The sequence below is a fragment of the Homo sapiens genome, chromosome 18 (assembly GCF_000001405.40).
Source record: "Homo sapiens chromosome 18, GRCh38.p14 Primary Assembly".
NCBI lineage: Eukaryota > Metazoa > Chordata > Mammalia > Primates > Hominidae > Homo > Homo sapiens.
Genome location: NC_000018.10, coordinates 68589460 through 69107885, shown reverse-complemented (window position 1 = coordinate 69107885; position 518426 = coordinate 68589460). Strand labels below are relative to the sequence as shown.

At 35.3% G+C, this 518426-nt stretch overlaps 2 protein-coding genes and 4 pseudogenes across 18 annotated transcripts, besides 8 other annotated features; 3 read left to right on the top strand and 3 right to left on the bottom strand.

Annotated features, from left to right (window-relative positions):
- The first annotated feature begins 28613 nt into the window (after positions 1–28613).
- Positions 28614–28716, top strand: LOC124904376 (uncharacterized; annotated as a pseudogene).
- Positions 28717–49764: 21048 nt separating this feature from the next.
- Positions 49765–392670, bottom strand: CCDC102B (coiled-coil domain containing 102B). Of its 8 annotated transcripts, XM_047437804.1 has the most exons (12): positions 392525–392670; positions 391292–391358; positions 373120–373152; positions 284470–284520; positions 270517–271137; positions 268960–269180; positions 261465–261573; positions 233101–233217; positions 210458–210667; positions 96782–96952; positions 53753–53856; positions 49766–50515 (listed from the first exon to the last, which is right to left on the bottom strand). In XM_047437804.1, the coding sequence occupies exons 5-12, from the start codon at positions 271120–271122 to the stop codon at positions 50470–50472; spliced, it is 1584 nt and encodes a 527-aa protein (XP_047293760.1). In that variant the 5' UTR covers positions 271123–271137; positions 284470–284520; positions 373120–373152; positions 391292–391358; positions 392525–392670; the 3' UTR covers positions 49766–50469. The 8 variants fall into 8 exon arrangements, with proteins under 8 accessions (XP_047293763.1, XP_047293760.1, XP_016881462.1 ...); XM_017025973.2 differs by lacking the exon at positions 284470–284520; XM_047437805.1 differs by lacking the exons at positions 373120–373152; positions 391292–391358; positions 392525–392670 and adding an exon at positions 309434–309615.
- Positions 69052–69221: an enhancer, noted in NCBI's record as "experimental_49336 CRE fragment used in MPRA reporter constructs". NCBI's record gives its function as "activates a minimal promoter by MPRAs in K562 erythroleukemia cells, with activity observed for the non-introgressed 18:66705987 variant allele {active_cell/tissue: K562}" and the evidence as "EXISTENCE:reporter gene assay evidence [ECO:0000049][PMID:34662402]".
- Positions 69302–69471: an enhancer, noted in NCBI's record as "experimental_49334 CRE fragment used in MPRA reporter constructs". NCBI's record gives its function as "activates a minimal promoter by MPRAs in K562 erythroleukemia cells, with activity observed for the non-introgressed 18:66705737 variant allele {active_cell/tissue: K562}" and the evidence as "EXISTENCE:reporter gene assay evidence [ECO:0000049][PMID:34662402]".
- On the top strand, positions 114514–115167 carry LOC100418959 (aminoacylase 1 pseudogene; annotated as a pseudogene).
- SDHCP1 (SDHC pseudogene 1) lies at positions 239728–241393 on the bottom strand (annotated as a pseudogene).
- Positions 248847–248952, bottom strand: RNU6-39P (RNA, U6 small nuclear 39, pseudogene; annotated as a pseudogene).
- Positions 316651–317287: an enhancer, noted in NCBI's record as "H3K27ac-H3K4me1 hESC enhancer chr18:66457836-66458472 (GRCh37/hg19 assembly coordinates)". NCBI's record gives its function as "activates a minimal SCP1, AML or CMV promoter by ChIP-STARR-seq in naive H9 embryonic stem cells {active_cell/tissue: H9 hESC(naive)}" and the evidence as "EXISTENCE:reporter gene assay evidence [ECO:0000049][PMID:30033119]".
- Positions 317288–317925: an enhancer, noted in NCBI's record as "H3K27ac-H3K4me1 hESC enhancer chr18:66457198-66457835 (GRCh37/hg19 assembly coordinates)". NCBI's record gives its function as "activates a minimal SCP1, AML or CMV promoter by ChIP-STARR-seq in naive and primed H9 embryonic stem cells {active_cell/tissue: H9 hESC(naive and primed)}" and the evidence as "EXISTENCE:reporter gene assay evidence [ECO:0000049][PMID:30033119]".
- Positions 384789–384888: an enhancer, noted in NCBI's record as "active region_13474". NCBI's record gives its function as "activates an Ori minimal core promoter by ATAC-STARR-seq in GM12878 lymphoblastoid cells {active_cell/tissue: GM12878}" and the evidence as "EXISTENCE:reporter gene assay evidence [ECO:0000049][PMID:35858748]".
- Positions 392451–392520: an enhancer, noted in NCBI's record as "active region_13473". NCBI's record gives its function as "activates an Ori minimal core promoter by ATAC-STARR-seq in GM12878 lymphoblastoid cells {active_cell/tissue: GM12878}" and the evidence as "EXISTENCE:reporter gene assay evidence [ECO:0000049][PMID:35858748]".
- Positions 392721–392850: a silencer, noted in NCBI's record as "silent region_9537". NCBI's record gives its function as "represses an Ori minimal core promoter by ATAC-STARR-seq in GM12878 lymphoblastoid cells {active_cell/tissue: GM12878}" and the evidence as "EXISTENCE:reporter gene assay evidence [ECO:0000049][PMID:35858748]".
- TMX3 (thioredoxin related transmembrane protein 3) lies at positions 392778–434198 on the top strand. 10 transcript variants are annotated; one of them, NM_001350517.2, is made up of 17 exons: positions 392778–392950; positions 393986–394040; positions 396483–396522; positions 397742–397865; positions 406096–406141; positions 406219–406270; positions 407401–407481; positions 409855–409954; positions 410583–410660; positions 416525–416591; positions 420121–420219; positions 423401–423458; positions 423643–423696; positions 424905–424961; positions 426776–426905; positions 428355–428423; positions 430693–434198. In NM_001350517.2, exons 8-17 carry the CDS (start codon positions 409886–409888, stop codon positions 430951–430953), a joined length of 942 nt encoding a protein of 313 aa, NP_001337446.1. In that variant the 5' UTR covers positions 392778–392950; positions 393986–394040; positions 396483–396522; positions 397742–397865; positions 406096–406141; positions 406219–406270; positions 407401–407481; positions 409855–409885; the 3' UTR covers positions 430954–434198. The 10 variants fall into 10 exon arrangements, 9 of the variants coding, with proteins under 9 accessions (NP_001337446.1, NP_061895.3, NP_001337444.1 ...); NM_019022.5 differs by lacking the exon at positions 406219–406270; XR_935227.3 differs by lacking the exons at positions 406219–406270; positions 428355–428423; positions 430693–434198 and adding an exon at positions 426341–426593 and having other exon boundaries at positions 426776–426868.
- Positions 393031–393130: a silencer, noted in NCBI's record as "silent region_9536". NCBI's record gives its function as "represses an Ori minimal core promoter by ATAC-STARR-seq in GM12878 lymphoblastoid cells {active_cell/tissue: GM12878}" and the evidence as "EXISTENCE:reporter gene assay evidence [ECO:0000049][PMID:35858748]".

The window sequence follows — 518426 nt, the reverse complement described above, 5'->3', positions numbered from 1 at the left end:
AACTGAATAAACTTAAGAACTGAGGTAAAGTTTTCATTTCTTAAGCTTTCATTTTTCCAGTGGTGAATGTAGAGAGAGCTCTGTGTTTTTATGTTTGGGAACATGAGGGAATCAGTTCTACTTGATTGTTTATGAAGCTGAGATTGTTTACTGGTTTCGAGGGTTTTAGCAGGGAATTAACACAGGTATATAAATGAAGAAAATGTAGCTGTATTGCTTGATAGCTTCATAGCTTGATAACCATTATGGGATGCTCTGATACATCATTCAGTAAAATGATAGAAAAAGCAGTCAAGTTCAGAAATGATCTGTTATGACCCCATGAAACGAACAGATGGCAGGTATTCTGTGAATTAACACTGATGCTTCTGAAAGTTGACAATGACTGCTTAGTTTAGGGTTTTGAAGTAAACAATAATCTAATTGCCAGAAATGCTTGCCCATTGCAATGGGAGGATAAAGTGCAATGGGACAGAGCAACTTCATTTTCACAAACAGCTGCAGACACTAATCAAACCAAACAGGGCCAATTAAAATTGGGAAAGAATAGAACAATGACAAAGCAAACAAACAAATAAACAAAAAAACAAAAAAACAGATTTAGCCAGGTAACAACTGATGAAACAATGGCCTCCGTCCAAGGTAAAGATAGGCAAAGATACCACATACACCAGGAGAATGGGAGATGAGACACTACTTTTATCATTACTAAGCGAAATATATTAAGCGGTTGTCTAAAATTGGAAATGTCTTTCAAAAAAAGCATTATACTCATTGCAGAATAAATTTCGAGGATTCAAAAATAATTACAATTAGTTAAAGCTAGAATTCCATAAGCATTAATTTAATGATGTTTTCAGAAGACTTTATAATGATGGAAGGGAAAACCTTTAGAAGAATCATACAGATAAGTCTAAAATCTTCAACCAGATATTAGAATAAATTCTCCATTCTTGGATTCCCTGGAACTGTGCTGTTCCAAATATGGTCTGCAGACTGATGCTGGTCCTTCAACAACATAAGGATTTTATGCCAGAATATAAAGAAACTGCATATAATGCAACTAAATATAGTGTTTACTTCAGCTTTTGTTTTATAACATGGAAATACTTTATTGATGAAGTGTGTTAAATTACATTTTAGAAGATTCATATCTTGCAGCAGAAAAAAATCACAGAATTTAGCACCTCTAAAATGTATCCCCCTTATAAATGATAGTGATAATACTAATGTATAATGTTCATAATAAAATATAGTCTTTCTCTTGAAATAGATTCATTAATACTTTAGATACTACAGTTTTACTTATTAAGAGGACTCATTTCAAGGACCTTCTTTTATGTTGTAAGCAAACAAAACAATTATTTGTTGGGCCCAGCGCGGTGATTCTTGTCTGTAACCCCAACACTTTGGGAGACTGAGGTGGGTGGATGACTTGAGGTCAGCAATTCCAGACCAGCCTGGCCAACAAGGAGAAACCCCTTCTCCACAAAATATGCAAAAATTAGCTGGGTGTGGTCGTGCATACCTGTAATCCCAACTACTTGGGAAGCTGAGGTGAGAGAACTGCCTGAACCTGGGAGGCAGAGGTTGCAGTGCCATTGCACTCCAGCACTACTGCACTCCAGCACTACTACACTCCAGCGCCACTGCACTCCAGCGCCACCGCACTCCAGCGCCACTGCACTCCAGCAGTACTACACTCCAGTGCCACCACACTCCAGCACTACTACACTCCAGCACTACTACACTCCAGTGCCACTGCACTCCAGCGCCACTGCACTCCAGTGCCACTGCACTCCAGCACTACTACACTCCAGCACCACCACACTCCAGCACTACTACACTCCAGCACTACTACACTCCAGCGCCACTGCACTCCACTGCCACCACACTCCAGCACTACTACACTCCAGCACTACTACACTCCAGTGCCACTGCACTCCAGCACCACTGCACTTCAGCCTGGGCAACATAGTGAGTGAGATTCCATCCAAAAAAAAAATAAAAGATCAGTAGTTGGAGATAATATGTACTGAGTGTATCAGGCAAAGTCAAGTCAAGAGACAAAACACCCCAGTGTCTAAACAGATAATTCAAAAATTCTAAACTTTTATGCAATACAGAAATAAAAATAATAGATTTTTAGGCAGTAAAAGAGCAAATGAAAGAAAATTCTGATATCTAATGCATTTAAACTTATAGGAAAATTCACTATATAGTTTCATAATTACCTGTGTTTCAGATGTTTTTAATTCCAAAGGTAAGCATTATTATAAAATAAATATTTAATTCATCAGAGAAAACCAAGCTGGCACTATTTTAAGTACTGTCTCAAGGATAAAACTTAGTAGTTACCTTATTCACAATTTTTGAGATATTCTATTTACCATACATTCAGCTTCACATTTAATACATGTCAGCTCCCATCCTTTCAATTATTCTTCCATATGCACTTTGCTTAGTTGAAAAATCCTAATAAGTAAATGATTACAGCAGATCATTCTGTATTTCACAATGAAAGTCATTGTATGAATAACTCCCCATATATTCAAAAATAATCCATGACATTTTATCTCAGTCCTTTTACTTTTTAGTCACCCTAAATTTTGTACTGGAGCAGATTATTTATTTATAAATAGACAAATTTTTATATATGTACTAAAAAAAACCACTATCAAGCCATATAAAATGGGTTTTCTATAAGATTTTTGACAGAAATATGCATCATGTTTAATTGGTCTTTCAGATTAGAAATTACCAAGTAAAACTTCTGTATATTAATGAAGTAGAAAACTATCATTTAAATTAAGCAGTCATCGATTATTACCATGTAGATGTAATATCTACTCCTTAACTCATAAATGTGTTGAATTAAAATCAGTTACTAATTAATACACAATGTGGAATTCATTCCCATGGTATCATTTAAACCACACCTAAGAATGGTAACCACAGTTTCATAGTAAAAACAAGAACATGTGGGATATCTTTCTTTCTACAAACCACACGCCCAAGGCTCAGTCTTTGTTCAAGCCTCAGTTAAATTATTTACTGCTCCTGATCCTTGTCAGAGTATAGCAGTTTTGACAATTTACCATTCCCCTCATGCTTCATATATGTTATTTAAAACTTCTTCAGAGTAGCATAGGCTCTTGTCATGAGACTAGATTGTAAGCCTTTTAAGGCTAGGGATAATGTTTAAAATCTCATTGTCCCTCAAGGACCTATGGCCGGCCAGTGTAGTTCATGCATAGTAAGCATCACAGAGGAAGGGCTTGGACCATCCACCATATAGCTAAGCTGCAAGCTCAGGACCAACAGACCTTTTGATTTTGTCATACTAACATTGAGAGACATTGCATGATGGGAAACACTATAATGATCATAAACAAATGAATACTTTTCAGTCTACACCCATAGTAATCAAAATGTAGCCACAGTCATTATAATAAATGCACTGCAAAAGGAGGGAACATGTTGAGTGTCACTAGTCATGATTATTACATGCTATTTGAAGAATAGCAGTAGAAAAGCATAGTTAATTATCTCTGTATAATCAAGGCAAAGAGCTTCTGTGTTAAGTAATGAACTCTGAGCATCTAACCTTTTCCAGAAACATTCTCACGGCGTAAAGATTCCATCAAAGCATTGCTTTATGCAAGAATCTGTTTTCTTTTCTAAACACAACAGAACTTAGAGGAACATTTTGAACTGTGTTTTGATGTAGGCGCTATATAAACAAGAAGATGAAAGCAATGTGTTATTTTTATTTTTTACAAAAAAAAAACACATAAGAACAAGTATACTTATGTTAGATATTGAAAATCTAAACTGAACAACAAGCAAAATACATCTAAAACATGAATTGGCACCCTCCATAGCATGGATAGTGCTTTACCAAGAAATGTTCTGGTATCAGTGCACTGTGGTTTTACTTGCAGCCATGGCAGTGACTGAGTTACCTAGCACATCTTGAGCCTTCTGTTCCAAGTTTAGAAACTTGGAAAATATTGTATAAACTTATGGTTTTAGATATTTTCAGATAAAATATTTGGGGATCGGAAAACAGGGGTCCTCTTCAGTTTATACTATGCAGCTTCAGTCTTTGTACTATTTACGGTGACAACATCCATCAAGTGCAGTCTTACTTAAAAAAAAATAAAAACATAAAAAACAAACCTGATACCTCTCTCAGGTACGTGTGACATGCCTGTGGAAGGCGTATCGTTCATAAAATGAACCGTATCTCCTCGCCAAATACTCTGGCCTCTATTCTTGGCTCCTGTACTTCCATCTGAATGTTGGAAATACTACAGATATTGCCATTGCCATTTCTAACAATAAAGTCATTACATATGTTACCATTCTCCAAATACAACATGCTCCACTTTTAATGTCTATGTCTATAGCTAGACACTCACACATGCACACACACAAGTAGTGTAATTGTAAAGCAGGTGGGTTATCTGTAATGCAGCCTTCTCCCTCACTGTTTCCCCCACTGTCTGTCAATTCAGTAGTAATAGAGTTCAGGGGATTTTAAGTCCTAAATATCATCTGAATCCAATTTCCAGAAACTAGCTGTCTCTTACCTAGAATCTTGTCATTGTCTTGTGAGTGGCATCCTGATTTAAGTTCCTCCTACCTTAATTGAGCCCTCACACTGCTGCTACTTCTGATCTCACCCAGCACAAGTCTGATTGTGTAAACCCTATGCTCATAAACCATCACTGTATCTGTTGGAATCCAAGCAAAAAACAGTGATGACTCAGAAAGGCTTAACTGAAAACAATTCAGTAAACGTAGTATTGATTGAGAGAACCAAGAAGAAATGAGTAAGTAAGGATCTAACATTATCTAAAAGCCACCCACAGACTTCAAAGGCTATGGGAGGAATTGGCTTTAGTGGAGTCTGCCAAAGTGGGGTTTCGGCAGATGACCTGCTTGGCAGGAGCAGTAGAAAACATTCTCCCACCATCAGAAGAATCAAAGCTAAACAGGAAGAGAGAAGAGGGATCAGTACCTTAGTCTTTCTCTCTTCCACCCTCTGATCTACTACTGATGTCTCCCTTTGTTCAAACCTGACAACTATTCAGAATATAAGAGGACAAGTATTGTATAGTCCACAGAGGTGAGCCTCACAGCCCAACAGTCATAGCGGAGAAGGGCAGAAACATTATTTGAAGTCTGATGCAGAATATCCAGCCTAATCACCTGTAACAGTATTCCCCAAATCTTGTTCTGGGGTTTGACGGCATCAAGGTACATTATTTGGAAAACTTTTAAAAATAAAATAAATTCCCAGTTTGCTGTGGAGTCTAGTAATCCAAATTTTAAATCTCCCTAAGTGAACATGTTTCAAAGCCTGGTTTAGAGACCCACTCACCTTGCAGGTAAACTACAACCTTTAATATGGCACTTTGAAAATGGCCTTGGCCTTTCTCTTCAATCCCATGGGTCACATGTCTTGATTTAAGTCTGATTTAAATTCCTCCTTGCATAATTGGCAGCACCCAACATAATTGGCATTGATCGTGGCCACATACCCTGGATGGTTCATGCTTTACTGTGTCATAATATCTTTACCTAAGCTATGTCTTTCTTTAAAATGCTGTCCTATTTTTTCCTTGTTTTTAGTCTTTAGACCTTTTACTTCATCCATTTCTGTGTTGCTCTGTGCCCCAGGAGACTGATGTCTGTGAAATGCATCAAAATCATTTGCCTTCTATTTCTGGATGTATTTCGTCCTCGTTGGTATAAATATACATATTTGTTCTTTTAGCCATGAACTATTCTTTAGTTTGAAGCATTTCCTATATTCCTGCACTTCACGTATTCACTTTCTCACACTGAAGATTGATTTTTGTTTTCATGTTTATCTCCAAAATAAATTGTAAGTTCTCTAAAAGTAGCATTTATGCCATATTATTCATTGTCTCTCTTTTAAGTATCACAGTACCTAGCATGTAGTACAGCTTAGTGCAAGAAGAGTGTGGGAATGGAGAGTATATAAGCTATGTGAACTGTGGCTTCCTGAAGTCAGGTGAAAGATAATAAATCATAAAACTGCAATTTATGATATTAAAAGCCTTTTCTTTTTCCCTTCCAGATATGTGCAGGTTAAACAAAAGCCAAGAGTGATTTGTAAGGGCTTGGAGTGTCTGGTTATTTCTGGAGTCAAGGAATATTACTTGAGCTGACTTTTCCTTTCAAATACTGGAACTTAAACAAAATATCTTTCATCATATGGAAAAACATATACCACGATTAATTACAAATACCACTATGAATAACAAAACGATGATGTATTAGTCTATTCTCATGCTGCTATGAAGAAATACATGAGACTGGGTAGTTTATAAGGAAAGAAGTTTAGTTGACTCAGAGTTATGCATGGCTGGGGAGGCCTCGGGAAACTTACAATCATGGTGGAAGGGGAAGAAAACATGTCCTTCTTCACATGGCAGCAGGAGAGAGAAATGCTGAGCAAAAGGAGAAAAGCCCCTTATAAAACCATCAGCTCTCCTGAGAACTCACTCACTATCATGAGAACAGCATGAGGGAACTGCCCCCATGTTTGAATTACCTACCACTGGGTTCTTCCCATGACATAAGGGGAATATGAGAACTACAATTCAAGATGATATTTGGGTGGGGACACACCCCAACCATATCAGATGATGATTGATATTAATTTTCCCAGTTGTGCTAACCAAGCTTTAGTTTCATTCTAATATTATAAAGTAAGACATTAAAGAACTTTTCATGTAATATTTGTGTCACTCTGTATACTTTCTGTATGAATTGATCTCATGAAATCTGACTCCCAATGATAGTTGTCAAAAGTAAGAAAGCAACATGTCAATTTCTTATTGTGTCAACCTGTTCACCATTTTACTTGGTAAATCAGCTCTTAATTGTCAGTGTATTTCAGAGAGTGACAATTTTTGTCATTCCTATAAATTCTTGAAATACTTAGTTTGGTCCTTAGATGAATTAGAAATACAACAAAACTATATCTTACAAAATTTGAGACTGTGATGGGCAGAATATCAAGTTGGCCTCTGTGACCTGCGTTCCCTTGTTTGCAAATGTAATTAAGTACCAATCATTGACTTTGAATTAATTGAAAGAGAGATTATCCACGTGTGCCCAACCTAGTTGCACAAGGCTTTTAAAAGCAGAGAGTTTTCCTTAGCTGGTGGCACATTTCAGCACCTGGACACATAAAAATGATTCAGTGCATCACTGCTGGCTTAAAGATGGAGTTGAGGGAAAAAAAAAAGCAACAACTGGGGACTTGTCTTAAGATCAGAGACTGAATTCTGCCAACAACAAAAACGAGCCTCAAAGAAAATTTTCCCCATCTGCATAAATCAGCCTGGTTGGCCCTTTGATTTCAGTGTTGTGATATCCTGAGCCATGCTGTGTCCAGCCTTCTGCCCTATAGCATGCGAGCTAAAAATAGAGTGTTATTTTAAGACGCTAAATTTGTGGTAATTTGTTACACAGCAATAGAAGTCTAATATGCAAACCCCTCAATTATACAAATATGACACAATGTTAATAACTGATAATTTAGTTTTTTCTGTGTCTTAGGGATAAGATCAAGCCTTTTGTTGCACATTCTCAAATTTAATCTTCACAACAATTCCATGAATTAGATATTTGAACAAATGAAAATAAAATACTGAATTAATCACGTCTTCATAGAAAAATCCATTCGCATAAAGATTCAACTGAAAAAAATACAAAAAGCTAGACAAAATTGTACCAAAAGGGTGTAGACAAACATGAATTTTATGTATTACATATTGTTAGTACCAGTAATGTGTAACAAAACAGAATATTACTGAACATGATCCCACAATAATATTTTTACATTTTCTAAAAATAATTTGCATAAGAGATACCATAATAAATATATAACTTTAAACACTAAATTCTAACCTTGAGCTGTTCAGTCTCAAATCTTATTATTGCATGTTGAATCAATAATAGATAACATCAGAAGTGATACTTTTCCAAGATTAGCAACTTTTATTATTTATGCTCTCTTGAAGGACCTCAATTACACTGAAACTATTTTTTCCCAATCATAAACCTAGCACATCCTAAGACAGCATATATTTTTATATTTTTAGGGTACAATAAAAACTTAAAGTTGAAGAAATGTGTTAGAGGTTTAATTCGCCTAAAATATAGGTATAGGTAAATAAGATAAGTTTGATATATTGTTTGATTTCTGTCATGCTAAACATTTCTGAAATCATTTGAGCCAGAAGTTATTGATAAAGGAAGCAAACATCAAAAATAATATTGTTGTTCCACTAAGTAAGCTAAAATTAAATGTAGCAGGGAAGACATCCAGCCACATAAGAATTATCTTCCATTTTTTCTTCCATGATCTTTATCTTGTCCTCGTTGGGACCAAAGCCTCGAAACTGAATAACATTTTGTAAACAAATCACATCGATTATGTGAGGACAAATTTTTTGTCAATATTAAAGATATAAAAGAGCTATATGGAAAAATGTTTACTTAGAAACTCTCTTAGTCTATTTTTTGTTGTTAGCAGAACCCCAGAGACTGGGTAATTTATAAAGAAAATACATTGATTTCTTAGCATTCTGAATGTTATAGAGTCCAGGATCAAGGGGCTGGCATCTATGGAGGGGCCATCTTGCTGTGCCATGATATGGTAGAGGGTATCACATGGTGAGAGAGCAAAAGCGTGCACGTCCACTCAAGTCCCCCTTCCTCCTCTTACAAAGCCATCAGTCCCATCATGGGAGCTCCACTCTGATGAGCTTATCTAGCTCTAGTTACTGTGCAAAGGCCCCACTTCCAAATACTGTCCATATATGAACTTAGGGATTACATTTTTAATGTAAGAAACCTTGGGGACACATTCAAATCACAGGAGGAATATTATATACATTTCAAATCAGAGGTGCAAATGTGTGCTTAATGGGTATTGTAATTTTCTGGGCTTGATAAGATATATAATGTAGAAACTATAAAGAACTGGCAAAAATATCTTTTCCTACTTTGGGATGTATGGAAACACGATAATAAGTTCAAAAAATTGAATATTTGCAATATTTCTCCATCCCTTCATATGTATAGTTTTATTCTAAAAAGAATTTAATGTGAATTCATATAGTTCATCTTTAGATACAAATATTAGTTTCTATTATATTCAGCATGGTTTGTTTGCCAAAAATTATGCTTCATATATTAACTGTGAAAATAATATTGTTTAAGCTATAATTAAAATTTGAGCAATGTAATTTAATTTCATAGAAATATAAATATAGTATTATCCTACATGTGACAAAGTACTGAACTTTAAAGGATTTAGCAGCTCTTAGTATAAGAAAAATAAGAAAACATCTTTAAAAATATAAGGCATCATTAATATTGAAATCCTACTTTTTTCTCATTATTAAAAAAAGAAAATAAAAATCTAAGAAAAATAACCCTCAAATCATTAATTACATCTTCTGCCACATACACCCATATGTGTAATATTTTGTGAACTCCTGTTGACTTCTGCTCCTTAGATTTAGTTTTTCATGCTTCTATAAGAGAGGTGATATTTAAATATAAATAATAAAATTCCTTAATGTTATATTATACTTCACTTGTTAATTTAAATTTTGTCCAAATATTAATTATAAATCCCATATTATATTGAGTCCCATATTAATTATAAATCATACAGTGTGTGATGATTCTTACCTCATGCTTCCTACAAACTGAAAGTGATTTTGTTTAATTAAGACTCCAGGAAGGAGCATTCTCTATAGCTGAGCAGCTTGTACAGTCGTGGGCAAGGAGAGAGAATGGGAATGGAAAAGCTGTGGTGTTGGCTTTGGTCCTTGGTCCAACAAGTAGATCACGATAGCTTGTCTGCTCCCCAGGAAATCTGCACACTGACAGATAATGTTACCCTCCAGCCTCATCCCACTGACCAGCCTTGGACACCCAGGACACATCACTTCTGTCACCCAAAAGCAAGAAAGTAGGAAAGTCAGCTTTTTTCCACTTATTTTCTTCCTTGTCATTCCTCATTCTTCTCTCTCCCTCTCTACTTATTATCTGTTCCCTTCCTTTCTCTCTCTTTCTAGGAAAGCTAAAGAATCTGATCAATGTTGACTAGAGTCATACGATCCTTCTTCTTCATCTGCAACACCATCATTGTCTTTCCCTTCATACACTGGTTCTCAAACTTGTGCTTAAATTAGGCCATGCAAGATATTGTCAAAACACAAATGCTAGGCTCCGCCTCCAGAGTTTCTGATTCAGTCAGTCTGGGGTGGGCCCTAAGAATTTGCATTTCTAATAAGTTACAAGGTGACAATGCACATGCTGATGCAGCTGATCAGAGGACAACTCTTTGGAAACCACTGCCTGTGTATATATATATATGTAGTACAGATAGTGCAGCAGCTAATGCTTACACAAAAGTTTCTTTATGCCAGGTATTCCCCCATACGCTATACATTTATGAACACGTTCACTCCTCACAACAATAACATAGGAATGATTAGTATCCCTATTTACATATGGAGAAACTAAGTCACAGAAAAATCAACTAAGTTGTCCAGGTGATTAAACTAACCTGTGGCAGGGCAGTCTGCCTCCAATTTGGTAGGTAGCCACTCAACTCCACTGTCTCCACAATCTTTAATGAAAAATGTTAAGCCATGAAGCAAATTTGAATTCCTATAATAGGCTGTCATGGAAAAATTGGAAATTTCACCCTTTTATGTGAAATATATTAGACAAGGAATTCAGAAGGGACCACTGAATGGGTAATATACTTCATGTAGTAAGCCAGTAAAAATATTAAATTGGTTTCAATATTAAGAAATTTTCACCTTAATTTTATGTATTTTCACATATTGACCTAACTTTTCTGATACCTGAAACAACTATAGTTAAAATATAAATTCTAAGTATGAAAGAGCTATGTTGTCGATTAACTTTTTGGAAGGTATTCTCTTGTTTGATGTTGTTATTGTTTTTATTGTTACTTTATATTATTTTATATAAGTATTATTATGTATTTACTATTTTATCCTGTATCATTGTTATTTATAATACTTTAATATTATCCTTTATTTGCTGAGTTCCTTAAATTTGCAATTTCTTATTTCTGAAAATATTTTTGTTAAAATTGCAATGATTTCTAATAACTTTAGAATTTTTTCTGAATTGCTTAAAGGCATAAAAATTTATATAAATATCATTTTAAGATATGATTTCTGATAAATATCTGAATTTAAACACTTGTATTTCTTCCTAAGAAAATTATCATTTCAGTCTTTTGTAAAAGGACTTTTTACAAAATGTTTATCAAATTATCAAAAGATACATGCAATGGTTGAATCACTTTAAAATTATTTGCTTGAAATTCAGTCACCACTGTTGGTGTAACTGTGTTGAATAGAAAGTTATATCACATCCAAATGTGAAAGAAAACCAAATGTTATTTATTTTTTATCATCAAAAAAATCAAAACTATGATCCCATTTTTCTAATAGTGCTGTTCTAGATACTAATACAGATTGTATTCACAAACATCCTGTGTGTAACCAAAACCAAAAAATTTTAGGCCCTCACTATTCTCTGAATACCTTTATTACATTTTACTGAAAGTTTAAGGTTACATATCTTCTTCCACTGGAATGTAAGCTTCAAAAGGGTTAGATTGAAACTAATTGTGATTTATTCACAATATCAATGTTCCTTGCAGAGTAAGTGTCAATAATTTTTTTTAACTGCCTTGCATTTTTTATCCAAACTGCAGAGTCTCATGTTAATTACAAAATATTGAGCAGGACATCAAAATACAGATTTTATTGTTTATTTAATTACTTGTTAATTTGTATTTAATGGGGTAATTTTGCTGTATATAATGTGTACTGTCTAATAGGTGTAAATTATAAGAGATGCTGAAGTGAGTTATTTTCTTAGTGCCATAAATCTGTCCATTTTAATTTCTAAATGGAAATGAATGACTGACTCTATTGAAATCAACATTTAACAAATATCTTTTAAAGAAGAAGATTCTAGGCACTATAGATTTAACTATAAATTTATTTTTTGTTTAGCCTCAGTTTTACCAATTTGCTTTTGTTTTTATCATTTATTCTGGTTGGGAGAATAGAATTAATATATATTTGGCAAACTATGAAAATATATTAAAAAAGCACTGACAACATTTTGCTTTAAATATTAGGAGATAAGAATAAGAAACATAAGAAGACTGCACAAGTTTTAATAATGTTCAAAAATTAGATTTCCTGCTCATTTCCAGCTCCATATATTTTAAAAAACAAGTTTGTAGCCAAATTGTGATTCTGAGTCAAGCAAATACTGCAGCAGAAAGGTCATTTTGCAGAAATAATAGTATTTTAACTTTCTCCTCTCTGGGTGAGTTAATGCCATGATGCAGATGCCTTCCCTATTTAGATAAGAGAAGATAAAGGGAATTGTATTGTAATTTTAATATTTCCTTTGTCACTTTGAATAAAATCCATTAATGCCAGGGCTTTTACAGAGCAGTCCGATGTGAACAGAGAATACAGCCAGGTTATTAACCAAATGTAATTGCCTGGTGATAACAGATTCGTTGAGTCTCTATTTGACGCTTATTTAACTTCAAAAAGGCTATCAATTAGGACACCACATTTCAAGCAAGTGGGAAAATTATGCATGGACACTTTCAACAAAAAGGTGACACGTTAATAAAACAGTGCGTATCATTTTTAGAATACCAAATTCCTACTTTAGTATTGTATAAAAAGGAAAGAACTTAATACATTTTTTTGGTCCCCTGGTGTCAAAAGGCATGAGGTGACTGATATGCCCAAACCTCAAATGCTACGTAGTACACATATCCAGAGACAAGTGTCCCTGATCCTGGCAATCTGTCCCAACAATTCGGATGGTGCCTGTCAAATACAACTCTGTGTGCCTGTGTGTGTATGTCCCACATGTTCCTAGCAATGAAATGAGCTAATTAGAACATTGGAAGATAAAAATATTGTTAACTGCTTTTATAAGTTGAATACTTAATTTTGCATTGAGACGGAGTCTCGCTCTGTCGCCCAAGCTGCAGTGCTGTGGCACGATCTTGGCTGACTGCAACCGCCACCTCCCAGGTTCAAGCAATTATCTGCCTCAGCCTCCTGAGTAGCTGGGATTACAGGCACCCGCCACCACGCTGGCTAATTTTTGTATTTTTAGTAGAGATGAGGTTTCACCATCTTGGTTAGGCTGGTCTTGAACTCCTGACCTTGTGATCCACCCGCCTTGGCCTCCCAAAGTGCTGGGATTACAGGCATGAGCCACCGCACCTGGCCAGTTTTGCATTCTTCAATCCAGAGGCGTTTGTATCCAAATATATGATTCATACTTGGATTATTGGTGGGAGAGGGAATTCCCATTGGAGGGGTAGCAGTGATAATGGGAGAACGCTGACTTTGACAGAAAGAAGCCTGAACTCAAACCCCAGGATGTATAAAATGACTTTGTTTTTAGATGACAGTTTTGAAGGCTTCTTGTGCGAGGCACCCCTCTGAACACATAATAGATTTTATCTCATGAGGTTAGGCAATCATTTGATCTTTTTAAGCATGTGTTTCCCCAGGTATAAATTGATGTATAACAGTATATTAAGGGGAAAATTATCATGCATCCTACTCGACATTGTTCCTCCTCTTTAAACGTTTCTTCCTTTCATGAAATAAGAGATTTAATCTGATCAGTCTCATGTGAACCAAAATTTCACATGAACCAAATTCCATATTTAATTGAGACACTATGCTTTTAGAGATCAGTGGATGATCATGATTTCTCATGCACTTGTGCCATCTCTTCCATTTATTATCTCTTTCTTATGGGCCAGGCATTGTAACTAGTATTGGATAAACTGTGATGGACAAAACAATGTGGTTCTCGTTCCCACGCATCTTGGAGTCTCTTTGTCTCTTTCTCCCATCCAGCCAGATTAGTAAATTGACTCCTGAACTGTTCCTTTGGGAGAGACTTCACCAGTCATCTTTCTTCTCTCCAACACATTTAATAGAAGAAGCTGAAGGCCACTTTATCATGTGTTCTTTTTACTGTACATGGGGCCAGATCATGAAAAACAAACCTCAGAATCCTTACCTTTGGTGTGGTTTTGTTTTGACAAACATAAAGGAATACCTTAATATATGTTTTATGCTTGAAATTGGCACACTTTTCTCAAGCAATAACATTAAATGGACAATGATTTCTAAGCATTTGTGAGAAGTTTTATTTCAAAATCATGTTATGTTACAGTTATTTCTTTTTGAAATCTAATTTCAGATTGGTATATTATTTTCATTTTCTTTCCAGGAAAGATAATAGGGACTCGGCTGCATTTTTGCAGCCTTACAGCTTTATATCTGAACAAAAAGGAAAGTGGTTTCTGGTGATAGCTAGAAAATTACTCCATAATCCTGTGCGGAAGTGTTTTCAAATCAGAAAGGAGAACTGACAATAAACACTATAACATTTTACAACCAGGTAAGGCAGAGCTGTAAACCCACCTATTTTCAGAGGAAGTATCTCTCCTTCTCTTCCCGCAATCCTCTGGAGAGATGCCCAGCCCAAACATAGAAGCAGAATAGCCTATGATGTACACCTTCTGCTTCCAATTTCCTATCCACCCAACCACATGCCTTACAATTTCCTTGAGGCCACACTGAAACTATCTCTTGTCCTACTATCATGCCCTGTGCAGCATTATCCTCAGGAGTTTGCTAATGGTCCCCATCTTTTTGTTTATTCAAAACTGTTTTTTGTTTGTTTGTTTTGTTTTTTGAGATGGAGTCTCGCTCTGTCGCCTGGGCTGCAGTGCAGTGGTGAGACGTTGGCTCACTGCAACCTCCACCTTGCCTCCCGGGTCCCAGTTCAAGCAATTCTCCTGCCTCAGCCTCCGGAGTAGCTGGGATTACAGGCACGTGCCACCACGCCAAGCTAATTTTTGTATTTTTAGTAGAGATGGGGTTTCACCATGTTGGCCAGGCTAGTCTTGAACTCCTGATCTCATGATCTGCCTGCCTCAGCCTCCCAAAGTGCTGGGATTACAGGCGTGAGCCACCACGCCTGGCCTGTTCAAAACTTCTTGACTCAAGTGCAGACGCAAGCTCACCTTCTCACATAAATTCTTTCTGAACTTGTTCATTGCATGTTGTATCATTCTGTCTCTAAATTCCTGTAACACACATTCCGTATATTTGACATGCAATTGTCTGTTGTTCTGTGGTGTCTCTTCTAATTTTGTCTCGTGTTTGCTGTGTTGTTATTGTATACATCGGTATATCATCTCCCATATACTATAAAGAAAAATCCTTGAATTCTTCAAATAAGTGCTTAGAATATAGTGTGGTATTATTTATCGTAATTTTGAACTAGTCATCCCAGGCAACATATTTCCAAGTCTTTCGATAAAATGTCCTCATTATTTGTGTTTTGAATATTAGAGTCAGAGACAAGCTCACATAGGCAAATTGGGACAAAATTGATGCAAACTTTTTCACTGTACATTAATATAAGTCCATAAATGTTAATGTTAATTGAAAGGAGACAGTGGGCCAAATTATTCCTCATTTTTAAGATGAGGCATCTGAAGCTTAACATATCACTTCTCCAAGTCATAAAAGCAAAGAGGAAGTCAGGACTTAAATGCAGGTCAGATTTATTTCAAACTATTTGCCTCTCTTTGAAAATAGTTTTTTAGCGAATAAATGTGTTGATTAGTAAAACATATGGCATAAAGTTTCCAGCGAACACTTCAATCCACTAAGCCATTTACCTCAAAATTATTACATTGCATGACATGAAAAAATATCTGACATAGCATCTAAAATGCAAGATAATTTTTACAATATTGGTTTTACTTACTGAATAGTGACATAGAGAACTATTATTAACTCAGTTTTGTAGATGAGGAAACCAAGTAAGCAAACCTTCAAAGAAGGTGCCTACTTTGACTTCTCAGCCCGAGGTCTTTCCATGATGCTACTTGCTCTTTCTAAAAAATGCATGTAGTTCCTCTGTCTCAAATGTCTTTCTCCAGTCGTGATCACCTAATTATTGCCTCTTGCTATTGTTTTAATTAGTCTACTCCAAAATTCAGGTACTTCCAATGTGATAATATTACGAGGTGAAGCTTTTAGGCAGTGATTAAGCTATGAGGGCTTTTCCGTCATGAATGGGATCAGGTGCCCTTATAAAAAGTACTTGACGAGAGATTTTGACCCTCTCATCCTTCCACCTTCTCCCACGTGAGGAAACAAGGCTCTTTGCCTCTGGAGGATGAGGTTTCATCTTGGAAACAGAGAGACCAGATCCTCACTAGCCAGTGCCTTGATCTTGGGTTTCCCAGCTTCTAGAACTATGAGACATAAATTTCTGTACTTTATAAATTATGCAGTCTGTTCTGTTATGGTGGCACAAACTGGCTGTGACACCTCCTCATTCCAAAGAAGACCAACCAGCTATCACTTTTATTATGTAGTTTTTCCTGAACATTTTCTCTGCAAGGAACAATTTCATTTATTTTTGTATTTCCAGCATGTAGTAATTTCTTAATGAACTCTTTAGCTTAAAACTTATTTTGAAATTTCAGTGCATTTATTTAAAGTTCACATTCCTTTTTTCTAATTGTTATGTATTTATTTTTGTGGAAAAATCTTTCTTAATCACAACTTCTAAATTTGGGTTAAGGCTCTTATTTCCCTTTAAACATTATTAACATTTTTTTCAGGAATATTTTTCCTTAGAGGGAAAAAAAAAACACCAGCAGAAGTTGGCATCACACTAAGTAGGCTGACACAGCAAAAATATACCTGGTAAACTCAAATCATTTTCTTTTATATGTGTAGGTTTTCTTCTGTGGAAGGCCATAATAGGTCACATGGTAGCTAGCGACCAAATACTTATGCTAATTAGATATTACTTCCTTAGTGTCTTATATCAACAATGTTGATTCTATTGTAGATATAGAAGTCTTACATATCTTTCATATATATATATATATATATATATAATGTAAGTAAGCCTTCTATTTTATGTATCTCTCTATATGAATTCTTCCATCTGTAGAATTAAAAAATAAATTAACACAAATGATTCAATGGTTTGGCTAAATAGTCATAGGTAGTTGATTTTAAAATAGAAATACTGTTTTATAAATATGGAATTAAATTCAATAAGAGACCATGGATACTTTAAAATACATTTATATGGCCTAGTTTTAAAGTAAAAACCTTTAAGAACATTAGTCGTCGTAACCACATAAAACAATCAAATATTTTTACCAGCTCTTGACTGAGATATAAAAGCAGTTTTTGTCCTCAAAATAACCAATGGCAAAGGAAAGTGTTTTCAGTTAATATAATGTCCTAGCAATTATGCTAAATATTATATATTTTACCTATTTCACTATCAAAATAATTTGATGTAGACGTGATATTCATATTATAGTGAAGCAAATGCTAAAACTAACAACTTCCCCAAAGTCACATGTCTTGTAAGTAATATACCAAGTGTGTACTCTCAAATCTATGCTTACTGCATGTTCTAAATGTAGTAGAGATTATTGATACAATTAAGAGATCATTGGAATAATCTTTACTGTTTTTATTATTATCATTTAGAGTTGATGAACACAAAGACTGTAATTCTATCAGGTTTATTTTTTGGAAATATGACCTTTTGAATGTTTCCATGTAATGCAAATATAACACCATTCCTCACATTTTAATTATTTATCTGATGGAGGAAGAACAAATGAAGTTAAAGATGTCTTGATTAAGAATACTAGTAAGAGTGCTGAAAGTAATATTGTGCAGCTTATAAAATAAGAAGCTAGGTGAAATCCCAGGCTCAATTTTACAAATAACTTATTCATAATACATTTTAACATTTCCAAGCAGAAGTGAGTATAAAATAGTGGCTTAAAAATATTAAGTTTTTCAAACGTACAGGGTTTTTTTTGTTGTTGATGTTTTTGTGTTTTCTTGGTGTGTGTTTGTGTGTTGATAACATTAAGAAGGACGTCACATTAGCACAGAAAATAGCAAGTTACTCTTTGCCATAGGGAAGACAAGAGAGGATTTGTATCTGGCCAGTGTGAAAGAATGTTGGTATATATTTTACTATCATACTACTGAAGAAAATAATATCAACTGATCAGATTTGAAATAAGCAAGCCAATCACTGGTTTATGTTCTTTAAAAATGTTAATGCTTTAAATACTAAAGTTATTTATAGTTTCTATAAATAATAATTAAAAATTTCTCGTTGGGAAAAAAATATATTGATTTCCAGAATGTTTTCTGTAACAAAACATATAAATTGATTTTAAACTGAGTATGATTTAATATTTTTTGCTAAGTTCTTATTTTATGCAATGTCCTTTGTTAAAACCTTACCTTTAAACAAATAACATATAAAAATGACATGAAATGTGAAATTTCAAAAATAAAAATAAACGTGATATAAATACAAAACACCAAGAAATAATGCAAAGGATAATGTTATTTATTAAAAAGTATTAATCCTAAACATAAAGTCTCTGCTCTTTATATTGTAATACTTAAAATTTCAAGCCATCAAATTATTACGCAATCTTAGTTTTGAAAGACTGTATGAATTTTGTATGTGTAAATGTTGAATGTAAGTTTTGTAGGTTTCAAAGTACTATAAAAAGCAAAATCATAGGTAAGAACCTGAGCCTAATTTTTTAACTTGAGTATCAGATCTATGCCAGGAGATTTGCAATAATTAAATAATATCCTGAATCAAAAGGGGATTTTCTTATTTCAGCAGTTACAATGTCACAGAGGCAACTGTTCTGTACACAAAATTGAGCATCAGACTTCCCACTATTCTCTTTCAAATACGGTGAAGTCTTTATATTGGAGTTCAGAATTATAGGTGACAAAGTGGACAGAAAAGGGTCTGTGGAGTATGGTAGACATGGACTTGAAAGACAAGACCACAATGTTCCAATCATGTGAAAATGAACAAATTCCAGAACATCTAAGAACCTTGATTTTCTCATCTACATAATAGTGATAATAACACCACCCCATGAAACCCACTGAGCACAGTGGACAGCATATGAAAGCAGTTAATTAAGGCTGGCTATTTTTAAACATCTGCTACCAAGTGGCATTGTTACCTGATGAGCCATCTTGATGGAGGCACACCTCCTATCTATGGCAGGTATCAAATGCATACCAAAGACTAACTTGGTCACCAGGCTTAATTCTTAGCATGAAACTCATTTTTTAAGCCTTGCTGTATAGATATTTTTTCTAGAAGAATTTTATAAGTATATAGTGAGCTTTATGTTCATATTTGGCAGTATACATGGACATAACATCCAAAATCAGCTATGGGTTGGCTGAGCTCAGCATCCTGCTATCCCATAGGAAGGTAGAGGAATGAAAGCCATATTTACATATTGGTTAAACGTTATACATATATGCAACCAAACACATTCAACTGTATTCCTCTTTTAAAGCAAAATATGAGCAGGTTTAAAATCATTCAAATATTGTATAAACATGATATGCCATATGAAATTGTATAGGATATCTGCATTTCCAAACTGATAAAAAGGCTATAATAATTTAAAAATAAAAGAACCATGGTACCCTATATAATGTAGGCTAGAAAATGATAAAATCATAACAATAAAGTTAATTATTGAGACAATAATATAAATCATTAAACATACAGATAGAAAAACTCTCACTAACTGATAATAACTTTATCTAAATGCTTAGCTTATCTAAAATGAGGAAAATATTTGCACAGAAGAGCAACATTACTTGACACTCATAATCTACAAGCAGTTAAGCTGAGAGGCTAGTAACGCCATAGAACAGAGAATAACAGAGCCAGGTGACAATCAGAAAATGCAGCCTTTAAGTTTTTACTATTCCACTTTCAAACTTTGAAGGGTGAGTCGTATAGCTGAAGGTATCATCTAAAGTAAGAAAAATAAAAATGATTATTAATTAGTATAAGAAGCCAACAATATTAGTAATTAGGTAGACAGAAATATCATGCTTTTCTTTATGGACATCATAAATCAAGTTAATGTAATTTTACTGTAGCTTTAGCTTATATGTGCTCACAGATAAAAAAAAATCTATTATTCCCAGGTAGAAAGTATTCTCAGATGGAATCTTGCACAAATAACCCTAAGGATATTGCTAAATACATTAATTCATAATAATATATTTTGTAGATTAATATGCCTAACTTTGGATTTTAGCTCTTTCTGTAATCATATGTCATATCAAAACATAATCTTCTTGTATATACAAACCGATTACTTGAACTTTCAAATGCATCATAAAGACAGGAGTAAAGTTATTAGTCAGAAGTGGGGCCTGGGGCCCTCCAGCAAATTTATGGTAGATTAAAACGGAGCCACTTTGCTAGAAGAAATGCAAACACAATTACTAAGCTACACATTTAGCATCTCTATTTTAGATGTCAAGTGACGTACCAGTTTGATTTCACCTAAGCCTTCACTGACATTGTACAGTCTTTTTGATATCACTCTTACATGCTAATACTACAATCTGAAAGTCCAAGAAGAAAAAGGAAATTGGGGATTTAGGAAGGATACAGATGTGGGACTCAAAGATCTTCCAGAATGAAAAGGAAAAGGGATTGGGATATAATTTGTGACAGCCAGTTTTTTTGTTTGTTTGTTTTGTTTCTCTAGGATAGAAATCAATAAAAAACAATGAAAAGAAAAAATAATATAATCTAATAATGCCAATATTTTGCCCATTTTTATCTATGGGCAAACAGTAAATGTTTTCACCTTCAATGGAAGAAACATTTATTCAGATGTCATAAGGATTTAAAAATAACTAAATAGCATCTTTTGAAACACTTAACAGTGTTTAAGTCCTTCTGATAAGACTATATAATTTACGAAAGGAAAATAAAACTAAGAAAGGCTTAAGTAGTAACTAACATGATTGATTCTGGAAGGCAAAGTAAGTGACTTTATAAAACTTATGAATAGTATATTGTGTTCTAATGGGATGTCCACAAACTATTCCTGTCCTTGTTTTGATACTGGATATTTGGATTCTTTACTTTTTATAGTTCTCTCTCTTCCCCTCCCCTGCCTTCCTCCCTTTTCTGAAAAATAATTTCTGCACGCTCAGTCATGACACAATATAATTTCCTTGCAGACGGGAGCTTGTCTTCTAAAGAAATTAAACACATTGAGCAGACTTTCAACTATAATAAAAAAAACTATCAGAAGTCTAACTGCAATAATATACCTAAGAAAACAGACAAAGCATATATTTCTAGTTCTTTTCCAGCTTAGCATATAAGTGTTGGGAATAGTTTCTCGCTTCATGATTCTAAATATAAGCACCAATTCCCCTTACAGAAGAAGAAACATATTAAGAAAAAAATTAGACCTCACTTTAAAAAAATTTAGTGGTGGACATCTTACCACTCCTGCAATGAATGTTTTACCTCCACTGAAGTATGTAAATGCTTTCAGGGATTTGAAAATAATTATTTCAGTAAAGGAATGTAGAGCTCCTGAACTCGCATAATTTCCCACAAGAAAAATTAAATCAGAATTATGTAAGTATATCGCTGCAAATCCAGCTGGCCCTAAGGCAATGCCTGGGAAGAGAGAGCATGCAGCATGCCGCAAAAGCTCATCTCAAGCTCTGCCTGTCCTCTGCAGTCGAACTTAAGTGATCATTTGGAGTAATACCACAAGGACATGAAGCATCCATGGTGTTGAAAAGGTATAAAAATAAAGAGCAGTAGAATATTGCGGCAAGAACCCAAGCAGAGTAAGAAAATGAGGGGGAAGAAATACACTATATTAAAAGCAAGAGACATTGGAAAGTACCTAACAAATTTAAGCTCGGTCTTTGGTGAAGCTAAGTGATTTATAGAGGAAAATAAAATTCGTAGTGAGTAGTAGTGACGCCAGGATGCTAGACTAACTGTGTAGTCTATACTTATCAAATTATTCGCATGTTTGGAAATTTCTCTTTTCAAAGCAAAGATCCATGGGGAGGGTTTTTTGAAGCCATTTAGATTTCCTAGTCAAACTATGGTTCTCAGCCATGAGATTCTTTATATTATTACAATTAATACTAACCATCAAGTAGACTCGAGTCCCCTCATTTACTTCTTTTTTTTTTCTTTCTTTCTTTTTTGAGACAGAGTCTCGCTCTGTAACCCAGGCTAGAGTGCAGTGGCGCGATCTCGGCTCACTGCAACCGCCACCTCCTGCACTCAAGTGATTCTCCTGCCTCAGCCTCCTGAGTAGCTGGGACTACAGGTGGCACCACCATGTCTGGCTGATTTTTGTATTTTTAGTAGAGACGGGATTTCACCATGTTGGACCGCCCAGTGTTGAACTCCTTAACTCAAGTGATCCGCCCACCATGGCCTTCCGAAGTGCTGGGATTAAAGGTATGAGTCACCGGGCCCGGCCTTTGACTCCCCTCATTTTCTGCACTGTTTTCCGTACATTTCCTGTTGAGGACTCAAAACTATGTAATTTTATTTATATTTTCATTTAATTTTTGCTTCACTACCCTCTCCAGTAGACAAAATCACACGCAAATTTCAGTGGCCATTTCTGTCATGCCTACTCTGTCTTCAGAAATTGCACCATGTTTGAAACAGAAAAAGGAACCACACATTTGTTTGTTTAATGAATGCCAAATGATAGACCTAGGTCTAACATAAAGCAGAGGAAATTATCTTTTCTTGAGAGAGTATTGGTAATTGGCAATATCTGCCATGACTTGTTAGCATGTCCAACCTTCAATTCAGTTTCCATTTTCTAAGAATTTCTCTTACGTTAATGAGAAATGAGAACAGAGTTATATAAATATGGTTGTTTATTACAATAATACTTATAATATTTTAAAATTTGAAAGGATAAAACTAAATGTTTAACAATAGGAAAGTAATTTTTAAAATAGTATATTCATATCTTAACATATTATGAATCTATTAAATGGTGTTTTAAAATATTTGTAAAATATTAAAAATACATTTTTGGTGAAAAATGCTCAAATCTGCATAGACATCAAAATTGTGACTATATAACATACATCGGCATATATTTAGTATATAAGTATATACTATCTAGCATATTTATGAGACCATGGGGGTGTGTGTGTGTGTGTGTGTGTGTTCAAAACAAAGTTGTATAAGATACACTGTAGACATTATGAACTCTGGAGACAGACTACTGAAATGCCAATATTAGTTCTGTCACCTAGCAAGTTACCTAAATCTTTTTCTTCAGACTCCTCCTTTGTGAAATGTATAAAGTTGATGGTGAAATTAGATGAGTTAGTCTTTGCTTAGAAAAAATGTGTAACAGAGAGTATTATACAAGTCTTTGTTACGATCATTTAAATACACACGCAACATTATATGTACAAAAATAAACATGTATACACACATGCAATCACAAAAACATGCAAAATAGGGCAAAATATTATCAGTGAATAGTTTTTGTTTCTGAGATTGTGGATAACTTTTGTGTTTTACTTTACGTGGTCTAAAATTTTGTCTGGAATAAGTAAATATTGCTTTTATAATTAGAAATAAAAATTTTGTGCAAGATATTAAAAAACAGGTGGACTGAGATAACATATACACATATGTAATACATATATACATAATGCTTAGAATAGTGCTGAGCATATAGCATTCATTTTATGAGTGTTTATTAAGTTAAAATAAATGACAATTGAGGAATTGGACATAGCAATGAGTAACTTGAGAATATGAAACCCAAGGAATTTGCAAGAAAAATAGTTAAAGACAAAAACTAGAATTGTAAGAGCAGGCAGTATTGGCCTAGCAATATTTGGGTTTGTAATTCTTTCAAAGACTTGAGTATATGCAATCACCTACACTGAAGGGACCAGTATAAAGAAAAAGTTGGAGAACGTATGAAGAGAGACAATAATTTTTATGACAAAGTTCAGATTCCAGATAAGCTGAAGAAAATAAGATCAAGAACAAAATAGGATAAATTTGTTTTAAAGAGGAACTTTTATATAATTGTGGTATAAGGAAGGTACGGCTGCACGCAGACAATAGAGATTTGATTTGTAAATGCAAAAAGCATGCCAAGTCAAGAAATTCTCTATTCTCTCTGCAGAATCAGACGTAAGGTGCATGAAGATGGCCACTTGGGAAGGGCGGTCCAGCAGAGAAGGCTGGTGGCTCCATGTAACCACCTTGGTAATGGGCTAAATAGTGGCAAAGACCTCGTCTACCATTAGGTCCAAGTGCCGGTGTCAGTTGAAATAGATACACTTTGGAACTGAGCATTAGCAGGTATATAGGAGAAGAAAAGACAAAGGTAATATCGGAATTTTGCAGGGTGGATCATTCAGAAATACTTGATCACCCATTTTCAGACTTTCCTAATATGATATAACCATTCTGTAGCTCAGTGAATAACTGCTTTCAGTCTCCAAAATATCTCATCCCATGGTTAAATTAAAATACAAGAAAGTTTGGAACTCTCTTAAATGATGAATGTGATTCTAATTTTTGATATTAATAATGGAGTATAATATTTTAATAACAAGCAAAACACCATCATATGCAGTTTATATTTAATCCCTGTATAGGTTAAGCTTCTCCAATATATGACCAATTAGTAAATAACTTAGGAAATTAAGTAGAAACATCAATTGACCATCTAAAGTTTTAATATCCTAATTTGATAAAGTCCCTTAGTATTCTAACCATTGTAAATTAGATTTGCAAATTAGTACAAATAAAACCCATCAGATGCTAGCCCCTCATTGAAAATATTTGTGGGCATTTTTTGGCTTGTGAAATTATGCCTGTAAATTTTATTACTGCTGCGTCAACATTTCTGATGTCTTTTAAAAAATTTAATATTTTTAATAAAAAACATACACACTAAATCTTAGATTTTGTAGAAAAACTCTAAATTTTTGATTCCATGACCAGAAATAATATTTGACAATATAGCTTCAATAAATGAAGGCACTTATTTTTATGTACCAAGAGGTGATAGACTTTTAAAAATAAATTTAATAAATAAAGCTGACATTGCTAAAATGTGAAGAGTAGAGCTCAAGCGGATTTAATGCAATGAAGTATGTAATGTAAGCAGAAGATTCAGCAGGGTAGGTGGATTCCAATTCTGCACTTCATGTCTTAAAGAAGTTAAAGAAGCAACTCAGCAACTTCTTTTCTTTTCCTTTCTCCCTCCTTCCCTCCCTCCCTTCCTTCCTTCCTTCTTCCCTTCCTTCCCCCCTTTCTCTCTCCCTCCCGTAAGCACATTTCATTCTTTGTTTCTGAGCCAGAAATTCTATAATACATAAACGAGTTACTGAATATTATAATACATATAGCTATTTTTATTTACCATGAAAAGATACAAATAAAGTGTACTTTTGTAAAAGTTATAGTACAAATTATTGGCATTCATGTTCTTATATTATTTTCAATGAAAGGGGAAATTTAGATTTTGTATGGGTCACTGAGATGTTTCTATTATGTTTATAGTTAAAAATGCAAACTCTGTCAATTTTCTGCTTATACACATGCAAATTTACCTAAATAACTTAGACCACTTTCTTTTTACTTAATATCAGCATTTTTCAAAATGGGCATTTCTGAAAGTGGAAGACACTTCTTAAATTTGAATACCTTGTCACTATTAATTTTTGCTATTTGAGTGTGTCAATTGCATATGTCATAAAATGATTAATCATCAAAATTTGACAACCATAAGTAAACAAGGAGCATCAGCTGTGGTACTAGAAAATCATCCGTGATTGAATCAATATTTTTGTCCTCACATCTGACTATGTAAGGAAGTTTCACAGCAAGAGTTCTATAGTGTTCTTGACAGACGTGGCAATAACAATGTTAAGATAATATTGCAAAAGTAAAGAGCTGCATGAATATTCTAATCACAGGTTTCTTAAGCAGTGACTCCTGTGTGCCTATGGATTACATAAACTAAGAAATATAAACCTCTGTCATACAAATGACTACGTTTAATGTTAAATCATGAAAATACAACTAAAATAAAGATACTTTACGATATAAAAACCATGAAGAGAAATATTTTAGTTCGTTGACATGATCTGCATTTTCTCCTAAGCAAGTCAACTTTAAAAGAAATATCTAAATTATAATTGGAGTTATTGAACAGTCATAGGTATGGTAGCAGGAAAATATATCAAATATTAAAATAAGGTGAGAAGAAATGAAAATCTACACATAAAAGGCATTTTCAAAGTGCAGAGAATGTGGTAAATTTATCAGGAAGATGAAATAAAAATTTATGCAATCATAGCTAATTTTATGCTAGCAAAATGTAATGAAGAAATGTTCACAAATATTATGTAATATATTAGATTACAAATTATTCACATTCTAGATTCCTTGAAAGTAATAGAGTATATTTGGGTGTAAATGGTTTATTTTACACTAGAATGGAAAACAAATATAAAATTTAAATGTTCCATTACTCTGCATAATTTTTACTTAGCATAATCTGGTAATTGTGAAGAGCTAGACACACATCTTAGAATTCAAGGCCATTTCTCTTATTTTAGAAATAACTGTGAGTACAACAATGGAAATATATTCCTTAAAATAGATCAAATGCCCTCCTTTCTTTCATTCTATATAAAAATCTAGCACTGAGCTAAGATATTATGAAAAATGATAATAAATATAGTAATAATTAAAGATCATAAATAGAGCATATATGATTATTTGAATAATTATATTAATCCATCTATATATTTATCATATTAAATTAATTGAATATATTTCACATATCTATTTCTGTGGGTAGAAAACATTAGATCTCTTTCACCTCCTCCTATACCTCAATTCTTATCACCAAATTAGACAACTTTATATGTTAAAATAACGTATGTATGTTGGTATTTCTGTTTGTCTGATAAAAGAGCATATAAAAATGCTCTAGGCAGCTGTACAGGAAATTCTACTAAAAGTACAGCCACCATAATAATGGTGATTGTGAGTTATTTTGTTATAATATAAAATGGCAATTAAATAATATTTAATATACAATGTGATTATTCATTTAGGAAGTTGATTAATTTGGTTTTAATTTCCTTTTTCTCTGTACCATGAAGAATTAAATAATCATAGAATGTTTTCTATTTTATAATCTTCTTATTCATTAAAATAAGAAAAATATTTAGAAATACATAGATTACTTAGAAGATAACTTGCCCATTCATACTGAAATTTTTCTTCTCCAAACCAAAATAAGATAAAGACTATGAAAGTTCATTAAGGAACAATATAAATCAAAATATTAAATGCAAATACATACATGAAAAGTGGTCAACCATTTATTTTCCAATAAATGCAAATACACAGACACACACACACACACACACACCCCTCAAGAAAAATTAAAATGTTTACAGTCTTGCAATTTTATCCTTTAAAATGTCAGAGCTTTCCCATTGCTTTATTCACCTTGCCTCTTAAACTTAAATACGTTTTTGTACTACATCAGCATTTTGATTCATGACTTAGGAAAAACATAACAAAGATAATGGCTCTATTTCTGCAGATCTTGTAAATATTATATATTCAATCTCAAGATGTATTTCTGACAGAATTATTGACTTACAACTATAGAAAAATTGGCACGCTGACACTTGGTTAACATTGCCTTGCTTTCACTCCATAATTTTTTTCTGGTACTCAGTTTCTCCCCAAAAATATCTTTTAAAAAGTTGAACTATACCAAATGACTTATGTTTCACATTTTCAACACAAAATTCCTTGCCCACCTTCCATGATATAATGCTTTTAAAAAATGAAATAAAGAAAAGAAACTGCTTTAGTTTCTAATGGAAAATATTTTTCATTCAAGAAAATTGTTGTCTTTTCCATGTTTATTTCTTATACACATGATATATTCCAGAAATTGATCTAGGTGTTAGTTATAAAGCAAAGAGCAAGACAAATAACATCCTTGAACTCATTGCGCTCACAATATTATAACAGATACACATATACCCCATATGTGTGCATGTGTAACTATTATTCTACAAATACAGTGAAAATACTGTAATCTCAAAAAATAAATAAAAAGGAGACCATTGGTACTTGGGTTTGCATATTGTTGTTAGTCCATTTTAGAAGTAATGTAAATTACCAGACATACATACAGCACCTTACCATGTTTTTAAATGTGTTAATTCTTTAGATAAAAATATCTGAAGGAAAAAGTTCCTAGAAAAATGTTAGGGGCATTTAATGATGTACTTGACGTTAATTAATAGAAATTACAATTCAAAGGTTATTTCTTCATGAATTTAGTTGAACACATGCTATTTGACATAAAATGTTTCACAATATCAGCAAACATGTCATATTATCTATGCAACAATATACATTATCTTAATTATTATAGATTTAAAGGCCTATTGACATCTGATGATATGGAAGTTTCCTTCTTTTTAAAAATATTTTTCATTGCTTCTCAGCCTTTTTGCTAAGATCAAGTGTAGTATCTGTTCTTATCAGCTTAAAACTTATTTCAGAAAAGACATAAGCCTTTCTTGAAATTTATTCTCTTTGCTGTCTTTGATGTTAATTTCAGTACAATTTGACAAATTCTATGCAGATCTCTGTTGGTATTCTGGGTAAACTTAAAGATTAGGGAGAAATGACATTCTTATTATAATGTATTATCCATAAATGCAAGCTTCTCATTTATTTATGGCTTCTTTCAAGACCTACAAAAATGTTGTAATCTTCTCAAAAAGAATTTCATATATATGTTTGAATTATTGAAATACATCTAAATTTTTTGTTCATAGGTTTTAGATTATTATTATTTTCTTTTTTTCAATTGATGTTTTTCAGAAGAATTTTAGGTTCACGGCAAAATTGAAAGGAAAGTACAGTAATATCTTCTCTAGCCTCTGGCCCCACACATGCATAGATTCCCCGATTATCAACATCTCTCACCAGATGGCATTACACATATGTTACAACTGATAAACCTACACTGAGAGATCATTTTCATCCAGAGTTCATAGTTTATATGAGGGTTCACTCTTGGTGTTGTATGGGTTTGGACAAATATAAGTAACATGTATCCCCCATGATAGTATTATAGAGAGCAGTTGAACTGCCCTAAAGGTCCTCTGTGCTCTGCCTATTCATCTCTCCCTTTGGCTAAACCCCTGGCACCTACTGATCCTTCTAGTGTCTCCATAGGTTTTCCTTTTCCAGAATATCATATAGCTTGAATTTTTAGTACTTATCCTTTTCAGATTGGCTTCTTTCACTTAGTTATATGTATTTATTTTTTCCTTGTCTTTTCATGGCTTGATAGTTCATTTTTAACGATGAATCCTATTCCACTATCTGGATGTACCACAATTGGCTTATTCATTCACCTACTGAATGACATCTTGGCTGCTTTCAAGTTTTGGCAATTATGAATAAAACTGCTTTAAATACATCTGCAGATGTGTATGGACAGATATTTTCAACTCCTTTGGGTTAATGCAAAAAGAGTACAATGAATGGGTCATACGGTAAGGATACATCTAGTTTCGTAAAAACTGGCAAACTTTCTTCCAAATTGGCTGTACCATTTTGCATTCCTACCAGCAATGAATGAGAGTTCTTGTTGCTCCACATCATTGCCAGCATTTGGTGTTTTTGATTTTGGACATTTTAATATGTATTTAGTGGTATTTCATTCTTGTTTTATTTTGCAATTCCATGATGATATATGATGTAAAGCATCTTCTTGTATGTTTATTTGCCATTTTCATGTCTTCTTTGGTGATATGTCTGTTCAGGTCTTTGGCTCATTGGGTTGTGTTCTTATTAAGTTTTAAGAGTTCTTTGTATATTTTTAATAGCAATTAATATGTCTTCTGTAAATATTTTCTCCCACTCTGTGGCTTCCTTTCTCATCCCTTGACATAGTCTTTCACAGAGCAAAAGTTTTTAATTTTAATGAAGTCCATCTTATCAGTTATGTCTTTCACGAATTGTGCTTTCGGTGTCACATCTAAAAAGTCATAGCCAAACCCAAGCTCACCTAGACTTTCTTCTATATTATCTTTTATGGGTTTTGTGTTTGACAGTTGTGATCCATTTTGAGTTAATTTTTGTGAAGCTTGGAAGGTCTGTATCAAGATTCTTCTTCTTCTTCTTTTTTTTTTTTGCATGTGGGTATCCAGTTGTTCCAGGATCATCATTTGTGGAAAATATTTTTTTGTTGTTGTTCTCCATTGTTTGTGTCTTTGTTTCTTTGTCAAAGATCAATTACCTATATTTATGTGAGCCTCCTTCTGGGATGTTTATTCTGTTCCATTGATCTATTTTTCTTAACTTTCACTAATACTACACTGTCTTGTTTACTGTATTTCATAGTATGTCTTGAAGTCAGGCAGTGTCAATCCTCCAACTTTGTTCTTCTCCTTTAATATTGTGTTGGCTCTTCTGGGTCTGTTTCCCTTTTATATAAACTTGATCATTAGTTTGTCAGTATCCACAAAATAACTTGCTGGAATTTTGAATGGGATTGCATTGAATCTATAGACTGAGCTAGAAAGAACTGACATATTGATAACTGTGTCTTCCTATCAATGAACCTGGAATCTCTCTCCATTTATTTAGCTATTTGGTGTCTTTCATCAGAGTTTTGTAGGTTTCCTCATTATAGACCTTTAATACCTTTGGTTACATTTTACCTATGTGCTTCTTTTTGGGGTGGTAATGTAACTGGTATTCTGTTTCTAATTTCAAATCCCATTTATTCATTCTGATACATAGAAACGTGATTTTTTTGTATTAACCTTGCATCCTACAAACTATCTTGCTCATTAGTCGCAAGTGGTTTTTTTTTTTTCAATTCTTTAGGATTTTCTACAGAGACAATCATCTGTTAACAAAGATAATTTTACTACATCTTTTCCAATCTGTATACCTTTTAGTTACTTTTCTAATTCTACTGCATTGCATTAGGGCTTACAGAATGTTGTTGAACAGCAGTGGTGAGAGGGGACCTCCTTTCCTAGATGTGGATCTTAGTGGGGAGGATTCACGTTGCTCACTGGTGTTATGTTTTTAGCTTGTCTGTTGAACTCTTACCAAAAAAAAAAAAAGCACATTATTTTCATTTGTGTAACTTTTCTATACATTGTCTTGGATATGTATTTTACCACTACGTAATAGTAAAATTGTCTCTTTTTTTCCAACATTTATACCTTTTTTCTTGCTTTATTACTAAACAATTTTGCTTTACTAAGGTATAATACAGATTAGGAGAGATAGTAGTAATGTTTTCTGTTGTTTTTGTTTGTTTCTGAATTCATTTAGAGGTTTTGTGCTTCTGTGCTTCACTGTGAAGAATCATATTTGCTATACATTTCAAGTAGAAATTTAAACTAGGTTAAGGAAGTCCTTTTATGTTCCTAGCTTTTGTCATAAATACATGTCGCTATTTTTAAACGGTATTATTTTTAATAATATCACTTTAAAATCATATAATAATCATGTAACTTTATTATAATAATCATATAGTAATAATCATATAACTTTCTCAGTTAATTGGAGTGGTGAAGTAAATTATTAAATTTTCTGCTAGAGAAACTTCTTTGAATTCTGAGACTAAACACCGTATGATTTGATGAATATTGTATAGCATTTCTGGATCCCATTTTCCTGGGCCATCACTTAGGATTTTTGTGCCCATAATTATAGATTAATCTGTAATTCTATTGTCTTTCTTTTAAAAAAAATTGACACAGGGTCTTACCCTGTCACCCAGGCTGGAGTACAGTGGCACAAACCACGCATCACTGCAGCCTGGACCTCCTATGCTCAAGTGATCCTCCTGCCTTAGCCTCCTGAGCTGCTGGGACCTCAGGCATGCACCACCACGCCCAGCTGATTTTTTGTATTTTTTAGTTGAGATGGGGTTTTGGCGTGTTGCCCGGGCTGGTCTTGAACTCCTGAGCTCAGGCGATCCACCCGCTTAGGCCTCCCGAAGTACTGGGATTACAGGTGTGAGCCACCATGCTCAGCCTATATTCTCTTTTGCTATATGATTCTAATTAACTTTCAATAATTTACTATCTCATAAAAATGTTAGGAAACTGTTTTTTTTTTTGAGCTTCTCTAAAGTATTTTTTAAAATCTGTTCCTTAAATTTCTGGCAAAATTCACCAACAGAACACAGCTCTATAACATGACTTATTTGTTTCAAGGAGGCATAAGGAATTTAATTAATGAGCAAAATATTTAATAATAATTCTATTATGGTTCTTTTTTGTAAAATACTAGAAATTGTTCTCTAGAAAATTTTAATATCACTTAAATTTGCAATTTTAGTGGCCTAAACTTTTTCATAATCTTCACGTTTTATAAATGTAAACTAAAATTTTAGTTATATTCTGTTTAAAATTTTAGAAAGTTATTTATTTGGGTGCATTCCCTCTTTTTATGTGATCAATTTGGCAACATGCTTTTGATTTGATGAAAAGTTTTGGAAATCTTGTGATTGTCTTTAATGTTTTTTCTTCCTCTCTCCACTCCGCTTTGTAAGGGATGACTTTGATCCTCTTCACCCTCAAGGAGTCGTATTCCCAGTTCCCACTGTCTGTATTTGGATCCAGAGATAGGCAGTCCCCCAGCTACAACTCTACTGCTGTTGTGCATTTCTATCTTGTTTCTGGTCAATGGAGACTTCTCTTTGTATCACCAAACATGTCTATGTTTCTTATTAAGTTTATCAGAATAGATTTTAGGGCCAGACACGGGGGCTCACACCTGTATTCTCAGCACTTTGGAAGGCTGAGGCTGGAGGATTGCTTGAGTCCAGGAATTCTAGACCAGCTTGGGCAATGTAGCAAGACCCTGTTTCTACAAAAATTCTTTTAAAAAATTAGCCATCTGTGGTGACACAAGTTTATAGTCCTAGCTTCACAGGAGGCTTGGGGTGGAAGAATCCCTTGAGCTTAGGAGTTCAGTGTTACATTAACCTGTGATTGTGCCACTGCATTGTGCCTGGGCAATAGAAGGAGACCTTCTCTCTAAAAACAACAAGCACAACGACTAGGTTTTATCTCTAACTGAGTTTACAGCAGAGGAAGGAAGACCAATGAATAATCTTATAGTACCATCTTAACAAGGATTGCTTACATATTTTTATGTCAGCAATCACTTTATATATGAAAATTTAAAAAATATTTGTCCTATTCGATTTTAACATAATGTTTGAAACACCATTTTATATCATTTAGTTTATATTTTTATTCAGCCAGAATCTGAAAAGAATTAGACAGGTAATTAGACCACCTATTTCATTTTCTAAGATTAATAATGGTCCATAGGCAGCAATATTGCAAATGTAACTTATTGCACTGAAACAATAACTCATTTAATGGTTTCTAAGTCACCCATAAAAGGTATTACAATTTTAGAAGTGTCTAATATGGTACCCAAAAATAGCTAGGAAAAAGTGGGTCACTCTGTAGGCAAACCTCTATGTCCTAAATAATAGTGGTAACAAAAATGATTCAGAAACAGAAAAAAAATTAAAAATTAAAAAAAGATTTCAGATATATTTTCTCATTTGATCATAATTTCAATTCTGATATAGAGTATAAATATATTTCCAACTCTTATATATTTAAATGATTATATACACACACACTAAATTAAACTGAATCTTGCACATTACATATGAGTCTTCTTCAAAATATGATATTTTATTTACTTGAATGCATCCATCCATCCATATATTTTCATTTCTTTTATGATAATATAACTAATGAGAAAATGTGAACACTATAAGGACAAAAATGTTTAATACATCTTTCTTAATGTTAATTAACATGCTTTTTTCATAAGTTTGGTTCTTTAAAATCCATTTTATATTTTTAAAACTTTGGCTAATACTCAAAATTTCTTATTTGCAGTGCATGCAAATGTGGATCATTAAAAACACACAGGGATAAAGACACAAATCCAATATATAACATAAATAATTCCAATTACGATAAAGGATCCTGAAATGAAGTATCATTTTTCAACATTCAAGTAAATAAAATAATAATTTTTAATTATATCTTTTGAGTGTTTAGATTTCAGAGGAAATGACAAATGAAACAAAATATGATGTTGGTGCAAACCTAACTGTGGTTTCTGCATTAAAAGTAATGGAAAAAAACACAATTACGTTTGCACCAACCTAATATATGCACAATTTTTTTCATTTTTTTGTAAAATTTAGATAACTATTGTATAAGATTATAAGTAAAACAATTCAATATAGTGCTTAGATTATATTAAACATGAGAAAGACATTTTTTAAATAATAGGAATAGAATAAAATACGCTTCCTTGTGAAATTGTGAGTTCCTCGACACTGGAGTGATTTAAGTGGAGACAATGTTATCCAAAGGATTATTACATGAAATTGATGATTGTGGTTTCTTCCAGTTCCAATTTTCTAAAATTCTTTGAAACTATTGATTCTCCATTAAACTTCAAATGCTGATTTCTAAAACACTTTCTTTCTGAAGTTTAATATTATTTAATATGTTTTTCATGAACTCAAATATAATTGTTTAACATTTATACACCAATAAGTATTTAATACACTATATATCAAGAAGAAGCACTGGGCATAATATGGCAAAAAATAAAGATATGATCCTTCTCCTCATGATGTTTATATCTAGTAGAAAATAAAGATGTTACATAAGAGCATATACCTGTGCACAAGTGGGAAGTCATACTTTGGTGTGATGTGAATCAAAAGATCAGGATGCTATGAGATTAAGGGTAAAGTTCTATGTGATCAGGAAATGCCTCATTGAAAGAACATTTAAGTTGTCACATAAAGCAAGAGAAAGAAGTCAGGGGAAAAATGACAAACACAATGTCATGGTCATAAAAAACAGACTGTACAAAAACATTGCTATGGGCAAAGCTTTGCAGGTTCAGGAAATTAAAAAAATATCAATGCTACTAAAGCATAGAGCAGGGACAGATAGTGCATAGAAAAGCATTTAGAAAGCTTACATCATCCAAAATTTTATAGGTCAATGTAAGGAGTTCAAAGATTTATTCTCAGTTTAAAGAGAAGCTATTGAATAGTTTTCACTTGGAGAGTGACAAAATTGTGGCCAGTTATGGTGGCTCACACCTGTAATCCCAGCACTTTGGGAGGCTGAGGCAAGTGGATAACTTGAGGCCAGCCTGGCCAACATGGTGAAATCCCGTCTCTACTAAAAAAATACAGACCTTGTAGAAAGCCCATCTCTACTAAAAATACAGATGAAAGAGAGAAAAAGAGAGAGAGAAGGAAAGAGAGAGAAAGAGAGAGAGAAAGGGAGAAAGGAAGAAAGAGAGAAAGAGAGAGAGAAAGAAATTGTGTTTCTAAAAGACAACTGTTTAATGTAGAGTATGTCCTGGAAGTGGAGATATGAATTAAAAGCTATTGTAGGAATCTAGGGAAGAGATAATAATTTAGACCAAAGAAATAACAAAAAGGCAGAAGGAAAGTTTAAATTTAGAAGGAGATTTAATCAAATTTTGTGATTTATTAGGGAGTGGCAGAAATAGATGTCAAGAACTTAATAGTTTCTGAATAAAACAAAGTAGCTGATATCAAACTCATCCAACAGCTGTAAACAATTATAAATTTGGAGCAAAATGTATTTTAAGAGGTATAAAAACATGTTTGAATGCATCAGCCCACACTATGATATTTAAGAAAAAGGAAGAGCATGAAGTAAGACTTACATTAACCCTGGATTTTTCACTAGGGGAATTTTTCAAATTGCTGCACAGAGAAAGAGGGCCAGACAGAGATCAAAGGTCTCAATATGAGTGGGAGGAGAAATCAGAGGTCAGAGTCTGGGGCTGTGAAAGTGGTTGGGATTTGGATGGCAAAATATCAGAAAGGAGGAAAGTGCCAAGAAGTCCTCCGAGCGTCTGCATAAAATGTCGTTGAGGACCTGTGACAGTTTCTCAGCTGACCATGTGCAGGACAAGATGCTAAGAGGTCAAGTAGTAAACAGATGCAGAGAACCTATGAGCTGAGTTTCCAGAGGTCTCACTGAGGAAATGTTGAAGTTTCTTCCCAATCATAGTAGAGAGAGTTGGTGCACACATTAGGCTTCAGTTGAGATGCCAGAAACACCATTCCTACAAGTAAAAGCATGTCTTAGTGGTAAGTGCTCTCTTTCGATATGGGGATAAGTTAAGGAGTTAAAGGAGATCTGTGCTAAAATGGCCTAAAACCCAAGCATCAACAGAAAAAGGGTGATCCTCTCTTCATTTAATAGCTTAATAGAACAGAATCTAATGTTCTTGGAGGATGAACACATAATGCAGAGTTGCTGTACTATGACATATAATCTCCAGCATAAACTTAAAAATTATAATGTGAAAAATTTATGCATAAATGACTGATAATCACAACAAACCTATCAATGCAAGTAGATGCAGAGAAAATCCAGACGTTGGAGTTTTAGAGAAGGATTTCACAATAGACAAGATTTATACATTGTGGAATACATAGAAAAACATAATCATGCTGGATAAACAAGTGGAGTATATTTCAACAGAAAATATAATCTCTATAAAAAACCAAATGGAAACTTTTCATAAAAAGTAGTCAGGTAATTTGTCCAAAATCAAATCATTGAAAAATACTAGAATTAAAATTGAACTTTATTTTATTCCTCAAGTGTTTATTACTGTTTTTTTTTTTTTTAAAGAACTCAAATATTCTTTACCTTAGTTTACTTCTGCGCTTTCCAATATGATAGCCCCTAGCCGCTCAGGGCAATTGAGCAACTACAATGCAGCCAGTACAAATAGAGATGAGCTGCACTAATTGTAAAATAAATACAAAAATAAAAAATAAAAACATCTCATTTACGATATTAATGGCATGTTGATCATGGTAATACGTTGCATATGTTGGACTAAATAAAAGATATCATCAATGTTAATTTTATCAGTTCTTTTGTTTTTTTTTTAATGTGGCTCATATCTGTGGCTCAACTATTTCTATTGCACAGTGCTGTTCAAAACTTTAATTTTCAATGCTGGAAATTGAATAGAAAAGATCACGAATATTTTTCTTGTCAGCTCCTTCTCAGATATTTCTGAATACTCTTCACTACTGCAAATCTGCTGATCTAATCCACTGTTGCAGACATGGGGAAAGCCTTAGAAATAAGAACAGATTCTGCACATTGAAAAATTGTTCTGTATTTTTTTAAGAATAATGTACTATGCTTTTATTATCAAGTATTCTGTACTGGAAAGGCAGAATATCAAATCCCAAGTAACAATTAATTGATCTATAACAACCACAGCACAATTCTAGACCATACACCATTAAAAAAGCCAGTTAGTAGCTGACTGTCTTTGCATAATATTTATACATTTATGGCCGTAAAAATACTCAAAATACTGAGCTTCAAGGATTAAAAAGTAATATAGAAATTTTGGTACAAAGCATACCACTATCAAAGCCAAGTAGAAAATCTTTAACACGTTGGGTCTGAAGTCAACTATTTATGCTGTATATGCTGAAGTAGTTCATATTCTTTTTCTTCCTTGCCCAGAGTTCCTGTCAGAAGAGGAGGAGAGAATTGCTTTGGCAGAAAGGGATAGAGAGCAAAGGTGGAAAATGGAAACCATTCATGTAGTGACATAAAAGCTGTCAACCAAATGAAGTACATTCTTCTGAATTGAAGGGCAAAGAAAAACTAAAAGTAGGACAGAAAGCACACAAAGTAGGGACATCTGTGGAATAGACTGAGAGAGGAGAAAACTAGAGACCCTCATGGTGCTGAGCTGGGCATGTGGGTTCTGCCGCTTTCTGACAGCAACCCTGCACTCTATTCACACCAAAAACATTGCACCCTGATAGTTTCCAGTGCTGCTGAAGTGCTTTCAGCTTTTGCAAAGTTTAGAGGGTATTTTAAAAGAAGAATGTAAGAAACCATTCAAAGATGGCTAAAATGGTGCAACCAAATCACTGCACTTTAATGCCAGCAGCTGGAACAATTTTATTCTCATCCCCAATTTCTGTGACTCATTGTCTGAATTGTCAAGTATACTCTCATTTTTGCTAAAAGTTTAAGCTTATCATATTTTCTCTATTCTATTTGAATCACAGATGATGAGTAGTAAAACAAAATTAAATTGATGCATTATAATGTAGGCCATTTGACCTGAATAAATATCTCCTCGTACAAGGAGGGAGAAAAAGACAAATTGTTAACAGAATTTTTTTTTTAAAAAAAGCAAGAACATTTGCTCAAAGAGGAATAATATATTAGAAACAGAAAGGATACAATATTGTTAGGGTTCAGCATAAAGTAAATATTTGGAGAAAATTTAAATTTGGATCCTGTGTGTGTATGTGTGTTTAATTATGTTAGGCATCACCTAAGATGCAATATAGAATGACACTTATAAGGGAGGCATGGGATGTGGTAGGGAGAGGGTATGTTTAGTCAATGATGAAAAAGGAAGAAAAGAGTTGTCTAATATTAGAAAAAAGATACAACGAAACCCATAAAGCATATTTTAAATTTTTCTTCAGTGCAGAATACTAGCAACAATAAAGATTTAACAAACTTTAAAAGTTTTCCCAGAACTCAGAGGGAAAAAACAACCTGAGTTTAAAATGCTTAAGAAGAATACAATTGATATACCAAACAAAAAGTGACAGCAGCTGTATTTAGCCCTTCCGAAGGAATAATTGATGATCAAAAGGTAGAAGGAAAACATAAAAAAACAAAAATACATAAGACATTGCATTGTATTTAAAAATCTTCCTCAGAAAAATGGAAAGATTTGAACACAGAAATCGAATGTGCTTTTCACAATTACATTAAATTTATTAGCCAATATTTATATTAAGACATATTCTGTTCACATTCAAACATAAGAATAAAACAATTTTTAGTAATTTAGCAGAAAAAAGAGGATACTTTCAATGGGAAAAACTGATGGCAGATATTACTTCTGTAACACTGAGATAGTGGAATGATGTTCATTGATGGTGATATTTTGTGAACCTAGAATTCCATGCAATCCAAGCAGTTCTTCACTTGTGAAAGGAATGGTAACTGCTTATCATTCTGGATGAAAATTACTAATATATTGTACCAGATTACTGATAAAAGACCAAAATAAAGAGGTCCCTTATAGGAAGAGCTAGATTTAAATGTCAATAAATTTTTGAAATATATTAAGAGCTAAATAAAAATATTTATGCTTTCATTTAAAAATTGTTACTATCAAACACATCTTATATGTATGGTCAAAAAGGAAAGATGCTAATCTAGGCCTAATCCCCACTAAATAAGTTAATAAACATGAGTTGGGAATATGAGTTTTACTAAAAGGTTAAACACATACACACACAAATAGGCTTCAATAACCTGAGAAATGACATAATCTGAGGACTTAAGAATATGGAAATCATGATATAGATTGACTACTCATGAATGTCAAAAAATATTTATTAATTTAAAAATAAAGCATAATAGTTACAAACTGAAAATCAGGGTAAATGAATAAAATGTATTTAATAACACTACGAGCTTTTATCTCCAGTTGTACATTTTAATCCATGTAAATTTAGAAGGGCAAGAAAAACAAAGGCAAAGAGTAAGGTAAACAATTCTTCATGTAGGGGAATATTTAAAATGTAATCTCATTCTTGACCTTAATTACAAAGCTCTAATTAAGAGATTCAAGATTTTAAAAGTAACTTAAATGACTCTTAGAAATAATCAAGATGTATAAATCAAAATGTATAAATCCCAAACCAAGAGTAGAGGGTAATATATAAAAGCAGTACTGCATAACACAATTCCTATATAATACACAGAATGCAAGGAAAACATCAAGAAATTTAAAGCCATAAAATAAAGCATATATTTATTTTATATGTATGACACTATTGTTAATATTCTAAACACTTTTTATAAAAGATAAATGCTTAGATTAACTTTACACTAAACCCACTTATAATCTGTAGAAAAGAGGCCACGGTGGGCTGGAATGATAAACTGAGACTTGAGGGCCAGCTTTCCTCATGAGTTACTTGCAGAATTCTGAGGTTGTTAGGGAGGATAAAGAGTTAAGATAAAAACTTCTGCAAAGAAAGAAAGAAGTATCCAATAATCCCAGAGTATTTAAGGAAAAAGTCCTAGAAATAAAGCAAGCAAGAGATGAAAGCAACAGAGAAAGCTGAGATTCATCAAAGGGTAAATCAAAAGCTTGAGAATCATAAAGTTTAAAACCAAGAAGCAAGAAAATTATGATTGGGAGGAAATAGAAAACACAGAAAATAACATAAAAGTAACATTTACTTATCTTTGAAGAGGCTATAAAGGACACTGGAGTCATAAAACAAGAATATGCTATTATAAAGACAGAACTAGAAAGGGCTCAAATTGAAATAAAAAACAAACCTAAAAGATTTATCTAGCATGACATCATTTTTCTTAAATTGCTGATAATATACTGTAACAAATAGGTCATTCAGCACAAAATATAAGGAGTTTAGAAATATTGGCACGTGGAGATCCCAAGATAATAGAGCTGTCCAAAGAGAAATTACTCCTGATTATAATAGATTTTTAGGAAACACTGTTCATTTAGAATTAATTTATTTAGTAATAAAAGTACTTTGAAGGAAAAAGATACACACACATAAAAAATTATGCAGCTAAATATAGGCAATGATTAAGTTCAAAAAGAAAATAATAATTAAAAAGGTAACTGTCAGAACATTTAATTATAGTACACTATGAGGCTCTGCCATAAACAATCTTAACATTCTCAGGAAAATGTAACTGTATTTAACTAAAACTTTAGTATAAACTGTATTGGAATGATGAGATAGAAGAGTGGTGAAAGTTGTGTTGGTGTAAGAGTTCATCAGATGTAATGAGTTCTCAAGAGATAATAGAACAAGGATAGTAGGAAAAGCCTATATAGAACTTGAGGATAAGTAGCAGCAGGAGAAAGATTTAATGTATACAAGAGTAGTGTCCTTGGGAAACGACACTCTGATTAAAATGAAATACATTATCAAATTCTATGAGGTCAAATACCTCATAGTTTAAAGTTTCTGAGATTTGTGTTTGCTTAAAAAGGCCTTTTCTGAAATGCTTACAAAAATAATCTCATTTTCTTACAATACTTTCCTAGTTTACTTTTGTTTATAAAATTATCTCTTTAATCTATTTGGGGTTTAATTTTGTATGGTTTAGTACTGACTTTTAAAAAATTTTGTTTGATTATATCTAATGTCACAGATGTAGTTATTTCTAATGTTACCGATTTAAATAAACTTAAGTAGAGGACTCATAGACTCACGTATTCTGTTCAAAATTTTAAGTAAATTCCATTATGTTGTAATGAGGAAATGAAATATTTAATATATCATGTCTTAAACACCGTTTTTGGTGTCTTAAATATCATGAATGCCATCATCATACCTGAATAGAATTTAGATAAATTCAGCACATATTCTACACTGTCTTTTCTACTTTCTGTCGTTTTCATAAACTTTGAATTTTAAAAACATATAGGGAATTCCATGGAAGAGGAATTAGTAATTCTTTCTAAAATAAAGGCTTAGAGTTCTCAGTAGACTACTATACTATACAAATGTCTTGCATTAACCAAGTGTCAGTAGAATAATGCAATTTAATAGAAATTAGTTTTATTTACACTTTCTCTCCAGACCTCTTCCAATATTTGAGATTGGGGCATTTGACAACATTGCCAAACCATGCGAATCTCAGTTATAGATATCTGAGGGAAACAGGTGTACCAAGAGCAATTCTATCTTCAATGAAGGAAATGTACATTGCTATTATGAATGCATCTGTGCTTTTCAATTCTGAAATTCCTGTTCTTAAACATTAATTTACACTTTAAAATGCCCTTAAAAGTCGATGAAAAAAGAAACACAAAGTTACCTCAGCATTAATCAAGAAATTTGTTGAATTCTCTTCCAGTTTCCAAATATTAGTAGTAATTATTGCCACTTTTGGGGTTGTTATTGAGATAAAGCACCAACTTACAATATGAATCCTGAGTTATTAGAGCCCCTGAAATTGTTTTCACTCCTACTATTTATGTGAAATAAATAATGTCATTTTTATACTTTCTTATTTATCTCATGTTTAGTTACTAACAACTGTATGATATTAGGCTCAGCATGGGGGGATGATGGTGTGTGCATGTCTGTGTGTGTGTGTGTGTGTGTGTATGTGTGCGTGTGTGTGGATTGCAGCCTCCAAATAAATGTATTAAAAATTCATTTTCTAAATAATAAGTCAAATAATAGAAACATTAATACCATCACCTGATCACAGGACTCACCATTAAAATAAAGTATCAGAGTACTAAGTTTCACTCAACAGTATAACTAAAGCAGCTACATCTTAAATACCACACTTAAGATGAGAGAATATCCTCCAAAATATATTTTATATACAGGGGAATTAAGTTAAAGACATATAAAAAAGCTATATTCTCATTCAAGTGTAGTATTCTCTGAGCTTGTATCCAATCATTCACAGATTAAATAAGCAAGCAAAGGGGAAGTAATGAAATCTGCTATTGTGCAACTGAATAATATGCCTAAGGGAATAGTATTGTGTTCATTCACAATATTATTTATAGAGCTGAGTACTATTATCTCACTATTTACCCCAAGTTACAGCTTAAGGTTAAAATAATTTTTACTTCTAAGTTTGAAGTTATATGCTTCCACTTAGTCATTTCTTCCAAAGAGGACAGCCCAGCCCAGCATCTTTCTCTAAATAAAATTTGATTTTATTTTAACAGTCAAATTGCAGACACGTTAAATGCAAAAGAACCTTAATTCCTTCTAACATCTCTTTATGGGAAATATTTTCAAACCTATGAGTCATGTCATTCTTCTTGAGATCTTATTTTTGTTTGTGGTGAGCAGAACCAGAAAGTATGGCCAAATTTTATTAGAGAATTACATATCAAATTTAGTGAATAAATTTTTAAAATATTAATATATCAATAGCCATTGGAAAATTTTATATTTGTGTATTTTTTACCTTTAATTGATTCTTAATTTAAGCCTCATGACATAATCATGAAACATGCTGGTCTTCTTCGAAATGGTACAATTAGCATACGCTAAATTATGGCTGCAAGCTTATAACATGTATTGCTATCTCCATTTTACAGTTGAGAACATCGAGACTTCAAAAGATTAAATGGTTTGCTTAAATATCTTATATACATCTGATGGCTTCCAACCAGTCTCATCTATGATTCTGTCAGGTTAATCAAGTAGAAGGTTTTTTCTAATCCCTACATAAGCATGCGATACTTAAGAAAATAATGCATTCACTGAAGCCACTGTTTCTCACTTGTAAAACGGAGATACCATTTTCTACCTCGTAAAGCAGGTAGGATGGCGTGGGTCATACAGGGAAGAAAATGAGAGTGGCTGTTAATATTATACTTGTGCTTCAGCACTCTTTCCTTATACCATTAGCTTTTATTATATGGTTACTCTTCAAATTGTTTCTAATACATTATATTCTCTTCCTTTAGGACCATTTTTAATTTCTCCTTGTCTTCTGACACAAAACAACTTAGAATTATAGATTTTCTATTTCTCTGTTTCGTTCTCCAGGTCATCAATGTGGCTACTGAATAGCTTATTTAGGACAAATCTCTTTCCAGCATTACTTGTTTCCATGGATTGGTGCCTCACTCTGATAATTATGGTTCAAGTTGGACTTAGTATTATTTTTTCCTAATAGAGTACATTCAAGTATGAGCTATGTTCCTCTCTTAAATAGATTTTTATGGGTCCAAATAAGAACATTATTATATTCAATATAGAAATTGTTTTCCTAGTTAAACTTTCCAAGCCATGATTGTCAAAAATAATTATATGGGTCTGGTAGAGTTTGCTTTTGAAAAAAGTCTCTTTATTGTTTATTAGTTTCTTTGATAAATATCATACATAAAAGTATTAAGTACATCACAGAAAATTACTCTTTTATAACCAACAGAACTATATTCATTGAAATTAGAAATTTTCAAATGTTTCTGCATTAGTTATGTCCATAAATAAACATAAAAATTTGCCTTCATTTAAATATATAGAAACCATATATTTAGATGTGATTTCAGAAAATAGTACTAACTTTGCAACAATATATAATGGGGAGAAAAATGGAATATTTTTGCATTTATTTCTGTCATTTCTGATTTTTTTTCAGCAGTGTTTTGTAGTTCTCCTCATAGAGGTCTTTTAACTCCTTAGTTTCATGTATTCCTAGGTAGTTCCTTTTTTTCTGTGTGGCTTTTAAATGGGATTGTGTTCTTGAACTCATTCTCGGCTAGAACCTATTGGTGTATAGAAATGCTACTGAATTTGTACATTGATTTTGTATCCTAAAACTTTACCTAAGTCATTTATCAGTTCTAGAATTCTTTCGTTGAAGTCTTCAGGGTTTTCTAGGTATAGAATTATATAATCAGCAAAGACAGATAACTTGACTGCCTCTTTCCCTATATGGATGTCTTTTATTTCTTTGTCTTGCCTGATTCCTCTGGGTAGGACTTCCAGTACGATGCTGAATAGGAGTGATGAGAGTAGGCATCCCTGTTTTGTTCTGGTTCTCAAGGAGGATGGCTCCAGCTTTGGCCAATTCAGTACGATGTTGGCTGTGGGTTTGTCACAGGTGGCTCTTATTATTTTGAAGTATATTCCTTTGATGCCTCTTGTCCTGCCTCTGTTTAGGTGATCATATATGAGTTTTGTTTTTGATTCTCTTTATGTGTTGAATCACATTTATTGATTTGCATATGTTGAACCAACCCTGTATCCCAGGAATAAAGCCTACTTTATTGTGGTAAATTAACTTTTTAATGTACTGCTGGATTCGGTTTGTAGTACTCTGTTAAGAATTAATTCTACCAAAAAGACATGTGCATCCGTATGTTCATCAAAGCACCATTTCAAATAACAAAGACATGTAATAAACCTAGATGCCCATCAGCAGTGGGTTGGATAAAGAAAATGTGGAACATATATACCATGGAATACTACACAGCCATAAAAAGAACAAAATCATGTTCCTTGCAGCAACATGGATGGAGCTGGAGGCCATTATCCTAAGTGAATTAATGCAGGAACAGAAAACCAAATACTTCATGCTATCACTTATAGGTGATAGCTAAACATTGAGTATGCATGGACACAAAGATGGAAGCAATAGACACTGTGTACTAGTCAAGGCGGGTGTGCTGAAAGACTGCTTATTGAGTTCTATGCTTATTACTTGCGTAATGGGATTATCCATACCCCAAACTTCAGCATCACACAATATACCCATATAACAAACCTGCACATGGACCCCTGAATCCAAAGTAAAAGAAAAATCATACATGTTCTTTAGAAACAAATCATGTTAGCAAGATAAACATGTATTAAAATCAGAAATAATTGATTTCCATGCACTCTACTCCAATTGGTGTGATGAACCCAAAGTTGAGTCATAGTAAGGAAAGTTGCACAGTTACCAAGACAAGAATTCTGTGGAGATTATCTCATTTCTCACACCAATCACAGGGTATCTTTTTATCCCTAAGAATATGGCACAGGCCAGGCCAGGCCAAGCCAAGACACTGAAGGCCATTGCATTTTGGAGGAAAATGTGCACTATTTTTTATATATACATATATATATATATATATGTGTGTGTGTGTGTGTGTGTATATATATGTATGTATATATCTATACACACACATATGTATATATATAATATATAATTATATTATGTATATATTAGTTCAACACTAATCTTTGAAGTCTGTGTACCTGTTTCTCTTGGGTATGCAGACAATATAGTATTTTCAATATTTTGATTTAAAATCAACAAATACCTCCTTTCATCCATATTTTATTAGCCTTTGTAAGAGCTGTGTAATGAGATAGGCATTACTGAAAACAAGAGAATACAAAAGGCAAACCAATTTCTATATATATTGCTTCACTTTTTACAGTAACCTATGGTACTTTGCAATAAAAATTAATTAAATGTTTCCAGTTGCAATATATGTTTTTCTTTAGGTTGAGCCATACAAACTATGCTTAATTTACTGTAATTCTATTTTGAAATGTATATATTTGGGAGTTTGTTGGTATAAAGATTAAATATTTTACACAAAGTTTTATTTTAAAAAGAATATTAAGGATTTCTTCTTTTATGTGATTATGAATATTCAATCTAAGTTAAAGATAATAGTTAGACTCTGATTTCCTCTTATGCTGGAGTTTTCTGATGTATATAACTCTAATGATTTTCCTTAAATGACAAATTAGAAATTTAAAGATAAAAATTTAACTATTGAGATTACCAGTTAATGACTATAGTTTTATATAACAATGTTGTATAGGTGACACTTTCAAAGTCTAATATATAAATGTCAAGTGTGTGAAGTCAGTATTGTTATTGTTACTATAAATGATGCTTTACAGAATGCAAATAATTTTTCAAGATATTTCAACAAAAGAAAATATACTCAATGTTTAAAGGTTAAAGTAGTTGAAGTCAAGCATCATTACAATTTTACAATTTTTGTAAAGTATTTCCAAGATTTATTTAAAAGTATATTTTCCTTTTGCACATAAATTTTACTTTCTAAATTTAGTTGTTTTGAAGGAAATAATCTCTTGAAAATTAGAATACAAATAAACCGATATTTGTTGAATGTTTATTAATGCCAGATTCTATTATCAAGGGTTTCACATCCATTATTTCATTCAATCTTTGAGGCAGTTTTACATAGTTTCACTACAAATAACACACTCAAGTTCACAGAGATAATAAATAGCAAAACCTATCTTCTGATTTAGCTGGAGGAATATGTGCAGAAGCAAAAGAATATCAAAAACCTTACTAAACAATTCACATGATCTCATTACATTAAAAATCAATACAAGTTGCTAAAAAATGAAAAAGAAACAACACAGAAACATAAATCTCATGGCCCCTATTTTATATTAAGAATAGCTTTCCAAAGGAGATCAGGAATCTTCAGGGTGCTGTGGCCATAAATCGAAACCCTGAACAGGCCAATATTGAGCTCCAAAATGGAATCAGTATTTAAAAACTTATCAATAAAAAAGAGCCCTGGACCAGATGGATTCACAGCCAAAATCTTCCAGACATATAAAGAAGCACTGTTACCAATCCTACATAAATGATTCCAAAACACTGAGGAGGAAGGACTTTTCCCTAACTCATTCTACAAAGCCGCAATGCTCTGATACCAAAATCTGACAAACAGACAGTAAAGAAAGAAAACTACAGGGCAATATCCCTGATGAACATAGACACAAAATCCTCAACAAAGTACTAGCAAAACAAATCCAGCAGCACATCAAAAAATTAATTAGCCACATAAAGTAGGCTTTAATTCTTGGTTGCAGGGCTGGTTCAACATACTTAAATCAATAAATGTAATTCACCATGTAAATAGAATCAAAATAAAAAAAATCATATGAGCTTCTCAATCGATGCAGAAAAAGCTTTTGATAAAATCCAACATTGATTCATGACAAAAACCTGCAACACACTCGGCATTAAAGGAACATACTTCAAAATACTAAGACCTATCTATGAAAAACCCACAACTAACATCATACGGAACAAGCAAGATCTGGAAGCATTCCACTTAAAAACTGAAATGAGACAAAGATGGCCACTCTCACCATAGTGAGATTTTGCAACATAGCACTGCAAATTCTAGCCAGAGTCATCGGAAAAGAGAAAGAAATAAAAAGCATTCAAATAGGAAAAGAAGTCGAATTCTCTCTCTTTACTGGTGATATGTCACTATACCTGGAAAGTCCTAAAGACTGCTAAAGGTTCCTAGAGCTGATAAATAACTTCAGTAAAATTTCAAGATACAAAATCAATGTACAAAAATCAGTAACATTTCTATATACCAATAATATTCTACCTCAGAGCCAAATCAAGAACCCAATCCATTTAAAATAGGAACAAAAAAAGGAAATAGTTAAGAATCCATTTGAACAATTAGGTGAAAGATCTCTACAAGGAGGACTACAAAACACCAAAGAAAGAAATCACAGATTACACAAATGAAAAAACGTTCCATGCTCATGGATTGGCACATAAATATTGTTAAAATGTCCATATTGCCCAACGCGATTTATGGATTCAAAACTATGACTGTCAAAGTACCAATATCATTATTCGCATAAATAGAAGAAAAAACCTCTAAAATTCATATGGAAACAAAAAAGAGCCCAAATAGCCAAAGCAATCGTAAGTAAATAGAACAAAGCTGGAGGCATCACATTAATGGACTTTAAGCTATACTATAAAGCTAGAGTAACCAAAACAGTATGGTACTAACACAAAAACAGACTCATGGGTCAATTCAACAGATTAGAGAACCCAAAAATATAGCCATAAATATACAATCATCTCATCTTTGACAAAGTCAACAATAACAAGCAATGGGGGAAGTAATCCACATTCAACAAATGATGCTGGGATAACTGGCTAGCCATATGCAAAAGAATAAAGCTGGATCCCTACATTTTACCATATAAAAAAATTAACCCAAGTTGAATTATAGACTTAAATGGAAGACCTCAAATATAGGAACCCTAGAAGAAAACCTACGAAATGCAATTCTGGACATTGATCTTGTAAAAAAAAATATATATGTATATTACTAAGTCCACAAAAGCAAGTGCAACAAAACTGAAACTGACAATAAGGACCTAATTAAACTAAGAAAATTCTGTAAAGTAAAAGAAACTATCAAGATAGTAAACAGATAACCTACAAAATGGGAGAAAATAGTCACAATCTATGCAACCAACAAAGGTCTTATAACCAGAATCTATAAGAAACAATTATATAAAACCAGCACAAACCAAATAACATTAAAATTGAGCAAATTAAAATTTGCTCAATTAAATGAGCAAATTACCTGAGTAGACTCTTCTCAAAAGAAGATATACACATAGCCAACAAATATGTATAAAAAATGATCAACATCAGTAATCATTAGATAAATGCAAATCACAACCTCAATGAGATACTATCTCACACAAGTTAGAATGGCTATTAAAAAGACTAAAAAAAAAAAAAAAAAAAGAAAAGAAAAAAGGTGTTGTTGGCAAGGCTGTAGAGCAGAGGGAACACTTATACCCAGCTGGTGGGAATGTAAATTAGTTCAGCTGCTGGAGAAAGCAGTTTGGATTCTTCTCAAAAAACTTAGAGCTGCTATTCAATCCAGCAATCTCATTTTTGGGTTATATACCCAAAGGAAAATACATTATCACACCAAAAAAGACACGTGCACCCGTATGTTAATTGAAGTACTATTTGCAACAGCAAAAGCGTGGAATCAACTCAGGTGCCCATCAATGGTAAATTGGATAAAGAAAATGTGGTACATACACACCATGGAATACTACACAGCCATAAGAACAGAACAAAAGCATGTCCTTTGCAGCAATATGGATGCAGCTGGAGGCCACTATCCTAAGCAAGTTAATGCAGGAACAGAAAACCAAATACCACCTGTTCTCACTTATGAGTGGGAACTAAATACTGAATACATGTGAATATAAAGATGAAAATAATAGCCACTGGGGACTATTAGAGCAGGGAGGGTGGGAGTTAGGTGAGGGTTGGAAAACGACCTTTAGCTGCTATGCTCATGAATTGGGTGATGAGATCATTCATATAGCAAACTTCAGCAATACACACCTTACCCATGTAATAAACGTGTACATGTACCCACTGAACCTAAAAGAAAAGCTGGGGAAAAATAACTTTCCATTAAATTTGAATTGTTTATCTGCAAGATGGGCATGGGTGGCAATGGGTATGAGGACTGAGGTCTTCTTTGAACCAGGACTTGCTGCACTGTGCCATTTGTGATAACTGGTTTGCAATAATGGATGCCAACAACTCCTAGCTGTTCCTATACATGCACGTGGCTACTTCCATAAAGCCATAGCATTAATGTCCTCTTGTCTTGAATCTGGAACGTCCCTATAACCTGCTCTAACCATTTGAATCTGAGGGAAGTAGCTGTCTGACTCCCCAGCAATCCTCCTGAAAGCCAATATCCACATGAAAAAGCTCAAGGCTGACTCCTGAGTATTGAGAGGTTACTTGGAACAAGGGAGAGGCCCAGCCAGCAGCTGTATTCCTCACCCCAGATGAGGTATCAGATAAGAGATTGAAGTCATCTTGGACATCCAGGACCCAGGAGATCTCCTAGTAAAATGCAGCTGCAAGAATCACCCCATGGGTTGAGTGGAAGCACTACCTAGCTAAACTCAGAAAACCAACAGAACAGTAGTAAGCAACACAAATATGTTTTAAGCTACTAAGTTTCAAGGTAATTTGTTTTGTAGCAGTAGATATCTGAAACAGAAATTGGTACCAGGAAATGCAGTGCTGCCATAACAAAAACATAAAATATGTAGTATTGGTTTACAAACCATGGACAAGTGGACAGTGAAAAGGCAGTGAGGGGATTCATGAAAGTAAAAGCTGTAAAAGTCACAGGGAAATTATTACTGGAGGCTGGACAAATAAAGGAAATTCTGACACATGCAACATGAATAAACCTTGAGGACATTATGCCAGGTGAAATAAGCCAGTAACAAAAATAAAATACTATATGATTCCATTTATATGAGGTATCTAAAGGAGAAATATTCCTAGAAAGGGGCTGAGAAGAGGAAAGATGGGGAGTTGTTTAATGGGCATAGAATTTTCAGCTTTCTGAGATGAAACATTTCTGGGTAATGGTAGCGTAACACTGGCTATACTTAACACTACTGACCTGTACACTTAGAAAGCGTAAGGTGGTAAACTTATGTGTTTTTCAGCACAATTACAATTTTTAAAAAATCTCTATTGATCGTCTGTCTGTCTCTATCTCTATCTAATGTATCTATCAATCTCTATCCTATCTATCTATCTATCTATCTATCTATCTATCTATCTATCTATCTATTATCTATCTATCTAAATTAACAGGCCTCTATTTCCCCAGCACACCATGGTAGGCAGGATGTCTGAGAAGAGAGTAATTCAGAAGGCAAAAAGGTCATTTATTCTGCAAAAAGGATGAGTAGGAGACAAGCAGAAACCTACAGGGTAAAGCTCAAATTCACGTCTACCCTCTTGGGAACCAGCAGCCATTTAACTAGCATAAAATGCAACCTCGAGTGACTCCAGCCAATATCACATACAGCAAAAGAACCACCATTTTGACCACAGCCAACTCACAGAATCTTGAATTATAGAAAATCATTGTTGTTTTCATTAAGTTTTGGCATTGATTGTTGCACACCAAGATACACCTGAAACAATATTTAGTTCCCAATATTTTGAAGGAAAATCACTGAAGCAAATATCTTTCTTAAGCCATTATCTGTACAAACCAAATGTTTACTATGCAACTTCAACTTTGAATCAAGATTAGTCTTCTTCCAGTATGTTCTTTCATAATCCTGTCCACTTAATCTATCACATCTCAACTTCGTCATCATTATGAGGATAATAATAATCTCCATTACATACGTGTTATGAAGATTAAACGAGTTAATATGCCTGATACATCTAGAAAATGCTTTGTTCATAGCAACCCTGGAAGGGGTAGTTATCAATATGTCTGTACTAAGATCACTGAGGAGCTGTCTCATTGGTCTATCACAATAGTGGAACTCTAGAATAGAAAAGAGAACATGATATAATGTGAGAGTATAAAAACCCATCCCTCGTGGGTTCTGAGATTGTCGGATGAGCAACCCTTTCAGAAAAGAGCCCCATTTTCCCCTTTATGTGTTTTTATCTAGAGATTGTGTTGTGTGCAAGAAACTATAGAAGTCTAATGTTGAGGGATGGTGGCAGGGAGATTTGTTTTCCACTTGCGTTTAGGATCTTGAGAGGAAGACGCCTTGCCAGTTGCCCCACACCCACTTGGGGCACAGCCACAGAAAAGCAGAGAAACATGGTCAGGCAAGGGGAACCCTAATATTTAGCTTCTCCAAACTGTATTTGGTTCTCATATGGGATTGTGACTGAGATGAGACCTTGACCTGCGGCCCATCCTCAAGGCTCCATCTGGATGAATTGCTCAGTCAGTTGGTTGACAGGGGATATGATGGGATAGAGGAGGTCATACCAGAAAGCACTGAGATGGATCCAGTTCACAGGAGGAGTGTTAAGCAAAGAGAAGGAAGTTCACATTTAAGCATCAGAACCCAGCAAGAGTACCCAGCGACAAGATAGATTTCATTACTACACAGCCTAGCAAACACACACCAGTGCGCACTTGAAGATCGGGCCTCTTTGCCCCTCAGTGCTGCGTTCCTATTAGTCATACAATCCCCCATGTTTGGGAGAGAAACAGGGAAAAAGTGAAGACTCAGTGAATGACAAAGGCTTTTACAATGAGAGACTCTGATAAAAGTGGTCTTTATTCAATAATGAATTAGTAAGATTTCATTTTTTTTTGGCTAATCAATGGAGGGGGAGATGAGTAAAACCAGTATGTTATTGACTGAGTTAAATCTTACAAGTTGCCTTCAGTTGAAAATAGGTATGGAAAATTATAAGTGTCTTTTTGTTCAAAATAACATTTTACCTTAAAAACTAAACTTAAATATGAAGCAATAAACTATAATGTACATAAAAGTTTTAAAGAAATATTCACATAACCACAATTTCCTAATTTTCTCTATTCCCACTACTCAGAGGGAAACCACAGCTTAATTTTGGCCTGATTTCTACCTAGATGCTACTTTGCAATGCTGATGCCTTTCCATGATTTTACTGTAGAAATGTCTATCCAGATAAAAGTCAAAAGTCCTTTTAGTTTCTCAGCGATGCTTACAGCCTGTCTTAGATTCAATCACTGGTTATCTGTTACTTTAAAATACAAAACACTTTTTTCTGATTCATCTGCTCACTTCTGTTTTATACAAAGATTAGAAATGACTTATAAAATTATATAAGAAATGTATTGTTACACCTCTAGAATGATTCATTTTTGTTAATACAACCTGCCATCCCCACCACATAGACAACACGTACATAAAAGTTTACCAATTATTTAAACAAACCAGTACTTTATACTTAAAGTCAATGGTTTTCTTATTAATGACCCAGCGTCTTGTATGGTTTTCAACTTACTTTTTCTTACCGATATTATAACTCTTTCAGATTTTATGTAAAAAGTATTCTGAAAGCCCTTTTTGACTTTCAAAATATTTACACATCTTAGAATTAAAGTTGTTTTTAAATGACATTTAAATTGTCTTTTTGAGAATATGCAGTATCTGTTAGGCAAAAATTAGAAGAAGTGAAGAAGCCCATTAATTTGTGTATTGTCTACGTTTTTTTCATTAATATTTCTAGTTAATAAAAACAATTTTACTGATATTTAAGAAAAGGATATGGAAATGTCTTTAAGGCCCTAATCTTTAATTCAGCATATTTTGTGAAAAAATTACCAGTTTTGCAAGTGCCTGAGTTCAGTCTCTAAGTTTTCATTTCTTTCTTTCTCTTCATCCAGAGACCTCTGGAGCTTACGGATCTGATTCAGGGAATCATCAAGCTGAAAGCGAAGTAGAAAATGCTTTAGTTAGGTTCAAGTGTTCTATAGTACATCATGGTGGCTATAGTAAATAACATCTTATCATATTCTTAAAAATTGCTAAGAGAATAGATTGTAAGTATTCTCACCACAAAACTATAAGTATTTGAAATAGTACATATATTAAGTAGCTTGATTAGCTAGTCTACAATGTACACATTTAGAAAAACATCATGTTGTATATCATAAATATGTACAAATTTTACTTGTCAATTTAAAAATAAAATTTAAATTGAAAAACATGAGGATCCATTCTATATAAGACACAGCTTTCTATCTCCATCTTAATAAGAAAAGCTCTTAATGAAAAAAAAAAGTAGTTGAAATAAAGTAACTCTTTAAAAACAAGGTATATGTTTGTATGACAGTAACTTACCAGTAGTGTATGTGTGAGTTTCTTTTGTATATGTGCATGAATAAATGAAAATATTCATTTATTTTAATAGAGTTAATGTACATATTCAGTAATAAACCTCAAAATGATCTCTGAAATATTTGACAAAATCCTTTCTATGTAGCCACTCTTCTCCCATTTCCCCTCTTGCCTCCCCTAGCTATAAGTCACTGAACTATAACTTGTGTTTTTTATTCCCATGGCTTTGAACAAAATACACGTGTATGTATACATATTCACATATACATATGCTAAGTGTATATATATATATATGTGAAATATATTTATATATATTATTGAAAATGTATCATTTTAATTGTTTTAATTAAAAAAGGTATTTCATGCTATATGTAATATTCTTGCTTTTTAAATCCAACAGCTAAGACTCATCTACAGTAATGTTTCATCTGTGGTCTCTTTGTCCTCTCTATTATAGCACTGCATTACTATGCCATGACATATATACCTACCCTCCTTTCCATGAGTATTTATATTGTCTCCAGCCCTGTGATGCTCTGAACATTCATATATACTGGGTCCCTTGATATCCACAGGAGATTGGTTCCAAGACCTTCTGCAGATTTCAAAATCCACATATGCTCAAGTCACTAATATAAAATGGGGTAGTATTTGCCACTAATCTATGCATATCCTCCTCTATATTTTAAATTATCTCTAGATTACTTATAATACCTAATACAGTATATAATATATATAAATGGTATATAACTAGTTGTTATATTGTGTTGTTTAGGGAATAATGACAAAAATCTGTACATGTTCAGTACAGATGCATTTTTAAAAAATATTTTTGATTAGTGGTTGATTGGTTGATTCCAATAATGTGGAATCCGTGGATATGGAGGGCCAACTGGGTAGATATATAGCAACGCACCGCACGACTTTCTGGTTAATAATGGATGCATACAAGGTAGTGGTCCCATAAGATTATAATGGAGCTATATAATGGAGTAGGCTATACCATCTAAATCTATGACCTTCACACAAAGATAAAATTACCTAATGATGATCTTTTCAGATTATATCCCTATTGTTGATACACACGTGCACACACACACTATGTATGTGTGTGTGTGTATAACAGACGATAGATAGATATAGATGTGATTCATCTGTGAAAAATTTTCTCTTGAGACATGGCTAGCAGTAGCATCACCAGATTATACTTGTTATGATACTAAATTTCTCAAGGTAATACCAAAATGTCTCCCAAAATTGTTTACCAATTTAACTCAATAATTAGAAGGGATCCAGTTTAATCACATTTTCATTAACTCTTGATGTGACATTTGAAAACTTTTGTCAATCCCTGATCAATAATTATGTATAATGTCTCTTTATATTTTTTATTAGATTAACATTTTTCTCATGTATGTTTATTCAGGCCTTTTGCTCATTACTCTATTTTGGCATTTTTCCATTTCTTTTTTTCTGTATATATTCATGTTATAATGTTCATACTATTCCTTTGTTGGTCATAAGAGTCCCAAGCATTTTTGGCAGGTTTATCATTTTTTTTTCATTTAAGAGATCTTTGGTTTAATCATAGTTATTTTTATTAAATTATGAAATATATCAATATTTTCTCCTACAGTTGGGACTTGTACTTCAACTATAGAAAAATGTTATTCTGTATTTTCACTATTTTTTTTTCATGTTTTACACTTGTCATTTATGTTCTTGATCAAGCAGGAGTTAATTTTACACATGACATGAGGTAGAAACCCAATTTTATTTTTTTCCTATACAAACACATTTTGAAAGGTACATAAGTGCAAATATTGAATAGACTTTTATCAATTGATCTGACATATCAAATCTGTCATATGTCAAAATTCTGTATATATGATGTATAAAGTTTCTTTTATAAAGTCTGATAGCAAACCCTTTTTTTGATAATTTATTTGATCCTGCACATTGTCTGAATTACTATAGCTTTCATTATAAAGTTTTACATACAATAGTAAAAGATCTCTTTTTCCCAGTTCTTTTTCCTCAGAAATACCTTGATTATTCTTGATTCTTTATAAATTTCAAAAACAACATAGCAAATTTCATGAAGAACTATATTTGTATTTAACCTGGAGTTTCATTAACTCTATGGGATAATTTAAGTATATTTGACATTATTTCAGTATTTAATGTTTTTGCCCAAAACACAGTGTATTTTAAATTTTACTTAGGTCATCCTTAAAGTCTCTCAACTAAATATTATAATTTTCTCCTTAGAAGCTTTGCAATTTCTTCTTAGGAGGTTTAATTTTATTAAATTTAGTTTTAGGAATTTTATATCTTATGACATTAAAAGTAATACTTTAAAGTTATTTTTCCAAAAAAATAAAATGTATTTTATAAGTTTTGTTGTATGTGTATAGTATAAATTGCCTTATTAGGCCAGGAAAAGAGGCTCACATCTATAATCTCTGCACTTTGGGAGGCTGAGGCAGAGGATTACTTGAGGCCAGAAGTTCAAGACCTGCCTGGACAATGTAGTGGGACCCCATTTCTTAAAGAAAACATAAAAATAGCCAGGCCTGGTGGCACGTGCCTGTAGTCTCAGCTACTTGGTAAGCTGAGGCAGGAAGATGGCTTGGGCCCAGGAGTTCAGGATTATGGTAAGCTATGATCATACCACTGTACACCAACCTGAGTGAAGAGCAAGACTCTGTCTCTAAAATAAATAGTCTTATTAATGGAACATTTGTTTTACTGAAACACCTAGGTAAACATTCCTTGATTTTCTAAAAATTAGCCTTTTTTTTCCTGATCGAAATAAGGTATTTTAAAATAAACTCCATTTTATTTGGAAATAGTTCTTTAAGCTTTGAAATCAATTAGGGTTCATATTACAGTTTTCCCATGTGTGTCTAAGAGCAAGTTTCATATCCACAGAGAGTTTAATACTCTCCATCTTTAAAATGGTTGCACTTATAGTCTTGTAATGAAGATGAAATAAGATAACATTTATAGATTGCATTATGTGGTACTGGACATGAAGCATTTAGCATACATTATCTAACCTAAACTTGTTTTATTAGAAGGACAATGAAAATTAATGTGAAATGTAATTATGGGTACTGCTATTGTAAGTGATTCTTGGCTATACAGTGAAGGCACTATCATGACTAGGAAAGTTAATGCAGTAAAATGAGCACTTAATATCTAAAGTGCAGAAGTCATCTTAAAGGCAGAATATCCCACAAGGCAAAAATAGAAAGAGCAACACTTAATCCAAGGTGATGACTAAGATGAAGCAGAAATGATAGATTCAGAAGGTTTTAGAAGTTTTCAACAAGGGTGATACGCGTGAGCATCTCATCTTATCGAAGTGCTATTTTGTCCTGTATACTCACAAATTGAAATTATATGCAAACATTGTGAGTTGAATTACAATGAATCTGTCTGTAATTTGCTCCTTCAACACTTGGCTCATAGACAATATCAAGGTTTTAGAAATGCAGATTTAAGGCCGTGCGCAGTGGCTCATGCCTATAATACCAACACTTTCAGAGGCCAAGGCAGGGGGATCACTTGAGTGAGGAGTTCCAGACTAGCCTAGTCAACATAGTGAAACCTTGCCTCTACTAAAAATACAAAAATTAGCCGGGCATGGTGGCGGGCACCTGTAATCCCAGCTACTCAGGAGGCTGAGGCAGGAGAATTGCTTGAACCAGGGAGGTGGAGGTTGCAGTGAGCCGAGATTGAGCCACTGCACTCCAGCCTGGGCAACATAGTGAGACTCCGTCTCAAAAAAAAAAATGCAATGAAAAGTTAAGCAATGGACCCTGACATACTCTGAATAAGCTGAGAGGTCTTGGCTTTGAACTGCTTTTTAGGAAAAAAATCCACAACAAAAAGTATCTTACTTGAGTACTATTAATTGTGTTTTTCTAGGTTAACCATTAAAATATTTTAAGAAGTGTTTTATTTGCTAAGTGGCCAGGTTGTTTTCTTCTTGGCCTTACTGGGGCTTCCATGGGGTGGGTCTGTGTGATTTTATTCTCCTCCCTTCCACACAGTAATTTTTAGCACCTTTATTCTTCCAATTGAATATTTTACAATGTTGGGGAATTTTCCACATATGCTCAGCTTCCAGACAAAAATCTTGCTTTTCCCTTGAAGTAGATTGCTAATCCTTAGCACTAGAGAATAAACCAATAATTTCAGTATTTATTAAAATTGCATGTTAAGAAAAAAAAAGGATGAATTCATGTCCTTTGCAGGGACATGGATGAAGCTGCAAACCATCATTCTCAGCAAACTAACACAGGAACAGAAAACCAAATACCACATGTTCTCACTCATAAGTTGGAGTTGAACAATGAGAACACATGGACACAGAGAGGGGAACATCACACAGCAGGGCCTGTCAGGGGGTAGGGGACTACGGGACGGATACCATTAGGAGAGATACCTAATGTAGATGACGGGTTGATGGGTGCAGCAAACCACCATAGCACGTGTATACCTATGTAACAAACCTACACGTTCTGCACATGTATCCCAGAACTTAAAGTATAATAAAAAAAAAAAGAAAGAAAATCTTAAAACCTTTGATGATGGTAACATACAGGAATTTCAGATTCTTTTAATGTTACATTTTTACCTAATATTTACAATGAAAAATATAATTCAATGAAAAAACCAAGAGTTTAAAAATAAATAAATAAAAATAAATAAAATTGCAAGAAATATCAATCCTCCTCTATACAAAGTCAAACCACTGCTAAAGATGAACCAGATCCCAAGTGATTGATCTCTATACCAGCGTTATTAAAGTGAAATCAAGTTAAATGTTAGAAAGAATTATATAGATTTAAGTTGTTACTCTTCCAAGGGGTATGGGGGAGGGGAGTTTTTTTTAAGCACCCTGATGGAGAAATGCTATTCTGTAAACTCTTCTCATCAAATATTTATGCTTACAGAATGAACATTTTGTTAATAATATCATAATGAACTCCCAAATAATATTTAGTCTTATTTCTGAATTTCAAACATTTGGACATTTTTCAGTAATACCCACATTTTGTTGCTATCTATAATTCCTAATTCATAGAGATGGCACAAGTTTACTTTCTTATCATAGAAGTTTCCCCTTGTATCAAACTCACACATATTTGTTGATTTCACTTTTCTTAGTTTCCATTTTCTATGGAGAAACCAGAATGTTCAACATTCATGCCTCATTAAAAATTTATTTTTAGAAAGATTTTCATTCTGTTATATAGGTTCAAGATTAAAAATACAATAATGTAATAGGCTAATAGTAATGTTTGACTAATATTATTCTGGACCCTCAACTTATTTTACATTTTCATCTTCTCACCTGTATACCTACTTGGGAAAAAAAAAACACACACACACACACTTATTTGGCATTACAGTGCCAGTACTTAGGACAGTTCCTAAATAATTTAATAGATGAATGAGAAATGTTTCTTTTAAACTTTTTCTTTGATTCATAAATTTTTAACTTCTGCTCTATTATTTTAGATTTTAGTATTTGAATATCAATGTGGGCTATGACATTTAGGAAGTTAACTTACAGGTATTATTAGATATTTAAGAAACATTTTAGTAGTTTGATAGGAATAGCATTTAATCTGTAAGTTGCTTTGGGCAGTATGGCCATTTATACAATATTGATTCTTCCTGTCCATGAACATGGAATTATTTTCCATTTGTTTTTGTCATATCTGATTTATTTGAGCAGTGTAACTCTCATTGTAGAGATATTTTACCTCCCTGGTTAGCTGTATTCCTAGGTATTCTATTCTTTTGGGGGCTATTGTGAATGGGACTACATTCCTTATATGACTCTAGGTTTAGATGTTGGTGTTTAAGAATGCTACTGATTACCGTACATTGATTTTGTATCCTGAAACTTTGCTGAAGTTGTTTATCAGATCAAGGAGATTTTGGGAACAGATGATGAGGTTTTTTTAGATATAGAATCACGTCATCTGCAAACAGGGATAGTCTCACATTCTCTCTTCCAATTTGGATGCGTTTTATTTCTCTCTTGCCTGATAGCTCTAGTCAGGGCTTCTCATACTATGTTGAATAGGAGTGGTGAGACAAGGCATCTTTATCTTGTACTGGTTATCACAGGGAATGCTTCCATCTTTTGCCCATTCAGTATAATGTTGGTTGTGGGTTTGTCTTAGATGGCTCTTATTATTTTGAAGTATGGTCCTTCAATGCCTAGTTTACTGAGGGTTTTTAAGATGAAGGGATATTGGATTTTATTGAAAGTGTTTTCTGTATCTATTGAGATAATCATGTGGTTTTTGTCTTCAGCTGTCTTTATGTGATGATTCACATTTATTGATTGCCATCCCAGGGATAAAGCCTACTTGATCATGATGCATTAGCTTTTTGATGCGATGGCAGATTCAGTTTGTGAGTATTTTGTTGAGGACTTTTTGCATCTATGTTCACTGAGCATATTGGCCTGAAGTTTTTGTTTGCTGTTGTTGTGTCTCTGCAAAAAGAGCCCAAATAGCCAAGGCAATTCTAAGCAAAAATAACAAAGCTGGAGGCATCACATTACCCAACTTCAAACTATACTACAAGGCTACAGTAACCAAAACAGCATGGTACTGATACAAAAATAGACACATAGACCAATGAAACAGAATAGAGATCCCAGAAATAATGACACATGCATATAACTATCTGATGTTCAACAAAGCTGACAAAAATGAGCAACGGGAAAAGGACTCTCTATTGAATAAATGGTGCTGGGATAACTGGCTAGCCATATGTGGAAGATTGAAACTGGACCCCTTCTTTATACCATATACAAAAATCAACTCAAGATGGATTATAAAGACTTAAATATAAAACCTAAAACTATAAAAGCCCTGGAATATAACCTAGGAAATACCATTCTGTACATAGGACCTGACAAATATTTCATGACAAAGATGCCAAAAGCAATTACAACAAAAGCAAAAATTGACAATTGGGATCTAATTAAAGTAAAGACCTTCTGAACAGCAAAATAAAGTATCATAAGGGTAAACAGACAACCTACAGAATAAGAGAAATTTTTTGCAAACCATCCATCTGACAAAGGTCTAATATCCAGAATGCTTAAGAACCTTAAAAAATTTACAAAAGGAAAACAAACACCATTAAAAAGTGGGCCGAGGATATGAACAGACAGTTCTCAAAAGAAGACATTCATGCATCCAATAAGCATATTATAAAATGCTCAGCCTAATTATTAGAGAAATGCAAATAAAAACCACAATGAGATACCATCTTATACCAGCCAGAATGGCTATTATTTATGAGTCAAAAAATAATAGATGCTGGCGAGGTTGCAGAGGATAGGGAATACTTATGCATTTTGGGTGGGAGTGTAAATTAGTTCAGCCATTCTGGGAAAGCAGTGTGGTGATTCCTCCAAATACTTAAAACAGAATTACCATTTGACCCAGCAATCCCATTGTTGGGTATATACTCAAAGTAGTATAAATCATTCTACCACAAAGACATAAGCATGCATATGTTCATTGCAGCACAATTCAAAATAGCAAAGACAATCAACTTATATGCCCATCAACAGTAGACTAAAGAAAATGTGGTACACGTACACCATGGGACACTATGCAGCTATAAAAAAGAATGAGTTTATGTTCTTTGCAGCAACATAGATTGTGCTAGAGGTCATTATTCTAAGCAAACGAACACAGAAACAGAAAACCAAATACCACATGTTCTCACACATAAGTGGGAGCTAAACAACAAGAGCACATGGACACAAAGAGGAGAACAACAGACACTGGGACCTACTTGAGGGTGGAGGGTGGAAGGAGGGAGAGGAACAGAAAAAATACCTATTGTATTGGGTGCTATGCTTATTATCTGGGTGATGAAGTAATCTGTACACCATGCCCCTGTGACATGCAGTTTACCTATGTAAGAAACCTGCACATGTACCATTAAACCTAAAATAAAAGTAAAAAATAAAAAGGAAATATTTTGGTCCAACTATTAAAGACATTGGAGTTTGAATACAGTATGATACTTTAAGTAAAATTTATTTTTAAAATGTAAAATTAATTTAAAATGATTCCTCAGTATTTCTGTTTTTGCATTAAGAATGTGTATTTATGAACAGCCTAATGATTATTTAGTAAAGAACATAGTTATAATACATTTAAAACCATAATTTTGAGAGTATTTTATCACAGAAGGAAATGATTAACATGTTAATAATTTGTTTATTACATGTTTTATTCACTAGAAAAGTTTGTTTGTATTCATTTTATCATAATCATTATATTTTTGTTGTCATTTGTCATGTTTTGATATATTGAATGCTTCATGAATAATTTACTATTGATACGTTTTAGGAACTGAATTGTGTTCCCTCCAATTCAATATGTGAATTCAAAATTCACATATTGAAGCATTAAATCCTAATGTGACTCTACCTGGAAGTAGAGTAAGAAGGTAATTAAGGCTAAATGAAGTTGTAAGAGTGGGGCCCTACTCCAGTAGGGTATTCAAATAAGAAGAGAAAGAGATCACAGGAGCGCACACACAACAAGAAAAGGTGATGCAAGGTCTCAGCAAGAAGGCGGCCATCTGCAAACCAAGAAAAGGGGCCTCATGAGAAACCAACCTGGCTGATACTTTGAGATTCTGAACGTACAGCCTCCAGAAATGTGAAAAAATAAATTCCTGTTGTTTAAGCTACTCAATTTGTGGTATTTCGTTATGGCAGCCCATGCTGCCTCATACAATATATACAAAGTAAAACAGAATAATTTACAGAGATTCATTGACATTTAAGGAAGAGATCCCAAACGTGGTTCCCAACTGTTACTGTTCCTTTGGTTTGCATGTGTAAACAGTCATGAAGTCACGTGAGCTTCAGTTTCCTCATTTTAAAAAGGAAATAATAATGTTAAACTATCTCACACAGCGGAGGTAAATTAACTATTAAAATCTTAAGGAAGCTCTCTATAAATATCAAAACATAGAAATAATGGTCCTCAGCATAGCTGTCTTCCTTCAATCAGTCTTTCTCAGAGTTATTCATTTCAAATATCTCATATTGCCTTCTCTAGAGGGAAAATACTTACTGAATTTGGCAAATGTACAGGGTTTCCCAGGAGAACTATTACATGAATTTGTCATTTTAGAAGACAATAAATATTGAGAGCACACTATGCCTTTGGCACAGTTTTCAATGCTTTCATTTAATCTGCACAATGGTCCTGCGGTTAAGAACCAAAGTTACTGTGGCAAAATGAGAATATTGTATTAATTGTTTTTGGAAGCAATGTTCATTAGAAGTAGAATCATGGCTCATTAGCATTTGAACCAGACAGATTCCACAACCTCAAACTCTTAACCTCTATTCTACTGTCAGTAGGATGTCTTGCTTTATGACAGGTAAAAAGATTTCCATTCAATTATAGAGATAGATTTTTACCATTAAATCATTCTTTCAATGTAGTGTTGGTAATGTATTTTTTGCTTTGGTTTTGGTTTGGTTTTGTTTGTTCTTTTTAAAAAACTGGCCACATACTAAATGCAATAGCTGGGAATGTTTTTAAAAAATCACTTTCTTGGACCCCTTACCAGACATTCTGAACTAAAATTTCAGGGGCAGTTCTCATGCAATTTATTTCCACTTCCTTCACGTGATGCTGTGCTTATAAAATCTGAAAACAACTGGGATGTATTGTAGAACTTTTTAGAAAACTCTTTCAGGCTTAATTAGGGATAGGAACTGTGGGGAAAAGCAAGAGAGATCAGATTGTTACTGTGTCTGTATAGAAAGAAGTAGACATAGGAGACTCCATTTTATTCTGTACTAAGAAAAATTCTTCTGCCTTGAGATTCTGTTAATCTATGACCTTACCCCCAACCCTGTGCTCTCTGAAACATGTGCTGTGTCAAACTCAGGGTTAAATGGATTAAGGGCGGTGCAAGATGTGCTTTGTTAAACAAAGGCTTGAAGGCAGCATGCTCCTTAAGAGTCATCACCACTCCCTAATCTCAAGTACCCAGGGACACAAACACTGAGGAAGGCCGCAGGGACCTCTGCCTAGGAAAGCCAGGTATTGTCCAAGGTTTCTCCCCATGTGATAGTCTGAAATATGGTCTCGTGGGAAGGGAAAGACCTGACCGTCCCCAAGCCCGACACCCATAAAGGGTCTGTGCTGAGGAGGATTAGTATAAGAGGAAGGCATGCCTCTTGCACTTGAGACAAGAGGAAGGCATCTGTCTCCTGCCCGTCCCTGGGCAATGGAATGTCTCCGTATAAAACCCAATTGTACGTTCCATCTACTGAGATAGGGAAAAACCTCCTTAGGGCTGGAGGTGGGACATGTGGGCAGCAATACTGCTTTGTAAAGCATTGAGATGTTTATGTGTATGCATATCTAAAAGCACAGCACTTAATCCTTTACCTTGTCTATGATGCAAAGACCTTTGTTCACATGTTTGTCTGCTGACCCTCTCCCCACTATTGTCTTGTGACCCTGACACATCCCCCTCTTGGAGAAACACCCACGAATGATCAATAAATACTAAGGGAACTCAGAGGCTGGCGGGATCCTCCATATGCTGAACGCTGGTTCCCCGGGTCCACTTATTTCTTTCTCTATACTTTGTCTCTGTGTCTTTTTCTTTTCCAAGTCTCTCGTTCCACCTTATGAGAAACACCCACAGGTGTGGAGGGGCAACCCACCCCTTCAAGGAACAGCATTTCCAAATCATTGCCACACATACATTATTTTCAAGCTATGCTTTTCAAATCTCTTTCAAAAGTTTATTTTCATAAATATTACTTGTCATATTTCTTTTCAGAATAAACTCCCTACACTCAAACCCTGAAAATAATTCAGTAGATCTGTGGCCCAGTGTCTAAAGGAGTGGAGATTATTACAGTAATCTAGAGTGACAGAAATGGTTATAATTACACACTTCTTAAGGGAATTCACGATTCAGGGTACTGAGGTACAGGGTGCTGAGTATTAAGATAATATAATTTCTTTTTAAAGATCACCACGATTTTGTTAGAGAAAAGTAGAGCAGGTAAAGCTGTTAGGAGATGAATGCTGCGGGTCCAGTGAGACATGGTGGTAGCTTTAAAGTGGTAGCCATGTAGATAAGACCAAATGAGCAGGTTTGAGGAAATATTGTTGCCAAATCTTCTCCAATTGTGATTTCACATTAGTGGCAGCTTTGAGGTATGAAACAGGCTGATTTAGCGATTAGAAATCTGAAGTTATCCCTTAAATTTTGCTTTCTTTAAAGTTTTTCATCTGCCAGTTTTGTTTGGTGCAATTTCATTCCTATATTGTAAATCTGAGTGTTTAATATGTAATTCAATAATTTATTGTAATATTATTTTATGATTTCCTTATTACGTGATTTTTGAAAAAGAGAACTTCCCAGTTTTTCCATGCTGCTCCTCCTTCATTCGTTCCACCCTTATTTTCGTTTCTTCTTTTCAAGCCTGGTTAGAAAATGTTCTATACCAAATGACTGATGGTAATTAATACAACTATGAATAAGTCAGAGGACACCCTTGCTGCCTTAGTTCTGACATTCAAATTGGGGTAGTAGGAAGGAGAGAGAAAAAAAGCAACAACAAAAAGCCCATAACTCAACAGGGTACTTTGTGATAAACTCCAAGGAAAAAATAAACACAATGATGTAACAGAAACTGACCACCTGGTTTGGAAAGGGCTGAATAACATCACAACTAGAAGAACTAGTGAAGCAAGAGCAAACCAACCCCAAAGCTAGCAAAACACAAGAAATAACCAAAATCAGAGCAATTGAGAAATGAAACACTATGCAAAAGGTCAATGAATCCAGGAGGTGGTTATTTGAAAAAATTCATAAGATAGACTGCTAGCTAGGCTACAAAAGAAAAAAAGAGAGAAATAAAGATATGTAAGCTGAAATTCTAATGGTCAGACTCCAGGCATGTAACAACCTGGGGGCATATAAAGGAGTTAGGGTTTTGTTCAAAGTTGAATGGAAGGGCTTTGGGCATTAAACCGGCCAATCATTTATAAGGAGTCCATAGGGGAAGCAGGAAGATGAAACAGTAAACTTTTGTAGAAATATAGGAAAAGATCATGGGAGCAGTAATCTAGAGTGATAGAAATGGTTATGTAATATAGCAGGCAAACCTGTATCCAATAAGTGTAGGTCATGTTAACCATAAGTGCAAGATACACTATCGGGGTAACTATAAGGGGAACTGGTAAAATTTATAAACAACCACATGTCAGCATAAACTTGATAAAGAATTATGAAAAACAGGACATCTGAGTAAGCTCAATGTAACTAATGCAAATTGAGTATCTGCTGTGTACTAAAAGTAGGATGATACATAGCAAGTGCTGCTTTGATTCTGTAATAAGAGATAAAATACACTTCAACTTTCTGACTGCTTACCTGCATGTATTAAACTCATTTTTTTTGCTCAATAATAAAATAGCCAATGCCATATTTATGAATTTGCATGTTCCTTTGGGCCTTGATTTCTTTTTACTCTAACACTCTAGCCTACTTCTCTCCTTTTTCTGACAGCAACAGTAATGGCAGGAACTTTCCAGGCATTTGCTTTTCCTCTTTCTTTTGCAGTCCAGCTGGGAGCTTCCTACCTGTGGGCTCTCATATGCCTCTTACCTCACCCAGGTTTAAAGAATTAGATTCAAAATGGTAAGAGAGGCTACTGATATTGATAACATTTATTTTTAATTTAACCTCTCAGAAACAGATTTTTTAAGTTTAATAACATAGCAACCAATCTTAAAAAACACAGAGATTAATTTTGTCACATTCATCTAAGTAAAAATAAGACAACTTCAATAGCCACATAGTCACAAAACGTTGACATATTTTAAACCCTGCTTATCAAACATACTTCTACTACAGAGTGATAAAATCAACAGATATGGTTGGAGGTAGAATGCATACCACTAAAGTAATCAACCGATTCAAGAATTTCTGTCAAATCTCTAGAGGATAGTTAATGAAAAATCTCAATAATCCTATTGCTTGATCTTGTTATTGACTAAACTGACATTTTAATACCATCAAATTGATCAAAACCTTAGCCACAGAGTCAAATTTAACACTGAGGAAGCCATCTCACACACACACACATACACACACACACACACACACACACACACACACACCCCTGCATCTAATCTAAATCTACATAGATATAATTTGTTTAATGTGCCTCAAGGATTCAAAAATAAAAATACAAGAAATAAATATTATATATAACTTTCACTCATGAGCTTTCATATAAAAATAAAATATTGGTTTAGTAGCGATAATGAAATGGATAATGCCACCAGGCACACCTAAAATGATGAATGATCATAAAATTAGGGATTAACTTTTCATAGGATCTGCAGTTGAAAAATAAACTTCAGTGTACATGTATCATTCCTCATGTAATAGATAAATTCATTTTATGGTCTGTTAAATAAGGGTACCTTATAAGCCTTTCCCCTGCCTCATAAAAGATCTAGGATTTATCTCATAGAGTAAATAAAGAAAATTTAGTCTAAGCAATATAATTTAACTGCAAAAGTAAAGTGTGGCTCATTCAGTATTTGAAGGAAATATTTTATACTATTTTACAATTGGAGAGTAGGAAAAAAATCCTTACTATTACATTACATAACATATAGTAATAATTCATTCTGTATTTTCCTCTAATTTCCTCTAATTTCCTGTAATTTCCTGTAAATTCCTCTAAATGTGAATTCTCAAAGATTTGTTTCTACTGCTAACAATTCTACAAAATAGAGACTGGAAGTAATAAATGGCAAAAATAAATTTATTAAACATTGCATAACTAAATTTCATTAAATAAAATGGAAGAGCAAATATATAATCATGCATTTTCTGGCCAGTTGAGACATTATAGCACATCAAAATATTGAAGAGGATATAAGAAAGTTTAGGTAATTTAACCAAACTGACACATATAATTAATAATAGTACAATCATCTAATCAAAATGTCAACCAATCTAAAATATCAATATAATAATATCTCATGGTACCAACAGTGATAGAAAATATTCAGAGATGCAGAAAACTTAGAATAGATGTTTATTTTAGTAAGTAACCTATGATAATAGCAAAATAACAATGCACACATGACCCAAATTAGTGAAATAATTACAACAATATTGGTATATCTGCATTAGAATAATATTCAAGAAACAAAATAACTTTGGAAAAAATGTTATACTTAACACTGTTAGATATAACTATATAATGTTAATTTAATAAAAGCAAGCTCTGCAACTGCACACAGAGTAGGATCTTAATATTAAAATAAATACATGCTGTTTTCCTATGGCATTCATTTTACTATCTCCAATGGAATACTCTAGATAGCTTTGTATCTTCAGTTAGATATTCTAGATCTAAAATCTAGAAAGTGACATTTTTGCGATGGAGATGACATATGGTTGCAACGTGGTAAGCACAGGAACCCCCCTGTTGCACTGTCTGAATGGTCCTTTAGTAACCAGTGATAAAAGGTGATAAAAATATGCGAGGGCTTTGCTAATGACAAGAGCAACTGATGAAAGGAAAAGATTAGTATTTAATAAAAATGTGTAGCCTAATCAAACATTGAGCCACTCGATAATGTTTAAGATTTATGGATATGCATTTATGAAATATCTGAAGAAATAATTGACTCTATTTTCCATTGAAGCAAGTTTTATATAATGCCTTTAATGCATATTTGTTAGGAATACAAAGATGATTTGGGGGAGAGTGTCTGTGTGTGAATGCTTGTGTATATTAATAAATATATAGAATATGTAAATCAGTTTGTAAATGCATTTATACACAAAAACACACTTGTATAGAGATGGATATGAAATATGTGACTTAATAGACATGGTTGGAAGGAAATAGTGTAAAAAGTTAGTGGAAATTATCACTGGCAGGAAGGATCCCTTATGGGTGCTTTACATTTTTATCTTTATGTTTGTATAGTTCATCTTTTAAAGAAGGTATGTATATTTTTGGTCAAGAAAAATGTTAATATCAAAATTATGAGAATGGTGGTAATATGAATTGGAGCACATTTTGGAAGGCATTTCTAAATCAAAGCCATACCAAAAGCCCTAAAATATTCATGTTTTATTCATTATGTATTGGAACGTATGACAAATAATATCAGAAACACACAAAACATTTTGCACAAATGTACTCCATTATGATCATGAAAAAGTCAAGTTAACCTAAATGGTTACTGAAAATATTATGTTTAATTATAGTCTGCAGACATTAAAATGGAACATTCTGCAGACATTAAAATGTTTATTTGGATTTCATGGCGCCATTTTATGCTATTTAAGTTGATTAAAAATCCTCACAATACTATGTATAATTTATGACATTTCTTGCAAAAAATTATTATATATAAAAATAAAAACAAAAATACCACAAAATAGTGATAGAGGTGGCTGTGATATTATTAATTATTCATTTGGTTGCTTAAACATTCTGATATTTTATAAATCTGTTTCAATCTCTTATAAAATTTACAATAAAAAATCAACATTTAATTTGAAGGATGTTTTAAAAGCAATGCAAAGTACCTGAGGTGTGATCAAGGCTTTTACAATCTCTCATCTGGTTTACCTCAAAGACCTAGGTGGGGTTATTGTGACCATTTAGTCTCACGTAACAAGTCCCGCAATAGCCCCCAGTGCTACAAATTAGACTCCGTACTCAGATTAACACAAAAAGCCTCATCCAATTTACTGTCTTCTCTCACCTTCTATCAGGGTGATCTGTTTTGTTATATTCTGAATTTTTCTATTTCTCTATACAAAACGAGGCTGATTTGTTATTGGCAGTGGTGTTTGTTTTACTCTTTCTCTTCCCTCATGCCTTTGCTCATGTTCTTTCTTCTTTTGTTAACCTTCTCATAAATCACCTGAGGATGCTGATACAATGAAAATAATGACTCAGTGAGTCTAGGTGGGGCTCAAAATTTTTGCATTTCAACCAGTCTCCAGGTGATACTGATGCTGCTTGTCCTTGGAACACACTTGGAAGAGAAGTCAGTACAATTGCCCTGGCCTGACAGATGTCGTTTTCATTAGACACTTTATTCTACCTCTTGTTGTCCTTTATCCTTGAACTTATAAAGCTAAATTATAATCAGCATTTTCTATTTCTGTCCCTCATAGACTGTGAGTCCCTTGATGTTTTTGCAACCATATATTCTAAATGTGATATACATGGGATGTGTGTGTGTATATGGATGTGTTTGTACATACGGATGTGTGGGTGCATATACACATCCACGACATCCACAGTGGGGTGTCTTTATAATCTGTCCAGCTTGGAATTTGGTTATGGTAATTAGGAATGATGGCAAAAATTCAGCTAAGTATCTGTTCACAAATTCCCTGAATGAAGCTCATGCAATGCAGAAACTTTGCAAAGAGTAATGTGTATGTGCGTGTATATATGTATGTATGTGTGTGTGTGTGTGTGTGTGTGTATATATACACCCCCACACATATATATACACATACACAACATACAACATACATAGCTTCATTGATATGCAGTGCACTGTCATATATCACCTGTTTTTCTCTATTTGATAACTTCAATCGAGGATGTGTACTGACTATTCCTTCTTCCCAAAATCTTCCTTTAACAGATATCTGAATGATTCAGTTTATCGTCTTTCATGCATTTAGTCAAAGCTTAGGCCAAACACCATATTTAATACTGCCACTTGTACCCAATGTAGAAATTTGGATATTTTCTAAGAGTTATATGATCTATATTTTAATGGCCTCTGTTTCTCTCCTTTGCATTTCACAATGCAAATCCCATGCAGCAGGGGTATTCATTTTATTCATGCATGTATTTCAAGAGCCTGGAATAGTGTTTGCTTGTTAAAAAAGAACAAATGAATGCTGGTTAGGCTAAAGCAACAGACGCCCTTCCACTGTTGTTAAAAGTCATTGCCAAGCAAGTAGGCTATAATTTGAAAATTTCTATATAAATAATTTCCTAAAGTTTAGGTATGCCAGATGAATCCAATTCAATATTTACTTTGTGTACAGAATAATTCCTTTGTTCCTATTGCTACTCTGGTAAGGCCCCAGGTCGTCTTGCTAAAATCTGGGTAGATTCCCAAAAATTTAGATCTCAAGTAAAACACATTTAAACCATATCTTAGAATCACATCAAACGGATAATATAACAAGGATTCGGCTATATTCTAAGTCTTCATAATTTGGGGACAATGATTTCAGCTAAAAAGATATTACAGTTATTAGAAAATAGTAATTTCTATCATGAAAAATAAAATATAACACAATAGAAATGGCTACAAAAGCCTGTTAGATGCTGCAGACTAAAGCAAGTACTTTCTTCCTCTTTTTATTGGTATATAAAACTTTAAATCCCAATGGAAGCAGTTGATAACCAATTTTAATACATCTTTCCATTAGCAATAGAACAGGACCAACTCCTGCCATGGAACTTGAAGTGACAAGTTGAGCATCGGGGATTCTGGCAAGTGTTTTTGGCCAATCTGCTCCAATTCTGCTCCAGGGCATCCACAGTGGGGTGTCCTTATAATCTATCCAGCTTGGAATTTGATTAGGGTAATGAGGAATGATGGCAAAATTTCAGCTAAGTTCCTGTTCACAAATTCCCCAAATGCACCTCATGCAATGCAGAACCTTTACAAGAAATAAGCATCCATGGCAATTTGCCAGTTTTGAATCATTAATACAGAGTAAATTTTGCCCAGATATTTATAATTGGAAGTGAAATATTCTGGTCCACTTTATTAAGGACTGTATGACAATGAACTCTCCATCTGGAAAAAAAACTTCAGTAAAACCAATAAAGACATTTTACTAAGACTTCTTGGTGATCTCAGGTAGAAAGCAGTTGTCTTTTGAGAAATTTGCTATGTATATAGCATTTGTTACATGATTCTACATGTATTTCAATGTCAGAATCAATTCCAGGTCCTCCAATATCACATCTTTTTACTGCCTATATGGAAACTATTAGATTATCGTAATTTTGTGAATCCAAAAACTTATAATGTCCTCTAGTTTTGTAACCCATGATGATGATTCTGATTTTCAAGAATCACTTAGGTAGTGTACCTAGTAACCTTCATTTTTCCAACAAAAACCATTGAATTTCACAGGATTTTCACATTTTCATGGAACTGCTTACTAAATATTTACCAAGTACCTTCCATTTAAATTAAGTAGCATCCTTGCCTACTGGACGATTGTTAAAATGTTTAAAAAATATTACACAAGCTATTGTTGGATAAATGAATTGCTAAAATCATTTATTGAACTTTGAGATCTATAAACAATAGTGTTTCTAATATGGTATACTAGTAATGCAATTGTTATATGTATGGAGTTAATGAAATGAACATGAGGGTATCTCAGGGAAATACTCAATTTTTGAATTAAATTCTTTAGAGCAAAAGGTAAAATGCTTGCTTATAAATAAATTAGTATAATTGAGTAATTCTATATGGAATGACACAGGTTCAGATTTGAGAGATTTCCATTTTAAGGGTATGGCTGTTTTGCAAACAGGCTGGAGATAGTTTTCTCTAAGTGGACAATTACAGTGACCGAAATGATAAAAAGCTATATTCTCAATATTTTGAACCAATTATTTCCCAAAAGGAAACCAATTATTTCCCATGTATATGTAAATATACATATAAATATGTATGTGTGTATATATATTTGTGTGTGTGTGTATATATATACACATGCACAGCATCCACAGTGGGGTGTCTTTATAATAATAATAATTATATATGCATATATATATAAAGTATAGAACAATTTTACAAAGGAATAAATTTGGATAACTCACATTTGTTAATTTCAGTACTTTTCAACAGAAAAGCTATAGTGCTCAAGACAATGTTTTACTGGCTTAAGCATAGACATATAGACCAGTGGAATATAATTGTGTCCAAAGTTCAAAAAGAAAATCTGACATTTATGGTCAATTGCTTTTTGACATGAGTGCCAAAACATTTCAATTAGGAAATCATAATCTTTTTAACAAATTGTTCTGGAATCTAGATTGACAAAGAAAATAATGAAGTTGAACCTGCACTTTATACCATTCCCCAAAGGTAACTCAGAAGAGATCATAGACCCAAATGTGAGAGCTAAAACTATAAAACCCTTAGAAGAAAATATGAGAGTAAATCTTTATTACATTTGATTTGAGCAACATACACAGCAACAAAAGCTCAAGCAACAATAGAGAAAAAATAAACAAACTGGACTTAATCAGAAACTATTTAAAAGTTGTAAGCTTCAAATAACTCTATCAAGAAAGTGGAAAGACAATTCAATCCACAGAAGGAGAGAAATAAGAGAAAATATTTCCAAATTGTATATCTGAGAAGGGACTTGTATCCAAAATAATAGTAATTAAAAAAACCACAACTAAATTATAAAAAGACAAACCAATTTAGAAATGAGCAGAAGATGTGAATAAATTTTTTTCAAAGAAAATATACAAATGGCCAGTTAGCACATGTAAATGTACTCAACATCATTAAGCATTTGGAAATTTCAAATAAAAATCATAATATGATACCACTTCACACCAAAGGAGGATGGCCAGAGTAAAAAAGATGAACTCTAACAAATTTTGGTAAGAATGTGAAGAAATTGAAATCCTCTAACATTGCATGTGAAAATGTAAAATGATGGAACCATTTTGAAAAATAGTTTGACAGTTCCTTAAAAGTTAGACATAGAGTTACCATATGATTTCACAATCCCAAGGGAAAAAAAAACATACATCTACACAAAAATAATGCCAAAAGATGTAAACAACCCAAATATCCATTAACTGATGAATGAACCATACAAAGACTGAAGCATTGATCCATGCTACAAGATGATGAACTTTGAAAACAGTATGTTAAATAAAATAAGCCAGTCACAAAAGGTCACATATTCTATGAATCCATTTATATGAAGTGTCCAAAATCGGAAAGTCTGTAAAGAGGGAAACTAGATTCACAGTTGGCAAGAACTAGGGCAACAGGAGAATGGGAATGGCTGCTAATGTGCAGAGGCTTTCCTTTTTGAGATGATGACACTGTTTTAAAATTAGATTGTAGTGATTGTTACACAACATGATGATGATACTAATAACTATTGAATTGCACTGAACCCTTAAAATGGGCAAAATGTATGGTGTATTAATTATATTTTAATAAAGCTGTTAAAATAATTTAAAATAAGTATGACATGCATTTTCAGTTGCCATAATTTTTGTATGTTAAGCTGAAGAATTAAGTCTTGGGTTTCTACAAAGGAATTAAGCTAATTGAATATATCCAGTAAGTCCAAGGTTCTTAAGAATATCATCTTAAATAATTGTGTCACTTGAATCTATGACATTATAATGCTTTATCTCTATATGATAAACTTTTAAAATCTTTAAAAATTGATTTGATAAGTGGGCACAGATGTCTTAAAAAATCTAACAAGAATTGACATTGCTTTACAATGTGTTAATCTAGATAATGTATGATTATTGTTATGCATATATAAAACATTCTAGTAAACACTTTATTGCAGCTCAGAGTTTTTTTTTCTTCTCTTGTCTGCTAAATAAATTAAGCCAGCTTCACGACCAGTGAGAGTGAAGCACTTGATATCCTACAAAGCTGGTGCTTAATAGATGCCTTGAGGGACTAACACTGAGCATTTTTTCAGAGTACTATAGCAACTGCAGAATCAAAGCTATGATATCATGTGGCAAATTTGTAGCTGATAGAACACTTCAGCATCCCAGAGATCACTTGCAGTAGAAGTATTTCAAGTGTTTATGGTGTGCCGCCTTGATAAGGGACATTTATCCAATGTTATCCAAATTAAAGATAACTATAGGGAATCTCTTTCTAAATTGTAGAATAGTCTCATCAAGATGTGTGATAAAATGTTAAGGACATGCTATTTATAACCAGTACCTCACAAGGGTTTTGATGTGGATCATAATTAAAATTCACTTGGGGTTGCATGAACCTAAGTAATATGCTCATTATTTGTACAGAGAATAACACTATTGTCCAACACCAAAGGAAGACAAAATATTGTCAGATAATATCAATTTTCATGACAACAGCACTTGTATCTGATCATCACATGATCTGCATTATTTCCCACTTTCCTCTTTGGGGATATAAATAGCAGAGAGCACTAATAAAGTTCCTAGGGAAATAATAATCCATCATTCACTATTTTATCTTTGCACAATTAATGCACAACAGATGTCTGCTTTCAGAAGGAAGCTTGTTAAGAGTACTGGGCTATGTGCCTCTTTGTCTGGACATTGGGATGAAATTCAGCATCAAAAAAACTCAATGAGAGAAATGGAATTGACATTTTTTGTCCCAAGTTTCAATCTGTTATCACATATTATGAGCCACCTGGCCTAATCTCCAAATATTACTGAATCTTGATATAAAAATCCAGTTATTCCTTCTTACCATTTTAACCAAAAGAAAAAAAAATGTAAAAAAAAAATCAGTGACAGAAATGCAAAGATTAAATGTGACCAAAATTATAAAACTTTCTTAAAGGAACTTAAAGAACAAGAGAATTCAGAATGAACCTACTTGATTTTGCTTATTATAAAATGATTTGGTAACTCTTTTGCATGGCTTTGTACTCTGGGAATTCAGCCCAGTTATTATATTAAGACACCACCTGCCACACCATCGGCTGTCTACACAGGTGATAATCTACTAGTGAGCTAGAGAAATCTTCTTCCACAAAGGGGAGTGAAACCTTCATAGAACATAAGAAATAGCAATTTTATTAAGAGCCCCAAGATCTTCATCCAAAAAAGTTTTGAAAAAGAAAAAAACAAATTAGTAACAAATGTAATATTTAAAGCCAGTAAATAATTGTGTTTAATTGATTAAAATTAAAGCTCCAGCTATTATTCAGATAAAAATTAGATACCCCAAATTTGAAGGAAAAATGCTGCTATATCAAAATAAATTCATGAAAAGAAGCAGACGGAAAAAAAAAAAAAGGTCTCCAGGAAGGTGCCTTGTAAGTAAGGAGAACACAAGGAATAATACAAAAAGATGTACAAATTATGTAAAAAGAAAATAAGTAAGTTTTATGATTGGATTATAAGCCAAATGACTAATGCTTAATTTCCCACAAAGGAAAGGGAGCACATTATATTTGATGATTATTTTTAAATTTAGAAGAGACCCCCTAAGTCACTAAAAAGGACTACAATGCTCAGAAGAATAATATATAACACGATGAAATGATTTCTTCTACAATATAAATATCCTTCCAATTCTAAAATGACAGATTACGATTTCTAAAATGACAAACACAGACATAGGGGAAATTATTTTACATGCAACCTCTTCTTTGTTAATGAAGCCCTTTAGGTCATAAGCACCTGAATGCATTTATATGGATTTCTCTGTTTGGACAGAAAGTAAAAGAAACAAAACCTTAATTTCATGGAATTAAATTGAAACAGAAAATCTTACAATGAAACATACACTGGGCAGGACATGGTGACTCACACTTGTAATCCCAGCACTTTGGGAGGCCAAGGCAGGCGGATCATGAGGTCAGGAGCTGGAAACCAGCCTGGCCAATATGTTGAAACCCCATCTCTACTAAAAATACAAAAATGATCCGGGCGTGGTGGTGTACACCTGTAGTCCCAGCTACGCAGGAGGCTGAGGCAGAAGAATTGCTTGAACCCAGGAGGTGGAGGTTGCAGTGAGCCGAGATCACGCCACTGCACTCCAGCCTGGGTGACAGAGTGTCTCCAAAAACAAAAACCAAAACAAAAACATACTCATTTGTTAATGAGAAAATAAATACTAACATTTGAATACGTAACCTATAAACATAATTATTGACCATATTCTTGTGGAAGTTCAAAGAACAAGAAAAGATTCCCAAAGTGCAAGGTTTCAAAAAATGTTTCTAAAATAAAAATGAACAACTTATTATTTGTTGAATTATATTTAAGCTTCTGAGTTCTAATCTTCCTGCATGTGTCTACTATAATTTTCATTATTTTGTAACCAGGCCAATTGCCATATCTTTCCAGATATTTCTCCACCAAGGCACTTTGATTAATTTCCTGTATAATATTGATGACTATTATCTGAAATAATCAGGATTTATATCAATAGGTGAACTGCTAAATATTAGAGAAAAAAGATTTGAACTGGCACATTAGGATAGGTTTGTAGATAGTACAGTAATTTTTAAAAATAATTAGGATAGCAGAGTAATTTTTAAAAATATTTTGTGTTACATATTTTCAAGGAAAAAATAAGTTTATGATCAATTTAGGTTTGTTGTTATCACTGTTAGGCTATTTTGAATAACAGCAAAGAAGTGTGAGGTACCTAATAAGCAGTATTGAAATATAAAGAAAAAAATAATTTTTTCCACTAAATAATAAACAGAATAAAGCTGGCACACTTTTGGTTTAATTGCAAGACATCACTTCTAATTATAGAATCAGCAATATTTTGAAAAGTCAAAGGAAACTCAGTGCTGATAAAATAGACAGATAACTGCTATTTAAAGCACATGCCTTAAAACAGAATCCCAATTTCATAAATATGGAAACTGAAGTGAAAATAGTAAGCAGTCTTTCAGTACTGTATATTTCAACATATTTCTTTGCTTCCTTCTTCTTTGAACATAATCATTGCCTGTGATTTGTGTTCCTGGAACCAACTTTAAACAATTTTACCTGCCCTTTTTAACCTATCAATACAGAGTCAATAGAATGAAAAGCAAATAACATCTTAAAATGGTTATTAAAGTAGTTTTGACCTTATGAACCTCCAAAAATATCCTCTGGGACCTCCAGAGTTGAGAACTGCTTGTTTAAAGAATGTTTTCCCAGTGGAGTATTGGGAAGAGCTCATAACATGGTTGGTTTAGCAGTCATTTAGCTAAACATCTCTTGACGCTGTGTAAAAAAAATTCTCACATGTCTGACACATGCCTGATGGGATATAGTTTACATATAAATGAGGAAACACATCCTCCAACCTGATGCAGAAGGTAGGTTTTATGTATTTAGAATGCCACATTAAAAAGTGTCCTTTAAAAGATGGTAGCATGGATTGCTGCCGTCCAAGTCCTCTAATACTACCTGTAAATATTTTTGGAGATTTCTTCTGCTAACAGAGGACAAGTTCTGACACATTTGACCTGTTGATAAAAAACTGGACAGTGACTAATGAAAGAGATAATACATGTCTATAAATGCATATATAAATTAATAAAATGGTAAATAAACTAAAAAAAGTACTGAGTGGTATTGGGGGTTGAACAGGGCAATTACTCTTTCTTTACAACATATTTGTTTCATTCTCCATACTTAGACCATCACGTGAATACATTCTATGTAGAGAGATGAATGTGAAACTTTATGCAGCTATATAGTGAGATAAACATCACGCATAAAACTTGGAGTTCCAATTTTCCCCAAATTTGAGGAAATATAAACTAATATGAATTAAAATCTTAAAATATTTTACCTTAACATGCCATGAACAATTTATGTAATAGAAAGGAAATTCTAGTTTTTTTTTTAAAAAAGAGCTGTACACATGAAGGAATTATGATATAAATGAGCAATAAGGAATTATCTGAGGACTACAATTAGAATATTCTGGGCTGCTTGTTCACTCTTCTCTGTTACTCAGGAAACTTGGTGAAAAACTGTCATCACTGTAGGTCACCAGTTATTCTACTTTATATAAGACAACCCCCTTTATTATATACCTAAATATGGAAATGCAATTATACTTCTCCTTTTGAATTTTGTGTGTGTGTGTGTGTGTGTCAAAGAAGCCCATATTCTGCAAACAGACAATAGGTTAGGAGTAGTAAGGAAGATATCTGCCTCACCTCCAGGCCCAGTGGAAATGGACCATTGGGAAGAAGACAGTCATTACATGAGTGATGGTAACCAGACATACCACTGTCCTTCCTACAATATTTCCATGGTTTACTATTCCTGCCAAATAATGTTTAAATTCCCCAACATGGTTTTCAAGGCCTTGTGCTTCTAGCCTCAGGTCTTTTTTCACACTCTCTCCCAACTACCTCCACATTCAGACGCATTTCAGCTGTGCTGAATATCATTCCGTCTTGAAACTTACCAACCTTTCATTCATATTTTAGCCTTCACAGATGCTCTTTCTACTCCCTTCATTTCCTCTTGCCCTGGCTAAAAGCTAAAGTCTATTTATCCTTAGATTCTCAGTTTCTTCCTCAGTGTCTTAATTTTATTCCAAGCAGCTTTCTCCCTAAACTAAGCTAGATGTCCTTAGTTGCCCCATATGCTTCTACACCCACTTCAGGATAATTTCATTTTGTCTTTTTGTCAAATGGATTGTAAGTTCTGTGTAACTAGAGACCATACATTCATTCAACAAATATCTGAATGTTTACTAAGTGGCAGTCATCATTCTTGGTATTATTCTATTACTATTATACCATGGTTGCCTCATTGAGGACCTGGGACACAGTAAGGGCTCAGGGCATTATATTCTTGTTTTCCCCAATTGGATCTGTCTCTGGAGATCAGGGCAACATATTCTTTCATTCAGAATTTCACATGGAGGAGGTATGACTACAATTCACATATTTTATTTAACAGTCATCATTTAAACACCAGTGGTTTTTAACATCACTCATAGCTATATCATACGTATGCACTGTTCAAGGAAAAATAAGGTATATATTTCTATGAAATTGTTTTCCTATAAATTAATTCTGGTTTGCCTGAAACTTTAAAAAAAAAAAAGGATCACCTTCTCCATCAATGTATCAATAAAGTTTCACTGATGTCATAATGCATAAAACAACATTAAGCAAGATTTTAAACAAACTGTCAGAGCTTTAAAGTAAAAATGTTAATACACTAAATGATTTACACCTAGACATAGCATATAAATCCATCAAAATGAATCTTGCCTGTTGCATATGGAAAATTTCATTTCTGAAAGTACACATGTTGACAGGATACAAATTGGCTGAGTACAAAAATATATGTGTGTGTATATATATATATGCTTACCTTATGCCAATCAAGAGAGTTGGAAAATGTGCTTTAGATAGTTTTATGACTTATTAGGAAAACCGTTTTAATAATGTCAAGAAGCAGAGTTGCCGTAAGATCATGAATATGAAAATCACCCACCGAGGTCATCTAAACCATTGCCTTGCCTCCAGTAAAGGATCCAATAGTTCACCTCTACTGAAGGTACACGATTTTTAAGGACACTGTGAGCCCAGGTTGACATCTGTGAGGAGTCATTTCAAAACAGACATCTGTGGAAAACGACCATTTTTAAATCTTAGCCAGAATGGCTTTAAACTGTATTAGCTCCGAATGATACTAAATAATAGCACTAGAAGTGATAATCAAGACTCATTTAATCCTACTCCCTCAATTCGTGATGGACGAAGTGGAGGAACAGAAAGACTGAGTCATTTTTCCAACTTTACCAACAGGCTGGGTGCTATCCTCCCAGGCCACTTTTCCAGACCTTTCCCCGTGCTCATGCATATTGTACACTTGTGTGTTAATTATTTTTATAAACGTATTCTCCTTTCCAGGAACATAGGTTCTTGGAAAATTGGGACTATAGATATATTTTCTCTGCTAAACACAAAGGGGACAAAATAAGAGATGAATACCCAGCATAAAAAGTAAACATGGCATAATTGTTTGGGTCCACAGGGGTGACCTTGGAGAACTTAACTGATTCTCAGTCTCTGCCTCCTTCTTCTCCCGCCCCAGAACTACTACATATCTGTGTCTATTCTCTTGGGCTTTTCTCTGACTTCAGGGAGGATGATTTTAAGGAGCCCAGGCTCAGCACTCTGGGCTTTTGTTGATCCTCTCTCTGTGTGCCAAGCCTCTGAATGCCGTATTATGCTTCATTCTAGTAACCAGATGTCGCCCAGCTTTGACACTGGATTTCTCTGGGGTTTTTTTTTTTTTTTTTTTGAGACAGGGTTCAGGCTGGAGTGAGTGCATTGGTGTCATCCCGGCTCACCGCAACCTCCACTTCCAGGCTTCAAGCGATTCTCCTGCCTCAGCCTCCTGAGTAGCTGGGATTACAGGTCCGCACCACCATAGGCCAGCTAATTTTTGTATTTTTAGTAGAGACAGGTTTTCACCGTATTGGTCAGGCTGGTCTCGAACTCCTGACCTCAGGTGATCCACCCGCCAAGGCCTTCCAAAGTGCTGGGATTACAGGCGTGAGCCACCGTGCCCGGCAAGACTGGACTGCCTTCTTGATACACTGCGGAGTATTCCAGCTCCTTTTCACCCAAGCCCCTGGCTGAATCACACGTTCTCCCCCGCAGAATGAGTTCTGCCTTAGAACTTCATTTAAATGACTGAGGGAGGGTTTCATGATGCTTGACAAGGATTGTGCACAAACTTCAAGAACTACCTGCTCCTGGAGTCAATGGAATCACGCTTAGCACACTCACATAGGCACCCCTTGTAGACTGCTTGCCAAAATGGTTTTAATCTAGGTTTGTCTTACTGGCTCTGATTTACCTCCACCCCAGCATGTGGAACTAGTTCCGGATCTCAACCGTCTTACTCAGCTCTGTCCTTCTGCTGTTGATAAATTATTTCTAGTTGTGCTCTAAAATATGATTATCACCTCTGAAATATAAAAGTCTGACATTCAATGCACTAATTCAATTCTTAAAAAGTGGTTTCTTCCAATCAAATGTGCTGTTACCAAGTAATGACAGAATCATATTTTTCCCTTTCCGGAGCTATTCAGGTTCTTGAAACAACAACAACAAAAAAATTAGAACTTTGGTGTGCTTTATGATCTATAACTTTCACCAGAAATAAAATATGACTTGCTTGGTAGAGCAATAAAATGTGTAGACTAAGAACATAATTTTATATCTCTAGGAGATGACTATAAAAGCAAATAGCTTACACGCACATGCAGTAGTGTACCTGTTCTCAACACTATCACACCTTAGCAGCACTGAACACTTACATCCAAAGCTATTTTCTCTCTTGGCATGAATATAGGTGCCAAAGTCTGTCATTGAAACTTGTCTCTGAGCTCTACATTGAGTTACCTCAATTCTACTTCCTACTGAGCAACATCATCCTTTTGCTTTTTAAAGTAGTCTTTTGTTTTAGTTTTAAGATTTCTGCCAACGATCTTGTCTAATTATATTCTGTTTATTAAAGAAAATAAATTAGTGTACATATATTAGTTTGATAACTATATTAATCTCCTCTAAGTTACTGGGTCTTTTTCTCTGTTCACACGATTAGAATTTTTTTATAGGTCATGACATCTTTTCTTTGCAAGCCAGATTACCTATTTACTTCATGAGTAGAATAAAAAATAATTAAATAGCATTTTAAAATTAAAGCATGATTATATTTATTTTATTCCCTTGAGAAATTATATTAACACCACAAAATCACCTTTTCCATGACTATTTGATCTGATTATGCAAGTTGTTTAAAAGAATATCAATCTTCCTAATATATTCTATTTTAAAATACTGACATAAACCTATATAAGAACTATATAATGTTTACACAATATTTCAAAAATATTAATTGAACTTTTCTTAAAATTATCAGTTAGTGATGGTGGGAAAAAACAAATACTTAGACATTTCTACTGTAGAGAACATGCATTACATTCCTGTAATCATTATTCTGTTAATGTTTATTCAAACGTAATTAGCCCAATTTGTATATATTTTTAAAGAACAAATTCAGGCACATTTATTCATCTTTAATCAAGAAAGCTATTTACTCATTTTTATCCCACGTAAAAGAAAAACAGAACTTCTTTTTGAATATTTCTTGATAATTTGTGCTAACATATAATCTTACCTTTAGAGTCAATAAGTGTGAAATGCATCAAATTATAAAGTTTTAAATATGTCTAATTATGTATGGTTTATATTTTATTGTATGATATTTCAACTATAGGAGAGCTGCACAAATACTTATAGCTCTAGCATATGTATCTTTTTAAATTTCAAAAATTCTCCATTTTATTGTAATGTAAGATAAAATAGCTCATCTGAGAATTCACAGCCTTAGAACTCTGAGTGTTGAAATATAAGTAATCATTACTTCTGTTTTGGAGGAGCCTCCAAAAATGATTGCACTTTCTACTTTAGGTAACCAAAATGTCTTGTAACAAAATCACTTGCCTGACAAACCTTCAAAAAGGACAGACTTCAAATATCACTGGTGTAACTAGTAATGTAATTTCATTTTTGAAAGTTAGAAAACATTTAAATCTAAAGATATAAGTCTGTCCTTGAACATAACTTTAATACCTCCAAAGCGTATTTCCCATTATTATTTTTTTTTGTACAGGAAAATTTAGAGAAATAATTTACTTCTCTAAACACAATAAAATGTCCTCTATTTTTTCCTAAGTGGAACATTATTTCAAATAGTTGCTGTTGAAATCCATTATGATTTTGGCATAAAGATAATTGATTAAAGCAGAAAAAAAATCACTGAATGTTAAAAAGGTTCATCAGGAATTTGTAACACCACTGTTTTACAAATTATGCTTGGTAATCCAACTAGGAAGAAAATATTCTAAATAAAATGCTTTAACTTTAAATGTTAATTTCCAAATAAGAGTAATTTATTATCAGTTTTATTATCATGGTGCAAATAATATGATAATATATAAAAATAGGGGATATGTTTTTAATATATATTGCAACAGTGGCATTGGTATGGTAGAGCTCTTTCTCTCCCAGCTGTAACTATGGTCATGTCATTTACTTACTTATGTCTCAAACTCCTGTAATTACAGTACCTAATTTCAAGATTGTGGTAAGGCTTAACTGTGATAAGAACATAATTATATTATTATTCACATTAATAAATTATACCAGTAGCACTCAGCATTTATATGATTATAATAAAGATTAGATTAAATATTATATTATTACATTATTTGTTAAATTCTGAAGTATTAAATACCACTACATAATATAAGGTTACTAAACACTGTATATTAATAAAATGCTCAACATTCCACCCAAATCCTAGTTCAATCAATTATGTGCAATTTTTTATATTTTAAGAGATACTGTTTTTTTACTTACATTCTTAAATGTTTCATTACCTCAACTGCATACATTTCAATAGTTAAAATTATGTAATCTTACAGATCATTATTCACTTTACACATGAGAAAAGTGTAGTCCACTGAGGCTAAATGATGAACCCAAGATCACATAACTAGGAAGTGCATTTGTCAGAGCTGACCTCCAGATCTGATTCCATTTCTGTATCTTGCCCAGTATATGATACCTTGTGCACAATTTCAAAAGCTAAACTGAGTTTGTATTTTTCATTTGCCTTGTCTCACATAATTCAATTGCAGTCATCGATCAGAAAGACATTATTTTAAAAATATCTCCTGCTTTTCTATTTTTTTTTTTTTTAACTAAGCACGGATTTTAGGATCCTTGGCATTGCAATTGTCGATGTAATCTACTTTACAGGAGAGCCCGCCATCTCTCACCCTCAAAGACAACAGTGAAACAAAGACCCTGTACCTTTCCCCCTTAGGAATCTGGGTGAAAATTTCCCTGCAATATGGGGCCAGCCACAGGGTAAACATAAATTAAAATACATACACACAAAACAAAGGACATGTTGTGCAAAAACATGTCTGTACAAATAGATACACAAAAACTGCCTTTAAATGGCTGCACTTAGACAGAAGGTCATGGGAGTGGGGGATGAGGATAAAAGGGGATACATAAATACATAAAAAGAATGTATTTGCATGGAACAATGAATGTGCCAAGAAATAACTTGACACTGTGCCAAGATTAATTCAACTCTGGTCACCAAGAGCACTACAAAGGAGGTAAAAAAGAAGGAAAAAAAAATATTGCTCTTTGCTGAGTAGTTGCAAATTTTTTCTAATATAATGAGGTCTATGTAGCTTCCATAATTTTTATACCTACTCGTAAATTAATGAACAGCAATACAACTGAATGAGAAGTAACAAATTATCCAACATTATTCAAAAGAAAAAAGTATATTGTGTGTGTGTATATATATATTTATATATAACTAATACACATACACACATATATATATGGCCCATATATATGTGTGTGTGTGTGCCCACATATATATGTGTGTGGCCCATATATATGTGTGTGTGTGTGCACACGCACGCGTGTGTGTGTGTTATATATATATATATATATATATATATATAGGCTAAAGGATAATGGGTCTAATAAATGCTGCCTAGAGTTACAGGGGAGGCAAAGCTAACAAAAGACCATGGTCTAAGTCTTTCCATATAACCCGTCCTTAAAACATCTTTATTTTACTCAGGACATTTTCTACTCATATACAACTCAGAAAAGTTTTAGCTGAGAATAAGCCTCGCTTGATGGGTTTGGGTTTTCAAGTCAAGTTATGAAGAGGAGCAGAACTGCTAGACCATGGTTGGTAAAGTAAAGAACAAGAGCAAGATAAAGAATGGCAAGAAGCAATAACGTATAAATCATCCACACCGGGGAGAATGAAATTATTGGAATTGTTAGATTAAAAATAAATTGCAACTGGGTTGCTGGACATGTGTTCACTTTTGTCTATGATGTCTTCATTTTGGGCAGCACGACAGAGCTGGCAGTGCTAGAGGCACAGGCTGCTACCGTCCTTGCCCATCTACTCCAGTTGGGGTGTCAGACAATAAATAATTAAAAGGAATAATCCCAAATAGCTGTCGAGCATTTAAACGAAAAGAAACACAACAAATTGTTTCTGCTGTATCCTGTGAATACCGCCATCTTGACATTTGTTACATTCAACTGTATATACTTAGGATTGAATATCTCTCACAACGTTAAAAAGCTCTCCTTTGGAAGAAATCATGTATATTCCAACACCTAATATAGAGGTTAGGAAGTAATAAATATTACATGAACCGGCTGGTTTTTACAAATCAATTCGGTTCCTGGGTGTGTGATGATCTCATTAGAAACTGTCACTGTCTGTGTCCCCATGTGAACCTGCAGATGGCTTCTTTCTGATTTCTTTTTAATCTTACCTAAAACACTTACTACATCTTTTTCATAGATAAAAGTGAATTTTAGTCTATCACTATTCTCATAATCTTAAAATCAGCAGGGTGCAAATTAATGAGATTTAACAGAAATAGATTTAGTGCTAGAAAAGGATGCTGTGTCCTTCTAAATAAAGAACTGTTTAAAAACCGGATATTAACTTAGATAATTAATGTTCTGTCAGTTTAAACAAAACGTCTCTCACATTCATCATTGCCGATGATATCAGAGTTTTGAAAAATTTCACCTTTGTGACACCAAAAGACATTAAAATGTGAAGCCAGAATTAGCTAAGCTGTAACTGTAAGGTGATAATTGCTAAGTGTAAAGCCATACCAATAATGTGTTTAGCAAAACACTAACATTTTGAGTGTGAACTGAAGAGCCTCAATACTATCTTGTATCTTATGTTTCCCATGTTTATTTTTCATTGTTTGAATTTATCTCAAATCTAGAAGATGTATTACACTAATTAATTTTGCACATAACAATGTTAACAGATATAAACCATGATAAGAACCTCTTTTTGGTAGCAAGTCATTTTCTTTATATTTTACTGGTACAATCTCTTGCCACAAATATATGCATTCAAAGGATACCACAGTTATTATTTGCATGTTGACTGTGGCAACCTCTTTCATTAGACTGTCAGTTCTGACATTTGGCTAGATATTATCAGGTTGGTGCAAAAATAATTGTGGTTTTTGCCATGGAAATAGCAAAAACGGCAATTACTTTTACACCAACCTAATAGAATCATTCCTGGTGCTATTTAAAAGCACCCATGCACAATACCCACCCACAACAACTGCAGTGAATTTTCTGGAGATGGCACTTGAGTATTATTTTTTTAATCTTCCAAAATGATACTATAGTTCAGCCAGATTTTAATATCATTGTATTCGACTTTAACCCTTACATCAAGAATATTTATCTCCATATTCTTCCACTAGAACCATACAGTGCGCCTAGCTCAATAAATCTTAGTTCAATGAAGATGACAATGGATTACTTAAAGCATGAATGCCATCTTAAAGTTAGGTGATTCTTCTTCCTCTTACTCAAAATAGAACTTTTATTTTAATTATTATAAAAGATGCTAAATCTCATCCTATGCAGTTTTGTTTGTGAATAATAAGCATCTAGCAACTAGGAGCTAGTCAAACCGATTTATATATCTTTTAACACAAAGTAATTCACTAGGTATTTTGAACATCCTCTTATTTATAGAAGCATATATTTTTACTAAAAACTACACAGAGAAAGCAAATCAAGGGTAAGTACAAATTTTGCACCAGGGGAAAAAATTTCAACACACGAATTAATTCATGTGATATACCACATTAACAGAATGAAAGGGAAAAAATACACAATTTCAATAGATGCAGAAAATGCCTTTGACGAAGTTCAACACCTGTTTATGATAATAAGTCTAAATAAAATAGGTGCAGAAGAAACTTGCCCAAGCACAATAAGGGCCATTTATAAAATCCTCATGATAAATAGTGAAAACTCAAAAAATTTCTTCCAAGATCTGTTATAATACAAGCATTTTCACCCTCGTCATTTCTATTCAACATAGCACTAGAAGTTTTAGCAAAAGCAACTGAGGCAAAAGAAAGAAATGAAAGCTGTCTAAATTGGAAAAGAAGTAAGTGTATCTCTGTTTTTAGATGACATGATGCAATATGTAAAAATCTCTACAGACTCCACCAAAAACTTGTTGAAACTAATAAATGAATTCAGTAAAGTTGCTGGATAAGAAATCAACCTGCAAAATCCAGTTGTGTTTCTAGCACCAAAAACAAACTATCTGAACAAGAAATTAAATAAAAAACAATCCCACTCACAATAAGAAAATTATAATACCATATTCAAAAACAATAAAATACTTAGGAATAAATTTAACCAAAAAGATGAAAGACTTGGACTTAGAAAACTATGACATTGATAAAAGAAATTGAAGAAGAGACAATTAAATAGAAAGATAGCTCATGTTCATGAAATGGAGGAATTAATATTGTTTAAATATCCATACTGCCCAAAGCTATCTGCAGATTCAATACAATACCTATGAAATTTCCAATGATATTTTTCACAGAAATAGAAAAAAATGCTCAAAATACATTTGGAAACATAAAAGATCTCAAAGTAGTCTTAAAAAGAAATTTTGAGGCATCAAACTTCTTCACTTCTTATTAAAAATTGATAGTAAACAAAACAATATGGCATCAGCATAAAAACAAACACATATATGAATGGAATAGAGAACCAGAAATGAACCCATCAATATATGGTCATCTAATTTTTGAGAAGAGCACCAAAAATATACAATGAGCAAATGACAGTTCCTTCAACAAGTAGTGTTGGGATAGCTGGATATCCATATCTTGCACCACACACAAAAATAACCTCAGAATGGATTAGACTTAGAAATGAGATCTGAAATTGTAAACTCCTAGAAGAAAACCTAGGGAAAAATCTCCTTGGCATTATTCTTGGTAATAAATTTTTGAATATGATACCCAAAGCACAGGGAACAAAATCAAAAATAAACGAATTAGAACTGCATAAAACTAAAAAGCTTCTATACAGAAAAAGAAAATGAAAAGGCAAACTAAAGATACAAATAAACATTTTTCAAGCCATATAACTTATAAAGGGTTCATATTAAAATTCATTTTAAAATTCATACAGCTCAATAGCAAAAATACCCAAAAATAACTTGGTTAAAAAATGGGCAGAATACGTGAATAGGCATCTAACTAATATAAACAGTCAAGAGGTATTTGAAAAGGTGCTCGACATCACTAATCATCAGAGAAAGTCAAACTGTAATCACAATGATACATGACCTCACACTTTTCAAGATGGCTATTATCAAAAAGTCAGAAAATAACTAGTGCTGGTGAAGATGTAGAGAAAAGAAAACCCTTTTGTACTATTGGTGAGAATCTAAATTAGTATATCCATTATGGAGAACAGTATGAGGGTTCCCCAAAAAATTTAAATTAAAAAGTAGACCTGCCATATGATCCTGCAATTTATACAAACTATACATATAGGTGCATGTATATATGTGCATATGTGTATACACACGTTGTGTATATACGCATGTGTGTGTATGTGAAATGAAATCAGTATCTGAAAGAGATACCTGCACTCCATGTTCATTGCAACATGTTCACAATGGTGAAGATATGAAAACAACCTAAGTGTCCATTGTTGGATAAATGGATAAATTGTGAGATACACTCACACACAGAAAGGGATAAATTGTGACATACACATACACACACAGAAACGGATAAGTTATGAGATACACACACACACACACACACAGAAATATTTAGCCTTAAAAAGAAGGAAATTCTGCCATTTGTGATAACATGGAATAACCCAGAGGACATTATGATAAGTGAAATAAGCCAGACACAGAAAGACTAATGCAGTGTGATCCTGTTCATATGTAGAATCTGAAAATGTCAAATTTATAGAAGCAGCGAGCAGACAGGTGGTTACCCGGGGCAGGGGGCAGGGAAGGAATGAAGAGATGTTGGTCAAAGTTTCATTTATATGCATGAATATGTTCTAAAGGTTGAAAGTACAGTATGACAACTACAGTTAAGAATACTGTGTTGTATACCATAAATTTGCTTAGAGTAGATCTTAGGTGTTCTCATTATGAAAATACATGTTAACTATGTGGAGAAGTTTATGCTAATGCATTCGACTGGTAATTAGTTTGCTATTTATGTCAGGTCATCACATTATACACATTAAATATATGTATAATTTTTATTTAAAAGGTTAAAATACAAAAATTAAAGGTAGGAAGAGATTTAAAAATAAATGTAATTACAATCCTAAAAGTTAAAATTTTTAAAAAGAGTTCCACGAAAGAAAGAAACTGGCCTGGCAAGATGGTTCACGCCTGTAATCCCAGCACTTTGGGAAGCTCGAGGCTGGTGGCTCACTTGAGCTCAGGAGTTCAAGACCAGCCTGGGCAACATGAAGAAACCCCATCTCTGCAGAAAAACACACACACAAAAAAAATAGCCAGGCATGGTGGCAAGCACCTATAATCCCAGCTATTTGCGGGGCTGAGGTGGGAGGATTGCTTGAGCCCGGGAGGTTGAGGCTTCAGTGAGCCAAGACCGCCCCACTGCACTCCAGCTTGGGTGACAAAGTGAGACCATGTCTCAAAAATAAACAAATAAGTAAATAAATAATTAATTAAAAAAGAAACTGGAACTAAAAGTAAATCTTATTAATAACACAGAAAGATGAGAGATTAAACCCTTTTTAATTTTATAAATAAATCTTTTGAGGTTTACTTTACTTTCATATTAGTTAAGATGCAGTTAATATTCTCCATTAGATACAGTCAGTATTTCCACAATTTGACCTATCATTGAGAACCAAAGAAGATTGCTAATATATACTGTAAATGTTAAGAGCCATATATATTTATATCATTTAGCTAAGAAATTCCACTTAGAAAACTTTTTTCCCGATGTAGAAAATAAGGTATGTACATAAAATAAGTTATGGCAGAGTTATATTGGGAAAAAATCCAATGACCTTCATCAAGAGAAGACTGACTGATTAAAGAAATTTACACCCAAGGAAATACATATTACATTGCTTGAAATGCCAACTATGAATACTACAAAACAATATAAAAACTGGTCATAGTGATTCATAAAGCAAAATGTAATATTATTTGCAACAGTGACTATAATTGTGTGTAAGATTACCTAGGCATTTGAAGCCCATACACTAAGGTAACACGTTATCATGGCAGGGTGATAATTGACTTGATTTTTCCCCTTTATCTATTTTTGCATGATATTTCCTAATAAAATGTATAAAATTCTTAGGAAAACTTTATCTCATCTGTCCTTTAGCCTTCCTGACACTAGTTCTGTAGCGTAGAGAGTCAAGTGTCATTGTAATTGCTTAAGTTGCACTCATTGCCTCTTAGATACTAGAGACTTAACCTTGTGATTTCAGTTTAGGTTCCTTTTTCTAAAAGTTTTGCTTATTGCATTATTATACTTTTTATCAGGCTGGTGTTTTGCATCATATTTATTAAAGTGGTCGGTTATTTTGATATTTTAATATGGATGTATACATGAACCTGTGCTATGATAATGAAATAACAATTAAATTGGCCGGGCGCGGTGGCTCACGCCTGTAATCCCAGCACTTTGGAAGGCTGAGGCGGGCGGATCCTGAGGTCAGGAGATCGAGACCATCCTGGCTAACATGTTGAAACCCCGTCTCTACTAAAAAAAAAAAAAAAAAAGAAAATTAGCCAGGCATGGTGGTGGGCACCTGTAGTCCCAGCAACTTGAGAGGCTGAGGCAGGAGAATGGCATGAACATGGGTGGCAGAGCTTGCAGTGAGCCAAGATCACACCACTGCACTCCAGCCTGGGTGACAGAGGGAGACTCCATCTCAAAAATAAAAATAAAAATAAAAAAATGTGCCATTATATAATGTAATATGTATTCAAAGAACTTTAGTAAAATGATGAAGGATGAATGTTCACCTTCTAACAAATATATTAGATACTTTTGTAAATTTGCTTAAAATAAGCAACTCATCCAAAAAAGAAATTCTTTGTTTATTTAATTAGATCCCAGATTTTTTCCTATGGCCCAAGTACATACTATTCTAGTCTCTCTACAGTACAGAGGACAACTATCTTATTTTCATTTATTTAAAATATGTTGACCTGTGGCAGTGGAAAACTTCCTATTTGATGGTTCCAGTTAAACACTAATTGCAAGCTGAAGAATTTGCTACTATTAAATTGAAAAGTTCAGCAATAAAACTAACATAATTTTCCTTTCAAGGAGAAATCAAATTGAGGAGATGCTGATAGCTATTTAAAGTAAAATTTTATTTTCATGATTAAGATTGTTTTTCCTAACTATCCGAAACAGTGGTGACCTTTAATCAGAGAAAAACTGGTTACCTTACAACTGCAATCAAATAATACACATTAAAATATGCATGTGAGTTAATGGTGCTTTGGGTCAGTCTTCTGTGGTAATCAATTGATTCGATTAGAAGTACAGAAAATTATAAGGTTTTGTGTGTTAAACATATATTTCAATACACCTACCTCTAGGTGAAATGTGACATATACCCAGTTACTTCTCCCTGTGATACTACGATTCCTAAATTCTTTTGGAAAACGGCACGCATTCCATTTGCCAAACAAGTTATTGGACCATGCCTCCATTCATGCTTGGGAAATGTATTCCTCCCACAGCAAAGAACAGCAAATTTTTTTTCTCTCTCTCTTTTTCTCTTTCTCTTTCACACACACACACACACACACACACTCTCTCTCTCTCTCTCTCTCATTCACATACAGTATAGTGCAGGCCACTCACTTCGTCACAAACTGTGTTTCTCCCTTCTTCACTTGAAATTTTTTACTCCCTCACCAAGGTACCCAAGCAACGTTCCAAACATGGCATTAGCCTCAAAGTTCAATGACTCTATAGTTCTATGGAATGCCTACAAATATTTTTAAAATGTAATCACTTATAGAAAGATTCAACAGGCTATTTTTTCCCTTCAAATAAATTTAGAATACACACACACACACAAAAAAAACACCTCGTGATTATCTCCACAACGAATCTCAGTATATATGTCTGTTCTTGCTCTAGAGATCTATGTACTAAATAAAGCAAGTACCACCCCGCCCCCCCAACACACACACATGCTTGCCCAATATACTATAGTGAAACTAGGACAGAAAAATTTCTATAAATGCTTCCACATAAAAAGTGGAAATAGGAAACATTTATGGAATCTACTTGGTAGATGTTGCAAGGGCACCTATACTGACCATGGAAAATATTCCTGTATTTGGCCTGGGTTCTGCTCCCTGAAAATAGCTGCCTGGTCTATAGTTTCTATGTTCCTTAGCTCTACTCTCTAGAAGGTCCTTCTAGTTTTATTAGATACTGTGACCATATCTGAATTTGCCATTGGAGAATATTCTCTCACAGGGAGTTGAGAGCATGCTCAGCTGGCTTCATTCTCATGGAAGTTTGGAGGAACAAAGGATTATGTTAATCTTGAGAAATTAGTCTATTTTAGCCCAGACTAGAAGCTCACTTACCAATATAATATCCATTAATGACTTAGTAATCTTTTTTTTCTATTTGATTCCAATAAATTTCATAGGTCAATATTCACATCAGTAATACTTTTAGAAACATTTCTCTATCTTTGAGCTACTTACAGTTACCTTGAATAGAAGATGTTCTGGTAGAGTCACAATCATATTCTCTTATCCCTACACTATTTTTGTTCAGCATAAATAATTTACAGGAAACTAATAGATTCAGAGCTTTAGCATTAGGTTTGATGATTTGGTCCTTGCCACAAAGCTCAATTTTAGTAGGCATTTATTGTTCAAAAACATCCTAATTTATATATTTTACCTTTTTGAAATGGAAATCAGGTGGTCTTACAACTGTTACAATCAGGAAGTCACAGAACTACTTAAATTTCTATATTACCTTATATACCTCTTTGAAAACTTGATAATTCTTTTCTGAGTTCACTTTTTTTAAGCATTTGCAAAATGCACCAATAGCAAACAAGTAATATTAGTTCATATGTTTTCACCTAAAAATCACAAGCTCATTCTGTAAATTACTGGCTTTCCAGTGTATTACAGGAAACTAATGTATCAAATGTTAGATTCCATCATTCCAGACTTCAACATATTTTCTTACCACCTACTTTTTATTTTACAAAGGTATTTCTTTTTTTATTTGAACAAATATATGGGGTGCAAGTGTAATTTTGTTACATGGATATATTGCACAGTGGTGAAGTCAGGACTTTCAGTATATCCTTCACCAGAATAATGGACATTTTACCGTTGAGGTAATTTCTTATCATTTACCCTCCTTCCACCCCACCTTTCCGAGTCGCCATTGTCTGTCATTCCACTATCTCCATGTGTACACATTATTTATCTCCATCTTGTAAGTGAGAATATGTGGTATTTGTCTTTCTGTGTCTGAGTGCTTTCTGTTAAAAAAAAAAATGGCCTCCAGCTTCATCTATGTTGTTGCAAAAGGCATGATTTCATTCGTGTTTGTAGGTGAATAGTATTCCATTGTGCGAATAGATCATATTTTTAATCCACTCCTCCACTGATGGGCACAATCCATTGAGGTTGATTCTATATGGCTGCTATTGTGAATAGTGCTGTAATAAACATACAGGGGCAGGTATCTTTTTGATATAATGTTTTTTTTTTCCTTTAGGTAGATATTCAGGAGTAAGATTGCTAGATAAAATAATAGTTCCATTTTCAGTTCTTTGAAAAATCTGCATATTGTTTTCATTAGAGCTTGTTCTTATATTGGAGCAGTGTCATCTATTTTAATATTTGGGTTTTTAAAATTATTTTAATGACCATACCAGTCAGCTTCAACTAAGTTAAATTTGTTTTGTTTTTTGTAGCAACAAACAACTCCAAATCTCAGTGGCTTCCAACAATAAACACGACTTTCTACCCATATAGATTCCATCTTGGGTCAGCAAAGGCATAGCTTTATGTCCTCTTAATTTCAGGATCGCTGAGAGAATCATGCATATTTTGGACATGGTGGCCTCAGGACGTGAGACATGACAGAAAAGATGTATATGTAAAAAAAAAAGAAACACGCCAGAGCCCTGTGTCCGCTCTCAAAGCTTCTAACGGCGCTGGCATGCACAGCTCCTTCACATAAGGTACAGGCAAAGCAAATATCACATGACCAAACCTGACATTGATGATGTGGGAAACATAATCCTACATGGAGGAACAAATAATGTTACCCTCCTTAAGACCGCAGCTCATTATTTAAATTGCACAATTACACTGTGAATCAGATCTTCGGAGACTAGCACTTCATTAGTCCACGAACCCTAGAAGAAATTATTTCCTTACCAATAATTTAGTCTCAGGTGATATCTTAAAGCCGATATTGACAAAAATAAAGATTTATTCACCATCATCACCACCAGCCCACCCCCTACAACAAATACTTGCATGTTAAAATTATTCACAAAATAATGACTAAAATAAAATAAAAAACCTAAAATCACATTCTTGAGCCTTCCTACTATATTCCCCTTCCAACTTACTCTTCCACCATCCAGCCCCACCACACATGAATATCATTACAAAGTACATATATATCTTCATAAAAAGAGACATAGCAAGGATGAAACGCCTGCCAAGAGCCACTAGAAAGCACAGAGGACAGTGTGTGAGCCTCATTTGTGGAATGATTGATTCTGTTTCCATATAATATTATTAGAGAAGAAAATCCAGTTTGCTTGATTGGAATTGTTTTTACTAAAAACAAATTCTCAAAATGTGGAGTAAGTTTGATTATTAAATTACTCCATGGAAAAATAATTCAGCTGCTTATTTTTTTATTTCCAACTGTTTTGCATTATATAGAAACAGTCTTTCTAACCAGGGAACTATGGGTTTTGCCTGAATAGTTGTCCAACAGGAGCAGGAACAGTGACTGGAAAACCACCTGAAAGAATGCTACTGCGGGTGACAGTCCCACAATCAGTGACATTTAAGACTGTGTTTCTTTAAAAAAAAACAAAAAACAAAAACAACTTTGTTTGTAACTGCAGCTGAAATCACCCCCACAGTTGTAACTGTGTGCTGTGAAGATATTACACCGAGATATCTATCTTCCAGGAATTTCTAAAATATTCTATAAACCATTATTGAGTTGACCTAACAAAACAAAATGAAGTACCTAGATTCATTTGAACACTAAAGAACACTGAAAATATATAATAAATAATAAGATATATCACACTTTTTGATATAGATGCTTAAATCTTAAAACACCCAAGCTTTAATGATACTGTGCCTATATTTAAACACACACACACACACACACACACACACACACATGCGCACGTGCACACAAGGTCATGCTGAAGTACTGACACTATAGAGCACTCGTAAAACATATACTATTACCGCCACAAACATGTGCACATTGTCTGTGTAATCTTATTTCCTTACTCTTTTTAAATTGATTTCAGTCATTAAGATATGAATATTTATATCCCATTAATGCCATATGTTAATAAGGGAGACAATCTTTAGATATGCTCTAAAATACTATTTAGAAGCTGTCCAGCACGTGTTCACTCATAAAGTAGTACCTCATCTTCTTTTTGATTGAGTCCCTGCTTTAGTTCTTCCACTCGTAATCTTAGTTTCTTTACTTCTGCTTCATTTTGATCCACTCGGTTGTTTGCATGAGTCAGTTCTGCAATATTTGCCTGGTATTGTCTGTTTAGTTTATAGTAGGCATGTTGAAGGTTCAGTAATTCCTTTCAAAGGAAAACAAAAATTACATTATTTATAGTCTATTCTGATAAAATCAGAAGAATGGCAACTTCTTTTGACAAAAGAGAAAAACATTTTAGGAAGAATTTAGATGAGCCATCATCTTCATTTGCAATTCTACATTTCTGTAATCAGATATTATAATTAGTATATGACTATAAATGAAAGATATGTGACTAAAATACAATGCACTCTTTACGTTGTTTTGTAAATGATGTATTTTGCACCTTACACAAAAGTAGTTTTTATGTAACCTTCCCCCAAAAGGAAATCACATAACCATAAATAAAATAATATAAATGCATGCAAAAAGAGCTGTTCATCCTGATCATCCACTAACTCAGCAGATGCTAAAAGTTAGCACACTACATGATTTAATTATTTTCTGAAGAAAATAGGTTTTGTGAGGCTGTAGTCATGTTGTTACCTGCCACATCTGAAACCACATGAACCAGGCTCAGAAACCTGCAGCAAGGACCCATCATGAGTAAAGAAAGATATTAATCTATCATAGGATGATTAGACTGCAAATCAGTCTTGTTATAATTAACACCATACACTATATAAATTAACAGGTTACAATAATTATCCTCAGATTAATATCGTTTCTCATTTTTAGTAAAAATTTACAGTGTAAAATAAATTGTACTATCATTATAGAAAACGTCTTTATTGGGGCCAGGTGTGGTGGCTCATGCCTGTGATCCCAGCACTTTGGGAGGCCGAGGCAGGCGGATCACGAGGTCAGAAGATGGAGACCATCCTAGCTAACACGGTGAAACTCCGTCTCTACTAAAAAAAAAAAAAAAAAAAAAAAAATTAGCCGGGCATGGTGGCGGACGCCTGTAGTCCCAGCTACTCCAGAGACTGAGGCAGGAAAATGGCGTGAACCCGGGAGCTGGAGCTTGCAGTGAGCCGAGATAGCGCCACAGCACTCCAGCCCGGGCGACAGAGCAAGGCTCCGTCTCAAAAAAAAAAAAAAAAAAAAAAAAATCTTTATTAAAACTATAAAGAAAAAGTTAGCCTCTGGTTCTTCATAATGTTATAATACTGTAGGAAAACCCAAGGATATTTCTTTGGTTTCCTAAAACATGCTGTCATATTACTTTATATACAAAAATCACAAAAAAGGCAATAATAAAAAAATGCATTGGTAATTTTCTTAGGATGTCTAGGTAGAAATTGAAAGTGGAATTATTTTCACATCTCAAATCATTAGTAATACTAATGATGAATTCATGATCCAAAAGTAAAAAATAGCCATAAAATATTGGAAAATAAATGTGGATGTGGTGTTTTTCTTTTAGTCATCACGTAGGGGAAGTTTTCCTAAGTATGATCCCAAATCATGAGATCACAAAATGATAAATTCAATCACAGTAAGTATATAATTTGCATATAACAAAAAAATATATTCAGTATCTCTCAAATTAGAGGCACATCAATTCGAATTTATGTCATATTTTTGACCTGACAAAATTATAGATATTGTAGAAAATTGTAGTGGTGACCAGGGGTTAAGGACAGGCTATGAGGAGGGTAAGGTACATGTGAGGGTAGCTTAAAGGGAACCTTGTGATGAGAATGTTCTCATCACAATCTGGGCGTAAGGGACGCCTAGATCTGTCTGCATTATTTTATACAACTGCATATGAATCTAAAAATATCAAAAATAAAAAGCTTAATTAAAAAAATCAAGATGTCTTCAGACTGGCAAAGGCTAAGTATGGTAAGGTAATCTGCCAGTAAAATGTGGAGAAATAAGGATTCATTCATGGAGAAACACTGGCAATATTTTTTTAATTAAAAATGCACATAAAGTCAGATACAACCATTCTATTTCCAGGAATTTATTTCACAGATATACTCATAGCTGTGTGAAATGTTGTGATTATGAGAATATTTGTCTCAGCATTGTTTTGTTGTTGCTGGTATTTACAGTGAATATTGGAAACTAAATGTCCCTGAAATGGGCCTGATTACATTTAAGAAAAAACATTAAACCCTTCAATATAATATGGCAGCCTTTTATATATTCACATGGAGAGATGTCCAAAATGTTAAAGCAAAATGCAAAACTGTGTGAAGTGTATGGTATTAGAAGAAACAAGCTGATATAAAGCGACTTTTGATCTGACACAATTGATTAGTCGCAGGCTCTTGGCCTCTGTGAATCCCAGCATTCCGAAGTCCAGAAGAGGTGGGGTGAGGGTGTGGATGCAGGGCAGGACCTGGCAGAGAAAATGCTGGTCCTCACTCTTAGGAAGCAGGGAGTTTGAATGGAAGAGAACGCCCCCCATGCCTATCAACTATTGCCTGTCTCAAGAATGTCCACCTCCTAGTATCCACTGAAGACATGAGCGTCAAATGAAGGGGACATTTTTAGTTTCTGTCCTGCAAATCCTGCCCCTTCATTCCATAGGAGTCAAAATCACAGCCATTGATATTTAAACCTTAATGATGCCAACAGGCAGCTGGAAACAGACAGATTTGGTCTGGGCAGCTAGACAGGACACTCGAACTCGTTTTCTGGGTGAGCTTGCCCTGTCACTTCAATCGCTTCACAGTAACACTGTCGTTTATGCACCATCACTGAGTTTGCTGAATTATACCACACATTACACTTAAAATGCAAACAGATTTCTCATTTCTTCTCTTCAGAATACAATTTTCAAATGTCAAGTTCTATACCATATTCTTTTACAAAGAAACATGTAATAGGGAGCACAATTCTATTATTTGGAACAACAATGGAACATTTAAAAAAAGATCTTTCTTGATCTGTCAGACATAAAGAATTTGCTGCACAAATAATTCAGAGCTTAATGGGAAAGTTATAACTTTGCAAGTTGATGGCTTTCTCTCCGGAATTACGCACCTAGTTACAATTACATGACCTTGTGCTTTAGCAAAATTATTTCTTATATCATTAATGCTTTGTCATTAGGTGTATAAAATTTACTTAGACCGATTTAAAAGGAGTAAGCAATAAGCCTTCAGTGTTCATACAAGGAAAGAGGAAAGAGGAAGGAATGACCAAAAGGAAGGAAGGAAGGAAAGACATCTTTGTTTGTCAACGCAAATTCCACCCCGGCCATAGGCCATTTTTATAAGCAGAGCCCTGGCATTCATGTTCTACAGCTTGGCCATTTGCTCAGAGAATATCAACTTATTCTCAGGCCTAGGAGGTATGTATGCTTTTGTCAAACTATATTCTCAATAAGTCATACCCAAGCCAGCAGCAACGGCATCACTTGGGAACTTCATTCAAGACCTACTGAATCTGAAACTCAGGGCTCGAGCCCAGAAGCTGTGGGTTTAACAAGTCCTCAAGGTGTTTCTGATTCACCATAAAGTTTGAGAACCATTGGTATAAGCCAATTCTAATAAGCTTTCCTCTTGTCAGTGACTATATTAGGAAAGTGGATATAACTTAGCTGTGTAATGAGAAAAGAGAAAAAGTATCCATGAGTGGGAAATAATTTTTTAAAAATGTTTATCACTTAAAAATATGCAAGGAAGATATATGCGCCTTGAGTGACAACAACAATCTGAGACTTTGGGGGAGTCCTGCTTACACCTGGGGTTGGCAGACACTTGGTATTTTTTGTTATGTGAGAAACTATATCCAATTATATTTAGAGCCAAACTCATAGCTTAACATACTCTAACTGTGTTCATAGAGTGCCTCTTAATAAAGGTAAGAACTGGATTTCACCTTAAGGAGAAAAATACATTGCTTCCTTAATGCAAAGATGTTTTAAAAATCAGTCTAAATTGATAAAATCAGTTTAAAGTGATTTTTAAAATATCAGCTTAAAGTGATTTTTTAAAAAATCAGTTTAAAGGCATTAATGCTTCCCAGGTACCTACACTATGAGAAATTCTTCACATACCTTCTCTCTCTAAATCCACGTGACAATCCCGTGTTAGAGATAATATTTTCCTATTTAGTATCAGAGAGCTATGCAAATTGCTCATGGCCAACCTAACTAAAATTAATCCTACACTTTCATTTTACCAAAACAGTATCACAGAGCTGGCGTTCACCTTGTTATCAGGAGGACTTATCTTTAAGATTTGACAAGTTATTTGACATTTTGATCCATTAATTCATATCCTCTCTATTTTACTTTCAGGGGAAGAAATGGATTTCTTCTTTAATTCTCAAAGCAGGCTGGGCACAGTGGCTGACGCCTGTAATCCCAGAGCTTTGGGAGGCTGAGGCGGGTGGATCACCTGAGGTCAGGAGTTTGAGACCAGCCTGGTCAACATGGTGAAACCCTGTCTCTACTAAAAATACCAAAAAAAAAAAAAAAAAAAAAAAAAAAAGCCCTGTGTGGTGGCATGTGCCTGTAGTCCCAACTACTTTGGAGGCTGAGGCAGGGAATCACTTGAACCCAGGAGGCGGAGGTTGCAGTGAGCCGAGATCCTGCCACTGCCCTCCAGCAAGGCAACAGAGCAAGACTCAGTCTCAAAATAAATAAATAAATAAATAAATAAATAAATAAATAAATAAATAAATCTCAAAGCTATGGCCTTTGCTACCATCCATTCATTTCTGTTAATTTGTGATAGAAAAGTGATGGGAATCTCCCCACACACTCATTTTGTTCTTTCCGTACGTGTTATAGTAAATAGTGAAGGTATATAGGATCATACACTATAATCCAATGAATATGTTAGATGCTATTATTATCTAAAATCGCAGTATCTTTTATAACTTTCATATAGATGTACTATTGGAAAGCATCCAAAATGAATCCTAATTTGAAGATTTAGTGGTTTGCATTTGAAAAGAGAATTAGGTAGATGGTAAATATCTCTATGTACTTCAGAGCAAGCTTATTCTAATATGCTTTAATGGTAAAAAAAATACATAATTACTATGTCATATATTCATATTTTGGAAGAGAAAAATCTGAACAGAAAATATGTATAAAAATATATGGTACTAAAGATTATTTGTCAGCATGTAAAACTCTGTAAATCTAATCTATATAACTGACAGTACATACAATTCACAGTTCTTTTATAAGCAGATTTCCATGATTTCAGATCTTGATATAGAAAAGAAACACATAAAATGTGTTTGCATATATATATATACATATTTTAATAGAGTAATACAGTATTAGTTTCTCAAATAGATTGAATCAGTTTCCAATGATGTGAAATATTTGATGGAATGCTTTAAATTATATATGTGGTTATGGCATTAGTTTATTTTGTTATATGTAAGGATATTGCTCTCTATCTAGAATTAATTGTAATATGATACATCAACTACTGAAGATTGAGTTTAGTCATAGCAAGCTGACAAAATATATTTTCTTATACCTTAAAATGACATAATGAGAGGCTGGTAAATATAAATCAAATCAGTTTATATGTATCTAATAGAAGGAAAAACGAAGCATCATACAGGAAATTTAAAAGTACTATTATATATGTTATTTCTATCCATTCAAATTTTTTAATAATACATAGAAGTTTATAAATTTCTCCATCTATAATATCAAAGATGTGCATTAATAATATACTGATCTGTAGTATATGTAACATACGATTTACCATATAACATATGGTTCAACTATATTTAAGAGAAATAACAACATGAAAAATTGGAAATAACTTGCTCATGGTCTTTTGAAGCCTTGTTACACACCAACTGCAAGTAATAATGCTATCAACAAGGGCAGATTTTCTCTTCTCGAAAGTTGACTCAGATACATTGGATTGTTATCACAATCAAATGCAGCTACTTAAATACATTAAAGAAGTCACAATACCACTCAAGTTAAACACATTATAATTTTTGTACTACCTGCCTGTTTTTAAGATAAATTCTTACTATATCAAATTCTTACCTCAGAAAATACAGAAACCAGAGGAACATGTATCTTCAACAAGAATAAATTCAATGTTATTCATAAACATTTATTATACTTGGTGGCAGATGATAGTTTAAAATAAGAGCATTTTATCCGTCTTAATCAGCATATTTAGTGGGTCCACTTAACATCTCATGTGTCAAATATGCTGTGATTTAGTATTGTCTATAGTGTTGATATAATATCATTCATTCCACAAGCCTTCACTAAATGTCTACCGTGTGCCAATAACTGTGTTATGCATTTTACATATAAAAGTGAACTAGTTAGATACGATCTCTAACCTTGTAAAGCTTAGAATCCAGTAGAGGTCATAGATTAAAAAACAATCAAGGATATTTGTCAATTGTGACAATTATTAAAAAAATACTCAGATGATTTTTTAAGATAGAGAATAATTAATGAGGGGTGGAAGAAAAGCAGGAAAAATCAAGTGACAGGAAGTTTCTGCCCTGTGCCTCTGAGATCCCCGTTCTGTATGGAAGGATGTATTTCACTAGCTGCTGGAAAATCTGTCTCACAACAACTCTTCACTGACAGCTCTTTCCTCTTGGCTGCAAAGAGACTCCCCACCAAGTCCACACCAACTTCCTGGTGATCATTTTAGAAGTATAAAGGACTTGTTCCTAGCCCAACTTGGGACAGGTCCAAAGGTCCATTCCAGCTCCAGAAGTACCCCAAGGATCAGCTGAGGTCCCATGATCACGGCCCTCCCAGTCCTACTTCTCCCTCTGACCTGGGCTGGTTGGTTCTTCCCATAGCTAATGTACTACCTAGTACACTTCCTGCATGTTGATATCTCCAGAATCTGCTTCCCAGGTAACAGACTTCAGCATCTGGTGTCCCTGGCTGTCACTTTAGAATATGTACCCTACACAATTAAATTTCCTAGCAAAAGTCCATGGATGGGAAATAGATGATGGAAACTTTACTGAGAAAGTAAAGTATAAAACTGTGTGAACCCACGATATTGTACTCTGTAATTCAGAGTTAGTTTTGGATCTCTATAAGTAACAATGCTTGAATATGTGTAAAGTGAGTATATAATTAGAAGCCTAAAAGATTGAAAATCAAATTTTGGAGTATGTCTTTGTATTTATTCAATACCACAGAAAACTAGGCAAATGATCAAAAATATTTGTTGAGCATCCACTAATGTTTTATCTAGTCAGTTAGTAAACGTTCCCAATTATATTCAAGTATTGAGAAAATAAAGAAAAAAATCAACAAATTTTATCTTATTTCTAAGTTCTACTTTCCCCATCTGTAAAAGCACATATAAAAGCAACTTCACAAAATTGTACCTTTAAGTGATATATATGTACATTGCTTCATGATACGAGAATTAAGTATAGCAGGAGATTGACTGGCTAGAAGAGACTGTTTTATGTGCTCATTTTGATCAGATGAAATCAGAAGCATAGGTATCAGGTCCAGAGTAGACCAAGCAACTCAGCAAATGCAATCAGGGATGGGGATCTTTTCCCCTTTCTGCTCTGTCATCCTTAGGTCATATGTGCCCTCTGTCCTTTGCTTGCTATTTTATAATCACAAAATATCTCCCAAATTTTGCTGGGTAGAGAGTTGAGGAGAAGCAGCAAAGATAAACGTTGTTTCTCCTAGTAAGATTTGTGTCCATTTGTTGATAAGACAATCTCCTGATACTATATAGGGGAAAACATGATAAAGAGAAAAACATTGCACATAAGAATGAAAAAGTTATGATCATTTAAATGATACATACATAAAAGACATAGTTTAAACAAGATAATTTTTCTTTTTATTTGAAAAAATCCTAATTTATTCTCTTAAATTATGAGACCATAATATTATTTGTTTCTTGTTATTTGACAACTGCTATTTATTTTTATCATGTTCCGGAGTTATATAGACCTAAAACACTATCTTTGTGGGAAAAAAAATATTTTGAGACAGATGTCTGGGGGAGTATATTCTTCCTTACACATCTTTTTATGGACAGACTTCCGTTAGAAAGTGAAAGACTGGAAGATAGCATTGGAGGACAAGATGACATGGAGTTGACTTACTCGAGGGAGAAGGGTATTGCAGGTAGGTGGGAGAACTCTTCTAACAGATTTTTAAGCGTTATGTATTGAGGAAAAGGGGGAAGAGAGTCAGATGATTTAGTTGTGGGCAGACAGGGTAAAGATCTTAAAATCCTGGTATAGAGTTTGAATCTAATTTTTGTTTCAATGGTTTGGAGAGGGCATGGAAAGTAAAGGAAAACATTGAGACAGTGAAGTATACGTCGTTTCTAAAAATAAAAAAAAATCACTTTCATCTCACTTAAAGAGATAATGACCTTAATAGAGAACTAGTTAAGGGAAAATTACAATAAAGTTGATTCAGTTACGATATTTTCATCTGTGATTAACAGGAAAAAGACAAACAAGCAAAAACCAAGAAAATGTTTTTCTGTTACGTGATAAATCCAAGGTTAGAGTGACTTCATGGTTGTTAATTTGGCAGTTCAGTAACCTTGCCAAGGACTGGGTTCATATTTCTGTGTTGAGAACTGTGGTTGCCTGCATTATTTTTCACAAACATTTGGCGCTCATCCTGAGAGTATGATTATACAGCCCCTAGTGTTGAAATCGGGCATGGCCATGTGAGTATCTTTGACCAAGGAAATAAATGAGAAGGGATGTCATCTTTAGGCAGCTGAAGAGTACCATTCACCATGCCCTCTTTTTTCTGCCTCTACAATTGTATCAAAATATACACTTGTATCCCTCTGTCACTTTGCGCCATTGGAAGAACATGTCGGGCGGGCAAGAAATAACTGTTTTATTGAAGCCATCCTGATTTTCAAGTCTATTGTTGCTATAGCACAACCCAGCTTGTTCAAGCTGATACAGTGTTCTCAGTGTTGTTGTTTTAATTGTTTCACTGAGTGTGAAAAAAATTTACTAGTTCTCCAGGACTTCACTTTATGTCTAAATGGCTAAAGTTGTGTCACATGCTAATGTTTAAACCCATCTGTGATCAGGAAAACATACTTACTAAATAAATTACTCTAATAATTAGGTCTTGGGCCTGAGAATGGAGCCTTTAATAATGAAGTGCAAGGGGGCCATAACAGGGGGAAAATATATGTAAAATTAGACTTGTATCAAGGCAGGGAAACTGGACAAGGGGATGAATATTAATCAACTATGAATGTCTATTATCTGAGATATCATTTCTCCTTTCTTCTTTCCTTCCTTACACCTTTCCTCATTTCATCCACTCATTCATCCAACTAATACTCATTGGTAATCAGCGGTGTAACAATGATTAGCACCAAGGACAGAGATATGAAATTGAGACAGCCAGGTGGGAAGGGGTCCCCAAAGAAACTCCAGCTAGCCTGTGCCCTGTGGTGGAGTCACAGTGGTTCACACTGTTTGCATCGGGGAGGAACCTGGCCCCTTCTCTTCCTGGGTAAGCCTGGTATTTAATCTTTGATGTGGGAAGCACACTACCAGGATTCTGGCTTTTCAGAGAGTCCCTGATTCTTTTTTTTTTTTTCCCTTTTGTCCAATAAAACCCATTTTTCTCACCCTTTAAATTGTCTGTGGGCCTAATTTTTCATGGTCATGTGATAAAAAGCCTGTCTTTAGCTGAACTAAGGAAAAGTCCTACAAGAAAATCAACCTGTAATCTAGTTTACAGAAAGAAACAACAGCAAACAACAACAACAACAACAAATCAGTAGGTACTCTACTTGGAAAGGATTATGTCGGAGGTAAGTTAAAGAAGAGGTACACAAAGCAGCTAACAGCATGGGAAAAGACGACAATATTTCCTAGAGAAAGGAACATTGAGTCTGAAATTTGAAATATGAGTAAAAATTGTGATATGAAGAGGAATGATTGAGAGGAAGTCTCTCTGGGCAGAAATAGCAGCACATGCCAAGATCAAAAGAAAGAAAGAGCATGATGTATTGAGAGGGGCCTGAACTGCAGTGCATTTGAGTGTGTGGGTGCATTGGCTTGCCTCACATGGCCATGAACTTATTAGTAGAACACTTATATGTAGTGGAAAGGATTAGCTAATATCCAAATAAAATACTGTATCACTATATCTGTATGTATCACCAATATTTCACCAGACATTAAGATCCTACAGTATGAAAAAAATCAAAATAGAAGTATAGCAATTCTATTTATATATATAAAAAAGTAATGTACTTCGCTTACAAATAAACTTTCACAAATGTAAAATTCAAATTTCCAAATTTGACGCTGCAGGTTCCCAGACTATAAAAATAGGGTCAAAAATAAGTATCTCTGAGGGTCATTCTCTTGTTTAAATTCTAATATAATAACTTATATAATTCTTTAACATCTTATCTGTAAAACAGGACTTACTCTGTTATAACAATCACAAACAGAAATGAGAGGACAAATGAGAAGACTATACTGATAATGTCTCTGACTAGTTTGCTCAACAGCCATGAGTCATACTCTGTATGTGTGTCTGTGTGCAATATTTATCTCTGGGACTAAGGCATTCATATATATGTGTGTATATGTATGTGTCTATATACGTATATAGTCATATCACTAATGGAATACTTATTAAGAATAGTTAAATAGGCTATTCTAGGTTAGAACAAATGCAGATCTAGTTTTACAATACACATTTCATCATTTCATCCCAGAAGAAATCAAGACATCCATGATTATGAAGTTTTATTTTTACTATATTTATTGTAGAAAATAATAACACCCATCTCAAAGGGCCATTGTGCATGGTAAATGCATTTTTTTAATGTCTGATAAAGTAACTAACACATAATAGCATGTTCATAATGCTTTTTATACATACATTTGTTGTTTTATACATAGCTAATTACTATTATTGTTATTACCATAAGAATAAACTATCCTCTTATGCTTTGATCATTGCCTGCACATAGCCTTTGGAGGGACTTAGAAAGAAACATAGGTAATAGACATTCCTTATGTGAAAGTTCTTTGTTCATTACATGGAGTTTCCTTTGATACATTTCTTTTCTACAATTCCCAGAGAGCATGTACTATATCAATAGGAAAGAAATGAATGCCTTTTCTCCACTCTCAAGCAAGTCTACCTGCTATAGTCATTCAAAAACAGATGTGAGTTTATGTCATACTGATAATGCACTATTTGATTCTAGTGATAAGTATGAAAAAAATGAACAAAAGTGTCACTATTTCTATTCTCTAGACCAAGTATCAGATGCAGACAACTGGGAATAAGAGAAACAGAGTTAGGAGAATCTAAGGATAAGTAGAATAGGGGCATATTTGAAGGCAACATAAGACAGACATGAGTGACTTGGGAAGTCTTAGATATTCATTAGTCATAAAACTTACCCCAGAACTTTGCTGCTTTTCTTAAAAACAAAACAAACAAACAAACAAACAAACAAAACCAGAATCTTGCTCTGTCACCCAGGCTGGAGTGCAGTGGCACAATCTCGGCTCACAGCAACCTCTTTTTCCCAGGTTAAAGGGATTCTCAAAACTCAGCCTCTCGAGTAGCTGGCATTACAGGCATGCACCACCATACTGGGTTTTTTTTTTTTTTTTTACTATTTTCAGTAGAGACTGGGTTTCACTGTGTTGGCCAGGCTAGTCTCGAACTCCTGGCCTCAAGTGATCCATCCGCCTCAGCCTCCCAAAGTGCTGGGATTATAGGTGTGAGCCAATGTGCCAGGCTTACATCTTAAAACAAAAAGAGAAACTTATTTTGATTACATGCCCCACTCAACCTATAGACCAGATCTCTTTTTCCCCTCAAAGCAAAACCTTCTACAATAGCTTTCTGCAGTTTCTTTATCCACTTATCCATCTCCAGTGTTTTTTTCTCTTTCCATGATTGCTCCTTCACATGACTCCAGGAAAACTTCTCATGTCAAAAGCACTAATGGCTTCTGGATAGCCAACCACATCACTAACTCAAATTCTCAATAATGTTCATTATTTTATGATAATGACTCTCTCTCTCTCTCTCTCTCTCTCTCTCTCTCTCTCTATATATATATATATATATATATATATATATATGATGATTATGTGATTATTAACATTGAGTGTCAACTTGATTGGATTGAAGGATGCAAAGCATTGTTCCTGGGTGTGTCTGTGAGGGTGTTGCCAAAGGAGATTAACATTTGAGTCAGTGAACTGGGTGATGCAGACCCACCCTCAGTCTGGGTAGGCACCATCTAATCAGCTGCCAGTGAAGCCAGGATAAAAGCAGGCAGAGGAGCATGGAAAGACTAGACTGACTGAGTCTTCTGGCCTCCATCTTTCTCCCATGCTGGATGCTTCCTGCCCTTGAAAGCTTTTGGACTCCTGGACCTATACCAGTGGTTTGCCAGGAGCTCTAGGGCCCTTTGGCCACAGACTGAAAGCTGAACTGTTGGCTTCCCTACTTTGGGGGTTTTGGTACTCGGACTGGCTTCCTTGCTCCTCAGCTTGCAGACGGCCTATTGTGGGACTTCACCTTGTGATGGTGTGAGTCAATACTCTCTTTCCTATGCATCTATCCTATTAGTCTCCTGTCACTCTAGAGAACCCTAATACTATATATATATAATATATTATATATATACTATATATATGTAGTAGATGTATGTGTATGTAGATGTATGTATACATATGTAGATGTATATATACATGTGTGTATGTAGATGTATGTATATAGAGACACATGTGTATATATGTGTGTATATATGTGTCTATATGTAATTATGTATATAATATAGATATATGCATACAGTTAAATTGAGAATTTAGCTCCAGGCTTGCATATGCAAGCTTGTTTCTATCCCAGAGTATAAAACAAAATACCCTCATTAAATTAAAAAAAAATCAAACCTCATACTATGGCAAACACTGACATGGAGGTCAGGAGCTAGAGTAATCACCAAGATGGAAAATCACCCTAATTGCCAAGTGAAACCGTGGGAATACAAAGCAGAAATAAGCCCCAAATGACTCAACAGCTCAGAATACATAAGCCCACAGAAAAATCAATCTGACGGAAAAGCTAGCTCACAAAGTTTCAAATCCTAAGAAGTAATGATTCAATGTGAGGAGGAGTAAACAAACACAACAGAAAAAATAGCATTCAAAGAGCTTAAACTACAGCAATGCGAAAATGCCAAAAAAAACACATATTATTAAATGATAAATGATAAATTATAATTAAATTAATAAAGTGAATTAATAGGAAACGGTGAGAACATAAAGGACAGATTTGGGGTAAAAAGTAGAACTTTCTAAAAAGCTACATAAAGTTCTAGAAATTAAAAAGACACGGATGAATGAAATAGATATTATTGAGGAATAAATAAATATATAAAAGATCAAAATTAAATAACATGAAATGCAGAAAAATGTTCTGAAAAAAATTGTAATGAGATAGAAGGATTAACAGACATACACTGAAATCCGGAATTCCATATCAAGCTGTCTACTTGACATGTACATTTTACATGTATATTTTATAACTCCACAAAGGCCAGCCCTAATGTCAGTTGCAGTCAGTGCTTTCACTGATACTCCTTTTGCCAGAACACTTATCGGTAAGCACATGCTTACCGATAAATAAAGGGCGGCTGGGAAATTCACTTTACCTATGTAGACTCATCCAAGTAAGATGAGGAAATAGATACAATATGTACTTGTCAATTCTCTGCCAAACAACCAAATTAGAATTGTAAGTATATAGAAAATTTGAATGAAAAAAATGTATCTACTATAAAATGTATGTGTGGGTGTGTTAGTCCATTTTCACACTCCGATAAAGAACTTCCTGAGACTGGATAATTTATGAAGAAAAGAGGTTTAATTGACTCACAATTCAGCATGGCTGGGGAGGCCTAAGGAAACTTACAATCACAGTGGAAGGCAAAGGGGAAGCAAGGCACCTTCTTTACATGGTGGCAGGAAGGGGAAGTGCTGAACAAAGGGGAAGGAGTCCCTTATAAAACCATCAGACCTGGTGACAACTCACTATCACAAGAACAGGATGAGGGAAATCACCCCCATAATTCAATTAGCTCCATCTGGTTTCTCCTTTGAAACATGAGGATTACAGAGATTACCATTCAAGATGAGATTTGGGTGGGGACAACAAAGCCTAGCCATATCATTCTTCCCCTGGCCCCTCCCAAATCTCATGTTCTTTTCACATTTCAAAACCAATCATGCCTTCCCAAGCTTCCCCCAAATTCTTAATTCCAGCATTAACCCAAAAGTTCAAGTCCAAAGTGTCATCTGAAATAAAGCAAGTCATTTCTGCCTATGAGCCTGCAAAATCAAAAGCAATTTAGTAACTTCCTAGATACAATGGGGGTAAAGGTATTGGGTAAATACAGCTGTTCCAAATGGAAGAAATGGGCAAAAAACAAAGGGCGACAGGCCCCATGCAAGTCCAAAATCCAGTGGTGCAGTTATTAAATCTTGCATTAGTCAGGCTTCTCCAAAGGTACAGAACTAATAGGATAGATGAAAGTATGAAGCAGAGTTTATTAAGGAGTATTGACTCACATGATCACAAGGTAAAGTCCCCCAATAGGCCGTCTGTCAACCGAAAAGCCAGGAAGCCAGTCCAAGTCTCAAAACCTCAAAGGTAAGGAAGCAGAGAGTGCAGCCTTCAGTCTGTGGCCAAAAGCCCAAGAGTCCCTGGCAAACCACTGGTATAGGTGTAAGAGTCCAAAAGATTTTTAGGGCAGGAAGCATCCAGCATGGGAGAAAGATGGAGGCCAGAAGACTCAGCCAGTCTGGTCCTTCCATGTTCCTCTGCCTGCTTTTATCCTAGCTGGTCTTTTAGATGATTAGATGATGCCCACCCTGATTGTAGGTGGGTCTGCCTCTCCCAGTCCACTGACTCAAATGTTAATCTCCTTTGGCAACACCCTCACAGACACACGCAGGAACAATACTTTGCATCTTTCAGTCTAATCAAGTTGACACTCAATATTAACCATCACAAATCTTAAAGCTCCTAAATAATCAACTTTGACTCTATGTCTCACATCCAGGTCACGCTAATGCAAGGAGTGAGCTCCCACAATCTTGGGCAGCTCCAACCCCTGTGGCTTTGCAGGGTACCAGCCCCATTGCGGCTGCTTTCATGGGCTGGCATTGAGTGCCTGTGACTTTTCCAAGCACACGGTTCAAGCTGTCAGTGGATCTACCATTCTGGGGTCTGGAGGATGGTGGCCCTCTTCTCACAGCTCCACTAGGGAGTTTCCCAGTCGGGACTCTGTGTGGGGGCTCTTACCCCACATTTTTCTTCTGCACTGCCCTGGCAGATGTTCTACATGAGGACTTCATCTCTGCAGCAAACTTCTGCTTGGACATTGAGGCATTTCCATACATCCTCTGAAATCTAGTTGGAGGCTCCCAAAGCTCAATTCTTGACTTCTGTGCACCTACAGGCCGAACACCATGTGGAAGCTGACAAGTCTTGGGGCCTGTACCCTCTCAAGCAATGGCCTGAGCTGTATGTTGGCCCCTTTTAGCTACAGCTGGGATGCTGGGCACCAAGTCCCAAGACTGCACAAAGCAACAAGCCTCTGGGCTTGGCCCAGGAAACCGTTTTTTCCTCCTAAGCCGACCTAAGATGGGAGGGGCTGCTTTGAAGGTCTCTGACATGCCCTGGAGACATTCTCCCCATTGTTTTGGCAATTAACATTCAGCTCCTTGTTACTTATGCAATTTCTGTGGCAGGTCTAAATTTCTCTGCAGAAAATGAGTTTTCTTTTCTATAGCATTGTCAGGCTGCAAATTTCCCAAATTTTTACGCTCTGCTTCCCTTTTAAACATAAGTTCCAACTTCAGGTCATCTCTCTCAAGTTCAAAGTTCCACAGATCTTTAGGGCAGGGGCAAAATGCTGCCAGTCCCCTTGCTAAAGCATAGCAAAAGTCATCTTTATTCCAGTTCCCAACAAGTTCCTCATCTCCGTCTGAGACCACCTCAGCCTGAACTTCATTGTCCATTAAGGTATTAGCATTTTGGTCAAAACCATTCAACAAGTCTCTAGGGAGTTCCAAACCTTCCCACATTTTCCTGTCTTCTTCTAAGCCCTCCAAACTGTTCCAACTTCTGCTGGTTACCCAGTTCCAACGTTCCTTCCACATTTTCAGGTATCTTTATAGCAGCACTCTACTGTCTGCAGTAGCAATTTACTCTATCAGTCTGTTTTCACACTGCTATAAAGAACTGTCTGAGACTGAGTAATTTACAAAGGAAAGAGTTTTAATTGGCTCACAGTTCGGCATGGCTGGGGAGGCCTCTGGAAACTCACAATCATGTCAGAAGGTGAAGGGGAAGCAAAGCACTTTCTTCACAAGGCATCAGGAAGGAAGAAAGGGGAAGAACCCTTTATAAAACCATCAGATCTTGTGAGAACTCACTGTCAGAAGAACCACAAGGGCGAAAACACTCCCATGATTCAATTACCTTCACCTGGTGTCTCCCTTTACACGGGGGAGGAGGGGGTGGCAGGAGGGGTCAGGGAGAGGGGAGGATTATAGGGATCACGAGGATTACAATTCAAGGTGAGATTTGGACCCAAAGCCTAACAATTTCAATGGGTATGAGAGTGTGTCCCTGTACCCCCAGCCCTGACATAAAACTAGTGAAAAGGGAACATACTCCCTTTTCAAGAGACCATACAATGAATATACCAACATGCAATGAATATTTACAAATATACAATGAATATTTACAAACTTCACTGTATACTTCACAAAAGAAGCCTTGACAATTTCCAACAAATTTCCATATCAACAAATTCAAGAAATTATTGATAACTTTTATAGTGACCAAAGCAATTAAAGTAGAATTCAAATTTTAAAAAGCAGTTTTTAAGATTCTTTGGAAATTTATATGAGTTAAATAAAATAATAAAAATTACAAATAAATGTCCAACATATACACTGTGTAGGATTTAGCCAGACCAGTGGCTAGAGGCTGATTTAAATATTTTTATTAAGTAAAATATAGATTAAAAATAAATGAGTTAAACTAGAAGTCATAAATAGGTCTTGATATTTATATAGATATAAAATATCTATAAAGTTTTATTTAAGCAGATACCAACCACAGTGTAGGCGTACACTATGGGAAGGTAAGTTGGCGCAAACAATTGGGAGAACAATCTAGTGATACCTGAAGTGGTTCTTACACAGCAGTTCTATTTACTTGAAATAGAACCCGGAGAAATTTACTACATTCTTTACAATGATTTTTATATGGCATAGTTTGTAACTGAGTATATATGTACATCCATCAAGGGAGAATTGATAAATAAACCTACAGTGGTTCCTATAACATTTAAGATTAACTAGTTAGACTTTCATTTATCAATATACATACATCTGTAAAATATTTTTAGTGTCAAAAGCAAGCTGCAGAATTATATAGGATAAAATCGGTCATTTAAATTTTGCATAAAGTAATGAAATATTGTTGTGAGTACACTAATATGTAGTAAAAGACCAAAAATATACACAGAAAGAACATTCAGCACTGTGTATCTTTATTACAGGAAAAGAGGGAAGAAATGGAAGGCAGGCATTTCACTATAACTGTATGTATCCTTCTTAAAACCATCTAAAGAATATGTGACAATCTGTCATGAGCCAACTGATGCCTTCACTGTGTTTGATAGTTAGCAGAGTCCCTTGGGTGCGGGTCACCAGCACTCAGAGGCTAGGCCAGGGCTCTGCTTCAGCGAGGGCACAGCTGCAGGAAAGCTGTACGAGGCTATGAGCTGGATCTCAACCTTTGGGAGATAGAAAGGCAGAGGCTGCAGTCAAACCCCTATCTAAAGGGTGGGGCTGTGACCTCCGTGAACCTGAGTAAGCTAGAGGGTGGCATGGCTTATAACATGGGCAACTGCCACTATAAGCGCCAGCTCAGACTTTGCTGTGGCACCAGATGTGGACCTGAAAGCTTTTGAGCAGCAGCTGCAGGGCTGGTGCCAGACAGCTGGAGACAGGGTCACATTTTCGAGTTTGCTCAGAAGCGGATGCAGCTCTGAGTGACACCTACTAATGACTCAGACCTCTGGTGGGCAGCTTTTAGCCAGGTCTGCAAGGGCATGAACCTCACACTCTGGCTGCCACTGACAGCTGTTTCTTCTGTGCCGTAGGGCTTCTCACCCATGAGCCACACACCTGTGCTGCTGCATGACCACGACGAGTGGCTACATGAGGCTGCGTTCCTCCTGGGTTGACACATATTCACACCTGCTGCCTGCCCTGGCCAGCATGCCCACACTGCCTGGCGAGAGCGGAGCCCCAGAACTCCCCAGCCTCTGCCCCTGGAGCTTCCATTCCAACTAGTGCCAAGGACCTCTTCTTCCCCCTTCCAAATAATAAAGTTGGTGTTTGGGCGGGGGATGGGGGCGGGAAGAAGGTGGTCTTCTAGTTACAACCCAGGTTCAAAATATCTAATAGGCTCCATCTCCAGATATTCTGCTCTACTCGTGTGGAAGGTGACACTTGGATCATTGTTCATTGAAAATCTTCCGGGCGATTCGATCATTGTAGCAAAGGTGAAGAAACACTAAGTCCAAGTGAACAGAAATGGAGGAGGCAGGAATGGCCATGTGGGGTTCAGCCAGAGACAACGGAGATCACTTAAGAGATGACTCTCACCTTACCCACCCTGAGCTCAATGTCAATGCATTTCCTATTCAGATTGGCATAAAGATGGTGGCTGATAACCACTTATCACCTGTATGAATGAACAATGAATGAGCATAATCAAAGTACTCAGGGCCCTATTCTATGTAATGGAGTTCAAATGAAAAGTCCAAACTCCCTTCCCAAGCAATTGTTTAGATTACTTAAATGTCCCTACGTAGTGATTGTTGGTTATTTCCTTTGAATCAGAGAACCAAATGAAAAGGAAAAGAAAAAGGATAAAAAAAAAAGATACAATAACTGGCAAAAATAAGGTCACTAGATAAACGTTTAAGTGTACCTGGAAACATTGCAGGAAAAAATTATAAAGCCTAATAAGCCAGATCATATTTTTTACATCATATTTATGTATGTCTTTCTATGTGTTATCCTGAGGGTATCTCACATGTATCATGTGCATATATAAATTAGTTCTTACGTTGTAGGCTAAATAAAAATAATGTCAGTTTAGACTTGTTTTCTAATAGCATACATTAATCATCAATTAAATCTATAAATAATAAAATTATATAACAGTAGGAAATACATTTTCATCTACTATATATCCTGACTCAGTGTGATATTTAACGACTTCTAAAGAATTGCAAATATGATTAATCCTATAGCTAAATCACAACTCTAACAAATATAATTTAGCATTCATGCAGCATTTTGCATCCCTAGAGAGCTTGCAAATATTAAGTTAAAGCATTAATGGTTAGTCACCAAAATTTTAGATGGAATCACAAGTTCTTTTTCTATTTTACAGGCCCCCATGGGGTAGAGAAAGTGAGATAAGTGACTCATACTCAGTGGGAAATGCATTACTCCCACACAGTTTTTCTTAAAGCCATGAACACTTAGCCAAGTAGTGCTTTATAACTAAAGTCTCCAGCATTCTCTCTACCCACACTTAGTGCCCTGTAATTGCACAAGTTACAAATGTTCAGGGAAAATGCTTTTTGTTGCTGTTGAAAATGCTTAATTTCATTTGATAAATCAGCCTTTTACAAGTTCCCCAGGCAACCCCTTGTATATGAAAGTGTTTCTGCACAGAGTAAACTCTCCTGATAGACAAAGCTATTGGTTTTGTTCATAATTCTAGAGAAATGAAGAAAATAAATGGACATGTATATTGAGTTTTACAGACCCAATGTCCAAACAATTCAGACTTGTATTTATTTAAGAAAAAAAAAAAAAAAGCAGAAGGGCCAATATAGGTGACAACAGGGAAGTGGTTAGAAAGACAAATAGAAGTAAAACCCTATTAATGTTCATAAAAATTAATAGGAAGTAACTCAGATTCCAAGATTAAGAAATGCAAAGGAAAATTAACAATAGACGGAATACAGTAACCCAGAAAATGAAAATATAATAAAAATATTGATAGAGGAATGGCAAGAAAGATATTCTCACACATTCATGTGAATTTTTGTGACTTTTTGGGAGAGAAGATAACTTACCAAAGTATATTAACAGCTCTTAAATTTTCCCTGTTTCATAACTAGAAAACTGTTCTAAGTACCTATATCTATAAAAGATTTATGTTCATAATTACTCAACATTACTTCTAATAAGAAATACAGGAAAAATCTATAGGATTGGGGCCTAATTGAATAAATAATTCTTCAAGCGGAAAATTATAAAGCTTTAACATCTGTGGAAATAATTTTGATAGCGAAAACAATGAGAGTAATATAATGGGGAATAAAAAGTCACAATGCACAATTGTATGTATATAATGATTCTGATTATTTACGCATACCTTGTATACACACAAACACATAATAACATGATATACAAGATACCCAAGATAAACAAAAAATGAGGCTTTCCATTCTGTCCAGCTTTACCTAAGCTCTTAGACCAAAAGGAATGGATTCTTGGTCTTCCCACCTCCCTAAACAAGAAGTCACGATAAACAGATAAAGTGATGACCAGAGAAAATTAAAGGCTGGATCCTGTATCTCTTCAGTGCTCCCATCTCCAAGATGAATAATGGGAAGATTCACAAGGAAATGCTGGAAAGGCCTGTTATTTGGCTCCTCCCTGCTTCCCCTGGAAATAGGGTAGGATTACTGGCCCCTACATGTAGCCAAATCTAACGGGCTGCAGAGAACTTCCTGAATATATTAACATGTGCCACTAGGAGTTTGGGGGACAGAGTGGTGCCTCAGTGACATTGGAAAAAGGAAAAGTAACCTGTTCCTATGGAGCAAAGAGATGGTGCTTCACTGATAATTGCCTGTAATTTCAGAATTTTTTGGAACACGAATGAATGTATGAGTGTGTGGGATGATCCAGGAGTGGGTCCTATACAGAGGAGCTGGACATGCATCATTAAAAACTACAACAACAAAATAACCAACTCCACTCAAAAGGACCAACTGGATGGATGAAGTGCTATCAACAGAAGAATTCTGTATGGAAGGGACTGTGGGAGGAATTGGAGCTGATAGCGGAGCGGTTAGTGGCTAATCTGAAGAGAGAAACAAATGGGAGAGAGAGACAGGGCCTGTACCTCTAATGACGAGTAGAGCACCCACGACCGAAACAGTAGCACCAGTCCACAAGACTTATTTTTCCGCTTTCCTCTCTTCCAGCTCTGAAAAAGTATGAGTGCGGCACTCTCACAGGCAAGAGAGACAACGTGGTAGCCTGGCGTGGGAACAAGTGCAGATGCACACAGCCCTTCCTCCCCGCAGGCCCCCTGCCTGAGGCTCATGAGGGATGGAATCCGATAATTGATGGGACGGGATTTCCTAAGCACTGGCATACTGGACCATTGTTAACATCCAGTAATAATGTCGAAGCTCTATGCTACTCCTAGGTTTTAATCAGTAATGAAAGAAAAATAACTTGTTCAAGGTAGCAATATGAAAAAGATATCACAGCTTCTCTTCCCATTTGCAACATGTCCAATCAACCAAACATTCCAAGAAGTAGACAGTTTTATTCCTATGAGTTTCAGAATATAGGTAATTTTTATTCTACTTGGTATGTTAATCTTCATTTTCACAGTATTATAAGAGAGCAAGAAATCCAATATATTTTTTGTCCAAAGGTGCCCGTCTTTCAAAGGGAGCCAATATTTTAAATGACAAAAAATGTAGAGAAGAAAAACTGAAATATTTAGTTTGTATCTGATGCATAGGTATTCATTAGTGAATTGTGAGAGAATACATGCAGAGTAACAAAATAGGATGGAATACGGATTTCCAATAACTAAATAGTGCCAAACAGTAAAACAGAATAATTAGGAGGCATAGTATTTAGAGTCAGGAACAGATATGAGAGATATGAGAGGAGGTAACAGCAAAAACAGCCTGACCAAGGAGAAATAAATGAATCAAAATGCAAGGTTTGAGGACATAACTCGATGAAGAATTAACAAAGGTCCTCATAGCATAAAAGTTGTCCACGCAATACACACCTACATTGTGACGTTAGTTACCTTTGATAAATGTTCACAAAAAATATCCCAACACTTGCCACTCAAGTCCAAACCAACCTGATTTCAATCTTTTCCAAACTATCTCTATAGTCCATGCAATATAATGGTACAATGTTTCTTGCACACCAATACTGCTGAAATATGTTAGTGAGTAGTGGCATTTAACCTCAAAATAGATTTGAATGACATAATCATGAAGTTTTTACTTTCAACCATATCATTGATTCCAGTACTCTTTTTCAGGTATTATATTTCCGAGTTCATTCTTGCTGACCCAGAGTAATTCTTTTTTTTCCTTTTTTTTTGTTTTTTTTTGTAATTTCAACACTTATTTTAGATTCAGTGGGTACATGTGTGGGTTTATTACATGGAAATATTGCATAATGCTGAGGTTTGGGGTCTGGATACCACCACCGAAGTAGTGAGAATAGTACTCAGTAGGTCCTTGCTCAACCCATACCCTCCCACCCTCCGCACTCTAGCAGTCTACAGATTCTGTTGTTCCAATCTTTGTGTCCGGGTGTGCTCAAAGTTTATCTCCCACTTATAAGTGAGATCATCCAATATTTGGCTGTCCATTCCTGTGTTAATTTGCTTAGGGTGATTGCCTCCAGCTACATCCATGTTGCTGCAAAAAACATGTTTTTTTTTCCCTTTTATGGCTGCATAGTATTCCATGATGTATACGTACCACATTTTTTTTCTAATCCACTGTTGATGGGCACCTTAGTTGATTCCCTATCTTTGCTCTTGTGAATAGTGCTGCAATGAACATATGCGTGCCTGTGTCTTTACAATAGAATCGTTTATATTCTTTCAGCTATATACCCATTAATGGGATTCTGAGTGGAATGGTAGTTCTGCTTCTAACTTCTTTGAGAAATCTCCAAACTGCTTTCCACAGCGGCTGAACTAATTTACATTCCTGCCAACAGTGTATGAGCATTCCCTTTTTTTCTGCAGCCTCAAGAGCAGGTTATTTTTTGACTTTTTAGTAATAGCCATTCTGACTGGTTTGATGGTGTCTCATCATGGTTTTGATTTGCATTTCTCTGATGATTAGTGATTAGGAGCATTTTTTTCATGGTTTTTTTTGGCCATTTGTTTGCTTTCTTTTCAGAAGTGTCTGTTCATGTCTTTTGCCCACTTTTTGATGGAATTATTCTTTTTTTCACTTATTAAGTTCGTTGTAGATTCTGTGTGTTAGACCTTTGTCAGATGCATAGCTTGTGAATATTTTCTCCCATTCTGTAGGTGGTCTATTTACTCTGTTAGTTTCTTTTGCTGTGCAGAAGATCTTTAGTTTAATTAGGTCCCACTGTCAATTTTTGTTTCTGTTGCATTTGCTTTTGGGGACTTAGCTAAAAATCCTGCCAAGGTTGACGCTGAGAAAGGTGTTTCCTAGGTTTCTTTCTAGGAATTTCATAGTTTGGGGTCTTACATTTAAATGTCTAATAAATTTTGGGTGAACTTTTGTATAGGGGTCCAATTTCATTCTTTGCATATGGCTAGCCAGTTATCCAAGCATCATTTATTGAATGGGGAGTCTTTTCCCCATTGCTTGTTTTAGTCAGCTTTGTCGAAGATCAGATGGTTGTAGGTATATAGCTTTATTTCTGGATTCTCCAACCTTCTCCATTGGTCAATGTGTCTGTTTTCTAACCAGTACCATGCTGCTTTGGTTACTGTAGCCTTATAGTATAGTTTGAAGTCTAGTAGTGTGCTGCATTCAGCTTTGTTCTTTTCACTTAGGGTTGCTTTGGCTCTTTAGGCTCTTTTTTGGTTCCATATGAATTTAAGAATAGACGTTTCCAATTCTGTGAAAAATGACATTGATAGTTTGACAAATAACTGTGAATCTGTAAATTGCTTTGTGCAGTATGGTCATTTTAATGATATTGACTCTTCCAATCCATGAGCATGGGATGTTTTTCCACTCATTTGTATCACCTCTGATTTCTTTCAGCAGTGTTTTGTAGTTCCCCTCATAGAGATCTTTCCCTTCCTTCATAAGATGTCTTCATAGGTATTTCAGTTTTGGGATGGGGCTATTGTAAAGAGGATTGTGTTCTTGATTTGGCTGTCAGCTTGAATGTGTATAGAAATGCCACTGACTTTTGTATGTTGATTTTGTATCCTGAAACTTGAAGTTTTTTTTTTGTTGTTGTTGTTTTATCAGTTCTAGGAGACTTTTGGTGGTATCTTTAGGGATTTCTGGACATAGAATCATATCATCAGTGAAGATAATTGGATTTCTTCTTTTCCTATTTGGATGGGGCATGCCTGTCTTGTTTCAGTTCTCAAGGGGAATGGTTCCAGCATTTGCCCATTCAGTATGGTGTTGGCAGTAAGTTTGTCATAGATGGATCTTATTACTTTGAAGTATCTTCCTTCAACCTATTCTGTTGACGGTTTTTATCATGAAAGGATGTTGGATTCTATCAAAAGCTTTTCCTGAATCAATTGAGACGATCATATGGTGTTTGCTTTTAATTCTTTTTATGTGGTAAATCACATTTATTGATTTGCATGTTTTGAACCCGACTTGCATCCCAGGAATAAAGTCTACTTAATCACTTTGTGTTAACTTTTTGATGTGCTGCTGGATTCAGTTTTGCTGATGATTTTTGTGTCAATGTTCACCAGGGGTTTTGGACCTGAAGTTTTCTTTTTCATTGTATCTCTACCAGATTTTGGTATCAGGCTGATGCTGTTGTCACAGAATAGAAAGGAGCCCATCCTTCTTGATTTTTGGGAATAGTTACAGTAGGAATGGTAACAGTTTTTTTAAATTTTCTTGGTTTTGAAGATAAATAATATGTTCACCTTAAACATGAAACACATCACATGCCATCTACTATGTAAGTTTTAGTTTTTCAGTTATCACTTGAGTAATATTTTATATTTTTCTCATGGTCTTTGCCATGCTCCAACACACTAGTGATTACAATTTCATCTTAATTCCTGTGTTGATGGGTCACCTGCTTATTTGCTCTCAGATCTATTCCTTCCCCTTCTCCACTCTGTTTCATTGCACAGAAATCAATTTCCCAGGGCCTCTTGCTAGTAGCTTCCTGGTAGATTCAGTCAATGGAAGATGCTGGCAGAAGACTGGTGGGCAGGATTGGAGAGAACCCAGAGCATTTCTCTTCTGATGTCTAGAGATGCATCTCTTACTGCTGTTGCCTGCCCACTGTGGCTCAAAGTCCTTTCTGGTAGCTCTCTCATCTGAGTAGAGAAGCACCAACAGCAGTTTCAGTTTTTGCCACACAGCTCCTGCTACAGGGTCTGGCAACCCTGGTTCACACTGTAGTTTCTCTTCACCCTCTTTAGCTCCTTCCTACCATTACCAATCTATATGTTACCAAGTAGCAGTTTACATAGCTTCTCAGCTCTTCAATTGCATCTATTAAATACCCTCTGTTCATAGATCTAGAGTATTTCTATTTACCAGATGGACACTGACAAATACAGAGTGTACGTTTTATGAGAGTAGTGGTTTTCTCTTACTCATTTTCATATCTCTCAGTATCAACGATGTATACTAAACCTGTGGATGGCACTTCAAAAATATATTAAACTGAAAATATGAATTTATATAGAAAATATTGAAAGGGTTTCCTTCTATTACACTGAAATCAGGCATTCCTAAGCATATTGTATATTTTGTTATTAAATATTATCCTTTGAAACTTTATGCTTCCATGGAATAACAAAATGCACCATCATTTTTGACAGAGCATTTGCTTTGTGAACAAGATGTGAGATTACAGGTATACAAATTGTGTAGACTTCTCAGGCTTTTATTTTTCCATTGAAATAAAACTTAGCTATAGAACCACAAAGCTAACTCAGGCTGAGAAATAGTATATATTATTTACAAACTGAGATTATCTCCAAAACATGGGACTTAGATACCTACTTATAGCTCTAATTAAAATGTAATTATCTAGATGGTCTTTACATCCATAAATCAAAATCCATTAGATAAGGAATTTATCAAAACTATTCTATAAGTCAATGTTAACTAGTACATTAATCTCATGCAATGTCTGGAAATATGATACATTTTAATATGATGATATATAAGACACATAAATCCTTCACTGTGGAATATTTAAGTTTTATCTCTCACTCTGTGTTGGTATTTCTAAAAGAGAAGCATTGAAATCCAAAGTTAGGTAAATAATTAAAATAAAATTGGAATAATAAGTGACAGTTTATCTAAAATAAATTTATCTCTGTACCTAAATTCTAAAGGTCGCCTGTTGTGCAACATGGGTCCAGTTTTGCTCCAGAGCTAGTAATGAATTCAATGATGTGAAATGGCATAGGTTAAAAATAGTTTCTAGGGAGAAGGACATAGTTAGAAAGCTTGCATCATCAAAAGAAAAGGCATAGTTCCCACATGTTTCAAAGTCCCCTTGGGAAGAAGTGCCAGAACTACATATTCTGGTAGGAAACTCTTTATGGTTTGTCCTTCAGCAAATCGACATCACCTTTCTACAGATTTACTCTGCAATTTATGGCATTTCTATAGTTGAATTTGTGTATTAGCTGTTTACATAAGTAATCTGCAAATGCCAGACTCCCAGAACTTTGAAACTGTAGGGGCTATGAGAAGACAGTGTATTCATGTATTGGAACAAGCCTGTGGTAGCTCATAGAGAGGATATTTTAAACTTTTTTTTTTTTTCTTTTGAGCATCTTTGTTGCAAAGGTAACACAGTTCTGGCCCTAAGAAGCTCACATTCTACTAGAATAAATAAATGAGATAATGTACATTAAAATGTACTTATGTTGAGTGCTAACTTTTGAAATCAAAAAGGTTGCTACAGATAAACAGAGTAAAGAAAATCTTAACTTTCCTGCACAGAGAAACTCCTTCCAAATTTCTTTTGGAATTTTTTTTCTTGAAAAAATGTTATATTGGTTTTGTTATTGTGATGATATTTTTTGTATTATTCTCCAGAATCATTTTTTCACTCCTTTAAACATGCAGCTCTGATCATTCCCTAGTCAATTGCATGAGACCAGCTTCATTCAATTCAAAAATCAGATAAGACAAATATCTAACATTTCATTAAATTAACTTTATTCTGTAAATATGAGATAAATTTAATCAAAGCTAAAAAATACAGTGAAAAAGTTTCCTCTGAGTTTATGAATAATAAATGCAATCTCCTAGTAAACACATTGTAATGAGTAGTTTAGTGGATACCTCCATAAATATTTTTTTTCAAACTTTTCAGTTCAAATCATTAAAAGCCATGAATGAACATAGGGGATTGTTACTGCATTGTTTCATATCTAGTTGAGGGAAAAAAGAATCCAATATATTTTATCACTGGCTAGTAAAATAGTGAACTCTGAAAACATTTACTTGACTTCATATAGCCAACCAGCCAAATGTTGTGTGAATTTTATAGTCAGCTCATACAAGGTAGGGAAACCCTCCCTGCAGTTGCATCAAACTATTTGGTCCATTAAGACCTCACTTAAGCTGCCAAGTTATATTTTTTCCTGCATAATATTGTTTGGCATCTGCATTGATCAAATTAACTGGTCAACTGCCAAATGTCCATTTCACTTTGGCATGTAGATAAGGATTATGAGAGTGAAAATATAATTTGTTAAATTTCTGAAATTTACTAATGTCTGAAAGAGCTCATATACTCACCCAAATTATATAAATGATACTAAAAAAAAAAACCTTTTAATCACCCCTGAGGATTCCTCTTCAATTAATGTATACTTCCAATTATACAAAGAGAAGTATCCTTCTGAAAATGGAAATTGAATAGTATGAACACAAATAATTAGATAATTAAAGCACTCGTTTTAAAACCTATATTTTAATGTATGGTACAAATCCTTGTGGTTTGTGATGCTAACCTGAAAATGTATGAATACATATAAAATTTTCTCTTCACAGAATAGTGATGTACAATTTTGTAAGAAAAATATGTGAGATACATTATATGATTAATAAGTATGTTATTAAAATATTACTATAATACTTTACTACATTCTTAGTCATTTATCAAATACATTTTTATTGGCCACTACTATGAGACACTGTTTAATTTTTATAGAAGGGGATTATAGCCTGGAAGAAAAGATACATATTCTAATGAATAAAATACAATGAGGAAAGCAAACTGGCTTAGCAACAAAAAATTGAAATTATTTTTCAGTTATAGATAGAAAATTAAAATACAAGCACCTAGTTTTATTAAAAAAAACAATGTACTAAAAATTAAAAATTGCCCTGACATATGATTGGAAAAGAGAATTATACAGCATCTTTTGTCTTTGACAAGGGCTATGCAATCCAAATCAGAGTGCCTTGTTATAGAGTGGGGGAAGAAAATATCACAACTAAAATGTTTAGGTGAGTACATGTGTATGTGCATATAATCTTTAAAATTATCATATTTGTGGAATCTACAAATCAAATTAATTAAATTCATGGACATAGAAAGTAGAAGGATAGTTAAGGGTAGAGTGGGGATGATTATTGGTTATGAAAAAATAGTATAAAATTATCATATATCCACACATATATTCATATACTAAGTTCAATACAACTCAAATTAAAACATTCATGCATTATACTTCATTGTTTTTTTTACACTGTTAGGAATGAATGAAGACAAAACTTTTGAAAGTTTTGAACTACAGCAGTTAAGTGTCATATGCTTTAATCAGAGATAATTCTGCATGGATTTTTCTCCAGAACAATTGACTTTGACAGACAGGATTGATGTCTCATACCATATTATCTCTAGCTCCCTGGCTTCATTTCTCATCCTCAAAAATATCTCCTTTCTGTCTGAAAAGATAAGTTCTCCCAATCTCCCTACTTGTCTTTCTTTTTATTTATTTATTTATTTTTTTAATTATACTTTAAGTACAACATGGAATACTATGCAGCCATAAAAAAGGATGAGTTCATGTCCTTTGTAGGGACATGGAGGAACTTGGAAACCATCATTCTGAGCAAACTATCTCAAGGACAGAAAACCCAACACCGCCTGTTGTCACTCATAGGTGGGAATTGAACAATGAGAACACCTATTTGTCTTTCTAAATAATTCTAGATCCAACTCACTCTAGAGCAACAGCTTAACTCTCAAGTTCTCATTCTTTATCAGGAGTAATAAATTATGATATAATTTCAGAAATTTCTGCCTTAGTTTCATTATAGACTAATGAAACACCAAGTTTCATGAGGCCAAGGGCTTTGTGTGTTTTTTCACTGCCCTATATCTGGCACCTAAAAGAGAAATAGGAACTAAACACATGGTTTTTTTGTTTGTTTGTTTTTCCTTTTAAGGAGTCAATGGCTTAGGACAAATCGTAATTCCAAATATCTCTGATCAATGAGTCCTAACGACTGAGTTCAGCTATTCTAACATTCCCAAGCCAATAGTTATCTGACAATATCAAGACTTTCACACCATCGTCCTGTCCCTTATGCCTCATGTCTCTTCTTAACCAGCATGAGGGCAGATTAGTCCAATAAAACTTCCCTCGAAAACAAGATTTATTCCCAAGTCTCTTACTTTATTGGTTGGGTTTCCTTTTTCCCTGTCTCTTCTTCTCTCTTTCCTCTCCTTTCCCTTTCTCTGCGTGTTTTATATTTGGCATTGAATATCTTTATCTCCTTTAGTCATTTTGTTCTCTGTAGTTTGCTATCTGTAAGTTTTAATTCACAAAATATTTTTAGTATTAATTAAAACATGCATATTGTAGAAAATTTGAAAAACAAAAAAGTAAAAACATGAAAATAAAACTCAGCCATCCAATGATATCTACTCTCCTTCCACAGCAGTCATTTCCTCTTGAATTCCAAGCCATCGCTCTTTCCTGAATTGGTGCAATAGCCTCCTTATTGGGACTTATAATGTTGCTCATCTACAGTCTGTTCTCAGCAGCAAGTTCCTCCTAAAACATCAATCCTCTGCCCAAAACTCACCATACTCCCCCTTTATCTCAGAGTAAAATCCAGTGTCCATACGATGTCCTACACGTTCCCAAATAACTGGACTCATTGTCAACTCTGACCTCCTCTCCCATGCCTGTCTCACTCCCGCTTAAACCACAAAGACTGCCCTGCCATTTCTCAAACATTCTGGGACTGTTCTGCCTTTTGGGCCTTGGGTAGCCCTTCCCTCCACCCCATAAATCTCCTTGGCATGTTACCTGACCTCCTACCAATCTTTGCTCAGGTTATCACCTCCTTGATGAGACCTCATCTGACCATCTTATTTATACTGCACTGTATGCCACCTGTGCCCTCAAGGCTGCCTCTGTTTTATTTAGTTTTGCAAAATAAAACAAAAAATTAATCTTTCTTAGGGAGTATACAGTTAGGTATCATTTGTTTTTTCTTGATTGACTACATGTCCTATAATATAAACTGCTCCAGAGCAAAGAGTTTGCTCTGTATATAGAATTTTTTTTTTTTTTTCACCAAGACCTAGAATAGTGACAGGACATATCAGGCCCTAAGTAAGTTATGTGTTGTATAAATGAATGAACCTATCTAAATCACAGTATCATTTGGTATTCAATAAAGGAAACTTCAGGTATGTTTAAAAAAAAAAAAAAGGATTGAATATGATTCTGGAGGAGAGGGTTCTATCTTGGACCACTAAGAATGGTCCCAGTCACTGCAGAACTCACAAGGGTTCTACTCCCTACATCAAACCAGGAATATGGAGCAGTTTAGATACAACCGGGAAGCAAGAACCAGGACCTGGTAAAAGTGGCCACTGTTTCAACTGCCCTGGACACTCTGAAGTGTCACATTCTGCAATAAAATAACTCCTTAGCCACAGCTGATTCTTGACCTACAGGTTCATGCGCCTACTCCAATAGCAAAAAAACAAAACAAAAACCAGAATGGTACCTTCTGAGTCACTTCTGCCTTCCAAGTCTCAGGAGAGTGCTGGGAACTGGTAGAACCTAACCAGCCTCCTGACCTCATGCTGCAAGGGAGCTCAGAAAATGACTTTTTAGGCCTTTTAGCCACTATCATAAATGAAAACATCAGAGGAGGAGAGCAGAATGGAGGTTGAACCTGCCAACCTGCAGTGGCCACCACAATCCATTTCACCTATTATTTTTTATACTTAATATAATTATGACTCCATGGAAGTGAAGAGGTCTTTGCAAATGTCTTAGACATTGCATGACGGTCCATTTCATAGCTGAGCCATTAACTATTCCTTTGTCAAAGGGAACTGCATTTTATCCTATCTTTATCCTATGTTTTTCTGCATTCAATCATACACAGCCTTCTCCCAACAAAGAATTCTAATAAATATTATTCTCTTCATTTAACTCTACTTTAGGAGTTCTTTAGTTCCCCATAAAGTTAAGCTAAAGGGCACCAGCTTGGCCGACTTGTTTTTTTATTCTTTTTTTCTAATTGTCTTAAGCTTTTGTTTCATGCTGTTAAATGAACTAGAGAGTTTCTATTTTGTCCTGGAGTTTGTATTTTTCCAGAATTACTAGACTGAAGGAAAAGAGTACTTTTAAGTCAATACATATTGCTTTGATATTTTCTCCAGAAATATACTAACCTGTTTGCCTATTTGAAAATGCTTTCAGTACCACTGAATAGCATGTTGAACATATTCTAAACTTCTAAGCTATTTAAAGTATAAATTAGAATGAAGTGCACAAATACTAACTATACTGCTTAATAAACTGTTAAAAAGTGAACAGCCCTGCGGACCCACCTCCCACTTAGAATACAGAATGTTGCCAGCACAGACGATACTGCAGCCTTTCCCTTCACCACAGTGGTCACTAGTCTGACTCTTGTCATTCCAAGTCAGTTTCACTTGTTTTTGAAATGTCTATAAATAAGACAACACTGTATATAATATTTCATATCTGCTTCTTTCACCCAACATTATATATCTGAGGTGGAGCCATGTTTGTGTTTTGTTCTATCATTTCTCTATAGCTTTCCATCCTAGACATATATTACAAATACATTAATGACATTTTTGTTTATAAATGTTTATGCTGTTTCAAGTTTGGGGCTACTATGGAAAATGCTGGTATCTTTTGTACTTCTGTATCTTTTAAAATAATCACTTGATGAATAATGACTTTCCTGCCAGTTGTTTAGAAGAATTATTTTAATGTCTACTTCAAGGTTTTATTGTATAAATATTTGTGTTTACATTTTGCTACACTATGGCCTATGTAAATTCTGACTGGGAAAATTATTGAAATTTTATTTGGGGGAAATATTTATGTTTACGATTGTTTCCTTTTGTGTTCAATGGTTTTGTTCTTAGTTTGAAGTGTAAATATTTTGATACATGGTTATAATTATCAATTTTAAGTATAAATCAATATATTTTGACACCTAAAGTCTTACCCTACTTTTATTCTCCATTCTTTCATTTCCATATTTCTGATCTTCACTAATTTAACCTTGGATTAGAGGTACTATTATAATAATTATTTGTATAATACAGTTTAAAGCTTGGCTTTTACATTTATTTCAATGTTTGACATATTTCATGTTTTATTAGAAACAGCATAATTATCTCTCTAGACAATATAAAGAGGGGATAGTAATTGTTAGGCTAATGTCTTTTATTAAAAGAAGTTTCAGAAAGAATTTATTGACCACCAGTAAGGTTATCATCTCCCTGACAGTTCATAGGCAATCTGGTGCCCAGGGCTCACTCGAGAAGAATAGGATTATAACAACAGTATTAATATGAGCACACATTTATTAAACATTTAATTATATGTTGGTAGCACATTGTGTGCTTACAGTCTGACTGTAAGGCTTGAGTTGTTACCTTCACATTATGCTCTGGCAGTGGACTACTTCAAATACGTCACAGGTAGGGAGTAGACCACTACATGACTAGGCTTGGCTTTCATCAGCTCCTATGTGGATCTGTATGTGCCTGCAAGGTTACTGTGTTCAGCGTCTCCATATGGGCTGATCTAGCCAAAACAAAGATTAATAGACTACAAGACAGTCGGTTTTCCCTAGATAGGCAAATGACAAGACTCCTTCAATGTTCATGCTGAATTTTACATAATTTCAAGGAGTTTATCTGCACCTATAGTTTTACTCAAATTAATTGTAAGATCCAAAGGCCTGTAGCTAATAATAATAAGCAGGATATTCCACAGACTCATAGACAGTCTCTACAGTCATCGTCATCATCATCATCATTATCATATTTAATGTTAAAACATTGCAACAAACCTATAAAATCAGAAAAAGAGCCTAAGGTGCTTGTTTTACAACCTGTTTTTTTTTTTTTAGTGCTATAGTTTAAATGTTGACCTACTCAACATTTTAAATTATTTTAAAACTTCAAATATTATGAATATAGAGATAAAATAATCACAAGGACATAGAGAGGGGAACGTCACACACTGGGGCCTGTCAGGGCATGGGGGACTAGGGGAGGGATAGCGTTAGGAGAAATACTTAATGTAAATGGTGGGTTGATGGGTGCAGCAAACCACCATAGCATGTGTATACCTATGTAACAAACCTGCACGTTCTGCAGTTGTATCCCAGAACTTAAAGTACAATTTTTTAAAAACTCATCATCATTCTTTGTATAGAAGTGTAAACAAGCTAACCCCAAGACTATAAACTGATAACTTAAGAAAACATATCAAGGTCAATCTGGATATATGCTACAAAATAACACATACAACCCAATTGCATTTCTTATAGTCAAGAACCAACCTAATAGAAACCATAATTAAAATAAGATGCAATTAATGTTAGCAAAAAATTGTGTAAAATATCTAAGAATAAATTAGATCAGGATTTATAGGATATATATGAAGAAAACAAAGAAAGCCTTTTAAAAGACGATATGCATAGTGTTGGGATATTCCTTGTGGTATAAATTATCAGTGATGTAAAAATCCAATCTCTAAATTAATTAGCAAAAATATAATATTATCCAAATCATGTGGATCATAATGAAATCCTCTTTAGTAACTTAGGACAATAATGTGGAAAGTCTCCTGCCAATATAAGTGTAAAAAAAAGGCCAAGGAAATTTTGAAAAATAAATATATTGCAATCCTAATTCTATGCATTCAACTACACTAAAGTAACAATATTTAAGACAAAGTGGTAACATGAGAGAAATAGACATATGATGGGTTTAAATAAGGCAGAAACCCAAAATCATGTTTAAAAGGTCATAGGATGTATAAGTTATTTGTCCATTGCTACTGAAAGTAAATTGATATAATTTTTTTTAAACTTGGCAACATAGTTGAATAAATTAAAATGTGGCCAACATTCGACATAGCAATTGCAAAAGTAATAATCGGGGATGTGCAAAGATAACCTAACTACCACTTACTGGACTTTATTTAAATGCGTTACTCCATATACTTTATAAAGTATCTATTAAAAATATTTTGCAGAATAAAATTTACTGGTTTTTAAAATATTCCTTTTCATATATGTAATATTTTCTACACTTTCCAAAATTTCTACACGAATTCACACCATTTTTATTATCAAAATAAGAACACTATGAGCTGTTTTAAGATAACCAGTTACTATTCAAAGCATATTTAATTAATTTTCTAATATTGACACTTAAGATTTATGAAAATTCATAAAAATGTTAGTGAAATTTTGAGCTACATTAGTCCAGCAGTTTGCTGTATACATAAATACAAATGTACCAATTACTTGAAACCTAAAACCCACACAAGATATTTTACATATTTTTAAAACTTTGGTTTAATTCTAGCTATCAAGAAAAAAATATTATTTAACTGAGAAAAGTGAATTTTCTGTAAGCAATATCTCTTCAAAGCAAACATCTGTGAAAGGCATCTGTATTTCTATTGACTCTTATGAAGTAAAACCCCAATTATTGCTGTCCGTACTAATAAAGGCTAATTATCCCCAGGAGTAAGAAAAAAATATTGATTGTGACTATGTCTGATCTACATTGGTGTCAGGTAGACGCTTTTTTTTTTTTTTAAATGAAAGTGGCACTACTGGGGTGTAGAATGTTTCCTCCCTGAGCGTAAGAAACACACTGTTTGTAGAAAGAATTAGTGAATGAATGAAATCGTTTGTGCAATGACCCCTGACTCTAGGCAAATCTTCACAAAATCATTAGGTAACAATGATGGTAGTGAATGAACACTACACAGAAAAGCCTTTCTGAGATCAACCTCAGAAAATGATGCCAAACCACGCACTTCAACTTGGAAACAGACCTGGTGTTCTTAGCCTTTACTTATGATTTATTAATGCCCCGTTAATACAACAAATATGCAAAATGGTATTCCTCAAAGGACTCAGAAACAGTTTTACTACATCTATAACAATCATTGGAGACATGATTAGAAAAATTAATTCACAGTAAGTTTCAAACATTTTTATAGCTTGTACCAGCTGCCTTTCTCAAATATTTGGTTCACATATAGAATGAAAGTTCACATATATAATAAATTGCTCTATAATTTCATTGTTTTCTTAAGACAAAAATAATGAATTAAATATTTAATAATTGAATTTCTGCTTTCTTATGACCTATGAAATGTTCATAGCATAAAAGTGAATAGAAAATTTAGCCATAAAGAGGCAAAAAAGGGCATGGAAAATTTACACAATAATCAATCCTGAAAAATTAAGAGTATGTAAGTATAGACAGAGCTGGCATTGGTGCCTCAGGTAGATGCCAACACTGCCCATTAGACAATGCATGCTGCTGCTTGTAATTTTTCCACGTGGGCAGGTTTTACATTCCATCTATTTGTTTGCCTGTTGGGAGATGTGAGTCTTACGATTCTTGGGATTTCTTGTAGCATTTAGAAGTATCTTTCAACATAAGGTATTTTTAAAATAAATAATTCTGATAGATTAATATGTATTGCCTGTATATTTAAAAAAGCCTATGTAAATGTTTTAAATGATTATTATAAATTTTATTTATAATAAAGATGGAAGTAAACAGTAACACATGCAAAGACATCATGCAGTGCTCCTGTAGATCATAAAATCTTATTTTTCTATGTTCCTGGATCATAATTCTACCTCTTCACTTTTTTATTATAAAGTTTAAATTTAATGTCAATTTTAGTATTTGTACATATATTCAAATTTAATGTCACTTTAAAATTTAGTATTATTTTAACATTTCAAATAATGCTTTTAGTATTTATATGTATAACCTCATGGTCATTAAGGGAAAAGTATGGTATATTAAAGTTAAAAGGCATTCAAGAAAATCAGTCATTATATGATTAAGGAATTTGTTTCACATAAATAACTATATCCAACAAGAACCATTTTTAATGTCAATAAAATGGGAAAATGCCATAGAAAAAAAGGTGGACAGATATTAAAATAATATTAAAATAATATCTTAGTGCATTTTGTGCTGCTTTCAACAATACCTCAGATTGAATAATTTATAATGAAAAGAAATTTAATATCTCACAGTTCTGGAGGCTAGGAAGTCCAGGATCAAGGCACTGGCACGTTAGGGTGTGTCTTTGTTTCTAACATGGTCCCTTGAACACTGAGCAGAGGAACGCTGGGTCCTCACATGGCAGAAGGGCAGAAGAGAGAGAAAGTCCACTTGCAGAAACTCCATTTACAGTGGCATTAATCCATTCACGAGCACAGAACTCTCATGACCTGAATAGCTCCCATAAGGCTCCCAATACTGCTGCATTAGGGATTAAGTTTCAACATGAAATCTGGAGGGGAAAAAGGACTTCGACCAGAGAAAGTAATTAAATCATCACAATTGCTGACAAAAGTTAGTAAAGTCTCCAAAGGTTCCTATTTGTTTTCTTTATATCAGCTTCAGTATTTTTTATATCACTTATATAGAGAGTGGCTCAGCTTTGGAGAAGACTTGATGTTGCAGCCGCTAAGATGCCGTGGATGGGATGTTGTGGATTTTGCAGAACAGTGAATAGCAGTTCTATCACCATTTTGTACTTAAAAAATTAGTATTTGAAATTTTGGTTCCAAGACAATCACCATATTTGCCATATTTTGAAGTCTCTTGTTCTGAAAAATGTTCTTTGTGAAAAATTACACTGTTTGTACAAACATAAAAGGGCTGAGATCACAAATATTGTACATTTTTGATAACTAGCATTTAACCTCTTGTTAAATAAATCCGTAATGATATTTTACAAGAAAAAATCTATCCACAACCATTTCTATATTGTACATTTTTGACAACTAGCATTCAACCTCTTGTTAAATAGTAAATTTGTAATGATGTTTTATAAGAAAAAGTGTACCCACCACCATTTCTAAGCATCCTAGACTGATATCAGTGTACCATGTCGATGGTTGCTAAGCTACGTATTTATTATTCATTTCTTAGTTTAAACCAGAGACACTGTTGAACAAGCAAGTATGACAGCTTTGGGAATGCTGTGGGTTAAACTCAGTAAGCTAGGTACTGTAATGGCACTACTATTACAACAAAAACAAAATTGATTTATTATTTTTGGACTATGTGATTTATACATTTCCCTGAATCATATTTGATTCTTATCTTCTGGGGTTTTTTTATATAGACTTACACGCAGTCTCAATAAATGACAAGTTTGTTTTCAATTGCCATTATATGAAAAACACTAGAAGAGCTCCCTCCATCAAACAAGGAATTAAGCAAAATGCAATATTTAAAGTACCAAGATATTCTATTATGTATTCAGTCAGACTATTTAAGGATTAAGGACCTCCATGCATACTGTAGCGATATGAAAACTAATAAACAGACTCAATGATATGAGTGTATTACCATTAGACTATCTGCAATTCAAATCTCACCAAAATAACATTAAAAATCTGTTGCCTATATATGTGGTTCTTTCTAAATGAAAGCATCCCATGATTAAATTCATGAATATCCTACATCAAATTGCAAATATATGTTCCTTTTCTTTTACTATTGCAGATCTTCAGAAGTCATCTATAACCTTTAAACAAAGATAAAACATTTTTGACCGGCGTCTAAAACAATTAGATGAAGGAGAAAGATAATACTTTAAAAATGAAGAGCAAAACTCACCCGGAAATTACTTGTTAATTAAATTTGAATAGAATTATTAAAAAAGGAATCCCTAAAATTTTAATCCAGTTCAGTTAAATTTATAGTAATACATATTACATTATTCATACCTAATGTCTCTCTGTGCAGATTCCTAAAACTAAAATTCAATTTACTGAAATCTATTGAAAATATTTATTGAGAACCTGGTATAAGTCAACTCTGATGGGATTTTATGAGATGTATTAGATAACAAACATTTTCCCCATCGTTTTGAACCAGGTGAGATAGACAAATCTGAACAGATAGAAATCAGAATGTTACCTAGAATGCTGTTAGGCAATCTGGTTTAGTTCCAGGGCAGTAATGAAATCCCTAATATTCCTGGAAACCTAGGAAGACACAGGTTTCCCTCGCAATCAGATAGGAGTGTAAGCACACCCCTTCTGCAGACCAGCTGAGAGCACTGAGTCATGCAGATCCACCAGAAAGGAAAAAAAGGGCAGGGACTGCACATGCCTGATTCCTGCTGCTAACAACACCCACCAGACAACTTTCTCCTCTTTTTTCATGGTCGAAGAAACCTACGTGGAAACAGGAAGCAAGGACGAAGAGTAGCCCAGATCCCAAATTCTCATGTTGTCTCTGAAGGAAAGAATTCAGGATGCACTTCCCAAATCTAGTACTTTGGATTTTGTAAATGTCTATGTTCCAGCCTACTATTCTAATATTTCTAGTGACTTTCTTTTTGTAAATAAAGATATCCTTTCCAAGCATGTGGTCTTGCCTTGGCTGAGATACTAGGCATTAATTTACCAGGTGTATTTACAGGAGTCAAAGTACAGACATTGAAGGGGATAGAGAGGAGGAGATGAAGTGAAGGAAAGGAAGAGAAGAAAACAATCACAAATGTTTCTATCTTTTTCATTCTGATAGATTCAATTGATATAATATGTATTTTAATAGATAAGTGTACAATCCAGTAGATTCAAGCACATAAATTAATAACTGACATGCTATGATGTATGTTATTAATAAGCACTGGGTTTTCTGTGAGGGCATAAAAGAGAAACCTCACTCCAAATGGGGAAGGATTTTAAAAGGTAGAAGAAGCACATCGTTTGTTCTTTTAGTGGCTTACACAATTTTCTCTGTGCATTTAAAAGACATCCCATAGTTTGTAAAACCAAGAACTTAATGTTATCTTGTGATTTCCCTTTCCCCTTACCTAAAGGGGCAGATTAATTATTGGTGCACACTTCATTCTCAAAAAAATCATAATTTCCAGAGAAAAGGGATCTATGAATACAGCAAGTGATCATGCAGTCTAATAACTGGAGTGAGTCAAATTTCAAAGTATTGACTTTCATTTTCCTGAAGAACAATTTCTGTGTATATGTAACTTCACTAGATAATTGCTGAGTGGGAAGATATAATTGATGAATGTGTGAAAGAGGGAAATTGTAAAAAGTAGACTCGAACATAAGCCTGCAAAGTAACAATATATAATTACCAGTTGCATAAAACAACAGTAAGATGGAGAGGTGTTACTGGTTATATATAATTTCAAAATATTTTTGCAAGCACACTTAAGTCTACGTACTAAGGATAGATGAAAATATGAAAAAAATAGAGCTAGTCAAAATGAATTTAATTAAAGGTTAATTAAGAATATATTTTGATAAAAGGTATTTTAATATGATTCATTACTATTCTTAAAGACACTGTTCTCGCAGTAAAGTTTCTGTATTGCAAATATTTATTGCATAATGTTCATACTTCTTGAACATGGCTACCTTGACTGTAACCAAATATTTGTTTGTATACATGTATATGCATATATATAATATATACATATATACTGCACAATAAAATCACATTTAACTTATCCATTGAGTCAAATTATGAAACTCATGCTTACAGTAAAACAGTTTTCAATATAGGACCTAAAATCTAGGATATAAGCATTACCTTATTTACCTACTTCCCAATTATTACAGATTCCACATGTACTACATTTAACTTCTTGGAGTATTTCAGGTTAGACAGACGATGTTATTTGAAAAGGATTGATAAAGCATATTGCATTCAGAAAACACTGTCAGTATATTTATAATTTATGTGCTAGAGGCCATTCCAAGTTAGAAACAAATATAAAGTTATCCAATTCTCTAAACAATCCTGAGGAAACTGAGGTAGAAATAAGTTAAATCTCCCCAAGGGTATGTTGCAAGTAGGTGGAAAAGATGAGATTAGAAACCAGGCAGAAAAAAAAAAAGTAATTAATACAATCAAATGATGAAGACTTTACATATTTATAAATAATCACATAAAATAGAAAATTCTCTAAGCATATTACATCTCCAAGTTAGATGTGAAACAGAAAAATCAGTTGTTTTTATAAAAAGACATGGACAAATATTTTAAATGAAGTATTATGTAGGATAAAACATGAATATTTATGCTACTTCTAATTCAATGTAGTTCTTGTTCTTTATATTTTGATTTATTGAAATTAAAACAGTCTCAGCTATATTCTTCCAGTAGGAAATACATGTTATCTAAAAAAATTGAAAGATAAAGAAGTGTGCTTTAAAGATTTATTACTAATATTTTATCTGTTTACTATTTGAGATACAGGCAGTCTATGATTTTGACAGCATAGTTGCTAAATATTTATCACTTTGCTAATATATTTTATGAAATTCTCTTATTCTGACAGCTTAAAAAGAACCTAAATTTCTTATTCTCAAATTCAATAAGGAAAACAACCATGGCTGATGGATTTACATGAGGTAAGATTTGCTGAAAGGTAATGAAATTGTTATTTCAAGGCTATATAATTTTCTCTTACCAGAATAAATCCATATATATAAATACAAAATATTTTTTACTTTTGGGCAACTAAGTAATTTTAAAACCATTGATAATTTGCTCTATAATATTTCTGATTACATGCTTCTGAAATTATTGGTTAAAAACAAGGATAAATTCATCATCAAAAAGTCCTGAAATACAAATTGATAATGTAGCAACAAACATGATCATAGTTAAAAATACTAAGAATATTTTATGTCAAACTATGAAATTGGAGAAAAAATAAAACCCTGAAAAATAACACAAAAAAACACAACAAAATATTTAAAAAGTAAATTTTGTGGCATATGTTTTATCACTATGTATATTATGATAATTATAATACATTGTCTATCACATCAACAAGCATTATTTGGGCAACTACTGTGTACCATGTCTGCTATAGCAAATTGCAGGGATTGATCTCACAGAATGAATGGTTGCCTACAAGGAACGAAAAAAAAAAAAAAGATTAAAAGGAGAAAAAAAAAGAAATAAGAAATAAATGTTAGTATATTAAACCAGGTAGTCCAGACTAAATTTCAACCGCAAAACCTTCAGAAAACTGCATAAGTACCATTTCATTGCAGAGCACATAGGAATTAGGAAAAACCTTCAGACACAGGCAGGTAAGGGGAAGCATGAAAGCCTAGCGGGAGCCCTGGCAGCACAGGCGAGGGCCCCTCTGATGCCTGGGCTCTGCATCCGTTCTAAGAAATGAGGATGAGGTGTCTGGATTCAGTCAGGAACCTGGATGGGGCTGGGTTGTCCCAGTTCATTACGTTAGCATGGCCTGGTTTTTGTTAAGGAAAATAAGCATGCTCTCTCTAGGGGTGGCCATCCAAATTTTAGGCTAATGTGTTTTCTACAGATCACAATGAACTGCAATGAGCTCACAATCTGAGCTCTTCAAATATGCAAAAATAAAAAAACAAAAATAGTATTTATTTTTCCCAGCTTTATTAAGGTATAATTGGTATACAAAAAAACTCCACATAATTAATGTATACAATTTGGTGATTTTTGACATATGTATACACTCAGGAATGGAATATCATTCAGCTTTAATAAAAAAGAAATCCTACTATTAGGGAGAACATGTATGGACCTCGAAGACATTATGCTAAGTAAAATCTGTCCGTCATGAGAATAACTACTGCGTGAGTGCTCTTATGTGAGGCGTATAAAATAGTCATAGGTATAGAAGTAAACAACAGAACTGTGGTTACCAGGGGCTGGAGGAGGGATTATGGGGAGTTGTTCAGTGGGTATAAAGTTATGATTATACAAGATGAATCAGTTCCAGAGATGTGCTACATAAGATAATGCCTCTTGTTAATAATTAAAAACTTGTTAAGAGGGCAAATCTCATGTTAAGTGGTCTTAGTACAAAGATAAAATGGAGACAAGCACATGACACCTTTCGAAGGTGATAAATATCTTCATTATCTGGATTATGGAGAAACTATAAATTTAGACTTAAAATGGATTTTGAATTTTGGAAATACCAAATAGTGAAGGGTGTCTGGGATTTCTTTGTAATGTTTCTTACACCTGCAGTTATTTCAAAATAAGAAGTTTAAAGCAAAGTTAGTGTTGAACTATAAGGGGATTTCAGAGCTGCGTCAGAGAAGCTCAGTATTGCCTACAACTGAATGGAAAAAACCAGTGCTTTAAGGTCAGACCATAAAGTTTTATTCAGAAATATGACTTTACCCAGGAACAGTTGGCTATACTATATGGCCTACATGTGTAGTAGGCTATATCATCTAGGTTTGTGTAAGTGCAGTCTGATGTTTACAGGACAAAATTGCCTAATAACACAATTCTAAGAATGTCCTTCCTCATTAGGCAACACATAACTGTATTATTATTGGAATTAGTTCTTAGTGTAATCATTATCACTGTCATCATCATTACTGGTTAACTTAGATTTCCATTTGCCTTATGAATTTTGACATTTTTGTAGGAAATAATAAATTTTACAGAAATACTTAAGTGTATTAGTAATTTTTTTCTGATAGTATTTTTATAGGCTAATATCTCATTTTCAATTATAATTTATACAAAAAATGACTCCCTCTTAATGGCTAATTTGAGATTACTTAAAAGAAAAATAATGTATTTGAAACTAGAGATGTTTCCAACTCAGTGCTATGGTTTCCATGAGGATGAGCTTTTACTTTGAGATAAAGGTATTTGTGGGTTTTATTATTAATCACATAGGAATTAATACAATACAGCATTTGATCATATTTATACATAAACGTTTCATAACCAGAAATCATACATCTTTTCAACATATGATATGCTTCTTGAGGTTATGGAATATCTTTATTTTTAATTTCTATAACACCTAAGATAGTATGTAATACACAGTAAGTGTCTAACATGTATTGTAATCAAACAATTTATGTAAAACTGTTCATGAAATTGTCCTTCAACTTGTTTCTTCGTTCAAATCTAATCTTATTCATTTATAATTATGATTTTTTACCAATTTATTAAATCTTATAGTGAATTTGTGCTAAAGACTTCATGTCTTGAAACATATTATTTAAAAATACTTTCAAAAATCCTCCTTTGTATCAGGATTTGAGCACCAAGTTAGTTATTTTTTGAGGTTATATTAACTAGGCAATTTATTTTAAAGAGTATAACAAAATATACTTTATAAGATGGCAGTGTTTGATTTGTGAACATTGGGAACCACTGGTAGAGAGTCTCTATATGCTTCGATGGTTGATAGGAGAGGGCACCCAGGAGGGGAAGAGGGGTGTTCTACACACCGAAAAGAGGCACGACTAGCTTTCACTATTGTTCAGAAGTAAACCTGGTTTGGGTTTCAGCTCTTGCAGGTGTTTCTTCCATAAACTCTAGGAGGTGTTAACAGGGAAGATTGGGATGTATGTTGAAAATATTTCCCTCGTGTTTCTGTCTAAGGAAAGAGAACAGCAACTATTGAACAATCACCATCTCTCCTACCTCCCCTACTGAACAAAAGTCTTAATCCACAGTCCAAAGGGAACCAAAGCAGTAGCCTATGGGCATTGGTAGATTCCACCACAGCTGGGGAAGGGTTCAGTAAAACAGAAAAGAACTCTCTGGAGGAGGGAGGGGCAGGAATCCATGCTAGGCCCATCAGTATATCTGCAGAAAGGGCAAAACTCTTGAGAAGACTACTACTCCAAAAACCCAGTTTCATGGAACCTGCCTACAACAGAGGCTTAATCAGAATATTGGGGGATATTCTACTTCCTGCCCCCCAACACCACACTACAAACATTAACAATGAGATACAGCAGGGAATGCGGCAACACATAGATTCTCTCCAGGGAACTGTGCAAAAGGTTGATCCAAAGCCAAAGGATGGGCAGATATTGAGATAAACTCTCTGATATATTAACCAGCACCTAGAATACAAAATCTCACTCCAGGAGTTGGAAGAGTCCCACACACACAGGGTAACCATAGCAATAACAAAGTAAAACCCCTGCCTAACTCCTGATTCAAACAGCACTAACTCACACACTGATCTCTTGTCGTATATGTATTTACTTCTGTATCTACTGTGCCATACAACTTGCCCAGCTCTTAACAAAGGATTGTGAGTTAACTAAAATGGCAAGGAGACTCAGTCTGGGGAGATAAGGCAGTCATCAGAACAAGACTCAGATATGACCCAGTCACTGGAACTCTCAGACAGGGATTACCAGTAGACCCAATATAGTCATGAAAAGAATCATAAACTTGAAGATGGGTCACTAGAAATTACCCAAACTGACTAGTAAGATAAGAGAATGTTTAAAAAAATGAGAACAGAATATTTGAGAGCTATGGGCGAATATCAAACAGTATAAAACCACACCACAGTGTTCGTGGAGACCACATGGTGATAATGACAATAAACCTACCTCGACCTCTCAGCAGGATTGCATTACAAGAAGCCTAGTGGGGATCCTGAAATTCCATCCCTCTCCAGCAGTAACAGGAGTGTCTCAACTGTGGGTGATAGCATAAACTGAGTGGAGAATTTGGACTTTTACCAAAACCTGGAATTAACAGGTGGTATATTCCTTCACCCACTGAAGTAGTGTCAGAAAAATCCAGCTTTTAAAAAGCTCTAAATATGATCCAGATTTCATCACATAGTACACCAAATGTTTAGATTTAGTAAAAAATTACCCATCACACCAAGAACCCAGAAAATTTCAACTCAAATGGAAAAAGATAATCAGAGATACTGATACTGGAATGGCACAGGTATTAAAACAATCTGACAAGGATTTTTTTTAATTTTATAAATAGTGACTGGTTTTTTATATATATATATAATTTTTTATACTTTCAGTTCTAGGGTACATGTGCACAATGTGCAGGTTTGTTGCATATGTATACATGTGCCATGTTGGTCTGACAAGGATTTTAAAGAAGCCATCACAAAACACTTCAACAAGCAATTACAAACACACTTGAAACAAATAAAAACACAGAAACTCTCAGAAAAAAATAGAAAGTCTCAATATAAAGTAAAAGTTATAAAGAATGAAATCAAAATTTTAGAAGTAAAATTATAATAAAAATATTTTAAAAATCAATAGCTCAGCAGCAAAATAGGGGGAACAAATGGGAAAAAAAAAATCTCACTTGAAGATAAAAGAACAGAAATTAGCCAATGAACAATCCAGGAAAAAAGAGACTGAAAAGAAATGAACAGACTTCCTGAGATCTGTGGGACTAGCCTAAAAGGTCTAATATTCATTTCATTGGAGTCCTAGAAGGATAGGAATAGAAGACATAGGTGAAAATGTACTAGAAGAAATTAACATAAATTTATAGAATTAAAAAGGTGAGCAAACAGCAAACAAGATAAACTCAAAGCAATTCATGCCAAGACACATCATAGTGAAACCTCTGAAAAATAAGGACAAAGACAAAAATCTTTTAAGCAGTCAGAGAAAATAACCCTTTACCTATAGGGAAATAGTAATTCAAAAGACAGGAGATTTCTTATAAGAAACCAGAAAGCTAAGGGATGTGGCTCAAGAACTGAGGAAAAGAGAACTGAGGGAAAAAAATGTCAGTTCAGAATTCAATATCAAGTAAAATTTCTCTTCAGGAATGAGGAGGAAAGGAAAACAATCTCAGATGTGCCAAAAGTAAGAAAATTTGTCACCTGACCTAAGGTAAAAGATGAGCTAAAAGAAGCTCTCCAAATGAAAGAACTAACCCTAGAACATCAAGACCAAAGAAAAGAAAGAAAGGGTAAAATATGGATAAATATCATCGACTTACTTCACTTTAAATATAAAGACATAGTTTAAAAGAGAAACGATGGAGAAAGAATGTCATGCAGACAATAAGAAAAAGAAAACTTGAGTTAGCTATATTAATTTAACCAATAGATAATATAGCTGGAAATCTTTCAAAAAGTTACTAAACTCACAAGATTCAACACTTGAGAAAAGCCAGCCATGTAAATAAAGCATGAAATTCAGCAAAAACCTTTTCATCCAAAGAAATAGAGTTAAAAGAAAAAAAAAAAAACCCTGAACTTTAGATGTTATTATTCATCTCAGAAAGATGAAGACAATTTTGTATTCATAAAATATTAAACTGAGATTTTGGAAATTAGAATTTGGTTATTGAGATTAAAATGATGCAATAGGTAGGCTGAGTGACAAAATGATCACAGCTGCAAAGGAAATTTGTTCAACCAAAATTGAGCCAAGGAACTATCCCAGAATGTACTGCAAACGATAATTTAATAGAAAGCACAAAATAAAATAAAATTGTAAAGAAACCTTAAATATCTGACTCATTGGATTTCCAGAAGATACATTTGTGGTTATGTAATAAGTAAAGCAATTAGAGATGAAAATTTTCCAGACCCGAAGACAGACACCATTTGTTATTCTGAAAGAGTATTGCAAGTACCAAATTTGACATCTCTGCCATAATACATTGGAAGAAAGTAGTGATCCAGCAATACATAGTTTTTGGCTTGATGGAGAAGAAGACATTTATATACAAACATATTCTCTCACATGATGATACCATCCATAAATTTCATCTAGAAGAATTATTAGAAGATTTTCCAAAATAAGTACATGCATGCATACATACATACATACATACATACATATATACACATATACATAGTATTAAGAATTCAGGAGTAAACCATTGGATACAAAATTTTAGTCACCAGCCAAAAAAACCCATGATAACCTGCAGTGTCATCAGAAGTTGTTAGATATTACTGCAACATCTGCTAGTTGTTGATTATAAGGATAATATTTATAATATTCTCTAAGTAGGAGGCCAGATTATCCCAATATAGAAAACAGTGAAGAACAGATGGAGCCAGGGAGGGGGCTCATGTAAAAGGCCTTGTCTTGATGGATGGGGAATATACTGTTTAATTAACACGGGGTAATAAAAGTACACCTGTAAGTATATGTTAAATTTAAAGCAATCACTTATAGAATAGATATAGGATATATTTGCCTTTTTTTGTCTATGTTTTTCTATCATTTATCTGACCAATTTATATGAATTCCCTGTTACACTCCATGGGAACTTTTTCTTACTAACTTTAAATTTACAAAAACCTTCTTCCAATCCATGTATTGCCTTTTAACTTTTACCGAAGTGTCCTTCATCCACCAGAAATCCTTAATTTTTATTCGGACATAAAACCATTTCTGTTTGATTTTTGCTCTGAATTTTATGAGGTTCTTCCCCATTGTAAAGTAAACATATTCTCCTCCTAGATTTTTAAACTATTATGGTCTTGCTACTCATATATAGCAAGGTCCACAATAAATCTCAATTTTATCTTTATATATAGTGAGACATATTTTTCTCTACATCATCTACTAAGGAATGTTTTCTTTCTCTACCTAAACTGAAATGCACTATAAAAAGATGCCGTGTAATAAATAAATATATGGACACATGAATAAAAGGGTGAATCAATGAAGTAATGCCTTAAAAAAATGGGAAGAATTGTTTAGATTCCCTAAGTGTAATTGGAAAGAAGGAGTCGTGAAATGCATTTGATTCAGGGAAAAACAATTTTAAAAACCTGCTGAGGCCAGTGTATATGACTCATTGGAAGTAAGCCGGAAGACTTCCACAGTACATAGGCCTGAATTACTGATGGAAATACAATAGAAGCTTAGGTGATGGATATAGACATATTCATAAGGAAAACAGAAATAGGATTTGAATTTTATTTCCCTATTTACTTTACTGTAAGCTCTTAGAAGATAATGATTTTCTATTTTTCTTTTTTACTTTTTTTCTGCTTTTCTTGGTTGCTACTACATATGCAATGCCACACCCAAGACCTAAATGTAAATGCTTAATATATAATCTTTGAACATTAAATGGAATAATGGATGGATGGGATAATTCTCAGTCAAAACTTCAATATTTTTTCAAATATAAGCAATAATGTAAAATCATGGTACAATAATAATATGTTTTGAGTATAGAATGAAGGAGAGTATTACTGTACTGAAAATTATGATTTGTCTGGAAATATACATAAGGAGCAGAGGTTGTATTGACACGTCAGAGTCACCCAAGGGCATTCACTTCTTGGATAGTTGCAGATAAATGGTTGAAGTGAGAACCAGACTCAAAATATAGGTTTGTAAGGTATCCATGCAGAGTGCAGAACTAAATCCAAGGGAGACTCCAAGGAGTAAATGAAGCAATGCTCTATTTGCTTTTAAAAACTAAATCACAAAACTAAGGAAACATATTGCTGTAACTTAATTAAGGGAAACTAAAGCAAAACATGGAATATATGCTACAATACATTAGAAAATATTATCATTCTGAGGATAACATTGTGAAATACCAATTTGGCTGCTTTTTGGAAAAGCAAGAACTAGTTCTTCAGGATATACTAGCAAAAAACATCTAGTGCAGGAAATACTTGTGTAAGACATGTTCAATATATAAAAATAATATCTGCAGTAAAATGTTCAGAGATCCTACATCCTATGAAATTCAAAAATAAAATAAATTTGCAGAGTCCCACAGAGGATAAATATATAAAAGCAGGTAGATTTCTATTAAAATCCACGAACTGCTATGTTAGTTGGTATTTAAGTAAACCTTTTGGAGAACTTATATTTCTATAACACTTCTGACAAAATGTTATTTTATATGAGCAAATACATAATTTCACAAGCATAGAATATTCAATATTTTTAAGAGCTACAACATAATTTGCAGAATTAGGAAGTATAAGATAAATTTCAAAGCTTTGTTATTCATTTCAAATAACAATTTTGTTGGCAGAATACCATGACATTTTATAGGTGCACTCTAAAGTTTTGTAATAAATGATATGCTGAAAATTTCCTACAAATTTAGTAACATACTTCTTAGTATATTTTGTAATATTTTAGTAATTTGCATATGAATATTTATAAAAGTATTATTATAAATCAACTTTAAAGAAATAGTCATCTTATTACCAAAAGAATGTGAACATTTTACAATACCTAAGTTAAAAATTTTTGTCATAATCCTATATCTAGTTTTGATTGAAAATATAAAATCAAATTTTTTTATTCTTGTTTCTGTATTGTGTATAATTTTGTACATAAATAAAACAATTTTGTATAAAAAATCACTTTTCATATTTTCAGGTTCTTCTGAAAAATAGAAAATTGCATATGTGATTGATAGGGAATCAAATTGCCTCTATGTGCCAATTTATTTAAACTATCCCTTTAAAGCTAATACTCTGAAAATGTTTTAAGAATTTAAATTCATGGGAACATTTTTCATTTCAATAAAAACTAAACAAATCTACATAAATAAAATGTTTATTATTTAATATATTCAACCATAGTTTTCTGGGGCAAAGACATGGAAGAAGGAGTTAATTACTTATATAAGAAGCCAACTGGAATTTATATATTTACTAAAGGAAACTGTAGCCCACTGTATATAATGGATTGGTAACTAACAATACTTAACACATCATATTAAGGAAAGAGGCACTGAACAAGATAGGAAAGACAGTCTGGAATTGCTAACACCACCTTCCCCATCCCTTGGCAGCTCTGAGAAAACCTGCACACTTGAGAGAGGGTACAGTGATTGTGAGCCATTGCATTGGAACTCAGTGCTTTCCTGTCACAGTGCAAAGCTACAACAAGCAAAACTCTGCTGGTGCTCACAGAATGAGCATTTAGAGCAGCCCAAGGCAGAGGCGTTTGTTCATCACAGCAGTGGAAACCTGAGTTCTGGTAAACCTTGCCACCACAGACTATAATGCTCTCAGGTTTGAAATAAACTTGAAAGTCAGGCTAGGCCACAAGGATTGCAAATCCTGGGCAAGTTCTGGTGCTGTGCTGGGCTCTGAGCCAGTGTACTTGAGGTTCACACCACTCCGTGAAACGCCACTGGGATAACTAAGGGAGTGCTTGTGTCACTCCTTCCCCAACCCCAGGAAGAGCAGCTAACATCTCTGGGAGACACTCCTTCCCTCTTGAAGACTGAAAAGGGGAGAGGAAAGAGGGCTTTGTCTTGCATTGTGGATACCAGTTCAGCCACAGTAGAATAGGGCATCAGGCCCCCAATACAGGCCTTACCTTCTGGATGACAGGCAATTACAAATGCTGGTGAGGATTCATAATTTCTTGACACACCCAGAAGACCAGAAGGGACCCCAGGCCTTAAAGGGAAGGATACAGTCCTGGCAGGTTTCATTGCATGCTGACTAAAGAACCATTGAGCCCTGAATAATCAGCAGCGATAGGCAGTACTCACTGTGAGCCTTAGGTAAGACTCTGAGCTCTACTGGCTATAGGTGTAACACAGCACATTCCCAGCTGTGATTTCTATGGGGAGAATCCCCTTATGCTTTAGGAAAGAAGAGAAAAGAGTGAAGGGGACCTTTGTCTTCCAGCTTGGGTACCAGCTCAGCCACAGTGGGGTTGAGCACTAAGTAGGTGCCTGGGGTACCTGAGTCCAGGCCTTGGCTCCTGGACAGCATTGCTGAACCAGTCCTGGGCCAGAGGGGAGCCCACTACCCTGAAGAGAGAGACTCAGGATGGGCAGAATTCACCAAAGCTGAATGAAGAGCCCTCAGTCCTTGAGTGAATATCAGCAGTATCTTGGTAATACACACCATGAGCCAGGGGACAGTGGTAACCATAGGGAGACATTTCTGCTTGAGAAAAAGGGAGCAAAGAGTGGCAGAGACTTTGTGTTATGGCTTGGGTGCCAGCTCAGCTGCAGTAGAATAGAGGACCAAGTAGATTACTGGCTGCCCCTGGCTTCCGGAGAGCATCTCTAGACCTGCTGAGGCACAGGGGAACTCGCTGCCCTGAAATGAAGGACACAAGCCTGGCTAGAGTTGCAAACTGCAGAATATCGAGCCCTTAGGTCCTGAGTGAATGTAGGCAATAACCAGGCGGTGGTCACTGCGGGCCTTGGACAAGATTCAGTGCAGTGCTGGCTTCAGGTCTGACCTAGCCTAGTTCCAGTGATGGTGGCCTCAAAGATGCTTGTGTTACCCCACCTGCAGCTCCAAGCAGCTCAGCACAGAAAGATTGTTTGGGTGGAAGTAAGGGAAGAGAACAAGAGTCTTTGCCAGCTAAATTAGTGAATTCTTCCAGATGTTACCCAAGACTACCAAGGCACTATTTCTATGACTCTGCAAAAGCCACAGTGTTACTGGATTTGGGATACCCCCTAAAGCAGATATGACTGTAGTGACCAAAGACTTAGACAGGAACACCCAAGTCCCTTTGAATACAGGGAAAGCTTTCCCAAAAACGATGGGTACAAAAAAAGTACAGACTGCGAAAACTACAATAAATAACTCTTAAATGCCCACACACTGATGAACATCAACAGCATCAAGACAATCCAAGAAAACATGACCTCACTAAACAAACTACACAAGCAGCCAGTGACCAATTCTGCAGAGACAGATGTGTGACCTCTTGGAAAGAGAATTCAAAATAGTTATTTTGACAAATCTCAACAAAAATAAAATATAACACAGAGAAGGAACTCAGAATCTTATCAGATAAATTTAACAAAGAGGTTAAAATAACTAAAAAGAATCAAGCAGAAATTCTGAAACTGAAAAATGCAATTGACATACTGAAGAATGGATCACTGTCTGTTAACAGCAGAGTTGAACAAACAGAAGAAAGAACTAATGAGCTTAAAGACAGGCTATGTGTAAATACACAATCAGAGAAGACAGAAGAAAAAAGAAAAAGAATAAAGCATGCATATAAGATCAAGAAAATAGCCTCAAAACTGTAAATATAAGTTACTGGCCTTAAAGATGAGGTAGAGAAAGAGAGGTAGTAGTTTTATTCAAAGAGATAATAAAAGAAAACTATAGGTCAATATCAATATCTCTGATGATGATTGATGCAAAATTCTTCACCATAATACTAGCTATCTGAAGTTAATGATACATCTAAAAAAACATTCATTATGACCAAGTGGGATTTATTCCTGGGAAGCAAGAATAGTTAAACATATGCAAATCAATCAAGGTGCAACATATGCAAATAAATCAAGGTGCTATGTCATATCAACAGAATGAAAGACAAATTATATGATAATTTCAATTGATGCTGAAAAAGCATTTGATATAATTCAACATCCTTTATTAGCATTTCCATATGACATGATATGGTTTGGCTCTGTCCCTACCCAAATCTCATCTTGAATTGCCATGTGTTGTGGGAGAGACCCAGTAGGAGGTAACTGAATCACCAGGGCAGGTCTTTCCCATGCTGTTCTCATGATAGTGAATAAGTCTTACAAGACCTGATAGTTTAAAAAGTTGAGTTTGCCTGCACTAGCTCTCTTCTCTTGTCTGCTGGCATGTGAGACATGCCTTTCACCTTCTGCCATGATTGTGAGGCCTCCCCAGCCACGTGGAACTGTAAGTCCATTAAACCTCTCTTTTGTAAATTGCCCCATCTTGGGTACGTCTTTATCAGCAGCTTGAAAACGGACAAATACATGCCAATAGTGAAAATATGGAAAAAGAAATGTAGAAGGTAATGTCATTTACAACAGTCATATATAAAAATAAAAGTCTAGGAATTAACCAAAGAAGTGAAAGATCTTTATGATGAAAATTGTAAAACACTGATGAAAGTAATAGGATACCAAAAAATGGAAAGATATTTCATGTTCAAGGATTGAAAGAATCAATATTGTTAAAATGTCCATACTACCCAAAGCAATCTACAAATGCAATGGAATCTCTATTGAAATACTAATGATATTATCCACACAAATATAAAACATAATTCTAAAACTCATATGGAACCACAAAAGACCAATAACAGACAAAGCCATTCAGAGAAAAAAAAAAAAAAAACTGGAAGAATCACATTACCTGGCTGCAAATTATACTACAGAGATATAGTAACTAAAATACTACAGTACTGACATAAAAAGAGACTCACAAACCAATGGAACAAATTAGATAATCCAGAAATAAATCTATACCTCTAAAATGAACTCATTTTCAACAAAGGCACCAAGAACATACATTGGGGAAAGGACAGTCTCTTTAAGAAATGATGCTGGGAAAACAGGATATCCATATTCAGAAGAATGAAACTAAACCCCCTATCAATTGCCAAATACAAACATTAAAGACGTAAATATAAGGCATCACACTATGAAACTATTAAAAGAAAACTCTAGGGAAACTCTCCAGTACATTGGCCTTGGCAAAAATTTCTTGAATAATACACAGCACAGGTGACCAAAGCCAACATAAAGAAATGAGATCACATCAAGTTAAAAAAACTTCTGCACGGTAAAGGAAATAATCAACAAAGTGAAAAGGCAACCTAGAGAATAAGAGAAAATATTTGCATACTATCCATCTGACAAGGGAGCAATAACTAGAAAATATAAGGAGCTCAAACAACTCAAAAGGAAAAAAATTAGTAATCTGATTAAAAAATTGGCATATTATCTGAACAGACATTCCTCAAAAGAAGACATACACATGGCAAACAGATATATGAAAAGGTACTTAACATCATGGACCATCAGCAAAAGTGCAAGTCAAAATTACAGCGAGATATTATCTTACCTCCAGTTAAAATGGCTTTTATCCAAAAGACAGGCAATAAATTCTGGCAAGAATGTGGAGAAAAGGGAACCCTTGTACATTGTTGGTGGCAATGTAAATTAGTACTACCACTGTGCAGAGAATAGTTTGGAGGTTCCTCAAAAACTATAAATACAACTACCGTATGATCCAGCAATCCCACTGCTATATGTATGGTGCGATATATATATTATATATTTTATATATATATAATATATATATAATATTTATATATATAAAATATATAATATATATAATATTTATATATATAAAATATATAATATATATAATATGCGATATATATATTATATATTTTATATATATATTATATATATATAATATATATATAAAATATATAATATATATAATATATATAAAATGTATAATATATATAATATATATAAAATATATTTATATATATATTATATATTATACATTTTATATATATATTATATATATTAATATATATATTATATATAATATATATAAAATATATCTATAAAGAAAATCAGCATATCAAAGAGATATCTATACTCCAATGTTTATTTTAGCACTATTTACAATAGCCAAGATTTGGAAGCAACCTTAACATCCATAAACAGATGGACATAAACAGACAAAGAAAATGTGGTACACAATGGACTACTATTCAGTCATGAAGGATGATATCCCTTCATTTGCAACAACATGGGTGGAACTGGAGGTCATTTTGTTAAGCGAAACAAGCCAGGCACAGAAAGACAAACTTTGCAGGTTCTCAATTACTTATGGGAGCTATAAAATTAAAACAACTGAACAAATGAATAAGATCTAGTATTTGATAGCACAAAAGGGTGACTGCAGTCAACAATAATTTATTGCACATTTTAAAATAACTAAAAGAGTGTAATTGGATTGTTTGTAACACAAAGAAAGGATAAATAATTGAGCTGATGAGTACCTTATTTACCCTGATGTGATTACTACACATTTAGCCTGTATCAAAATATCTCACATACCCCATAATTTAATACATCTACTATGTACCCACAAAATTAACGAGAAAGTACAAAAACTTTGACCACTAGATAATTTATCATACATAAATTATAAAGGCTTTCTTTCATCAGCAACGTTTGGAAACGCCTAGCTTTAGCAAACTGTTTCAACAGGCAGCCAGATGGTAATTAAAGCAAAAAAACAAAAAAGGAAAAGGTGAAGAAATTTAAATTTCTGAATTCTGTAAACAGAAATGAATTTTAACAATGTATAAATCATTGTCATGGAAATGACCCATATTGTTATTTGCACCCACACTCTTCCCACAGTGGAATGACTATGAGAAATATTTAAATTATTTTTCCACTCTGTGAGTGTTGTTGGTGCAAGGTACTTAATGCCTCTAAATCTCAAGGTTTTCCTTTATAAATCAGACTATAAATAATAGCTCTACAGTGTAAGTCTAGATTCATAAATAATTAAATTATGTAGCTATGCAAAATGTCTAGCATGCATATAGAAAGTAATGGATGGCGGCAAGTGTGATTTTCCTATTGTGTTTTTTCCTTCCTTCATTTTAACATTATTTCTCCATTACCATAATGTAAATTTGGCTTCGGAATAGCCCTCATGACTACAAGAGGAATAAATTAAGATTTGTAGTTTATTTTTTAAACTCAGTTTAAAAATAAAGGCACACATTGCTTCAAAGCAATAATAATTGATCATGTTTAGCGTTGTAGCCATCATTGTCATTTGACAGTTTTCAGGAAGAGTGAGTGACAAAAGCAAAATAGAGGTGTGATAGTAGCTCTATGCTTTGATTTAACAGCTGGCAAGATACAACCATAGATCAGCACTTCCTGTGGCTGTAGTGTCATTGTTGTAAGACAGCATATTATGTAGACTTCGTGTCACTGATGTTATTGTACTCAAGGGTTATGATGTTTTCATATTGAAAAGTACATAAGTAATTGCAAATATTCAAGTCAGGAATGCCAGTGATGAGGCAATGCAATTAGAGTTCAGGCATTAAGGAAAAAGCAATTCAATGAAAATCACTTGAGCATTTTAATGCCATGTAAATAGATTGAAATAATGCTCTAGAAGTTATAAAATAATTCTAAAAGTCCATTCTGCCTTTAAAGCTTCGTGAAATCTCAGAGCTAATGATGGCAGATATTCAAAGGAAAGTAAGATTTCTTCAGGTGTCACCTGGTACTTCACATATAATCACTGGATTTCCTAAGGAAGCATTTTTATATCCATTCAATTATTTCCACAATATCAAATAAAGGAATACAAAACCCCTTTTAAACAAAATAATGAATCCAGTTGGTTAAGAAAAATCATGTAATAGATCTCAGAATGTGTTTTCTAGTTCCATTCTTCTTTATTATTATTTTTCTTTTTGAGACGGAGTCTCACTCTGTCACCCAGGCTGGAGCGCAGTGGCATGATCTCGGCTCACTACAACCTCTGCCTCTCTGGTTCAAGCGATTCTCCTGCCTAAGCCTCCCGAGTAGCTGGGATTACAGATGTGTGCCACCACACCCAGCTAATTTTCGTATTTTTAGTAGAGATGGGGTTTCGCCATGTTGGCAAAGCTGGTCTCAAACTCCTGACCTCAGGTGATCCGCCCGCCTTGGCCTCCCAAAGTGCTAGGATTATATAGGCTTAGCCACTGCATCCAGTCACTTTCTTCTTTAACACAGGATAATTGATCTATGCAAATGCCATTTCCTAAATTTAGATATTATTCTTTAAAAAAAAAACTATTATCTAGTAAACTAAAATTTTCTTCCCCTATATAAAATGATACATAAACATAACATGGTCTCTCCAGTGACATTGTTTGTTTCCACTAAAATGACATTCACTTTGAGTTTATACAATTTTTTACCTGTTTTTTTAATGTAATGTTAGGTTGACTCAAAAGATAAAGATATAAAGCGCATGATAAAAGTAATACCCATGAACCCAACAACAAACTTAAGAACTAGAACATTACACTACTGCCACATCCACCTGTGTGCTTGCACCATGACCCATTTGCCTTCTCCTCAGACTAAACACAATCTTGAATTTTATGTTTATCATCTTTAGAATTGTTTTATTATATTTTATTGTGGTAAGAACATGTAATGAGAGTTCTCTCAAATTTTCCAGTGTTAAAGCATATATCTAGAAATTATTTATCTTGCATTATGGACACTTTATACTCATTGAAAGAGTTAATTTCCAAAATATAGAAGTACTTTTTACAACTTAATGAAAAAAAAACCGCTACTAAACAATTAAAAAATGGGTAAAGGACTTGAACAGACATTTCTGGAAAGAAAACATAAAAATGGCCAACAGGTATATCAAAAGATAATCAGCATCTCTAATCATCAGGGAAATACAAATCAAAACTACAATGACATACCACCTCATACTTGTAAGGACCGCTGTTGTCAAAAAAAAAAAAAAAAAAAGACAAGTATTGGCAAGAGTGTGAAGAACTTGGAACCTTTGTATATTTTTGGTGAAAAGGCAAAATGGTGCAGCAACTATAAAAAACTGTACATAGGTTCCTAAACGTGAAAAATAGAACATCTTTACAATTTCTAAACAGAAATATGTCCCAAATGTATATTATAAATGCCTAGCTGTATTGTTTTGATTTTGATTTGGCTTTACTATTTGTAAAAATATAATCATCCTGGACTTAGTATTCTGAGACTCTTTTCAGTATTGTTTCTAAAATTTATCCATGTTGCTGAATGCCATTTTAGATTATTCATTTGATTCCTTTAAAATATCCCACTGTGTGTCTATATCATAATCTTTTTCATGTTTTTGATGGTCATTTCTTTGTTTTCTAATTTCAAGTACTTGTTGAAACACAGTACACTACCCCCCATGTGTGTAGTATACATGTACAAGAGTATCAGTAGTTTGTTTTCTAGTACTGAATTGTTGATTCATAAACAATGCAAATTCAAACAATATAAATTTTCTTCCAAAATGGTTACAACAATTTAGCATCCCAACAATGTGTAACAGTTTTTGTTGGCACATATTCTTGATGGCATTTGGCATTATTATGCTTTACAAATTTTGCCAAGTAGTGGTAATAATACTGTCTCTCCTTGGGGTTGACCAATTGATTAATATCGCCCTTCACTTACTCACTGAAATTTGGCTTGATCAAACTTTTATACAGCTTTTCTCTTTACCACAGGCCCTTAAATTTTGACTTTTCTTCAAGTTTGAGTAAAACCTAAAGAATAGGGGTGAGGGCAGATCATCTTCACTTAGCAGCTCATTTTGAGAACTTTACTTTTTCCTTCCTGGTTCCTTTATCCCAGACTGTTATCTACTCTATAACCTATTTCTTCTCATTCTTGCCAATTTCTTATTCAAAATGATTGGGTAAAATGGCTTCAACATCTCTCTAAAAGCTAAACTATAAAATACTTTGTACTTGCAAGACAACTTACAGTTTCCAATATGATTTTATGTATTTGATTATTATGATTTTGTGAAGTCTAAGGTAGTTGTGAATAACCCCATTTTGAAGAGGGGTATACAATTTGTCATATTTAAATTTATATAATTTGAAAAAAAAAATATTGCATGAGCCAGTGAAGGGGCAGAACTGAAAACCAATTTGTCTGCTTCCCAACATAATTGATTATAAAGTAGTATAACATAGAAGAATATATTTTATAGGCCATTGGTGCATTTGCATTTATTCACTTAAAATTCATTTTAAATGGAGAAATAAAACGGATGTCACTTTACACACTGGAATGCAGTACAATTTTATTTCATTAGTATTCTTTAGAATTTATTTTTAAAGTTTAAATATGTGTATGGATACTAATGGAAAGGAAATAAATAATGAGAATCAGTATCTTTCTCTGAACAAGAAACAGAATTCCAGTAAATTTGCTTAAAGAAATTTTGTGGAGGCACCTAGTGCTGCTCTACATGAATAATAAAATAACCTGTCAGTTTTTCTATTGTCTTTTTTTTTTTTGACAGGGTCTCACTCTGTTGCCCAGGCTGGAGTGTAGTGGCATAATCTCAGCCCACTGCAACCTCAGCCTCCCAGGTTTAGGTGATCCTCCTAACTCAGCCTCCCGAGCAGCTGAGATTAAAGATGTGTGACACCACACCCAGCTAATTTTTATATTTTTAGTAGAGACGGGGTTTCACCATGTTGGCCAGGATGGTCTCAAACCCTTGACCTCAAGTGATCCCCTAGCCTCAGCCTCCCAAAGTACGGGGATTACGGGCATGAGGCACCATGCCCAGCCAACCTGTCAGTTTTATGAGGTAGAAAGGGAAAACATTAAATGTTTTATTCTACTAGTTAATATTTTCAAAGTTGGTGAATAAAGAGGAATACAATCATCCTAGTTTTAAAATATTTTATTCATTACAAGTAAAATATGTGTCTTTTGAGTGATGTATTCATTGAATGTATAAGTGCAAATCTGAAGTCTGCTTACTACTCCAATTTTATTTCTTGAGATGGACTCGGAATCTTCAAATAGGACCAAGTTTTCTGTCAACTGCTTCCCAAACACCCGTTCTGAATTTTTAATTTTGCTTTTCTCTCATTGTTAATTTTCTTTTCTGGAACTCCCTAACATCATCTGTGTTTATTTAAATTCTGCACTTTCCCTTCCCCTACTCCAGGCTCAGTAAGAGCCAACTCTTCCTCAAAATCTTGCAGCTCACTGTGTATGCTCAGTTTTTCTCCACAATATTCAAATCCTACACAATCAGTCTTTTTCCATATGACTAATAATTCCTTGAGATTGTTAACTCTGTCCCATATATATTTACATTTCCAGTAATAACAAGAATCTTCACTTTATGATGATGTTTTCTAAGATATATTTTATTATGTGAAAGTACATAAATTAACATATCTTACATCCACAGTTTGTCATTGTCACGTTTAATTCTCAAAAAAAAATACCACTTTAAAGTTTGTTCTCTTAGGCAATTAACAAACCATTTCTAAAATAAATCAGTAAATCTAGAATTAGTTGCTATATTCATACACATATGCATAATGCTTTTTCCAAAGTAAACAGGCTGAAAGTTGGGAGTTACTTCTTCCCTCACTTTTGCCACATTTAAAGACATGTTATATGTGTATATGCCAAAATGATCATGAATGGTCCCATAATCTAATGAACCAAGGGGGAAACAGATTGAGAATCGACGGTGAGAATGCCATTACCTAGAAATATAATAGACACTTTAGAAAAGGTAAAATTAAAGAGCAAACATTTTAAAAAGTTATGTATTACAAATACATATTTTTAAAATTCTAGGATTTAATTGGGTCTACATAATATTATACTTTCTTTTAGCCAATTTTCATTTTTTACTATTAATATTGGCCAAATTACTAAGATAAAATCTCCTGGGTATAAAGTAGAAGTTTTACAGTTTCTCAAATTCTATCAAAGTATACAAATGCCCAAATATTGAATGCCTGTAGATTGAGTCTTAAGCTCTGGATACTCTGAAATATACTACTGTCTACACATAACTGTTTCAGCCAATTCACATCTATACATTTGGAAGTTCTTCTAGGGTTTGCAACACTTTCTCATATTTACATCAGATAAAAATATTCCAGAAAAAAAGGCATTACCAAGAGTCTTCAAGGGTCCTAAGCAAGTTCAACTCTTGCTGAATCCTGAAACTAAGGATTGTAAGACTTCATCTCATGTTATCTTGAATAGACACCCAATACTTAATATTTAGGTTGTCAGCTTAGACAGATTCATGTAAATATGAATTGATAGAAAAATCTAAATATTTTAGGAATTATAGACAGTATTCTGGTTGGTGATATCTCTTAGATGTAATAACTAGAAATGTTTCCTATACTTAAATCAGAAATTAGAGTTAGTATTTAATATAAAACATGTATAGTTATCCAATTTTTTAATTTATTAGCCACAATTTCATAATGGGTGCTGTCTGGGACATGCAGTAGCTAGAAAGGAACATAATACTAGCAGAAGCTTTTTAACTTGTTTTTAGGACTGCAACATTAATAGGAAATACAGAGTAGCGAAAGACGAAAAAACATGTAGGATAGAAAGAGAAAAGATTTCTTAGTAGAAGGAGATGATCCTTCTGATGGTCAGATTGATTTCATATAGGAAAATCGTTCCTTTGTCATTCATTATAGCAGAGGCAGAAAGAAAAGATGACAACGATGCAACCACATTATAAAGAGGGGTGGCAAAAAGCTGACTAAATATTCACCTGAGGGATGGTTTCCTCTATGAAATATACATTATACCATGTTTGTGCCTCAGATAAAACAAGCATATTCCTACCTCATAGTATTAGTTTGTGCTGCTGCTTCTACAGGAAACTGCCCTTGTCGGGATATTTGCAAAGATCATTGCCTCGTTTCTATTGTGTTTTTATACAAATGTCAGATGCTTTCCCCAACTCTCCTATCCAAAAGGCACAGCAGTTATTTTCCATCTCTTATAACTTATTTTAACTTTCACCAGCTGTGATGGTTAATATTGAGTGTCAACTTGATTGGATTGAAGGATACAACGTATTGATCCTGGGTGTGTCTGTGAAGGTGTTACCAAAAGAGACTAGCATTTGAGTCAGTGGGTTGGGAAAGGCAGACCCACCCTCAATCTGGGTGAGCACCATCTAATCCACTGCCAGCATGGCTAGAATAAAAAGCAAACAGAAAAATGTGAAAGGCGAGACCGGCCTACCCTCCCAGCCCACATCTTTGTCCCCTGCTGGATGCTTCCTGCCCTTGAACAACAGATTCCAAGTTCTTCAGTTTTGAGACTCGGACTGGCTCTCCTTGCTCCTCAAGCTTGCAGACATCCTATTGTGGGACCTTGTGATCGTGTAAGTTAATACTTAATAAACTCCTATATATATATTCTGACTAATATACTAGCTTATCATCACCTAGCATGTTAATTATTTGTAGACCACAAGTATATGAGAGAATAAGTGGTTTGATTCACAGTTACACTCGGCACTTAGAACCACTAGTGTATGGCCAGGTATTCACTAAATATGTATGACAGAAAAGCTGTTGATTCTGCTGGGAGTAGTGGGGAAATGGGACAGAAGGGAGTGAACAGGCATAATAGAGGCTTCCGAGGAGTTGAAGAAGTTTGAAATGGGGAAGTTAGCAGAGTACCACAGCAATATGACCAGAGATCCATCATTGGTCTTCCAGGCAATATGTGGACCCATTTGAGGCTTTTAGTGATTTGGTGATCATGAAGTTCTGGTGGTGCCATCTTCAATGTTTCATTGATTTTTCCAAATACACTTCAATTTTGGCTTATTGTAAAAAAGGTCAGAAATTGAAGAAAATAATGTGAAAATGATAATAAAGATAGCATGTGTTAGATTGCAGATTAATGAAAAAGACATCATTTAGCAATAAACCTTCTAGAGTCAGTACAAATTAAAGTCTTAAAAGTTATGAATTTTATTTAAAATAGAGGAAGATTGGTATGCTATATCTAAAAGAAAAATAAAAGTCACAGAAATTACCCTGTACATCGACAATATGCTTTAACTGTAATTCTAATTTATTTTCATAATTGTTATCATAGAAAATGGTGCTAATTTCTTTCATCTTATGTGACATTTCAGAAGCTATAAAATTCTACTTAGCTTAAACACACATGTAGGCACTAATTAATCAAAAATAAAAATAAGTTAAAACCTTTTAGCAAATGGAGTATATATATTGCAAAAGCATTTCAAATTATGGTTGTAATGATGATGCACAATATAAAAATGTTTGGATTATTACAAACTTGATCCAGCTAGGACAATTACCATTGAGGTTATGGCTTCCCTTACATAAGAAAAAAATACAATTTTTTCATTTCCCACTTTTGTCAAGTGAATTCTAGATTAAACAGAAATTTCAAACATTTCATATTAAAAATAAGTAGCTCTGAGGTGGAACACCTTACCAGAATGAGAAGAGAAATTATACTTGAATTTTTATTTTTACAATAATCACAATTTCCCTGTCATAGTTCAATACATTTTAATAAGATTCTAATTTTAAAAAGCTGAAAAAATATGCCAAGCTCTCCTTGCAGAATAAAAATAAAATATGCTCAGGGTTAAGACACTTGCAGAGGGAAACCTGAACACTGGAATTTGCCTACTACTTATGAGAAAACCATTTCAGAAAGTACATCACATTTAACTTCCTGAATTTTATATGAATAGTTAACTGTGAAATGAACATACAGCATAAAAATTAGAGATCTAGCTAGTGACACTAAATCCATTACAAACTAAAGAAATATAGCCATCTCTCTCCCTCTACTTCCTCATTTTTAACATAAAGGTTTGAACTAGAAACTTCCTAAGGTAACTATAATGTATGTGCAGCCATTATATTTTGGGCCATATATGTAAGTACTGGGAATATTGCAAATATAAGCTTCAAATTTCACTCAAAATCTCTAACTTTAAGTATTTTCATTTACTTCAGTTACTCTGTCACTTAATCAAGTATACCAAGAAATGTAAATGATAGGTAATGAATTAAACAAAACAGTTGTTCCGGAAGTTGTAGGCCACTGATGCCCCTCTATCTCTTGGTGGGGGATGGAAAACCAGATCCTGCTATGGTCATGAAGAAATAAATTCTTTATTCTACATAAAAATGTCACACCCATACTTACTCTTTAATTAAAATTGTTTTAAAATCAATGTAAAGGGCATTGTTCATGTTGTGACTATATAACGCTGTGATTTTTATCCTGTGAAACAAATCATATGTGAAAATCTCCATTTCCCACAGAATACTGTGTCTTACGTATTATAAGACACTTGCTGTTCCATGATGCATCCATTGGGGATTATTATTATTGAAATAATTTACTATATAGAAACCAAGGGCCTGCAGCATTATTCCCCTCACAGAATAATACAATTTCCATGTAAATGGTGTAGCATGAACTGGCCCAATTTGGAATGAAATCTTTATCCTACTTGTTAAATTATTTTGAAGAAACCATTATTGAAACAAAATTTAACAAATGTTTTACCTTCAAAGCCCTTAGGTTTCTAAATGACAATTCCCCAGATGGAAACATCTTACCACCATGATACCCAAAACATAATTTTATCATGCTTTGGATAACCAGTAATATCTGGTTTTGATTATTTATGAAAAATTGAAAAACTGCCCTAAAGCACTTAGCCATATAATGTTCGTCTCTAATTTATAGATTCAGAAGATAGAAAATTATTTTGAATGATATAAACATAAAGATGCAGGATCAAGTCATGTTGCATAGTATTGAAATAATGACCAAATCATTTGGCAAGCCATAATTCTCAACTGTTCTGTTAAATATATTTAAGTATGTAATATTCACACACTATAGATCATATGTATATGTGTTTGTGTCTGCAGATAGCAAGTATGCATTATATATGTGTGTGTTCATGCATATGTAGCAAGCATGATGATGAAGATGGTTAATTGTTTATATGAATACGTGTTGCTAAGTAAAAAACAGAAACTAAACTACAGGTATTTGAGTATGTGCTTATGTACATGGGAGATAATTTGTACAGAAAAAGATCTAAATAAATATGTAACTAGATTAATAGTAGTTTTGTCTAGCTGATAGAACTATGAGTGAATTTCAGTTTCACTTAACTATGTTGATTTTTCTTGTAATATGTTAAAATATGAAAAATAATAAATGTACAAAAAGCTACAAACTACTTTCCAGCAAAAGATACTTAGAAACAACTAAACCACTAAGCCACAAATAAGATAAAATGTATTTGAAAAGAACAAAAATAAGAAAATAAGTACACATAATGTATGTTAGAAAAAAAATAATAAAGTGACCATTTAAGAAAGGCTGCTTTTAAAAATGCCTTTCCCCAAGCCAGTAGTGTGCAAGGTCAACGGTTTTAATATCTATTAATTAGATTAGAAAATGTAGTAGTATCAGCAACAACAGGCCACAATTACAATATTGCAATTAAAAAGGACAGTTCTTTAAGGATCCTATCATAGGAAGAAAGCATATGGATATGCTCTCCTAGGAATAAACAAGGACAAATTGCTTTACTGCTGTCCTACAAGAGATTCTTCCACAACATTTATGTGGAATGCCTTGAAGTTTACATTGTAACAGCATGCTTCAGTAACCAACATTATTAAGAACAGTTTTAACCAATTATCTACTGGAAATAAGCACATTATAAGATGTCCTGCCAACCAACAAAGTCTAGCCAAATAAACTAGGTAGCTAACTTGTACATGAATAAAATTTTCAGTAAGAACCTATTTTTATATCATAGGCAGGCGTAGAGAATATAGATATATTTTTAAATTTTTGAGCTGCTCATGGTAAGCAAATCACATTTTATATGAACTTGACAATATTAATTTTGCAGTTTGCATTTGGTTACACTGACAGATTTATTTTTGATGAGAACTTACAATGCAGATGATTCATTGATACTATTTAGCTCAGTAGTTACTGAGTGTCTTTTCATTAAGAAAGTAATTTTATCATTTTCCCATGTTATGTAAAATAAGTGATTGTCATTTATTTATTCAAATTATATAAACAAATAAGTACTTGTACCTGTGGGGTGATAGCTAGATGAGTGTGTGTGTGTGTGTGTGTGTGTGTGGAGAGAGAGAGACAGAGAGAGAGAGAGAGAGGCAGAGAGAGAGACACACACACACACAGACAGAGACACACCAAGATAACACGCTGGCATCTGTAGCATGTCACACTATTTGCAAACATCAAGGCTTTCTGCAGCCAAGCAAGTATCTCTGGCAGTACCAGAGACATTTGGTGAAACTGGAATCACAAGAGATTGCCCACAACTGATGACTTTTATAAAGGAGCATGGAGGAAGAAAGGTCAAGAATGTTGTTCTATTTTAGGAAAGCATCTTGATGAGGTAGTTAGCACTACAGGCTTTACAGTCATATATGGTTGTTAAGATGAGGCTGGAACCTGCCAGCTCTGTGAACACAAGCAATTTTCCTAACCTCGTTAGTGTTCTAGTAATGTGTGAATACTGATCTCATGTTTATTATTATTATTATTATTTGCTATGACTTGAATGTTTGTGTCCTGCCAAAATCTATAATGTTAACCTAATCACCAGTTTGATGGTGTCAGTATGCAAGGCTTTTGGGAGGTGATGAGGTCATGAGAGCTTTGCTCTCATGAATTGGATTAGTGCCCTTATCAAAGAGGGCCCAGGGAGCTGCCTTGCCCCTTCTAACATGCAAGGATTCAAGAAGATACCCATCTGCCAACCAGGAAGCAGGCCCTCATCAGACTCCTAATCTTCTAGCTACTGGATCTTGGACTTACTTCCCAGCCTCTGGAAACGTGAGAAATATATTTCTGTTGTTTTTAAGCCATCCAGACTATGGTACTTTGTTTTATAAGCTTAAATGTGCTATGACATTGTAATGCCTAACCTTGTTTTTACTCTGACTGGCTACCTTTAAATTTTCCCTGCTTGTCTCCTTAATTACCCAGCCTTGTTTTTCCCATAGGAATAAGACTTTCTCTTGGCTGGGAAAGCTGGACAAACTCCATTTGGCTTCTTGATTTACAAGACATTAAGAGCTCCTTACCCAACCCCCTTCCTCAAGGAGTTAACCTGTGTAAGCAGATCCTCAGCATTTCAAAGGAGCCCAATTAACTGATAACATACTGGAAAAAACAATGTAAGAAGTTCCCAGGATTTTATCAAAGAGATAACAACATAAAGCCTTGAGTCCCTGTCCGGCATAGCATCTATATCTAACTCTAATGAAGGATTTAGAGCCCCATACCTGGTTCCCTTGCTTTTTTGTAACCATTTGTCTTTTAAATTGTTTATCTCTCTGTAACCATTTGTTTCTTTGATTCTTGCAGGTTTTTACGTCTGTAGAATTATTGCATTTGAGTTCCCCTCCGCTTCCTAAACCAAGGTATAAAAGTTAATCAAGCCCCTTCCTCCGGCCTAGAGAATTTTGAGCATTGGCCATCTCTTTGGCCGCCGGCTTAAATAAAGGACTCTTAATTGGTCTCAAAGTGTGGCATTTTTCTAACTCATCTGGGTATAACAATATTATCAGCATTGGATGTGTAAATCTCTGTGAAGTACTCATTCAGTGTCTGGTACTCTATATTGTTGAATGAACAACGTCTTTATTGTGCGTAACTCAAAATGTCTATCCATTTTGTTCAAATTTTTGAGTGAATTAACATCATGATGCTACAAAACAAACGTTTTCCAAAAGTACTTAATTATTTATTTACAATAGCCATAACACAGACATGAAAATATGCTCTGAGAGTGTAGAAAAAGTATAAAGCCTAGAAAAGTACCATAATAGACCAGTCAGTAAAAGATTGAAATGTGACAAGGAAACCATTGTTTTCTCAAAGATATGAACAATATCTGCCCAGCAATACAATTGCTAAGTCCCTCAATTAAAAGTCTACTTAATTCATGAGTTTGAAATGAGTAAGAACAAAAAATAAAAATAAACAGTAATCTCTCTCTTTTGTGGGGAAAAGAGAGATCAGACTGTTACTGTGTCTATGTAGAAAGAAGTAGACATAAGAGACTCCATTTTGTTCTGTACTAAGAAAAATTCTTCTGCCTTGAGATACTGTTAATCTGTAACCCTACCCCCAACCCTGTGCTCGCAAAAACATGTGCTGTGTGGACTCAAGGCTTAATGGATTTAGGGCTATGCAGGATGTGCTTTGTTAAACAAATGCTTGAAGGCAGCATGCTTGTTAAAAGTCATCACCACTCCCTACTCTCAAGTACCCAGGAACACAAAACACAGCGGAAGGCCGCAGGGACCTCTGCCTAGGAAAGCCAGGTATTGTCCAAGGTTTCTCCCCATGTGATAGTCTGAAACATGGCCTCGTGGGAAGGGAAAGACCTGACCGTACCCCAGCCCGACACCTGTAAAGGGTCTGTGCTGAGGAGGATTAGTGAAAGAGGAAGGCCTCTTTGCAGTTGAGATAAGAGGAAGGCATCTGTCTCCTGCTTGTCGACTGGGCAATGGAATGTCTCCATGTAAAACCCGATTGTATATTCCATCTACTGAGATAGGAGAAAACCGCCTTAGGGCTGGAGTTGAGACATGCTGGAGGCAATACTGCTCTTTAAGGCACTGAGATGTTTATGTATATGCACCTCAAAAGCACAGCATTTTTTTCTTTACCTTGTTTATGATGCAGAGACATTTGTTCACTTGTTTTCCTGCTGACCCTCTCTCCATTACTACCCTATTGTCCTGCCACATTCCCCTCTCTGAGAAACGCCCGATAATGATCAATAAATACTGAGGGAACTCAGAGACTGGGCCGGCGTGGGTCCTCCATATGCTGAGCACCGGTCCCCTGGGCCTGCTTTTCTTTCTCTATACTTTGTGTCTGTCTCTTTCTTTTCTCAAGTCTCTCTTTCCACCTGACGAGAAACGCCCACAGGTGTGGAGGGGCAGGCCACCCCTTCATCTTTGATCCTATCAGCAACTTTCTAATTCATTAAGAAATACATGGACTCTTAAAGTTGAAATATTTGTGAGTTTTACAGTGTTTGGTATGAAAAATCTGTCTCTACAAAATCAACACATCTCCAACAGAAATTGAAATTAATTTCTGACTCTTAAATTTTATGCCTGCAAAACCATTTCATGCCTATAAAATTTATTCCATTATGACTGTGTATTTGTTATTTTAACAAATACTAAATGAGCTTTTTCAGTACGAGTTGACGAGCACAATAATCTTCTTTGGCAAGAGGCAGACAATTACCAGCACATTAACCTTGCCTGAAGGAGATCACCTACCACTGGGAAAAAAGAAACCAAACTATTTGATGCCATATATAATTGAAATTAAGACACATTACATAAAGGAAATATGAAAATTTTCCTTCTATGAATTACCATATTGAATATAAAATACTGTTATTTTTGTTATACTGGATTCTGAGAAAATGGAACTGTTCCTCTGTACTTTCATCTTGCCTTATGATATCATCACATTGCATTTTGATGTTCTTTGCCTCTAAGTCATAATGCTACAAAATATATATCCTCGCTACTGAATAGTCAACAACTAAGTATGTCAATGCTGGGCATTTATTTGAATTAAAACTAACTTAAAACAGTAACTTCTTAATATCACATTGACGTTCATTTACATTTAAGCAACAAAGTGAAGAAGTTTTGCCACCTTGTGAATCAACACAAGAAACAAATAGCATGAGGGAAACTACTTCATATCTAGCAAGTACATTTTATAAAGTTATTTTCCTCATAACCTTGATTATAGTACAGAAATGTTTGGAAAAAAATAAATTTAGACCTAGCTTTCACCCTGTACTCAAAGTGTTGCCTCAGATCCTTAATAAATAAGACAGACTCCAACTTAATAATATCCCCTAAATTGTGCTATGATTTACCTGTTAAATATTCTTTTAATTATCTGACTAAAATACATGGGTTTTTTTTTTATTTTTGTGCTCACCATAGTTATAAATTTCTTTTTTCATTTTCCCCACCTCTTTTCTTTAACATCTCATTAAAAGTCACATACTTTCCTAAATAGAGATTAAGAATAGTAATATTATAAATAAATACAACATATGCTAAATATAAGGCATGGTGATTTTAGTTTTATGCAAAAAAAATAAATAAATAGCAAATAGTAGATATTTCCTCCTTCTACCTATGTTTCAGAATTTTTAGGTTAAATTTGGTATGATTGTAATGACCTCAAGTCAGGATTGTTGATTTTCTTAATAGGTCATCTGACTTAGATCAATCATTAACTGAAGTAAGGTTCATGCTGGGGAATTACATTGTACTCTGAGGTTAGTTTACTTTTTTTGAATTTAGTTACTTGAGCTTTCTATTTTCTGACAAAGGTATTTCATTGAATACTATATGCCACAAAACTGATTTGAAATAAATGTAATAAAATTGCATTCTGTACATTAATTCTAGACCTCTAGTTTTTAAAAAAGTGTGCATAGCTATATGAATTATATATATAGCCATTATAAATATTAATGCACACTGCTGCTAAAATTACCTTACCTGCAAAGCTCTTTTTCATATATCTAAAGGAAGCAAGTTAAGCTTTTTTATAAACAAAGAAAATTTTTATGTAGTGAGAAATGTGATCACTGTTAATGAAAGTTTATTAACTTGTATCTCACAAGCTTCTTTAAGATTTTTTAGAGCAGATTTATATGTAGAGTAAGCGTTTCATTTAATGGACCGTGAAATAATGTGGCTTTCATGAGATGACCTTCCCTATATGTAATGTGATTCATTAATGTAAAGAAACAGTCTGTGCATAAAGATGGAGTTATCTGTGGGAGATTTTGGCTGATGAAAAAGAAAAAAGAAAATAAGCATGTTTCTGCTTTACTTGCAATAAATTTCGAAATCAAGACTAAAAAATACACATTTCTAAGAGATACATATTATTATAATTGCCTAATATCTGAAAACGATTTCATATGCCAAGTAAATATTCAATAAATCATGAATAAGTTGTGATTAAATGTAGTCAGGCTGAAAGAATTATGACTCATTTTAGTAGAATTCTTATTTAACTGATTTTGAAAATATTTCTAAATTCCCTTAGTGACATCAGATATTTCTTCTGTATTGCCCTAATCTCCAGAAATACCATGATATCTAAAAAAAATGGAATACTGAAAAAATGATATTTGAATTTTGACCTGGAAAAAATGGAAATGAAACATATATTATGTTAGAAACAGTGTTGACAGTATGATCACCAAATAAACAGATGTATTTTGTAGCAGGCAAAAGCACCTAACAGAATTGACAAGCCCATATGTTCAAAGGATTTGGTATTAGTTACAGGTTTATGTACCTTAATGGAGTGAATTATCTAATAGTGCCACTTAACAATAGGATAATAAGTGTCTGCATGTTGAGTGGATTGTGGTAATTTTTATTCAAGTTTTTATCTGTTGAAAAGAAAATTTAAAAAGCAGAATGAGGAGACATCTTACTTAAATGCAAAAACAAAATACAATGAAAAAAATTGCTTGTGGCATAATCTATTGCAACCTTCTGCGACATATTCTAGTCTAGCAGTGACTTCTAGCTTGTGATATATCTTCTTTAATAAAAGTAACTTTACTTTCCAATAACAGGAAGAATAGCCTTTATTTCGGCCATGAAATGGAAACTATATGTCAAGATAGTAGGTTAATTTAAATATAATATTTATAAATAACACTTGACTTTTACAAATATCAGGATTAACAGTTATCTTCATCAAGAATGATGTTTGGAATAGAAGGATGTTTTTCTCTAAATTTATAAAAAGTTATATATTAAAAAATACCCCTGAAATTGTGGTTCAAACATAAATGATATTTAATATATGTAGAGAGAAATCTAATAACATGCAAAATTTCCCATTTAAAAACAGTCTAATGAACAGAAATAAAGCCCCTGATATCAGAATAAGGAAAGGCAAAACATTTGGTAGGGAGAACATTTTGTTATCTCACAACTATAATCTTAAGAGTATCAGTTGCTTACTGAGATAACTTACACTGTTTAGTATTCATATGTATTTAACTGACTCAAGTCATTTGGGGGAAAAAGTGACATTTAAGTCCGAAAATATAATTGATAGGTTATCTCTTATTTTCTACATCACAATATCATAAGGAAGGTTTAGTTGCAAGAGAAACCAAATAGTTCTGATTCTATTGTTTTTAAAATATTGGTTATCTATTTCAAAAGATTTTCTGTAAAATACACAAATTAATAATGAAGTACTCAGGGGAAAGATGAGTACATATAAAAAAATTTAATTGATATTTTATTGGATTTCCTAACCTTTTACTAAATAAACCTTTATTGGTGTGATATAAATTAAATATATGAGGTATCTAGATAGGTATATAGATTCTATATTCTCCCATATTTGTTTTAAAATATCTGCTGATATGATGGCCATTAATTCAAGAGTGCATAGATTTGGAATGTATCCAAAATAAATTAAAATAATATATTTAAATTTATAACAAAGAATATAAATAATCTGGGAAAATCAATGATATCATACTGTATCTAGGGATAGCTGTATAATGATTTTAAGTATAAAATGATACTAATTTTCATATTGATGAATACTAAAATTCTTAAGTGGTAAATTCTCATTATTCCAGTTAAGTAGAAAAGATCATTTTTAAGTTATAAGATATTTGTATTATAAAACAGTCAATATAAAACCAATTACTTGGTTGTACAATTGTCTAGATATGACATTTGTAATTAGCAAAAATGTATAAATTCTAATTTTAACTGAGCCTTTACCATACACAAAATGCTGTATGAAGTGCTATCAAAAGTACTAAAATGTATAAAACATGGCCTCATCCCTCAGGGAATTTAAAAATTTTCAGATTATAAAATACACTTTGAATATGTGTCATAATCATATGTTCTCTTAGAAGTTTAATATTCATTCTGAAATCTGATACATTTTGTATGTCCTTACACTTTTTTCATAGATTGTATTATAGTATTTAGTTGGCAGAAAGGTTAACAATCCAAAAGTTAAGCTCCGTTCCAAACATTGTCTCAATTGTATAAATTTTGACTTAATAAGGTCTGAGTTGAGACCTTTTTTCTGCATGAATATTGAAATCACATGTTTATTGCAGCACTATTCACAACAGCAAAGACTTGGAACCAACCCAAATGTCCACCATTGATAGACTGGATAAAGAAAATGTGACACATATATACCATGGAATACTATGCAGCCATAAAAAAGGATGAGTTCATGTCCTTTCCAGAGACATGGATGAAGCTGGAAACCATCATTCTCAGCAAACTATCACAAGAACAGAAAACCAAACATCGCATGCTCTCACTCGTAAGTGGGAGTTGAACAATGAGTACACATGGACACAGGGAGGGAATATCACATACCTGGGCCTGTCAGGGGGCTGGTGGGGTAGGGGGATAGGGGAGGGATAGCGTTAGGAGAAATACCTAATGTAGGTGACAGGTTGATGGGTGCAGCAAACCACCATGGCACATGTATACCTATGTAACAGAACTGCACATTCTGCACATGTATCCCAAAACTTAAAATATAAAATAAAATAAAAACATTGGTGGTTGATAAATGAGTACATCCAGACTGGTGAACAATTAAAAATGGAGTCAATCTTCATTATGTGTGGATTGCATTTTTGCAAAGTCACCTACTCATGAAAATGTATTTGTAATCCCCAAATCAATACTCAGAGCACTCTGGGGATCATTTGTCAGCATATGCAAAGTGACAAACAATTTCAGTCTCCAGATGGATGACCACGTTTCCAGCTGAGGTCAAACAAGGCTACATTCAGCTTCTGGTTTCAGCTCTCGTTCTGTGAACAAGTATCTTTTTGAGGCTTATCTGGTGCCACGTTTTTGACATTTTTGTGCTTTGTGTTGGTAATTTATCTGTTTAAAATGACCACCAAGCATTTTGCTAAAGTGCTGTCTAATGTTCCTAAGTGCTAGAAGGCTGTGATGTGCCTTAGGGAGAAAACACATGTGTTAGGTCAATTTTACTCCCTATGAGTTATAGTGTTGTTGGTTATAAGGTCAATGTTAATGAATCAACAATGCATATTAAATACGACATCTTTAAACAGAAACACATATTAAACAAGATTATGGATTAAGTGGTTGGCAAAATGTTGTGATCAGAGGCTTGCAAAAGCCTAAACCTGTATTTCCCCTAGAAGCATTTATTCAGTATTCACTACTTTGTTTCCTGTAGGGTCTTTATGGAACACAACTGTCAATAATAGTAATTGACTTACGTATGTATATGTGTGTTGGGTGTGTGTGTGTGTGTATATGTGTATATATATTATATATGTATATATGTATATGTGTATATGTGTGTATATATGTATATATGTGTATGTATATATATGTATGTATGTATGTGTGTATATATATATATATATGAAAGTTGTCCTGACAAGTTTCTGAACTGTCTAAAGAACAATTAATTCATTTTCAGGCATTAAAATGAACATCTTTATTTGATCCAGTCACACAAGGTATTTAGGAAGTATGCTAATTTGAAGTCCTTAGAAACCATGCTTATAGGAAGCATGCTGTATACATTAGGGAATCATCCGTTTCTAAAAACAAATGCAGTAATAAAGGTAATACAAGGAAAAATAAAACTGTTGCATATTTCTAAAAGTAGAAAACTAAGACTCCTGTAACAATCTATTCCTTCTATACCAAGGGGCTGAAAGAATCTTACTGCCTTTACTGGAAGATGAATGAGAAATACAAAACTACTGGAGAGGTGAACAAAGAGGAACACCTCTACCTACAGCTAAATACCAAGCGTTATTTTTGCACAATTTGCTTCCTTTAACAGGTATATCATTTGGATTTTTGTATCAAAATGTGACAGAAAATACAGGCTGAATAACCGCTATACAACATGTTTGGGACCAGAAGTATTTCAGATTTTGGATTTTTTTTTTTTATTTTGGCATATTTGCCAATGAGATATCTTGGGAATGGGACCCAAGTCTAAACACAAAATTCATTTTTGTTTCATATAAGTCTTATACACAGAGCCTTTAGATAATTTCACACAAAATATTAAGTAATTTTGTGCATCCATTGCATGAAGCCAGACTTGGAATTTTCCACTTGTAGCATCATGTCTGCTGGAAACACTGCATATTTTGGAGTATTTTGGTTTTCAGGTTTTTGGATCAGGGATGCTCAATCTGTAAAGAATGAGATGTGGAGCACTAAGCAGAAGGGGCATGAACATGAGGAGGAGAGTGGGAACCATGGACAGTTCTCAGGCATCAGCAGGTGAACCCACTATCATCTCTCTTTGCCTTCCCTCTTCTCCCTTCCCTCCTTCCTTCAGCTCCAGGATGCTGCACTTGCACATCTTACTCCTCAACACTGGCCACTCATTCTCAGTATCCCTAATGGGTCCAAGGCCTGTCCCTGACTTCTGAACCTTGAAAACTTCAAGGCAAAATCTTCTGGCCTGGTTGCTTTTCTATCAATTCGTGTTCATCTGGGTATTTCTTCCCGTTTCACAGCTTAAACCAACATTATAAGCTGAAGACGCCCAGTTTACATTATCCAACCTAACAGATCCCCTGAAATTCAGATACCTACAGCCTATTTGACATCGCCACATGGTTGTCTAATGGGTATTTCAAAGTTAACATAGATAAAACAAATTAAAAAACCAAACTAAATCCAAAGGCAAACCAAACCAACACAAACACCTCTTAATCCTCTCTCCAAAATACGGCTGATACACATTCATTTCTATATCATTAATGTCATTTCCACTCTTCCTCTTGTTACCCGGAGTCATTCTTGACTCCTCACGTTCTCTCTCATCCATCAGCACATCTTCTCAACCTTACCTTCAAAATAGATTCAAAATCCCATCTTCTGCCACTGTGTTTCTTGCACTATCCATTTAGCCACAGTGGCTTCCAACACACTGGGCACATGTTTATCTTAAAAATCTCTCTAGCTCTGATTGGCAAAATGTTCCCCAAGTCATGACCATGGCTAGCTCATTCCTTCATCTCTTCTAAGTATCAGTTTCAATGTCACCTTATAGATGCGGTCTTTTCTGATTATCCTATTTAGTGGCAAGCCGGGGCATGCACCCACATCACTACAGGCATCCTGACCACCTCCCTGGCTTTCTGTTTCTCCATAGGACTCACCGCCACCTACCCAAATATCAAATGTAGCCAGATATTCATTATATGTCTTTTCTCAGCATACTATGTCCTCAAATAGGCATGGATTTTGTGTCTATTTTTTTTTAATTGAAACGTACCTATATCTTAAGAACAGTGTAAAGCAGAGGAGGTACTAAATATTCATTGAATGAACAAAAATCTGAGAGACATTTAAAGCTTTACATAAACATCACAATCATAACTACGTTTGAATATAGTATTTGCTGAAAAAAAAGTCAAAGAAAAGGCACTGTTAAAATTGCTATTGTCATGTGACTTCTAATTACTGAACTTTTTTTTACAGTTTTTCCCTCTCAATGGATAATTACTGAATATTTTATCTGTTTTTATATGTGTGTAAAAATTATTTCCTCTTAGAATTGACTTAGGATGAGATTTATTGTCAGTTAAATACCTGGGCCAAACTTAAATCTGTTTTCATAGAAGTTAAAAAACATTGAGCTTCCTCAGAAATCATGAGTGGAATTAATTGTAGACCTGTGTTATTTCAGTTTTATTACAGCTTTCTGCTTTAAAGAAAACACACATGCTACAATAGAAAGTTACTTTTGAAAAAGAGGATAAAATAAATTATTGATGATTTATCTTCTTATCAAAGAGATATTCACTTGGCTCACTATGGTAATGAAAGGAGCTAAATCTTCAATTTTCTGATAGTCAAAAAAAGAAACTCCCCAAGATGAATCTTCATAGAGTTTGCCGACAACTACTTTAGGTAGATAAGTCATTTTCATTTAAAATAATTCATAGAATTTCCCAAATTATTTGCTACTACACTAAGAAATTTAGTTAAATTACTAGTTTACTATAAGTACAGAGCCTAGAGAGTTGCCTCATTACCTGTGAATGTGGACATAGTAGAAATTAACTGCCTCGGTGACATAATTTTTCATCAGTAATAATTCTTCATAGGTGAAAGGACATTTATCTAGTGCCATGTGAAAGCATTTACTGTCTCATTTAAAAGGAAGCCTAATTTTTGTTATTATAATGCATAAATACCTCTCCCGGCCTGTCAAATGTTCCTTTGGGATACACTCATAGTAGCTAAAAGTCACGTTGTTATGGATTTTTCTTTGGTTAGTTGGTTTTTGTATATGTTCTTTAGTTATGTTTCAAATTCAAAATTAAGAGGACCATAAAAGTTTCAGCTAATGGCAATCATCCTAATTACATTTATATGATCATATTGTAGAACTCACAACACACAAACTTCTGCTACAATTTGGAACTGATATGATTGTAATAAAGCCTGACACAGTATAATACAACAATAAATATTTAAGCTGACACTGTATTCCAATATATTATCACAAAATATAATCGAGCAATCTAAGGAAATTATAGCTCCACAATGAACAATAATAGACATACTCATTAAGTATTTTGAACAGGCTTCTTCTAACTTATGAATGACTCTCCCAATGTCAATACCCAAGAAAGTCAAATGTTACCAGATTAAGTGATGTGGAGGGCATGGAAATGTTTGATGGAGAAAAATCACAAAGAACCATTATTACATTTAAAACTAAGAATATTTGGCCTCCAAAAACTTGAGATAAAAATAATTGATAGGTAAAAATGAACTTATCTCCTTAAAATTCAATTTCAAGTTGTGAAAAAAATAGCAAAAAGAAACATGGGCATTTTCTTTGTGAAATCTTATTACAAGGTTGTGGATAAACAATTCAGATTTGTGCTGGAGTCATTGTTAGAGTCAGCCAGCCCTGGTTCTAAACCCAATTCTCCACTAACAAATGTTGGGTCCTACCTCCACTTCAATTTCCTCCCTTATAAAATAGAAATGGCAAAAGAATAATCTCTTCCTAATATTTTTTTTTTTATGAGGAGTAAATAAAATAACACTATTTAAGTGTTTAGAGCAGAGGAAATTGTAATTGCTCAACTTATCTTGGCAGAAACAGATTTAAAAACATGAATGTGCACTATATTTTTAGTCAAAAATACTAATGAATACCCACTTCAACAAATAACACAAAGTGCTCTCAAGATGTCTACTGGACATTACATTTTATTTGTGTTATTATTCAAGAGCAGAAAGCAGATTTAGAAAGAGAGAAGCCTTCCTGTATCAGTCGTCAATAAAGTGGAAGGAATTGTAAAGCTGCACTAAAGAAGCTTCTGTATTTACTGAAAATGAAATTAAGGTACAGATTGGTTTAATGATCTGTATGTTTCAAACTGAGGACAGATCGAACACCAAAGTCTCTTGACTGTCATAACGGTGTTTTGTTTAGTATCTTCTCCCCAAATCCTATTACCTCAAATATAATCTCAAACTAAGATATTGTTGAATAGGTAGAATAATTAATCTCTAGGAATTTTTTCAGAAGATTTTTGTGTAAAATGGAAAAAGGGAGTGAATGTTAATCTAAGGAACATACTAAAATAATTGTATACACCAAGGATGCATTTTAAGGTGGTCTAAATATCTATGATCTTTATCAACATAATTCATCCAAAACTATGATGTGGTCTAGAAAATTTTGCCATTTTTCCATCTGGTTACTGTTAAGAAAAGTACTGCTTCTCCATTAGAAATGACTTATATCTATACAAATAATAGTTCAAAGAGAAATTTTTATAAAATTCAAAATGTTTAGATAAGATTAGCAATAAAAGCAAATTTATAGAATAATACAGTTATTTATATTTAATGCCGAAATAGTGGAGTAAAAAAGGAAGACAACAGCAAAAGCCTGGACTAAATTCATGGAAATACTGGTAGGTTATCTAGTGTCAGGACTTAAAAAGAAATAATTCTTATTATTGGACTCATAATTCTCTATAATTGGTCAAAAATCTGACAAGATGTACAGAGCTGGGATATACAAGTCATGTTAGAAGAAAAGAGATTCATACATCAGTTCAACAAACAGTTCAGTAAACATTCACTGAATGTTTAGATAAGATTAGCAATAAAAGCAAATTTATAGAATAATACAGTTTGTGTATAGAATACCCACTTTGTGTACATACACATCTATGAATTGCAATTAAAAGACACTATATAGCTACCACAACCAATATTCCTCTTGTTCCTAGACACACAGCTAGACTACATTTCTTAGCCTCCCTTACAACTAGCTATGGTCATGTGACTGAGTTTTAGCCAATGGATATGGGTGAGAGGTACCTGCCACTTCCAGGCTTGGTCATAAGGCTTCCCTAAGGATACATACCTGTGCTCTCTATCATCTTCTGCCAGATGGGAGCAAAAAGCAAGAACAAGGCCCCCACTAGTGTTTCTCAACACTCCCCTGACCCCATTCTTACTTTTCCCAAGGAGCCTTTTTAGACATTTGTCCTAATCCTACTTCTTCATAAAATTTTAATAGCATGGGTATGCTATATATGTTTATAAACTGTGGCTCCTTGGAGGACCACAGACTACTGTAACATTGTTTCCACCTCTCACACCCCCCAACCGAAAAAATCTTCACCCCCAGATGATATGGCCCATGTTGAGAATGCTTTCCTCAGGAAATCAAAACTACAACATGGAAGGTGTTGGTCCAAATTAGATTGCTATATGAACGTACTAAAAACTCTAGTATATTCTACCATTACGTCTTTTGAGTCCAAAATGTCATAGCAGTTTAGCTTATCTTAAATAATACAAGTATCTTAAAATGTATTCATATAAAGTGCAATAAATGCCTTCCATCTTAGCTTGAGAATCCAGCAGTTGACAAATGTAAAGCCTTCATTATATAAAACAAACAAACAAAAATTTCTCTGGTCAATACAATGCGACTTACAGATCATATTTGCCTTGAAAAAAAATGTGGCCACAATGTCATCACACTGTAAGTTTATCTACTCAAAGTGTTAAATCTACTTAAATTTTGAGGTGTCTAATGTTATTGTAATGTAAAAGATTTACTGATCATGCCTCTGAATGAGACATGCTGTAAAAATAAAATCACAATAGAGTATTCTCTAGCAGTTAAAATAAAGTAGACTTTTCAAACAAATCATGTGCTCATTTGAAAAAAAAAAGTGTATGTGTTCGTGTAACTGCTACTGTGATCTTGCATTTGCTATAGGTTTCTTGACATTGCACCTTATTCCTGTTTACTTTTCAACAAGTCTTTTCTACTATAATATCCTTAAGTAACCATAGAGCCTATTGAAGATATAGAAAAATTAAAGCAACCATCCAAAATTCTGATTCCTGGTGATTTTCAAAGGGCATCTTTCAATCAGTGCTCACAATTTTGGACCCTCACATTTACACAATTTCTCAGTTATAGCACGTAGACCACATGCTGGCTTTGTGAAGAGTATAGTAGTTATTCCCCAACAGAGATAGAGCAGAAGGCCAGAGCCCATGACATGAGGAATTCAGCACATCCTTAATTTCAGCTCCGTTTTGCCCCGAGGCAGTCATTTTGGCCCAAGCTGTGCAACCACCTATAGCACACCTGATTGTGTCCATCCACACATCATCATTATCTGAGGTGCTGGTCACTGATTTTCCTTGTGTTACTTACTGTATTACTTTACCATATATTTAAATATTAAAGTATTAAGTCATTGAGATTTTCCTTTGCCGGTATCCCAAGAACACCTATGATTTAAAAATAGCCCATAAACATATTATATAATACGTAGTATATGTATGTATTATACATGCATATAATGTATAATATATAATGCATATAATTGTATATATTATGTATAATATATATAATTATATAATGTATAAACTACTCATATATGTGTTATATATACATCTTGAATACTTTTATCAAATAATTGTAAATCCAAGTATCTGGGCCCTTCACAGACTACATTGGCCTTTGTTTCCTTGTAGATCTTCCCAGCAAGGTGCGTATAATTATCAAACTTAGTCCTAGGAAATTCTGATGTTAGAGGAAAATGAAATAAAAAACACACAAACAAAAATCTGAGCTAGTGTAGATGACAAGGCAATTACTCTTTTTATTTTTAGGATTGTGTGGTAACTTAATATTTTCTCCTTACATTAATATATTTCATCATAAACATTAAACATAGGATAGAGTTGGTGATTTTAAATACATTACAAAATGCATACAGGCATATATATATGTGTGTGTGTGTGTATTATATACATATACTTAAAGTATGTAATTTGTTTACTTCTTATAGCCAAACTATGCTCCATATATTCCTCTTCTTCCTGGTATATCAAAGGTAAGACCCAAGAAAATGTTACCAAATTACCAAAAACTCATTATCCAAGAAATGCTTAGAAGCTCTGGAGATGGTTAATGTTTGAAAATTTAGAATGAAATTAAGTCACTGAAATGACTGGACACACTAACTACCAGGAATTTTTAAGCAATGAGAAAACTGAAATTCCAATTTAGATTTTATACTATTTTTAAGGTTACCAGGCTCAGGCCTCCTGTTTTTGCCTTGCTAAGGGGAAAACTGAAGCTTCGAGAACCCAGCAGCAGGGGCTGCCATAAAAGCCATTGTCTTTCCTCAGTAAAACGAATGCAAAGACAGCCTGTTGTAAAACCAATGCTTTTGTAAAGTGGAAAACTCAGAAGGATAAAAATTGTTCCATTTCAGGTAGAAAACTTTATAAAATCTCTCCATCCCTTTCATCAAAATTGAGGTTCTTAGTCTTGTGAGACACTGAAGGGTGAAATTAAGGCTTTACTGACTTCAACACCCCTGCTGTGTGGAATTTGGGAGAGACAAAAGGCCTCTGTTAGGCTACATTTTCTGTTCAAATTATTAAGACTTCTGATCCAATCTAATGAAATGGATCTTGAGCTTTCAACATCCATTCAGTGTCCTTTACAGGTGGGAAAAATATATAACTTATGGCTGCTGACTTTTAGCTATGACGAGTTGAAATGTGTTTGATGAAAATCCTCAATAGCTCATTGAGCACGTATTCCTGGTCTCCAGCTGACTGACTGCATTGCCTCTCATCACCACTTCAGAAAGGCACACCTTTTCTGCCGCTTTGTCATGCTCTCCAGCTTTCCACCCTAATTTCTCCATTGCTTCTTCTAGCATTGAGGTTAGATACCACGACTCCTCATTTCAACTACTTTCTTGCCCTACAATAATCCATTGTCCCCCCTCTTTAAAATCCAGCTGCCAAGAAAAGCAGCAGTTTTCCTCTACTTAAAAGCATTAAAAAGGCTCAAGTTAATTAAAAAATTTACCCTACTACCTAACGTAACGATTATTAAATTTCTAGTTTTTTGAAAAGATCACATTCAAATATCTTAAAAGAGTAGTTTGTAATAGTTTCTTCCATTTCTTCCCTTTCCACTCCAGTATGGGTTCTTCGCCCTATTTCCTCCCCTCTGACAAGCTCTCACCAAGCTCACCATCAACTCCTGTATCATAAATCCAAAGCATGCCTTTTATTCTTCATTTTATCATCTGGCATGGCTTGACAGAGGTAGCCACGTCCTCCTCCTGCACTCAGTGTTTTTCAAGCCTTATCCCATTCTTCTGCTTTTCTCCTTTTCCTTTTGATGATCCTCCTCAGCTTCGTTTGCCAGCTCTGCCTCTCTAATTATCAACTGTAATTTCTAGGGATAAGGATGAGTCTCGTATTTGTTCTTCCTTCACTGTCAATAGCCTTTTGCCTTCCCATAAGATTGTTTGCCACCTGTGGGTCTAGGATTCTGAAATCCATGCTGATAATCCAGGCGATGTCTCCAATGTCCTGATCCGTATAGTACTCGAAACCGTAACTTAATAACTGAAATGTGTTGAGTTCTTAGTGTGAGCCAATATTGAGATTAAGAGCTTTCACTAATTTATCTATTAATCCTTTGAATACAGTATAATCACCACTTTACAAATGAGGAAAATGAGGCTTAGAAAAGAGAGGAGCTCAAGTTCACACCTCTAACAGATGGAGTCCAAATTCATACCAAATCCCAACTTCAAGTGCTTGACTATCATCTAACTGCCCAGTGTCTGTAAGTTAAACGTTTTGTGTGCTTCAAATCAGACCCATCTGAAGATGACTGAATAGATGTTTCCACCAAAACAAACACTCCCTGTAAAAAATCCATTGCTCTTTCAGTGTACCAATCTCATTTACCTCTGTAAAAAGCACCACTTATACCTAGTTACACAAGCAGCTCTCCCTCCTTTCTCTCCCTAGATACTGGTCACTCAACTATCTGCAATATGTAAGACCCCTCTTCTCCAATGAACTTCACAGTGCATTGGGTAATTTCTGTCTTGGTTAGTATTATATCCCCAGAAGTGGGGAAAGTATTAGCTACTATTTGATTTTCAAAAAAGCCTAGTTAACTTATGGGCTATTAACTATCAATATTATATCATGCATAATTGTTGAAATTTAAATCAATCAATGTCATTTCTAGGAATTATTTGGCGTCTTCCCAGGTAGGGAAATTTCTACCCAATATAATGTCATATAATGAATAAAACAGAACAGCGTATGAAGACAGAAAACAGGGGAGGTAAAAACTATTGACTGTTAGGTCTACACTCTACGGGACAGAAACTAAATTTATCTGATTAAAATGGTATCCTCTATCTACCAGATTGCCCTTGCATTGTAGCTGCTCACAAGATATTTGTTGAATAAATGGATAAATGCTTAATTGAAGATGACTTTCATATGTCGAGCATTATGAATGTGTTATATGCATGATCTTATTCAATTTTTACAATATTCTTATGAGGACATTTAATTTAAAAAATTCTGGAACTTAATGAGGTTAAAAATTATTTCCAGATTATGGAGCCCATCTACATCTACATCTGACTCTGAAGCTCACAGTCTTTCTCCTGCACCATAACTACTTTCCGTTACACATGCTTACTCCATTTACCACAGACTCAAATATTTCCAGGTAGAATTCACAATCAAAGTTTCAAACAAACTAACTTTTGGCTCATTTATCGTATAGGCTTTGTATAAGATATTGACTAAAGAATATTATCTGACTTGTAAAAATCTAATCAGCTAACATTTTTATCTATCCTAATTAACGTATACCTGATTTTCCCATTTAGTGCTTAGGGTAAACATTTGTAAATCTTTATTTAGAAACAAATCATCTATATGGTGCTTCATTAAATCAATATATTCCATAAAGAATGATGATGAACATAAATCAAATGTGAACACACCCTGGAAGGAAAACCATTTCAAAAGTGAATTCTAACTTCACAAATATACGTTACAAAAAGGGCAGTGACACAAAGATATTCATTACATAATGAACTTTAATAATAAAAATCATTTGTGGATATAATGGCAATAGTGACTTTGGAGATAGCTTAATGTCACTGTCATTCATGACTTTTAATATACGTGAAATAACAATCAGACATCCCTTAACTTCAAGTCAATTGAACAATTATGTCTATTGCAGGTGTTTCTAAAAGAGAATTATATTCCATTTAGCTTCTGCCTCCTATAAAATACCTTTTTATAAAATTATAAGAGTACATACTAAGTCAATGAAAAAAGATAATAGAAAATTTCAACTCTAATGGATTTTTAAAAATCATTATAGGTATTTTATTTCATAAACTGATTCATCAATGCTTCTGCAAAAACATAATAGACAATTTAGCTTTTTTAAAGGCAGAAGTAGTCATTAAAAAATTATAAATATTGAGATTATATTTGATTAAACTATATTTGATTAAATCTTAGTTACAGATAGAATGTATAAATATTTCTAAATACTTTCAAGTTGCAAAACTTTTCTTGTTCTTGCATATTGAAAAATATTTATTGTTACACTATTACATCAAATATTTAAGAAAGAATCATGAAATATTCCATTAACTTTCCTACTGCATGTTAGCAAAAGCCATTATCTATCCATCTTGGCTTCCTTTGTTTTCATCCTAATTCCAATTTTTAATATTTTGCTAATTTATTATCCCTGGTGGAGAAAACTCCAAAATGTATAAATATTGATCAGAATATTTGTCTTGATTTGTTTATAAAAAACAAAAGTGTCAAGTAAGAGGTTGTTTTATTGTTTTCTTTAAAAAATGTCTCAGAGATATATATTGATAATATACTCCTCAAAATAACTGCTTATTAGAACTGTCTATTGTATTGGTGTTAATGACTGAATGTTCATCAGGGGGCTTTTTGATGATTCATCAGGCAGAATCATCATTGGCATGTACCCTTATAAAACAGCTGATATCTTCCCAAACATCTACTGGCTGAAAATAACATCTTCCACTTTTAAAAAATTAATACTGCTCATCTGAATTAGTAACCACCTATAAGTACAAAATGAAACAACTTATGTTATAGCTTAAAGCATTGACCCATAGTAGGTACTCCTAAAATAAGAATAAAGAGGTGTTGCTACCACAAAGCAGGCTTTGTGGCCAAAATGTCATAAATAGAAACTGAGAAAAGGAAAGGCAAAACTAATTTGCTGACTTGGTGCTTCCTTTTTCTAATCTGATGTCACCCCCTACCCCTCAGTGGAGGACATGACAAGGAGAGAAAAGTAATGAACAGACTCAGGCCTCCCCTTTTGGGTGTGCTGTGGTTCTAGCCCCGTCTGTATATTTGAATCACCTGGAAACAGGAGTCACCAAAAAAGGTGCTGATACCATCACAGCAAGCCAGATTGATTTATCAGACTCTGGGGAGTGGTATCTGACTGAGTATTTCTGAATCATCTCTCCAACTGATACTAATATGAAGCTAGGTTTGAGAACTAACGAAGAATAGTTTTATACATATTTCTATATATTTTGTAATACATTTTGTCAGAGAAGTTGTAGATGGTGGTAGGATAGGAAGACCTGGTAGAATGCTTTTCCATAGCATAATTGGAGGGCTGTCGTTTTTGAGAACATTGGTTCTTCCATGCATCCTTTCTGAGTGCCTTAGTGCATAGCAGTAGCCCCTAAGGTGTGGTTTGTTGGCCAGCAGCATTAGTGTCAGCTGGGAACTTGTGAGAGATGCAGATACTTAGGCCTGTCACAGACTTGCCCAATCAGCAAATCTGGGGGTGGGCACTGGTAAACAGTATTTTAACTAGCCCCCTGGGACTCTGGTAACCCACTAAAATTTGAGAAGCATTTGGCATAAGTGTTTGTACAACTCAGCTAATCTCAAAGGGATCAAGAGGATAATTTATTTCTTCAGTGCTTAACAAGAACCTTGAAGTGAGGACCAGCATGGGCTTGTGTGCAGACGGTGGGAGTCCATGTCAGGGAACAATTGTTCAGGCCTATTGATAAGTCCCCTGAACTACCTATCTCCCCTCACATAGAAATTCTTCTGAAAAGCTGAGCATCCAGAGGATTTCAATGTTGCACTTTTGTTGATACATCCAACCAAATCTGGGTGTAAATGGGTGTTTATTAGTCCATTTTCATACTGTTATAAAGAACTGCCTGAGACTGGGTAATTTATAAAGGAAAGAGGTTTAATTGACTCACAGTTCAGCATAGCTGGGGAGACCTCAGGAAACTTACAATTATGGCAGAAGGCAGAGAGGAAGCAAGACACCGTCTTCACAAGGTGGCAGGAAGAAGTATGGTGGAGGTAGGGGGAAAAGCCCCTTATTAAACCATCAGATCTCGTGAGAACTCACCCACTATCACAAGAGCAGCATGGGGGAAACTGCCCTCATGATTCAATTACCTCCACCTGGTTTCTCCCTTGACACATGGGATTATGGGGATTACAATTTAAGATGAGATGTGGGTGGGGACACAAAGCCTAACCATATTAGGTGTATAAGGAAAATGTAACCAATGGGTACCTAAAAATAGAGATCTGATAAGTTTTGGGGGGGAAGAAGGGAAAAGGGGGCTGAGACGCAGAGACTGTACCACAGCATCAGAAGTTTTAAGACATATTGTAGTAACATAGGCAGTTCAGAAACTTTAATCCTACGAGAGTTCCTTGGTTGCTAATGATGCTACTTACAGCCATAAACATAGAATGAAACAGGCATTTCAGGAAAGTATAATAGCTGTGGGACAAGCAGCAAGTTTTGCTGATGATGGCCACAGATCCCTTGCATAGTTGGTAATTTAAAACCATTTCCCATAGGATCCATATATTCATTATTATGAACCTCTTAGCTGCAAATGCAGGCTAACCATGTCTCAGATGGAATGTGATCTGTGTTGGTGACTACTCATGTGTGATGTTGTTTTCTAGGTGATATAAAGACAACAAGCTTAATGCAATTCTGTTACCAAGGTCGCCACTAACTCTCTTTAATTTCTGGCTCACAGGAAGGCAATATTCAAACAATGCTTTTCTTCACTCTTTAGTGTGAACCTGTGTTTGAATACTTGCTTCTTGTTACATATTCTCATAGGATTTCAGGTGTCTCATCTACAAAATGGGGGTGATAAAATACCTATCAGCTAACTTTTTATGATGTCATATTCACACCATACATAGCACAAGGCATTGCACATACTATGTGCTCAATTCGTGGCAGTTATTTTAGTATTAAATAATAATATTATTTATTAAATTGATTTCAGTAAAATAATTATGTTGGTGTCATACACACTGTATAGTTTGCATAGGTATTTTATTACAAATATATAAAAATACATATATACATTTTTGTATAGCCTGATTTCTGTAGTGTACAATAAATGTACATTTCATATACATTTTTTGTATACACACTAAGTACCTATATTTGTGCCTGGAAAAATTTTCTTGGGAGTTACATAAATTGCTAAATGATTCCCTGTTTTTATTAAAACAGGACAGAATGGTAAAAAAAAAACTGTATGTGTATGTTTCTGTATGTTTATATTTATATGTTTTCATTTAACAGAGATTCTCCATGTCCTTTTTTGGAGTAGAAGGCAGTATAATATAAAGGAGGAAACAGGGGCTTTTGAATCACATTGACCCATTCAATGTAATATATTGAATTTTTTTTATTGCAAGCCATCTAAAAAGGCAACAGAGATCAGAAGGCTAAGTAATGTCAGACTTGAGCAAGTCACTAAGCCTTTCTGGCAACTTCCATGTTTGTAAAATATCAATAATAAAATTTATACCCAAGATTATAGTTAAGGTAAACCCACATAGCAAGTATGAGCAGCTGGCTTATAATAGGTGCTCAATAAATATCCTTTCCCCCAATGGGAACCTTATTTGTGTCCCTGCTCCATGAAACCGGACTCACCTGGACAAAATCTCTGGGTACAGGTGAGGAATGGGTTTATAAAAACAGAGTAGCAACCTGGGAGAGAAGAAACCGCAACAACTAAAGAGGGAACACCTGAGGCTTCAGAAGGCATGGGGAGAGAGATCCACCTGAGTCAAGCAGCAGGCATGGCTGGACCTGCTGGGCCTTTTATCATCAACCACAGCTCATGAATGCAGACTTGTCTTGTGCATGCACAAACGCACAGACTGGACAACCTTGTTTCATTTGAACTGATAAAAATTCAAGTGCTGCTTCTGACTCCCAACTGGCCTTCAGTTATGTATGCATGGCTATTGAATCTGCAAATATGTGGTGATTCTGTTCTTGAGGCCTAAACAAATCAACATAATACTGATCCAAAACAAGTTCAACAATTTCCAAACTAGGGTAACCTGTGTCCCCTCTGAGACAGCATAAGCCGTATATCAGCAATTCTTGTATGAGTTGCAATTAACAACCCATAATCTACATCTTGGCTCAACAAGGAGAAAGATATGTAGTCATCAACAATTTCTGCTGTCTTAATTAACACTGTTCAGGTGGAGCAGTGCATATGAGCCATAAGATGAGAAGTGAAAATGAATGATTATCTGAAATAAGACACACTACTTCTTCTGGGGGCTTATTCAATAGGCTGAGTGCAGGATTCTGGTGTGCATGGCTGAGATCAATATTGCTGATTGGCCTCATACTGCTGATCAGAATTCTGTTGATAATAGCACTAATCAAGTGTTGTATGAGACAAACTGAATGAAATCGGACCCAGTCCCTATCAGAGCATCAAATCCAAGTCCCAAGAGTAGTGGTGTTGTGTTAGTTGTTGCTGTAACAAATTATGACTAACAATGGTTTAAACAATACAAATTTATTATCTTGGAATTCTGGAGGTCAGAAGCCTGACATAGCTCTCACGTGGCTACAATTGCAATATTTTAATAGGCTCTACAGGAGATTTGCTTCTTTGATCATTCAAGCTGTGGCAGAGTTAGTCCCTTGTGTTTGTAGGATTACGCTCCCCATTTCTTTGCTGGCTGTCAAGCAGAGGCCTTTCTCTGCTCTTAGAGCCTGCCTGAAATCCTTGGCTTGTGCTCGCTTCTCTATCTTCAAAGCCAGCAATGGCAGGTCAAGTCCTGCTTATTCTACTGCCAACTCGATTGCCTTAATTTTCTATATTTAAGGACCCTTGTGATTACACTGGCCCCATGGAGATAATGTAGGGTAATCTATATATGCGATGTTAACTGATTAGCAGCCTTCTTTCCACCTGCAAAACTCTTTTTGACATATAAGTAACACACTGACAGTTCCAGTGACTAAAATTTGGATAGCTTTGGAAACCATTATTCTGCCTACCATAGACATACAGTTAATCAGGCAAAGAGAGAGAGCTTGTGTGGGGAAACTCCTCTTTTTAAAAACCATCATATCTCATGAAACTTATTCACTATTATAAGAACAGCACAGGAAAGACTTGCCTCCGTGATTCAATTACCTCCTACTGGGTCCCTCCCACCACACGTGGGAATTCAGGATGAGATTTGGGTGGGGATACAGCCAAACCATATCAAGGACTAAGGCTAGAATATTGGAAGAGGCCTTAAACGTTTCTGTGTATCACTGCTGAGGGCACCTCTGAAGTAGCTAGTCCTGTTCATAACTAAGTAGGTGAAGGTGACCAGGGCATGACACTTTTACAACATCTCATCTCTGGATGAGGAGAACATTTGGAGCCCTTATGCCACCTTTGGCATGTGGAGCCATCTTTGGCCCATATACCACTGCTTGAAACTTGGCAAAAGGAAACCAGCCCTGCTGATATGGTTTGGCTGTGTCCTCACCCAGAATCTCATCTTGAATTATAACCCTCATAAACCCCATAATTCCCACGTGCCAAAAGGGAGAACAGGTTGAATCATGAGGTCAGTTTCCCCTATGTGGTCCTTGTGATACTGAGTGAGTTCATGATTTTATAAGCGGTTTCCACCTTCACTCAGCATTTACTCTGTCCTGCTGCCCTGTGAGAAAGGTGCCTGCTTCTCCTTTGCCTTCCTCCATGATTGTAAGTTTCCTGAGGCCTCCCCAGCAATGCAGAACTGAGTCAATTAAATCTTTTTCTTTTATAAATTACCCAGTCTCAGGTATTTCTTCATAGCAGTGTGAGAAGTGCCTTTCACCTCTCACCATGATTCTGAGGCCTCCCCAGCCATATGGAGCTATAAGTCCAATTAAACGTCTTTTTCTTCCCAGTCTCAGGTATATCTTTATCAGCAGTGTGAAAATGGACTAATACACCACAGTACCTAAAAGTGGACCTAATGTCTTTTAATAATAATTTTCCAGGTTTGCCAAACATCAGATGGCCATAGGTGTGTGACCTTATTTCTGAGATCTCTATTCTGTTCCATTGGCCTATGGGTCTGTTTTTGTATCAGTACTATGCTGTTTTGGTTACTGTAGCCCTGTAATACAGTTTGAAGTTGGGTAGTGTGATGCCTCCAGCTTTCAGGAAAAGAAAAGCAAACACTGGATGTTCTCACTTACAAGTGAGAGCTAAATGATGAGAACACATGGACACATAGAAGGGAACAACACACACTGGGGCCTGTCGAAGGGTGGAGGGTGGGAGAGGGAGAGGATCAGGAAAAATAACTAATGGGTACAAGGTGCAATACCTGGGTGATGAAATATCCTGGACAACAAATCCCCATGACACAAGTTGTAACAAACCTGCACATGTACCCTTGAACTTAAAATAAAAGTAATAAAAATAATAAGAATACTTTTCCTTGGGGTACGGCATCATTGCAGGTCTTGATAAAACTGAACTAAAATTTTGAAGTATTCATATATCTTAGTAATTATGACTGGGTTATTAAAAAAGAATGCAAGAATATATTCAAAATTCACCACAACAATTATTGAAGACATTCTCTCCCTTAGAATAGAGATCTACATAAACTACAATATCTCAATACCACCTTTAGTAAATAAAGTACATTGATTAACTCACCTGAACATCCAGAAGTAGTAATAAAATTGTCACAGCTAACTCAGAACTTATAAAGAAAAGTTTTTTGTAGCCTAAGTTTGCAGCAGAGTTCAAGTTCATACTGTGTATGGCTAGAAGAATAAGAGGACTCTCAGGAGAACACAGATCTGTGTAAGGAATTGCCTCAAATTCCAGTAGTATCGTGACTCTAACAAGATGAATACTTTTTCTAGACACCAAAATTCTGCTTCTGAATTTCCAACAAAATTGTAATTAATCTCTAAAATAACCTGCTGGCATTGATTAGGAAACCAATGTTTTTTAGTTCAGCATGGGTAAAAATATATAAGAAATATAAAAACGATATTTATCTTGGGTATTACCATGTTAAAGCCTGGATTCCTACTAGAGATTACAAATGTGGTCAATATAACAAAATCCCATTTCTACTGTTTCCCTTCTGAGTATATATTCAGTGTATATGTACATATATACTCATGCACATACAGTGAATAACTTAGTTTCATTATCACTTTAAATATTTTGTGTTGGTAACTAGTAGTTGGGAAAATTATTTAATATTATGACATTAATAAATAATAATATAATATGTATCATAGAATACATCTTTCCAAAATAGATATAAGGGATAAGACTATAAAATGTATTGGGGAGTAGTTTTCTTCAACACAGATACAGAAAAAGCCTCCACATATTCCACTTGTAGTCTTAACACATGTGCACATAGATGTGATAATGTATATTCCCTTCTTTCCCTTTTATATACAATACATATTCGATAGCTAAAAACTAAATGCAACTTGCTATCCTAGTAATGAATAACAAAATAAGACATCAATTCTCTGGTTTTTCTTAAAGGGAAGTTTATTTTTTATTTAATAAACTATTTTTCTTTAAGAATTACTGCTTGTGAAGATTATATTTGCTATTAATTTTAGAACTGCTATGAATCCAATGCAATGTAAATGGAATTCCAATTTTCTTAAATGAGAAAGACTATTTGTTGACATAGTTGAAAACCCCAAGGGTGTCTTAATCCAAACAATGCTTAATCCAGAAGCTCATTATGTCTTCTGTTCAGGTTTCTTGACATGTTCCCTCTCTCTCTTTCTGATTTAATTCCAAGTAATAGTAAGATCTTTAACAGCTCCAAATCTATACTTTTGCAGGTTTAATTTTAACAGACAAGAAAAGGTATCTCTCTAAAAAGACTAACCATAATTACATTTAATTGTCTCTGATGCAGTTGCTTGGCCATACTAGTATACGTGGTCACTAAATGTTTGGATTAGTCAAACATGCATCACTCACCTGGAGGTAGACACAGAATCAACCATAACCATAGGAGGTAACTCAAAATTTGGGGACGGAGTTAATTGTAGAGAAAAAAAATCAGTGAATGTTAAAGCGGAAGTCAGGGAATAGAGATACCAGGGGCCCTAAAACAAAAATCATCTAAGATTTATAAGATGAAATGAATGCTGACTCTCAAAGGTATTTAATTTTGTAAGTTTTGCCTTGATAAAGTTGAGATTTATATGTAGGTTTTAGGTTTAACACCTTCTGATATCAGATGAACAGATCATTATTCTAATAGAAACTTAAGAATTTTCTAATTGTCTTTACCCTCTTGGATTAACAAATATTTGGTGTACTACATTGGCATACTCACCTGATGTATATGTGGCTGTGCATGTTTGCATGTGTGAAGAGAGAGTAAACTATATCATATATACATATATATGTATGTGTGCATTATTTTGGTGTACATAAGGCAAATAAAATAGGTATATTATGTAGCACATTGTCCTTTTTCTTAAAAATGATGTTTATTTCCAGGTTATATCCAATAAAAATAACTTTTTATATTGCTATGGTGAATTGAAAAGCACTGATTATAATGTAAAACATTAGGACTAAAAAGAGACATAGAAAGAACAAAACATAGCGATTCTTGGTAAATAAATAATAAACAAGTAATTTTCAGATGATGCTAAAAGAAAGCATCCGAAATAATTATTTGATATTGGGGATTGATAACTGGGGATTGATATGCAGGTTTTTAAATTAAAGAAACTAAGTTATTTCATTAGATACACCAAAAATAACCAGAATTGATGGACACAGCGATTAATACAAGATAGAAGGATACTTTAATCCCAGTGGAAGTAAATTTGGACAGACAGAAACAACAGGATGTAAGGTACAGCTATTAGAAAAGGTCATAACATGACAATTCCCTTAGCTACACTAGCTAAGTATAACGGAGGAAGAGTTAGCAGCTTAATTTCAGAGATCGCAAGACTCCTTTCTTTGCATCTTTCCCGCAGTTTCCACAGTACGTGTAGCTATGCTGAGCACAGCTACTCCCCAGGCTCATCAGCCATCATCAGATCCTTCCTGGAAATTCCATGACCAACCCAGGGTACTGTGGCTCTGTCAACACAGACCGGGGAGCCCCAGAACCTCATTGACCTTCCAAGCATCTCTCCCTCCAAACCAATGCTCTCCCTTCACCCCAAGACACTTAAATTGTCTCCAAAAAGAAAAAAAAAATGCTGGTTTTCAAGAAATTCAGTTTTCTCAGAAAGATACAAACGTTAACCAAACAAAAGAGCACAAAGCTATGAACAATGGGAGGTTGAAACACACTTCTCCACCTGGAGCTCTGATTCCAGGCAAAATCGTTATTTCAAAATCCCTGTCTGATTGTGTCATCCCCTTGCTTCCTACTGATTTCCTGCTGGGGCCTGCACCTCTGTGCTCACCGACTCACTCTAGTCACATTGGCATTTGCTCCTCTCTCCAGCCACACAGGGCTCCTGTCCAGACCTTGGGCCCTCTGCAAACCATGGGAGGCCCCTTGCCCTGATTCAGCCTACCCAGGTACCGATTTCCTTTCATCCTTCTGACCTCAATCTGAGTCATCATTTCCCAGGAGAAAGCAATGCAACGAATGTACTAATTTGTAACATTGAACAGAGTCACCTCAAGAGACTTTTTGTTGATGATTTGATTGACTTTAGTTTTCTCCACTTGACTGTAAGCCTCATGAGGACAGCTGTCACATTGTGTATCTTGCCAACCTTATATCCCCTATCTACCTTGTATGTGCCTCAAACACATCTCAACATCTTTTCCAGCTTCCTTCTAGTTTTCCCTCATGTACCACAAAACATCCACATTTCCCTGACTTCCTGGAAGCTAGAGCTGCAGATTAGATTTAGATGCTGGAAAAAAGAGATCTGGATTTGGAACTGATTAAAGCAGGAAAAGAGGCAACAAGGAGATACAGAGCTAGCAGGCCCAGTTCTGTGGGAAACTTTCTCACTCTCAGCTAAGGTTGAGTGATCATGGAGTGAGCTGATGGGACAGTGGCATCCTGACCCCTGCATCTTCTGGTACTTCCCAGAGGTGTCCATTCTTTAGTTTGGCACATGCTGTGGTAGTCTACTGGGTGTTAGGTCAGCATGCCCAGTGAAGAGCTGGTTCCCCTAGTCCTTCCAAATCATCAAATTCCTTCTATTACATATGTAATAGCATAGATAGATAGATGCATATCTATCTATCTATCTATTTATTCTCTTATCTACAACCAAACTAACTGATCTAATATTAAGAAAATGTTTGTTGACTACATGAATAAACAAAGGAAGGAATAGATGCTAACTAAATTTACATGAAATTTCTCATACCTATAATATATAAGATGTGATAACTTGCACCTTTTATAAAAATAAGGCTTAATATTCCTTGTCTCTGTTATTTACATATTTCAATTCCACATGAACTAAACAAGGAGAGGGATTGCAACATTTGTAAACTCATTCTGCCTATATGTCATAGAAAAAAACACTTTACCTCAGTTTGGAAAAAAATCTTCATTCGTACTTTACAACTATTAAAACTAAACACCGACTGAAATTGATTTTTTCCTTAAAATGGGTTACATGCTAATAAGCAAAAAGTGGATAAGACACATCTTATCGGAAATAATGAGAGAGGCATTCCTCATATGGTATTAGGCTGATGCAAAAATGGCAAAAACCTCAATGACTTTTGTACCAACCTAATCCAAGTTAGGCTAACAAATAGTCACTCAAATAAAAAGAGTAGAAAACATTACAACTAAAATAATTATTTAATAAAGGACAAATCTGGATTTCAAAAAATATTGTAAATTCAAATTTTCTTTTTTTCTATATTGTATATACAGCCAAAGGACAAAGTATTCATTATGAAATGCTCATTAATATGGGTAAAAAGCATCTCAACTACATTCACCCAAATTGTGCCAAATAAACCATATATTTAGAAAAAAATGAATTCATTCTATCTGGCATAAGGCAAGGTAGGATAATTAATTTTAACTAGCTTAAAGTAGAATTATTTTTGTCATACATACCCAGCCAGTTAATCATGTGTCCATATGCTACCACTCCTCACACCTGCCTCACCTTGGCGGGGAAGACTTCTCACATTTTGCTGCTCCTTGCACATGCTGTCAAGGCCAATGCCACTAAACAGCCACCAACCTGTCTCCAGCACAGAGCTTCAAGCGTGAGTGCAGCAGATGGGAAAATATACTGTATTTGTGATATCTACTTAAATGTAACTAGAAGATATATAAAATAGCCTTAAAAATACATCACTTAAGATTACCAATAACAAAATATATTTATCTCAATCGCTGCCCTCATTCACGTTTCTCTCTCTCTCTCTTTCTGTCTGTCTCTCTCTCTCTCTCTCTCTCCCCCCAGTAGTGCCTAAATCAAAAATACAGTAAGTCCTCACCTAAAGTCATCCATAGGTTCTTGGAAACTGTGATTTTATGTGAAACAATGTATAACAAACCAATTTTACCATTGGCTAATGGATATAAATGAGAGTTGAGTTCCTATGGCTTGTTACTGGTCACAAAAACATCATGAAATTTAAAAATTAAAATCCGCAAATGCTTCTAATATTAAACACTGAAATAAGTGTGAGCTATACACACATTTAAGAAAGACTCATAAAAACGAGACAATTATTTATCCAATTTCTGGTGAATCAGTGAGGTCGGAGATAGTAGTGGTGGTGTGATAAATAAACGAAGAAATGTTTCCAAACTGAAGATGGTCAAGGGCACCTCCAGCCTCCATGCAATCCAAAAACAAGCACATATAAGGTGAGTTTGCTGAGGACTTTTTTATTGCATGGTTTATTTTAATGCATCCACAGGATGATTGCATGCTTTATAAATTTTTATTTTACGATAATATGTATTCATTCCTTTTCCAACCTGTTTATTCCAGTTCAGGGTCACAGGTGGCCTGAGTCTATCCCAGCAGCTCAGGGTACCAAGTGGGAACCCACCTGGACAAGACACCGTCCCACTGCAGGGCCACTCACACACCCGCAGTCACTCAGCCTAGGACCATTTACACACGCCAATTCACCTAGCACATGCGTCTTTGGGATGTAGGAGGAAACAGGAGTAACTGGAGGAAACCCATGCAGACATGGGGAGAGTCTCAAACTCTACATAGTGACTGCAGCAGGGAATAGATTTTGTTTCTCTTACTGTTATGATGAAAGACATTATTTGAGGACATACTGTAAGCTAAAATATTTTGCATATTGCAAAGGTTATTATAATGTATTTTGAGAAAATTGGTGGTGATTTGTCATTTTCCGAATATAGTGCACATAAAAATTACCTATGTTTTAAAATATATGTGCTCCTGGGTCCCAAGTTACATGCCTAGTAATTCCAAAGTTTTACTTCAGAAAGCACCCTATCTGGCAGAGATAGGACCATAATCCAACTTTTAAAAACACTGCTGCAGGAGATAAGAGCATCTAATGAAATTGCACTGTCTCTGTATGTAAATTTATTCATATATTGGAAATAAATGGAGGAATGTGTTTTCAGAGTAATAGAATAGGAACTGCCTGTGAAGTAGAAAGTGATTTAAAATTACGCTTCCTTTAGCTTTATTGACTTCCTGTTAAATTACACTTTCTTTAGCTTTATTGACTTCCTGTTTGGTTAGTTTTGTCTTTGTTTTTGCTTTTTTTTTTTTCTTTTGAGACCGAGTGTCACTCTGTTACCCAGGCTGGAGTGCAGTAGCACCAGCTCGGCTCACTGCAACCTCTGCCTCCCTGGTTGAAGTGATTTTCCTGCCTCAGCCTCCCAGGTAGCTGGGATTACAGCCGTACAGGCCTGTGCCATGATGCCTGGCTAATTTGTGTGTTTTTAGTAGAGACAGGGTTTCACCATGTTGATCAGGCTGGTCTGGAACTCTTGACCTCAGGTGATCTGCCCACCTCAGCCTCCCAAAGTGCTGGGAGTATAGGCGTGAGCCACCACCCCTGGCTGGTTTTTCTTAAAGTAGGACCACACACACACACACACACACACACACACACACAGACACTAACCATCCAATGGAAAATTAAATAAAAGTTCATCAAAAAGCAAAGAGATGATTCTTTCTAGTTACTGATGTATGGATGCTTTCTCTCCTTTATTTTTCTGTAATTTAGAGAGAATTAGAAAGGCTGCCAAATGCTGTGGGAATTTAAATGCCATTAAATTAAGCATAATCAAATGATGGGAAAACAGAAAGTGATGGCCAGTCACAGAGAAATAGGAAATGAAAAATATCTCAATTATGTCAACAACCATATCAAATTCAACTGGGTGAATTAAAAAGAAATAAATCCAGCAACTAGAAAGAGTACAATAAGCTACATCAGAAGCCAATAGCCATTTTAGTGAAAATACACTGAAATTCCAAGGAAATATTGCATTGTACACACGAACCCAAATTAGTGACATTTATTTAAACTCCATAGCTAAATTTTGAAAAATGTGACAAGATCATGGACTTTTGGAGTAAAGAGGATCTCAACTATTTATTCCAAACTCTGCATTTAGAAATTATGAGACTGAAGTGTATTACAAAGAGTATTACTTGGCCAAAATCAAATAATAAGCATGAATCTAGGATAAGGGCTTCATTCTTTTTCTTTTCCTTTCCAGCCTCTGGTCCCATTTCTCTTATAAGTTGGACCACACATTTATTAGTTGCCTCTTAACAATCAATACAATGACTAAAAAACGTATATACTATCCTCACCTTAAAGACACTGTCATCATATAAATAACTTATTCAATGCAAATATAAAGGCTAGATTCTAAGTTTTAGTTTGTGCTGACACAACTTGTGACTTGTTAAAACAGATTTCCAGGCCCCACATCTAAAGTTTCTGACTCAGACGGCCTAGGATGGGGCCTGATAATTTGCATTTGCTAATGTTGCTGGTTTAGATACTACATTTTGAGAACCACTGGGTTGGACTGTTAGTGTGTGAGTAAAAAGCATTAAACAGAGTTTGAATGTTTTAATGTATGTTTTTCTTTATATCTAACTGTCTAAAACAGTACTTACAGAGTAGTGTTTTACGGATTATCAAAATACATCAAGAAAGTGTTATTTTTAATAGAATCAGGAGGCTGTTGCTCTTTTCTAACCCAGGACTGAAACTATATAGACCTTACTTTGTAGAAAACTGTCTTCTCTCCAGGATCAAATCTCAAAATTTACCTTCATCAAGTAGCCAGATGATATCAACAAGTCAGACAAATGTACTGTTTTGAGCATGAAAAATAAGAAATGTAGTGATTTGGGTTGGTGTGATGCTACTGTTCTTGTAAAAATTTACAAAATATTTTCTTGAGTTCAGTAACAGCTTTTACAAAACCAAAATGGGATTGGTTAAATTCATATTACTAAGTAAATGTATGCTGACATTTTAGTTCCTGGAGCTAACTTTTTTTTTACTTTTTTGTTTTCATGTTCAGGGGTACATGTAGGTAAATTCATATCATGGGGGTTTGCTGTACAAATTATTTGATCACCCAGGTATTAAGCCTAGTACCTATTAGGTATTTTTTTCTGATCTTTTTTTTTTTTTTTTTTTTTTTTGAGACGGAGTCTCGCTCTGTCGCCCAGGCTGGAGTGCAGTGGCGCGATCTCGGCTCACTGCAAGCTCCGCCTCCCGGGTTCACGCCATTCTCCTGCCTCAGCCTCTCGAGTAGCTGGGACTACAGGCGCCCGCCACCACGCCCGGCTAATTTTTTGTATTTTTAGTAGAGACGGGGTTTCACCGTGTTAGCCAGGATGGTCTCGATCTCCTGACCTCGTGATCCGCCCGCCTCGGCCTCCCAAAGTGCTGGGATTACAGGCGTGAGCCACCGCGCCCGGCCTTTTCTGATCTTCTCCATCCTCCCACCCACCACCCTCCTGTAGACCCCCGTGTCTGTTGTTCTTCCATATGTGTCCATGTGTTCTCATCATTTAACACCCTCTTGTAAGTGAGAACATGCTTTATTTGGTTTTCTGTTCCTGCGTTAGCTGGCTAAAGATAATAGCCTCCACACTATTCATGTGCCTGCAAAGTATATAATCCCATTCTTTTTTGTGGCTGCATAGTATTCCATGATGTGTATGTACCATATTTTCTTTATCCAGTTTACTGTTGATGGGCATTTAGGTTGATTCCATGTCTTTGCTATTGGGAATAGTGCTGCAATGAACAGATGCATGCATGTGTCTTTATGACAAAATGATTTATATTCCTTTGGGTATGTACCTGGTAATGGGACTGCCTGGTTGAACGGCGGTTCTGTTTTTCAGCCTTTGAGGAATCACCACACTGCTTTCCACAACAGTTGAACTCATTTACACTCCCACCAACAGTGTATAAGCATTCCTTTTATTTCACAACCTCACCATCATCTGTTTTTTTTTTTTCCCCCTTTTTAGTAACAGCCATTCCCAGGGCTAATTTTTCATTTTTCATCTTCAATCTCTGAAGCCTTAAGCCATTGGTTCTTATGGCACAGCTTTCATCCTGGCTGAGAAAGACTGTAATGCCTAAAGAAGAAAGATTTCAGAGGAAGTCAAACACAGCACTGAAAACAATATAATGTGAATAAAGAGCCAATTGTTGACTTCATGAGTTGCTTTTTAAATTAGAATTCTAGAACTAAGAATTAACTATTTCTACAGTAGAACTATTCTTGTTTTCCTTAGAGGTAAAAGGCAACTTACTTTCTCGGAGCTAAATGTGCTGTGTGTCCTCAGCCCTGTCTACATCTGTGACACTAGAAACTCCTCCTGGCCCAGGGAGTTCTCATATTTTCTGTGATCAATTATTAAAACCTTGCAACTTTAGAGGGGGTTGGTGATATAAAATAACATCATTCTGCTATGCCTTAAAATGCCTTCTTACCATGATGAACTAGACCTCACAAAATATTTAATTGTAGTGTATATCTGCCAATTCTGCTGTACTATCTAAACATCCTAAAAAGAGTTGCTCTCCATGTTCATACCTAATTGATTTTTGTTGATCTATCCAATTCCCCATCTTATTTATTTATTTAGACAGTCTCACTCTGTTGCCCAGGCTGGAGTGCAGTGGTGTGATCTCAGCTCACTGCAATCTCCACGTACCAGATTGAAAGGATTCTCATGCCTCAGCCTCTGAAGTAGCTAGGATTTCAGGCACGTACCACTGTGCCCAGTGAATTTTTATATTTTTAGTAGACACGGTGTTTCACCGTGTTGGCCAGGCTGGTCAAATGATTTGACCGGGCCTCAAATGATCCTCCTCCTCATCCTCCCAAAGTGCTGGGATTACAGATGGGATTCCCAGTCTAATTCTCTATCTCTTTTATAAACCATTTCATAAAAGGTCATCTATTTGCCAGCATTCCCCCACCACAGGATTTTTATCTTGCATTTCTGTAATTCTGTCTTATTTAAAATTAGAATAAAATACAAACAAAAATTACATTCCAAATATGAAGCAGCAGAGGAAGCTATTAAGGTCCAGATGCACTTTTAATCACATGAAATCTAATTTTACTCCCTATATGTGATCTGATCCTGCTGCATTTTCAGTCTGTCATTGTGATAACCCCCTTAATTAGTTTATCAAAATCATATGCACATAGCCAGCCAGTCTTTCAGCTTCCCACAGTTGATTCCAAACTAAATTTATTAATCTCAAAAAACTATCCTTCTCAAAAATATTATATTTTGTATATTCAATATCAGAGTTTTTTCATCCCTGGTCTATTCCTATTTTTAAAAAAGTAATTGATGATGACATCTCTTTACTGATCGTTTGAGATGCTTCCACATCTAACACATACTGAAGTGCATGCTTTTACTTTGTGAATGAAAATGTGAAAATACTTATTGGTAGAATCTGATTTTATAACAGCCAGTCTTTACTGGTGATCCTGTATGAAAATGGCTAATTCACAGTGAATATAGAACTTCCTTTAACATAGGTCATTTGGGGAGGGGAGGGATATATTGGCAAAAATAACTGTTTTGAAATAAAAATAGTAGACTAGATCGTTATTTTTTTCCTTTTAATTTACACAAACAGATACCATGATGCATTCCTACCTACAACTAATTGCCTTACATTTTCTTTTGTTCCTCTTTCCTTTACTCTTCTTTCTTTGCTTTTTTTTTCCCTTCCTCCCTTCCTTCTTGTTTTCCTTTTTTTCTGTGTCTTCTTTCCTGCCTTCCTTCTGTGTTTCATCTGTCATTCTTTTTTTTTTTTTAACCATGCCAAACTATGTCTTTGGAATCACATAGATGGAGTAAACACAATTTGTTAAAACTAATCACTGTGGATAGTCTAGTTTAAGAAAGTTAAATTACCAATCATTACCTTGTGTTTAGTGACAACAAACCAAAGAAGGTATATAAAAATTGATCTGGATCAGTACAAGAAGAGCCACTTAAACACAGTTAAAACTTTGGAGAATAATAATACACATTCATACACTCATATAAATCTGTAAATTTAAATAAAACCTAGTATGTAAGTAACCAATATATATGTACACACGTATATTATCCAATGCTAAATTTTATCACTTACTACAGTATTCTTAATAAATCCATTAATATTATTTAAGTTTGAAGACCAAAATCAATACCACACTGATTTTTTATAGTAATAAGTTGTGATTACTCTAACACTGAATGCTATGTTTTTAAGAAGTCCAATAGAGGAAAATGTATTTAAAAATGTCATTTAACTAACATTTGGGTTAAAATCATTTTTATTAATGGTGAAAGTAAACAGAATGCATACAGTTGCTTTAGTAATATTGGTCTAGATTTCCCAAGATCAATAATGGGTGTGACGAGATGTCAGCAAAAATGGCAAGGTAGGCAGCTTGAAGTGTCCATCTCGCCACAGAATCATTGAAAAAATCAAGGAAAAACAGCACAATCCACTTTGTCAGAACTCTGGAAAGCAGTCAAAGGTTCATGGAATCAAGCAATCGCTGAGTCAATAACAGACAACTTAAATATGGCAGGAAAGCTTTGTGGTGTTTTTATTGTCCTTCAACGTCTAGCATTACCCTGACCCCAAGCCAGACATGACAGCACAAGAAAGGAAAACTACACACCAATATCCTTTATGAATACAGATGTAACTATCCTATATGCAATACTGGAAAAGGGAATCCAATAGAATATTAAGAAAAATTTACACTGTGACCAAATGGGGTTTATTCTAGAATGAAAGAGTAGTTCAACACAATAAAATGAGTCATTTAAAACACCACATTAACAAAATGAAGGAAAAATCATATTATCTCAGTTGATGCAGAAAAGCATATGATGAAATGCAATACTTGATCAGGGAGAAAAAAAGAAAACAATAAATTAGAAAAAAGTTGAAAATTTTTCTCAACATAGTAGATGACATATGAAACACCTGCAGCTAACCTAATAATCAATGATAAAAGTTTGAAAGTCTTCCCCCTAAGATGAGCCCCAATACAAGCGTGCCTCCTTCCATTACTGCTGTTTAACGTTGTACTAGAAGTTTTAGCAAGAGCACTTAAGCAAGAAAAAGAAGTAAAAGACATGCAAATTGCAAAGCATAAAGTAAAACATGTGTAAGATAACGTGATCTTATACATAGAAAACTCCAACAAATCTAGAAAAAGAAATTTACTACAGCTAATATACAACTTCAGCAAAGTTGCAGGAAACAAAATGAACACACAAAAATTAGTTGTGCTTCTACATATGAGCAATGATCTAAAAAGGAATTTAAGAAAATAAATCCCATTTTAAGTACACCTGAAAGAACGAAATACATAGGAATAAATTCAACCAAGGAGGTTAAAGACTTATCAGCTGAAAACTACAATACATTGCTGAAATAAAAAGACACAAATATATGGAAAGATATATGCACAGATAAGAATACGTAACATTAAACTGTTAATACTCTGAAAAGCAATCTAAAGATTCAGTGAAGTCCCTGAAAATTCCAATGGCGTTTTTTTTTTATTTGCAAAAATGGAAAAGCTGATTCTCAAATTCATATGGAATTTCAGGAGGCTTTGAATATCCAAAATGAAATTGAAAAAGAGCAAAGTTGAAATACTCGCACTTCCTAATTTCAAAACTTACAGCAATCAAAACAGTATAGCACTGGCATAAAGATAAACATTCACACCAAAATAATAGAATTGACACCAAAATAGTTGAGAAATAAACCATACCTATATGGATAATTGATTTTTGATGAGTATGCCAAGACAATCCAGTGGCAGAAAAAAATAGTCTCTTCAAAAAATGTTGCAGTCACAACTGGATATTCACATGGAAAATGATGAATGTGGACCTCTTTCTTACATATACAAAAATTAACTCAAAATAGATTAATGGTGTAAATATGACAGGTAAAAGTATAAAAGTATCAGAAATAAACATAGGGGAGAATCTTGGGTTTAACAATGGGTTTTTAGATATGAAACCAGAAGCATAAATGACAAAAAAAAAAAAAAAATAGAATTCGTCAAAATGTAAAACTGCGTGTATCAAAAGAAAGTGAAAATATGACATAAACAATGGGACAAAATGTTTGCATTTCATACATATGAGTAGAGTATCCAGAATATATAAAGAATTCTTACAATTCTCCAACAAAAATACAACTCAATTTAAAATTAGTCAAAGAGTTTGAGTACACATAACTGCCAAGAAGATATACAAATGGCCAATAACACATGAAAATATCTTCAACATTATTAGTCATTGGGAAAATGCAAAGGAAAATCACAATGAGAAACCAAACCCACTGGGATGAGTATAATTCAAAAATAAAAAACAAAACAAAACAAAAACACAAAATAACAAGTGTTGCCAAGGATGTGGAGAAATAAAAACCCTCACGTATTGCTGGTGGAAAGGTAATGGGTTCCGCCATTATGGAATACAATTTGGCGATTCCTCCACAAGTTACAGAGATAGAATTACCATCTGACTCAGCAACTCTACACCTAGATATATACCCCAAATAACTGAAAACAGATATTCAAATAATACATGTGCATGCATGATTACAGCAGCACTATTCAAAAGAGCTAGAGGTAGAAACGACTCAACATCCACCAGCAGATGTAGAAATGAACAAATACCAGACAGGCCAAAAAGGAATGAAGTACCCAAAAAGGTGTGAAGTAATGATGTATGCTACAATGTGCATGAACCTTGAAAACATTATGATAAATTTAAAAAGCCAGACGTAGGCCGGGCGTGGTAGCTCAGGCCTGTAATCCCAGCACTTTGGGAGGCCGAGGCAGGTGGATCACGAGGTCAGGCGATCAAGACCATCCTGGCTAACATGGTGAAACCCCGTCTCTACTAAAAATACAAAAAATTAGCCGGGCGTGGTGGCGGGCGCCTGTAGTCCCAGCTACCTGGGAGGCTGAGGCAGGAGAACGGCGTGAACCCGGGAGGCGGAGCTTGCAGTGAGCCGAGATCGCACCACTGTACTCCAGCCTGGGTGACAGAGCTAGACTCTGTCTCAAAAAAAAAAAAAAAAAAAAAAAAAAAGCCAGACATAAAAGATTATATATCACATGATTCCATTATTTATATGAAATATCCCGAAATCCAGAATGACAGAAAGCAGAAGTGCGGTTGCTAGGAGCTTAGGGGAGGGAGGAATGAGGAGTTACTGCATCACGCTTGCTTTGTTTCCTTATAGGGTGATGAAAGTGCTTTGGAATTAAATAGACAGGGCTAGACAGGGCGGTCCCATAACATTGTGAATCTACTAAATACCACTAAATGTTCACTTTAAAATGGTTAATTTTATGTTATGAAATTTCACTTTAATGAAAAAGAGAAGAAAAAAGAATAGTGAATGGCTCAGATCTATTAATCTGAGTTTACACTAATCTTATGATTTTAACTCAAACTTGCATTTTAGTTTTAATTTTAAATAATCTTTGTAACAATAGTGTTTTATGTCCTTTTAAATAGGAAGGTAAATAATTATTTATCTCATTATTTTGTAATAATATAGTGGATTATTAGTAGTATGCTAGTTACATCAAACATTAAAAAATATATAATTTCACAGCTGACATTCGTAAATGTCATAATTTTTGCTATGGTATTTTATTAAATATAAGTGATTTAAATTGTCAAATTTTGCATCTTTGTTTTAATTGGATATGGGTTAACATATCACCTGTTTGATACACATGAAGGAGATTTTAAAGAATAATATAAACTTCCAATAACCTTATATTTGCCTTACTGATAGAATAAAAGTATAAGAGTTGAAAACAAATCAGGAAACATAATTAAATTCAAATAGTAATAACAGAAGCATCAATACTTAAACTTATGCATTTAACACACAGTTATGAGGATGTGCCAAACACTATATTTAGTAGGGACTGAGATTTAAAATTCATGATTTTAGCAAAACATAGCAGTGAATAGTATAAGAGAATATGAAAGTAAAAGGATGTAAAACTTATCTTATCACTAATTTATTCTTAGTAATAACGTTTCATATATGCAAAACCTTATCCACTTAAGTTTGCTTCAGCAGAGAATCATATAACAGGGAAAAGAATAAATCTCCTATTTTAGAATTAGATTGGTAAAATTCAATTCTGTGTGTGTGTGTGTGTGCATGCATTTGAGAGTAGGCATGAGCAATCATATTACATTAGGGTAAATGTCATACTACTTTTGCAATTTATTGATTGTTTCAAACCAGTAGGGAACTTTCAGTACATGCTTTCTACATGGCATTAAGAAATAGTACTTTAAAACTATGATTCTTTATCTCTGCTAACTTCAGAAATTACTTGGCAAAAGACCATTGTTCCACTCAACCCAATAATCCCACCTATACACTTTAAAATGTACACAAAATCATGGATGTATTTCTATGTTTCATGCAATAACTAAATTATGAATTTACGCAGGACCTACATGTAGCTTAGCACTTCCTGCAAGCAGGACATTCTTCAAAATAAATGATTTTCCAATTTAATTACCAAAATATAACACATTTTATATTTTAAAAACTTGAACTTTTCCATATATCAAAACCTCTCCATAATAACGTAAATTTTTATTAACAGCTACATTTAAAAATAGAATTTCTAGGGTATTTCAGCTATAGAATCTATGTAAACAGTTAAAGATAAACAAGAAATGATCCAATATAATGTTATCTATAATAATTTCTATTTTATAACAGTAAAAACTGTAATTGTGTATTCTTAAGTGAATGATTTTATAAATAATAGTAAGATTTGGAAGAAAAACAACATATCATATGAGGAAAATTTAACAAATTGATAGGTTTGCCTGCTAAACCACTGATGAAATAAACTATTTTTGAAGCCAAAGTTACTAAACAAAATAAACACATTGTAATTCCTTGAATATTGACTACTGTCATTAATGCAAATTCATTAGGAATCAACTTTAATGCACTTTCCACTTTTAGATGAATTCATCAGTTTCCTAAGACACATCATTACTGCCCGGGCACACTGACTTTCTGAAAGCGATCCATTATGTGATCTGAATGAAGGGATTCAGTTGCCAGAATGATTTCAGTAAACAAGCTTCCAAAACACTTTGCCTGAGACATGGGACTTTTCTCAAAAGAATATGGACCACTTTTTCCCATAACTTTTCATTTTCAAAAGTATTGTTTGAAATAGAGAATACATAGACTGCTTATCAGTGGAAGAATTGAGCTATTATAAAGAAGATTTTGTGTCATATGTTGGACAAAGCAAATCAGTATTTACACTATAGATACTATAGATCATACTATTTATGCCATAGATCATATAAAAATAATGTCTGGAAATTGCAATTCTACATTTTTGTCACAGAAATATCAAGACTTCTCTTGATAAATATTACACTTGAGTGTTTGTTCTCTCACTGGTTATTATGTCTAATCCTTTTGTAGTGAGCACAGACCCCACTTTTCATTTCCCTTCCTCTCATTTGTCTTACATCTTTTCTCTGCCCTCCTGAAATTTCAAAAATGTGAACAAAGGGAGGAAAGGGAGTGTAAGAGCATAAAAATGGTTTAGGATCAGGGAGGTATCTAAAGTTCTTTTTTGATTTCTCAAGCCCAGGGGAAGATATTTAACTCCAGAATTACGCTTTTCTGTGTGTGAAACTCCCCTCTGTCTGTGCCTCTCAATTATGTCAATTAGATATCCATTCATCCTGACTTCTAGAGCCTAGCTTCCCTCTCTTCACGCATCTATGAAAACTCATTTACCTTTATTTTTTAGTACGACGATGCACACAAATTATTGCTTATCTTAAACCACAAATCCCTCATTCTTTTAAAAAATTTATCCCTTTCATGAATGTTTTTGAAGACCTAGTATGAGAAAAATGTGCCGGGTTGTGGGGATATATGAATTAACAAACATAATGCAATCCTTCATCCATCTCCTAGTCACATACAATAGAGATACTAATCAAATGATCTCACAAACAACTAGACAATTGCAAAAACTGCAACAGCTATATGATCTATTCAGGTAGATCAGGAAAGGCTTTTCTAAGGAAGCAAAATCCTAGTTAATATCAGAAGAATTACTATGACTTAAGACAACAAATGAGACCAGAGAAGAACTGTAGCAGGCTTCATGAGAAGGGCTGCCAGAAGCTGCAACAAAAGCAGATCTCTAACAGGTAAACAAGCAATAGGACAGCACTGGGCTCAGGTGGATGCTGCACTAGTAAACATGCTGCAGATAGGTACTGGTTAGATGAATATGTTGTCACTTACTGTAACTACAAGTTTTGTGTTTCAGAAAAGGTCCTATATATCTATAAAGAGGTTGCTAGATGAAGATGATAGCTCAAACCTCTGACCCATATAATGTTGGGGACTGAGAGATACTAGGGAATCCATGCTGCTTTTTGATTTCCTACCTCTGCCCAGCTGTGATATTGCCTAAATGTGCACATGCATTTAAGTTACTTGTTTGCTTAACTTACAGGAACATGAGCTTGATCATCTCAGAGAAACCTGGTAATAAAATAAATTTATATATGAAATGATATTTTTTTCCTCCAGAAAGAAAAACCTATGGAAAGATCCTGTGCTGGAAGAAAGCATGAAGTAATTCAAATGACTAAAAGGTGAAAAGGGGTGGAAACATGTAATCAAAGATGAAAAATAACTCTGGTAGTAGAGTAGAAATGAATTGCAAGTGAGTGATTCGATGCAAGGGTGCAGACAAATTATTAATAATTGCCATGGGCAAAGTGCTTGCTATTCAAAGTGCAGTCTGTGGACCAGCAGAATCAGTGTCACCTGGAAGCCTCATAGAAGTGCAGAATCTCAGACCTTATCCTAGACCTACAGAAGCAGATCAGGGTTCAGAATGAAGGAGGTTTATATCTTACATCGACAGTAGGAAGTTTTCCATCAACTTCCCAAAAATATTATCTGAGAGGCTATTTCATGACCTGAGGATGATGAAAGTGAACTGTTTATGAGAAATGGTGTCTATTCAGTTCAGGGTCAGAGCTTTGGTGGCCACATCCCCCCATGAGTTTCAGAAAAAGACTTCCAGCTACTCTCCAATAAATTAAAGGCAAAGAAAATAAGAGACTGGAAAGATAGGGGCACTCTGAGAATTTGCATAAAAATGTAGATCCACAGGATATGTGCAAATGTGGAAAATTGCAATTCCAGTTGAGGGGAAAGACTTTTCTTTGGAGGACAACTATTTCCACATATTTTTTTCCTATTAACCAACCAACAATTATCAGCAGGAAGATGTGCTGTTTTCTTTTGTCACTCTGTACCTAACTCTGTCACATTTTCCTTCTTGGCCCCCCTTCTGTCCATGTAAGCCAGAGACCCCTGCATGTACCTCCTACAGCAGGAGGCAACAAGCCATGACCTATGAACCAAATCTGGCTCTAGACCTGTTTGTGTGCCACCCATGAAATATTCTCTATGGTTTCAAAGGCTTATAATTTTTCAAAAGGATATGCCACAGAGACTTATGTGGCTTACTTAAATAGTTTAAAATATTTACCATCTTGATCTTTACAAAAAAAGTTTGTCCATCCCTAGTCTAGAATAACACTCCCCATGTGTTTGTTGATGTACTCAAATATAGACTTATCACACACGCACATCAAGTAACTTATATTGCCAGGGAAAATTGGGAAAGACTTTGCTATGATCAACAAAGATTCCTGGAAGTTGTGTCTAACACATTCCTCGGGTAAGATTTTCTGCTTCTATAATGTCCTGCAATGTTGATATCATTAAGCTATTTTACACAAAACCCTGTAATTTATAGATGATCCATGGCCATACAACTGATTCTTGTCCATAAACGTGTGGGACAACGTTATCTGGTGACAGTGCAATTTACTTCCCCACCCACATGGAAGAGCCGGTCTTGCATCCATTAAGCACGTTCATTTTGGCATTATTGGGTGCCTAGTTGTATGACACTTAGATTTTCCTTCGAACTGGCTGTAATAACTTGCTGGTTTCTTCATTAACTAATGGAATAAATAGAATAGTTGATATGTGTTCTTTTAATGTTCCTATAAAGTTATGAGCTTACCAACTTTTACTCTTTAAATATGTTAACTTATTTATGTTATATAGATACACTATTTTACTAATATTTGTTATAAAACATGGAGATTCAAAAAGCAAGAGCTTTTTGAACACAGTGTGACATGTATACCCCACTTTCGATGCCACTATAATTTTTAATACACTTAAATGTTTTAGCTATCTTGATCTTGTGAAAGAAAACAAAGAAAAAATTCTGACAAATAGCTCAAATTATCGAATTCACATTTTCTGAGTGTATGGAAGACTTTTTTTTAAAAAAACTTTACGTCATATCAGTTAGTCCAATAAGGACAGGTGGATTTTTTAATGTTGGATGGAAATGTACATTCTAATGATCAAGCATCACTAACATAATTTACTATTGTCTGTGAAATCAGACTTTCAAATGAGCTGCATTTCTCTTCCTCAAAGCATACTCTTGGATTTACTTATGTTTTTACAAATCTAGGTCTTAAACATCTTTGCCATCATTTATAATGCAGACTTCATGCTGAGAAGAGCACTCGACACTGCCACCGAAGCTCTGTTTCTGGTGTTGTTTTGTCAATTATGCTGATGCCACGGGACCATGGAACAGTGCCACTATTTCCAAGAGCAACAGCAAATCGAAAAATCTTCATGCAATGGTTGTTCTAGAAAAGTCTATTACATTGGTTTATGCTTTAAATATAGATACCACCAGAGTAGTAATTTTCCAATCTATCCTTTAAAAGTTCAAGTGTATTATTGCATTTTTTAAGTTGTAAAAGAATGATGTACACATATCCTTAAACATAGTATATAAAAGCAACTACTCAATGGGGATTTATGTGATGAGATTACTTACGTAAAGAAAATTATTTGTCTTTTGATTAATAGTGCAATTTAAAACTGGAAGTCGTTTTCTTTAAAAATGCATTCTCTATACCATTGAAATAAAAAAACCAAATGTAAAACCATGTGAAAAGTCCTACCTTTTTGAATTAATAGGGACTTATAAAATTTTTATTGAACAATAAGAATATTAAAACCTAACATATTTTTTACAATTTATGTGGGGTTCTTGATGAGTAGCACGTAGCTTTATGTCTGCCACAAACCTTTGGTAAATATGATTTAAATGCAAATGTCATGTAGTAAGAGATCTTTCTAAAGAAATCTTATATTTCTTTTAGAGACTAATAATCGTGCAGTGTTTGCACTAGTGTCCCTTACATGCTAGCACCTTCTTTCACTGCCTCACTCATGTATGGAATTTCTGTACATATATAGACATGGTACTCATACATGGTGTGTGTATATATATATATATATAGCACCATGGTATTCATCTATGGTAGTTATATACATATAAATTAATTCTTATTGAAATAATGTTAAAACTACAGTATGGTTTTGTGTTATGATAAAATCTACATTATTCCCTAAACCTTGGCATGTTCTGTACACAGCTCTGATTCATTTGACATTTGAGGACATCATAATCTTGACATTTTGAGCTTCTGGGGAAGTTCCTGTTGCACTAAGAATTTTGGCTTGCTACCGTTCCAAAATAAGTGATTATTTTAGTTCCAGCAGATAGTCTGAATTTGTAATGAAGAGGATAAAAATCACCAACCACCACCCTCACCATCAAAATGATATATACTTAAAAAATCCTACAGTCTTCTAAGTGATCAGCATACCCACTGACTTAGACCTTTGAGGATCCTCTCAGTTTCCAAGTTCTGCTTAGTCCCAGCCCAAATAACTACATTGTCAAAGAGACCAGGTCTGGACTCGGTGTGCCCTGATGACAGGTTACGCCAATGCCAGCTCCAAACAGGTCTCAATTTTTCCCGAAAGATATACTTTATATTAATACATTTTGATACAACTAGAAAGGTGCCAAAATCAAATATAATCAATTGCTTCTTAATCTGTGTCCCCTTCCACTTTATTCTTAGCAATCACTATAATGTTTTATTTATAAAAATTTGTGTGTTTGACTCCCTATATAGACTCTAAGCCCATGCTGGGTGGGGATAATGATTCATTGATTAATATTCTCATTACCTGCATATAGAACAGTGACTGACACAGAGAATAATACGAATAAATGTTTGTCTTGTTTGAATAAATCAAATAAAAAGTATTTCTATAATCAAACCACAGTCCATAATTGAGATAATTCTGCACTTTTTAGAGTAGAGATCTCCAAAATAAGATGTCTACAGATTTATCAGTGTACATATGTCAGAATCAAATACATTATTATGGATAGTTTATGAATCAATATAATAGAAAATTATGGTCACGGACTATAACATTTAACTTTAGATATTTGCATTGCTAGGTCATGAAACACTAATACAATTTAATCTTGCATTTGCAATAAATCCCTAGATTCATGAAAGAATGATGAAATAATATGGAATTCAATTTTTCTGGCCATTTAGGTTTTAGAGCTTATGTGAGTATGAATGACTTAAATATCTCAAAACTATGAACTTATCAAATTCACCTTTTAAAACTGTTAAAGAAACTGAGTGAGAAATAGAATTGTGCATTAAGATGCTATATATAATTGAAAAATAGAAACAAGGTAAATATAATTTACAGCACATTGACACGAACCCACATTAAAACTATAAGACTGCCATTAAAAGCACATTTAAAAATCTGTAAACTATCAAAAAAATGTCCGTCTATAGCATAAACTATATCTACTGGCTTGGGGATAAAACACATCCAAAATTAAATTTCCCAAATTTAAATTCTGAATGTTATCCTGGTTTTAAGATTTATACCACAGGCTGGAAAAATTATTTGAAAAATTATGCATTTCATTAGCTCAAAAATAATCGTTCTGAAACTGACAAAAAAGAACCAGAAAGCAGTGAGTTTCAGCTAAATTTAAATGTTTATGCAGATACTTACCATAGCTACCAGCAAATGCTTATTGTATAGTCGCTTGAATTAATGAAAAAATCTTTATTGGAAATAAGATCATTAGCTTAGAAAATACTGAGACAAAGCTTTAATAAGAAACAAAAAACCAGAAAGTTCTATTTCTTACTTCATTTTTCTTCTTCCTTTTGGAAATCTTGAAACTGTCTGAAGATTTGTCATATTTTAACATTTGACACACTTTGTTTCAGATGCATGAACGTTATTTTACATCCTAGTGGGCAAAAGAGCAAGGAGTATCAGGTATTAGCTGGCACAAAAGGAAATATCCAAATGTGGAGGCGTGTACGAGTGAAGACAGACTCTGCGTAGGCATCAGAGTGAGATTAGACAGTGAGAATTTGCTCCAAGGAGCACCCATACCTGGTTTTTTTCTTGCAGATCAATTTGTGACATCTTGAAATCAGGACTTTGAGAGTTTGCACTTAATCTATTTTTCTTATCCAAAAGCTCTTCCATTTCTTTCACCTGGATCTTCAGCCTTCTATTTTCTCTCTCCAGTCCCTGCTTTTCTCTTTCAAGTATTTCCCTCTTGTCCCACTCCGAGGTATTTTCAGCTTGCAATCTCTCTAGCTACACACAGAAAACACAAAGAAGCAGCATGCAGCATTTGCAATTGCCAAAAGATAATGCCACCCACAACCAGACTCCCATTAAGAAAAGTTCATGGATATGTCCACTGATACAATTTTAAAAAGAAAATTCTATTTGTTTGAAAACATGAGAAAAATACAAAAATCCTAAGATCAGGCCAAACCGTAGATAAATATACTTTTCCTCTTGGTTCATGTAACTATCTCTACAGCCATATGTACCATATTTTTCAAATATATGTGTCAAGTGAAGAACTGCTGCTCTTGGGAACATTAATCTCCACTCTCAACTGATAAACATTCTCAGTGGAGAAGACACAATATCATTTCATGGGCAATTTTGATTGGATATATTTCATTTATTCATTCACTCAATTATCTAGGGAATAGACAGATGCTATATGGATCTCTCTATCTCTATCTCTCTATCTCTCTATCTATGCAACATTTGCAGTTGCCAAAAAGTAATGCAAAAAGTAATTTAATTTTATATTGAAAAAATATATATAATTTATCATTTTATATTTTAAAATTTTACATTAAAACATTTTCAACATTAAATTATATAAAATTCAAACTATACCACAAATAAAATCGTATTGGGACATGGCCACGCTCATTTCTTCACACTTTGCCTATAACTGCCTTCACACACAATGGGTAAGTTAAGCTGTTGAGAGAGAGACCATATAGGTAGTAAAGCCCAAAATAGTTACTTTGTGGTCCTTTACACTAAAGTTTTGTCAACCTCTGCCCTCTTCCCATGGTTCTCAACCAAGGCTGCATGGTATATCAACATGAGGAGATTTTTATTACTATCAATGACCAGAAGCCTACTCTAGAAATTCTGATTTAAGATAATTTTAATATCTCCTTTGGTTTTTGTTATTTTAATGTCTTTAAGTTTTAAAGAGGCAATATCAAATGTATTTATTTTCTGCAGTTTTATTACATCTAAGTGCTTATTATTATGAGATGAAATTATATTCGTCTGCTATAATTTTTCTGTGGACATTGTAAGTAGAAGTGAATAGTAGCTTTTTTGTCTCTAAATTATAGTCCTGAGCTATGCATTCTAATGTGACTTCACCATTTATTCTCTGGATAAGCTTAGTCAGGTAACTTCATCTACCCCAATGTAGACAACTTATTTAATCTGACAAGGTTTGTGAGAAGTGAAATTAATCAAAGTAATTAGAAAGCACTTTGTCTAGCAATGTAACACTTAAAGGAGAAACACTGTGGTAATATAAATTTTTTAAATGTATGTTTCTCTCATATATTTAGGCATATGGATATCGAGACATCAATGTAATTTATTGCATAAATCTATACAGCAGAGTAACTCTTTACAGTAGAAAATCTATTAGAATCTCATCCTGGTCCCACCATTTACTCATTGTCTAATTCTGGACAAGAAATTTATTATCTTATTAAGTTTTCTTACTAGTAAAATTAGTATGATACCATACATATAATACCATAAATACAATAGCACAAATACCATATTTGTGGTATTGTAGGGACAGAAGAGGGTCAACTACTCAAAATTCCTTGCAAACTATTTAGGATGATTAGAGTATGAGGCATTTTAAAAATATCTCAAAAGGATAAAAATTCTAAATTACTTGTTTTAACATTGTTGATTATAATGGCTTCATTGCAACATACTTTATAATTATTATACTGTTATAAAATCTGTTGCTATGACATGCTAAATTCTAAAAGCCCAACAACTTAGTCAACATTTAGAAAAATGTTACATTTCAACAATATCCTTTATAGTATCATAATAAATTATGATATAAAAGCCTAAAAACTGCTTTTTCATATATATATAATTGTACCATTATTGTAGAAAATGTTCTGTTCCCAAATCTAAGAGATGTTCTGGCTTCCAAAATGTAGGAAACCAAAATTACATTCTTGGCACTAGACCTCATTTACCAATTATATATAATAAACTAAGGGTCAAATTTTAGATGATGTAGTTTGACATTTGGGATGCTTGTTTGGGAATATGAGGTGAAAATATTATATCACAATTTAATTTAGTACCTGCCATTACTTTCATTGTTAAGATTAATACTTAAAGTTTCTATCATTGCCTCACTTATCAGAATAAAAATGATAAAGTTGCCACAAGAAGGCAGCAACTTAGCAATGAAAAATTAATATAAGGAGAGCAAATGTATTTTTGGGCAAGGACAAATATGCTGTGTCAAGTCTTTGTGAACTTGCAGTATTCTTTTAAATGTTAAAATTAAATAAATTGATTTAACATTAAATAACAGATAACAAGTAGAACCAAGGTTTTAAATAAGTAATACATGGTCTGAATGAATAAATTTTAACTCTTAAGATTTTTTTTAAGTAATGATTTTAGCAGTAGCAACAACAAAGCTTAAATAATGCCTTCTGATGTTTTACTATTGGCAGATTTATCAAAACATACAAATTATTTGATAAATATATGTGTATAACATATATTAAAAAGTAAAAGTCTTATAAAATTATAAGAAGTTTTAGTTTTTATTTTGTAAAACTGTTTCTTATCACATCATTCTTTTCCAAGAATCATATGAAAATTCACTAACTTAAAAAGCATTTAATTGCATGTACCTTAAAATGATAAATAAAAAGTCAGGTAATATTTTAAGCTCTCAGAGTTTATCATAAAAATTACAATAATTTTATCAAATGGAAATAGAATTCCATTGCTTTGCTTCTGATGATGAAGAGAAACTCCTAAAATATTTTAATTCTAACTCAACTGTGAATTTTAACCAATAGCGTGTTCTAGCATTAAATGAATTTCAGATAATGCAGAAATTACTGAAACCTGTTTTCTGAAAATTTTAATGTAAAAGTACATTCTTTGTACAGTAAGCACTAAAATATTTGTTCACTTAATGACATCAATTTCTTATTAAACGTCGAGAAAAAGTACATAAATATCCAATACTACACTTACTGAATGAATATTTATTGAGCTTATTTATGTATCAAGAAACAAAGAGGAACTGAATATATGACTTTAAAAATACAAATAGAATATGAGTAACATTGGGCATCTTTTTACAAAGGAAAAAAAATTGAGTGTCATAGAAAGGCCTGCAATAAATCAGGTAAAAGGAGAAGGTTGTTTGAGGAAATGATTGATATTTAAGCTGCAAATTGAAGTTTAATAAGGCAGAAAAGCACAGCCAGACCCAGAGTGTACCAAGCACAGAAAGCAAGAAAAATGTTTGAACAGTGCAAGACCAAGAAGAGTCTGTGCAGTTATGGAATGTTAGGATTTGGGGAGAACATGGTATAAAAGGAAACTGGACAAACACGGACTGGTTCTGAAAAATAAGTATGAATATCAGAATCAGTTGAGTTGCTTGTAAAAACTGTAATATTGTGATTATTCCGAAGGATAAAACATTGGATCATTTTCTAAACATAGCTATTTACTCATTCTTCAACTGCCATGGCTTGATATTGTTGAAAAGATACTGACAATTGTAATCATTAACAACAACTGGAATGTAAGCTTTATGAAACCAGGACTGTGTCATTTTGCTCATAAGCCCAGCACCAGACACACACTGTATGTGTGCTCCATAAATAACTGTTAAGTGAAAGAGAAAGCAGATAATGACAGTCTCCAGGAAAAAGCCCTTCTGTATTTCAATGACAATGATTACACACAAAGCAAAATTAAGACAGCACTCTAAAAGAATCCAGTTACTAGACTTACCATAACATAACATGAAAAGGACTTCTCCGTACATTGGCTCTGAACTCTTACTGCTATTGCCAGAGCTGTTTTACATTTTATAGTAGTGAACACAGTGAGGCAGAGAGGATTTTTAATAAAATAACCTACAGATGAGTCCCAATTCTCCTTTTAGACTGATTGCCTCAATTTTTCTTTTTTATAACATAAGAAAACTCTTTCCTACAACCTAGTGTTATGAGGGAGAACTGAAATCATTTAGAGAAAATATTTATTAACTTCCAAATTCAACTCAAAAATGTCTAAAGTCATAAATTTATTTCCTAAAGAAGAAAACATCAACAGCCACTTCAGATACAAAATAGTGTATTTACTTTTTCCTCAAGTTGTACCAAGATGACAATCACTTTTTAAATGGACCTAGTCAATGGAGAAAACTCCCAAAAGAATGCACTATATGCCACTTGGCAGGCCAGTGAAGAGTCACCTAAAACCAATGTGAATGTTCCAGTAATTGATTTGCAAATATTCAGAAGGTAGCAGCTGGGTTCAACTACACTCCCTGTAATTGAGATATGAGAGCCATTGTCTAATGCCAGACACAACTATTTCCTTACATATGTATTGATGTTATACCTATTTTTAAGCTTTGCAGTATCCCTCAAGATTTGAATGTGTTTATCTTTCAGTCTTAAATTACATTGAATTTATTTGCTAGACTTATTTAGATGTCTGTTTTGTAATATCCAAATAAATCAGTCTCTTAAAGTAATTTTTTGTAATCAATACAAAAATAGATGACTATGGCTATAAAATAGTATCCTTTGAAAATTGCATAGTTTAGAACGTGAACACAGACTAAATCTCACTCTCTCAAGCCAACCTCCAAAGATCAAAAATGAGAAAAAAATAAAATCACTGGTAGCTGCAAACCTGTCAACACAATAAAGAGGCTTAGACTTATAGAAACTTGACGGATATGTAAGAGGTGCAATAAATGTCTGAGGGCAGCAGAGACTTCTCTGGAGACCATGTGGGAGCAGAGTCAGATGGGGATGGTGCAGAAGAGAAAACATGCGCTATGGTGGATGTCCTGTAAAGGTAGCCACATCACCTTAAGCAGGGAAATAACTGAGAACAGATCTCAGACCTGGAGAGCCAGAACACAAGCTACTATCAGAAATGTAATAAAGGAGATTAGAAAGTACAAGGGTCATTGTTTTCAGGTTTTTCAAGGTCATGGGTAGCACTCTAGATTGCAAGGGGTATCTTGGAAAGCAGGGCTGTCATTTAGAAACTTCCTGGAAAGGGACAGGAGGAAAGCAAGAAGTTGATATTAAGGGAATTATCAAAGAATCATAAGACAAATTGATTTTCATCCTCCTACCCAAAAGCTTGGATTTTTAAAAAGTGTCCCTTCACTGTATCGACAAAAGAGGGCATATTACAACTAAGAAATTAAGTACACAACTCGTAATTTTTATTATTCCACTTTCTCCCATAGAACCCACCTGTTACCTCTTATTCTTGCTATCCCTGGAAAATCCTACCCAACTGTTATGGACTGAATTGTGTACCCCCCAATATTTGTCTTTAGAAGTCTTATCCCCAGTGTGATAATATTTGGAGATAGGTTCTATAAATAGGTAATAAAGATTAAGAGGATACATTAGGGTGGGGCCTTAATCCAATGGAACTGATGTCCTTATAAGAAAAGGAAGATGTACCAGAGATCCCTCTCTCCAAGTGAGCACAGAGGAAAGACCATGTAATGACACAAGTGAGAAGGCAACCATCTACAAGCCCAGAAAAGAGACCTCACCAGAGACTGAACTTGCCAGCACTTTGATCATGGACTTCCATCCTCCAGAACTGTGAGAAAATAATGTCTGCTGTTTAAGCCTTCCATTCTGCAGTATAGCCTGAGCAAAACAATACACACTTTGTCACAGAAAAAGGAATGCAACATCTATACAAAGCTACTAGAAGTAGAAAACAAAATGAGAATCAAAGCTCTGCAGCTTATACAAATATTTTGCATAAAATCACCACATGGAAAAGCAAAAACTGTAATAATATCCTCCAGCATGAATTAAATCAGGAAAAGAAGGAAAAGGGGAACCCCAATATTGGATACACATGAAGTAACTATATATCAATTTGATTACATAACCACAGAATATAGTTTAAGTGACCTGTGAACACAGAACTCTAATTTAATATCCAGTGGGATAGATGTTCAGAGCAAAAAGGATTGCACAGAAACCTTAAGCATCACTTAAAAGGGCTATTACGTATAATAATACTGTTAGAAGTCTGTGAGAATGTTATATATATTTTAAAATAAAGCAAATAACCACATGCATTAACATTATTAGGAAACAGTTTAAAAGAGATACAGATAAAAAATTGTTAAGAAAAGGGACAATCACATTAGAAAATTGTTTGCCAGTTTTCTAAAAATAAAACATTTACAGCTACATTATGAACCAGTAATTCTATTCCTAAAGAAATAAGTCCCACTCCTATGATTAATAAACAGATAATAGTTACATAAGAATATATTAGCAGCTTTATTCATTATAGTCAAAGTCTAGAAAAAAATGAAACAAATGTTTATGAACAGAATAGATAAATCTCAGTATATTCATACAAAGGAGTAGTAGTCTATTGTTACTACATAAAAGATAAAAAACTACCAATAGATGAGACACTATGAATAAATCCAAAAACAATTTGATGAACAAAACAAGGCCGACACAATAGAATATTTATGGCCTATAAAGTTCTAGAACTGACAGCATTAATATATACTATCTCTAAAGCAAGGAATTGACCAGGAAGGGACATAAGAACTTTTCAAGATGGAAAAAATCTTCCATATCTTGGTAAGGGAGTGCATTATACAGTTGCTTGTGCGTTTTGTGATACATCAACCATTATCACTCAAGGCAGGGTGTGGTCGCCCAAGTCTATAATCCCCAAAATTTGGTAGGCCCAACCGAGTGGACCACTTGAGCCCAGGAATTTAAGCAGCCTAGGTAACATGGTGAGACTCCAACTTTACAAAATTTAGTCAGGCGTGGTGGCATGTGCCTTTGGTCTCAGTTACTCAGGAGGCTGAGATGAGAGGATCACTTGAGCCCAGAAGGTCGAAGCTGCAGTGAGCCATAATTGTGCCACTGCACTCCAGCCTGGGCAGAAACATGAGACCCTGTCTCAAAAACAAAACAGAAACAGAAAAAAAAAAATTCATTATCATTCAATATCCGTGCATTAAACTGTGTGTAAATTATAAGCCAGGTTTAAAAAAAAAAGGTAAGCAATGAACATTTAATGGTAAATGTAAATGAGGAATTAGCAATATAAATGTGACTGGTTCTATCCCTGTCCACTGAAAGGATATGGAAGCAATTACACTGCAAGGAAAGTGAAGATGGCCAGCATCCTAATATCTCCAGTAAGATATGCCAGGGCTGTTTGAAGAAATGCTTGATGTCAGTGCTGCTGCGAGGAAAGTACAGGATGAACACAGAACACATGCATGCCTGAAAGCAATTAAGCACTCATTGATTTATGCAAAATACTATAGGAACAGTAGTTTTAGCCTAAAAGGGATCCAACTGGTTAGCTTTGGGACAATTTGAGAATCTGAATAAAAGAGAAAATGCTTTAGTCCATACAGGTTGCTATAACATCATACTATAGACTAGGTAGCTTAAAACAACACTAATTTGGCCGGGCCCGGTGGCTCACGCCTGTAATCCCAGTACTTTGGGAGGCCGAGGTGGGTGGATCACCTGACATTGGGAGTTTGAGACCAGCTTGACCAACATGGAGAAACTGATCTCTACTGAAAAAACAAACAAACAAACAAACAAACAAAAATTAGCCGGGTGTGGTGGTGCATGCCTATAGTCCCAGCTACTCGGGAGGCTGAGGCAGGAGAATCGCTTGAACCCAGGAGGCGGAGGTTGCGGTGAGCTGAGACTGCACCATTGCACTCCAGCCTGGACAACAAGAGCGAAACTCCATCTCAAAATAAAACAAAACAAAACCACTAATTTATTTCTCACAGGTCTGGAGGCTAGGAAGTCCAAGATCAAGGCACTGGCAAATTTAGCCTCAAGTAGAGGTCTAATTTCTGACTCACAGATGTATTCTCCATGTGTCTTCACGTGTTGGAAGGAGCCAGCTAGCACCTTGGGCCTCTTTCATAAGGATACTCATCCAATCCTAAGAACTCTGCTCTCGTGACCTAATCACTTTCCAAACATCCCACCTTCTAAAACTATCACCCTAGGATTAAGTTTTCAATATGTGAATTTTGGCAGAACACAAGTGTTCAGACCATACTAGACAATATTCATTTATAACACCCTAAGAAAATTAATTCATGAATCTATAATGTTAAATAGAGAAAAAGAGACAAAGAAAAAAAAAACAAAGAAAAACTACTGGGAGGGACAGGAAAATGGTAGCTCAAAAGTGTAAATTGATAGAGTAACTTTTGCAACTACCAATTATAATAAATTTACATAAAGATCATCAGTAGGTTCCAGAATCATTAGATAAAGGGTTTCTGGAGAAAACAATAAATTCAGGAATCAAAATGTTATACCACACATGACTTACTAACTTCAAAGTGAGTATTATATTGGAGAAAGCTGGCAGTCCATACCTTAACCAAGTGATCATATTTAGCATGGGTAATAGCTGAACAACATGGCATTGTTTCTCTTGATATGAAGCATTAGGAAATCCATGGAGATTTTATATATTATTCTTACTAAAAATATGTTAACCTGAGTCTAGTCTGTCAGTCAGTGGTTCTCAACCCTGATGATTTTGTCCTGAGGAGACATTTTGCAAAGTCTGAAAATGATTTTAGTTGTCACATCTGAAGAAGTACTACTGGCATCTGGTGGATAGAAACCAGGAGTACTGCTAAACATCCTACAATGTACACGGTGGCACCCCACAACATGTCAATAGCGGGAGAAAATCCTGGTCTAGACTTAATTCTTGTTTGCAGGAAATACAGAACGTAGAAGAACAAAGGATACCATTAACAATCAATTAGACCAATACAGAATATAGTATATTCTATCACTGAACTAATCTGATTGTTTAAAACACCAATTTATGGGGAAATAGTGAGAGAATCTATTCTAAACTAAAAAGCAATTAGGAAGATATAACACCTGACGCATTAACTACAAAGCCCTTCTCTTTGTGCTCATTCATTATGTATTTTCTGCTTATTTTTCCATACCATTTCTTACATAGGCTACTATTGCAATATGTTTTTCCTTATCTATGTTCTTTAAAAAAAGTATATTTTTAACTTTAATAAATGTTAAAATCAACACTATCTTTTATCTTTTAAGGTTACTGTCTGTTGTAAGTATACTATTTCAACACAAGTGACATTCATCATGATACCTGTCTTAATGTGTGATCATGTGCCATAAACTAAAGCATACTGCCTAAGAAAGTTGTCTGTCTCTGAGTGCTACATAAGTAAAAAGTAAACCCATTTAGCAAACATAAATATGAATGTATGCCTTGGGTGTCAAGATATCACCATCATTCCCAGTGTCCTGCTTCCAGAATTTTATTTATACTCTTGCACAGATAGACAAGTTCTAGATAAAACATGTTTTTCCACTGTACACTATAAATATGTATTGATTTTGATGTATCAAGCTTTTATTTACTTAGCAAGGTTAAAACTTTAGGATTCTGGACAAAAATATTGTGTTAGTTGTGATAGCAACATCAAAGGTACACTTTAGTGAAGATTCACATCTGTGGCCTAAGTTTTCTCTTCTAGGAGTGGAAAAATATTTAGCAAGTGTGAGTTAGTTGAAAGGATCGATTACTCAAATATGTCAGTGAGCCAAAGTCCAACACGGACATTTGTCCAAATTCAAAAACAAATGTCAATGCCTATGGATCGATTACATAAGACTCTTCAGCTCACCTGACCTTTTTACTGAAAGGTTCTTAACATTTATGGTAGAGGATAGGATTTCCCAAACGATTAGATAAAGGTCAGAGTATACACTTGAGTGTTGTTTGAAATTTAGTTTCCAATAATTATTTATGACCAGAGTTCAAAATCATTTATAGGGAAAATTTTAAGTGGCTCTTGTCTAGAACCTGGCATATATCCTTTGAGCTTCCTATTACGCTTGTTTTTACCTGAATGCTCCACCTCACTGCTGCGCTCCAAATTCTCTCACCTCCACAAAGTAAAATCGACGGGAGAAGGAAGAACTTCCTTCCCTCTCTTGCCAGCAGTTATAGTGTCAAATAAAGGAGTAGGTTACAATGACAACTGTTTCTACTCAACCTAGATTAATGGATAGAGCATACATGAGGAAAAACCTTTGTGGGGGCCAAGATGTTTAACTATAAAAAGAGGAAATACAGAATGAGTATTGAAAATTTTAAGGATCTAGAAGCTAAAAAAGCAGTGGTCAGGATTATGGGATTGCCTCATAAGTCATTGGTACTGAAATAAGTAAATAAAGCCTTGAACTCTAAATGTCAAGAAAATGACTAGTTTCTAAGAGCAGATTATTAAAGGAATATAGAATCACTTTGCTGGGGTCCATTGAAATGAGTGAATGTCAAACTAGATGCATGGAATAAACACCAGCATTGGGGTACATTGAAATGAGTGAATGTCAAACTAGATGCATGGAATAAACAACAGCATTATTAAGCAAGGCAGTAGAAAATATATGGTGAAGGATTCCTTTGACAATCAAAATGGTTACTATGTAGTCAGTGACAAGATTTAATGAAATCTTTTCTAGAACAAAAATTTCAATGGACTCAGAAAAAAAGTGCATTCACTTTATTTGAAAAACAAACATTGAAATAAAATGATTATCTTCACAATATATCAAGAATCTTTTTAAGCCTAAAAAAGAATTTAGGTTTCTACTTAAGGAAGTTCAATTGAAGATTTCTTCCATGTTAACATTGAGTTCAACAATGGGTTCAAGATCACTTTTTTGTTGCTGTTAATATCCAAATACTTCATCTTCCAAATAAATAGGTGGCATTTACTGAAAATTTTTTTTTCATTTACTGAAAATTTAATGGTTGTATATAATTTATAAATCATCACCCTTATTTTAATGTGAAGGCCTATTATCTCCATACCATGGCTGAACAAAATATATGGTATTATTTGTCCTATTACATATCATTTCATTAATTATAATGTCTATTATTTCTTGAGAATATCCAGTGAGATAAGCACAGTCTTAAGCTGTTTGCCTTTGTTAATTCACTTACTCCTCCCTTATTTATATTTTATATATTCTCCCAAAGTTCTGGGATTACAGAAGTGAGCCACTGCCCCCGGCCACGTGTTCCATCTTAACATTGTAAATATATATATATATTTACAAGTGACCAATGTAGTATACTATAATTGCATTTATTTTGCTATTATAATTTTATGTTTCCTGAAGTTATGAAGTGCCTCATAGTTTCTTGCTTAGTTTTCGATGCAGTTACTAATCTGGAACATTCCAATAGAAGTACACATTTCCGAGAAATACTGACAAACTCAGAACATAATATGAGTGTCACTTTTATTTTATTTTGAGACATCTTTTACCTGGCATCAACTTTCATCATAATCCTGGAAATACTCTTGTAGTCTTTTCTATTTAGTTCTACTTCCTAACTCATGTTTTTTACATCATTTTGTGAACTGCAAAGAGGTTACAGAAGTTGATAATTTTTGGAGATTTGGTATGTCTTATAATGTACTATTCTAATCTATATTATTATTGTAAATTGAGTATGTGTACAATTCTAAGATGTAAATCACTTTCTTCAGAATTTTAAACATTTACCTACATTGTTTTATAATTTCTGGAGTTGCTTGTTGAGAAGTCTGATAATGTTTCTGATTTCTGATCATCTATATGTGCTCATTTATTTATCTATCACTGCTTGCTTTCAGGCAGTTTATTGTATTCCAGTGTTACGAACTTTAATGAAATGAACTTTGCTCTGTCTTTTTGGTATTATTATGCTACTTATTGGATGGATATATTCATCTAAACCATCATGACCTTCATTTGGAAGAATTTTGTTTTTCTAATTCTCTCGCTTTTAAACTTCTTTTTTAAGGAGCTCTGAATTTGGGGGACTAATTGCTAAATTAATGTTAAGAAACTTCCTTTTTTATTACATCCTTATCTTTGTGGTTTACTTTCTGGGTGACTCATTCAACTTTCAACTCCAAATCATATATTTTAATTTTCATTTGTGTTATCATGTATCCATGTCCTAAGAGCAATATTTTCGTTTTCTCCATGTTACATTTTATGTAACATTTTGTTATTTTTGGGCTAATCAATGTTTTTGCTGTTTGGATATTAGATAGAGGGCTTTTAATCTACTTCTACTACCAGAATTATTTTTTAAAAATAAATTGCATTGTATATATTTAAGGTATGCCACATGATGTTATAATGTATATAGACAGTGGCAAGGCTACTGTAGTTTAGCAAATTAGCATATACATCACCTCACATAGTTACCTATTTTTTGTTCATTTATTTTTGTGTCAAGAACAGTTAAAATCTACTCATTTGGCATGAATCTCATATACAGTACAGTTCTGTTACCATGTATTTCTCATCTTGTACATTAGATCTCCAGACTGATTCATTATACATATATAAATATATATAAATATATTATAATGAATATAATAATATATAATGTGATGAAATGGGGAGATGTAGGTCAGAGGATACATATATATATGTGTGTATATATATACGATGGGGAGATGTATATGTATATATGATGGAGATGTGTGTGTGTATATGTGTGTGTGTGTGTGTGTGTGTATTTGTATTGTATGTATTTCTGTTGCCTTGTAGCCTCTGACCTACATCTGCCCATTTCGTCATCCCCAACAATGTCCCTGGGACCCACTTTTTTGTTCTCTATCTCTATATATTTGAATTTTATTTTTAGAGTTCACATGTAAGTGAGAATATGCAATATTTTTCTTTTTGTGTTTGGCTTATTTCAGTTAGTATAATGTCCTACTGGCCCATCCATGTTGTTGCAAATACATAATCCCATTCTTTATTAGAGCTGAATACATATTCCATTGTATATACTTATCACAGTTTCTTTAACCATTTTTTTCATAAGTGAACACTGGGTTGTTTCTATATCTTGACTATTGTGAATAATGGTGCAATGACCGTGGGAGTGCTGTATCTTAACAAGGTGGTGTTTTCATTCCTTTATGTATATTCGCAGAGGAGGAATTGCTGGGTCACATGATTGTTCCATTTTGAACTTACTTAGAAACCTTGGTATTGTTTTCCATGATGGCTGTACCAATCTATATTCCCACCAACAGTGTATGAGTGTTCCCTTTTCCCCACAGACTACCACTATTGTTTTCTTTTCTACTGATACTTTTCTAGTTTTTAAAAAACTTTCTACCGGATGTTAAAACTTCTCCATAACAGGAAATTTTTAGATGTTAATTTATATTTAAGAATGAGTTACTAAAAAGCCGATTGGATGTTTAGTGTACAAACAGGAGGGGCTTATTAACCAAGGGACTTAAGTAAAGATAGTGGAGCTTCCAGTCTCTATTTTCCTTTGAGAAGGGCACTGTACTCAGAGAGAAATGTTCCACTCTTTTGTGAAATGAATTTTCTTGGAGTTAAAACAACTAAAGCATATTAAGAGTTTCCCTGTTCTTTATGCACAATGTCATTAAATCCCCCTGTTGACAGTAATTAGTCCCTCAGTTGCACGCACAATGGTTTAGTTTAGAGTTCTTCTGTCTCAATTTTTCCAGATAAAAAACCTTCCAGTCTTTCTCTACAGTAGGAAAAGTGTAAGCATTGGCTGGCTATGTGAGAAGAAGGGAGAGATCTAGGGTTGAACAAAATCGTACATATGATTTTAACCAACCCTCCTATTTTCTGTTCTTCTTTCACCCATTATCAGAGCTACCTGTTGTTTCTTTTTATACATATACATTTTTTTTTCTCATGATAGACTCTAGCTCTGTCACCCAGGCTGGAGTGCAATGGTGTGATCTCGGCTCACTGCAACCTCTGCCTCCTGGGTTTGAGCGATTCTCTTGCCTCAGCCTCCTGAGCAGCTGGGATTACAGGCATGTGCCACCATGCCTGGCAATTTTTTTGTATTTTTTTTAGTAGACACTGGGTTTCACCATGGTCTCCAACTCCTGACCTCATGATCCATCCGCCTCAGCCTCCCAAAGTGCTGGAGTTACAGGCATGAGCCACCATGCCCAGCCTTTTATATATACTTTTAAGTTTGGGCATACATGTGCAGGTTTGTTCCACAAGTAAACATGTGTCATGGGGGTTTGTTAAACAGATTATTTCATCACTCAGGTATTAAGCCTAATACCCATTAGTTGTTTTTTCCTGATCCTCTCCCTCTTTCCACCGTCTACCCAGTGTGTGTTGTTCCCCTCTACGTGTCCATGTGTTCTTATCATTTAGCTCCCACTTTTAAGTGGAATATGCAGTATTTGGTTTTCTGTTCCTTTATTAGTTTGCTAAGGATAATGGCCTCTAGCCCCATCCATGTCCCTGCAAAGGACATGATCTCATTATTTTTTATGGTTACATTCCAAACACTCTGGGATCGAAGAGAAAGTAGGAAACAGTATCTATATTTAATTTTCCAGATGTAAAAAATTAATCCTCCTCTTTGGCTTCTCTTGAAAATGTGGCAATCCTTTTATTGTTGTTTGTAAAGATAAGTAATTCTATATACTAGGTAGTGAGAAAAAACGTTTAAATGAAATATGAGCCTGGAATAATAGTTACATTCTTGGCTTATTTAGGAGCTAAAATGAATAAATTGGTTACATGTTTACAATAACTTAATCCAATTTCTATCAAACATGGTCATATATCACTCTAGATTCTAGAAATAAATCAATGGATTGTGTAGGAACTAATCAATCCTTTTAAATGCAGAGACTGATGTGAAGGGGAAAACATGGGGATATTTTATTAATACTATCAGTTGTCACTGGCTTTGCTCATTTCTTTTTCAGGTTTTGGGCTTGGAGTGAGAAATATCAAAGACTTCCTTAGGAGAAGGAACATGTTGCTAAAGTCATTGTAAGAAAAGAGGTTGGATGTTCTGACACAGATCATCTCTCATTTTATTTCTCAAAGCTATAAGGCATTATTTTGTATTGTCTAAGTGGTAACAATAATTGTCTTGTTTATTTATTTATATTTTTATTTGTGTGGCTAAAGCGCAACATGCAAAGTCAGCTTTTGCAATGCAAATTATCATTGGCTCTTTAAGGATATTTGATTTTTAAAATCTTATTAAAATGCTAATAATAGTTAAAATATTTTTAACATATTTTTAAAAAGAAGTGTTCCTATTATTATTTAGCCACATTGTATTAAAAGATGTATTATAACTCCTTTTGCTTGATTTACATGTTTTTGCTTAGGAGTCTAGCATAGGAGAGTTATATTCTCAAAAATGTACAAATAAATTTATAACAATACAATGAACAAATACATAAAATGTTTAGGTAATTTTTGGTGGTGTAAAGCAGTATCACATAGTGGTCAAGGGCGTGAGGTTTAATGACAGAGAGAGACAGAGAGAATGGGAGAGATAAATTATAAGGAATTGGCTCATGAAATTATAGAAGCTAAGTCCCAAGATTTGTAGACAGCAAGCTGGAAACTCAAGAAGTTCTGATGTTTCAGTCCAAATCCAAAGGCTGGAGCAGATCAAGGTTCCAGCTCAAGCAGTTAGGCATCAGTAGTTCCCTCGTTCTCAGCCTTTTTGTTCTATTTAGGTCTTCAATTGTTTGGATGAAATCCACCCACATTAGAGAAGGCAATCTGCTTTACTCAATGCACCCATTCAAGTGTTAATTGCATCCTGAAACATCCTCACAGACACACCCAGAATAATATTTGGACAAATGTCTGGGCACCCTATGGCCTAGTCAAGTTGACACATAAAATTAACAATCACATTATCTTATAAAATTGATGTGTTGATTAAATGAAATCTAATGTTTTATGTCCTTACAAGGCACATGAGACCTACAAAGTATTCATAAACATTAGCTCTAAATATCTAGTGATACTCAATCTGAACAGAGTATTTTAATAGATCTTTATGCATCTTCCATTAATTTCAGTATTTAAGACAAGGATGCACATATTAAATAGTTTTGCTTCTTTGAAGGGGAAAGCTTCTTGGCCTGTTTATTTTTCTTTTCATCCCTGCTCACCTCCAAATGACATCTTCCACTCATTGGTTAATAAAATAATTGCAAAGCATAATTGTTTTGATTTATCACCAGTCTGAGTTATTTCTTCAGTAAAGCAATTATTGTCTTGGTGATTTCTAGAAAGCCTAAAATCAGAGACTCAAATATGAACAGAAGATAATTTTTCTATTTTTCAGGGCACTTGAGTCATTGCTAACTACACAGAAAGAAATGCCTCAACCTATAAAACCCAATTCCAGAAGAGCTGTTTTGAACTTGAACAGATCAATAGTCAAAATAAAAACCAATATGGTAAATCACTGTTAGAAATAATTGTTCCAATAACTACTTGTGACTACTAGGATTAAAAAGTACATCAAGCCATATTTTACTAATCATAAATTTATGGAAGCTATTTAACAACATTTTCCACTGCTTAAATATTCAAATGCAGGAGAATTTCTAATAGTATTTGAGAGAAACAATTTACTCCATTAAAGAAGTAACTCAATTCAACAAAAGGTTTAGAGGACAGTGAATTTCTCCAATTCACCCTGAAAGTAGAGTTGTTGTATGAAAATGGGGTTATCTTCATGACTTAGTTGCCCCGCTGAGAGGTGACAGCATGCTGGCAGTCCTCACAGCCCTCGCTGGCTCTCGGCGCCTCCTCTGCCTGGGCTCCCACTTTGGCGGCACTTGAGGAGCCCTTCAGCCCACCGCTGCACTGTGGGAGCCCCTTTCTGGGCTGGCCAAGGCTGGAGCCGGCTCCCTCAGCTTGCAGGGAGGTGTGGAGGGAGAGGCACGAGCAGGAACCGGGGCTGCGCGCGGTGCTTGCGGGCCAGCTGGAGTTCCGGGTGGGCATGGGCTTGGTGGGCCCCGCACTCGGAGCAGCTGGCCAGCCCTGCCGGCCCCGGGCAATGAGGGGCTTAGCACCTGGGCCAGTGGCTGTGGAGGGTGTACTGGGTCCCCCAGCAGTGCCAGCCCACCGGCGCTGCGCTCGATTTCTCACCGGGCCTTAGCTGCCTTGGGCGGGGCAGGGCTCGGGACCTGCAGCCCGCCATGCCTGAGCCTTCCACCCCCTCCATGGGCTCCCGTGGGGCCCAAGCCTCCCCGATGAGCACCGCCCCCTGCTCCACAGCGCCCAATCCCATCGACCACCCAAGGGCTGAGGAGTGCATGCGCACTGCACAGGACTGGCAGGCAGCTCCACCTGCAGCCCTGGTGCGGGATCCACTGGGTGAAGCCAGCTGGGCTCCTGAGTCTGGTGGGGACGTGGAGAACCTTTATGTCTAGCCCCGGGATTGTAAATACACCAATCGGCACTCTGTATCTAGCTCAAGGTTTGTAAATGCACCAATCAGCACCCTGTGTCTAGCTCAGGGTTTGTGAATGCACCAATCGACACTCTGTATTTAGCTATTCTGGTGGGGCCTTGGAGAACCTTTATGCCTAGCTCAGGGATTGTAAATACACCAATCGGCACTCTGTATCTAGCTCAAGGTTTGTAAATACACCAATCAGCGCCCTGTGTCTATCTCAGGGTTTGTGAATGCACCAATCAACACTCTGTATCTAGCTACTCTGGTGGGGCCTTGCAGAACCTTTGTGTTGACACTCTGTATCTAGCTAATCTGGTGGGGACGTGGAGAACCTTTCTGTCTAGCTCAGGGATTGTAAATCCACCAATCAGCACCCTGTCAAAACAGACCACTGGACTCTACCAATCAGCAGAATGTGGGTGGGGCCAGATAAAAGAATAAAAGCAGGCTGCCTGAGCCAGCAGTGGCAACCCGCTCGAGTCCCCTTCCACACTGTGGAAGCTTTGTTCTTTCGTTCTTTGCAATAAATCTTGCTACTGCTCACTCTTTGGGTCTACACTGCTTTTATGAGCTGTAACACTCACCACGAAGATCTGCAGCTTCACTCCTGAAGCCAGCGAGACCAAGAGCCCACCGGGAGGAATGAACAACTCCAGACATGCTGCCTTAAGAGCTGTAACACTCGCCGCGAAGATCTGCAGCTTCACTCCTGAAACCAGCGAGACCACGAGCCCACTGGGAGGAATGAACAACTCCAGACATGCTGCCTTAAGAGCTGTAACACTCACCGCGAAGGTCTGCAGCTTCACTCCTGAGCCAGCGAGACCACGAACCCACCAGAAGGAAGAAACTCCGAACACATCCGAACATCAGAAGGAACAAACTCCAGACGCGACCTTTGGAGTTAACAAACTCCAAACTCCACCTTAAGAACTGTAACACTCACCACGAGGGTCCGTGGCTTCATTCTTGAAGTCAGTGAGACCAAGAACCCACCAATTCCGGACACACCGCCACTAGTTTTTTTGATAGTTCTGTCCTTTAAATAATTACACTTGCCCATCTGTGCTTGTGACTGTCTTAGTCCATTTAGGCCACAAAATATCATAACCTGGGTAGCTTATAAACAAGAGAAATTTATTTCTCACAGTTCTGGAGCCTGGAATCCAAGCTTAAGTTGCCAGTAGATTTTGTACCTGGTGCGGACCTGCTTTCTGGTTCATACACAGCACTTTCTCCCTGTGTATCCACATGGTAGAGGCGTGAGCTAACTCTCTGGGGTCTCTTTTTTAAGGGCACTAATTCTAATTGCCCTCATAACTTAATCAACTCCTAAAGGAGTTGATTTCACCTTGGAAGTTAGGATGTCAGTATATAAATTTGGGGAACACACACACATTCAGACCATACTAGTGACCAACGTGCTTTGAGTGAATCAAATGTAGTCAAATCTAGCCCAGGCGTGGTGGCTCACGCCTGTAATCCCAGCACTTTGGGAGGCCGAGGTGAGTGGATCATTTAGCTTAGGAGTTCAGGACCAGCCTGGCCAACATGGTGAGACCCCGGTCTCTACAAAAACATGCAAAAGTTAGCCAGGCATAGTGGTGCGCACCTGTAGTCCCAGCTACTTGGGAGGCTGAGGTGAGAGAATTGCCTGAGCCCAGGAGGCAGAGGTTGCAGTGAGCCGAGATTGTGCCACTGCAATCCAGCTTAGGTGACAGAGTGAGACCCTATCTCCAAACAAACAAACAGAAAGGAGTCAAATATAGAACAAATCATATTCCAAATGAATATAGACAGCTTTGCCCTTCCTCCATTCTTATTTTGCTTTTACTTTCGACCTCATAGAAAGTTAAAATAGAAGGCTCTCTTTTTTGATATGTGCTTTGTCCTTATCCTTCCCTCATTCATTCAATTAATGGCCATTTGTTGAGTGATTACGAGCCACGCACTATTGCAGAATGAAGTTAAGAACTCCACCACCTAAACTGTCAGGCCCTTTCCTTTCCTTTTTATGCCATACTCATATTAACCAGGGATTTTAGCAGAAGAGAAATGTAATTGTTTGTTTGATTTAAGGCATATGTTTCCAGAAGGTGTCAGTTCATAGGAAAACATGTTTTCTAAGGAAAACGTTTGATGATAATGATGGAAAAGTTCTAAGTCAATGACCTCCCATGTAAAACAGAAAATTTCTCTCCACTGGAAATTAGAATCCGTGTTAAACACAACTGTAAGAGTGTTAGCAAAGCAGTTTTGGATTGGAAGCATTGAGAGTAACAATTGATATGTTGACATGAAAGAAATTAGCATGTTAGTGTAGACTTGCTAAGCTGACTTGTGACCTCATGGGACGCAGTAAACAGGGTCTTAGAAGAATTGTACACAACTTACAGGAAAAGTTCAAATGTATGTGTTTGTGTCCTAAGGAAGATAAGAGCTGGATGGCATCATATTAAAGATCGCAAGTAGCTTGAAGGTGTTAAACACTAGATGTGTTGAGGTTGGCACTAAAATATGCAGACTTTCTAAAGAAGGGAGGTGGGCTATTCCTAAGACAAGCTAATATTTACAGTTTTAATTGATACAGTCCCTTCTTTTCCCACTCACATCACAATCGTCATTGAGCTCTTCTTTATCTAATAGAAGACAGTAAGAAACTTAAAGGAGGCAATAAACCTCAGACTATAATTCAATCATCAACCTAAGTTAGCTAGAAATCTTTTCAGAAGACCTAGCTACCAAGAAAAGCTACTACTGATGTGCTATCAAAGATTATTTTCAGTATTTTATTTCAAACTATATAGTTTAAATTTTTTGAAAGAAATATCTGTTACTCAAGGCACCTAATATTTCCTGGATAAATGATTACAGGCTTTCATTGGTTATTCAACTTTCTATTTATCAGATTTCTATAAATGCAGAATAAGTAACAGTTTTATTCTTGAAAAAATGGAGTATTTAAACTTGTATTTATCTAAATGACCAGAAAGTATATTTCTCTGTGACAGCTTGATTCTGTTTTCCCAGACTGTTATTTTTCTCCAGTGGTTTAGTCATATAAATCTCATTTTATATATTCTGTTTCCTGAGTTTTGTCAATATAAACCCAGAATGTTTAAATCTATATCACTAACAGTCTTCTGAATTAACCTGCTTTCATTCCTCAATATCCTGCTCCAAAATCATGTAACCATTTCTAATATATTCATCATATTCTCAGTAATTGAAAATCTCTTTGCTAGAACATGTAAAGTCAATAAGAGGAATTGAGATACAGGAGATTTAAATCAATTCAGATCAACACCTACTGTGACAATCTCTAAAAATTAAATTATGATGACCCCGGAGTTCTAATTATACAATATCCTTCATGTCAAAGATAATGCTATTTAACTATGTCAGTAAATAAAATATCTTGTATTTCATCTAAAATTTCTGGCTAGGGCAATCCCCCTAGCATCATTCACATTTGCTGTACAGCTCCCAAACTGTTGACAACTTACACTGAAAGGTATGATCTCTGGTGAATACTGTACCCCTCACTGAAGGCTGTTCTCTGAAGGCAAGTCCATTTCTACATCCCACACCATTGAGTTACCAGAACACAGCACAGCAGATACAATATTCGCAGAACTAAAGATTAAATATTAAATAAATATCTATATGTGCTTTCTTCCTTTTTTGCTGTTAACTATTAAATAAACTTTTATACAACATGTTGTACAATGTTTAATGAAAGATGCTTCTCAGAGCTGAGGGTCAAGAAAAAGAGATATCTATCCTGATAGTCTGATTCCTCTTAGAAAACAAAAGTTATGAAAGCCACCAATTTTTCCCTTTGACTTAGGAAGATTTGTATTCAACAGTTCAGCCTTTCTCATAATGGACCTCTTGAAACATGCCATCTCACCCCAACACCCCTTTTAGGACTTATAGAAGAGCTGTCAACGGATGGCATTGATGTGATGAGGAGGAACACAGGGAGGATATAATTCTCCTAAGCAGCTTAGCTGTTAAGTTCCAATACTAGAGCACTCTGTCTCAGAAAACTGTTCCCTTGCAGTATATACATTTTCCAAAATCCTGTTTCATGATTATTATTAATATTATTATTACTATTATTTTAATCTGGAGACTGACACTCAGAGATGCTTATGGAGTTGACCAGAATAAAGTAATCAGGAGCTGATTTCTAGCTCCAAAATCTGTATATTTCCCATTGCACTATATTCATCTGATGTAAATATACTCTGATGTCAGTTCAGAATTTGAAGAGTTATATAAGGAAGAAAACCTAATACAAATCAGTTTTCTACCAGCCTACAGTTGCATTAAATTCATTTCAGTCTGTAAATTGCTCTTACACATTTGTTTCCAAGATATTTTCCCAGAATTATCTGTTCCAAGACAAGTAATTTGTGATTTTCCATTTTTAATGTCATCATGCTATTTTCTATGAAGTACAAATAATTCAATCCCTTCTCCTTTCTACAAGGACAATAATTCTGTTCTTACCTACAGAACAGTAAAAAACACTCAGTGTTTACACATTTGCGAAAATTCATTTATTGTTGGTGGTGGCAGGAGTGGAAAAATAAGTGTTTTCACTACTTGGTGTACCTAAGAAATGAATTAACTATAACAAAAGTGAATTTATTTTATCTCTCACTGTTGTTAGCTTCCAATAGCAATGTTAATTCCACCAGAAATTGCATGACACATATCTTGTATGTCATTGGTTCTGAAAATAAATGAACACACATGATCCAGCAGCTGGTTGAACTTTTAAAAAATATTTATGCACAGTAAGACTTGTATTGGCTATAAGATAGTTTCATAGTCAAATATTTCATCTTTGTAATATTCAAATAGTTCAGATCTAGTTATGGGCCAATGTCATTCCACAGCCTTTTAAATCACATATAAGCTGATTACATTAGCAGCAGCATTCACTTTCATAAAGTAACCAAAGGCACGACCGTTACCCTACTTAAAATAGTATGGCATTTAACAACAGTCAGTTATGTTTTAATATATATGGTACTCTTTACCCAGTGTCTTACCTCTGCTCTTAACTCACAAATCACTCTGTCTTTGCTGTTTTGAGATTTGGATTCTTCCTTTATATTGCCTGACAGTTCTTGCATTTCATCATTATGTTGACCAAGAAGAATGTCAAACTGAAAAAGAAAGTTGAAATTACAATCACAGGATGCTATATAGGGTGGTTACAGGATAATCCACATTAGTCCTTCATTTAGCTTTAGTGTTGTTTTGCCTTTTTCCTATGTGGATTCTGGCAGGCTTGTTGCTGATGATGTAATGATTGTGGTTGAACTGTTTATTGTTATACTTGTAGTTCAAAAATGCTAACCTGTAAAAAAAAATCAGCAAATCTCCATAAATCCCAATTTATCAGTTGAAAAATAGGCATAACTCAGTTACCTCCACAAACTCCGAAACAATTGACCAACTGGTTTCTAAACTAACCAATTAACCCTTATCTTTTCATCCTGAATATTAGTACCTCAGTATTCTCTGTAATCCTTTTTATGTCTATTTTCTATAAAGCATTAATAGTATATTAATTGTAACAGAGACAAACTTGGGCAATGGAAATAAAGTATATATATATACACACACACACACACACACACACACACACACACACACACACATACACACACACTGCTTGGGCTGATAAAATATATGAAGAACATCTATAAAAGCTGCCAATAAATTTCCAGAGAAAATGACTGCAGAAAAAAACAGAAAGGTGAGAAAAGTCCTACAAATGCAAATAATGATTATTTTCCCACAGCTGTTCTTGAAATTAAAAATTTTCAGCAGAACCGTGAAATTTGATAAATACATAAAATGTGTAGTTGCACACATATATGCTGTTTTTGTTGTATTGACATATATTTTAAGCTATGTTTTGTTGCATTGACATATATTTTAAGCTATGTTTTGTTGTATTGACATATATTTTAAGCTATGTTTTGTTGTATTGACATATATTTTAAGCTATGTAGGTAAATGTTTCCATCATCCATAATATGTATGCAACTTATAACAAATTAAAATACAAAAACTAATGTTATACTATCTGTTTAAAAATACAAAAGTAGTACTCATAATGTTGTTATTAGTAATAGTAATATTAAGCATGTACTAGTCCCCAGGAACTGAACTTGATATATATTGCCTTAGTTAATGCTAACAGTAATCCTATATGTTAGGTATTCTTATCATTATCCCTCCTCTACAGAAAAGGGAACCATGTTGTTAAGAGACTTAAGTAACTTTTCTAAATTCACAAAGATAATAACTGGAGGAAGCAAATTTTAAGAAAGTTCTTGCCAAATGCATTACCTGAGTGTTAAACCATTATTGCATCTATAATTATAAACCTAAAGGCCATTGAAATAATTGTCTAAAAGGCAATAAACTGATAGCAAGAGGTAGTAAAGGAAAGAGCAGAAAATGTCATAGTCCAAGTATACTAGAAATCAGCTACAATAATGGTAGAAGCCTGATTTCCCAAAACACTACAGAAAGACTCCATGTTCAGAGCTGGTAACATAAAGAGAGCACACAGAAGGCAAGGACGAGGACAAGAGATAATACCACAGAGTTATTTGAAAGTCTGAATATGCAAGTCCAGCTCACTATCATGGAAGTTAAATAGACAATGTGGCATTAGTCCCTGGCCAAAAGAGTATAAAACAGAGGCTAGCAGAAGAAAAATGAAAGCAACCAGTTTTGGTTTAGGTCCACCAAAAGAATATCGAATTCATTTCGGTAACTGAATGCCCCCGTTTAACCTCTGAAACCTTGTCATTAAACTACAGGGAATTAAATCCAATAATAAACCCTTCCATTGTCAACAGAACTCTCAATGAACTGTACCACTCAAAAGAGAGAGGAGGCAGGAAAGCAAGTTTTTATAAACAGCAGCAAAGGAAACCCACACCAAATACCTCAAATAAATCCATATCATTCATCATTGTGAGTGGAAAAATCAAAGATCTCTGGGCATGTGAAGAACATAAGAGTGGCAGAAAAGCAAAACAAAACAAGAAAAACAGGAATAGTCAAGGCTGAGATTAAGAAACAGAATGTCTATAGGGGAAATAAAAAACAAGAAAAGGGAGGCCACATGGAGAAGGAGAAAGGACAGAGGCTCTTAAAATAACTGAAGTAAGAGATCATGGTGGTTTTTGATCAGAATAATGGTGGAAATGGAGAGAAAAAACTGGATCCAATGTAAGATATAAAAGAGAATATTAGTTAAAAAACAACTACTGTAATCACTATCTTCAAGAAAAAAATAAGAATATATTAGACTCATAAATTAAGGACACAGCAAATTCAAAAATTTAAATAATAAAATATAATCCTCTAGGTAATTTTTTAAATACATAAAGAAAAAAATTTATCTGGGAAGTAGAGTTTAATACTGGAGTGTACTGAAGTTTGGTCCCGGTGCCTGTTGTGTTTCTGATCTACTCCATTGGACAGTTCCCGTGCACCTACCTCATTTGTACTAATTGCAATGCTGGCAATTTTTAAGTGTCTGTCTCCAGCCTCTAGTTCTCCACTGAACTTTGAATGCACATGTCCAACTTCCTACTCAACACCTCTAAAGGGTATCCCAGACTTGACACACTGGAAAGCCAAATTCAGAACTTCTCCCTCAAAACTGTTTCTCTGTCAGTCTTTGTCACCTCAGTAAATGGCAATACCATCCTTCCCAAAATTATTGAATATGTTCTTTATTCTCTCACATGCCACATCCAAACTAAAGCTAACTCAATCAGCTTGCCCTTCACAATACATAGTAAATCCAGTTACTTCTCTCCATTTCCACCATTATTCTGATCAAAAACCACCATGATCTATTACTTCGGTTATTTTAATAGCCTCCATTCTTTCTGCTTCTACATGCAGCCTCATACTTCCTTTCTCAAGAGAGCAACCAAATAAAGCTTTTTAAAAAGCAATTCAGATCATGAAACTCTCCTGCTCAATTTTCTTCAGTAGCTTCTCAATCAACTTATTATATAAATCAAAGTCCTTATTATCCACATGATCCGATAACTCCTCAGCCCTCATCTCCTACTCCTGGTCCTTATGCTACTCCAGACCTTCTGGCTTCCTCACTGTTACTTGTATACTCTAGGCATGGAGGAGTAAAAAAATAAATAAAAAATAATAAGTAATAAATAAAATATTATACAACTAAAGCCATTAAAACAATATAGCAGGGAAAACTGATGAACAGATTAATTAAACAACTATACTTTCTCCTTTAAAAACAGAATTACTTTGAACATTTTAAAATTATGCTTTGGACTCAAAATAACCTTAATTTTGTCACTTGCCTCTTCAACTTTAGATTTAGATTAATGGATTTGTAAAGAAAATCTATTTAGCAGCTGAAAAATTTAAAGCAGTGGACTTACAGATGCTAACAATGATTAATTTAGTGGAATTATGAATGTCATCCACAGCTGATATATCACATTCGTTAAGTTGAAAGGGACAGAAATAGAAAATACTCTATAAGGTGAATTACTCAGCATTACAAAGCATTTTCCAAGTTCCTGTCCTTTTATTTAATATTTATTTAGTATATTCTCTGGTAAGCCTTCTTTTTTTCCTGTGTTTGTACCATAATATAACTCCAAAATCACTGTTTAAAAATCCTCTGTTTGTACTGCGTGTTTATGAAAATTTAAACCAGGCAATTTGCCATATCCTTGATCTCAGAAATACCTGCTATAATTCACTTCTGGAAAATTATCAGTACTATATATAAATATGTATTCTATATTCAGATAAGCATGGAATGGAAAAAACTGAAGACGATGTCTAAGAAACAAAAGTGTTGTGTAATGTAAAGTATTTTCTTATTCATATATGGTAGAAAAAGAAAAATAATTACAAAAAGGCAAAAAAGTAACACACCCTATCGTCATTTTGCCTCACATTTTAACCTTCAAAATGATCCAAAAGGATTAAATAGTTAATGCAGACTCCAAAGTTCTACTCTTTGTGAAATCATGCACCAAATATTGAAGTCAATGTTATTAACCATGTAGAATTATTCAATCTCCCCGAACACCAAATCTACCATTTCTCCCATAACTTTCAACAAATGATCTTTCAACTTCTTTCATAGAGAAATAGGAGCTAAGGACGTCCTGTGATGAAATACACAAATTTGCATGTCTCCACAGAGACATCTCTTCTAAAATATCTCTTCTAAAGTCAAAGTCTAATCATTTCAGTTGTACTTGGAATTTCATACCTTTAGGGTATTTGGCAAACTCATTCTAAGAGTTGTTTCTCTCGTGTATCTTGAAATTTTCTTGGTTTCTTCCCCATTAACATTTAATTGCTCGATACTTTCCATTTAGGTTGGGGATGAGGGAGCGTGGGAGATCAAGGGTCGAAGGATAATCTTTTCTCTATTACTATTATGATTATACTTTAAGTTCTGGGATACATGTGCAGAATGTGCAGGTTTGTTACATAGGTATACATGTGTCATGGTGGTTTGCTGCACCTATCAACCCGTCATCTAGGTTTTAAGCCCTGCATGCATTCATCCTAATGCTCTCACTCCCCTTTCCCCCACCCACCCCCTGACAGGCTCCGGTGTGTGATGTTCCCCTCCCTGTGTCTATGTGTTCTCGTTGTTCAAGTCCCACTTATGAGTGAGAACAAGCGGTGTTTGGTTTTCTGTTCCTGTGTTAGTTTGCTGAGAATTATGGTTTCCAGAGGCCTCAGAAATAAGGCCACACATCTACAACCATCTGATCTTCGACAAACCTGACAAAAACCAGCAATTGGGAAAGGATTTCCTATTTAATAAATAGTGCTGGGAAAACTGGCTAGCCATATGCAGAAAACTGAAACTGGACCCTTTCCTTACACCTTACACAAGAATTAGCTCAAGATGGATTAAAGACTTAAACATAAAACCTAAAACCATAAAAAAAAATAGAAGAAAACCTGGGCAATACCATTCAGGACATAGGCATGGGAAAAGACTTCATGAATAAAACCCCAAAAGCAATTGCAATGAAAACCAAAATTGACAAATGGGATCTAATTAAACTAAAGAGCTTCTGAACAGCAAAAGAAACTATCATCAGAGTGAACAGGCAACCTACAGAATGAGAGAAAATTTTTGCAATCTATCCATCTGACAAACTTCTAATATCCAGAATCTATAACGAACTTAAACAGATTTACAAAAAGGATAATCTTTTATCCAGTCTTGGAGCTTCCACTCAAGTTCTTTGTTTCCTTTTACCATCAAGTGCCTTGAAAGAGCTGTTGCACTTACCCTTCTCACTCGCTTCTGCTACCAGCATTCCTCAGACTTTCCACCACACAATATTCAGTTCTGCCCTTACTTGACTCCTTGGCAGAATTATACACAGTTGACAATGCCCTTGTTCAAAGACTCTCTTCCTTGGGCTTATGCAAAGAATGGTTTTCCTGCTTCCCTCCTGCTTGGATTTCTGTGCAGTTTTCCCTTTTCTCTGTCTTGCTTGGTGTCAATCCTCAATGCCCCAACCCAGAGTCATCCCATCTACTGTCATGGCTTAAGCCATCATCTCTCTGCTCATTGTTCAACTTTCCTTTCTACATTCATAAATCCAAAATCCTACCAAACACTTCCAAATCAACCTCAACATATTCAGAACCAAATTCACTGTCTTTTTCCCTTACATTTTTCTTCTCGTTTCTGTGTTCTCTTGGTGAATGGCCACCTGGCTGATAAGGTCAGAAATCTTTAACTTCTCCTTCTCTGTCACCTCCCCTGTGTCTTCAGGCATTTGCAACATCCGTTTAATCATCAATCATTGTCACTTCCTTCACCTGAATATTTCTCAGCTATCCACATACCTCCTCCATCATCAAGCTCAGGACACGTGGAATATTTCTACCTAGATTACTATAACAGGCTCATAACAGTTTCCTCATCATGCTCACCCCCCAAATCTCTTCTTCACACTGAGTTTGAGTCATTTTTTGAAATTGTGATCATATTGACCTTGGTCAATAAATTTTATTAGCTCTCCCCATTGCCTTCATGTTGATACACACATTTTTAATGTGGTTCTTGGGATAAGTATTGAATATCAATTAGCATAAGGGTATATGAGCAAGTATTTTACAGTTAGTCAGGTTTGGTAGCAATATATTCTTATGAAAGGTGAGGAACGTAAGAAGGAAATGTGTCCAAAGAGTAGACTCAAATGCAGTGGGCCCAGAAATATGTGACAGCAAGGTTAAGATTCCAAATAATATGTATTATTTATCAATGCACAGAGAAGTCTTCAAATGGGCAGATAAGCCACAGAGAAGCATTTTACGCCTTGGATCATTGCTTCAAAAAATTTAGCCAAAATCCCTTAAAGTAGATTTTACTTAATTCCCTCCCTTAACCTTAGAGAATGGTAGAAAATACAGTGAATTATGTTTAGCTTTAACAAACAAAAAATGTATTGTATTCTTCAAGTCAAAATAAGGATGTCAAATGACTTATCTCAGTGGTCTTTTGTTCTCTTGCTGATGTATATTTTTAATTTTTAAAGTTTTTGTTAAAATTGTTGATTTATTTAAACTCAAAAATAAAATTTTTAGTGAATTTTAAATATTTACTTTTTATAAAATGAGTATTTTAACTCAGTTTTAGAAAAAAATGGTATATGGACTTGGAAGCATGAAATTAAGAAGTTTTTTTTTCTGGAAATGCAATAAGAGGAAATATCATTGAGAAATAATATGCTCAATGATAATTGTCTGGATTTTCCTCTTGTGTCAGAAGCTATATATTTTCTCCCCAAAACAGCAGCTCCAACTAACTAGCCCTTTTTTTTTGTTTTGTTTTGAGACGGAGTCTTACTCTTTCGCCCCAGGATGGAGTGCAGTGGCATGACCTCGGCTCACTGCAAGCTCCGCCTCCCGGGTTCATGTCATTCTCCTGCCTCAGCCTGTCGAGTAGCTGGGACTACAGGCGCCCGCCACCACTCCTGACTAATTTTTTGTATTTTTAGTAGAGACGGGGTTTCACCGTGTTAGCCAGGATGGTGTCGATCTCCTGACCTTGTGATCCGCCCGCCTCGGCCTCCCAAAGTGCTGGGATTACAGGCGTGAGCCACTGCGCCCGGCCAGCTAGCCCTCTTTATCTCCCTCTAGCTGGGATAGATTAATTCCCTTCCACACCTCCTCTCTCTTCTTTCAATAATGCTGTGTAGGTGTTAAAGGCATGGGTTCTGGCCAATGAACAGAATTGTCCTTTAGGCCAGCAACCCACAGGCAGTGGCACCAAAAGTCTCACCCCCAGCCCCCAGGATGCAGGCCACAGAGCTGGCAGTTTCCACTGTCTCAGGGAGAAGGAGCCAAAAGCTGACCCACAGCACAAATCAGAGCCCAATATGGAGAGAGAATAAGTGCTTCTATTCCCAGAGTAGGCAAGCTGTGGGCAGGAAAAGGGAAGATTTTGCAGCCACTCCATATTTAGAAACAAGGGGAAGGCCGGGCGCGGTGGCTCACGCCTGTAATCCCAGCACTTCGGGAGGCCGAGACGGGCGGATCACGAGGTCAGGCAATCGAGACCATCTGGGCCCTTTTCCACTACTATGATCTACTGCTACTGAGCTCCAGGGGATCTGAAAGCCCAAAAGGATCTAAATAAATCAGGAGAACTTTGTCCAGACTGGAGACAAGAGTGACAAATGGGAGGATAGGTGACCTTAATAGTGTGTGGAAAGATGACGCTGGGAACGTCAGCTCTTCACATGGCTGCCAGCCCTACAGACCACAACACAGTAAGAACCAAGATAACCACTCTAGATTGATGTAGCTGTGGAATCTTCAAGGCTATTCCCGGGTACCACATCAAGGGTGAGATCCCACTCCAGGTGTGATACATGAGAGGGAAGAGGAGTGCCAATGTAGCTGTGGTGGATCAGTGCTGGCCCCAGACACAGGGACTTCACAAGTTTCAAATAAGACTCAAAGTTCCCAGGGAGCAAAAGCACCGACATACCAAAAAGACAGACCCGTGCACTCAAAGCAATACCAGACCCACGGTGGCAAATGGACATCGTCATGAGAAGAGGCCAAACTGTAGACAGTGCTATGGCAAGATAAAGGGCGGTTTGAATCTATGTTCTTATTCCAGAACCACTCCATCTCTTTTTTGACTAAGGTTCCCAAAGGAGCAGCTTTTCTGATACAGAGCAGAGGGCTAAATTGGGCTCAGAGGCAAGGACAGCCAACATGTCTTTGCAAGAGTACAACCATCTTGTGTCCGGCCTGGACAAAAGTCTACATGTTGACATTTTAAACAGAATGATTATATCACACTTTACTATAAGCAATGATATCTTAAAAACATAGAAATGTGATTTGCTATCATCTACTTACAATTTTATGTTGTTATTTTATTCCTTCAATTTTTATTATCCCATTGCCTCCAGATTATCATACCATGACATGTGAAATGTTTATACTTGAGAAAGTTTTTACTCTGTAATATGCCATAAAAATGTGGGTATAAAGTATGTATGTATCTATTATTACTATAACCCCTCAAATATTTTAAAAAGTTTCTTTTGGGATGAATTACCCTAATAATTGTTATGCGTACACAATTGCTTAAAAATAAACAAGATAGTACATATTTGGATAATTATTAAATGTAAACTAATCATTTACTAGAAATTCATCTCTTAATGAGATAGATGAACTTTTTTTCAATTAATTTGTGTGTTCATGGATGAAATTACTTACTGATAGAATGAAATAAGAATTATCATTCTTTTGTTAATGTAGGCATTAAGAAAATTGATCACACATGTTAGATAGACATGGAAGAAGTTTAAGTTTACTAGAGTTGTTGTGTTTTATTAAATATCCTTCTAAATACATGGCAAAGCCACATTTTTAACTAATATCAAAATTTATTTGTAATTATTTATAAGCTGACCAGTCTGGTAGGTCATATTCTGATATTCTTATAAAGAGAAAATTAGAAACCACCTGAAATGCCAAAGGTTTGTGACCCATTGATTAGTTTATTTCTCAACAACAGTATTTCAACATATCTCTCTGTTAAGTACTCCCACGTGTTTTTTCACTCTGGCAAAATGCTTCAAAATAATACTGAGAAAAAGAGACGAGTATGCCCTTCATTTGAAAAGCGGATGGAAGGTAATATAGGAGAGGAAAACTTGCTTGCAAAGTACTTCCTTAGGCAGATTAATTTATGAATAACCATATATGGAAGTTGTGAATCTGGAATTAAAAAATATACACCTATTCCTGTGAGGAATTATAGGGAGATGGCAGTGGTATGATGATGGTAATTATTCAAAAGTCTACAAATCTCTCCATAAAACCAGTCTGAGCAGTGAACTTAACAAAATCAAAATTGTAGATGCCTATAACAAAATGAGGTGAAAAGTTATCCCTATGAACCCTAAGATACAAGTAGGTTAAGAAAATCTACTGACACTTCGTGAATTGCAGAAGATCAGCATCTATTTGCGAAAATATAAGAAAAGGAACAGGAAGTGAGAATATGAGAACCCTGAAGTTGGCAATAGTCATGCCTTGACAAATGTGTCAGGCCAATGTGAAAACAGTAAATAAGACTAGGAGAGTTCACACATTTTTACACAACCTGATTTGTGAGTGAATAGAAGAGGCTTGTGGTAAAGCCTAAAGAACTAGGACAATTTTAATCCTGTATACTCTCATAAACAAAACAAAGCAAAACAGAAAACACAAAGCTTCCTTCAAAAACACACCCTCTACTGAGAGGAGAATACTGATAACAGAATTCATATTGATAGGAATAGTGGCAATACAAGCAGAGAAAAGAAATAATCCAGATAAAAGTAGGGTATGGGGCAGAGCCAGGCATTTTTGGAGAGAACAAGGAATATTTGGAAAGAATAAGGAATATTTTGGACATTTCATGAAAATATTAAGAATAGTCAGCTCTTGAGCAGTAAAGCCAGAAAATGTTTCTACATTCAGTATCTTTTTATTATCAGTACAAAAATTAATTCATGTAATAATGAGCAAGAGAAGACAATGATAGTTGAATCATATATGATCTTTTTAAGGACAGAAGGATAAAAATAATGTTTCAAAGATAGTGAAAGTATGCTACTGACAATGAAGTAGTGGAAGATATATGCCCACTATAGAAATAGAAAAACAGAACTAATTTTTAGTGCATTTGAAACAAAATTATTAAAACAATAAATAATATGATGCAGGAAAACCAAGAATTAGAAAAATGTAACAGTACCCAGGAAAGAATTAGAAATAAAAGAAAAAATCATTACACTTCAGGTCAGGTTTTATTTTCATGAAAAATGAAAAAGCAGGCAGCAGTAGGATCCCAATATCAGTATTTTAAATGAGCTGACTGTACACAAAAATCTCAGTATGCTTCTCTCTGGGTGACCTTTCTTGTTTTCTTCTTTGTACTTTTCTGTCTCTTCTATATTGAAAGAATAGAAAATATAGGAAAAGAAAAATTGTTTCAGAATAAACTAGAAGGAACAGAAGAGCAAATTAATGCAACAGATGATTCCTTGGGGAAAGATGAAAATAAATAAAATGCTAAAATCCAAAAGTAATGAAGATAGATTAAAAAGGGTTTCAGAAACTATGACCAATAAAGAGAGGCAAAAATAATTCAACATATTTACAACGTTTCCCAGTCTTTCCACTGAAATGGCCTAGAAATAATGACCATCTCAGTAGCAATGCACATATGTCTGCACAGATTGTGATCTTAAGATAATTCCCACTGAAAGAACCCTGGACTCTAAAGAAATTGATTTACCCAGGTCTGAAACAGGATGATTCCAGTATATCTTGTCATTCTATGAAGTGAGAAACCTATAAAAAATTGATGTATTATTACTAATACGTCAATTGTACACAATAGACAATATAAAGAGGTTCCTGAGTTCTAAATATGGTAGCTTTTGAATATCAGTAAGGATAAGAGAGTAATAGATTGAAACACATCCAATAAGTTTAAATCCATGTCTTAATATTGATACTAAAAAAAGAAAAATTTATCAAATTTGATCAACATTGAAGAATGGTAGTGATTCAATTCATTATTTTGTTACTTGGTTAAAGAAATGGCGGGGTTGGGGGGAATGTAAATTTATTATGTGTCCTGACTTATTTAAATGAACAAAATATTATATGAGATGAAGTTCTCTTTATTTAAATATTCCAAATAATAACTTGGGCAGAAATAACTGAGCTGGAAAATTATAGCTTTGCAACTCCTGATTCATCTATGGTTCTAGGCAATGAGGATCAGTCTGCTAATACCACAGTGAGACACAATCATATATCATGTGCTTCCTAATAGGGAAACACACTGACACATTTCTATGAAAAAGTCTTGAAATTGATTCAAACCAAACCCTTTAAATCCGACTTTCATTTTGTAGGAGACACAGAGGATAGAGTAAAATAGCAAACAATACTACAGTATAGGGCATTGCAAATTAAAACTCTACAGGATAAATGATCTAGATTTTTTAATGAATAAATTATTAAAAGAGAAAAAGGAGAAATAGATATAAATATATATATATATAAACACACCTTAAAATATATATCCAATCAAGATGTCTGCCCTTTATTTGATTTCTGATTCAAATAAAGTAAATGATTTTAAAATCGTATTTCTTAGTAAATTGAAAATTTGAACAGTAAATATTTAATATTAGCAAATTATTTTTAATTTTTTAGGTTTAAAATGTTATTGTTATATTTAGTGATAAGTAAGTCTCTATGTTTTGAGATACATGCTGTAATACTTCCAGAAAGAATAATGTAGGGTAGACATGAGGATGGGAATAATATGGACAAAAAGTACTGTTCATGAGATTAAAATGATTAAATTATGGCTGATGGAAACGTTGGGGTTCATTATAGTATTCTTTCTATTTTTGTATATAGCCAAAGTTTTCCATAATAAAACCTTTTAAAAAGTAAACTCTATGCCCACTCTCTATTTATAGGCATACTTGGAGAGTAGCCCAGCATAAAGATTTCTGGTTTATCTTAAAGAGCAAGATCTATTAGTCTAAAGCTTTTTTGCCTGTTAGTAATTCACCAACAGAACCTGTCATCTCTTGAAGACATTATTACTCTTTGACATAGAGCTTTGTAACATACATGTAATAGGAGGCTAACTTTTTGCTTCTATATATGGTTGTGGGGGTGCAGATGAATATGGATGGTAGTTCATGTAAGAGTTGAACTACTGAATCATAAAATTTTTATAAATAAAAAATATGAAAAGTAATACATCCCTATTGTGTCTATTATAAATGATTCAAATGGTTTTTTTAAATCAGTACTGCCATTTTGTAATACCTAACTCAATTGCATTAAAGTGAGGGTTCAGTGCCTGTTTCAACAATCCAAGGTTACACATTTTAGCTGATGGCTGATTTTTGTCCACAGAGTCACTGAAAGGCCAGGAAAAAGCCAATTAGAGTCCCAAATAATTATCTATTTTTCTTAACAGAAATATCCACAAGGTTACAAAGGATATCACATGGTCAATAGATAATTCATTATGACTTGCACAGAATATTGATCTGAGAAATGTAATTTGTATTTTATCAAGAAGTTATCTAGCATATATTTCAGATAAAATAAAATATCTAATAAGGAAATACAAGATGATGTGTGGTACTTTATGTGATTGTTTATCAATCTATAACATACACATTTAGAGAGAGATGATTATATAAATTTGTTCAATCAGTAGAAAGAAGTTATTCTGTAAAATTATTGGCAAATACCTAGCTCCTTTAGAAATCAATCACTTTCTATTATTCCATTTTTAATCTAAAAATATGGCTGATTTTCCCTTAAATTTTGAGTTATTTATTTCTAACACCTTCAGATAATGAATCACAACAAATAATTTTATTTCTTAGTCATAGTCTTCAAATAAAATGTCTAGCAAAGTGCTCACCAAGATGAGCACCATCAGAGAGAGAACCCTGGGGGCCCACAGAGTATTCGGTAGGGTGGTGACCAGTGCATACTTGTAAGAAAACTAACATCTAAAAGAATTAGAAGTAACAACCTCTAGGATTCACACAAGGCCAGTAATAATCACCCCTGTTCTCAACAGTCAGAGTGGAAAACCTCATAATTCACAGTCCATTAGGTAAAGTACTCCATCCAAATGGTTCTTTCTCAGTACTCAGTAGGTAAGATAGCCCAAGGCTAAATGCTACTCTGGTCTCATCTAACAAGACTTAAAAGCTTCAAGACATGAAAGATACGTTTCCAGGTAGTGGAATAGTACTCAGAACAAAGGTTAAGAATAATTATAAAAAGATGAAAATATTTAGCACCCAACAAGGTAAAATTCATAATGACAAGCATCCAGTCAAAACTTATATGTCATGCAAATTAATAGAAAAATATGATACATAGTGCAGAGAAAAAAAAAACATTTAAACTGCTCCAGAAAAAAAGCACAAGTGATAAAATAAGCACGGTAGTCGTCAAAAAAACCATAATGTTCCTCTTAGCTTGACAAAACTTCAGACATATTTACTTGTGACTATAGCCCCTGACTTCCCTTTACTTGGAGCATGTATTTTTTTTTTTATTATGTTTTAATAATGATAGCTAAACAAAAAGAGACATTTCCTATATGCTGGGCACTGTACCACAACTGTTAACATGCACTGTTTGCCTAGAGTCAGACAGCTAATAGTGACAGAGTTGAAATTCAAGCCCAAATCTATCTGATTACACAGTGCATGTTCAAAGCCATTCTCCTGTACATTCATTCATTCAATAAATATCAAGCAGTTGGGCGCCAGGACTGTCCCAGGAGCTGGGTACACAGCAGTGAACAAAATGGAAAAAAATTCCTACCTTCCTAACCTTATATTCTATTTTGAGGTGGGAAAGGGCAAGATAATAAAGCATAATCAATAAAGTATATAGTGTGCTATAAATGGTAAGTGCTGTGGAGACAAGGATATTTGAGTAAAAGGGAATGTTGCAATGTTAAATAGAGGAGATAGGGAGAGCATCACTGACAAGGTAACATTTGAGCCAAGATTTCAAGGAGATGAGCAATTGAGGTCTGTGGGGAAGACCACTCCAGGCAGAGGGAATAGCAGTGGAAGGCTCTCCCTGAGGAGTTGCCAGTTGCCAGGCATATTTGAGGACAGGCAGGGAGGCCTGTGTGGCAGGGGTGTAGGGAGGGAAAGGGGTCTAACAGAAGGCCAGGTCATCCTGTAGTGTCTTTTTTTTTTTTTGTTTTTGTTTTTGTTTTTTTTTAATTATACTTTAAGTTTTAGGGTACATGTGCACATTGTGCAGGTTAGTTACATATGTATACATGTGCCATGCTGGTGCGCTGCACCCACTAACGTGTCACCTAGCATTAGGTATATCTCCCAATGCTATCCCTCCCCCCTCCCCCGACCCCACCACAGTCCCCAGAGTGTGATATTCCCCTTCCTGTGTCCATGTGATCTCATTGTTCAATTCCCACCTATGAGTGAGAATATGTGGTGTTTGGTTTTTTGTTCTTGCGATAGTTTACTGAGAATGATGGTTTCCAATTTCATCCATGTCCCTACAAAGGACATGAGCTCATCATTTTTTATGGCTGCATAGTATTCCATGGTGTACATGTGCCACATTTTCTTAATCCAGTCTATCATTGTTGGACATTTGGGTTGGTTCCAAGTCTTTGCTATTGTGAATAATGCCGCAATAAACATACGTGTGCATGTGTCTTTATAGCAGCATGATTTATAGTCATTTGGGTATATACCCAGTATTGGGATGACTGGGTCAAATGGTATTTCTAGTTCTAGATCCCTGAGGAATCGCCACACTGACCTCCACAATGGTTGAACTAGTTTACAGTCCCACCAACAGTGTAAAAGTGTTCCTATTTCTCCACATCCTCTCCAGCACCTGTTGTTTCCTGACTTTTTAATGATTGCCATTCTAACTGGTGTGAGATGATATCTCATAGTGGTTTTGATTTTCATTTCTCTGATGGCCAGTGATGATGAGCATTTTTTCATGTGTTTTTTGGCTGCATAAATGTCTTCTTTTGAGAAGTGTCTGTTCATATCCTTCGCCCACTTTTTGATGGGGTTGTTTGTTTTTTTCTTGTAAATTTGTTTGAGTTCATTGTAGATTCTGGATATTAGCCCTTTGTCAGATGAGTAGGTTGCGAAAATTTTCTCCCATGTTGTAGGTTGCCTGTTCACTCTGATGGTAGTTTCTTTTGCTGTGCAGAAGCTCTTTAGTTTAATTAGATCCCATTTGTCAATTTTGGCTTTTGTTGCCATTGCTTTTGGTGTTTTGGACATGAAGTCCTTGCCCACGCCTATGTCCTGAATGGTAATGCCTAGGTTTTCTTCTAGGGTTTTTATGGTTTTAGGTCTAACGTTTAAATCTTTAATCCATCTTGAATTGATTTTTGTATAAGGTGTAAGGAAGGGATCCAGTTTCAGCTTTCTGCATATGGCTAGCCAGTTTTCCCAGCACCATTTATTAAATACGGAATCCTTTCCCCATTGCTTGTTTTTCTCAGGTTTGTCAAAGATCAGATAGTTGTAGATATGCGGCATTATTTCTGAGGGCTCTGTTCTGTTCCATTGATCTATATCTCTGTTTTGGTACCAGTACCATGCTGTTTTGGTTACTGTAGCCTTGTAGTATAGTTTGAAGAAAAATATGGAACGCTTCACGAATTTGCGTGTCATCCTTGCGCAAGGGCCATGCTAATCTTCTCTGTATCGTTCCAATTTTAGTATATGTGCTGCCGAAGCAAGCACTGGAGCATGTATTTTTAAAAGGAAAAACAAAAACTTGCAAGTTATTTCTCTGCCCCTTTAAGGAATAAATATTTTCCCATCTTCTTGACAGTTTTATATCCCAGAAATATTTATTCCAAAGATCTGAAAGCCATCTCCTTAAAATGTATGTATTACAAAAGATAGTGATCCTATTTCTCCCTTTCTCTGTGGCAAGGTAGAAATCTCACTTCAATGGGTGCCAGTTAGCAAAGATAGATGGCCAAATCACAGAGAATAACACTGGAAAACTGAGGCGTACCTCAAAGTGACGGATACAACCCATTGATCAAAACTCCCTAACATCCTCCAGTACTTTTCCAATAGCCCACCCTAGTGAGAACTCAATGACTGCCAATGGACAGATGGTAGGAGAACTTCAAGCCACCTAATATACTGTAAATAGAGTTCCTGGCAAAGAGGAGGGGAAGTTAAATATTTGAAAAATATAATGACCAGAAATTTTCCAAATATAATAAAAAGTAGAAACCTGAAGAGATCCAAGAATTTCAACAAACTCCAAGCATAAGAAATAGGAAGATCATGTAAATGTACATTACAATCAAATTGCTTAAACCAGTGATCAAGAAAAGTGTTAACAGCCAGAGAAAAAAAGACAATTTGATGTGCACATCAATGATGAATCTCTATGCAGGTATGCTAAGTAACAGAAGATAGAAGAAAAAAGTAAACACTGTAGGATTCCATTTTTATACAATTCTAGAAAATGCAAACTAATCTATGGTGACAGAAAATAGATCAGTTGTTGCCTGGTGGGGGCACACCATGTGCAGACATCACAAGTAACAAAAGTGATTAGATGTCTTCAGGTCTATGGCAATATGTTCCTCTCCAAAATTGAGACATCTTTCTGAGGACAGTGGGGAGAATCCCAGATAGATTAAGTCAAAACCTGAGATTAGATTTCCTGAAGTGGATTAGCATGAAGGCATTCATCATACCTTAAACTGAGGTACACAAAAAAGAAAAGACTAAAAATAAAAACTTCAGAGTGTAACGATACATGCACAAAGTTGTTTACTGAAAAATTGTGCACAGGGACAAAAGATGGAAAAAAGGATAATGTGCACCATTAGGAAAATAATTCAATAAATTGTGGAATCATCACATTGTGAAACATTCTGAAGCCATTCAACGTCACTAGTTTCCTTGGAGTTTTGGCCATGAGATGTTGAGTAAGAAAATCATTCATGTGATCCAGTACATGAAAATTACAAAACACTATAGGTATCTGTACATATTTGTCTTTAGTTATATGTACACATATACTATGAGTATATAACTATATAGCTATTCATACATATTGGCATATGGTTTTGTATTGAGCATTAGGAAGATAAAGGAATCTGCAGTGAGTGATACAAGGTAAGTGGAACAGGAAAGAAAGCAAAAATGTATATGCAAAAATAAAGTCTACAATAATTTTTTAATGTAGGATAATAGGTATAAATTATAAAAATGATTTGTGTTTATATATAAATATATATATTTATATATTTAAATAATAAATATATATTTATATATAGAAATAAATATATATATTTATAATATATAAATATATATTTTATATATATAATATATAAATATATATTATATATATAATATATAAATATATATTATATATATATTTATATATTTAAATAATAAATATATATTTATATATAAAAATATATAAATATATTTTTATATATTATATAAAAATATATAAATATATTTTTATATATTATATAAAAATATATAAATATATTTATATATAATATATAAAAATATATAAATATATTTATATATAATATATAAAAATATATAAATATATTTATATATAATATATAAAAATATATTTATATATTATATATTATATATAAATATATTATTTAAAAGAAAATAGACAAAACAAAATAAAGAATGGATCATTATATATACTGTATATGTGTGTATATATATAGACTGTATGTGTGTGTATGCTGTATAAGTGTGAGTATAAATGTGTGCATTCATGCATATATACACAACATATGTGTATATATAAAAAACACATATAAAGTTCTTTATTTTCATCCATAATATTTCAATCAATCATAGCTATAAAATAAATAAATCATTATTGTGATTTTAGGAAAATGCCATGTAGAAACATCTTCAAGATATATATTTGAAAGTGATACCATTTTAATTTATCACTTACAAACTTTTTAAACTTCGTAGATTATTCTATAAGCTCCCTCTCTCTTCCTGCCCCATGACCCTGAGTCCTTCAGCTAATACAGAAGTTGAAATAATAGGATATGAATGTTAGTGGGGCTGTGCACAGTGGCTCACACCCTTAATCCCAGCATTTTGGGAGGCCAATGTGGGAAGATCACTAGAGGCCAGGAGTTGGAGACCAGCCTGGGTAACAAAGTGAGAAAACCCCTTTTCCAAAAATTTTAAAAATTATAAATTAGCCAGTTGTGGTGGTACATGCCTGTAGTCCTAGCTAATCTAGAGGCTGAGGTGGGAGGATCACTGGAGCCAGGGAGTTTACAGCTTCCGTGAGCTAGGATTGTGCCACTGCACTCCAGCGTGAGTAACAGAGCAACACCGTGTGTCTTAAGAGAAGAAAAAAATGATATTTGGAAGAAAAGCATGTTTTACATTTTTCCTATAGAAAAAATAGAGTTTTAAAAGAATTAACATAATTTATTTCTTAATTAAATATTGCCTAAAGCTGTACGATAATTACTGCAATATAAAACTAAAGAAAAATATTCATGTTTGGGTATATTTTATGAAGTTAAAGTATGTGATTTAACTTTATCAAGTAAAAAAAGAAATAGCGCCAACTATGGTCACAATGAAAGATCTTACATTTCTGCAAAAGCCTTGGAAATTAAAATGTATTTTTTTCTCACTCATTCCTTCTCTACCAAACACGAGAAAGTGGCCTGTATTCCTGCCAAATCTAAATTTTCACTTAAGAAAAATAATATTTAAAAATTTTTGTTTCTTGCCTCAGACATGACTAACACACCTGAATTTTTCCTATGGGAAAGAGAAAATTACACCATTTAATTTATTTTTAAATAAGCTATTTGGTTTTCAAAAAAACATCATGTATATGTTCTTTATTGAGTTGTGGCAGAAAAAAGTGCTATCATAGCAGATTACAGGAACTCTGAAAACCTACCTAAAGTGAAAGTCACAAAATTCCATTTTTATGAAATGCCCAGAACAGGCAAATCTACAGCATAAAATTAGTTAATGGTATTCTCAGGCTCTTGGGGCTACAGAGAAAGAAGAAGTGACTATTCATATACACTGAGTTCTTCTTGGACTGATGAAAATATTCTACAGTTGATTATGGTATTAGTTATACAACTCTGTAAATATATTAAAAGCCACTTAACTGTATTTTAAGTGGGTGAATTGTATGATATGAGAATTATATTTCAGTAAATCTGTTAAAATATGTAAAGAACAAAGGTTGTTTTATTCAGAAGGATTACAGCATTTATGCCTTCTAACTAAATTTTAAATCTTAGAGAGTTTCTGCTTGGAGCACTCTTAATCAAATGATCCAAAACATAACAAGAGCTTTCATCTCTTAATTCATCTTATTGACACCCCTATCTTAGGAAGAGTCAAAAACCCTACTCTCTCACCTCTTTACATATTTCATAAGTTAAACATTGAGCATATGGTTCAAAGACGAATTTCCTAACCTCAAACTCTGTGTATCAATCTTGCAATGGGGCTTGAACATGTGATGCTGCTTACTTTTTATGCAAATAAATTACTCTTGGAAACACTGTTTCTTATAAAATCTTTTGCTAATGGGGTGTCTTAAAATGTGTTAATACATTCCCTAACTCTCCCGTCACATATGACATTCTTGAAATCTTTGGGAATAAGAGTCTGACCTGTGCAAATATTTTCTGCAATCAAATCACTGACAAAATTTCACTTTCCTTTTTAGGGACTTTGTGTCTTTTCGTGTGAACAATGCAAACACAAAGAAGCAGCAAAAGCCACTTATATAGAAAAAACAAAAGTGAGAGCAATAGTGAATAGGATAAAATAAGCAGTGCTAATTCTCAGCAACTTTCCTTCCCATGTCCTAAAGCGTTCTTTATCTACTCCCATTAAGCCTGTCTTCAAGCATCTGCTGATCACTTCTTACTAAGAGTCAGATCCCGAGGTAGCAGGAGCCCACAAAGACTTAAAAAATACATAAAAAATAAAAAATTTAAAAAAGATGGTTTCTGTCCTCAGGGTGATTACACCCTATAAGCAAAGAGGCATGTATTACAAGTGTGTATAATCACTTCTGCACCTGGCAAATTGAAGTTTTGGTTTTTAGAACATACAGAATTTTTTTTTTATATTTCTGAGCTGAGATTGATTGATTCCATAGATGCAAAACTCATGGAGGATATGTATACCTTATTTAACTTATTGTTAATATTATTAAGTTAACTTAAAAATGATTTTTATATGTATTGTAGAAAAGGTATTATGCTGCCGGGCACGGTGGCTCACGCCTGTAATCCCTGCCCTTTGGGAGGCCGAGGCAGGCGGGTCACCTGAGGTCGGGAGTTCCAGACCAGCCTAACTAACATGGAGAATCCCTTTCTCTACTAAAAATACAAAATTAGTCGGGTGTGGTGGCGGGCACCTGTAATCCCAGCTACTCGGGAGGCTGAGGCAGGAAAATCACTTGAACCCGGGAGACGGAGGTTGAAGTGAGCGGAGATCGCGCCACTGGACTCCAGCCTGGGCAACAAGAGCGGAACTCCGTCTCAAAAATAAAAAGAAAAAAAAAAAAAACAAGAAAAAGTATTATGCTAACATAAAGATACCTGATATTTGTTTGATTTTATTTTCATTTTTGAACGGAACCATTTTTGATTCTACAAAGGGGAAGAAGTACAATTCCTCCTCTGCACAGGTGGGTTCACAGTGAAGCTAAAAATGTCTCAGGGCACATCTCTTGTCTAGTTCTCTAACAGGACCTTGACAGAAGTCCTGGCAGAATGTAAATATGATCACACGTGTGCTGAAGTGCAAACACACACTTTATTATAAGTGTGTGTGTGCTTATAGCACAATGTGTGCACTGGGTCACAGCACTACAAAGAAGAGGGCCGCCTAATGGAGTCTTGGGGTTAACCTAAAGGAATGCAGAGGACCATATATAAAGGTTTCATTGAGTCAGATTTTTTTTTTTTTTTTTTTTTTTTTTTTTTACAATTTGGGGATAAAGAAAAATTCGGAATAAAAGTAAATATTTGAAATGAGAAAACAATTCGCAAATTTTGGAAAGCTCACAAATACCATTAAAAAATCACAGAAAACATAATAAAAATCTAGAAAACATAATAAAAGTTCTAGTAATAATTTAAAAATAACTAATACTTTTTCCTAGCTTTTTGGCTTTATATACTCTAATCAACTTTTAGTATGAGAGCGATATAGTAATATCATTTTTCATAGATAGCATTTAGTCTTTTTTCCAGACTTTTTCCAAAAGTTGATCATTTTTTGACAATGAAATTGAGTAAGCTCACAATTTAACACAAAGGTCTATTTCTTATTTGGAATATTCACTCTTTGAAGTTTCTATCCCACAAATGTAGGTATTCTTAAAAAAGTATATTTTATGTAATTTTCATTTAAATGTATGGTGCATTATCAAGTACATTTCAGAAATGGGAGAACTTTCATATTGACTACAAATACATAAGAAACAAATATAAAATATATTTCACTATCTACAAACTGTATGTAGTCTCAGCTCAACTTCAACTTGGCAAGATCACAAATATTTCCTTCATGTCAATCAGAGAAGGAAGTAAGAATATTGGGTGAAAAGTCAGAGTGGAAACAGACAGAGATATTAACAAGTGTGTTTCAATTATCTTACGAAAATTGCACAAAAACACATGTGATCATATTTACATCCTGCTAGGACTTCTGTCATAGTCCTGTTAGAGGCCTGGGTAAGAAAGGGGCCCTGAAACTCAAACTTTTTTAGCTTCACTGTGAACCTACCTCTACAGAAGAGGAATTGCACATCTTCTCCTTTGTATAATCAAAAATCGTTTCGTTCAAAAACAAAATTAAAAATAAATCAACCAAATATCAAGTATTGTTATAAGCACAATATCTTTTCTACAATACATATAAAAATATTTTAAGTCAATAATCAATATAAACAGTAAGTTAAATAAAGTGTATACTTCCATATCCATGAGTTTTGCATCCATGGATTCAATCAATCTAATATCAGAAATATTCAGAAAAAAAAATTCTATGAGTTCTGAAAAGCAAAATTTGAATTTGCCAGGTGCCAAAGTGCTATGTTGACTCCACATGAATGAAATGGTGTGTAGGAATTATAAGTAATCTAGAAATGGTGTATTAGGAATTATAAGTAATGTAGATGTGATGTAAGTATATGAGAGGCTGTGCATAGGCTATATGAAAACACTATGCCATTTTATGTAAGGGACTTGAACATCTGTGGATTTTGGTATCTGCAGAAGATCCTGGAAACAATCCCCCACAGATACCAAGGGATGACTGTTTCATTTCAAATTTGAAATTACAAACTAGAAGCACACATAGCTGTTTCACTGCTAATAATAAACCTAGTAAAAGAAGAAAAAAAATGAGTGGGAAGAAACTGGCATTGCAGCAAGAACACTTAGGTCAAGTTGTGGCTCTTTCAGTAAGATTGGTGCATACAATCAATACCTTTGATGTCTGTACATAGTGGGGGAGAGGGAAGTGGCCACACCTTCCGGGAGAAGAAAAGAAGGCAGGCGACCTGGTCCAATCTCCTTTTCAACACGAAGAATGGTCTTCTAGGTAAAATGACTAATGCTGTTTAATAAGAGGAGGGTCTTTAAGGAATTGTCTTAATTGAATGTCCCTGTAAAGACTTCTGATAAGAAAAAATAAAACAGAAGCTTTGGATTTATGAACATTAGTCTCTGGAAACTATCCCATCATCTGAAATATAAAATAAAGATATTTCATAGAATGAATGCTCCCCACGGTGTAAAACATTGCCATTGTGTGAGGTAATTACCTGTGTAACTCACTTAGAGACTTCACTCCTTATATATTTTTAGTCTACTTTTATCATTATCCTCAAACTATTAACTGTCTAGACTAATTAAATATGAGCTGTTTTCTTTTGATTGTGTTTTAAATTTTAAAATGATGTTGCTTAACTTAACCTCTCTTTTTCTTCATGTTACTACAAGTAGATTCTGAAAAGCCTACATTTATTTCATAATTCTTATAATAGTCTTAAAGTAAGTCATCTCAGTGTTCTGAGAGGTACCTTGACAATGCCTATAAATTATCCTCTAGTAGTTTAATTAATTCCAACTTATGTAATTCAGTGCTTATATTATTCTTAATTATGTTTGTTTAAAAGGTCTTGAAGGTACTTATATCAGCAAAGTGGTATCCCACATGCTTCATTTTTATATTCATTTGCAGAATTCTACTATGGTGTTTTATCTGCCTCACTCTTTGGCCTGATAAGCTAATTTATGTCATGCAAAGAACAAGCTGAACAGATTTTCATAATGGATAAGACTTCATCCCAGTACCCTGGAAAATCTAAAATCCTTAGGGATGGAGGGCAGTAGACTCATTTACTAATAAAAGACAAGTCCAGGAAGTCAACTACTCACCTTACACTATACCATAGCCTCTGTTTAGAAAGGTAAGCATTTATAGCTATTAAGAGAAGTGTTAGTACAGTGCTTCATTCATTTAATATTAATCACAAATATTAAGCATATTTATTCATCATTGAGTACGGAGAGGTGAATAAGCAGACATGATCTATATCCTCATGAAGCTGACAGTTCAATGGGGAAGGCAACAGTAAACAAATATAAAAATAACCACACAGTTTGATAAAGTCTTTTAAAATATTACGTGTTGCTTTGAAAAAAATTAGGAAAGGAAACATACTTTGGACAGAGACTATTTTTTTAATGAAGTGATGTATAAACTGAGGTTAATCGAAAGGTGTGGCTGGTGTAGGAGGGGAAAGAGGTCTGAGGTGTATGATATTTTCAACAAGGAAAACAGCATGGACCCAGCCATTGAGCAGGAAGAAGTTTGGTTCCTTTGATTAAATGAATGAAAGCCACTGTAGCTAGAGGTAAGCGTGGGCAGGGGGAAATGATAAAGAAAGGACAAAAGAGGTGTGGCAGAAGTGAAACCATGTAGGCCATGATGAATGGTACAAGGAGAAAACCTTCTCCACTCAAAACATCCATCCCTGTGGATGGTCAGCTGCTCTCGTAACACTCTTCAGACTCCAAGTATCTTTCCCTTCAACCACCTAGAAGGAAGAGGGAATTGGCAGGTTGATGAGTTTAAAAGACGAAACTCATCACAGGTAGCTCTAATCCTTCCTCTCTCCCAATTTCTTTGGGAAATATATATCTTGAGAAACACTCATTCTGCAGTCTTTCTCAAGGACATAGGACAGAGTGAAAGAGTTCCATGGCGGGGAGAAAAAAACCCTTCCACTTCCCAGCTCTCCCGATGTAAGCCAAACTCTCAATATGAGAGATTTGGATTAGAAGTCCCACTTTCCCTTAAATATAAGCCAAAGTCCTCAAAATATATTTATCAACACTAATGAAAGCATATCTTAATTAATGCACTTATTAATAAGATATGATATTAGTAAGTATGGCTATACGATGTAACATATTGACTCTTGCTGCAGAAACTAGTTAGATGCTTGCCAAATCAATTTTCTTTTTCTTTTGGGTTATACAGCTTAAATGCATTGCTCAACATGCCTTGCAATTATGTATTGCTATACAAATGAGTACTCATCTGTGAATTATAAGTGGAAATAATGTACGCTACTCCCAAGCCTGGCCCATATAAATTATCCTTACATAATCCTCCTTTCTCTCTTTTTTCTAATCTCTGATCAGATGGCCTAGTGTCCAGCTGAGTGAACCTCTGAGAACCTGAAGGACAGCAGAGTCACTGGATAGATGGAGAAGGCTGCCCTCCAAACACAGGTAGGGCTATATGTGAGTCAACAGTAATCACCTATTGGGTATTACTTACTGGAATTTAGGGTATTGCTTGTTACAGCAGTTAGGGTAGGAAAGCGTGCTGTCAGTGGGCATCCACTGAACCATCAGCCTGTGATGGTTTAGGCAGGTGAATGTGGACTTCCTTGGACTGCTGAATTACTTGGAAGGCAGCTATCCACTGAGTAACAGATAATTCACTGAAGTGTTTCAAACAATGGGCTAATACGATCCGATGTAATGTCTTAGAAATATCATGCTGCTTGGTGGTGTACAATGAATTTAATAGGTCAACAGTGGTGGTAAATAGACCTGGAAGGAAAAGGCAAGGAGATGATAGTGGCCCTGTCCGGGGAAGTAGCAAGGATGGAAAGAATGATGTGAGATCCAGTTTGGAGGCAGAGTCGATAAGATACATTAATATTTATAGTCACTTCTATGGAATAATTTTTTAAGCCACAGGAATAGCAATAAGAGGCAATGTTTCAAAATTAGCAGTAAGCTCAGAACTGCGCTAATATTCCACCATACACCTATTTCTAATAACTATCTTCAAGGACCTTGCCTTGATGTACGCAGAATAGCTCCTATATGCCATATGTTTTAAAAAGATAAGGTGTGAGTACAGAATTTTAGCTACATACCACTAGTAATTCTAATTTTCTATTTTCTCCCAAATCAGAAAGGTATTTTGAGGTGTTTAAAATAAGGCTTCAATGTAAGCCATAAAGGGGCCCAACAATGCCTGTGTCTCTGAAAGTATTTATAAATATTTATGAAATAATATTATAAATTATAAGCTACTAGGCACATTGTTATGATCACAAAAAGATGACTTATTAAGAAAATATATTAGAACATTCCAAGCAAATGCTCACAATGTTCAAAGAAAATTAAAAGTTACTTTTTAAAAATTTTTTACCTTGAGACTAATTTTTAAATGTTAGCAAGTATTCTCACATGTGGCAAAGAATCTCTTCCATTATGGAAAGAATCAGAGTCACTGACTGTTAAAATGAGGTGCCAGAATTATGAGTAATCAATGTTACCTACATGAATGTTTGATCCTCTAGACCATGAAATTTCATAAATGATCCTTTCCACACACTCAGAATTCATAATTTAATTCTGAATCAATATAGACAGACTTGCAAAGGAAAAGCTGAGTAAGTATTAAATTCAGCATGGAAACAGCACTTTGGATATAATTACCTCTACTATGCATTGTCTTGGTTGTATTTTAAACACTTAGATTTTACAATTAAATTCTTATCTTTTCTCTTCTCTATATGTGTCAGTAATTGAAGAATGATTTCCCTCTAAAAGCACACCAGACTTTCAAATGCATTTTTACAATTCTAGGTCTATTAAGCACATCTGTTTCCAACTTTAACAATTGCTAATCTTTCCATCAGCAGTTCTTAGACAGGCATGTATTTGCTTTTAACATTTTAGGCATCTACAACAGAAATTACACTTGTATTCAAACATTCATAGAGATGATGAGCTACGATAAATGCAAAGGTCATTATCAGAATTGTTGAGGAAAAAGGGAGTAAGAAAGAATAATTTACATGAAATTTTAAAGAATGAATCATGACACACCTTCTGATTGTCAATCAACTGTACGGAGACTTTGAATATTTTACTCTTATACTTGTGCTACAATACTATTTCTAAATATAGCCTAAAATTCTTGTCTGTTATAACCCATTATAAGAAATGATTAAACAAAGAATATATAAATAATTAAACTCATTCTAAGTAGTATTGTTTGTTTAGTTTTTAAACATTTTTAAAAATTTCACCTTATTTTATAAAAATAATTTAAACATATGTATATAACACATTTATTCAAAAAAACATAAGAACATCAGAAATGTATGTTAGGAATGAAAAGACATATTTTTAAAAAATTTCCATATAAATAATTCAAACAATGTTTCATCTTTATATTTATAAATTTTCAATGTCTACAAAATTTTACATTCACTGCCTTCATTATTCAACTTTGTGGTTCATTTAACTGAAATATGCACTCAAAAGACAAATTTTTCACAATTTTGAGGTTTCTCCTGTTCTGAAACCCTATCAGCATTTTATCTACCAAAAGCATCATATATGTATTAATACATATTTCTGAATGGTCATCAGATCCACCTTACACTGTATAATGTCATACTTTTATTTTTTCTCTCACTTACTTTGCTACCAAAAGTCATATTTGAATATAAAACATTAAACCTTTTCAGATACACATATTGCTTTTTAAACCAACTCAAAAACTTGACTTTTTCAGTATATTTGCTACATAAATGTTACTCAAATAAAGGTTTATGAAACTAAGAGGAAGATTAACAAGTCTGTGCTGCACACTAGTGGCAAGAGGTAGTAAATGCATTCTTTTTTTTACTTAAATTTTACACTAATTGCATCTTAAATATTAGCTTTTTCAGTCAAAATTCGAACCCATTATATTATAGAGCACATAAACACACATTCTAAACATAATGTGTTTTTGTGTCATGAACTATTTTTCCACTATACATCAATGTATTGTGAACGCCATACCCAGAGAGGTTCCTGTGCATAGAAATACTATGGATCCGTATATCCATGTATATGTTTGTGCACAGACGTATACATGTGCATACCTTATACTTATATTGCACACACACCCACTAAATGTTAACTCATGTAAAAATAGTCATTATTTTGCCCATTATTTTTCTTTTCTTTACTCATTATTCTTTCCCACACACTTATGTAATACCATGCTTTAATACACATAACATGTAAAATATTACTCAAATAATAAATGGTAATAAATCATCGAAATGGGAAACGTTCATGATGGCATTTTATTGATGAAAATGCAAAAGAAAAGTACCCTGGCAAGTGGCTGATCCCAAATAACTACAATGTCGATATGAAAAGAACCTCAATATGCCTGAGATAAATTGATATTATCAGGCTGCTTCATGAAAGAATAAGATAAAGTCATTTATGATAGATGGTGTGCTATCAGAGGATATCTTTAACCATCCCCTCTAATGTGCCTAGAATGGGTATTAATTGTGTCATGTAGCTCATCATTAACCATTTAACTATCAATATGGATATCAAAACATCATTTTTATATCTTAAATATATAGAATAAGATTTTTGAAAATAAATAATGACCAATATAAAACTGACACAAATGTGTAAATAAAAACAAGATGTCATAGAGTCTGAATTTGACCAAGCCCACTATTGACAAGTGATTTCAAGTATTACTCTTATAGAGGAAATTCCAATTTTTAACCTCCCTTCCTCTTATCTGTTGTGCCTTTCTGCCCACATGCTTACATATCCAAAGAAAGAAAAAGCTAGGCTTCATTTCTTCCTTTACATCATATTCCCCCATACCTCTTTCACATTTTTTGGCTTTGATTCTTTCAGTTCTTCATACTTCCACTTCCACAGAGACAAAGCCGACTCCAGTCTCTCTATTTCTTTTTCCAAAGCTGTGCGCATTCTAAATAATTTAAGAATTAAAAGAAAAAAAGTCGGCTTCAATTTTAAAATACTTTCAAGGATGCATTCAATTTTATAGGCATTTTCCTAATTTTTGATATTTGTAACTGATCATCTTAATGAGAGAAAACATTTTGCAACTCATTAAAAATTATAAATATTGAATAAAAGTATTTTAGTTTATTATTCTGACAATTAACTTTACAGTAGATTACATATATTTAATTTGGCTTTGCCAGTATTGACATTCTGCTTGCTTTCTTCTGTGTATTTCATGCTTGCCTCTCAATTCCTTTCACTCATAATATTCTCTTACATAGGAGGATATATATGTTTCTAATTTTAACATGGAATTCTATCCATCTTCATATTGTGGCTATTATGTGAATGAAAAAAATCATTTGAAATGACCCAGAATTCCAACAAGCCACCTAACAATCTTAAAAAATAGTCATTTACTGGGGATCTAAAAATAATTTTAAATATTTCAAATTTGATTGTAATAAAGAAATTTCACTGGGATCCTTATTTAAATTATTCTAAAGGACTGAAATTAATTTCTCTATTTGTAGAACTAGCAACAGAACTAGGATAAAAACTTAGTCCTTTAATACACCAACCACTGGATTTTTGTTTGTTTGTTTTGCCCACAATGTCTGAGTCATTGATAATTGTTTTATTTCTGGTTGTAATGAACATATATTGACCTTTGAAGCTGGCCTGTTCTTATCTGTAAGGTAGATTTGATTACTATTCAAAAATACTCATTGATATTCCTCCATTTCCACGGACAGAGTTGTTTTCCTCATTCCTCAATTCTAGGATTTGACAATGAGATATTAGCAGAGATGATAGAAACAAAAATTTGAAAACAACTTATATGTTTGAGCTCCAGGTAAATACACTTTGATTGTTATATGACACTGAGATTTTGTGATTGTTAGTTACATACTTACTGTATTCATAATTAACTAATATACGGATCTATTTCAGTGATATTAAATGTCACTAGAAAGATCTTAGAAACATATTCACAGAGCTAGAAAATGCATGCAGAATCAATATTGAATGTCATTTACATATTTATAAGAAAAATGATTCTTCCTGGTAACAATACTATGATAATTCAAAGTAGTGTTAGGCTGTAAATATATTAGTTTAATTCAATCAAATGGAGAAGCAGCCTATTAAAAAGTTATATAATTATATTTACATAAATCAAGCCACAAAATTGAAAGAGGATATAAAAGAATTAGTTAGAGCTTAGCTTAACCTCAAAAGACATAGGTTGCAAAAAAATGGTGCAAAGCACCACTTATAGGACTCTGATCCGGAATCCCTTATTAACATAGCAAATATATTAAACAAAATTAACAAACAAAGAGACTCAACTTGAAAGTTTAGGTCTTCTGAACACTGAATATGAATGTTTATAATCCAGATTAACCACAGCGGTCACAATTTCAGATAGAAAAGTAAACCTAGCCAGCTGAGGACACCCAAGTTGCTTATAATGATATAATTTTTGTTTTACTACTTGCGTTTGAGATGATGAGAGGAAAATAATTAAATAGAGAAATAATAAATCAGTAAGTATTAGTATTTTGTGTTAGATTTAGAAAGTATATGTACAAATCATCATATGGTGAAATATATTGCATATCTAACATTTGAGTGCATTTTAAGTTTTGGGTGATAAAATAGAATATTTAAAAGATATTGAGTATTGACTTAGACCTGTGAATTTACATTGAAAATTATAATAAAATTGTACTAAGTTTGTAACTTCATTGGAATGTTTAAGATAAGAATCACCATATTTATAATTTTAATTTTTTAGATTTTCTTGTGTAGGATGTGGGAATGTCTTGTCAGTAACTGAAAAACTGAAAAAGCAAATGGCATATGTTAAATTAATAAAATATTTTTATAAAAGATTTTAATTAACTGCATTTGTGTAATGAAGCATATATTTATGTTCCTCCTTAAAATTAATTTTGAGAATTATTTTATTTATAATAGAATGGAAACATACTTGAAAAATACCTAGAGTTAAAATCATACATGTTGAGAAATCAAATGTCTGCTTTTGATATTATACTTTAATGAATCAAATGATAAGTTAGAAACTCAAAATAAATTCAAATTCAAAAATTTTCAAAGAAAGTAATAGTTACCTCCTTAAATATACATCATAAAGAAAATATCTGATATGTATTTGTTTCCTAAAAGAAAAGTATGCATTTTTATTATGTAAAAGGTTACCATTTGGTTAGGGGAGTGAGAAAACAAGCAATTCATTAAAAATTATTTAATGACAATGGGATACTTAAATTTTTTTTTAGTATTTAGATAGCCCCATCATAAACTTTTGTGTCTCTGCCAGCATTAAGGACATTGTATGTCTAAATTTATGCAGCAGAGGGCACTCTATAAATCCTTAATTTTCTAGCCTAATCATTTTATTCTGTGTTTCAGAGAGATTTTCAAAATTGATGAATAATATAGTTCAATTTATAATTGGGATGTATATTATTGTCAGAGTATTTGAGCTACAAGAAGGCAAAGGAAAACACCTAATATTTACTCTAAATTGTTGCATAGTTTATGTACACATTCTTCATGAGAACGAAATTAAAAAGACAAAGCTCAGCAAAAATGTCGTATCTTTAATATGATGATATAAAGTTTAAAAAATAATATTGCTAAAGTATATAAAATTTGTAGAATCTAAAATAGAAAATGTGAACCAAAATTATTTTTATGAAAAGATGTGATTTTATTTCTATGCATTTTTTGATACTTTGTTTACTGTCACAATTCCACAATAATTGGAAATAAAATTTAAATTTCTAGACAAGAATATTACTCAAATATTTCTCATAGATGAAAGGTCCTAAAAATTAATATCTAGGAATAAATATTAATCATTGTTGAACTGTGTGAAATTTCACTGGAAAAAAATTGAATCATGATTTTCTGAAAAGGTGTATTAATATAAAAATGTTCTTACCAAATCAAATGATTATCTTGTAATAACATGCAGTTATTCATTTTTATAACAGTTCAAAATTTAGAGATAGTATTAAACTGTTAACAATACAAGTTTTTACAAATATACTTTAAGCAACATACATGTCATTTTGCAACTGCACTTCCTACTATTCATAATTACATCTTTCAGCACTGGGTGTTAGCACTCGGCTGTTGCAAACAGCCAAGCCATATACAGTTAATTTAATTAGAAAAGATAAGTGTTTAAAGAATATTGTTAAGCTCAGATCTCCAGGAGAATTATAGAACAAGGCTTGCAGATGAAGCGGACAGGGACCAAGACCAACTCTCATGCCACAAAACTGGTCCCATGAAGACCCCACTGCCTGTAACCTCCTCTGTCTGTTGCCTCTACACTCTCCTGGTAATATGTGTCTGGCAAGCAAACGTATTCAAATTAGCAAATTTGAGCGGAAATTGACATTATAGCTCAAAATATTTCTGGGGAATACATGCAGCCAGGAACACTGATGAGAAAGCCATCAAAATCTTCCTGTAAGCACACTATTTCGGCCACCATTAAGGTAGAGACATCACAGCGGGACCTCAAGATCACCAATACGGGACAGTGAGTGGTGTCACTAAGCACCAGAGGCCACCGCTGCCTCTGGAAACAAGTTGTCTTTATTGCTGCTGCTTCTCGCTTAGGTATGGATTCTAGATGCTGTCTATTGCCTTGCGGTATTGGCTTGGCTTAAAAGTCTAGGTGGCCACCTCTGATGCACTATTCCTAAGTCAAGTGTCTGTACCCTCATTGCAAAGGAAACCCTGGTAGAGACTTACTGGCATTTTTATAATCTATGCACAGGTGTAGACTCTGTTTCATTTGGCAGTGAATTGCCAAAACACAAAATAGACACTGGAGAGTCAAAAAATGGTAAAGGTTTATTGAATATTCCATGAGTGACAGTTAATAAAGTAACAAAATAAGCTTGATTTTCAAATATTTACAAATATTACATTAAATAGTATTAACCAGATTTGCATGTCAATGTATTCATTGAGGAATATATATATATATACTTTATATATATAATTTCTTAAATATGTAAAGTAGAAATCTGTGTCTTTCATACATATATAAAAAATAATATCCTTTGTAGCATTTTTAATTTGCTGAAGCTTCTAACCTGGATTTTAAATCTCATTAAGAAAAAAATTGAACATTTAATGAAGCATGCTACTTTTCTTACATAGAAAATAAATTAAGAAGACAAAATGGGCTGGGCGCAGTGGCTCACGCCTGTAATCCTAGCACTTTGGGAAGCCAAGGCGGTTAGATCACTTGAGGCCAGGAGTTTGAGACCAGCCTGGGCAATATGGCAAAACCCCGTCTCTACTAAAAATAAAAAAATAAAAAATTAGCCAGGCGTGGTGGCACAGCCTGTAATTCCAGCTACTTGGGAGGCTGAGGTGGGAGGATGGCTTGAGCCCAGGAGGCTGAGATTGCAGTGAGCTTACATTGCACCACTGCACTTCAGCCTGGGCAACAGAGCGAGACTGTCTCAAAAAGTAAAGAAAAGAAAAAAAAGATAAAATGATAAAATGGAAAGGGAGGACTGAAGCTCAGCTTAAAGGACACAGAACAAACATTTTACAAGTGATAAAGGAGGTCTCTGCAGTGAAATTTGAAAACTGATTCTGAAGTTTGGGACAGTTCAAATTATTTTATCTCAGTCTCTGTTACTTGAGATTTGGTATTGCCAAACCTCAGCTTCCCAAATGTTTAGGTACACATAGGCCTATAAGAGGATCAGCTTTCCTGGCCTTACTCCAAATTTTCTACCTGGGAAGTCTTTATGAAAGTCAACAGAAATATATAAATTCTCAGTATATGAGAAACTTTTATACACTGGATAATTATTCATAAAACTGAACAGTACTCAGAGTGCAAAGAAAACTATAAAGTTTCATCTATTTGATGAGGAGGTTCTAGTCAAGGACAATGGAAAAAAATGAGTCCCTGAGTTTTCTGAGTTGATTTCTGTGCACTAGTCAAGAAGAGAATTTTCCCACTAGATGGGAATGCAGAAAAAAATACATTCACATCTCAGTCGAAGCCACCCACTCACTGATATTCCAGGAAGAAGAATTTAAAAGATTAGATGGATTTATAAGTAATAGCATATCCTATATTCTTGGAAAATGTTCTCTTGTGATAGAAAAAAAGACTGATTGCCTCATGCGGATTGCATGCAAATGTTGATTCATGGACACAGGAACCATGACTCATCACGTCCGTGGGATTGTTTCTTAAAAGAGGAGAGTAGGAAGACAAAGCCATGGAAAGCTTCCTTTTTTCTCTTATTCTTTGGCCTGTCTATGGATTATAGACTGAAGTCACTGAGAACTGCAGAATGTACTTACTCTGAGAATTGTTCATTTATTCCAAGAAAGTAAAAAGTATATGTTGTGTATATGTATATGGATAAGCGTGTTAAGACAGAACATGCATATCTTTAAAACTGACACCTTAGAATAGAAGTTTACATCTAGAAAAACACAGCTCTGCATTGCTCCTATTAGACTGCACTGGGGAAGTAATATTGTATGTGGGCTGGAGAGAAGTCTATAATTACCAAAAAGTTAAATGCTTCAAGAAGTAAAACCACGGAGATTAGAATGTGACTGAAATGTATAGGGCTAGATAAAATTGTCACTATGTGTACGAGCCTAAAAATTAAATTCATTTTTATTCTGTTTTCTACTAATGTTGGTTGCCTCTATTAGGAATTTACACTTGGTAGAGTAATAAATATTTATTCTGTACATAGATACTTGTATGATCACAATCTACTAATCTAGTGAAATACAGATGAAGAATCTGAAAAAGGGAATTGGTGGCACTAGTAAATTTCAGAGGGACTAATGAGAAACTTCTGGCAGAAAGTAAGTGGTAAAGAACTTACTGTATTTGTGAATGGCTAGCATGCATATTTATCCCTATTTCAGTCCATTCAAGCCAGGAAAATTAAAACTGTTATATAATATATACTTATATAATACATTGTGTGTATATATGCATACATATCCTTCTTGCTTTTCTGGTTCTGCCTATTAAGATTTTTATAACTAAGAGATAAAAAATAATTATTTTTAGATTTTGGAACCTTATTTATATATTAGATATTCCACATTGTGCTAATAAAATTGTAAGCTGATTGCATAGAAACGAAAATCCATATTGAACATTTCATATTACTATTCTCTTTCCCAGATGTTATTTGTTCTTGATCTTTATGAGAATTCACTGAGAAAGGCTATGACAGACTGTATTTTGCAAAGATCGTTGCCACAATGACTGCATCCCACACACCCTTATTATAAAATTGTTTTCACACTCCTTCCATTGAAAGTGCCTCTCTCTCTTTAATCTGAGTCAGACTTTGAGATTCTCACCACCGATAAGTGGGTCTGACTTTTGAGGCAGAATCATTCAAATGGCGTTTTCTTCTCTCTGTGTTCTTAAGATGTTCACTTGCAACCTAGCCCCAATGTTGTGAGGAAGCCAAGCACCCCCTTAAATAGCCCCAGTGCAGGTGTCCCAACTGAGGCATAGATGAAAACCGAGATGGACTGCCAGATATGAGTGAAAGAGGCTGCAGCCCCCAGCCTTCCATGCATTGCCAGCCTTTGAGCCCTTGCAACTGAAGGCACAAGTGAGAGATACAATGTCCATGCCAAGCCATGCTCGCGATTCTTGAACAGAAGACAGGGTGGTTGCTGTTGATATGTTTTAATGATAATTACTTGGAAAAGTTTGTTTCAAGATAATAGATAACTGGAACATAACAGCACTACAGCTATTTTCACAAAGGGGCAACAGCCAACATCACATAGCTAGAAGACATCAGACCAAAGATGAATATCCAGGCCAATTAAGCAAAAGCCTGATGCCCTTAATGGTCCATGTATAAGACTACTTTTTCTGTAATAAATATCTCACAAAATTGTGATTTTTCCACTATTAATATTAACATATTTATTCATTTTTACTGACCAAGTCCAAGATGCTGTCAAACTTAAATAATACACTGGATATTTTAACCTTGTACATTAAGAATTCATATACAATTAAAGTGAATCTACCAGAGAAGATAAAAACATAGTCATGATAAAAGTCAACTTAAAAGAATGGAAAACACTAACAAGTTATAAACTACATTTTAAAATTCAACATATGAATATATATCAAACTAATTTCTTTAAATCCTAAAACTTAATGACTAAACATGGATAAAATACATTATCAAATGACCAATCTATCTGTATTAACAATTTTAAGTGATTTGAAACTTAGACTTGGTTAAGGGAGACAATGATTAGCACTTACTCTCTTTCCTTCCATAAGATTTTTTGGAATTCATCCAAATGCACCTGCAAAGCTGAAATTTCAGTTACTTCATTTTCCAAAGGCAGATTTATTGCTTTCAGTCTCAGCCCAGTTTTCGTTTCACCGTTTCCAGAACCACCATTGTTGAATAAATCAACACCATCTAGATTGGGCTTCATCTCCTCACTTAATTTTAGAGAATCAATAACCACACCTTGTTCCTGAAGACAAAACAAAACAAAACATATTTAAACCTCCTGGAGAAAAATCATGATGACAAAACATTTTCATAAAGAAATAAATGTTACGATACCACAACCAATTCATATTTTTATTTCATTATCATTCCCTGAAAGTGTTGTGTGGCCACACTTACTTGCATTCTTCTTTGAGCTTGTTTTTTTCTATGTTCTACTTTCTCATAAAAAAAATACATTTCTCAAAAGTTCTGCTTTAACTCTTGTTTGTTCTCTTTTTCTAATCGCAGCTAAAAATAACTCTGCACAAACTTGAACAGCTGTAAATAATTTTTAATGAGTTGATGAATTCCTCTTTCAAGTTTCTTTTGTCATAAGACACTTACAGTTTCAAAGCAATCATTTTTTAACATTTTTGAAAGACAAGATAGAATTTTCAGGAAGCTGTTGAATATTTTAAAAAGCTTGCTTATTGCTTCATTTTAGTTCCCCTTATTGCTTTAATTCATGAGTCACATCTAAATAGAATTTAATGGGGCGCTTTAATAAACATGGACATCAGTACTAGAGCAACAACTGCACGACACTCTTAGAGCGTAACTCAAAAACTTCACAGGACTCATGCTATTGGTATTTGCCTACAATTTAAATTTGCCCTGGTTTATAAGTTTGAAATGAAAGACAATTTCAAATAAAATCTCAATGAATAGTCAAGTTCCAGTAAAATCTCGATGATACTTCACTTTTATTTTATTTTTTAAGTAGTATGTGGATTCCAGGTTACCTAGGATGATTCATTCCTTAATTCTCTCAAGAATGAGCATTGCAATCATCTGTACTATAATATTTTGACAAGCAATAAAATAAGATGTGTTGTTCACGGAAAGTATTGAAGTCAGACGAAGGATACATATACATATCTTTCTTGTTAGGTCTCCTAACCCCCAGTACCTCAGAATGTGACTGTTGGTGGAGACAGGGCCTTTAGGGAGGTGATTTAGTTAAATTAGGGTCATTAGGGTGGGCCTAATGATGGTGCCCTTACAAGAAGACCTTAAGACACAGACATGTGTACAGAGAAAAGACCATGTGAAGACACAGGGAGAAAACGGCTTTCTATAAGCCAAGGAGAGAGGCCTCAGAAGAAACCAACCCTGCTAGCATGTTGATCTTGTACTTCTAGCTTCTACAATTGTAAGAAAATGAATTTCTGTTGCTTAAACCACTGTGATTATGGTACTTTGTTATGGTAGCCCTGGCAGGCTAGTATAATCACCATTGCATTTGTCACTTCCTTCTTCCTCCCCATCACTATATATGACCTTCAGAAATTCACATCATCTCTGGATTTTTTTCTTACCTTATTATTTGTGTCCTCCTTTGTAGAAAATTGTCTTTTTACCAAATACTCTCTGATAGACTCATGCATTTGTGAACTCAATTGAAATTGGTCTGTATGTTCACAGGATTCTTCTACGAAGCCAGGAAGCTTCAGATCCTGGGTAACTTTAGCTTCTAATGCCTCCTTCTGAGGTGGCAAACTCTGTTTCTTTTTCAGTGTACTCAATTCTTTCATCGCCATCTCTAGTTTTATTCTGAGTTGTCTTCCTTCCTCCCTGGCACTGTTCCTTTCAGCTCGAACTTTACTCCATTTTTCTCTCCAGTTGGCAGTGCAGTCCGACCACCACCGCATGGTCTTTTCCATCTGAGCAGCTCTGGCCTTGACTTCTTCAAGCTCCCGCAGGCGAAGTTCTTCACAAATATCCCATTTGTTGGTGTTATATGAGTGAGCACAGAAATTGTGAGCAGCATGAGATTGTAGCCCATGAAGTGGGAAGCAGGTATTACAGGTATCCCTGGGGGGTGAGGCAGGTGCCACCATGTCGCCGCGTGACTTAATTGATGATTGTTGCATCTGGAAGATCTGTGTTTCCTCAATTAATCGATGTATGGAATCTAAATTCATATTTATTTTTAAGACCTGAGAAAAGATAGAGACCATAATTTCACGCTGAAATTTCCCTTGTAAATACAGGAACAAGACCTACACTTTTTTTTTTTTTTTTTTTGAAAATTGATGAAAACAATGCTTTTTTTTTATTTTTGACAGAGTCTTGCTCTGTCACCAGGCTGGAGTGCAGTAGCATGATCTCGGCTCACTGCAACCTCTGCCTCCAGGGTTCAAGCGATTCCCTTGCCTCAGTCTACTGAGTAGCTCGGACTACAGGCATGCGCAACCACGCCCAGATAATTTTTTGTATTTTAGTAGAGATGGGGTTTCACCATGTTGGCCAGGATGGTCTCGATCTCCTGACCTCGTGATCCACCCGCCTCAGCCTCCCAAAGTGCTGGGATTACAGGCGTGAGCCACCATGCCTGGCCGTGCTTTTTCAATATTGCATATTTTTCCAGTGTAACTAAAAATACAGAGGAATTTAAACACTTGTAACTATCCACTAAGAAACAGAAAATGCTCGTATTCAATTTTGCCAAATACAAATAAAAATATAAAGATGCAATTGAAGATAGCATATGACATAAATAATTCATTTTGACAATTCCAGTTCTACTTAGGTCATATCTATTGTAACATTGTCCACTACGAAATACAAATTGTAATATTTATTGTCCACTAACTACATAATGGTTTTCTTTATCCCTGCGAAGCCTCAATTTGTTCAGGCAGAATGCACAACCTATTGATCTATAGGTTAACAAGCCTCTATCCCAGTCCCAGAGGTTGAATCATAGTCTACATTTTCCATGATGCCCTTCATCTGTTGACTATTGACTAGTCTCAAGGCAGCCATAGGGTCTGGCTCTGGCGGCTGGGATGTGAGATGAAGGGTACTGAGAAGATTTCCCATCTAGAAAAATATGAGAACATCACAATGAGGAACTCTCTTTCCTCTGCCTTCCGTGTGTTTGAATAAGGACATAGTTCTGGAAGAAGGTGAGTATAACAGCCTTCTCATAACATTCAAAATGGTGAATCATGAAGATAAGAGACTGATTTAAGGTGCGAATTATGGCATGACACGTAGAATGCATACCTCTGAATCCTTTGCTATGTGAGCAGGATAACCTATATTTATTTAAGTTATGATGGTTGAGTTTTCTGTTATTTTCAGGCAAAAGCACATCTAACTTCTACATGAATTAATTTCTTACTGTGGTTAATATTGTGATAAGGTCAAAAATAAAATATTATGAAAAAGACATGGTTCTTGTGTGTCAAAGATTTTACAGTCTGGTGGGTGAGAGAAGCAGAGTTAAGTTTTAAAGATACATAATTCACATTATAACAAATATGTGCATTTGTTCAATAACTTTATTTATTATGTAATATGTGTCAAGTCAGTGTTAGATTCTTAGGTATGGTCAAGGTAATCTAAGGGGTACTGAAGAAGTTATGACTATCGCTTAGAAATGAGGAAACTTTACAGCATAGATAACACTACACAGAGTCTTAGCCCAATGCAAAGCTTTGTAAAGGAATTAAAATCAACTTTCCATACAAATACCAACACACAAATTAATTTGTAAAGGTATACCATATGTAACAATACATATACCCAATTCTTTATTCAACAGTTTAATTTAGGTATATTGAGAATATAGTAAGTAGAATTTTTGCTTTAAAAAGTGCTGAAAATATGCAGCTTAATTTGTAAATTAATAAAGTTCCATGGCTGTATATAATTACCCATTTTTATTCTCAGATACGCTTTTCTGGTGTAAATAATCTTATATAATATTTTATGTGCATGACATTAAATCCTCTCACTTTTTTTCATCTGCTTTTATATAGTTACAGATCATAAATCACCTCCTTATGACCCATCTATTTAATCAACTGAATGGGTTTCATTACTTTAACTAACTTACAAAATAAGCCTTTAATCATTGGGAAAAAAAGACTATATAATATTTTAAAAGATGAATATTAAGGCTATCTTATTAATAGACCTTATAATTTTAAACTTAATATTAACTTTTAATTGTAGAGAAAAAACATTTTAACAAGTGTTATATAGAGATGTCAAACCACTTCACTCTTCATTGTAACACTTGTAATAATATAGACTCATGGTTGTAATTAGTTTTGTTAGCATTGGTATATGTCCAGTCATGTTTCAATTATTGCTGATTTGGAGTGTTTTGTTCCCTTCATTTACTATAATTCAGAGGGCAATAAGAATACAACTGACCAAATTCCAACACCAATATAAAAAAGAAAAGAACAAAAGGAACTCTTAATTAGAAACACAGCAAATATATATATATATATATATATGTATTTACATATACAACTACATATATATATTTACTATTCACTATTTAATGATATTTCTTTTGGTTGAAATTCCAAAGTGAAGACAGAGAATTTAATTCAGCATATTAAACTTAAATTTATCCTTGCTAGTTTTCAAAATAAATCAGTATCATAAAATTGTAATGTCTTTAAATGTCTCATTAACTTTTATTTCACTAGTGTTTTGAAGATGCCATAATTGGATTCTGGTACATTGAGATCTTGCCTACCAATTAACTGTGTATTTTTTCACATCTGACTAAATAAAAATGAGTTGGGCTTAATCAGTCAGTCCTTGAACTTGGAGAGTATTTCCTGTTTTAAAAAGTTTTCTCAGGCAAGGAAAACTTGCTTGAGATGAGACTGGTTAACACACATATGCATATGCACTAAAGTCTTCATTTCCCTATACAAATGTGTGCACTCTTCGTATTTTAGCTCAGACAACTATGAAAGTATTTGCCAGTGGTTGTAGGACAGGGCCGCTGATACGTGGGAAAATATTTTAACGATGTTGACTCTGGTTTCTTGTACCGATTTTTGCATTGTAAAAATGCTCATACAATCAGGCCACCATGATTCCTGCAAATATTTTTGAATGTAGTACATAACCAAATAAATAAAATGTTAAGGGTCTACAAAGTATATATAATATCACTAAAAAATATTATTTGTTGCCAAAGAAGAACTTAATGTGTCAGTGGACACCAGCCTCTATCAGGTAGAGTCTTACTCTGCCACTTTTTAGACGATGATCTTGGACCAATTACATAAAACTGCCTTTCATTAAATATCCTTAGTATAAAAGGAGACAAGAATAGCATGGGCCTCATTGAATTCTTCTATTAAAAGGGAAAAGGCCTGCAGATTGGTTAGCCCTAGCTACCTTGCAGGCAAAGCATACATTTTTCTCTGTTATACAAGTCATTAGTAAGTCACCTTGACATACTAATTGTACCATTTACTTTTTTGTGTGTTTTTCCCTCTGTCTCTTGAAAGAGAAATGGTGTACTTAAAAAAAAAAAAAAAAACAGGAAAAGCATAGGAAAAATGAAATTTACAAAAATGTTCTGTATGTAATAAAGTTGCAGTTCCAATTTCTATATAATGTTGATATCAATCAGTGGAATAGTCAGTACTATTATTATCCCCGTCTTAATGATAAAGAAACTAGGGCTTAGGCTCTGATGTATCCAGACAAGTCATACAGTTAGAAGGGGTCAACCCAGTTTGGAAACTGAGGAAATTTGAATCCTGAGCTACCACCTTTTCATATGAAAATTCTGCAGCTTCAAAATATCAACTGTTTTCACTATAAATTTTTTAGAGTATTTCAGGAATACATTTGGCATACTTCCACTTTGGATATTTTTAAGCTAAAATATCTCCTATTAAATTACACAACAATTAGTCTTCTCATCCTGACACTGTCCTTTGAGTTCATTCAATCTCCTCATCATAGCTCAAAGGGACTGTGAGGTCCAGGCCTGTCCATCCCTCTGGCTTCCTCTTTGTCACTCCATCTTCCACATCCCCTGTGTCGGCTACCTGGATGTGTCCATTCCTTGCACAACCTCACCTCCACCTTCTCCTTGGTGCAACCTGTTTGCTCTGCAGGAGCACGCTCCCCACTCTCCGCAGACTCTCTTCCCCCTGGCTTCTCATCCTTCAGGTAGCAGGTTATACTTTCCTACTAACTAAACCCGTGATCTGAGAATTCTAGATCCCTTAGTGGCCCTTTGTCTAAGGGTATCCAAGGGAGAGGACACAGTCTTGGGTTCTTAGTTTCTGTTTCTGACTGGGGTAGTAAAACCCCTTCCTCATCCCTCTTTTCCACCTATCACTAGAAACAGAAGCTAAAAACCAAGGTTTCCGGCTGCTGAAAGCCTAAAACAAAACAAAACACAGCACAACAACAACAACAAAATAAAGTGGGTTGAATATCCACCGCTGACCTGCTCCTTGAAAGTGAACAAAATAGACATCACTTCTGCCATCCTGAATGTTGCTAACAATCATAAACAATAAACCAAACTAACAATCACAACTTTTAACTAAATCTTTGAAAGGAGCAAACAGTGTATTGCAATCCAAAAAATCCCTCTGTACTTAGGAAAGTCTCTCCCAAGTGACATTTTATGTATTATCTGAAAAATGAAATGGGGCAGAAAGAAAAGCATTTTTGGCAGAAGTTAAACTTCCATGGCAGGATAAAAGAGACATTAAAAAGATTTTTGTCTTATTGTTTATCGTTATTGCTTTATCTTAATCTATAGAAAATGAAACCTTTGTTGAATTTTTTTTTTCCTAAAAAGCATAGGACCTGTAATGCACACAAAATAACAAAAGCCATTTGCAGTGAGAAAATAGATTAATACAGATTAAAAGCACAATGCTAAGAAACAACCATTATGATAGATACGATGACATATACTCTGATAAAAAGAAAAAAGAATCTGTTTTTAATATTCAGGAAAATAAACACTTTATTGTATTATAAAATGTGGCCTGTCAAACATGCACAAATGATGAGTATGAAAATGCATTTTGTATAGATCTAAAGCATATATACATATATATGAACTTTTGCAAGAGTACACAGACTATTAAATGGAAGACTATAGCTGTGATGATGAGATAAATGAAACCATTACAGTAAATGGCCATATGGAATCATATGTGTGTAGTTCAAGATTTGTTCATGCTTAAATATTCTATTTTAAAAATCCTTACGCTGTAGCAAATTATACAGACAGCTTCCATCTCTGCTAGTTGGTGCAAATGAGAGGCTTTTAAATTGTACAGAGACAGAAAATAATTCGCCAAAGCAGGCAACTTAATAATATAAAATAAATCTGAACAACTTGCCAATAATTTAAAGCTTAGATATTTTACTTTCCAAAAGCATTGTAACATAAAATGAGCATAAACACAAAGTTTAAAACAATGTCATGTTTGCCAAGAGTCGTTATTAAATTTTAAATGGCATTATCTGATCAGATAGATATTACCTCTATTTTAAAGAATTGGCATGGAATTAATACAGTAAGCATGACCTTTTGCTAGCTTACTCTTCATTGCTCCCTCTTCAAGCTATTGCTATTAACTAGTGTTATTGAAGCAATATGTCACTGGTGCAAATCTATGTGATGCCTTTCCTTTAGGCTAGGTTTTCAGTAAAATTATTTGAGAAAAAATAGTGATAAAAATATTACGTTTCTAAGATAATGTTCAATGATTTTTAAAACTCCAATTCTTTAAAAATAAACTATTTCAGAGTCTCTCCACATAGTATCTTGATGTCATTGCTGTGTTTTCTATAAGCTTTAAGGGGCTTAAAAATTACATTATAATAATAACCTCATAGATCAGAGAAAAAAAGTGACCAGTGTGACTTCTTTATAATATGAATAAAGAAATACAGAGAGATCCAAAATCCATAATCCGTTTTATAAAGTGTCAATGCATCATTTGTTATGAGTCTTGGAAAAATAAAATTCCTGTTTTCTGGCAGGCTGATCAACTTGAAGCCTTTATGGTGCTTCGCCTGCCAAGTACAAATTTAGGTTCAGACAATTTAGAATCTTCTTGGTGGATACATCATTTAACTACTCTTATGAAGTACTTGGGATGCCAAGCAGGTTCAAGAAAGCTCTGCTCTAAAATATTGCTGAAATTTCTCACCAGTGTACAAATTTTGAGACTTAAAGAGATTATGTCATACATTTGAGCTTAGCAGCCTATTTCTGTATTATATAGAATATATATGGAATAAACATAATATACAATATTATATATACATATACATGTATATATAATCTGTTCTACATATTTTACCTGTGTGTATGGAAACCTGACAGTCAATTCATCAGCATTTTAAAATATTTATACTCATGCCAAGGTTTTAGTGAACAAAGCCACAAACTATCCCAATTTTCTTATGCAATCTAATCCAACTTAATGGTGCCAAATAAAAAAGCCAAAATATTTCTTGAGACCTTAAGCCAAAAATAAAATTAATATTAGCTCTGCTGGAACTGTATAGCCCCACCTAATCTTATTTTTGTATAAGAATGTGCTTAGCAGCTTAGCACTATTTCCAGGTGGCTAATAGACATGGTGCACATTTTATGGGAAATAACACTGCACAAGCCTGATATTGTTAAAGGTTCTACCACTTTCTAAATTTAGGCAGGTGACTGTATCTGAAATTTACATTACTATGTAAACATCATCTTGTAGAACCTCATATCGATTAAATGACAAAGATGACAATGTAACTGTTTCCGGAAATGCTAAAATGTTAAAAGGAAATTAAAATGAGAGCACATAACCAATAACTCCAAATGATAATTATTATCAATATCTAATGTGAGAGCAAATCACTCTATGAAATAATTCCTATCACAGTTCCACTACAAACTAGGTGGTACTAAGAGAAGGACGGTTGTATCATCAAGATCAGGGAATTTTTTCTGTTTGTTGTTGTTGTTTTTACATTTAAAATCTATTTATTTGTTAAAATAATAGATTTTCTTTAATACTGAATTCATCGAGATTTCCAAATATTTTTGTGCATTTAAGGTTTCAGGAAACAAAGCCACAGATGACCCCAATTTTCCTATACATTTTCTAAGCAAAATTCCTAAACCGTTTACCATATTCACACTTGTTCTTAAAGAATCTGTGTGGCTATGTCACAAGATCTTCACAGGTCTATTTACACTTTGTGGTAAACAGGAGAAAGCTCTTTATGTCAGTGAAATGCGGTAATATTTTCTCACACCCATTTGATAGGATGTGCAAAGCTGCCAACTGCTTTATGTTGGCTGACTGGAAAGTTTTCTCAGACTTCACGAAGTTTGAAGAGTGAAGATCAAAGATTGTCCTATTTATTTTCAAAAAGTACATATAATATTTTTTCAATCAAGACAAAATTTATTCTTAAAGTCAGTTTTATTTTCCCAACAGTACATTCTTTACATTAATAATCTAATTTGGCTAAACTGTATTCCACATCAAAAAGCAAGAGAAAAAACTGGATTCAGAAGCAGACATTTTACAATGTATTTAAGACTTTCATGAGCTATACCTGTGCGTATATCCAAATACTCCACTTCAGTCACCCCAGTTCTTACTAAAGCAAAAAGCATTTCTGTAAAATCATGCATGATATCATATGTTAAACTTTATTTTGTATGTATGAGCTGGAATTCAATTTTCACTGTAAATAGCATGACCAAAGGGTAAGATTTACACTTTGAAAATATAAATCGAATCAACAAAAAATTTTTTAAAAGCCCAGCTCCTCCAAATTGCAAAATTTCTGGTGAATCCAAATGTTGTAGCGAACATGTAGGAAAGATGGGCAAGATAGTTTTTTCTTTCAGAAAAGAGAAAGACCAGACATAAGAAAGCTACATCTTTCACCCAGACTTCAAAAGTAAGGAAGCCAGAAAAGCCACTTTTCAAATATACCCACTAAGAAGTTGTATAAGATTGTCATACACGTCTTGATGATCAAGTCAAGCAATATTTTAAAATTATAACAGTATTTAACTTATTTATTCAGTATATTGATTGGAAGTGACATGACAGAATATATTTAAATATATATTCACATAATGTAAATATATTCCAATAAAAGAAATAACAATTTAAATATTTTTAAATAAAGTAACAATTTAAATAAAAGAAATAACAATTCAAATATATTTGAATTGTTTTTCTAAGTTTTTTTCTAAGTTTCCTGTGGTAGGAACTTAGATTATTGGCTTGATTACCTTACTTCTAATGTAAGAATTTAGGGCATGATCTTTCTTCTCTGCACTACTTTAGCTGTCTTTCAAATATTTGACATTAGCATTTTCATTTTATTCAGTTTTGTATTTTTTTATTTTCTTAGCGAATTCCTCATTGAACCATGAATTATTTAGACATGTGTTGTCTAATTTTTGCTTCTTTAGAGATATTTCTGTTGTATTTCTGCTGTTGATTTTTAGTTTGATTTCATTACAGAAAGAGAACATACTCTGCCTAATTTCAATTCTTTTACATTAGTTGAAGGTTTTTTTTTTTTTTTTTTTTTTTTTGTAAATAGGGTATGTACCTTGGTGAATGTTACATGACACTTGAAAATATGTATATTCTGCAATTGTATGGTGGAATGTTCTATAAATGACAATTAGATCCTATTTGTTGATTGTATTGTTCAGATTCTCTATACCTCTGCTGATATTCTGTGTAGTCATTTTATTAGTTGTTGAGAGAGATTTCTGAAATCCTCAACTATAATTCCTGACTTGTCTGTTTCTCTTTTCAGCCCTACCTGTTTTTGCTTCATGTGTTTGGAAGCTGTGTTGTTTTACTAATACTCATATAGGATCATTATGTCTTCCTGATGTATTGATCCTTTTATCATTATGAAATTTCCCTCCGTGTCTGTGTTGGGTTTCTATATTTTATTTCATTTTGTTTTGTTCTGAAGTGACATCTCTGATATTAACATAGCTACTCTTAGGTATTTTTTAAAAACTACTATTTCCAAGTTACTTTTTTCCATCCTTTTATTTTCCATTATTTTATTTGTGATAGATGGCAATCTTAATTGATGATCTGAGGAAGTGAGTTTCTTGTTAAGTTCCTTACTAATAGCATATAACTTGCTCATGCTTTTTGTTTGTTTGCTTGTTTTTGTTTTATTCACCCTGCCAATCTCTGACTTCTACCTCGTCTATTTAGGCCATTTACATTTACAGTAATTATTGATGTGTTAGAACTTATATCTGCCATTTTATAATTTGTTTTCTTTGTGTCCTCTCTTTCTCGTCCCTGCATTTCTTCTTTTGCTTTCTTGCTTGTTATTTGAATTTTTGTTTGGATTCCACCTGGCTGATATATGTACAGTATTTTTTAGTTTATCACTTTGTACAGTTTTCATACTTATTAAAATACACAAATGTAACAGCCTTATCTACTGGAAATCAACATTTCATCACTTCAAGTGAAGTATGGAAAACTTATTTCTCTTTAGGTCATTTTACCTTCTCTATCATTAAATATCACTTTCTTGAGTATAAAATGATTTTATAATTTTCATTTCAATCATTAAATATGATTTATAAAACAAATGAGAAAGATATTCTATCTTATAGATTCATATTTCTATTTGATTGTTCTTTCTTGTTTTTTGATGCTACAGGATTCTTTTATCATTTTGTTTCTGTTTATAGAATTTCCTTTAGCCAATTTTTAAGGGTAGTTCTCGCTTTTAATAGCATCTTATAGCTTTCCTTGATCTGGTGTCTTTACTTTCCATTCATTCCCCAAAGGATAGTTTTACCAGTTCTATAATTATCACTTGATTTTTTTTTCAACACTTAAAAATGTACCATCTCCTTGTAGCCTTTGTGGCTTCAGGTGAGAAATTCACTATCATTTGAATTGATATTCCTAGTGTTGACATTTTGTATTAGAAGTTCAACATTGGTTACATAGTAATGTAAATACTATGGCATATAAATCTTTCATTTTAACTCTTATCCATAAATTTCAAATATAGATTATAGCTATGTAACAATGAATGTGATCAATCAGGTGCTAATAAATGCCAATAAAAAGAGAGATTACGGTCATGACTTCAAACCTTGTAATTATATTTTGTTTTATTCTTGATATGTTTCCTTAACCTCAGAATAATTGGGTAAAATGGAAAAGAAAAAAATTCAAATTGATTTTCCCAGTGTGTTTGTATATCGTTTTTTAAAAATAAAAATATAGACACACTTCTAAAATGTCCCTCACTTATCCCCTCTTTTGGTATTCACAGCCTTGTCTAATTCCCTTCCTCTCAGTGGGGGCTGGCCCTGTGACCTGCTTCTAACGTATAATATGTTATAAAAGTGGTAAGATGCGACTTCTGAAATCAGGTTATGAAAGAATGAGATTTCTATGCTGCTAGCATTCTTTTTATTGCCTTCTCTCTTGGTCACTGATGAACCCAAGAGCCATGTCATAAGCAGTTGTTTGGAGAGGCCCACGTGGCAAGGAAATGAGGAAGGCTTCTGGCCACCAGCTCCCAGAAACTAAATCCTGCCCACAACCATTTGTGAAATCTTGGCAGCAGATCTACCCCAAGTTGTGTCTTCAATCCACTGCAGATCTGGCTGACGCCTTCCCTGCAGCCTATGAGAGAGACTCAGGGCCAGAGGATTCAATTAAGCCACACATGTATTCCACAGAAACTATATTGCTGCATAACAAATTACACCAAAATTTAGTTTCTTAGAACACTAAATTTATTACCTCACTGTGTCTGCAGTCTATTAAAAGAATGTGAATTGTCAGAAAAATGCATTTTAGTCGCTTGATATTTGGAAAATAAAAACAAACGAGAGAAATATTCTAGGTTTTCATTAGTATATATTAACCCTCTGAAGAGATGACAGTAACGGGAAATATAAATTGACATTAAATGGTGCCTTTAACAACTTAAAATTAGAAAATGAGAACACTGTACAGATTCATTTTCCTAAAGTGCTTTTCAAGAGCACATGACTACCTGTAAGTACAAAATACTTGGATTCTGCTACAAGCAGAATTACTGCATTTAATTCATTGCATGATTTTCCACTGAGGGGTATGCAAAGATGAACATGTTCATTTTTACCTCTTGAAGTTTTAATAACTTATTGAATGTTTATTTATTTATTTATTATCATTATTATTTTTTGAGTCTCACTCTGTTACTTAGGCTGGAGTAGAGTGGAGTGATCTCGGCTCACTGCAACTTCTGTCTCCCTGGTTCAAGTGATTCTCCTGCCTCAGCCTCATGAGTAGCTGGGGCTACAGGCACGCACCACCATGCCTGACTAATTTTTATATTTTTAGTAGAGATGAAGTTTTGCTATGTTGGCCATGCTGGTCTCCAACTCCTGGCTTCAAGTGAACTGCCCACCTCGGCCTCCCAAAGTGCGGGGATTACAGACCCCGCCTGGCCTAATTTACTGAAAAAATTTTTAAACTTAAAATCCAAATATTGTTTTACTTTGGAAAAATGGAACTGCCAACGTATTATTTAGCTTTTTCTTTCCCATTTTTTGAATGCCAAATACAATAGCATGAGAAAAGCTTTCTATTCAAATAGCACCTTAAGTTCAGTAGTGCTTACTCTGAACACATAAAGTGGCATTAAAATTTTTAAGCATGTCAGTTTCATCAGTTTCATTTACTATGAGAATAAATCATTTTAATGTCTCTCAATATATTTTGTAATATTTACCTTTATATAAGAGTAACTTCCGTAAATCAAATAACAGATAAACTGAACTATTTGGCATCTAACAATGAAACTTGTGGACAGCAAGAAAGAGAGAAAGATAAAAGAGAAAGAAAAAGAGACAGAGAATTTTCCTGAGTATTTCACATATATTAACCTATTTCCTTCTTACCAGAAACATAGAGGTACATATATATTTATCTCTCTATGCCTTTCCAGTTTTTATTTATGGAGTGCATGTGTGACTGTGTGATGACAGTGTGTATATGAAAGATAGACAAAGAAATTTTTCAGATCAGCAAAGATCTATTTTAATCATTGTTATTATTACACATTTTTTTAAAATTATAATTTCACAGAGACTTTGGCTTAACAGAAAACATTTCCAAAGACTTATAATATCATGTCAGTCTGGCTATTCTGTACTATTCAAATAACAACTTGTGCACATTTCAATATTTTTATTTTTCTGTCTATATTTTATCCAATGAAATGTATTTTAGGAATGTAATTGAAAATCACAGTTTTTAGCTGAAACCATTCCCCTTGAGAACTGGAACAAGACGAGGATGCCCACTCTCACCACTCCTGTTCAACATAGTACTCGAAATCCTGGCCAGAGCAATCAGGCAAGAGAAAGAAATAAAAGTCATCCAAACTGAAAAAGAAGTCAAACTATCTCTCTTCGCTAACAATATGATTCTATACTTAGAAAACCCTAAAGACTTTGCCAAAAGGCTCGGAATAGAAAACTCAGAAATACAACCACACACCTACAACCATCCGATCTGTGAAAAAGCCAACAAAAACAAGCAATGGGAAAAGGCCTCCTCGTGCAATACATGTTACTGGGATAACTGGCTAGCCATATGCAGAGAATGAAACTGGACCCTTGCTTTTTACTATACATAAACACTAACTCAAGATGGATTAAAGGTTTAAATGTAAGACCTCAAACTATAAAATTCCGAAAAGAAAACCTAGGAAATACCCTTCTTGACATCAGCCTTGGCAAATAATTTTCGGCTGAGTCTCCCAAAGCAATTGCAAAAGAAAAACCCTAAAAATGACAAGTGGGACCTAATTAAATTAAAGAGCTTTTGCACAGCAAAAGAACCTATCAACAGAGTAAATAGCCGGCAAAATGGGAAAAAATTATTCACAAACTACGCATCCAGCAAAGGTCTGATATCTAGAATGCTTAAGGAACTTAAATCAACAAGCAGAAAACAAATGACCCCATTAAAAAGTGGGCGAAGGACATGAACATACATTTCACAAAGAAGACACACAATAAGTCAACAAACATGTGAAAAGATGCTCATTATCACTAACCATCAGGGAAATACAAATCGAAACCACAATGAGATACCATCTCACACAAGTTAGAATGGCCATTATTAAAAAGTCCAAAAACGACAGATGCTGGTGAGGCTGCAGAGTTAAATGAATGCTTATACACTATTGCTGGGGGTGTAAATTAGTTCAGCCACCATGGAAAGCAATTCGGAGATTTGTTAAAGAACTTAAAACAGGGCTACCATTCAACACAGCAATCAATCCCATTACTGGGTATATACCCAAAGGAAAATAGATCATGAAGCCAAAAAGACACGTGCACTCATAGGCTCATCACTGCTTTTCACAATAGCAAAGACATGGAATCAACCTAGGTATCCATCAGTGGTGGATTGGATAAAGAAATGTGGTACATAAGTTACCTGATGGAAAGTCTTGACGGCAAGTTGTCCAGGTTCTTGGAATTCGGAATTCTAAGACGCACAAACAAAACAACAAAAGAACAAAGCAATGAAAGCACAGATTTACTGAAGCAAACATACACTCTACAGACAGGGAGCAGACTCGAGCAAGCGGCTCAAGAGCCCCGATTGCAATGCTCTTTGAAGTTTTTACTAAGCTAAAAGAATTTGGTAACACCTATATGTACCCTTTAGAGGCCTCCAATTGGTTACAACCTATGCGAATGAAGCATTGGCCCATGACTCATCAGAGGCTGAAGTGGAGGCTTGGCCCACAACCAATCAGAGGCTGAAATGGAGCCTGGTCCTGCAACCAATCAAAGGCTGAAATGAAGGCTTGGCCCCAGACCAATCAGAGGTACTTCCCATTTGTGCTACAGGGGAGTGTGGGGGCGGGAGGGGTTTGTAGAGGCAGGTGACTCTGGTTTCTTGTCACTTAGGCATAGAGAGGTGAGGTTTTCTTTTTGGTTCAATTCCAAGAAGTCAGCCTCAGGTTGGCCTTAGGCTCCAGACCCTATTCTCCTGCCTCACATATATATCATGAAATACTACACAGCCATAGAAAGAATGAAATATTGTCCTTTGCAACAACATGGATGGAGCCGGAGGCCATAATCCTAAGCTAATGAATGCAAGAACAGAAAACCAAATACCGCATGTTCTCACTTTAAAGTGGGAGCTAAACATTGAGTATGCATGGACATAAAAATGGAAACAATAGACATTGTGGAATACTGGGAGGAGGGGAGTTGAAAAACTACCTATTAGGTACTATACTCTCCTACCTGGGTGCAACATACCCATGTAACAAACCTGCACAGGTACCTTATGTATCTAAAAATAGGCGTTGTAAAAAACAAAAATAATAATAGTATTAAATAATCACAGTTTTTAAATGCCCAATTTCAAATTAAAACACCAAATTGACATGTTAAACATTTATTTGTTTCTACAAAATTTCAGGTGTTTTTTTTTTCTTTTTTTGAAATGGAGTCTCGCTATGTTGCCCAGGCTGGAGTGCAGTGGTGCAATCTCAGCTCACTGCAACCTACGCCTCCCAGGTTCAAGTGATTCTCCTGCTTCAGCATCCTGAGTACCTGGGACTACAGGCGTGCCCCACTGTGACCAGCTAATTTTTGTATTTTTAGTAGAGACAGGGTTTCACTATGTTAGCCAGGCTGATCTCAAACTCCTGACCTCGTGATCCACCTGCCTTGGGTTTCCAAAGTGCTAGGATTAAAGGAGTGAGCCACCATGCCCAGCCAATATTTCAGCTTTAAACAATGAAAAAACTCAATTCTCAGAAAACTACAGTAGTTTTCATAATTTTTAGAAAGTATTCCAATTTATAATTTTACAAGCTTCTAGAACAAAGTGATATTTGACCTAGCACATTTAGTAAATCCTTTATACTCATCATATCCCAAATAGAAGAATACAAATCTTGAAACTCTTTTGACATTGAAACTCTTGGCTCTTTCCTAAGGGAGTTTTGAAATTATTTTGGAATATTTTATTTTATTTTTCTCTACAATTATATTAAATGGTGTATATATAGTTTACTCAAAATGGTTATTAGATGTTTAAAATTGATAGAAACTTGTTTCAGTTACTAATTAACATCTACTGATTTTCTCCATAGAAAAAATACATATATGTGTATATACATACATATATATATACACACATATATTTATATATTTCAATTGGAAGGAAGAAGGAGAAGAAAAGAAGGAAAAGAAAGAACTTTGCAACATACTGGGTTTATTATTCTGCTGCCTGTATTTGGCATGTTTTGCAGTGCATGAGCTAACTTTCCAGATAGGACAAAACTCTGTATTTTTCATTAAAGGGAAGAATTTTGATTACTCAAAATTTGTTTTCTCTCTGTGGCATTTAAATATTGTATGTGAGTCTAATTAAAGAATTAGGAAAGAGATTGTATAGTGCATCCAAACAAGTTATTTTAAAATATTAATAAAGATATTATATTTATAAAATTAATTTTTAAAATTTTATAAAATATAGCATCCTGGAAAATACACATTATGTATTTTGCCAGAAAGTAGAAAATGATGAGAATAAATGACTGCACTAAATTGAAGACAAGCAGCAAGTATTTATTTTTAGGCATTGCTATTAAGGGCCCAGTGAGGCTAATTTATTTTTAGTGTTTTTTCTTTTCTGACTTAAGTATGTAGTATTTGTGCCAAATTTTTGTGTAGTGTGAAGGACATGAATTTGCTTTTGGATCACCAAACTCCAATACTTTGGGACATCCTCTACATAATATAGAAAATGAACCACACTGGGAAGCCACTTATCCTCATTTAGAACATTCTAACCACATGAATTAGATATAAGTTCAAACAAGAAAAAAGAAATGAGGCAGTCTATTTCTGACTCTTAGCTTCCTAAGGAAGACTTCATAATCATGTCATAGGTTAGGTGTCCCTGCTGTAATCTCTGAGCACTGGTACCCATACTTCATAAATTTTTAGTACAGTTTGGTCCATGCTTTTAAATTATTTGATTACTCTATCTTCCACAACAGCTATGCTGTGAGCTCAATGTGGATAAGATCCATGCTTGTTTCTGCTCACCATTCCATCTGCAGGGCTAGCACAATGTCTGTTAGAGTGGACATTAAGTAAATATTTATTGTATGAACGAAAGAATAAATGAATGAATGAAAGATATTTAAAAGAAAATAATCTAGCAAAGATTATTTATGAAGAATTCAAAAAGAAGAAATTTTCTTAACAGGAAGAGATGATATCAATTTTCACAAACTTTTCCAGATAAGGAAAAAAGAGTTAACACATGCCAACTCATTTTATGAGGTCAATAAAACCCTGATAACAAGACCTTACCAGGACTTAATGGCAAATCTCTCAAGCTGACATAAACGCCCTAATAGAAATGTTAGCAAGAGAAATTTGGTGTTTAAAACAATTAATATATCACGAAGTTGAATATGCTCCAGAAATATAATTTTGGTTTAGCATTTGATTATCAATCATTGTGATTGACTTAATAAACCATGTTAACAAAATAAAGTGGAAACACCCCAATACATGAATAAAATGCATTTGGTAAAATTCAACACCAGTTTACAATTTGAAAAACTAACCAGCTAAAAATAGAAGGGAAAGTAGTGATATGATAACAGTTTTCTGCAGAAAACCTAAAGCGATCCCCTTTAATTTTGAATTATTGATAGCTTTACCCCCGAAAATAGTATGAAAAGGATGTGCCTCCTAATGCCACTACTGTTCGGTATTATACAAAAGGAGAAGTCTAGCCATTAGTGTGATGAGGAAAGGAAATTAAATAGAAGTGAAAATAAATAAAACTCTCATTTTGTACATATGATTGTGTAAGTAGAAATTCAAAATAATTCACAAACTATTAAAACTAGTAAGTGATTTTTAGTAAAGTTACTGATCTAAAGTCAATATACACAATTATGTGTATTTCTACATTTTAGAAACCAATATTTAGACATCAAATATCAAATTGTAATAATTAATACAATTCTATTTTAGCATTATATGCATTAGGTAGCTAGGGATGTACCAGAAGATAGGTAAGCTTACATCCTATAAACTACAATACACTCGTAAGAGAAACTAAAGAATATCTAAATAAGTGAAGGAATATATTATGTCTGTTTGTGGACTAGAAAGCTCAAAATTGTGAGGATGACATTTATGCATAAATCAACCTATGTATTCAATAATTCCAGTCAAAATCTCACAAATTTTATTTTGTTAAAATTGATAAGTTGATACTAACACCCATTTGAAAATAGAAAAAGTCAAAGAAAGCCAAACTTTTTTTAAAAAAAGAACAAATTTACAGAATTATATTATTGGATATGAATATGATATAAAGCTACAGTAATTAAGACAATGACTCATTAGCTCAAAGAGAGACAAATAGACAAATGAAAGAGAATTAAGAGTCCGAACATGGATCTACATCTCTGGGGACCTAATTTATGACACTTCAGTATGTGAAATTATTTTTCCCTTTTTCAACAAAAGGAACTAGGTCAATCATGTCCATATGGAACTAACAGCTACATCACAGCTTTTAAAACAGTCAGTTCCCAATAGAATGCTCACTAAAAGTGTAAAACAAAACTATAAACCTCCTAGAAGTCATCTAAGAAAAATCATTCATGATATTGCAGTTAAGATTTTTCTAAACAGGATATCAAGCATTAACCGTAAAGTAAAAATATTTATAAAAAGTATTTTATTAAACCTATGAATTTCTGTTCATGAGAAGAAAGACATTGTCAACAGAATGAAAAGGCAAATAATAGCGTGAAGAATGCATTAAGCGTGCATATATCCACTGAGGATTCATAAAGTCACAAACTGACAAGAAAAAGTTAACCACATGATTTTTCAATAACATGCTAAAAACTTGAAGATGTACTTCATGAAAGACAATATGCACACCGGCAATAATCACATGGATAGTTCTTACATTATATGTTACTAAGGAAGTGCAAATTAAAACTGCAATGGAAACCAACATCCCTTAAGAATTGTCATAGCAACATTATTCCTAATTGCTCAAAATTGAATGTATCTTTGTCTATAAACTAAAAATGGATGCAAAAATTTTACCATAGTTACTGTGTAACAACAAAAACAGATGAACTATTGCTACAGTTGGAGGAATCTCACAAACAAAATTCGAAGTAAAAGAAGCTGGCACAAAATAATACATACTGCATAATCCCAATTATAATAAGTTCAAAAAGAGGAAAAGCTACTCACGACAACTCAGAATAGTGTTTACCCTTAGTTGGAGTGGTAATGACAGGAGGAAGGCATGAAGAAGGCTTCTAGAATGCCAACAATATTCTATTACTTGATCTGGGTATTGGCTACATGGGTGTATTCTTTTTCAAAGTTCGTTGAGCTGCATATGTTTAAATTTATTAACTTTACATAAAGCCATCAACGTTGAACATTTAACTAATCAGAAAGCAGCCAATTGCTAAGTACTGTCTTTACAAATACTATGTCTTTCCAAATTTCTAGCTTTCAATTAGCTTCCAGATTAAGCAGGAGAATAGACACGATAAACAGAATACTATCACAACATAGTAACGTGTTCTCCCATTGAAGTACAGACCACAGGGACAGCACAGGGCCTGAAATTCACAGTTCTCAGCAAGTTGTAGCTCAGTCAGCTAGCTACACTGGAAAGGAGACATTTTCCTCCAAAAGAAAATACTTTGCACAAACTCAATGAGTCTCAATACGTTGTTGTAAAATAATGTAGTTTAATATGGAGATTTTGAATGGACTTAAAATACAAAATAGTAATGAAATGTGTATATATAACATATATAATGAAAATTTTAGCTTTTCTTCTACATGTATCTTTACTATAAGGAATATATCACAAAATTCTAGTTGATTCATGCTTTAGTTATCCTACCACCCAAATTAAATTATCCAGATATTTCCTTGTCTTATGAAGTTAATACTCATCAAAACAATTATGTTCAGATAAGGAGAATTTCATTATCAAATATTCCTTCTCTTAATGGAAATGAGACATGAGTCTCAGCAGATGATGTGGAAAGCCTTTAGCAAGTCTCATGACCGAGTAATCAATTTTCCTATGTTTACCCCTACACACCCACACACATGACTAAGAACATTTGCTTAACAACATCTTCATTCACAGTTATCTTTCTCGCGTTTATAAAAATGTTCAATCTAAATAGATAACCAACAAGATTGTCTGGGCCTGCTTCAAAATAATGAGCAATAACACAAAGATAATTGAACTTGCAGAAAAAGCCTAACCACTTCCTTCATCTTCTTTGAATATATTTCCATTTGCAAAGAGTTGAGACACAGAAAAACAGAACCAAGATAATTATTTTGCTGTTTAAATGTTAAAATGGAAAATGCAAAAAATGATGGCATATTTTGGAAGAAGGCTAAATTCAAATGTTGAGTTCCTTTTGTTCATTATGTTTATGAAAGCCAAATTTACTTTTAAATTTTGAACACTCTTTGGCAACCTAAAAATCTTTCCTCAGACTCCCAAGTGTCCCACTGAGTTCTGTTGTATGAAATCTAGAAAACAAACCTGCATTCAAATGTATTTTATGCTTTCAGATAACACGTACTATTAACAAGTCTAAAGAATTCTCAGGCATATGTAATGTGAATCAAGTGTTTTATAAAAGTCATCAAGAATTGAAATAAAATATAAAAATGCATGCAACATTTTATAACGATGGATTTTCCTACTAGTAAGAAAAACATAAATGGAAAATAGCATAATTTTTGGTCTGACCAACTTGGGACTCCTGTGGCTTGAACACAACTCACTGTTTTCTTTCTCTCACAATGCAGAACAATGGAGCAGACAAGAATATGTTGTGTGAATCATAGCATAAGTTAGCTTGAATACAAAAACATTTTATTTTCTGTTGTACACTAAGGCAGACCAACTGATCATTACCCTATTTAATGCTGCTTTTAGACATTATTACTGATCTTAAAATAGTCAATAGCTCTTTAAGAGAAATTTTCTGCAAGACTTTTTGTTCCCTTAGAAAGGGAAAAGGAGGCTGGGTGCAGTGCCTCAAGCCTGTAATCCCAACACTTTGAGACGCCGAGGCGGGCGGATCACGATGTCAGGTTATCGAGACCATCCTGGCTAACATGGTGAAACCCCGTCTGTACTAAAAATAGAAAAATTAGCCAGGCATGGTGGCGGGCGCCTGTAGTCCCAGCTACTCAGGAGGCTGAGGCAGGAGAATGGCGTGAATCCGAGAGGCGGAGCTTGCAGTGAGCCCAGATCGTGCCTTTGCACTCCAGCCTGGGCTACAGAGCGAGACTCCGTCTCAAAAAAAAAAAAAAAAAAAAAAAAGAAAGGAAATAGGAAGAAGACTATAGTGAAAAGTGACTTGATTTAACTTTTGAACAGGTGTGAGATCTTGGAGAAGTTTACTTTTCCCAGACTCAGTTTAAACCATAAAACTGGAGTGATTTTACCTACAGTTTATTGTTAGAATATATGCTACAATATGCACACCCAGATACCCCAGGCACAATGTAGACATTCAATACATAATCATTCTTACTACTTGAAATTCTCTTTCTGTACATGATGGATTTGTGGCTGAAGTTAAAATACAGAGTCTAAAACCAATGTTCACACATTCCTGATTACTAGTACCAAATCTTCAGTGAAGGTAGAGGGTATTATCACAAGAATCAATTCTTTTAACAATTTATTCCATTTTCTACTTCTCCTTTGGACAATAAAAAGTCTGCTACAATGAAATCAGGCGTGGAATTAATAAAATTTGGAAAGCAAAACACTTAAAGATAAAACGAAGAATGAGATATGGGAGTGTGAAAAATCCTTTTTCCAAATTATCTAAAGCTATGGGAAAAATGAATTGATATATTGAAATAAAACTCAAACTGATTTTTCCTTGTTTGCTCTCCAAATGGAATGCACATTTTACAGAGCCCTAGTCTTGTCATCAACTCTTAGCTTACAGTTACAGTACATGAACTACATGATCCAGATTTTTAAAAAAATACATACATCTTATATCTATAAAAAGATGAAAAAAAGAAGTTTGTGCAAAACTATTTGAAAACCAGAGTTCAGTGTGTGTGTGTGTGTGTGTGTGTGTGTGTATGTAAATGGAGGTGAAGGGTGGCTGGAATGACAGAAATGATGAATCTATACCATATTTCCTGGTCAGTTTGTTCCATTTTCATCTGTGTTCCCATGCTCTGGTTAATCACTTTATTCTGTATCTACGGCATTGAATAATAATTTTAATACATGTGTTTCCATGCCAGTCTATAAGCTTCTTAGCAAAGAACTTGTATCTTATTTATCCTTGTCTTCACAGTGACTAGGACATGGAAGACATTCAAAAAATGAATCTAGAGAGAACTAATTCTATAATTCAATTAAAATGCAGTTTACCATTGCCCCAATGCATATACCTGCAGTTTATCTGTGTCCATTGGGCCATAACAAGTGATGTTATTCCATCCATTTGAAATACACAGATTTGTTGGAGATGAAAATATATTTGTTGCCTCCGTGTTTGTATGTGTGTAAATCAAAGAAATTAAGGAAAAAGTAAGAGAATGATTTGAAAGTGATCAGTTACTTGTAAGACTTTAGAACTGTGATCAAAGAAAATTTACCTTTTAATGACTTAAAACCTCAGAACAAGCAAATAAAAAATCATGTTTATTATTGTATGATTATAGAAACTTACATGAAATATATAAAATATCCTGCTTTAACAAATAATAGTAAAGAACTCCTTATGTTACAAGGCAAGACAATCTGCAGTCTGTTAATATTCTGTTGAAAATAATTTTTACTGGCAAATACTAGTGGATCAAAAACTTTAGCAGTGATATAGGTGTGTATCAGAAGAAGAAATCTATTCTAATATTTCTGGATTATTAGTTTTCCTTAGAAAAGTTTGTGTTTGGCCTTTAAATATAAACATATTGGAGATTTTTTTTCTTTTCAGCTTGTTTTCATTGCAAATGAAATATTTTGGGAAACACGCTCGTTGCTATTATTTGTACTTAAAACACTTCTGGGACTATTTATATTTTTCAAAACCCAGGTATTCTTATCGATATTATTTCTAAACATTAAGAAAACAGTTCTGTAATATGATATTCACCTTATCATTTATTGCTCTGTCTTTAGAAATGTTTAGTAAATCAAAAGAAAGGTTTAAATAGAGAAAATTGCTATATTTTAATCTTTAATTTTCCTTTGAAAATAATATGACTATACATGATAGATTTTAGTTAATGCCTGAATGTAACTGACCATTGAATGAAGAACTAACCTACATTTCTGGTCCAAAGTCCTATAATAATGTTTCTATGAAGGAAGAAGTGTTAATTACCCAACTCTATTCATATTGTTTCTTGATGAAACCAGTTTATTTCTATTTCAGTGGCTGATTCATTGACAGAGATGCTCTAAATTGAATAAATATTTCTGGCTAACAGTGCTCAAAGCCTGTAATTAAGAAAAAAAGCCTAGAAAAAAAGTGATTAATTGCAAAACAATAATTTGCACAGCTAGAAAATTCCTCCATGTCAAAAAAAGATTGAAAAAATGTTTTCCTCCTTTTCCTAGAAATTGGAGTAAAGAAAATACTCATTCTGTTTTCTTAAAGCAAAACATAAATTTTGCTGCTTTAAGGAGTTTAGAGAAAGCCTTTTATACTTCTCACTCTACAGAAAATTAATTCCATTTTTTCTCATTTTTTCCTACTAATAAAAGGCACCACTATCCTTTCAGTTGGTGTAAGCCAAAGATTTAGGCTTCTCTTACTAACCATTCTTCATCATCTTCTATATCAAGTCAATTGTAAAGTCTTGCTCATTTTAACTTATAAAAATTTTTATTTACATTCATGTTTCTCTGTCTCATCCACTTTAGTCCAAATACTATCACATCGTTCTCAGATAACTGAAATAGATTTCCAACTTCTCTCCCTTTCAAAAGTGTTCTACACTCAAAAACTAAAGATATATATATATATATATAAAATTATATTTTAATATGACTTCATCTTTGCTGCAATGTTCCCAATTGCTCTTCCATTAATTCTTAGGATTAGGTTCAAAGTCCTTTTCACAGATAACCAAGTCTTACCTCCTGGTCTCCCCTCGCCTGGGCTCCACTCTCCCGGCCTCCTTTATCCTCTTCTCTGCTGGCCTTCCCTCCCTTCTTCTCCCCTAACTAACCTACATTTCTGGTCCAAAGTCCTATAAAAATGTTTCTATGAAGGAACAAGTGGCCTCCTCTCCTCTCCTCTTTCCTGGCCTCCCCTTCCCTTCCTCTTCATCCTCTAACTCCTCCTTCTCTTGCCTCCCATCCCTTCCTCTACCCTTCTCTCCTCTCCCCTATCATTCTATCGTCTCATCTCTCTGGCCTCCTGTATTAGTTGGTTCTCGTGCTGCTATAAAGAACTACCTGAGACTGGGTAACTTATGAAGAAAATAGGTTTAATTAACTCACATTTCCACATGACTGGGGAGGCCTCAGGAAGCGTACAATCATGGCAGAAGGCAAAGGGAATGTAAGCCCATCTTATTATGGCGAAACAGGAGAGAGACAGAGAGAGAGAGAGAGAGAGAAGTGGGAAATGCCATACATTTATCAAACAAGCAGATCACTTGAGAACTCTACACTCTATCACAAGAACAGCAAGGGGGAAGTCCATTCTCATGATTCAATCATCTCCCACCAGACCACTCCCCCAACACATGGGGATTACAATTCAATAAGAGATTTGGATGGGGACACAGAGCCAAACCATATCACCTCCCTTCCCCTTCTCTCCCCGACCTCCTCTTTTCTGACCTCAGCTTCCCTTCTCTCCTCTCATCTTCTCTCCATCTCCAGGTTTCCTCTGCCTGGATACCTGGATATCCCCCTTCTCAGGCTAGCTGGGCTTTTTGCCTTGGATTACCAAAATTATTCAACTTCCCTAGGATGTCAGTACTCAATTCCTGTATGTTAATTCTTCAGAAGGAATGTTTCTTCCAACAGCAACAACAACAAAAATGTAGAAGCACCAGCTTGAACTAAAATATGTATATTCACATTTTTAACATAGGAAATGCTTAATACTAACTAGGGTCATGATTTGTTTCACTGCCTCGTTGTATTTTGCCTCCTCTTGATATATTGAAATATATCAACCTACCCAATTAATATTCAACATCTGAAAGACACATCTTCTGCTACGGGGTATTTAGCCCCTCTAAACTATAGAGACGCTATTCAGATCTGCTATGTTGTTCTTTAAAATGCTTTTCTATTACTTAAAGTGAACCACGACATGAAAGTTGTTTTCTATTGCTTTATAATGACCATAATCCAGTAATCATATATAGCCACATTTTCTAAATGATTACCATGGTCCAGGAATTAAAAGGAAAATTTCTTCTGAAGTAGAGTCTTTAGTTGAGAATTAAGTTTCATCACAAAGTACATCTTAAAATTTTATCACTTTTTATAAAGTAGAATGAAAGCTATTGGATACTTTAACATAATGTGAATTTTGAATATATTTTTATATAAAATAATATAAATATATTTTCCTGTTGAAATGGTTAATCCTCCTAAGGGAAATATGAAAATCTGCTTTTGTTTTCTGTAAACCCAACCATGATATATAGCTTTAGCAAGGTTTTTATTTCAACAATAGAACGTTTAACAAGAAAAGATTAGGCACTGATTTGTAATGGTAAAAATCTAACACTGTTAAGTATATTAGTTCTTACACAGTTTTATTTCAATCAGCAGTGGTAGGAGAATCTTATACTTTTTTTCCAGATTGATAATTTAAAAGGTACCACATTCAGTGACTGAGTTATTTTCCCCTTTAAGTGAACATTCTCAGCATATTAAATCCTACCTCAGCCCAATATTTGTCTCTTCTGGCTTCAGACATTACCTTCCAGGTCCAGTTTTTCTCCCTACCTCTGAGAGTCGACCTGCAGTCCTCTGTGCTTCACGTGACCTCAGGATCCTCACCTGTCATTCCTGCCATCTCACCATGCTCCCCTTCCAGAAAGCCTTCTTCCTTTCAATCTCTTCATTACTTTGCCTATCTTGTTGAAAACTCCCTCTTTCTTAAAGACCCTTCTGCCTGCCTAAATTGTTGACTTTCTTATGTTTTTTGTTTGTTTGTTTTTGAGATGAAATTTCACTCTTGTTGCCCAGGCTGGAGTGCAGTGACAAGAACTTGGCTCACTGCAACCTCTGCCTCCCAGGTTCAAGTGATTCTCCTGCCTCAGCCTTCTGAATAGCTGGAATTACAGGTGCACGCCACCACACCCAGCTAATTTTTGTATTCTTAGTAGAGATGGGGTTTTGCCATGTTGGCCAGGCTGGTCTCAAACCCCTGATCCCAGGTGATCTGCCCACCTCACGAAGTGCTGAGATTACAGGCGTGACCCACCAAGCCCAGCCTCTTATGTGTTTGTCAACATAGAAAAGAAACTGTTTCTTTCAAAGTTTCCATGAAGGCTGTATATTGTTTTATACCTAAAGGATGTAGAACCAGAAATACCATTTGACCCAGCAATCTCATTACTGCGTATATACCCAAAGGATTATAAATCATTCTACTATAAAGACACATGCACACGTATGTTTACTGCAGCACTATTCACAATAGCAAAGACTTGGAAGCAAACCAAATGCCCATCAATGGTAGACTGGATAAAGAAAATGTGGCACATATACACCATGGAATACTATGCAGCCATAAAAAAGGTTGAGTTCATGTCCTTTACAGTGACAAGGATGAAGCTGGAAACCATCATTCTCAGCAAACTAACACAGGAACAGAAAACCAAACACTGCATGTTCTCACTCATAAGTGGGAGCTGAACAATGAGAAAACATGGACATAGGGAGGGGCACATCACACACTCACACACTGGGGCCTGTTGGGTGGTGGGGAGCAAGGGGAGGGATAGCATTAGGATAAATACCTAATGTAGAAGATGCATTGATGGGTGCAGCAAACCACCATGGCACGTGTATACCTATGTAACAAACCTGCACGTTCTGCCATGTATCCTAGAACTTAAAGCATAAAAAAAAAAAAAAAAAAAAAAAAAAACAAAGAAAAGAAAAGAAAATTTTTCAAAACCGTCTCTCTAAAAATCATGATCCTAGAGAACCCAACCTGTCTGGAAAAAAAGCACTAAGTTTACAATTACCCAAGAGTCACCAGCATTCGGGAATCATTCAAAAGTGATGGAGAATAAGATATGCTAATAATAGAGATATTATTTCCTGGATTAAGGCACATAGGGAGAAAATTTTTCCTGAATATTTTTCTAATGATATTGTAAACTAATACATTGGGTTATTGTTGTATTTCCATTTTAATCAGATATAAATCATATGTGCAATATCTGCAATGTCTGAACAGGGCTTACCACCTGCTGAGTGTGTATATGCAAATGACTGTACATTATATGAAGTTTTTCAGTGAGATTTACAAATTACTTGTTTGGTTAAAAAAAAGACTAAAGACTAAAATCTATCTGAAAATTGAATTTGTGTAAGACAGCTGCTTACTACCTCTTTCCAAATTTTTTGGTGTTATTAGATTTTGTTTGCTGTAGTTTTTAAAACAGCATCTGTTGTACATATGCACTCTATTTAAAGATTAACACTTTCAAATCTATCTCTAAATATTAATTTGACTAAAAAATCTTTATACAAATTAAATTACACATAATGAAAAACAAGAAGTGGTAAAATAATGTTAAGATTTTTAAAGTATACTATTTTCATTTGTCTTTACTTCTATTGTTATCCAATTTTGAGTTTTAAAAACATTTCAGTAACTCACGTGAAACAAAAGCAAAGCAAGAGACAAACAAATGAGAAAATGCAGGTAAAGCAATGTATTTTAATGACCATTTTACTATAAACATTCACACATGTATATAATGATATCTACTCATTCCTCAAAGTTGTTAAAGCAGAATAAGAATAAACATTTCTTAGCTTTTGAATCTTGAATTTATTCATTCGACAAATATTTATCAAATTTCTACCATGTTCCAGCCGTGAAATTCTAGGCATTGAAGATGTACCAGTGAATCAATAAATGTAAATGTCCACTCTCATGGAGCTTACCTTTGATTATATGTAAAATCTGACTCATGGAAATGAGTATGTATTTATTTTAAAAATTATGTAGCTATTAAATGGAAAGTTTTCAAAAATTCATTTGTTACAAGTTATTTAGATGTTAACATTTTTAATAGAACAAAAATTGAGTTAAATGATTAAAAACAAATTGCTCTGAACATTATAATTTTCATTAGGTTTTTATGTACATCGAAAACTGGAAAAAACAGAATTCCATAATCTATAACACCAACTATAACACAAACTTAAACTGTGTTTTTAGAGTTTCTCTAATGTTCCTGAATTATCTCTCAAATATAAATATTTATATGGTAAATTCTTCTTCCTTTATGGAAAATGAGGGAATTCTAGGCTGAGAGTAAACTTTACTTTCTAAAATTTCTCAAAATATTTGAGACAGGAAAGCCAGCTGCTTTCACCCACCCATGGTAACATGTTCAAAGCACAATATTGTAGAAGCTCAATTACGTTTATGAATGCTCCAAATTACCGCAGGCTGGATTTAGTCCTTGAATGATATGCTTTTATTAATGTAATTGAAGAGGATGTTGAGAAAACAAAATTATTAGTGAACATGAAACTTCCCAAGTTTCATAATTATGTTTTTTCTTAAAACACATGATTAATCTATTTTGAAATCACAAGGCTACTTACTTCTGAATAGAAATAGCATAAATTTCAGAACATATACTTCTTATGACATAAATTTTTAAAAATAAAACCATGTAAAATTCATCTTGTATCTAAATAAAACAATATTTGTTAGTATATTGTACTATAAAGGCATTAAACCAATCATTTTCTATTGCCAAAGAGCTTCATAATCTTCAGAAAAACGAAAATAAAAATGTGTAGTAAGCCGGGCGCTGTGGCTCACGCCTGTAATCCCGGCACTTTGGGAGGCCAAGGTGGGCGGATCAAGAGGTCAGGAGATCGAGACCATCCTGGCTAATACGGTGAAACCCTGTCTCTACTAAAAATACAAAAAAATTATCCGGGCGTGGTGGCGGGCGCCTGTAGTCCCAGCTACTCGGGAGGCTGAGGCAGGAGAATGGCGTGAACCCAGGAGGCAGAGCTTGCAGTGAGCGGAGATAGCGCCACTGCAGTCCGGCCTGGCCGAAAGAGCGAGACTCTGTCTCACAAAAAAAAAAAAAAAAAAAAAAAAAGTAGTAAAAGCAATGAAATAACAATGGAATGATTCAAAAACCAAATGTTATTTTATTATGCAACAAAGAGAAATATTAATACATGCAAGTATATCACCAAAAATTTTAGGAACAGCAGCTAGTAATATATTGACAAAATGCTGACTTCTTTGTCCTGGCCACTGTAATCTGATTTGTAGAATTATTATATTTATATGAACTCTTCTAAGATAAAAATAATATCCATCACATGTTTTGTTCTAATTCTTTCCATCTTAATATAATATAAAACAAGTAATCCAATTTTAGATATGTTACTTGAAAAACAAAATAGAATGGTTGTGCAATATGTAAGCTACTTCTTATAATAGTGAGATCCAAAATGTTGATTTCACTGGGAAAGTTACATCTATAATATGAAACTTATAGATGAGTTTGTAATCTTGAGAAGGAAAAGACGTGGAATCTTAAGAAAAAAAAGTTAGCTTTTGATTCGAAGATTAGTTGCTCAAATCCTAGTGAAACGTTCATCCCTGCTCATATTTTCTCCATGTTAGCCAAAATAAATTAGTAATTTATTCAGACATAGAGGCCACCAACTCTGCAATCATCTTTTTTTTTAAGTGTTTATATTTCTGGTTTTCATCCTTTGACATAGGAGAAGGTAGCAATAAAGAAAATAAAAAATTTAACTAGAAAGTAGAATCCTTAACACAACTGCTGATTGATCTGGGATCCGTTTTCATTTGTTTCCTTTCATTTTTGCATAGTTGTTTGTCTTAGTAAAGACAAGTAAAGGAATTGGATTAAAAATGTCAAAATAACAGGAAGTGAATACTCAGTGTTTGTATTTCTCAAAAGATCTGTCTTTCCAGTCCCTAAAACAGAAAATGGACGCCATGTGCAAGGAAAGCTGCAAAGAGTGGAAGACCAGATTAAACTCTTACATTTCTCAAAGCTTGCTTGGTTTTTATTTTGCCTCCCAATCATGTAATTATTGTCTTCAACTCTTTCCCAAGTAATTCCTGTAACGTCATATCTTAATTCTTCCTCAAAAACTCTATTTTTTCCTTGTTTTTCTTAAATATCTCATGATTTCCCAGATCTATACATTGCATTTAATTTATAAAAAAAGAGAAAAAGTACTAAGAATTGTGTGGACTCCTAAATTGAGTTTTATCATTTTTATCATTGCCTGATTTTCACACCTGTTAAATTTTCTTAAATTAGTAAATTTTCTTAAATTATAGCAAGCAGAGAATATATTGGTCCCAGTTGTTTCTAGAGGCCACCATCTTTAACATACTTCTCAGTATCAAAATAACATAAGTATGTAAATATGATAACATGAGAGCTATAGTAGAACCCAGAGAACACTGGTTCAGAAAATGTGAGGTAAATTCTCTTCCTTGATAAGGTCGTTCAAACTCATATGTGTTCCCCCTTTCAACAAGGAGATAAATACAATGCCTGAAATGTATTCTATGGTTGCTATGAAGATATTTTTGAACCGTTTATATTCTGGAGTATTAAACCTGTGCTGTCTTAAATGGTAGTCACCTATCAGATGTAGTTAGGGAACGCTTGAAATGAGGGTCGCCTGAATTGTGATGTTCGGTGAGTACTAATTAAACACAGCATGAAACGTAAAAATGTAAACTATCTCATTAATAACTTCATACTAATTACATTTTGAAGTGATATTTTTGAAAGATTGGATTAAATCAAAAATATTATTAAAATTAATTTCACATGTTCATTTTTTAACTTTTTAAATGTAGCTACTTTAAATTGCAAATGTTGCTTGAATTATATTTCTATTGGACAAAATAGCTGTAGAGCATCCAATAGACTTTAAGAGCTTCTCTTTTTCCACAGAGAATTTTACAGAAATAGAAAACTGCATTCTGATTTTTTTCAAACATGTTCAGAATGTTTTGGCAATATTGCTGTCTCTAACACCTAGAGGTTTCCTAAATACAGGAAATTAAGATAATTACTAATAATATTACTTGCAAATATATGCTTGAAAAACATATTCTACTGATAATAAAAATGCATACCAAAGTAGCCTGCTATTCAAAGGTAAGTGAATGTGACATTCTCATTCTCTTCCACATGGCCACATAATACAGAAGAGGTGATGTTGCAATAATCATACAAAAATAAAATGAATATCATTTTAAAAATTGGATATGTTTGCTGAGCATTCTTATCTAAGCTTTGAGACATCCCATTAAAATATATTTAAAGCTGTTTAGACAACATGGGAAAAAATAATTATTAATTTTAAAAATGTATGTCATTGTTAAAACAGCAGTTGTAAATAAAAACCTAAAAATAATATTAATTCATGTGTTCTTAACATTATTAATACATATAATTTTATTTTTATCCAAAATTTTGGCAAAATGATAAACACATAAAAAAATTATGGGCTTGTAATCTGCTGTATTTGAAGGCTTCTTTGTCTTGCTTTGATCACTGGCTGAAGATTGCTCTTTAATACAGTCTGTAGGACTGATCAAAATGTTACATAAGCAGAGAGAAAAGTAAATGAGATCACTGACAACACTGTAGAGTCTTGGCATGGGAATGGGTATTAACATTTATATAATGAAACCAATTATGTTAATAGGTTAGGAGAAGTTGAATATGTTTTCAGGGACAAGAAAAATTTTCATGTCCAAAGTATTTCATATATAGTGTCGTTACAACATCCTCACCTCTCAGTTCCTATTAATTCCAATAATATGACCTCACCCACTCACTGGCTGGTTATGCACCTAGATCCCATTACCATACTAGCATTTCTTTCCATATCAATGATAAGCACCTCTCTGATTACCCTTTACTATTGTCCCCATAACTCTCTTTTTTGACCTAGCTATGGCCTCCTGTCAATGGACTGTATTGTTTTTTCTCTCTTCCTCATCGGCTTCACATCCACTCTCTCCTCCCTATTCTGTGCTCCAGTTTTAACAAATTGCTCTGAGCAAGCTTGGCATTCTCTTGACCCTACTTGCTTAGAAACTCTAATGTCAGTGAATCACAGCTGTCTTCCTGCTCCATGTCTGCACCTACACTCTTGATCAGGCTTTGAGAAAACACACCCATTGCTATCTGGTCTCACTTCAGTTTCTTGACTCTGAACCTCATATGGGCTTTAATGTAGCCAAGCCAACTCTACCATAGGGAAATTAATATTTTTCCCTGATTAAATCACAAACATTCTACTGAATAATCCCATACATTAGCTATCTTCAAAATTTTCATATCTTATTCAGCTCTGCCTTATCTGTTGAGATTGCGGGGGTTTTTCTATTTCACTTACAAAAGATATGTAATTATAAGACAACTGCCATCCACTGGTTCCATCATATCTATGTGTCTAATGGATACCCATATGTTATTCTGTCTGTTTTTATAGAGAATTACTCCACGTTCTTAACACCAAACTTCCCATTTGTATGCTCTATCTAATTTCCTCTAATCCGCTCCAGGACATGGCCTCCTCAAATATACTCCTCTCCTGTTTAACTAGTTTGTACCTCTCTCTAGATTAGATTATTCCCATTAGCAAATGCACATGCTATAATACCCTCAACATAAAAAAAAAAAAAAAGATTTTGATCCCAACCCAGCAGCCATTCCATATCTTTGGCATTTTCTAAAATAAAAATTATTTTAAAGACACTTTCATTTATCTCATTTTCTCTTGAAGTCGCAGTATCATTTTCAACTCTAGTTTGCCACAAAAACAGGAAATCAGTGACTTCTACATTGCAAATCTAATGGTCAATTCCAGGCCTGAAATTCCTGTTTTACTTGGCCAACCAGAAGCCCTGTATGTGATTGTCCATTTCATCATTCCCTTTCTTGGCTTCTGAGGGCATCCTCTCTCATGGTTCTCCTCCTACTCCCTGGTAGCTGCCCCACATTCTGTCTCAGCTTCACACCTCTGACTGCAAGCGCTCCAACACTGAGACTTCAGGCTGGGGTAATTGCTCTGGGTGAAGGCATCCAGGCCTTTGACTTCAAATTCATTAATTTTCTGAAATTTCCTAACAGACATATCTCTGGCCTGAGATGTTCCTTTATCTCTGGGATCTCACGTGTCCAGCTGCCCACTTAACATCACTAAGGATATCTAATCAGCATCTCAGATTTCACATGTTCAAAAACAAACACTTGAACTCCCCTCACATCTACACCTGCTCCTCCACAGTGTTCCCTGTGTCAATAAATGCACATTTCACTCTTCTAGGTTTACAGACCAAACTTAGGGGTTACCCTTGATTCCTTTGTCTCTTCATTGCACATCATTGTTGGAAACTCCATCAGTTCTGGCAGGAAAATATGAAATACAGCCTATGCAGAATTACAAAAACTCCATCTCTAATATCTCCTTCAAACCACCCTGTCTCTTGCCTGGAATACTGTATGGTATCTGGCCTCCCCACTTCTACCTTTTCCCTACTCCAGTATGTTCTCCACAGCACAGCCGAGTGGATGCTTTGAACACTCAACTTATGTTACAATATTTCTAGGATCCCAACATTCAAATGACTTCCCATCAAACTCAGAATAAAGTGGTTGTAGTTTATGATGTTGTCATGATCTAAACATAAACCATCCCTGAACTCTTCATCAGGACCCATGATTTCCCGACCTGAGGCTCCTACAGTTGGGGTATGAAGAGCCCTTTTAAAAGTAAAATAATATTAGGTTGGTGACCATGTAATTGTGATTTTTCCCATTGAAAGTAATGGCAAAAAATGCAATTACTTTTGCACCACCCTAATATCTTGAAGCTTAAGCTGGATTTACTTCCTCTTAAAGTAGCTTCTGCCTGTGCCTCCCTGCCTCGCTCATTCCCAGCAGCTGCCGGCCATCTGGCCATTCCTTGAAGGGACATTCTTCTGACTTAAGACTTTAGCACATGTGATTTCCTTTATACTTCTCTTCTGCCAAGATTCCTCGTGGTTAAGTATCTTACATCCTTCACCCTAACAGAAGGGACATTCCCTGGTTATTTCAAGAGTGTGTAAATATTCTATTCCCTTTTAGCCTGAATGTTCTTTTTTTCTTCCAGTACTTATCATGACTTAATATATATTTATATACTATGTATGGATTCTACTGCTTTACCAGCTAGACTATATGCTTAATGTAAAGAAAGGGGTTTTACTTTTTATTCACATCTCTATTTCCATTGCTAGAACAGTGTCTGAGACATGGTAGACATTTATTACTAAATGGACAAATCTAAAACAGAGTGACTTAGAACTATTCCTTTTCTTCCAAAAGGCAAGCATTACAAGTTCCACTAAATAAGTCAGTCTTCTCTAAAGAAGGTGGCTTTTAGATATTAAACGCTTATAGGCTTTTAAAATTAATAAAGAAACAGTTTTAAGTGAGGTTAACCCCAATCACACCACTTTAATTGCTATCAGCAACTTCATTCTTCCAAGTACTTAAATAATTCACAAATACACCTATGATGATTATCTGTATATACAAAAGATGAAGATTTACATTTATTTGGCCAGAAATACTTTTGAAACAGCGTGGAAAGTGGATAGGATATTTGGGAGAACAAAGCCATGTATCCCTTTCAGAGATAAGAGGACCAAGGGGTTTCAAAAGAATCAGCAGATGGGAGGTGGAGTTTGTCTTCTGCACTATTTCTACTTCTGATATCGTTTTGGATAAAGATCTATGCTTCTCGAATATGTCATTTATATTAATTCAGATAAACATCCTGCTCAATAATATGGAAGAAACTTATAGCCACAGAGGAAACAATGACGGCCAACCATAGACAATGAATGGACCATGTGAGGTCCAGGACCAGAGCTTTGCATTCAGTACCTATGCTTAGGCCCCAGCCTTCTGTGAGAAGCCTGTATCTGAGATAGCCCTCCTAGTTCTAATCCATGAATACTGGAATTTCTCCCATTAATCTACATTATCAGGTCAAATTTATTTAGTCCTGATACCAAAAACATAAAATATAAAAACATATCAAAAACATAAAAGCCAGCAAGTAAATTCATATAGCATTAACACCTTTAGAGGGCACTTGTAGCACGACATAATTGCAACATCCATGTTTTTAATCCATGCAATCATAAATTCTATAACTTAAGTTTCATTATTACAAAAAGAATGAAGAAGCCTGGGCAGTATCAAAAATAGGATGGCAGGGACTCTACGTAGTTGCTTTGACCCAACTCATTCCTACCATTGACAATACCTGTAAAGTGATTTCCAAACAAAGATAGAACAAAGCTCACCTGAACCCTCAGACAATCCCTGAGATTATTCTAGCTCCAAATTAGGAACAGGTTATAACCAGAACCTTCTAGAATTATATGAAACACCAATGGATTATGGCACTTCCACATCTTTCTCTTTTTTCCTGTGCTACCAAATGTTATAATCCCACTGAGCACCTTATAATTTTCATGTTTTATTGTGAAATACATTTTCTTCTCATCCAGAGAAGAAACGCTTGTTCAAAACCCTTCATGTCAAAAGAAGATAGAAAATTCATGAATATAGGCTGACTAATAAGACTATTTGATCTTTTGCAGAGGTCATAAATGTAATCTTTCACCTAATGCCTTCACAATCCTAAATTCACTAAGGGAGGAAAGGAAAGATTGTATGAAAGACTCTCAAAACTATTTCCAAATGAAAATGAGTCTAAAGTTGCTACAGGTTTTTCTTCATGCAACTATTGCCTCTTTACCTGTGTTATATTTCCAAACGTTTACTGCAGCTTAGAAACATATGCTCCCGAGTCAGTGACTAAAAATCTCACTTTTATTTTTGGAAACTTTAATTCTACAAATTTGAAACAGACACTATGATAAGATATATTTATAAATTCTTCAGTGAGCATATGTTTTTTTTCTCAATATTAAGGACACCTTTTTCTTTAGCTACTAAAAAAATCCTTCTATCAAAATTTTAACATCAAATATTTTAATATATTTATGACACACAACAGCAATTCTTTTAGGAAATATCATTAAATATAAATCAACTTGGATAATATTTAAGTATATAATAATGTTAACAGTCCTTTGCAAAGCTATGACTACAATTAAATGGCCTTGAGCACAACCTCCAATACAATATCTAGTTTTCCATTTTACAATCAAGGTCTCAAGCTCACAATCTCCATTGAGCATCTACAATTAGTCAGGGCACTGAGGATGGAGCACTAGTTATACAAAATGTCTTCTATAGAATATATTCTTAGAATGCAACCTAAACCTGTACAAAAATAAAATCTCAAGGTCAGTGACCAAATCTTTGCATTTCAACTATCCTCATCTGTTTTCGTGTACGGCAAAAAGATACTCCTTCAGTAAAGCCTACTTAATGATAGTATGATTCTAAACTAGTAGGCAGTATGTTCATAAAATGATAGCATAGTTACCATCATGTATACATTGAACAAAAAAACCTCGTTGTTATGAAATAAGCTATAATTTTTATTTCATTGAAAAAAAAGAAGAAGAAAATGAATGTTATCCCAGATACTAGTTCTACTTTGAGAAGAAGTAATGTCTTTAAGGTTTGGATATATGAAGGAAAACATGTTAATAAATAAGTTCTATTCTTTTTTACTGTGAATGTACTGTATTTCACACTATCTATTACAATGTGAATTTTATTTATGCTTTTCACCTATTGAAATGAAACTTATACAATGCCTTTATTTGATAATAACTTGGTCATTCCATAGTTTTAAGAGTATTTGGTCGCTGAGTGTTCGTTGATACCATGTATCAAAAAGAAACAGAGGAAAGTCAGTACATCCCCAGTGTTATTCCTGGCCACCTCACACATCTCATTTGTGAATAGGTAATATTCAGTGCAAATCAGTGATGACATTTTCTTTGAGAATGCAAAAGATACCTTCTCTAAGTAGATTTAAGAAAATGTAAGAGAGAGAAAAGCATAAGTGTTGAATCTGAGGGCCGCTAATTTAAATGTAAAAATTACCCCTTATTTGCAGCGTCAGTCTCTTCTCTCAATTCCCAAAGGAAAAGTGTGGCCCAACTGATAGAACAGTAATTCGTCTGGATTTATAGAATATCGGAATGGATCTTTGGGCTGTTGTCTCACGACCTCCTCCCTGCACCCTAAAATCCCAGTGTCCACTTCAAACCATTCTGCTCGACTTCTGCCAGATTCACATTCCTAGAATACCAGCACAACATCGTGGAAATAGCTCTGGAGCCAGAAAGACATTATTTGAAATTCTGGTTCCCTCACTTTCTTTATCTGTGGCTTTAAGCAAATCATTGAACGTTTCTGAACAGCAGGTTCCTTCAAGTGCAAAATGAAAATAATGTGTAAAATAATGTTCATTTTCTTGCAAAGCTATCAAAATTGTGGATATGTATGTAAATCACCTTGCAAGCAGAAAATGCTATTATGTGTTGGCAAAATGATGATGATGATGATTATGGTAAAGATGATGAAAAGAGGCACAGATACTCCACCTCTTTTCAGAAACTTGCAATTGTCCCCTTTGTATGATATGTAAAGGCCACATTTTTCTGTGTGCAATGTTAAGATGCTCTATCAATTTTTCCTGTTCTATGTATTGAGTACAACGTCTGATACTCACAAAGGTATATTTTTTCTGCTCCAATCAGATAAATTACTCACCATTCTTTTATGCTCTATGCTAATTTGTGTTCAAAACCCTTTTTGCCAATTACTTCTTCAAAGTAGAGTATTCCTCTTGCTTTCAGCACCTATCCAAGTTCCACTAGTTTTTCAAGACTAAGTTCAAGAAGTTGAACTTTTCTTTAAAGCCTCTGGCATCTCTTTAGGACTCACATACCTGCTAAAAAGGGAATTTCTGAATATTTTGGCATTATGGCAGAATTCAATTGGTCTTGTAATATCAGCATAAGAGATATGACGACCTGAGAGCATTTCTTGTATTTTAAGAATTACAGCCATTGTTTTGTAACTGTAATAATTAGATGAAACATTCATAAATTACCTTGAAGCCAAACCCATAGTGAGGCCCAGAAACAATGTCCCAGTGATCAAGCAATTATTGAATCCAATGATAACATATGAAGGATGCAAAAGAGAGACAATGAAATTATCTATGATTTCATAAGAACATAGGATATTTTGGAAAATAAAGCAATTCACATAAAGCATTTTTCTGAATATATTCAAATAGGTCACACAAACCTACACAGATATTGTATCGCTAACTTATAAATCTTCTTTCTAATTTATTGCTTTCATTAAAATATGAAATAGAATTCAAGAATATTTACTGGATATATAAAAATATTTATTGGCAATAACATATTTTACTAACAAGAGAATATTTACTCAAAAGTTGTAATAACACCATTTCCCATGAAAATTATTAGCAAAAACACATTCACATTATTTTAGAAAACAGAAAAACTGGTATTGATGTAAATAAGAATATCAATAAATATTTTATATATTTTGGTCCTATGTTACTGACATATTTCTAATTATATTTTTTGACGAATCTTTCTTATATTTATATTTAATAAATGTACTCACTTGACATTCAATTGATAATTTATCTTTGCAGAAAACGTAAGCAAATGCTTCCCAAAGGTTTCCAGAGATTTTTTTTCAGTTTTATAATTTACTTCTATATAGCTAAGCATTACTTTTTATTATGCACAGGATTTTATTATTTTATTCTGTATCCCTGTCTCCTCCACACTATACAGGTAGCATGTAAAGAAATCAATATTCATGCTAAGTTTGAAATATACTTTCCATTAACGAATACAAGAATTTAGCATGAAGACTCAACAATTGAAAAGAATTCAAGGTACATGAGGCATAGATAGGAGGATTTCCATAACAATTTTACTTTTTTACTGTAAGAATATAGATTACTTCAAACACAATGACTAATTCACATTCATTTGGAACAATGAAACAAAATTTTAATATCAACATATACTATTACTGTCTAAATGTAGAGTCGAAATTCTTACCTGAGTTTTGCTTAGTATACAGTTATTTTTTAAAGACAGGAAATGTATGACAAATTGTCAGGATAATAACACCCACAGTGGAAAAATGAAAGGGGAAAGGAAGGAATCACTTTAAAAAGAAACTCCAAATCCTTCTGCTTCCCAGCTCTACAGTAGTTTTGCTCTGCATCTTGTAAGCAACTGTCTTTGCTCTGAGAACAACACATGCTGTACCTCAGCAGGAAAATATAAAAATTAAATAGAAAACCACAAGGTTATTAAACACTCTTACCCTCTGGGCTTGCTGGGCTGCTCCAGTGTCTCAGTTGCAGCCACATGTGTAAACAACAGAATTTCCTGCATCCTTTTCTCATCCGTACAGTTCTGGAGTCCTAGCCAACAGGATTATTTCCAGCATTAAGGGCACTCCACACAAACTCAAAAAAGATTCCCATTGGTTGTGAAGTTTTATTGAAACCACTACCACAACCCCCTCTTTGGATCACCATTGAGCCAACCAAAATAAAACCATTTTTAATGTTCCCTAAGTATGGTTATCCAAAGCTTTCCATACAACCATTTGAAACCTGTACTGTGGATGAAAAAGAAAAAGACACCCACGCCTTGATCCACAAGTGTTCTTAATGTTTAATTACAACAGTATAACTTGTAATAATAATAGAAAAACTAAAATAGCAAAGCAAAAAAAAAAAAAAGCCCAGGAAGTACCTATCTGAAAAATATTTAAAAGGAAATTATACTGCACATTACAGGAACAATATAAAATATTCATCCAATCTGATTTGCATTAGATTGCACAAAAGCAAAAGAAATCATATTTAATAAAAGATTTGAGTATACAAATCATGAAACAATAACTGCATGTCAAAACCCTTGATTGTGGTCACATTGGCAGGAATTGTGAGCTGTAGTCCCCGGGGTGCCCAGTGAAAGCTCTCTGGCCCCTTTCCCTGGGGAAAAAGAATATGAAGTAGCTTTCCATTGACATGACTCAGCTGTCAGGAAGTGTTCTGATGGGGGTTGAGGGGGGAGGCGAGAGATCACATAAAAAAGAGCTTCTCTGGTTGAAACTAGCAGCAAAAAAATGTCCAAAGTAAAAAAGAAAAGTCAAAAGGTAACAGGATAGCCTTGCTCCTTTTAAGTAGCAAAAAAACAACATTTGAAATTTAGGCAATAAATGTCTTCAAATTATTTTATTTTTCACCCTTCCCTAATTTGTAGGCTTATTACGGTGTTATCATCTATCTCTACTTAACATTCTTTTCCCACTTACTTTCTGATGCAATGGAAAAGGTGGCCATCTTCCTGTATAAAGCCAATTGACCCATCGAGCTAAACTTAATCATGATTCTCTCTCCTCTATCTTTGAACGTTCCCTCCTGTCCGGATTTTCCCCACGTGATGTTAAATACCATACATTCTCTAGTCAATTTCATGTATGCCAATGAACTTTACTTTTAATTCAGTCATTTTCACTTTCAGGTACCATTCTTTCTGTCATGGCCAAATGATTGAAAGTTCTCCAGCCAAGAATTTTATTTAGTCTTGCATCCACCTGATTTTAATTCATCAAAGTGACAATACACACACACACACACACACACACACATGCATGTACATAAATATTCTATTTATTTTTAATTTTTCTAACTCACCTCAATCCTTCTAGTTGACATCTACACAGCCTTTCATACTGTTCACAACCCTGCCCACATGAAGACATCTCTTGTCTTGGCATAACACTCTCCTGGTTTTCCTCTTGACCTCTTTTGCTGGCCCTTCTCACCCTCTTTGATGATGCCTCATCCTCCATCCATCCTTTGGTGTGCATCACATATGTTCTTAGATAAATCTACATATAAATGGTATATTCTCTCTCTGGATAAAGCCACCCATCCTCATAGTTTAAATTACCATCTTTCTTTTTAGATGACTCCCAAATATCTACTTTTAGACCCAATGACTGTCTGAATTTTCAATACTCATATTTGTCAGCCCACTATACCCCTCAACTAGAAAATTACACAGATATGGCATCAGCTTATCTAAACTGAAATCATCATCTCTCCATGGACCTGCTGTGTTATCTATGTAAATGTCAACCCAGTTTTACAGTTTCCCAAAGAAAAATTCTGGAAGTCATCCTTGACTCCTTCTATTCTATATCAAATCCAGCACTAGTTCCTTTTGATTATACTTCAATAATTTGCCCAGTCTTCTTTTCTCACTGCCACTACTCTGGTTCAGACAACCATCATGATCTTTCTAGATCACTGCAGTGTCTCTCTGTCTCTTAAATTGTCTTTCTTCTCCCAGCTTTCTTCTGCTCCATCTTTAAAAAGATACAGTAGTCTATTTCCGGTACTTATGCACTTGAAGTCCATGAAGGTTTTTTAATCTTTTTGTCAACTCCCTTCTTCATAATACATTGGCTTTTCTTGGCTTCTAAACCACAACTTTTCTAGATTATGTTTTCATCTTTCTGACCATGTCATACTTTTATCCCCTCTCTTATTACTTTTCTTTCCTTTCAATGGTGGAACACCTTCAAGAGGCCATCATTGGTCCTATTCTTATTTCACATTTCTGTCTAGGTAAGCACATCTGTTTTTGAGGCTTCTTTTGCCACACATATTTGGTGAGTTGAATTGTGTCCTCTAAGAAGATATATTGAAATCCTAACTTCCTGTACCTATGAAGATGATTATTTGGAAATACGGTCTTTGAAGATGTAATCAGGTTACACTGAGGCCATACTGGGTGAGGGGGAACCATATTCCAAGGACTTGTATCCTCATAAGAAGAGGGAAATTTAGACAAAACGCACAGGGGAGAATGTTGTGAGAGAGACAGAGACAGCAATTGGAGTGATAGGTCTACAAACCAAGGATTGCCAACCATCACCAAAATTAGGAAGAGTCAAAAAAGGGTTCTTCCCTAGGGCTTTCAAAAGAGTATTGCTGACTGACATCTTGATTTTGGACTTCTGTCCTTCAGAACTATGAGATCAATTGTTTTAAGCCACAAACTTGTGATATTTGTTACAGCAGCCCTAGTGAACTAATAGACATATAATTCTGAAATATATATGGCCTTTCCTTAATAGTTTCTAAAGCTTCAGATCTGTATTTCCAAAGTCTAATGAAATATTCACTAGGAGCCATTTAAATCTTTCAATAATCTCCAATCATCAAAGCTCTTATATTTCTTCCGAAGACTCTACTGTATCTTGTAATCTCAATCTAGCCCCATCCAGTCTCTCAATCTAGAAATCTCTTTGCTATTCCTAAGTTCTTACTCTTCTTCACCATTCAAATTTAATAACCCGTCTTTACATTAAAACCTGAAACCTCTCTCTTCACTTTATCTCCTTCTGTATCTTTGCATTTGTTTTTGTCTTACCACAACATTTTTTTTTTTTTTTTTTACTGGCGAGTTTACAAATTAATGACCAGTAAAATCTGACTATATATGGAGGGCACTGTCTTACTTGCAGCTTTCTCATGTGAAGGCTCTTTTTGCCCCACACAGGCCACAACCATTAGGGTCAGAAAATGGAGAAGGTGTCCTACTTCATCCTTATTGCCAAGTCTGCCTCACAAATTATTTGTTCATTGATAGCATGGGACCTCTCAGAATAAAAAACAAAGTTATCTATGGTCTCCATCCTAGTTTCAAAGGGTACATCGACACCATGGTTATAATACCCCTGTGCACACACACCTCCATTATCCTAACACTCCATATCATATAACAATCACTTGGGGGCATATGATAAAGAGACGAGAAAAATTCAGCCGTGAGGTTTCCAAAATTTGTTGGCAAGTTTATAATGTCTTGAGGTACTCAGCACACATCAATGAAGGCTATTTTTTTTTAGTGGATTCCAGTTTCATTCTACATATTACATCCACCCTGTGGGTTCTGATATTTACCTACCCAGTATCCTTTCTCCCTTTCCTCCCTACAAAACAATTTTTTATTTTTGTTTGGAGCAACAATGTGGTCATTTTTTTTGAAGCCTATGTTACCAAGCCTCCCATACAAATATATTTGGCTGTGTGGTGCAGTTTTGCCAATGAAACATAAGTGGAAATCTAATGGGTTTAGAAAACTTTTGTATTTCTAATGCCAGTCTGTTGACTTCTTTCTCTTTTTTCATTCCTTGAACAAGACAAGGAGGCTGGAGATGGGGAAGCTATTCTTAAATGATAATAAGCTGGTGAAGTCATGATTCAGATGCAAGCCACACATTGAGAACAGCAGTAAAACTCTGAGTTTTAATCAACCTCATGAGAGATTTCAGTGATGGGAGGAAAAGAGAACTTAATCTGGTGAAGCCACTGTCATCAGGTTTCTCCTATGTCCTTATTTATTAGATTGGGAGCTAGAGGCCAATGGAAAATTGTAATAGTATCTAGCTGGAGAAACAATGGGGAATAAATATTAATCAAAACTGATTTACTCTAGATTCTTATCACCTAATTGGGAGGTCCAGAAGAAATCATGAAATTGAAAACTCCTGCAGCAACCTTTACCCAATGTTACATCTATCTCTCACCATATCTGTGGGGCAGTTCCTGATTCCAATAGAAAAAGTTAACGCTACAGCTAAAGCTATACTGGTGGATTTATGTACCTGTCTGTTTTCTCAAAAAGCTATGAATTTCTTAAGAAGATAATGTTGTATTTATATTTTAATATTTTGCAAAAAACAAAGCAAATAAATTAATGAATAAGACCACAAAGCTGACAGCTGGTTGGTAGCAGAGCTAAGACATATCTTGGTCTCATCATTTAATGAAACAGTAAATGGATAAATGGATGGATGGATGGATGGATGGATGGATGGATGGATGGATATTCTATGAACATACTGAAGAAAATAAAAATAATGTCTCAGAATCGGACATGTTATAGAGAAAGTAAATTAGAAAGATATACTATCAAAATATTGAATAAGTATATAGTGATTTTAAAATTCTTCTAACATTGGTTTTTATTCTACTTTTATAAATTGAAAGAATTAATAGTACTAACATTAGATACATATATGCCTGTCATCGACAAACTTTTTTAAAAAATAGAAATACCAATTAAGTCAGACAAATAATTTTCTGTGGACCTTAGTAACTATTTGAATTCCGCTACAGTTTAAAAATCTTAATGGCTACAATTTTAATGACAACAATATTTGTAAAATTACTCTAAAACAACATGTTACAATGTCAGCAACTGAAAATTTTTTGTAAGGAAGCCAATTTTGGTTTTGATTGAAATGTACTAGGTGATTTGAAATCATAGATTACAACTGTGCATTCATGAACTCACAGAGTACAGCTGTGGTGTTCCAAATGCACTCTTCATTAATCAGGAGAGACCAGCTGGGCAGCCAGCAGGTCTTATTAAACTAACCTGTGTGTGCCCAGATACAGTCACATAAGTCCAAATGACAATAAGTGAATCTTATTGCATCAATCTAGAAAATATTATTTTCTTCCCTCCTGCTATTTTAAAAATAGGAATAATTGTCTCTCAATGTCCAAATTTTCTTTATAAACAGAATATGCACTTTTATGAAAATGTCTAAGCTATAACACAAAACTAACTATATTTATATTTTGTCAACTAAAGGAAAAGTTAAGAAAACAATTTAAGAAAAATAAATCTAATCTACAATATCTAACATGCAGAAAAAAGAAGAGATCTTGATGTCAGACAGGCCTGAGTTCAAGCATTGGTTGTGTGTTCTCAAAGAGTTACATCTCTAAGCCTCGGTTCAAGTATGTGTAAAAAAGATGTAACCTGTAGAAACATTCTGACAGTTAAGAAATAATGGATATAAGTGCTAAAACAGTACGTCACAAACACCTGAATGAATTAAAGGGATGGATTAAGGCTATCACTGGCAATAGTTGTTTTTAAGAGTAGTTATGTTGACCTAACTGCAACATCTACAAAATAATCTAAAATCAAATTTTTATATTGTAAATATGAACATTAAGTAAATTCAGGCATGTCCCAGTCTGATGGTATAACTTACGTTGCTACCTCTCAACCTGGTAGCTTTATGGTCATGGTCTTGTTTTGGCATCCACTACTTAGGCTCCGAGCAAAGCAGTTAGACACATTACTTAAGCTTCTAATAAAAACTGTGAAATTATCTTTGTGAGACTGAAAATTTTAGAACATTTGCTTGGGAATATCTAATTATTAAGAGGTGGCCTAGAAATAAATATTTGCTTTTTAAATCATCAGATATAGCTGATAAAATTAGGATTAAAAATATAGTCATTAGGTTTTAATTGAGCTCATAGCAGCAGTAAATGGTTAACTGTTCTTTCCTTGGTTAATAATAGTAGGATGTACTCAGCTTCTTGGAATGATTTCTCCAACTCAGCACTGTGGACCTTTGGACCAGATAATGCTTTGTTATGTGAGGCTGTCCTGTGCGCAGCTGCCACCTACTAGCTACCAGTAGCACATTTAGTTGTGCAAACCAAAAATGTTACCAGACATTGCCAAATATCCCCTGAGAGGCAAAAACTCTATCAGTTGAGATACACTGTTTACAGTGATGGAGTAGTGAAAAGATGAGGCTACGATTTAGTTCTGCTACTCAGCAGCTGTCAGCTGTGTGGTCTTAGGCAAAGTTGACTCCATTATTCCAAGTCTCATTGTTATTTTTCATATATAAATATATATATGAATATATGAGAGAAAATATATATATAGTCAGGAAATTAGACTAGATAATTTTGAAAGTTTAGCTTACTAAAACATTAGGTGCTTTAAAATCTCTCTTTCTCACATACACACACACACACATACACACACTCTATTTACACATTTCAAACATAGTCATTTATGTAGTCTGTACACATTAGGCTATCAAAGACATAAGGAATAAAAACAAAAAAAAACATTGTTACAAAACCCATTTTTGTTTGCAGGAAGCAGTCTTACAGTGTATAATTAATTTTTCTGAGTGACTTCTACTCCAGGATTACCACATACATAGAAAGAACAAATGCTTCACCTTAATACATCTAAATCAATAAGGCTAAGCACTGCTTTTTTCTCAAAAGAACTCAACATCCACTATACTGATGAAAAGTGCTTTTACTGATCAGGAACTATATTAAATTGCAATTCAACTTGACCTCACTAAGGAAAGAGTGTCTACAACTTAACAAAAACATTAATTTTACAACATTGATTAAGAAAACATATCTCATTTCTGAATCTGTAAACTCGAACTATTTGGGCAGCCCTTGCTAAATAATCTCTTTCAAGACAGAACTAATCCTCCTCAATGCATAATTGTCCTGAATAATGTTAATAAATATTCTTGGCAGCAATATTGAACCACCACTTGCTAAGGCATACGGATTAATTTTCTCTACATAGTATGAGTTTTATTTTACTCTCTTGAAAGTTTATTGTTTTTTGCTAATCTCTCCTTTTGATTTCTGACAACAAAATATTACCTACACTCTGTGAAATTCAAAAAATGTCATTTCCTTATATCATAAGAGATTGTCATTTTTGGCCATAAATTGCAGCTATAAACAAAACACAATAAAAGTTACCAAAACAGGGAGGAGCCAAGATGGCTGAATAGGAACAGCTCCGGTCTACAGCTCCCAGCGTGAGCGACGCAGAAGACGGTGATTTCTGCATTTCCATCTGAGGTACCAGGTTCATCTCACTAGGGAGTGCCAGACAGTGGGCGCAGGTCAGTGGGTGCGCGCACCGTGCACGAGCCGAAGCAGGGCGAGGCATTGCCTCACTTGGGAAGCGCAAGGGGTCAGGGAGTTCCCTTTCCGAGTCAAAGAAAGGGGTGAGGGACAGCACCTGGAAAATCGGGTCACTCCCACCCGAATACTGCACTTTTCCGACGGGCTTGAAAAACGGCGCACCACGAGATTATATCCCGCCCTGGCTCGGAGGGTCCTACGCCCTCGGAGTCTCGCTGATTGCTAGCACAGCAGTCTGAGATCAAACTGCAAGGCGGCAGCGAGGCTGGGGGAGGGGCGCCCGCCATTGCCCAGGCTTGCTTAGGTAAACAAAGCAGCCCAGAAGCTCGAACTGGGTGGAGCCCACCACAGCTCAAGGAGGCCTGCCTGCCTCTGTACGCTCCACCTCTGGGGGCAGGGCACAGACAAACAAAAAGACAGCAGTAACCTCTGCAGACTTAAATGTCCCAGTCTGACAGCTTTGAAGACAGCAGTGGTTCTCCCAGCACACAGCTGGAGATCTGAGAATGGGCAGACTGCCTCCTCAAGTGGGTCCCTGACCCCTGACCCCTGAGCAGCCTAACTGGGAGGCACCCCCCAGCAGGGGCAGACTGACACCTCACATGGCAGGGTATTCCAACAGACCTGCAGCTGAGGGTCCTGTCTGTTAGAAGGAAAACTAACAAACAGAAAGGACATCCACACCAAAAACCCATCTGTACATCACCATCATCAAAGACCAAAAGTAGATAAAACCACAAAGATGGGGAAAAAACAGAACAGAAAAACTGGAAACTCTAAAAAGCAGAGAACCTCTCCTCCTCCAAAGGAACGCAGTTCCTCACCAGCAACGGAACAAAGCTGGACGGAGAATGACTTTGACGAGCTGAGAGAAGAAGGCTTCAGACGATCAAATTACTCTGAGCTACGGGAGGACATTCAAACCAAAGGCAAAGAAGTTGAAAACTTTGAAAAAAATTTAGAAGAATGTATAACTAGAATAACCAATACAGAGAAGTGCTTAAAGGAGCTGATGGAGCTGAAAACCAAGGCTCGAGAACTACGTGAAGAATGCAGAAGCCTCAGGAGCCAATGCGATCAACTGGAAGAAAGGGTATCAGCGATGGAAGATGAAATGAATGAAATGAAGCGAGAAGGGAAGTTTAGAGAAAAAAGAATAAAAAGAAATGAGCAAAGCCTCCAAGAAATATGGGACTATGTGAAAAGACCAAATCTACGTCTGATTGGGGTACCTGAAAGCGATGGGGAGAATGAAACCAAGTTGGAAAACACTCTGCAGGATATTATCCAGGAGAACTTCCCCAATCTAGCAAAGCAGGCCAACGTTCAGATTCAGGAAATACAGAGAACGCCACAAAGATACTCCTCGAGAAGAGCAACTCCAAGACACATAATTGTCAGATTCACCAAAGCTGAAATGAAGGAAAAAATGTTAAGGGCAGCCAGAGAGAAAGGTCGGGTTACCCTCAAAGGGAAGCCCATCAGACTAACAGCAGATCTCTCGGCAGAAACGCTACAAGCCAGAAGAGAGTGGGGGCCAATATTCAACATTCTTAAAGACAAGAATTTTCAACCCAGAATTTCATATCCAGCCAAACTAAGCTTCATAAGCGAAGGAGAAATAAAATACTTTACAGATAAGCAAATGCTGAGAGATTTTGTCAACACCAGGCCTGCCCTAAAAGAGCTCCTGAAGGAAGCACTAAACATGGAAAGGAACAACCAGTACCAGCCGCTGCAAAATCATGCCAAAATGTAAAGACCATCCAGAGTAGGAAGAAACTGCATCAACTAACGAGCAAAATAACCAGCTAACATCATAATGACAGGATCAAATTCACACATAACAATATTAACTTTAAATGTCAATGGAGTAAATGCTCCAATTAAAAGACACAGACTGGCAAATTGGATAAAGAGTCAAGACCCATCAGTGTGCTGTATTCAGGAAACCCATCTCACGTGCAGAGACACACATAGGCTCAAAATAAAAGGATGGAGGAAGATCTACCAAGCAAATGGAAAACAAAAAAAGGCAGGGGTTGCAATCCTAGTCTCTGATAAAACAGACTTTAAACCAACAAAGATGAAAAGAGACAAAGAAGGCCATTACATAATGGTAAAGGGATCAATTCAACAAGAAGAGCTAACTATCCTAAATATATATGCACCCAATACAGGAGCACCAAGATTCATAAAGCAAGTCCTGAGCGACCTACAAAGAGACTTAGACTCCCACACATTAATAATGGGAGACTTTAACACCCCACTGTCAACATTAGACAGATCAACGAGACAGAAAGTCAACAAGGATACCCAGGAATTGAACTCAGCTCTGCACCAAGCGGACCTAATAGACATCTACAGAACTCTCCACCCCAAATCAACAGAATATACATTTTTGTCAGCACCACACCACACCTATTCCAAAATTGACCACATACTTGGAAGTAAAGCTCTCCTCAGCAAATGTAAAAGATCAGAAATTATAACAAACTCTCTCTCAGACCACAGTGCAATCAAACTAGAACTCAGGATTAAGAATCTCACTCAAAACCGCTCAACTACATGGAAACTGAACAATCTGCTCCTGAATGACTACTGGGTACATAACGAAATGAAGGCAGAAATAAAGATGTTCTTTGAAACCAACGAGAACAAAGACACAACATACCAGAATCTCTGGGACGCATTCAAAGCAGTGTGTAGAGGGAAATTTGTAGCACTAAATGCCCACAAGAGAAAGCAGGAAAGATCCAAAATTGACACCCTAACATCACAATTAAAAGAACTAGAAAAGCAAGAGCAAACACATTCAAAAGCTAGCAGAAGGCAAGAAATAACTAAAATCAGAACAGAACTGAAGGAAATAGAGACATAAAAAACCCTTCAAAAAATTAATGAATCCAGGAGCTGGTTTTTTGAAAGGATCAACAAAATTGATAGACCGCTAGCAAGACTAATAAAGAAAAAAAGAGAGAAGAATCAAATAGACGCAATAAAAAATGATAAAGGGGATATCACCACCGATCCCACAGAAATACAAACTACCATCAGAGAATACTACAAACACCTCTACGCAAATAAACTAGAAAATCTAGAAGAAATGGATAAATTCCTCGACATATACACTCTCCCAAGACTAAACCAGGAAGAAGTTGAATCTCTGAATAGACAAATAACAGGATCTGAAATTGTGGCAATAATCAATAGCTTACCAACCAAAAAGAGTCCAGGACCAGATGGATTCACAGCCGAATTCTACCAGAGGTACAAGGAGGAACTGGGACCATTCCTTCTGAAACTATTCCAATCAATAGAAAAAGAGGGAATCCTCCCTAACTCATTTTATGAGGCCAGCATCATTCTGATACCAAAGCCGGGCCGAGACACAACCAAAAAAGAGAATTTTAGACCAATATCCTTGATGAACATTGATGCAAAAATCCTCAATAAAATACTGGCAAACCGAATCCAGCAGCACATCAAAAAGCTTATCCACCATGATCAAGTGGGCTTCATCCCTTGGATGCAAGGCTGGTTCAATATATGCAAATCAATAAATGTAATCCAGCATATAAACAGAACCAAAGACAAAAACCACATGATTATCTCAATAGATGCAGAAAAGGCCTTTGACAAAATTCAACAACCCTTCATGCTAAAAACTCTCAATAAATTAGGTATTGATGGGACGTATCTCAAAATAATAAGAGCCATCTATGACAAACCCACAGCCAATATCATGCTGAATGGACAAAAACTGGAAGCATTCCCTTTGAAAACTGGCACAAGACAGGGATGCTCTCTCTCACCACTCCTATTCAACATAATGTTGGAAGTTCTGGCCAGGGCAATTAGGCAGGAGAAGGAAATAAAGGGTATTCAATTAGGAGAAGAGGAAGTCAAATTGTCCCTGTTTGCAGACGACATGATTGTATATCTAGAAAACCCCATTGTCTCAGCCCAAAATCTCCTTAAGCTGATAAGCAACTTCAGCAAAGTCTCAGGATACAAAATCAATGTACAAAAATCACAAGCATTCTTATACACCAATAACAGACAAACAGAGAGCCAAATCATGAGTGAACTCCCATTCACAATTGCTTCAAAGAGAATAAAATACCTAGGAATCCAACTTACAAGGGATGTGAAGGACCTCTTCAAGGAGAACTGCAAACCACTGCTCAAGGAAATAAAAGAGGATACAAACAAATGGAAGAACATTCCATGCTCATGGGTAGGAAGAATCAATATCGTGAAAATGGCCATACTGCCCAAGGTAATTTACAGATTCAATGCCATCCCCATCAAGCTACCAATGACTTTCTTCACAGAATTGGAAAAAACTACTTTAAAGTTCATATGGAACCAAAAAAGAGCCCGCATTGCCAAGTCAATCCTAAGCCAAAAGAACAAAGCTGGAGGCATCACACTACCTGAACAAACTATACTACAAGGCTACAGTAACCAAAACAGCATGGTACTGGTACCAAAACAGAGATATAGATCAATGGAACAGAACAGAGCCCTCAGAAATAATGCCACATATCTACAACTATCTGATCTTTGACAAACCTGAGAAAAACAAGCAATGGGGAAAGGATTCCCTGTTTAATAAATGGTGCTGGGAAAACTGGCTAGCCATATGTAGAAAGCTGAAACTGGATCCCTTCCTTACACCTTATACAAAAATCAATTCAAGATGGATTAAAGACCTAAACGTTAGACCTAAAACCATAAAAACCCTAGAAGAAAACCTAGGCTTTACCATTCAGGACATAGGCATGGGCAAGGACTTCATGTCTAAAACACCAAAAGCAATGGCAACAAAAGCCAAAATTGACAAATGGGATCTAATTAAACTAAAGAACTTCTGCACAGCAAAAGAAACTACCATCAGAGTGAACAGGCAACCTACAGAATGGGAGAAAATTTTCGCAACCTACTCATCTGACAAAGGGCTAATATCCAGAATCTACAATGAACTCAAACAAATTTACAAGAAAAAAACAAACAACCCCATCAAAAAGTGGGCGAAGGACATGAACAGACACTTCTCAAAAGAAGACATTTATGCAGCCAAAAAACACATGAAAAAATGCTCATCATCACTGGCCATCAGAGAAACGTAAATCAAAACCACAGTGAGATACCATCTCACACCAGTTAGAATGGCAATCATTAAAAAGTCAGGAAACAACAGGTGCTGGAGAGGATGTGGAGAAATAGGAACACTTTTACACTGTTGGTAGGACTGTAAACTAGTTCAACCATTGTGGAAGTCAATGTGGCGATTCCTCAGGGATCTAGAACTGGAAGTACCATTTGACCTAGCCATCCCATTACTGGGTATATACCCAAAGGACTATAAATCATGCTGCTATAAAGACACATGCACATGTATGTTTATTGTGACATTATTCACAATAGCAAAGACTTGGAACCAACCCAAATGTCCAACAATGATAGACTGGATTAAGAAAATGTGGCACATATACACCATGGAATACTATGCAGCCATAAAAAAGGATGAGTTCATGTCCTTTGTAGGGACATGGATGAAATTGGAAGTCATCATTCTCAGTGAACTATCGCAAGAACAAAAAACCAAACACCGCATATTCTCACTCATAGGTGGGAATTGAACAATGAAATCACATGGACACAGGAAGGGGAATATCACACTCTGGGGACTGTTGTGGGGTGGGGGGAGGGGGGAGGGATAGCATTGGGAGATATACCTAATGCTAAATGACGAGTTGGTGGGTGCAGCGCACCAGCATGGCACATGTATACATACGTAACTATCCTGCACAATGTGCACAAGTACACTAAAACTTTAATAAAAAAAAAAAGTTACCAAAACAGTAATGCTGATAGCATAATCTATGGCTTTAAAGACAATCTGAACCAAGTACTAAAAGATCTAGGTTTGTTCTTGATCCTAACATGTTGCTTATGTTAGACCACATGTTTTACTGAAGGAGATTTTGGGAATTAAAAATGTATATATGTAGAAAATTATTACTTTTCTAATATTACAAGGATCTATATAAATAATGATTGAGTGGTAAAACATATTCTTTAATAAAAACAATATTGCATTTATTATAAGGTATGAATTTCTAAAGTATTACATTTAATTAGTCATGACATTAACCAGGTTTGATGGCTGGTATGGTTTGAATCTGTGTCCCCACTCCAATTTCATGTCGAATTGTAATCCCCAGTGTTGGAGGTGAGGTTTGATGGGAGGTGACTGGATCATGGGGGTGGATCTTTCATGAATGGTTTACAACCATCCCCTTGGTGCTGTTCTCATGATAAGAATTCTCGTGAGATCTGGTTGTTTAAAAATGTGTGTCACTTCCCTCTCTCTCTTCCTCCTGCTCCCACCATGTGAGACGCCTCACTCACCCTTTGCCTTCTGCCATGACTGGAAGCTTTTCTGAGCGCTGCCCCCTACAAAACAGAAGCTGCCATGCTTCCTGCACAGCCCACAGAACTGTGAGTCAATTAACCTCTTTTCTTTATAAATTACCCAGTCCCAGGCATTTCTTTACAGCAATGCCAGAATGTACTAATACAATGGCTCTTAACAAATACTGAATATTTAGAGCATATGTGAGGTAAGCCAGTGCAGCTTAAGGATTTAAAAAATTCATATAAATGAAACAGAAAAATGTCATGATTGAAAAACGCACTATTAGAATTGTTATACAATTTCCTTTTGAGAAAGAGTAAAACATGGAGTTTAGTCTTGAGTATCAACTGTTAAACCTGAGTCAATTATACTCAAAAACACTCATAAATGTTATCAGCAGACTTTAATTTAATATAATAGGCTCCGTATAGTATGTTTCCTCTCCTATTTCCCATAACATAAAAGTATTGCTCTTGCTCTAAAAATAAGCCTCTAACAATGGTGAAATCAAGAAAGGGTGATTTACATCTTCTGATGTAAATCAGACAAGACATTTTTGGGACTTTCTAAACACCAAAAATATATGGGAACTGATGACAGGGACATCTAAACATGGGAAACTACATCACCCAATATCTGAAAGAGAAGGCTGTCAACAAGGTAAAAGTCAGTCTTCCCAAAGTATCTGGTAGAATATCTAAGTGCAGTGTAAACCCAAACCAATGAGGTATAAACCATCAGGATTATCAATGCATTGCCTGCCTGACCACAGGGCTTGGGACCTTTTCTCTCTGCTCACACACACAGCAGCTGCTTGGACGGCAGAGTCTAATGCTGGAAGAAGTGACATTTGAATGAAGTAGATCACTCTCTGAGGAGGCTTCCTAGCATGAGCACAAGGGACAGGGAGAGACACATCACAAAGTTTTAGGAAACTTCAAGACTGCAACAAGCACTAAAAAATAAAGGAAAGAGGCTCTCCACTCCTAGTGAAACACACTTAAGGAATCTACTCAAAAATAAGACTTCTTATGTTTAGATTATGGACATCTAGAACCTGATTACCTGCTCTCCACCCACATATCACAATGGGAAACCTGACTGAAAACAGGAGCCTTCCCAGGCCAGGACTGCTGGATAAATAAGCGAACCAATCGTACCAACCTCCACTGGATACCAATTACCTCACCTGCAAAACGAGGCCAGTAAGTTGTTGAAAAGATGATTGTGAATCTGCAAAAGAGAATCTCTAGCCTGGCAGATAGTAAACACTCATTAAATGTAAATGGCAGGTATAATAACAATAGTAACAATAATAATAATAATGGCATACATTCAATTACACTAAAAAAGAATGGCCTCACATACGGTTAAATTTTTGTTTTTGTTTGGTGCTGATTAATCAGTCCTGTGATTAAAATATGGCCTTTGCCTTTTAGAAACAATGTTGAATATTTTTACTGTATTATGAAACATGACTAGCACAACACCACAAACATGAAAAATGAATATTATTTTCATTCTAAACACTTTCAAACAAATTTCCCTCAAGATTTCATTTAGTTTTGGTTAATCAATGCTGATTAAGTCAAATCTTTTATTTCCAACTACTGGAAATTAGAGAGTGAAGACAGTGTCTCTGAACTGTAGGAGGGTAATGCACCCCTGATCCAGATCGAAAAAAGCTGAGGATATCATAACTCTGATGTCAAAGCAGAGGACATGCAAAAATATCCATTCAGATGAAAAAGAAATATGCAGTGCAATTAGCTAATTAAATAAAGCACTAATATTTCCATGGCATACTTTCCTATACACAGACATAGCTTGTATTGACTTCAAAAACCTTTGAGAGAGAAGAGGAAAAGGAATAAATCATTACATTTTTATATGTGTGTGTGTATGTGTATATATATATATATATTTGAAAGGTGATTTTATTTCATTATATTCCTACACAACAAGGACAAAGAGGTGTATAGGTTGATTTTCCTCATGAACTCTAAAATGCACCAAATAAGTAAAAATATAAACTTTTGGGTGATAAGCGGAATAAAAATACATAATTTAATCCAAATCCTAGAAGTACAAAAATGAAAATTTGGACCTATAAACATTATTAACCATCTTTCTAAGAAAATTCAATGATGATAATGTATTTGATAGGGCAGTAAAAGAACAAGACTGCTATTGCTTCTTCAAAGAGAAATTGCATTCCTATTCACTGAAATCAGAAAATTTCACTTTCTGGTTAAATGATAGAAATTATTTACACAATATAGCTATAATAAAAGTAGCTTCAGTATTTACATTATTTGTCTAATTCTAGAAACCCTCAAAAATACCTCAATGACTGTTATTCTAGTTATATCTCTTAGATCTTAAAAATTGAAATTAAAACATTTTCTCACTTTAACTAAAATAATCTACAAAGGCTCAGCAATACATGTTATTATAAAAAAAATTTTAAATACTTATAACCCAATCTTTCTGTCTTCTATTTATTCCACAAATCATTATACAAGCCAAATCCAGATAAGCTCTAGACAATTTTTAAAATAACAAAATAATAATATTTTGATGGCATATAATCAAAATTAACCTAAGAAATTATTTATCACATTGGCTTTCAAATGTTTTTAAAGTAATGGAGAACTTTTGTTTAAGAGTTAAACTATATATTACACAGAAGTCACGGATGTCAAAAGTGAAACTTCTCCCATTAATTCTTGGAGGACAGCCTGGATACCTGCCCACTTGGAAACTCTCTTCACATCTAATTTCCTCCAACAATGGCCCTTGGAGGTCATCCATGGAATCCCCAGACTCTAAGGAGCACTTTGGAAAATAACTAATCTAATAAAATTATTGTGTTACAGATAAAGAATCTTGAATTCAGCCAAAAAATTCTATATCCAAATTTCTTTGTCCACCCACTCATTCTTCTCTTATTAATTTTCTGAGAACTTAAATGTATTCTTGTATAAAATTAATATATATTACATAAGTCATAGATGTTTCTTTTCAATAAATCAGAAAATATAAATATGCACAAAGAAGACTACCACTCACAGTCTCCATAATCAGCTAAGTAATGAAGGCATTTTGTTTTGTACTTTTCATGATGTTGTTAGCCAATTACTAACAACATCATGATGTTGTTACTAACAACAATTACAGATGATACATACAAAAACAGATAAGTTATGCTTATCTATGCTTAATTAGTTGCAAGATGAACTAATCTGAATGTGTTTTTATGTATCCCTAAAACTTTCAGAGATATGATAGTGTTTTTTCCATCAGAGTTTGTAGACCATGTGTCTTAATAAGCCCTCCAATGTTCTACTCACTTCTGGCTTATCTGGTGTGATTATAATTATGTTATTGTTCTGACACTGATTTCATTCTCCTCAGACTGTATAATGACAGAAGGATAGGAAAGTTGACACAGACTTGTGACGAGACTGCCTTCCAGGTGAATGCAAAATGTTTCTGATCCAAGTAACATCAGCCAAAATGGTAGAGTAGGGCCCAGAAACACGGAAAGACTTGTTAAAACTGTCAGAATCCACCTGTCGGAAACCTCAGCATCATTAGTCATTAGGAAATGTGAATCAAAGCAACAAGGAGATACTACCTTATTTCCACTGGAATAGCTAAGATTATAAAAACATAACAAATGATTTTTAAAATGATTGAAAACAAATTAAAAATATATTTCATGACATGAAAATCATGAAATTCACATTAGTGTCTGTGAATAAACTTTTATGGAAGCAAAAAAAAAAAAAACAAGTGTTGATGAAAATGTGGAGGTGAAATCCTTACATATTGATGGGAGGAATGCAAAATGGTGCAGCTGCTTTGGAAAATAGTCTGGCAGTTCCCCAAAATTAAAATTGTACTGAAATAAACACCTACATTCACACAAACACTTGTACACAAATGTTTATAGCAGCATTATGCATAATGGCCAAAAAGTAGAAACAACCCTTTCACTGAGGAATGGACAAAGAAATCATGGCACATAAATTCAATAGAATATAATTCAACAATAAAAAGCAATAAAGTACTGATGCATGCTAAAACATTGAGAAAGTTAGGAGACATTATGATAAGTAAAAGAAGTCAGTGAAAAAAACAACGTATTGTATAATTCATTTATATAGAATGTGCAGAATCTGCAAATAAATAAGGATAGAAAGTAGATAATTGTTTGCCTACAGTTGAGGATAGCGAGAGATCAGGAGTGACTGCTGATGCACACAGGGTTTCTTTCTTAATTTTATTTTATCTTGGTTGATAAAAGTGTTCTAAAACTGATTGTGATGATGGTGGCACAATTTTGTGAATATACTAAAACTATTGAACTGTACATTTTAAATGGGTGGAATGTATGGTATGTGAATTATAGCTCAATACAATTGTTTTCTTTTTAAAAAATCAACCCATGTGTGAGGCAGCAAGTTTGCCTAAGCTATCAGAGCTCCTTATAATCAATAGCAAGCCTCTGTAGAATCAATAATGTAACTCATCTCTACAGTCACCTATATTTTTTAGATTTTTTCCTTTCCTCACTGCATGATTTTCTGCTTCTCTACTTTAATGGTCTCCAAACATTTTTGATTGTGCAACAATCATCAAATTATATTCCGTAAGAACTCATGACATAAATAAATGTACTGAATTTATTTATAAATATAATGACGTATTGTTGTGCTAACATGTGATGTACATTATTGAATTTCTATGAAAATACAAAAGAAAGGTGAGATTTTAAAATATAAATGAATCTTTATTATTTTCTTCATACTTTTCAATTGCCTTAAGCAATTTTGTACTAAGCAATCTTTGTGCTATGCTTACGCAATCTTTGACTTAAGCAATCCTTAGACTATGTGGCCTTAAGCAACATGGTACAAGGAAAAAATATAATCCCCAGCATCTATGCTACTAGGTTTCCTGTTGGCCTACTTCCTATAGTTCTCTCCTGGTGAGGACTATACATCTCATAATTTCCTGCTGCTCTGTCAGCTCACACACCTATAAAAACACAAACACGTGTGTATGCACATAAATTTCCTAGCAGAGTAAATTTTGGGCATTTTTATTTTTTGTTTATCAAGCTACTGGGAGATGAGGGCAAGGTATTTGGGAACATCTGTCAACCTCGTAGAAAAAAGGATGGCTGTCCAGTTCTCTGGATAGTGTGTGTCGTTAAACAGGAATGCATAACGAACCTTCTTATTATTATTCAGAATAACCTCTATCCAAATTTAGAATAAGTCAGGTTCCTTTTTCATATACCCACCCTATTTACCTTTTAAGAGTCTTCACTTCAAAATTCTGGTACTAGGTTTTCACAGTTTTTTTTTTTTTTTCTGGTTTTCTTCCTTTTCATCATTGTAGATTATAACTAGAAATCACTTTGACCAGAAGTCATCACTATTTCTTCATGGTTCTGCTTCCCCAAGTCTGAATTCCTTCAAAGCAGTTCCCATGCCCTGTTCACCTTTTTATCCCCAGTTCCCAGCACATTAGCTTGATAAGCATTTGGTTTTCAATAAATGCTCTTTGAATAAGCATATGATTTATTCAATCAGTTATGCATGCGGGATTTGGGAATTTTTTAACATAAACATATTTCAGTTAACTGAGTGACTTTAGGGAAAGTTTCTCAATTCACTGTGACTTAGTCTTTGTTTGTTCACTACTTATTTTTAAAAAAAAGATTTGACCTGATGACATCCAAAATCCTGTTTATCTCTGAATCAGCAATATCTGCTGAGACGGCAAACTAAAACCGGGTACATCTCACATAAAACAGTGTTGCAGCTACTCAATTATAAATGTAATAGTGTCAGAGCTAAAAGAAAGGATTTCTGGCAATCAAACTTATACAGAAATGGTAGAAATCAAATATGAATTCCTAAAGAGCAAATTAGTTGATGAAAAAGAAATGGCAAATCTTAGAAAAAGATGGATGGTGTTGTTTTTGGAAAATTAAGAAAGTTCCTTTTCTGGCAAAGAGAGATTTTGAACTCAGTAACCAGTAACTTTAGCCATTAATTAAAAGAAATATACTACGACAGTTTGGAATATGGAGAGGGAAAACGTTGACTCTCTTCTAGAGTCCCAAGCACATCTGACGGTCATAAAGTTGTTCTGCTGTTAGATTGTAGGTGCTGGTCTTGGGTTATGTCTCCCATTTCCTTGCCTGAAAATGTTACCTCACTTGTTAAACTTATGGATCAGTGGTTTAATGAATACCCTTATGCAAGCTCTATAGTTTCTAAACTAATTTTGAATCTAGTACCTGTAACCTAACAGCAAGTAATGGGAATCTTCCTTTAAAAATCGAAGAAAATTTCCCATTTGATTCATTGCAATATACTTGTCAACCTTGAATCTCTTCTCTCCCTTGAAAAACAATTGCAATCACTGTATCTGACATATTTAGGAAACTGTTCTTAGTTATTTCTGTTTATTTGTTTATTTACTTCCAGGCAAGACTCTCTTCGAGTTACTCTTTAATCTGCTTAATTTGAGGCACATGACATAGTAATTCCTTTACTTGAATAGCTTATCATTTATACCAATTTTAAAATTCCATATACCATAACATAGTTTCTTTTTCTGCAAGCATAGAGATCTAAATACCCCCTTTAACCCATGCCAAGAAAAAGATTTTAAGTAGCTAGAATAAAAGGAGAAATAACATTTTGTTGATCTGTAAGGAAACTAAGAATTATTAGGCCCAACATGAAGTGAAAGTTAGAAATCAAGGAGAAAAAGAGTGCTAAAGTCAACTTTCATTGTGAAGGTATTTGCCTAAAATTGGTAACTTTGACTCCCATTTTGAGGACTTCTCAGGGCCTAAGAGAGAGGAGAGAAAGCCTAGAAACTGACAATGTGGGACTCCAACAGCACAGACCCTCATATAAAAGTGGAAATCCAAAATAACTATAACTTGAGACTAAAAGTCAATGATCAATTCACCTACTGAGAAGAAAGATACAGCAAAGACATGTGTACGTCTTGATCTTGTATTGAGTGTTGAAGGGAGAAATAGTCCTTTAAAACATGGAAACACAAGCTGAACCTGTTACGAGTTTGCAGCTCTACTTCATGCTACCTGCTTAATCAAAAAGTTCTCAGCAAAATTATTTTTAAATGGTTTTGAGTTCAAAATTTCCCCACGGAACTGATGTAAATAAATTCAACCAAGATCACAAATATTTCCTATAGGTAAAATTCCAAGGAAAATTATCTGCACAGCCAAACACACACAGAGACACAATATATAAGTACCACAAAGGATGTAAGGAGTGAAATGCGGGAAAAAAATGGTAATACAATAAAAACTACAAAAAGTTTATGTATTAGAATTCTTTGAGACTAACCAGAAATAATTATTTTCAATGTGTATCAATAAGTCTTTTTTTAACTTTAAAGTTCAGGGGTACATATGCAGGTTTGTTTCATAGGTAAACTTGTGTCATAGGGTTTTTTTTTGTACAGATTATTTCATTACTCAGGTATTAAGCCTATTACCCATTAGTTATTTTTCCTGATCCTCTCCCTCCTCCCACTCTCCACCCTCTGACAGGCCACGGTGTGTGTTGTTCCCTTGTGTTCATGTGTTTTCATCATTTAGCTCCCACTTATAAGTGAGAACATGCGAGATTTTGTTTTTTGTTCCTGAGTTAGTTTGCTAAGGATAATGACCTCCAGCTGCATCCATGTCTTTGCAAAGGACATGATCTCATTCTTTTTTGTGGCTGCATGGTATTCCGTGGTGTATATGTACCACATTTTCTCTATTCTGTTTTCTATTCATGGACATTTAGGTTGATTCCGTGTCTTTGTTATTGTGAAGAGTGCTACAAGGAACACTCACATGCGTGTGTCTTTATATCTTAAAAATATAGCAAAGTCAAGAAATTATGAAAAATGTCCAAGTAGTTTTTAAATAAATAGGAATTCTAAATATAAAAACTAAATGATTGAAATTTTCAAAATTAATTGGAAATGGTTAATAAGCAGATTATACCCAACTGAGGTGACAATTAGTGAACTTGAAAATATAAGCCAAAGAAAAACCCAGAATACACTCCACAGATAAAAAAGATGGAAACTATGAAATAGAGGTTAAGAAATGTACAGGACAATGTGGAAATATACAACAGTCATCTACTCATAATGCCCAAAAATGGACACAGAGAACAGAGAGAAGAAATAATCAAAGATATATTACAGTAGAATTAGAGTATCATCACTCTGCATATCATGAATTAATAAAGAATCCAGGGGCCGGGCTTTGTGGCTCACGCCTGTAATCCCAGCACTTGGGGAGGCCAAGGCAGGCAGATCACGAGGTCAGGAGATTGAGACCATCCTGGCCAACATGGTGAAACCCCATCTCTACTAAAAATACAAAAATTAGCTGGGCGTGGTGGCGGGCGCCTGTAGTCCCAGCTACTCAGGAGGCTGAGGCAGGAGAATCACTTGAACCCAGGAGGGAGAGGTTGCAGTGAGCCGAGGTCACGCCACTGCACTCCAGCCTGGCGACAGAGCAAGACTCCTTAAAAAAAAAAAAAAAAAAAAAATCCAGGAGTTATCGATGCCTACTAGCATCACATAAGGAAAGCAATCTATTTTTCACGTTTCCTGATGGAAATACCAGCATTTCCTGTGTAGTATTCTTGCCAAGAAAACCTAAGTGAGATTAAACCTCTAAATCTATCATTTCATGTATAAGAAATATAGAGAAGAGGAAAAAATTAAATTCCATACTTGGTTATAACAATAAATAAATGTCAAGGGAAAAGAGACAAAATACATATCAAGCAAACACAATGTATAGATCTTATCTAAATCAAACACTAACTAAACAACTGAAAATGACCTTATATAATAAAAGGAATTTCTCACTATCTAGCAAAATTAAATATACCTTTACTTTTCATGTAGCAATATTGCCACTTTAAAAAATATATAACAAAGGTAAACTGGTGAAAATACAAAAAATGTATAAGAAGGTCATTCATTGCAAAAATTATTTTAAAAGTCTATGTTAGAAATAGCACAAATATCTGTCAATATTAGAAGTGATGAATAACTAGTAGCATATCAACATAATCTCCAGTTGTAAAAAAGAATGAGGGATATTTCTATATGTGACTATAAAGTGATGTCTAGAATACAAAGTGAAAAGACAAAACAAAAAAAAAACAGAAAAGAAGAAAGGCAACACATGATTATGTGTACATATACAAATATGTATATAGCATATATTTTAACTCTTTTATGTATAATATGTTAAAATAAATGGAAAAACTATAATATTTCAAATGAAAAGTATAAGTGGTACTGATTATGTTATTAATATATATTAAAATTAAAAGTAAATGATAATATTTTAAAATGACAACTATTAGGATTATTAAATGAAGAGTAAAGAATAGAAGTTAAATTTTGATTTTACCTCTTTTGTAGTTTCAACTTTGAGACCATGTAAAATTACATTAAAAATAAATCAATCTCTAAAATTCTAAAATGAAACTAAGCAATTGAGCTTAAACATGTATTCAGTTAGTGGCATGTAGACACACAGTGATCAATAATCCTAAGTTATTTAAATCACAATAATTTGACAAAAATAGCTGTAAAATATTTAGTTATTTTCTGTAATCATATTCTTGGTGGTAGTGTTGACATTGTTATTCTGAGACTGTTGTGTGTATATTACAGATAAAGCAAATGAGAAATTTTGTGGACCATGATAAGCTAATGCTACCATTCCTGCTGTTGTCAAGAACCAGGATTTGCAACACGGAGAAAAGAGATACAGATGTGAGACTGAAGAGTTTAATAGAAACCCTGGTCCTGATTTTGAATGGAAGCATCAATGTGACTCCATTCTGCACTGTATATAAATACATATATAATTATTATATAAAACTATACTTATTTATAAACATATACATATACATTTATATACTCTAGTTTTGTTAAGTGAAAAAAGTTAGGAATAGTGACAAATCCAGTATCAAAGACAACCCCTAACACCCAGAGTTGTCTCAAAATATCATTTCCCATTGAAAGATACTAAGATTAAAAAGGAACAATTTCAGTATGAATAAAAATTATAACTTCAAAGGTGCCTATTGCAGAATGTTAGTAAACCACCTGCCTAATTTTTAATTTGTGTGTGTGTGTTTCTTGTATGGCATATTTTTAAACTAATGATATTATGATCACTTTTACATAACCCTTCAACAAATTATAGGTACTATTGAAAGAAAAGGCATACATTTTTGCAAATGTTTTTACTCTTAAGCACAAGCAAAATTTCAATTTTGGGTAAAATGTGTGACTGAGTTAATATAAATATTTGACTATTTCATGGTGTTATTATTGTTTTCATTGTTCAAGAAATCAGTCATACCATTTGGGTGTTTTGCCACCCAAATATTTTAAGACAAGTCAACATGTTTATATTTCAGACAACTATCTTTTAAAATTAAATAATGATTTTATAGCTCCCAAAACCGTTAGTCTTAATGATAGCCAATAAGTAATATAATATACTTTGCATTTTACGTACTTGAAAAATATAGCTTTTATTAAAAAGGAAAATTGTATTCAATTTTAACAAATAAAATTATTTTAAGCAGTGCTTCAAAACCAATCATATTTAAGTACTAATTTACAATTAAAATACATTTATATTAGGGTACAATATAACGAGGCAATTTAGTCATTTAATTTTTTATAAATTCCAGTACGTACAGTAAATAAAACTGTGTTATGGAAAAAATAAGTCAGAGAAGAGTAACTTTTTAAAAACTTCATTTTAGATAAACTTGATCTTCTCTTTACTGCATATGAAGCAAACTAACTTCTTGGATATTTCAGAGCATATTAAATTAACCTTTCCTTTCTCCCAGGCTCCTCTGCCATGTTACTATTATACTATTTCACTCAGACACATTCTTATAACTTTTGGAGTGCAAATTATTTACAGCTGTTGACATCCTCTAAAAGAAGGAACTCAATCCGATTCTTTTGACTTGGCATTTTTTTTTTCTAGTTTTGAAAATGTTGTTTCCAAGAATGAAAATACCTTTGTTTGGAATAAATTATTATGGCTAATGACATGTTTTTGAGGGCATGGTGGTATTGATTGAATCCTTTCTTAACTTTCTAGCTTCTATTTTATATTCAGCTTTTTATGGTTTATGTCTCAGGAATTAAAACTTTGTAACATTCATTTGCCCTCTTACCACTTAACCAGAAAGCTTTAACTCCCTTTTACAGACTCACACTGGTTTGCTATTTCTCTCTCTTCTCATAGTTTTCATGTCCTTTATATTCTTTCTTTCTGAAATTTTTCTGGTAAACTATAGAGAACTCTGGAAAAGGGTTTCACTGAACACTCCCAGATAAAATACTAAAGCCATTCTTTTAATTAGTCTGTTTAGAGTGATGGAGAAAAGTCTGGCTATACTCTGCTAACATTCCTTCTTTCCTTGGGCTAGATAAATTATTTCTAAATTTCAATTTCCAAGTAAACATAAAATTAACATTTTATCAATTTAAATAATTTATCAAGAGATAACATCTATCAAGGAATAACAAAAGAACTTTTTAAATAGGACAGTTTAATTTTACAAAAGAACTAGAATTCTCTCGTTTCTTAAGAGTCCAGATTTTGCCCAAACCTGTAAAGTTCAAAGCAAAACAGAAAGTTGGCCATAGATCTTATGAAGAGAGCCAAGCTCGACAGTTTGGGTCAAGAAGTAAAAATTTCACTCATTACTTAAATATTAGAAGTTATTCACAGCTGCAGATAATTTGTACTCTACAAGTTCCAAAAATATGTTGCTGAGTATGATTTTGTTTTAATTATTTGGTTTGGCTGCCTATGCTACCAGCTTTTCATATTATTTCCAACTTTCCATTTCACCTTGTGCTGGCAACAAAAAAGATTTCAGTACAAAAATTCACTGAGTAAAAAAAAAGTCATTGTGTTAAACGATACTAGATTTTGTACAAGGCTCTGGCAATTTCTAATTTTGATTGACAGTTCAAGGTGTTCAAATTTGGGGTTGAGAACTTTTGGATCTTTGTCATCATGGGAGAAGAATTTGATGCTGCTCCTCCTTACATTTGACTTTGCATTTTATTACATTTATCACTCACCTTGGAAATGTGTAGAAATGAAATTATAAAGATTTTTAAAAGTGCATGGTGAAACAATAATTCTAAAACATTTGGAAACAGGAAAGACCTATTTACCTAAGAGACTCTGACCAGATAAGTATCTTGACAATCTTTATTTCCAGAAGATGTGTGTGTGTGTGTGTGTGTGTGTGTGTGTGTGTGTGTATTTCAGAGTAACAACTCATATGTACATAAATGTAAGTCTCTCTTTTTATAAGTAAATTCAGCTTCTAAGTGACCTTGATTTTAACCCCTACTTTCACTGATGGCTGAAAGCTCTTATTTTTCCCAATTCAAGGCAACTCAGTCACATTGCAGTTGAAAATTGATATTCTGTTAGCAGATATTCAAATGTATCCACAGCCACATGTCTGCACAATTTCAAGGCCCATGCTCTCTAGCCCTTACCGCTCCTCGCTTACAGAGAAGTGGTCCCAAGATTTCTCCAAACCTCCTTATCCTTTCCTTTTTCATAAGGGTTACCTAAACCCCAGAGAGCAAGATAAGGTGAGGCAGTTAAGTAGTTAAGTGTGTGTGACTTGTATTTATCCTGAGATGAAGAGGTGAGTATCTAACCCCTGGGCCATGTTCAGTCATCGTTATTTTGCACCCTGACACACTACGTCCCTGATGATTTTACATGTTTAGAAGTGATACATGCCACAGGTATCACCAGTCCCTCTTACAGCTTCTTATCTTGACTAGTCACATAGTCTACATTTTCTCATCCTGACCCAACGTATCTCCAAAGAACATCCTCTCCCCTTTGCAGGGCTTGGGAAGTCTTGGTTGCTTTGACCACATCACCCTGGAGTGTATCAAAACTATGGAGCTGCCTGCAGGACCATTTACCTAAACACCACCATGCAGCCATTGATAATGTAAACAGATTTTATGTTGTTTTGCCTGTTGCATTTTGGAAGGTCAGGCACAAGATCCCAAATCTGGGAATTCCCCAAATCTATCTTCTCAGTTGAAAGGTCTCCTTACTCTATCAGCATTAATATCAATCTAGGTCCCTGCAGAACCATTTATTTTAACCTACTGATTGAACTTCTGTTTCTTTCAGGGTGATGCAGTATTTGGTATTTTACCATATTAAATATTCTTCCTTTGATGGTTTAAAACACCATGCTGAGTACTCTGAGCTTCGCTCTAAATCTGTAAAACTCAGCTTGTTAAATTCACAGAAAATTCTTTCTTCTTTCTTCTACAAAGCCTGGCTCTTATGCATCAAGATATATTACAACTTTGAGATTTAAGAAAAACTTTACAAAATTACACAGGCTTCCTTGTAATAAAATGCATCAACCATCCTATTAAAAACAATGTACACAGGAATAAATCACTTTTGACTAAATGGTACAGGAAGAACTGCAGTGAAAGGAATTGCTGAAAATCTTTCAGGTTTTACTGAGCAGAATATGATCTAGTTAATTTTTCACCATAGGTTGAATTATTAGCCACAATTCTCCCCCCTCTGAGGTAGGAGGATGCATCCACAACCTTGCCTTGGCGTCATGGAAGCAGAGTACACTTCCCCAATTCAATAAACTTGTCTTATCCAGTGGAATAAGGTAAGTTGCACCTTGTTATTTCTAAGCCCATGTCTTAAAAGAAATTAAGTATTTAGTCTAGATCAACTGACACATGGATACATAAGAAATAAATGCTAATTTTTGTATGCCACTGGAATTTTGAAATGTTTGTTAGGCAGCAGTAGCTGACTGATACTATGTGGAATACACAACTAGGTGTTTTGTTTTTCTTGTATTGCATCAACTAGTGGAGATTTAAAAGCAAAAGAAACTTAAGGAAATCATGATTTCTTTAACAAGAGATTTCTTACCTCTTAGTGAAATATTCACATGGTCCCTCAAAGGTGTATGCAGAGGAGCCACTATAGTCATCTGATCAAATCTTTCATTAAATGTGGAGATGCTCTTCTTTAAGGTTTTAGAAAAGTTCATATGGTCTCTGCTTCCAACACCTAGTCCAAGCTATCATCTTTTCCAGCTGGACTAATGAAGTAGCCTCTATACCCACCTCCTGGAATACTCCCTTACTGCAACCTATTCCTCTCTAATCTGTTCCTCATCCTAATATATTCAATGCAAATATGACCATATTGTTCTACAGCTTAAAATCCTTCAGTGCTTTCTCATTTGTTTCAGGAGAAAAGCCAAACAGTTCAATATGTCCTTTAAGGATCAACATAATCTGTTCCCATTCTATCTCTACAGCCTCAGTTTTTGATTTTAGCATCGGTCTGTGTATCTTAGCCAGAAGAATTACTTTCAGATTATTGGAAGAGATCTTGCTTTTTTTTTTGGTAACTCATAGCCTTCCTTATTACTACTCACAGTCTTCTTGCCTAGCTGCCAGTGAGTTTTGCAATCCCGTGTTGAGAGTATGTTTTCCACTGCCAACTAGTTACTCTGGTTTCTTGTTGAAATCAGAGCCCAAGGCTTTGATTGGAGGGAGGTTATCTAGGGATCATTCCAGGAGGAACCGTAGGGTTGGAGAAAATGAGAGGAGAAAAGCAGAAGATGAGGTGTGCTATGGACCTAATTGTGTACCCTTTAAACTCATATGTTGAACCTCTAACCCCCAATATGATGTTATTTGGAGATGGGGCCTTTGGGAGGTAATAAGGGTTAGATGAGATCAAGTAGGTGAAGCCTTCCTGATGGGAAGAGCATACTTATAATAGCTTTCATCCCCTTCTGTGCTTATGAAAAATATATTTACCCATCGATTCAATCTTTTTTTTTTTTTTTCGAGGTGGAGTTTCACTCTTGTTGCCCAGGCTAGAATGTAATGGCACGATTTCGGCTCACCGCAGCCTCCGCCTCCCAGGTTCAAGCCATTCTCCTGCCTCAGCCTCTTGAGTAGCTAGGATTACAGGCATGCACCACCATGCCCGGCAAATTTTGTGTTTTTAGTAGAGATGGGGTTTCTCCATGTTGGTCAGGCTGGTCTTGAACTCCTGACCTCAGGTGATCCACCTGCCTCGGCCTCCCAAAGTGCTGGGATTACAGGCGTGAACCACCGAATTCAGCCATCAATTCCATCTTTACATTTCACCTTCCTTGCTACCTCATTCCCCTTTCTTCTAGTTAAAATTATGCCTTTGTGATAACTTCCATTACTTGTTATAATAGTTTAAGAAATTCTTATCCATATTTCCCTCATCAGCCTGAAAGCTACTTGACAGAGTAAACACTATATCTTATATGTTCAGTGCATACTAATCCAATAAATATTAATTAAATAAAATAAGAAATAAATATTGATATATCTATTTATATAGTTTTAACCTAAAAGTATAGCTTATATGGTATTTTGAGGCAAGAAAAATAATTTGCTCATACATATTTAATTTACATTAAACAAAAATATCAAATCTCACTATATTGAACTTCTGTGATTTTGACTTTGGTAACTAAATATTATAATTTGCTATTGAGTAGTTACATGCTAAATAATTTATAAATTGTGCAATGTTTCATAGGAAAGTAATCAGTAATGCAAAATAAGAGAATATAAGATCAATAAGGCACTCAGCTTCAGACCCCTGGAAGAAGACAAAGAATAATGTCATGACTGTACATGTTTAAGTATAGAAAGTTTATTCTAAGTGATATTTACCAGCTGCTCTTCTGATCTGAAAATTAGAATATAAATGGTGAAACCAAGAGTATCCTCTGGCAGAATATGCAGTTAAACCCTGGAAAAGGCTATCATTAGGGGAATAACTACTGTCCCTATGATAGTGAAATCCATCTGTCTTTGCTGCCTTCAGAGGAGACCTTGGTTTATTATTGGTTTAATAATTCCTATTATGCAACAGGGAATCAATAACTTTATTCTTTAAAGTTCTTCTCTGATTGTAAATTGCTATAGACTTCCATTAGAGAATGGATTTGTAATGCTATTCATTATGTGATTACCAGTTGTAATAAATTAGCCTGATAGTTTAAATTGCATATTGATGATTGACAAACCACAAAAAAAGATTTAGAAAAATGTCAACCTCCAAAAATAAATGTTTCAACTACTATCATTTTTATATTTTATTCTTAAACTATATATAAGTATAATCATAATGACTGGAAATCCAAATTTTAATTCTTCATTCATTCAATATACCTAAGATAAATAAATAAATAACAATTTGAAAAACACTTGCACATATTTTGTCATAAATGATTCACCTTTTACTAAAATGTATTTTGTGGAAGAAAAACTTGAATATATTTAACATAAATCTTGATAAATTTTTGTGTAAAATTTTATATGACCATAAGCAACTATTATTACACTATTCTTTGTAAAATATGTATAATGATATGAATGAGCTTTTCAGAGAGATACTATGACCTTTTACTGCTTCTAAAAATCATAGTAAAGATCGTTTGCATGAGGTTCTAGTATCATGTATGAAGCAACTTTGGTCAGTATAATGTGGATCTACAAGCGTTTTCATCAGCTTGGGCTGCTATAGCAGAATACCACTGACTGGAAAGCTTAAACAACAAGCATTTATTTTTCACAGTTCTGGAGGTCAGAAGTCTTGAGAACAAGGTGACAGTGGATTCCTTCTTAGTGAGGGCTCTCTTCCTGGCTTGCAGACAGCTGCCAGCTGGCTCTATCCTCACATGGCCCAGAAAGAAGGCTCTGGTGTTTTCCTCTTAAAATGGCACTAACCTCGTTATAGGAGCTCCCCCATCATGACTTCATTTAAGATTAATTACCTCCCAAAGGCCTTACCTCCCAAGGGTTAGAGCTTCACATATGAGGTCTGGGAGGACACATACATTCAGTCCATAACACTACAAGAAATGAGTTTCCTCACTTCAGTAAATTAACAGCAAAGCAGAAACAGAATGCCAAGTTCTACATAACAGTGAATTTTAGCCTAGTATGGATTTTACCCAGCTAGTAAGAGAAAATACTACCTTCAAAATTATTTCAAGGAGCATATTACATTTCCAGTTTTATAATCTGCATTTACCGAAGTGTGTATTTCAGTTTAATATCTCTGTTTTAACATTCTTATCCACGAAATGGGGAAAAACAGCATTTATCTTTGCCTCTTCAATCAGTGTTATGTAAAATAATGAAGTAATATGTACCAGATCTTACAAAAAAAATTATAAAAGTTCAAAACAGTATCATTTTCTTTTAATTCCCAAACTCATAATTTTGCTTTCTCTGAGCTATTACCTCTTGACTATCTAATATGTCAGTTTCAACTGAGGCCTGTGGCACACCAGCCAGACTCATACCTTTTGATTTCCTTGGAAAGGTATTTCTCAGCTGGCAAAACAAAGTATCCAAAATGAAAAGATAAAGAAAGGGGCCACCAGACTCAGGAATTACTCTGACTCAGAACAGTACTTGGAAATTCCTGTGCTGTATGATCTGCTGCCAGTTACTTCAGATTTGAAACACAGTGCCTTATTAAGGACTAAATGAATGATTGTCTATGGATTTTGGTGGACCAGATATAACGAATACTTAAGCACTGTCCATCCATTGCCAACCCATTGTCCTCATCCCACACTTGACGTGGGTAAGAATTTCCACTTCTTAAACCTGCACATTTCTCGGGAATTTTTGCAAAGATTAACTAAAAACTGTAAGACCTGATTTTAGGGAATGATATATGGACATATCACTGGGTCAGATGCAGGATGTGTTACTTTCCTCAAATTTCAGTAATGTAGTCCTTGTTTTACTGTTTTTATACAGCACTTTGTCTGCTAATGGACCACAGAAGCAGAAGTAGCCCTATTTCTAATCTTGCTTCTTTGTCCTAGGAGTTATTTAATCACCCATCTCTATTTTACTGCATGATTCTAAGAAAAGAGAAAGATAGATACATGTATTATGATATTTAAGAATAAACTTAGACATTGCAAAAATAGGAATCAAAATAATTGACACCTTAAATTGCTACTTGAATGTATCTATGGTTAATTCTTATCTCCTATGAATTAATATGTTTTAAAATTTTTTATGGAAAATTTTGTTCAATTGGATTTTCAGTCTTTCCTAACAAGCCAAAACTGCTATGTCCTTAAAAGACATAACATTCCAGATAATGATTACATTTGAAAATCTCACTAGCAATCATGAGAGTCACACATGTGCATCAGCTGGGTCTAGAAAACTAAAAAAAAGAAAGAAAGAAAGAAAAAGTATGAGTTACATCAGAATAAGTCTAAGAATCATATATGTTATATTAAATATGGTTGATAGAATATTAAGTAATGATTATATCTGAGAAGCCATGCTAATAACCCTGTACACAAATCACCGTGATGCAAATGTTTTCCACTTTTTCCAATGTCAATTAATTTTTGTTCTTGCTAAATGTTACTGATGTATATAATGGTATAAGCAAATCTACAGAATGATTCCAAAAGGGGCTATAAGGAGATAGATTATGTAAATTTAAAAATTACTATAGTCCCTTTGGCTTCCACTTATTTTCTCTTTCTATTTCTTTCTCTTTCTTTCTTGCTTTCTTCTTTCTTTCTTCCTCTCCTTCCTTCCTTTCTCTCTCTTTCTTCCTCTTTCTCCTTCCTTCCTTCTTTCCTTTCTCTTTCTCTTTCCTTCCTTCCTTCCTTTCTTTTCTTTCTTTCTTTTCTTTCTTTCTTTCTTTCTTTCTTTCTTTCTTTCTTTCTTTCTTTCTTTCTTTCCTTCCTTCCTTCCTTCCTTCCTTCCTTCCTTTCTTTCTTTTCTTTCTTTCTCTTTCTCTCCTTCCTCCTTCTTTAGCTCTTTTTCGCTCTTTCTTTCTTTCTTGACAAATTCTCACTCTGACACCCAGGCTGGAGTGTGTTGGCACTATTATAGCTTATTGCAGCCTCAAATTCCTGGGCTCAAGCAATCCCCCCCACTTCAGTCTCCAGAGTAGCTGGGATGACAGACATGCACCACCATCCCCAGCTTATTTATTTATTTATTTATTTATTTATTTAAGAGAGGGTTTCACTCTGTCACCCAGGCTGGAGTGCAGTGACACAATTACCACTCACTGCAGCCTCGAACTCCTGGACTCAGGTGATCCTCCTACCTCAGCCTCCAAGGTAGCTGGGACTACAGATCCGTGCCACCACGCCCAGCTATTTTTTTTTTTATCATTATTATTTGGCTAGAGACAGGGTCTCATTATGTTGCCCAGGCTGGTCTCAAACTCCTGGGCTCAACTGATGTGCCTGCCTTGGTCTCCCATTATTTTCTTATTATGTCACTTGCCAAATAAATTCTAGGCTAGAAAGTGTTGATGGATATTTTAAAATTTATTTGTAGTAAATTAGCTAACCCAACAATAATAAATTTAATGCTAACATTTTCTTCTTGAATATTTGGAGGTCAAAAATGTTATAAGAGATACACTGGCATTCTTTACAAGTCTGCCTATAACCAAGAATTTGCTAGCCTGGTGGTGCCTCACATCCCTAAGTAGTTTGAAGGTTATTGTTTATGTTTTTATCTTTATAATAATTGGCTATTGTGAAATAAAGAACTTTGGAATTTAAATCAGAGGACCTGGAATACAATTTGAGTCTGCCATATACTAACTGGGTAATCTTGAAAAACTGAATTACTTTCTCTGAGCCTTAGCTACTTATCTGTAAAACTAGAAGTCATGCAAACTTTCCTCATAGGGTTGTTGCACAGATAAATTGGAATAATACATTCAAAGAACTGTGAGTCGCCATGCAATGCTCTTCTATGGAGTCAGCATGATGTTATTATTAGTAATCATAGTAGTGTTATATGGAGCAGCTGGAATAAAATCCATTGGAAAAAAGTATACGGAAGGGAAATAACAGAAAGGAAATGACAGCAAGAAATGTTGCCTTGTTGGAGGCAAGAGTGTAGTGAATCAAATTTCAAACAAAGAGTACTTAAGATCCTTGGCTTTTGAATGTTAAGATTTTGAATCTAAGCCCAGCTGTCATCATCATTATCTGTCTAATCTTGAGAAAATTCTCTCAATTTCCTGATTAAAAAAAGTAAGGGTAATGGAGTTCTTATGAAGCTATGAGAATAGAAAGCAACGATGATCAAGGTTCTAATGCATTGTTTAGGCACATGGCATTCAACAAAGGGTAATTATTATATGATGATGGGGGAAAAGGCTACTTTATAAGCCACAGTTACTCTATTATTATACTCACATGGAAGAAATACCTAGAGGTTAACACAAGGGGAAAAAAATGCTAGGTTCTACTGCTGTATTGAGGAATATTTGTCTGTATTGAGGAATATTTGTCTGTATTGAGGAATATTTGTCTGTATTGAGGAATATTTGTCTGTATTGAGGAATATTTGTTTAACAAATATTCCTCAATACAGAATATAAAATATTCTGTATAAACAAGAATATTGTTTATATTTTTATCATTATTGAGTATAGAAAGAGGCAATCAACTTCAAAATCCTCTGCATTGGCATATCACAGTATTCTCAGAACAGAAAATCTTTAATTCTTCAGATTAGGTTGTCATGCTATTATTGAGCAAGCATTTTTTTTACATTGTTAGAATACAAAGACTCTTTCTGCCAATATTCTAAATATAGCTGTTGTGCTTTGACTCTTTTATCCTCTCCTCTAGGGAGGAATGAAAAGGATACAAGAGAGAAAGGGGCAACCATGCATGCATATGGTAACTCCATCTAGCTTATTTTAAAAATCCGTCTAAATATTGCAGGCGCCCTTTCCTGTGACTAACATAAGTAATCTCCAAGGAGGTTGTGCCATGGCAACTGTCAATACAGTTGTGTGAGAAACAGGGAGATGATTCATTTAAAAAAACAGGCATCCTCCATGTTTACAATGTAGTAAGCATGAAAAAAGGTCTTTAAAGACCATAGGAGTTCAGTAAATAAATGTAAACCAAACTTATCTATATAAAATGGTAAGTAAATTTGAAGAATATAACCCACGTAAAATTATAAAATCACGTCTAAAATATCAGAAATAATGCTATATAAATCAAGAAGATAGAAGCTTTTTTCCCCCCTAAGGCCTTTGTGTGGTTTGTGAGGCTGAGGTAAAATATTGATTACAGTAGTCCCCCCTTATCTGTAGCGGATACATTCCAAGCCCCTCCAGTGGATGCCTAAAACCACAGGTAGTACCAAACCCAACTGCCGTCAATCAGAATACGTTTCTGTTCATGTTTTCCACCCACAAATTTAACGCCTTTTCAATTCTAACTAAAGATTTATCATGCACTGTGGCAGTAACGTTTACAGTGTGAGGTGCATCAGCAAAAGTAGCATGAATTCTGTTTTCCTTCTTCACAGTATCACAGGTAGGTTGTTTCTTATTGTAATCTTCACAACCTCCACACACGATGCTTTTTTCTTTCCTTATTAAGTACAGAACTTTCACCTTTTTACTTTCTGGCTTTTCTTAGGCATATCTAAATTACCATCATCACTACTCTTACTCTTGAGCTTTAAGGCCATCATTAAGAAAAACAAGGGTTACCTGAACACAAGCTCTGGAATACCATGACAGTCGATCTGATAATCCACATGGCCACTAAGTGACTAGTGAGTGGGAATGTATTCAGTGTGGAGATAATGGACAGAAAAAAAACCAAAAACAAAAAACAAACAACAACAAAAAACAGATTTTAGGCTAAAAAGTGTCAAGGAATATTTCAAAATTTAGTTATAATAAATTATTTAATCCCAAACAACAATACATTTAAGGCAAATATGTTCTCCGTAAATAGAGGACAAAGTGGTTATAAGAGATATGTTAGCCTTCTTTTTAAGTCTTTGCTGAGCAACACCACAAAATTTCATCATGCTACCCATGATGGCACACAGTTTAAAATTTATGGATTGCTTATTTCTGGAGTTTTCCATTTAATATTTTCAAACCATGGTTGACTGTGCGTAACAAAAACTGTGGAAAGGGAAACTTTGAATAAGGGGAGACTACTGTAACTGTAAACATCGTTTACGTAAACACGTATGGTAAAATGTCAAGGGACACCATCTAAAATAAGTTTAAACAGACCGGAATTACTTACAAACTAGCGCCAAGATTTTTAAAATGAAGAAGAGAAACAGATAAATATACAAGTTCAGTCAATGAAAAAAGAAGATTAAAAAAGCAATGGAAAATCAGAACAAATGAAAGCACAAATAACGATTTTAAAAATAAGTCAAAAATATAAATAATTATCATAAACGTAAATGAACTAAACTTCTCAAATTAAATACACAACTAACCATGATAGAAACTAAACCCAGCTATAAGGGTTAAACTTTTAAAACACTTATAAAAAGCTGTAACACAAAGTATTGTTTAAAGGAATCTAGTGTAGTTATATAATATCCAAAAATAGATGTTAAAGCACAAAGCTATGCCAGCGTTAAGGAAGTTTGCAACAAAATAATAAAATCTTCACCTCACCAGGAAGGTACAAAATTTCTAAAAGTGTAGAGAGAAAATAATATAGATTCAAATATTTAAATAAAAAATTATTTTAAAATTGAGAATTTGACAAATTCACACTCAGAGTGGGAGATTTCAACATATCTCAAATATTGATTGATTACCCACGTAAACAGAATATACTAGTTAACAGAAACTGCTTCACACAGCAACTTAAAAACTGAATTCTCCAGAAACTTATATAGAATATTTATAAAAATTGAAAAACTTCCAACAGATTTCAAAGAAGTACTACATAAAGACTTTTTTCACAACTAAGCAAGTTGTAGACGAATGTTTAAAAATGTATAATTAGAGAAAATAAAAATAATACATATCGTAACTTGTGGGAGGCCATGAAATTTGTTTGAGAGGGAAATTGTAGCCTTAGACATTTGTATAAAAAGACAAATTAAGGCTGAAAATTGATGAGCTTCGTGCTCAAACTCAGCTGTGTTCCACGGCACAGAGCAAGGAAAGCCATAGAAGGGTGTACTCCCTCCATTTAGAGGATTCCATGGGAAGTACAGCATCTCTACTAGTATTCATTGGTCAGAAATAAGTAATATGCCTTTACTTTGCTGCAAAAGAGGCTGAATTTTTTTTCTTTTGCCTGCACATTGTATCTTAATAAACTTAAGAGGCTCTTACTCCAGGATGAAGATAAATTTAGGTTAGGCAAACCCTGCCATCTAGCTATCCTGAAAAGTTTTCAATTCACCCAGGTAAGCTGTTATCCTTCTTGCTGCAAGCACTTTACTGGTTTTCTGCCTCTTTCTTCTCATTACTCATCTAACTCCTATTCATATTTCAGACCTAAATTTAGACATCACTTTCACTGGATACCCTGTTACGATACTAAAAGCAGCTTTAGCATTGGTCCTTGGGTTCCCATAGCACCACGCATTTGCTTTTATAGTGACAATGTGACACTGGGCAATGGTTATATCTTTCCTTTGCTGGTTCTTATACCTTACTGTGTAGTCCTTGAAGACTCCTGTTGTACAATTACAAGGCTTTGGAAGGACTGGCTAAATGAATGTATCAATGACACCTGGTACAACAAAAGTGTTTATTTAATAACTCATGAGAAAAATTTCTCTTTATTCTTGAAATAAAGTAATACAATGTCCTCTTTAGGAGCAGGTTTATTTTTATCTTACACCTACTGAGTCATGTAATTAACTGTGTTCATCTCTTTCACACTGGTGGTATTCTAATTTAAAGCTTGCACTCTGATTTAAACTCCTCTATATTACAGGTCGTTGGGGTGTGAATTTTGTATACTAACCTTACTTATGTATTTTATTTTTACTTTAATTTGTGCCAGCCTACTTTACTTATTTTTGTTAACTTTTATTTTAAGAAGGTAATTCATGTAAACAGTTTAAAACCAAACTGTGCTAAATGGCTATGAGAAGAAGCAAATTGAGATAGAGATTAGTGTGCAGGAGGTTTATTAGGAAATGCACTTGGGATCACACCTGTAGAATGGAGAAGGAAGGACAATTTGGCAGAGGGAGACTAACTCAGTATTCTGGAATTGAAATGGCCCCTTCCAAGTTGGGGTGAGATAACTGTGCCTTTATACCCCTGCAGTGATCAGTCTTTTGATGCAGACTGCCCCTGAAACTCCAAACAAAGCAGTTTTCTTCATCAAATGTAACCCCCAAAGAGGGGTGAGGGCTGAGGGGAATGTTCCTGCAGAACTCTCAGAAGTGTGGGCATCTATGTGGTCCCCTATAGCAGGGATGCTCTGTAGGTCTACAATCCAGCTGCCATCCGAGACTTCCCTAAATCTTGAGTATTGGATATCCTGTTTTCTCTTTCGGTTTACTCCCTCATTTTGGCAAAAATCTACATTCGATAGAAAGGACTTATAAAAATAAATGAATACTTTACAGATCTAAAACATTTTTAGTTTGTACAAACCCCTGATTGACAATTTGAATGTGTATAGAATTCTATACTTAGCATCATCTCCCAAAATTGTAAGACATTGTTCCATTGTCTTCTGGCCCCCCATATGTCTGTTGAGAAGTCTGATGTGATTCTTAATCTCAGTTCCTTTGTATGTGACTGTCACCTGTTCCCTTCACCTCTACTTCTTCCTTTGACCACTAGATGCTGTTAATGCAGGTAAACTAAAATATTATGTTGTCTTGCTACGTATTTATGTCTATTCTTTGAGCTAAGCACCCAATGAATCCTTTAAATATGGCAACTCATTTCTTTAAGTTCCTATAAAATTTTCTTGATTATTGTGTTAAACATTTTCTTCTTTATCTTATCTCAATTAGCTGGCTCCACAAGTCTTATTTTTAAGATGGTAAACATCCTGGACTGGTAATACAATTCCTTTATTTTTCCCCAATATTTTACATAACTTTTTCTTTCTTTGTTATACTCTGTGAGTTTCCCTAAATATCATTTTCAGTCTTTCTCTTGAGCTTTTTATAGTGCTTTCATAGTTTTAATTTCCAGAAGCTCTTTTCAAGCCTGAGTGTATCTTGGTTGTTTTTTTGTTTGTTTGTTTGTTTTTGTTTTTTTTAGGTAGGGGTGGCATTCTGTTGTTATTTCTTATTTGAAAGATCATTTCATCCATTTGAGGTTTTTTTTTTTAGGTTTTTTTCTCTCTTTATAGATTTTGCTTGTTTTAAGTTGTTGTATTTTTATTTGTTAAGTTTGTTTTGCTCATTTCTTACTATAGGGATGGGGAAGGATTTGGCATATAAGGAAACACCAAGTCTTAAAAAGGCTTTCATATAACCCCTCTGCCTCGTTAATGCATGAAACAAGCATTTAATCTTCCCAGGTCCCAGCAAGAAGCCAGGAGCTATTTCTCAAAAAAAAAAAAGGAATGACTAGTTTTAAAACTATAGATATCATGATTTTTTTCTCTTATCAGAGCTTATCGCAGTCTCCTCTCCACTTAGCATCCTAAGCTCCAGCACCATTGGATTTTGGGGGTCATAACCACCAATTTACAGTGATGCTTACATTATAGATTATAACAGCTATGGAAGTCTTATCTCTTTGTGAGTCCTACTGATAATGGTGCACTAGAGCACTAGAGTTTTCCAGCATGCTATCCCTGTATAGATTGTCTTAAACAATCTATTATAATTCTTTACTCTCAAAGAAATATCTTAAATAATACTGATTCTTACAGCAGCACAAGCATGTTTAACTTGGACAATTTTAAGATCATATTTGATTTGTTAAAATAATGTGTATAGACACCAAACCAAATTATTTTTATATATATAACATATATATACATATGTGATACCTCTATATACATATATACACATATGTAACACATATATACATATGTAATACATATATACATATACAACACACATGTCTACATGTATAATACATACATATACATGTATGTCTTCAGCTTCAAGTATCAAAATCAATTTTGTATACCTTAAATAAAATGAAAATGTATTTTTAGTGTGTTAATACTTCTGGGCTCTAAGAGAAATAGAAGAATAGCTTGTAATATATTCATAAATTAAGACACCACCATAAAGCCAAGAAGAGGTGAAAAGGCTATCTTTAATACAAAGTCTGTGGGACACAGCTACCACTGCTGTTTTTGTAAATTAATTCTAACCATCTTGATGTCTTTCTAATATGTGTTCAAAGGCTAAAATTCCCAGTTGGAGCTTCCAATTGGCCAGGCACATGTGATTTGCTCATGCACTGACTTTGGGGACAGAGGTAAGGTAAAGTATAGCCCTTCCTCTTCAGAACATTAAATTTACACCATAACAAATTCTTCTGAAAGAGAAAAGCATATTAGAAGCTATGTAGCAAAAATAAAGTGGCAACTAGAGCTATAATTTTTCTTATTTTTTTCTTTAAAATCTTAAATACTATGTAATGTTTAATGTGTGAGGAAATAAGTAGAGCAAAATAAAATAGAAAAAAGGGAAATAATATCTGGCAACAATTAATATAAAGCAATAAACAGTTATACTCATTTTATATAATTTTCTTCACACCAGTATGTATTTTTTTAAATAGCATTACCTGTTTTTTTAAGAGAAAATTTCATCTGGTTGACCAGTTTGTTATGTATAGTTTTACCCAATAAAATTATTCCTCCTTTTCCTACTCTGCAGTTTGGGATCAATTTCAACAGCTGTTTTAGATTAAGTCTATTTTTGAAATAATATTACCAAAAGGAAAGAGACATTTTATCTTATAAGGATTCCTTGGAGAGGCAAGAATGTCAACAGTCATACATAAAATCATAGCTTTCACTAGAAACTACAATCTCACTAAAGACAAAAAGGCCATTTTCTTCATGCAAGCTAATACCATATCTTTATTACGTAAGCAAGCACAGTATGTTCTTTAAAATGTCAGGGATAAGGAGAAAAAAGTTCAGAACACAATGCAATTATAATATAACAGAATGTATTCCAATTGAGGGCCTTAGGCAGGCTTTCTGGTAATAGTTAAGGCTTTTCTGATGGAGGCGGGGCACATTTTTAGATAGAAAAGTGATGGAAATGACACTTTAAGGAGGTAACACTGTAGCAGAGGCTTGACCACCACCCAGTTCTCACTAGCACTGAGGATGCTCTATTGGTTGGGTTACCCACACACGCATAGACATGCACACACACAGACACACAGACACACACACACACACACACACACCAGATATAGCATTCCAAACCATCAATATGCTATGCAATACTGCATTAACAGGTCATGCCTGTGGTGGCACATAACTTGGCCTAGAAAATACTGGGGACGTCTGCATTCCCTTTTATTATCGAATTGACTTACTTGGCTTCTGAGTTTTCCTCAGAAGTAATACTTCAATACCTCTTCCATTTCTGCCTTGATCATTGTTTGGGGTACCAAGTATAGCTGTACACATTTTGTACCATACTGCAAAACCCCAAGCAGAGCCATTTAGACATAAAGATTACATTGGGCATGACTTCTCTTGCCTTTTAGAAGTTTACAACTAGCATTGTCTACTATACGTGTCAGACCTGGTCATCAGTCTACGGAGGATATTTTCATATATAATCAACGTTGGCAATTTGCATTTTAAAACATTATTGAAGTATGCAAATTTAGTAGAATAAATAGAAGATAACTTTCTCTTACAGAGTTATTGAATCTCTTCCTTATCTGTTATATTGCCTTTCTTACTTCAATTTGCTGTGTTTTCTTTTGTATTGATAGAATAGTTCAGAGAACCATCTATTTATTGTTTAAGGGTTTTTGTTATATTTCTTTTAGAAGCTATAGATTAATTTACTGTGGATTAACTTATTGATATAAATTTAACTATTTTAATATCCTAAGTAAATTTACTCATCTTCATTTTTGATTTCTCATATTATTTGTTCTTATTTCTTTGCCTGAAATAACTTATTGATTCAAAATAATACTTATTGAAAATCTTCCATGAACCATATAAACTTTGCTTGATTTAAAAAAATGTTTAATAATTAGACTATTTAAAATTTGTATTTATCTCTATTTAAATCTTCGGCTAAATTTCATGTATTTTGATATTTAGAATTATCACATTTTCTTATTTTCTTAATAGTGTTGATTGAATAGCTCTTTTATCTACAGTTTGATATTTATTTAGAACAGTATGTGAAATGTTTCAAGCATGTGTATTTTTATTTGCTAAATATAGCAACTCTATATACTATTTCTATTATTTATAATTTATAAAATTATTTTATTGGTCTTCTACATGATTGATTCTTATGGTTTTTCTATGGTTATTGAATTCTCAAATATTGAGTTCAAATTTTTAATTTGATCATTAATACAATTTTGTAATTAATATTTTTTAAATATTATTTTTGTCTTAAATATGTTATGGATTAATTACATGGATACATGACAGCTGCCATTTCAATTACTTTTCTAACAATTTTGTGGCAGATTTTGCTTTACATATTTCATTCCAAGTTAAGCAAAATAGAAATATTTGTGATTTTATATTTCTACTTTACATTGCAGCTTTTATAAATATAAAAATCCCTATTCTATTTCTTATAATAAAATTATTACAGCAGAAAATGAATCTCTTTCATGTGTAGAGAAATGGGGATTATCTTCTTTTGAAGCATGGAATTTTTCATAGATTCCATGGTTGTTCTCTCTTCCATTACAACTTTTCAGTGCTTGAGCCTGCCCACATCAGCCACAGCGGGGCCTGTCTCCAAGTCCAGAGGTCCAGCAGGCTGAGCTAAATAATGATGAATTAGATCCTCATGCAAACCACAGCCAGGAGCTTAGTGACTACAATAAAGACTTGGAGAGGTTTTCTGGGGAGCACATCCTCCCATAAGCCTATTTCTCTCTTTGAAGGAGAGCAGGTTTAAGGCTTTCTCTGCTTCTAGGCTCTACATAGTTTTCTAAATGCCAACTATGCAAGTTACTTGCATTTTCCAATAAATCCAGATGAAAGAATAGAGAAAAACTTTAAAAGTGTTTTATCTGATGGTCTCCATCTTATTCCATTCAGGTTGCTATAACAGAATACCATAGACTGGGTGGCTTATAAACAACAAAAGTTTATTTCTCACAGTTCTGGAGCCTGGGAAGTCCAAATATTAGCAGAGTCAGTGTCTGTTAAGGGCTCGTTTCCTCTTCATTGACTTCCATCTTCTCCCTGCATGCTCACATGGTGGAAGGAGCTAGAGATCTCTCTTAAGCTTCTCTTATGAGAGTACTGATCCTATTCATGAAAGCTCCAGTCAGTATCTAATCACGTACCAATGGCTCCAGCTTCTAACACCATTACATTGGGAGTTAGGATTTCAGCATAGGAATTTGAGGAGACACATTCAGTCCGTAACAGTCTCCCCAGCCATTTTTGCTTCCAACCCTCTCCCCTCAATTTTTTTTCTTTCCTTTTCTTTTGTTTTCAATAGAGACATGGGCTCACTCTGTCACCCAGGCTGGAGTACAGCGGTGGAATCACAACACACTGCAACATCAAACTCCTGGTCTCAAGCAATCTGCCCACCTCAGCCTCCCAAATCTCCAGGATTACAGCTGTGAGCCACCATGCCCAGCCTTCCCCTCAAATTTTGTACTGTCTACAATGTTCAGCCACCACTACTGTCTGCGTATCCTTGTTTCAGAAGACTCATACCACTTCTACATAGGCTTGCTCAGTTCAGTTACTTTCATACTAAATTTAACAGCAATTCCTCTAGTTCTTTAAAATGTGGAATATACACACCTCTGACTGATTTCCAGTGAACATGCAGATTTTTCTGTATTTTTTTAATCTACTGGATGTTTAAACGGGATTTTAAAAGACAGAGAGGGAATTATTTGTGTTCCTTTCATTTTGCCAAAAGTCTTGCTATTGTTTTTTTATAATTTTGATTGTAAACCTCCTCAAATATTTTGTGAAATAAATAATTTACACCCAAGTAATAATATGTTTTTCTGTTTTCCAAAGGAGGAAACTGCTATACAACAGTATTGATAGATTGATTACAATCAAAAGGCTTTGAAGAAGAGAGAGAGGAATTGAGTTTTAACCTGTCTGTACACAACCCATATGGAGTGTTTAAAAAAGAAAATAGAATATTTGAATCATTTTTATTATTGAAAAAAAGTCACTCCATGTTTATAAAACTTTAGTATGTATATATTAATATAAATCACATAAAAAGATAATACTGGATGGGTGTGGTGGCTCATGTCTGTGATCCCAATACTTTGAGAGGACCAGATGGGAGAATTGCATAAGCCCAGGAGTTCGAAACCAGCCTTGGCAGCAAGGCAAGACCCAATCCCTACATTTTTTTTTTTTGTAAAATAATAATTAGCCAAATGCAGTGGCATACCCTCTGGTCCTAGCTATTCTGGAGGTAGAAGTGGGAGGATCGCATGAGTCTAGGAGTTCGAGGCTGCCATGAGCCATGATCATACCACTGCACTCCAGCCTGGGTGACAGAGCAAGACTGTCTCAAAAAGAGAGAGAGAGGAGAGAGAGGAAAGGAGAGAGAATGCTATGTTTCTTATCTTTGCATGTGTGGTAATGTGTGTGGTATGTGAGGTGTGTGTTCATATGAGTGGAAGTGGTTGAGACCATCTGTAATAAGCTTGTTAACTAATTTGTATCACTCATATCTTTATCCCCAAGACTGGAGATATCTAAGTTTTCATAAGAGATCATCAGAAGAAAATGAAGATCCAGGCTCTCTTTCAGCTGAGAAAACGCATCCACAAAATTCCAAAGAATACCTGGTGAGATTAAAGAAAATGTTTCTCAAGCACGAAAAGTGTAAGAATTGACATAGTAAATATGCAGGCACTCATTGATCACTTAAGAAATAAAAATTGAAAAATAATGCCATGAAATTATTTGCATTCCCCATTCTTTTTTAAAAAAATGAAATCATTGTACTTTACAATTTTTTAACTCAATATATAAGATAAACATACTAGACAATATTATTTTAGAAATCAGAGTTGAATAAGTTACCCATATTACAGAACAAGCAGAGGGAAAATATAAAAGAGAAGTTAAGTCATAAAAAAAACAGACTGGTTTAAATTAGTCTCGTTAGGGTTTCGAATGGAGGAGAGGCAATTTTCAAAAAAGTAATGGCTGAGATTTTTCTATAATTGATGAAAGACTTGAATTCACTGATGTAGGAACCAGAATATTTATCAAGAAGGTTGAGTAATAAGAAATATACACCAAGACATATTAAGATAAAGCTACAGACCTCTAAAGATAAGATTGTTTACAGCAGTATCTCTTGTAATCATACAAAATTCAAAACAACCCAAGGGATGAAAAATTGTAACATACACATAATTTGGAATACTGTTGGCACTGAAAACAATCACATTGAATAAATCTTATAATCATAACATTAAGTGAAAATTAGTATGAAATTAATTATATAAGGTTTAAAAATATTTAAAGCTAAGTAAAAATTTAGAAGGAGTTTACCTATTGGACGAAGGCAGGGGATGTGAACAAGGAATGAAACACAAGCAAAATGATCATCCATATTTCCTATGTTGGTTGTGCTTGTTTTTTTTTTTTTTCAGACATTTTCACTGTTTTCTTTTTTCTTTATTTATTTTTATTTTTTTCCCCTTTTCCCTTCCCCTTTCCCTGGCCTTCACTGGGTTTTGAAAACTTTTGGCAGTTATTTTCTTTTCCTCTAACATTTAACTTTCTCCTGGCTTCCATTGTTGCTGATGAGAAGTTAGATGTCAGTCTTATCACTGTTACTTGATGTTGATTTTTTATTTTTATTTTTTTGAGACAGAGTCTCGCTCTGTCACCCAGGCTGGAGTGCAGTGGCGCGATCTTGGCTCACTGCAACCTCTGCTTCCCGGGTTCCACTGATTCTCCTGCCTCAGCCTCTTGAGTAGCTGGGATTACAGGCATGCACCACCACAGTTGGCTAATTTTTGTATTTTTAGTAGAGATGGGGTTTCATCATGTTGGTCAGGCTGGTCTCAAACTCCTGACCTCGTGATCTGCCCGCCTTGGCCTCCCAAAGTGCTGGGATTATAGGCGTGAGTTACCATGCCCGACCTTGATGCGTTTCTGTCTTTTTTTCTGGTTGCTTTTAAGATTTTATCTTTTGTCTTTCTGTACTTTCACTGTTATGCATCAAGAAATGGGTTTCTTTTCAATTATTCTGCTTTGAGTTTCTTTAATCTGTCAATTGATGTCCTTCATAGGTTCTAAGAAATTCTGTCATTATCTTCCTGAATGTTGCCTTTTTCCCATCTTTCTTTCCTCTTTTTCTCTCTGGAACTCTAAGCATAATCAATACTCATTATTTGCGGATTACATATTTCCAGATTCACCTACTTGCTAAAATGTATTTATAATCTCCAAATTAATCTTATTTTCATGGTCATTGATGGACATGTTCAGAGTGGCAAAAAATTTGGGTCACCTGATGTACAAGTTTCTAGCTGAGGTCAAACAAGGTGATGCTCTGCCTTCTTGCTTCAGCTCTCATACTGTAAACAAATGTCCTTTTTGCTATCTATTCAGGGCTCTGGTTTTGTTTTGTGCATTTTTGTGCTTTTTCTTGGTGATTTCTCTGTTTACAGCGGCCCCCAAGCATAGTGCTGAAGTGCTGTCTAGTGTTTCTTGGTGCAAGAAGCCTGTGAATATCCGTGTGTTAAATAAGCTTCATTCAGGCATGAGTTATGGTGCTGCTGGCCATGAATGTATTAAGTGAGGTGCCTTTAAACAAAAACACACATAAAACAAAATTACATATTGATTAATTAATGAAAAAATGTGAACAGATGTTCACAGGAACTTTTTACTTCTCCTAGGAACAATGGTTCAGTATTAACTAATCCAGTATTCACAGTGGCTTTATAGAACATAAATCTTGCCAATAATGAGAAGTGACTGTATGAGAACATCTTCTATCTTCTCTATATCTTTCTCTTTTTTATTTTCTATTGTTTTATCTCTCTGTGCAGCATGATAGATTATTTTGACCTAATTTCTAGGTCATTATTTGCCCCTTAGCTGCACCATGTGACTACTGAAAAGTATTGAGTTTTTTTTGTTTCTTTGTTTTTGTTTTTTTTTATTATTATTATACTTTAAGTTCTAGGGTACATGTGCACAACGTGCAGGTTTGTTACATATGTATCCATGTGCCATGTTGGTGTGCTGCACCCATTAACCCATCATTTACATTAGGTATATCTTCTAATGCTATCCCTCCCCCCTCCCCCCACCCCACGACAGGCCCTGGTGTGTGATGTTCCCCTTCCTGTGTCCAAGTGTTCTCATTGTTCAATTCCCACCTATGAGTGAGAACATGTGGTGTTCGGTTTTTTTGTCCTTGTGATAGTTTGCTGAGAATGATGGTTTCTAGCTTCATCCATGTCCCTACAAAGATATGAACTCATTGTTTTTTACAGCTGCATGGTATTCCATGATGTATATGTGCCACATTTTCTTAATCCAGTCTATCATTGATGGAAATTTGGGTTGGTTTCAATTTTTTGCTATTGTGAATAGTGCCACAATAAACATACGTGTGCATGTGCATGTGTCTTTATAGCAGCATGATTTATAATCCTTTGGATATATACCCACTAATGGGATGGCTGGGTCAAATCGTATTTCTAGTTCTAGATCCTTGAGGAATCGCCACACTGTCTTCTACAATGGTTGAACTAGTTTACAGTCCCACCAACAGTGTAAAAGTGTTCCTATTTCTCCACATCCTCTCCAGCACCTGTTGTTTCCTGACTTTTTAATGATCGCCATTCTAACTGGTGTGAGATGGTATCTCATTGTGGTTTTGATTTGCATTTCTCTGATGGCTAGTGATGATGAACATTTTTTGAACATTTTTTCATGTGTCTGTTGGCTGCACAAATGTCTTCTTTTGAGAAGTGTCTGTTCATATCCTTTGCCCACTTTTTGATGGAGATGTTTGTTTTTTTTCTTGTAAATTTGTTTGAGTTCTTTGTAGATTCTGGATATTAGCCCTTTGTCAGATGAGTAGATTGCAAAATTTTTTTCCCATTCTGTAGGTTGCCTGTTCACTCTGATGGTAGTTTCTTTTGCTGTGCAGAAGCTGTTTAGTTTAATTAGATCCCACTTGTCAATTTTGGCTTTTGTTGCTATCGCTTTTGCTGTTTTAGACATGAAGTCCTTGCCCATGCCTATGTCCTGAATGGTATTGCCTAGGTTTTATTCTAGGGTTTTTATGGTTTTAGGTCTAGGAAGTTCTGACCAGGGCAATCAGGCAGGAGAAAGAAAGAAAGGGTATTCAATTAGGAAAAGAGGAAGTCAAATTGTCGCTGTTTGCAGATGACATGATTGTATATTTAGAAAACCCCATCGTCTCAGCCCAAAACCCCCTTAAGGTGGTAAGCAACTTCAGCAAAGTCTCAGGATACAAAATCAGTGTGCAAAAATCACAAGCATTCTTATACACCAATAACAGACAAACAGAGAGCCAAATCATGAGTGAACTCCCATTCACAATTGCTTCAAAGAGAATAAAATACCTAAGAATCCAACTTACAAGGGATGTGAAGGACCTCTTCAAGGAGAACTGCAAACCACTGCTCAATGAAATAGAAGAGGACACAAACAAATGGAAGAACATTCCATGCTCATGGATAGGAAGAATCAATATCGTGAAAATGGCCATACTGCCCAAGGTAATTTATAGATTCAATGCCATCCCCATCAAGCTACCAATGACTTTCTTCACAGTATTGGAAAAAACGACTTTAAAGTTCATATGGAACCAAAAAAGAGCCCACATTGCCAAGACAATCCTAAGCCAAAAGAACAAAGCTGGAGGCATCACACTACCTGACTTCAAACTATACTACAAGGCTACAGTAACCAAAACAGCATGGTACTGGTACCAAAACAGAGATATAGACCAATGGAACAGAACAGAGCCCTCAGAAATAATACCACACATCTACAACCATGTGATCTTTGACAAATCTGACAAAAACAAGAAGTGGGGAAAAGATTCCCTATTTAATAAATGGTGATGGGAAAACTGGCTAGCCATATGTAGAAAGCTGAAACTGGATCCCTTCCTTACACCTTACACAAGAATTAATTCAAGATGGATTAAAGACTTAAATGTTAGACCTAAAACCATGCATGTCCCATTCTTATTCCATTTCCCTCCTATGCTTTTCTCTGCCACACATTGCCAGTCAAATCCACTATTCTGGGTTATTTGGAGTTTATCATCCTACGCATGTTGTTATACTTTTACTACATAAATAATTTACACTTTAGAGTTCCATTGCAGAAAACAGAATCTGCTTTAGCTAGGTTGAAAAAGGGATGTCTTACTACATATTAAATAGCTTGTAAAACAGGAAGGGCTAAAGCACTCGGCTTTAGGCTATGTTTCCAGGAATGACTCCAGAACATATTACCTACAAAGCATTTGGGTAATGTGCTATCATTGCTGCCAGAAGTTGCTGATAGAGGAGGTTGCTATCCCTACTGCTGATGAAAGAATTGAAAATTACTCCGTTGGGAAAAGAGCTGTTTGAAACTGTCAAATTAGGAAATTTCTGCCACCATGCTGACTACAAAACTACCAGTTAGTAAAATGGATGCCTAGCACTCATCCTGTTTGCTCATGCTGTAGATTTTATATTCAGGTCTAATCTCATCAGGATGCATACAATGAGAAAATCCTCAATTGTATCTGGAACTCTAGTTCAGGCAGTCAGACAAGGGGTTAATATCCAGATTATATAATGGAATTCTACAACTCAATAGCAAACACACACACACACACACACACACACACACACACACACACACACACACACACCAGTTTAATAATGGACAAAGTACCTAAATAGATGTTTCTCCAAAGAAGACATATAAATGGCCATCAAGTATATGAAAAGGTGCTCAACATCACTAATTATCAGGGAAACGAAAATCAAAACCACAATGAGATATCATCTCACATTTGTCAGGCTATTACCAAAAGCAGAAAAGATAACAAGCATTTGTGAGCATATAGAGATAATGGAACCCTTGTAACAGTGTTGGTGGAAATTTAAAATGGTGAAATGACTAGGGAAAACAGAATAGAGGTTTCTCAAAAAATTAAAAATAGAGCTACTATACAATTCAGCAATCCCATTGCTGGGTATATAACTAAAGGCATTAAAATGAAGATCTCAAAGAGACATCTGAACTCCCATGTTCATCGCAACATTATTCACAGTGGCCAACACCCAACAACCTAATGTCCATTGCAAGATGAACGGAAAAAATGTGATATATACATATAATGATGTATCACTGTATTCAGCTTTGAAAAGAAGAAGGTCCTGCCATATGTGACAACTTGGATGAACCTGGAGTACATTATGCTAAGTGCAATAAACCAGTCATAGAAGGTGAAATACTGCATGATTCCATGTACATAAAGTGTCTATAATAGCCAAACTCATAGAAATAGAGAATAGAATGGCAGTTGCTAGGGGCTAGATGGGGATAGGAAGATAGAAAATTGTTGTTTAATGGGTATAAAGTTTAGGTTAGGCAAGATGAATAAATTTTAGAAATCTGTACAACACCATGCCTGCAGCTAACAATACTATATTATGCACTTTAAAATTAAAAGTTTGTTTCCAGGATATGATCCTGCAGAACATTATGTTAAGTAAAATAAGACAGGAAGAGAAAGACAAATACTCTGTGTTCTCCCTCATATGTGGGAGAGAAAGAAAAATATCTCATAGAAGTAGAGAATAGAATACTGATTATGACAGGATGGGAAGGGGAGCAGAGAAAGAGAACAGGAAAAGAATGGTTAATGGATACAGACTTACAATTAGATAGAAGGAATGAGTTCTAGTGTTCTACAACACTGTAGGATGACTATAGCTAATAACTTCCTGTATATCTTCAAACAGCCAGAAGAGAGAATTTTGAATATTCCCAACACCAAGAAATGACAAATGGTTGAGATGATGGATGTTCTCATTATGCTGAATTGCTCATTACACATTGTATCCATGTATCAAAATATCACTCAGTACCCCATAAATGTGTATAGTTATGATGTGTCAATTAAAACATAAATAAATAAATATAGATCTTATGTTACATGTTCTCACCATAAAAAGGGGGTATATAAGGTGATAGATGTGTTTATTACCTTGATCGTGGTAATGATATTTATGGGAATATCTATATGTCCAAAATTATAAAATTGCATACATTAAATATGTATGGTTTTTATATCTCAATTATATTTTAATAAAACTATCATTTTTTAAAAAAAAAAGATGATAACCCAATAATGACATGGAATCCGTGGGACGAAAAGAAAGAAAAATTACTAATTTAGGGATAAAATTTAAACACTAAGGTATAAGACTCAAAAGAATTTTAGAAGTAAATTTTTTGCCTGTAGAGGTAGAAGTTAGAAAATTGTGTTTTTCTTGAAATGAAAGATACTAGGCTGTTATTACCTCTGAAGCCATCATTTCGCTGTTCAGGAATTCTATAACTAGGGACTTTGTCATTTTTTGTGCAATCTCAGTATGGCTTGGATTATGAAGAAAGCATATCACACTGGGTAGCAACCTGTTTAAGATTTATTTCTGAGAAAAAGTTAATAAATCTTCTGGCAGCCCTTTGAAATTTATCATAGTTGAAAAGGATTCCCAGCTGAAAACACTTGAACTGTTTTCTTTAGTAATCTACAAATGTTTTATCACCTTGTCACGTGATGGATAGCATTCAGAAATAGTTAAAGTAACTCTAAGTGCCCAGAAATTATGCAAAGTTTCGCTCTTTTGAAAGAAGCTCTTAATGTGGCAGTAATATATTGAAAGGTTGGTTTCTAAGCATAAATCTGGAGTCTGTTTCTAAGGATTAGGACAAGATGTCATGCGTTGCATATGTTTTTTAAAATTTGCTATAAATTAGTAATAACAATAAAGATCTACTCTGTCTGTGGTTGGATGAATCACATGACCATGTAAATAGTATGACTGAGTGTATGAGATAAATACAGGAGAACTGTCTTGGCATCTTAAGGAAGCCCAATAAATGGTACCCCCCATCCCCACCTGAGTTCTGAATGTAATAAAAATGAGATTAGAAATCAGGCCATTGGACAACATGAATGAGCGTGCAGGACATTATGTTAATGAAATAAGCCAGGAACAGAAAGATAAATAGCACATGTTCTCACTCACATGTGAAAGCTTAAAAGGTTTATCTCATAGAAGTAGAAAGGAAAATCGTGGTTACTAGAGTCTGGAAAAGGGCGGGAGGCATGAAGGGAGGTAGGTTAATAGGTACAAAAATACAATTAGATAGAAGAAATAAGTTCTTGTGTTTGATGGCACAGTAGGGTGATTATAGTTAATGAGAATTTCTAGTATATTTCAAAATAGCTGGAAGAGAGGATTTTTAATATTCCCAGCACAAGAAGCACCAAATATTTGAGGTGATAGATACGCTCACTAATCTGATCACTATACATTATACATATCAAAACATCACTATGTATCTCATAAATATGTACAATTATATCTTCATTAAAAAAATTAATTTTTTAAATGAAATGAGGGCATTGAAGGACAAATATTTTGTTTTCACAGACTGAGTTGTAGGAGGTACTATACGGTGTGGGAGGCAGGAGAGAATACGCTTCCTAGTTGACTTACAGACTTAGTCCTAGTCACAGAAGACACTGCAACCCCACATGCTTGCCCTACGTGAGCCAGGCCCCCTACATGCATAACATGGGCAGCTGAAACAGGGCCGTATGTTCTCTGTGGTCAGGCTGGCCCCCAGTGAGGAAAAGAGAAATATGTGAGCTGAACCAAGCACACCCCACTTCTTCTCAAATTACAAGAAGTCCATCACTTCCACTGCCTCCTCTCCTACCTCTGTGGGGAGTAACTGGGAAGGTAATAAGAGTCTCTCCTACTGACTCCAGAAGTGAAGATGAATAGGTCTGCCCTGATGGTGCTCAGCTTTGCATTCTCCTAGCTCTCTGGGTTAATGCCATGGTCCCATCAGGACTGTGGCTATTTTCCTAGAGGAAGGAAACTCAATAACAGTCAGGATGTTCAACTTCAGTCTTGACTGGATTGCATCCCCAGTGCTAACTACTACCCCTTTGGATAGACTTCGGAGAGCATTCTCTAGTTACAACTGCTGCATAACTAAGTATTGAAAACATAGTGATGTACAATAACTTTTCAATGCTCACATAATGAAGCAGTGTGAATGTCTTACACATGCTCCACCATCTCTGGGGTCTTGGCTGGAGCAATTTAACAGCTGGGGGTAACCACGCAGCCGGGGAATCATTGAGAGGCGTCTTCATGCACATGGCTGGTGATTGGTCCTACACGGTTGAATCCATGGTATGAGACCTCAACTGATGGTGTCAACCCGAACACCTAAAGGTTACTACACCAGGTGGTTGGACTTCTTATGTAGCAACTCATGGCTCCAAAACAAATGTGCCAAGAGAACCAGGAGGATGCAGTATGGCTTTTTCTACCTAGCCCTAGCAGTTAGGAACTTCACTTTCTCTGTGTTATATTGTTTACAAGCTAGTCACTGAAAGGGCCCAGATTCAAGATAAAAGACATAAGCCCCCAACTCTTATAAAAGGAGTATCAAAAAATTTTCAGAAAATTTTAAAACCTCCACAGTTCAATAGTTGTTAGTATTGATTTTGTCCCATATGGATCTAAAAATTGTCAGAACAACAAATTACTTAGTTCCAAGACAAGTCTGCCACCAAAGCCAAAAATTATTTCTCTATCTCATTTCCTATCCAAACTGTGTCCAGTTAAGAATTTCAACAGAGCATATCAGAAGATCCTCAGTGAAACTGAATTACAATAAGATATTAAAATAATAAATTGCCTAAACATGTTCTGATAATAAAATTCCAACAATATAGAAAATGTCCCATATGTTGGATATAGTCTCATTAACAATATTTTCAGAAAGAAATTAAATGCAAATTCTAAAAGTGTCGAAGTCCAAAGACTTCAAAATCCAAAAGAATTTAAATCCAAAATAAAAATGTCTTAACCTTGTAGGACAAAAAAATTAATTTATCCCCAGTTTCTTTTTCCGCTCACACTCAACTAAAAAACAGAAACAATGACAACAACAAAATAATAATAATAACTGGACAAATTTGAAGTTTCTTTCTTCTAAATAATCAGACAGACTTGAAGTTCTTTCAACAGCTGCAAGCTAGGCAATCACTCATTGAAATGACTGAAGTGTCTTCAGACCACAAACTTTGTGTTAATTTACTCCCAAGTCTTCCCTCAACCTCTCCAAAGATTTCAGGAGTTCATGTATCTGAAAGGACAAGACTCCATAGAGCATTCTCCTGCAAGGCTTTAGTTTAAAGGCAACTGATAGGTCCATTTAGAGAAAGAGACTGGAGTGAAGGCAAGCATTGAGCGTTTGAGAGATCCCAGTGCTAACTCCTCAGGGTCTTTATTCACACACTAATGTGCTTTGTGAATTGAACCATGTAATGAATCTAAGCTTCAGAGATCTCAAGACAGAGATGCAAGGGAGTTTTTTATGGTTTGGTTGGTTGGTTGGTTGGTTTTTGAGATGGAGTATCGCTCTGTCTCACCCAGTCTGGAGTGCAGTGGCACGATCTTGGCTCACTGCAGGCTCCACCACCCGGGTTCAAGTGATTCTCCTGTCTCAGTCTCCTGAGTAGCTGGGACTATAGGCATGTGCCCCCACACCTGTCTAATTTTTTATTTATTTATTTATTTATTTATTTATTTATTTATTTATTTATTTATTTTTGTTGAGATGTTGTTTCACCACGTTGGCCAGGCTGGTCTCAAAGTCCTGACCTCAGTTGATCCACCCACCTCAGCCTCCCAAAGTGCTGGGATTACAGGTGTGAGCCACCATGCCTGACCCAAGATTTTTAACGTACCTCTGACCCATAGTCAGGTCAGGATGTCTAACCCATTATGCCAGTTGAAATTCATAAGTTAAAAATTTGGCCCTAAGGGTCAGAATTTAAACAGAACATTATAAATTCCATTACCATTATCTTGGCCAAAAGTTAAAGCCAGACATCCAGGCATCCCCAGAAATACAGCTAGAGCTGTTACAAACCAGCCATAAATTACCTTAATTACAGTGCCTCTTTTAAAGAGTTCAAAGATGATTACTGTGCTGTCTCTATACCCAGCACATTTAGAAAACAAAGCACTATGCAGCCTCTAATGAAGTTAATGAAGCAAAATTTTATTCTTATTACCCAGTGGTTAGTAATGGCAAAAATCATAGCAGAAACTCAATGGCACTGAGGGAAGAAGGATAAATGGAGAAAATTATTTCTTTCAGCCCTACCAGACACCCACCCAATCTATGCCAGTGGCCCATGACCAATTAAATTTACAGTACGGATAAATTAACCATCAAGAAGTTATGTCTGCCATTATGTTTGCCTTATATACAAACATTAATCACTTCTGTCAAAGACTGGCATGTAACATTTAATAGTCAGTTGTGGTTTGAATTGTGTATCCCCAAAATATATGCTGACATCCTAACCCATGGTATGTGTCAATGTGACTTTATTTGGAAATGGGATCTGGAAGTAATTAAGATGTAATTTAGTTGAGGTCACAATGGAGTAGGGTGGGCCTTTAATCAAATATGACTGGTGCTCTTATAGGAAGAGGAAAAGAGACACAAAGACAGATACACAAGGAGACCATGATGAGGCAGAAGCAAGAGATCACAGTGATGCTTCTATGAGCCAAGAAAATCTAAGAACTGCCAGCCATCACCAGAAGCTAAAAGAGAAGCCTGAAACAAATTCTGCCTCAGAGCCTCCAGGAGGAATCATCCCGGGAGACATCTTGATATCAGATTTCCAGCCTCCAAAACTGTGAGGCAACAAATAATCTGTCATTTTAAGCCACCAGTTTGTAGTCACTTGTTCCAGCAGCCCTAGGAAGCTAACACACAGTCAGCCTCCATTTTTTGATGTTTGACCACACACAGGTTTGAACCCTCACGTCTCCGTTTTCCTCCTACTCTGTACCTGGGAAAGTTGATAACCATGTTGAGGTGCTCCCTCCTTTGGTGTCAGTGGGAATTTCAAACTACCTATGGGAACACTCACTCCTTCCCCATCACTGACCTCAGTAAAAACCCCAGGCCCAACAACTTTGTCTGTTCTCTCAAACCATTTTTGAACCCACTAAGGAGCCACCCTGTTCTCGCAAGAAAGCCTTGTTATATGAGCAATAAACCTTTCTATATTGTCTTGGGGTGTGTGTGTGTGTGTGTGTGTGTGTGTGTGTGTGTGTGTGTGTGTGACCAGTCTTCACATTTGGACAAAATTTGGGGTAAGGGACCTTTTCTTTTCTTCAGGATAACCAAATATGGAAGGCATTTGCCTTATTGCAAAGTTGAAAATATTTCAACATTGGCAATCCTATTCCTGAGTCTTATTTGTAGCACAACTCTATCCCCATCAGCACATTCACAGTTTCTTCATTTCTGTCCCACTTAGATCCCCATGGTTCAGCTATCCCAGAATTGCACTGAGATTGAGCTCTGTTTAGTGACAGAGGCATCAACTTTTCTTGTGAGGAGGAAATGTAATCCGTCGCTCAATCATGCCTGTCTGGGAAAGGTGCATGCCATTGGTGCAGCCCATACATGTTAGCTAACACTGGCTTGACCCCCTGTCCTGCCTGTATTTGCCCTGCCCCAAACAATCTGGACACCATTGGATGGAAGCCATTTGTTAAGTACACACTTGCCTTGACAGCAACTGCAAAACATCTGCAAGTAAAGCTGCCATAAGCTCCAATCACTGGCCAAAGTTAACACTATTTGCGCTGTGAGTCACAGAGCCATATGCCATGTGGACTTGTCCAGTGCATGCATGACACAAGCTGCCACCATCCACAAGAGCACCTCCTAGACTGGCCCTAACAGAGCTGCTCCAACTAGCCACAGAATAATTACTCTTTGATTTTATTTCTCAACATTTGCAACATGAGTGCCAGGCATTGAAGTCTGAGAGGAAAATTCAAGAAATAACAATTTTCTTCCCTTCTCCATGCTGAGCAAACTGATAGATAAGGTACTTCTAAAGCAAATAGAATTCAGTGTTACTTTAGTAATTTATATATACTTAAATATTTCATAAGTACATATATATACATATTCATAGTATATATACTTAAATATTACTTTATTATTGAAACAGGCTAAAATGGGGCCTAGGTTAGTGTGAGGGATGAAAAGGCTTGAGGCAGTTGTAGACAGATGTACCCGTCCCGTCCGAGGCAGCACTGGGTTACTCATGCGATCTACTCCACCACCTCCAATGCCAGCAATGGCCAAGGTCCTCACCTCCTCACCACTGCACTGGTGGATTTTCCTCACATTAAAAGCAAGTGTTTGCCAACACCCTATTCCATCATATGTCAATCTCACATCGATGTTAGAGATCACATGAATGATCTGATCATGGCATAGGAGTAACAATCCTGTAAAACCAAAGCAAAACTTTCTTTGACTTGCAAATGTTTCATATGGAAACTATAATGGGGATTTTAAGTTTTATAATCATTTTTATTTTACTTACAACTCGAGGAAACAAAGATTTTGTAACCTCTTCAAAACTAAGATTGATGTTGGAGAAAAATTTTCCTAGATCTTTAAAATGACAGCAAACATTCATTTTATCAATACAGGAGAAATTCTAGAGAATCACATAACAAGTGGTTCTTAACTGGGGTTGATTATCCCCTAAGGGACATTGGGCAATATTTGGAGACATTTTTGGTTGTCTCAACTGGGGCAGGTGCTGCAGGAATCTAGTGGGTAAAAGCCAAGGTGCTGGTAAACATCCTAAACTGTACAGGACGCTTCTCCATAACAAAGAATTATCTGACCCAGAATGTCCATAGTACTGAGGTTGAGAAATCCTTCCTTAAGAGATAACACAGGACTGTGTTTCAATATCTATTTAACTATTTTTAGAATACCACTTAATTCAACATATGTCATACTAGTAATGATATCATAATCCAATTATCTTGGGACACAAGTTGCTTTTTCAGAAGGCAGCACACAACAAGGAAGCTCTGCAGCTGTTCCAGGCTGTGTAGCAGCAATCCTACTACCTGGGCCATCTCATATTTCCAGATGTGTCTTAATAGAGACAGATGACAGGAGGAGCTTCTGGTAAGCCCCAGCAAGAGGCTGTGGCTAAATCTCTAGGTTTGGAAGAAGGCATGTCATCTGCAAAAAATAACTACATACACCATTTGTAAAACAGTCTCTGATTTACTACTGGGTAATAGTGGAATTAGAGATATGAAGTCACCAAGTGACGTCATGGACAAAAATACTATATTGTGTACTCTCAGAAACACCAAGTTATAGGTGGACCCTGCCATAATCTGTAGTACAATGGACTAATCACATCCAGTATCAAACATGGGCAGGCTCAGAGGTCACAAGTAAGTTGCATAAAATGTTGACCTAGACTCTCATGTCACCTGCCAGTAGTGAACAGGTATCTGTCCTAAGCTCACGCCTATGGCATCATGGCAGCAGGGGATGGGGTGAGTAAAAGCAAAGGAAAAGAATAAAAAGCTCAAGCTTTGTTCATGAAACAGTGAGCCTGCTAGAAATTTCGGTGCATATCAAAAACAAATGGTAGCTGGCTAAATGGCACAGTGGCTCACGCCTGTTAATCTCAGCACTTTAGGAGGCCAAGTTGGGCAGATCACTTTAGACCAGGAGTTTGAGACCAGCCTGGCCAACACAGCGAAAACCCGTCTCTACTAAAAATACAAGAAATTAGCTGGGCATGGTGGTACATGCCTGTAATCCCACCTATTTGGGAGGCTGAGGCACAAGAATCGCTTGATCCTGGGAGGTGGAGGTTGCAGTGATGTGAAATTGCACCACTGTACTACTCCAGCCTGGGTGACAGCAAGACCTGGTCTAAAAAAAAAAAAAACAAAAGGCTGCTCATCTACAGTCCAATGGCCAGAGGTTCAGGCAATGTGCCTGGCCATCCACTTTGTGTGAAAACAGATATGGCTAAAATAAGGGCGTATCATGGGGAGTGCTGAATGTGCAGTCAGAGGCCTAGGAAGAGCAGGCCTGGTAGATTGGATTCAGAGAGGTCTGGGGAGAGGCATGCAGATGAGATGCGTGGGAGGCATGGAGTGGGAACAAAGTGTGGAGATCCTTCTAAATCAGGTTACTGCCCACAGAAGCAGCTACTGCCAAAGAGACACTCATCAAGCAAGTAGACAAGATAAATTAAAAAATAAATGTTAGTCAAACTCCATTCTCACAGTCATCCCGGTGCTTATGCAATGGGCTCAGATGAAGCAGCCATCGTGGCAGAGATGCATGGGTCCAACGGCAAGAGATTCTTTTGGCAAAGGGTGAATTAGCTACAGCAGCTGCTGAAGCTCTGTCACACCACCATCGGGGACCAGTGCTGAGAGCACCTCTCAGACGGTCTATATTGGACATTATTTGGAAATGATTATATCAGATCCCCTCCATTCTTCCAAGTAATATGTAATCTTGGATGGGATAGACCCGTATTCCAGGTAAGAGTCTGCCTTTCCTGTCTGCAATATCTCAGCAAGCACTCTTATCCAAAGAGACATCTTTAGATAAGACATCTTATTCTTATTCTTTGCTACATATTTCTGTAGCAAAGAATGTCTACTCTGCTCACATAGGATCCTGCATACGATCAACTCATTCTCAGATACCCACTTTATAGCAATGGAGGTGAAGCAGTGGACATACGACCAAGGAATACCCCGGTCCTACCTCCTCCCACAGCATGCAAGAACCATGACCTGTGATAAAGTAGGCTTTGTAGATACAGGGAGTCATGAGCTTCAATGTGACACCCTGCAAGGGGATGGTGTACTATCTTTTATTATGCAATACACACATTAAATGAGTGGTCATTATATGGTCCTCAAAATGTAAAATACATGTGTCTAGGTAGAGAAAGGGGGAAGTAGCCATTCACTGCCATCCACATTCAAGGGATTTGTACTTCCAATGTGCACAAATATAGTCTCTGTGGGTGCAGCATTCCTGATTCCCAGAAGAAATCACTTCCACCAAGAGGAACAATGTGGATTGCACTAAACTTAAAGTTATTACTGCTCAGTTTATGTTCTTTGTGCTAGTGAAGTAACTAGCTCAGAAAGAAGTTGCTCTATTAGCAGGAGCAATTAACTGTAATCATGAAGAAACAGGGCTGCTGCTACATAATTGAGACAGAGCAGAAGATATCTTGCACTCTGGTGATCTACCAGGATGTCTTTTGTTACTAGCATTGTGGATTTAACTCTACAGCCAATCATAGCCATTAATAAGGGCAAAATAAACAGGGAGTCAGATCCTGCAGCAATGAGAGTTTGAGAAAACCCTCCCTTCACATACACACACACACAACCCTCCCTTCACACACACACAGACACACACACATACACACACCACTGCCACTACCACCACCACCACCACCACCACAAGCGCCAGTCAATGGGGAGGAGAATCTATAACGCTGGTGGAGAAGGGAGATCTTGGGTATGAGAGAGTGTTGGGACCAAGCCTGCAGTGGGAGCTATCATTGGTCCCACTGGCCTTCCTCATAGTTTTCTCAGAAAAAAAATGTAATCCTGGAGAAGCCCTGTGTGCACTGAAGGAACTTAATGTGAGAAACAAGTGTACATGAGCGTCCCCAGGGACTGTCAAGAATACTTTGTTTTCGGGTGCCCAGACATGTTACCCCCATGCCCACCCCCTGCTGGTAAAACTCAAAGAGAACACCTTCTCAAGAAAAATCACCCTCAGACAAACAGGAACCACTTTGCCTTTGAGACTACTCCTCCCAACCCTCTGAGGGCAGAGTATAGCCAATAACTGAATTGGGGGTACAAACATTGACCCCTTTGGCTCAAGACTTAACCAACTCTTGTGCAGTTGAGGTGTGTGCCACTGGATATCATCGTCACTCGCCACACACACCTGTCGAGCACCTGAAGTGAGATACGATTGTTTGCACACTAGATTTCAAAGATTTAGTATAAAAAAGAACATAAGATATTGATATGGTTTGGCTGTGTCCCCACCCAAATCTCAAACTGAATTGTATCTCTCAGAATTCCCACTTGTTGTGGGAGGGACCCATGGGGAGGTAATTGAATCATGGGGGTCGGTCTTTCCCGTGCTATTCTAGTGATAGGGAATAAGTCTCATGAGATCTGATGGGTTTATCACAGGTTTCTGAGTTTGCTTCTTCCTCATTCCTCTTGCTGCCTCCATGTAAAAGGGCCTATAAATAACTGGATCTGATGTAAATCTTCAAAATAAAAACATGTAAAGAAAACACAGCACAAACATAACTAACACTATTACATTAAAAAATTATATAAGAACCATATGCTTATCTCATATTAGAACACAATGATATAAAGATGTGCGCGGTGCAAGGCAACAACATTAATAATGGTTTTGATCAGAATACTATTAAAATACACAATTTAAATAATAAAGCTCTTACGTTAGCTCATACTCAGCGTTAATTCACCATCAAGTTGGAGAAAGATGTTTGTGTTTCACAGATGCCATTCCTGGACTTTAAGATTATCATCACTGTTTCTGACGAGCAAGCAACATTCACACTTATTTTAAAATTTGGTTAGGATTCAAATGTTAATGACTTTAAGGCATTCTGAAAAGTGACATCCACTGGGTAGTTTTATACTCTTGATTAGTGTATATCCTAAAACAACCTTTAGAATTGTTATTCCCTATATTTATTTCAAAAACTTTAAAAAAAATCCTAAAAATTCCTCTCCACCTAAATAATTTAATCCATTATACAGTGACAAAGTATTGTTTTTGTATAAAGGATATGATATTTGGCATATGATAATTGTTAGCAAAAGTGCATTCTGTGAATGAAGAGTTGATCTCTCAAGAGAAAAGTGATTCACAAAGAATGCTGCTGACAAGCCTGCCTGCATAACCTTATACTACCACATGATGTCCCTCTAATGCCAGGTTCTAAGGATGGAATTAACCCCGTTAGAAGAGAAATTGGCAAAAGACATGCTTTGTAGATAAAAACATTCAGTTAGAACAACAGAGCACACAGATCTTACAACATGAGGTGTTTTTAATTGGTTAGTTTATACTGGATCTCACATATCACTTATCAAAAAAATGCACCTCTGGTTAAAGAGTCCTGGATATGGGCAAAGCAGTGTGATGAGGACACCTGGTAAGAAGTGCAAGCAGTTCAGCAGAGTCACGGGTGTGTGAGGAGTTGGGTTTTCATTGCCAGATTTGCCTTTGGGCCAAACAGGATATGCAAAGAAAAACTATGCCTGGAAATGCTAGAGAGAAATTTTAGAACATGCAAGGCATAGAGAAATTTACAAAGCTTACAGTGAGTCAGAGATCACCTGCAAAGAAGCAAGGATCAGAATATCAGATGTAGCAACAAAAATGGATGCAACAAAGGAAGGAGTGGGATATTTTTAAATATTTAAGGAAAAGAATGTTGGATATAAAATTATATACCCAAGCAAATGTCCTTTTAAAATGTTGCTATAGCCCTGGCGCGCTGCCTCACCCCTGTAATTCCAGCAGTTTGGGAGGCCGAGGCAGGCAGATCGCCTGAGGTCAGGAGTTTGAGACCATCCTGGCCAACATGGTGAAACCCTGTCTCTCCTAAAAAAAAAAAATACAAAAATTAGCCGGGTGTGGTGGCGCACGCCTGTAGTCTCAGTTACTCAGGAGGCTGAGGCAGGAGAATCACTTGAACCCGGGAGGCAGAGGTTGCAGTGAGCCGAGACTGCACCACTGCACTCCAGCCTAGGTGACAGAGCAAGACTCCATCTCTAAATAAACAAATAAATAATAAAATGTTGCTATAATAAAAAGGTATTTCAGCAATATATAGTTTCAGAAATTCTTCTCCCTAAACAAGTCCTGTATAAACTTTCATGAAGGAAATACTACTAAAATGAGTTGCTGCAAGAGATACGGTATTGTGGATCAAATGAAACCCTAAAGTATTTTGTGGTCTGAAAATTCAATTGCTAAATAATTTTTTTAAAAAAGACTATCCACAAAAACTCAGTTCTCAATTCCTAGAAAATATGTGCAGGTTGGTAAAAGAGAATTTAAAAGAACAACTCATACCTTTCACACACTTTGTCTTCATCCTGCCAAGTTCTGGAAAATAAGATTTAGAGAACAGTAATAAAAATTATCAAGTATTTCTAGCCTGAGAAAAAATAAAAATATCAACTTTTATAAAAATATGAAAAAAATAAACAAGGATACTCATTTTCAGAATGCTGAATTAGCAGGCATTGCTTCAAATCTGAAACGGAGTTAAAATTGTGACATTTGAGTCACTGCACATAAAATCTTTGGTATTTGTGGTTTAAATACACACGACGCATAAAATTTCTCCGTAAGCCAGATGATGACTATAATCCCTTGTTGTTGTCATACTGTGTCATTCAAAACATTCTGCAATGCTGATGACAAAATACAGTCTGGATTTTACAATAATTTATATGTTTGCACCCTGCTTTTCTGGCTAATCTCTACACCCCTAACGCTGCAGCCTCTGGTAATAAAAAAAACTTACAGACAGGCACTTCTTAACTATTTGTCTTTTCAGAGCTAGGTATCTGCTGTCACCTGTGCCTCTTAATGAGCCCTAGAACCTGCTTCCCTGAGGGAAGCTAACTATTCTCTTCTGTTCCTCCCGGAGGACAGGTTTACAGTTGCTTCTATAGCAACCATTACTAACTGCTTTCTGACTTTTTAAGCTTCTTAGTAGTGTGGGTTTCTTTGCAAAGATATTATTCTAGAAGCTTTCAGCTCTTGAAATCTTGTCTTAAAGAGCTTGGCTTTGTCCATGATAAATCTTCATTCTAAATAACGTGTAGACTGTTGTTTCCCCATTTGCAAGTGTATCTGTGACCTCTCCTGGAAACGCAGAAACGCAGCCAACATGTGAGTCGAGGCAGTTGTTCGGACCTTACTCTTTGATGCTGAACTACATAGTTCCAGCAGATGTCACCATTTTTATCAGTAAAGGAACCTAAAGGTCTTTACAGGTTGATAAAAATAATCTTAGCTTTTATGAGGCATCACAAAGTGGAAAGAGCAAACATGCAATAAAGTGTAAAAAATTTTTAATCGTTGAAGTTATAAAGGAATTTGGAAGTCCTCTTAGGTAAATTCTCCATTTAAGTAAGCTACTGTGAGTTTATTTCCTAAATCTAAAGTTAATTATCTATAGAGATTAGCAAATCGTAACACGTGAGGTTGATTGATATAAGGGTTTATTGCAATAAAACACTATGAAATGTATATTTTCAGTGTTCTTTTCAAAGAAATCTCTAAAGTTGTCTAACTTCTTAAAGCATGCTTAAGTTAAAAAAATATATATATATATATATATATATATATAAAGTTGTCTAACTTGTGACTCTAAGGTTACCTTTCCTCTCCGTTGTTGAGTATTAAAATATCTTCTCATCCCTGTTTGCTCCTTCCTCAACCACAAGGTAATTTGCAAAGAGACTTAAGCAAGAGTATTTGTAATTTTGACAGATTAAGGAACCAAGATGCGATGACATTTCTCCCCTGTTCTTTAATGTTTTAATTGGCTGTTAGTAAACAACAGTAGTTTTTAATTCTGAATCAGCAGTCTTATTCTCCACGACAAAGAGAGTGTGTGTGAAAGGCATCAGTCCTTGGTACTATTCTTTCAGACCCACCTCATTAAATCCCCTTCACTGCTTGGGGCTGATGTGGTTGGCTTTGGCTCCATTTCTGAGCTGTTTTAGTTCAGAAAGACTTGCGAATTTACATAAAGATCATTAACTGAGTCTACTTTTTCTCTGAGTCGCTCTAGCCTTAGCATAACCTTCCCCACCAACTTTTCTATCTTTCTTTTTCATATAGTTCTCCTTATACATTGGATGTCTTTATTTTGTCCCTAGGCTAAATCAGTCTATGGAAGTCCGCAGCCCAGGAATCTGGAAGGGAGCTCCACACTTGTGCGATGGATGTTTAGCCATGATGGTCCCTGGTCTGTAAAACTTGTAACTGGCATAGCAAGGATGACTCAAAATCATAGTTTTTTAATACATAGATCTGGGAACTATGGTATCCTAAAAATTTTAAGAGAAAACTGGAAAACCTTAACTCTAAATAGATGAATTCATGTTGTCTGCAGGCAGGTGAGGGTTACAAAAGAAAGATCACTATGAGACATTTCTGTAGAAAGCCTTCAAGTAGGCCGGGCGCTGTGGGTCATGCCTGTAATCCCAGTACTTTGGGAGGCTGAGGCAGGCAGATCGCCTGAGGTCAGGAGTTCAAGACCAGCCTGGCCAACATGGTGAAACCCCGTCTCTACTAAAAATAAAAAAAAATTAGCTGAGCATGATGGTGGGTGCCTGTAATCCCAGCTACTCGGGAGGCTGAGGCAGAGAATTGCTTGAACTTGGGAGGCGGAGGTTGCAATGAGCTGAGATCACGCCACTGCACTCCAGCCTGGGTGACAGAGCAACACTCCATCCCAAAAAAGAGAGAGAGAAAAAAAAAGAAGGCCTTCAAGAAATGCCAGATACACATTTCAAGGAATAAGACTTCAAGCTATGGTTATTATTAACCAAACAGTTTATGGTATCCACCATAGAAATACTAGAAATAATTTAAAATACACAGGGCGATAGAAGAAAAGCCCTGTGCTTCCATAAAAACTGGCCCACAGGAAAGAGATTGAAGATTCCCCCCTGAAGCAGTGTATTTTACTGAAATTAACTTCTCCATTTTCTGAACTTTAATGTTTGAGTAACTCAAAATATATCAACATGAATAAAGTTCCTCAGAGTAGAGTACTAAAGCCAAAGGACTGAGAAAGGACTTTTATGTGAGAAAAATAGTCAGTATTTAGCAGATGCTATAACTTAAATCTCAATAACTGTAAGCCATTCTCCTTTGATATGTGTTCAGTTTTATAAAAATAAATAAAGATTTATTTCCTCCAAAAAGAGCTTTGCTTGCACTAATTCGTACAATTTTCTGTACTTTTACTGAAGTAGAAATGGTGTTCAGAGATTTCAAAATCTCAAGACTATTGTCTGTCTGAAGAGTTTTGCTCCAAATGAATTTGACAACTGATATATAACTGAATGAGCATTATTGTATAGGAGATCATATAACATATATTATATTATATACACACATAGACAAAATTGTTTATATCATATATGTATACATACATATACAAAATTGTTTATATTATATTATATATGTATACATACATATATAAAATTGTTTATCCCTCTGGCCACTAAAATGACCTTGAGGCAATGGAACCTCAGATGGGACCAACCTAATATGCAAATGTAGAGTCCAGATTATAGTTCCTCAAAAATCAATTTTCCATGAAAAGAAGCCAGGGTATTTTGGAAGGATCACGGATTCCAAGTCGGGGGAAGGAAAGGATAAGGGAGTGTGCAAGTTTTCATATAAGCCAAAGTTTCATTCAAGGGTTAATGGAATCAGATCAAAAGGACACAGGAACTAGATTATAGGGGTTTGTGATCATCTCAGCATCGAAAATAGAAAAATACTTATGGTTAACTCAAATACATTAAATCTATGTGGTGGCTCACCTCTGTAATCCCAGCACTTTGGGAGGCCGAGGCGGGCAGATCATGAGGTCAGGAGTTCAAGACCAGCCTGGCCAACATGGTGAAACCCTGTCTCTACTAAAAATACAAAAATTAGCCGGGGTGGTGGCGCATGTCTGTAGTCCTAGCTACTTGGGAAGCTGAGACAGAAGAATCGCTTGATCCCGGGAGGCAGAAGTTGGAGCGAGCCAAGATCGCGCCATTGCACTCCAGCCTGGCAACAGAGTGAAACTCCGTCTCAAGAAAAATAAATAAATAAAATTTAAAAAATAAACATCTTAAATCCATAATGACCAGCCCAAATAAATATTAATTTAAATGTGCCAAAGAAGATCAAGATATCAGAATATTTCTGCTGAAATCTTATTACTCAGTCCTTTTGATACTGTTGATACCTTTCTTATATTGATACAGGATGCGGAATACAGTTCAGTATTAAATACATCATGTAGAAGACATTTTCTGACTCAAGGGATTGACTTCTTAAGTGTGACATTCAGTCAGATGAAGATATATGAGACATCCATAACCAATCTACTATTACTTTTTAAATCAGTAGGATTTGCCTACTTTAAGTATATGAACGAGTGTGAGATTACATTAATGTTTAACATTTTTAAAATTCAGGGAAAAGATGATAACAGATCATAAGTGTTCTAGTCAATTGCTTATCTTGAGTAAGCTGCATCTATCTATCAGCAGACAGAAGTATTACATGAGTGGGTCACACTGTTGAAATTATGAAAAAATGGCATAATAACTACAAATAAGGTCCAAAATATTTCTTCGGAGTCCTGGAAAAGTATCTAAGTGATCCTCTTGGACTAAGTCTATAAAAATGAATAACCTAATTAAATGTAATATTAATTGACTTTCATAATTGGGTTAGTACCTTTGAACCCTAGGGATACTTAGAAGTAAATATAGAATTTTTTAAGAGAAAGAAAACACGGCACTAAATTTTTTGTATTTTTATATTTTTAATGGATAAGAGAATCTGACCTATTGTAATGATGATCTGAAATCTAATCTGAAGTACGTAATAATGGAATTCATTTAGATAAAATATCACATTTTATATTTAGTATTAAAACAACTAAGTTAAACTTAAGTTTACTGTATTTATAAATATAAATTCTACTCACATGAACAGTGCATTAAGGATTCCCATTGTTCTACAACCACACACAAAATGAAAGTCAATGGTACGTCAATGAGGTCTTATTTTGAATTTATTACATTTTAATGAAGTAGAGCATCTTTGAATATTATTTGATGTTTACATTTCCTCTTCTATAAAATGTCTGTCAATATGTTTTGCCCACTGTTAGGTGCTTTGTATTTTTCTTATGTTTTATTAACTTTTTATAGTAGTTACTTAGTTGCACATAACAATTCCAATTCTGTTGCTTGTCTTTTCACTTCACTTTCTTCATGGTGTCTTTCAATTAATAAACCAATCTTTTCCCTTTGACTTGCAACATTTGTATTCAGGAAATCCTCTTCTACCACTAAGTATCAAAGATGTTCTATATATTCTTATCAAGACTTTCATGTTTTGCTTGCTCATTTGTCTTTTTTCTTGCTGGAACTGCTTTTTGTCAATTGTGTAGGGTTTGGACCCAAATTAATTGTTTTGTCTTTATGGGGATTAAAATTGTCTGAGTACATTATAAGCTTTTCTCCAGTTTTCTCCAACGTGATATATCAAGTCATGCGTCAAGTTTCCATTAATGCCTGAATTCGTTTCTGAGCTATTGTATTCCACTGGTCAGTTGGTCTATCCCTGTGTCAACACTACATTGCCCTCAGTAAAATCTTGATATCTAGCAGAATAAGCTCTTCCATCTTAGTTTCTTGGATATACTTGGACTTTTGCTCTTCTCTATAAATTTTTATCAACATATCAAGGTCCCTGAAAAAGACTTCTTAAAATTGTCATTGAAATTTCATTGAATCGATAGATAATCTTGGGGATAACGGGTATCTTGTGATGTTATCTATCCACTGCAGTGCTTTATCTCTCCATTTATTGGCATCTTGTTTAATTTCTTTAAAAAGTGTCATAATTTTCTTCATATAGCTGCCACATCTTTAGATTAATTATAATGCAGCATTTTATTACTAACATTAATGATTTTTTAAATGCATGTTTTCTCTTGATTGCTATTTTAAAGTAACACAATGTATTATTGCATAATGACCATAAACCTAGCTACTTTGGTAAACCTTTACTAATGCTTATAATTTGCATGAACTTTTTTTTTAAATTTACTCCCGCAGAATACATGAACTTTTTTAAAAAAAAATCAATATATGGTGCCTTATCCATGATTAATAACAATTTTGCTTTCCTTTCCCATCCTTACACTACCCCTTTCTCTTTTTTCTTTTACTACACAAGCTAGGATTTTCAGTACAATATTTAATAGGTGTGGTAATATTGAACTTCTCATCCAATTCCAGATATTAAAGGAAATTCTTCTATTTTTTTTGTCTTACTCTTAACAATGTTTGATGAATATTATTGATCCTTATTGTGTATCCTGGTGTTTCTCAACATCTCGAGCAGGATAACACCCAGAAAAAGTTATAATTTTTTAGGGCACATTGATGTAAATCATGAGGCTGCTTAAGGCAAGCAGCAATAGACTACAGCATTCTGCCTGCTTCAGGTCACAGCCAGCTGTGCCTAAAGCTGAGGAGATAATGCAAGAGCACAGTTGCAACATAATCTTGGTGCACAGTCTGAAAGCTTCACCTTGACATGAGGAATTTAACTAGGAGGACAAAACTCATGCCATAATTTTGTTTCTGTTGTTCAATCTTTGGGTAGTATTAGCAGCCATGAATTCAGATATCGAAATGCAAAGCCAAATCAAGAATATCTATTATGCTTGTATATTCTATTCAAATACCCTTGAATGAACAGGAAATGAGGCAATATAATCTACTTCCCTGTTATATGTTAGACTTTCTTCCCTGGGATTACTTCTCAGAAATGACTTCAAATGTTGCCTCTCCTGCTGGCAAGCAGAATAATCTATTTTTATAAGAAATTTGAGCTTCAGCAGAGTCCAGTAGTATACATTGCCAGTCAGCCCATCATTGCATGGCTTGACCTCCAGAATGTCCACTCATTTCATAGACCCATATTGCCACTTCAAGAGATTGAACTAAAGCATCAACTTGTTGATTCCAATCACCTTGAGAAACTAGAAGTTCTTTGATGAACAACAGTATGATTTACTTTGATTTGCACTCAGAATTATAGAAAGAGCAATATCTGAGACAGGGGTATCTTTATTGTCCAATTATCTACAGTCCACTTGCTAGACCAAATTGAAAGTCCATTAAAAACAGTCCAAGAGTCAATATGCACCCAAATCATTGGGATTTTATTTGTGTCAATTCTATTACTGCCAGGAACAGAGCCTGTAATTCTGCCCAGTAGGCTGCCAATCTGGTCTATTCTCCCATGAAGAATTTACTAGCTGCTGGACACAAGACAGCTGCTTTCCATACTGAGCCATGGCACTCCATTCTGGAATTGTCACCTGTAAACCAGGCCAATTGCCATGTATCCTTGAGGCAACTGGTAGAAAGGTTAGGCCTGCCAGTAGCAGTAGCAGCCAAGTCTTCAGATGGCTTTTCAGAAAGTCCTAATGGAAAAAGGCCACTTGCTCATGAATACATTGAGTCCCACTGCATATCATAGCAGACTGCTTCTGTGAAGTTACTTCCACGTTATGGCGGAATTTCTATGAACATTTGCCTGCATGTTGGGATGCTTTATTGACATTACTCATGACATAAGAGGTAGTTCAGGAGTTCATATAATTTTATGTCCTCCAATTATTGGGGCTGTATTAATAAATGCCCAGTGACTATCTAGTAACTGTCTTTAAAAGAAATATACCAGAGAATGGTACTAGGTAATTTTCTATTCCAAAAACACAGAAGTCACTATTGACCATGGTTATGGGCTTTAGCCAGAGACTGGAGTCAGTATGAATGCAGGTGACTGACATTCTGAATATTATCTCAGCATTAGCACAATATGGTCCAAACAGGACAGCTTCAACTACAGGCTCTGCAGTTCCAAGGCTTGTTGTTTTGTTCAAGCTTCCCTTCAAATGGACTTTTTCCAGGTGATTTAATGGGATGGAGCCAATTGTATCCCAAAGTAGATGATAACGATTTTTCCAAAACCCAAATAGGTCTATTTGGCATTAGTTCTCTCATTTAGTCTGAGGGGAGAGGAGCAAGAACCTTTTCTTCCTTGTAGTCTTTTGTGTGTCATTTGGTACTCCAATCCATGGACTCTTCCCAAATTTTACAGTCTTTACAGGGTCCTAGATTTGTTTAGGGTTCATGAACCATCTGCAATCAGATCCCCAATCAGATTCATGATCATGGTAAAGCTGCTTTTAGCTTGACTCTCAGTTTCAGAGATAATCATAGAATCATCAGGATAGAGCATTAGGACACTGTATTGCATCTAGATCTGCCTCACCAGATTGTGACAATATGCAGGGAGGAATTCAAGAATCCTTGAGGCAAATGTATGTTGAAAACCATTCTACAGGAATGCACATTGTTGTTGACTCTTCCTGACATCTAATATTGCAAAAAAATTAGCCAGGTCAATTACAGAAAACCAGTCACCTTTAGCTTGTTTAATAGTCTATTTAGCAGTTGAATAGTGTGGATTATATCAGGGACTTCTGAAGCTATTAAAGTTATTGTTTAATGGAGTTTCCAGTAACTACTGATAGTCTCCATCGTCCATCAGCCTCTCTCACTGGCAACATCAGGGCACTATACAGAGTGTGTAGACACAAACACGCCTGCAGGTAACATTTCCTTAATTAAGGCGGTAATTTTTTGTTGCTGTAGGCATATGTTAGTTAGCATTTCAAATTTATTATTTGAATAGGCTTAGGTAACTCTAACAGTTCCCATTTTTCATATCCAATTAGTACTGAATGAAGAGCAGACCTACAAGTTATTTCATATGTAAAAAATTTCACTCAGTCGGAGGAAGAATTTGCAGCCAATTATTCTATCCATACCAATTATACCTTCAGGTAAGGGAGATATCCCCATGGTATACTTTTGAAAATCATGTATTTCAACTTTTAATGAGATTTTAATGTTTATCCTTCTTCCAGAAGCATCTCCCCATTCCCCTAAATTAATTCTATCACCCTGAATGGACTCATTAGCAGACCGAGGCAACGTTCCTGTACCTAACTGACATAAAAGGGCTGCTTCTCCACCTCTAGGCCATTTCACCCACACATCTGTACAAGGCCTTGGTTCCCCCACAGGAATTTGGTCAAGAGGCCCAGTCCTTCACATCACCCTTCTTCATCCATTATTGCCTGTGGTAGGCAGAATTCTAAAGGTGTCCATTCCAAGTTCCCATAGTCTGCTCAGTCAATCAAAAACTAATCCAGTTACTGCTCTGAAGGGATTTTGCGGATAAAATTAACCAGGTGACTTTAAGATATGGAGAGAATCTTGGATTATTCAGGGAGACCCAAAATAACCACACAGGCCCTCAAAAGCAGAAGAGGGAGAGTTGCAGCAGAAAGGAAAGTTGAAGAGATTTGAAGCAGGAGAAAGACTTGCCCCACTGTCACTGGCTTTGAAGTGGGCCATGAGTCAGGAAATGTAGGTGGAGAATAATTCCCAGACAGAAGTTGTCAAGGAAACAGAGCCCTCAGTCCTACCACCACATACAAGTAAATTCCAACAGCAACGTTAGAAGCCTGGAAGTGGGTCCTTTCCTAGAGACTCCAAAAAGGAGCAGAGCCTTCTGACGCCTTGATTGTAGATTTTTGTGACCTGAAGTAGAAAGACTAGCTGAATGTACTGGATTTCTAATCTACTGAACTGGGACATAATAAATTCGTGTTGCTTTAAACTGCAGCAATAGAAAATTAATATAGTGCCTTACTATTAAAAGCAGGTATTTTGCAGTGACACAGAATCTACCTGATATGGTTATCTGTGTCCTCATCCAAATTTCACACTGAATTATAATCCCCATATGTCAAGGGCAGGACCAGATGGAGATAACTGAATCATGAAAGCAATTTCTCTGATGCTGTTCTCATGATAGTGAGTTCTCATGAGATCTGATGGTTGTATAAGGGGCTTCCCTCTTCACTCGGCACCGCTTCTCTCTCCTGCTGCCCTGTGAAGAGGTGCCTTCCGCCATGATTGTAAGTTTCCTGCGGTCTTCCCAGCTATGCAGAATTGTGAGTCAATTAAACCTCTTTTCTTTATAAATTACCCAGTCTCAGGTATTTCCTCATCGCAGCAAGAGAACAGTCTAATACAGTAAACTGGTACCAATAGAGTGGAGTGCTGCTATAAGGATACCTGAAAATGTGGAAGCGACATTGGAACTGGGTAACAGGCAGAGGTTGGAACAATTTGGAGGACACAAAAGAAGACAGGAAAATGTGGGAAAGTTTGGAACTTCCTAGAGACTTGAAGGGTTTAGAAGACAGGAAGATGTGGGAAAGTTTGGAACTTTCTAGAAATTTGTTGAATGGCTTTGACCAAAATGCTGATAGTGATACGGAAAATGAAATACAGGCTGAGGTGGTCTCAGATGGAGAAGAGGAACTTGTTGGGAACTGGAATAAAGGTAATTCTTGCTATGTTTTAGCAAAGAGACTGGCAGCATTTTGCCCCTGCGCTAAAGATCTGTGGAACTTTGAACTTGAAAGAGACAATTTAGGGTATCTGGTGGAAGAAATTTCTAAGGAGCAAAGCAATCAAGAGGAAGCAGAGCATAAAATTTTGGAAAATGTGCAGCCTGACGATAGGATAGAAAAGAAAACCCCATTTTCTGGGGAGAAGTACAAGCTGCAGAAATTTGCATAAGTAGTGAGAAGCCAAATGTTAATCACCAAAACAAAGGGGAAAATGTCTTCGGGGCATGTCAGAAACCTTCACACAGCCCCTTCTATCAGAGGCCCAGAGGCCTAGGAGGAAAAACTGGTTTTGTGGGCCAAGCTTAGGGCCCGCCAGCTCTATGTAGCCTCAGGACCTGGTGCCTGTTTCAGCTGCTTCAACTCCAGCCATGGCTAAAAGGGGCCAAGGCATAGCTTGGGAAATTGCTTCTGACGATGCAAGCCCCAAGCCTTGACAGCTTCCACATGGTGTTAAGCCTGTGGGTGCACAGAAGTCAATAACTGAGGTTTGGGAACCTGCATCTAGATTTCAGAGAATATATGGAAATGCCTGGATGTCCAGGCAGAAGTTTGTTACAGAGGCATAGTCCTCATGGAGAACCTCTACTAGGGGAGGGCAGAAGGGAAATGTTTCATCACAGCCCCCACCACAGCATCCCCACTGGGGCACTGACTAGTGGAGCTGTGAGAAGAGGGCCTCCATCCTCCACACCCCAGAATGGTAGAACCACTGACAGCATGTACCACGCAGCTGGAAAAGCCACAGACTTTCAACACCAGCCTGTGAAAGCAGCCAGGAGTGGGGCTGTATGTACCCTGCAAAGCCACAGGAGTGGAGCTGTCCAAGCTGCTCCACATCTTGCATCAGTGTGCCCTGGATGTAAGACATGGAGTCAAAGGAGATCATTTTGGAACTTTAAGGTTTAATGACTGCCCTGTTGGATTTCGGACTTGCATGGGGCCCGTATCCCCTTTGGGCCAATTTCTCCCATTTGGAATGGTTGTATTTATCCAATCCTTGCGCCCTCATTGTATGTAGGAAGTAACTGCCTTGCTTTTGATTTTGCAGGCTGATAGGTGGAAGGGACTTACCTTGTCTCAGATGAGACTTTGGACTTGGACTTTGGGTTAATGCTGGAATGAGCTGACGTAGGGGGCTGTGGGAAAGGCATGATTGTGTTTTGAAAGGTGAGAACATGAGATTTGGGAGGGGCAAGGGGCAGAATGATATGGTTTGGTCCTGTGTCCCCACCCAAATCTCATCTTGAATTGTAATAATCCCCATGTATCAAGGGTGGGACCAGGTAAAGATAGTTTAATCATGGGGGCAGTTTTCTCCATGCTCTTCTCATGATACTGAGTTCCCACAAGATCCGATATTTTTAAAAGGGGCTTTCCACCTTGCTGGGCACCCATTCTCTGTCCTGCCACCCTGTGAAGAGGTGCCTTCCACCATGATTGTAAGTTTCCTGAGGCCTCCCCAGCCATGAGGAACTGTGATTCAAACTTCCTTTTTTTATAAATTACCCAGTGTCTCATATTTCTTCACAGCTGTGTGAGAAAGGACTAATACACAACCCACATAACAAACCTGCACTTGTACTCCCTGAATCTAAAAAAAAAAAAAAAAAAAGGTTGCAAAAAGAAAAAAAAATAAAAGCAGATATTTTGGAATTCAGTGCTGGTGCTGGAGGCTCATGAGAACCTTTCTCTATCTGAAATTCCCCTAATCTTAGACAAGCCAAGTATATTTGCTTTGGTATTTTCATATCTTAGGAAGTTTGAGAAGAAGCAGTTTGTATTTCTCTCGCTTCCTGAAAAATTTCATCAAAGATCTGGCGGGTACTCTGCCCATTTGTTCCTTTTTCATGTCATTTTAGATTAAACATCTAAAGGCTTCTAATTCTTAAACATCTAAAGAATTCTTCACCTTTTCTTTTTTAAATTTACTTTCTTGTATAAAACCCTACACTTTGTATAATATTATCTTGAAGTCTGGTAGGAGGAAGTTGGGAATAAAAATCCAAAGCTGTCTCTTTCACATCCTTTTTAGGTCCCCAAAGCAAAATCACATATGGTGTTCATGGTGGTGGGGTGTCTTTTATAACAGCAGCACTCATAAGCTGGATGAGGAGCATCCCAGATGGAGGTCATTTCATTGTCATATAGTCAGGCCAGTAATGTCTGTATCATCAGCATTTCTGCAGCTTCAGTTGACCATTTAACGACAAGGGAAGAGTGGGGAAATTGCCCTTCTCTGGGAATGACTGTCCTTTCTTTACTACATTCCAGTCAGGATGGATTTCTCCTTGAACAATCCCCGCAAAGATAGCAGCCAAAAAAGGATGCGGGATGAGTGCAAACATTCCCCTCCCTCAACAGCGTTCAAAGCCAGAGACAATACTACGGATCTAAAATTCTCAGAAGCCATTTGAATAAAGCTTCATCAGGGCAAGGCTTGTAACCCTGTACAAAATACTCTCTTACTTCACAGAACAATCCCTTACTTCGGTTGTTTCCTCCCTTGTATCATGTACTTGCCCCACTTGAATTATCTTCTTAGTTGTAGCAGGTTATAACCTCAGGCTTAGCTGGCTCACCAAAAGTTATAGTGTCCAAGTTCCTATGGTTGAGGTTTCTTTTGACAGCCAGAGAGGATGAAACGCAACTTCAGAACTTACTTTCGCTTTTGCTAAGGCTAAAAGCAACAACAAGAAACTGGAATTTTAGTCAGCTTGCCTTCAGTTTGCATTTCTCTTCTAATTTTGCTAGCTTCTAGAATTCAGTTGCTATCATTTCCAGATTGCAACAGAAAGTCTTATTATCAGTAACTAATATCAAACACTATGCTACTTCCAACCAAGCATAGTTTGGCAACCACCTCTGTATCAATAGTATATTTTCATCCTCTTTTATCAGATTCTTCCCTTTCTATTTCTAAATAATGCTTAAGTCATATTTTTAGCAAAAAATGAGTCAGGAATCTTATTTTTTTATTTTTTCTGGATGAAGCTCACAAGCTTCATGTTGAGTGAAAGAAGCCAGATTCAGAAGAGTGCATCCTGTATTATTCCACTGATATCAAGTTCAAAACTAATCTGACCTGTCAGAAGTCAGGAGAGTGGTTCCCCTGGTAGAGGCAGTAAAGGGGAAGGGTGGAAAGGAGCACTGGAAAGGGACAAGGGTTGTAGGGACAAGGGTGGTTTTGTGGGTGCCTCAATATTCTGTTTCTAGATCATCAGAAGAAACAGTTACATGGGCATGCTCATTTTGTAAAAATTCATTAACCTGCACCCTAATGATATGTGTTCTTGTTTGCACATGTATTATACTCCAATAAATGCTGTTTAAGTAGATGCCTAGTAATTATTGTTGCTATTAACAAATGACTGATCAGGAGTTCTGAGAGAGTAGGAACTTGGGCTGAAAGAGCAATCTCACAGTCTCTGGGTGTCTTTTATTTAAAGGTGTCTGTCTGTCCCACAGGCTGGAGGGCAGGGGTGTGACCATAGTTCACTGTAGCCTCAAATTCTTGGCCTCCAGCAATCCTCCCCCCTCAGCCTCCAAAGCAACTGGGATTACTAGTAGACAGACCAACATGCCTGGTTACTTTTTAAATTATTGTGGAGACAGGGGGCTCGCTAGTTTGCCCAGGCTGATCTCGAACTCCTGACCTCAAGCCACCCTCTGCCTAGCCTTTCCAATGTGCTGAGACTAAGGTGTGAGCCACTATGCCCATATGAGTCAGGAGTCTTCTAAGCAATCCCATTTCCAACGTCAACTGTACAAAAACAGAGTTCACTTGCTAAAAAAGACTCACCGGGCTTCATGTAGCAATGCTTACAAATCTATGCAGGAAAGGAATACAATGTAATAACAGTGTTGAAATAAGGATATGGATCAAAGTCACTCTCCCAGCAAGGAGTCTGGTAAAAGATTCCATGTGAAAGCGTCTAGCTTCTTCTTTCTATAAGGGTCATGAGTGCACGTTCTCTCTTGGATCAGGAACCACGTTCATGTGCATAGAACGCTTTAAAATGAAAGAACACAAGGTGGAGTCTCACCTGAGTTTTTAAATATTTTCCTAGTCATATATGTATATTACTGCTGCAAAATCAGCCTCAATCCTAGAACCCAATGGAGATTTCACTAAGACCAAATGCAAATCAATCTCACATTAATAAATAAACAATGTAGCAAATAAGTAAAAACCACCTGAAAATTCCTTGATCCATGGATACAAAAGCATCATTATTAGCAGGTTTTGGTGATTGATCAGTGTTAGTGTTATGCAAGAAATTTAGCAAAACATCTCAGGATAATTCTAGAATTGGTGGATATTAACCTTTACAGCACAACATGTCATAGAATTGCCTTCCTATTCCTAATTTACTATTGATGACAGGTTGAAGTATATAAATTCCTTTTATTCCATTTATTTAAATAATTATATGCTCTTTATCTCTTATGTGTTACTGCAGAAAATTTCATTAAAACTTTTTTCCCAAGTTAAACCAAGGCTTGCATTTCTGGACCAAAAAAATAATAATAATTTGGTCATGATTATTATCTTTTTCAGTGAACTGCTAGATTTGGTTTGATATTTTATTGGGAACTTTTCCATTTTTGTTCACAAGTGAAATGGGCCTGTTTGTTTTCCATTCTCACATGACTCCTCTGGTTTGGGTACCAAGTTTATACTAGCCTCTGAAGAAATTGGTGAGTGTTCCCTATTTTTTGATTGTCTGGACGTGTTTGTAACAACAGTGTGGTTAATGTTATGTTTCAACTTGACTGGGCTAAGAGATGCCCACATAGCTAGTAAAACATTATTTCTAGGCGTGTCTATGAGGATGTTTTTGGGAAAAGTTAGCATTTGAATGAGTATCTGAGTAATGTAGATGGCCTCCCCAATTTGTTGGGGGTGGGGGGAGGTGGGGGCATCATCCAATTCATTGAAAGCCTGAAGAGAACAAAAAGATGGAGGGCAGGTAAATTCACTGTCTGTGTTTGAGCTGAGACATCCATCTTTTCCTTGCCCTTGGATATCACTACTCCTGGTTCTTGGGCTTTGGGACTCACACCATGACTTACATCACTAACTTGTGGTTTTCAGGCCTTTGGACCCCTCATTATCAGGTTTTCAGAGGGACTGAATTAAACACTTGGAGTGGCTTTCTGGTTCTCCAGCTTGCAGATGGAAGATTAAGACTTCTTGGTCTTCATAGCTGCATAAGCCAATTCACATAATAAAGCTTCCTTTGGTTTTCTTTCTCTGGAGAATCCTGATACAGATTAATTTTTGTTTTCATAAAGATTGGTAGCACATATTTTAAAATCAATAGGGTCTCATTTTTAATGGTATAATTTTAAGCTTCTGATTCAATTCCTTTATTTGCTAATTATTAAGTCGTTTTAGTTTTTGAACAAGTTTTGCTTTGTTTTTCAAATAACAATGACTTTAAGTTTTCTTATGTATTTTCATAAAGTTGTTCTGTATCTCTTTAAGTTTTGCTGCCTATATTTATGCTCTTCTTCTGGTTCTAGTATTTTTAACGTAATTAGTATACTGAATAAATAAAGATTATAATCAATATACAACAGATTTTTCTTCCATCATTCTTTAAAGCATATTTTACACAAAGTGATTTAAAAAGAAATGGTATTTTCTGAAATTATTTTCCCTCAACACCACTAAATGAGACATGCAGGACAGAAACAACAGCATCACCTGGGAACTCTTGAGAAATGTAAATTGATGGGCCCCACTGGGTCAGATTCTCTAGGGACTGATCAGAATCTGCATTAAACCAAGCTCTCCAGGCAACTGATGCTTAAAATTTGAGAAGCACTGTTAAAACTATAATATCTATCCATTAAAAAACATAAATGTATGTAGCTTTATTTATTCTTATTTTTAAGCTTTTATTAGGGCCCAAACACAGAAAAGTACAGAAACCCGAAAGGTACAGCTCAACACATTTTCGCAATGTGAACGTATCATTGTAAGCAGCACCCAGATCAAGAAACCTGATGTTTACCTGTATCCCAACTTTTAACACGATTAATTTGCCTGCTTTTGAGCTTACGTAAATAAAATCATGTAGTACCTTTCTTTAGTTTCTGGCTTCTTCTGTTCAACATTTGGTTTAGGATTTGCACGTAGTTCTCCATACAAAAGTTCATTCATTCTCGTTGCTATATAGCACTTTACTATAGGATTACAGCACAATTTATCTTCTATTCTACTCTATTATACTATTAGACATTCGAGTTGTTTAGCTTTTCACAATTACAAACTGTCCTGCTATAGACAAGACATTCTTGTATATGACTTTTGGTGAGGACATGTGTCTTAGCCTGTTGGTGCTCTATAACAAAAAAATACAGACTTGGTAATTTATAAATAATAAAAATTTATTTCTTAAAGTTCTGGAGGCTGCACATAAAGGAGTCAGCAGGTGTGGTATCTGATAAGGGTTTGCTCTCTGCTTCCAGGATGGTACCTTCTTGTTGTGTTTTCACATGGCTTAAGGTTGAAGGAGAAAAGGGACTAAGATGATCCCTTCAATCTCTTTTATAAGGTCTCTAATCACATTCATGAGGATTCCACCTCATGACTAAATCATGCCCAAATGGCCCCACCTCTTAATGTTATCATACCGGCAATTAAGTTTCAACATATGAAATTTGGGTTACACATTTAGACTACAGCAATATGTATGCAAAATATACAAGGTATATATATACACAAATGTAGCTTATCTGAAAGTCTTTTAAAAAATGTTGTCAAAATAGTAGAATCTTTTAAATCTCAAAAAAAATTATCACCACTTGAGGTAGATAAGCAGAAAAAAACACTTAAATTTTTCACCACAGAATATGTTCCAGCATATGTAAATTTAGCATGTTCTCTGAACAAAAAAGCCTAAAAAGTTTATTGGTTTATTAAATCATTTTCAGATTAATGCATTATTTTGATCATTTTCTCATTGCCTAGATCAGTGATGTGCAACGGAAATGTAATGCAAACCAAGTATATAATTATAAATTTTCTAGTAGCTACACTGAAAAATAAAAACAGGTGAGATTAATTTTAATAATTTAATTAACTCAATACACCTAAGCTATAATCATCACAACATATTATCAGTAAAAAATATTGAGACATTTTACAGTTTTATACTTTCTCCCCAATCCAGTGATCCAGTGTATATTTTACATTTATAGTACATCTCATTACAACGTCTCTAATTTCATCAGAAATACTTAATTGGTATTTATTTTATAGAGACATGGTCTTGCTCTGTTGCCAGGCTGGAATGCAGTGGCAGGATCACACCTCGCTGCAACCTCAACTTCCCTGGCCCAACTTATCCTCCCACCTCAGCCTCTGGAGTAGCTGGGACCACAGGTGTGTGCCACCACATCTGGCTAATTTTTTTTTTTTTTTTTTGAAACAGAGTCTTGCTCTGTCGCCCAGGCTGGAGTGCAGTGGCGCGATTTCAACTCACTGCAAGCTCGGCCTCTTGGGTTCATGCATTCTCCTGCCTCAGCCTCCCAAGTAGCTGGGACCACAGGTGTCTGCCACCACGCCCAGCTAATTCTCTGTATTCTTAGTAGAGACGGGGTTTCACTGTGTTAGCCAGGATGGTCTCGATCTCTTGACCTCGTGATCCACCTGCCTCGGCCTCCCAAAGTGCTGGGATTACAGGTGTAAGCCACCGCGCCAGGCCACATCTGGCTAATTTTTTAATTTTTTGTACAGATGGGGTCTCACTGTGTTGACCAGGCTGGTCTCAGACGCCTCACCTCAAGCAATCCTCCTGCCTCAGCCTCCCAAAGTGCTGGGATAATAGGCATGAGCCACCCATGCCTGGGACTTGATCAGTATTTAGATTTCATAAAATTTACAGTTGAAAAAGTAGATTCACATACCTCAGTTGTTCCAACCACATTAAAAAAACTTTCCAATAGCTGAATCGAGTGTCAGTTTTTGAGTTTACTGAAATTAAAAAAAATAAATATTCAGTTATTTCATCACACTAGGCACATTTCAAAAGCTCAATAGCCACATGTGGTTAGTGGCTACACTACTGAAAAGCACAGATCTAGGTCAACTGGCTTTTGTTGTTGTCCACATGTGAACTTAAACTGTAACGCAAATATAAGAGGAAATTATTTCACTTTGCATGCTGTGGAAGACAGAAAACTTTGAAATACATGAGAATGAAAAAAAAAAATTGAATATGGGTCATTCAGAGACCTTGCCAAGAAAGTAGAAAAGCTTCTGTATAAGAGTATCGAGGCGATGGTACTATTATAAAGCTGTTCCACCACCACCGGGAGAACATTCCCATCATTTCAACAGTCCCCTTACGTTTTAGTCTACTTTTTTCTTAAAAAAAAAAGAAAAAAAGGAAAAGAGAAAGAAAAAGAAAAATTGAATCTGTAGAGGGCTTGCGCTGGATACCATGCTGCATGCACAAAGGGGGTGACATTTAGGGCTTGCTCTCAATTAGAGTGCAATTTAATCTTCTAGTCACTAGGAATAACGACGTTTTATGACATTTTTGCCTGTTGGAATTTTGAACCTAAGGTGAACCGGCTGACATCATATCCCCCTTCTGTTGTTGTCACAGGTTTTCAAAATTTGGTTTGATCTAAATTCTCTGGTACCTTATGTCCCATAAAAATTTCATCTAGTTCGTAAGTAGTGATTGCTGCAGTAACCGTCTTATAAAAGTATATGGTTTTTACAAATCATTGTCGTATAGAAGAAAAAACAGGTAGCAATATAAATATTTCATACTACTTTATCTAGTTCCAAAATAATCAGAAAAGAGCCATCAAAAAATATCCTACGCTTAACTTCATGTTCTCAAGTTTCAAGAGAAAGTTTTTAAAGAGGCAATCCTTACTTTGGCAAAAATGCATTAAAGCTTGCTGCATTTAAGAGATGTCCCATTATGCAAACAGGTTGAAAGAATATTACAAATACGTTTTGGAAAAATACGGAGTGTCGCGCAGCTCAGCAATCCGCAGTCTTAATGCGCGCCTCTTTCCAGGAATTTGATCCAGCATCAAAACCCACAGGTGCACTCACCACACGGGAGTAACAAGTAAATGATGTGCCAGTATTCAACCTGCAAGTGCGTCGTCAGAGCCTACCTCACCCTCAGCATAACTTTCACCGGTATTCACCTTCCCGGAAACGCGCCCCAGTGAACCAGCACCGTTTTCCCTAGTAAAGCCCTTAAGCAGGGTTCCCACGCTCCTGGGCGTGGAGGGGGGCACCGAGAGCGCAAAGGATTCTTAAGACATGACTGCGCAGGCGCTGTCGCATGCGCCGCACTCCCCTCGCATGCGCCGCACTCCCGCGCATAGCCGGAGACGGAGACTGGCCGGGTAGCCCCGCCCCCGTAGTTAGCGCGGTGCTTCTCTTCCGCTCCGGGTCGGCTCCGTTTCCCTTTCCGGGCGGGCAGGCGGCGGACCCCAGTGTCTTTATCCCTCTTTTGCACAGTCAGCTTCTGCAGCTCTCCCGGGCTAGCATGGCAGCGTGGAAGAGTTGGACGGCCCTGCGGCTCTGCGCCACAGGTAATGGGGGCTCAGCGGTCGGGACGCTGGCGGGCGCGTGGGACCTGGCCCCGCCGTGGGGCCGGGATTGGACCCGGGTCTGGGGCGAGGCCTGCGGGGTTCGTGGAGATGCCCACCCATTCCCGGCAGCGTCCTGCCGCCCCCGCCGCGCCACCCTGCCTGGCCCTGACGGAGCGGACACCTTGGGGTCCTTCCGCCGCCGCTGTGCCGGACCAATGCTGGACGTGGGAAGGGCGCGCTGCCTTGTGTTTGTGTTTTTCTCATTGTGGCAGAAGTTTCAATAAAGCTTACTCCTTTGATGGGCAAGAAGGATGCCGCCGTCCCAGCTTAACGACCAAATCTTGCCTTGGCTTTAGGTTCCGAGTCTTGTCACGTTTAAGGATTTTTACCACCAGTACTCAAGAGAGGGTGGTCGAGGACAGATCAGGGTCAGGCCGCCGGGATTGTGCGGTGTGAAAAGGACCTGAGTGTGTGTCAGCGGTTCTCAGCTGCCTCCCGTCAGCATGGAGTGCCCTCATTCTCACTGGGGTCCGCTCACTTAACAACCTTTTAGAGCCCACTCTGTGTCAGGCACTGCCGTGTAATAAGTATTAGAGTTGCAGCTCGACTTTCTTCCTACGTATCTATTTGAGGGGAAATATTTTGAATGGCATTTGGAGTTTTTACGGAAGAGGTAATTGCTACTAAAGCAAAAGAAATAAAGAAGAATGCTGTCTATTTGTATTCCAAAAAGATAGGATGGTTAAAAAGAGACGTAAGATGAGAGTGAAAATATGGAGGAAAAAGGAACTGTGTGTATTAGATTTATTGGCTTACCTAGAACTTGGCCGGTCACGATATGGTTGCATACAGACTAAATATTTATTAAATGGATGAACTACCTTTGCTTTTGCATCATTTGCACCCTGGGATGCATCAGTGATGAATTTTTTGGTAGGTTGTGAAAGGTCAAAAACACTTCAGAGATGACTAAGCTTATACGGTATGAGCCAAATAATCAGCATTTATTGTGTACATTTTGTCTTTTTTTTTCAGTTGTTGTACTTGATATGGTCGTCTGTAAAGGATTTGTAGAAGATTTAGATGAATCGTGAGTATACATATATATATTTAAAATATTATTTTAACTGTCCAACTCAGATATCTGAATATTTGCATGTGATTCTAATATTTTAGATTGGAACCAATTTTTATATATCACTCATTTTTTTCACTTGTTGTAAGTGAAGGTGAGGGTGTGCCCAGAAGAGTTTTATTAATAGTTATGAGATCAAAAAACTGTGGCAAACTTTTACATATTCTTTTTTTCCTCATTATCTTACCTTGTATTTATGTCTTTTTCCTTTAATTATATTGAATGGGTGTTAGAATTTGGTAACTGTACTGTATTTATCTTCATAGTATGACAGCATTAATCAGCCTTGCTTATAGTAAGTGAGGAGGTTCACTTCAGACCCAAATTCCTGTGTGTGATCTTTCAGGCTTGACCATAGACAATTGCAAGGCTTTTTCTGGCATAGGGGAAGGTGCCCTCCCTACACCAAACTTGGTGTATAACCGGTGCATTACAGTCCCTGGAGGGAGTGGTAGTCAAGGATTCGGCCTCCCAGGCCAGCCACGCTCATTTGCATGTCTACACTCCCAACCCAGTGGTCTCTGTTTAGCAGCCTCCTTATTGGGACCTCACCTGAGGCATTTCCTGAGCACTTCTGCTAAAACATCTTTATTGAGGGTGTCAGCGGAGGCACTTTTCTACTCTAGTCCTTTTCTCTCTCACCCCCCATAAAGAGACAGAAGACTTTTGTTCAGTGCTGTAGGAAATGAGATGAATTCTCCCATCTGTGTCTCATCCACCTGACTCACCTGGTGCTGTTTCATGGGGAGAGATGGAACACTGAGGAGCTGGTGCCTCTTTTTTTTTTTTTTTTTTTTAAACCTCTTGACTTGCACTGTCACAGTAAGTGAATAAAGCTGTGATTGTTAGTTTCAGTTTAGCTTGTTGTCCTGATTGACTACCTGGACACCTGATGGCATGACCAAATGGGTGCAGTGAGAGGGTGATCATACAGTGCTGTTCTGTAAGAGCAAAAATCCTGACAGTCCCATGGGGGCACTTCGCTGCTCATGCTGTTGGGTCATGGGGGATGCTCACTGATTGTTTACAGGAAGTTTTTGATTCTGAGAAGAACGATTGTTAACAAGGAGATAGTCTTATTAAACTTAGTGCCTTGTGGGGTGTGTCACTACAGACTTCCTCCTTCAGAGTGTCCTAACAGGGGCAACTCTTCCTGAGGAGGAGGAAGGGATTCTGCTCCTAATAACCATTTTGTTACCCATGTGGATGCTCACCAGAAAGGTCCCTATGCTGAAAAAGGGGACCTTTACCAAGAGCAAACTGTTCGTCAGCTAAATGTGGAAAATGAATTGTTCCTTGCTCCAGAGCAAGCAGATGTGCAACCAGTTGCCTCCGGGATCCACAAGAGATGGCTCATGGAAATTCAGACAGGATCCCAGATTGGGCAAGAATGCATGGACTGCGACAGTTGTGAGAAGACACCATAACAACGTGAAAAAGCTGCTTGCTTGTCAGACCCCGGTCAAGGCTAACAATACTGTCCAGGGACAGGTTCATAAAGCCAGTGGGCCAGGATATTCTCAGCAGATAGAACATGGTGGGCCTCTCATTCTGTCTGTAATGTTCCTGTGGCTCCTGATTGCAGCTGACATGTCTCTGGGTTTCGCTTAGCCATTCCTATGTGTTCCAATGACTTGGGCCACACTGTCTAGGCCCTACAAGACCACCTTTGTTTCCTGTTCAGTTACCTTAAGAACACTGCATCTGATAATGACCCTGGATTTTTGGCCCAAGCTACACATCAGTGAGCCCAATTATGGGTGAAACAATGGGCTCGTCATATGCTGTAAACTCTGATCCGCAGGGTGGTTGAACATTTTAAGGGACAGTTAAAGGTTGGGCCTGACCAGCTGATGGTAAGGTACAGTACCCCTGCTGGACTGCACATCTTCAGGGGAGTGATCTGGGATCCCAGCACAGGAATTCCTCAATCCAATATTTCTCACGCGCATTTTATGAACACTGAGCCATCATTACCAGGAAATGGTGAGAACACTTCTAAAATCCAAGTTCCCAGATGCCAACCAAGGACCATTCTTAGAAACAGTTATTTCTAAGCATAGCAGCCTCAGGCTTCCTTTGGTACCTTTTCTAAACAGGTGTAAAATGTTCTAGAAGGGCAAGGAGCTTAGGCATCTGTTTGTGTTTCTACCAAGTCCTACTTTAATTCTTTTTCTTGGAGTCTTTCCTCCTAATTACTTTATCATTGATCAGTCCTCTGCTTTTATCTTTGAGATGTTTAATGGATAGGTCACTGAGTAAAAATTTTATGTAAAGTATTATTGAAGGAATTTGGGTCTTTCCCTTATATTTATCAATGTATTATCTCTGCCTATACTATACAGTTGTAAAGTGGACACAAACATACAATCAAACATTTGTTTTCTTGTTTTTTAGGTTTAAAGAAAATCGAAATGATGACATTTGGCTTGTAGATGTAAGTATGTAAATTTTATATGCTAATTACCCACCCCTACCATTTTAAGTATTATTTTCTATTCTACTCTACCCAAAAATGGCAGTAAACAGCTAGTGCTTATGTATATACTCAATTTGTTTTCTTAAGTATTACTATATTTGAGATTTTACATTAAAAAGAACCTTAGAGTTTTAAGGTTCCATGCGAGGGAACGTATTTTTGATGAAATTTTGGGGGTGAGAATATTAAGAGGAAAAGCTGGAACCCTGTCTTACAATGAGGTCAACTTTTGGATTATATCTTAATGATATAGGGTATGATTTTATTACAGAATTCACTCTTGCTTTCTTGATAGTTTCCAAGAGATTGAGTATATTAATATCACTTAGTCAAAGTCATATTTTCATCTTAACAGTGGACAAAATTAAAGTTTCACCTTCCTTTCTTTAAAGTTTGGAATATATTTAAACCTTATGATAGTTGAGATTTAACATGCCTCAGCAAAAAGTAGAATAGGAGCAAAAGAGATGGAAAAAGAATGGCAGAGTTGACAGATCACTGTTTAATTATTTCTCCTTTTCTGTATGTTTGAACATTTTCATAGTATAAAGTTAAAAAATCTTGTTTCATGAAAATATAACAAGTAGTTTGTAACATCACTTAATTAGGGGAACCTGAGTATCACCTCCACCATCTGGTAATTCTAAAGAAGAGTAAAAGACTGACTTCAGTTTAATCAACCTGGCTTGTCCCTATGCCAAACCAGTCATCTTAATGACCTCCCCTTCTTGCCAGTGGTTACAATAGAACTCAGCAAAGTCACCTACTATGTTGACATTTTTGTAATAGAAGTAGATTGATATTATCATTAACAATTAGGTGTGTATGTTGTATATATATGTTTATTTTGTGGATTCATTTTATATAAAACGTTTCATATAGAACATTTCCTTGGAAGTAAAGACATTTTTATTGTAAATTGTATATCTGTTTTAAATCAGTAGTCAATTAAAATGAGCTTAAGATAGTACCGGTTTTGAGGTATCTAGGTTTATGTTTGTATGTTTTGATCTTTCATTATGTATCTACTTTAAAAATTATATTTAAACTTCTTGTCTAAAACATTATTAGATCATTTAGTCAAAGGGATTCTTTAAATATTAAGATTCATATTTACTGTAGCACAACATTTTAATGGTTATCTTTTTTTGTTTGTTGTTTGTTTTTTTAAAACAAGTTTTATGCGCCATGGTGTGGCCATTGTAAAAAGCTGGAACCAATTTGGAATGAAGTTGGTCTTGAGATGAAAAGCATTGGTTCTCCAGTTAAGGTTGGAAAGATGGATGCTACTTCCTATTCTAGTAAGCCTTCACTTAGTTTATTATTTTACTGTTCTCACAGCAAAAACATTTATATGCAACAGTATTCAGGGTGGGAGGAAGACTTTTTTTTGCTCATGTAAAATTCAATTAACTTAATAATTTAAGACTGTATACTTTATGAGTTAAATGAATTAGCCATTGAACATGTAGCGTGTAGTGTGTGTTAATCTTATGCTTAACAGATGTTTAAACCATCCTTTCTCCTTTGAGCCCACTTCAGATGGTTTATATGAGGCAGCTGTAAAAGGATGAGTGTTAAACTATTGATATTGCTACTTGAGTTCAGAATCCGTTTTTTTCTGAGTAGCCTGAGATGTGCTGTAAAGAAAAAATGGGAACTTAAAGGACGAATTGAGTTAGGGTGAGTACAAGTGAGGATCAGGAAGCTTTTCACATTAGAAAGAATACTAGAGCAAAATAATAGAGTGTGAAAGAGGTTAATGAGTGTGTACTAGAGAATAGAATGAAGTGAAGGTGAGCAAACCTTGGTCTGTAGGCCAAATTTCTCCTACTACCCATTTTTATAAATAGAGTTAGATTGAAGCATAGCTATTTGTTATCTGTTTATGGCTGTTTCTGTGCCTCCATGGCAGAATTCCGTAGTTGTGACAGAGGCTGTATGCCCCAGAAAGCCTAAAATATTTATCTGACCTTTTATACCGACACCTGTTTTAAAGGATTTGGGAAAAAGAAGAAGTTAAATTTAGAGAAGTGTGAGGTATCATAGAATTTGGAAAGAGCATGGCTTTCAGAGAGCAGATTTTGATTCAAATCCTCGCTCTGCCTGCTACTTTTGCTGTGTAACACTGAGAAAGTTTCTGAACAAACCAATCTTTGGTTTCCATATTGATAAATACTTAATTATAATGCTTCTTTTATTGGTGGTTTTGAGGTTTGAATGATCCAGCAGATATAAAATCTTTTGTATTCAATACCTGCAGTTTCTCTTTCATTAGTGAAGAAAGTGGAAGTACGTAATGTATATTTCGTTTTAGGAAATCAGCAATTTTACTTTGGAGCAAGACAGAGCTATGTTTTAATCTCAACTTTGCCATGTCCTACTTTTGTAGCTTTGGGAAGCACTTAACCTCTCTTAATTTTAGTTTCTGTAGCTACAAAGGAGAGTAATAATCCTCAAGGTTGTGGAAATCATGTTAATATCTTGTATTTAAAACCCCCTAGCACAATGGCTGCACGTATATGACACTAAAGGATAATGCCACATTGTTAAGAGCTTCCCAGGTCAGGCAGTGTTTTGGATTTTATCACTTGTCAGTATGAGGTAATACACATTTTTGTGAAGGCAATGACTTGATAAAAATAATTTTGTCAGCAGCTTTTAGGATGGAAAATAAAGAGTTTGTAGAAACAGGGAGATCATCTAAGTCAGCCTTGTGTATATATCCTGGTGTTGGATGCTGGGAGCCTGCTGTTGTGGGTGGTGACAGTAGAGTACAATGGAAACGGTAATTTTCATAGACATGTCCCATACTAAAATCACAGAAGTAACAGATTGGTTGGCTTTGTACTGTGAAGAAAACAATAATAGTGTGAGATTCCTAGCATAGTTGCTGAACTATGCTACCACTGGGTATATACAAAATATCAGTTTTAATTTTATGTGCATTTCTAAGTTACCAATGATTTTGAATTTGTGGTCTTTTAACTGATGTTTGTGAATAGGGACCTACAGTGTAGGTGAGATATTAGTGCTGGAATTATTGAGTCACCCAAATGAAACGTTGAAATTTTGAGAGGAGAAGAGATAAATGGCAGAAATTGTTAGAGAGGGAGAATAATATGTTTGAGTTGATATTTCTTTGAAATAAGCTTTTAACAATGTCTAAGAAGTTATCGTTTTCCACTGTTGCTCATGAAAGTAATTTCTTGTTTCCATATATATATATACACACATATATATACACATATACACATATATATACACATATATATACACATATATACACATATACACATATATACACATATACACATATATATACACATATATACACATACACATATATGTACACATATACACATATATACACATATATATACACATATATACACATATACACACATATATATGTTGATTAGATGTGCATACACATATTTATTCATAGATGCGCTTATTCATGTATTCACTCAATCAATATTTACCAAGTACTATTTGTCAAACACTGTGCTAATCTCTAGAGATTAAAGAAAGATCCAGACAAATCTTGCTTGTCCTGGAAATGCTTACAACATAATAAAGGGAGAAAGATGAATAAACCAACAAGAGCAGTAAGTCTCAAAAATGGCAAATTGCTGTGATCACTTGAATAGGTCAGTGGAGTCATCGAGTCATGTATAAAGGAATGTGGGACTATGAAGATAAACAGTCAATGAGAAAAATAGTGCATATAAACCAGTAAAAGTCTTAGTGGTAAAGTGTTCATGTAATACTTCATTGATAATTAACAATTTTCATTGTCACATTCTATATTGTATCTAATTCATTAGTTTATTCAGTATTAAGTGCCCCTGTGTACTACTGTTTATTAAGTGGCACTATGATTAGGGAAAAACATAGCCAAGATTGTTTTCCTGAGACACTTAGAGAAGAAAGTGTTTTAAATGCTATTTTTAAAAAGCAGTAGTAAGACCTCATATACAGGTTGCGACTTTTTACTCATTGGATATGGATAAACCTCCACCATCCCCCTCTCTCAACTACTTGCCCCCGACCTTGGATAGTGTGGCTTGCTTGGAAAGCCTACTTGAATTATCCAAACATAGTTAATTGAAAAAAAAAAAAAAGTCCCTTTGTAGAAAAGTTGTGGAGTTAGCATTCATTCATTTAGCAGACACTTAATGTGCTTACCATGTTAGGATATGCCTGGCACATACCAGGGTACTGGTGATACATCATTGAGCAAAACAGATTAAACTTTCTAGTCTTATGGAACTTATATTCTTGTGGGAAGAGACAAACAGTAACTTGTGAACATAAGTCAATTGTCTAATGTTATTTTCTAGACCATTATTAGAGTTAAATGTCAGTGATGGAAGCATTATCCACTTAAATATTAGCACCAAGGGAATGTGTTATGTGTAGTGAAGCAACCTTTCTTCCTAGTGTTAAAGAAGTTAAGTATTCAAAACCACCGTTCACATATTACAAACAGATTTTTGCCTTGTGAATTTCAGAGTTTGCCTAAATTTTTAAGGCAGTTGAAATACAGACATTTTAGTAGAACTTGGAATCAAACAGGTAAAAAATGGAATTACTTTCAAGTCATCTGCCATTGTTATTCTAAGTCTACCTGTAGAACACTAAAGGATTGGCTGTTTCATAGATACCTCTTGCGGCCAGTAGGTTGCTTTTCAGACAGTTGCGGTATCACTGTTCCTCAGCATGTAATCTGTAGACGACCTGCAATAGAATTACCTGGGTACTTATTGTCAGTTCAGATTCTGAAGGCCCACACCAGTCCTACTGGTGAACAGTGAAAATCTTTGCAATTGGGTCTTGAGAGTCTGTATTTTTTATTTTATTTATTTTATTTCTTTTATTTTATTTCTTTATTTCTTTATTTTTTTGAGACAGAGTTTTGCTCTTATTGCCCAAGCTGGAGTGCAAAGGTGCAATCTTGGCTCACTGCAACTTCCGCCTCCCGGGTTCAAGTGATTCTCCTGCCTCAGCCTCTCGAGTAGCTGGGATTACAGGCATGTGCCACCACACTCGACTAATGTTTTGTGTTTTTAGTAGAAACGGGGTTTCACCATGTTAGCCAGGCTGGTCCCAAACACCTGACCTCAGGTGATCTGCCGTCCTCCTCAGGTGATCTGCCTGCCTCGGCCTCCCAAAGTGCTGGGATTACAGGCATGAGTCACTGTGCCCAGCCGAGAGTCTGTATTTTTAGCAGCACTTCAGATGATTCCACTGCACACTGAGTTTGGAAAACCACAAAGTGTAGAATGTTATTTTGGTAGAGAGTTACAGGGTTTTAGTCCGGGGTGAGATAAGACTATTCAAAGTGATCAAGTTTATATACATTTCTAGGAGTCTTTGATAATAACTCATTTCTCAATCATGTATTAAATCATTGCAGTGGTTGGAAGCAAATGCCATCAGACTCAGTCCAGCAAATCTGTGTGTACAGAATTTTTGAACTAGAGAAATTTGAACTATTATGACTTAGTCTAGTCTGTGTTTGGAATTGTACCAAAATGTCTTGATGCATGGATTTAACTAATACCATAACCAAATAATATAAAAATTATGTCCAGTGTAAATTCAGATAGGTGTTTTAGCTTCTCTTTTTGTACATACCTCTTCAAAATGAGTGCTAAAATATTTCTCATTTGGAAGTTAAAATATGACATAATATTACCTGTAGTGGCATGCTGATCTTTATTATGGAACCACTGAAATTCTGTTACTCTCCAACCTAAGTGTGACATCATTTTATGATAAAGATCACATTTTAGCTCTCTTTCATGTGTAAATTTGGAATGACATTTGGCCAATAACATTCTGACATCTTGTTCGTAGATTGTAGTTAAAAATTAATTTTGCCTTTCTAGATTATAAACTCTTTTTGGTCAGTGACTGTTTCAGGGCTTCTCAGCCTTGCATTATTGACATTTTTGGGCTGGATAGTTCTGTGGGTTTTTTTGTTTGTTTGTTTTTGGTGCAGAGGAAGTCAGTGACTGTGTTTCAGGGTTTATCAGCCTTGCACTATTGACATTTTGGACCAGATAATTCTGTGGGGTTATTGTTGGGAGTTGGATGGGAGGAGGAATCCTGTGCATTGTGGGATGTTTAGGAGCTTCCCTCACCTCTGCCCACTAGATACCAGTTGTGTTCTCTCCCAATCTCCTCCTACCCCCTTACTCACTGTTTTTAGAAAACAAAGTGTCTTCAGTTGATGGTAAACCACTGCCATATGTTATACCTTTTTCATGTTAGACACATAGTGACATTCAGTAAATACTAAAACAGGTAGTATCCTTGAGCTAAAAAGGACTTTAGAGGTTGAGTAACTCCTGACTCCTTTCGCCCTTTCCCATTTTATAGATGAAATAACAAGGTAACTAGAAGTGAAATGACTGAGTAATTTTGCACATCAAAGTTAGAAACAGAATTAGGCCTAGTATCCAAGATCACCATGATTCACATTCCTACTTACCTCTAGCATCAAACTGTTACCATTTCAAGAAGAAAATAGAAATGAAGTAGAAGACTTCATGTTGAATCTTGTTTTATAAACATTTAAAATCGTAAAACTTCAAAGCTATAACTCTTGTTGCAAATGGACTCTTCAATTTATGAAGGAATTGAGCTCAGATTTCTATATAAACTATTTCTCTCTAATATGAAAAAGTAAAGAATAAAAAAATTTAAAGTCAATTAGACTGAGTTTCAATCTCAGCCCCGCTACCTAATCAATGTTTGCTCTCAAACAAGTTACCGAATCTTCCTGTTTTAGTTTCTTAATCTGAATTACCTTTTTTTCTTCCTTACAAAATTGTTTGCTCTCAAAAGAGTTACCGAATCTTCCTGATTTAGTTTCTTTATCTGAATTACCTTTTTTTCTTCCTTACAAAATTGTTTGCTCTCAAACGAGTTACCGAATCTTCCTATTTTAGTTTCTTAATCTGAATTGCCACTAGTTTTTCCTCCTCACAAATTTGTTTTGAGGTGCAATTTTAAAATATTAACGCCAGTTATAAAATATTCTGCACATTAATTTTATTAATACTATGTGTGCATTGATGTGTCAGCAGCTAATTAATGAAGTCAGGATCAAGAGTAGAAAGGAAAAGGATCTAGCATTTAAGAATCTTCTATGTGCTAGACTCAGATTGTGTTCCATCTATTTTTTCGTTTTAAAATCCCAACCTGTAGCCCTACGAGATGAGTAGTATTCTCAGAAGGGGAATCAGAGAAGTAAACAAAAACATCCAGAGTTACATAGGCGATAAATGAAGTTAGAGTCCTAACTGGGGTCATTATGTGTTTATAACTCCCGCTTTGTTTGCTTTTTTTTAAATTTTTGTTTGTTTGTTTGTTTGTTTTGAGACAGAGTCTCACTCTGTCACCCAGGCTGGAGTGCTGTGGCTCCATCTCAGCTCACTGTAAGCTCCGCCTCCCAGGTTCACACCATTCTCCTGCCTCAGCCTCCCGAGTAGCTGGGACTACAGGCACCCGCCACCGCGCGCGACTAATTTTTTGTAGTTTTAGTAGAGACGGGGTTTCACCATGTTAGCCAGGACAGTCTTGATCTCCTGACCTTGTGATCCACTGGCCTCAGCCTCCCAAAGGCTTTTTTTAAATGTTATACTGTCATTCCCTTTTAGAGGAATCTAAGACTGAAGTTTTATAGAAGTTACTGTCAATTAAAATTATGTCAGAAGCGAAGGTTAATGTTAACTGTCAAGAAGCCAAGGGATGTGGGTTGGGTGATAGATCTCCATTGTCTCGATGTGAATACTGAGGTCGAGGAAATGATGTAATAGGGTTAAGTGTGGAGCTGGGATTTTTCTCTCTGAGGCTTATCATGGGATCCACAATATCAGGCTATGAAGCATGACCAGTGTGTTTTCTCATTGATTGCATACTGTATTTTCTTTATTTGATTTGTGTATAAATACATTTTGATATAATTTAAGTTATACAAAGGGATTACTAGTGGAATATAACTTTGTCCCCCAATCAATTATATTAGTCCTTATGTTTTGACAGTTTTTTAAAATGAGTTTTAATTGAAGGTAATAAGGGATTTTATTTCCCTGTCTTCTTAATTTGGAAAGGGGTCATTAAAAATATTCGTTATTCACATAATCTCCCCAAAGTAGTTTCTGTGTTTTTGCTGGGAAGAAAGCAGTCTCCATACCCACAGTCTCCAATTAGAACATACTTGACAGAATGAAGTCCTAGATTACAGACGGGCACAAATAAATTATGTGCTTGCTCTGAGTTTGCATGTCTGTTCAGAAGCAGGACCTGTATCTTCAGAACTTGAGTTCTTAATTGTTACCTCTGCTGTTTATGCTACCTCTTAGGAAGATACGTGTCGGCCACTGTCCAGGTCCCTCTATTTACCTATCTCCATGTTTAAGGGAGAAACTAGAGTTGACAAATGAAGGAAAAATTTTGGATATTTTCACAAATCGACTGCCCTTATTCTTGTGAATTGAATTGGTGAGTTGATGAGAAACCAAAGATTAGTGAAGATTACTAAAGTGATTGTTAAATTGGAATTCAGATGTAGTAGCTTCCTTACCCAAGTGTGATAACAAAATACCCTGGAAACAAAGACAATTATAAAGGGAAAGATCATGTGAATAATACAGTGGACTTTTCATATACTAGTGTATAGTTTTGTAAATATCTTTATGGTATAACGTGTGTTAACTGAGAATATTTTATTTCTTCTTTCCTGTCCTGGTGGCGTTTTGTCTGTAAAGTAGTGTTGCATTAATTTGGCATATGATTTCTCTACTGTTTAAGGTCTTATTTCCCTCTTTATATTTGCTTGTTTTTGTTACTATTTCTCCTTTCCCTGCAGAAGATGATATTGTAGCAACTATTCTCATTTTAATTCATGTGAGGATTTCAGAATAATCTTTGAGATAATTAAAATTACTCTAGGTTATCACAAAAGCAGAAACTCCTAAAACAAAGTTGCTTTTCGATCCTCTGTTGACCATAGTAATTAATTTTGCAAATACAAGTTATGCTTTTAAAATTAGAATACACTGCAGTTATTTGAAAACTCAAAAAACACTAAAAGAAGAGATGGGCTTTTTTTTTTTTTTTTTTTTTTTTTTGAGAGGAGTAAATGAGACCTAGAAGAAATATTTGTCTTGGACATGAAGTCAAATGAGAAGTACTTACGTATTTTTATTTTTATTTTTTTTACCAGTATATCTTTTAAAATAAGTATTTTATAAATTTTTAACTATTCTTTTGACGTGCATTTCTTATTTTGTCATAGTATTTTGTGCAGGTCACAGATTGGACTATTAAGTAATTGTTTTCTATGAGAATGTCATGTTTTTTTCTTTTGTGTGATTTTATAATCTTAAGACTTAAAAACAACGTATCTATATGGGTTGTATAAATATCTCTATTTTTAAAGTAAAAGCCTCATTTGTTACCTAGTTTCTCATATTTAAAAAAAATTTAGAATGCTTTATTCTTTTTCTTATCAAGGCATTGCTTCAGAGTTTGGAGTTCGAGGTTATCCAACAATTAAGCTGTAAGTTGAGTGTTGTATGTTTATATGTGTATTTTTATTAGTTCACTCTACTTACATTTTATTACGTTAATTTCTAGTAGATTCCCTGGAGGATTGAAGATTGGGGTTTGGCCATTCTTCATAGGTGAAGTATGTAATTAAAGGAGAGGGACTGCTTCTTTATGCTTTTCTTCGTATTTAAGCAATCATGTTGTTTATGGCTAATTCACGTGTTTTGCTTGCTGTGTGACACGCACTGTGCAGGACAAGTATACAGTCATAAATTATGAAAGGTCTTTTACCCTTGAGGAGTTCAAGTGTGGATTGTGAGATAAAAACAGAATCAAAGTTGATGATACTCTAATCTGTAGGTGTTGATCAAGTCTAATAAAGTGTACAAGTTGAAAGAAATGTGATAATTCTAAAGGACTTGTTTTATCATGACTTCATTGAATTTTCTCATGATTTTCATTAATCTTATTTTGGTAATGTGGGGAGCTGTGGAATTGTTCGGAAAGTTATTTTTATAATAACGTAAGTTTAAAAAATATTTTAACATCTCAAATTTTTAAATTTGAGTAATTTCAATTTATATATTGGGTTTTGTGTCGACCTTTTTCCTTCCCCCACTTTTTAAAAATGTTTGCTTAGCCTCTTACTTTTTGTGTTAAGTAAATCATCCTTTCGTTTCCTTCTGTTTAATTGTAGGTATTCTGTTGTGCTTCCCAATTTTTCCTTTTTAAAATTTTAGTTAATTAGGCACACAGATTAATTCATTGGTTGGCTTTTGAAGAATTATGTACGTTTCTAGAAGAGCTGTTTTTAATGCATCGTTTTACTCTGTAATGTTGGAGCATCAAGTAACTGTCATGTTGTATTGCTTAACATTTGTTTTGCCTCTTCTAAAATACTCTTATTTCCCTGTCCTTTCATTTACCTTTTGACAGGGAAGGTAATGAGAATTATAGTACTTTAATTTTCCAAGCTCTTGACCATGAATGTGTAGATTATTTTTCAGAAGGCGTAGATACAATGCAGTTATCAAATGCAGAGTAAGATATTTTCATGTAATTTTAATAGAATACAGCCTCTTTTCTTTTGTGTTACTGGTCCTCTGGCAAGCCTAATGTCTACCATATTTTACATGAGAGCTACTTCTAAAACTTCTCTGCATTTACTATTTTATGTAATATAATTTTATGAAACAATAGATAATGATTAACATTAAATATTAAAACTGTTAGAACAATCCAGGTTTTAATTTTTTTTTTTTTTTAAAGATTAAAAGGGGACTTGGCATATAATTATAGAGGACCACGAACAAAAGATGATATTATTGAGTTTGCTCACAGAGTATCTGGGTAAGTTATTAGGAAAGGCCTTTACTGTATGTTATTAATATTTGAAAATTAAATATATTTTAATAGACTGTATTGAACAAACATATTTTAAGGACATACCTAGGTAAAATTTATTTGATTATTTACTTATGAGAGAAGATAGGATTATACAGCGTATCCAAAGAAATACTTTAAAGAAAGAGACCATGGTTTGTATTACATACTTGTTAACCTCACATTTAAATTCATTTTGTCTATAGAAGAATTTTCCCCAGAGATTTTTTAATACATTTTCCAGATTTCGATTACGTGTAGCAACTCTGTGAATCTTAATTTTTATTTTATGATAATTTTGCTTTTGGACTGCCTGGTTCAGAGTTTTCAACAAAGCCTTGGGATATTATTGTTCTGAACAGACTTGGGCTTTCATCCATACTCTTTGATACTCGAAAATGTATTTTAGATACAGCTAAAATATTTTTCCTTATTTATCACATACTGCTTCCTGCCAGCTGTGAGGTATTCGTGCATTTTATACTTAGAATGTGACATAGTTAAAACCCAAAGGATCTGTTCAAGTTACCGATCCCTAAGGTTTTACTGATAAGGAAACAAATTCCTCTGTAAGCACTTTTTGTTGGTTTGAATTTGTCGTTGATTTTTTTAAATCTACATTTTGATGGGATATAAAGAAAGTCGGTGCTTATAATTATTTCACATGATTATGTGAAAGTTCTTGAGAATGTTCAAGCTGTGTTAATCTTTATTGGCTTTAAAGTATAGGCACTTATGAGTTTAATGGGATATATTATACTGATAGCTTTAAATAGCTTTAAGGTAAATTAAAATAAAATGAGTTTGTTGGTGGCACAATACTGTCTCAAATTATTTGAGACAATTCAGAGGATTAGGAGTGATCTTTATATATTAAAGTTTGTGGTGCTTACTAATGTAATTTTCACTGTATTTTCTTGTCGACCGTGTTTCATTTGATTTCCTTTGTGAATAAATAAATTTTGAAATAACTTTATGTTGTATGAGGGGAGTGCTAGCGGGAGGTACTGAATCCTCCCAGGATTTATATTAGTCATTATGTTTGAGAAATTTTTAATGAGTTTTGGTTTAGGCTTAAGAAGGGATTCTCCTGATGTAATTGGAGATGACTATTGTAGATGAAATTTCAGGAGTCAGTTCTGGAGTTGCATCACTTACATTTAGTTACTAAGTATTAAAATTGAGGCTAGGGTAGAGTGATGATGCAATGCATCATAAAGAATTTTGAAAATGTATTTGCCTTTCTATGTTCTTTTTATAAATGTGATAGAGTGAAAATTATGTATTGTAATATACACACCATATGTAAAAGATGACTACCTCTTCTTAGTTTTTGGTTTTTTTTTTTTTGAGGCGGAGTCTCGCTCTTTCGCCCAGGCTGGACTGCAGTGGCGCTGTCTCGGCTCACTGCAAGCTCCGCCTCCCGGGTTCACGCCATTCTCCTGCCTCAACCTCCCGAGTAGCTGGGACTACAGGCGCCCGCTACCACGCCCGGCTAATTTTTTTTTTTTGTATTTTTAGTAGAGACGGGATTTCACCGTATTAGCCAGGATGGTCTCGACCTCCTGACCTCATGATCCACCCGCCTCGGCCTCCCAAAGTGCTGAGAGTACAGGCATGAGCCACCGCCCCCGGCCCTCTTCTTAGTTTTTTAATGATATTTTATAATTGACACGCTTAATAACCTATGACGTAATTCATTGCTCAATCTATTTGCTTTGAAAAATGCTTGTATAACATTTTTTGTTTTCTCTTCATGAGGTTCTTATGTAGTGCTATGACTATCATTTTCTATTTTATTTTTTCTGTAAATGATTAATGATATGCTTTTTATACTCTTTGGATTTTAACCTCCATAGGGTACTTAAAAAGTATATACCATTTAAATTGACATAGTAAGATACAAATATTCTTAATGAAGTACTGTATATTCCTGGGATGGTATTCACAGTGTTTTTGTGAATGATCTTTTGAAAGGGAGAAAAAAATAACTCTCTTGGGAATTGTCTTGTTTTAGGCTGAGGATTCTAAATGGACAATACTTCTCTTTTTGCCCATCAAAATACTAGTAATGATGGTACTCTCTGAATGGATGTTTTGACACTTATTTTGAAACTGATAGATTAAATTGTGGGTACTATATTAACCTTTTATGTATGTGCAATAGTAGTCATGGACCACAGTTTTATTATATTCATGTGGATTTTGTGATATACTTAAAATGCAGTTGATATATTATTGAAACTTAATAACTTGAGACATGATTAGTTATAGTATAAATAGTAAATTATGTACTTTAGTTTATAATTCAAGTTTGTTTTTTGTTTTGTTGTGCAACAGGGCTCTAATTCGGCCACTTCCAAGTCAACAAATGTTTGAACATATGCAGAAGAGACACCGTGTATTTTTCGTTTATGTAGGTGGAGAATCACCTTTGAAAGTAAGACTTTTTTTTAATCCACAAAAACAGATGTATTGTAATTTAATTTACTCTATAATCAAGACTTCACTAGAAACGCAGAACTTATTACTCTGCACTTACTGGAAATATTTTCATTCATTCTAAGCATTTCTTATAATAAAAACACTTCCTTCTATACCTTCTGTCATGTTTTCCTATATGAAACAGAAGTGTGTAAAAAGTGAGTAAATGTTGCCTGCCTTAGCATTTTTTTCTGTTATTAACCTGGTTATTTAAGTCTTGTGTTGCTTTTTCAAATTCTGAGTCTTTGAGACTGCAGACTTTGTATGTGTGTATACACACATATCTTCCTATAATCATCACCATCATTTTGTCTAATTTATAATTAAATGAATACATACAAATTGAACTTGTGTTATATTTAATGAACTTTATTTGCAGAAAGATAAAAGCTCTTAATTACGTTGGCCTTTGCCTTGGAAACAATTTTATTTGCTTACATTTCTTCTCTTCACCTAAGAGGATGTAAGGTAGCACATTAAGGTGATGACTCTTACTACATAAGGTAACTCTCATTGTTTAATGAGGAATGAATTTTGGCCTTTAATATTTTTCAATGATCTTTTTTCTGTTTGTATCTTCATAGGAGAAATACATAGATGCTGCTTCAGAATTGATTGTATATACATACTTCTTTTCTGCCTCAGAAGAAGTGGTTCCTGAGGTAATATTTAAAATTTGATTTTAACGACACAATTTTATTTATTAAATTATTACTTGATTTAATAAACTAAATTGTGATTTTATTACTTGATTAAATTATTGATTTTAATATCAGATTTATTTACTGTGATATGTTTGGAAAAAGTAAACATGCTGATTCTTTACTACTGGTATTAGATTGCTTTTTATTAATAAATACCATCAGATTCGTAGCATTTAGGGATTTACATTAGTGCTTCTTGTTTTTTAAAATAAAAGTAGTGATGACAAGTGATACCTCAAACTCCTAAATTGGCTTACAAGTGGTGGATTATTTTGCGTGCGTATGTGTGTGTGTGTGTGTGTGTGTTGCAGATACAGTCTTTTTTGGGTCCTCAAACTGAGATAGTAGTCCTCAGTAAACAAATCAATAAACAGGATATCATAAGTGCTATGAAAAAACAAATTAAAGGCCAGGCGCAGTGCCTCATGCCTGTAATCCCAGCACTTTGGGAGGCCTAGACAGGTAGATCACCCGAGGTCAGGAATTCGAGACCAGCTTGGCCAACATGGTGAAATCCTATCTCTACTAAAAATACAAAAACTAGCCAGGCATGGTGGCACGTGCCTGTACTCCTAGTTACTCGGGAGGCTGAGGCAGGAGAATCACTTGAACCTGGGAGGCAGAGGCTGCAGTGAGACAAGATTGCACGACTGCACTCCAGTCTGGGTGACAGAGTGAGACTCTGTCTCAAAAAAATAGTAATAATAATTAAGGCCGGGCCCAGTGGCTTACGCTTGTAATCCCAGCACTTTGGGAGGCCGAGGCAGGCAGATCACAAGGTCAGAAGTTTGAGACCAGCCTGGCCAACATGTTGAAACTCCATCTCTACTAAAAATACAAAAATTAGCTGGGTGTGGTGGCGCACGCCTGTAATCCCAGCTACTCAGGGGGCTGAGGCAGGAGAATTGCTTGAACCAAGGAGACAGAGGTTGCATCAAACCAAGATGGCGCCACTGTACTCCAGCCTGGGCGACAGAGTGAGACTCTGTCTCAAATGATAATAGTAATAATCATAATTTAAAAAATTAAAAAACTGTGTAATAGTTGGGGCAAATAGGAGTGGGATGGGTGCTGTAGGTTGATTGGTCAAGAAATGTTTGTCTCAAGAAAATACTTGAACTGAGACTTTTACGTGATATGAAGGAGCCGTGCAAAGATCTGTGGATACAATACGCCAGAAACGAACAGATAACAGATGTCCAAAATGCGAACACACCTGACATGATGCAGGAACAAAACAGTAGGCCAATGTGACTGTAGTGCCTACAGTGTGATGGGAAGTGGGTGGAGGGCAGTGTAGGCATTGTAAGTCATGGCAGTGCATGTGATGAGGTTGAAGTTGGTGAAGAACATGGATTGATGTTCTTGTTTAAGGACATTACTCTGTGCTAAGCGCAGAGTGCGTTAGATAGGTATGCGTAGATCCACAGATACCAACTGAACTTTTGCGGTAATCTAAGAAATTTGGGCTTGATGGTTAGTGAGGGTTGGGAAGAAGTGAAAGGATTGTTGTGTTTAGAAGATAGAATTGTCAGAGCTTGCTGATATGGAAGAATAGGGATGAATTGAGGGTGACTCTTAGATGTTTTGGTTTGAACAATTGGGTAGAGGGTGGTGGTTGATGAACTTGAGGAATTTTGGAGAAGGAAGAAGTTGAAAATATGGAGGGTGAAAAGTGCTTTGAATTATTCATTTTAATTTGATTCAGCATGTCATATTAGGAATCTAAATATAAGCATCAAATAAGCAGTTGGACATAGGGGTCTAGAGTTAAGTCAAGGCTATGTAAAAGAACCTTCCCAGACATGGGAAGCAATTTTTTAAGGAAATGAGTAGGCCCAGAACCTGAGGTCAGCAAAGGAAAGTGAGAAGAAATAGTAAATTAGGAAAAAGAGATGAGCTGGAAGCCAAGACGAAGTGTTTTAAAAGAAGTGAACAGTTTGTGTGAGAATTTTGCAAAGTGATCAAGAAAATAATGAGAGAAAAATAACCACAATGTGTGTCCACATGGAGGTTGTTGGTGGTTTTCAGAGGAGTAATGGGGAGAAAAACCTCATTGGTGTTTGAGAGACACTGATGGCAAGTAAGAAAGTGGAGACCACAAGTATAGTCTTCTCTTTAGGAAACTTTGAATGAGTAGGGGACCTTAGGAATTTGGCAGTAATTCAGGGGAATTATGAAAGAAATGAAGGGAGCTTTTCTTTTTTTTTCTTTTGAATCTATAAATTATAAAAAAATTGAAATATTTTTCTTTTCACAAAGGTAAGTGAAACATTTCATTTCTTTTACATGATTTAATGTTTAAAGATTTTAAGATTACAGACTTGCCGAAGTAGGTGTTTAATGCTTCCTGCAATATGTATGTAGATGTTTATCTTATGTACCCCACAATGATTTTCAACTCCTGGAGGAACCTCAGTTTCTGGACAACTTAAACCCATTTTGGTTTGCCAAGTATTTTATGCGTATGTATTTACTTTTGGAGGGGAAATTAATGTCACGGGATCCTTAGGGTGTCGTTTCACCAGCCAGAAACCTCTGTGGCCACTGGCGCCTCTGCTTGGGTTTTGCTTGCGCCCACTGGGCTTATTCTACCCACTCAGCCTGGCAGGCTGCCCTTGGCTCATGCTACCGGCCCAGATCCTGTGCCTGCCAAGGACGAGCGAGGCATGGAGCAGCAAGGGATATGTGAGTGAACAAGCGTGGAATCTGGCCACTGCGCACAGCCAGGCATGCTGGCTGCCACGGGGAAGGCAGCTCCAGGCACCTGCTCCATGTGAGGCTGCGGCTGGACCAGATGTACTGCAAGTGGCTTCCACTGCAAGAACCAGCATCTAGACAAGGGGAACACAATGGTGCCTGAAAGCTCAGAGACGCCAGGAACTGCAGAGCCCTGAAGAGGGTATTACAGTGTGTCACAGCCCTGACTTGGGGAGCCCCAAAGTCTGGGTTCCCAGAAGGGTTACAGCTCTTCTCTCCTTCTTGTCACCTGCAACATGGTGACTGGGGGGTATGTTTCAGCCCTGTTTGCATTACAGCCCCTTCAGTCCCTCCATTCAGTGGGTCCCAAGTTCTTGTCCCGCATCCAGGAAGAATGAGGTACATGGACAACTGGAGGATGAGCAAGGTGGAGAGGAGCTTCATTGAGCAACAGAATAGCTCTTAGGAGACCCGAGTAGGTAGCTCCTTTCCACAGGCAGGTCATCCGGACAAGTCTGTGTTTCGCTTAGTCTGGGGTTTTTACGTGCTCAGAATCGAGGAAGTGCATGCTGAATGGTCCATGGGTGGCCACAGTCAGGCCTGGAAAAGGCACGATCCACTTGGCTGAATGGTCATCAGTGAAGTTCTTACTCCAGGCCGTGGACTTCACCCAGAACTAGTAGCCTGGCCCCCAGGCTTCAGGCCTTCCCTGGCCTGAAGTTGGGGTTTTACTGGGGACCCACCCCTTCCTGCCTAGGAACCTGTCTGACTCCCGCCGTCATCATCATACCGTCTATGGCACCCAGGCTGTTCATGCCGAGGAGCCAGCCTCCCTCCCACGCTTGTCAATGTCCAAAGTCTGGAGGAAGCCCAGGCACTGTTGGGAGCTGGCACGTCAGCGCCGCGCCAAGCACACACACACACCCGGCTAAGTTGCGACAACACTCAGGCTCGGCCACAACTTTGCTTCAAAATCAGAGCAGGCGCCAGGAGCAGGGAGAGTCCAGGGAGCAGGAGCAGGCATTTGTGAACCTGCAGGGGTTGGGGGGTGGGGGTGGCTGCTTTCCAGGCCCCGGAGAGCTCAGGGATGCCAGGGTCCAGAACCACTCCTGAGCAGCTTCAGCTATACCCGGGAGCGTGGGGCTCCCACCCCACGAACTTGGTAGCAGGTAGGACTCTCCCGCTTGTTCCCGGCCCCCGCTGGCTCCACGGAGCGTGCAGTCCCTGCTGCGCCTCCCCTGCTGCAGCTGGCATTCGCGCAGCAGCTGCTCCAGACGGGCTGCCACTGCCATGAGTAAGATGAGAAAAAGAGGCCACACTTGCCATCAGAGTCTCTGACAGCATTCCCAAAAGGTTTTTCTGGATTGCCTTAATGTAACATAAAGGATTAAAATGGACTAGAATCTGAACTTCTTATACATTTTTGTCTCCCAAGTCCAGTGAGCCACATTTTTGTATCAGAGATGAGAATTTATGCTAAGCCCTCATCTACAAAGCTTTGCAAGCAGTTGGCACTTGGAGTGCACCAGAGGGTTTGCTGTGTTCTAGGTGCTGGCACCATTTGACACCATCTTAATCCTCATATAACAATGGGGGTGTCTTAGGCCAAAATCCCTAGAACCCAGAGGGCCTGGGTGGGCATATATGTAGCATCTGTTACATGAGCATATTTAGTATTTGTGTATTACTTCTATTATTTTTTTAATTGGGCTTCTCAGCTAGTTTGTTTAGGCATTCTTTATTCCTGAAAATAGTAATATTTGTCATCTCTCTTTTTTAGTTTTAAGGATGTATTTGGAAAAGTCTGCTAGGGGAAATAATAGTTACTTCACAATAATATGAGGAGTTTTACTCCCATAGATGATTCTCAAATAAGTGCAAAGCCCATAATTTTGTGGTCTTCCCATATTTTGAATATTAATGTTTGTCCTTCAGAGCTTCATTAGCTTTACAACGGGTATTTATGAAAACCCCAGGAGATGCAGTAAGGGGGTACAAGGATGAATTCAGACAATTTCTGACTTCAGAATAGTTACAGATGAATGAAGGAGATTGACATGCAGACTGTAACAGTAATAGAAGATGGTTGAAAAAAACACACGGGAGAGGAAGAGAGCTTCAGAATATGTGAGACTAGATGGCTGCAAGATTTGAGACTGTATCATTTGTGTTCTAGTAAGAACTATTCAGGGATATTGATGAAAGAGGGAGGTGCTGAATGTTGAAAAATACTTCCCAAGCATCTGTGTGGATGAGTTGCCAAGAGCAGGTGAATGGAGCATGCTTGATTAGAGCCTTACCTAAGAGCTCTTGCACTGCCCTTAAAATTGTTATTTTCATAGTGCTATATCATTTTTTAATAGTAATGTAACCAAATAATTCTGTATTATTTTCTCTCCCCTGAGATGTGCCTCCCTCCCTTTTTAATTTTTCCAGGATAACTGTCTTTATTTTATTGTTATTTTACTTCATTATCTACTCATTTACTTATTTGTCATTATTTTCAGTATTAACATGCTCATGTAATAATTCTTTGTGGCTTACTCAAATTATTTGTCTTCTGATATTTGTTTTCTAGTATAATTTTTCTCTCAAAGTAAGTACAGCTCAGCTATAAGCAGCTGGTACTTTCTGAATGATCCCTTATTACTACTGTAAGTGGCTTATAAAGCAGTTTACAGTTTAAGCAGTGCTCTCAGTTATGGTATCTGACATAACTCTCCTAATTGTTCTGTGAGATAGGCAGTCTCAGTGTCTTTATTCCACAGATGAGGAAGCAGACTCCCCTAGGTAAAGTGGCTCATTATCACACAGCCAGTGAGTGGTGGGGAAGGACTTAAACCTGAATAGGCTGGTTGATGTTTAAGTCTGTTATCAGGTAAGAATAATCCATGGTTTTTACTATAGCAAACAGGACATTGTACAAGGGGATATATAAAAAGATTCAGATATACTTCTTGGATGAGTTTGGGATTGACTGTACTCTTTAACTGTTTGTGACATTCTTTTTTGTTATTTTTATGTGTGTTTGAGTTTTCTGGTATCTCAAGACTTTTGAAATTATAGTTACTAATTAGAATTTTTTAGTGATAAAAGTTATTTAAACTTCTGATTTTTTGCAGTATGTGACACTAAAAGAGATGCCAGCTGTGCTTGTTTTCAAAGATGAAACTTACTTTGTTTATGATGGTAAGTTCCAAATCTTTAACTCATGTAAAACATTTTAAAATTAAAATGTCTGTTATACAACTTAGGTGTAAAGATTATGTAAATGCTTCTACTGTTCAATGAGAATAACAGTTCTCATGACTTGAATGCCTGATGTTTTGGGTTTTTTTTCACCCTTCAACTTATAATTGTTAGTTATTTTTATTCTGAGCTTTACCTACACAACATTCTTTTTGTTGTTGTTTGTTAAATTATATGCGTTTTTGAGGAATAAATTCTATGTGATTTTTATACATTACTTTAAAATGTTCAGAATTCATTTTTTTGAAGTAACATTTCAGATACAGAAAAAGACTTGAAGAAATAACACGTGTTCAATAGTGTTGAAGCCCCTGTGTATCCCTCCCTAATGGCATTTCCCCTTAGCTGTTAGAAATGACTGCTTACCTGCTATTCAGCATTTCTTCATTGACGCATAATGCTTGGTCTGTTTTTAAAATATTGTAATTGTAATATCAAACATACATCGTAGTAAAGAGAATGGTAAAGCCCTACATACCCATCACCGAAGTTAAACACTTACGAAGATCTTTGCCCATCATGACATTTGCTCCAACTTCAACTTTCAATTTGCTGAAGTACTTTAAAGCAAATTGTAATGGCATTTCATCACCATGTGCTTTATATTACGCATCTCTTTACAAAATGTAGACTTTTTATTTTTAGATAAACCACATGCAGCTACAACAACTGACATCATTCCTTGGTATTTTGAAATACCTACTTTCGTGTTTTCCAAACCGTGCTCTGACCTAGGGCAGTGCAGCAAACTCACAGGGGCTACAGGGGATATTTTAAATTTCAAGGGAAGCAGTGAAACTCGACATCTGTAGGCCACCACAAAGCCACTCAAAAGCAAAAGTGAATGCAGACTCAGCTGATAGCATTCCTGCTAACATTCTAAATTCTAATTCAATAAAATTTAAAGTTCAATTTCTTGTTCTCACGAACTGTGTTTCAGTGCTCGGTGGGCTCCTGTGGCTTGTGGTTACCATGTTGGAGGCCAGATAGGGAACACCCATTCATTCAGAAATATTCTAGAATGTGTTTTTCTTACTGAATTCTATGTGACAGAAAGGAACCTAGGACTAGATGAGAGCAGTAGAGTTTTAATTGCTGAAATAATTCAAATGAGTAGAAGACTTTTCAATAAAAAGGAACAATTTGTTTTATTATAAGTAGCATTTTAATTGTTTTGACAGTCATAAGACTACATTTCTGATTTTTATTGTCTTTAAATAAATGTGAGAGCTGAATTTTATTTGTTTCTATAGATAATAACTACACACTTATGCTGTCATATAAAAGGTACTATCTACATACTTGACATTTTCATTTTATTTACAAAGTAATCTGTGAGGTAGGTAATAAGGCAGATAGATTAATACCCCAGGATTACAAAGGATATAGCTAAGAATGTTAGATAAGGAGACAGGTGTGTAATTAAATAGCAGGTTTATCATATGCTTATTCAGCCATCCATTAATTGGATGTTTATTGAATGTCTGTATTAGACGTTGGGCTTATAAAAGAACTTCAGAGAAACTTGTGTATTTGAAAATATGAGAAGGAAAATAATTTGTAGCCACACCTAGTCTATTCACCTGCTCTTTGCTTGCAGTACTCCTCATATAATAAGTACTTAATGTATGTGATCTTATATTTGATCATTACAACATTCCCTTAAAATCACTATTCTTACCATTTTACAGATAAAGAAACAGGATTAAAGAGATTTTTTTTCCACGATAAAATAATCAATGATATCAAAATTCAGTCTTCAAATCTCATGTTCTTATTCCACTATGTGTTTCTTAGCAATTCAGAGAGGCACTTTGTTTCTTCCTTTAAAAAAAAAAAAACACTGATCATATCTGTTTAAATATAAACATATTTAAATATAAACAGATATCAGGTTTTTGAGCCTGCCTAGGAAAGCATCCCCCTGTTATAGCTCAGTGTTTCAGATACATTCTCCCACGCTTAAGGAAGACAGGAATATGATATGTTAAGTTTCTGTAGGTATTGTAAAGGCCCCATTTCTCTAACCTGCAGTAGTATTTAGAACCTGCCTGAAACATTCAGACAAAGCAAAGGCTTTACTTTGAATCCTTATTTAAATATTTAATTGTTGCTAATGTTTAGAAGCATTGGAATAGGGACTTGGGAGTATATTTCCTTTCTTACATATATAATTTCAGCTTTTATTTTAGATTCAGAGTCTACATGTGCAGGTTTGTTACATGGGTGTATTGGATGATGCTGAGGTTTGGGGTACAAATGATCCCGTCACCCAGGTAATAAGCATAGTACCCAACAGGTAGTTTTTTTAGCCCTTGTCCTCCTCCCCATCTCCCTAGTGTCTGTTATTCCCATCTTTATGTCCGTATGTACCCAATGTTTACCGCCCACTTATAAATGAGAACTTGCGATATTTGGGATAGTTTATTTTCGAATGAAATTCAAATTGATCACTGTATGCAATCTCGTAGAAAATTTGCTTTTAGCATGCAGTGGACATTGTGGCCCAGTAATCAATTTCTAGTTTTATGTTTATTTTCCTAATTTATAAATTTAAATCAATAAATTCTTTGAGATTTGCATTGCATCACTTATTTTATGGGTTTGATAACTTGAAAATGTTTTGTTTAGCAATGCAAGAAAAAGCATACCTTTGAAGAGGTCATTAAAATCCATTCTTCAACCAGATGTATTGGTAGGCTTTTATAGACATTTGCTTTACATCACCACCTTTTTTATGCAATTGTAATAATTTTGAACAATTACTTGAGAATTACATTTCTAATTAGGATGTAATATTTCTCTTAGATATTATATTTTCTATCTGCTTAGCAGAGGAATTATTTTATATTGGAAAAAAGCTAAGGTACTATGATTTTATATGTGTTTGTGTTAGTTGTACCTTTGAGAAAGAGTTGTAAACTAGGAAGACTATCATAAAGAGAGGAGAGCAAAGAAATTGTAATAAAAATTACCTGTAGTGCCATGACCCAAGTATAACCATTGATTCAGGGAAACCATTTAGGAATAACTGACTTCATTTTATCATTCTATGAGTTTATCTTTTCATACTTTCTTTTACGAAGTTACAGTTATGCTGTTATGTATTGTATTGTAACCTGTATTGTTTTGTAATCTGTTCAATTATAAGTTTTTTTGAAAATTTATAAATGATCTTTATCGACATATACCAAAATTTATTTAAATTATTTCCAATTTAGGATATTTTGATTATTTCCTTTATTTTTAATTATTTTTATGCTATTTTTAATGATGCTATAATGAAGATTGCTTTGTGCATTAATCCTTCTGTACATTTGATTGTATGCTTGCAATAAATTCCTAAAAACAATATTTATGGAAGTATGATTCTCTGTCAGGCGTTTTATACCTATTATCAGATTAAAGCTATTATAACTCTTAAATTCATATTTATACTGTAATTTGTCAACTTTGTCTTGGTTTTAAGAGTATGAAGATGGTGATCTGTCATCATGGATCAACAGGGAAAGGTTTCAGAATTACCTTGCTATGGATGGCTTCCTCTTGTATGAACTTGGAGACACAGGTAACAAGCATATGTACAAGTCTCCATTATGTTACATGATTTTTCTTTGATTATTTAAAAATCTTATTTTGTAGGAAATGAATTTAAGCTCTATTTCTCAACTTAATTTTTTATTTTAGATCTGAATGCCAGTTCTTTACGAGAATGTAAACTGATATTACCAGAAGATATACCTTTGCATGTGGGTCAGTGATTAAAGAGATGGTTTACTAATAGAACTGATGGTGATAAGGAAAACAAAAAGCCTGGGTAATAAGAGAGTGAGAAAAATAACCAACTAAGAAGCTGTACTCAGAACTGATTTTGTAATAGGAGTTAAAATAAAACTTAGCACAACCTATTTATAAGGCCTGCTTTTACCTGTGAAAGGGAAAAATGTAAGTTAAATTGGCATGGTTTCTTCAAGTTACGCTGTTGGAAATGACAGGCAACGCAAACACAAACACGAATACAAAAATGAAAGCTGTAAGAAGCCGATTATATGGTCTCAGATGCAAACTATAAAAATAAGAAGCTAACTGTAAGTTTTAGGAGAAAGTGTTTTATAAATTTATAGCAAATTAGAAATGAGAAATATTGGTTATTGGTGCCACATTTGTTTCCATTAATAGCTTTATGATAAGTAGGATGGAAGTATAGCTTTTGAGTAAAACAATGAGAACATTTTATTCAAGACTTATTTTTTTTTAATGTAAGTAATAGGCATAGGGTTTCCTCTTCATGATTGCCTACTCTTAAATCTAATTAATAAAAATTAGAGACATTCTTACATGTTCTCCTGTTTGTAACGTTTTGGGGGATATTTCTGTTCTGTTCCTGAGCTTGCTTTTAATGTTCTGTGTCTAGTGATATTTCTGCCTTTGCTTATCTTTACAGAAGGAGCTGTGTATTAGCTCATTATTGGAAGTTGCCGGGGACAGTGTCAAAGACTGTGGTTTTACTTTCTGATTTTTTTTTTTTTGAGATGGAGTCTCTCTCTGTCGCCAGGCTGGAGTGCAGTGACGTGATCTTGGCTCACTGCAACCTCCACCTCCCTGGTTCAAGCAGTTCTCCTGCCTCAGCCTCCCAAGTAGCTGGGAATCAGCATGCGCCACCACATCCAGCAAATTTTTGTATTCTTAGCAGAGACGGGGTTTCACCATGTTGGCCAGGATGGGCTCGATCTCCTGACCTCGTGATCCGCACGCCTTGGCCTCCTAAAGTGCTGGGATTATAGGCGTGAGCCACCGTGCCCAGACTTTTTGATTCTTTCAGACTCACATGAAAGGAAGAGGGGGAAATGTAGGAATATAGTAGTCTTGCTTTGTATAGTAATCATAGGAAATAGCATGACCTTGAGGTGATTAAAACAGGTGGCTTTGGCTCAACTGAACACATCTTTTCCCAGATGAATTTGGAAACAGAAGTGTGCTGTGGCAGTGTTATTTTATGTGTCTGACATAATTGCCCCTGTTAGGCATCAGCTGTGGTCGTGCCCCTGCCCTTCACCCCCACCTGTCCCCTGATGCTAGCACCATAGCAGCCTCCTGACGCTGTGCGGCTTCAGACACCTCATGTCTTTTCTCAGAAGTTCTAACTCTTGCCTACACCTCCAGCCTCATTTCACTCTAGCCTCACACTCTTCCTTCTTGAGCCACACTAACCTTTTAGTTTCTTTTATTGTTATTACTATTATTTTATCATTTTTACCCAAGTTTGCTTGATACCAGTTTCTTGAAAAGGCTATGCCAATTGCACCAAAGCACGTTTTTACATACTTTTTTCTTTGCTTGGAAATACTCAGTTAATTCGTATTCATCCATCAAACTCAGACCAAATACTGCTTCCTTAGGAAAATCTTCACTGACCTCGTCAGACTACATTAATTTATGCTGTAATTTTTTTTATAGCAGCATATTCTTATTTTTAATGGGACATTTATTTGATGAAAATGTCTACCAGTTCTATTGTGTTGTGCTTTCACAAGCGCAGAGCCTTGTCTGTGTTTGCTCATCACCATGTCCTCGGAACCAGCCCAGTGTGTGGTACATTATTTGACACTCAATAATTGTTGAATTAATAAATGTGAGAAACTGTGTCTGTGTTTCTCAGAATCCTGTTGGTCTATGGGAGAATGCTCTGCATGTTGTAGACATTTTGAAAAAAACTCACGAACCATTTGAAAATTAAAGAAGCATATAATACAAAAAAAGAATAGCAAACGAGATATTTCAGGAAGGTAGATGTCATTGTGAACTGTTTTCATCAGAGAGTTAGAAGACTGAAGGTTGTGTAGAATTTAGACAGGTGTTTAAGCAGTATGGAATTAGAAGCAGCATTAAAATGCAGGGATAATACTGAAAGATTATGGATTTAATCCTACATGTATGTACCTGCTCTGAGCCAGGTTTATGCCCATATTTCTGGGCATCTAATCTTACTTAACTCTCCCAATAACTCTATGAAATATATATTAGTTTTTGGAAATAAGTTGAAGTTTACTGAGGCACTTCCCTGTTCCCCTGTGGCTTGGTATGGTGCCTAGAACATGATAGACACTGCTTGATGGCAGTGTTTGGCGTTCTGATTCTAACACCACTCTTCTGGTTATTACATCATGCCAGCTTCCTAGAAGATATCAGGATACATATGCTTTATGTTGTATTTAGGGTTAAGTAAATGTGAGTCAGTTTAATTCTGCATATTATAACTGGCAAGTACTGAACCATGGTACCAAAGTCAACGGCCATGTAAAAACCATTTTCTTATTCTTCTAGACCATTGTTTTAGAGCTACAGTAATTCTTAGCAAACTTGCTTTTAATCAACTTATTTCCTGTGCTTTTAGCCTTTGAAAAAATAGTTATCTTAGCCAATTTGTAGGGTGTAAGGAAAAAATACAATTCAAGCTTGTAAGTTGGTATAAAAAATACTATTTAAGTGTATAAATTATTACATATTTACTCTTATTTATATTTTGGGGTGGGACGTGGAAGGGAATTTGTCACTGGAGTTGACTAATTCACTGATTGACTCTACAAACATATACCGTAATGTGTTGATTTAATTTGATATAACATGTAGGGTGATTGGAATTAAATTCTAGAAATACTTTACTAATTTCCTACTCAGAACTAAAGTGATAATTGAACAGTTTGTGTAATAAGGGTGATTGAATTCAGATGTGTCATTCTTTATTTCAGGAAAGCTTGTGGCTCTTGCAGTTATTGATGAGAAAAATACATCAGTTGAACATACCAGGTATAATGCCTTGATATAGTTTTAAGCTTCAAATGTTCATTTCAGACTATATGGCTTTAGATAGACTTGATATGGTATCTTACTTTTCCTGCAGCAATTAGATGTAAGACAGCAGATACTATCATTGAAAAATTATGTTTTTCAAGTGCAGAGATGAACTATTCATATGTTTGTTCTTCTACAGATTGAAGTCAATTATTCAGGAAGTTGCAAGAGATTACAGAGACCTCTTCCATAGGTAGGTGCTTATATTCTGAGAGATTCCTTTATTTTTGTTTAATACCATTTTGTAATTTAGTAAAGCAAACTTAGTAGTATTCATGCTTTTAGAGGTGAATCAAAGAAATGAAGTTAAATAACAGTAATCCTCGCTTATCCACAGGAGATACATTCCAAGACCCCCAGTGGGTGACTGAAACTTAGCATAGAATGGAATGCTACATATACTATAATTTTGTCTGTACCTACATACTTATGATAAAGTTTAATTTATACATTAGGTACAGTAAGAGATCAACAACAGTAATTAATAATAAAATAGAACAATTATAACAATACAGTATAGTAAAAATTATGTATATGTTTATTTTTGGAATTTTTCATTTAATATTTTCAGACCATGGTTGACCATGGGGAACTGAAACCACAGAAAGTGAATCTATGGATAAGGGGGGACTACTGTATAGCACATTGCATTTTAGCGTGAATTGTCTGGATCTTGAAATTCATTGATGGTATGTCCTGCAAGCTAAAAAAAGAGATACTTTGATCTATAATTTGTATCATACCTGCTTCTTGATAGGATTTGAGATGCGTTTTATGTAAATAAAATATGCACATGTACTTATAATTGGACATAAATGACTGATCAGAAGTCAGAGATAGGCAGATAATTATTCTAACAGAAACTCAAAAGAATAACTGAATAAAAAATGGCATCGGAAATACATATATTTTTACTTTATGCTGAATCATTGTTGCTATCATAAAAAAAGACAGTCAATATAAATATATTTTATTAGTGAATTATTATTTCTTTCCTATTCTGAATCTTCTAATGATGGGTCATTGTATAGTTTTCTTACATAGTATGTAGCGTCTTCTGATTATTCCTTTTTTTAGAGAAAATAGGAATTTTTCTTAAACATATTTCAGGTAGAATAGCTGATATTTCCCTGAATTTTAAATATGCATAAACCAAGTAGAAATGTCTTAGAATTTCCTCTACTCGTGTATTTGTATCTCAGAAGCCAGTAGAATTTACACTTTTAGCAGTGTTTATTGTATATGATTTACATGTGAAATGTTTACAGTTTCTGGGCCTACTGAGGCCTGAATTTAACTTCATTGTTTTATTTACTTTTTTACTATTTAATGAGCTTTCTCTCTCTCTCTCCCCCCACCCCCTCTCCTTTTATTTATTTATTTTTGGTTGGTGGTGGTTAGGGATTTTCAGTTTGGCCACATGGATGGAAATGACTACATAAATACCTTGCTGATGGAGTAAGTAAAGTGCTGAATGATTTTGCTGTCAAATCTATTAATTTTTAAATTTGTTTCTGAGATACAGGTAGAAGGATTAAATAGCTGAAAAATAGCAAACAGTTGACATATTCAGATGCAGATATTCTCCCATTAAATATTTTACTTTAGTTTTCCAATTCTGTATTTGGAACTTAACTGACTTTAATATTGGTCTATAGTAAAAAAAAAAAAAAATTATCTCCTGATTTAATGTTTTCTAGTATTCTGAAAAGCCATTATTCCAAAACGTGTAAATTTCATGGCTTCTACTTAATGCATACCTTGAGAAGTTCTGTTTTAATGGGCAATATAACTATTAAATAGAAAATGTTTAGCATTCAAAAACTAATTGTTCTAGAATTGGATAGACTAACTTTGTAAGAAAATATGCAATTTTAAAATTTTTATCTGTTTAAAATTTATATAAAGACTATTACATAGAAAATGTTTAGCATTCAAAAACGAATTGTTCTAGAATTTATTTGAGTAGACTAAATTTGTAGGAAAATATGTAGTTTTAAAATAATTTTTATCTAAAATTATGATGTAGAGATTTAATTTGCCACTTCACAAGACTGATATTAGAAAACATTTACCAAACCCTGTACTGAATTAATAAATGTGAAACAAGAAGCCACTCTATTCAGTGAACATTTAGTGAGTATTTACTGTATGTTGTACACTATATTAGACACCGTTGATGGAAAAATGAATAGAGTCCCTTTCTTTAAATGCTTACAGTCCACTGGATAAGACCACAGATGTTAGTTACAGAACTGTATGAAAAGATCTATGTAGGACAGGGCTGGGAGAGAGATACTTTCCCATCCTCACCTTCCCCACCCCGCCACCTGCACCCAGTGCACACTAAGGTGGAAGGGCTCAGGAAACATTTTCCGGAAGAGGCAATAATTAAGAAAACGTCTAAAGAGTGAGAAGTTAGCTGAATGAAGAACACAGGGATAGTATTTCAGGCAGAACATAATAGCAAGTATGACAGGTAGTAGGAAAACTGGGCTTAGGAGAGTGCTAGAGAGATAAGCTAGTCTCTAAATGAAGATGGGGAAATCTCACTAGAGACACACTAACTCTTAGCCTCATTGAGGGCCCAGTGGAAGCTCAACAACATGATGCTGTGCTTTGGTTTTCTCTAGCTTTGCTTAGTATCATAGATGTAGCAAATGCCTTCATTTGTTATTGCAATGTATTAGGTTATTTTGGTGTCTTCTATTTTCTAAGTAAGAACACTGAGCGAGGAAGGGAGTGAACTTAACAAATCTGAAGTAACATTCATCATCTTCAGCTAAATCTTGAAATGTAGCATCACCTTACTTCATTTATTATCCCTCTCATTTCAGTAAGAACTTAAGAGGATTTGCCAAAGATTAAAGTACCAGATGTAGGATATAATGAAGAATCAAGAGAAAAAAAGTATCTATACAATTATTAAAGGGACTGTTGACCGTTGAACAACATAAGTTTGAATTGTGCAGACCACCCATAGGAATTTTTTTCAATACATATGTTATAAAATGTTTTTGAGATTTTTGATAATTTGAAAAGACTTAAAGATGAATTGCGTATCCTAGAAATATCAAACAAATTAAAAAGGTATGTCATGAATGCATAAAATACACGTAAATACTAGGTCTATTTGATCATTTTCTACCATAAAATATGCACAAATGTGTTAAATAGCTTCTATAATTATGGCTACTGAGATATAAATGAATATCAGAATACTTGCTATTGCTGTGTTTAATGTATATTTTGATTTGTTTTTATATTTTCAGTGAATTGACAGTCCCAACTGTAGTTGTACTGAATACTTCAAACCAGCAATATTTCTTGCTAGATAGACAGATTAAGAATGTTGAAGACATGGTCCAGTTTATTAATAACATTTTGGATGGCACAGTAGAAGTAAGTTGTTCACTTCTGTTTCAAAGAGATGATGGACAGGGGGTAGAGGAGAAACTAGTTCATTTCTTTACTTGTGATTCTGAAAAGAATAGTTGGCCATCACCCGGAGTAGAGGGCTGGACCTCCATACATTGCTTCTGTCCAATTATAGGCAGAGTAGAGGTACATTCTCCCAGATACAGAAGGTTCTTCTGTGGCAGAGGTTGCTAAAGATGGAAGTGTCCTTTTATGGGTTATTTGGAGGGTATTTTTGGTTGTCATGGTGATGGGGAGGGGCTGTTGGCTAAGGTTGAGGCTTAGGGATGCTAGGAAGTCTGCACTGTGTGGGGTAATCTTAATAGTGAACTTGCCTGTCTCTTAGTATGTTTCTAGGTCCAAAAGTACAATTGGATTAAGTCGTTAGGATTGGTTTTCTAAGAAAATCTGCAAATAAGATGACAATTTCTCAAGAAATGAGGAAATTTATTGAGAGTAAAAGCCCCCGTGGAGAGTTCTAGACTTAATCCTATAAAATATTTCTCAGAAATAAGTGAATAGTCTTAATTTTCTATTTTTTTCCTATAAATTTTAACTGCAGTGTTTTTCAAACTGTGAATTGCAACCTATATTAGAAAGTCATGAAACCACCGCAAGTCACAATCAGGTTGTGACCAGCATGCATCTTAATTCAATAGACTAGGATAAAATTTAAAAGAAAGCGCCTTCATTGCTTTTGTGAAATGTAATTACTAGTTTTTGAGAGTTGTTTCAGTTTTACACAAACTTTATTTAAAATTTGCTTACAGAGTAACAAACATAACTACTTTCGGTCAAGGTGAAGAAGTTTGAAAAACAGTCAAATAGTTAAGAATATTTTTGAAAATAATTTGTTGAAATGAAACTCTCACCTATATAAATAATCAGCCTTCTATTTTTAAGTTAGTGGAATGCAACTCAGACTATTTAACAACAGATTTTATTGTCTCATAGAGCTTGGAAATTTAAAAAATGAGCCAGATTGCAGGTATGGCCGAATATAGGATTTGAGTGATTTTCATCAGGAATTTTTCACTCTCTTCCCTTCAGCACTTTCATCCTCAGGGAAGCTCTCCCTGCACAGTAGCAAAGGTATCCTGCAGCAGCTCTGGTTTTGCGGTCCCAGCTAAACTCAAAAGCTGGTTAGGCTGTCCTCAGAGGTGGGTCAGCTTCAGCCAAGCTGTGTGGGTTATGAATAGAGGAGGAGGAATTGTTTAGAGTAGAATCAGGGTGAATTAACACAAGCAGGCAGGAGGAATGCTGGACATGACACAGACAAAAAACAACACAGTAAATGTTTACCACATGGCCTTTTCAGGTGATTATGTAATATTTTGGAGTCAACCATTTGGCCTGCAATTGTAAGGTTATGTAACACCAAGTAAATGAAGTAATGGTGCTTAAATAATTTATTTTTCTTTTCCTTTTTTGAAGGCCCAAGGAGGTGATAGCATTTTGCAGAGATTGAAAAGAATAGTATTTGATGCCAAATCTACTATTGTGGTAAGTTGTGACAGTTTATGTCATTGATAATGAAGAAGATATAGGTTCTTTATGTCTAGCTGTGTTAAAAATCTGAATTTGAAAAGATTAGGTCAAAATATGTCTTTTTAATTTGCAGGATATGACTAGTCAGTATTTAAGAAAATATATTCATTAGGTGGAAATTGTTTCTAATTGTTTATATGATTGATGAGTTAAAACTAAAATTCAGAATCAATTAACTTGATAGTATAATTTAAAAGATTTTATTTCTGCAACCTGCCATGTAAAGTTTTTACTTAGTAATTTCTATGATTTGTTGAAAGTGCAGATAATATGAAATTTTTAGTTCCATTACGTGCTGTCTTCTGTAAATTGGTCATTTTTGTTAAAGAAAATGATGTGTGCTGGGAAGTCACTTTTTATTTTGCAGGAGTCAAAATAAAATTTTAGATCTTACAATTTTAAACATCCCTGTTAATTCTGTACTTTTCCCTAGTTGGTAAATAATTAAGATCATTTACAGATGTTTTTCCTTCTTCCCTTTTTCTCTCCTTCCTTTTTTTTTTCTTTTATTCTTTTTATAGAACACTTTAAATGTGGAATTAAAATGTGATGGATCAAATCCTTTCTAACAGTGTTTACTTTCATTTGTTTGTCCCAGTGTTTATTCACAGTTGTTATATGTAAGTAGAATATCAACAGTGGTAGACGAATTGACATGTCTGCCCCTAATTACCCGTCTCTCTTGTTTTTATAATTATACTTTCTAAATATATTTCCTTGACTTTCTTCACTGTCACCTCTCACCTGATTATTTCTGCTATTCTAATTTCCTCTTCCTTTCACTCTATCAAACTAATGCTCACTCTGTCAAACTAATTAGATCTGTTGTATTTCCCCTGGATTTCTTTGAAGCATCCTTTCCTTGACATTCTCCTTTCCGTGCTGCTGTGAGTATCACTACTCCCCTGCTCCTGCCCCATCTCTTCAGTGTTTTTCAGCATCCCTTTCCTCCCTTTCCCCTTTGCAGTCCCTGGGTCTGAACCTTCTCGCTTGACACTCTTACGAAATTGTTCTCCCTCTCCCAGCTTTAACTGTCAATCAACTTGACAGCAGAGGAATTCTTAAATTTGTTTGAGCCCTAAACTTAGTTCCTGTTGTCCTTCTCGAGCTCTTACATGGGCATTTTCATTCACTGTGGCCCAAAGCAATCATAAAAATATAGCTAACATTTTTTGGTTAGAAGTAAATTCTGGGACTCTTTGTTTTTTTCCTTGCATAGTATTCTTCAGTTTGCTTTACTTTCCTGTTGCCACGAGCATGGATTAGGCCCTAATCACATTCTGTCTAGCTGCTGGTCTCTTTCACCTGGTTTCCATACTTCCACTTGCCCAGTCTCCAATCTATATTATATTCCACTACACAGTTAATATTACTAAAATAATCGATTTTGATCACTTTCCTTCCCTTTTCCAGGGACATCAGAATACTCTGTCCATCTAAAGTATTTTCCTCGTTGGTTTTTGAATATTAGCTTTTGCTAGTGCAAATTGCCTGGTGCTCACTTGTCCCATATCCTGCCTCCTTCTCACTCATCCTTAAATTCCTACCTAAAACACACCTTTATTCTGTGAAACTTTCTTTTATTATCTCAATCCAAAGTGATCTTTTTCTTCTCTGAACTTCTCTATGTTCTCAAGAGTTATCGTTGCAATTCATGCAGTATATTCTAGTTGAAAACCCTATTCATTAAAATTACTTTTACTTTCCTGGGAGCTATGAAGACAGTATGTAAATTGAGGGAAATTAGTAAGTCAATGAAGTTTTACTACTAACCAGATAAGTAAAAAATATTAAAAATGTCATGTGAAAAGAGTATGTGTGTACCTTCTTTGTGGTAAATAACCCAGCCTTCTCCATAAGCAGATTCCTGTGGTTCAGGAAGCAACTCTAAAGCTGCTGGGCGCACATAGTAAGCACCTTAAAGAGACCTTTGTGGTTAATGTAGAAAAATCAGTGTCTTTAGGAAAGGCTGTAGAATATTTGATGCCTTTTTCTGTTGCTAATAGCTGGTTCTGCACACACATGCTTATGTATGTGCATATAGAAATTATATCTCTTAACAGTGTCTTTCACATGGTAGTTACTGCTGAAATGATTGATTCATTGGAACTAAAAACAAGCTGAATAGCAACAAGAGAAATCTATAGTGGTTTCAAGTTCATTTCATGCTATATATATCAGAATTACATGTGAAGGGAACTGAGTTTTAATTCTCTTTCCACAGTCTATATTCAAGAGCTCACCACTGATGGGCTGCTTTCTCTTTGGCCTGCCACTGGGTGTCATCAGTATCATGTGCTATGGAATCTACACAGCCGACACAGATGGAGGTTATATAGAAGAACGATATGAAGTGTCTAAAAGTGAAAATGAAAACCAAGAACAGATAGAAGAGAGCAAAGAACAGCAGGAGCCCAGCAGTGGAGGATCTGTAGTGCCTACAGTGCAGGAGCCCAAGGATGTATTAGAAAAGAAGAAAGATTGAGACTTGATGACTATAAAATATTTGTTAGGACTTCAAATTATTAAAGAGTCTATTTATTGAATTTAGACATTTAATCATGATCTTTACAGAAAAGAACATGTTATTCGTATTTTGCTAATATCAACTGCATGGATTAAAGTAGTCCCTCCATACATGGGGAAGTGTTTGGAGCAAAGAGATGAACAGTTTGTCTGAAACAAACACAGAGCACTCCATCAAAATTTACCTGATCTTTGTGATTAGAACAGAACAATTCTATTTGCATGTTTCTCTATCTGAATATTCTGTGACAAAAAGTTAAGATTCTTGGGCAGAATATTTAAATTGGTCAGTCAGGTAGAAGATACATGTGTGATATAGAAAAATAATGCCTCTCCTGCTGCCATCCGTTTCCCTCATATATTTTGGACAAGATTTATATGGACAAAATTAAGTCTTTAAAATTTAGGCACTTTAAGGAGAACTAATAACTTTTTCCATGTATCAAGATTATGAGGTTAAAAATAATGTGGTTTTATATAGCATAGTGGTTTTATTTTGTTAGTTATTTTTAAAGGAGAAGAAATGTTACTTTTTAACTTTATACTCAGTTGCATTATCATAAAATTTTCATATATGCCTAGATAATGGGGAAAAAAAGTCTTGTGATTGACTTTCGCAAAATAAACAGGATTTACTGAGTAGAGGTTTCAGCCCATTCCTTGGAATACTAACAGGTATTTCATCAGTCATTGTAGGTTGGGAAGGGTCTCTGTTAATCCTACTCTGCTTTAGCCAGAATAGCCTAGTATTTTATTTCTATTTTATATATTGAGATTTCTTCTAACATTTCCTTTGATAAAAATCTTCTGCTTTTTGAAAAGTGGTATGTATCATATTTTTATGTTTCTGGTGTGTGAACTTTATGGTAACTTCTACTCTAGAATACGTACGTATGCACCCACAGACACACACAGTTTATTGACACATCTATTATGTAATGCTGTAGACCTGTCCGTGTCTGCTTCATAAGGAGTAACGACTGACATTAGCATGTCCAGTGACAAGTCACATCCGGTGTAAAAAAAAGAGATCAGCCAGTTACCTTCTCCATTGTCTTAGTTCTGTCACCCATTTCGTCAAGTGACCTCTCATCTTCTATAAACTAATACAGGAATTCTTTCCAAAGCAATGTCTAAAAACTCTTTTTTTTAAAGTAACAGTTTGGTATGTTTATTGTAGATAAATTATTTTTGAGGCCTTCATTTTAGCTAAGTTTAGAATTTATATTAGGCAACTATGATTTGAGTGGTTATTCATTGAGTAATTTTCCACTATAAAGAATTTTATTGAACATTTATTAAAAAATAATGTAATGCATGGTCAAAAAATATGTAATTCATGGTCTGGACACTGACGTTGTTTAGGGATTTAGTCATCAAGGACAGCCCTCTGTTGTTTCTAATGCCGTACTAATCAAGACTGTATGGACACTTGCATCTTAAGTACTAAGGAATTACTAGTGATTGTTTTATTTTATCCATGTACTCTTTTAGTATTTAATAATTAAATACCTATTCTTAGTGTTTGACACTCCATATTTCTTTTTTTTGGAAATGAAACAAATATGCAGTCCAAAATTCAGGAACTACTAGAGTGAAATGATATTAAGTGGAAACCAGAGATAAATGCTGTTAATTTAACAAGTAGATTCTTCTCCAAAGAATGATGAGTGATTCTTGGGAAGATAAATGTTAATGTTCCCAATAGTCAAGCTTGTTTTGCAGTAGTGAAAAGCTTAGATGAGTACGGATACCTCATTTGAAACTCAGCCTAGTAAGGAAGTGAAAACTTAGCAGTCAGTGACATGGGGAAATAGTTATAGAAAATGTCACTGAATTTTTTCATATTTATAATTAGTCATTTACATATTTTTGTCTTGTTGATCATTACCTGTAAATGAAAGACCTTAATAGGAAAAAAAGAGTAAAGCTCAGTGTGAATGCAAACATCCACAAAATATGATCTTCGTTTATATTCTGTGATGTTGTTTATAAATGAATGCCTCAGTTCTCTGCTACCCTTTTCACAGCTTTGTACTGTTTGCCTTATATTCTATTTGTGCTTTTAAAGTGTGTCTGTTGGGAAAACAAAATGTGTAGGTGGTTTGTAAGTGAATAATTTTTATTTCTTCTTGTATTAAAATTTTGTTTTTTTCTCTACTTTGGGAGATGTTTATTTACATTGTCAGACTATTCACAAAACAGATTCTAAAATTTGTTTGCTCGTATGCTGTTCCCTTCAATGTGATATCAGAGATTACTATGAATGTTAGTTTCATTCCGTGAAACATTACTTCCATATAAAGACAGATCTCTTAATAAGTGAATCTAGTGGAAGAACATAGGTATCATTCTAATTCCATGGTAAATTTTGTCATGATTCTATATGAATAATGGGGTCCTTCAGGAAGTTGGAATTTTTGCCTTCTCTTTTAATTGCAGTGAAGTTCTCTTTATAACTTCTAAAATTCGGAATTCTAGATCCTTGCTTTTGCAGAATTTGGTGCTCAGACAATATTTAAGGACATTTCAGCGAGACAAAGTGCATGTTTTTATCGAGTACCCTGTGCACCACATTATATCTGGCAATTCTTTTTGTTTCATTATGTGCATCAATATTTTTCTCAGCTACTATTACCTGAAACTTGTTTAACATGTATTAGACCTAGAATTTTCATTTTCTTTCTCACATAGTTGCTTCCTGGTATCTGATTTAGAAATAACATTTAAATGCCAAGTATCTGGGGGATTGAAGGAAGGGTCTATATGAGCAGGTGAATTAGCAGTACTGTTTTTGTTTAGTGGATATTGTTAGTGACTTTTTGTGTGTGTTTTGCTTTGGGACCTTTTTATTTTGGTGTTGCAAAAAGTAACATATTTTCATCATTGCTTCATACGACATGGAGTTAGGACAGGGAAAAATCATTCAACACTCCTTATGCATTAAATGATCAAATAAACCAGTGTAGGATATTAAGACTATCAATTGGTGGGATTAGGCTTGACATTTTATTTTTATAAATATATATTTTTTCTGAATGTGTCTGAGTCCAAGAGTGGGCAAAAAATAATTTTCTACTTTGGACTAATCTATAGAGGTTTTTGAAAGTCTGCATTACTAACTTGTTGAATTCATGATATTCTGCCTATGGCACAAATTGTAAACCTTTGTTTTTCTAAAATAAAGTAATTGAAAACCTGCAATTGTTTCTTATTTTTACTGTGTATCCTGGTTGTTTGCAATATGAATAGTTCTGTGTACAAAGACAACAGCTACGACCATATCTTCCAGAAAGTGTTGCTTTTATTAAAATTATAATTGTAGAAATATAGAATTTTAGAGATGAGAGAGATCAGATTGCAGTCTAATTCTACTATAAATAACCTGAGATTCATAGGTTTGATATAGTTTGTATTTGACAAACCTGGTAATTGTACAGTAAAAAGCATATCTTATAGTTTATTTTGAGAAGAATCAATCCTTAAGTCAACTGCTAAATTATCTTTGACAGCACACAACCACAATTAAAACCTCAAGTTTTTAAAAAGTTGGTTTTAAATAGCATCAGGTATATTAGGAAAAAAAGGCTTTATACAAACGTTAATTTTAAAAATAATTTCTTTTATATATATTTATTTTTAACAAGGACGTATCTTTTAATGAGAGTGATAGGCACAGGAATAACAGCCCAAAACATGGACCCACAAACCTGTGAATTTGCAGACTGGCTGGTTAGGATGGGCCTCTTCTGATACGAGTGACCGAGCACAGCACGTTCCGCTGTTTATAAATTTCTCAGGAGTGTGATGGAGGTTCTCGTCTCTTGTTGTGTGGCTGTATTGCACTGTGTGTGTGGAGGCTCCGGTGTCACACTCCCTGGTTCAACTCTTTCTGTCATTTACCTGTGTAAAGTTGAATGAGCCACTTAACCATTCTGCTCCTGAGTTGTCTAATTGGAGGATGATGGCACCTATCTCGCTGGATTGTGAAGAGAAATGAGTTGCACATGAGGTGTATTTAGAACAGTGACTGGAATACAGTAACAGCTCAAATATTAAGTATAATTCTTTTAGAGTTAATTGATTTCTCACTTTATTTAGAATTTATATCATTTACCACAGAGAAAAGCCAAGTCATCAGGAATGTGAAATTCTAATATGTTTTAAGTTTGCTTGGCTACTTTCTGCAATTTAAGTTCTAACATTTTGGATAGAAATGAAAAAAAAATTTCTTTGACATAAAAATTAATTACAAATATTTAGGTTCAGATGTCTTGGAAAAATCCTCTGGTTTTTGTGCTTCTAGTGAAAATGAATAAACATAAGCAGATATAAACCAGTAAGATTGTTGGTTGATGTATGTGAATAGATAGACATAAATGTGAGACAGAATAATGAATATTGAATATAGGAAAATTATCTGATTTTCCTGCTAGCATACATTACTGTAGTCAAGTGCTCAACTTTTCTCTGAGCTCATCTCTGGTAAACTGAAATGATATCTTAACTAGTGAGAAGTGGCAATTTTTTGTGTGATTTATTCTTTCTGTTTTTTAACTAATTTATTTATTTTTAGAAGCAGGGTCTCACTGTGTCACCCAGGCTGGAGTGCAGTGGCACAATCCTAGCTCATTGCAGCCTAGAACTCCTGGGCTCAAGTGATCCTCCTGCTTCAGCCTCCCAAGTAGCTAGGACTATAGGCACACACCACCACATTCAGCTAATTTTTAAATTTTTTGTAAGGGAGAGTGAGTCTCGAACTCCTGGCTTTAAGCAATCTTCCTGCTTTGCCCAGATTTATTCTTTCAACAAACGTTTAACAAATGTCTTTTATTCTATTGAATGAATATACAGCAGCAAAAAACAGTCATAGCTTCAGTCTTCATAAAGTTTTTAGCTACTGTAATTGTTCAGTTTTTACTTAAAATGCTCAGTTGAAAATTTTCCATTTTTCTGTTTTTCTTAGTTTCTCTTCTTACACAATCTATTGTTCAACATAAGAGCATTGATAATCTCTGGGACTCCGAGAGTTAGTGACCAAGACAAAACAGAACATACCAGCTTGCTTCAAATATATGAAGAGGTCAGATTTACTCAGCATATCTGCAACTGTGGTAGTTATATGGATAGAGGTAACAGGGAAATTGAATGCAGTTCAAGGTAAGGAAACAGCAAAAAGAATATCTCGAGATAAAATGGGCTGTTGGAGGTGCGGAGTTCTCACAGTGAAAGTGTTTTTCAAGCTAGAAAACTCCTTGGTATTGGTTTCAAGACTGAGATTCTGTGAGTCCATAAATGTAAGCAGTAAAGCCACCATCCATGCCCATGTGTGTGAGTCTCCTCTTTTAACAACAAAAAGATCCAAAAAGGTTTTTAGCCAACTCCAGTATATCGAGTTTTGGTTGGGTGGATGAAAAAGTCCAGTGAAGCTGAATTTGTAGTAGAAACGGAGATTATTTCTCCACCCATCTAAATTTTTCACATGAATCTTTGCATCATTGTCTTCGTTCATAAGTGACCATGGTCATTTACTAATTTATATAAAAATAGTTTTCTTCTATTAAAGTTGATATGCCAGTTTCTGAATCTGTTTGATGCAACCACTGGAAATTCTATTTCCAATTATGAAAACGCAGTCAAAAACATAGTAAACATTTAATAGTTAAAATTATGCGGCTGTGCACACAAATAATCTGTGTAACTAATAAATCTGTGTTAAATTATTTTATCTCTTTTTTTCTTTTCTTTTCTTTTTTTTTTTTTTTTTTTAGATTGAGTCTTGCTCTGTCACCCAGGCTGGAGTGCAATGGCGTGATCTCGGCTCACTGCAACCTCCGCCTGCCAGGTTCAAGCAATTCTCCTGCCTCAGCCTCCTGAGTAGCTGGGATTACAGGCATGTGCCACCATGCCAGGCTAATTGTTTGTATTTTTAGTAGAGACCACCATGTTAGCCAGGATGGTCTCGATCTCCTGACCTCGTGATCCACCTACCTAGGCCTCCCAAAGTCCTGGGATTACAGGCCAGAAACCCAGGATCTGTCTGTAACTTACTTTCTTCAACACCATGTATCTAATCTGGGAGAAATGCTTATCAGTTATATCTTTAAAATATATTCAGAAACCAAACTTTGCATGACTTTCAAGACTAGCATCTGGGTTCAGGTCACCATTACCCTTTACCCTGGGAAAGGCTTCTGTCATAACCTGACTGCAGTCTACTGTTGAAAGAGGAGCCGAAGTCATCTTTTTTACAATGTAATATGGCTTGGCTTTGTGTCCCCACCCAAATCTCATGTTGAATTGTAATCCCTAGTGTTGGAGGTGAAGCCTGTTGGGAGGTGATTGGATGACGGAGATGGATTTTCCCCTTGCTGTTCTCTTGATAGTGAGTGAATTCTCATGAGATCTTGTTATTTAAAAGTGTGTGGCACTTCCCCCTTTGCTCTCTCTCTCTTACCGCCTTGGGAAGAAGGTGCTTCTTTCTCTTTCACCTTATGCCATGATTGTAAGTTTCCTGAGACTTCCCCAGATAGGCTTCCTATATAGCCTGTGGACCTGTGAGTCTCTGCATAAATTACCTCTTCTCTTCAAAAATTACCCAGTCTCAGGTAGTTCTTTATAGCAATGTGAGAATGGACTAATACACAATATAAGGTAGGTTATGTCATTTTTCTGCTCAAAACATTCCTTAGTGTAACTGACAACATCCTTACCATAGCCGATGTTACTGCTTGAATCGTGTCCCCCAAAAATTCATACATTGAAGTCCTAACCCCAGATACCTCAGATTGTGATCTTATTTGGAAATAGGGTTGTTGCAGATGTAATTAGTTAAGATGAAGTTTCACTGGAGTAGGGTGGGCCCTAGTATCAGATAGTTGTAGATGTGCAGCATTATTTCTGGGTTCTCTATTCTGTTCCATTGGTCTATGTGCCTGTTTTTCTACCAGTACCATGCTGTTTTGTTAACTGTGGCCTTGTAGTACAGTTTGAAGTTGGGTAATGTGATTCCTCCAGCTTTGGTCTTTCTGCTTAGGATTGCCTTGGCTATTCAGTTTCTTTTTTGGTTCTTATATAAAGAGGAAATTTGGAGACAGACAGGCACCCATCGAGAATACCACATGAAGATGAAGGCAGAGATGGAGTGATGATGCTTCTACAAGCCAGGGAACGCCAAAGATGGCCAGCAAATCACAAGAAGCTAGGGCAGAGGCCAGAAACTGTTTCTTCCTCACACCTCTGGAAAAGAACTGACTCTGTGGACGCCTTGGACTTCTAGCCTCCAGAACGGGGAAACAGTGTTTCTGTTGTTCTGTTGCTTAAGTCACCCAGTTTGTGGCACTTTGTTATGGCAGCCCCAGCAAATTCAAATAGCTTCTAATGCTTTCTAACAGTCTCCCTGCCTCCCACCATTACCACATTTAACTCCAGTGCATCTATCTCCTTGCTCATTTCCTTCCAGCTTCCTGACCTCTGCTGTTCCTGCAACACACCCAGATGCTCCCTTGCACTCGCTGGTCCCCCTGATGAGAATAACATTCTTCTTGATACCCACAGGACTTCATCACTTTAGTCACCTTACCATTAATGCCTTTATGACCTACTCTCTGTAAATTAGACCTCCTGGCCTCCGGTTCTTCATCCCTTTACGTACACTGCTTTTTTTTAATTTTTTTTTTTTTTAAGGTTTGAGGATACATGTGAAGGTTTATTACCTTAATATGTTCTGGGGATTCATTGTACATATTATTACATCACCCAGGTATTAAGCTCAGTACCCAATAGTTACCTTTTCCTCCTCTCCCTCCTCTGAACCTCCCCAAGCAGGTAGATCCCAGTATTTGTTTTCTTCTTTGTGTTCATAAGCTCTTATCATTTAGCTCCCACTTACAATTGAAAACATATGGTATGTGGTTTTCTGTTCCTGTGTTAGTTTGCTAAGGATGTTAGCCGCCAGTTCCATCCATGTTCCCGCAAAAGACATGATCTTATTCTTTTTTATGGCTGCATAACATTCCATGGTGTATATGTACCACATTTTCTTGATCCAGTCTGTCATTGATGGGGATTTAGGTTGATTCCATGTGTTTGCTATTGTGAACAGTGCTGCAATGAACATTCATGTACATGTGTCTTTATGGGAGAATGCCTTATATTGCACTGGGTATATACCCAGTAATGGTATTGCTGGGTCGAATGGTAGTTCTGCTTTTAGCTCTTTGAGGAATCACCATACTGCTTTCCACAATGGTTGAACTAATTTACACTCCCATGAACAGTATTTAAGTGTTCACCTTTCTCTGCAAACTTGCCAGCATCTGTTATTTTTTTTTTTTTTTGACTTTTTAATAATAGCCATTCTGACTGGTGTGAGATGGCATCTCATTGTGATTTTGATTTGCATTTCTGTAATGATGAGTGATCATGAGCTTTTATCATATGCTTGTTGGCTGCATGTATGCCTTCTTTTGCAAAGTGTCTGTTCACAACTTTGCCCCCTTTTTAATGGGGTTGTTTTTCTCTTGTAAATTTGTTTAAATTCCCTATAGATTCTGGTTATTAGACCTTTGTCAGATGTATAGTTTCTCCCATTCTATAGGTTGTCTGTTTACTCTGTTGATCATTTCTTTTGCTGTGCAGAAGCTGTTAAGTTCAATTAGGTCCTATTTGTCAATTTTTCCTTTTGTTGCAATTGCTTTTGGTGTCTTTATCATGAAATCTTTGTCCATTCCTAGGTCCAGGATGGTATAGCCTAAGTTGTCTTCCAGGGTTTTTATAGTTTTGGGTTTTACATTTAAGTCTTTGATAAGCCATCTTGAGTTTATTTTTGTACATGGTATAAGGAAGGTGTCCAGCTCCAATCTTCTGCATATGGTTAGCCAGTTATCCCAGCACCATTTATTGAATATGATTTTTCCCCATTGCTTGTTTTTGTCAGCTTTGTCAAAGATCAGATAGTTGTAGATGTGCAGCCTTATTTCTGGGTTCTCTATTCTGTTCCATTGGTCTATGTACCTGTTTTTGTACCAGTACCATGCTGTTTTGGTTAGTGTAGCCTTGCAGTATAGTTTGAAGTTGGGCAATGTGATTCCTCCAGCTTTGTTCTTTCTGCTTAGGATTGCCTTGGCTATTTGGGTTCTTTATTGGTTCTATATAAAAATTTTTTTTTTTTTTGAGATGGAGTCTGGCTCTGTCGCCCAGGCTGGAGTGTAGTGGCACAATCTCGGCTCACAGCAAGCTCTGCCTCCTGTGTTCACACCATTCTCCTGCCTCAGTCTCCCAAGTCGCTGGGACTACAGGCACCCGCCACCACACCCGGCTAATTTTCTGTATTTTTAGTAGAGATGGGATTTCACCATGTTAGCCAGAATTGTCTCAATCTCCTGACCTTGTGATCCGCCTGCCTTGGCCTCCCAAAGTGCTGGGATTACAGGCATGAGCAACCACGCCAGGCCGGTTCTATATAAATTTTAAAATACATATTAACTGCTCATTTACTGACTGCTTCTATCCTCAAATGCACTTTAACTGTAAGCTCCAAATAGTCAGAGACTTTATCTGTTTTATTTCAAGGCTATATTCCCAGTTTTAGAACATGCTTGGCATGTACTATGCATTCAATAAATATTTGTCAAATGAGTGTTGAATCTGTTGTTTTTACATCATGATGTTTTTATCATCAGAGTGTTAGAGTTTACGTTTTCTGATTAAAAAAATCGAAAGCATATATTTAATTTTAATTGAAGATTGTAAATGTATGTTACAAAAGCATTTAAGTGCTTACTGATTCCACAGTAAGAAATAAAAGTAATTAACATAAAAGTGTCATTAGCTTTGAACATATTTTAACATGGATGACTTCTTTCATTAGTTAGCTTGGGATCTAAAATCTTAACATTTGTGTAGTCATTGAAAATAAGAATAGATTTGATGTCAAGTACTGTGCAAACTTTCATGTAACCAAATAATTTCCAACCCTCAAATACTACGAAAAAGTAATTATCTCTTTTGCAAATGCCAGTTTAAAATTTTTAGCCTTTGTGGTGACAATTACTATATTTTAAATCAGGGATGCTTAACTAGTGGTGCCTATCAGAATTACATGAGTGTCTCCTCAGATGATCTACAAAAACATACATAAACCTTAGCAAATCTTTTTGGTTGGTCTTGGATGAACTCCCACTTGAAGCCAGAACAGAGAGAAAAAAGATTGGCAGTGGGTTTTGGTGTATACTCCAAGTTGTGAACTGATGGTTGAAATGATTATTAGGAGGAATAAAAGCACCAGTGCCTCTGAAAGAAGTTGGATTTTGTGAAATTTCCTTCTGAGCCTTCAGAGGTCAAATCCAGTACAAGAGTATGATGTGCTTCACAGCCTCCTCATGACAGGCAGCCCCAGTGGACAGTGAGGAAGCCTGCTAGCACCACTGAGGAGCTTCAGGAAAGGGATTTTTATTCTTGTAAACAAGAAAGTAGGTTATGTTCAGCTGGGATTCTTTCTCTCTCTCTTTTTTTTTCTTTTATTTTCTATGTTCCTTCCTCTAGAGATGAGCAAGGGCTCAAACTGACTTAAATCAGCCTTTGCTGCTAGGGATGTCCAGAGTAGAGGCAGCCCTAGGGAGCCGCAATTCATTGAAGTTTCACACCTTATGGCTTCATCTTCATGAGGAATTTGTATAGAAAACAAAATTTAAAATTCAAAAATATAGTCACAGTTTGCTTCTTTCTTCTACAATATCTAATGTAAAACAAGTTTTTATATGACCAGTAACTGGTTCCAAATATGAAATGTCTACCTAGGTGTCCACTTAGTAATGTAAGGAAAAACACACACACACACACACAACCATATGAGAGGGTGTGTCTACTCAGCTGTGTTTTCATAACCAGGTGCAGTTCATTTCTAGATTATTGGACTTTTGTGATCAAAAGCAGTTTCTTCCCTAGGAAAGTGGATTGGATAACTTCAGATGGTAAAAGAAAAAGGAAACAAAATGGGAGCTAAAATTGCCAGCCCCTAGTGCGGTGATGCCTGTCAGAAAGGGAAGAGGAAATGTACCATGGCTCTGACCCCATTGTTCTGCTTTTGGTCATGGTATATGTTGTGGTTAAAACAATTATAAATACTTCTTATTATGCATATTTGGAGAGACAAATAGACAAAGCAATTGTGGCTACATGTTTATAATACCTATGTACCCTCTACCTAGAATCATCAATTGTACTCTTCTTGTAACTTTTATATAGGTTTAAAAAGTTTTAAAATAAATGCTTTTATTTAAAAAGCAAATACAGTAAACAGTATATTTTTTAATTGAGTAATCTTGAATCTTCAGCCAGAGATTTTTAAAAATTATCAAATGTGATAGAAATATGCATTATGCCTTTGGATAGAATGCACTACAGCAACATTGTATGTGGGTCGTTAAAGTACTGTCTCAAGTGACTTAGATGCAAAATGCCTTTATGTGAGATGAAAACCTTGATATCAAATATGGATAAGAAAGATTTGGACAAAACTGGCTAATGGAGATTTTAAAAAGGCTTTTGCTACTAATAATAAATTAATAAATTTTGCTGAAAAGCCATGAGCCTAGACTGAAAGGTTTATCCCTTTTATTCAACTTGGAAAACAACAGTTGTTTATGTAGACAGCTTACAATTTTTTCAGGAAAGTATTTATTAATACATAATATCTGAGTACTGTTGCTTAGAATATATCAGAGTATCACTAATTCTTACACAATCCGGATCAACAGGTCTTTGAAGCATATACTGACTTTTCTTGAGGTGTTAATTTCATCCTCCATCCTGGCCACACAAGACACTGTATAAACTTAGGTTTGATGCTTAATGTACAGAATTACACTATGAATGAATTAAATCAATTTATCTATCTATTGCAAATCTAATGACATTTTTTTCTTTGTAGAGACAGGGTTTTGCTATGTTGCCTAGGCTGGTCGCAAACTCTTGGCCTCAAGCAAATATGCCCTTGGTCTCCCAGTGTGCTGGGATTATAGGCATAAACCACCACTCTCAGTCTGATAACATTTTTAAGAGTTGAAATTGTGTTGCCTCAGCTCAAAGCTCAATAAGAGTTTGAATGAAAGAATCACTGAGTAAATCAATGAATGGATAGATAGATAAGATAGAATTTTCAAAAAATAAACAAAAGAACGTCACAAATACCCAAATAATTCTGCCCTTAAAAAACATTCAAATAGAGGCTGCTGTGTTCATCAGCAGTTACTTATGAATGACTATACACACATACAAATTAAAAAATCATATTTTTCATATATTAATTATGACAAAGTAAACATTTCCGCTATGTTTCCATGAAAATTAAAAAAAAAAACACGAAAATGTTATATGTCCAGAGACAGCTAAATTAAAAAGTATAATGTATCTTTGAAGCAGTAACACTAGATGTGTACCCTCTCAATCTCCCCATCCCCCCACCGCACCGACACACATTTACTACGAGACTTTGAATTTACACAGTGGGTGGGAGCAGGTTGAACATCTCTGTAAGGCTATGGTCTTTGCATCTGTTGCCTGAGCTTTGCATCTGCTGCCTGAGCTTGAAACCCATCTCAGTTCTTGTTGCCACTGATCTTGGTGCTTTGAGAGCCCTTCCAAAGGCTTCCTGATGGTGCTAAACCCAAAATCTGACTGAGAAGCAGCAAGAGGACCTAGATAAAGGTGGAGCATCTTCAGGCCCAGCCATGCCTCCCAGTGAGGAGATGTCGAGGTCAGCCGTGTGTGTGAGCTGCAAATGTCTGCATCTTGAATTCTGCCCTCACTCTCACATGAGATCCCTTTGTGGTTCATCTTCAGAGGAATAACGCAGGGCAGGAATTTGAAGGTATTCTGCATAGCCAAGCTGACACATTAGAAAGCCGCAAGAGGCTACCTGCGGCCACCAGCAGCCATACACCTGGTGCTATAATCCTGAACCACACTTGATCACCAAATAAAGATGGTATCTAAGGCAAGCTTCTGTTTAACATAATGCTATGTTAAGTTCTGCTAACACAGCTTACGGTAGATACTAAGGGGATAAGAGAGGTTAAAAAAACAAAAATATTTATACTATGCATAACACGTGTGTATGTGCATATATAAATATATATTCATTTCAAAACTAAAGTAGAAATACTCATGACTATTACAATCCTTGTTTCTACTACTGGTCATATGATCGTAACTGTATTTATAACCACCTCCTTCCACTTCCCATGTCATATTCTCTTTGCCCTCAGCAATTCCCAGCTGGTCATTGTTCCTTGCCTAATGAGGTGATGTAAATTTTCTTTTTGGAAAGGTTCTGTTTGAATCAGGTTGTTATAATTTTCCATTGACCTTAATCACAGAAAATCTGAGAGCTGAGGGGCAACTCAGAGGGCATGCTGTATTCTAGACAACCTCTCCTCACCCCTGATATATAGAAGCCACTTGATTTCTCCTTGGTAATCTGGATTAAATGCCCCGGCAGGTGCAGCAACCCCTTCTTTGCTTGTTGATTTAGTGGCGTGAGGAACTCAAAGTGGCCAGGTGGTGCCTGATAGAAGGGTTTCTCCCTTTGGAATAAGATATCTAGACCAGCAGAGCCTAAAGGGGCAGAGACTAGAAGGAAGAATTTTGTTTGTGGGTTACTAGGAATAATAATGAAAGGAGGTTCCTCTCATTTCACCCCTCGATTCTCAGACCCATGAATCCTTATTATGGGAGAAATAGTGCTTTATATTAGATCCCGATACATATTTTGTCCAAGCCCTGCAGACAGTTACCATCTGGGTAGATAGGGCCCAGCCTAGGCTGGGACTGTACTGGAGTCTTCCAAATGCCATTCTACTCTTCAATCAAGCTAGCTGCTTCAGGAGGATGGGGAAGACTAATGGTGAGACGAATGAATTGCATGCTGTTAAAGTGAAATGAATTCCACAGGCAGAAATGACCACATTTTTTCTTCCCAAGACGACTCATCATAGAGACCTCCTCATGAGGCCGTACTGAAAGGGAGAAGGTAATGTATCAGAAGTACAGGTCAGAGGCATCTAGGGTACTTTCTCATGCAATTTACTAGTTCCCTGAAGACCTAATCAAGCCAAATCCCATACATATTACTTCATTTAACAATGGAAGGCTGCTGCTGTACATGTCCAAATTTATGGCTCATTGGATCAGCCAACACCTTGTCATGATGAAAAACTCAGCTCACATGGCAAGTTAGTGGTCCAAGTTCAAGCAGTCAGCTGCTAAGGCCAACAGCTGTTTCTCCAAAGGTAAATAAATAGACACCTACAGAAGACAATATGGTCTTGCTCCAGAATCTTGAGTGTTTGCACTGTGATTCTCTTATCAACTTGCCCAAAGCACCAACCAGCATCTCAGTCTGCCACCTAGATAAACACATCACATGTGCTGGGTCTCACTGTCCATGTAGAGCCCGCACTACTGTAGAGCCTTTCCTTGTTCTGGACCCCACTCAAAACTGGCAAGTGTTTAGGTCACTTAGCAAATGAGTTGAAGTCATGGGCCCAGATGAGGTACATGTTGTCTCCAGCATCTGATGAAATTTATTAGACATTGATACATCTTTCTTAGTGATTGGGAACAGATTCCACAACCTGACCTTCACCTTAGAAGTAGTATCTTGATATGTCCCAGACTATTGGACCATCAGTGACTTCACCAAAATGAAAGACCTCTAAATTTTTGGAGGACTTATTTTCATTTTCTGTCCTCTGACATGCAGTGTCTCACCAATGTGTCTAGGGTAGTTGCAACTTCCTGCTCAGCAGGTTTAGTCTGTGTTATGGGCCGAATTATGACCACCACCCCCCCCCCCGCAACCATCAAATTCGTGTGTTGGAGTCCTAATTCCCAGTACTTCAGAACATGACTATATTTGGAGATAGAACCTTGAAAGAAGTAATTAAGTTAAAATGAAGTCATTAGCATAGGCCCTAATCCAATGTGACTAGTGTCCTGCTGGAAGAAGAAATTTGTTCCAGAGGGAATACCATTTTGAAGACACTGGAAGAAAGTAGTATCTAGAAGCCATGGAGAGAGATCGCAGAAGAAACCAACCCTGCCAACACACACCTTGATCTTGGAATTCTAACCTCCAGAATTGTGAGAAAACAAAATGTCTGTTGTTTCAGCCAGTCTGTGCTACTCTGTTATGGCACCCCTAGCAAACTGATACGATCAGCTTAATATCAGTGCAATACACCACTGTGACACTCAGAGAAGGAAGAAAAAAACCATAAAATTTCCCCTGGGCTAGATTCTGGTATGGGACTGAAGAATTGATAAATCCCTGAAGGACAGTGAGAGACAGTATGGGACTGAAGAATTGATAAATCACTGAAGGACAGTGAAGAATAGTATGGGACTGAAGAACTGATAAATCTCTGAAGAACACTGAAGTTCCCTTGGGCTAGATTCTGGTATGGGACTGAAGAATTGATAAATCCCTGAAGGACAGTGAGGGACAGTATGGGACTGAAGAATTGATAAATCACTGAAGGACAGTGAAGAATAGTATGGGACTGAAGAATTGATAAATCCCTAAAGGACAATGAGGGACAGTATGGGACTGAAGAACCGATAAATCACTGAAGGACGGTGAAGTTCCCTAGGGCTTGATTCTGGTATGGAACTGAGAACTGATATATCCCCGAAGGACATATTGCCAACTTTTTCAGCTTAAAGCAAATACTTGCTTATGATCTTCACTAAGAAGTATAAAGCAGAAATCTTAGGTTTTTAATAGTCATATTATTAATTTTATACTGAATGCATCCATAAGGTCTCTGGACTAGAGTGGATTAATCATTATTTACTTTCCAGGAAACAATTTCATGGTTGCCCTGTGCCCAAATTCCTATCCCTGGGGCAGCGTGATGGAAGCCTGAAGCCATCCTGTGCATAAGGTATTTGTATTTCAGGCGAAAATCCTGGGAAGAGTCCAGGTGCTTCTGTGCATGCTGTCCAGCTTTCTTCCTCAAAGAAGGGAGAGAACTTTTGCTTCTTCAGGAGGACCCTGAGTCTTATCTCCAACCCTTTAGGATATAAATCCATCTCACCAGGGGCAAGATAACACCACTGTCTCCAGCTCTGCAACCCCGCGTCTCCCAGCCCAGGTCTCCACACCCTTCTGAAATGAAGACAAATACCTCCAGGGGGTAAAGTTTTCTGGAGTTTTACATAGGCAGTCAAAAATTATTTTCCGAGGCTTGTATTTAGTCCTGGTCCCATTTCAGCAAAATTTGTTCAGCTACAAAAATATTTTCTCTAAAGCACCACAAGGGGTCAGCAAACTTGTTTCTATAAAGAGACAGGCAATTAAATAATTTAGTCTTTGGGTCCCACAGATTCTGTCATACAGTCTTTGTTTGTTTGTTTGTTTGTTTTAACTCTTTAAAAATGTAAAAACCTTTCTTAGCTTAAGAGCTCTTCAAAAATAGGATACAGGCTGGATTCAGCTTGCAAGTTTTCCTGGTATAGAGGGAAAAAGTACTCACCAGGTCCATAGTCACATGCCAGATACAAGGGGATGTGTGAATTTCCTCTAGCAAAGCCACATTTGGAACAACAGCTGCAACTGGAGTCCCCATCTGATTAAATTTTCAATAATCGGCTTTCATTCTCCAATATCCATTTGCTATCTACACAGACAAAATAGATGAATAGAATGGAATCCCCACCCCTGCATCTCTCGAGTCCTTGATGGTGGCAACAATCTCTGCACTCCAGGAATGTGTACTACCTTGGGTTTACTATTGTCAAAGGCAGGGGCCGTTCCAGTGGCTTCCGTTTTGCTCTCTTTTCACTCCATGGTCAGGTACACACGGGAATTCTGCAAGTTATTTGCAGATGCTGTAACCATTCTGGTGCTAGGAAAATAATCAGAAGGTGGCCCACTGTGAGGCAGACTCCAGCTAACACTCCATCAGTTATCTGACAGCCACAATTTCCTACTCTGACCGGTGACCACAGGAAGTATTGTCAGTTTAGAACCATGAAATAAATCCTATAATTCCTCAAGATCTGATCATTTTTTCTTACCCAAAGCTGTCATTATGTTAAATAGATTGAGTCCTTGGGTGGGATCATAAAGAGGATGATTTGCAGGTGTAAATTATTTTTGTTTTGCTATGCAGCAGTGTCTTTTTTTCAATGGGATGGCTTCAGGCTTTCTTCACCCTGCCTCAGGGGTAAGAATTTGGGCACAGGGCAGCCATTTCAGCGGCTTTGAGTGTATGAAATGTAAATTAATTGAGGGACATGACTCTCATTTTGGTTATTCAATTCAGACTTCAGTTCAACAGACTACAGCTTTTCCGCTTAATCAGGCCAAGTAAAATTTCACTGGACTGTCCATCAGTTTCAGTTCTAGTTTGACTATCAGACGTTATACAATTGGCCATTCCAGTAACTCACCTTGTCTTCAGTGACTAAGTGCCCTCACTTGGCTCTGTTGGAGCTCAGGAAATATTAATAATCCCCTTAAATATGCCGCTTTGGACTTCAAAATGAGAGCTCCTAGGGAACAGCAAATGCAGGGATGGGCTTTCCCTGAAGTATTCCCATCTACTAAAGGCCAGATCCTCCAGAACATAGTCAATTGTTGTGAATCCCTTCCCCAGATGTCTTATCAACAGGGTGAGACTGAGGCATATCACAGAAAGAAGACTACAGTTGACACCACACCTAGAGTCCAGATGACTTTGTACCAGATGGTTGTCTGTTTTCCAGGCCCACTCATCTGCTCTAAAAGTTATTTTCTCCCCCTCTAACATGTCTTCATCCTCTACTCCTTCTCCCGATGAAGAAGGGCACATAGCCTTCCAAATTCCATTGTTATGGAGTCCTCAGCTTCCTGTGATGCCCCCGTGCACATAATAAATGTGTTTGCCTTTTTCCTGTTAATTGGTCTATTGTCAGTTTTTCTGTCAGACTCAAATATTAAAACTCCAGAGGGGAAAGAAAGGATTCTTTTGTTCCAACAGCTCCCAACAGCTTCCGCCATCCTGGAATCCCATTCCTTCTCTTGGGTAGAGAGCCCACTTCAGTGTAGCAGTTTCCTTGTGATTTCCGACTTACAGAAGAGAGAACTCTTCAAAAATGCTGGAGCTTCCCCCTTGAGTTGATTTCTCACAGCTGTGAGGAAAGATATGTCTTCTAGGTCTTTCCAGAGCAGGTCATACTTGATAAATCCACACTAACATTCCAATATCCCTAGACCTTTATTTAGACAGCTGTATTTAAAGACAGCTTTATTCATATACCATAAAATTTAACCTTTTAAATTGCACAGTGTTGTTGTTTTATTTATATACATTCCCATACTTATGTAACTGTAACCACTACCTAATTTTAGGATATTTCATCACATCAAAAGGAACCCTGTTCCCATTAGCAGTCACTCCCTTTTCTTTATATTCCTCATCCCTCACCAACCAGCCCTAGGCAAACTTTAACCTATTCTGTATGAAGGTTCCAATTTATTCAAATCCTTGCCAAAACTTATTGTTTGTCTCTTTTATTTTAATCATCTTAAAGGGTATAACATGTCGTCTGTAGTTTTGATATGCATTTCCTTAGTGACTAATAATTTGAGTATCTTCTTATGTGCATGTTGGCCACTTGTCTGTCTTCTTTAGATAAGTTTCTATTCAGATCCCTTGCCCATTAAAAAACTGGATTATCCTTCACTTATTAGGTTTTAGGATTTATTTATATTTTGATACAAACCCTTGGGTTTCAGTCAATATGAATGGGCAAAATAATGCCATTCTTTCAGTTGGCCTTATACCTCCTCACTGGTCACACGTAAATTTTCATAAATTGGGGCCTGTTGGCAACTACCTCCAGGAAGGAGGTAACTACAGGTGTTTTTGGCCAAAGAGGACAAACTTCTGCACAGAGTTGAGAAAGCTGCTTCTACCAACAAAGGGTGCTCGGTGGGATTCGGTGTTCGAGGTGCCCAGTTTAATCAGAATCTCTCCACATGTTCTCACGCCAGTTTTCAGGATTTCATTCACTCTCAGTTCAGTAACCCAACTTCAGCAAAAGAGGATCTCATTTTCTTTTCCCAAGTTCTCCACTTCTAGCAGCAATAAATCCATCCAATTTTACCTATTATTTTCACCAAAATATCCTAAGACAGCAAATGCTTGGTCACCTGGAACCTTTACTCTTACAGACGCTGGTGTGATTGTCTAAACGGTTCTGACACTGCATGCATGGGTTACTAATGCTCCATTGCACTGGAAACTCGATCATTTGTGCTTTTAAATCTAATTAAATCAGAGAACCGGTTCCAGAAATCCCAGAACCAATGCGTAGAACATATCCTTAATATTCTCTTTCTCTGGAACCACTCTCAATAGCAAATTCTGTTTCAGCAGGGTTCAATCAGAGAGGTAAAAACACCAGAAGATACATATCTAAATGCATATATACAAACACACGCTAATATTGTTTGGCTCTGTGTCCCCATCCAAATCTCACCTCGAATTGTTATCCCCATAATCCCCATGTGTCAAGGCGAGGACCAGGTGGAGGTAATTGAACCATGGGGCCAGTTTTCTCTATGCTATTCTCGTGAGAGTCAGTCTCACAAGATCTGACGGTTTTAAAAGCGTCTAGCCCTGCTTGCACTTACTCTGTCCTGCCGCCCTGTAAAGAGGGTGCCTGCTTCTCTTTCACCTTCGTCGTGATTGTATGTTTCCTGAGGCCTCCCCACCCATGCAGAACTGTGAGTCAAACCTCTTTCCTTTATAAATTACCCAGTCTTGGATATCACTTCATAGCAGTGTGAGAGCAGACTAACACACACACACACAGATTTGTTATAAGGATTTGTTGGAACTGTGTGAGCTAGTTAGGCAGTCCTTCTAAGGCTGTTGTCTTCACATCTGATGTTGGAGTTTGAAGTTTACTAAAGTTCACAGGGTAGGCACTTTGGAAGAAAACATGAATGGGAGGTGATGGAGTCCATAAGCACAGCTGAAACCCCCAGGAGTGACTTTCACCTGTGTTAGTTCTTCTGGTGCTCACCTTGTGTTACGAGTGTCATTTCAGAAGTCAGGACCTTTGAAGGTATTGAGAAATTGGCCCAGGAAGCACAGAAGCAAAAGTCAAGCTGTGTAAGGACATGTGTAGGACAAGATTCTGCCTCCGGCCAATGAGCTTAGTCAGCAGACGAGTATCACAGTGTGTGGGCTACAAATGCTATGGCTTTACTTCCACCCTGCAAATCTCACTCAAAAACATGTACGTGTGGCCCATGCTAATGGGAAACATAGAAGAGGGAGAATTCTGGGAAATGTTTTTCAGCCTAGCCAAATGGACACATGACAAAGCTACCTCATGTAGTTAAATAGTTAAATCTTTCTTTAAAATAATAGCTTTATTGAGGTATAATTGATATACAAAAGACAGTGCATATTTAATGAATAACATTTAATGAGTTTGGGTATATGGATATACTCATAAGTTCTAGGTTTAATCAAGGCAATAAATATATCCATCACCTCCAAAAGTATTTTTTTTGTTTTTGTCGTAAGAAAACTTAACATGGGTAAGAATTACAGCTGAGCCTAAGGAGACGTAAAAAGCAAATGTAATGTGGTAGCTAGGATGAGATCCTGGCACAGCAAAAGGATGCTAGGTAAAAAGGAAGGAAATATGAATAAAATATGAGCTTTAATTAATAATAATATACCAATATTAGTCCATTTATCGTAACCGATGTAGCACATTAATGTAATACATTAATAATATGGGAAACTGGGTGTGTGGTTCTATGGAAACGTGACTATTTTTGTAATTTTTCTATACATCTAAAACTGTTCTAAATTAAAACACTTATTTTAGTAAAAGTTACATATGATTGTTCTTCAAATATGCTTGTTCTTTTTTCCATTAGGATATGTCTTTTCACTGATTCCCATTCCTTCTTGAATCTCCTTAATTATTATAAACATACCTTTTTGGCCTATTTTATATTCTCCTATTTTTCTTATTCTTGAATCATCAATTCTTTAATGGTTGCTTCCACAGAATTTTCTTCATGGTACTTTATTTTCTTGTGTATCTAATATTTTTCACTGTGACATTATATTTGACAATTTTTCCTCTATTAAATTTTGAATTCCTAACTTATAAAAGTGTCTACAGGGTGGTTTTCAGATTACTTCTTATAAGGTTCCAATAGGTTCATGTGTAGAGAAGTGTTTTAAATGAATTTCAAGCCATATGATTCCCATATTCTGCCAGTAAGTATTCTTAATTGCTAACAACTGAGACCAACTCTGGCTGATTTAAACAAAACCCAACTTATAAAGGACACTGGGACTGTCAGAGTGCCCTGAAAGGACTGGAGACCAGCCTTGGGTGCTGCAGAGCCAGAGAAGTTTCTAAATCATGCTGCACAATTGTTTCCATCAAGACCACAGGCAACACCACTTTAACCACTAATATCACTCATTCTTGATATTGGGTGCAGTTGCTGGATTTTTAATCACTGTTACCTGTGGAAAGTAGAGTTACATGGCTGCTGCTGCTGCTACAATCCTCGCTGGTGGGGATACCACTTAGCATCCAATTCTCTGATTAGACTTCTAGTGAAATCTGGCAGAAATACATCTGCTTGGGAGGGCCAGGTCACATGGTCACATGTGTACATGAGCTTCAAAGATGGAATAGCCGGGAAATTGATGTTTATCTTCTTCATGGGACACCCAGGTTACCACAGCACACAGTTTCCAAAACATGGGAATGAGATTCACATTCTGGGCAGCCCAAAAGAATAACACATGTCCTGAACATACACCATAGGACAGCATACATTTGGTCGAGTCTTATGGTGTAAATTTTCACTGGAGACTCTTTTCATTTATCCCAGAGTCTGAGATAGCTATAATATGTAGTTCAGCATGTACGTGTTTGTAGGGGAAGGGAAACAGAAGTCAGATCAATGCACCGTGTTTCTGGAAAATGTATATAGGTGATTATACTCATGGTGAGGTGAGGCTAAAGGGATGGGCTGAAGTATTCCTGTTCTTTCTATATGCCAAAGTGAGAAAAAGGAATTTAACCATAGCGTGTTTGCAACTTCCAACCATACCCCATTTCTGCTCTAAGGAACTGATAGGTGTGTGGCTTTTTTGGGGAACTTTGTCCAAATTTCAATATAGATCTAGGTGGTCATGTTCAGAAAGTTGCACCATTTGGGCTGGTGCTGCTAGCAGAAGTGGCTAGCAGTGTGGACTTGGGAGGCCAACAGTCACACTCTGGCTTCACCACTTACTAACTGTAGGACTCTGCACAAATTCCGTAATCTTCCTGTTGGTCTTAATCCTCTCATTTGTAAAATGGATGTAATCACATTATCTGCAAAAGAAGGGCATTGTGAGAACAAGTGAAATAATGTAGTTATGCTTATGTACCATATTTCCTACATTCTCTTGTATTATCTCCTGGAATTCCAATACCTCTTCTGTTGACGAGAGTATGTTCCTGAGAAACCAAAGCTGGGCCATAAAGACAGATTCATTTATATGCTCAAGAATGAAGCTTACGTGGCTAGGAAATCTTAACTTTAAACACCACTTTTGTGTTTGCAATTAAAGTACAATGTAGGAAAGGAGAGAGATTTGGAAATATCTAAATGAAATATACAGGGTCTCTGTGGTGGAGAAGCTCCCCTCTAAGGTGTTGTGACCCCAGAAATAAACTATGATCATTTTCTTTACTCAGCCACATATACTACTGTTTTATATTTTTGTCTTAAATATTAATATATGTTTTAAAACCCAAAGCTTCATATTTTTGAAGCCAAATATAAAATTTCTAATGATAAATTCTTGATGGTGATGATCATTTTTAAATTTTTATAATGTGCATGCAACTTCAATCCTCTGGGTGCTGTGTTTGGAGTGAAACCCTCGATCTCTGTGTGTTATAAGTTTTTTATGATATCTCTATGTAATTAATACCTTTGAGGAAAATGAAACTGGAGACCCAGATACATTTGAATTTCAGGCCATTAAAAATAATATTTTAGCGTAAGTATATCTCACACAATATTTGAATACATTAAGAACATATATATATATATACACATATATATACACAAATATATATGTATATACACATACATATCCCACTTCACTAAAATAAATGACTAAAATGGACATCACCAGACTAAAGTGAGAGGGACATACTAGGGACATAATTATACAAAAATACTCGTTGCTTACCTGACATTAAAATACAATGGAGCGTCTGTAATTTTTCTGGCAGCCTTAGTCAAGCAGGCATGTCTAGGCACTCCTGATGCCATCAGTCTCTCCTTTGACAGCATCCACGTTAAGTTAGAGATGCAACCAGAAGTCACTATACCCACCCTAGAATTCAGCGATTTAAACTCCTCCGTATTTTACTCATTTCCTTTTTAGCCCATTGGAATTTTTAATGTCCTTTTCTAAATGTATTCTTTTAAAATATTTTTATTCCCTTTATATGAATGAATATATGCTAGTCCACTTGTAAATTAATCCACAATGATAAACTCAATTTACTCTCTATCTGTAAAGGAGCTAGAACACTCTCAATACCCCTGAAGCCCTGTGTCTTCTGAAGCTGATGGCTTCACCTGCCTTTCCCACAGGTCACCACTGTCCTGAAATGTGGGTATATTATTCATTGACTCTTTTTTTGAAAGATTTATCCCATATGTGTATATCCCTACAAAATACTTTATTTAGTTCTGCATGCCTCATTCCTTTTCTAATGGTATGATACTTTATGCATTTTTCTGCAACTTGCTTTTTTTTTTCATTCAAAATTCTATTTCTGAGATTTACAGTCTTAGCTTTGGTTCTCCTAGAAGCTGTGTGTGGAAAGTTCTGAGAATGCCGGTAGGTAAATGTGGGAGTGACACAGAAAGGGGAGACAGCCAAGAAAGAATGCACATGGAGGCTTCAATCACAGTGGGTGACGGAGGCTTAATTCTGCCAGGTAATTCTGGGAAATGATACAAAAGAGGAGCCTTGGGAGCATCCTGCTGAGAGGAAAGGAGTCGGGATAGCTGGGTTCCCACTCCCGCGAGGAGCTAGTGAGGAGGAGCTACGTGGGGGTTCTTATTTCTTCGCACCCCTGGCATGGCTTCTTGCTGCAGTTCTGAGGTTGGGGCATGAGCCCTCCTGCATAGAGGGGAAGACACTGGCTGCTCAAAATTGGCTGAAGCAAAGCACACTGGAAGGTTGACAGAACTTTTTTTTAAATTTTTATTTATTTTTTAATTATACTTTAAGTTTTAGGGTACATGTGCACAACGTGCAGGTTAGTTACATATATATGTATATAGCTGCTATAAAGACACGCCCACGTATGTTTATTGCGGCACTATTCACAATAGCAAAGACTTGGAACCAACCCAATGTCCAACAATGATAGACTGGATTAAGAAAATGTGGCACATATACACCATGGAATACTATGCAGCCATAAAAAATGATGAGTTCATGTCCTTTGTAGGGACATGGATGAAGGTTGAGAGAACTTCTTGTGAAGAATCTCGAGGTACAAATGGCGAGGGTTTATTTCTCCTCAAATAACCAAATGATGTAACATAAAAAGGATACAGTTTGGAAATTTTGATCCAGGCTGCACTGCTTACTGCAAAAAATTTTGACTAACCTCTTTGAGTGTGTTCTTTTTCTCATATGCAATATAGGGGTATTCATCATATTTACACGTTGTGGTTATTATGAGAGTTAAACATGGTCATCTATGTATGATGTGATGCATTTGAGTCAAAGAGCCCATAATATCATCGTTCTCCTCTCACTGTTACAAAACCAGGTCTTCTCCTCAACCACTACCCTATGGTTAAAGGTGACTCTATCATTGAGTCGTAGCCAATGGGATGTCAGGGAAAACATGTGCTATTTCCAAGCCTGGCCCATGAGTTTCCATTGTGCTATGTTCCTATTCAGCTGGCTGGAAGAGAGAGAACCTCCACAGAGAACTTGCAAACTGAAGAGGGCATGAGGGTGCTATTCACTGAGCAAAGAATAAAGTGCTATTTGTTTCTTTCACATTATACACTTAAGAGCTAATTGTTACAGTAGATTGCACTCACCTAAATAAAACAATATTTGTTATTTTGAAGTTCATGACTGGAGGCAGGATTCTCATACCAAACCCTAGATAAAGTATTTTATTTGTGAGTTACTGAATTACAATGTAATGAATTATAAAAAGGGTTTATTGCATATTTACTTTGTGTATACTTAAATAAGATTATCTTCAAAATAAAGGATTTCAGGATTTAGTATGTGAAACCAAACATAAAAAAATATATAAAATTAATGGAATTTGGTAAAGAACAATAAGAGACATAGCTCAATAGTTCATTATAATTTGCTTCTCAGTTCCAACTGCAGGATACATTTCCAGGAAAAGATACTGATTTATTCTGAAACCCACCTTCTTCACATGTGTTCCTGTGTTGGTCATGGCAATCTCATTTCTCTTTCCAGTGAATGATTTAGAAATGGTCAAAGAACATAATCTCTGTCAATTCTCCCCTCAAAACACTTCCCTGAGAACAAAAGACACACAGGACGATATTCTGTCTTTGTTAACTGTTGTGTTATAGGCAGGTGAACACTAGAAATCTGGCATCCCACTCACTACCGTGAAAAACTGAGCTGAGATCCAAGCAGACGTGTAGAAGGATGAAGAGAAATCAGGATCTTGATGATGGGTTTAAGCTTAAGCACTTGCCCCATCAAGCCTGGAACTTCTCTTTTCAGGACTTCTGGTTATCTGAGATAACACAATTTTCTCATTGTTTACACTGGCTTGAGCTGTGGTTTTCTGTTGCTAGCAGCAGGATGCACCTTAAGTTTTCCATCATTTTCACCAGGTTTATGAAGAACATTCAGGAGTGTGATGGTTAATAGTGAGTGTCAACTTGATTGGATTGAAGGATACAAAGTATTGATCCTGGATGTGTCTGCGAGGGTGTTGCCAAAGGAGATTAACATTTGAGTCAGTGGGCTGGGAAAGGCAGACCTGCCCTTAATTTGGGTGGGGACCATCTAATCAGCTGCCAGTGCATCTGGAATATAAAACAGGCAGAAAAATGTGAAAAGAAAGACTGCCCTAACTTCCCAGCCTACATCTTTCTCCCTTGCTGGATGCTTCCTGCCCTCGAACATCAGACTCCAAGTTCTTCTGTTTTGGAACTCAGACTGGGTCTCCTTGTTCCTTAACCTGCAGAAAACATATATATATATATATGTATGTATATTCCATTAGTTCTGTCCCTCTAGAGAGTCCTGACTAATACAAGGAACAAATAAAAACAAGATGCCTTTTCTTGAAGTTTTTCAAACTGGTGCTCACTTATTCTCCATTTGCTAATGGTTGTATTTAAATAGCAAGGGGGCACATTCTTGAAGCATGGCATGTTTGAGAAAATAAAAACCTTCATGTTCTTATTCTTAATCTACTGTGATAAGGATGGGCAGTAAAGAAACTGCTTCACATGAAAGTATAAGCAGTCACTGTCACAGTCATCAAATGAGACACTGAGCTATGTGTTCACGGATTTCTGCTTTATGATTTTTCTAAGGTGAACTGACAAGCCTAGATTTCTTGACAATTGAGTCAAAGCGGGGCAGTCCTCTTAATATGCATATGAATACTACCAGTCACTTTTCAGGGAAAACCTAATACCTAGCATACTTATTAAATGTCTAACATTATTTTTGTAACATGTCTTTCCAAAGTTAGGTATTAAATAAATGAGCTCTTGCCCAGATCTCAGTGGAAAGAAGAAAGAAAAACTATCATGCATGTGTGTGAATGTGTGTATTTCTCATTGAGGCCACTGTTGTTTCTATTAGTTGGTTATAATTTTAGGCACAGATAGATAGATAACATAATATCTATCTATAATATACAATATATATGCTGTACAATATATAATTTCCCAACAGTTCTGCAGTATATCTTAATAGATTATAAAGAGCCATTTTACATTATAATATACTATAAACAGCTCTTTTTTAAAATAAAACTTAAACCTGTAAGTATCTGGAAGTACTGTAATTTTAGTCCTTTTGAGAAAAGAGGCCAGCACCATCTGAGTGCACAGTTGCATAGTTTGTTTTTTGCCAAGGGAGTGGGCGGGATTTGTATCAGGGTATTCTCTGAGTTAAATGGAGACGAGCTATTGTCAGGAAGCAGAACCATGGCAAAAAAGAAAGGAGATAGCATGGATTGGAATCAGGTTAGGATGAGTACGGAATTGAGGAATTTGAAAACTGGTTTCAAATGCCTGCCAAGAGGTAGGAGGTCAGGAACAAAGAAAGTTGGACACAGGAAGGTTAAGGAAATAAAAGTTTCATGTTTACAAACAGAAAATGGAAGAACCTCATAGAACCTTAAGAATCTGCCTGCATCTGGTCTTGTCTCCTTCATCACACTCAAGCTCAAGTGTTAACTTTTAGCATCACTAGTTAACAATTGTCTTAAAAGTCACTAACAATGTATGCTTCTTTGTGTCTCTGTGGATGTCCTACAGAGTTTGTTTTTTTAAAAAATAAACTTTATTTTTTAGAACAGTTTCAGGTTTGTAGCAAAATCAATCAATTAAGTACAAAGAGTTCCCATATACCCCCTGCCTTCGCCCTCCCTATCTACATCCCCCACCAGATAGGTGCAAGCATTCTACTCGGTAAACCTACAATGACACATTACGACCCAAAGTCCATACTGTACATTAGGGTCCACTCTTTGTGTTGTATATTTTTTGAGTTTGGACAAATGTATAATGTTCTGTATCTGTCATTGTAGGAACATGCAGAATAGTCTCCCTATCCTAAAATCTCCTGTGCTCCATCTAATCCTGTTTCTCTTCCCCTCATCCCCTAGTAACCACTGTCTTTTTACTGTCTCCATAGTTTTGTTCTTTCCAGAATGTTATGTAGATGAAACCACGCAGTATGTATCCTTTTCTGACTGGCTTCTTTTACTTATTAATGTGTATTTCAATTTCCTTCAGGCCTTTTCAAGGCATTGATAGCTCTTTTCTTTTTAGTCCTGAATAATATTTTAAATGTACTGCAGTTTATTTATCCATGCACTTCTTGAAGGACATCTTCGTTGCTTCCAAATTTTGGAAATTATGAATAAAGCTGCTGTGGACCTTAATGAGCAGGTGTATGTATGTTTTCAACTCATGTGTGTAAATACCAAAGAGTATGATGGTTGTGTCATATGATGAGAATATGTTACATTTTGAAGGAAGCTGCCAAACTGTGTTCCAAATTTTCTGTACCATTTTGCATTCCCACCAGCAATGAATGAGAGTTCCTGTTTTTCCACATCCTCCCCAGTATTGGGTGGTGTCAGTGTTCTGGATTCTATCTTCTAACAGGTGAGTGCTGATGTCTCATTGTGGTTATAATTTGTGGTTCCCTGATGACATAGGATGGGGAGCATGTTGTCTTATGCTTATTTGCCATCTGTATTTTTTTTTTTTTTTGGTGAGTGTTCAGATCTTTTGTCCATTTTTAAATCAGGGTTTTTGTTTTCTTATTATTGAGCTTTTTAAGAGTTCTTTGTATATTTTGGATACCAGTTCTTTACCATGTGTTGTATTTTGAAAATATTTTCTCCCAGTCTGCAGCTTGTTTTGCCAGTCTCTTGACAGAGACTTTGGAAGAGCAGAAGTTTTAAAATTTAATAAAGTCCAATTTATCAATTCTTTCTTTCATGGATTGTGCCTGCCTTTGGTGTCATATTCTAAAAAGTCATTGCAAAATCTAAGGTCATCTAGAATTTATCCTATGTTATCTTTTAGGAGTTTTATAGCTTTGCATTTTACATTTAGGTCTATGACCTATTTTGAATTAATTTTTATTAAGTATCTAACCTAATAATAGTTTTATAGAAATTTAAAATTTTTTATTACATGAAATTTTCACAGATGGCTGCATGGTTTATTTAGTATTAGGAAACTGTTTCTTTTTCTTTTTTTTTTTTTTTTATGAAGTGCCACATAAGTAGGAGATAAAGATTTGGTTTTCATTTAATCATGATGGAAAAGCCAAGACCCTGGATATCGGCTTAATTATGTCAGTTAATTACCTACTCCAAAGTGTTCACTCTAGTTCACTCTTTCTAAAACTATGGAATGTTTTAGAGGAGATTCACCAAAGTTAAAGAATCAACCAGAGAGCTTGCTGTTTGATAAGATTAATTACTGCTAAAATTGTTCTTTACTCTTATGCTCTGTTGAGGTTATTATGCCCTATTTTAATAGGTGAGAAAACTTGTAATCAGAGAGTTTATGCCAAGGTCTCAAAGCAAGAATGTGATGTGATGGTCACCAAAGCCCATAGTTTTTCTACAGCTTCCCAATCCATCTCAGTGTAGCAGGAACTTGAAATTGTCTTGGGCAGGACATTTACAAATTTTCCTATTTTCTTTCTTGGCTAAACTCCTACCCAGTTGCAGTTTTTCTCACTGATTTTCCCTTCAATGATTTTTATTCTAAAGCACTACTTAATTTCCATCATAAAAAGGTATGGTCATTTTGTTTGTTTACCTCCTCTAGTATTTTGTTCCAAAAAGAAACTCTCTTCAACAAATAACATGAATGTCTTATCATTTTTGAAGAAAAGAGACAATGAAATGACAAATGAGATTCGTCAAGTTCAATTCATTTGTTAATCTAGATGAATGAATAAGAGAAAAAAAAAAAAACAAGTCTATCTATAATTAAATATTATTTGCTCCAGCATATGACTAGAATAGTACTACACCATGCAGAACACAATAAAATTGCTGTACACGTGTTTCAGCTTCACCAAGACTGCAGTCTATTCCAGGAATTAAGAAAAACAGCATACAACATGTTACTTAACTGCTGGGTGATACATATAGACTCCAAGTGCAGAAGTAGCATGTGGACATTTAAAAACAGTTCACATGTTATAACTTTCGATGTTTCTTTTTCTTGAATTATTTTGTTAGGATAATTGTAAACTTGAGAAATAGGTACAATTTTTATGTACTTTTACAAATGCAGAAACTGAGGTTAAGTGAAATAAATGATGTGCCTACTCCTACTACAGTAGTAGGAAACAGTTAAGCCAGGACTCAAACCCAAATCTTATTGTAGCTTTTTTTTTTCCCCACACTCCTGGAAACATCTGTGGGGTTACAATCCTTGTGGTAGTTTCCTGAAGTGAGTAGTTCTTGTATTGAATATTAAATGATTTTAGGGATTTAAATGAGCATTGGTAACAGGAAAAAAATGAAGACAAGAGAATAGAATTGAGGCAGGTTATGAATCAATGTGTTGCTTCTAATAAGTAAAATACTCTGCACAGCCTGAGGGGTTTATGATTGAGCATAATGGTGAATAATGTTGTATTGTACAAACAGCAATTTGTACTGGTTGTTGGTTTGCATTTTCAGTTTCTAATATTGTGTCATTTACTGCTTCTGAATTCTTGAGATATATTAGTATGTTATCTGAGTATATATAAGCAAATGATGCTAAAAAATGCTAAAGGCATTGTGATTCACAGCTGCTGTATTTCTGAAATATTGTACTTATAGAGAACCCAACAAAATCCAAACATAGACTCTATACACCTAGGTTTTTTGTTTTGTTTTGTTTTGTTGTTGTTGTTGTTTTAGTTAAAGATGAAATATAATTATCTCAAGAGACCCAGAGTCCATAATGTGATATAAAATAAGAGAAAAAAATGGCACGGAACCTAAAAAGTTATCCATAGATCAGTGACTTATTGACATGTCTGATTCAGCAAAAAGTTAGCTTTAGAAAGTTGAGTACCCTGGAGAAGTCTCATTAGTTTCGCAAGAGTAATAATAAATCTAAATTTCAGGAAAGTAATGGTTATTTACTTCACAGGAGACCATTTATTCCAAAGTTTTCCACTTAGTTGAAACATTAAAACTCTGAATAAAACTCTCAAACTAATACTGTGCAAGGATATCCCACTACATCCTCATTTCTCCTCCTTAGTGATGTAAAGAGGCAATCAGAAGGCAATACAGTACTTTGAAATATGGTTACTCAGCAGAAAGTATGATAGCCAAGAGAATAAAAATTATTTTAAAGTATTAGCAAATCAAAAATGCTGTACAAATGCTAAGTAATGGGGCGAAGCTTGCCAGGTGGGCAAAATGTAATTTGTTAAGTAATTCAGAATGTATTTTGTTCTCTAAGGTAGAAGTAACTGGATTTCAGTAGCAGAATTCAGAATGAACCAGTGTAATATGAAGAGCCAGTGCACAGTCTGTGTTTTTGGCTATGCCTATGATAATGCACAGAAAGGTAACAGATAAACTATTTCAGTTATTTTATTTAAAAAGTCTATATCATAGAAGGTGGGCAGTTTTAATTGTATTCAATTTAATTAGGATTTACTCATTGTCCAGTGTATTAGTCTGTTATCACATTGCTATAAGGAAATACCCGAGACTGGGTCATTTATAAAGGAAAGAGGTTTAATTGACTCACAGTTCCACATGGCTGGGGAAGCCTCAGGAAACTTATAATTGTGGTGGAAGGCGAAGGGGAAGAAAGGCACCTTCTTCACAGGGTGGCAGAAAGAAGTGCAGAGTGAAGTGGGGGAAATGCCCCTTATAAAACCATCAGATCTTGTGAGAACACACTATCATGAGAACAGCATGGAGGTAACCGTCCCCGTGATTCATTTACCTCCCACCAGGTCCCTCCCACGACACATGGGAATCATGGGAACTAAAATTCAAGATGAGATTTGGGTGCGGACACAGCCAAATGGTATCTTCTGCTATACATTGAATACTATGCTTGGTAACGAAAATAATAAAAAAAATTTAGACATCATAGGCCCCTCTCAGTCTTGAGGGGGATGACAAATGTATAAATGGAAAATTATTATGGAATGTGTTAAGACTGTGTCTCAGTTTGTTTTGTGCTTCTTATAACAAAACACCTGAGACTGGGTAATTTATCATGAACAGAAGTTTATTTTTTACAGTTCAGGGGGCTGGGAAATCCACAATTGAGGGTCTGGCATTTGACAAGTGTCTGCTTGCAGTGTCATCCCATGGCAGAAGGGCAAAGAGAGAGCAAGAGATATAAGGGGGCCAAACTCATCCATTCATAACTAACCAACTCCTGAAATCAACCAACTCCCAAGGTAATAGTATTAATCCACTGGTGAGGGCGGAGCCCTCATGAGCCTAATCACTTTTCATTAGTTCCCACCTCCCAACACTGTTGCAGTAGGGATTAAGTTTCTAACACATGCTTTAGGGCAGACACATTTAAACCATAGCAGACTATAAGACAATTCTTCAGCCGTGGAAGCACAGAAGCCAGTACTACTACCCTAACCTGATCACCCTCAGGGCAAGAGCTGGGAATAAATAACACCTTGGGTTTGTTGTTCTTGTTGAGGTGATGGTTTTGTGATCTCTTTAAATTCCTAAATCATCTTCAGTTGAGATTGCTGAAATCGTACCTTAGTGATAATTTTGTGGGTAAGAAAATAACTTGTCACAAATATTAGAATACATTGTGAGAAGCTTACATTTATAAACCATGTACTCAGCTCTAAGAAAATCAGAAATTATAAATTATGCATATTCTGATTATTTCTGTAACTTAGAGTAGACAGCATATTAAAACAAAACATTTTTTTAAAGTAGGAGGGACTCACTGGTACTCCTTTTGTTTGTATTTTAGAGGATCTTTTTGCTGTATTATATAAGAACATTTTTTCTAGTTATACTTTCTGGCAGATTGGTACATTGTCACATTGCATAGCTTTTTATTATACTACCTACTTAAATTGGATAGATATAATTACCTCAGCCTTCTGAAGAGGAAAAGAAAACTCTTCAATGTAATATCAAAATATTAAACTAAAGATCTAATTGCTAATAAATAAGTAATTTTTAGAGCTTGCCTTTTTTTCCCTAAATCTAGAAGTCTGGCCTTATAATAAAACAGATTGTTATTATCTTATAATTAACAAATATATAATTTAATTTATATTTTTCAAATAAAAATGATCAAATTTGATTCCTCTGGCATTGGTCTTAAATCATGAAGAAATTCATTCTGGCTGTGTGCAGTGGCTCATGACTGTAACCCCAACACATGGGGAGGCCGAATTGGGAGGAGAGCTCGAGCCCAGGAGTTTGACACGGTCTGGGCAACATAGGAAGACCTTGCCTTTCAAAAAAAAAAAAAAAAAGTCAGGCCTGGTGGTGTGTCCCTGTGGTCCCAGCTACTCAGAAGGCTGGAGGATCGCTTTATTCTGGGAAGTCAAGGCTGAAGTGAGTTGCGATCACATCATTGCACTCCAGCCTGGGTGACAAAGCGAGACCCTGTCTCAAACAAAAAAAAAAAAAAAGGAAATTTATTCTGATAACCTTCTTCTCTTCCTCTGTGCAATTACTTCAGTCTTATTTACCACTCATTTTGATCCTGTTTGAAATTTTAGCATCAACTTTTGGCATCTGATTAATTAAAAATGAGATGCAGCTTATGTGACTTTCAAGAGGAGAGTGACTCTCTGAGGTGCTAAAATTTTTCTTGTGTTGTTTATACTTACTTTAAAAAATAGAATCCTAGCAGCAAATAATACCACAATCTGTAAGTAATACCGATAGGATGGCTGGTGGGGCAGCAAATTGATGATAATGACTATAATCAATAGTGTGGGAGTCAGTCATGTTACATGAATTATTTAGTTTTATATTTCTTCCTTAGGAAAAAAAGCCAGTGGTGGAGCAAACAAATGTTCTCATTACATCCTGTCACTCATCTCTAACCACACATTATTGGGTGGTTATTTAGAGAAAGATTGTATCTAGAGGAACAAGTACAAACTCTATGGCTCTCCAACAAAACACTGCAAAACTTTTAAAGAGCAGGTTTCCAGGGAAAGATCAACCCCCTGGGTTCCCTAGTAAAGTTTATTATCTGTAAGCCATGCTGAGCAGTATTTCTTAAATCAAATGGTAGCTTTGCACAGATCCTTTTAAAGGGTAGACAGAGTCAGAGGAAAAATGTGAAGCCAAAGCTTGTTGACCAAAGGGCAAGAACCTCCATTTGAGACTGGAAATTCATTATGGGCAATGAGCAAACTCGAGATGGCCCCTGCTTATCCACTCCTCCTGGGCTCTGCAACCGGAATAGATCATTCTATTGCAAATAAAAAGGAAATATGAAAAAAGAAATGAGAAAGACAACTGCTTTCCTCTTCTTTCTCTTCACAATACTCTGCTTTCATCGACTCTGTTCAAGAATGAAACACAAGACAAACAAGCATCATCAGGTCAACAGAAGAGAGGATCATGAAGAAGAAAGAATGATGAAAAAGGAAGGATGATACTATCTTCAGGGTTGAAAAAAATAAAGAGTTTTTATACTGTTCTGTGCATCTTTATGAAAGAACTAAAGATAGTACAGTGGAAGAGGGTCTTGGGAACTCAACAGGCCAGCAGAATTAGCTGGGTCCAGCTTTCAATTCTGTGTAAGGAACTATAGGATGACCACATCCTAAGACAGAAATATGGGCGCCTAACAACTGTGAACTGAACCTCAGGTCAGAAAAGTAAACAATGCCAAGTGCACGACGAATTGCAGAAGTAAGAAGGTTTCCTTACTTCTTGGTGCCCAAAAAAGGCTACCACAGTTTCAATCCCCACTCTTAAATGAGTGTGTTGTTATGAAAATAAAAAAGTCCAGGTAAATTCCAGCTATTTCATCTGTCTGACCCATTCCTCCTAACCAGATTATGTCCCCTAGTCCTCTTCATAGTAGAAATTCTGGAGCCCCCACTGCTCAAAATTGGATACCATACTTAAAATAGAAAGGATTCTATATAGTTCTGGGGGCATAGACTAATGAGTCAAATATTTTAGAATTATGGAATCGAGCATCCACTGAGCCAATTAAATTCAAGAGTGCAGGGTAAATGAGGCCATTTCTAAAGCAGATTCTGTTACAAACCCCACTGTGTGCTTCCTTCCCATTACCCCATATGTTAGCTAAGTGGAAACTGGTAAAATGAAAATCAAGGGGCAAGTGTTGAAAAAAAAAAATCACCGGAAAGCACCCAGTAGGCTGTCCATAAAAAGTTGAGAAGCGATTTTGTGTTGGGGATTGTGGTGAAACAGAGTTTTGTGTGTAGGAGTACGGTATCTGTATTTGGAGGTGAGAAGAAACTGTTGACAAATTGCACGGTTTTTAATCATGATATAATAGCACAGACTCTCCCCAGTTCCCCCATTGAATTGCCACCCAAACATCCTAAGGAGAGGTAAAGGTATAAATCAGGTCCGCTGAATCAGTCAGCTCTGTCTGGAGAATTGAAACACATTGATTAAAGTTTAGAAAAAGAGACAAGGTATACGACTAGGGTTTTCTGCATTTAGATGAGATCAGCTCTCTGAAACAGTAAAATTTACATATTACCCTATTTCTGCAGATAAGCTCAAAATGGCATTGTTATTAGGCATGAAATGGCCATTGCCAATTCACCTCCCGCTGACATATCTTGTAACAGCATATTTATTCTGTGATCAAACTAGTAAATAACTCCAAAATTGTTTCACCTAAAAGTCAGTTTCTACTATTATTCACAAATTCTTAGTTAGAAGTTAGGAGTTTTTAAACATTCCAATGTAATATGGTTAATAACACAGAAATAGAAGCTATTTTTCTGTGAGAGTTGGCAACTAAAATGCTGACATAAATATTTCCACTACTTTCCTGTAAAAATAGCAAATATCAGGGCTTATCCTAAAAGGCAACTGAGCACATCATTTTCATATTTGGAAACCCAATGACAATGGTTTTAAGAGAAACTGGGAACTTCATATGAATTAATTCTAATATATTACCTTATGTAATCTCATAGCATCTTAATTTATATATTATTGAAAATAATAAGGGCTGAATTTTGATACAAGGGAAACAGCTGAAAGACAAGCTAATTATGTTTCAGGAGCTATGAATCTTTATATACAAAGCTTTTGCCCTCTTTCAAATGACTTGTTTTTATTATTCCTTCTTAGTAGGCACTTGTTCTGGTATAGGCAGACCCATGGAGCCACATTTCTTAACTAATTCATTGATTAAAACAGCATGTATATAATTGTTTTATAGGATATTAACGTATCTTACTTCACAAAAGGGCCTGTGGTCAAACAAGTCAAGAAAGGAAAAAGTATCACAAACACTTTTTTTAAACTATAAATTGCATAGTCACTTTTATATGCTAATGTGAATTATAAGTACATATGGTATACACACAAACTCTTTATATTTTATTTTGTACCAATTTATTAGGGATCTAGTTTCCCCCACATTTTCATTTTCATATTATTTTTAAAAATTGTAATGTAATGAGAGAAAGGTAAATCTCCTTTGATTTTGCAAAAGAGGTTAGATGTCACTTATTATGCTAATTAGCCATTCTATTTCTTCTTTGGTAAAGTGTTCATTTTGTTTTTAGTTCTTTCTATTTTCCTGTGTCAATTTCATTATTTTCAGCCTTACCATATTCTTCTGATTTGATGTATACTTGTGCAGAGAATGCTTTTTTATTTTAGTATTTTAACCCTGTTTGACAAGTCAATGTTATTTGAGATAATTTGATACTTACATTTATTAAATTAGTGCCAATCATCATTGCTCTTATTATTGATACTTACCTGATATTTTCTGTTTGTAAGACTTTCTCGTGTTTAATGTCTTTCCTTTCATTTCAGCTTTTTGCTCCATTATTAGAATTCCCTCTTTTTGATTCCTCTGGTGATCTGGATGCTCTCCATCCTATTCCAATTATTTTAGGAGATGTTTAAAAAATTTATTTAAACATACCACAGTTGGTATCAAATCAAAGACTATCTAGGATTTTAAACTAATGTCTTTTTTCAAAGGAATACTTTCTTAACAGTTGCGATAATAATTCTGGCTGCAATTGCTATTGTGATGTATTTTTATATTATTTCTCCTATGTTACGCTTTTTTCTCTTGGAGTCCTTTCTCATTTTTTCCAAAATAAATCAAGTTATTGAGTTTTTAATCCAATTAGGGGAATAAATAATAGTCTTTCTTTGTACTTTTATATCGGGAATGTCATCATTTTATCCTCAAATTTCAATGAGAGTTCAAACATACTATTTTAGATTCTAGCAGGTTTTCCTTCAGAATTTTAAAAATGTTTCTTCCCTAGATTTCTATATAAGAAATGGAAATATTCTTATAATTTGGAGTAATCTATTTTTACATTAACCTTTTTATTTTGAGGTAATTGTAGACTTGCATGCAGCTGTAAGTAATAACAGAGAGATGAGTGGTGGGGAAAATGACAGATAGGAGACAGGATTAAATAGCAGCTCCCACTTGGGAGGACAGAGCAGTGTGTGGAGACTCACATCGTGAACTTTTTCTCCAAGAGCTACTACAGGAATACATCAGGAAAGCTGAGAGAATCCATAGACCCTTTGAAGGAAGTGGATTCCTCCTGTAGGACCCAGGAGACGGCCCAAATACTGTGAGTGCCCAAACTGTGAAAGTGGGAAAGAGGGATCGGATCGTCTGCCCCTAAACACCCTCACTGGGGAACCTGAAGGCCTAGATCATAGGAGAAGGATATGATCTTACCCGGAGCTGAGTCAATTTAGAAAGCTGAGTGAAATACAGTGGTAGAGGAAACAGCAGGAAAAGCCCTGTGGACTCTCTGGGTCCCCAGGGAAGCCATTTCTGACTTGTATCTCTGGAGTCCTTGGGGAGGGCTGCCAGAGGAACTGGGAAAAGACCACAGGGGGAAGGAAACCTCCAACTGGACTTTGTAACAATTCCAACCGAATGCGAAGTCTCCTGGCCAGAACTCAGGGGAGGGCATGAATCCAGTGTGCAGACTCAACAGATAGGGAGGCCTGAAAGCCCTGCTTGCTTTCTCAGCTGGGAAGCTGGTAGCCTGGGGCAAGTTTTCAGCCCTGCTCTCCCACTGCCTGGAAACAAACTCCGTGCTGTTGTGGGGGAACGGTGGGAATGAGACTGGACTTTTGGGTTGCGTGGGAGCTGAGTGAAGCCTGTAACTGCTGGCTTTCCCCCACTTCCCCGACAACCTACATGACACAGCAGAGACAGGCACAATCCTTCTGGGAACATAACTCCATTGACCTGGAAACCACATGCCCATCCCCCACAGCAGCTACAGCAAGCCCCACCCAAGGAGAATCTGAGCTCAGACATGCCTAACCCTGACTGCACCTGATGGTCTTTCCCTACCACCCTGGTAGCTGAAGACAAAGGTCATATTATCTTGGGAGTTCTAGGATCCCTCCCACTGCCTGATCTTCCCTATACTACCACAGCTGATGCTCTCTTGAAAGTGTCACCTCCTGGCAAGAGGCACACCAGCACAAAACTAGTGCACTAAAGAACTATAACTAACGACCCAACTAAGAGTCCATTTCACTTCCCTGCCACCTCCACCAGAGCAGGTGCCAGTATTCATGCCTGAGAGACCTGAAGACTGTTCACATCACAGGACTCTGTGCAGACACCCCTTTACCAGCTCAGAGCGAGGTAGGACTGATGGTTAGCTAGATCAAAAAGAAAAATAACAGTCACTACAGTTTGGCTCTCAGGAAGCCACATCCCTAGGGAAAGGGGGAGAGTAGTACATCAAGGGAGCACTCTGTGGGAAAAAAGAATCTGAGCAGCAACCTTGAGCCCCAGATCTTCCCTCTGACATAGCCTACTCAAATGAGAAGGAACCAGGAAAACAATTCTGGTAATATGGATCACACTAGTTCACCAGCAATGGATCCAAAAAATCACACTAGCTCACCAGTAATGGATCCAAACCAAGAATAAATCCCTGAATTACCTGGAAAAGAATTCAGAAGGTCAATTATTAATTTAATCAAGGGGGCACCAAAGATAGGTGAAGTCCAACTTAAGGAAACAAACAAACAAATGACACCAGATATGAGGGGAGAAATCTTCAGTGAAATAGATAGCATAAATAAAAAAAAATCACACCTTCAGGAAATAAAGGGCACACTTAGAGAAATGCAAAATATACTAGAAAGTCTCAGCAATAGAATCGAACAAGCAGAAGAAAGAACTTCAGAGCTTGAAGACAAGGTTTTCGAATTAGCCCAATCCAACAAAAAGAAAAAACAATTTTAAAAAATGAACAAAGACTCCAAGAAGTCTGGGACTATACCCAAGAATAATTGGCATTCCTGAGGAAGAAAGAAAATCTAAAAGTTTGGAAAACAAATTTGGGGGAATAATTGAGAAAAACTTCTCTGGCCTTGCTAGAAACCTAGACATCCAAATACTAGAAGCTCAAAGAACACCTGGGAAGCTCATGGCAAAAGTATCATCACCTAGGCACATTGTCATCTGGTTATCTAAAGTCAAGATGAAGGAAATAATCTTAAGAGCTGTGAGGCAAAAGTACAGGGTAACCAATGAAGGAAAACCTATCAAATTAACATCAGATTTCTCAGCAGAAACCCTACAAGCTAGAAGGGATTGGGGCCCTATCTTCAGCCTCCTTAAAAAAAAATATATCAGCCAAGAATTTTGTATCCAGTGAAACTAAGCTTCACAAATGAAGAAAAGATACCATTTTTTTCCAGAAAAACAAATGCTGAGAGAAACCAAAACTACCAAGCCAGCACTACACAATTGCTAAAAGGAGTCCTAAATCTTGAACTAAATCCTGGAAACACATCAAAGCAGAACCTCCTTAAAGCATAAATTTCACAGGACCTATAAAACCGAAATACAATAAATAAATTTAAAAAACAAGGTATTCAGGCAACAAATAGCATGATGAATGGAATAATACCTCACATCTCAATACTCACATTGAACGTAAATGGCCTACATACTCCACTTAAAAGACACAGAATTTCAGAATGGATAAGAATTCAGCAACCAAGTATCTGCTGCCCTCAAGAGACTCACGTAACACATAAGGACTCATATACACTTAAGGTAAAGGGGTGGAAAAAAAAATTCCATGCAAATTGTCACCAAAAGCAAGCAGGAATAGCTATTCTTATATCAGACAAAACAAACTTTAAGGCAATAGCAGTTAAAAAAGAAAAAGAGTGACATTATATAATGATAAAAACCCTGTCCAACATGAAAATATCACAGTGCTAAATATAGATGCATGTAACACTGGAGCTTCCAAATTTATAAAACAATTACTAGACCTAAGAAATGAGATAGACAGCAACACAATAATAATGGGGGACTTCTGTACTCTACTGATAGCATGAGACAGTTCATCAAGACAAAAAGTCAACAAAGAAATAATGGATTTATACTGTACCCTAGAACAAATGGACTTAACATATATTTACAGAACATTCTTCCCAACAACTGTAGAATATACATCCTATTCATCAGAGCATGGAACTTTCTCCAAGACAGACCTTATGATAAGCCATAAGAAACTCAATAAATTTAAAAAACTGAAATTATATCAAGTGTTCTCTCAGAACAGTGGAATAAAACTGGAAATCGACTCCAAAAGGAACCTTCGAAACCATGGGAAATAAATAACCTCCTGAATGATCACTGGGTTAACAATGAAACAAAATGGAAATTTAAAAATTCTGTGAACTGAACAATAATAGTGACACAACCTATGACAACCTCTGGGATACAATAAAGACAATGCTAAGAGGAAAGTTCATAGCCTTAAATGCCTATATCAAGAAGCCTGAACGAGCACAAATAGGCAATCTAAGGTCACACCTCAAGGAACTAGAGAAACAAGAACCAACCAAACACAAATCCAGCAGAAGAAAGGAAATAACCAAGATCAGAGCAGAATAAAATAAAATTGAAACCAAAAAATAAAAAAGATAAATGAAATGAAAAGCTGGTTCTTTGAAAAGGTAAACAAAATGGATAGACTGTTAGCAAGATTAACCAAGAAAAGAAAAGAGAAGATCCAAATAAGCTCAATTAGAAATGAAACGGGAGGTATTACAACTGACACCACAGAAATACAAAAGACTATTTAAGGCTACTATGAAAATCTTTATGTGCATGAACTGGAAAACCTAGAGGTGATAAATACATTCCTGGAAATATATAACCCTCTTACCTTCAATCAGGAAGAATTAGAAACCCTGAACAGTCCAATAACAAGCAGCAAGATTGAAATAGAAATAAAATTATTACCAAAATAAAAAGTCCAAGACCAGATGGATTCACAGCTGAATCCTATAAGACATTCAAAGAATTGATACCAATCCTATTGACACTATTCCATAAGATAAAGAAAGAAGGAATCCTCCCTAAATCATTCTAGGAAGCCAGTGTCACCCTAATACCAAAACCAGGAAAGGATATAACATAAAAAATAAAACTACAGACCAGTATCCCTGATGAGCATAGATGCAAAAATCCTTAATAAAATACTAGCTAACAAAATCTAACAGCATATTAAAAAGATAATTCACCATGATCAAGTAGGTTTCATACCCGTGATGCAGGCATGATTTAACATACGCAAGTCAAAAAATGTGATACACCACATAAATTGAATTAAAAACAAAAATCACATGATCATCTCAATAGATGCAGAAAAAGCATTTGACAAAATCCAGCATCCTTTATGATTAAGACCCCAGCAAAATCGGCATACAAGAGATATACCTCAGTGTAATGAAAGCCATCTATGACAAACCCACAGCCAACATAATACTGAATGGGGAAAAGTTGAAAGCATTCCCTCTGAGACCTGGAACAACACAAGATTGCCTACTCTCATCACTTCTATTCAACATAGTACTGGAAGTCCTAGATGGATAAATAAGACAAGATAATAAAATAAAGGGCATCCAAATTGGTAAAGTAGAAGTCAAACTGTCGCTGTTTGCTGATGATATGATTGTATACCTAGAAAACCCTACAGACTCTTCCAAAAAGTTCCTAGAACTGATAATTCAATAAAGTTTTTGGATACAAAATTAATGTACACAAATCAGTAGCTCTTCTATCCACCAACAGTAACCAAGCTGAGAATCAAATCAAGAACTCAACTCCTTTTACAACAGCTGCAAAAAAAAAAAAAAAAAAAAAAAAAAAAGCCCCTTAGGAATATACATAACCAAGGAGGTGAACACTGCTGAAAGAAATCATAGACAACACAAACAAATGGAAACACATCCCATGCTCATGGATGGGTAGAATCAATATTGTTAAAATGACCATACTGCCAAAAGCAATCTACAAATTCAATACGGTTCCCATCAAAATACTACCATCATTCTTCACAGAACTAGCAAAAAAAAAAAAAAAAATTCTAAAATTCGTGTGGAACTAAAAATAGCCTGCACAGCCAAAGCAAGACTAAGCAAAAAGAACAAATCTGGAGGCATTCCATTATCTGACTTCAAACTATACTATGAGACCATGGTCACCAAAACAGCATGGTACTGGTATAAAAATAGGCACATAGACCATTGTAACAGAATAGAGAACCCAGAAATACACCCAAATACTCACAGCCAACTGATCTTCAACAAAGCAAACTAAAACATAAAGTGGGGAAAGGACACCCTCTTTAACAAATGAAGCTGGGATAATTGGCTAGCCACATGTAGGAGAATAAAACTGGATCCTCATCTCTCATATTATATAAAAATCAACTCAAGATGGACCAAGGACTTAAATCTAAGACCTGAAACTATAAAACTTCTGGAAGATAACATTGGAAAAACCCTTCTAGACATTGGCTTAGGCAAACACTTCATGACCAAGAACCCAAAAGCAAAGGCAACAAAACAAAGATAAATAGGTGGGACTTAATTAAACTAAAGAACTTCTGCACAGCAAAAGGAACAGTGGGCAGAGTAAGCAGAGTAAATAGACAACCGAGAGAGTGGGAGAAAGTCTTCACAATTTATACATCTGACAAAGGATTATATCCAGAATCTATAAGAAACTCAAATTATCATGAAAAACACAAACAGTCCTATCAAAAAGTAGGCTAAGAACATGAAGAGACAATTCTCAGAAAAAGATATACAAATGGCCAATAAACATGAAAAAATGCACAACATCACTAATGATCAGGAAAATGCAAATGCGATACTACATTACTCCTGCAAGAATGTGATACCACCTTACTCCTGCACAGAACCACAATGTGATACCACCTTACTCCTGCAAGAATAGCCATAATAAAAAAATAAAAAAATAATGTTGGTGGGGATGCGGTGGAAAGGGAACACTTCCACACTGCTGGTGGGACTGTAAACTAGTAAAACCACTATGGAAAACAGTTTGGAGACTCCTTAAAGAACTAAAAGTAGAACTACCATTTGATACAGCAGCCTCACTACTGGGTGTCTACCCAGAGGAAAAGAAGTCATTATGCAAAAAAGATACTTGTACACTCGTTTATAGCAGCACAATTCCCAATTGCAAAAAAATAAAATAAAACCAGCTCAAATGCCCATCAATCAACGAGTAGATAAAGAAACTGTGGTATATATATATGATGGAATACTACTCAGCTATAAAAAGAAACAAATTAATTGCATTTGCAGCAACCTGGATGGAACTGGAGACTATTATTCTAAGTGAAGAAACTCAGAAATGGACAACCAAACTTCATATATTCTCACTTATAAGTGAGAGCTAAGCTATGAGAATGCGAAGGCATAAGAGTGATACAACAGACTTTTGAGACTCAGGGGAAAGGGTGGGAGGAGGGCAAGGGATGAAAAACTACAAATTGGGTTCAATGTGTACTGCGCAGGTGATGTGTGCACAAAGATCTCACAAATCACAACTAAAGAACTTACTCATGTAGCCAAATACCACCACCGGTTCCCCCAAAACATGGAAATAAAATTTTTAAAAAAAGAAATAATAGATCTGTGTGCCTTTACTCAGTCTCCCTCAAAGATGACATTTTGCAAAACTGTAGTAAACCAAGATACTAACATCGATACATTGATACAACCTATTAATCTTCCTCAGTTATCCTCTTTTACTTGTTCTCATTTGGGTTTGTGTGTGGATATTGTAGTTTTAGGAAATTTCATTACCTTTGTAGCTTTGTGCATAAATCACTATAGTGAAGGCACAGAATAGTTCATGTACCAAAAGGACCCTCTGGCTGCTCTTTAATACCACTCTCATTCTTACCATTGAAAACAACTGCTGGATTTTCCCTTTCTAAATTTTTGCAATTAACATAATGCTATATAAGAAAAAATACAGTGCATAACCTTTTAAAATTATCCTTTAACAAATTTTACTCAGCATAACTCTCAAGAGATCCATCCAGGTTGTTATGTGGATCACTAGTGCTTTCTTTTTTATGGTTGGGTAGTGTTCTATGATATGAATGAACCACCATTTGGTTAACTAATTACCAGTTGAAGGAAATCTGGGTTGTTTCATCATTATTGGAATTATTACCAATAATGCTGCTATGAACATTAGGTTGTTGTGCGATTTCATTTCCCCAAGGTATATGTGAATAAGTGTAATTTCTGGGTCTTATGGTAATTGCATATTTAGCGTTATACAAAACAGACAAATGTTTTCCAGAGTACCTGTGCCATTTTACATTCATACTGGTAATGGATGAATGATCCAGTTTCTCTGAAGCCTCATTAGCATCTGGTGTTGTGACTATTTTTTTACCTTAGTCATTTGAAAGCTATCTCATTATTAGGACATCTCATTGTGATTGTAATTTGCATTTCTCTGACTACTAATGAAATTGAACATCTTTTCATGTGCTTATTTGCTGTATTAGTCCATTCTCATGCTCCTAATAAAGACATATCTGAGAGTGGTAAATTATAAAGGAAAGAAGTCTAATTCATTCACAGTTCAGCATGCCTGGGGAGGCCTCTGGAAACTCACAATCATTGCAGAAGGGGAAACAAACACATCCTTCACACATGGCAGCAGCAAGAAGTGTCAAGCAAAAGGAGGAAATCCTCTTATAAAACCATCAGATCTCATGAAAACTCACTATCATGAGAACAGCAGCGTGGGGGTAACTGCCCCCAAGATTCAATTACCTCCCACCAGGTCCCTCCCATGACATGTAGGAATTATGATAACTACAATTTAAGATGAGATTTGGGTGGGGACACAGCCAAACCATATTCCTCCCCTCACCCCTCCCAAATCACATGGCCTCACATGTTAAAACACAATCATGCCTTCCCAACAGTCCCCAAAAGTCTTAACTCAATCCACCATTAACCTTAAAGTCCAAGTCCAAAGTCTCATCTGAAACAAGGCAAATCCCTTCCACCTATGAGCCTGTAAAATCAATAGCAAATCAGTTTCTTCCTAAATACAATGGGGTTATACAGATTGAGTAAATACGCCTGTTCAAAATGGGAGAAACTGGCCAAAACAAAGGGGCTACAGGCCCCATACAATTCTATTTATTAAACTAGTGGGAGTTAAGTTTATACTGTTATTGAGATATAATAAAAATCTTGAAAAATACATATAATAATATTTACTTCATAAGGTTATTCAGTAAATATTTGTATTTAGAATTGTATCTCTTACTTACAGTACATATCTGCAAAACACATCCAGCTTAGGTTAGAGAGTAGAAGTATTCTCCAGTGATATACATAATTACTCAGTGACCCAGACTTTTGGAAACTCTGCCACTCTGAGCTTAACCAAGCGTCTGCTTGGAGTCCAGAGAAATTTATGTTCACAGCCAATTGCTAAGGACCAGTTTCATGGTCTCACTGTATTTTGGGTGTGGGGGGGGGCAGGAATTAATCTGATTACATATGAAAATGAGAAGAGAATTGGCATGGATGAGCACTAGAAGTCTCTATATTCTATAGTTTTAGAAATGAGTCTCAGTGAGATATACTATTCTGCAGTTTTATAAATGAGTCTCAGTGAGATAAGGTAATTTTCCAGTCTACATTTCCAGTAAATCAAGGTACTGGAATCTTAATGTGAGTCTATTTTAATTTAGGATGTGAATACTTAATAGGGCTTAGGAAGAAATAAAAGTAATTTTTAAAAATATGATTTCTACTGCAGAATTTAAAATGGATCTACTGATGCTTTTATGTATTTTGAGAGAGTAAAAAGAATGACAACATTCTTACTCTGGAATTATGTTGACAAATCATCCCTACACCTACCCAACGTTTTAAAGTTACTTCCAATGAAAGGTGTATTCCTTTGGTCAGCTATAGCATACATCTTGCTATAAAACATAGTTCTTAACAGTTATTTCAATATTAGAATCAATTAAAGTCCACAGCTTTAGCTTTTAGCAAGTGCTTTCTTGTAAAAGTTGAGGAAATTTTTAATATAATGTAGCTAAATTAAAGTGATGGCTCCTTCTGAAAATAATAGCTTGCTTCTGAGATATACTTTTATGGCAGATAATTTATGGTTATAGCTTGTGCATCGATGCATTCAATTTGTTTATCAAGCAAATATTTAACGAATTCCAAGTATATGGAAGTCACATGTCTCAGTTCTGGGAGTATGGTAGTGAACAAAAGCAAAGTGCTTCCATCACTGAATACATATGCAGGTGGGAAGACAGATAATAAATTGGATAAATCTGTAAATTATAAAACATTGGTGAGAGATAAAGATGATGATGATGATGATGATTATTATTATTATTTTGAGATAGAGTCTCACTCTCTTGCCAGGCTGGAGTACAATGGCGCGATCTTGCCTCTCTGCAACCTCCGCCTCTGGGGTTCAAGCAATTCTCCTGCCTCAGCGTCCTGAGTAGCTGGGACTACAGGCACACGCTGCCACGACCAGCTGATGTTTGTATTTTCAGTAGAGATGGGGGTTTCAACATATTGGCCAGGATGGTCTCGATCTCTTGACCTTGTGATCCATCCTCCTCGGCCTTTCAAAGTGCTGGGATTACAGGATAGAGCCACTGCACCTGGCCGAGATAAAGATTTTTTTAAAGCAGGAAAAAGAGATGAGAAATTTGGCAGATGATACGTCTAGGGATAGTTTGCATTTATCAGGAAGCGTCTGTATGTCAAATTGCCCAATAAGGTCCTAACATTTGTCGCTTTTCTCCCAGGCCCTCGATGGAATGAGGTCCTCCAGAGCCAATTAGATGACACAGTCATGCCTTCTCCTAGTAAAAAATAAAAATCCTATAGATGCTTGTGTTCGATAAAATTATACTGTTATAATCATATAGGTATTTATTAAAGTCCTAGTCTCCAGGAGCAATAGAGGAAAAAATGTCAAGCAGTTTTATGTTCTAGCAAATTTTATCATTGAATAGTAAACTGTGGGTGGTACACTGTCATTAGCATTATGCAGCAAAGTGTCACTGCAAAGATATTGATTTATGTTTGTCATAAGTATCAAATCAGACACAGATGTCAATAACACTTCAGTGTACCATGCCATGGGGGTTAATGCCACAGGTTACATTGTTTCCTGAAAGGTGAGGATACGTTTCAGCAGTTATGGCCTTTTGACAGAAATGGACACTATAAAAATTAAGTTTATAGAAGCCCCAAAGTTCTTACTTTGCTGTTTCATGCTTTTCTTTACAATTTATAATAATGTTATTTTCCTTTTTAGAATAGATACTAACTTCTATATATACAATTTTAAGCAGTAAGTATACAAATATTTCTCTTGAATCTTCATATACATCTATAGAAGTAGATGAAATTCAGATAAATGCTTTCATGATAAGAGATATTCTTAGCTGAGAAATTCTCAAGAAGAAAGAGTATAAATAATATTGGAGGAGGTCAGCATCAGTTAATGACTATTAAAATTAGATATTATCTATTGACTCCTTACTACGAAAAGTGAGGAAACAAAATACCTCCTCCCACATCCATTATTCTATACCACTGATTTTGTTGTTTTTATTTTTAATGAGGTTTTTAATTTTTACATTCTGTTTAAGAACCATGGTTCCCAAGCCAGGTGCGGTGGTTCGCTCCTGTAATCCCAGCACTTTAAGAGGCCAAGGCGGGCAGATGAGTCTAGGAGTTTGAGATCGCCCTGGACAACATGGCAAAACCCTGTCTCTACTAAAAAACAAAAATTAGCCAGTGTGGTGGCACACGCCTGTAATCCCAGCTACTCAGGAGGCTAAGATGGGAGAATCACCTGAGCTCGGGAGGTTGAGGCTGCAGTGAGCTAAGATCTGGCCACTGCACTCTAGCTTGGACAACCAGAGTGAGACCCTGTCTAGACAAAAACAAACAAACAAACGAAAAAAACAAAAAACAAACAAACAAAAATCCCTGGTTCCTAGAGTTGTTTGTTTATGGTTTTATATATAAGTCAATTTAATGCTCAATGCTCATCCCAGAACCCTTTACCACAGATTCCTTTCCTGGTTTCTTTGTTTTATATTTACTCAGGTACAGTAGATTTCACCTTTAAATAGATTATTTTTTCAAGAAAAGTTCATGAGTCCTATGTCTCCGAGTGACATTTTGGGAAACTATATACTATAGTTATATTTTATAGTTATATTTGTATTTTAATTATTTGTCTTACTAAATTTAAATAATTTTTATTTATAATGTTTATTCAAATGTTATTTTATTTGATTACTTATTTTTATCTTATCTTTTATTTATATATTTATAGCTATATTTTAGGGGGTTGGTTAAATGCTTGAAAATGAATATTTTCTTAGTACTTTTCAAAAAAATGAACAGAAATAAAACTATCTTTTTATTCTTTCTTTTCCTCAAAATTTTGCTGACATTGAAAGTTTAAGGGAAAACTCTCAAAAATCTGATTTTTCCTTTTGTAAGAATTATATTTTCCTTCACTTCAATATCAGGTAGTATATGTTTGAAATTAGTCATTGTCAGTTTTTCCTATTTTAATTTAAAATTGAAAACTTAATTCCAGAAAACTTATTTTTCTTATTACATACCAGGAGGTAATTTTTCTCTTCCATTTTAAAATTTATTCTCTAGAACACCAATTATGCGTATATATGGACCCTTTTGTTCCATAAGTATATATATTTTTCTAATTCTTTTTTTTCTGTTTGGATTTCAGGAGCACATAATTGGAATAAGCATGATGCTTAAGACCTCCTCATCTTGATACTTACATGGTCTCCTTTTATTACTTATTAATTGATTTGGCTATTTTTTACAATATAATTGACACTTACAAAGAATCACCCTCTACCTCAAAAGAAAAAACAAAACAAAACAAACAAAAACCAATAGCCTATATCTGACTTTGTGGTTTCTGTCAAACCAAGCCCTTCTCTTCACCTGCAGAAACCATAATTTTGAATCTTATGTTGATTATTCACTTGCATTTCTTTTTAGTGGGTTTCATATATTCCTAAGTATTCTTTCCTAAATAAGAATTTTTAAATAACAGAAATGTTTACAAGTTTCACTTCCAAAATATTAACCTCAGCATGGTTTCTTAAGACTCCTAGAGCTTGTATTTCTTAACAAGAAAATTATAGTATAATAATAGTATTATTATAGTCTTATACTTAAGTACAATACTTAATAAGTATAATAGTATATTATTAATACTATTATAGTATTATGCTAATGCTACTACTAGTATTATACTTAATAATACTAATATACTATTGTTATACTTATTATTATTAAATAATCATAATAGTAGTAGTATTCTTATACAAAGAAGATATATACGGGCACTGATCGGGACATATGCAAATGCAGCAAGCAAAGGACTGCTGCAGAATAAGTGCTCAAAAGACAGTAGCCCTGCTCTCCCCTCCCCTCCTCTCCCCTCCCCTCCCTTTCCCTTCCCTTCCCTTCCGTTAGGATATATGCAAATGCAGCAAGCAAAGGACTGCCACAGAAAGAGTGCTCCAGAGACAGTAGCCCTGCCCTGCCCTGCTCATCCCATCCCATCCCATCCCATCCCATCCCATCCCATCCCATCCCATCCCATCCCATCCCATCCCATCCCATCCCATCTCTCCACCCTTTGAACTGCAGACACACAAAACTGGATTAATCATAATTCTTTGTTGAAGGTGTACTCTCATTATTATTCCATGATGACTACTTAGTTATTTTTATTGATATAATAAATACCCATCAAACTGCCTTCCAAAATAGAAGTTAAAACTTTGACAGTGACCCAGATAAAATCATTTACTTCCACTGTCCCATCCCTTTACCTCTCTCCATTCAATGATTCTTGTATTAATGAATCCTGTATCAATGATTCCATTGCTTTTCATTTAAATTGTAAAAGAAGATGTATTTTTAAATTCTTAATTGTTTAAAGCTATATAAAACAAAAATAAGCTGTGGTACCTATAACTATTTGGGAGTCTTTGTAAGATTATCTGTATGTTGAGAGTCATTGTAATCAATGTGTTTTTATTTCTTTATAATATTTTGCGGCATAGACTGGTATTTCAACGTGGTCTTGATTTGCATTTTCCTGACACTGATATTCATGATTATTAGTCAAATGTGTTACTAGTCATATATATTTCTTTATATTCATGTCTTTGTTATTAGTTATACTTGTATAACTAATCTTTGATCAGTATATGTATTGAAGGTATTATTTCCAGTGTGTAACTTTTTTAATATTTAAAAGATAATTTTTACTTTTTATGGCATAATATAAAATATAGCATAATTTTAATAGAATATTTTATTTTTTGATAATTATTCTTATTTTAGTACAAATAACCTTAATTTTTTTTCTATTTTCAATATTTTTGAGTACTTTTAAAGGAATACTTTTCTGTCCACAAGATCCAGGTCTTTAATATCTCAATAAAATATTATAATTTATTCTCCTGGGCATCTTCGCATTATACTTAATTGCTCTTCTAAGTTAATTATTCTAATTGGTGTCCTATAGGTAGTGGAGAAAAACGGAAGTTTTTTTTTTGTTTGTTTCATTTTGTTCTTTTTTGAGATGGAGCCTCGCTCCGTTGCCCAGCCTGGAGTGCAGTGGCGTGATCTCGCCTCACTGCAAGCTCCGCCTCCCGGGTTCACGCCATTCTCCTGCCTCAGCCTCCCGAGTAGCTGGGACTACAGGCACCCGCCACCATGCCCGGCTAATTTTTGTATTTTTAGTAGAGACGGGGTTTCACCATTTTGGCCAGGATGGCCTCGATCTTCTCACCTCGTGATCTACCCGCCTTGGCCTCTCAAAGTGCTGGGATTACAGGTGTGACAACCACTGCGCCTGGCCAATAGAATTTTTTTTTTTTTAAAGGCATAAGACTGTTACATAGGCCGGGTGCGGTGACTCACAACTGTAATCCCAGCACTTCGGGAGGCAGAGGCGGGCGGATCACGAGGTCAGGAGATCGAGACCACCCTGGCCAACATGTTGAAACCCCATCTCTACTAAAAATACAAAAATTAGCCGGGCGTGGTGGCGGGTACCTGTAGTCCCAGCTACTCAGGAGGCTGAGGCAGGAGAATGGCATGAACCTGGGAGGCGGAGGTTGCAGTGAGCCAAGATCGTGCCACTGCACTCCAGCCTGGGCAACAGAGCGAGACGACCTCCGCCCCGCCAAAAAAAAAGGCTTTCATGTAAAGATAATTTCATAGTATGAAATTGATTGGGAATCATTTGGAGACTAGAAAACATTAGTTTCTTGTTCTTATAATTCAAATATGTGATAAGACAGAAGAGAACTAAGGAAGTAGCAGTCAAAATAGAAAAAAAGGTGAATTTAAGACATGTTTGTAATAAGACACTATTTTGGTTTGGAAATTTAGATGTACTGTTTATGGATTATGATATTGCTATTATAAAGAATGACCATATAGGAAATACAGAAGAATATAGGGATGTTGAATAACATTGTGAGAATAGGGAATGTAAGTAAAATGTAGGAGCATGTCAATGGAACAGGAGGGGAAACAGCAAATTTGAAGTTTCTCTAAGAAATCCAGAAACATGTGTATTGGTTTCCTCTTGCTGCCGTAACAAATTACTACAAAATTAGTGGTTTAAAACAAGAAAAATTTGTTATGGTTTTGGAGGTCGGAAGTTCAAAATGGGTGAGAAAGGCTATGCTCTTTGAGCCTTTAGGAGAGAATTTGCTTACCTTTCTGGTTTCTAGATGCCACCAGCATTCCTGGGCTCATCAACATTCCTCCATCTTCGAAATCAGGAGTGTACTATCTTTAAATCTCTCTCTCTCTCGCTCGCTCGCTTTTTCTCCCGCTTTCTCTTTCTGTCTGAGTCTGCTTCCATCTTTGTATCATTCTTCAATTCCGACTTTCCTGCTTTTTCTAGGAAGGACTCATGTGACTACATTGGGCCCGCTTAGATAATCCAGGATACTCTCTCCATCTCAAGATTGTGAATGTCGTCACATGTGCAAAGTGCAACAATGCAGGGTAGCATAGTCACAGCTTTTGGGTTTTGAGTTCTAGCAAACTCTTTTTTTTTTAAATTAGTTTTCTCTCCCTTGTTTTCATCTCTCTTTGTAATAATCTCTGCTTCTGGCTTTATGTACTTCAATTTTTACCTGCTGCTTCTCTTATTTCCTATACTGCTCTTAGTATGTTCTGAAAAACGATTTACTTATCTTTCAACATGAAACACTTTTATTGCTCAGTTTTGTGTGGGGTTTATGTCATGCAGCCTAGTTTGTTCAGAGGATGTAGATGGTGGCCTTGTCCCGGGAGCCCAGTCAGTGGGTGGGATCCAATTACACAGAGCATGACAATTCACAAGGCAGGAAGATCCTTAACGTCAGCTTTCTCTTTTTTTTTTTTTTTTTTTTTTTTTTTTGAGACGGAGTCTCGCTCTGTCGCCCGGGCTGGAGTCTAGTGGCGCGATCTCCGCTCACCGCAAGCTCCGCCTCCCGGGTTCGCGCCATTCTCCTGCCTCAGCCTCCCAAGTAGCTGGGACTACAGGTGCCCGCCACCACGCCCGGCTAATTTTTTGTATTTTTAGTAGAGACAGAGTTTCACCGTGTTAGCCAGGATGGTCTCGATCTCCTGACCTCGTGATCCACCCGCCTCGGCCTCCCAAAGTGCTGGGATTACAGGCAGCTTTCTCTTGTTAAGGGACTGGAGAGTGGGGCAGCCTTAGAGAGTCACAGACTCCTCCACAAAGGTTGTTTCATACAGCACATACATTGTTCTTCAAAATATTTTAGACTCAAGCGCTTTTGTTAAGCCTCTTTGATGCCTGTTTTTTCCGTTTTTCTTTTGCATCCCACTGCAAAGGCCAAGAGGGGGCAGCAAACCCTCTCAAGAGGAAGCCTGCAGCAAAATGTGAGTGGTTTGTGACAGCAGTTTATGGGGTTACCCTCATTTCCCTTATTCTCTGACAATTTTGTCCTGCTTTCCTTGTTTTTAAAAATAAGGTTTAAATTTTTTAAATCATGCACTTTCTCCCTTGCCATTCGTGGTTGCTGTCAAATCTGCAATGTTAAAAATTATGTCCCTGTTTTCTACAGAGTAGAGGTATGAGAATTGACAAATTTGAGTTTTGAAATTTTATCGACTGAAAAGGTACAGAATAATGTAAATAATTTTCTGTAAAATGACCTTTACTTTAGAAAAAGGCTTTGAGTCATAGCTCTAACTCTTCTAAAATCATAATGCTTAAAATAATGAAAAATATAACAGATTCATAATTTAGATTTCTAGAAGAATATTTCAAGTAAGTATAAGACATTTTGATTAGCTAAAAAGAGGAAACTTATTCTTCTTTCATTTTTCCTTTAGCACAATTAGACGTTTTCCCCACAAGCTTTTCTTATGAAAAGGAAAAAGAAGGCAGTGAAAAAGCAAGAACAAACATGAGAAACAGAGAGAGAAGAAAGAATAATAATCCCTGGCAAATTAAACATCACAGATTACACAGTATTCTTTAATAACGTGGAGTTTGATATTAAAATGACTAAAAGATAATTCAGAGAAATATTTCATATTGATAGAATACACTTCCAACAAGGAAGCATGAAAGTTATGAATGTGCATGCTTATTACAGGTTTGAAATATCTGGAATAGAATTTGATGAAAATACAAGAATATGAAAAGAGTGATCAGTATAAGAAACATTAAAAATTATCTTGGCAAAAGTTAGACCAAATAGGGAGAAATAAGTATGAATACTGTGGATTGAATCATGCAATTAGGAAGCCGGAGCCTTCATAAAAACATACCTCCAAGAGGGATTTCATATTATTTTCAAACGTTGATGAATAGTCACAGAAATTTACCCTGTATTAAGCCACAAATATTACATTAAGTCCCCAAAGAAATAATGATACAATCACTCTTTTCTGACTACTATGAAGTCAAAATAAATCCTATGCATTGTATTTAACATTTATTTGTAAAAGTATTTTTATTTTTTTGAAGTTTGTCAAATTCTAAACTGCAAACTATTCATAGAGGATAATGAGAGGACTGCAAGTTAGGAATGGTGGAAAGTAATCACACCAATACTGACAAAAATTGTATTGCTCTATGTGGTGGCACATGCCTGTAATCCCAGCTACTCAGGAGGCTGGGACAGAAGAATCACTTGAACCCAGGAGGTGGAGGTTGCAGTGAGTCGAGATCGTGCCACTGCCCTCCAGCCTGGGTGACAGAGCGAGACTGTAAAAAAAAATTGTATTGCTTTAAATACATTTATTAAAAAGAAAAAAGGTAAAGGTAATTAAATATTCAATTCAAGAAACAAAAGGACAAAAATAAATCTAAAGTAAGTACAATGTCAAAATTAATATAAAGGAAAGTAGAAAGGACTAAAATAGAAAATAAACAGTTTAAAAAATGCAAATAGCAAACTTACCTAAGAAAACCAAAACCTGGTTCACTGAAAAAAAAATTTTGGCAAAAATAATTAAGAGTGGAGAGGTTTCATTTTGCTTAGGAAGAAATGTAGTGCTTGAAAAGAGAGACAAATAAAAATAGGGTTATTTGAAAAAAAGATTAGAGACGTCTAACAAATTAAATGTATATATATTTAGAATTCTTGATTTTTACATGCTGGGTAATTTCTTTTTTTATTTAATTTTATTGTAATTTTAACTTCTGGGATACATGTACAGGACATGCAGCTTTGTTATGTAGGCAAATGTGTGTCATGGTGGTTTGCTGCACCTACCAACCCATCACCTAGGTATTAAGCCTCACATGCATTAGCTATTTATCCTGATGCTGTTCCTCCTCCCAGCCCCTGACAGGCCCCAGTGTGCATTATTCCCCTCCCCGTGTCTATGTATTCTCATTGTTCAGCTTCCACTTATAAGTGAGAACATGCGGTGTTTGCTTTTCTGTTCCTGTGTTAGTTTGCTGAGGATAATGGTTTCCAGCTCCATCCATGTTCTCGCAAAGGACATGATCTTTTTCCTTTTTGTGGCTGAATAGTATTCCATGGTGTGTATGTACCACATTTTCTTTATCCAGTCTTTCAAAAATGGGCATTTGGGTTGATTCCATTTCTTTGCTATTGTGAATAGTGCTGCAATGAATATATGGGTGCATGTATCTTTATAATAGAATGACTTATATTCCTTTGGGTATATACCCCATAATGGGATTGTAGGTCAAATGGTATTTCTATTTCTAAATCTTTGAGGAATTGCCACACTGTCTTCCACAATGGTTGAACTAATTTACATTCCCACCAGCAGTGTAAAAGTATTTCCATTTCTCCACAGACTCACCAGCATCTGTTGTTTCTTGACTTTTTAATAATCGCTATTCTGACTGGTATGAGACGATACCTCATTGTGGTTTTGATTTTTTATTTCTCTAATAATCAGTGATGTTGAGCTTTTTTTTAATAAGTTTGTCGGCCACATAAATGTTCTCTTTTAAGAAACGTCTATGTCCTTTGCCTACTTTTTGATTTTTTTTTCTTGTAAATTTAAGTTCCTTGTAGATTCTGGATCTTAGACCTTTGTCAGATGGATAGATTGCAAACATTTTCTCCCATTCTGTAGGTTGTCTGTTTGCTCTGATAATAGTTTATTTTGCTGTGCAGAAGCTGTTTAGTTTAATTAGATCCCATTTGTCAACTTTTGCTTTTGTTGATTTCATCATGAAATCTTTGCCCGTGCCTACGTCTTGAATGGTATTGCCTAGATTTTCTTCTAGGGTTTTTATAGCTTCAGGTTTACATTGAAGTCTTTAATCCATCTCTTGAGTTAATTTTTCTATAAGGTATAAGGAAGGTTTCCGGTTTCAATTTTCTGCGTATGGCTAGCCAGTTTTCCCAGCACCATTTATTAAATAGGAAATGCTTTCCCCATTGCTTATTTTTGTTAGGTTTGCTGAAGATCAGATGGTCGTAGATGTGTGGCCTTACTTCTGAGATCTCTATTCTGTACTACTGGTCTATGTGTCTGCTTTTTACCAGTATCATGATGTTTTTGTTATTGTAGCCTTGTAATATAGTTTGAAGTAAGGTAGCATAATACCTTCAGCTTCTTTCATTTTGCTTAGGATTTTTTTGGCTATACGGGCTCTGTTTTGATTCCATATGAATTTTAAAGTAGCTTTGTTTTTTAATTCAATGGTTAATTTAATTAATTAATCCATTGAATTAATTCAATGGAAGAATGTCAGTGGTAGTTGAATGGGAATAGTATTGAATCTATAAATTACTTTGGGCAGTATGGCCATTTTCATGATACTGTTTCTTCCTATCCACGGGCATGAAATGTCTTACCATTTATTTGTGTCCTCTCTTACTTCCTTGAGCAGAGGTTTGCAATTCTTGAAGAGGTCCTTCACATCCCTTGCTAGTCGTATTCCTAGATATTTTATTCTTTGTAACAATTGTGAATGGGAGTTCATTTATGATTTGGCTCTCTGCTTGTCTACTGTTGGTGTATAGGAATGCTTGTGACTTTTGCCCATTTATTGTGTATCCTGAGATTTTGTTGAAGTTGCTCATCAGCTTACGGAGCTTTTGGGCTGAGACGATGGGGTTTTCTAGATATAGGATCATGTTGCCGGCAAACAGAGACAGTTTGACTTCCTCTCTTCCTATTTGAATACCTTTCTTTCTCTTGCCTGATTACCCTGGCCAGAACTTCCAATAATATGTCAAATAGGAGTGGTGAGAGAGGGCATCCTGTCTTGTGCCGGTTTTCAAGGGGAATGCTTCCAGCTTTTGCCCATTCAGTATGATATTGGATGTGGATTTGTCATAAATGGCTGTTATTATTTTGAGCTATGTTCCACCAATACTTTGTTTATTGAGCGTTTTTAGCATGAAGTGTGGATCACAAGGTCAAGAGATCGAGACCATCCTGGCCAACATGGTGAAACCGCATCTCTACTAAAAATACAAAAATTAGCTGGGCGTGGCGGCACGCACCTGCAGTCCCAGCTACTCGGGAGGCTGAGGCAGGAGAATCGCTTGAACCCAGGAGGTGGAGGTTGCAGTGAGCTGAGATCGCGCCACTGCACTCCAGCCTGGGCGACAGAGCCAGACTGTCTCAAAAAAAAAAAAAAAAAGTTATTATACTTTATTTTGTGAGTAGTTTAAGTTTTATAGAAAAATTGTACATAAAGCACAGAATTCTAATTTACTCTTTAACTCCTCCAGTTTCCCCTATTATAAACATTTTCCATTAATGTGATACATTTTGTAACAATTGATGAGCAAATATTGACACATCAACTAATGCCCATAGTTTGTATCAGGGCCTACTCTTTGTGTGGTACATTTTATGGGTTTTTGACCAATGTATAATGACATGTATCCACAATTACAGTATCCTGTAGAATTGTTTCACTGCTCTAAAATCCCCTTGTGCTCCACCTAGTCATCCCTTACTTTCTCCCTCCAAACCCCTGGCAACAACTAATTTTTCTTTTTTTCTAACTGTTTCCATAGTTGCCATTTCCAGAAAAATCACACAATTGGCATCATGCAGTATGTAACTTTTGCAGACTGGCTTCTTTCATCTAGCAATGTTCATGTACATTTCATCCATGTCTTTTTCATGGCTTGATGGCTAATTTCTTACAAGTGCTGAATAATAGTCCACTGTATGGATATACTGCAGTTTATTTATTAATCCACCTATTGAAGGACATCCGTTTGCTTCCAAATCTTGGCGATTACGAATAAAGGTGCTATAAAATTTCAGTGCAGGTTGTTGTGTGATCCTAAGTTTTCAATTAATTTGGGTAAATACCAAGGATCATGACTGCTGGACTCTATGGGTAAGAGTATGTTTAACTTTGTAAGAAATTTTCAAACTGTTTTCCAAAGTGTCTGTACCATTTTGCATTCCTACCAGCAGAGAATAAGAATTCCTATTGCTCCTTATCCTCAACAGTATTTGGTTTTGCCAATGTTTTGGATTTTAGCTACTCTGAGAAGTATATAGCAGTATTTAATTGTTGCTTTAATCTGCAATTTACTGATGATATATGATGTTGAGCATCTTTTAATATGCTTATTTGCCATCTGTTATCTTCTTTGGTAGGATGTCTGTTGAGACCTTTTGTGCATTGTTAAATTGGGTTGTTCATTTTCTTCTTATTGTTGAGATTTAAGAGTTCTTTGTACTAGTCCTTTATCTGATATTTGTTGTGCAAATATTTTCTCCCAGTTTGTGGCTTGTCTTTTCACTCTCTTAATGTTGTCTTTTACTGCCGGGTACCGGTGGCTCACGCCTGTAATCCCAGCACTTTGGGAGGCCGAGGTGGGTGGATCACAAGGTCAGGAGACCAAGACCATCCTGGCTAACACGGTGAAACCCCGTCTCTACTAAAAATACAAAAATTAGCCAGGCGTGGTGGTGGGCGCCTGTAGTCCCAGCTGCTGGGGAGGCTGAGGCAGGAGAATGGCATGAACCCAGGAGGCAGAGCTTGCAGGGAGCCAAGATCGCACCACTGCACTCCAGCCTGGGCGACAGAGCGAGACTCCATCTCAAAAAAAAAAAAAAAAAAAATTCGTCTTTTACAGGATAGAATTGTGTGTTTTCAAATGATATGATTTATAGGAGAAGACAGTGTAGTCCCAAGGTCATATCTCATAGGGATGTGATAAGGCCCACCCAATCACCAAGTTACTTTCGTTAAAAGAAACAGGGACCCTAGGCTAGTGGCTATGTCTGTTTTTCCCTTGTTCAGGTTTCACTTTGTCAGAAAAAAATGAACTAATTAGGTTTTTCTTCTAAAACTGCCTTCCAACCCAAATTTGTAAGAAGTTTTGGCTTTTGATTTTACTGTTTATTTTTTCTTTTTGGATCAGTTTCAAGTGAACTTTTTATGTTCAGTAACTCTAGGTGTGACTGGAAGCAGGAAAAAAAAACTTTTAGGAAAAAGAGCCATTAATTTTCTTACTATTCTATCATTAGCAGAAAGTGTCCTGTCAGGAGGCAAACTTGAAAACTCACATTAAGAGAGGATACTTACTGAGGTGTATCAATATAATTGCACCTGCATCTTATCAAAGAAACCAAAGATTAAACCATCTGACTCCTAAGTATTAAAAACATGCAAAATAGAGTCAGCAACATAAGCTAGTCCCTTCCAGTCGAATGCATTTGATTTGCAAAGTGCATAAAATGTTTTCACACTCTGAAATCATTTTCAAATATTAGATTCAACAATTTCCTGAAATGGTTAGCAGTTCTTTTAAAAACAAGATAATCACCAGCCCTTGAGCTGTAAGGCATAAAAATATGTATATACAAGAACTATTTTCAAAGGGCAGAATACAAATACATCTGCTTGTGTCCCACACATCATCAAGCAATTGCTTGTTCCTAGTATATTTTCTGCTGCTGGGGAAAAGGCACACAGCTCTCATCTCTTCCATTATATATTTGAGATAGTTCACTCCAATCTCAACTTAAGGCTTCTTAAATAAATGGTACATTTAATGGCAAATACAGAAGTCAATATATATTTGTGTGCCATTTGATTCTAGTTACAAATCATGTGTTGAGCTTTCTGTTTAGAAATGGCGTCCTTTTGATGCATACAGAAACTAAACTTTTTTTTTTTTTTTTTTTTTGAGATGGAATCTCACTCTGTCTCCCAGGCTGGAGTGCAGTGGTGTGATCTCGACTTACTGCGACTCCCAGGTTCAAGCTATTCTCCTGCCTCAGCCTCTGGAGTAGCTGGAACTACAGGTGCTTGCCCCCACACCCAGCTAATTTTTGTATTTTTAGCAGAGATGAGGGTTCATCACGTTGGCCAGGCTGGTCTCAAATTCCTGACTTCAGGTGATCCACCCACTTCAGCCTCTCAAAGTGCTGGGATTACAAGCATGAGCCACTGCACCTGGCCAACTTTGTTTTCCAATATGAAGATGGCAAAAGTCCCCAGAAGTTTTCAGAAAGACTACATCTGCATGCTCAGAGAAAATCCATAACCTGTGGTCCTGTCACTAAATGTTTTGTTGCTGCTGTTGTTTCATGTCTACATCTAGTCTATAATTTTCCTGTATCTCTTTTAGTCTTTCATGTGGATGCTATCTCCCCACAAGTTCCAGGCATTAATCATAGCTGTTAAAAAATTGCCATTTGAATGAAGATGTGGCTCAGTCCTTGTATTGGTTTGCTAGGACTGCCTGAAGAAGGTACCACATACTAGGTGGTTCAAACAAAATAAATTTATTGTCTCACAGTTCTGGAGGCTGGAAGTTCAAGATCAAGGTATTGGCAGAGCCCATGAAGGATCTTGTCCCAGCTCTCTGGTTTGTAGATGTCTATCTTCTCATCTTTCTGTGACTTCACATCATCTTCCCTGTGTCTGTATTTGTGTCCACATTTTCCTCTTCCTGTTAGAACACAACTTGTATTGGATTACAGCCCATACCAAAGACCTCATTTTAACTAAATTGTCTCTACAAAGAGTCTATCTCCAAATAAAGACATATTCTAGAGTACTGGCACTCAGTACCATATGAATGTCAACATATGGATTTGAGGGGGAAACACAATTCTGTCCTTAAAAGTCATTTTACAAATACCTCACAAAAATCTAAGCTGAGAGGTGGCTTTTCCATGGTTCTATTCCCCATTTATTTTTAGGGCACTTAAAAACAACTTAGGATACACAAAACAATATAATATCAGAAATTGCCGGTTATTAAGAATAAGGTACTAGCATGTACTTTCTGTAGTTTCCTTTGAAATTATACATTAGTGAAATAATGCAAGTTTTTTTCCCTAAAACTTATCTTTTTTTCTAAAGGTAAAAATTTGCTTTCTCATTATTCTTATATACATTCTCATTTGGTTTTACAAAAGCAAACTAAAATGATGAATAGTATATTTTTGGCTACGAACCTTCTCAAAAGATTTGAGCTATTGTAAATTACCTCATATCTGGGTTGCCTCAGTGAACTGTGACACTTTGTGGTACTTTTCCTTTTTCTTCCTCCTCCTGTTTCTTCCACCAGAGTAAATGTTTTCTAGTTTTCTCATATTTTCTTCATCAAAATAGACTCTTAGGAAGGACAGATGAATTCCTTTACATTGAAATGTAAAGTCAGGACTTGATAATGCCATTTCCCATGAATATTTTGACTTTAATTCAAAATCATTTCAGTAAAGGAATAAAATGTTCATTTCCACCCATGGAATTATAAACATGAAAGACTTTGTGACACCTCTCTCCTCAGAATGTGGAACCCTCCCGTGGCCTGTGAAAGTTAAACCAATTAATACAAATAAGCCCTTAAAATATTGTCTGGAACACAGAAAACTTTTCATAGGTCTTAGCTATTGCTATTGTAGCCAAACATTTTGAATAATATACACAAAATGAGTTTATTTAGTAATGAAGGATCTGTAAAAATCTTTTCTAGATAATTGAAGAGGCATTTTTTCAGAGCAATCCATTCCACATTTTTATTTATCTTATCTCTTTTAATTTTTTTCTCTCACTTTTAACTTATTCTTCACAGAATATTCTTTTCATTTTTTTCCCTGAAATAAAGCTGTAACTTACATCTGGTCCAGTATGACCATATTTACTTTTATTTGCACAGTCAGTTTCTTAGGCTTCTGGTTTGTGATTTTTGTACTTTAGGGACAGACACAGGTGGAAATTGCAAATTAATGTCTCTGTGAAAGTAATCATTTGCAAAGTATCTTGGGCACTTGAAAGGCATTTATCATGTAAAGTGTCTTTGTTTATTAATTGCTAATTATGATTAAGTGATGCTGCCAAATAGCTAGAAACAGCAGAGACCCTTTCTCTTCACAGTCTCAGTTCTTCTCAGAGCCTTCTTGCTACTTTGCTGAAAATAAAATTCATAGCTTATTTATTGAAACTATTAGAATAACTCTACTGGATTTTGGAATGAACAAACTAGCAAAAGAACATATGGCTGCAGAATGCAAAGCATCCTTCTGTCCAAAGAACTGACTGTGGGAAAGAGTATACATTTACTACTATATTATGCTTGCATTTTTCAGTTTCTCTTTTTATCATCATAATTACCATTGCCTGGGTGGTTACAATTGCCCATTTCTTACTCTCTGTCTTGTCTTGACCAGAGTTTAATCAAGCTTCTCTCCTCACCAACTTGATCAAGCACTAAAATTGAGAACATATCTCCTGACTTGCTTCTCCTGAGCATCGACTGACCATGGATGAGACACATTCCCTATCAGATTCCAACAGCTATGGCTCCTTGTATGCCCAACTTCCCCTTAAAAAATCTTGCAAAGGGCCAGGCATGGTGGCTTATGTCTGCAATCCCAGCACTTTGGGAGGCCGAGGCGGGTGGATCACAAGGTCAGGAGCTGGAGATCAGCCTGGCCAACATGGTGAAACCCCGTCTCTACTAAAAATACAGAAATTAGCTGGGTATGTGGCATGTGCCTGTAATCCCAGCTACTCGGGAGGCTGAGGCACGAGAGTCGCTTGAACCCAGGAGGCGGAGGTTGCAGTGAGCCAAGATCACGTCACTGCACTCCAGCCCAGGTGACAGAGCGAGACTCCGTCTCAAAACAAAAAACAAACAAACAAAAATCCTGCAAGGGTCTTTTTCCCTTTCCTTATAAATCAAAAACCTTTCCTATTTGAATGAGACACTTGCAGATTTCTGAGATAGAAGGGTTCTCTCTATTGCAATAATATTTTTGAATAAAGTCTTTCATCATCTAAGTCTAGATTTTGATGGACTTTCCCTCTGTTTCTTGGTGTGCTGTCATCCTATCATTCCCTTGGTTTTAAATATTGTCTAGTCAGTAATGATGGTAGTAATGAAGATGATGATGGTGATAATGATAAGGGATACGATGATGGCAATGATGGTGATGATAGTGATGATGGTGATTATTAATAAGACTGATCTTAGTAAGGGCAAATACTAATAAAAAATTAGATGCTAAATTTTTCCTTTAAAGACAAGAGACTTCTTCACCCCGTATTTTAGAACATTTACTTTAGAAAACTTGTAACTGTAACTTCTTTCCCTGCCATTTTGAAATGTATAGAATTTTTTTAGAGCTAAATAAGCCTCTTTACAGCCGCTTTCCTTTTTATGACTCTGAATTGTCCTTCTTAGTCCCTAGAGCCACCTCTTTGAAATGTAACCATTCAGGCAGACAGTGCCTCTATCTCTCATTTTCTGTAGAAAGGTAGGAGCCTAACTTCAGCAGACACCTCTCTCAAAATGATTTCTGGTCATAAAGATTTAAGAAATGTATTTTTCTTTGTATAAAGTCAATTGGCAAACACAGATCCTCACCCTAATTACCAAATGCATTTAGGTTGAGCTATGTGCAACAAATTGTGCCATCAATTTCTCTTACCTGAGAACTAGTAGTGATTTATCTTGAAAGCATATATGTAATGGGTTGAATCTGCTTGGCTATGCAAAATAGAGAGATTTCCACTTGTCTTTGCAATCTTTTAGAAGAATGCTTGTGATAGACACCACACAGTTTCATGCTTATTCAATAATTTTTTTATCTCTTCTACATTTGTGAAGAGATATTCTGGGTTGGAAAGAAATTTTTTTAGAAAATTGTAGTTCTCCAACATTGGCCATAATACATGTCAATAATATATTTTGCCTGATTTTCTCTTCTCAAGAACTTAATGAGATAGGTGTTACTGAGGAATATGTGACCTGGAGGTTAGGCACTTTGCTCAAGTCTAAAGGCACATGGATGTTCAGCCTTCCAAAATAGGTCTTCTGGCTTCAGATTCTGAGCATTTTCACCTATGCTGCTCTCATTTAGAGTTTGGGGGTTTAGGGCTTAACGAACTTTGTACTGGACCTCCATTGCTCATGTTCTACAAAATGACACATACATTTTATGGTAAGTTACTAGCCCTCACATGAGGAATGATATACAATCATAGGAAGCAAACTATGAGGTGGCATGAAAGGTTAGAAGCATAATACTGTTCTCCTCTCAGGCATCTTCTGGATCAATTCTATTCGCTCTTAGACCACTATGTAACTCACTGACGGCCAAGTATCCAAGTGTCCCTGGAGACCACCTGGGATTCTCTTAAACACACAGTTTTTCTTTTCTTCCAATTTTTATTGTAGATTAAGGGGTACATGTGTAGGTTTCTTACAAGGATATATTGTGTGATGCTGAGGTTTGGGGTAAGTTTGAACCTGTTGCCGGGCATTGACCATAGAACGCAATAGGATGTTTTTCAATCCATGCTCTCCTCCCTCCTTTCCCCTTCTAGTAGCCCCCGGTGTCTGTCATTCCCATTATTATGTTTAAAACATACTACCTTGAATAGCCTTTATTTTGACCCATTTCACCATTCTGTTTTAAACCCTTCCACTGATCAGCATACTTCCTTCCCCAGTCCTTTTGTAGCATTTCTACCTCCTGGCTATGACTGAAGTTGTTCCCTGAGAATGCAGTGTCCTAATAGCAGTGTCAAAAGCTTTCCACACAATATCCCACCAAAAAGATGACGTCTGTCAGGCCAGTTCACACATTATTTCCTGGCATACAACATAGACATTTTATCCTCTTTATTGCTGTCGCCTACCAAATTTTCAATTATTTCCTTTTATTTATTAAAGATCCTGGCTTGATTTTTTTTTTTTAAATATCCACTCTTGCCATTTCTCATGAGTGGGTTGGCCATCAATCTGACCTTTCAGTTCCTAGAGGCTCAGCTCTGGGTCTCCATCTTTCCCTCTCTCTCTCTCTCTGGATGTGCTCTCCTATCATTCTTTTGGTTTTAAATATTCTCTAGACAGTAACAACACCCAAATTTATATTCCTCGTCCAGAATTCTGAGTTCCTAAGCCATGTATTTTAAATGCCTAACAGTTCCACTTGGCTGAGTCATAGGCATCTCAAATTTAGCTCGTCAAAAAATAGAATTTTCCAATACGAACCTCCCCCGGAATTGGGTGTTTCACTAAATGGTACCACCAACTCTCCAAACATTAAAATCAGAAACTTGGAAATCCTCTTTGATTAATCTTTTTTCCTTAATCCTTCACATCTAACTTATCAGTAAGTTTGTTGACTAAATCTCCAAAATATATCTTGGATCTATGTCTTCCACCCTAGACTGGGCTTCTGCCATTCCTGCCTGTCCTCCCCACCAATCTTCACTCTCCAGCCCTCTGTTTGATGCCCCTCTTGGCAGATAGAGTTCTGCTGGATTTCTCCCCGACTTACAAGTTTTCACTGTTTGTTCATTGTACTTAGAATAAAATCCAGTCTTTACATTATGTCTCTTTGGGTTCACAGTGACAGAAGTCCACTTAAACTAAATCAAATTAAAGAAAGTTGTTTTCTTGTTTTCATTGTTGTTTTTTTTAGGGTATAGGGAGCTCTCAAATGTCCTTTGGGAAATGTGAGAAAGTAGGCCTCAGAAATGCACAGATGGAGAGAGATCCAGAGACAGACAACAGAAAACCGATTAGTTCTGTCTTCCTTATTTTATGTGTGTGTGTATATATATAAATAAAATATATTAAAATAAAATATATAAATAATTATAAATATATATTTATACACATATATATGTGTGTGTGTGTATATATATATCTACACACACACACACACACACACACACACACACACACACACACTCTGTGGATTTCTTCCTCATCCTCTTCTTTTTTTTCCAGTTCTCACCTGTTCACTCATAGTTTCTGATAATCCCTGATGTTGGCTTGCCATGATCCCTGTCTGTCCACTACTCCATAAGAATTATCATCCCAAGCCCCCAAAACTCACTGAAAATTTCCGTTTATGAATCTTACATCATTTTACTGAAACAAGAATTTCAATGGAATAGGGCATTATTTCCAGCTAGGCTGTTTTTATGGGAGATTTGTGTGGTAATCTTTGAATAGGGCCTGAAAATTCTGACACCATCATGGAATTCTGTTTGTCTTCTTGGTAGAGCAGCATTACTAAATTATAACCAAAGTTCTTAACCAAGGCGGGCATGGTCTTTGTGCTTTAAAAAGAAAAAAACAAAAACACAATTTTAACTTCTTGTGATATAATGTGAAAAAGAATTGCATATAGGCACTGACACCAAACAAAACCTAAAAATTGCTTCTTAAAATCCCCTTTGGAAATCAACTTGACTCTGTTTTTTATTGGAATGTCATTAATGGAAGATGCTTTTGCTTTATGTTCCAAGTAACACAGAGAAAGTACTAATGGGATATCACCATGGGTCCCTAGTTATTTTTCCTCAGAAAGGAATAGAACATGAATAAACATTGTCTTAGTCACACTGATTGATATAGCTAAAGGAAATTGCAACCGGATGCTTTCAACAATTATCAAAGTCATGATTTTGGACTCTGGTAACCTCCAGTAGTGACCCACTGGTTATCCATTACTATTATCAGCTGCAATAATAACTCATGTATTTCAACATCTTTGATGATATTTCTTCATCCCTGTCATTGTTCTTTCTGATGCTTGAATTTAGAGTGCTTAATGTTGTTTCATATGGTCTTTTGCCATAATTCCATTAGTCAATGGTAGCTTCCTTACTGTCTGGCACAAAACATGTTCTGGGTTTATTTTATGCATTTTCTGCTATGGACCTGGTACCACACATTTCTCAAGAAGCACTTATTTTTATTATTCAAAATAATATTTAGATAATTCAGTTCTAGAATCTGATGTTATTTATTGCTCATAACATGTCTTTGTTTCTAGGGTTTTTTGACAGAACTAAGAAATCATCATTTCTTCAAGGATATGTTGGATGCACCAAGTTTATTCAATCCCTACTGACGGACATTTGGATGATTTTTGATTTTCTACTAGTACTATTAATTTTGAGATGAGTGTCTTTATATGTGTATCATTTTGAATAATTGCAAATGTATAATTAAAATATTTTTCCAGAAGTAGGATTACTAGATCAAAGGGTAAATGAATATGCAATTTTGATGAACACTGCCAAATTTCTTCCCGTAGAGTTTTGTACCATCTGTCTTTGTACCAGCAATATGTGACAGAGCCTGTTTCTCCACTGCCTCACCATAGAAGCATGTTATCAAACTGAGATATTTTTGCCACTCTGATAGTTGAGAAATGGCCCTGCAGTGTAGTTTTAATTGCTATTTTCTTTTCTTTTTTTTTGTGAGGTTGAGTATCCTTTCATATTTCAATGCTTATCTTTCTGTGAACGGTTCATATCTTTAGCCCATCTGTCTATTGAATTTCTGGCCTTGTTCTTGATTTTTCTGTTGATTCAAAATAAAGCGAACGCTTTTAAAAATGGATTAGTCATATGGTCAGATGCCACACAACGTGGTTCCTACCTTGAGGCTTTGAGATGAGGTAACAGATCATGGCTGCTATTTAACTCCAACAGTGCTATGTTACCAAGATCGTGGAAGAATATTTGTGTGTCATGTCATAGGAGGGGCACATATTTAGCATTGCTTAAATTATGAAGTAACTGTGACAGCTATGTTAAAGATTATGTTTAATTATATATTTATACATACTCTTGTTGTGTTAAAACCACAAATCATCATACAAGTGCAACATATTGTAACTCATAATGTCTTGTAAAGCTGCCAAATTACTTTACTGTTTTGGCTTCTGTCTTTTGACTTCACCTGTGATGTTTATGTGATGGGAAGATTTTTAAATTTTGAATTTTATAATTACATTAGTCTATCTTTACTCTTATAGCTTTTGGTATAATTATGTTATAATGTGTGCTGACTTTTGCATGGAGAAAGGAGCTCTTCTGAACATGCATGGTGCTGTAATATTTAAAACTTCAAGCCAAGTTAAAAACAACATAAATGGGCCGGGCGCGGTGGCTCACGCCTGTAATCCCAGCACTTTGGGAGGCCGAGACGGGCGGATTACGAGGTCAGGAGATCGAGACCATCCTGGCTAACACGGTGAAACCCCGTCTCTACTAAAAAATACAAAAATTAGCCAGGCATGGTGGTGCGCGCCTGTAGTCCCAGCTACACGGGAGGCTGAGGCAGGAGAATGGCGTGAACCCGGGAGGCGGAGCTTGCAGTGAGTCGAGATCGCGCCACTGCACTCCAGCCTGGGCGACAGAGCGAAACTCCGTCTCAAAAAAAAAAAATAAATAAAAAATAAATGAAGAATAAAAGCAAGTAGACTTTGCAAAAAATGCAAAATAAAAAAATAAAAAAATAAAAAACCCACAAAGAGAATTACTTAATTTCTAAAATTTGAGTGATGTGGCAGAAGCCTTATGTGGAAGAAATATTCTTACAATGCTTAAGGAGAAAAAAGGAAGTGAAAATATCAACTACTGTACCTTAGAGACACTGTGAAGTTAACTTATGGCAGGGTAGGTTGAAACGATAAATCACTCTGCAAATGCGGTGTTATAGCTCACAATGTCAGATAAAGGTGGTGTGCTGAGATAGATTCTGTTACTGATTCTACATGGTGCTTATTATACACTTCCTCCAAAGGAATAGACAATAAAAATGGAAGTAAATTGGATTCTTTCTATGGCATTTTTTTGGCGTCAATCAAATCTATCAAACAATTAATACAAGGTGAGGACAAATGCATGGTAGAAAAGGGATATTTCTTATACTCCTTTTATCTAAATTCTACTTAGAGTGAGACTCTGTTGTGTGGCTTTATAGCAATGTCAAAATAGTAGTATTCATGGTACTCACACTCCTATTTTCAGCATTGGCCTTCAGTAAGTTTTGACCATCTTCAAAAATCATCCATTTTTAGAAGATGAGAATTTACTAATTTCACAAATGCAAAAAAGTACACAAATTCTAAAGAAAAGGTATATTGGGAGTTTAAAAATAAACAGTATTGAAATACTTGAAATATACAAATGACTTCCTTAAATCTACAAAGGACTACTTTGAATTGAACATTTATTTAGACATAAAACTTTACTCATTTATTTATTAAACACTTACTGAGCATTCAATGAATGCTAACAAGTCAACCAAACATAGAAAATGCAGAAATGTAATAATTCAGAGTTGTAACCTTGGTGCAGCTTATTCTCATATGTTTGTGAAAATTCTTGTATGCATGCCAAATAAATCTCTTGTGATGTCATGGTCACTATTCTAGGCAGTAAAGCTTACACAAACAGATCTGACATTTATTTGCTCTGTTACTTGTCTTTCTAAGCTTCAACTTGATATCTGTAAAGTGAGGTTATTCACAGATTGGTTTTGAGAAGTAAGTGCGTGATATGGTTTGGATGTGTGTCTCCTCCAAATCTCATGTTGAAGTGGGATCCCTATGTTGGAGGTGGGGCCTAGTGGGAAGTGTATTTGGGTCACTGGGGTAGAGGCTTCATGAATGTATTGGTGCCATCGCTAGGTCATAAGTGAGTTCTCACTCTATGAGTTCACATGAGATCTGGCTGTTTAAAAGTGCCTGGCAGGTCCTCCTTCTCTCCTACTCCCTCTCTCACCATGTGATATGCTGGCTCCCCCTTTGCCTTCTGCCATAATTGGAAGCTTCTTGATGTTCTCACCAGGAGCCGAGATGTTGGTCTCATGTTTGTACAGCCTGCAGAACCATGAGCCAAGATAAACCTCTTTTTTAAATATGTTACCCAGTCTTGGGTATTCCTTTATAACAATGCAAAAACAGACTAACATAGTGAGATAATATAAGTAAATATCTTAGCCCAGTGCTAGGCACATAATAATCACTTAATAAATTACAAGAAGAGAGCTATTTATTTTTCCATTTAGATTTTTTTGACATAAATTTTTTTATCCACTTATTTTTTATGTTCATTCCTTTTGTTATGGGAAGTCACAATTTATTTATTTTCTTTTGATTCTTAAGCCTGATTTTTATTTATATATGCCCCTTCATCATTTCACACTGACCTAAAGATTCATTCATTTTTTCAGTACATGTTTAATGAGAACATGCTTAGTGTAAGAAAACTTTACACATATTATGTTAGCTAATGCTCTCAATAAACCTATGAAACAGGTAGTAATGGCTTCATTATACAACTGAGGGACACAGAAAAGTTAATTCACTTACTTTATTTCACACAGAGCTGAGGCACGAACAAGGTTCATCTAACTCCAAAGTCCATGCTTTACTGAATACAACATAATATCTTCCAGAGTTCTCGTTTCATTGGGATCAAAAGATACAAACTTGAAAAGCAATTATGTAATTGTTCTTTTGTAAGTCGTACTGTAACTTTTGCTGCAAGAAGCCAAGAACTTTTTGAGCACACAGAATGGCCCCCTCCAACTTCTCAATAAATATTTGTTGAATGCATACATGGAAGATAATTAGAAGCTACATGTGATCTCTAAATAAAGTTGATACAAAAACTTGTACAATAAGGAATTAAGAGAAGATGGGGAGAAGAATGACCACAGGTAGAACGTTGAGAGAAGACAGTATGAAATAGAGAGTGAGACCTGGTGGCTGGGGAGAATTGAATGGGGAAGAGAATGGAACAGAATTTTTGGCCCCATGAACTGCCTATCCAAAGGTGACCTGCGTGATCTCCTATATGGCATCTGAAAACATTGATCTCATAGAAGCAGAGAGGAGAAGGGTGGTTACCTGGGGTTGGGGTTTTGCTGGTGGTGGGGATGGGGCGATATTCAAAGGATTCAGAATTTCAGTTAGATAAGAGGAGAAAGTTGAGACCTGTTGTACAATGCAATGACTGTTGTTAATAATGTGTTCTTTGAAAAATGCCAGAAGAGTGGATGTAAAGTGTTCTCACCACAAAAATAACTATGTGAGGTGATGCATAGGTTGATTAGTCAGATTTAGTATTCTACAGTATATATATGCTTCAGAACATCACATTCCACACAGTAAATACATACAATTTTATCTGTGAATTTAAAAAAATAATAAAAACATAAGGTGCTAGGAAGGTAGACCAATTGGCTTGAGTAATTCTTACATACAACCAGAAAAACAGTGCCAGAGGGTGGTCTGCAGCCTAGTTTCACACATCCTTGAGCAGCAAGCAAAGCGAGTCGACATTATCCTGTAAAAGATGACGCCTGTGGGGCTGGTACTAAATAAGGAATATAAGAACTTAATGGTCATTGAGAGCTTTTGGAGAAAGCTTCTTTCTTTGACCTCTTTGATTAGATGTTCTGTGTCTACATACTTGGTCATGCTGACTATGTGTTTTATTAATACAGATGCCCAGTACCCTCTAGAAGACAAATACAGAGACATAAAATAATGCAAATGCCTTCAAATGAACTAGGAAAGGCAGTAGTTTCCTTGCACCATGGAGAGTTATCTTGATGACCAACAGGAAGGATTCCTTGCAGTTATTTATATTCCAGTTTTTCTGAAGAAGGACTGACAGGGACATCAAACCACTTGTGCTTTTGGACAATTCACTGCCAACAGGAACTGTGCTGGACCTCAGGGCTACTTTAACATTCACAGGCTTTGCTGCTCTACCTTACTTGCAAGAATGTGGTGGCACGGCTTCTGCAGAAGTGTGATAGCTCTCCTTGGCCAGCACCTGTTCTGAGTGAAAAATCAGCACAGAGAAGAAGTGTTATCTTGGTAAAAATGCAGTAGGTGACACTGATTGTGCAGAACACAAGGAGGAAGAAAATTCCAAACACTAATTCCTTCTGACCTGTTGAAATATATGTCTCTTCAGGACGTATTTTGTATCTTCTGGCTGCAATAGGCTGAGCTACTTACTGGCTACAAAGTATTGTTATATTCACTGAAGTTATTTGCATGCCACTTCTATCTTAATAAAAAGAAAGTGTTCCCTCAACTCTATGGCTTTGTCCAGCTAGGTTTCTCTCATTTCTTCCTTTCACAGCCCAAGTTGGTGGATGGAAATAGAAAATTTATTCACTCACTAATGCACTCTTTCAACACAGGGCAGATTGCCAGTCATGTGGTGCTTCAGCAGAAATGTGCTCCCAAGATGGTTAGCACTTGCATGCTCTCTCTTTCTCTCTCTCTCTCTCCCTCCCTCCGTCCCTCCCTCCCTCCTTCCCTCCCTCCCTCTCTCTCCCCCTCATTACAACAGACAGTTTCCCTTCTTATCTTAGTTGATATCCTTTAAAGCATTTCTCAATTTTTCTTTTACATTCTGTTCTCTCAGCTTCTTTGTGGCCATGTTCTCCAGATCTTCACCTGCCTTTTCCAGTACTTGTGGGTGCTATTTTCTGCTTACCCCTTAAGTGTTGGCAGCCTTAGGGTTCCACTGCTGGTTCGTCTCCTAGTCTTTAGGTTTATCCCATTTCTTTCTGCATGCTACTAATTGTCAAATCCCTTTTTAGGCTCTGATTTATCTCCTGAAGTCCCAAAGACAAAAGAACATAGCGTTTCCAAACTTTAACTCACTGTTATTTCCTTCAAATCAGCTGGTATTACTGTGTTTCTTAACTTATGGCTAATATTTTCCCAGCTATACTCTACAGATTGAGACTCTTTCAAAAAATCCTTTTACTCTCTTCATCCACATACCCATCCCCTTCATATTCCACCACAATCTCAGCTAGATGTAACAGCTTTTCAGGACAGTCTTTACACCACAGCTAGAGTTATCTTTTTATTATAATCACCCAACTTTAAAATCTTTAATGGCTTCAAAAAGTCCTAACTTCTTAAATTTTTTTCAATGTCTATCTTTACATTTCTTCTCTCACATTCCACATCCTAGCCATATTGAACTGCTTTTCACCTCACTGCATGTTACTCCATTTCCAACACCTCTATCTCCCATCACAGCCATTCAAGTCGGGGTCAGGAGACTATGGTGGACACCATATGTCCTACTTCCTGAAATCTTCCCATCACCCTCCAACACCCTACAGTTTTGGTGACTGTACTTAGCCCCAGGGGTAGACCCTGATAAAGGTAAGTAATTATAGTTCACCAGTAGCGAGTGCTCCACTGGTCATTCATAAAATAAATTTATTAATAGTTCGTGGTGAAAGAATGTTTTTAAAATGAGATAGAGTAGAAAATAATAGTGCATTACACAAAATTGTGAGTAATGTCTCTTGAAACATTTGTTGAAACCCACTAATCAGGGATGCTAATCTCATCCCTCCTACCAGCAATATTTTTTCTGCTTCTTTTAGATATGGTTCCTTTTGAATATGCATCCCATCACTGTTGCAGCCTCATTGTTATTGGCCGGAAGATGAACCCAGCACACAAAGAAGGGCAGAGCTGGGATAACCACAGAGAGAGAGAGACAGAATTTTCACACAAAGACAATCTCAATGCTTGATATTCCTCTGAACTTCTAATTATTCAATGCAGTACATGTGTTCATTGTTTAAGTCATAATGGCTTAGATTTTCTGAATGCAGAAAAAAACTGTTATTGATACAGGACTTGTTATACATATTCTGTTTTCAGCATACACTACTTTCCTTAAAGTCTTAGTACACGGCATGATAACCACTGTTTTGCTTATGTATGGTGTTCACCAGTTACAGCTTGTTGCTTGGCTCAGAGAAGGCACTCAATCAATAATAGTCACATGAAAGGATGAGGATCCAGGATAGAAAAAAAGAGAAGAAATAAATGTACTTTATAAAGCACCTGATATTAAGCGGCCAAACATTGGATACAAAAATCATGCTAAAATGGAAATTTATATCACAAATGTGTAACAAAAAGAAAAAAGAACTCAAACAATCTAACTTTATACCTTAAGAAACTAAAAAAGAAACACACTAAACCCAAAAGTAAAAGGCAAAAACAAATGATAAAGATTAGAGCAGAAATAAATCGAATAGTGAATAGAAAAACAATAGAAAAAAAATCAATGAAGCTAAGAGTTGGTTTCTTGAAAAGATCAACAAAATGGACAAAGCTTTAGCTAGAATAACTAATAAAAAAGGAAAGAAAGCTCAAATAACTAAATTAGAAATAAAAGATAAGACATTACAACTGATACCACAGAAATAAAAATGATTATAAGAGATGACTCCAAGTCTTTGCTATTGTGAATAATGCCGCAATAAACATACGTGTGCATGTGTCTTTATAGACGAGTTAGTGGGTGCAGCGCACCAGCATGGCACATGTATACATATGTAACTAACCTGCACAATGTGCACATGTACCCTAAAACATAAAGTATAATAAAAAAAAGAGATGACTATAAACTATTATATGTCAATACACTTGACAACCTAGAAGAAATGCATAGATTTCTAGAAAACACAACCCATCATGACTGAAAAATTAAGAAATAGAAAGCCTGAACAAACTATAACAAACAAGAAAATTGAATCAGTAATCAAAAACTTCTCAACAAAGAAAAGCCCAAAATCAGATCGCTTCGCTGGAGAATTATTCTATCAAACACTTAAAAATGAATTAACACCAATTCTCCTGAAACTTTACCAAAAAAAATGAAAAGGAGAGATTCTTCCAAACTCATTCTATGAGACCAGCATTACTCTGATACTAAAGCCAAAGACACTACCAAAAAAAGAAAGAAAATTACAAACTAATATACCTGATCTTTGAAAAGGGTGGCAAGACCACTCAGTAGGGAAAGGACATTTTGTTTAACAAATACTTTTGAGAAAACTGGATATCCACATGCAAAAGAATGAAGTTGAGCCTTGTCTTACATCATGTACAAAATTTAAATCAAAATAGATTGAAGACCCAAATGTAAGACCCCAAACTATAAAGCTTCTGGAATAAAACACAGGGGGAAACTTCATAACATTGCCTTGACAATGATTTCTAGGGCATGGCACAAAATCCACAGAGAGTAACAGCAAAGATAGGCAAGGGGGGACTACCTCAAACTTAAAAAATAAACAACAAAAACTTTTATGCAGTAAAAGATATAATCAACAAAGTGAAAAGACAATTATAAAATAGGAGAACATATTTACACATTGTATATCTGATAAGGGGCCAATATCCACAATGTATAAAGAAATCCTACAACTACACAACAAGGAATCAAATAATCTGAATTTTAAAAATGGACAAAAGACTTGAATATACATTTCTCAAAATATGATATATAAATGACCATCAAGTATATGAAGGGATGCTCAATATCACTAATCAATAGAGAAACACAAATCAAAACTACAATGAGGTATCACCTTACATATATTAGGAGGACTACTATTAAAAAATAATAAAATATAACAAGTGTTACAAAGATATGAAGAAATTGGAACCCTGGTGCACTGTTAGTGGGATTGTAAAATAGTTCAACTACTATGGAAAACAGTCTAGAGGTTCTTCAAACAACTATGAATAAAACTACCATATGATTCAGCAACCCCACTAATGGACATATGTCCAAAGGAAATGAAATCAGTATGTCAAAGAGATATCTGTATTCCCATGTGCATTGCAGCATTATTCAAGATAGCCAAGATATGGAAACAACCGAAGTGTCATTAGCAAATGAATGGCTAAAGAACATGTGGTATGACCAGATGTCGTGGCTCACACCTGTAATCCCAGCACTTTGGGAGGCCGAGGAGGTCAGATCACCTGAGGTCAGGAGTTCAAGACCAGCCTGGCCAACATGATGAAACCTTGTCTCTACTAAAAATACAGAATCCAGCCAGCCATGGTGGCGGGCACCTGTAATCCCAGCTACTTGGGAGGCTGAGGCAGGGAGAATCGCTTGAACCCGGGAGGTGGAGTTTGCAGTGAGCCGAGATAGCCCCACTGCACTCCAGCCTGGGCAACAGACCGAGACTCTGTCTCAAAAAAAAAAAAAAAAGGGGGGGGGTATATGTTCACAATGGAATAATATTGAGACTTTTTTAAAAAAAAGAAGAAAATCCTATCAGTCATCAACAACATGGATAAACCTAGAAGGCATTATATTAAGTGAAATAAGCCAGTCACAGAAAGACAAATACTGTCTGATTCCATGATTCTACTTATGTGAGGTATCTAAAGTAGTCAAATCCATGAAAATGGTGGCTGGGGAGAGGGAAGAAAGGGAGATTGTTGTTTAATGGGTACAGAGTTTCAAATGTGCAACATGAAAATTATGGAAATTCATTTCACAGCAACGTGATTATACTTTAGTGAACTGTACATTTAAAAATGACTAAGATGGTAAAAATAGAATTGGTTATACAAGGGTATTGTTACATTTCTACAGAAATTATTTTAATCATGCAACTTTAAGTCAAAGTTATCTCAAGGGGCACAGCTACAGCCTAATTGCCCCCAGGAATACCATATGGGCCCTGACGCTTGCTGTAATGAGTACAGGGGTTGAAGGGATGGCTGAGGTTTGTGGATTGATAGGATCAATTCTAACACTATGGTCGTTCCCAGAGTGGCTTGAGCATGGACAGTCTTCTCCAGGCCAGGGCATGTCACACACTCCTACATTTTCCTCAAGTTTAGACTGGATATGGGAGAGCGTCTCCGTGGATGCTTATCCATAACTCATGCTTAGCTGTTTCCGGGCAGCTGACCGTGACAGGCCATGGTCCATCTCTGATTCGCAGCATCACTACCTGTGTCATGCAGCTGCTCGGGTCATCACAGCATCATGAGATGCCTTTGTTTAGAGAAGTAAAATTAAAAATGTAGACAAAGACTCCACTTGGCTCTAGTTTACATGGTAGCATAAGGCAATAAAATGCCTGGTCAGGCATTTAAAAAAAATTAATGGAAATTTCTCAAAGGCTGCAGACTTTCTGCTGAGAGGATATTCTGAATTACAAGATGTATTAGACACAAATAAAGTACAAGTGGTTCAGCAGAGATACTGGATAACATGTGCCAGGAATTGAAGCACATGGCAGCAGTTACACATTTTATAATGTGATTAGTGTTGCAGGGAAAGTGGCAAAACTATGCACCACCATTTATTGGGCAGTGGGTTCATAATTAATGTGTAATTCATGTATTTGAGGTAACTTTTTCACGACTCTAATATACTACATACTCACTGTTGAAAACTTAGGAAAATTTTAGAGAAGAAAATATAAATGATGACCCCTTTTGGGAAATAGGGGCTAGATTACAGTTTTGAGTAAATCTAGGAATTTTCCTCAAAGGAACACAGATGCTTAATTTTCAGTCAGATAGAAAAGGCAATACGCCTTCAAACTGTGGGGAGGGAGGCCTGATTTGTCCCCTGCAGTAAAATTTATTGTCAGGTGAAAGCCCTGATGCAAACATTCGCTAAAGGAGTCATCAGGCATGGAAACCGCACTCCGTCCTGTGAGGCCTGCCTTCCTCTCCTTAGGGCTTCTTCCTGGATTTGCTCTTCTCAGGTCTCCATAGTAGGTCTTTGCACAAGTAGTTGTAAAACATTTTCATTGTTTTTAAGAAAAGTTTTGTGAATAGTTACATCTCAAGTATACTCAGGGAGAAGTAGAGGAAGGTCCTTGTTAGCACTGTGTTAGTCAGGATCTTCCAGAGAAACAGAGCCCGTAGGATTTGTGCATCTTTCTATATCCTCTCCATCTCCACCTCATCTCCATTTCCATTTCCAAGTCCATCTCCATCTCTCTCCATCTCCAAGTCCATTTCCATCTCCATCTCTCTCCATTTCCATCTCTATCTCCATGTCTCTCTATCTCTCTCCATCTTCATCTCTCTCCATCTCCAAGTCCATTTCCATCTCCCTCTCTCTCTCTGTGTGTGTGTCTCTATGTCTCTCTCTCTCTCTATATATATATATACACACACACACACAAATGCTATTGTGTGTATATATAATGTATGTGTGTCTGTATATGTGTGTATATATACATATGTATATGCATGTATATTTACACACACACATTTATCTCTATACATATAGGGAGGGAGAGAGATTTCAAAGAGTTGGCTCACATGATTATGGAGGCTGGCAAGTCTAAGCTTTGCAGGGTGGGCTGGCAGTCTGGTGACCCAGAGCAAAGCTGATGCAGCAGTTCAAGTTCATGTTCAAGCAGTTCAAGTCTGAAGGTCATCCACTGCCAGAGTTTTGCTCGGGGAAGATCTGTTGTTTTCTATTAAGGCCTTCAACTCACTAGATGAGACTCACACTCATTATGGAGGGCAAACTGTTTTACTTAAAGTCCACAGATTTAAGTGTAAATCTAATCCAAAACCATCCTCACAGAAACATCCAGAAGAGTGTTTGAACAAATATCTGAGCAGTGTGGTCCAGCCAGGTTGACACATCAAGTTAATGGTGAGAACCCTTGGAGGAACAGGTGCCTAGGAAGATGCTGCAGCCTGGAAGAGCCTGAGGGGTCTGCTGGCTCCGGCTGGTCAGAGGTTTGGAGAGACGTTGGCTGGAAAAATGCCCTGTGATCATAGGGGTGGATTTGCAGAGCAAAAAAGCAATGCTTGGGAATTCACTGAAATTTCCATGAGAGGAGTACGTAACAGAACAAACACAAGGAGGAAACACTAGACAAATTTTATTCCTCAGTCATTCGTGTAACAAGGTGGCGTGTGGTTGTTAATTTTGGTTATTATTTCAACAAACTAAAGCTTACAGAAAAGCTGCAAGAACAGTAAAGGTAATCTTTTTTTTCCCCAGAATCATTTCAGTATGCATTGCAATATGATGTCCTATCATGCTCCAAAGCTGTTATTTCCTGTAAACAAAAACATCTTCTTGCATAACTACAATTTTGCCATCAAAATAAGGAAATCGACATCACTCTTACTATCTAGTTCTCAGAGATCAAGTAAGTTTTGCCAATTTTTTTCATAATGTCCTACACAGCAAAAGAATTCATGTCCTGAATCTTCTGTTGTATTTGTCAATTTTCTTTAGTTGTCTTCCATTTATAATTTTCCTCAATTTTTTTTCTGGATTTTCATGACCTTGACATTTTGAAGATTACAGACCAGTTCAATAAGTGTGTCTCAATCTGGGTTTGACGAATGTTTCATCATAATGAGATCCTAGTTACACATGTGTCTTAGTTCAGGCTACAGTAGCAGAATACAATAAGCGGAGGGCCTTAAACAACAGACATTTATTTTTCACAATGCTGGAAGCTAAAATCTGAGATCAGAGTGCCAGCAGGTTGGGTTCTGGTGAGAGTCCTTTTCTGGTGGTAGGGACTGACTTCTCCTTTATCTGTCTCCTTTATGAAAGAAAGAGGGCAAGAGAGCTCTCAGGGGCCATCCATTGTATACAGGCAATAATCTCATTCATGAGAGCTCCACCCTTGTTACCTAATTATTTCCCAAAGGCTTCACCTCCTAATACTGTCACTTTAGGGGTAAAGATTTCAACATGTGAATTTTGGGTTGACACAAAAATTTAAACCATAGCAGAATGTTTGACAAGGAGGTCAAAGAAGAGATGCTTCCTGATTGTCCCTATAAGTGGCACACATTTTGATTTGTCCCTTTATAGTAGAACACTTGGTTAAGGTGATGTCTTCCCAGCTGCTCTATTATAAAATTGTTATTTTCCTCTTTAAATAAAATGATTATTACATTTGCTTTGAGAAGTGCTTGTTTTTACTATATGTTGTGTTGTCAACATTTTTTCACGATGTTAAAACTCGTAAATTTTTTTAATGCTGTTAGTTTCCTACTGTATGAATATACAACTGTGTATGTCTGCATATTCCTATCTATATTGTTTTTAACTTAACAATGTGTCACTATTAATAGGATATCGAACACGTTTTTAGCATTGATTTTTACCTGTGATTTTCATTGTAAATCACGGATGTTTTACATTTGTAATTTGCAATGTGAAGTGACACAAATGCATAGAAGACACTAAAAGGTAGTTGGTAGATTATAAAACTAGGCTTCTAAGAACTGTTGAAAAGAAGCTTTAATAGTTATTGGACATATGAGACATCACAGATAATTAATTTGCTTAAATGATCAATTTTGTCTTTAAAATGTGTTCTCTCAAACATTAGAATACGCATTTAGAGAAAATTAGGGGGTGCATTTTTTTTATTCAAATAAAAAATAAACCTGTACAACTTATAATAATTAAGAAGGTATACCAACAATGCTTTAATTATATTTTACGATTATGCAAGTGCTGCAATATTTGGAAGTTTGGTAGACTAAGACTATATAATGAAGGAATCTCTTGTTGTGTAGGTTAATCACCATTGTATCAGGAAGCAATTCTCCACACCCCTCTCTAGATGTTATTGCAGTGGCTTACAACCCTGCTGGGAGCTCTTCATCTTCTTTCTAAGACTACTGCTGAGTTATTCTCTATTGCCACAGGCAACATACTGAATGAGATGATTCTGTGTCAGGGGTTAAGTATCAAAAATTATAGAAACTAAAGGGTTGCGGAATTTATTTTTATGGAAATTATTGCACACTTATAAGTTTTTTGTCTAAAATAACAAAAGGACATGTGAAAATTAGGTATTTCATAAAGGATATAAAGATTTGTGTGTAGAAAAATAACATTCAGTTTATGTAAATAGAGGAATAATATCAAGGAGTAGAATAATTGGACTCGTATTCTTTACATCTGGAATGTTAATTAGAATTTGAAATATTAAGTATTCCTTTTATGCACACTATTTTTATGTTTTTTTCATCTTTTTATAAATGTAATAGACACATTTTAAAGCCTGGGCATTTATATCTGTGAAATATCACAAACTCAATGATTTCAGTAGGTAAAAGAAAGAGATGTCAATGAAAATTTCTTTTTAGGGGGTTATCCTTAGTTTGTATTTTCTGGAAAATGTAACACATTAGAAAGCCACACATGTTTGAAAGTATTTTTACGTCTTAAACTCCTAGTGGATTTCCATCTAATATACTTTCAGACATTGTACATATCCGCAGTGCATGAGCATCTCCTCCCCTGTGCTACTTGTCACTGTGCGGTGAATAGCAATCTCACCAGAAATCTAGCAGGTAACAATACGAAGAAAATATGTTTCTAAGTATTTGACCATTTAACTCTTCTAAGCCAAATATTTATCTTTCCTGATAAGTGCAATATAGTTTTCTGAACTGAAGGCAGCCCTTTATTTCTACAATATAAATGAATCTTACCCTGAAATATAAAAGATTAATTTCTTCAAGCACTGGTGATTATCTTGAGGAATGCACCACTGTTAAAAGTCACATTATTTTAGATTTGGATATATCCTGCATTAAACCACAATCCCCAACCAATCACACATACAAATGTGTGTGTGTGTATGTATTTGTGTGTATAACACATAAACACATAAATTTAAACATCTATATGATTATAGAAACATACATATATGTGTTTATGTGATCATATATATGTTTTATAAAATGTTATTATCCTGTGAGACATTTGTTCAACTTGTAGATTATTTTTCAGTAATTATGTTTCATTTAAAGGACCATAATTAACTTCAGCTGATCCTAAATTTGGGGGGATTAATTCAAAGTTAAATGAGCCATTGGAGTATAACTAATACATGTCATATTCTTCTTTCTGTATTAATTTATACAGTTTTGAATAAATACTCTTCCTTTCCAACATCACTATTTAAGTGTCCAGGAAGCCAAATTAACAGGAGATATATACAGTTCAATTATTACTCGATTTCAGTGGCTTGAGGGAAAAATATTTGGAAATTCAGATATGAATCTTTTAAAAAATTATTGCTCTTAAATTTGCTTAATAATGAGAAGGAGTAATTATGTTAGTGAGATTTCTGCTTCTGTCTGAACAAAATAAGTGGATCCTATTGCACACTGCACTCTTAGAATGGTAATAAGTCTCAGGAAAATGTTCTCATGCAACTAAAACACTTGTATGGAGAACTGGGCTTTTACAAGTTGCCTGGGGCAAATGTCACTATTAATTCATTAAAAATCCACACTGTACAGAGCATTGTGGTATGTGTTCTTTAGCCAGGTCAGACTCTAATGATATGCTGTGGGATGTACCTTAACACAATATGCATTATATTGTTTACGTAATATATTTATGTTGGTAAAGATATTTGTTGCTTACCTTTTTTTGGCACTGAACCAAATTTCCGAAATAGTTTCAGTATCTGTTCGTCAATTGCTGAAGATTATTTTCTAGTTTTTTCTTGCATGTCTTCCACCTACATTATAAATTCCTCACGGAGCAAAACATTATATCCTACTTCATTATACACTTCTCCAATCTCCCAAGTCCCTACCAGAACATTTGAGATTCATTAACACTTGTTTAACAAAAGAATAAATGAATTGAATTTTCATGAAATCTTAATGTTTAAAAAAAGCCATTTATCTGATCTGCAGTTATCAACCTCTACACCAGTCTGTTGTCTTTCTCTCCCTTTTACATTAAGTAGTAACATTTTAAAGCGGAGACTGCCAATTTTTTCCAAAGGTCCACTCCTCACTTTCTCTACTGTAATAGGATCTCCAGTTTTTGGTTGGGTAGGTGAGTGCGTGGGAGAGAGATTCTTTGCTGCTTGGTATGGCCATGTACCTGAGTTCTGGATGTGAGATGGCTTAGAAGAAAGGCTGAGGCTGGGCGCAGTGACTCACGCCTGTAAACCCAACACTTTGGGAGGCCAAGGCAGGCAGATCACGAGGTCAAGAGATTGAGACAATCCTGGCCAACATGGTGAAGCCCTGTCTCTACTAAAAATACAAAAGTTAGCTGGGCGTGGTGGCGTGCACCTGTAGTCCCAGCTACTAGGGAGGCTGAGGCAGGAGAATCACTTGAACCCGGGAGGTGGGGGTTGCAGTGAGCCGAGATTGCGCCACTGCACTCCAGCCTGGCGACAGAGTGAGACTCTGTCTCAAAAAAAAAAAAAAAAAAAAAAAAAAAAAGAAGAAAGAAGAAGAAAGGCTGAATGCCAGGCCAGGGAGCTGGATGCTATAGACATTTTAAGTCTCAGAAAACCATAAAGCTTGATATCATTATTCCCATTTTTCAAACAATAAAATAGATTCATAGATGTTGGATAATTTGTGCAAGATCACACAATTGGTGAATAGCGGAGCTCAAATTAAAAGCCTAGTTCTTCCTTCAAAATGTTTTTCTCTATACTGAGCTCACCCAAAACTTCTGCTTTTTATTAAAATGTAAATGGAGGAATGAGAAAAATTTATAGATCCATGATGTGAAACATCTCTGAAAAATTTCTTTTCCTTCTGTATACATGGAACATATAACATATATGATGGTAACAATGGGTCCTGTACTATTATTTCTTGTTTGGTTGTCCACTCTGGAGGGAAGACAGGAAAAATGTTATTTATTTTTTACAATTTTTATTTCTTAATTTGTATCTTTAGAAGAAATTTGAATGTATCACAGAAAAAAACTGACTTTTATCAATCAATACATGCAATTATTATATAATGATGATGGTACCCACCTGATGTAATAAAAGCTGATTCATGGCCTCTGTGCTAGGTGAAGAGGTTTTTGTTTTTTATCTAAACTTTTTTAATTACTGAAATTAAAAACACACAGAAAAATGCATAAATGGACATTTTAATGGGCTGTAATATAGTAAGGAATTCAATGTTACCAGCATGTCAGAAACCCCCGGTGTTCCGTGTCTCAAATACAACCACATCTCTCCCTTGTAAAGGTGGCCACTATCCTGTTTTCTATGATGATCTTCCTTTTTTTTTTTTTTTTGACACTGTTTCTTCTTTATTTTGATTTTTTCTTGATTTTCTTTATAATTTTCCTATCTAATTATGCACTCATCAACACTCTAGATTAGTATTTCCTGTCATAGACTCTTACTCTATTATGTCTAGCTTCTCTTCCTTATCTGGCAAATTCATCCATGTTGTTTTATATCAAAGTGTATGCTTATTTGCATTGCCATATAGAATTCTTTGCATAAAAATAGCAAACTTATTCCTTCAGTTTGTGGTTGGTGAATTTTGAATTTTTCTCTAGTTTTAGGCCATTGCAAACAATACTTCTATTAACATTCTTTGTCTGTTTCTTGGTGCACATATGCGTTCATATTTGTTTATGTACGAGTTAAATTTCCAGCACAGTCTCTAGTGGACAATGTCAAATCGTTTTGTGACTTATACTCCCACCAGCAATCTATGAATTTCAGTTGCCTCATGGTTTTAGTGAGACTTGATATAAGCCGTCTTTTAAAATTAAGTCTTTCTGGTCGTGTAAATAGAATCACACTGTGGTTTTAATTTTCATTTCTGAGATAAGTTATCATGTCCAGAATTTTTTCATATGGTTATTTTCCATTTAAGCAATCTGTTTTGTGAAGTGTCTTTTACTCATTTGTTAATATTGGGTTGTCTGTGCTTTTGTCTTTGATTTGTAGGAGTTCATTTGTATTCTAGATATCACACACTTGTTATTTATATATGACTTGCTCTTCACTATAACCTCTTTTTTCGTGATCTTACTAATGTATTTATGTTATGTAGGCAGTTCTGGCCAACAACAAAAACGCTGGCCAAAGTATATGACACTTTTGAAGACATTGGGCACCAGGCAATGAGGTACAGTGATTCTTGAGAAATAGGAAACAAAGTATGTGAGTCCTACAAGTGCACAGCTCACTGTCTTAAGTTTCCAGGACCTTTTATAGGGAGGGCAAAGCTAAGAAGAACCTGGAAGACTCAATGAGTTCAGGAGAGAATCTGGAGCCATAAAGTGGCTAGAGATTTTTGGGCAGAGAACCAGAGAGAGCAGAGCAGCATGGAGAGAATCCTGCAGACATCCAAAGGGTCTGAAGTATTCAGCACTGATCAGTGCATCCATGTGAGAAAACTACCTGAGAAATGGGAAAGAACCACAAAAAAGCATGAAAAGAAACAGTACCTGGTGCTCACACAGGGTAAAACAATAGAGCCAGTCCCCATCAGCCAGGTTGCAAAAAATATTATAATGAACAGGACATAATTCAGAAAGGTCTTGCTTCAGTAATAAAGAATAATTTGAATTGCCAGTTAAACTACAGTGTACCCAGTTAAATTTCAGATAAATAGCAAATAACTAATTAGTATAAATATGTCCCAAATATTGCATGGCCATTACAAACAGTGGAATCTGGGGTACAAGCAGGCTGCTATAGTGCAGTACATCCCAAATATAACACAAACATATTCTTATACTAAAATATTATTTATTTTAAATTCAAATTTAACTGTATGTGCAATATTTCTATTTGCTAAATTTGGCAACCCTGTGAAAAATTAGCGCTTCAGTATGTGCTACATTGGTATTACCTAACAAATCTTAAAAGTAAGACCCTAGAGGATCACACTGTTTCCAAGTAATTTAACTGTTTCCCAGAAGAAAGCTCAAGAATGACTATAGGGACTCAAAAATATCCAACACCTGGCAAGGCAACATATACGATGTCTGGTATCCAGTTAAAAGTTACTAGTCCTGCAAAAATAAATAACTAACTAAATAAATAAATAAAAAATTAAAGAAAAAATTGACCAAGATAATGAGAAAAGCTATTTAATTGAAAATAATGTCTAATGGACACAGATGTAAGAATTAGCAGACAAGAGCATTAAGACAGTTAACTACATTACATATAAAATAACTAAAGGAAAGAGTGAGCATGTTGTGTAGAACATCAAAGCTTAAAAAAAAAAAGACCCAAATTCAACTTTTAGAGATGGACGTTGCACTTTCTGCGATAAAAACACATTTGTTGGTTTAACTGCAAAATAGACATTACATAGGGAAAGATTAGTTGACTTGAGGTCATAGCAATAGAAACTATCCAAAATGAAACAGAGAAAAAAAACACAAAAAATATACAGAGAGCAAAAGTGAGTTGTACTTCAACTTCAAGCACACAAAATATGTGTAGTTGGAGTCCTTAAATGAATGGGTGGGGATAAAAAGAGAATATCAAGGAAAATAATTCAATGTAAAAAGTGATTTGAATGAACCATAACAAAAAGTTTCAACAGACTGGTTTTGGAGACAAGATGTTCTATTTTTTTTTTTATTTGTTACAGGTAAATACTTAAAAGCAGGGTAAAGTGTTATATAGATGGTTAGACTTGGTGACCTTTAATAATTTCAACCTGATATCTCATTCTTCCCATAGTTTATAGACATTTCATCCATGGCTTTGGCTATTACTCCTTTGTCTCCAAATGATTTTCTCCAGGTCTAACTATCTATCTCTCCCTATGATCATCTCCGGCCAGATAGTGAGTCTTAAACTCAACATGTTGCAAACTGAGCTTGTCATTTCTCCCAGCAAATCCATATTCTTCTTGAATTCCGTGTCTCAGTGAGCAGCACTGCTTTGCTCTTTAACCAGTTTTTAGATTAGTTATTTTAGATGAACCCTTTTTCCAACTTCCTTCTGCCATCCAACTAGCCAGAAAGTCTTACTAGTTATACTTTGAAATAGCTCTAGATTTTATTCTCTTTTCTTTTCACCAGTTGCCACTGCTTAGCTTGGGTTGTCATTATCCCTTTCCTCTACTGTTGCTATGGTACCAGAACTATTTTCTGCATAGTCATACTGTCTCATTAGCTGGGTCTTTGAATAAGATCTTCTCCCTGCCTGAAATGCCATTTTCTACCTTGCTAATTATCTTTTCTTTCTCCTCTTACCCCAAATGTTCTCCCCTTGGATGTCTCCTTTTACTCACTGAATGAAATGTCCCTGCTCTATAAAGTCATAGCACTCCAATTTATACCACAGCTCTTATCTCACAGGTTTTGATTTACGTGTCTGTATCCTACCTTAGTTAGGACCTTTCTCCAAAAAAGGAAGAGTGTTTCCACTCCTCATCTCCAGGGCTGAGCACAAGTCCTGAAACAAAGTCATTGTTAAATGAAGATTTCTGAACCTGAAGACTCCCTGCTTCGGGCGCGGTGGCTCACGCCTGTAATCCCAGCACTTTGGGAGGCCGAGGCGGGCAGATCACGGGGTCAGGAGATCGAGACCATCCTGGCTAACAAGGTGAAATCCCTTCTCTATTAAAAACACAAAACTTAGG

Excerpts from the sequence above, each read along its gene's own strand:
- CCDC102B (XM_047437804.1), bottom strand. The coding sequence starts at position 271,122 with ATGAATTTAGATTCCATACATCGATTAATTGAGGAAACACAGATCTTC. Across the intron at positions 269,181-270,516 it reads AGGAGGACACAAATAATAAG|GAACAAGGTGTGGTTATTGA; the intron begins GTAAGAAAAAAA and ends TTTTGTCTTCAG. Across the intron at positions 233,218-261,464 it reads AGCCAAAAAATGTGAAAGAG|TTTGACATTCTTCTTGGTCA; the intron begins GTATGGGGGAAT and ends TTTCTTTTTCAG.
- TMX3 (NM_019022.5), top strand. The coding sequence starts at position 392,905 with ATGGCAGCGTGGAAGAGTTGGACGGCCCTGCGGCTCTGCGCCACAG. Across the intron at positions 409,955-410,582 it reads GTGGAGAATCACCTTTGAAA|GAGAAATACATAGATGCTGC; the intron begins GTAAGACTTTTT and ends GTATCTTCATAG. Across the intron at positions 410,661-416,524 it reads CAGAAGAAGTGGTTCCTGAG|TATGTGACACTAAAAGAGAT; the intron begins GTAATATTTAAA and ends GATTTTTTGCAG.